At 35.9% G+C, this 470,728-nt stretch overlaps 19 protein-coding genes and 1 long non-coding RNA gene across 36 annotated transcripts; 11 read left to right on the top strand and 9 right to left on the bottom strand.

The window, feature by feature from the left end:
• Positions 1–54,018: 54,018 nt before the first annotated feature.
• LOC123313815 (KH domain-containing protein akap-1) lies at positions 54,019–84,082 on the top strand. Of its 5 annotated transcripts, none has more exons than XM_044898847.1 (8): positions 54,019–54,227; positions 73,603–73,632; positions 78,176–79,731; positions 80,490–80,855; positions 81,580–81,757; positions 81,875–82,090; positions 82,225–82,355; positions 82,538–84,082. In XM_044898847.1, the coding sequence occupies exons 3-8, from the start codon at positions 78,217–78,219 to the stop codon at positions 82,637–82,639; spliced, it is 2,508 nt and encodes an 835-aa protein (XP_044754782.1). In that variant the 5' UTR covers positions 54,019–54,227; positions 73,603–73,632; positions 78,176–78,216; the 3' UTR covers positions 82,640–84,082. The 5 variants fall into 5 exon arrangements, with proteins under 5 accessions (XP_044754782.1, XP_044754781.1, XP_044754783.1 ...); XM_044898848.1 differs by lacking the exon at positions 54,019–54,227 and adding an exon at positions 65,495–65,718; XM_044898846.1 differs by lacking the exon at positions 73,603–73,632 and having other exon boundaries at positions 54,020–54,227.
• A 190-nt stretch (positions 84,083–84,272) lies between these two features.
• Positions 84,273–108,908, bottom strand: LOC123313816 (NADPH--cytochrome P450 reductase). Of its 2 annotated transcripts, none has more exons than XM_044898851.1 (8): positions 108,763–108,908; positions 96,074–96,258; positions 89,903–90,095; positions 89,590–89,739; positions 89,344–89,468; positions 86,965–87,153; positions 85,294–86,370; positions 84,273–84,941 (listed from the first exon to the last, which is right to left on the bottom strand). In XM_044898851.1, the coding sequence occupies exons 2-8, from the start codon at positions 96,247–96,249 to the stop codon at positions 84,797–84,799; spliced, it is 2,055 nt and encodes a 684-aa protein (XP_044754786.1). In that variant the 5' UTR covers positions 96,250–96,258; positions 108,763–108,908; the 3' UTR covers positions 84,273–84,796. The 2 variants fall into 2 exon arrangements, with proteins under 2 accessions (XP_044754786.1, XP_044754785.1); XM_044898850.1 differs by lacking the exon at positions 108,763–108,908 and adding an exon at positions 104,526–104,777.
• Positions 108,909–109,214: 306 nt separating this feature from the next.
• On the bottom strand, positions 109,215–111,389 carry LOC123313819 (ras-related protein Rab-36). 2 transcript variants are annotated; one of them, XM_044898857.1, is made up of 6 exons: positions 110,994–111,171; positions 110,832–110,943; positions 110,192–110,256; positions 109,992–110,125; positions 109,729–109,930; positions 109,215–109,642 (listed from the first exon to the last, which is right to left on the bottom strand). In XM_044898857.1, exons 1-6 carry the CDS (start codon positions 111,025–111,027, stop codon positions 109,575–109,577), a joined length of 615 nt encoding a protein of 204 aa, XP_044754792.1. In that variant the 5' UTR covers positions 111,028–111,171; the 3' UTR covers positions 109,215–109,574. The 2 variants fall into 2 exon arrangements, with proteins under 2 accessions (XP_044754792.1, XP_044754791.1); XM_044898856.1 differs by having other exon boundaries at positions 109,217–109,642; positions 110,832–110,933; positions 110,994–111,389.
• Positions 111,390–111,539: 150 nt separating this feature from the next.
• On the top strand, positions 111,540–113,278 carry LOC123313818 (60S ribosomal protein L23a). Its single transcript, XM_044898855.1, has 4 exons — positions 111,540–111,699; positions 112,019–112,246; positions 112,302–112,504; positions 112,826–113,278. The coding sequence occupies exons 1-4, from the start codon at positions 111,663–111,665 to the stop codon at positions 113,213–113,215; spliced, it is 858 nt and encodes a 285-aa protein (XP_044754790.1). The 5' UTR covers positions 111,540–111,662; the 3' UTR covers positions 113,216–113,278.
• A 716-nt stretch (positions 113,279–113,994) lies between these two features.
• On the top strand, positions 113,995–116,110 carry LOC123313222 (bax inhibitor 1). Its single transcript, XM_044897990.1, has 4 exons — positions 113,995–114,327; positions 114,556–114,788; positions 114,843–115,240; positions 116,007–116,110. Exons 1-4 carry the CDS (start codon positions 114,281–114,283, stop codon positions 116,037–116,039), a joined length of 711 nt encoding a protein of 236 aa, XP_044753925.1. The 5' UTR covers positions 113,995–114,280; the 3' UTR covers positions 116,040–116,110.
• A 1,279-nt stretch (positions 116,111–117,389) lies between these two features.
• Positions 117,390–118,394, bottom strand: LOC123313224. The gene is made up of 3 exons (XM_044897994.1): positions 118,224–118,394; positions 117,867–118,165; positions 117,390–117,806 (listed from the first exon to the last, which is right to left on the bottom strand). The coding sequence occupies exons 1-3, from the start codon at positions 118,267–118,269 to the stop codon at positions 117,732–117,734; spliced, it is 420 nt and encodes a 139-aa protein (XP_044753929.1). The 5' UTR covers positions 118,270–118,394; the 3' UTR covers positions 117,390–117,731.
• A 109-nt stretch (positions 118,395–118,503) lies between these two features.
• LOC123313218 (LYR motif-containing protein 9) lies at positions 118,504–120,845 on the top strand. Of its 2 annotated transcripts, XM_044897982.1 has the most exons (5): positions 118,678–118,727; positions 118,780–118,872; positions 118,923–119,667; positions 119,716–119,967; positions 120,019–120,845. In XM_044897982.1, the coding sequence occupies exons 3-5, from the start codon at positions 118,945–118,947 to the stop codon at positions 120,826–120,828; spliced, it is 1,785 nt and encodes a 594-aa protein (XP_044753917.1). In that variant the 5' UTR covers positions 118,678–118,727; positions 118,780–118,872; positions 118,923–118,944; the 3' UTR covers positions 120,829–120,845. The 2 variants fall into 2 exon arrangements, with proteins under 2 accessions (XP_044753919.1, XP_044753917.1); XM_044897984.1 differs by lacking the exons at positions 119,716–119,967; positions 120,019–120,845 and having other exon boundaries at positions 118,504–118,727; positions 118,923–119,091.
• A 482-nt stretch (positions 120,846–121,327) lies between these two features.
• LOC123313223 (corrinoid adenosyltransferase-like) lies at positions 121,328–122,680 on the top strand. Of its 2 annotated transcripts, none has more exons than XM_044897992.1 (5): positions 121,328–121,487; positions 121,590–121,705; positions 121,771–121,929; positions 121,986–122,199; positions 122,254–122,680. In XM_044897992.1, exons 2-5 carry the CDS (start codon positions 121,617–121,619, stop codon positions 122,482–122,484), a joined length of 693 nt encoding a protein of 230 aa, XP_044753927.1. In that variant the 5' UTR covers positions 121,328–121,487; positions 121,590–121,616; the 3' UTR covers positions 122,485–122,680. The 2 variants fall into 2 exon arrangements, with proteins under 2 accessions (XP_044753927.1, XP_044753928.1); XM_044897993.1 differs by having other exon boundaries at positions 121,329–121,487; positions 121,557–121,705.
• A 792-nt stretch (positions 122,681–123,472) lies between these two features.
• LOC123313221 (ribosome maturation protein SBDS) lies at positions 123,473–124,695 on the bottom strand. The gene is made up of 2 exons (XM_044897989.1): positions 124,313–124,695; positions 123,473–124,191 (listed from the first exon to the last, which is right to left on the bottom strand). Exons 1-2 carry the CDS (start codon positions 124,441–124,443, stop codon positions 123,558–123,560), a joined length of 765 nt encoding a protein of 254 aa, XP_044753924.1. The 5' UTR covers positions 124,444–124,695; the 3' UTR covers positions 123,473–123,557.
• Positions 124,696–125,074: 379 nt separating this feature from the next.
• Positions 125,075–281,503, top strand: LOC123313216 (protein phosphatase Slingshot). 6 transcript variants are annotated; one of them, XM_044897978.1, is made up of 12 exons: positions 125,075–125,302; positions 135,988–136,037; positions 231,883–232,066; positions 246,171–246,269; positions 251,737–251,912; positions 253,774–253,839; positions 274,044–274,343; positions 274,929–275,093; positions 275,732–276,063; positions 276,120–276,309; positions 277,367–277,748; positions 278,088–281,503. In XM_044897978.1, the coding sequence occupies exons 1-12, from the start codon at positions 125,243–125,245 to the stop codon at positions 279,702–279,704; spliced, it is 3,621 nt and encodes a 1,206-aa protein (XP_044753913.1). In that variant the 5' UTR covers positions 125,075–125,242; the 3' UTR covers positions 279,705–281,503. The 6 variants fall into 6 exon arrangements, with proteins under 6 accessions (XP_044753913.1, XP_044753911.1, XP_044753912.1 ...); XM_044897976.1 differs by lacking the exon at positions 125,075–125,302 and adding an exon at positions 125,745–126,157; XM_044897977.1 differs by lacking the exons at positions 125,075–125,302; positions 246,171–246,269 and adding an exon at positions 125,746–126,157.
• Positions 131,798–134,000, top strand: LOC123313220. Its single transcript, XM_044897988.1, has 5 exons — positions 131,798–131,907; positions 131,982–132,165; positions 132,228–132,320; positions 132,408–132,540; positions 133,667–134,000. The coding sequence occupies exons 1-5, from the start codon at positions 131,828–131,830 to the stop codon at positions 133,966–133,968; spliced, it is 792 nt and encodes a 263-aa protein (XP_044753923.1). The 5' UTR covers positions 131,798–131,827; the 3' UTR covers positions 133,969–134,000.
• LOC123313219 (putative nuclease HARBI1) lies at positions 134,051–135,238 on the bottom strand. Of its 3 annotated transcripts, XM_044897987.1 has the most exons (3): positions 134,395–135,238; positions 134,187–134,274; positions 134,051–134,131 (listed from the first exon to the last, which is right to left on the bottom strand). In XM_044897987.1, the coding sequence occupies exons 1-3, from the start codon at positions 135,230–135,232 to the stop codon at positions 134,128–134,130; spliced, it is 930 nt and encodes a 309-aa protein (XP_044753922.1). In that variant the 5' UTR covers positions 135,233–135,238; the 3' UTR covers positions 134,051–134,127. The 3 variants fall into 3 exon arrangements, with proteins under 3 accessions (XP_044753922.1, XP_044753920.1, XP_044753921.1); XM_044897985.1 differs by having other exon boundaries at positions 134,054–134,131; positions 134,187–135,238; XM_044897986.1 differs by lacking the exon at positions 134,051–134,131 and having other exon boundaries at positions 134,174–134,274.
• LOC123313225 lies at positions 145,977–148,228 on the bottom strand. Its single transcript, XR_006537730.1, has 2 exons — positions 146,537–148,228; positions 145,977–146,124 (listed from the first exon to the last, which is right to left on the bottom strand). It is a non-coding gene; the product is annotated as an uncharacterized LOC123313225 (long non-coding RNA).
• Positions 281,504–282,323: 820 nt separating the features above from the next.
• LOC123314319 lies at positions 282,324–286,155 on the bottom strand. Of its 2 annotated transcripts, none has more exons than XM_044899510.1 (7): positions 285,623–286,152; positions 285,345–285,571; positions 283,752–283,941; positions 283,500–283,701; positions 282,955–283,056; positions 282,807–282,899; positions 282,324–282,611 (listed from the first exon to the last, which is right to left on the bottom strand). In XM_044899510.1, the coding sequence occupies exons 1-7, from the start codon at positions 285,943–285,945 to the stop codon at positions 282,384–282,386; spliced, it is 1,365 nt and encodes a 454-aa protein (XP_044755445.1). In that variant the 5' UTR covers positions 285,946–286,152; the 3' UTR covers positions 282,324–282,383. The 2 variants fall into 2 exon arrangements, 1 of the variants encoding a protein (XP_044755445.1); XR_006537796.1 differs by having other exon boundaries at positions 282,470–282,611; positions 282,960–283,056; positions 285,623–286,155.
• Positions 286,156–286,215: 60 nt separating this feature from the next.
• Positions 286,216–292,257, bottom strand: LOC123314320 (E3 ubiquitin-protein ligase COP1-like). The gene is made up of 7 exons (XM_044899511.1): positions 291,903–292,257; positions 288,734–288,957; positions 288,115–288,304; positions 287,583–287,784; positions 286,795–286,896; positions 286,475–286,567; positions 286,216–286,415 (listed from the first exon to the last, which is right to left on the bottom strand). Exons 1-7 carry the CDS (start codon positions 292,118–292,120, stop codon positions 286,233–286,235), a joined length of 1,212 nt encoding a protein of 403 aa, XP_044755446.1. The 5' UTR covers positions 292,121–292,257; the 3' UTR covers positions 286,216–286,232.
• LOC123314323 (putative hydroxypyruvate isomerase) lies at positions 289,738–290,733 on the bottom strand. Its single transcript, XM_044899515.1, has one exon. It carries the CDS (start codon positions 290,601–290,603, stop codon positions 289,755–289,757), a length of 849 nt encoding a protein of 282 aa, XP_044755450.1. The 5' UTR covers positions 290,604–290,733; the 3' UTR covers positions 289,738–289,754.
• A 4-nt stretch (positions 292,258–292,261) lies between the features above and the next one.
• LOC123314318 (telomerase-binding protein EST1A) lies at positions 292,262–367,063 on the top strand. The gene is made up of 23 exons (XM_044899509.1): positions 292,262–292,398; positions 292,918–293,106; positions 293,156–293,547; positions 293,626–293,926; positions 294,073–294,397; positions 294,642–295,092; positions 296,140–296,294; positions 297,053–297,085; positions 297,148–297,566; positions 298,482–299,244; positions 299,682–299,760; positions 299,869–299,979; positions 300,298–300,516; positions 300,599–300,660; positions 305,596–305,741; positions 351,204–351,462; positions 352,152–352,252; positions 360,291–360,568; positions 360,697–360,855; positions 365,236–365,389; positions 365,445–365,744; positions 366,194–366,383; positions 366,506–367,063. Exons 2-22 carry the CDS (start codon positions 292,944–292,946, stop codon positions 366,322–366,324), a joined length of 5,001 nt encoding a protein of 1,666 aa, XP_044755444.1. The 5' UTR covers positions 292,262–292,398; positions 292,918–292,943; the 3' UTR covers positions 366,325–366,383; positions 366,506–367,063.
• On the top strand, positions 325,050–327,104 carry LOC123314324. The gene is made up of 2 exons (XM_044899516.1): positions 325,050–326,781; positions 326,849–327,104. Exon 1 carries the CDS (start codon positions 325,283–325,285, stop codon positions 326,123–326,125), a length of 843 nt encoding a protein of 280 aa, XP_044755451.1. The 5' UTR covers positions 325,050–325,282; the 3' UTR covers positions 326,126–326,781; positions 326,849–327,104.
• Positions 328,768–329,761, top strand: LOC123314322. The gene has a single exon (XM_044899513.1). It carries the CDS (start codon positions 328,872–328,874, stop codon positions 329,718–329,720), a length of 849 nt encoding a protein of 282 aa, XP_044755448.1. The 5' UTR covers positions 328,768–328,871; the 3' UTR covers positions 329,721–329,761.
• LOC123314321 lies at positions 334,002–335,454 on the top strand. The gene has a single exon (XM_044899512.1). It carries the CDS (start codon positions 334,099–334,101, stop codon positions 335,209–335,211), a length of 1,113 nt encoding a protein of 370 aa, XP_044755447.1. The 5' UTR covers positions 334,002–334,098; the 3' UTR covers positions 335,212–335,454.
• Positions 367,064–470,728: the final 103,665 nt, after the last annotated feature.

Raw genomic sequence — 470,728 nt, 5'->3', positions numbered from 1 at the left:
TTGATCACGCCTTGACATATGTCAGGTTCAGATCGGGTCGAGTGGCGATGCTCCAAATAGAATTTGGTCCAGCGAGAGATTCATAGAAAACGAAAGTACCGGAGCGGAGGCACTTTCACTGACACACTTGAAGTGGCTTAGATCATGGTTTTATGCATGACTGAGCGATCCTACTCTCATTTTAACGCTCGATTCTTTTTTTATTGCATCCATGACCACTCTCTCGAATGTGTTCGATGCTAATTATCCTAAGATTCGATTGCCTCGTCGTCTTGATGGTATAAAATGTAGGTAAAGAACTGGAGGCAATTATGCTAGAGATCCTTGAATGGTTCAGAACAAAACAATCCAACACTTGTTGTGGGAGGAGTAATGGAAACAGTGGAAATTGACTGTATGTTGAATTTTCTCCGAAGGTATATAATATTCATAACATCAAGACCACCCAAAAGATTAAAGGCTTCAAACGAAAAGATATTCTCCATGGTAAATCTTAAGAGGAGTCTACACGGTTTTAGCGGTCAGTTCAAAAGAAGAAAATGAATATCTTACCTCAGAAACCACTGATTTATATGGGGTTTTCATTATAATTCAATTCAATCAGTTCGTCATCTCGGAAAGTCAGAAATTTTTTTATTCGTCAAACGTAAAAAAAATTAAAAAAATTTTTCATTGAAGAACAAATATTCATTCATGTTATTAACTTTCCGAGGTGAAATTATCTCTTCTATGAATTTCCACATGAACAAATTTCTCGAAAATTTTCGTCATTGGCTACAATTTATATCCTGGTGAAATTGAAAAAAGACGTTCGTTAAGTGCTGCCATCTTTTCGACGAAAGTGGAAACTATTGTAATATTCGTAACCTCTACTTATCGTTCAAGTGTTCTAGCAACACCCCACATTTTGGTAGTCTTTTCCCCTTTACGCTTAAAACCGGTGGCGAGAAAGTCCCGTGGTATAAACTTCTCTTAAATTTGTAGTGAAAACATATGATGTGATACCTCATTTCAAAGGTCTTTCGATTTTCTATCCAGCAAAGCCATTTTTGGATAACTGCATTGGGTACAATTTCTTTAACAGCCCGCAATAAGATTGTCAAAAAACTTTCTGAAAATTATGGATTTTGGAGGAAAAATTCAAATGAAATCTCAAGGGTTATCAAGTAATGTCATAGGTATTGGTATATTCTTGAAGGATATTTGGCATTTTTCAATCACACATTCAGGAAAATGGGCACATGTGTTTCCTCACCATTGTAAGACAACGCAAAGAGTGCCTTTGATAAGAAAATATTAGGGGAAGGAGGACTCATATAACCTCCTTGAAGTCCTCCTAGATACTGGAGTTCATTGAAGCTCTGAAGCTACTTTAAACTGATCCGAAGATTTATCATATCAAAAAAATACGTAAATCAGAAAGAAAATGAAACAGTAACTCTAGTTTTCTTGGTCCTCTTTATCATCATCTATTTTGTTTTTGTTTAACGAAAAAATCTAAACGATATTCCAATTTTTGGGCTGGAAATTAGGGTCCAATTGATTGGGACAGTGGATTCATATGAAATATATATATATATATGAATCATTTATAGTGATTCTCCTAAAAAAGCCTCTTCGCTCAATTCATATAATTCTTGGTAAAGCAGTTCAACACGTCACGTATTACTCTTATCCGAAACGTTTGAACGCGGTGGACCAAGGTCAAGGCTAATCAATTCTATGCTAAATTGCAATGATTTGCGATCAATAATTTGTGCGCACAATAAAAGAGGATCTTCTGTAGAGGACGAAGATGAGATCATACCGAAACAATTAAGAGGCTGATGGTTTGAAATGGCAGCAATCACGTAGAATTATTACACTGAAAAATATGAGGAATAAAGATTACAAAATGCTGCAAATCTTACACACAGCATATCTTCCAAAATCAGCGAAATATTTCAACTGGCACTTTCAGAATTGAAGTAATAAAAAAATGTGAAAATTCTGAACTCAGAGGAGGGATCAACCATAATCGGTATTTCCAATACCTGAAGTATTTTATATTTCGATACTTAAGTACATTTAGTTTTTTGAAATGAAAGAATATTGGGATTCTTGGAATAATTTTCTTTATTGTTCTTCAATACAACGCCGACGTTTCGAAACGTATTGAAGAACAATAAAGAAAATTAGTCCAAGAATCCCAATATTCTTTCATTTCATCTAACTAAATGGACGATAACCTAAGAACAATTTAGCCTTTTGGTTCTACAGCTGAAGTGATGAAAAATGTCGTGGACAGTTGAAATATCACTGTCTCACCAGATAGAACACTCTTTACGGCTTAAGAGATGAAAATCTAAAATCAAATTACCCATTTGATGAATTCGATGAGACTTAAGCGGCTTATAGACGAGCAACCTAGTTGCCCTTTCTCGGACTTAGAATCAGAATACTTAGAGGAATTCTTTGAAGTATTGAAACAAGTTAGTACGGCTTTAAGTTATATTCAGGCACCAGGGTTACAATTATTGTAACTATAAAAAACTTCTGCCTACTTCAATATCTTTAGGAACCAAATTATATCGTCAGTAAGATTGCAATTTGAGTCATTTCACTCTAATTGTATCATAACTGAGAGTTACTCAGCTTCTAAAACGATAAAAGCAATAAGCTTACCGTCCTTGAACATTATCGAATATAAAAAATAGGTTTAGACTAGTTTGTGCTCATCAAGATCAGGACCTGTAGTCCAGTAGTAGGTTTTATTGAGTGCACAACAAGAGACTGTCTGATAACACATCAAAAAACCTTGTGTTCCCGAAACTGAATTTTTCTTTTGCCGATTATAATTAGCTGGAGTTGACTAGTTGTATTCTTTTCACATAACACTTGAGTGTATTTTGTGATTTGTATTTTTATTTTAAATAAATTTGGTGAAAATACGGTATTTTTCATTTAATTTTTCAAATATACGACTTGAAAATATTTTGTTATTCCTATTTCAAATACACGCGAGAAAGTATTTTGGATTTATATTCCAATTGCTGCAAAGCATATATTTTGCCCATCCAAACTAAAAAGGAGTACCAATTATAATCAGTTGCACAATTAATTTGATCATAAAAAACCTCATTTTTTTCCTATGATTCTTATAAAGTCATTTATATCGAGTGACACATCGGTCCAGAGATCTTTTCAATCTATTTCAAATGAAAGCAGTACAGTATTCTTCTGGCCAAATTTTTATTCAAATATCATGTGATTTTAGGTAAGCAGCAAGAATCGAAAGAGTTTATTTTTTATTTACTCTTGGAAAACAATTTAGAATGGTACCTGATGGTGTTTTTACGTATGGTTATCAGATTTTCAGATAGATATTTTGAATAAAAGTTTTTAAAGACATTTTATCATCAGTTTTGTGAACAAAACTGTTGATACGATATTAAACGAAGATCATCAAGCAAAAACTGAAACCTTGAGTTTCGAAAAAAATACTCAATTCTGAATAGTCCTGTCCGGTTGGCAGGTGAAAATAATTAGATAGAAAATTAAAATAGCTCGATTCAGGGAAAACGTCACATCTTACAACACTTGGCGCATACAACAGTTGATTTATTGATCTATTTTGAAACGGGGCAGATGCAATCGAAACATTGTGCCAAAAATTGGGTCAAGTTCACTCTTGGAAAAAATCGATTCATTATAGTCAACCTAAAAGTAACGTGGAAGTTGCTTCAAGGAATTAGTTCATGACTTATTCGAAAATTTATTTCGATAACCGTTCAGTGTTATCAAGCGAAAGCATAACATCCTACAGTTATCGTCACCCAGTTCTTTCAAATATGTAACTATAACTATAAACATTTCTACATAGCTACCCATGGACAAGGCTTATATCTTCGACATATTTTATAATACAGGGTGTCGGTAAACAAATGCGAAGGACTAATACAGATGATTCCTAGAAGAAAATAAGCAGGGGTAGTTCCTACAATTCTTTTTCGAAATCGACCTATTCCAAGATACAGCCTTTGGAAGGCGATGATGAGTTGACAGTTTATAATTTTTTTACGGGTTATAAAAAATACTGAGTCAAAAAACTATACATAATATGAAGCACTAAGTGACTAAGTAGATGTAAATCACACAATTTTTTTAGATCTCATAACTTTATTATTAGGGGTTGAAAATAACAACCCCTTATAAATTTCCTTCAAAAATTATTTTTTCCGAATAGATTTTCGAAAAATAAAATTCTCTTATGGTTTGCCATTAAATTCTGGAGAAAAAAGTCTCTTGCAAAATATCGATACAGTCGATACTTTTCTCGGAATAAATAAAAACTTACAAGCAGTTCTGATCACTGTTCATTCCATTTCATCGTATTATATAGATGTTCCATAGAAAGACTACCACCTTTTAAAATACATGCATCAACTCTCTGCCTCATAGACCTTCGTATACTGCCTGTAAGTTTATATTTAATCAGAGAAAAGTATCGTATGTATCGAAATTTTGCAACAAACTTTTTTCTCCAGAATTGAATGGGAAACCATAAGAGAATTTTATTTTTCGAAAATCTATACCGCGAAAACAATTTTCGAAGGAAAATCATAAGGCGTTGTTATTTTCAACCCCTAATAATATTGTTATGAAATCTAAAAAAGTTGTGTGAGTAACATCTACTTAGTGCTTCATAATATGTATAGTTTTATGGCTCAGTGTTTTTTAGAACCGGAAAAAAAAATAAAAACTGTCAATTCGTCATCGCCTTCCAAATGCTGTATCTTGGAAGGGAGGTCGATTTCGAAAAAAATTAATAGGAACTACCAATGCTTATTTCCATCGAGGAATCATCTCCCTAAGTCCTTCGCATTTGTTTACAGACACCCTGTATAATATAAAAATCCTTCTACAGTTGAGTTTCTTCAGTAGAATACAGGGCAAAACCCAAAAAACAAATTTTTATTTGACTCTGAAAGATTTAATCCTTCAAGAATGAATGAAATGCCAATGATTCAAAAGAACTTTATCATTTTCTTAACCAATACTCTAACATAAAACGAAAATATCATTCATTATTATTTGTTCTAGTAGATCAGTAATTTGGATTGTGAAAATATTTCAGGGAGAAAGTTCATAGTGGCAAACCCAACATGCAAATTTTCAGTACAAAATTGTTATTAGTTCTCTACAAATAAAATATTCATCGTGAGACACCCTGTGTACCCATGAGAATCATGAATTATTGCGATATAGAAATTCAATTTATCGAGTACTGGATGGTTTTCTTGTTTTTCTCGATCAGGAAGTGTCAATTTATCGAACGAACAAGTTACATTGAATTTTCCAGAACGATCAAGGTAAAGGTCGACCAGTTGACAGGCAGCAACACACCCACGATAAGTGGTCGAATTTTTTCCGCCGAAGTCCGCAGTCGAAACCGTCCAAATGTCCTTCCCAGAATTTTAATGTCGGTCTACCGCTCGTCCAAAATACCGATTTCGTGTGAACTATCGTCAGAATAATTTATTCCAGATAGAAATCAAAACAATCGGCAGTAAGCCGTACGACCTTGACCATGACTCTCTAGCCTTTCAATTAAAATTCTGGCAGTGACGCATCGTCTCTTTTTTATTAGGCACTATACACAAGAAGCGGCCAAGTGTACGGTGACCCACTAATTAGATTCTAAGAATTTTATTGTTTTTGCACGGGTATAATGAGAGGGTTCCAAACATTTTCTATCGATTCTGATGAGGGTCTTAAGCGACCCTGAGTTTCATGCGAAACCGCTCTGTTTTTCGAACGAGGTGTTGATTGTTATGGCGTTACCAGTTTAATCTGGAAGATCCCATATTTTGCCTTAGAAAAATAAAGAGTTTCTATCACAATTGACCGGGAAATAAGGGAGTAAAACCCTGTGAATCTCCAGTCAGCACCTTCATTCACTAATTTATTATTTGCTCTTGTAATTTGTCACTTAGTACTTGAATTTTTAATAACTGAAGTTGAAAGACGACACTGCATCTTGCTTTTTAATGCAAATTGTTTTTTCATCGTATTTCGCTGGAATTTTCAATCCATTGACATTAGAGATTCACTTTTTATTACACTGCAAAACATTTTTATTGTGATATGTTCGAAAGTGGCTCAAAAAATCATGAAAACTATTCAATTTTCAGTCAGCTCATGTTCAAACCTGAAATTTTCACTTTTCAACTGACTCCGTTCTTAATTTGAGCTATTGCTAAATGATGGCCCCCTTTCAATAATTTCCAGAATCAAGCGAATGTAAATAAAGGGTGCGTCTTCAACTTGTACAAATTTTTCAACAGTAGATTCTTGAGGTCAAAAAAGAAACACTTTTTTTTTATACCATTTTTTCCGAACCGGCTCGGTTCAAAAAATAAGGGTCGTTTAAAAACCTTAAAAAAATGGTATTTTTAGTTGTATCTCATAAACGGTTTTATGGAATGAAATGAATTTGGGAATGTAGATTTTCATTTATTTGATGTATCTTTTTCGTATATAATATATCACCCACATCTTCCAGTTTCTTATTATGACCATTACGCATCATAAAAATACCAAAAACTCAAAGAACCCAACTTTCAAAACTAAGTTGGACTCTAACTAGTGACTATTTGAACATTTTGTGAAATTCATATTTTTTCGTATAATGCGCCGTTTTCGAGTAATTTGATGTTCAAAAATAAAAATATCTGTGATATTCGAAAAAAATGGATGCTTTGGCTCAATGCAACACTGTTTAAGAGATTCACAGTGTCATAGATTTAGCTTGTTATTTTGAAGGGAATTTTGTTTCTCCAGGGATTGCACATCTCATTATGGAAAGTTGAAAAGGCTATATCTTAAATATTTGTACGAGTCAAAGAATCATCCTGTATATACAGGATGATTCATAACTATTGGGACATAGGCTAAGGGCAGATTGTTTGGACCAAAATATGGCGATAGGACCAAATATACCTCAATAAAATATTGCTGTGGAAAAAGATAGAGGGAGTTAAAGTTGAATTTCTTTTTCGTTTTTTGCTAATAATTTCACTGTATATTTTTTCATCCGTTTTTAAGAAAAACACAATTGAACAGTTCTGAGCATCGGAAGGGGGATTTGAAGTAACGATTTATTTATTTTATTTATTTATTTCGACGATAAAGTATAATTAAAAACAATGTAACATAAAAAGAATAAACTTAAATTAAATGTTCTACGTGGCCTCCTCCAACTTCTATGCCTTTTCTAATTCTATTAATAAAGGATATTATTTTGTCCCCTTATAAAAAATTAAACTTTAACGCCCTCTATCTTTTTCCACAGCAATATTTTATTGAGGTATATTTGGTCCTATCGCCATATTTTGGTCCAAACAATCTGCCCTTAGCCTATGTCCCAATAGTTATGAATCACCCTGTATAATAGGGGTGTCGTGACACCCTATAGAACTCTGAAATACTGTTTTGCACAATGCACAAAGTTTTGGCTTACCTAACCGCCGAAAGCATCCTGATGCATGATACCTGAAGAAATTTCGGGATTGAAGATGCACTGGAAGAGATTGAAAATTAGGAATAGTGAAAAACAGGCGCAAGATGATTCTGAAGGGATCGATCTAGTCAGATGCATGTATTTAGTAAAAAGCAGAAATAATAAGTGAAATATTATGTTCAATTATGAAAAAGTTAATTGCAAGAACGAGTCTCGAGTATAACACTTTCATATTTAGAATTAAACCATATTCCAGTTGCCAACTGCAATCACACCCTAAAACAAAATGAGAATTTTATATATTGATGACCATTAAAAATGCTAGGCTATAGTGCACGAATTGTAGTTCATTTTAGTTTTTTTACAATATCAAAATGAACGAAACCTAGCATATTCACCAAGATTACCTTCCGCCATGCCAACAGAAATAAAGCTAATGAAGAGAAGGCTAACATGGCAGCACCCCCAATTATCAATAATTCGGTCCTTAAATAGGTACTTCCAAGATTCAACAATCAAGATTAAATTTCGAGCAGGAAGTGGAATAGTGTGCTACTTGGCAATGGAGTCGGTCACCTTTAGCAAAATTATTATGACCGTGACTTGGGTTGTTGGTAGCTAAACTTGGACGGACAAGGACTCGAGAACTAGCAGGAACGGCATACGCTTGCTTAACCTTCATTCATATCCATAAGTTTCTTTCTGACTAGTATATTCCACGCAAAAATTCTTCCTGGTATTCAATTCGCGTTCATTGCAATTTGAATTTGCGTGTTTGTTAGCTGCTGGATCGCTTCTTCGATGGGATGGATCAACAACTGTTTGGCATTGGGATTCAAAATCGTTTCAATAATATGCGAACCTAACCTTATCTTTTTTTGATACAACGCCCTTTGCTCATTCATCATTTGTATAGAACTTTAAAAGACAGAATACAGTTTTAGGGGCCTCTGATTAATTTTATGTTGACAATTATCAGGAAAATTTGACAAACATTTGAAATGCTGTTAGTAGACAAGCTTTATAGATATCGAATTGCAATTTTTGCCAATAAATTTGAGGAGTATCTTACTTTGAACTCTTTATACAAACAGAACGTATTTGAAAGTTTATAGTGTTGCCATTTTTTGTAAATCAATAATATCCTCCATTTCTTTTTTGAATAGAGCACCCAATAAAAATGCCATCTGAACTAAATATGTCAGGCATAAAGCTAGGTTTTTTGTTCGTTTTATGATTTCCATAAAATATGCCAGACACTTTATCTCTAAATTGAAAAACTCAAAAAAAAATATTTTCTTCATACTTTTATCAATATTAATTGGATTATGCTTCTTGTTGCTGAAAAACAATGACAAAAAAATGAACTAAGCTCAACATTTTTATAGAAATTATTAAACAAATAAAGCTACCTGTATTTCCGTGTTGATATTTATAGGCATTCAAAATGCTTTCTAAAGTTGCTATTTCATAAAGGGTCTCGTTGAAAGAACATAAAAAATAATGAATTCTTGAAGAGGGTAGGTACCTACCTCTTAAAAAAACGGTCTGATTGGATGAGGACGTAAGAGTTGGATATTCCTCAAATTTGTATTAGTACAGACTACAGACTGCCATATCGTAGCATCTAAGTATATGAGTAGCTACTTAGAAAATTCCAACTATCGGACTATATTTTCTGAAAATTATCAGTCAATTTGAAGCACATAAAACTTTAAATATTATATTTATATTTGTCTTTTGGAGTTCTATTCAAATTTCTAATAAAATATAGGATGTTCTATTCAAAAAAGTTAACTTCGTATGGGTATATCAATTAGCCATTTTGCATTATACAGGGTGATTTCAAAGGTGAGGCTTTTTTGACAGAAGATAGAACTCATCAAAATAAGTCCAAGATGGCTGAGATACAACCCCTAGAAGTTCGACAACATTTCAATGAATTTCAAGTACGGTACTGTGGAAGGTGACTCCGGCATCGCAAAATCGAAACAAAACATAAACATATGGCTGGATAATGAATGGTTCAGTACCAAGTTCATCGGATTAGATGCATCAGGTCACTTTTGAAAGAATCATAATTGTTGTATCGTGCAGTTTAGGGTGAAAAAAAATGTAGAAAATCGAGGCAGTTTCTTGAAAGTGCTTATGTTACGAAGATGTTGGAATGTTCGAACAAGAAGATTTTGATGGCCATTGTGATAAAATTCGTGAATAATTTAAACAATTTTTTTCTTAGATTTTGAGGTGATATTCTATTTTTTACACTCGTGTCCTAAGTCTCTTCTGTCAGTTGGTATCAAAATGAGCCATTTTATAAAATCGTGCAAGTTACTAAAAAATAATGGCAACAATTCGGCAATTCTAAGTTTCCATTTTCATTATCACGTAAATATCGAACAAGCCAATATCTTAAACGAAACCACATGGTCGAATCAGGAGATAAGTTTTTTCCCACTGCTTTGCGATAATTAAACTAACAAACGGTCTAGGGTCGTATTAGGATCTATTTCAGTATTCATTTTCAGTTTTTTTCAACTTTGTCATTTTTAAAGTTTTGTATAGATTATTTTTGGTGAAACGCTTCATTTTGACCAGTTCTACCTTCTGTTGAAAAAAAAGCCTCACCTTCATATCAAATCATCGAAGATTCTAGTACAACTTTCATTTGACCAGTTTCGGAATCATATCCTAAGACATCAAGAATCTCTTGATTTCGTTAACGTTCTTATAATCCTTAGCAACAGTCAAAATATCATTTATCCTAACTATAACTTGTTCAATCGGACGACCTCCACAGAAACTGCTCAATTGAGCTGCTAAATAATTTGGATTATTAAAAATTACGTTACATAACTTGGTGTAGGTACTCATAATTTCATTGTTTATATATTTTTTCATGTCGAATCATCCATAACACCTAACGAATTCATACTTTTCATGGGTGTAATTAGACATAGGAAAAAAACCGCAGTTTGAAAAATGTTACGCTAAAACCTTGATTGTATAAAATTAACCTTTTTTCGTTCCGAATTAGAATTCACATGTCGACCATCCGTGAATTTCTAACCTCTAATCACATTTCCCAATTCCTGACGGAGGAACAAATTCGCGAATTCAGACTTCTAGGCCGAACCTTGATGTAACGAATGTTCAAGATCTGGCAAATCCATTTTATTTTTATACGGTGCGGTAAATTTCGACTTTGCTCGGACGGCCTTGTAGAGGTCACTTCATCCGCCAATTTATCAGGAGAGATACGAGTTCTCCTAAAATATTTGAGGAACCTCGAGATAGAGAATTGGCAAACCGATATCCAAGTTTTGGAATGGACCGCTGATCTATAAACAAATATATTAGGGCTGCGAAAATGAAATAATTATTGTTGTCATTGAAGCCAATTTACTCGTTGATAATTGGATTAGTGAAATCAGCTCAACGCTGTCACGTGTACTTTTTGAATAGTGTTTCATAACTTATCGTATCATCAAAATAACTCAATGTTATTTCATTAGCTATCATCAAAGATGCTGCCTGTTGATGAGTTTCGTGTAGAAAAAAGAAGGTTTGTGATATGCAGGGTGTTTCAATGATGTATCATGTTTCTATGGAAAACCTCATAAGTTACGGAAATAAAGTCATTCTATACTCCATTCACTTTTATTTTAGCAGTCGGTTGGCCATGGAAATTTGACAAATTTCACTCTGTATAGTACGAAAATGTGGGGTTATGACGCTTGTCAAAACATTTTTGGGTTTTAAATCAACGCTATGTTGCCCATTCTACGTAAAAGTTTCTGTTATTACGTATTTTATCACGATGTCGAATCTCTTCGGAAAATATAGGTCCTTTCGTTTGCATAAAAAGTGTAGCACTTTTCTACACTCGATTTGATTTACACCCGTGTAGAGATGTAGATAAACTACACCTCCTCTACACTGGTGTAAATTGGACCTATTGTGACGAACATAATTGAAGTTTATACAAACTGATTGAAGGCATACCAAATCCAGTTATTTGGATGGAAAATACAAGAGATCAGTATAATATCATAATATGCATTAGCTTGAGGAGAGTTAATGTTCGTTATCTTCTTTGGCTTACATCATTTGTAGATTTCAAAAATATTAACCCGAAGATGAAATGCATATGATGCAGTGGTTGGGAATGGGTATCTCCCGAAGGAATTAATAGATAATTTCAAGAATGTAAAATTCTTCAACAAAAATCGTCTTGCATCCATATAATTAAAAGGAATTGAAGGAAGTTTCAAGTTAAGATGAACTTCACCTTTGAACAAAAATTTCACATGAATAAACAAGTAACAGGGCAACTTGCGTGTATTTGTGGCTATTCATCTTGATACATTGATGAAATAATAAAAATTAGGTATTTATTAGTACCTTAAGACATTTATATTGTATAGGACAAGTCAAATGAAAAATAGAAAAATCTATTTTAGGAAACTTATTCTCCGATGACATTTATCGAAAAGCCTGTAGTAAACTTTTCGCATTAATTCAATCAAACATAAAATTCTCAAATGCCTCCACTTTTTTGGGTCTCCCAATAGAAGGAAATTCTTGGTCATCCTCTTCATTCACAATCTTTCTGATTGTGGAAATATTCAGCTAAAATATAAGTCGTTTAGATTCAGATGAAACATTATATAAAATCTCTTACATTGAATATGTTCGCTACCGTCTGACGTATTGTGGATTTTAGAATATCAAGGTATAACTTTTTGAATGAGCGGACTTGAATTCTAAATAGCACTTCCTGAAACCCTGTCCCTTTTTTCAATCTCTTTCGGCATTTTCGTAACAAAAATTGATATTAGTTGTGGCAACGGCGTTATGACATTACCGACATTTCATGAGTGCCAACATTACTTCGTTCTAGTTACAAAAACTTGAGAAAATTATTTCATGGCCAACCGATTGCTAAAATAAATCTGAATAGAGTATATGTGGTATTTTCAACGATGGCAAAACAAATTATTGAAATATATAAACCTATTAGACCAGTAAGTATACTGAAGACCAAGGCAGCCATCACAAATCAATTCTGGTTCAGATTGTACTCTTGTAAACGATGCAATTAAACTCCGAGATCGTGAAAAAAAGTTTTGAAGTGAAAGGAGAAGTTGAATCCAGTTCATTCAAGTTTCTCGAGCAGGGGCCCTATTTACATTTTTTTCTCCCGTATTTATAGAACAGAACACAATGAAATCCTGTAAACAACGCGCTGGAATGATTCAATTACTTCAAGTTATCGTTGTTGTTTGGAGATAAAGGCAACATTGCTCTCTGGGTCATCTGTACCAAATAAAAAATGAGCGCTCTGGGAATGAATAACAGCAAGCGAACCTCCAACACTACAGCAGACAATGACCGTTCGTTTGTCTGACATTGAAAAGCTATCGGATGTATTAACATCCATAAATATTTACGTACATTGTAGTCGAGTTCTTTATATGTCAGTAGGAAAAATACTAATAACTTCAAACTATGTGGTAATGACAATGAGATCAAAATGTTATTTCCTTTGTCTTGCGACTAACGTATTCTATGAAATGGCTCATTTCAATAATAAGTGTTAAAAAATTGAATCTCACCAATAAAATTCGTCTAAATTATTCACAAATTTGTTCACAATGGTCATCACAATCTTTTTTTTGTTCGAGCCCTCCAACAAAAAACGTTAAACTGAAATGAAATAAGAAAACAATAATAACACTTTGTCAATATGAGCACTTTCAATAAACTGTCTCAATTTTCTACACTTTTGCCTCCCTTAATCGCAAGATACAACAATTTTTTCAACTGCAACTGCAACTTATCAGATAGACTCGGAAGTATGTTTTCCATTCATTGTCCCTCCATATGTTTATGTTTTGTTTCGTCCTGTACTTGAAATTTAATGAAATTTTGTCGAATCTAGGGGTTGTAGCTCAGCCATCTTGATTATTTTAAAAAGACAATTTTTGGCGAAATGACTTCTACCTTCTGTCAAAAAAAACCTCACCTTTGAAATTACCCTGAATATTCTAACTTGATTTTAAAAGATATTCAGGCACGTATTATTATCAATCATTAATTGAGATTATTTACACATAAAGGATTAAGAAAGTGAAAATGCATTCATAACAGATTAAGTTATTAAGTATTAAAAGTGATATAATGTATTAACGAATTCGATAATGTATTACGAAATACAGCATTGGGAGATATTTTGGAGTTGAAGGATATCTAGTTAGCCTAAACCAGATCCATGCATAAAAAAATATTGTGTTACCATAGCAACAAACAATCACTCATTAGAGGGTAAGAGTGAAATTTGGGGTCAAAAAAGTAAACCAGAGTTACGCAATAAATTAAAAGAAAGAAGATGTGAAAATCGAAAAATTGGAGTATGGAGTCATCACCAAGTACCTGTATTTGAAAGGATTAAGAGGTAAGCAGATTTACGAAGAGATGCTTAATACGCCTGGTGTCCAATGTCCTTTGTACGTGACCGTGAAAAATTGGTCTACAAGCTTCAAAAGAGATAAATTTTTCATTGAAGATGATGACCGATCGGGAAGGCCAGTTTCTGTGTTAATCCCTGAAAATATCGATGCAGTTCATGACATAATTTTATCAGACCGTCGAATTGGGCTAAGACGGATATCTGAAGCACTGAATATTTCATACGAACGCGTTCATGATATGGCTCACATCAATTTGAACATGAGAAAAATTGCTGCAAAATGAATCCCCAAATTTTTGAATGTTGACCAAAAGCGTGCAAGGGTAGAAGCATCGCGTTCGGTCTGTGCTCGATTTGAAAACGATATAGACTTCTTAAACTGAATTGTTACTATGTCTAGACTTGGGTACATTTCTACGATCCAGAAACAAAGCAACAATCGATGGAATGGCGACACTCTGGTTCTCCAAGACCTAAGAAGTTTCGTGTCCAAAAATCTGCTGGAAAAGTTCTTGCTTCAGTTTTTTGGGATTGCCATGGGAGTAACCATGATTGATTATATTTGGATAAGGGTAGAACAATAACCGGAGATTACTATTCGACATTCAGCAGACCTAACATCAGACGCTCAAACACTAAAGCAACAATGCTTCACTTCAGTTCCTTAGTGTACCTTTTGTCAGAGTCCTTTCTCTATGCTTTTTTTGAGAGGAGTACCACAACGATTTTGAAGGAATATAGTTTTTACCCAGATTATTGAATTTGCTGAGGCTCTCCGCTGAACGTCCATTGGTGGATCTCTGATAGTAGTGCCTGGTGTTGAATTTGACTTGATGTTCTCAAGTCAAAAATATAGCTTATTCAAAGCTACAACTCTATATGTCATTCTTCTTGAGACCAAAATAACTCAGATGGCATCTGCATACAGTCCCAACCCAGTCGAATCCTCGAAAACATCTTAAAACCCCATTTAACTCCACTTTATCGAATGATCGCCCACCTTCAGATTCCCGAAATAAATTGCATCATTGTATTTTTCCTGCGAATGTGGCGTATATCTGCTGAAACAATAAACTAGACTTTTAGAGGTCAACGTCGAATCAATTGACGTAACATCCATCGCGTTATAGAAATAGATTTCGGGAACGATCCGAACTTCGTGAATTTGCACAATTCCATTCGGAATTAATGCAGGCAAAACGTCGGAACGGCTGTATTGTTTTGTATTTTTCAGCGTGAACCTAGGTCATGGACAGTCTGGGGACGAATTCATTTGAATAAGGTGGGACTTGTTCGGTCAAGAATAATTCTGTTGAATTAGGGTTGTAGCGTATAGGGAAATGATGATAAACAGGTTTGTGCTGCACGTTGAGGTAGGTTTAAATTGTAATTTGTGCTGTATCCGTTGCATTGTAATATTATTCGTACATCTCACTTCCAAAGCAGGATTTAGAAACTGTTGCTCTGGTACTTCATATCACTATTAACCCTTCTTCTGTGCTATCTTCATTTAATTCTTAGTCTCATTTGATCCATATAAGTATCTTGAAAGTTTCGACCAAATAAAACTATTTTTGAATTGGAATTGAAATGGTTGGTATCTTCGTTAATTGTATAGGATTATTATTATGAACTCTAGCTAACTAGTTTTAGCTTCACAGGGGCTATTTTGGAATGTACTATAGGCTATTAAACAGGGTCTCTGACTTTCACATATATTTTAACAGAAGGTTTCTGAAAGTTTATCACGAATTTCTACATGCAGACGAATGCGCACTTATCGCTAGCAGCTAAGAGGATCTACAGATAATGTTGGACATCTATAAACATATATACGAAGCTTTAGGCTTTGACTCAACATCGACAAAGCCAAAATCATGGTCAGTCCGCCAGAAAGCCTTCAAACAGATATCAGCCTGGAGGATGAAACTCTAGAACACGTCGAGCGGTTTAAATACTTGGGAAGCTTCATAAATATTAGGGCTAACCTGGACACGGAAATACACAACCATATCAATTCGGCTTCTCGGGCTAAAAGACCGAGTGTTTCAAAATCACGACCTCGATCTGAAGACCAAGACAGTTGTTGACAAAGCAGTGATCCTCCCAACGCTTCTTTACGGAAGCGAAAGCTGGACGCCCTACAGGCGACATATTAAACAGCTTGAACAGACGCAGCAACGTCATCTAAGACAAATAATGCACATCAGGTGGATCCACAAAGTTTCAAATGCAGAAGTCTTGCAGCGCGCGAGTTGTATAACAATTGAGACTCAAGTAACGAGGGCCCGACTCAGATGGAGCGGCCAAATTCTGATGATGCAAGACACAAGACTCCCTAAAATAGCTCTGTATGGCGAATTTACAGAGGGAGCTCGAAAACCAGGAGGCAAATATATATAAGCGGTTTAAGGATACACTACATCAATCCCTAACATCAGTTAATACCAATCATAACTGGGAACAACTAGCGTTAGAGAGATCACAGTGGAGACCTTTGGTCCACAGTTATAATGGAGACTAGAGAAGAATACAGCGGCGGCCAGATCTGCTTGGTGACTATCCTTGCCGGGAGTGTGGAAGGATCTGTAGGTCATGATTGGGTCTCTTCAGTCACAGGAGGGCACACAGTCGGAAGTAGCCCTAAGAAATTATAAGTTTGATCGCGCCGATGGTTTGGTTTTTGAGTCTTTTTGTAGATTTATTCTCGGTAACGGGATACAGCAATGAATGAATGAGGTCGACGAAAAACCTCGGCAAAAACTGTCTATATTGTCTCGCCTGCTTGTCTGAGGCGCAGCCGACGCTAGCAATTTTAAGGCACGATTTTAATAAACAGTTTATCATCCTTGTATGTTATGAATCTTCTGTGAAGACAAATTTCCACCCACATCTTCCACTTTCTTTATTATGACCATCACCTAACTACCATAACAATATAAAGAATTTCTTTAGTTATGATTCAATTGAAACAGTCTTGAAGCATGCTTCGAAGGCAAAAAAGTGACTTTACCTCCTGAGTCCTGACCCTTTTCATTGATAGCCAGATTGTGCCTAAAATATCCTCTCCAGTTGTGCTCTTCTAGTTTCAAAAGAGTTCTGAACATAAAGGAATGATATCGACAAAAACATAGATTTGAATGAGATAATAGTGTGTGAAAATACCATGAATATTCCCTTGAAATGTTATTCTCGGTATTGGAAATTTTGTTGCATTTATCATAGTGCAAGGCCACTTCACATATTACCCAATTTGCGATTTACTTGATCTGCCGATGCTATATCTCTAACCTAATGAACTTGAAACTTATTTTTCGATTCCCCAATATCTGCTGCAATTATAACGAAGCACTATTTATATAATTGGATGTATTTATAGATAAATTTAATCGAAATTCTCTAGTATTTCGTATTGTTCCAGTGGATTTATCAACAAAATTTCCATGAATTCATTGTTTGATAAGTGATGTATCTGGACGAGTGTTTGGAGAGTGTGAAAATATTATAGTTTGTGTAGTGCAGTTTTGTTCTGGTATCAATCTAGAGATGAGAAATATATAGTTTCCCATATTTATCTAAGAGGGTTGAGATTGGGAGTTCGTATCAATCGTAGATGAAAGTGATAATACTTCAATCAACCAAATAATGGATGGAATAATTCGAAGTTAACCTATTGATAAACATTGTTCGAATTTTTAGTTTCCAAAGATTCTGTTTTTCACAATACTATGTCAGATTGAATTCGATAATCTGAATAAAAGACCTTTAATTAAACAAATGAGGTAAAGCGTGGAGCCTTTCAACGACAAGAAAATAGTTACCAGCACTGCAAAGTCCGGTTCAAGGCCATCGGGAAATTTTTCCAGATTGGTGTTCTTTATGAGGCTCGAAATCTAAAATTCTGTTCAAATATTTGAGACTCAGCTCCAAAGCCTTGTTTACTACTTTTTGGCGCATTTCGATGAAAATATTATGATCATTGACACAGCTTTTGTTGTATGTGAATATGCCTATTTTCCTTGATCAATTTATGTATGATGTAATTTATAATTTTTCCAATTCGAAATAAACTTTATATAATTCTCTTTTATATGTACGCATAAAGGATAAGTTTTAACATCATTTTGTATATCAAACTCCCTTTTGATTACTACGAAGGACTAAGAAGTCCTTCGTCCCTATATTTTGATTTGGCTTTTTCAGTGAAAAACTGTACACCTACTCGCGCTGTAATCAAATATCAGAATACCTAAAAACCTGAAAATTCTTGACCATCTTATGTATGAAACAACTTGATAACTTACAACATAGCAAAGTGGCACGTTAAATTCTACGTAGGTGCCTATTTGATTTTTCTGAGGGATTGGTCGGCGTTTTTCTATCATCATGCATTATTTTCTCTCACATGATGGAAGTAAATGAATCCTTTTCCATTTATAGTAATTTTTACATATTTGGGGCGACAATTTTTTTTTAACTGCAGTATTTTCGATACGAAACGACAGTAAACCGATGCTGTACATTTTTTAATCAAATAACTGGACATTGCTACTCATACAGAGAATTATTAATTTTTATCCAATATTTCAAATCAATATAAAAACTATTCCACTACGTTTCGTTTTTTTTTTGGATACTTGAGATAATTTGAGGCGTAATTAGTTGTCGAGTGGGTACAAATACATACAGTTTTCAAGATAAGATAAAAGAGATAGAATATTCACTTCACATTGACCCTTTAGTCCTAGAAAGTGTTTCTACTGTCATTGTTCTCTGTAGCTACTTCTTATCTCACCAGAATGTTTATTCAACAAGCAGCATTATTTGTTGATCGAATAACATTGTTATTTACTGAATCTATTCGTTCAATTGTCTCAGTAATGAGAAATCGATAGTTTATTAACCTCTTTCCTTACACCTAAGACAATAGATAAAAGCCCTCAACGCATTTTCTGTTATTTTGTTGTCGGTTGACGAAGTTTTCAGTAACACAGGCCCGAGATGTAGAAGAATTGGAACTAAAAATACCTACATCATATTTCATCACCAAAGTAATGGACAATTTTGAAATTTTTTTTTATGGTGAAAATTTTTCATTATTTCTATGTTTCTTTCCAATCCTTTTAATTGTACCTAATTTACTATTTCATTTCTCTTTTCGGAAGTATAAGAAAGGTCAAGTGTATGGAATATTTGAAAAGGCAACCGCAATTATCTGAAAAACAAGGTGTCAGTCAATCTCCCGTTCCATTTAAGAATTTAAGGGTTGCTTATCACGCTTACTATACAGGGTTGATACAAATTGATCGTATAAAATGTTCCCCTACGAAACAAAGTTTACCTCTCCTTTCTGATTTTGCATGGGTCCAAGATATTGACAGTACCTTTTCAAATTGACACACTATGCAGGGTGAGTCTTTGACTCGTTCGAATATTTTAACAGTAGATTCTTGAGGTGGTGAAAAGAAACACTTTTTTTTATACCATTTTTTCCGAATCGGCCCTGATAAAAAGATGAGCTGTGTCACCCCTGGAAAAACGAAATTACCTTCAGAATAACAAATCTGTGACACTACACATCTGTGGATCTTCTAAATAGAGTTGTATTTAGCCAAAGTACCCAATTTTTCAAATTTCACAGATACTTTTTTAGTTTCAAATTACTCGAAAACTGCGCATTATACGAGACAATATGAAGAATACTATAATTTTACAAGACGTTCAAGTATTCATTAGATAGGATACGTCCAACAATTTCAAGAGTTGAGTTCTTGTATTTTTTTGTGATTTTATGGTACGTTATAGTCATAATGAGAAAACTGGAATTCATGGGGTAGATCTTGTGTTCGAAAAAGATTCATCAAATAAATGAAAAACTATATTTCGAAATTAATTTTTTTCGATAAAACCGTTTGTGAGATAAAACTAAAAATAACATGTTTTAATGGTTTTCCAACAGCCTGTATCTTTTAGACCCAGCCGATTCGGAAAAAATGGTAAAGGAGAAAAGGATTTCTTCTGAACTCAAGAATCGGGTCAAATACTCACCCTGTATATCTTTTCGTTCGGTACCAACTAATTCAGTCTACCTTCTCCCACATGAAGATGCTTCAGTTTTAGCTAATCATCACAGTAGTAGTCAAATAACTCATGATAGTGAAAATCATGTAATTCAGTTCTTCAGTTCAATAATCAGCCACATCAACCCAAAAATAAAAGTATTCAGCCAGTCTAGATACTAAAGACCAAAAAAGTCGTAAATTTGCTATCGAGTTATCGTTCATCATAATATTATTAATAAACTCCATATCCAAATTTTTGCGAATTTTTTCCACTCCTTATCGAGAGTGAGTCTTGTTGATAATATCAAAAAAATTGTATTATCATAATATATTCCTTTCGAGAGAGGCTCATTGTATTAGACAGTAAGCATCACTTTCGTAACACTAACCCATCTTCTATCAAGAACGATAAGGAAGTGACAATGAACGGCTGAAAAACATACGATTAACGAGCAGATATAATGTTGACGCAATGGTCGAGGTCATTGACACACTAATTTTGTTCCATTGGAACAGTTTTTCGAATTTAATCAACGACATAATCGAATAGGAAACTTCCATCCCGCTCGAGGAAGTGGGCTATTTCTGGATGCTGCATTATCTACCCCACATGGTTTCACATTAACGCAGAGCATGCAGGCTTTAATGATTCATCGGAGTATGCTATTGTGTATTATTCATTTTAAATATTGATCTGCCCATCTTTTTATTTCAGTTTCTGAAATTCTGATTGAATTATTCTGTTCGAGAATTTCGAGATTTATCTGGAATTTTCATTCATGTATAAATATGTGACCATTATAAAATACTTAGATACAATAATTGATTCAGTAATTTTCTATCAAAACTTCTGGAGCTTTCTACGTAAAAAAGATTTGTGTTAAGAATTGAGATCATTCTATTGATTTAGGCCTAGCTGTACCTTCAAGTTCCAGCTGAGTTTAACTTTGACAATTCGATACAACTTTGACAGGTTGAACTATGACTAATGTTGAACCCGACTTTTGAACTGTACAGGCTGGACAAAATTGGTGATACCTGAATAACAACTTCTTAACCCAACGAGATAGAGGAAAATGAATCTGCCTATCATGTCGTCTTTTTCAGAGAAACTAATAATGCCATCAACTGCAACCCTCTATCTTCTTTTGTTTTCCATTTATGTATATGCCAAAATTTAAATTTGGGCAAATTCAACTTTGGTCATTATCTCCGTTTCTGTTTGTGCTAGAATGATGAAATGAATACATTATACAGACACTTTTTTTATACCAATCCAGTGGCTCACTATGATTTTTTCCTACAGCTTTATTTGCTGAGCTTTAACATAAAGTTGTGTTTTCTTCCTATGAAAACAGTAGTTTGAAATGACTTAGAACGAATCCCTATTTTTTTATCGTTTCAGAAATATATCATACATCGCCCTCAGTCCTTCTAAGTCATTTTAAACCACTGTTTTCATAAGAAAAAACACATCTTTATGTTATAGCTCAGCAAATATATACCTTTTGGAAAATATCATAATACGTCACAGGATTTCTATCAAAAAAGTGTCTGTATAATGTTTCATTTCAACATCCTAGCTCAAACAGAAATGGAGATAATGACCAAAGTTGAAATTTCCCAAATTTAAATTTTGGCCTATAACTGGAACACAAAAGAAAGATACAGGGTTGCAATTGATGGAATTATTAGTTTCTCTAAAAAAGACGACATGATAGGGTTAAGAAGGTAAGCAGATTCACGAAGATGTGCTTAATACCCTTGTTGATCAATGTCCTTCGTATGCGACCGTGAAACATTGGACTGCAAGCTTCAAAAGAGGTAAATTTTCCTTAGAAGGTTCTAAGAAATTTTCCATTGAAGGTGATGACCGATCGGGAAAGCCGGTTTCTGTGTCAGTCCCCGAAAATGTCATACGTCAATTTGTACATGAGAAAAATTGCTGCAAAATGGATCCACAAATGTTTGAATGTTGACCAAAAGCGTGCAAGGAGAAGCATCGCGTTAGATCTGTGCTAGATTTGAAAACGATGTAGACTTCTTGAACCGAATTGTTACTATGGATGAGACTGGAGTACATTTCTACGATCCAGAAACAAAGCAACAATCGATGGAATGGCGGCACTCTGGTTCTCCAAGACCTAAGAATTTTCATGTCCAAAAATCTACTGGAAAAGTTCTTACTTCAGTTTTTTGGAATTGCCAGGATTGATTTTTTGGACAAAGGTAGAACAATAACCGGAGATTACTATTCGACATTACTGACCACTCTACGGGAAAATATTAAAGAGAAAAGACGCGGAAAGCTATCCAAAGGTGTTTTGTTTTTGCAGGACAACGCCACTGCACACAAATCTCATGTTGCCATGAAAAAAACTTGTGATTTAGGGTTTGAATTACTAGAACACCCCACTTATTCACCAGATTTGTCTCCATCCGACTATCATCTCTTTCTTCAACTGAAAAAAAGTTTAAAAGGTCGTAAATTTCCTTCCAACGAGGAGGTAATGAAAGCTGTGGAGGTTTGGTTTGCAGAGCAAGAAGAAACATTGTTTTTGAACGGTCTAGAGACGTTGCAGGTTCGCTGTAATAAATGTATCCAATTAAGAGGAGAATATGTTGAGTAATAAAATATTTTGACATTGAAATTTTGTTTGGTTCTATAGTAGGCTAAGAATTTTTCAATATATCCTCGTACATATAAGTTAATACTTATATGTACGAGGATATATTGAAAAATTCTGAAAAATATTTGGTGTAATAATTTACACCAGACCACCTGATGCTGAAGGTTTACCCCTGTAGATATTATGTATTATTTGTGACAACCAACCATTCGGTTTACTAATAATGGGAAATTTCAATCATCATTCGTTTGGGTGTATTCGAAAAAATGTTTTCAAAATTTAAATTTTTTATTTCACCAAACTGCCTTGTACCCAAGGGTCAAAACACCCTTTATTATGTAATATTTGTAATATCTATCGATTCAGTTGAAGAAAAATTGGAAATTTATTTGAGTATTCGTGAACATATTAATAAGCAGTCATCGAAACACTGTTGCCATATTCGAAAAAAACAAAACTGAATTGAAAAAATAAAAGATCAAATAAAAAAATTGGGTTTTTAAAAAAGGAACCAATTTTTGAAAGAATACTGTTTTATTTCATATGAGGGAATTAGTTTCCTTATTCATAGGTGAGTGTTATTTGAATAGTTTAGAATGGCCTTTGAGTGATGAAATAATTGGAGGATTAAGCTTATAAAAAAACGAGGGCCTTCGGTCCTCACTCAATCCACCTTTTTAGGCATTTCAGGGTCGTATAAGGAGGCAAAAGTTTCACCTGAAGCTAATTCGGTCCTTCGTGATAAAACATAGATGACACAGTGACTTGTTGAAAGAATTGTTCAGGATATTGACTTCAACCGCGTGTATTTCGAAGAAAAAGCATTTCCTTATATAGATTTCTATGAAATTCGGTCCTATTTTTCGAAATAAAATATGTCGTTGGCATTTTGAAACTCAATTTCTTGACATCCCGTCTATCCCACAAAATTCCATGGTTGAAATTGCTTCCCCATCAATAAATTCGGTATTTAGATCCTCTTGACCATGATTCGCATGAGTGTCCCTGATCTTCGGCAACACTGCACCGCCGCTTTCAGAGGACGATTCGAATTTGTGGGACAAAGCAGAGGAAAGGGAAACGCCGAGCGTCGCGGCGCAACGCACCGTGTTCGAGTTGAAAGGGGCAGGGGAATTATTCGTCCTTGGCCGAGTGTTCGGGTGAATGGCCCGTGTAGTAGCGACGCCCAATGGCATTGCTATCGACGCCCGGCGTCGCTTAACGGTTCGAGCTCGAACCTGCAGATGGAGCCCCTGAAATTTCGGCTCTAACTTCGTTACGGAAAGGTTGAGGTTTGGTTGTAACTTCGTTACTTAATGTCGAAAGAGTCGGGAAATACGGAAATTGATTTAAATGGGGATTTAAACCAGAAAAAACCATTCTGTACACTCGGTAATGACTTTCGAAATATCAGGAATTCATATCCATTGAATAATACATTATACAGACTGAGTAAGAAGTAAAACACATTACACTCATCTTCCGTATTTGATACTCTTTATAAAAATGCTTGAACAGGTCAGTTTTCATGAAATTTTATCAAAATTCAACCGCCATCTTGGACCTGTCATTATGGATTTATGAATTTTTCCGACGAAAGCATATTCTTCGAATTGCGACTCTGTTTTTTCTTCGAAAAATAACTTTGCTGTTGCTATGTCAATTGATTTGAATAATGCCAAAAGATTTCGTTGCTTTAATGGGTGGATACAGGTCAAGCTGATGAAACACCTTTTCATTTTATTTTATTTTTAAGACAAATGCACTTTCTAGAGTACAGGGTGGGCAAAATTCGTTGTCTACTGAGGGGATCTCAAGATCTATAGCAGCGAGAAGAAAACGGATGACGCATTCTAGAGTTTTTTTTTCCTGACTTATCCAAATCTGAAAACAGAATCGGCCTATCATTTCTAGATTTTCAGTTATAAACAAAAATTAAGATTTTGATGATTTCGAAAAGTTCTCATAACTTTTTTGTTTCTGAATTTATAGATCTGAATCTTGAACCTTTTTAGGCACTTTTAAACGTAGAATCTGTTGAGAAAAAGGTTTTCTCCAATTCAAAAATAACAAATTCGATAAAGGTTTGCATTTAAAAAACGAATGTTCGCCTAACGATTCGAAATGAAAAAATATTTCGAGCTCGTCAGTGGATTCTACGTAAAAAAGTGCCTGTAGAAGGTTCAAGTTTCAGATCCGTAACTTTTCGAAATCGTCAAAATCTCTTTTTATGCTAATAACTCAAAAACGAAAAATCGTAGGAAGCTACGATTTTCACCATTGTTTTTCTTTCTGCAAAAGAGTTCGGAAATGTGTCATCCGTTTTCTTTTAGCTGCTAAAGTTCTCGAGATCCCCTCAGTAGAAAGCGAATTTTGCCCACCCATTACATTTCAATTCAATAAAATACATCGATGTAATAATAAGCTGTTCCATTTGAAGTTGCAGAAAAATCCATTATATAAGGTGTTTTCAAAGGCAGGGCTTTTTTTTGACAGAAGGTATAAGTCATCAAAATGGAGTCATTCCACCAAAAGCTGTCCATATAAAATATTCTAAATGGCTGAGCTTCAACCCCTAGAATTTCGACGAAATTTCATTGAATTTCAAGTACGGGACTGTGGGAGATGACTACGGCATCGGAATAACGAAACAAAACATAAACATTTGGCTGGAAAATGAATGGTTCGCTACATCTGAGTCTATCTGATTAGTTGCATCAAGTCACTTGAGAATATTTTTGTTTCGAGAGATTTGGGATGAAAACGATGCAGAAAATTGGGACAGTTTATTAAAAGTGCTTATGTTGACGAAGTGGTCTTATTATTACCCTATTTCACCCCATTTTTACGAAGATTGTTGGACGGTTCCAACAATAAGAAGAAAATTGTGATGACCATTATGAAAAAATTTGTGAATAATTAAGGCTGATTTTATTGGTTAGATTTTGAACTAATAGTCTTATTTTTTTACAATTGATCCTTAGTATTTTTCTGTCAGTTGGTTTCGAAATAAGCCGTTCCATAAAATCTTTCAAGGTACCTACTGAATAATGAGAAAAATTCGACAATCCTCAGTCTCCATTTTCATTCCCATATAAAAATCGAAAGGGCCAATATCTTAAACGAATCCATATGGTTGAGTCAGTCATCACGAGATAAATTTGCGCCCATTGCATTGCGATAATTCAGATAACAAATTATCTAAGGTTGTATAAGGATTTATTTCAGTAATAATTTTTGCTTTCTTTTTAGCTTTGTCATTTTGAAAATTTTGTATAGGTGATTTCTGGTGAAAGGCTTCATTTTGACCAGTTCCAACTTCTGGTAAAAACCCTGTATATAGGAAGCTATTTTGAAGAAGCAATTCAAGGTAAGCAGAAAAGGGAGAAAAATGATGATCGTCGATAATCAGAGGAAAACATTTTAACGAATTGCATTTCCATTGAAAATGGAATATTTCAGATCCGCACATCTGATACCTGGAAATTCTATAAATCATTACGCAGCTACCCCTCATTTTCAGCATCTTCGTGACATGTTTTTCATGTTTCCTAATCGGAAATCGCACAATTTCCCTGCCACGGCACACTCGACACACCACAAGATTTCCCTTGAACCGCATAAAAGACATTGAACTCGCCACGAGCATTTGTTAACCTTGGTGCGAATGATTATTTCTGGGGTAAACAAACTCTTATTGAGAATTCTGTAGCTCACAAGAATATACTGGCGTTTAATATCGTTTCGATTCGTGTAAGTAATGGGTCGTGGGTTGTTGACACATATTTGTTTGAACGGTAATATTGTCAAGGTTCTCGATAAATTGGAATGGGTTCGTGGAAATATGGAAATATCTAATGGATAATTGTCTCCTTATATAGTACTAAATAGGGTGGTAATTGAATAAATTCACTCTATTGAGATAATATATTCAATTCCACTCTCTCTCTCTCTCAGTGAAATACTGAACTAAAATTTAAAGTACTTTTATAGCAATAAGTCAAATCTCTTTTCCAACCGATCATTTTCAATCGTCTAGAGCACTTTGCAGGGTGACAATTTGAAATCTTGCTAGTCCAATTATGTCACGACAAGGATGATTTCAAAGAAAATGCTGGAACAGGCCAATTTCTATTCCTAGGGGGGCATATTTTGAGCAGAATTGTGAGCCGAAATCTCCTCAACCCTAGGTGTAGGGTCCAGCACCCCTGAATACTTAATAGGGAATAGGGGATGAGATTTACCTCAATTGAAAGATCACTTGTCCCTCTACATGAATACTATGGTTTGCAAATTTTTATTGATTCCTTGGAGTAGTTACAGGAGATGCCATTTTGAAAACTTATCAGGCCAATTATAAAAAGCCGGAACAGGTCAATTTTTAAAGGAAGGGGGACATATTTTGAGCAAAATTGTGAGTCGAAATCTCCTCAGAACTAGGTGAAGGGGCTATCACCCCTAAATTCTTAATAGGGAATAGGGGATGAGATTTACCTCAATTGAAAGATCACTTGTCCCTCTACATGAATAATATGGTTTGCAAATTTTATTGATTCCTTGGAGTAGTTACAGGAGATGCCATTTTGAAAACTTATCAGGCCAATTATAAAAAGCCGGAACAGGTCAATTTTTAAAGGAAGAGGGACATATTTTGAGCAAAATTGTGAGTCGAAATCTCCTCAGAACTAGGTGAAGGGGCTATCACCCCTAAATTCTCTATAGGTAATAGGGGGTGAGCTATACCTCAATTGAAAGATCACTTGACCCTCTACATGAATACTATGGTTTGCAAATTTTTATTGTCCTTGTCCTCAGTCTGTGAATTAACAACAATATAATCTCAAGAACATAAGTAAAATTAGAGCAAAGTCACACAAATTTTTTAACCGGAAAAGATGGAAAAATTCACATTACTGGTTGGTCCTATTAGTCATAAAATTTCTTTTAAGAAAACAGTGAAAAGGATCCTTTGATGAACATTTTCCTCCGAACGCAGTCGTATTAAAAGTAAGGATAAAGACTGACATAAAAAATTCAACTTATTGACTGAAGGCATTACGAGATTCGTATGGAATTCTACTGGTCAAACACTTATTAAGATTTTTCTCGAAAATCTTGCGTTTCGTGAAAATTACAGGAAGTTTTTCAATTGTATGGTCTTTCAAACAATTCTCAAGGCATTCAAATACGCGGTTAATATTTAGTGATTCCAAAGACATTGTGGCACAGTGAAAAGTGTTTGAAGGAGGTCCGTTGACAAAATAGGTGTAGCACTGTGAAAATTCGCATATTTATCATGAAACCGCTGGTGTACTGGTACACCAAATTCAGTGATTTTCGTGTGATCGAACTCTGAGATAAAAAAAATTCAGTCCGAGAGAGGAGGCAAAAATCAAAAAAAGGGGGTCTTCAAATTTTGTATCAAGCATTAAGATCAAATTTTGTTGCATTACTTCGGGACAATTTAGTGTTTCAATGACCTTTTCTTTTTGACACCGCAGTATATCATGACAGATTCTTGGCCAATCATTGAAGAAGGAGGAGTCTGGGTGACATGCTCAGGTAGGAGACTTGAACCACCTCAAATATTTCAATTCAAATTTGGCGCTGCCGGTATCGTTAATAGCTTGTGGCATACTCGTAACAAGGCACAACTAGTGGCGGCTCCATTTTGGCCGCCATAAGAACAGTTCGCTGGTGAAGGGGTTGAACGTGATTTTGTTGTTAGGAAGTAAGGAATTGAATAATTTTTGTTTGTTTCAATGTCTGAAAAGTTCAATAGGTGCGTGGTGTTATTTAGTTTTATTGCTTTCATTGATTTATATTGTTTTACAAACGATGAGCCTTTTTGATAATAGTTGTATAAGTTTCTAGAAAACATCTGTTGAATAGGCTAAAAGGGAGTGCGGGAGACTTGACCTATGGCCTGGAGACATAATCAGTGGTCCAAGTTTCCCGCACTGAGCTTAGATCACAGGCCAACACACATTTTGGTGCCTGCGATTTTTTAACTGTTCCTGAGTAATTTTTGGATGCAGAATGTAAAACAGTTCTCAGATTTTGTCTATCAGGTCTAGTTTTTGAGATTTAAAAAAAAAATTGTGTATATAATTTACGTTATAACTGTTATAATATATAATATTACTATTGACAGTTAAAAAAAACAAAGACACATGGATTTAAGTATTTATTGCAAAAACTTAATTTACATAATTACATTAGTCACTAATCACATAAAAAATTTCTTTTATACGATTTTCTAGAATGGAGCTTACTAGGGCAGTCTCGCTGAAGGCTCCAGCAGTAGTCCGCCATCATGTGGCTATCCCATCGTCCTTGATAACGATCTTCCATAGTTTTAATATCCTGATGGAATCTTTCCCCCTGTTCTTCACTACCATCACCTAAGTTTTCTAGAAAACGATCTAGGTGGCTGTGGAGGTAGTGAACTTTTATACTTATGTTACAGCCGAGAATATTAAAATTTGAAAGCATAGTTTCCACTAATTCTACGTAATTCTCTACTTTATGATTGCCAAGAAAATTTTGTACTACTTGAACAAATGAACTCCAAGCGTTAGATTCAGTCTAGTTCATTGATGTGGTGAATTGTGGATCTTTAACAAGTTGCCTTATTTGAGGACCATCAAATATACCAGCTTTTAGTTTTCCCGTGCTAATGCCAGGAAATTTACGTGACAACCAAAACAATTTCCATCTCGATTTAATTGCTTCATTAGGCCTAGCTTGATATGCAAAGGCGGAAGTAAGATTTTTTCTCTTGAAACCAAAGGTTCGTTGATCACGTTTTGTATTCCTTGAATCATGACATCTCTTGAAGGCCAATTTTTGTTAACCCAGTGCTCATTTTTAGCTCTGCGGTCCCAAAGGCACAAAAAACAAGGATATTTTGTATAACCACTCTGCTGTCCAAGGAGGAAGTTAATCATTTTTAAATCAACACAAATTGACCACTGATGTTCTTCGTATTTGATTTTTCTCAAAACTAATGCTATTGTTTCATATTCTTCCTTCATGGTAGTAGAATGACCAATAGGAATTGAGCCATATTTGTTACCGTAATTTCTATTTTGACGATTAAGTACATATTTATCTCTTTATTTCTTGTCCTTTATCAGGAAAAAATATACCATTTAACCTGTAACGTGTATCTCAGAAACTAGAGCTGATAGAAAAAATCTGGTGGCATTTTTGGAATCAGCACATTAAAAACATCTGAAATCAGATGTTAGATTTCCGGCACCAAATTTTTTTTTTTCATTTTGTTGGCCTGTGTTATCTATCGTTACCTATTTGGGCATGACATCTTCACGTGAAAAAATGAGTTGCTACCATTTACAGAAACAACTTAAGTGGCTTCAGAGTGAAAAGGGGGACTCCCCATACTCCGATCCAATATTAATTGAAACGGAATCAGTATTACTCTTGCCTTCTCTGAAATTCGGAAGAGCTAACGATCTTCACCCATCCCCTCACAAAAGATCGTATCCGAACGAATCTGGATATCCAATCAGACAATCCGACCAAAATCGAACTGTAAAATTTCCTCCACGTCGTGAATGCAGGGGGCAAGAACCGTCTTCGACCCCAACTCCAATATCCGAGGTGAAACGACCCCCAGGTTATCCGTCGTGGCGCAATGACATCCTGGATAGGGTGCAAGGACCAGAGGCCCCAGAAGTCCCAGCTTGGCCGGGGGCTGCAGTTCTCAGTTCGGAGAACGCAGCAGCAGCCAGCAGCGTCGGTTTCGGGAACGGGGGATGAGGCAGTCTAGCCGGCGTGACCCCGACCTTAGTGCCCTCGTCGGTGGTTGACCTCCAAATTTTCGCCCTGGTGAGGTGGGTGGAAGGGAATCGTGGGGAGGGATGGGGCCCGACGGCGATGTTTACATATGACCAGACGATATATCTTTTCCATAAAAAAGAAATTGCTTGGATGTTATGAAAATATCCCGAAATTCAGGGATGCATATTTTACAGTTTATGTATTTACTAGATCCGCATAAGTTACGGAATTCAATACGCTTGATTCAACACATATTATGACTTACTTACAGAGACGTACCTAAGTATTCGTGAGTAAGTTTAGTACTCATTGTTATGTGTTAATTTATATGCAACAAGAAATTTTTTATCATATGCAGATGCTTGGAATCAGAAAATTTTGGACGGTATGGTAACACCAAAAAATTGATAGAGAATTATTGTCAGTCAGTTGAATTGAAACAATGAGTTGAATACTCAAAGATTGAAAAACATAATAGGTACAATATTTAAGGGAAAGACTTGTTGAATAGAAGAAATTGCTTTTGGAGTTGAAAGTTGCGATTTTATTGATTGAAATAACAAGTTCAAATCCTAAATTAAATGTGGTTCGGCCAGATCATAATAAATTTGCGCCCAAGGTGGGGCAATTCAAGTTATACTACCAAGCACAATATGGAATCCAGAAGCAAGACTGGATCAGAGGGAGAAGAAACAAACAATGATCAAAATACAGAGTGTAATTGAAGATGAGGCTTTTTTTCAACAGAAGGTATGTAGAACTGGTCAAAATGAAGCGTTTCACCAGAAATCACCTATACAATACTTTCAAAATGACGAAGTTGAAAAAAAAATTGAGAACGATCACTGAAATAGATCCTAATACGACCCTAGACCGTTTGTTAGCTGAGTTATTGCAAAGCAATGGAAAAAACTTATCCCTTGATTCGACCCTGTGATTTCGTTTAGGGTATTGGCTCGTTCGATATTTACTTGGTAATGAAAATGGAAAGGATTGCCGAATCGTTCTCAATATTTTTTAGTAACTTACACGATTTTATGAAATGCCAATGTGGTAAACATCATAGCACTTTTTTAACATAAGTAACATAAGACCTTTCAAGAAAATGCCTCGATTATTTACATTTTTTTTCAACCTAAATTGCAATACAACAATTATGATTCTCTCAAAAGTGACCTGATGCAACTAATGCGATGGACTTGGTACTGAACTATTCATTGTACAGCCCATATGTTTATGTTTTGTTTCGTTGCCGGAGTCACCTTTCGCAGTCCCGTAGCTGAAATTCAATGAAATTTTGTCGAACATCTAGGGGTTGTATCTCAGCCATCTTGGATATTTTATACAGATAATTTTTGGTTAAACGACCTATTTTGATGAGTTCTATCGTCTGTCAAAAAAGCCACGGGGTGGAAACACCCTGTATATTGGATATTCTATTGAAGATGAAGGGATATATGAACAGAAAAATGTATGAACATTCTAAGGAATTAGATAACAATGATATGGAAATAAAAGAGAAATAGAAGATATCGAAAGATGAATATAAAAAATACAAGAGCAATTGAAGAAACGACAGAGTGACCAAATCGAGAAGAACTGAACAACTGGATGATAAGATAAATAAAATAAAGAGGAATGTTGAAGAACAAAATGAAACATTAGATAAAGTATGGAATGAAGAAAATTCTTGTACGTCAGAAATATTCAATTTAGGGGGAAATAACAAATGGAATCAACAAGTGGAAAAATAATAGATGAAGAAGTAACAAATAAATGAAATGAAGACAAAACTAGAAGCGGGAAATGGTGAAATATCATCCAAAAAGACAGTAGAAAAGTGAAACTGATAAGAGATAAGAGAGAAATATATGAAGATGATGGAGAGAAAGAAATGGAGAACAAATATAAGGTTCAAGAAAGAAGTTTTTTTAGATGTTAAAAAAGTTGATCCCTTTCTGAAAGGGAAAAATAACAAGCAGTTTAGTAGCATAGGTAAGCCATTATCAGAAAATAAGCAAAGAGGTTTCATTCATTCTTGATTAAAATGATGAAGGGCGCATTCAAATTCCCTTCATAAAGGAATATAGAGTAAATTGTAACATTTTCAGATAGTTTTCAAAGCAAGTATTTCGTTGTTCATCGAAATTTTTGGGGAAATGCACGAAGTAACGTTGAGTATAAATAACATCGCCCACCTGGAGATTCTATAGCCAAAACGAAACACGTGTAATGGTTGGTGAAACTTTTTTAGTGGTCTATTCCAGTGTATACAGTCTACAGTGTATATGTTTAATCGAGATTTGACCTCAACTTCTGTTAAAAAACGGGGACATATCGTAATCTCGGAAACATTTCCAAATCCTTGCATTGACACACGCGGAAGAATCGGCGAAGTCTCCTTCGGAGATAAAGATCGGCGATAAAAGAGAACGATTTGTTTACACACAGACTGTCGCCTTCAGTTGTTGGATTTAGAATTAGAAAACTAGGAAATATAAACATTGGGACGCGATAAAGGCATGGCTCCCTTTGCGTTACAAATAAACAGAATTTGAATGAATAATGTGCAATTTCGATTTCATGAGAATGCAATATTTGACTATTGGCGCCTGGGATGCGCCTAGCGATTCATTTCACGGTCAAATCGGTGATTCATAGAGATGAGAAAATTACAATGCCAGACCCTTGAATAAGGAGGTTACATCCAGATAGGAATTATTTTAACATCTTGGTTTGAAATGATTTTCTGAAAAATGAGGAAGATAGCACAAATATTACTACTTTCTCAACTGATTCTTAATTTTTCGACTGCTTGTGATGGGATAATATTCGCCTCAAAAATTATTGACATTAAGGCGGCTGTGAAAACGACATTACCATGGTAATAGCCCATTGAACGTTGTTTTCGTTAATTCTTTTCTGGAACTTCACACCACAATATCTAAAAGTTAAGAGTCTACACCGTTAAAGTGGTCAGTTCAAAAAGAGAAAATGAATATCTTACGTCAAAAACTATTCAGTTCGTCACCTCGAAAAGTCACAAATTTTTTATTAGTCAAACGTGAAAAAAATAGAGAATTTTTTTCGTTGAAGGACAAATATTCATTCATATTATTAACTTAACGAGGTGTAATTATCTCTTCTATGAATTTCCACATGAAGAAATTTCTCGAAATGTCTCGCCACTGGCTACAATTCGTATCCTGGTGAAATTGAAAAAGACGTTCGTTAAGTGCGGCCATCTTTTTTACGATAGTGGAAACTATTATACATAATATCCGTAACTTTTACATATAACACCCCACATTTTGGTAGAGAACTTTCTTCATGTGGAAATTCATAGAAGAGAAAATTGCACCTTGGAAAGTTAATAACATGAATGAATATTTGTTCTTCAATGAAAATTTTTTTTTCCGATTGACTAATAAAAATTTCTGACTTTCCGAGGTGACAAACTGATCGAATTGAATTATAATGAAAACCCCATATAAATTAGTGGTTTCTGACGTAAGATATTCATTTCCTCTTTTTGAACTAACCACTATAACAGTGTAGACCCATCTTAAGCTGAATTTCTCGCTAAATTTCAAAGCACATTTGGGAAATTTGCGCCTGAAGTTGAAAACTGGGAATAATATCCTGCATATACTTGCTGGTACTTCATGGGGTGCTGATGCAACTACTCTTCGAAAGGCAGTCCTAGCTTTGATTTTTTCGGCAGCTGAATAATGATGGTCCGTTTGGGTTGATAGTGCGCATGTGCAAAAAATTTATAGGTACACAGCTAGAGAGAATTATTACTGGAACTATTATATCTTAGCCTATTCAATGGAAACCAGTTCTTTCAAACATTGTTCTTCCCCATATTCGTAGACAAAGTGCAATTATAAATTCTTGAAAAAAAATTCCACTCCTTTCCCGACTCATTTCCAATTCTGTCCTATATTCCACAAAGTAGCGTAAACCCTTATGGTCCAACTCTTTCCTTGTAAGGGACAAAGGACATTTGGCAAGCTCAATGAAATGCGTGCACTATTTTCAACCAAGAATTAGATAGCGATCCCTCGAATAGAGTTCCTGGTTTTGATCATCCCAAGAAAATATGGTGCATTTTGAATCGTATAAGAACAGGTCACCGACGTTGCAATAGTATGCTTTTCCGATGAAATTCAGTTGAAAGCCCTAATGCGTTGAACCAGAAGAAATCATTAATCATCTGGTTAATCATGGTCCCATTTATAAATTTCTGGATGGTTTTAGAGCTATTCCTGCAGTTCCGAATCTTTTTCGAATTTGGTTGTGAATTTTAGGTCAATTTAATATATAAAACTTGATTTATTTTCGCACATTTTTCTGCGTTAATTTTTTTATTCCAGATAAAAGTTTCTGGTAACTTGGAGGAGACTTTCTGGAGTTTCCTTTTCTTCGAGGAAAGGATAATGAATTTTGCAGTGCGAGATGTCCTCCAATATGAAATATTTCAGCTTATTTTGTAAACTTTTCATCTCTTACAATCCGGTACAAACACAGGGGGACGGGGAATTTTACTGGGGTTTTCCCTATATCTTGTATCATACGAAAAATTGTATGATACACCGTTACGCTGAACTCTGCTAAATATGGGGCATTTCACTACTGCCTCTCTCGACTCGAACTGAGTCATTTGTGGTAGTTCATTTCACAGAGGCCCAATAATTTGTGCATTAATGCACAAATTCCCAGCCTTCTTTGGTCATCCATTTCAGGAAAAAGTAGACCTTAAGTTTTCTTCGGGAAAGCTCCATCAACAGCCTGTATTTCGGATTTCAGAAATAGACCCTTTCCAAATTTATTATCCCATCGTATTTTTTCAGCTTAATGCCAGGACACCCTGTATTGTCATAAAAATCATAAAATATACTATTTCTACTTTCATTGATATTCAAAATTTCCTTGTTCTCCCCCTACCAAAAAAAAAAATCCGGAAAGGGACAATTTCTGTTTGGAATGATTTTCATCCTTAAAACTGAAAAATTAGCTCGTATGAGATGAAATTGTTGATACTAGTAATGAGACAAACATAGTTACTCCAAAATATGAACAAAACAATATCGATTGAGGTGAATCAAACTCAAAGAATAGAATAAAAGCTCCTGGAAGAAATAAAATGCTAGAACCTTAATGAGGGAAGCTTGTCATCAAAAATTCATAACTGCAACATTAAACTACAGCCCTGTGTTCTATCCGACCTTTCTACCCTCAAATTAGCTCTCCAGACAGTTGTGCCGATTCCGAACCAAAGCACACGCATTAACATCAACCCCTGTCCCCCCCCTTGTTCAGCAGGAACAGAGGCGAAATGAGTTCACCTGAACGAACTGGTGGTATGGGGCCAGACGGCGGAGGGTTGTCTGCTGAAACTCGGGGAATGCAGGGATAGGAAAGGGATAGTCGGAACCCTCGCTCCCCTGCAACTGGCACTTGAGACGGCATGAGCTTACGATGTTGTCTGATGGATAGTTTTTTCTGGAAAATAATATTTTTTTTCAGGACGTCCAAATCCTTCTAGGAATCAAATTGTAGAGTTGATGTTCGAAATTTAAGTATCAGCACTTGAAATGATATTTCTAATCAAAATGCGTAAAGGTATCTTTTTGGGAATTCTTCGCATGTCAACTTTGGAGAAGCGTACGAGGATGTATTGATATCTAGTTAGCCTAGACCAGACTTAGAAGTATCAGTGTGAAGTTTGAGGTCAAAAAAGTAACCCAGAGTTACGCAATAAATTAAAAGAAAGAAGATGTCCACTGGAATTGTGAAAATCGAAAAATTGGAGTATCGAGCCATAATCAAGTACCTATATTCAAAAGGGTTAAGAGGTAAGCAGATTTACGAAGATATGCTTAATACCCTTGGTGATCAATGTCCTTCGTATGCGACCGTGAAAAATTGGACTGCAAGATTCAAAAGAGGTAAATTTTCCATTGAAGATGATGACCGATCGGGAAGGCCAGTTTCTGTGTCAGTCACTGAAATTATCGATGCAGTTCATGACATGATTTTATCAGACCGTCGAATTGGGCTAAGACGGATATCTGAAGCACTGAGTATTTCATACCAACGCGTTCATCATATAGTTCACGTCAATTTGGACATGAGAAAAATTGCTGCAAAATGGATCCCCAAATGTTTGAATGTTGACCAAAAGCGTGCAAGGGTAGAAGCATCGCGTTCGATCTGTGCTCGATTTGAAAACGATGTAGACTTCTTAAACCGAATTGTTACTATGAATGAGACTTGGGTACAATTCTACGTTCCAGAAACAAAGCAACAGTCGATGGAATGGCGACACTCTGGTTCTCCAAGACCTTAGAAGTTTCGTGTCCAAAAATCTGCTGGAAAAGTTCTTGCTTCAGTTTTTTCAGATTGCCATGGAGTAATCATGATTGGTTTTTTAGATAAGGGTAGAACAATAACCGGAGATTACTATTCGACATTACTGACTACTCTACGGGAAAAAAAAGAGAAAAGAAAAAAAGGTGTTTTGTTTTAGCAGGACAACGCCCCTGCATACAAATCTCATGTTGCCATCCAAAAAATTCGTGATTTAGGTTTCGAATTACTAGAACACCCCTCTTATTCACCAGATTTGGCTCCATCCGACTATCATCTCTTTCCTCAACTGAAAAAAAAATTAAAAGGTCGTAAATTTTCTTTCAACGAGGAGGTAATGAAAGCTGTGGAGGTCTGGTTTGCAGAGCAAGAACAAACATTTTTGTGAAAGGTCTAGAGACGTTGCAGGTTCGCTGTAATAAATGTATCCAATTAAGAGGAGAATATGTTGAGTAATAAAATATTTTGACATTGAAATTTTGTTTGGTTTTATAGAAGGCTAAGAATTTTTCAATATATCCTCGTATGTCGCAGAAAATTCATCGTAGATCTAAATGTGAAACATATTCTTAAAGAGCAACTCTCACTACTTCAGTTGTAATTCTCGAAATTTCATCGACCTCAGTACAACTGTTTGGTCTTGACAAATTTTCAAGTAAACCCATAATTTTCGGAATTTTTCTAAGGTAAAATTTCGACACGCGTATTTCCTATGAAAATCATCGTAAATCTGAACATATTCTGAATGAGCAACCTTTCTAGTGATAACTCTCGAAATTTCATCGATCCTACCGCAACCGTTTGGTCTTGACGAATTTTTAACTGACCCCATCTTTTTGGGAATTTTTCAAAGGTGAACTTTCGTCACGCGTATGTCCTAGAAAAATCATCGTAGATCCTAGTGTGATACATATTCTAAAAGATCAAGTCTTTTAGTATTCAATTTCGAAATTTCATCGACCTGGCTACAATCGTTCGATCTTGATGAATTTTTAAAAATTGTATTCAATTTGAAGAAAGAAGAGAACTGTGAGTGGGTCTTGAACTAAGTGCTTGAAGGAGAGACCGATTTATATGTTTATTCAATTAGTCCATTTCAATTCCTCAACAGGAAAACTCCAACCGATTATTTTATGTTTATTGATTGATGATTGATTGATTGATTGATTTTTTCGAAATAGGTTCTAATGAGCGGATAAGATATAAAACCTTACCTAGAATTTCTTGTGGCGCATTCGCCATTTTGTATATTCACTATTATTGCCAATAAACCTTCGTAAGCGGAAATTTCTACAGTTCTAAAATTTTAATCGTTTATATTTTGGGTTCTGGAAAACCAGGTTTTTCCACAGAAACTGGAGGTGAATCGATGAAATATTTTTGGTAAAAAAAAATCAGATAAGTAGAAATATTCCCAATTAACTCATTCGATAGATTGAAAATTGTAAGGAAAAGCACTGAGAAATCATATAACCTATATAATCAGATGTTAAATAATGCACAATTATGAAGGTGTGAAATAGAATATTTACTTAAATAGAGTAAGACGGTCTTCATTTCGTCCTCCGAAAAGCAGTAGTTCAAAATTCGATTAATGTGGATTGTATTTCTTGAAACATCGAATATTTCTTGGAAGAACTTTATTGTTCCAAATGGATTTGGAAATAATGAAGGATTTCATGCGCGTAGCTAAATGTGAATGTTTTCCAGGAAAGCGCTCATAGAGTTGGCTGGAAATTTCAGTGCATTGAAGTTGGCAACATTGCCAGTCTGTGCCGCTGGGGTGCACCGACACTGGGTCATCGCCCGTACACTGGGGCATCGACATTCTATGTCAGTCTGAGTCTGGAAAGAGCTAATCGCTTTCGTTCCTCTCTTCCACTTCCAATTTCCTCCCGCAGTCGCTTTCCCCGCTGTTGCATAACTATCTGAAAACCGAAAACAAAGGGGGTGTGGAAAACGGGGATCGTCCGTCTCTGTCTGAAAATGTCTGTCTGGGTTGTTCAGGCACGGAAAACGCCAAGAAATGTCATATTGCACAAATAACGGAGGCATCAAGTTGCAGGATATCGATTTGCGTTGTTTTCCTTGGAAACTTGAAGGTAAGTAATCAGTTGAACAGGGTTAGTTGAACCCTCGTATGAGGGGGGGAAGTTGTTGAATTTGGACGCGACAGATCCACCACCACCATATGGATTTTCCAATAAAATATCATTTTCGTTATTTGAGGACTTAGAACCACAGCCTTCAGGATGTCCTCTTGATTTCTATCGGAACGTTCTCTAAAAAAGAGGCTCTGTTATATTAGAATCCAAAAAAGTCAATGAGAATAATGATAGATTATTCATATTTCAGAATACAGATGTCTAAAACAATTCCTATAAAACAGACGGAATTACTTACATTATAATACTACAACAGATAAAAATCTCTTATATATGTTTCGAAGGATAAACATACGCATGATAAAATAATACTCAATATTGACACATTTTCAAATAGCCTAATTTTCATTCCAAAGTGGTAGATTTCTACACAATCTACTAATCCAAAAAGGTCGGAATGTTATTCAATGATTGCTGAATTGAAGCTTTGTTAAAGAGTTGGTGTTTTCCATCAGAGAGCTCACAAACAAAAAGACCAAATAAATATGAAGAAAAAGATTTCGTACAAAAGTCTTATGCTTGAAGATGTATTTTCGAAAAAACTTTTTGTCGTTTATGATATGTGCTACTTTATTTTAAATGAAGGTGGTTCCTTTTTTGATTTCAAATTCTGAATCTTTTTTATTTAACATACCCTTTACGTTTGATACTAACATAAGTTATCAAAAATGATTAAATTCCTTGGTAAATGTCATAAACCAACGCATTCGTAACTACAAATAATTCTGGCATAAACTTCATGTGGAGCAAAATATATCCCTTAATACTCGTATCTATGAATTTAATATCATCTATGAAATCTCGAGAATGAATGTAGAGAATTTCATAAACTTTATGTGAAAAATAATTATAATCCCAAATGAAAAAACTTTGGAAACTTAAGTGAATTTCAGATTTGGAATTTTCAGTTCACAATTTGTGGAATATGAGTCAGGATAATGCGATCAAATTGAGCCTATTAATTTAAATTATCCTGATGGATAATTGATATCCTTAATTTTCTCTTCAATGGGGAATTCTCCTCGATTTGGGTTATCACAGAATATGCAAGCTTAAACTGAATAATTATGAGTTTCATTTATGAATTTTTCGAATGCACCGCGGAAACTATTCAGAATCATGCTTCAAATATGAGGTTTTAAAATTTAAATCTTCGTTTCTAGTTTACGATTTGGCAACATCGCCTACTAGAAAATAAAAAGCACAAAGCCTTTTTTATAAAATAACAGCTGATGATTTACAGCCATCATAAGGCGCGTATTCACTGGCGAACCTCAACAGCAACCGACCATAAAAATCCCATAAAATTTTACGAACTTCCTCGTTCGTCGCAGACTTCATAGAAAGCCATCTTTATCTATCTCATCAAGATAGTGTATTTTTTGTCCTTTATTATCAACGCATATTTCAGTCAATGTTGCCAACTTGTGCAATAGAAACGAAACGCTTTAAATTTTAATTACCCATTTTTATTTTTCATTTTTAAGTACTTAAAATATTTTTTTTTTGGAAATCGGTTAAAATGGTTATTTCAAAATGTGACGTTTAAAAGATATTTCATGAAAAATACATCATTTTGGTCAGAAGGAGTATTACCTATAGAATGTGGTGTTAATTTCGATATTAGTGCTTAATAAACCCTCTGTTGAACTGCGCAGTCTTTGACACCCCCTCACTTATTTATTCTATAAAAGTTGCATTTTCCATTTTTATGTCGATATCTTTCAATACTTCAAATATAGCTCAAGGTTCAGATAGCTTTCTTGTATCCTTGTATGAACGGAGAAATTCTTTTTAAAATACGAATTTTTGGACAAAGCTTCCTGCAAAGTGCCAAGAAATTTAAAAGGTGGACCTTCATGATCAATCACTTTGTACAGAAACTACTTCCTTGCAAGTGATACATGTTATATAATACTACATAGAGTGATTCAAAACTTGAAGCGAAAAATTAAAGAACGCGATATTCTTGATGAATTCAAAGAAAACCGTACACAAATTATCTGCATATTCTTCGTAAGAAAACTGCATATTCAACAAAAAATTAAACCAACAAAGCAACTTTTGAATTAGTAAACAAATTTTGTTGGGTCACCAGGTGACACTCAACCCATTTATTTCTAGGCTTACTGTAATTCATGAAATTAAATTGGTCGCATATAGAAACTTTAAATTCGAAACGAAGCCTCATCTGTTCAAGTTTTGAATCACCTTGTATAACCAGAATGAAAATATTATTCCTTGTTCCAGATATTCTGAAATCTCTTGTCATTTACTTCTCATTATCGTTCAGTGATGAGCTTCATCTGCATATGAATTAACAAAACCATCTGTTCATGAAATCATTGCTGTCCTTTCAGGCAGCAATTATTGATAAAGCTCGACACGCTCGAACGCAAAGCTTGGAAGATTCAAACCGCGAACGGACCTGCTTTTTCAGCACTGCCTGAGGCCGTTAGCACAGCAAATGAACGGTCAAGGACAAGCAACCGCAGGACAATACACCCTAGCAATGAGACATTAGAAGTTTTAGAACTAGCCTGCAAGACGCTTCGACTATCGCATTTTCTATTTCGCCTTCAGATTCCTGCCAGATAGAGCCGGTCTGAAAGTAGATAGAAACATGAAACGATCTAGTGTATGACCCATCATTTCAGAGGGAAAGTTGGAGGCACAGTGTAAAGCTACAAAGTAGTTTGGTGCAATATGCAACTGAGGCCTATTTTCGACCATTCTCCCCAGTGGAACAAGTCTTTTTTCTAATTGTCTGCATAGGAAAACCTTTATCATCTGATTGGTACATGTTGCAATGAATAGTGAATGATAGCCTGCTTACTCTCATTTTAAACTGCTGGAGATTACATTCGGACAGAAACACATCAGCTGAAATCTCGTTGAAAGAAGTTCTTGTTGACGGTTGGACTCACTAGAGGAGAATCGGATAATGAAGTCGATCTTCAGAAGGTACTGTATACAGTACGTTCTTATAATCAGTCAAAATACAGGGTGTTTTCAAAGGTGAGGCTTTTTTGACAGAAGGTACAACTCATCAAAATAAGTCGTTTAACCAAAAATTGTCTATATAAAATATCCAAGATGGCTGAGATACAACCCCTAACAATTCGACAAAATTTCACTGAATTTCAAGTACGGGACTGTGGAAGGTGACTCCGGAATCGCAAAAACGAAACAAAACATAAACATATGGCTGGACGATGAATGGTTCAGTACCAAGTTCATCGGATTAGATGCATCAGGTCACTTTTAAGAAAATCATAATTGTTGTATCGTGCAATTTAGGGTGAAAAAAAATGTAGAAAATCGAGCAAGTTTCTTGAAAGTGCTTATGTTAGTTATGTTGAAAAAGTGCCATGATGTTTCCCCATTTTTACGACGATTGTTGGAATGTTCGAAAAAGAAAATTGTGACGCCCATTGTAAAGAAATTCGTGAATAATTCAAAATGTATGACAACATCTAAAACACCTATGGGATGTAAACTAGCTATAGATGATACCATGATTCAACAAGAGGGAAGTCTAAATACTTGGCCGAACACAGGGGCGTAGAAGCAGAGGCAGTACATCAAACGATGAAAGCCACAAGAGCTACAGCGTCATTGAACCAACGACAAAAGCGTAGGGATAGAAGCCACGTTCAGAATTCAGAAACAGTTATGATACCTATTACAATTTATTTCTAGGAGATCAGTTGCGTCCTCTTCTGTATTCATCAGGGTGTACCCAAAGATCAGGGAGTTAACTCCCTAATCTTTGGGCGTAGCTTGTTTCCTATCACAGTTGTTCCACCTCCCTGTATATAACAGAGCAGCAAATACACCAGTGTTACTGGCCGCTAGGAATGCATCTTGAGCCTTCATAGAGCGAGTCGAAACATTACACATATAATTTTAACTGCATCTCATCCTCAGTCCACTTGACGGATCTTATTCTTATTTTATTTGGGGGCTTTGCACCTTGCCGATATAGCTATTTATTCATAGAAGCGTGATGCTAAAAGCATCGAAGGTTCAGTGTGCAACTTGAAATGTAGAACGATTAGGTATGGCGAAAAATGTTTCATTTATGTTCCGATCGATCACGTGGTTCCGATTGATAGAGAGACCTTGATCTGGACTTATTATAGCTCAATGTTAAATAGTAATTTTTGTAATAATGCGGACAATTATACTCATCGACTGATCGATTGTGATTTCCTTTTTTGCTTTCATTAGTTTATTCATAAATCAGTTGCTGGCTCATTCTTTTCCTAAAATTTCACGTTAGGCATCACTTCAATAACATTCATAATGGAGATGAAATAGTGTGAACTGTAACTTCAATTTGAATTGTATTTTAAAATGGATTTCGTTCTCATAGATTTATTCCATAAATCTATGGTGAATTTTATAACAAAATGGGCATTTTTAATAAAACAAGCAAATTTTTTCTGCAGGTCAAAAATAGACTATTTTTTGATAAAAAAACAACAGATTTTTTTCATACTTTTCTTTCCATTTCCATACAAAACATTTGCACACATGCACATACACTTGGCTCCCGGATATGTAACGTTTGCGCACGCATCTCACCTCCACTTTTTTTTTGTTCCAAATTTTACAATGTTTGAAAATGGCCGAGTTCCATGGAAACCTTTCTTTTGTTTGGTTGTTTATACTTTAAAAATTACAGTTTTCCAAAATTCGCAGAAAATATTTCGAAATCTGCAAAAAGTAAGCCTCTAACGAAATGCAAGAATTAAAAAAAAAAAGTAAAAGGTAATTTTTTTTTCCTTTTTCTTGGTCTGTCTTGCTATACAGTTGTCTTGCTCAGTCTGCTTCGATATTTAATGTTGTTTTTTCAGTGTTTTTAGATTCTATTCTGTATTTGTAATGTAAAAGATTGATAATTTTAGTAATTTATATGAATATTATGTCATACTGTTTTTGTATTATGTCAATTTAAAACATAATTTTTCATTTTTTAGCCTGAAGAAGGCATAATAAAGTGCCGAAACGTCGTAAAAGAATAGTTTCCTGTGTTTGTTCCTTGGACCGATATTTCCCAACTGTGTAATGAAACCATTTATGGAATGGAGATTATTTTGAAGAAATTCTCGAAAAATGTATAAGTATTATAAATCCTGGATATTGTTATTCAAAAACAGGGATTCACATTATACTCCTTCTCAGTTTCATGTAATCTTCACGACTCCAAAGCGTACTCTGCGTACCTATACCCTCCTGTGCGCAGACGAACTGTTACAAATCAGCCTACACTATGGAACATGCTTTTCCTTTGAAATGGACTGGAATTAGGTTGCACAATCCCCACTGCAGTCCCAGTAAACAGCACAGAGCCATTGGTGAACCAAGTGCTCAGGCACAAAACGTCTGTTTGGTGTAGATACACTATAGCTCTCTATCAAGAACATGCAATGACCTGTAAGGTTCTTCAAAGCTTAAGCTGGTACCCGCGCGGTCCCCTCTATGGAGAAAGGATGAATTTGCATCCTCCACCATCTTGAGAGTCCTCGAGCACCCCTTAAACGGTCCACTATCACATCATTGTCAATGTTACCAGACTCTAAGAGCTGCTCTATCTTGGTAAAATTCTCTAGAACCAAATTTGGGATCTTCCTTAGCTATCTATAGAGGACCTTGCAGACTCAAGGCATACCTACACAAATCATATGCAGACTTTGCCTTTAGTCAGCCAGACCTCAACCCTCGAGGAGCTTAAGATGATTTTGAAAGAAAAAACTCACTTTCCTCTATAACGATATTACCTACTCACCAAGATGGGACTGAAGATTGGTGAAAAGCTCTTTGAGCCTGTTTATGGGCCCACAACCACCAATTGGGAAACTAGTACTGACTAGTTCTTTTACTGAGAAAAGAAGGTACATTACTCATAATAAAGTGTAATTTCGAAGGAATGTTCGTTACTTCTACATTCCAAACGAAAAATGAAATTTGTGGGTTTTTTATTAGCAGTCATTATGAAAAGTAGAGTAAAAAACTCTTTTGAAGACCTCTGTTGACTCGTGGATCAATTTGTCCCTTTTGTATGCAAAGAGTCCTTTTCAAACCTTATTGCTTAATATAATATTTATGAATTTAATCATATTACATCAACTCTGAAGTTGACACATCCATAAATATGTCCGAATAACTCGGACAATTAACTTATTTCACCTTCCAGAGGGAAATGAACCCCTAAAACCCGTTCCCACGTACAGACGTGTCCTCGCCCAACAGTCCAGTACAATAAAATGCATTGTTAACGATTATACAAGTTTCGTGTTTTTCTCTAAATCGTTTTATTCGTCGAAAGTACTCTCGTTTCGTGGTAACGCTCCTACTCAGTTTGCCCACATGTGTGGCGAGCAGATAAGATTGGACCCATTTCTGCATTACAAACACCGCCATCGTACCTGCGGCTCCGCTGAAATATCTTTCGATGTCCTTGAACTTGAACTTCTGCAAGAGTCAACGTTCTCCTGGTTGAGGAGTTCAATGTTAAAAGCTCCTGCGTGTGCGTTGGTCGGATTTACGACCGTTCTCAACGGTTCTCTGTGCACGAAGGAAGCATTTGGTAATGGATCGATGAAGAAACTGCCTCTATAATACGCAGAGGCTTTTCCAACATTTCGGAGCTTTTATACGCAGAATCCCGGGTAGCAGACCGCAAATATGTATCTGTCACATTGGAATTTACTAGAAAAAGCGGATTCCTGGAAAAAATCTGAGGAGGCTATTGGGGTTCTCAGAAGAATTGCACGATAAAGATTTTCCACCATTTTCCTAAGAAACCAACACCCTTGCTCACCATCCTTGGTAATTCTGACGGAAAATTTGATGGAAAGAATCCCCAAAAATGTTGGGTTCAGTTAAAACTTCCTCAAGACCGAACGGTTGAGCCGAGATGGGTGAACTTCTTAGATTTATTACTAGAAGAATTGTTCAATCAGAATATGTATCACATTTAGATCTACGATACCTAATTATCCTGAAGGAATAACTACTCGAAAGCTGACCTTCAAAAAATTCCCAAAAAGTTTGGTTCAGTTAAAACTTCCTCAAGACCGAACGGTTGAGCCGAGATGGGTGAACTTCTCAGATTTATTACTAGACTAGAAGAATTTCTCTTTCAGAATATATATCACATTCAGATCTACGATAATTATCATGAAAGAAAAACTAACTTCTCCAAGACCGAAGGGTTGCGCCGAGATGGGTGAACTTCTCAGATTTATTACTAGAAGAACTGCTCTATCAGAATATGTTTCACATTTAGATCCACGATAAATATCCTGGAAGAAAAACTACTCGAAAGCTGACCTTCGAAAAATGTCTGAGCTACCTCCACCAAGTAAGGAAGGAACCTCTTCAATATATTGCTAAATCTGTGGCACTAGACATCTGTGGATCTTTTAAAGACAGTTTCATCATCAAATCATTCCAAAACGGCGCATTATACGAGAAAATATGAGGAATACTTTTATTTTAAAAAACTTTTAATATTCATTAAAAAGTGTCCCACTTTCATTTCATGAGTTGTTTTCTTTGAATTTTTTAAATTTTTATGGTACGTACCTAATGGTCATAAAGAAGATATGGGTGATATCTTGTGTTCGAAGAAAATTCATGAAATGAATCAAAAACTATATTCTGAAATTCATTTCATTCGATAAAAAGGTTTGTGATAACTAAAATAAACATTTTTTATGGTTTTTCAACAGCCTGTAACATTTAAACCGAACCGATTTGAAAAAATGAAGGGGATGAAGAAAAAGTGCATCATTTGACCTCAAAAATCGACTGTTGAAATATTTGTATGAGTCGAAGACTCACCCTGTATATTCATGAAATATCGCATCGGGAAAATGCGCTCCACGGCTTTGCACATACCTATATGTCGGAATACCATGACCACTTGGCATAAATGTGGCTGAATTCCATTGATGAAGCATTTAATTTCCTCCTATAATGCATGAGTGGTTCTGGGCTTGTGACATAAAGCAGGGGTTATATAGCAAACTTTTTAATTCACGACGCACAGGTTTCTTATTTGGTCTCGGCACCATAGCTAATTGGAATAGGGTACTATCATATAGAAGTATAAGAAAAATGGTACAATGATACTAGGAACTAATAGGATAGGACCCTATCTCTATGCAGAATATTTTAGCGAAGCCTCATATTGAGAAGTGAGTAGTATTTATTCTTTGCTAACTCTGACTAAGGTTACTTTTTCAGTTGTAGTTGAAAATCTCAATAAAGTTGTTTCTTCACGAGTTATACTTTGTTCATAATTTTCGTGAAAAATTTTCTCAAAAATTCACACAGGTTCCGATTCAGTATGTCTAAGTACGAATAAGAATTTTTTACTTCAATAGAACACTATCTATTTCAAGGATTTCACTGGATTTCTTTGCGCCTCACGATGAGAAAGGATTTGCTTAGCCTTTTCCTCATACTCAGACCATGTCCTATCAGAACAAAGCCTAATATTTTCAATTATATTTCAATGGTGATGTTTAATGAAACGACGTTAAAAGCGCAATTCTCAGAATTAACTCCCTACGAATAACGTGTTTCGTACCGTTGATAACTAGTTTTATCACAATTTGTGTAATGTATACAGCATTTAAATGTTAAGAGTGGTAATTATCAGGAACAACGATGCTCTATGCTCCATAAAATTGGGGAAATGTTTACAGAAACGTTTCATCTCATGAAACTAGTTCACGGAGATGATGTTTTATGAGTAAGTTTAAGATTATACTCCACCAAGACGCTGATTCATAGGTTCAGAACGATTATGCAGAAAAAAGCCATACAACTCCTGCTTTTCCAGCCACAACAATCAGCTCTCAAGCTAATTTTTTTCATATTCTCGTGATTCCGCTATCCTACTGCTGAAAGAACCTCCTTAAGAAAAGCTGTGTTTTTGCGTCAGTCGTATTAAATCGTTCGCAAACTTCACCCTCAGTTTCCATAATCTCTTCTCTTGAACAAGGACATGTAAGAGGAGGGAGCGGACCGTTAAGGATTGGGGCAAACTCACAAATCTGCACTTTACTAGTGCTGTCATCCTTTTTCCCTCAGTTTCGTAGTCGCAGAGCCAGTAAAAATCAATAAGACAAGGTATGGGTAACATTTACCGATTTTATTTATAGTTAGGAAGGAAAGTACCGTCGATATGGAGAACTCGACATCCTTATTTAAATATAGACTTCTATTTCGGGTTGTTCGTAAAAATGTCAGAATAAATAGGATATTGGGGCAGATGGAAAGACTCTTGTTTGTAGGGTAACAAGGGACACAGTGAGGAAGTTTTTTATACAAGAATATACAAGAGATATCCGTTCTGCCATATTAGAGTAGTAATTATTTGCGAGATTAATTCCTCAGAGATCTTTCTTGATTCCTACGGAATTATTTTGAGAAATAACTTTCCTCTGAAGGAAGAATGTACAGGGCCTTTTTGAGCTCATCCAAACCTATTCCATGGCTACCCTGCTTACCAGATCTGCCGTGTCTGTATTTTTATCTTGTTAATGGAAATGGAAGTTACATAACTTAAAACAGCCACGTCCCTCGCTTCGTGTCTTTCATGCATTTGTTTTCGACTGAACCAGTAGCGTCAAATTTGGTAATGCAAGCAGCAGATATATTTTTCCAAGATGTCGTTCGTTAAATAAAGCCATTTCCACCCTTTCTTCTACAAAATACACCATACTACAAATATACAGGGTGGGCAAAATTGGTGATACATGAATTACAACTTTTTCAACCCAACGAGATAGAGGAAAATGCATGGCACATTACGGTTGTCTTTTTTCGAGAAACTAATAATTCCATCAACTGCATTACTCTATCTTCTTTTGTTTTCGAGTTTTAGGTCGAAATTTCAACTTTGTTCATTATTTCCGTTTCTGTTTAAGCCAGGATGTTGAAATGAAAACATTATACAGACACTTTTTTAATAGTAATCAAGTGGCGTACTATGATTTTTTCCAATATTTTTTCCCATTTGCTGAGCTATAACATAAAGATGTATTTTTTCTTATGAAAGCAGTAGTTTAAAATGACTTAAAAAGACTGAGGATGATATATAATATATTTCTGAAACGGTAAAAAATGGCGATTCTTCCTGAGTCATTTTAAACTACTGTTTTCATAAGAAAATACACAACTTTATGTTATAGTTTAGCAAATAAACCTGTAGGAAAAAATCATTGTACGCCACTGAATTGCTATCAAAAAAGTGTCTGTATTGTGTCTTCATTTCAACATCCTAGCACAAAGAGAAACGGAGATAATGACCAAAGTTGAAATCGCCCAAATTGAAATTTTGGCCTATAACTCAAAAACAAAAAAAGATAGAGGAATGCAGTTGATTAGTTTCTCGAAAAAAGACGACATGAATGGTACATTCACTTTCCTTTATCTCGTTGGGTTAAGAAGTTAATTGTAGTTCAGGTATCACCAATTTTGCCCAGCCTGTACAATAGCTTTAACACACTTGTAACGTTTAACGTTCTTAAAAATTCACGATAGGTAGACTAAGGGAAATCAAAAACATGGTCCGTCTACTTTCTTGGACAAAAAATAATAAATATTCTCGAGATAAATTCCACATTGCTTCTTTCACTATTTTCGCTGTTATTTCATTATCGATGGATATTTTGAAGCGAAATTTTAGGGTCAGATAGTACTCGATACGATCTTCAAAATTGGTTATCCCAATACCCCTCATCCCTATTCAAAATCAAGTGGTTGTGCTAACTCCCGTCAGGGGGTTGAAGTTGCGGGGATGAAAAAAGTGGAAAAGTTGTTCCCCCTCGTATCAAAAATTGACTGGTCCAAGCGATTTTCCAACTTACTAACGGGATATCAGTGATTCCCTTTTGCCAAAAATGATTGAAAACAATTTTCGGGTGCTGTCATCCAGAAAAACCTTGACCCAGCCTCCTGCAAACGGCCAACTACAACAAAACTCTACGTACAAAACGAGCAGGTTTCCAGGTATGTATTTATGTATACAAAATACAATGAATACGGTATGTATATATTTTGAGCAGAAATTCGCACGAACCTTGTCTTTATTGCAGTTCATGGAATACATACAAGAACCGTAAAAAAAGCATTATTGTTTGTTTCCGGAAATTCTCTTTTATGGCGTTGTAGTCATGCGCAAGTTATCACTCTGATCGATAATGGGAATTCTGACTGATTCATCGCGTCTGATTTGGTCTTTAAATATTGATGGGATTGTTGTACAGGGTCAGCGTTGAATTCGATGTAGTTGTCAGGCATAAAATATAACAATTTTCTCATTGAAGACTTGAAAGAGGATAAATGCTGACCGAATGAAAACGTTTGTTTGTTTTATTTTCTGTTAAATCTTTCAATCATTTTTTAAACAAATCAGCTATTTTGTTAGACACTGCCCTATAGGTTGCATAGCTGCAATTTGAGGTCTGCAATGTCTCAGTGATTACACAGCTTAGCTGACCTATCGCAGACATTACAACAGCTCGCCAATTCTTGACGAGCATTTGGCAAGACATTCCTCAAACTTTCTTCGATAACCTCATTGACACAATGACGAATAAAGTGAGGGCCCAAAGAAGAGGTATTAAAACTTAGTTTAAATGTGTTTGTAACAGAATAAATCTTCTTTTAACTTGCAGAATCCTCCAGATAGAAAATCATTTTGTAAATTCCCGCTTCATCAAATTCGAAAAAGTTTTAAAAATGTTGCCAATCAACTGTTATGAATTTACGAAAGTAAGAACACATTTCATAAAATTACCCATCAAACCTTGAAATAGAAGGGGTCATGAAAGTTTGAAATTTCCCTAACGAAGATGGTATGGACATCTAGTGGCTCATTATTAAAGCATTAGTGCTGCTGAACCTACAGTGACTCTATCAAACAGTCACTGTAGCTGAACCTGCTTACTCAGTGAAATATCCTGACTGTAATCTATAAATGAGTTACTTCAAAGATTACATAGGAGATGGCGCCACTAAAAGCTTATTCGGTGCCATTATAGATGTCGCCAGTCGTCGGATTCCTCTCCGTCGTGTCGTTTTGGAGAATACTTCATAGATGGCAAAGGTATACTGTTTTGTGAAAGTTTAGATAAATAAACTTAAACTATGGAATTTTATCTATGCATATTATCTTATTATAATAATTATGGATTGGTGCGTGGTATTGTAAGTGAAAACAAAAATAACTCTAATTTTGAATGAAAAAATCAAAACGAGTTGAGAAATGACAATAAATATTAACAAACCATAAACGTATAGCTACTTGTTCACAATTTCGAATATTGTTGAATGCTGCTTTTAAGCAAATTTATAGGAGCTGTTCGAAACGTCCTTCATTCTGCTCAGTACAGCAACGAGCTCTTTTCAGAATATTTTGTGAAGCTTTTCTCAACATATTTTTTATTTCCAATTATTTGCATGAGTTCTTCCCTCGAGCTTATTCCTACTGGGTGCATTTGAGACAAATGGAGTGGTTCCGAAGTTTAATGGCTTGTTGGAAATATGGACTCAATGAATAAAGCACCCTGCATCTTGTACAATAAGCATGCAGACCTTACAAATATAGATTATTCAAGGGCGGCTCGTCAGAGGAGGCAAGGGAGGCTAAGCCTCCTCATAAAGCTTAGAGCTAAAATACATTCACTTCGGGCATGTCCTCATTTTCAGAAAGTAATTTCTGTATACATTTTCCGAACACCTGAACTAGATATTCAGATAAAAATTAGTTCATTTTTCGGTCCTCCGCTCATAAAAATCCAGCATAACAATCATACAATCCACCGGCTGCGTACGCGTCCGCCGCGTCGAATGTGAATATTTCGTAGAACTGCCTATTCGGACGGAGGCTGTTGGGCCTGCTGCCTCCGTTGATAGTGTAACTCACGCATACGTTGTCTGGACTCGCATACTAACCGAACAAGAATTCAGCTGACTTACTGTACCATATTCGCCCGTAAAATGTACCAGAGGAGGCTCAGCTCCCCTGTTCACCATTGATTCTTTCGTGCCGTCTTCGACTATATTCGCTTGATCTCCGACGGTAGGGGCGTTGTCCGGCGGTAGTTGTTTAGTTGTTATGATTTCAATTTTCAATTTGAATGTAACGACTTCGTGGAGAACTGGAACTTCGGGAAATTTGTGATATATTCTTGTTAAGATAGGTTGTTTTGTTAGGGCGTTAGGGGTAAGTACTGATACGGATCAAAAAATAAAATGGAATTGAATATTGAGGATTAACAGTACACGTTGTTAAAACCTTTACAAGACCTCCATCAAATTTAATTACACTAAAGTCTACCGAAAGCGTCAGAATAGAAGTTTCAGTCTCGGTTTCAGTGTTGTTTGGTACGATAAATGTGATTGGTTAACTGGATCGATCAAACGGGAAAAATTATTTTGCTGGCCATATTTACTATTTTCTCATCAAACAGAATATACCTACTTCATGGTTCAAAACGGGGTTTTCAGAATTGAAAAATTTACCGCGATCTATCGAAAGGCATAACAAGTAAAAGGAGCATATAGCATCCTCTTGCATTCAAAATTAATCTTAGAACTGACAACTTTTCATTATGTTGAAGAAGTATACTTTATTGACTGATAAGAGTTTGTTCCAACACTCCTCGAAAACTATTAGCCTCCTCAGCTCTCATGACCACGAGCCGCCACTGAGATTATTTGCAATTTTTTGTGTTGAAGTGTTGAAAATCCAGGAAATTTTGTGGAAAATTTTGAATGTTTTCAAGTAAATATTTGCGACACTGTCTTTTATGTATCCTACTTATAGAAATTGAAGGAAAATTTGGAAAGTATAGGTATATGTATAGGGAGACTCACATAACAAATATGCTGATTTTAAGAATAACTTTCACGAGGTACATGGAAAAAAATTTCTAACGCACTTAATGCATATGAGATGGTTGGATAAAAATACATCTATTTTCTGTTCACTCCAACCGATTATTTCCGAAATATAAAGCTTAAGATTTGGGAAAACATTTAAGGTATATATTCCAACATTACATTATCATTAAAACTCAAAGTGACAATCCGAAAAATACGATTTCAAATCTTAATTTTTTCGAAAGAGTGTATTTTCTTAATAGGTTTATTTGAATCAGTTGCAATTACCGAATATGCGATGGCAGAACGCAAAACCGTCAATATTAGTGAATTAAATTTCGAACTACATTATACCATATGCTACCACATCGTTATTTATATAATATGGTGGTATTACTTCATTATTGTAGGTATCAATTAGGTAAAAAAAAGTATTCACGAATAATACAAATTGGCTAGGTCATCTTGGTTATATTTCCTTGTGAAACAGTGGGGAATCTGAGAAGATATTTTCAAAAAGTTTTTGAATTTTCCCTGAAATAAGACAAAATACGAAGATTTATGGGAAGGCTTAACGTCCCTTGTATACTCCCTGGTGAGCTGCTTAAGCTCATTGGGTATGATTCAAGCAAAGGTTACTCTTTGATTTAAGTACCCCTAATCGGCCTAATCTTTAAGGTACCCTTTATAACGTTTTTGGTGCGCCTTCTCCTTTATAATTTTGAATAGGCAACACATGAAACAGAATCTCTACGGGATTTTCCGGCTTTTTTCTATTGAAAATTTAGCGGGAAGTACCTACTAAGGGACGAGTGAGATTTCCATTAATTCGACCCATTAATTAGACGTCATGGATTCAACATAAAACTTTCTAAATAACAGGACTCCCAAGAAGAATTCAAAGTCGAATTTACGTCAATTATTTCTCGGAGAAAAGCTCGTGCGAACATTTTATTTCATCGTGAATGACCTATATCTGAAATTGAGTAGTTGAAAAAAAAGTTCACTATTCCGTACCCACATTTCAAAAAAGTTTGAATGGGGAATCCTCACCAATAGCGAGCACATCTTCGCTTCGCGTACGCGTACGTACGCCACACACTCGTCGAGTTCCCACCGTCCTGCGTCGAAGTTCGGTCGCCATGTTGTGAAGTTTTTAGGTAACGTTAGTTAGCACGTGGAAAGTGTGCTAAGTTATTTCGATAATTTCACGAGAAAAAGGAATATTTTTGTGAAATATAAGTGTAGAAATATTGATAAGACTTTGATTGTTTCAAATACACAAACAACTAACCATAACAAGGCGTAAGTCTATCAATTTCATTTAATATGGTTAGTAATGAATGGCAATGTGGCCGGCATCCATAAGGCAGATCTAGAATGAGTTCCTATTAGATATATTTCTTTGTTTTAATATAGAATTTCGATGGAAAATGCGGAATTTTAACGCACTGTGTTCAATTCATTCATTTTGTTATTGAAATGCTTTTGTTTCAAGTCGTTTGACAACTGTCAATATGAATTTATTATTTCTCCCCATTTCCCTAATGATTTGAAAAACTGGTAGATTTTAGAAATTGAAACTGGACACATTTCTAATATACATAAATTTAACTCTAATGATTTCTATATCTTCCACTAATGTTATCATTCGGATTGAATGTTTTCGTTATGGTTAAAAATGCTGTTACCTCATGTTTTGAATAATTTGTTAACCATTCATAAAAACTGGTTGATGCGTGAGCAAGTTACACCTAAGTTCGTCCACGTTCAGCGAATTATTTCAACAAATTGTCTTTCAAAAACAATTTTGTTTTCGGCAGAATAATTTTCATTTAATTTCGTTTTCATTCATTATCCTTGTACTTATACGAACAAAAATGATAAATGGAAGAAACTTCACTTCCAATTCCTATCGAATTTTATTATAAAAACGAAGTTTTTCAATTTTGAATGTTTATGTAATTGATAACAAATGATATAATTTGGGTTGAAGCTCCTGTTATCGCTAAATTCGTTACAATTTCGTACTGGTCCAGCACTATCTAATCTTTGCTGAACCAACGAATTTTGTATTTTTGTGGATTATCGACTTAACAAACGACTTGTGCGGGAATTAAAGGAAACCTTAGAATGGCCCCCATCACCTTCTTTGGGCAGTGAATTATGACGTTTCTGCTAAATATGAATATTCGGGTATAATAATTTTATTTATCCTTTATCCCCGATTTTTATGTTCGATTTTGCCAAGTTACCTGAAGTGTTGGAATTTCCTTATTGCTGTCAGCAAGTTTTAGAGCATTGAGTTATTATTATTCCCAAAAGTCTAGTAAAGCGGCTTCTTTCTTCTGTTATTCACTCATCATTTCCAATGAAGATGCTCCGCTAGCCGACAAATTCGCGCGCCTACTCTGTATTACGTCAGAGCCGTATTTAGGCCAGCGAGAGCAACCCCTTAAATAACCCTATAGTGACTTGGCACGTTTTCGAAATCGCTTAGCACGAATGCGATGTTATTTTTGTTGCTACAATGGTTCGTCCAGATCTAAAATGCATTTAGATGTTTTTTCATGTTTTTCACATTCAACTCGCTCTTTTTTTCGGCAAACCGGCACTGAATCTTAAAAAAATAGCCACATAATAATTAATGAATGTTCCTGGGACATGTCTCAAAGAATAAAAAAAATATCGAAAATTGCCGAAGTAATAGTAAAAAATGTAAAAATCGTGAAAAAATGTTTAAAAAGCGTTTTATATATGGGCATTTGACTTTTATTATATTTCGATAACAGAACGACCGAGAGGGATAATAATAACTTCTCTCTTTTTTTTTCACAATGAAATTAAAAAAGTATTCTAGATTTTTTCCGTTCTAACTCGCAATAATTTGGTTTTATTATGAAGTAAATTTTTTAAAGTTTACTTTTTTCGGGTTTACATTCCTTGGACTGTTGTTTGAACGTTGTTTTCTCCCATAATCTGATTTATCTTTAAGGGCATTTTTTCTGTAATCGAACCACTCCCTATTGAGGGCCGCTCTCGACCCAGAAATGAGAGAAGATTTTTGAAGTTTACCAAACGCAAATGTAAACAAATCGACGTCAGTCGTCAGTTCGATGAAACTGACAAAAGTGAGGTTAGCACCGATAACTCACAGGGATGGATAGTGATAGCGGAGAGTGTTTTTGGCTTCAGTATTTATGAAATTCATTTTATTGTGGATCTCCTGGCCTGCTAGAGTGCTAGTCATTATTACTATTCTTAAAGAATAGTTGAAAGGCAAAATCGAACAAGATTCGAATTAAAAAAATTTGTTTTGTTGAAAAACCTTTGCTCCCATCAGGTAACACCCAGTGTTATGTGGATGATGATCTGGATAATTGGGTGTTTTGTCCATTATCCTTGGTGACGACCCCAATTTCGAGAGCTGGATCAGGTCCAAATGCCTAAGGTAATCCAGATCCGGGATAGTTCAGTCACCTTGCTGTTTGTTTCTCACTCTATCTTTGCACACACGTAAATTAAACGAAACGTTGTGAATCCCCGTTGTTACATCGTAGAGCTTCATCGTACTGGATAAATGATTCAGCTGTTTCTATCGAACAACCGATATACTATTATTATGGTAAGGTCAATATGTTTATACCAACATAATGAAGCCTCTCTTCAGGTTGATATTAACCTACATCTACATCATTTCATTATTTTCATAACGTTATGATCGAGCCAAAAGAAGCGTTGCCGATATTGGACAGTGGTCAAGCGGTCCTCCATCCAAGTGTCAATGCCGTTCAACGCCGCTCGGCTTAATAAATTTATCACACTTCTGTCAATTGATATGATTAGGGGACCATGTTTCTCGCGAAAGAGTCATCCCATAATTTAAATAATTATAACTATCGTCTGAAGGGGAATCAAGTTTTAGATTCTGATCTCAGTTGGCTTTTGCGTCCCAAAATTATAAATAAATATATTTATTCATTAGCTTTCGTTTGGGTCGTAATTATTTTTCAGAACATAATTCATGAAAATGAATATTAAATAGGAAGAACTTGAACAGTTCCAGATGGAGTAATTTTTAATGTCAACATGTCAAAAAAATTCGAATTAGAAGCTTTCAGGAGAATAATTGTGAAGAATTCAATTTATGTCTGCAGAATGTGTCTGATATAGGTTACGAAACCCATGTTACAAAATAATTTTGTTATGCAACATTGTTTAAAAAAAAAACTGCTTCTGAAAAATTGTGCAAAAAAAATCCTCAAGAATCTTGAATTTATATTGTCAAAAATAGTAAACTGCCTACACCATTTTTCATAATACATATTTATTTTACTTTCAAAATGAGGACTTGTGATACAGAAGTAAATAATATAAAATAAAATTATGTTTTCGAAAATTTTCAATTCGAATTTTGTTCTTGAGAACTTTTAGACGAAGTGAGAGTAAAATCTAAGATATGTCAACCACGATCATTTTCTAGGCGATTTCGTAATATAGAATAAGTCGAATATAATGTACTGTAGTAACTCAGGAGTGCTTTCCAAGGAACTGTGAATTCTAGGCGATATAATGTTTTATCAAGGTTAATACAAATACAAATTCACCAAACCGAGATACTGTTGTAATTTTTTTGAACCTGTTACAAACGAAAACAATTTCAAGTTTTGCACTATTAGTCCAAGTAGGAAATCACCGTAACAATTTTGAAGTGATGCAGGTATTTCGAATATTTCGGGTTTACTGATTCACCCTTTTGCGTCCATAAACACCTCAACCTTTTCTGACCCTTCGATTGTCAAAGTCAGCTGAGCTTATTGAGAGCAATAAGCTCAGTTGACTTCGTAAATAATATTCTCGGTATGGTAAAGCCTTTCTTGGAATTAAATCCTCAAAAAGGCGGGAGAGCATATGATTGGTCGAAGTGACCAAAAACTTTCGCCCCAACTGCTTTTGGGGATTCTCCCCCATGTCATTCAATATTTTACCTTGTGAGAAGTTGCTTCGGTCTCATCATTCCCAAAGTAGCTATCGGTAGTTTCGGTTGTGTGATCAACTTAGTAATTGTTGAGGAATATTCTTAAGTTGTAAGTACAATTTTTTTCCATTTCTAAGGTTCTCCTAATAATATGAAAAAAAAATCAAACAGTGGGAGTGGAATTTGAGGTCCTGTCAAACGCATTCGATTGATATATTGAGTGCGTAAAAATTAACGCACAAAGTTCATATCTATATAACGACTAATTTAATTGATTTTCAATATTTATTTTGTGTTTCGCTGAAAGTGCTTTATAAAACTTTATGTATTGAAAGTTATGTGAGTTAGCCCAGAGTATAGTTTTATATCGGAAATTTTTAATCTTCGTGTTTAATGTGAACAGTTTTAGATTTATAGTTAATTTTATGTTTGCGTCGAAGATATCTTGATTCGCCAAACCTTATTTGCCCAGAAAATCCTATTCTCGTATATATACCTACTTGTTTCAAACGGCGTTCAAATACATCTTCAAGAATTATTATCCATCTATAGATCTAGGTTCTCGGAATGCTATAAAACTTTTTCATTGACCTTTTAAAAGACTTTCTTCCTATTCCGTACAGAGCTCAAGTGGTTTCCAAACCTTGCTTCTTCCGTAACTTAAGGTCAAGGATAGTCACCCGTATTTTTGGGCCATTTGATCAATGCTTCAATCCGAATTTTATTTATTATTCTGTACTTGTTTCATCTAAGCAATGAAGAATGTGGAGGTATTCGATATTCTTTGTTTGTAATATGTTATTTTCTGGAGATAAACAATTAATTTTAACCATGAACTCTAAATACTTAGGTATTTATTCCTAGAAAATTGTTTTGGCCAGGTCAGTGCAGACAAATGTTTCTTCATGGATAATTTCAACGCTCACTCGTATGTTTTTGAACAAGGTTGAAAAGTATAAAGATGCCCCGATCAGCGACCTGCTATTTGATGACACCTCTTTTCGAAACTTTGAATCGTTTCCAACCAATAGAACAACCGCTTCGAAAATAAAAACGACAACGTGTATATATTTTATAAATATTTTCTGATTCGGACGAACTTGAAAATAGAAAAATGTGGGTGTTATATTCGGATTCGTTGACCTTGAATCATAACCTAAATTCTGCCGATTTAAATTCGGACGTTCGTGGGACTTTCGTCTTTCGCTTCCTAAAACAATCGTTTTATTGTCGTGATTACGTAATTCGTTTAAATTAGATGTTTTACAAGATGTCAACGCAATTGGCTTTCAATATCTTCCTGTGATATTAACGAATTTTTGGGTTTGACGCTTTATAGTGTCGCCAACATTTTTATAATGCTTCGTTTCGTTTTCCATTGACAGCTGTCAGCTCAATATTTTTCAATACGGCCCTGTTACTTAATGATAAAATCTGGTCATTTTCGATTTCGTTTAGGCTTACTTATCTCTCTGATTTGTCACAGGAATTACTGAAATAAGTTTGAACAAATCGTTTTTTACTTGTTTTAGCAGTCTCGACTTTCGTCTATGAGCGTTTTCAAAATGTTTATTGGAGTCAGGTCAGTCCATCTGACAGTTCAACAACAGGGCACAAATTAATGATAAATTCTGGTTCCCAATTACATAAAAGTTGTGACCTCAAAGAGTCAATATTTTGAGCACCCAGAGCCCTACTTAAAAAAAATTACTTTAGCAATTTTCAGAAAAGTACTGAAACAAGTTCAAAACTTGAAGGAGTTATTGCAAGATAAATATGTACTTCATCATTAGAATAACAGGGCCGTATTCATGAAAATTCTGCTGATCATGGCAGTGGTAATATTTATTTTTGAAATTTGGTTCTAGTTCATGAAAAGTATGCTTCTTGAATTAACAAATGATTTATCTTACTGTTAGATCATATTTTATCAGTTCTTGAGAAACTAGACTGACTACATTGACGCACATAGCCTGAAAAAAGCTCTCTTCTGTGCATAAGCATAATCGCAAAACCAATTAACAGTTCTTGTATGTCAGATAATTGCTTTCGCTGCATGTTGAAGTACTTTCCGAAGAATTGTATGGATTTGTGCAATTCAGTTCAGAGGCGTGGTTCATTATACAATTTATGTATGTATATCATATTTGCAACATACCGGCTGCTTGATAATGTCGTATATATGACGATAAAAAGGTAGAAGTGTAAATAATAATTGAATGTGGACAAATGTTTATCGGGGAAAGATAGAATATTTGTAGAATTTGAATATTTTACACAATAATAGATCAAGGTCATTCCATTTTGTTTGTCTGATGTCATAAGTTATTTACAATGTGAGTCAATTATTTAATGGAGTGATAATTCTCAGTGTACATTTCGAGGGGGATTTCTGTTGAACTCATATATTTTTGACAAAATTCGAATCTGACAAATCATAGCCGAAGTGTAAATGAACCCACACTTAGACGAAAATCAGTTCTGGAAAAGTTATTGAAACTTTGGAAAGCTATTGAAAATAAAAAAAATCAACAAATCAAGGAAGAAAATATCGATATCCAATGATTACCTCAAAATTTTTTCAGTCTTCTGGTTTCTGATAGGAATAACTGACCATTTTCATGTTGAATTGGATTTCAAAATGTTGATGATTTATACCTCGTAGACATTGATAAGTCTGCCATTATGAAAGGCATCTCTCGTGCTATTCAAACCTGTCTAAGATCAACTGGCATTTCCGGAAGAAGAATTAATAATTCAAAGTATTTAGTCCACAATACGATTCGTTATGAAAGTGCAGTTGCCATTTCGAAACTGGACAAAATGTCTTAGGTTATTTGGGTAGACCTTGAGGAAAGTTGTCCAGCCAACTGCTTCATTTCATTTTGAATGAATGTTTCCCTCGTGCACAAAATTTATCGTGACTGAGATTAAACTACGACTACGATTGATTGAAGCTTTTTGGTGGGCACGATTTTTTCATGATTGCAAAAATTTTAGTTCTTCTTTAAATCCAAATGGAAAATAATTTAGAGAATTTCCACTCTGTAGAAGTTTTTAGAGGCTCATTTTCAATCATCTTATGAATATTAGAATTTCAAGGAAATTCTGAAAAGGTCAAAAGGGTCCTTAGTAGATTCTCAATTTTGTAAGTATACTAAGGGTTATTCATATTGTCAAAATTTTTAGTGAAAAATCTTTTCAGCAGATTGTTTCGTTTCGTTGTCTGACTAATATCAACATCAAGATATTTTTAGAATGTCGCCGTGTATCTATTCTCGAAGAAATTTATTCCTAACTATTTCCGTAAATAAAACCTTGGTCTAAAAAAAACTCTTAAAGGACTGCCCTATTCCAATGCTGCCTGTCTGGATTTGTGAGAAAAAAAGTTAACCACGTTACCTATATATGTGCTTTGGAGAGATGAGCACTGAATAAAAAAAAATTAACCATGCGTTCTTCAAAGTTAAAATTATGATTTCTCGGAAAAGATTTCCACACACTGTCTCATTCATTACAAAATCTCGCGAAATCTATTTTGTTTATGCAGAATGATCCAAAATGATAGAAATAACACAATAAATTTTCCATTATCAATTATCGCAAATCATCATCAAGTATAGCTTGTGTAGTAGGTATGTAAAAATAACTTCCGATGTGTATTATTTACAAGAGGTCTCCTCGTGTTAAATTGGTTGACTCATGATCAATGCACAGGTCCGTACTTATTTCGTTAGTCCGACTCTGTTTCATTACATAACTTAATAGCAGTAGTTACTCTCACAAGAAAAAATAGTCCTTCATTTACAAGACTTGCTAAAATATTTGAGTCAGAGGTAGTAATTGATTGAAATTTTAGGTAAAAGGGTAAAAAAACCATTTATTCACATTCATTCTCGTTTAGTAGTACAATTCCAGTGGTAGGCCAATTTTTTTTAGTTAACAGTATCCAAAGCAACTCACGCGTTTTTATGTTGAAGAGCTTGCAGGAGGGTGCGGGTAAACAGTATACATATACTGGGTGATCCACCACGATGGCAACTTACACTTTTATAGAGAACGAATCATAATTTTGTGCTGGAAATTTGCAGATTGGGGTTTTCGACAACGACCCTTCGTCCTAAAGTATTTTCAGACCTCTGCAACTTCCGGTTATACCAGAAATAGCCTTCTACTTTCCTATTTCAAATGATATTCCCATCGTTGCATCGTTAAATAGCTGATTTGGTGACAATTTCAATATTTTATCTCGGCTGAAAATCTACGCTTTTGGAGCCAAAGGGATTTTTACGAAAAAAAATTGAGAAGGCAAAAAGTCACACTATTTTTAATATTTCAGCAAATGAGTCCTTTTTTAAGGAAATATTCACCATTTTCAATTTTGTCAATATGTATTATTATAACACTGTTTGCTGTTTCGACCGGAAATGTACAGGGTGTTCATGAGAAGATAATCGAGTTGAACAAATCGAATTTATCAAAACTCGAGATTTTTTTACCAAATTTTTGCTACATAGTTTCTCCTTCAAAACGTTAATATTTGTGGTTTCTTTAGGGAGGAACGAGTGGCTAACCTTTCAATCTCGACTCATTCTCTATTACGATTCGAATCGTAACAATCTCGGCAATAGGTGGTGCACACCGTTCTTGTTTCGTCATCGAGTTGTTCAGCGGTGGAATCCTTCTTGTCAACGATCCTCGGTCAAATTGTAAGGGCCCCGCCCGTTCCTCGAGCAGCGAAAGGAAACCCGTTTGCGAATGCCGTAACACAAGAAATTTTAACTTCTATCGATCGTCTCCACAGACGTCGCGATCTACACGTAGATTTAGTTCATTATTTCCTACAGTCTAAGGCCCAGTTACAGAAACATCCATTGAGATTTAATACCCCATTAAAATTTCATACTGGCTTTTTTTTAAGGAAATATGGAGGATTAAAATTAATGCAACATTAAATTTTAACGGATTTTCCTGCAATAGGCGAAAGTTCACTAAGAAAATACCCACCCAAATTCCAAAACCTGAGGTCAGTTTTGATAGTGCTATAAAATATGTACAGGGTGGGCAAAATTCGTTGTCTACTTAGGGGATCTTTGGAACTACTATAGGAGCTAGAAAAAAACGGATGACACATTTTCTAGCTCTTTTTCAGATAAACAAAGAATGGTTAAAACCGTAGCCTCCCACGATTTTTCGTTTTTGAGTTATTAGCAAAAAAATGAGGTCAAAATCTCATTTTTTGCTAATAACTCAAAAACGAAGAATCGTAAGAGACTACGGTTTTCACCATCCTTTGTTTCTCTGAAAAAGAACTCGGAAATGTCATTCGTTTTCTTCTAGCTCTTATATAGTTCTCGAGATCCCCTTAGTAGACAACGAATTTTGCCCACCCTGTACATCTCAACTATAGGTGCGATTAGCGAAAAAAATAATTTTGCTACTATCTTTATTTTGTCAGTTTCAAAGGTAACATGAAACTAATAATGAAAAAACCTTGATGTAATGAAAACAAATCCTTCCCTAACATTCCTTATTCATTTCTTACTACTGCTACCTTTCATGCAATGCCGAAATTCCTGGAAGATTCGAGTTGTAACTTATAAATTGTGGTTAGAAAGTCAGGTAACGACCCTGCATGAATAATACTATGGTAATTTTGTGTGCAATGCCCATCCTTATTCCATCAGAAACCAAGACACAACTGCAGGAGGGTATACCTGAACTTCCATAAATGTTATAGCGTCGAAAATGTCTTTGAGAACATTTTTAATAGTTTCCGAATAATTTAACTTTTGAATACACCAGATTCTTAAACTGGAATTTGAGCTGCGTTCTCTAGAATAATTTTTTTTATAAATTTCTTATTTCATTTCCTATGACAAGCGTTATTTGACCCTCATAAAAAAAGTTTGTTTATGTACCCCTTATTCGAACTGAAAAAACGAGTTTTCTGCATAACTTTTGTGAAAATACTGAAAAATTTCAGCTTTAAAAAATGCTCATAATCTTGAAAAAGTTGTTTTTGTTTTTTAATTCCTTTCATTTAATATTTTTTAACGACACTTTTTATGGGAATACTCTCCCAATATTTGAAGCATAAGGAAGAAAAATAAATAATTGTTGTGCGTAGATCAGTAAAAATTTAAATGTTCAATGAAAATGAAATGATGGGTTTTAAGAAAAAATCGCTAAAGAATTGTTGTCGAAATACAGAAAGTAAATTTTCAAAACATACCTGAAAACAACATCAATTCAAAAATTTGAATAAAGATTTTTCATTTTTTGTTTCAATTTACATTTTATATATGAATGATTAAATAATTCAATTCAAACTTTCGATGCTTTATAAGAATTTTGCCAAATATTCCTATCACTGGGAAAGTATTTTCTTTATTTGAAAAATATCGCATAGCAAACAAATTTTTAAAGTGGGGGGAAAAAATTAAATAGTTTGAAGAAAATTGTATATTACCAAAATATCCTTCAATCAATATTAAATTACCTCTCGTTACAGTGTAAACTCGGTATATGATCTAGAAACATGTTACTCACAAATGCTCTAGTTTCACGCTTGTAAAGGTCAGTCACGAGCGTGTGTGGCCCCTTTATTCGATAATTCCACAGGATCGCTATTATAGTTATGTGCTTTAATACGAGCCAATTAACCTGTCCGGTTGTCTTGGTTTATTTTTGCGCCGAAATTTGCGCGTTCGCACGCCTACCGTGGGCAAAGCACCTTGCATACAAAGGGTCGTTCAACCTGTAGGTTAAAAATGTTACTTGCGCAAAACATGTGATTGCGTTCAGTCCAAACTAGGTTAACAGAAAAAATTCTCTGAAATTTTCACTGTGTAACTTTTGAGCAATTTCTACTCTAAAAATCGCGAGTCCGTTTGCCTAAAAATGATGAGTGAAAAAAATATCCCTGTATAGATTTCTCAGAATATTGATTCAGACAATTTATTTACTTTCAAACCAGAGGTTGGTGAAAACAAATATTTTAGATTGATTGGTAGCACTTCTCAATTTGATAATTTTATTAGAAGAATTATGAATTTTTTATATTATTTTAATTCGAGAATTAGGTAGTTTTACTTCATTATCTTGTGAATTAACTTGTATTTTTTCATCCTAACTGAGTCTTGAAAAATCGAAGAACCTAATTATTGTAAATGAACCGATCCAAATTTTAAAAAAGAATTATCTGAATTTTTTCAAATCCGATTTTGACATTTTTTTATCCTTTTCGGCACCTGAATCAAAGCAGTGAAAAATAAAAAATAATTAATTTTAAATTAACTGGGATTTTTTTTTCCTACCCGAATCTTGAAAAATTAAAGAACCTAATTATTTTAAATGAAATAATTTATATTAAACAAATCCGAAAAACTGATTTTTTTTTAATTCGAATTTCACTTGTTTTTTCACCCTTTTGGACACCTGCATCTTTACAGTGAAAAATCAAAAATAATTATTGAAGGATTCAGGTATATCCTCCTGTCCAAGCACAATATCTGTTATCACTGACCTTGCTGCTGCTACGCATGCCCCTCTCTCTTTCACAAGTTTCCAGCGTCGATCTTGTCCACGTGGTTTACAAGTTATTTGCCGGTTGTCGGTATTACGTCTATGTACCGATATTGAATATCACCGCATTGTGACAAGTGTGTTTTTACTCTGAAATATTGTTCAACTATATTAGCAGTGCTGAACCATTCAAGGGACTTGGAATAAAGTGAATTAATCGGACTTTTCGTTGGATCTTGGGTGAAACCTCGTTTAATTTGCTTAATGCTGTTGATTAGTCGATTCAATATGGTAAGAATGTTTTTTCGTTAATTTTCAAATTGACAGCTTGTACACCTAATTTTTCAATTCCTCGGCAATAAGTTTTTCACGTTATTTAGTTTTAACATTTTGGAATTAAAAAAAATTTTCGCGTTTTTTTTAGAATATAGATGATGTTCGATGAAGACGATAAAAGGAGAATGTGTTTTCCAATTCTTCCATAATTTTTTTTCGCGCTTCTCACTTTTTCAGTAGGTTTTATTCTCGCTTATTTATCGAAATATGTCGATAAAAAATCCCATTTTTTCTGTGGATACAAGCTGGTCGCTTTTTCAATTTAAGAATAATAAAATGAGATTCATTCTTTTTTGTAACACGTTAATTAAATGTAACCAAGTTGAATTTCACGCATGGGAGTGCTCGGAGCGTGATTTTAGAGTAATTAACGAAACCATTCTTTTTAATATGCGCTGCTCGAATCAAGTTCATTAAAAATATCAGGCAACTGTCACTGCCACCCAAACATCTTGAAGTATTGCCAATATACTTGGTAGTTCCCGCCATTTTCTACGTAGCCTACTATGCCTTTTTCTACCTCCCTCAGGTACTTGTCCTCATTCTTTTGTATTTTACAACAATACTTGCCGTGAAAAGTACCTATCTACTTTGAGCCTATTGCACCAACAAGGTTTAAAATTTCGCGAATGCGAATACTGTAGAGTGAAATTCGAGGAATCAGAGACCTTGACAATGTTTCGCATAATTTTGCGAACCAGAATATTGGGAATGCCAATGCATCCATATGTATTTACATCCAAAGAAAAACATCGACGTTCTTCAATCATAGATATAGCGAACTTGAATGATTTTTTATGAGTTGAATGATTTTTTATGAGTAAATAGAGATTTATGTTTTTTTTATTCATCTGAAGACGATTCTGAATTCATTATTATTTCTCAGACAAAATATAGGTCGAGTGAATGATATCAAAGGTCTTCTTAATCTGAATGGTACCTAGTGCATATTCGAAAATTTATATTGGAAGCGATAAAGTTATCTCAGTAAATCATCAAACAATATCATGAATTTCAATGAATGGAATAATTGACCACAAAGATAGTTTTAAGAGAAATCAACTTGGTGAATTCTTTAGAGAGGTTGTATCTGGATCTGAAAGGAATATTTTAGATCGAGTAAGCCCATTGCCGATATATCTGAACAATTGTATTTTGACGGAAATAAATAAAAACAAATCCAGAAATTATGAGGACACCCACAGTCACAGTCTAGAAATACGAATTCTTACATTCATGCCAAATTCATGAAAATTTTCCGTTCCCTTCTGCACATACAATAAAACGGAGAGAACAAAAATTTATTACCTGTAGAGTAGACACCCTGTCAATAATTCTTGAAAGCAACCCGGTTATATGAAGAATTTCAAATCCCATCCCCAACACTTGGTAAACCTCCTTCCAATACTATCTAGGTAATGACATTCGGAAAGGTCTATTCTGTTAGCTGACTGAAACTTTGGGCCTATTCTCTGTACCAAACATGTATTTCTTTGAAGAAATATACCTACTCACAATCTTTCACAGATTATCGAAAACTATACTCTCATTTGGTTCGACCTAAACTTTTTATTTTAGGCATTTTATGAAGTTTGAGGAGGGCTTCATACCCCTAGATTATTATTGCTTTTCTACATAAATTAATAATTACTGTAACAAATATTCGATGCTGTATTGAAGTCGGAAATAAAGATAATAATATAAATATAACTTCAAGGCAAAATCGCATTGCCAAATACGCAATTTTTTTCTTTTAGTGGTAGTGATGTGAATTTTGAAGCACCAAATGCCCATCATTCAGCCTATCTAGAAAACGCACATATTAATGAATCAAAATTCACAATGAGATACTCGTTATACTTACTATTGGATTAAGGAACCTATTTGATGTTTTCAATTTTTTGCAAATTTGTGGGATTGACATTTTCCAGTGGAATTCGAAACTTGAAGACTCAACACTTTTCGCATGAGGATATTGTCAATGATATTCCAACCAATTTCCATAGACCCAGGTCGGTGCAAAGTCTGTTATCTCCCTCATTCATGATTCACCGGACTGTTAAAGTCGTTTGGCTTGGAAAATATTTCATTAACGTAACATAATTGAGTTATGCTACGGGTTACTCCTTTAACATTGACTTTTCTAACGCTGGTTCTTTCCTTGTGAACCAGTTCTGTGTAGTTGGTCGCTATCTGGCAAGGTAGACAATTTCCATACCGGTTATTAGGAAACCGATCGAATAAATCAATTAAAATCCTATTTGAGGTGCTGGTCGAAATCGATTGTGGACGGGTTCATATCACCAAGATATTGCAAAAATTCCGTTTGGATCATGATACTTTCTTCTGCAAAACTCTTATAACCTATCATTGCGAAAATCCACTATTTGTATGATGAGGGCTGTGGTGTATTGAATAAATTAGCAATGATTAAAAACGACTATGACGTATACTTTTAATCTTTCATTTGCTACAATACAACTGAACTCTTTTTGCAACGGAGAACAATTAGGATCAAACAAGATTAAGTGGGGAGTTTAACGCATGACAATATTAATCTTTATAACCAATATATTACATTCTTCCCCCCTACGAGAAAATCTGAGTTATATGAATTTTTAAAAATATCACAATTCAACATAAGTAAATTTAACTTATTTTAGCTATAAGCACTCAAAAGAATATCACAAATTAATCAATGAAAATTTAACATATCACATCAAAATTTATCACAGCAAAATATCATAAAAACATACATCCATTAAACATTATTCAGCTTGGAATCTCTCCGGAGGCTTTCTCACTCTCTTAGGTCTATCAGTCTTATCTAATATTACATTTTCATTACTTTTAAATACATTTTCATTACTTTCAAATACATTTTTATCATTTTCACATACATTTTTATTCTTTGTTTCTTTTTCAAAATTACTAACAATTCTCTCCGATGGGTAAACAATATTCTCTGAAGTTTTTCTCAATTGATTAGCATGACGTTTCCAACATCTGTCTAACTCTAAAATATGGACTAGAAATGTTACTCTTCCAATTTTTCTCCTAATTTTACCTTTAATCCAATTTGTTTTATTAACGTCTCGATAATCTTTTACCAAAACTAAATCATTTAAAATGGTCTCTGGCAATATTCAGGCTATCAATAAATCCATTTTTTCTTGGGTTTTTCTGGGTAACAATATCGAGTTTTCATCGCATTCTGAAAACTATGCATTGTTTCAAAACTGCCGTGAAAATACCATTAAATATCCCAATTAAAGGGTTACGATCAATGAATTGCATAAAGCGTTGCATTAATCCTAAACGACTATCGTAAAATGCCAAAAATTACGATCTATTTCTTCCCTTTTTCGTTTTGGTACGTTGATAATACCCTCTTAAAAATAATTGATAAATCGCATATTATTGCCAATATTTTCGTGTTAGTTGAAAGTTGCAAGATAATATTGATTGAATTAATTTAGGTCTGATAAAAACCTTGCCTTTCTTACGTCAATAAATACAGGTCGCCAATAGAGATATCGGAAATTGTGAAGGTTTTCGACACGAAACGTTTTTTATGTCATTTCGTCTTACTCCAGAAAGCTTTCAATTACTTTGGAGTTTTATATTGAAAGCTATATATTTCAATAAACCCTCCAGGCATCCAGAGAATTCATTTTCATCCGTGTTACGGTAGCAATGAGGGCTATAAACATGTCACTTCCGTTGTCCTTCGAGTGTGTATGGAATTTTGATTAGCTTCAAAATCTGCCTAAATTCTTCGAAGTACCAAAATTTACGCGTCTTGTATGTAAAAAGGCATTATCAACAATATTTTTTATTCATGCTGGAATTATTTGTTTAGACAATTATTCAATCGAAAAAACAATATTTCACTGGATTATAAGCATATTTTCAAGGGTATAAAATTTAATACTGGAAAGAACCTATAATCATAGAAGAGTCTACACAATTCGATAGTGTGCACTTGAGATGGTTACACCAGATACAAATTCTAATCTCCTATTTCCTGTCAGTATATTGTTCCCAAATATTCGATAGTCCATTCTCTGGGGTATCCCGTTTCATGAAGGGGTGTGTAGTAGAGAAAAGAAAAAGATAGTTGAGTACATTGACGCTATTTCCTTTTTTTATCAATAAAGTTTTCAAAATGAGAGTTTAACACCCTTTCCATCATGACCCCTCAGAAACAGGTAAATTTTCGACAATATCGACAGAATTTTACTGAAACAGATGAAATTCAGTTTGCATAGGTAACAGGATATAAAAAGTTGTGGCTCTGACAGAATTCATCACATCATAAATTTTTTTTTTTGGAATAGCCATATCCTCTATAAAAGTGGTAATTTCACAGAATTTGTTGTTTGTTCACTTCGAGAAACGGAGACTTTTGTTGTTTCAATAAGACTTTTCGTGAACTCGTGCAACGCTGTGCAGTGCTACTGGGTTGAAACCAGTGTATTAAATCTTCTGATCTACTTTCAATCTTGTAATGAATTTTAATTAGGCCGCAAAAGCTACCAACTTCAGTGCGTCCTCCATTTTTCTTCGTCAATTTCATCGGAAAAGAATTGAACGGTTTACCTCAACATTCTCTTGGCGATCGATGGCAACCTAGGTCGATATATTGCTCAATTTGCGCTTGATCTTGTAGGTCTTCTTCGTGGGTAAGCACTCTGAGATGCTCACCGCTAGCCGGTTCTCGAGACTGTCTAATGATCTTTCGTTAATTAGTCAATTAATCGGTGTACGTGGCATGAATCGTTAAAAGTCTGTGTTTGTGTGGTAGAACATCGGGAAATTACTACTCGCCGATCTGTTTTTGGTAAGAATAACCGGTATCTGCACAGAGTTCAGTGATTTATTTCATATTTTGTAAAGTTAAACGTTAATGATCATCAATAGATCGAATTCCAATTCACAAGGCTCGTCTCAGTCTGTCATAGCCAATTTTTTTCATGTCCTTGACAAATGGATATGAAGATAGTGATTCTAAGTTAAAAAATCAAAGAGATAGTTTGTTGTGGGGGACAAATAATATCTTTATAAATTCAAAAATTGTGTCTACAGATATTCGTGAAAGAAAACATAAATTAGCACATTGATATGATTGTCATTTTTACTTTAAAAATGAGAAAAATATTTAGTTTTCAAGAAGAAAAAAATGTTGAAAGTTTCATTCGAGGCAATAATTCTGAATTAGTATACGTTCATTGTTATCATGCTTGTGAATTTTTCATTATTTCTTCTGCATCTCCAAAATTAAATTTTTGATGTTGTTAGGTGTTATTGTGTTTGATCAAGATAACGATTCCAGTAAAGTTTAATATTTGTTATTGTCGCTAGCTTTTTGTGTAAGGTACACATAATTCGCGTGGCGTTATTTGATCCATTTCCTTGTTTGGGGATGTATGTTTGGCTGTTTTTTTTATAAACAAGATAAGTGATTATTACTAACACTTTTCTTGTTCTTGAATGGACTTTTATCGTTCCGTATACCTACGTTTTTCGAGTCGGCAAGAGAAAATAGTTTATGTGCAACTAGAGTCTAATCGTTTTCTATATGTACAGGATGGGCAAAATTCGTTGTCTACTGAGAGGATCTCGCGAACTATGGCAGCTAGAAGAAAACGGATGACACATTTCCGAGATCTTTTTCGGAGAAACAAAGAATGGTGAAAACCGCAGCCTCCTACGATACTTCGTTTTTGAGTTTGACAATTTCCTAAAGTTCTCATGACTTTTTTTTTTCTTTGAAGTTACAAATCTGAAACTTGAACCTTCTACAGGCACTTATTTACGTAAAATCCACTGATGAGCTCAAAATAATTTTTCATTTCTAATCATTAGGTGAACTTTAATTTTTAAAATGCAAACTTTTATTGAATTTGTTATTTTTGAATTGGAAAAAATCTTTCATCAGTAGATTCTACGTATGAAAGTGCCTAAGAAGGTTCAAGTTTCAGATCTGTAACTGCAATGACAAAAAAGTTATGAGAACTTTACGAAATCGTCAAAATCTCAATTTCTGTTTATAACTCGAAATCTAAAAATGATAGGCCGATTCTGTTTTCAGAATTGGATTAGTCATGAAAACAGAAGTACAGAATGTGTCATCCGTTTTCTTCTAGCTGCTATAGTTCTCGAGATCCCCTCAGCAGACAATGAATTTTGTCCACCCTGTATATCAGATTAGAATTACATACTTTAATCTTTAAAATTCTTTAGTTAATTTTTTTCCTTTTCTAATATCCAATTAATGAAACTATAGGTAGTATCTAAACTTTCTTTTGAATCTTTGACCATTTCCATACTAGAAATAGTGATCTTCTTGCCGGTAGTTAGTACGACATGAAATATTTTTCGTACGATTGAAATTCTGAATGCTGTAACTGCTCTCCCTCAACTATATTGATGCCTTATCTATATCCGTAAATATCGTCAAAAATTCCACTTCTGTTTTCCTATCTATACTGCTTATCAGAATGCAAACAGAATACACAAAGCCACAAAATAATTAATCTTCAAAATCGATTTGGCGGGGAATTCTATGGAATTGGATTGGAAGAGTGTGTCAAGGGTTTCATTTTGTAAGATAAGGAAGAATGTCTAAATCGACGAATATTCTGAGTATAAAATATCTTTGGAAACGATCATTTTTGTCCTCGTGTCATATTTTTCATTTTATGACTTCCTTCGTACACTATCATTATTCGAGTTTAAATAATGATTCCCTTTCAGAAGACGAATACTAGTTATTGAAATACTCCTAATTGTCCATTAATTTCTACTATTGGTATTTCTTATTATTGTTCCTTGACTTGCATTTGCAGATGATCGTAACAAAAACCAATTATGGTGTTATTTCTTCAGAATTACTCTTTCAAAAATAGTTCAATAACAATTTCATTATGATAGTACTGTCAAATATTTATCTATTTGAGAATACGAATTGAGATGACTTTTCAAACGACCTGAACATGGTATTTTCATAACAATATAGGAATTTCTACATTGTTTCCTGATTGAAACTTACGAATTTGAAATTTTGTTTGTCCGAAATATCAATAGGAACTTTAGAAGACCCAGTTGCAGGAGAGTGCGTTAAAATTTAATGCTCCATTAAAATTTTACACCTACAATATTCCCTTTAAAATTTAAAGGGGCATTAAATTTAATGGATGTTCCAGCAACTAGGCTTTGAAATAAGTGATCTGGATAAATTAAAGGGAGCGTGGAATATTGAAGACATTCGTGTTTGTCATTGTAAACGTGATTTTTTCTTTATATCCTGTATATACAGTGGTTCCCAAACTTTATAGGTATTATATTTGAACCTATTTTTAAGGTTCAAAGAGTTTTTTCTTCAATGATTGCTGTGTTTTCGAGGTCGAAAACTATGACTATCAATGAGATTCCAATAAAATGAAGATATTATACCAAGGTTAAATTCGCAATTCGTATAGTCAACTGTTCTATATTGCGTTCCTATTTTTTTGGCGGAAGTGATGGGTATTTAGTCATATTAAATTCATAATGGCTTATAAGCCTGACGAGACCGGAAATGCCGGTAGTCTATCTCGAAATCCGAAGGCAGATAAAAAGTTGTAACAATTTCGCAATACAAATGGTTGACTAAATAGCTATCTCTTTCATCGCTTCCTCACTTTGCAACATTATCAGTGCTTATTCGCAAAAGTTTGGAAGGTTTTAAAACAGTATTGACAATTTTTAAGTCGATTCTGCTTGCAATTTTGATTCTTTTGATCTCGGTTAGAATTGCTTTACTTTTACTGATACAGAGAACTTATTACATTACAGGAAGGTCCTAGATCCGTTCTTGCGATCATGGTAAGAGCCAAAATTAACCCTTGAGAGCACTTCATCATCTTCAATGCTTTCTTAACTCTAATCCTGGATTCAGTAGCGGTGCAATCCCGATCATCTCTCTCATTCATTTTGTGATTATAACTTCCAAAATATCCAACTTTTAGGAGAAATTTAACGGACGTAACCCTCTGAGAAATATTAACCGTAGACGCGTGTTTCGGGCTTTCGGCCCTCATCAGTACGGTCAAATCCTCCTCCATGAATTTTAGACAATATTTTCGATATTTGTAATCTGCCCGGATCTCGGATGAGCAGCTGCAAATCGTAGGATGGACAAAATTAGGCTGCCTTTCATTTCTGAAGGGCAGCTGCAGTTAGGGACAGCACGCGTTGTAGATGGATTATTTTCCTATCTACCTGATGCTGGGACTTGTGCCTCCTAGGGCCTACGATTCTTTCGTTTCATTTTTTACCGAATGAATTCTTAGTGAATTTCGAAGCTTACTCACTCTGTATGGTGAAAATCTTTCGGAAAAGTTGATCGAATTGATTCTTGTGACGTCACTAGTAGCTGTATCAATAAACTATTCATCAACCTAAAGATGGTCTTGTAATTTTGTACATTCATTTTTATAATGTGTAAAAGCCTCAAGGCTGAAGAGATGCATCGTTTTCAAAGCTTTATTATAAGCTCAATCAAAAACTACCATCTGGTCGTGACTACCATCTTAATCTTCCACGTTGTGACTTCTATCACTACACTTTCATTTTTTTTCGACTGTGCCATAAAACAAAAATCAAATTTTCATATTGATCACATCAAAGCTAATTCTTTGCAAAAATCTCTAAAGGCTTGGAAAATCCCCTGAATAATATCTCGATTCTTCTAAATTTAACATGATTCACCAGGTAATTTAGTGTCAATGGGAAGCATTATAAGAGTATCGAATGAAGAATTGTTATCGTTGGTTGTGAATAATGCAATTATCCGAAGAGATCACGATAAGATTGAAATAGTCGAGCTCAATTAACGCTAAGTTTTGGTATGATGGCACTCGTTCCATTGTATTTATCTGCAGGCTTTGCATTCAGTAATTTTCTCACTAAAACCACTAGATAATTTCTTCGATACATTCAACACGGCCACATAAAAGCTCTAACGATGCTGGCCAGACTAGTTTTTCCTTTATACATCAATACACCTTCAATAGCAAGAATGCAAGAAAGCTTCGTTCTTTATCTGTGATCTACCTAATCTGAAAGCAATTTAATTGGCGTAAACGGTACTGCTTTCTCCGATTACTACTACGGACGTTTATTACCATCAATTGTGAGAAACCGAGACATAATTATCAATTTGAAGTTGTCTGTACATATTAGCTTTGTTGAATGGGAAACTGATGGCTAGACTAATAATAATTGTATCATTGGAAAACAGCAATAAGAAATAGGGATTTTATTGTTAAAGCTGGTTTTTTACAAACTTTTATTCAACTTAATTTTAATAAAATTCATTCGTTGGATAGATTTTTCCCGACAATGTGAATTTTGAAATGCCTGTCGTGAAGGAATTTACTAAAACAATCTATATATCGAACACAGAGCCTATTCTATTTTACCTATTTTTTGACATTTAATTTTTTCAACTTGATTACTGGACACCTGTATAAGAGTCAGGCCAAGCAGAGATCCCTGGAATCCCACAGTCAGGGCTGTTTGTTGACCTTGAAATACCATGAAGGTTCATTGGAGCAGCTGGCCATATAGGCGTAGCAGGATTTTTTGAGAGAGGGGGCTTGCTAGGTTGAAAATTTTGTCGATTAAGGGGAATTTTTGAGGTGGCTATTCCAACCCTGTCTCTCATCTGTCGACGCCTATATGGCTGGCCAGGGTGAGCACCAAAGTATCAAATTGTTCAAAGTTAACAGTGGAAAGAGCATGGAGGTTAACATCTGCTTGAACTGAACCTTCAATAACAGGCAGTGAGGCAGCTATCCAGCATTGTGCGATAACACAACCCGCAAGGGCCTAGCCTAGAGCCTATAGGAACACACCCTAACTAACGCTTGAAAAGATTCGTGAAATTTTCGCTGTCATGCTTCACCAAGAAGCTGCTGCTGCCACGAGCTGCACTTCGCATCATTTTTGGAACGCTGAGGGGGTACTATCGGTACAAATAATCTACCACAGACACAGCCAAAAAATATTGTGGAAGGTACTAAAACATGAAATCAAAATGGCCGTAGTTCTTGAATCCTGAATCCTAACAAATCGACCGCAATCTTATCTTATCTCTTTTTATATCATACAAATTTCCGTAATTTACGCTGAATGAAAACGTAACAGAATTGGGGGGATACGCGCCACCCTCCTTCTATTTCAGAATCCGACGCGTCCTACCCGAAGATTTGACGATTTTTTGCCCGTCTGCGTCTGTGACCTTCGGTAATACGTTCCTAGTAACCTTGAATTTCCCTCCACATCGATTTTCCAGGGCCCTCCAGACCTTTCCACTTGATGAATTTACAGGCGGCGAGTGGAATCCCAAGAGATAATGTTTTTCTTGATTCTGAAGATAAGTGCGTGCGGAAATAATGCTTATTTTGAAAAACGGATTATCTTCATGTTCTTGGATATACAGGGTATACTTATCCACTTTGGCTGGGTATCTCTCTTATCTTTAAAGATCGAGGATTGCGGTTTCTACGATATGTTTGTTTTTTTTTTAATAGAACACCCTTTATATTAATTCCTGTATTCATTAGGCATGAAGCGGGCTTTACAAAAATATAGAATTGTATTAATTTTTCGTCAAAAACAACATTGGAGTTTAGATTTTTTCAAATATTTTCTTTAGTGTCTAATTATAATAGGTAGGGTTCAGCTAATTTTTTTGGAACAAAAAGCAAAATACCAAAAACTTCACGCTCACACGTGTTGTGGATTGAGCACATGCTTTTTTCCACATCATACTCATTATTATTAATTTTAACAGATAGAGCCCATGTCTGAAATATGTCCTGAGCATGGATAAGGAAGTTGTAAATTTTCAATCTATTAACAACGTAGGTAGGACGACAGTAAGTAACTGTATCGAAAACGTAGAGCTATTGGCCGTTGATCTCTGTTCAAAATCGCACACCGACCGCTGCGATACCGGAGAGCAGATCATCTATGAACTCCCAAGAGTATATGCGAACCGTTAGATGATTATGGTGCAAGCTAATCCATCAATCACTAATCTACCTTAAAATCTTCGTGGTTAATAACGAAAATGCATATTTATTACCAAGTGGGATTCTGCAGGGTTCTGTATTTGGATCGTTTTAATTCTTTCCGCTGATTGAATTCATATTCCCTCTCACAGATGGTGAACTCACTTAATTTTCCAGTCAACAAATGATGAATTATCGTCCACCTTATCATTTTGTGCCGAATATACTTAGTCCAAAAATATTATCGCAAAAATTATAATTAATCGGTGTCGTACGGAACCTCGATTAACGTCTAAATTACTGAACCTTCAAACGTATTAGGTCATTTTTCATTTGCTGTAGGGTCAATGCGAATATTTTCGCCTGCGTTACAAATTTATCGAAATGTCAAATGTTCTTTTTGGTGTTATACAATATCGAATGTCTTCGATATGTTAAGTAGCGACCTCGGCCATTTGAGATGTATTTACATAATATAGTCTCGTCTGAACATTGCGGAATTTCTACAAGATTTTAATTTAGGCGATTTGGATTTAAATATCTGTTTGTTGCCAAAACGTTCATTAAGTATGATTCTGTTGAAAAACTTATATCGCTTAATTTCCATGATCATTTTAGACTTGAATACCATCGGTTTCCAAGGTAAACTCACTAATCCGAGCTTTGAATACAACCAAGACCTCGAAGCTTCTTGGTGTCAATTATTATGTGGATATCGAAATGCGCTATATTCCCTTGATTTGCTTATAATTTATTCATGAAAAGAAAAACACGAATAGATAAATGTCACGACAACAAACTGCTCTGCATGAGGAGCAGTTTTATCAGGGTTGGGATTTCAAAGATTAAACTTGTTTTCCTGAAAATGTAATACATGACACCTATTTGGTATTTCATTCCTACTGAAACGATGATAAGCAAAGCTTTTGCTGTTCCAAGCGTAATTTGATCAGGTGAAATAACGTCGGATAACAATGAAAACACATAGAAAAAGGTCATTAACTGACATTATAAAATATTGCGGTGAAATATCTTCCGTTTCCGGTGAATTCGTTAAATATTTCTTCAAACATCAATTTTTCACAAAAGTTTCATACATGAACCAAATTGATGATCACCGTGTGCTGTTTAATAAATTACACGTTCGCTATCAATTATTTCCTTGTACGGTAATGAAACAAACAGAAAGCTATCTAGATCTAAGTCATAAATCTTAAATGAAACATTCGTACTATAATAGACACCACTCCAAAAAATTTTTCATGGAAGAATATATTATATCACAATTAGAATGTAGGCAAGACAAGAAAGCTTGGGTCAGAAACAAATTTATAATTTTTTCTTTGCAGGAGGTCCTCACTGAAAAAGTCAACCGTGGATCGTTCAAGCTATGGCCCCACTCACTTCATCTCAGTTGTTGATGCTGAGCGTGCCAGCCGTCGCCGTTCTACTCAATTATTTGTGGTTCAAAAGGAGGAGAATTGGAGCACCAAGTGACCCTGGTGACAAGGAAACGCCTAAAACTGACGCTTCCGTTGAGACTGTGAGAAATTCATCTGTACCTCTAGACATTGAATCGAAATCGTCGCAAAGCAAGTGCATTTCGAATAACGCTAAAGAGTCATCGTCAGCTCCCTTCCAGAAGATCTCCCAAGAACTGTCTTGCGTCGAGGATAGCCCGAATAGAGGCTTCAGTCGCTCGTTTTCGGCGCCAATTCCGATAGTTTTGCCAAAAGAACTACGTCTGACCAGAACTTTGAACATTTCTGACGAAGAGTTGGATCAACAAATCGAAAAACTTAAATCGTCTGTGAAAAAGACCGATCCCTTTGAGCTTATAAACTTGGGAAAAAGCTCAGGTAGCACTTCTCCCTCCCAGAAGTCGAACGGCCAGAATTCTATTCTACCAAGTAATCATCTGAATACCCCAGAAATTATAAAAGTTCGTGACACAGACGGTACACCTACCAAAGTCTCTAACCAGAGTCTAGAAGTAGTCGTTTGTGAGAATATTGTTGAAGGAATTGACAAAAATATCTCAAATTCTCCCTGTGTAGAAGGAGAGGAAGAACTTACCCTTGAGCAAGAAGATAAGGTTGACTGTTGCCAAGAGACTGGTGAAAAAATTGTAGCCAACGAGGAAACCCAACTAGATACTGATCCTCTCTGCCAAGAAATATCTGCAGAAGACATCCCAGAAGAAGATAAAGAATCTTGCAGAGAAAATACTGAAGAACTCGTCCAAATAGTTCAACAAGAAACAGTTCCTCCATCTGAGAAAACAATTCTTGAACAGGCTACTCCTTGTGAAGAAATGACGTCCACTAGCAATAAAGAAATCTCCGAAGATTCTCCTCACTCCCCGTGTATAGAAAACATGAATTCTGTCGACAATACAGATTCAGTACAGCAATCTCCTCCCACCTTAATTCAAAAAGTTGATGCATTCGTTTGTTCTCGAAGCACTGAGGTAACATCATCTGTTGAAGAATTAACTATCGCTGATAATGTAGATAAGACACTCCCGGTAGAAAGACATTGTTCTGTTGAAGAAAAAACTAGCTCTACTGAAGAGAGACATAGCTCTACAGAAGAAGGACCCGCTTCTGCAGATCGAGTATCTGGCACCGGCACAGGGGCAATTCCTAAAAAGATAAAGAAGAAGAAATTCAAGAAACTTGATTGTGATTTGAAGGATTTAGGAAAAAAATTGAGGGAAAAAAAAGTACACCCCAAAAACGAAGTGCCAGAGAAAAGGATAGAGGGGCAAAAGAGCAGGAGCGACAGTGGTTGCGAAAGAGAAGAGGCAAATGCACACAGCAGTGGCAGACAATCGGCTAATGAGAGTCCTTCTGATGCAATGATGGTTCCTAGTAGTTCACTCAGCAGTTTGAACGAGAGCGAGGTATGTTATTGATATTGTGATTTAATAATTAATTCATTTCTTCAGCTTCAGACTGATCTTGAATCGAGAAAAAAAGGAAAAGGTTTGATATAATGCCCATTTTACACCTCAGGTTGACGCAGAAAATTTGTGTCTGTACTTGTAAATCAATAATTTCTTGAAAGTTCCCTTTCTCAAAATTTTAGTCCAATCAATGACGCTATTTTTTTTTTCAAGGATATTTTCGGCCATAAGTATGTTTCAATTATCCATTTCTCTTATCATCAAATAAAAACGCGGCTATTATTCAACTTATCTTTCACTCTGAAACCATTACCAGCCTACTTTTGTAATTACTCAGTTTTTGAAAAACTTCAACAGTTTCTTTCTATGTTATGGAATTAATGTACTGTAAGATGAATAACTATTTGTCAGGAATTCATGCATTTGAGGTGACTTTTGAACTAACATTCTGCTCTTAACTTAATAATAGTGCAAAAAGTTTCATTAGGTTCATACAAGACTACTTGATACTGACTTTTAAATTTGTGCTTTTCACATAAGTATGTGTACAAATAAATTGTGAAATGATTCAGTCATGAACTTGTTTTCAAAATATTCTCATTTTTTCACACGTATTTATTCTTCAAATTATAAATTCGCTCAAAAAGAATGTTTTTTCAGACATCTCTAATGTTCAAAGATCAATGAATACAAACCTTTATTCAGTTTGTCCTAGGATTAAGTGTTGATTCAGCTGTTTTTTATTTATGTTTCAGGGTTCCAATGACAGTGGAAAAGGTTGCAGCGATGTTATAACCCCTCCACCACAAACAAATGAACCCCCAGTAGAAAATGTTCGATCATTTTATGAATTCTTAATTAACAAGAGTCTAGTCGGTAAACTTATTGGAAAACGAGGATCTTTTGTTAATTCAGTTTACACAAAAACAAATGCTCATCTTGTTGTGAAAGGTCACCCTTATGATGATGAACAAAAGGTTTGCATTGTGGAGGGAACGAAAGAATCAATTGCTAAAGCTATGAGGATGGTAAAACAAAGATTTCCAAAAGAAAAACTAGAACCTTTCCTTCCACAAGATCGTATTCCCCCATCTATGAGAATAGATAATTTCGTAAGTACTGTAAGTAATCATATGCTTTCTGCTTCCACTATTTTCTCTATGTTTCGTAATGTGAAGTCCGGTGAAGTGTAATTGTAACTAAGGATATGAAGAATATATCTGATCGTAATCGCATACATGACAATTGTATGTATGAGGTATATTACTATACCTTACTATAAACAAAAATTACTCAATTAGAAGTCAACTCATTGGAAGCTGCCATCCAATAGCTCTTTGCCAATGAAGCCTGAGTTTTTTTATAGTATATGAGTTGCTAGTCTTTCCCCGCACAACGGGGTAAAGATGTAATCTCCATAACTGGAGAACTAATACAATGCTCTTGACAGTTAATCAATAACTATAAGTTATTGATGTTATTTTTAATACAGATTACTGTAGCTCACATTCACAAATTAATTTAGGTAAAATCTAACTTGAAACTTGACTCTTCTCATTTCTTTCAACCTCACTCTTTTTCTTCTCTTCTTCAACTGCTTGATTTGAATTACACATATGCAATTGGGAATTTTGAAGGAATCCACCTTTTCAACATAACTGTTAAAAAGTGAATTTTCTTATACTTGCTCATATAATTACAGAATGCAAAAGAAACCCGAAATAATTCATGAAATTCATGTTTCTTCAGAACATTTCTCATTGCTTTCAAAAAGTGCTTTTTGCCAATTTAGTTAACCACATTTTGATTTAAAAGTTCTTGACTTTGATTTTTTTTTTCCATCAGTTGACCTTACCTGGCGGATTAAATTTGGAGACACATGTGTGTTCTGTGGTTACTCCAAATCACCTCTTTCTTCAACAGCCTGGCCACCCTACATACCCGAACTTTCTCTATATGCATAATCAGATAAATATTCTGTACAGCAGTGAAGATGTACCGCTTTTACCAAAACCTGTGGAGGGTAAGTCTCAATGATAACTTTCATTTATAACCTGCTATAAATTTTGCATTATTAATTATTTCATTCCAATAAATAATTTGGGGTTGTATACTATTTTTGTATTCAATTCTTTTACAGAAAATGTACTGTGTGTAGCCTTTGTTTTACAATGTTGGACAAGGGTAGTGGTTATATCTGCAGACCAAGAAACTGAGACAGCCTACGTGAAAGGTCTGGATTTCGGTGGATATTTCTATGTACATTTTAGTTGTATGAAGCAAATCCGACAAGACTTTTACCTATTGCCCTTCCAAGCTGCCGAGTGTTTCTTAGCTAATATTGAGCCAGTTGATGGTATGTATTTATTAGTTGCGTCAACAAGTTTTGACCAGCTTTCTTGAGCAAAATCGAAGCATTTTGATAAATTTTCCCTTGAAAATAGCAGTATCTGGAATACATTAATTCAACCTTTTTCCTTGATTTTCCAGATGAATGGCCTGAGGAAGCATTTTCATTAGTCCGAAGTTTGACTAATGGATTTATGGTGTACACACATGTAGTTGCACTGACAGATGAAAATATCCCTATAGTTAATTGTCAAGTACTCATTGATATGAAGGTAAATTACTTTTTATTCTTACTTCTTTCTAAATGTTCATGAAAAAAAAAATTTGAAATGTTTCTCTCAGTGAAGAGAAAAGTTGTCTAAATGAAGTCCAAAGTTGAAAATTTAGGTTATTAAAGTTACCCCTTGAACCATACGCCTAACTGGTGTTTAATAATAATTCCATTTTTCTGCAGCCTATTTGGATAAATAAAGAACTCGTGAAACGTGGCTATGCCAGATGGATTGAAGAAAAACCAGCATTGGAAACCAATGAACTTCCTGCTGAGGGATGTTGATTATATCCAGCAAACTTGAGGATGTCAAATGTGAAAGGTAATCTGAACATACCGTTAACAGGTGATACTAAAGTTTGATTTGGTAATTGATCTCTACTCAAGTTTAGCTCAACTTTTATCCATCAACTGAACTGAATTACATCAGTTTCTCATCATTTTGTATAAAGCTCTCGCTAATATTTGACTATTCTTCGATATTAGGTTAAGATAATTGACTGAAAAGTTTAATAAAATGTTGTTGATAATTTTTAAATGATATATAGATTTCTCGTTGCGTTGTTCTATTTTTATTTGATTATTGAGTAAACTTACATTAATTCAATATTTAATAATGTAAGATATCTTAGCTAAATAACTATTAAGGTCATGTAGTCATGGTTTTAATTGTATATTGTGATTTAGTGATTAATTTCATCGTTACATAATGAGTCATTTTATATTAAACTACGATTTTTTTGTATATTGAGTTGAAGCAATATCATGAGTTAGTTTTTTGATGCTTGTGGCAAGTATCGGTAGGTTTTACTACTATTTATTCCTTATTTTATCGTTTTGTCAAGTTCAACTGTAAAGTGATGTTTGTATATTCTGAATAATTTGAAATTATTCCGCGTTTAAATTCTCAGTTTTTCAATCACTCCTTGTCTTATGGATGAGAGTGGAAAAAAGAGAATAAGAATGATTTTTTAAGGATTGACAAGGAATAACATAGACTTTCCTCACTCAGTTTGTGTGGTATACATATGCTCAAAAATATTTGTGAAGCTTCTTTGTTTCAAAAATCAAATTTGATGATATAGCTTATGGAAAACTGCCAAAAATAGAGTATTTTTTCAATTTTGATAATCGTGATGAAAAATGAGTAGTTGGTAACAAAGTGATCTAGTTAATCTCGACGACAATTCATTCCTTTTTATGCCATTTTTTGCATCAACAAATGATGGTTTTCAACTTTATTTAATTTACAATAGTCTTCCAGAAACAGAGATTCCTCATTTCGGTAAACTGGTAAATGAAACTGCATGTACATATTGTACCTAAAAATGTTTTGATTATAAAAATGTATACTAGCTATACAATGTACATTGATTGTATTGGGGTTAAATGAATTATTTTTGACATTTACCATTTCTTATATATCTGAATCTACGACATACAAAAGAAATTTATTGGAGAGATACTATTTTTGCTAAAATACTTCAGAGTTATTGCATGATAAATCTTGACTGTGTATGTTGTTGGTTTAGATATTAACGATTATTTATTCCGCTTTCCAGTAGTTTAGTTTTTTTTCTGCATATGATTATTTTCCTGGAATTTATATGGGTACTGTTTAAGTATATTTTCTCCTACTATTCTGAATATTTTGTACATAGGGAATTCTTTTATATATTATGTATATGTTTTTTGACTATGAATTAGATAATAAACTTTACCCCAAAATATGAGTTTCATTAAAATCCTTTTTGAAGACCTACTCCTAGAAGCTCCACCTCTTCAATAACAAGATCGGACATATGATTTTTTTGTATAATTCGTCCTGAAAAAAAATTATAGTTCAATTCATGAAGTTCAGGCTTCTTGTACCTTTTTTCTTCAATAACTCCCAATTTCTTAATAAAAAAAAGACCAATTTTTCTTATATTCATTTATTTACTCATATAAAATTCGCTTTCTTATTTAAAATGTCGCAAATAACAGATTCTCAATACATAAAACCCTTCCAAGACTTATCGACAAAAGGACAAATAACAAAAAGACAATATTAAAATAGTTTAGATACAATAGACTCTTTATATACAAATAATATAGGCACCTTTTTCAGCTTCATGTATTCAATCAAATATACATTCTTATTAGGCAAATGGGATTTTCAAGTCCGTTATGAATTCTAGAATCAATCAATGAGAAGAAATACGATTTAAAAAAAATTAATCATCTCACATTTTTTTAAGTGATGGATTATCTTTATCTATACTAAAGGGCATATAAATTTGATATGAAAATTCTTCAATGATTCACTTAAGGTATCACAAGTTCAACCATTTCAAACTTAATTCTTAATTTACAAATACCCCTGAGGTACTTGCAGAAATGGAAAAAATTTATTTCCTATTATCCTAAGTGAAAATCATCTTACTACATTTTCATTTTTGATTAACTCCAAACATCACTTGATAATCGTTTTTGGGTTTCCATTTTCTTCAAGAATGTTGAAGCTTGCTGTTCTGTCATTCCACCCTTCTCTTGAATTATTCGTAAAATAATATTCCTCACATCGTTGGCCATAGATTTAGCATCACTGTAAATACATTTAATTTCAATATAACAATCCAAAGATCTTTTTGATGGTAACTAGAATTAACTCTAGTTACGAAAATTAACACCAGGGTAATCAAAATAAAGAAAATCTATATGCTTGCGCATCTTCTGACATGAAGAGATCTACTAAACAGAGTTTTTCGTCGAGGATATACTCCCAAATTACTGCTTTCATATCGGATTTCAGTGTATCGCAATTTTTTGAGAGCAAAACATAGAGTAGGTACATCTCAAGAAAAACTCAAAAACCGTTTTTCCGATAAAAACGAAAATCACTTCATGGTTGTAAAGATTAAAAAGAGGAAAGAACTGAATAAAATCGGAAAACTTACCCACAAATGTAGAGGTTTCCGCCACTTTTGTTATTGTCCTCTTTGATAACATTCCATAGTTCATCAGCATTTTTCTCCAAAAGATGAGACACATAAATTTTTTCTGGTTGATCTCTAGAGAAGGCAAGGTGCATTTTAAGCAAACCACTCTTCTCATACATTTCAAGTTCTTCCTGGTATATGAAATCTTCGCTCTTCTTCCTACAACCAAAGTAGAGAATGGTATCCCCTACAGGCTTTCCACTTTCTTTTGCTACATTTCTTTCTTGAATGAAACCACGGAATGGCGCAAAACCAGTACCAGGTCCAATCATTATTATAGGAGTCTGAGTTTTGGATGGTAGCCTGAACTGCGATTTTCTTATGAAAATGGGTACTATGTAAGGTTCTTCTCCTTCTTTAGGTATTTTCTGCTTGAGCCATGTTGTAGCAACACCCTTGTTTGTTCTTCCAGTAGGTGTTTCATATTCAACTACTACAGCAGTTATATGAACGGAGTCTGGGTACAGTTTGGGTGAAGAAGAAATGGAATAGTAACGTGGTTGTAGTCGTGGTAGTAATTCGCAAAGATGGTCCAGCGCTGGCTTGCAAGATGGTATATCCTCTAAAATATGAACAATATTTCTGCAATCATCAATAACCCACTTCTGGTACAAAGCTTTGCCCTCTGTTGATATGCTTGATAATAGCTTTAATTTCTCCTTGTCCTCTGGATCTGAACAATACTCGATTAATTCCTTCAAGACGTGGGTTCTAGGGTGACTAGTTATATCCAAATAGTGCGTCAGGGCGGTTCTATAGGAACATGGCGAAGGGAATGGATGCTTCTTGCTGGAATCTTCGTCTGTATTGATGAGACAAAACACAGTGTTCAAATCTTTGCCAGTTAATTCTCCAAGCTTCTCCACCAGTTCGGTGTTATTCACTGGGTAAACAGCCAAATGGTCACCTGCCTCGTATCTCATTTTAGAGCCCTCTATATCGAATTCTATGTGCATGCAACTGCGATCCCCGTTTTTGTGCAATTCTCGGTTAACCAAAACCTTGGATAGGAATGGATTTTTAGCGTCGTAAGGCCTGTAAAAGGAATTTTATATTCTTCCCAATCGCATCAAACACATTTATGCCTAAAATACAAATTCTGCTCCGTAGAAGATTGTAAAAGATGAGGTGGACCAGAAAAATGAAAAAAACCCTGGTTAAACCGATTCCGATATGAAAATGGCTAAAATTTCCACACCTACCTGGGTTTCAAACAAAAAGGATTTTTGAATATACATTTTCAAGTTTTAACTCAGATCTTGATTTGAATAAAAGTTGATGAAAGTCCGTTACTGATATAATGAAGACTAACAATACTTCAACGACTTCAAAACCATTACAAGTGTTTCACCCAGCATAAGATGCCATATATCATAAATACAAAGCATTGTGGTTTCATGAAACTCGTCGTTTTGTAAGAGCGTGATATTGTCTTTTGAGCTGTATATTTCTCTAATCAAAAGAAATGTTGAACTGGGACATTTCGAAGATATCTTGATAATTTTAGAGTGAAAATTTTGATGTCTTTGGATTCTTGAATTTTTTTTCTAAACTGTTGAATAGTACGTACAATACTTTCAGCCAAAAAAATAGTTGGTCTGATAAAATGATATTTCTTTCTTTACTTACGGTCTTTGGTTCTTTAGAGAATGCAATCTAGCCATCTCGCCAGTGAAAATCCTGTCAGGTAGATCATCCACGAATTCTTCGAGGCGATATTGTCTCATGCTCACTTCTTCGCCAAAAGATTCTATTCCGAAGTAATCACATACTGCCGGCCAGAATTTATCTTTCCACATTATGAAGTCTTCCTCGATGCTGCGGAAAAGAATTCATTTGAACTGCCGCATTGAAACTAACTAATAAAAACATTTCAAAATAAAGTTGTATGTAAGAAGTGTTCTCCATCTGATTCTTACACCCTTTGGCATAATTGTAGATACAAGTTTGCTAGTATGGAAGCATCTTGAGTAGGTGAAAGTTGTTTCAAATAGACTGATTTATGATAAAAATTGAACAATTCCAAGGAGAAGCATTATTTTTTTCTATAAATACATTCCTTTCGTAGAGAAACACTTTGGAAATAAGTAGGTACAATAACAATAATAAGTAATTCAAGTAATTGAAATTACAATTGGAGATAAAGAGGCTTTTATCCACTTTCGTAGAAAAATAGAACATTTAAGTCATTTCTAGTGATTTAATACGCTTGTGTTCTCACTAAATGCATTTATTTGAGCAAACGTTCAAAATTCTGAATTTGGGAGGTTCTTTTACCATCTAGAAAAGGTTTTCCGTGGATAAAAACTAGCAGATCTTAGATTTAAACGAATAACAACATAATCAGAGATCACCATTTAAGAGGACTGATTACAATAAATGAATATTTATCCTTACAACCTATCTCATTGAAGGTCCATCGAAAGATTTAGATCTCATTATCAAGGAAAATTACAAGAGTCATCATTGGAAGAATGCAGTTTTTGAATGGCGATTTATAAGTTATTCATTCTCCATGGTAGGTATATCATCAAATTTTCATTAAGGTCGAAACTGAATTTCTGACACATGAGTAATAATGATACTTATACCCAGTTCGTATTATTGTATTTTTTATAAATGATACTGAAAATGTAAGCAAGGAGTTGCACAATACGTGATATGATGTGAGAATTTCGAATGGAAATCAGGATACAGACTCAAAGAGTCAAGGTCAAGAATAAATACGGAATCTGCTATTCAAATCATTGAATCAGACTTCAACTCAACCAGAACTTGTTTCGTCTTCATTCACGTAATATGTTCAGTATAACGACAGACTTAACGATGCCTTTTTTCGACTCGATGTCGATTTCTTTTAACGACGATTTAGTTTCAACTTGAACGAAATTTGGTATGACTTTTATTCTTGAACATTCTTCGACTTATTTGGACACGTGTATATCTCCCAGAAAAATCATCGTAGAACTAAATGTGATATAGATTCTGAAAGAGCAACTCTTCTAGTAATAAATCTCGGAATTTTATTGAGCTCGGTGCAACCGATCGGTCTTGATGGTTTTTTAACTGACCCCATCTTTTGGTGTGTTTCATACCAGATCTATTTAATAATAATAATTGATGGTGAAAAAAATTCTCTCACGTATAGTTTGGACACACACACATTCATAAATTCAGTTGCTCATTCATATAATCCTGGAGTATGAGGGTAAGTCAACTGTTAGTGGTCCTACGAGGGGTAAAGAAGATAAATGCCCTTTAAGAAATTAAGGCTAGGACAGCCAAGGAATCAACATAATATATCCGTTCGTAAGATAAATGTTATCGAATGCTAGAAAAACATTTTGCAAAGCTTAACCCGATTGATTTTTGCGTTGTAAAATTCGAAAACCTTATCAATATAACTTACAATTCGCTCAGAATTCGGTAGATGGACAGCTATTGAGTCATCATTTTCAAAGGTCGGCTTTTCTTATAAATAGGTCAGGGCAACTTTTGTTTTTTGAATTCGATATTTGAAACACGGGAGAAACTTCAAGGCATCTTGTAATTTATATCGAGTGTTTTGATTCGATTATTCCGACAGTGAGTAAAGGATCAAGGAAACTATACAAGGTGTCGGAGTAAATTACGATGAACTAGCTGAAACCAACCGAAATATGTGAACTTGTAGAGGAAAAAAAATTGTATTAGGGAATACAGAATCGTCCATTTAGAAGCTTGCAGGCAGGACAGGTCTAATATTACGTTTCGAGAGAGTTTATGAATGCTCAAGTTGGCTATACGGGTTCATTTAACATAAAAATTACTCTACCTCTACATCAAACACGATTATCAAGTTGACAAAGAAAAACTTTTCTGAAATTAAGCAATTCCATTCCGGTTGGGGCTGAATTAAGGCATCAGTCATTATGTAGAAATCGACTATATTAGTATTTAATATAGGTGTGAAATGAATAACAGCTATAAAGAAAATGAAAAAAAAGAACAATACATTTTGCTACTCACTTTGCATCGTCATCTCCAAGGCCGAGTTCATAGACCCTTGTAGCTCCAAGTTCTTCCATTCGTTTATCTACATAAATAGCTACCTCATTGTAATGTTCATAGGTTTTATTTCCGAGACCGAAGACCTGGAAATATTTAAAAAAAAATTACATGTAAAATCGAATTATAGGGCAAGTAGATTCCTAAGCGAACACACCTTCTAAAATTATGTTTGGAGGTAGTGAAAAAGACAAGGATTGCACTTACAGCGTAGTTGAGTCCTGTAAGATCTGCATCGCCGCTTTTCAGCCATTCGAAGAATTCCATAGCGTTGTCAGTAGGATCACCTTCACCATAAGTCGCCAGGCAGAAAACAGCCAGAGAGTTGGGGATGGTTTTCAAATTAACTAGTTCTTCCTGAAACCAGAAACCAATGCATAAAAATATTTGGCAAAATGGGCATTTCCACAAATTTTTAGAAAAATCAAAACACAGAAAGAGGGTCTGAAATTCTATGCTATGACCCAATGGAGTGTAATAGGGATTTACCTATAATCAAGGAAAATCAGATAATATTTACCATATCACATTCTTCTGGATCCGCAACCATGCCTTTCATCCTGTATCTGATACCTTCCTTGGCCAATCGTCCTGCAAACTCCTCCCCTGTTCCCGTTTGACTACCATAAAATACTACTAAACTTCTTCCCGAAGAATTCAACTTTGTGATGAAAGAAGTTTCAGTAGATGATTGTAGTGTCGTAATAGAGGGTCTGTAATAAAAAAAACAATCTAACAAATATTCGAATTTATGGGATGAGGGAATAACTAAAGTAAGCCATCATAATAAGACACACAATTATTTTCACAAAGATCTTACAAATCGTCCAATAAAGGAGTCGTATCATGATAAGGAATTCAAATTGAAAATTTCGCCTCTTAGAATCCAAAATTACCCTTCCATGTTTTCGAAAGATTCGAGTATGATAAATCATTTCAAAGGTTGATCTAGCCAGCAAGCACTTTATGATAGATCCATATCGTTTCTTTTTTTTTAGTTCTGATATATTAGGTGTTATCACATCGAATTCTTATTGCCACACATCTATTAAACTATTCTCAATTGCTATATTTCCATTTTATTCTAATTTGGGAAAGTTTTGAGAGATTTCATTCTGAGAACTGAATTGATGTCAAATGGTTGATAGGGTAATCAAAGTTTAGTGGAATCCGCCGTAGTACTATCTCTACACACTGTCAACCAAGAGCCGGGAATACACTATAAACTCCTTGAAGAAAATGTTCAAATTCTTTCGTTTGCTAAAGTCCTGATAACAGTGCCATCTAGCATCCTAGCTACACTGGTCAAAGTAACTACAGGTACTGCTAAAGATTATAATAATTGATATTAATATTAATTAAGGAGGTAATTAATTGGTTACTACAGCGTGTGACTACATCATACTAGTAACAGTCATACAAGTACCGAGTAGTTCAGTATCTCGAATCGCATCCGGGTTACAAAAACATTTTTCAATATAAGTAATGACAATTGTAAGTATATCACCCGCTCTTGAATATCAACAAGTTTTACAGTCTGAATCGAACTAGCCAACGTGCCATCGTTCGAACTCTGACACTAAAAACTACGAACGTCCAATCGAAGAAGACTAAAACCTGGCCGTGGTTTCGGTCTCACTTGAACTCACAGCAAAACTCCAACTCCGATAGAATATAGAGAATTTGGAACATATGTCATTGTCTTCGTTTTGGGTCTGATCTGGGGGAAGAAGATCTTGTTGTCTACTAGATGGCGTTCGATTACTTAATAATACTCAGAAGCTCGTCAAATGAAACCGAAACCATGGTCAGCATCTACTCGTCTTCGATGGGAAGAATGTTCGGTTCAGATCATTACTCTTGTTGATATTCATATCAGCAGGTGATATGCTCTGAATTAATTCTCATTATTGCATTCATTCATCACTGATATAGGGGTTATCTTATTTTCATTTTTTGTTATGAATCACAATGTCATAATACGCCTTCCCCACCACGCTGCAGGCAGACTGTATTGGGCGAGGCTATACTGTGCGAGAGAGTCATGCAAGTCGCGAGTATACAAGGCAGCAACCAACACTGTGGAACCATAGACTTATTATCCTGGTATGTAACCAGTCCTTAACAGAATACATAGTGGACAGTTCTACGAACCCAAAAGTAAGGCATTGAAAACTTTCAATTATAAAAAGAGTAAATGTCATTTGAGAATCCGAAATAAATTCATTCTATTGGACTGATCTGGGATACACTTCACAATATACATGGCGTTATCTCATTCAACAATATAAAATTATTCATATATGATTTAATGCCATCTTTCGACCATAACATATTATATGATATATTGCAACGAAAGATGAATAATTATAAAAAAATAATTGAAAGGAAACATGACATGACATTTGTTTTGTCATTAAAATTGTTTTAATTAGTTCTTGCTTTTACAACCCAAATCATGATTTACTGGTTCTGGTGGGGAAAATAATGTTCTTCTTTCAAAAAGTTTTGTTAAAAAACTGATTTGTACTTGAAATAGTCATAATCCCCGCTAATTTGGTTACAACTCAATAGGAGTGTCAATGGCTATGAACCGGAACAGTATTTAGGTTGTTGCTATCATTATCAACATGATAAATTGATAACCCGAGCACGCGGGGTCAGATGTCAAGAAGTTTTATAGTTTTACATGTGAAGATGTTCGAATAAAATAAAAGGGAACGCAAGTCACACAATGATCCGACCCAAAAAAGTTACTGTGACAAAAAACAAATGACATATCTATGATGACCATTTTGAGGATCATGCTTGAAGATGCAGAATTAACAATTTTCATTAATCCTGTTCGAAACTAGCACAGAATTCAGATTTCATAACTAGCACAACAATTTACACCTATTCAACTAAGCCGATAAAGAAATACCAGCAATTCCTGAAAACGTTAAAGTTAATGGTGGGTGTATGGTGAGTTCATGCGGAGTTCCTAGGAACTAGGACGCCATAAGCCAATGGGATTGCTCTTTTCTTAGGACCATGTTCAATGAAATATGCGTGGTGGAAATTGACAATCATACGGCATATAATGAGATGAAAGTACCTCGTCATTTATCATTTAGATAAGATTAGATTGATGCTCAGTTTCTGGGAATCAGCCCTCGACTGAACAATCCGTATAGACTTGTTTTCAATCGATAATTTAATTGGGTGCATTCGTTATATCATTTTTGCATCAGATTCTGTCAACCCAAACATATTGAAAACTTCCACCACTATACAAATCCGAGAAGCCACTGTAAAGGCCGGTCCACACTTCTCGTGCTCGTGCTCAGCTTACCTGAGAGCGCGCGAGCCCTACGAGCCTATGGCTTGTTGTCGATACATCAAAGGAAAGGATGGCTATGCTCGTCAAACCGTATGAATCATGTGGACGACGACAAGCCTACTAATGAAGAGGATCCTCGCGAGTCAAAACTTGACAGGACGAACACGGCCTACTAGACAAGCACAAGACCATAAATTAAGTCAAGTTGTGTGTTCTGTGCACAAGACGGGCGAGCACGAGAAAGAGTAGTGTGGACCGGCCTTAACATGCAGTGATAACGGCTCCATAACGCAGAGGTTGTGTACTCATAAGTTGTTTTCAGGAGATGCAACATTTCAAAAAATTCAAAAATGATGCACTTTGAACACATCAAAATAGTTAACAACATTTGTGAAAATCATGTCTGATTGGCCTAAATTTGTGTTGTAACTGCTGATTTCATATCTTTACATTTGTCAGATTTCAAATTTGTCCCGTTTTTTACTCTTCTCCGTCTGTCAGTCGAATTTTTCTCAGTTTCATTCATGTTATGTCAGTTGTGCTCATTTTATATAAAATTTGGAAAATCAGGTGACAATTTTGACGGAAAATCAGGAGATCTAACACAAATTTCAGTCAATCAGAAATGATCTCAATTATTTGGACCCAATGGACGAGTTCATTGCCAACCTTTTACTCGAAAAATCTCTCACTAGAAAAGTCTTTTTTTTTAATTCTATGTATTTATTCCTTAATCATTTTATATTGTATTGTCAAGGAAAGTTTCCACATTATTTGGTCTCACATTTACATGTGAAGTTGGCTACAACTACACATATGGTTCGATATAATTTCAGGTCAGGTGATCCAAGACTACCATCAAGTGACCACGGGCGCCAAATACCCTAATACGCCAATGTATTATAGATCTCCAAGTTGAGGGGCATTAGCGAAGAACCAAAGCTACTAACTTTCAAATATTAGTGTGAAATACTGTTTAATTAATTGCTTTTATTCCAGTCGATCCCATATTTTTTCTGTAACTGGTGTTTTGGCAAAGCAGCTTGAAAATTATAACTGATCACGTTGATAGGCTCATCGACAAAAAATGCCTCGTAACCTGCACGAATATGAAATATATACACATATACGATATAGATATGTACATTTTTGTGGTGACCAATTAGAATGAATTTTACCTTGGTCATGCACACTTGAAAATGCCGATAGCGATAGGAATGAATTATTCGAACGCGAATTTTTTTCGTTCGATAAAGGAACATGTTTCTGACTATTCGAATAGGAAAAGCTTATTATCATAGAAAGAATTATTATCTTAGATCTATACACGTAATTTTTTAAGAAATAAATAGAACTTTATTCGAAACACAAGTTCATGTATCATGTGAGATTTATCCTAAACAAAGAATTGAGTATCAACGGATCAAGACGACCAGTCAGAGTTATCAGAGATAACGATTTCTGTTTTCATCTAAGGAGATATCACAGGTATGCGAGATGTGAGCTATTGATTTATGGGAAGGCAATGTTGAAATTATTCATATTCTGCTTTTTCCACCTGACAAAAATTCCCGAATGCAAAGGAGACAGTGTGTGAAAATTGTTACAGCATTAGTTCAGATCATCTGAGATCATCCCGGACATCGTTATGTGAAAAACTTCTGAAACTTCAGCTAGATCGTCAGGTTAGATACCAGTTAGCAAGTTGCGGCTTCAAAAGACAGGGCTTCTAAAACTGATTCGATTGGAATGCTAGGTAACAAACAACCTAGCATTCCAACCAACTAACAAGTTGGAACTATTAGATCTTCACCTATTCAAAGGTTACCAGTTCTTTCAAACATTGTATATTCGTAGAGAGAGTGCAGTTATAAATTCTTGATATAAATTTTACTCCTTTCCCGACACATTTCCAATTCTGTCCATTATTCCACAAAATCCGATTGCAAGACTGAAATCGCGTAAACCCTTATGGTCTCTTTTGTTTGGCAGTCTGAATGGAATACGTGCACCATTTACAACCAAGAATTAGTTAAGTGATCCCTGTAATAGAGTTCCTGGTTCTGATCTTCCCAGAAAAATATGATGTATTCGGAATCGTATAAGGGCAGGTCATGGGAATTGCAATAGTAGGTATGCTTTTCCAATGGAATTTTGTTCAGAGCCTTAGTTTGAATGCAGGGAACTAGAAGAAATCATAAATCATCTGGTTAATCATTGTCCCATTTATGAATTTCAGGATGGTTTTAGGGCTATTGATGTGGTTTCCGAATATTTCTTGAATTTGGTTGTGAATTTTAGGTCAATCTAACATAGAGAACTCAATTTTATCTCACATTTTTCTGCTCTTGTTTTTTATCATTTCAGATGAAATTTTCTAGTAACTCGGAGAAGACTCCCTGGATTTTCTTTTTCTTCAAGAAAAGGATCAATTCTCGCAGTGCATGATGCCCTTCAATATGAGCTATTTCAGTTTATTTTGTACAATTTACTACACTTACGACTGCCTTTTCAAAAATGACTCAGACTTGACCTGTTGCTAGACCGGAAAATAAATAAAAAAGGAATAGAATAGGGATCCCGCATACATTTCTCTCTATTCGTGGCTTTCGGTTATCCGGAACACCTGTTATACATATGTTTCAGCAAAAACTGGGAGTTGCTTATATCAGTTTTTTAAACTTCATCAAGCTCTTGCGCTGTGTAACTTATGTTTATGGGGGATTTCATCAGCGCATTAGGGATAGCTCAAAATCGTCATCATTAATGCTAGGTTTAAGAGAACTAGGCGGGCACAAGACTGGCCAGCTCACTCTCCCGACATGAATTGCATCGAGCATGTCTGGACAGAGACGTCTAGAAAAATGTCATGCCTGGAACAACATATTAACAATCTGGAGCGGCTTTCCAACACTTTGCTGGATATGTGGATCAATTTGTACTAAAATTTCATATACTGTCTCATCGCAAGTATGCCTCGAAGAGTAGAATGTTTCAGACGAACTCATGGGGACCAACCAAGTACTAACTTCACCAAAACTCTCAATTTTCTCTTAATTTAATGTTTTCTTGTCATTCAAACCTAGTAGTTCTAGTAGTATTTCTCATTTTTTCAATTAATCCCAAAAAATTTTTGCACAAAACATAGTAGGTATATGTCGGAGGTAGTTTACATCTGCTAACTAAGTTTCAACTGGATCGAAAAGGCATTTCTTCAAATATCAAAAAATTAACAGGGATATGCCTAAAGTAGCTAAAAGAAACAACAACAAAATTTACACAAAACACAACCGATCTTCTGCTGTGGACTTCTCCAAGGAGAGACAACACATGAGTATTATTATCACGCAATAAAAAATTTAAACTCACTGTATCGAGTACGTCCTTTTGGCGGCATTGTCCCTCTCCTGTTTCCTCTTGTTCAAGAAATAATATCCAATGCCCCCAACAAGTATGGCGATGATGACGACGTCCAAAGTGGTGAAGAGACTCTCGGAAGCTTCGGGCATTTGCTTGGCCCTCATTCCCGCCTCAGCCTCAGGCATTTTGGTCACCTGCAAAATTTTACCTCACTCAACAAACCGCACAAATCAGTTATGGACAATTTTCAAAATACTCCAGTCATTTCGAGATAACACGGTGCGAATGAATACGCGAATCGGCCAAGGATACTATGGATTCGGACTTATCTACTGATAACTCCGAGTAGTTTTCTTCATTGTTTGCAAATCTCCAAAATTAGCAAAATTGAAATTCCTACGAAGTTCGGACACCTTGACGTCGATTCGTATATGAATAATGTTGAAAGGAAATTTCGCCTGGAATGTTATAATTCTACAATTCAGACTTGAGCATTTGCCAACGTCATGATCTCATTGAAAAATCGTTCATTTTACGCTTACCTACAATGGCGAATCTAAAGGCTCCACACATCACAGTATATGTCTGTTAATATGCGAATATCTGGATTATGTACGTGTGTGGAGGGTTTAAAGACGAATATTTGTTGAAAAGATATACAGGGTGAGTCTTTGACTCGTATATATATTTCAACAGTAAATTTTTGAGATCACTATTTTGAAAAACCATAAAAAAATTTCATTTTCATTTTTATCCCACAAACGGTTTTATCGAATGAAATGAATTTCAGAATATAGTTTTGCATTCATTTGATTAATCTTTCTCGAACAAAAGATATTACCCTCGTCTTCCAGTCTTTTCATTATGATCATTACGTACCATAAAAATACCAAAAATTCAAAGAACCCAACTCTAGAAGCTGGACGCTACCTAATGAATATTTGAACGTTTTGTAAAATAGTAGTATTCTTCATATTTTCTCGTATAATTGTAATGGAGTTTGTTTCGATGACAGAACTAACTTATTAGTATTTCCAAGAAACCATGAGGTCTCAGACATATATTGATGAAATTATTGATGGCTTAGTCCCATCATTTTAGGCAGGTATTGGCAATAATTTCTGGATAATACTGCACTGCCATAGAGATCCCACCAGGTGATAATTGCCAAAGAAAACCATGGTATTCCATCTCCAAGATTACCTCCAATATCCTCTGACCTAAATCCGATCGAACAAAGAAAACGTCAAGCAGTTATTGAACGACTGGTGGTAATACTTCGTATTAGGGATGCATTTTAGAAATTTTCAGTTTCGATTTTTCGTAAAATTTTAAACTTTTCTGAATAAAGTATTTTTGTTTTGTGAATTCATAATTTCTTCGAAATCTTATTATTAAAACATGAAAAACCCTGCATATGGATATTTCAAAACGAAATAGTGCTTAACTGAAAAGGAAAAAAAAACCAATTCAATATCCATAACTTTTGACGAGCAGTTTATAATCAAATTATGAATGGAAAATACTCGATTGTATTGATTGAATATTGAAAAACTTGTTCTCTGTGTCTTTAGCTCAAGCTTCCAGAATTTTTTACCTTCCTCGGGAGCAGTTGCAATAGCGGAATGAAGGAAAAAATGTAAATGTAATACACGTGTTTCAATAGACACCAACAATAGTGACCAACAACCTTGGTGTCACGTGTTAAACCAGCCTAATGAGAAAGGCCTAATTATAAAAAATCTCCAATTCCTGGTGTAGGTAACATGTAACATGATTCGACTTGTTGAAAGATATCTCGGATAGCACGGAACTAACTGTTTTTCAATATCAACCTCCAAACATTAGGATCAGAGAATGCATTGTTGAAATCCGTACCTTTTTATGAATATCGAAATTTAATATATCGTACGATTACCATTAAAACAATGATATGAATTGGAAATTGATATGGTAATGCCATGACCTTATTGAGAGTGGAAAATATTGATTGAATTTTCTATTGTGAAATGTTAAGGCATCGAATTGAAATTTTCTACAGGAAATCATTTTATTTTAGGCTTCGCCATGATCTAAGGAATTACCTATAAGAATATAGGTCCAGAGAATAGCAGTGCAAGGATTCTGAATATAGTATTCGAATAATCGATTAAATTTGTCTGTTTGAATACCTCATCGAATCGGTATTTTTGAATTCGTTTATCCTCGTTATCGTTCCTTGATAGGAACTATCTATATAAAAACCATTTTCACAACGAAAAATAGGAAAACTGACTGAAGCGTGGCCACTTCATGTATATTCAACAAAAAAACTGAAGATGTCAGAAACAAACAATGCAGAACGCATGTTTCATTATGCAAGAAAATCAACTTCTACTAAAACATATTGTAACAGTACACAGCATCCTTGACTTATACATATGTACATTTCAACAGTAGGTACCTTCGTGAGGTCAAAAGAATCACCATTTTTTTCGATTCGGCCAAGATAGAAAGATATCCATAAGTTTTCATAATAGGCAATTTCTACCCCTGGAAAAACAAAATTCCCTTCAGAATAACAAGCTAAATCTACGACTCATCTGTGAATCTTTTAAACAGAGTTACAATCAGCTAAAGTACCCAATTTTTCTAATTTCATAGATATTTTTATTTCTTATACCTACCAGATTTTACTCGAAAACGGCCTAATGAGATTTTATGAAAATGTTTTTGTTTTCCAAAATGGTCACATGTTCATTAGGAAGCATTAAATTTATTTTTGAGTGTTGGGTTCTTTGAATTTTGGGTATTTTTATGTGTAATGGTCATAATGAAAAATCCTGGAAGCAGTGGGAGGAATTTTGTGTTTGGAGAAGATTCATCACATCTGTGAAAAACAATATTTCAAAAATCATCCTATTCGATGAAATCATTGGTGAGATACAACTCAAAATTATATTCTTTATGGATTTCCGACATACTGTATCTTTTCAACTGAGTCGAATAAAAAAATGGGGATGGGAAAAAGTGTTTATTAGGACATCAGGAATCTAGTCTAGTCTAGAATATGTACAGGCTGGGCAAAATTCGTTGTCTACTGAGGGGATCTCGAGAACTATAGCAGCTAGAAGAAAACGGATGACACATTTCCGAGCACTTTTTTCAGAGAAACAAAGAATGGTGAAAACTGTAGCCTGATTGAGAGGAGATTTTGACGATTTCGAGAAAAGTTCTTATAACTTTTATGTCTTTGAAGTTACGGATCTGAAACTTGAACCTTCTACATGCAGGAATTTTTTACGTAGAATCCACTGACGAGCTCGAAATACCTTTCGTCAGTAGATTCTACGTATAAAAGTGCCTAAAAAGGTTCAATTTCAAATATGTTACTTCAGAGACAAACAAGTTATGAGAACTTTTCGAAATCTCGATTTTTGTTTATAACTCAAAATCTGAAAATAATAGGCCTATTCTGTGTTTTCAGATTTGGATTATATAGGAAAAAAGAATGTGTCATCCGTTTTCTTAAAGCTGCTATAGTTCTTGAGATCCCCTCAGTAGACAACAAATTTTGCCCTCCCTGTACAAATCAAAGACTGGGGAATAACTCAATTTATTTATTTTTTATTATTTCCAATAACATTATTTGTAGACTGTCAATGTCAGACAAGCAATCCTAAAATACGTGGTTTGACTGTGAATTCCGTGAAGGATGGTACAAAGTCTGGAGCCCGAGTCTCATGAGCATTTGCAATGTCATGATCTCATTGAAAAATCGTTCATTTTACGTTTACAATGGCGAATCTAAAGGCTCCACACATCAGACTATATGTCTGTTATTATGCGAATATCAGATTTATGTACGTGTGTGGAGGGTTTAAAGACCAACATTTGTTGAAGAGATGTACACACGTGCTAATAAACTGCTCGTCAAAAGTCGAGGATATTGATGTTTTCCGAAGATAAATATTCTCAGTATCATCAATATTTTTTGTCGATTACATAAACTTATAATGATTTCAGAAATATTTTCTAGTTTTATCAAGTTTGATTATTTTTATCCACTTCAATGATTTTCTCTTCAGACTGTGTTCCGTTTTCAATAAGATCAAACGGTTCTACGCCACCTAAATCGAACAAACTGGAAATTTGAACGTCAAATTTTGAAAACTTCTGAATGTGAAACCTGTGTTTAGTCTGAAGCCCATTTCATAGCGCACTCTCCCATTCTACATGGTGATTCAAAAAACGATCAAACTGACGTCGTGCAATGAAAAGTCTGTAGTATGCGATGCCCCACACATAGTATTCAATAAGATGCATTCAGTCGAAATGTATGCTCAATCCAAAAACGCATGCACCTTGTTATGAACAAATTCTTGCCAAGGAGGAGGCGGTACGCTGATATTTAAATCAAATTCGCTAAAGACGATCCTGATTATGTTAACATGACTCGAACTCTGAACCTCACTAACGATATAAATTAAAAATAATTCGATATTTTAGTACATCGACTACTTGAATGGGAAGGTTATTCCACATTATCGAATTTCTCGCTAAATTAACAACTAGTCTTTGTCGAATTGATAATATCTGACGTGTGAGTTTAGTTCAGAAACATCCGACAGTAATCTGATGGTTTACTTTATTATTTTTTCAATGCCAACTGAGAATATTCAACATGGTCATCGAAAACATCGATTGGAATTTGTTCTTAATGAAATTGAAACTTGCATATATATTTGTATGTTCATTTTCATTTAAAAGCACGACTAAAACTTGCCTCTTGTATATTCAACTTTGAATTCTTTTCCGCCAAATTCAAAACTCATACTATTATATATGACTAATGACTTTAATGAATCTTAGACATGCGATAGTCGACACAAGGTTAGAAACAATTCTGCCAATTATTCCAAACAGCAATATCAGTTAATATGTACTTACACGCTCCAGAAATTTTAGTAATTTTGTCATAAACACGTAGACAAGAAAAACCATTACGTAAAAACTTTTCCGAGTCATTGTTACTTCTAGAAACGACAACAATCGTATAAACTGAATAAAACCTTCTGAAGGGGCCTCTATAAAAATAGAGCAATAGGGGGAGAACTTTTTATCTGGCATGGATATTGAGAATTGATTGGGGAGACATTTATAGGGGTGCACAGTCGATCAATTCAGTAGCATATAAATTAATCTGAGAATCAATTGATATCATGAGTGCAAATTGAATATGAGGGTGGGAAATATCAGATTTTCTCACAGGGTGAATTAAGAAGTTCAAAATGTTCGAGACATCAATTTTATTTGATGTATCGCTTCTAAAGGTACAAAAAAAAAACAATAAAGATCATCATAATAATGATTATTTCAACAGATAAATTTCGATTTGGAGTAGGTACCTAAGTACTAGATTACATTCCAAATGAATAACGTACCTAACAGAAATAATAAAACGAAGAAATATGGACGCTTAGAAACATGAATGGTCTGAAAGTGGTGAATACCACCCTGCTTTTTCAAATGAGAATACCCAATTTTTATATCATACTGTGAATCTGCAAGAAATTCTTATTTTGAAGTACTCCATTAGTCACAATTTTTGACGTAGCTACTTTTTTCATATTATGTTTTCATATCATATCTTGAAAACCGTTCAACATAATTTCAGCTATAGGGTTATTTGGGTAACCTCCCCTCTTTTTCTAAGTGGAATCGACTGAAACAATAAAAAATATAGGTTATAATTTAAAAGACTTGAGTTTCTATTAATTCGATTTTTCTAACTTTATGATCTTCTGATAGACGCCCTCAACATTTTGGGTCCAAACAGCAAACACTGTAATGTTCTCGGTTATGTTACATCATAGGGGAAAAATTTAAATCGGTAAAGATTTCTTCGAGAAAATCTCCCAAGCCAGAAGATCAAAAGGAATGTGACTTTCCATCATTTTTTTAATGGAATACCAACAACTCATAAACCTTTGAGTTTTCACCCAAGATGCGGTATATGGTTGAAATTGCCATCAAATCAGCTATCTAACGATGCAAAGATATACTGAGTGTGCTAAGTGAAATAAGAAAGTGGTAGGTTGTTTCCAGTAAAGCCGAAAGTTGCAGAGCTGTGAAAATATTTTAGGGAGAAAGTTCATTGTCAAAAATCGAAAAATGCAACATTTTCGGCAAAAAAGTATATTTTTTTCTCCATAAGCTTCTAATGAGGTCATCGAGGTGAATCAAGGTGTATAGCAACAAAATACATCAAAAATAATTTTTTTTACACGAGAACATTTTTGGACTTATGTCAGGTGAGAGAAAAATTCAACAAGTTAACCAGGTGTTTCAAATTTTGTTTTTATTCGCTGCACAATATTTTATTGGGTGATTGCGACATTATAGACTAATTATCGTCAAACGTGAACTGAAATATGAAGGTCTGAATTTTTTTGTGGAATATAAAATTTACGTAATGAGGAAAATGCTCTTATACATTTCGCGTATCTACATAACATCAGCCTTGATGAAAAATATTAATGACCTACTTATATTTTTGTACATTATAATTATAAATTATAACTGACAAAGAACCGGATAATGCATTCATCAATCATGAAACAAATATTGGAGTATTTTATGGTTGTCTATATTTTAGGACGAATAATATTCAAATTTACCCCAATAATATTTGTTTCAAAGAGTGGAGTCTTGATCCTTTCATCAGTTCCATTTTATTGCTCTAATATTTATCACTCAATAACTAGCTGGGGTAATTACATGAAGTAAGAAAGAAGTGTTACATGAAGTACGAATCTAATTTCATCAATTCACCTTCATATCACTAGTTTTAGGGAAAAACCCTGGAGGGAGAACAAACGTCAAATTTTTTTCATCCACAACTTAAAACGCTAATTGCAAAAAATTCATGGTTATGAATTTTTTATAACACGCTCGATTCTGAAGGTTCTTCATATGCTTCGAACGTCAATAAATTATAATGAACAGATATGATGAACGCTGCAAGTTCTTCATTTCCAGGTATTCAATATGAACCCAAAGATGCAATCATCAAAATGTAGAATATTTTTTGGTTTCATGAATTCAGGTTCGGTGGAACTGAGCTTGAGTTTACGTAATACATTCATGATTATTATCAATGTTGATTGTCGACAGCACGTTTTCCACGTTCCTTCAGATTTCTTTTCCGTCTTTTGGGGCAGATTAGAATAACTTTCACATCCCAGCTCTAGCAAGTAAAACGAACTTCTTCACTATGAAATCAATTTTCATTTTTTTTAATTCAGACTCTTCATATCACTGAATGCCACTAATTATCAAAGATAATAAACCGAAATAAGCATAATTCCCATTTGAAAGATTTTAACTTTGACTTACGAACGGTAGGAGGTGGTTATGTATCGAAACAATAAATTTAAAAAGAAACTAAAAATGTCCGTTCCTTCGTATTACTGAAGATCATCGAGATCTTATATGGTTTCAAGAACACCTCATCTTTAAAATTTTACTGTTTTCTCATTTACCTATCTTTAAACATCGATGGAAATGATCTGAATTGAAATTTGATTTCCCATTCTTTCGAAAATTGAATAAATAACATGTAGAATAAATCTATTTGAAAAAAAACCGATAGTATGTTCTGCTGAGAATCCAAAATCAGGAACAATGGAACAGGTTCAAGAACACAAATTCTTATGATTCCAATACTAAACTGACATCCAAAGGTAGTTGAAATTGATACATTGAACGAAGAAGAATCAATTTGCAAATAGAAATTAAGTGTAGTAGGTACCTATCGCTGAACGCTCGTAAATCGATCGTTACTCTGTTATATGTTTTATTACCGGATTGAAAATTTGTTAGGAGGCAATTTTCATTCTTTGAAGCTCCAAATCAAGATTATTTTTCTTATTACACTTTTTTATAGTGTGAATTTCTATCGATTCAATATAACTCCTGAAATACAAAAAAACAATTTGCGAACTAATAGATAGATCGACAGATCATAACTAAGGCATAAATAGGGATTTAATTACTAGAATGTCAGTCTGCGAACAATAATTCCCGATTGACGTACGAATTAGTACTGAAAAATAATGCTGAAATCAGCAAAGTTTCAAATTCGAAATCAATGGTCATTTCTCCTTTTAGAATCTGTTCAGAAAAACCTCATTACTTGATAGAAGGTTTTTCAGAATTCGATATAATTGTAATTATTATTCTAAATACATCGGACCTCAGAAACAGTTACGTTGATTCAAGGAATGTTACTCGCTTCAAAAAATGATGAAAGAAGCCGAACTCAACTAACAGTAAATTCCATAAAATACTGACAACGTTGATATCTCGTCATTTACGTCTGTGTTGATAACAAGTGATCGAAAATTCGTTTCCACATGCTGAAACACTGATGAGCTGACGTGACGAACAACATGTGACTCGACTAAATCGGTCGACTCACCAGTAAGGCCGAAGAAACCCAGGTAGCAGATGCAACAAGTAGCGAGAACATTTTCCCCTTGGATTTGGTGTTTTAATTCCGAAATTTCACGTCACCGCACTGACCACTGGAGAGCGACGATCACCACGTTACTATGCCTCGATTACCTATGAGTTTGTGGCGGCGCGCATCTACATGTGCTCAATAAATGTATGTCTAGTCCGTACGAGCCTTGAACGATCAGAGTTTCCTGTGTAGAAGTTGATGTATTTTGCATTCAACTCCTGGGGATATTGTGGTTCCACATTTCACTCCTACTAAATTGTGGCGGAGCATCATCTGATGGATCGAACGATTAAAAACGTCACCTGGTGCAGTGCCGGTTTAAGGGTATTTCGAGGCCCCGTGACACTGGCGGATCTCCTCACTCCTGGCACCGTCAGAAATCATGTTCAGGGGAGAGGGAAATTAGCTAAAAATGTATGAAAAGGCACCATGTTTTATGATAGGTTAATGCAGAGCTCCTACGAATTAAGACCTAAGAAAAGGGCTGATGGCAAACACATGAGCACCATCTGCCAATTAGATTGGTCCCTTTCTTAGGTATTAGTTCTTAGTAACTCTGCATAAATTCACCATAAGTTTTCCTTCACCCACCTGAAGATGCTATCTTTATACAGGGTGGTCCAACGAAAACTGAACACCCCGATTTTTCGACCTTCAAAATGATAATGTGGAAAATCGCTCGGACCCTTCAATTTCTGATTCGAGGAGAAACAATTTTTCCGCTTTTTTCATCCCCGTAACTTCAACCTGTTAACGGTTAAGAGAGTGTATGAAATTGACGAAGGACGTGGCTGTCTTAGGTCATGTAGCAAGGGATCCGACCTGTAGTACTATGAAATTGTCCGATGTATCTGGTGTTTTACGCACAACAATGATAAGCATAAACAACATAAATTCCATCCTTATAAGATACGATTGGTTCAGGAACTGAATGAGGATGATCCCGATCGCCACCTCCAGTTCTGTGAAGTGGTCAGTGAAATGATTAACGGTAAAAAAAACTACATGTGCCATATCTGTTTTTCGGACGAATGTTCATTTTACCTTAAGGGCATTGCAAACCGGCATAACTTTCGGTATTGGTTATATAAAAATCCAAGATTATTTTGTGCGGTGCATACTCATCAGCTTCCCCAAAAATTAAATGTTTGGGCGGGTATTTTAAGGAATCACATAATCGGCCCTTTTTCATACCCGGTAATCTCACTGGCTAAATTTATTCAGATCTAGACCTCTTGCAAGTATAGGAGAATGCAGAAGACCATCAAACGATCAATTTCCAACAAGATGGCGCACCACCTGATTTCATTCAACAGATGCGTCAGTTCTCAGATCAAAAGGCCACCCAGATCACCTGATCTGGCTCCACTGGACTTTTTTCCATGGTGTCACCTGATATCCAAGATTTACGCTACCCAGCCTGAGTCACTGGATGATTTGCGAACTCGGATCATTAATGAATGCCGTCAAATTACACCAGAAATCTTGAGTAATGTACGTGAACGTTTTCATCAAGTATCGGCCACATCTACCTATTCAATATAGAAATTTCAATGTCCAATTCTTGTAAAACTAAATATGAAAGTAAAAAAAGGTGGAATACTTTGAAGAGAAGAATCTGAGCTCGTGAAAGCATATCGGTAATAACGGAACAACTGGTAAAATCAGTTTTTGAAGGGGATGGAAAGTGTGGGTGTGTGTGTGAGCAACACAAAATCATCGCATATCTAAATGTGATACATGTTTTAAACAGAGAGATTATTACATTTCAGTAATAAATCTCGAATTTTCATCGAGCTTCTTTGAGTGGCGGTTGATCATGTAGGGGTAGGGACATAATTTTATATCTGAAATATATAGGTGTTTGTTGATATACAGTAAATATTTGAAAGAACACTATTATAAAAATCATTTATATATGAACAGGTAAATAAAATCATTTTCCGATATTAGAAAATATATTTCAAGTTCTCCAAGGGGGGGCATGGCCACCATGGCCATATCTTCAACTCTGATGATAAGATTCAAAATAATTCCTTATTTCAGATTCATTAAATCGTGAAGTTCGCTCTACTTTCATTCAGTGGACTGAGTGGACGTTTTTTAATTCAAGCCTAAGGTCAAGTTCAAAGAATATAATGGAAATGCGTATTTAGTTACGTTAAGAATCTGCATTTTATCTGCTAATAAAGTATCACGACATCACGATCAAGGTACTTATTACCGAATGTTTTCCATCATAGGAATATTTCTATCGCAATGGAAGTGTGTTTACATTTCTTATCGATATAGACTAGACTAGAGCGTTTCTTCATGACAATGCTCACCATTAAAAGTTGAGCAGACGACCCTTTTAAATTTGAGTTCAAATGAAAAATGACTTATATTATAGCATTGAGTACTCAAAGATTATAGGTACTCGTAGAATCAACAAAAGTTGATAATGTAATAATGTCTTGAATTTATTTTTGTTCACGAATTGTTTGAGAAACAGATTCCATTCTGTTCGACATGCAATACAAAGATTCAACCATTTGACAATCAACAACGTTGACATTTCTTCAAAATAGGACTCAACTTGAGAAAAGAAAGCGTGGACTCTATCCACATGGTCTTCATTAACGATTGTAACATGTAACATCGCAGTTGGCTTCGAATTACTTCGCTCCTCTTACTAAAGGATTCTTGAATAAATATGAACTTAAATTTCATAATTGACTCCCACTTAGTATGTTACAATAATTTATAAAAATCCTATATTATTAGGTCTATGAGTGATGAGTATTGAATAACAAGACATAAACAAATTTCCGAACCTAAGTATGTATGTATATATACTATATACATATTTGAACATACATAAGTGTCCTCTCTCGCCTCTGCCTATGATACGAGACCCTAAATGAAAAAGAGGCGTATGGGAAATCAAAAATCTGGAATCATATAGCATGAATCCTTTACAACAAACTCGACTAATAATTGCATTTGCTAAGTATTCATTCATTTCAATCTAATAATGATAGGTAGAGTATTGCCTACAATATTACATCAACATTGTTCATAAAACATGTGTCCAACCTAATAATCGACTAAAAAAGCAGATTTCCTGTATAATACGATGTGCAAAGTCCAGTTGCTTGCGATATTGCGGTTTACGTATTGAACTCAGAGATGTGTAAAGTACTAGTTCCTTTCTTCTAAAATGTGATATTTATCCAATATCAAACCCACTTTCAAAATTCAAATTCCTTTCAATCTACATTTTACCACTTCCATAATATATGTACCTACCGTGATACAATGAACTAATAATGGATTATTAGTTCTCTGCCAGAATGCAATATAGACCATATTAGTGAGGTTAGAATCACTCAATTGGCGGGAGATCCATATTCAAATTTTTTTACAAAGGAATCGACTTTAAGATGGAATATCGCTAGCTAGAAGTAAATGTTAATATAGAGACATGCAAAATTGGGTACCACAATTATTAGAGGTTGTTTCCAAGTACATTTTACATCACAAAATACTTTTATATGTCCTAAAATCAAAATTGAACACATTATTATACGGAATATATCCGTATGTCGTAGATCATTTCTGCTATACGTCAATCATGAACCGTAACAAAGAAAATGACATGCTACGCTTGCGCGTTAGAATGATGTCAGCTTCAGAGGTTAGAAACGAAATGAAGCTACGACAAACTTCCATGGATCTTGCTGACCAATTTTATATTGATCCATTATTAAAAAAATATACCATTTCATTACGAAATTTTGTTTTCAACTTGTTAAGAAAGGATCATAGAACACATTCCAACAGGAATAAATCTTAAGAAATTCGCTAAAATATCCAAAAACAGGCGAGAAGTAGGCGGCATTTTTAGTCCCATAAGAAATGCATAGGGAAATCAGGGACCAGATCCACGGATGGATCGCGATTCAAATTTCCCGCCTAACCTCACTAATATGGTCTATAGGTACCATATTCCAGAACGAAATCACAAATTCTATTTGCAGATTACCATGATGAGTTTAATAGATAAGTATCAGAGATGAAGAAACCTGATAGTGCAACAATGAATTACGATTTACTATGCAAAAACGAGCAATTATATGTTTATATACAATGAATGGAATCAACGTTCACCAAAGCTCATACGCCACAAATCATACTATACTCCACTTACCTATCAACAAACGTACCTATTTGAATTTTTCTTAAGGTATTTTACTACTAAAATGATAACTATCTAAGATGAGCACTTGCACATATCTTGAACGAAACAGAAAGAGGTTAGATAACGGATTGAGATTGTTGAGAAATTGAATTGTCAAGTTTAAAAGCAATTAATTTTCGGGATAATAATACACACTTCCGTTTGCGCATTTGATGAGAAAGATTTTATCGTGACCACTTATTTTCATAGCTTTTCCACAGTTTCTTTGCTGGAGTCTTATAGTCTTACGAAAATCCTGTTTTGTGATGAGAGATAAGCAGAATAAGCTCCTATCAAAGCTCCTATTTTGCAGGGAAACGTAAACGTAGCAAATGTTTTGACAGTTGACTGTCACTGTCAGAGGGGAGGTCGAAGTCTACTTGAATTGTTAGTTGCCTAACATCCAGGTTGAAATTTTAATACAAACAATTTTGCTCTTTATAGAATTTATTGTTATTATATAGTAAATTACTTGTTTGTACAATCCAAATCTGAAAACTAACATTGAAGAAGGAAAATAAACACTGAGGCCTTGTTTATGCTGGCCCATAACTTGTTCCCTAGTCCCTAACTCTAGGAGTAAACTTAAAATTTGCAGGATTTTGGATGTTAAACTGCAATAAATACAACTATATATAAAAGTTGAGGTTACTGGCCAGCAGAAACAAACCTTAAAATCTAAAATTTTTATATTTCTCGAAAGGCGAAAATCCATAAGGGGTTAGGCAATAAGCCCGGCCAGCATAAACAAGGCCTAACTTGTAATTCCCTTCCGTTTCTCTTCAACTTCTCTTGCAATTCGTACACATGGAGTTACTTTTGGAAGCAACTTTTTTATTATTCTTGAAAGCTGAAAACCATTGAACAATGAGATCAATTTTTGTTATTTTTAGTAGAAAAAAATAATACTCAATAAATAAAATGGTTGAATCTTACAAATCAATTCTGAACCAATAGAAACCTTCTTGGGTTTCAATAATTCATTCTTAGCAGAGTCATCGAAAGCTAGTACCGCTATTCTAGCGAACAGTTTGTCTATATTCTCTCCGCTTTTCGAAGATACTGGCCAATATTCAGCATTTATAGCTTTCGCCATAGTTACAGCATTCAGCTCAGAATTCTTATATGCGAATCCACCCTTAAAATTGTCATATTATTACAACTCGAGCAATTGAAATACCCTTAAATAAGCTTTTTACCATCAAGTCTTTCTTAGTTCCAACTAAAAACACATACGGCAACATATCGCCGCAAGTTTGCATTGCGTCGAAGAACCATCTCCGTGTGTTCGAAAGAGTTTCTGGCTTAGATAAATCAAAAACGACAATAACAACTGAAAGCAATTTTTTATGTTTTAAAGATCTAAAGAATCATTAGTTCATCGTGGTGAAGTGATTACCATGTGAATTTCTGTAGTAAGACTGGGCTATGCTCTTGAATCGCTCCTGACCAGCAGTATCCCATCTGAAATATACCGCTTCTATTATTCAAATAATGAACGTTCAAAAAAACCCGAGGTTACTTGGCAGCAAATGCTCCTCCAAAACTTCCTTTCTCATTTTTTACCCTTGGAACATACCAGACATACCCTTGGGACCTCCAGCCGATTTTATGTTCGGTACGGACTTTACAATTAATTTGGCTTGCGCAAAATTTGCTTCTGCTTTCACACTTTAATTCGGCTTATACAAACACAAACTGCCAGTTTGCGCAAATAAAGTGAGCGTCAAAACGGACGTTATTAAGTTACAGTGACTGTACTGTAACAGCCATACCATCACCATTGTATAAAGAAAGACTTGTCCGTCACTGTATAATGAAATTACTTACAGTTACACTGATTTGATAGTCACTATAAGTAATCTACAGTGACTCTATCAATCACTCTCAAGTAATTTACAGTGACTATATAAAACACTGTAAAGTAATTTATACAGAGGCGACATCTGTGTTTGAATAGAATAAAATCGATACAGCCTTAATTTCAAAAGTTCATGAAATCAGATAATTGAAACTCAATATATACACCCGGTACTTACATTTGTAAATTGAAAGGTATTCCTAGAATATAAAACCTTTCTGTTTCGAAATCAACTCCTATTGTCGATTTGTATGAACTATCAAACATCTTTCTACAGAACCTGAAAATTGCTAGTATATAGTTTGCAACAAGTTTGAAATTTTATTATTTTTAAAATCACCTGTTGACAATCGAAGTTTTTCCAACAGAGACATCTCCAACGATTATTATTTTGCAAACCTTCATTTGGTTTGCAATGTTAATTTTAATTTTTTCATCATTACACATTTCTTTTGTAATTTCGCTAAAATCCAATTTGTAATAGGGTGTACAACACATTTCATAAGGTTTCACAAAACAGTCTAATTTTCTTTCGTTAGGAATTTCAGAGAACTCCATTTTTCATTCTCCCTGCACTGCTAATATTTTACTGATTTCAATGGAGAATGAATTTTATTGCATTTTTACAACCTGCACAGAATTATCATTAAACGTGGGCGACTAAAAATTTCAGGTACGTTGTAAGCATTTGTTTGTATGCAAGTTTATCGTAAGAATAGCAGGTGTTATCAGCATAGTTAATGAATTATGGAAATAGTCATATATTCCTGTGAGGCATTAATCTATTGAAAATATACGAAGAAAAAGGGTTAATACAATTTTCAAATTTTGTATCGTAACTAATATATGGAAATTCATATTTTTGGGTGGGGAAAAAACAGGTTGCCATCAAATAGTAGAAAAACATAAGGAATACCAGTCATAGATTCACATATTTTAACTCTGTAGTCTAAGCCGCCATCTTTATCGACAGGCTCCTTCTTTTTTGGTTATTCAATAAGGAGTAACGATGGCTCCATCGAAACCTAAATCAAGTGAAAAGCCCGGTAAGTAATTTATTTGAATTGTTTTTACATTTGAATTAGCTTCAATGAATAGGTATATCAATAATATTTTATTTCACTCATTTTCCATTCTGATTTTATTGAAAGTACGAAAGACATTGACCACGCGGATGAACACGTTGTTCCGTTGTGGATGTTATACGTTTTTTGAAGAAATACAATATTTTGTATGATGATTACAATTCGTGAGAATCTCTTTGATATGTCTTATGAAAACATCTTTGAATTTCTGATGATGGTATTGAAATAAATAAATAATTTGAGGTTAAGTTCTCCATTAACAACAGGAAATTATTTTCAGCTTCCTCGGCGAAGAAAGAGGAAAAGAAGAAACCAGCTTCAGCTGGTTCTTCGAAAACTCCAACTTCTGCTGGGTCTTCTAAAACACCAGCTCCGGCTCCAAAAGCAGCAGCAAAAGCTTCAGCTAGTGCAACTTCTGCTAAGTCTGCCACTAAACCAGCTGCTAAGGCAGCCAAACCTTCCTCCAAGCCTGCAGCAAAATCTGCAGCAAAACCTGCTTCGGCTAAAGGTATGTCCATGAAGTAAATTTACTTGTTAATTTTTTTTACAATTTGTTTTTTAAGCATCTAAAGCATCTGCCAAACCTGCAACCAAGGGGGCAGCGAAGAAACCTCAAGGTCAAAAATCTATGGAGAAAGCAACATCTAAAGTAGCAATCACTAAGCCCAAAAGAAATGTTGCTCCCAAACAGCAACCTAAAGATAAACAGAAGAAGGCTGCCGTTAAAGCTGCTGAAATCAAGAAGGCTGAACGTGCCCAAAAAAAGGTGAAAATTCATATTAGCAGGCTGCAATTGTGCTTCCCTTGACCATATCATATTTTTGTTATTTTCAACATTTCAAACTTTATGAAAATCCACTTCCCATAATGAGATAGTGAGGTTTCGCAGATAGTGGTATCATTGTAGTTTTTGTCTATAAGTCTTGGAAGCATTTTTTCTGATGCATTTATGATGAAACTTTTATGTGAGAATCTCTTTGAATGCAAAATGAAATCATCAAATCAAACACTGAATTTTTAAAAAACATACTATGGATTATTTAAAATCTTAACGTCTTCTAATGTATTTTATATTTTGAATGTTTAGGTTATTAAGGGATCAAGCGGTACTAGAGTACGTAAGATCCGTACATCAGTCCATTTTCACAGGCCAAAAACATTCAGGCCCCCAAGAAACCCAAAATACCCTAGGAAATCTGTACCAACTAGGAGCCGTATGGATGCTTTCAACATCATAAAATATCCATTGACTACTGAGGCGGCAATGAAGAAGATTGAAGATAACAACACTCTGGTCTTTTTGGTACATACAAAGGCTAACAAAAACCATATAAGGCAATCTGTCAAAAAACTTTATGATATAAATGTTGCTAAAGTTAACACTTTGATCAGGCCTGATGGCAAGAAGAAGGCTTACGTAAGATTGGCGAGGGACTATGACGCCTTAGACGTTGCCAATAAAATTGGTATCATATAAGTTAATTTTATCTCTGAACATTTGTTTTATACTACTGTGTATGAATAAATATTAGGGAAAATTTATTGTTTTCTCTGTTCCAGCCTGAAAACTGGAAGCAACTTTCAACTAATTAGAAGCTGCTCTCTAAAATAAGTATGTGGCTTTTTGTTTGAATTGAGTTTACCACAATTTACTGAGCTTCTAAAAAATACAGTGTACTTCTGGTGAATTATATATAAGATTAACTTTTTGCGTTCTTGACCCAGTTTCAGGGAAGTACGATAAAATTTAATCCTCCATTTTTCCCTTAAAAATAACAATTACAAATTGGAATAATTCTGTATCTCTTAATAGACATCCTTCAACTGGGCCTATGAATATGATTCATTGAACAGATGCATGTGATTGATTTTCGCCGAAGTAACTGATAGTCATAATAAATAGACGCCTTTCTTTGCAAAAACACAAATTAGCTTCAGAAACAGGACTATATATTATATTTTCAAATAAACACCAAATTAGCTTCAGAAACAGGACTATATATTATATTTTCAAATAAATACGTCTATGATAAACACGATGGACAGTTGACATGGTTTTGACAGAACTTGCAGAAAGTAATTTTCATTGAGGTTAAATTCATAGACTAGCTAAATTCTAAGTTCCAAGAAATGTCTAGTACGAAGTAATCAAGTGAAATTTGATTAATTTTTTGGGAATGACTTTTTCCTAAAATTAACTCGAAATTTATTGGGGTCACGGAAATGCGCCTTTTACAGCGAATACTTGACACGGAAAATCACGTGATAAAACGCACCAATAACTTCGCGGAAAATATCTGGAAGGGACAGGAATAACTTCTAGAATTTATTTATCTGTCTGACGTGTAGGAATTTGCTTGGTGCATTATATTCTAGTAATTTCAAGTAATATTGTGAGTTGTGAGCATAAGTTGTGAGTCAAGTATAAACAGCGAAGAAATAGAGAGGTTTTACACGAGTAATTATCGATCAATTCATATCGTCTCATATCAAGTGATACGTGATTTGGTGTTTTGTTCAGTGAGTTTGAAGTTTGGACAAAATGACGCCTTCAGTACAATCCTTTCTAAATTCCTTCAATAATAAATTGTGAGTATAAAATTTGATGAATAATTGTAAGAGTTTTTATTTGTAATAACCGAAAATAGGATTTGGACAAACAGTAATTTTTTAATACCCTGCGTCTTGTCAAATACGAAACGAAGGTCATTATGTTTGTCGTTCCGTCTTAGAAGTCATTAAAAAAACTCAAGTTGCAATCCTTATTACTCTTGTTGATATGGGTATATCTTCAACACATTAATTACCGTTTTTTAGGGAACCACCTGTGAAACAGCACCTGAAAAATGTCTATGCCTGCCTTGCAATGTCTACATTGGCAGCCGCTATTGGGGCCTCAGTACATATTTACACCGACATCTTACAGGCAGGTTTTTTATCTGCTATCGGAGGGCTAATATTTTTTGTTTTACTCATGACAACTTCTGATAATGGTGGAAAGGATATGCACTGGAGAGTTGGTTACCTATTGGGCTTTACATCTCTCACAGGTATTCACTTGTCGATAAAAGCATGACCAACTTAATGACTGGATTAATTTTTAGGTGTTGGAATGGGCCCACTGTTAGAACATGTTATAGTTGTAGATCCCAGAATAATTGTAACAGCATTAATTGGAACTAGCGTTGTATTCGTTTCCTTCACAATTTGTGCCTTGTTGGCTGAAAGAGGAAAGTGGCTTTATTTGGGGGGACCTCTGATGACAGCCATGTCAACTCTAGTGATTCTCTCTTTTGCCAATTTGTTTTTTGGATCTTTTATGGTTTTCCAAGCACAATTGTACTTAGGTCTTTTTGCAATGTGCGGATTTGTTCTTTATGACACCCAAATCATAATTGAAAAGTTTAGATTAGGAAACAGAGATTTTGTGGCCCACTCTTTGGATCTGTTTATTGATTTTATTGGTATCTTCAGAAGACTGCTCATCATCTTAACCCAGAAGGTAACTTACTCTAGGTAACTCCCATCCTATTTTCCCACCCATAGCCAATCCTTTCTATACTTTTTTTTCAAGAATGCAACCTTTCAACAATGTCAGTTATGAAAAAATAATTCCATATTATTTTTTTTTTTTATTGAAAATCATTCATTATCACTACATACATATTTATTATTTTTGAAATTTTTATTAATTTGCATCAGAAAAATCTTAACATTTGTTCAGATTTGTAATCATGAATTGGCTTATTTCTATTTATAACTTCATGATGTCACAAAATTATTTTCTATATGGAATGTTTTCATTTTACACTATCAGAAAACAATTATGAGTTTTCCAATAGATAAGCATAATACCTTCATACTCAAGGTTGGAATTATAATTACCTTGAGTTCAACAGGCAATTATGTATTCCAGACTTTTTAAAATTATAGTTGAATCAATAATAATTTTTGACAATTGAAAAACATATTCCATATCAGAAGTATGCCATAAATATTTTTTCAATTTTTTTTTAAGACATTTTCTTCATCAGTTATAAAAACTCCAAAGTCATTTACATATTACCTCTTCTTTTATCTGCATTGTTTTTTATTTCTGTCTTCAGAGCATTCAATTAAAAATCACTACAGATTTCAGCTGAAAATAACTTGTTGTATTAATAATATAATTAATTAATAGTTGAATGAAATTTATTATTTGAAGTTCCTCAAACTCAACTGCATTCCTGTTATATTTCCGACTTTAATTTTGTATTTTTTGTTTTCAGGAACAGGCATCTGAGAAGAAGCGTAGACAGTGATGGAAAAATGAATTATTGATTAAAAACACTTTTTCTTGATGTATCTTGTTCCAATACAGTCATTTATTTAACATTACCTTTTATTGAATATTGGTGGAATTATTCGGCTGATATTTTTATGAGAATTGAGATTTTAGGTAAAAGACTGATTTGATGAGATGTCTATGGGATATAAAGATTTTTTTTTTAATACTGAGTGGCAACAGGAGTGGTTTCTTTTATGTTGAAAGTTAGTTGTTAATAAAATATTACTTTTTATAAAACTTATTTCTATTAATACCCTGCTTAAAAATTAATTGATTTCTGTATAAATATTGATACATCTTTGCCAAAACATCTTAAACCTCAACTACTTGCCTTGCACCTTACAATATTTTGGCAAAAAGTTGTTGATATAATTGAAAACTACGATTTCAATCTCAATTCACATTCATTCCGAACTGATTAGAATATGGGTTGAATAAAAAAACACATTAAAAAAAAAGTATAATCTAGAAATATAAATTTCAATAAAAATTGGACGGATATCTTTCATAGTATATAAAAACAATTACAAATAACAAAGTATACCTTGAATGGAAGTAAAAATAATACAGAAATTAAGGTACATTAATTACAATTGGACATCCAGATATAGGATATATATCTTGGTACAACATTCTGTATGTAAACTAATTAATAATGCTTTTCCTTAACAAAGAGGTTAGGGTTGCGTTCACAAACTTACTCTGAGTAAGCTCTGATTACTCGAAGCGTTCACAAACGCACTTTTAGTTCCCCAGAGTATACTCTGAGCATGGCCATATACTCATACTCTACTCCCGGAGTAAGTTTGTGAACGCAACCAATACAGTCAAGTTTTGCAAATAAATAGGTTCATTTTAGCATCAGTTCTGAACCGTTTATAAACAGTTCGGAACTGATGCTAAAACAAACTTTATGTCAACTGCACATGATTCAGTTTTGAATTCATAGAGGGTATGTTCATAAATGATTGATTCAATTTTTAAATTGTGTGTAAAGAGCAACACAAAGAAATTCAAAACCAATTGGGAGGTTACAATCATTCATAAATGCCATGTGAAAGAAGAGGACTGTAAAACTGCAATCGATCTGTGTGAGAATAATTTCATTACAGGTGAAGAATTATTCACTATTTAACTGGAGTGCTCCTTATTTGATTTGCCCCATTTTTGAGTGAGCTGCAGCTACCTCATCGCCTACAAGTGATGTAACCAGCCACAAATTCGCAAAGTTGGAACTGATTCAATAGCCGTCCATATGAACTTTCAATAAGATATCACATTTCATAAAATTATTCTAGCACTAGGCAACTGCATTTTTACAGTGCTCTTCTTCTAGTGGAAATCCCTGTTTGGAGTGGCATTTTCGCAATCTGTATAGATTCTGCTTGTATTTCAATGGTTGTTTCCCTTAATAGATCACCTTTCATATAAATATATACATACTAATTTGCTTAAATACAGAAAAGGACGATGCTATAAAACTAGATTCATTATTTTTCAAAAAAGGTTCTGATATTTAGGCACAATGAATTCTGTATTTAGTTTCAGCTTGATTAAAAGTGAACCTTTAATTTATTTATAACACGAGTTCCCCATTTCATGAATTCATAGCTTTTCATCAAACTATCTCCAGAATTATTGAATTAAACAACACATAATGCACTCACTATAAAATACTGCGGGCTGTGAATATTGCTGCTAAAATAATGGACACTGGCATATGGGTTCGACTTGCGCCAGACTGAAACAAGATTCAAATTAAGATAGCTTGTTAATTCAATTGTAAAATAAATCAACTTACGATGATATAATAATTGCAGCGATCACCCTTGCAACATTCAGAACACCTCCAATCTTGCCACCAAATGTGTGTGCAATATGCCATATTGCTATACTTATATTTAAGGCACTTATTTTTTGTTGAACATCTTTTTGATATGTAATATTGTTTCAAGGCACCTTCTTGCCAGTATGGGGTACTACCCCACTTCAATTCTGTTAGACAAGTATCCTCTCCATAATCACATATTTTGATTGTATTGGTGCATTTTCCATTATTGTTTTCTTGGTTGTCACAAACATAACATTCTAAGGCAGAGGCTGAAAGCAATTTAATCAAAAATAGAATATATATTTTCATTCTGAATGGTATATTTACCAACGCTGACTAAAATTGTTGCTAACAAAATTGGAAACAGCTTCATTTTTATTCAATAAAATTTCTAGAAGACTTCCAATCTTCTAAATTTAAACCAGTCCTTATTAAAACTAATCAACAAGATGAATAATACACCACACCCACAGCCATATAATAAAAACACAAGTAACCAACTTGTTGGTTACATGGTTACTCTATGGACAAACACAGAACATCAAATATTTAGTTGTCCATGTTCTGTGGATACCGTGATAGGTTATTGCAAAGAGGTTAATTTAATATTTGTGTTCTATGGGGTTAATCGTTTGTTGTTGTTTCTGCCTAGACTTAATAAATTAAGTAATAAGTTCTTAAGTGTCTTTGCCAGGAATGTTTTCAAATGCTATAAGAAAATTTTCCTCGATACAATCACCGTGTCCCAAACGATTATTTAAATATCTTTTACGACAGTGTGACAAATTACCTTCAGGGCCTAAACAATATTACAAATTCCAAATAAAACAAGTACGATAATACCAATCTTCTGAATTATTGAAATTTATCAAATAATTTTTAGAGCTTCAAGCAGCATAAAACTGAAAGTGATCCTGAAAGGATACGTGAAATTATCAGAAGATCTTATGAAGACGCCGAGTGGGTTATAAAAAAGGTGAATTTTCATAATTATATTTTTTCAATATAACTTGTAGATTTTTTCAGTATTTTCCAGAAAAGAGCTAAAATGTTCCAAGTTCCACTGGCAACCAGTGCTTCAGTTTTATCTAGAGATGAGTTCTGGAAATCACTATTAATATATCATAATCGACCACATATTATAAATAGAAAAATAGCTGTTGCAGACCAAATATTATTTCATAAAATTGATTTCAATTGTCAGAACACTTTCAACATAACAGATGTACTAACCCCCCATGCTTTGAAATATGAAGTGCAAAGATTAGAAAAAGTAGATAGAGAAAATATTGGCCAGAATTTTTTATTGAATTTATTGGATACTTATGATAAAAATGTCAAATTATATGAAGAAAATATTGATACTCTGTATACATCAAATAGTGGTCTATACATCTCTGTTAGAATCATTTTACCAAGAATTAACAAATGTAGTAAATGTGTTGAACTGATAGTACTTGATAGAGACAACAACTGGGCAACTTTCTTCTCTGCATGTGTCGAAGAAGAGAAACTGAATCCTTTGCCATTGTTTCCATATCGAATAGAATTGACAAGAGAGAACTTCATGAGAATTGTGTTGAACAATTTCGAAGATGCTGATACAAGTTGTGCTGAATGGATGTTTAATTTTTTGTTCAAAAAATTGATAAACTGGACTGAACTTGCTGAAGAAGAGAATGTCATTCAATCCTTGATGAGAATACCTAAGGAGAAGTATTGTCATTGTTACAACAATTTGAAACAAATATATGGAGAGTCTTTGAGAAAGGTGAATAGTGAAGTGAAAATTTTCAGAATAATATTGAAGTTCTTGCAGGTTTGGTGGGAAAAAACAAAGACAGATCCACAAAAATTCATTTATGAGGATATTGCCATTGCATCCTACCTGATTTGTTTATGGCTTGAGGAATATAAAGGTGAAGCTAGGAATTTTGTGAACTTTGTTGACTGTGGTTGTGGAAATGGTTTACTTGTATATATTTTAAACAAAGAAGGTTTTAAGGGCCATGGAATTGATCTAAGGAAAAGGAGAGTTTGGGATTTGTTTTCAGATAGTGCAGATCTAAAGGTAGGAACATAATCTATGTTGACTCTAATTTAAAAAAAAAATCTCTTGCAGGTTGGAATTGTTGATTCTAATTCCAAATTCCCAAATGCAACATGGTTGATTGGCAATCATTCTGATGAATTAACCCCCTGGTTACCAGTAATTGCATCCAAAAGTTCTCCTATAACAAACTATTTTGTCTTGCCTTGTTGCCCATTTGATTTTTGTGGAAAGAGATATATTAGGAAAAACTCAAACATAAGTCAATATGCAGATTACTTGCAGTATATAAATAGTATATCAGAAATTTGTAAATTCACAACTTGGTTTGATAAATTGAGAATACCATCTACAAAAAGGATCTGCTTGGTTGGTTTGAGAAAAAATGACGGTTCAGAGATAACTTCCGATATCTTTGAAAATATAGATAGCCTTTTGAAATCAAAATTTGCCTCAAGTAACATTAATTTTGAAGCTAGGCCATCAATAGAGAAAGTAAGGAATTGTACTCAGATTGATCAGAATGTAAAGCAGAAAATAATTGAAGAAATTTGTAATTGTTTACTGCTTAGGGAAAGGTTCATCATCAGAGATAATGGTACAAAGTGGAATATAGGAGGTTCAATTCCTTTGAGTGAATTGTCCAAATTACTAACAAGGGATTATATGAATCATCTTAAGAATGAATTTGGTGGATTGCAGACTTTACTGAGAAATCATCGTTATATATTTAAACTTGAAGAAGCCGCTGTTTCCTTAAGGGAGCCCTATACACTTGTAGATACTTCAAAATACAAACAGAAACCTTGTTGGTATTACAAATTTCATCCTGATGGTTGTTTGTATAGTGATGAGATATGTGGGTATTCTCATGTTGAATAAAGAAGCATCCAAACTTTCTTTTTTATTCACTCTTCAAAGATAGCTATTCTGATCTTGTGAAATAACCAAGGGCGTCGCCAGACGTTGGGAGGGGGGCGAAATAACCAGCCGATTGTATAGGGTGATTTTAAAGCTTCATTTGTAGAAGGTTCAAGCAAAGAGGACAACTGCCCCTGCTCCTATTTGGCGACGCCCATGGAACCAACATTTTAAAGTTCCTCTTTGATTATAAAATAATCCTATCTTTGAATTGTGGTTTTGGTTTTTACACTGCTACCAAACTATGGAGGGTACCCTCCATATACTAAACTAAAAAACATTGGTCAGAAAAAGGTTAACCTGTGCCAAAACTATGGAGGGTACCCAAAACTAAGATATTTTTAGACATGTTAGACAAAACAAAAACAACTTTCACCAGTCAGCTCAGATCGTTTTTGAAATTATCATTGAACTCGGAATGAGTTCTGAGTTCAATGGAACTACAGAACATATTTTAATGTTTACTTTATGGTTCAGGGCTACAAGGCAAGGAGAGTTAGGTTAACTCTATAATCTTTGTTTACAGGGTGGAAATACCTGCTTGAAAATAATATTTCAGAGACAACTGCTGTATTTTTTATTTTCGTTGACATAATTTTGAGGGTAGAATACAGACAAAGGTGACTAATTAAAATTTTTAGTAGGTTCGATAATGTGGTGCAAACTTTAGTTTTGATAAATAATTTCAGTTCTGAGTTTTAATTCTATCGTTTCTATTCAAGAAATATTGTATTGCTTATTCCGGTCAGATGGCCTTGCGTACAGCATTCAGGTTGGTCCAGTTGCAATCTGTTAGACACTGTTCTAAAAAGGAATTTCCAGAAGCGGAAAAGAAAGAGTATGTATAGTTTGGTACTATATGCATATTTTTTCTTCTTCTCAAATGTCTTCTTCAAATTACAGAATAAGACCTTTGAAAACTGAAGATTTTAATCTCCAAGCATCATTCAGTCGAAGTGGAGATGATGGAACATCTAAAACCATAAATGGGGATGTATTACCTAAAGATCACCCAATTTTCAATGCTATAGGAGCTACTGAAGAGCTCCTTAGTTATTTGGGGTGAGTCAATTAATTATGGTTCATTCTATCAAAGAAATTAAAAATTATTATTTCAGGTTAGCCAGGGAATATGCTTATGAAAATGAGCATGATTACACCGATAAATTGAAAAGAATTCAGACTATAATAATAGATATAAGTACTGCCATATCACGTATCAAAGGAACAAATGGAGTAAAGCAGATGCCTAAAATATATACTCAAGAATTGGAGGATTGGATTCAAGAGTATTCTAAGGAGCTGGCCCCACTGGAGCAATATATAATTCCAGTACATTTATGAATGAGTTCAGGTGTATTTGAAATATAATAACTGTCATTTTAGGGTGGAGGTATGCCAAGTGCCTCCCTTCATATTGCCAGGTCTATCTGCAGAAAAACGGAAAGGAAGGTGATTCCATTTGTTCAAGAAGGTACACTTGATAAGGAAACCTTAGTATATTTGAACCGATTATCAGATTTTCTCCTGACAGTATCTAGAATTGCAGCAAAAAGAGATCAAAGAACTGAAAGTATATATATTCCAACACCAGATGAAACTATTCAGTCACAGTAGTATTCATTTTCCATTTGGAAATTATTGTTTGGCATGTAATTTATAATCTTATAGACATTAAGGTCAAGACATGAATTTGGCTATTATGTTGAATGTACTACTGCTTTCTCTTCTAGTACAATGAAGTTATATATCAATTAGGGATGAGTAAATGTGTTAATTCAATTTGTTGAATAGAAAAACGAACATTCAATAATATTTTTTTAATGTAAATTCCTTCAGAAAAATCTATGCTTGAAGTTCTACATAGTATAGATCGTGGAAATTCTATTCTAAACAAAGGGATTGACACAAGAAAGGACTAAAAATACAATTGCCCAATGCGAGAATAATTTTATTAAATGTGATAAATCATCGAATGTTCATATGGACTACTCTCTGAATCAGTCTATGCTTTGTCATTAGAATAAGAGAACTCCAAATTTGTGGCTGGTGAAGTTCACGAAGAGATACGCTCAGCGCATTAAAAATAGTGGGGCAAATGAAATATGGAGATGTCCAGTTGAATATTGAATAATTCATCAGCTGTAAAATAAATTATTGTTGCTCTGGGCATTTCTACAGTCTTCTTTCTCCTGGCATTCCTTATGTTCAGGATCTGAACCTTTCTGTGGGAAAATATCAATATAAGGTAGCGATCCACCAAATATCATTTGTACCATATGGGAGAGTTAGCAGATGAGATTCGTAGGCTCTGTGGATTGGAAATAAAAACAGCTGAGCACATGATATACAAGTGTCCAGAGCTAGCTGGCCTAAGAACCATTCATATGGGGAAACCTGTCTTGGATACTTACGAGGTAACGGCCAAGGCCCCTAAGGATGTTGTCAGTTTTATCAAAACCATTGACGACCTCCTTGGGCTTCTATGAATGGGTATGGTAGAGAACAAAAGATCTACATAGTCGAAGTTCCCGAAATGCTAAGCGAGCCACATATAATCATAATAATATTGTGGCTCATCTTCAGCAAAGGTGAACAACTTAAATTTATAGTATGATTTTAATTAAAGCAAAAATTATATACATACTTTAATTTAAAATACAGGAAGAGTGATAATGAGATAAAATTTGTTAAGTAAATCCAAAATGTTCTACATCTTCAACCTTTATATTAGAATTTATAGTTTCTATTGTTCCCAAGAAGGTTTCTGCCTCTAACAATTGTTTTATTTCTTTATAAGTTCCAGGATCAATTTCCGTGATAAGAATAATGTCTTCATCATTTTTAAACTCCTCCTCAATTTCTAGGCATTCAATTTCCATTATTTTTTCCCTGACGTTCTTGGAGCCCTCGCCTTGTAATGTTATTTTTACTTTCATTCTAGCTCTCTCGAAAGGCATCACTTTTGTCAATTTTTTCAATACTAGTAAAGCTTGCTGTTTAGATGATTGATTTGATTTAACAGAAAAATGCATATTTTTCATTGCCCTTTCAATCATTGTTATGGGGTATGGCCTTTTCGTTTCAGGGTTAAGACATTGATCACACACCATTGTTGCTACTTCTTTAAAGACCTGATCTAATTTACTATGTCTCTCCTTGTCTGATATTTGAAGCTCTCCTTTCGCCAATATTTCCTTACATATTTCAGTAACATCTTCACTGTGAAAAGCTTTTTGGAGATCATGTTTGTTTGCTACTTGTCCTTTCGACACATTAGTGAAAACCGAATGTATTTGCAAGACTTCATCTATATCCTTTTCTCTGAAAAAGGAGGGAGGTTTTTGAATATTTTAATATATACATATATTACGTAGTATACGTAATATATGTATAGATAAATTGATTTACAATAAGTTATTCATATCAATTAAACAGTACCTACATCTGTTCCCTCCATGCTACAACTTTATTTCTGTAACATGCAATTTCAAATCGCATTCCCTTTTTCGTAAGTTTCACAACTGCGACATTTGTGTGTCGTATTTGGTTAGTTGGAGTGAATATTTTGGGCATCTTGAATTGTTTTTTTTTTTAAATCGGAACACTACAAACCTAACCTCACCTAACTCTTCGGAAGCACTAAACGGTTTCAACCCGTAGATACGGGTTGAACGTTTCAACAAAGAGGAATCTTTGGTTTCAAGCACAGTCTACAGAATTATATCAAAGACTCAAAAAGGCTAATATCAGATTAACAGAAACAAACTATCTGCACTCAGAGACAAACTGTCTCAAACAGCAAAGCCTAACCTAACTCTTTGATCAAAGACAGTTTGTCTAAGATCAAAGAGGTTACTCTCAAACTCTCATAGAGGAACTTTCTCTTCTTAATAAACTTTTTAGGGTTTTCACTCCTCATCTCTGAAACAAAATCAATTAAAAATGAAATCGACGATTTGCTCCTGCGTAAATTCTTGCACTAATTTGTCAGCAGCAAATTAACTATAAAAAATTGTTGCCTGACAATGAACTGAAAATAAATAACGTTGAAATTATAATTTTAAGTGGTAACATTAGTGTTCTGTGGTTTCAAACAAGCGGTAGTTCAATTGTTACATTTGATAATTCACAAATGTAGTTTTCTTTGTTCTTGATAGATGGCGACAATATATCAATATAATCTCTATTTTTTTGACAAGTGTCATCTGTGAGAGGTAAATTATGCTTTTACAGAATTCAATGAAAATATAAATTGTTGTTGTGTTATGACAGTGCTGTGACATTTGAATATTGTCAAAAATCATGTAGCATTAAAGTTTTTTGTTTACGATCCCCAAAATACTGTGAACTCATTTATCTTGAGTTCATTGAAATGGCTTTAGTGACTGTGCAAAGGAGCCCCAGTTCTAAAGATTCACCATCATTTCTAGTTGTGAGTAAATAAGTCATCATTTATGAATGAAATAATTCATTCATTAAGAAATATTCATGCTCGATTTATTCAAATTTAACTGTTCTATGTTATAACATTATTTTGTCCTAAGAAAACGATTTCTACTCAAAGGCGCGTTAGTTCTTTTCAAAAACTGTAATATTTCTGTAGCAGCTACAGTGTAGCTAGTCAAAAGGCTTTGAGAGGAATGAGACATATCTATGTGAACTTCTTTCATTGTCAGTTTTATATAGATTTCATCTTCATATATTTGATGGGATAAACATGAAAGTGTACAAACATTATCGGCAAAAAATTTGTCCTGGAGTCGTGGACCATTATTATTATTTATCTGTAGTTGATAGTTTTATGATCGGCAATGTTCGGATTTCAATCGGTTCAGCTGTTAGTGTTCGTGAGATTTCTTCTTCTTTCTCACTTTTCTCAGTCTTTCCTGACTGTTGGTTAAGAATGTTGTCATAGGATTTCGGAATCCGCCTTTGTTTTGATTTGATGGATTTTAAGTGGATCTTTCTTGTTTATTCTGTTCGTTTGTATTAATTATATTCGTGATTAGAGGTATGGTGCCGTTGTCAGTGATCTGAACATTCGGAAAAGCATTTGTGCGATAATTTTGGACGAAATGGTGCTTCAGTAACGTTGAAAGAGGTTAAAATGTTATATATTTTGCCACCACCACGAAATCCCAGTCCTCCATCGCCTTGGGATAGTATTTTGTATGGGTCTGTAAGTGGTGAAACAAACAGGGAAACTTCAAGTAACCTGAATAAAATAGAGAGAAAAGCTGGAAAACGGTTATCAAAGATTGCTAAATCTATCATAAGCAAAATAGGGGTAAGTTCATTGATGCATGCTCATTAAAACGTTATTCCGATTTAAAGAAATAAATTCATTATGGATATTAAAATCTGAAATAATTATGTAATAACAATATAAGGGGGTAACACATAGACCTAATAATAGATGTATTATTAGGTCTATGGGGTAACATGACATATATTCTAATTGATTCATGTTTTGAAATGTTATTACTATTGAATGAAAATTTATTCACTAAAGTCTTAATACCTTGATAATTATTTTATAATAATGATTAATGAATTAATTATGTATTAACAATATAAACGGTAAAATGACATTCTGATTGATTCATGTTTCAAATGTTCATTACCATTGACTGAAAAGTTATTCACTAAAGTCTTTATATCTCGATAATTATGCTACTATGATATCAAATAATCAATAATAATTATCGAATTTGAACTGGCGTATTATATTTTATGAATATGAATATGGTTGTAGATACCAATTATTTAGGCGTTTTACCCGTTTCATCTGAAACTTGTTTTTTGAATCATTATTGCTATTCTGTTGTTATAGTTATTCACTGCTTCACCATTTAACTTTTTTCATTCAATTCTGATTGCGATGGAAAATATTCTTCACTCTTTTTTTGTAATATTTGGATTCCTCTTTGAAGGAATCCGAAGAGGAAACTTTTTTGGCGAATGATTCTTTTGTGCACACTAATGATTAGTCCATTGATTGTAGTTTATATGAAATTTCTTGTATAAAATTCTACTGTCGTAGTATAGAGAAATGAGTTTGGGTACTGCACAAGTTACTGTTAGGTCAAAGAGTCGGTCCAAGATTAATAAAATCAATAATCAATCGTCATATTCATCTATATTTCGAATCTTTTGCGGTTTTTCTTCAGGGCGCTGAAACAACAATTACAACAAACGTGAAGAGAACGTGATTACAGTAAAAATTGCTATAATTGAATATTGAAATATTATGATGAAATATCAACAAAAACCGTTAAAAACCAACACTTAACTGGATTAGTGTTTAAATTGAGGAGAGCATAAACGTAATTTCCGATTCACAAAAATATGGGCACACACCGTTTCACGATATCTTCATTTGTCTTGAAGATATCAACAATTTCTTGGGATTATCTGAACTCTACTTCACTCTTCTCTAGTATACTCTGCTGTGCTCTGTTCTAATCTATTCTACTCTAATTATCTCTACTGTCGGCTAGTTTTTCCGATAGAATGTTTGGAAAACCTGTGATCACTAGTATCATCTTGATGGTTCGCTTTTGGATTTCGCTCAATGTAAAAGTCACAAAATCCAATGACCCGTTTGGGCACATTTTGGGCACTTTAGCGGGATATCTCCCTTATCGTTGAAGATCAATCAGAATGGTTTGTAGATACACCCATAAAATAGAGAGCTGTTTCGAATCGGTTCATGATTGGGCCTAAGAATTAATCTAAATATCATGTTATGCATTCCCAATATCAGTAAAAAAATCAATCCAAAAAAATACTGATTGGATATTTTTGAAGGAAAAATTTTTAATTTCACTGTATCATTATTGTATTTATTTTATTGATTTTGATTTTCATCCACCGGCATTGTCAAGCGAATAGTGCGCTGCATTCGAAGTCGGTTATTTATAATCGTTATTCACACGAGTATTGTGGGGGTCATTGTCTGAATAGGCGATGCGACGTCTCGAATAAAATTGTTATTTCTCATTATCTAAATATTGTTCTTCGACCCACCTTCTAAGCGACTGAACGCAAATTACTCTGATTACCTATATACACATTATACTATCGATAATATTCATGACGTCAGGAAGCAGCATTTTTGCTTATTTATTCATTAAATTCAGAGCATATTTCGAGAAATATACTCTGCCATGAGAACTGGGGAAGATTGTAATTATGAGTCAGTTTTGGTTCAATGTATAAAAAAAAGAATGGATAAAATTCTTCTGTCGGCCGGGATGAATTTTTTCCAACGAAATTGACAATTGACAAAAATTTTTCCAGCCTTGTTTTGTTCCAATTAGTCGATTTTTAAGGTTTAAAATGAAAAAGAACACTAAAAAAATTATAGGTAACTGCGAAAGTATCGAAATGTGATTCATTGATGGCACGATCTATCTCAACTCCTGATTCCTAATTCAAAATGGAAAATGACCTGTTCGATAATTTTCCTACAAAATAGTTGATACCGTAAATATGAAATTTTCACTCCTTCTGCAGTTGTGTTCTTCCGAGCTAATGGAAGATAAGACGATGACGTCCTGAATTTTATATCGTATATCAAATGCTTATACAGGGTGTGGCGTAATGAATGGATAATATGGAGCCTGCGGGTAGAGGACTCTATGGCGGTTCAGAAAAATGTATTTTACCTTTAGTAAAAGTGCCTTGGTTTTCGAGATATTGGAGATTTTCGAAAATTAAAGAGAATTACACCCTTCGCCACTCGTTTTGCAGGCAAGACTCCAAATGAAGGAATTTTTTCCAACTGTTTTTTGGATAGTAATCCTGGAAGTTCAACCAAGAGCGGTGTAAAAAATAATACCTGCGAGGTTACCTGAGAGCCAATGCAAGAAATAACATGACCGTTTCATTAAGATTTCGAAATGGTATAACTCTGTATTTTCAGCATTTAATACAAAATAAATTCCTATTGCAATCAGTTGAGGCCTAGTTTAATGTAAACACTGTTTCTAAAATTTTTAGCAGCTAAAATGAGAAATGCGAGCAGAATAAAACAATCATCTATGAGAAGGTATAGAGCATGTACTGAAGCTCATGGTGGCCTCTTTTTAAATTTTTGATATGCAATAAAGCTATGATTAGAAGCATTAGAAAGTGTAGACTATAGATAGAGCATATATATATATATATCAGAACTCATGGTGGCTAGTTTAAACATCATATTTTAAAATTGTTATTTTTTCTCGTTTTCTTTTATTATTGAACGCCAACGTTGTGAAATCAATATTTTCAAGTTATGAATTGAATTTCAGCATTTTTGACTTATGCAAGAGCCATTTCCATGATTGAGTTTGATTCCTTCAAATAGAATGTCCATTTGTCTCTCTAATTCATTTTTGAAGGAACAATCGATAAAGGCGAGGAGCTTAGCCACACATGCGAAAGGCCAAGGTCAATGTAGAAACCCAGTCTAAAGTACATTCATCGCCATATATCTCAGAAACGTTCAAACGTAAAAAAATTGCTTCTGACAAAATTTGTAGAAAATGTTATGCTCCACAACTATAATAACGAATGCGAAAACAATTCGAAGCCCAATTGAGTTTTTTTTACTATTCTGACAGGCTATCCTAGACAATTCCCACTATATCCTGGTCTAATTTTTGGTAGAGGTGCACTACATGGTCCAAGGAATCTCCCCTTATATTAATCTGACATGCTCGAGTAAATCCCGAATTTCCGTCTTGGGCTCCCCAACTATTGGGCAAGTGTCGATAATCTTATCGAAGGCGCGAATGTTGTTCAGGTTACCGTTGAGGTTGCGGTCGTACGTTTGCCACGTTGTCTACGGCAACCTCAAAATCTCGTTTATCGGCTTGACGGAATTGTTGAACCGATGAACTGTCAACGGCCATTTCTGGATGCAACCTTCATCGTTCGAACAGATAACGGAACGCGTGATAATATGACGGATAAAAAAAAAGAAAACGATTTGTCTACATTCCACAAGTCATTACACTGTCACCGCTGCTAATAGAATCTAGATTCTAGAGGATAGATCGTCGTGTGAGCGACGAAGGCTAAATCGTATATATCAACTATGTAATTCGCCAATCTTCACGGTACTTTGTGCCTATTAAGCAAATTTCACGAGTCGGTGTGAATGTCAAATGAATTTGTGAATGGCGAATTGGATGATCTTGAAAGAACCTCGCCATGGTGACGGGAATCGTTTGGCTCTGAAGACACTTCGGTTAGTAGAAAGTGTTTGAGAAAAGGAAATACTCCTTCTGACGAAAATGATGTATTTTTTATGAAATATCTTTGAAACGTCACATTTTGAAATAACCATTTCAACCGTTTCCCAAAAAAAAATTATTTAAAATTTAAAGCGTTTCGTTTCTATTGCACAAGTTGGCAACATCGACTGAAATATGCGTTGATAATAAAAGACCACAAATACACTATCTTGATGAGATAGACAAAGATAGCTGTCTATGAAGTCTGCGACGAACGAGGAAGGTCGTAAAATTTTTATGGCCGGTTGCTGCTGAAGCTCGCCTTATGATGGCTGAAAATCAACAGCTGTTATTTTATAAACAAGCCATCGTTCTTTTTATTTTCTAGTTGGCGCTGTTGAGGTAAATCTCACCCCCAATTCCCTATTAAGAATTTAGGGGTGAAAGCCCCTACACCTAGGGTTGAGGAGATTTCGGCTTACAATTCTGCTGAAAATATGTCCCGCCCTCCCCAATTGACCTGTTTCGGCTTTTTCTTTGAAAACATCCTTGTCGAGACATAATTGGCCTGGCAAGTTTTCAAATTGTCAGCCCCTGTAACTTCTTCAAGGACTCAATAAAAATTTGCAAACCATAGTATTCATGTAGAGGGTCAAGTGATCTTTCAATTGAGGTATAGTTCACCCCCTATTCCCTATTGAGAATTTAGGGGTGATAGCTCCTACACCTAGGGTTGAGGAGATTTCGGCTTACAATTCCGCTCAAAATATGTCCCGCTACGAATAGAAATTGACCTGTTCCGGCATTTTCTCTGAAATCATCCTTGTCGTGACATAATTGACCTGGCAAGTTTTCAAATTGTCACCCTGTATAAATGATTCCTTGAAAATGGAAATCATAAGTAAAAATTTAAATCTACCATAACAACGTTCGACATGGATCAACTTGAGAATCAAATGCGTCTGTAGCGTGAGTGTAACATTTTTATATCCAACTGGTGTGAATGCTATCAAGTACAATTTGTTGATGGCGATCCATATTACCTTACTTGGTTATGGTTTGGTCGATATCCTTACATGTCCGTTATTCATTAAACGGTAGAATCGATAGTTCGCCATAACTTCATGTTTCTACACGGTCTTCGATTGTTGAATATCGTTTCATATTTTGCGATATTTTTTGCAAATGTCGCTTTTCACTCTAGTTGGCACTTGGGCTAGACCAACAGCGGGTTTCATAAAGATTCGTTGATTCCTCGATCATCTGATTGCTCATTCAAATTTCATCGGCCGATCAACTAAATTCGCGTTTCATAAAACTTGATTGTGAAATCAGAAACCTCGGTCAGTTAATTGGGGAATACAATCTGACAACCTCGCTTTTCTGAAGTCCCGATCAACAGAAACATAGAAACACCAAGCGTATGGTCCGTATATACACATTTGGTAACCGAAAGTTACCAGAGCGGTTACTCTGGTGACAGATATTGAACTGAATTGTCAGGAATTCGACATTTACGGACCGCCCACTTACTAACCAGAAGAAACCAAAGTGTATATACGGACCACAGCCCAAATAATTTTCATCGAAAAACTGTGCGTTGTCTAAGATTATGACATTTATACTTCGTTCTGTGGCGCAAGCGTCACTTCAATTCAAATTTTGGTAACATTGTTGTTGGCCACTACTACTCTGTAATCTGTGTTGTTGGCGTTGCTTACCGTAGATAGAGGAAAATGTTGGGACAAAAAAAATTCTCACGAAGCGCAAATTATACGACGGAAGATAAAAACTTACTGCTTTCGCTGGTAGAAACGTAAGTATAATTTGTCATCTTTCTGAATAATTCCGTGGAAGTCGGTAAAATTCATTACTTATTTTTTTTTTCAGCAAAAAAGACATAGTTGAATGCAAAATGACCAATAAAGTCAGCTCTGAATATAAAAGGGAAGCTTGGGAGGAAATTGCTCGCAATTTTAATGCTTGCTCGTCAATGCCCAGAACCTCCCAACAATTAAAAACCCTCTACGAAAACCTCAAAAGGAGAGGAAGAAAGGACTTGGCTCTGGAAAATGTATGTGCCAATTTGAATTTTATTACATAAGTTTATTGTATTTTGATCAACTTTCATTGTAGAAGGATAGATATAGAGAATTATTGAGTAATATGGATCAAGGGGAGGAAAACATAAATATCGACCAGTTACGAGAGAAGGCTAGGCAGGAAAAAGTATCATCAGACATTTTGAGATTGAATTAGTGGCATGGCACATTGTGGTCATCTATTTGAATAATAATACAGTTGTATTGATTACAGAAAGAAATGATGGCTACGGGAGGAGGGTCATTCAAAAATATGTTGGATGATACGGAACGAAGGATAATATCCATTTTAGGGGACAATGCCAGACCGTTAGAAAATCCGTTCGATGATGCCAATATATATTTTGGTGAGTTCGCTCCAGATATACAGTTCACATACTAGCTGAGTTCAATATTGGGCCCATATCAATTTTGACAATTTTAGGCTGGCCTCATACATTCGCAATGTCTTTATGAATTCAGAAATTAAATCCGTTGTGTGTCAGATGGCTAATTTGAATGAAAAGTGTGTTATGAATTCATATAATCTTAATCATCAGTGCACTCTGACAGATCGATCTGAAAAATTCATAATCTCAAAAAATCATAATGTATGTGCTGCATATTAAAATTACATACAAAACCAGAAGTTCTCAATTTTGTTTCTGAATTCAGAAAGACATTCCACCTGTATAATATCATATTGTCCAGTTGGGTACAACTACAGCATGAAAGGTAAGATTATATGAAAATTTTAATAGCAATTTTCAAGGAAGTTCAAGATGAAATCAGCAACCTGATGAATTTTCCTGAATTTTGTTATTTAACACGTTGACTGTCTCATGCATCACATATGATTCATAAAGATTTTCGCCAGGAGTCCATGAGTCGTATGTGATTCATTGATTCATTTAACGTTCAAGATAAATATGGTTACTTTTCATGAACGCTGCAGTGTGGTCGGTTTATATGGGCTGAACCTCTTGTAGAAATATGTATTGATAACCTCAATCATAATTAATCATACATGATTCAAGAAATATCAGCATCAAGCCTTCCATTAGACTTGAAAATTTTGAACATGAACAGTTCCTTAAATGGCTGCAGAATTAATTTTTTCATAGAATATATATTTTATCACACATAAGCAACCCTTATCTTGGGATGAATGTGTTGGACGTGGGGGGTAAAAAAAAAATTAGAATGGGGACAGTCAACGTGTTAATGTATGTTTTGATTGTATTATTCATGTGAGGTAGAGGATTTGAGTTAATATCAGTTCTCATATTTGATACCAAAAATGTGAGTTTGAACTTATGATACCATTGCAGTTGATGTGAACCTTTCACTTTGTTACCTATATCATTTTTAATTCTGGAATATCCATAAGAATACAATATAATGTTACATAACTAACATTATTCAGCCAGATATCTTCTATCTCTTCATTCATTATCTGTATTATACTAATTGCTAATATGAGTTACTTTTCAGAATATCCTATCCCAGCTGTAGAGACAGAACCCATTCCTAACCTAGGAGATCCAGATCCTATTCCTGACCAAGGAGTTAATCCCATTCCCAACCAATGCCTTGATCCAGAACCTTGCGGAGAACTTACCCCTACCTCCTTGCCTCCTGTTACCAGAAAACTTAAAACTAGAGCCCCCTTGAAAAGACCAATTAGAAAAAAAACCCTTACTCCCAAAGATAGATATTACTTAAAAAAATTGGAAAATGCCAAAATAGAGCAGAAAATTTTGAAACTGCAACTTCGTAAGTTGCAGCAAAGTTAATAATCATACTTATCATTTATGTACATATATTTTTCAATAAAAATTTCAGGAAAAACTCTATTTATTATTACTGTTTGATATTCCCTGATATGATCCAAATATGTGATAAGCCTAATTATATCAAAAATAAATATTCTGGAATTGAAGTATTGGTCTCGTTCATCTGAAAACATATCTACAATTACAATCGAGTTATATTTCAAATTTATGAAACATACCTCTCAAAAAGGTCTGCTATTAATGCATTTCGTATGGCTGTGTTTTGTTGTCCTTGATCATGATGAACAATATCACTTTCTTCAAAATTTTCAGGCAATTCTTCCAGTGTATCTACAGTGTCATTAACTGACAGGGCCAAATTATGAAGGACACAGCATGCAATAATTATTGTTAAGGATGTACTTAACTTGTTCCTTAATCCGTAATATAAGCAAGGGAAGCGTCTTTTCAACACACCAAAGCATCTTTCAATGCAGTTGCGTGTTTTGATGTGTGCTTGATTATACCTTCTTTCTGCTTCAGTTCCTGGATTTAATACTGGCGTAAGTAGAAAAGGCTTGCATGCATAACCACTATCACCCAACAGATAGCAATTGCCATACAAGCCTTGTTCCATCTCCACTATGAGTGGTGAATCATTGAATATTGTGGAATCATGGACCGAACCTGGCCAACGAGCTATAATGTTTATAATTTTCAGGCCAGCATCACACACTGCTTGCACATTTATTGAAAAATAACCCTTTCGGTTTCTGAATGTCTCTGCGTTGGATCCTCCAGGGGAAATTATTCTTATGTGTGTGCAGTCGATAGCTCCCACAACACGTGGTAACCCAGCAATATCGTGGAAGCCTGAAGCAACTTCCAACCTTTTTTGCCTGGTTTTTGGCATCGAAATGTAATTTGGTTTCAGTTTCGCTATTTCTGTTGAAACTCTCTTCACTATTCTACATACTGTCGGTTTCGTGATATTTACATGGTCCCCAATTGTCATCTGGAAACCTCCAGTTGCATAAAACCTTAATGCGACTATTATTTGCATTTTTGCATTTAACGCCCTGTTTCTCTTAGTGGGGGCCTCAATTTTTTCTCCAATTTTATGAAGAAGTTCCATTACTGAATTTTTATGGAACCTGAAGCGGTGTTTGAATTCTGCATCATTATACATTTCGAAGGGATCATTTAGGTTTTTAAATGAACGGGGTCTTCTAAGATAATATTCTTCGTTGTTTTCTTCTGATGAAGATGAAGTATCAGACAACATTTTCTTTATGAAGGTAATAATATTTCTAGAATAACTGATGTTAATCGCTCAAATTCTATCGTTCAACTTGATTGTCGATTAATGACGCGCTTTCCGGTTGATCAAGCATCAAAATGTTTTATGAAACCCATTTTTTGCCTGATTGACAATCACGAGGTGTTGACCGACGATTTCGTAGCGTTGATGGACGATTTCTTGATTAGACGGTTAGATCGGTGATTGAGAATCAAATCGGAAAAAGTAGCATAGAATTTCGTATTTGATTGACGATTAAGCGCTTGATTTGGCAATCAGAGCTTTATGAAACCCGCTGCAAGACTATCTTGTCCAGCAACGATCTCCATTTGTAATGTTCTGGTCATCAATCAGCAGTTTCTCGAGTTTGAAATGCATCGTCTTATCTTCCCTTATGCGATTCAGTACGCTTCAAGGAATGTCAAGTTTAAAGATAAGGTCTTGGGATATTTTCATAGTTCACATTAATCTGATACAAATAAACACATCTAAAAATAATTCAGTCTGTAACTTTACCTTATATGGTTGCACTCTCTTACGGTCTTATCTTTGATATCGGACGATTCCAAGCATTCATTTGCAGTGCAAATTTTAATCTGAAAATTCAAGGTTTGGTTTTGTGATTATTTCGTGAAATTATAAATTCAATCATATTCAACTCATTTACTCAGATAAAATGACAAAGTGTTTTCGAATTTGTGGATCTATTCCTATTCATTCAAAACTAAATTTTGTTTCAGGATGGATTAAGCAGCCAAAATGAAATGGATCCAAGTCGGAGTTCTAAAAGGTAAGAATTTGATGAAAATGTTCAGAACATACCATTCCGAATAGGTATATCGTGAACGCATGTGGACAGGATGATCAAGTAATTATCATATAATGCAACTTTTTTTCCGAGAAAATTCTATTAATGCAATTCACGATGTTAGATTCCTAAAAGATCTCTGTGTGAACTAAACAGAATACTAAACACTATTATCGCTCGCTTGAATCGTGGACGGGATATTGTGTTTGCTGAGGAATTTTTGGATTGTTACGAAAATGGGAAGAATGTTTATGTACAGGTTGCCCTAAATTCGGCGTCCAGTGAGTGAATCTTGGAAACTAGTAGAAGTCCAGCAAAACAGATTGCACGTTTCCTAGCTTTTTCCAGAGAAATAAAGAATGGCGACATCCGTAGCCTCCTTATTTTGATGATTCCGAAAAGTTCACATAACTCTTTTGTCTTTGGAGTTAGAGATCTGAAACAATAAGAATTAATTCTGATGCCTACCACCAGCTGATTTGAATATCAACAAGTGCTACGATTTGAATTGAGCTAGCCAATTTGCCATCGTTAGGGCCACTAAATGGAGAACGTTCCAGCGAAGAAAAGCAGATGCTCACCGTTTGACCTTGTCAGAGCAACACAGCTCCTTCTCCGATGGAAAAACGTTTGGAATTGATGAACTCTTATTGCATACTGGCTGACGCTACTGGGTATTATCGAGTAGTACTCGAGCGCCACCCAGTATGAAACGAGATCCGATTCATTCGAATCCAATGGCGAAGACAATGGCATTTGTCCCATATTTCCTCTAATTCTGTGTTGCTCTGACGAGGTCAAATGAGACCGAAACCATGCCAGCATCTGATTTTCTTCGATGGAACGTTGCATTTAGTGGCCCTGATGATGGCAAATTGGCTAGCTCAATACAGATCGTAACACTTGTTGATATTCATTGAAACTCCAACTTTCCACAGGATCTGCTGAAATTCTGAAAAACATCTTTCTCTTCAATATTTCGAATTATGAAGCAAAGTTGGATTTTTTAAATGCAAATTATTATGAAGTTTGTAATCTTTGAAATGTAGAAAATAGCATATTCCAAAAAAACAGTGTCCCACGTTGAATGTCCTTTTAGAAGTTTGTTAAAAACAATCTGATGCTGCATCTGAAAATTTGCATATTGGGAGTTTCGACTATGAACGTTTGATAGCTTATTTAATAGCAATTTCAAGAGTATGCCATACCTTGGATAGAAAGTTAGTGGTTTATGAGTTATTCAGATTTTCATGGAAAAAATTTTGAAAATGGGAGGTTCTGTTTACAAAAAAACGGTTCATGGGATGTTAATGTAAGGCAGCCAAATAATTAATGAATGATCGGCTTACATTCACAGCCTATACAACAGCTGGGGACGTTTTTTTGTAAGCAGCTACAAATAATAGTAAAAAACATTCTTACTTCAAATGACACAAGTTTCTCAGCAACAGGTTTATCTACCTGTTGTATAGGGTATGTAAGGCAGCCGATCACTCACTAATTCTTTGGCTGCCTTACATTCACACCCTATACAACAGAGAATTTTTACGTCCAACGAGATATAGAAATACCGGGTGTGCCATTTGAAGTAATAAAGTTTTTGATCATTATTTGTAGTTGAAATTAGAAAATTAATTATGATCACTCTGTATATATTCCAGAATTATTTTTTTTCTGTATAGGGGTAGCCAATTTATCTACTCGAAAAAATACTGTCTGTATCGCTGGCGTAACTAGTTTCTTTATTATGTAATTATTGGTACATATTTAAAAAAAGCATATTTTCAATTTTTTGCCATTTTCTCGTGAATGGTGCTTCTGAGGTATAAAGTGATCTGAATAAACTCATCCTAGTTTGAGCTTGCCATTCCATTTTAAGGGTCCAACACAATACAGGGAGTTACATTTCAAAAAATGTAACTTTGGTCTATATCTTCGTTTTCGAACAGCCTTTATATATAAAAATAATTTTAAATTGTGCTACTGAACACCCTACACACATGACAAAAAATATTTTCAAAATATATCTTTATTTACTCCCTCAAAATCAGCACCGCGGGTGGGGGGCCACCAGGTAGAAAGAAAATGCCATGCGCCAGAGATTCGAAGCATTATCCTTGGTCACTGGCACAGGATTCTCTCTCAAATATTCTTGTTGTCCAGAGCATGGATGACGAAAAAGAATTAACCAAAATCTTCAAAGAAATTTCGAAGTAAACTCGGCTGTTCAAGTCCATTTGCTGCTGATTTAATGTGGTATGCTTTTTGATAAAATATTAGCTTAACTATCGGTTTCATCCCATTCCAAATAGGCATGATTATCGCCCTTTGGCATTTCGACCAATTATGCAACTTCACGATCAGAATGCCTTCTGCAGATGACGGTTGTTGGCTCAGTCGTGGCTTCAAACGTCAAGGGGGGCCCCCCGTGACTGCCCCGGGCCTGGCGGGCGAGGCGGCAGGCGGATAACAACCGAATTTCGCAACGATAATAGCGCGATCTTCCCCGACAATTAAAACCAAATTCGCCTCCGGTATTCAGAACAGAACGTCGAAGCCGTTATGTTGTAAGAAACGGACGGCAAGGATAAATAATTAGTCGAAACAATAAAAATGTTACCATTTCGTTTGCGATATTTACGAAACTGTTCGCCTGAGAAACGATTTATGAAATTCCCGACTTATACAGAGGTCGGAAAAGGTCGGGAAAGAAATTTGAAGGTTTAATATTATCGAGTTGCGGTAAATTTATGTTTGCCTTAATGGGGAATTCTCCTCAATTTGGGTTATCACAGCATATGCAAGTTTAAACTGAATAATTATGAGTTTCATTCATGAATATTTCAAATGCACCGCGGAAACTATTCAGAATCATTCTTCAAATAGGAGGTTCTAAAATTTAAATCGCTTCGTTTCTCGTTTACGATTTGGCAACAGCGCCTACTAGAAAATAAAAAAAAAACAATAGCTTGTTTATAAAATAACATCTGTTGATTCACAGCCATCATAAGGCGCATATTCACTGGCGGGCCTCAACAGCAACCGGCCATAAAAATCCTATAAAATTTTACGACCTTCCTCGTTCGTCGCAGACTTCATAGACAGCCGTCTTTGTCTATCTCATCAAGATAGTGTATCAGTTGTCCTTTATTATCAACGCATATTTCAGTCGACGTTGCCAATTGTGCAATAGAAACGAAACGCTTTAAATTTCAAATACCCATTTTTAATTTTCATTTTTAAGTACTTAAAATTAGACCTATGTATAGAGGGAATGGGGAATTCTCCTCAATTTGGGTCATCACAGCATATCGTCGCCTTGGACGTGAATGGGTCTAATCTACAATTTTAGGTTTTCTGAGTTAGAACTGTAGACAACTTCAAAAAAGCTCAAATTTTGTAGTAGTGAAGACATTCAATCGATTAGTAGCTTATTCGTTGAGTTCTAACAAAATTGCCTAAAGATCTGAGCAACAATTTTTTAAGTGAATAGAACCTAGCAGCTTGGACCTGTTTTCTACAAGGCTGATTTGAAATATTCAATTGTAGTTAAAAATAGTAACCCACATTTTACAAGCTAAGACTTGAATTCTTAGTTCTAGTTGTGAGCTAGGCGTTAATGATTTTCTAGAGCGAAAAAAGTTCAAATGTGTTTTACTCGAAATTTATATTGAGTGGATTAGACCTATTCACGTCCAAGGCGACAATATGCAAGTTTGAACTGAATAATTATGAGTTTCATTCATTAATTTTTCAAATGCACCGCGGAAACTATTCAAAATCATTCTTCAAATATGAGGTTTTAAAATTTAAATCGCTTCGTTTCTAGTTTACGATTTGGCAACAGCGCCTACTAGAAAATAAAAAGAACAATGGCTTGTTTATAAAATATCAGCTGTTGATGAGACGCGTACTCTCTGGCGAGCCTCAACAGCAACCGGCCATAAAAATCCCAGACTTCATAGACAGCCATCTTTGTCTATCTCATCAAGATAGCGTATTTGTTGTTCTTTATTATCAACGCATATTTCAGTCGATGTTGCCAACTTGTGCAATAGAAACGAAACGTTTCAAATTTTAAATACACATTTTTATTTTTCATTTTTAAGTATCTACTTAAAATAATTTTTTTTGGGAAACGGTTGAAATGGATATTTCAAAATGTGACGTTTCAAAGATATTTCATAAAAATACATCATTTTCGTCCGAAGGAGTATTCCCTATTTAAGCCCGTTTGCAACAGCCGAGAATTCTCTGGAGAATTCTGAACAAAATTCTCGCAAGAAAAGGGCGGAGCCTATTTAGTACGCAACTGAACAGAGAATTCTACCGAAAGTGCGTATGCAACGGTACATAATTCACGGCGCATGAAATCTCGAGTAAATTTTCTAGAGAATTCTCGGCTGTTGCAAACGGGCTTTAGAGACGAATTAGATGTTAATATCGAATCTTCTATACTCGTGTCTCAAGTAGTTTTCTGTCAGTTGGTATCCCAATGAGCCACAAAATAATTCAGTAATCCCAAATCAGGTCCTTTGAAAAAATTGTTGGAGGCTTGGAACATGAAGAAAATTATAATGACAATTGTCATTGATGCTATTTATCGTATTATCGTGGATGCTATTCATCAAATGTTTTTTTCACATCGCAATGAATTGCTTGAGAAAACAATGGACCACTCTTATATATTATCTAGTTCCAATGACTCAACCCGATGTCTTAGTGCCATTGTTGTCCTTCGAAATTTACCGTATTTACCTACACTCGCATCGGACGACCCATATTCTCCGAGTCCATGACCAGTTTTTTGCCGACATCATTTTCGAGGCCAATTGCGGGCGAGCTCCTCTCTAAGCCGATAATTTAAGGATCTAACGGTCTTCCGTAATTATTATTAACATAGGTAGGAGCATAAGAATGATCTACGTTCAGAAGTTCCGTCTTCGGACCTAGCTGTTGGGGAATTAGGCGTCAGACTTGGAATACATTGATTGATGTCCTTCCTGTATGGGTACGAAAACATTATAACCTTCTTGATGGCTTCATTCGAACGCCATTACTCAACCGAGGAAATCTTCGTGAGAATTAATATTGTGACTTTCACTGCTTGCATAATTTTCGGTAATCAATTCATCCTTCATGTAGGCAAAATTTGGTAATTGAATGTAGACACCACAAATTTTATGTTTCAATGATTTCATGTTAATCTGACAGTTTGCGCGGTACTGTACGTAACAGTGGAAAATGGTAAAAAAAATGTTTTCCAGCTTGTCAGATTTTCAGAGGATATGTTAATTGGACCCAAAGAAAGCTACTTTTCAAGAGACTGTTAATTCGGACGTGACGAAATGTCACAACGATCCTTTGAAAAAATCTTTACTTGTACATACTCCAGCGTGTCAAAATTTTCATACAGATGGTTAATCTCTGTGTTGCAGACGTGTTAACCCATTGATCTGACAATAATCATGGGGGTTTTCTTAATCTGACAGTTTGAAGAAGATAACAAGGCATTTTTTAAGATATCTCTCTTCCTGTGCCTCTGATCGTTTCTGTATACATCATGAAATTGGTAGATAATAAAATTCTATACAACTTTTGTCTGAAGCAATTTCTCATACCCTTAATCGTTTTTGAGCTAGAGGGTGATAAAGGCGTGGAGCTTAGCCACACATGCGAAAGGCCAAGGTCAATGTAGAAACCCAGTCTAAGGTACTTTCATCACCATATATCTCAGAAACGTTCAAACGTAGAAAAAATTGCTTCGGCCAAAATTTGTAGAAAATGTTTCGGCTTGCTGAAACTGTCAGATTATATTTTTTTCGTTATTCTTGAATCATAAGCTTCAAATTGAAAACAAAAGCCACCGCGCTTGAGAATGTACACTTGACTTTTTTTGCGGGTTTGGTGCTCCCCTACACATTTTCGTCTCGCTTAAATTGTCAGATTAAGAGAATATTTACTTTTCAATATGTAATTAACCACATATATCTTGATCTGACACGCTCGAGTTTGTACAATGATCCTTTTTTTTTACTATTCTGACAGGCTGTCCTAGACAATAGAAAATACTCATTCTGACGAAAATGATTTTTTATGAAATATCTCTGAAACTTCACATTTTGAAAAAAGCATTTTCAACCTTTTCCCAAAAAAAATTATTTTAAGTACTTAAAAATGAAAAATAATAATAATAATAATAACCTTCATTCAATTCATACTACATTTGATTGTACAAGAATTAATGTCAAAAAAAAAAGCACAAGAGTTAAAGGGTTACATTCCTTTCCCTCTTACAGAAATCCATAAATTCTTCCACATATATGGTTCACATTTCATTATAAATTCATTTAATTTTTTAATAAACGAAATTTCCCTATTTACATCACGAAATTGCATTGGTAGAACATTATACAATTTAATACACATATACATAGCATTATTGTGGGTCACAGTTAAAGAGTGTACTGGATAGAGATATTGATCAATTTGCCTTGTTTTTAAACTATTATTTTTGAACTTCTCGAATAATTCTTTGTGCTGCAGAAGAAACTTTATGCAATTATAAATGTAAAGTCCAGTCAGGGTATGTATTCTGTGAGCACGGAAAACACCCCTGCATGTTTGCCTGTATTTCATACCAAATATAGATCTTATAATCATTTTTTGCTTAACAAATAGGCTAGGTATAGATGAACTATTGCCCCAGCACACAATACCATAAGACAGGTTAGATTGGAAACATGAAAAATAAACCACCCTCAATGTAGGAATATCTACAGACTTTTTCAAAACATTTATGGCATACAAAGACGAATTTAATTTCTTGTTCAACTGATCTACATGATTTTTCCACTTCAATTCGCTGTCAACATGACTACCCAAAAATTTAGTAGAACCAGCAATTTCAACATTAGTGTTCTCCAAAACTACACTACTTGGTAACTGAGTTTTTGATCTAGAATTATGAAAAATTACACATTCCGTTTTTCCAGCATTTAATTTCAAGCCATTCATGGAACACCAGTCCTTAACATCGACAAATGCGCTATTCAATTCTTCAACTAATTTTATTAGATCATTTAGTAATTTCAGTATATTGGTATCATCAACATACAAAATCATATTAAGCAACTGACTAATATTGAAGGGCAGATCATTTATGTAGAGAATGAAAAGGAGTGGACCTAAAATGCTGCCCTGTGGCACACCACGAGTGATCTCTTTTTCTTCAGATATAAAAATATTGTTATCAACATTAATACGCACTTTCTGTTTTCGGCCTTTAAGATATGATTCCATTAACTTGAGTTGATTGTCTCGAATTCCATAAGCTTTGAGCTTCTTTAAAAGTATATCATGATCAACGCAATCAAACGCTTTAGACAAATCCATAAATAAACCAATCGGAATTTTGCCTTCCTCTAAAGCTTCTGTAACTTTTTGAGTTAGTTCAAAAACTGCAGTTGTTGTATTTTTCTTATTCATGTATCCATGTTGGGCTGGGCAGAAAATTTCGTGTTTTCTGAAAAACTTAACAAGACGATTGGCCAAAATCTTTTCAAATATCTTAGAAAAAGTTGTTAATAGATTAATCGGTCGGTAGTTGCCAAGATCATCCTCAGTACCCGACTTATGTATAGGTGAAACAATTGAAACCTTAAGTTGGAAATATACCAGTTATAAAGGCCTTATTAATAATATACTTTAATGGCTCAACAATCAAGTGAATAACCTAAAAATGGGTATTTAAAATTTGAAGCGTTTCGTTTTTATTGGACAAGTTGGCAACATCGACTGAAATATGCGTTGATAATAAAGGACAACAAATACACTATCTTGATGAGATAGACAAAGATGGCTGTCGATGAAGTCTGCGACGAACGAAGAAGGTCGTAAAATTTTATGGGATTTTTATGGCCGGTTGCTGTTGAGGTTCGCCAGAGAGTACGCGCCTTATCAACAGCTGTTATTTTATAAATAAGCCATTGTTCTTTTTATTTTCTAGTAGGCACTGTTGCCAAATCGTAAACTAGAAACGAAGCGATTAAATTTAAAAACCTCATATTTGAAGAATGATTTGTTCTTTTTATTTTCTAGTAGGCACTGTTGCCAAATCGTAAACTAGAAACGAATGAATGAAACTCATAATCATTCAGTTTAAACTTGCATATGCTGTGATAACCCAAATTGAGGAGAATTCCCCATTCCCCCTATACACAGTTCTAATTTTTGGTACCTTAGGTTGGTACCTTGGACCCTATATATAGGGTCCAAGGTACCCCAAGGTATATCCCCTCATATTCATCTGAACGACCGAAATATTTATGGTCTGTAACTCGCCCGAAAAATGATCGACGTAGACGCTGTAAACTGTGTCCACGCAATAAAAAATGAAATCGCTCTATTTTAGACCTTTAACCAGAATTGCTCGTTTCTCGTGTACCTAATTTCACGCAAGACGGAACGATATTAGGCCGGCCATGTCACCAGATCGAGTTTCCCATCGTTGCGAAAACCCATAAACGCAAACCGCACACGGCGGCTTTCGGTCGTGTCGCTTTCCTCGACCACGAAACACATTTCGAACGGATGGAAACGATTTTCGCTCGTCGATGTCTCTTTTCTCACAATACGCTCTACGTTTGTCGAATACAAATGACACACGTCAAACGCACGCGGCCTACTTCTGCCCGTCCGTCGCATTAAGAGTCCGTTTACGCGAGGCAAAACAGAGCGTTTTTCTCACTAATGTCTCAACGATTTACTCGAAAACGGTTTGTCGTATCGATATGATTCAAAAAGTTTATTCAAGATTTTCGTCATCACGAGGGACCTCTAAGAACGGATTTCCGATTTTTGACTTAGTTTTTGAGATAATCCAGGTTGAATTTGGTTTATAGTACCATTAATTTCAATGATCATTATCTAGAATAAGAATCGTTTAATCGAAAATCTAACTTTAGACGGACCTAGATAATTTCCTTCCCTTTATGACGATATCAATCTTGACTGTATCAAATCATATTTAGTCGAAATTCTTAGTAAAATTCTAAATCCTTGTGAATTATATTGGAGGTAACCCCGAATGATTCATTCCTCGAGGCATTGATGGGAATGGGCGGAGCTTGAGAGTAGTCAGGACCGTACTTTCCCAACTGCCGTGAATTCCCATAATATATTTTTTTGAGCTATTGGCTTCCATGAAATATTAATATATATCAGAGGAAAAAATTCTTATCAACTAATGAATGGGTTGTAGGCTCTGTGTGTGTTTTCAAAAATAATTCTGGCTCTTTTGATTACTGCCTTTTTCTTTTATCGGCATAAGTCTTACTGGCACATACTATAATATAATAATAAAATAATAATACTCTTACAATTCCATAAGTTTTGAATACAAACTTATCAGAGTATTGAAATTTATGTACCTATCGCTCTATGAAAATTGGTACAGGACGTTATATTAGTAGTACCTGACCTTAATTGCTTTTAGAAGGGAGCGGCTATCGTCAAAGAGTTGTTAGTCAGTTATTCTAATGCATTTCTCGGAATTCACAAACTTATCTTCCAACTGAAATAATGTATATTGCTTCGTAAATTTGGATTAGCTGGGTAAGCGTCAACACTATTTCATCTCGATAGAGGTTATAAATCTTTTTTCTTCTTCTTGAGTAAATTGTTTTTATAGCTGAATAGACCCATTTGCTTTTGACCCTAACGAAAGAAGAAGAATGAATTTCTTCTTACGCAGTTGTACGCAGTCTTCTCATTTCATTCCGAAGAGATTTCGCTCAAGAAACAGAATACCTATCATTCAGTTTTATTTTGCTGTGTTTGTGTTGAACGAGTTAGTGCACCTTTGTGATATGGATCCTAGAAAGGGGAATAAAACCAAATTGCGTCTATCCGCTAAACGAAAAAGAAATAATAATTTATTCAAATATACGAGGTAAGTTATTTTGACATCAATAATATTATTTGTACAACCAATTTTTATATGCTTTTAGTGCCCGTAATGCTGGAGTAGCTTTCGTATCTACAAGAAAAATTGAAGGCTCTGGAACAACTGGAATTGGAGAAATAAGGTTAGTTATTCAATCCCGTTTCAGCTTCTATTTATAATTTAGGTGATTTTTGATTTTTCTAGCAACGAACAACCAGTACCAGTAGCTGCATATGACATTATCGCATCTCAAGAATCTACAGAACTGAGGTTAGTACCCATTGCATGTTACACAGAAAAATTATAGATACCATCATTTGAAGTTGGCGTCGATTATATTTTTAAATCACAATTTTTTTGAAGTTGTTGAGTAAGTAGTGAAATCTAGAACTTTTTCAAATTTACTAAGAAATAATAATAGTAACTTTTTGACGTAGGTCACTTTTTCCCACGATTTCATTGTTATGATTGTTTCAAGTAGAGATCGTATTGTGAAAACCGTTCGAAATAAATGTATGATTTTTTTCTGAATTACCAAAGGGTCTCCAAGTTTTTTGCAGTTTTTATAACAATCTCAGGTGATCAGTAAGACACTGCGGTTGTTCGGAAAGTACCATTTGAAATGTTTCAGTCCAACTTTTCATCTTTTCTTTCATATCTATCATCAATCATCATCTTTGGAGAACTACTTGTCATTCTTTTTGTAAATATTGAATTAATGTTTACTTCAACCATTTATCACCTCGAATTACACGGCTTCGTCATTTCGCTCTGGAAATATTTTCATTATTTTATTCAAAATATTTATTACTCTGTTACACCTTCTTATATTCCACCAACTCTTTTACAGTGAAATATCTTTAGAGGGAGCCCGGATAGTTTACATTCAGCAATTCATCGATGCTATGAAGGAACTTTCAAGTCACTCAGAAATATTTGCATGCAATTTGTCCAACATGCGTCTGGTGAAAGAAACAAAAATTGGTTTGCAATCAAAACTAAAGTTTGTATGCAATATGTGTGGGTTTTCAAAAATAATATCGACATGCCCGGAAACTCCAGAGAAGCTTGATATAAATGCATCCGCTGTAAGTAGTGTTATGAACTCGGGAGGTGGCTATACACAGCTCAGAAAAATTATAGAAGGTGTGGATATTCCATGTTTTTCATTCACCTTATATAAGAGAGTGCATAATGAGGTGTGCAATGCCTGGGAAAGTATAGCTTGGACATCCATGGCAGAAGCTGCAGCAGAAGAGGCAAAATTAGCTTTGGAATGTGGTAACGTGGATGAAAATGGAACGCCTATGATTACCGTCGTCTGTGATGGCAGTTGGGCTAAAAGGTCTTATCGTGGTGGAGGAAATTATAATTCTCTTTCCGGGGCGGCAACTATTGTTGGCTTCAAAACCGGAAAAGTACTCTACTTAGGAGTAAAAAATAAGTATTGCACATTGTGTCAAAGAGCGGAGAACAGGGGAGAGGTAGCAGCAGCACATACCTGTTATAAAAATTGGACATCCTCATCGACAGCCATGGAGGCCAGTATAATTGCTGAAGGTTTCTGCTCCAGTGTTCCAATGTACAACCTCATTTATAATAAAATGATTGCCGATGGGGACAGTAGTTGCTACAAGAAAATTTTGGACAGTAGACCCTACGAACATTGCACTGTGCAAAAAATCGAATGCACCAACCATCTGTTGCGAAACTATTGCAACAAATTACGAGAACTTTCGAACGCTCGCGGAGTTCCAGGAACTTTAAAAAGCGTAATAGCAAAAAATATTCTCCGATGTAGAACTGCTGTCACTAAGGCAGTGTCTTTTAGAAAATCACAGTCGGAAAATAACCATGAAGAGAAAATTAGACTCCTGAAAATGGATATAATAAATAGCGTCAGCCACATTTTCGGCGAGCATAAAAATTGCGCAAAACTGGAGTATTTCTGCGATAAAAAAGAACCTGACACTACAAATTTTATGGCGGATTTCCGTCAATTCGATATAGAAAGAAGAATGATGGAAGCGGTTAGATATTTAGCCCAACATGCCTGTAGTCTCATTGAAAATGTGACAACGAATATTGTGGAGCAATTCAACGCCCAAATTGCTCAGAAAGTTGGTGGTAAGAGGATCAACTATGCCTTGAAAAGATGCTACCAGAGTCGATGTTTTTCAGCGGTTGTATCCAAAAACACTAAAAGACCTCTTTACGCCATTCATAAATATTTAACTGGCTGCAGTCCAGGAAAAAATGTGGAAAAATTGGAAAGAAGAAATCTATTAGTTAGAAAAAAAATAAGGGGCAGAAAATTGCAGTTCCATTCTGGTCAAGACCATAATTACGGAGAGAGATGTGAAAAGCCAGACATCGATAAGGAAACCTTCGAAATGAATAGACGAGAATTCTTGGAGAATTTGAAGAAAACGGAAGAAGAGTACAGGGGAATTGAAGAGAAAACTCGACTTCAATCAGATTCCGCTGAATGGCATCAGCAAAGAAGGAAACTGCTGACGTCCTCTTTCTTCGGGAAAATTTGTAAAATGCGTCCTTCTACAAGTTGTAGTTCAACTGTGGAAGGAATATTATACAAACAATTTTCGACAAAAGCTACCTTTTGGGGAAAAAGCAATGAGGATAGAGTGAGAGGACTTCTGGAAGAAAAACTTAATTCGACCATTAGAAGCTGTGGTCTATTCATAAATGGACAGTGGCCTTTCCTTGGCGCATCTCCAGATGGCATCCTAAATGATGCAATTGTGGAAATAAAATGCCCTTATACGGCAAGAAATGAGACCATAAGGGAAGCTATTTCCAAAAAAATGATCACATATTTGGAAATAAATGGTGAAACGTATTCACTCAAAAAAAATCATGATTATTTTTATCAGGTACAAGGGCAACTCAACATCACTCGACGCCAAAAGTGTTTTTTCACCGTGTGGACCTTGAAAGACATTTTACATATTGAAATTAATATGGACAAAAAATTTTTTGAAGAGGAGATGTTACCGAAACTAGAGAGATTCTATCTAAACTGCCTTCTTCCGGAATTAATAGACCCAAGACACACTAGGGGTTTACAAATTAGGGATCCAGAATATATAGAAAAACTTCAACAGAAAAAAAAAACAAAAAACTAGTGTGGAAAATGATTAGTGGGTAGAACTTTTCTTTGAAGTTTCGGTAGCATCTTTTACTTTTATTACTAATATAATATATGACTGCAACTGTCTGCGATTTGTATTTTGAATATATTCATTCCCATTATAATCACACTATTTTTAATTTACCCATCCACAAGTAGTATTTTATAATTAATCAGTGATTTCGAAAATTTTCCGTTGCTTTCGTACATTGCAGTATTTTTAATCAATGCAATTAAAAATAATTATCCCAACATATAACAGAATCTTAGCATAATGACGAGCAAATTGTTTTAGTTTATTATCTTGATGCCCAAAAATCGGCACTTCAACTGTTCTGCAAATGCGTGGTAATGGCTATATGCTCTCAAGAAATAGAAAATTTCATAAAGGGGAATGATATTGAAGAAGGGCTTCCAGCCTGAGTACATTCAAGATGTTTAGGTCATAAAATCATAAAAATAGGGATGCTTCGGTAACCGCCTGCTCATTCCCCTCCGCACACCCGACCCCGCATAGATCCCCGAGCAGTGCGACGTAAACGGACTCTTAATTCTTTTGTTTCGATATCGGCGACTAGGTGATGCGGGGCGGATCGTGGGTGAGGGATAATGAGGGTTACGTCGATCGGATACGGTGATGACTGGATGTCGTGCTGGGTGCGTTTGAACAATATGCATACCGATCATCCGGTAAAAGGGTGGCTGAAAACCGGACTCCTCATTACTGGTATCTCGAAAACGGCGTGAGATTAGGGATTGGTAGAATAATGGCAATTTCGCGTACAGCTCACAGCTTCATGTGTTAAAATTATCGAAATACATTCCAAGCTGCTTGTTCAGGCTTGCGTAACCAGAATTTTGTTCAGGGCGTCCCAAATTGCTTGATTTTGGCTGTTTCTAGTACTTCTAGAATAGGGAAAAACGTTGAGAGGAGTCCTGGGCTCTATTTTCGTGAAAAGTCCATCTGTGGAAACCGTTTCACGATATCTTCATTCGTCTTGAAGATACAAACAAATTTTGACATTTTGACGATTTCGAAAATGTGCCATGACTTCTTCAATTTCGAAAATATCTAGAAACGATGAAAACTTTCTACAGGCACTTTTTAACTGGGAATACTACTCTATATATTTTTTTGAATCTTCTGTGCTTGGGATGGAAAAAAAACAACTTATTTTAAATTCAATGTCACTCCATCAGAGATCTGCGTTATGCTGTTGATTACAGGGAATTCTGTTAGAAAAAGATGTCGAATTTGTTTACAGAAGAATGGTTGGGAATTTGAGAACTTCTTATGAGTTATATTGAAGTTTATCATAGAAATTCTGCTCGATATTTATTCAAATTGAGTATAACATGTATTACAATCTTGATTTTATTGAAGTTATAGTTGTTTCAGATAACAAATGAAATTCTATGAACGGAAGACTTCAATTCGTATCATAGAGATGGAGATTTATGTTGGGAGTGAGCAATTTTGTAGTCAATGGTTCCATAGAATTCTATCAAAAATTGTAATTTCACTAAAATGGTGATTTTGCCTTGAGTAAGGAATTGATATATAGACATATACAGGATAAGTCTTTGATTCGTATAAATATTTTAACAGAAGATTCTTGTGGTCGATAGAAACACTTTTTAAGTTTTCATAATGAGCTGTGCCACCCCTGTGACACTACACTGTAGTGTCACATACTCAGCTAGTTATTCTGAAGGTAATTTTGTTGTTTCCAGGGGTTTCACAGCTCATTATGAAAACTTAAAAAGTGTTTCTATCGGCAAGTTAACCGTATGTAGACACCTGAGTTCATACATATGGTTTGTTATTCACCTTTATATACATAGTGGGCCATCTACAGATGTGTAGTGACTACACATCTGTGAATCTTTTAAACAGAGTTGTATTCAGCCAAAGTACCCAATTTTTGAAATTTCCTCGGAAATTTCACAGTTACTTTACGGTTTTGAAAATCAAGTTATTCGAAAACGACGCATTATACGAGAAAATATGAAGAATACTACCATTTTACAAAATATTCATTAGATAGCGTCCAACTTAGTTTCAAGAGTTGGGTTCTTTGAATTTTCGGTAAAGTGGGTGATATCTTCGAAAAAGATTAATCAAATAAAGGAATTCCGAAATTCATTTCATTCGATTAAACCGTTTCATGGGTTTTCAACAGCCTGTATCTTTTAAACCGAGCTGATTCGGAAAAAATGTTGAAGGAAAAGTGTTTCTTTTGGCTTCAAGAATCTACTGTTAAAATATATGTACTAGTCAAGAATCACCCTGTGTATGTAATTCGGTTCTGCCTACCCACAGAGCCGCTATTTCGTTTTCAATGGCCCACTATGTATATAAAGGTGAATAAAAAACCATATGTATGAACTCAGGTGTCTACATACGGTTAACTTGCCTGAAATTACAAACGAAAGCAAAAGTGCTTTGGAGCAACAACATATATGTAATAGAGAAATTAACAAAATAAAAATTCTACTGGCGAGTCTGCAGGCTTAAAAAAGGTTTCTTTTGTTACAAACACCTTGTAATCAAGATTCAATTTCCAAGAGCATCTCCTCTAGTCCTACGTAGTGCTCTTATTCTATTTTGCATTGTGCCAATGAAATGAAACTGAGGAGGTTTTTTCCAAATGTACGTTGAAGCATTGGCGAGCTGTTGCAATGTCTGCGGTGGGCCAGGTAAGCTGTGTAATTGCTGTGACATTGCAGACCACAAAATACGATTTTGGTGAAGCGGGCATTATTTCTATACGGTCGTTGACAATTCTGGCACGTCGAGGATAAAATTGTAGCCGATAACTCGTGAAATCTTGACTATATGTGATTTAGAGGATGAGACGAAGGGACCGTTCGTAGTTCCTGAAAATTCCGGCTTGATTTTCATGTCGGGACTAATTATCATCTCAATTCGTAATGATTGTTCGGCGTCTGAATCTCGAACGGACGTCAATTACGCTCGAAACGAAGAAACAAGGTTCTTCTTGTACATTTCACGATGGCTATCTCATTTGGGTGATTATAGTTATTTGCGTATCTCTTCGAATCGTGATTCAGCGGAGTCAATGCCACTACCGCGCGAGGAATTCAGTTTTACGGTTCTTCAACGTCAGGAAGAACTACCGCCCTTTGTTTTTAAAATGACTTATATCCGCTTGTTAGCGATGGTGGGTTCTTGTTCGAGTTAAATTATGAATTTTGGCTGGTTATGACCTCGGTTAGTCATGACTGAACTGTCTTCAGCAAAATTGTTGCCTTTTGGCAAAAGGCAACAAAGTCAAATGAAGATGAATTTTCTGTCTACAGATTTAGTTGAATAATAATTCAGTTTTTGGAATTTCAGTTTAAAGAGTATTCTTCCACATACTTGAGGATTTTCATGAATTTTTCATTACATTTTGTGGTTACTGAAGGTCGGTTTCAATTCAGAATTTTCTGAAAATCACATCACATTTTAAATTTGAAATAAAAGTACATATGTGTAAAAAAAAACTGTGTCATTCAAGTGGATTTTTAGAGTTTAATGTTGACTATACTTCCATGATTGTTGTAAAGTCGCTGAAAATGATGACTATTTAATAGAAAAAATACTCTCTCCATACTCTATTTTCAAATTTTTTCGAGTGAAAGAATTGTCGGGTAAATTTTTTTTGTGGTAATATCAATGGTAAAAAAAATTGGATTTATTAATATGTTCGTTTTAATATTAACAGGATACAAACAAGAAAATCCACAACGCCTTGAACTAATGACGTAAATTAGAAACAAAAATATAGAAGATGTAAAATTTTTTTTGAGATGCTCGAATTTTGTCATGTACAGAAACGACCTGCAGAAACTATTTTTTGTATAGTTTCGAAACCTCTTTTCGGTGAAATAGTAATTGAAACTGTGAAATAATGGTGTGTTAAACAGTTGAAGCCCTAAACAAAGGGCTCCCACGATATGCAGAATAGGGGAGAAAATTACATCATATAGACGTGGGGATATGGTCCCTATTGTATTTGCGAAGCTCATTAGCGTATTCCCTGTAGGATCCACAAATTGGAGAGTCGACTGGAAGGGATTCTCCACCCCTGCAAAGTATTGGCGAAATTCCCATGTTATGTCGGGAACTTTTTAGGCTGTAAGATTGAATTGGTGGCGGCTTAGGGTATATTATATTTGATGAAGTATTATAATCTATGCTTCCGTAGGCCATACGATAATTAAGTTCTTATCTTATGAATTGATCATAGAATAACATACACCTTGCAGAATATAGGACATTTCGGATTGACATTACGATGAGGGGCAAAAGCTATCTATGATCACAAACCATTAAATTGTACGGTCCAATATTGTCTATAATAGTAAGTTTTTTTTTTATCAGACCGCACTTTCATATTAACACTGAAGGATAAATAAGCTCCCAACGAACCTTTCTCAGAAAAAATGATTAATTTTTCGGACAAACGTGGACCTAACCAATATTCTTGTGGCCCTCAGGCAAAATGGTTCTGTCAAAAGTCAGCAGATCCGAAATGCCAAGATTGAGGCAGTTGTCAATTTCAAAAGTTGTCATTGTAACTTGGAAGTGAGATCGAATAATTCTGTAATTCATTTTGTGACGGTTGTTTATAAATAATGTTTTTTGGCAAGAAATGAGAGTGATTGTCAAGTTATATTCCGCACTCCCGGTTTCACAAAGCTTGATCGGGGAATCAACGCTTGATTGACGCTTGAAAAGGTTTCAGTGATTTCGTTTCGAAAATGTCAAGTCGGGTACAAAGTAGCTCTTAGAATGTCAATATCAATTATTATGAAATAAGAATAAAAATTCAAATTAAACACACACGGGATATCGAAGAAACAAAAAAGCATGGCAGTTATTCAATAGATAATGAAGGCCTCTGACCCTGAAATGAAATGTCCTTTTATCCCCAGATTATGGCGAATAAGCAGTTCAGTGGTCTATTCCAGTACGAACATCTGTAAAATGATAGGCCCACTAAACCTGAAGTTCAGTTCGATGGATTGATACTTCGAATACCCGATCGAGGTTACAAGAAGTCAGCCCAAACTTCCAAGCCGATTATCTCTATTAATGGACAGTTTAACGTTTCATTCCAAGGATGAGAGATACACGATACCCGCTGAAATAATACGTATGACATAAACGGGGGCAGAGAACCATGAACTACCGTGTGTTCTCTGTAACGTGAAACGGTAAAAAAATGCACGGTTGAACAGCAGTACATACATAGATTGTAGATTGTTTCAACATAGACTAGATTGTTTTGAGGGGTAACATTGCACTACGACCTTGAGTTCTGACTAAACCATGCACTATCTACAGAACCAGTTCCAGAATGGGGAATTCTCCTCAATTTGGGTTATCACAGCATATGCAAGTTTAAACTGAATAATTATGAGTTTCATTCATGAATTTTTCAAATGCACCGAGGAAACTATTCAAAATCACTCTTCAAATATGAGGTTTTAAAATTTAAATCGCTTCGTTCCTAGTTTACGATTCGGCAACAGCGCCTACTAGAAAATAAAAAGAACAATGGCTTGTTTATAAAATAGCAGCTGTTGATTTAAAGCCATCATAAGGCGAGTACTCACTTGCGAGCCTCAACAGCAACCGGCCATAAAAATTCCATAAAATTTTACGACCTTCCTCGTTCGTCGCGGACTTCATAGACAGCCATCTTTGTCTACCTCATCAAGATAGTGTATTTGTTGTCCCTAATTATCATCGCATATTTCAGTCGATGTTGCCAATTTTTGCAATAGAAACGAAACGCTTTAAATTTTAAATACCCATATTTATTTTTCTTTTTTAAGTAATTGAAATAATTTTTTTTGGGAAACGTTTGGAATGGTTATTTCAAAATGTGGCGTTTTAAAGATATTTCTTAAAAAGTACATCATTTTCGTCTGAAGGTGTTGAGCACCTCACTAAGCGGGACATTTGGTTTGGACATCAAGGTTATTTGACACTTATTTTTTGGTATGACATTTTGTAATCACCTATGATATATCTATAATAATAATTTCTTACATAAATACATTTATCAAATTATGACGAAATCAAGCTATTAGATCCGAGAACAAAATCATAATAAATTCCTCAATTACGGTCGATCGAGACCATGCAATGTATGTACCAGTTAATATTTTCGATACGATAAGATCACACATGAATACTTGTTTGGCAACAGTATTTTCACGCCCAACTGTTGAAATCACAAACTAACCCAGTTTCCACGAAATGAATCAACAACAAAAATTTCAACAATGCCGTTGCAATCGTTTAATTGGACTAACGTTGGCACGATTGAATAAGATGTCTTGTATCAATATTACACAACAATTAACAATAACCCCTTCATTCTACCCGATTCAATAAAATTTCCGAGGAATCCTCAAGAATCTTCCCGTCCCAGCAGAAGAATCATTCTTTCACCTTCAATGCAACCGGCCGCTCGGAGCATTCGAAGAACTCTCTAGACGTAATGGCTCAATTTTCCACCTTCTCCAATTTTCCGCACGTTACTCGTACTCTCCCGCGTCGCGTTCTCCCAAGACGTTGATCAAGCACGCACGAATAATAAGCGTCGATCCCCTGGACGACCTTCATAAATATCGTCGGGTTAATTGGACGAGACGATATTTATCGAACACCTGCGTTCGCAGAATATGATGGGTGTATCGTCCTTTGTCCGCCATCCGATCGCCAAAACATTCCGTGATGCCTGACCGTCTCCAAGGAACGCCGCGGCCGGTTTCACTTTGTTCAGGAAATATTCCCAGTTATTCGCGGAATATAATTAGAGAAACGACGATTCGTAGTAGTACTTTTCAGGGATGAGGTCATTCGGGGGGGCTTTAGATGTCGATAGCGTTTGATTAATCAGAGCTGATAGACACTAGGTCAGTTTTGCTTAACCCTTTCAGTCCTAGTGGTTTCACTAATAAAATATATTCCATGCGCCCCTATGGTTACATCTCAAAACAGCTGCAACAGTGGTAAGTCAAAGGCTTCCTCTGGGGTTGTGTTGCAATAGTTCTGCAAAATGGCGCTGTACAGCGTGTAAAATTGGTCTTTGCTTAGGTGACAAAAAACCGTTTTCTTGCCTTCCACAAGGAATACACTGCGCGAAAAAATTAACGCACATTCTGAAAATCTCTATTTCAATGAAAGTTAACTCTACATTGACTTTATAACTTATGTTTTATGTTCTCTCGGGAAGGTTTTGAACGAAACAAGACACATTAAATGGAAGAAAAATTAAGGATTTCACCGAATCTTATGTGAAAGAAGAGAAATGAACAATTTTCGAAATACTGAAATGCTGATAAGTGATTTAATACTTGGTATTTCCATCCCTTGCGTTAATTACAGCTCGGCAACGACGGTTCATACTCAAAATGAGTGAGTTCCTAAGTCATTAAGAGTAGCTGGATGATTTTTTGAACTTCTCAGCCTACTATTGAGGTTGTCCCAAACCTGCTCAATCGGATTGAGATCTGGACTTCTTGCTGGCCATTCCATTCGAGAGACTTCAACCTCTTCAAGGTACTCCTCAACGATGCGCGCACGATGGGGTCTGGCATGATCGTCCATAAAAATGAAATTTTCACCAATGTATGGGGCAAATGGCATTACATGCTCATCAAGAATGTTCCTTATATACTTATCAGCATTCATAGCTTCATTATCAACGACCACTAGGTCTGTGCGAGCAGTCAAAGATATTCCACCCCATACCATAATCGATCCTCCCCCGAAACCAGTAGTATTTAGGAAATTGCGCTGAGCATATCTTTCATGTGGACGTCTGTATACAAGGGAACGTCGATCACAATGGTAGAGGCAGAATCTAGACTCATCTGTGAAGAGAACTCTTTCCCAATCTGCCTCTTCCCAATGGATATGCTCTCTCGCAAAATCCAAACGCGCCCTTCGATGAGCTGGGGTAAGAGCTGCGCCTCTTGCCGTGACACGAGGCCTTAAATCATATTCTCTGAGGCGATTTCTTATCGTCTAAGTTCTAATTTGCACCTCATGAGTTTGCTCAAGCTGAATTTGAAGGAGGCGAGCGGTTGCAAACCGTTGTCTCAACGAAGAAACTCTCAAGTAACGTTCTTGAATGGCAGTTGTTACTAGTGGTCTACACTGTCCTGGTCTTCGGGGATTCATACCTGTTTCCCTGAATCGCTGCAACATTCTGGACACACTTGTATGGGAAACTCCAAACCTTTCTGCAATTCTTGTCTATGTCCACCCTTCCTCTCGCAAAACTACCGCTTGGGCACATTCCTCTTGAGTCATATTGTGTGTTTCGCGTTGCATAGCGATCGAGTGTAGAAAATCAAACGAAAGAAAAACTATTGATCACTAGAATTGATCGAGAACAACTGATTTTAGAATGGAGCCAATACATTCAAAATCTGATGATATCATCTTTTTTTATTCCTGCTGGGAAAAAACATCTGTTTTGAAGAAAACCGTTGAAAGTGGATAACATATGCATGCATAATTCTGATAAAAATAATTATCATTGAGAACACCTTCAGTTGTAGAATAAATTTGAGATTTCCATAATGTGCGTTAATTTTTTTGCGCAGTGTAATAATATTACTGGTATTATTAGTTGAGTCTTGGTGGTTACATGTAGAAACCATCATTTAAAAAAAATTGCAAATAGATATTGAATGAAATATATTGAATTTCATGTATTCTCGACCTCAAAATATGACTTCATTTTGAATGAAATTTTTTAATTTGGGCCTGAAAGGGTTAACCTGGGGTCAACGAACCATCTGGGGCTCTATATTAAGAGAGTGGGGAATTCTCCTCAATTTGGGTTATCACTGCATATGCAAGTTTAAACTGAATAAGTATGAGTTTAATTCATGATTTTTCAAATTCACCGCGGAAACTATTCATAATCATCCTTCAAATATGGGGTTTTAAAATTTAAATCGCTTTGTGCGGAGTTTAAGATTTGGCAACAGCGCATACAAGACAATGAAAAGAACAAAGTCCGATCAGCTTGTTTATAAAATAACAGCTGTTGATCCACAGGCGCCTACTTACTGGCGAGCTTCAACTGCAACCAGCCATAAAAATCCCATAAAATTTTACGACCTTCCTCGTTCGTCGCAGACTTCATAGACAGCCATCTTTGTCTATCTCATCAAGATAGTGTATTTGTTGTCCTTTATTATCAAAGCATATTTCAGTCGATGTTGCCAACTTTTGCAATCCACATGAAACGCTTTAAATTTTAAATACCCATTTTTATTTTTCATTTTTAAGTGCTTGAAATTTTTTTTTTTGGGAAACGGTTGAAATGGTTATTTCAAAATATGACGTCTCAAAGATATTTCATAAAAAATACATCATTTTCGTCAAAAGGAGTATTCCCTGTTGTGCTATTACCGCCGAGCCTATCTACCGCGAGCAACAAATAACAGATACATAGTGTGGTCCACCGGAAAGTTACATCACTCAAGTTTTTGGTGTAATTTGACGGCATTCTATAATAATCCCACTTCGCAAATCATCCAGTGATTCAGGCTCGGTAGCGTAGATCTTAGATTTTCGCTCGAAATGAGGTGGTGTGCTATTGGAAAATTATCGTTTGCGTTCTCCAATACTTGCACGAGGGCTAGATGAATAGCGTTCTCAATAAATCTAAATAAATCTGGCAAGTGAGATTACCGGGTATAAAAAAGGACCGATTATGCGATTTCAATAAATAAATACCCGCCCAAACATTTAATTTTTGGGGAAGCTGAGTATGCACCTCACGAAATAATCTTGGATTTTCATGTGACCAATGCCGACAGTTATGCCGATTTACAATGCTGTAAGGTAAAATGAACACACGTCCTAAAAGCATATATCGAAGATATAATTTCGAATACCGTTAATCATTTCACTGACCACTTCACAGAACTGGAGTCGGCGATCGGGATCATCCTCATTCAGTTCCTGAACCAATCGTATATTACAAGGATGGAATTTATGTTGTTTAGGTATTCTCCTGATTGTTGTGCGTGAAACACCAGACAAATCTGACAATTTCCTAATACTCAAGGTCTGATTCATTGCTACATGACCTAAGACAGCCACGTCCCACGCTTCGTCTCCTTCATGCACCCTCCTTTTGTTTCCGACTGAACCAGTAGCGTCAAATTTGGCAACCAGTTGCACAACGTAAGCAGTAAGCACTTGTAAATCCACCTTAGACGAAGGTGAATCGAAAACATCGTCCGTCTACTTTTTCGGACAAAAAATTGACAACTAAATACTTTTGAAACGTGTCGGATACGAATAATATTCTTGTGATAAATTCACATTGCCACTATCTTTGCTGTTATTTCATTACCGATGGATATTTTGAAGCCATATTTTAGGGTCAGATAGTACTCGATACGACCTTCAAAATTGGTTATCGCAATACCCCTCATCTCTATTAAAAATCAAGAGAATCGAGTTACGACCAATTTTTCATATTTTCATTATAAAATCGGAAAATCGAGGTTTTCGTTGGACCACCCCCCATATGTTTTTCGCTTAATTTGGTCTTGAATAATCTAAAATAGTTCATCGTCATTTCATCTGGATTTATGCTTTCACCGTGATAGATTTTTTTTTGCGATGTTTCGGCCATAATTTGGCAGAATCTAGACTAGAATCTAGTTCCGATTTGAGCAGGCGCGGATTCATTTCTGGTATCGCCAAATTGATTTGCGCTTGCTCTGTCCAGTTCGGGATCGGTTCTGAACGGTTTATCGCGAGAACAGTTCACTTAATAGTATAATAATCAAGCAGTGAGCAGTCACGATCGATTTTATTGATCGAAATACCAGACATCCGGTAATAGAACCTGGTAGAACCGATCAGCCGTGAAGATAAGTCCGTCGCGTCGATATTTTTTGCCCGTTCGCGGTAATAAACTCGCTAACACCGCGCGTACCCCAGAGCGACAGATGAACGGCTTCCTTAATTTGTCCCGTCGTCGTTATAATTCATCCGCTAAAAAACGCTTCAATCATCGTTATAAACGCAACGATTGGTAAAAGGACACTGAGTCGCCGAGACGTAGTCCTGATGCTTGTTTAATGTCGCTGTTTTTATTGGTCTTGATTGAGTGAACCCGGTTACTTAATGGGCGCAGCGAGAACGGCTACACGGGCAAGGCGATCTTCTCGAAGTGGTCAGTTCCCGTTCCGCCCACCTAGTCGATTCCACGAAAACAAAGTTTTATCGAAACACCCGGTATTTCACGGTAAAAATAAATTTGATTGAAATGACGTTCCCCAATATCCCAGATACGCAGAAAAAACGTTGCATTTTTCAAGTGTCGATACTATTATTCATCCTTGAATTAAACGTCAAAATGTTGTTAGAAAACACGTTTCCATAACAAGACCATGCACCAGCAACTAACCTCTTTGTAACAAAATAAACTGCGGAGAATAAAGAAGATTATTTGTTTCGAAATTACGCTGTTGAGGTACAAATTCTAGATGCTACAACAATGTTTTTTAGTCTTATAAAAGATTATCAACCACCAATTCAATCATGTTTCCCATACATCCTGGTTTTGTCATGTATAGACATTATATATCAATTATATTATATAGCTAGTCAGGTACACTGACGGCTACTCCACTGTGCCAGTTGCTACACGTTATTTCTAGAACGAAGAGCTTCTATTACTTCCCTACAGAATAATTAGATGAAGCATACATCAAAAAAGTATTTTTTTCTATTCACAAGTCTCTATTCAGGGATTGTAATTTCTCCTAATAATGATTCGATTTTGGAAAGAGGTACCTGTTTGTTTCCCAGTAAATATTTTCGATTACTTTCATTGATAATTTTCGTTTCACAACGGGAAATCACATGAAATCGGAGATATCACATTTCTGACAGATTTTCGAAGAATTCTTGGAGACAATATAAGTAAATTCATATTTTGTTTTTCCTTCTTCCTATGCATGTCTCAACAGGATTAATAAATATTACTATTACTATATTTGAAGATCCAAAAAGTTGGTGGCAGTTGATGATTTTATTTTTAATATAACGGTGAACGGACGCAAAATTTTACGTGAACAGAAGTATGTCAATACAGCCAAAATAATTTACTAGCGATATTTTTCACAATATAAACCTTTGGATGAAAATATGTATCAGGTTTATCAAAACTGCGATTAAGACGATCACCAACATCAACACTTCTCAAGCAGCTGCATATTATGTATTAAAAGATAATTAAATTTTTTTCCTACTAAAATAAATATATTCAAACAATGGTCTCTTGAACTTTCCATGGAAATAACTAGATAAGGAATCCCCTTTCCGTCCATGTCATGTTCATCACATCTTTTCGAAGTCTATTTACATTATGAGATCTTTATGTAGTAGTTGGGGAGCCGACGATGCTTAAACGGGATTTACTCGAGCGTTGTGGACACCTAGTGGATTTTGAAGAGTTGATAATAGTAACAAAAAATTTTTTTCGAGCGTGTCAGATTTTTAGAGGATATGCTGATTGGACCCAAAGGAAGGTACTTTTCAAGGGTCTGATAATTCGGACGTGAAGCAAGCGTGTCACAGCGATCTTTTTGAAATGCAAAAAAAAAATTCGTTACTTGTACATACTCGAGCTTGTAAGATTTTCATATAGATAGTTAAATCGGTATTGCAGACGTGTTGATCCATTAATCTGACAATAATCATGGGAGGTTTTCTTAATCTGACAGTTTCAAGATGATAAAAAGGCATTTTTTTTTAAAGATATTTCCCTTCGTGTACCTCTGATCGTTTCTGTATTCATTATGTAGATGTTAAAATCTATACAACTTTTGTCTGAAGCAATTTTTCATATCCTTAAGCGTTTTTGAGCTAAAGGCTTAGCTACATATGGGAAAGGCCAAGGTCAATGTAGAAACCTAGTTTAAGGTACATTTATCGCCTTATATCTCAGAAACGTTCGAACGTAGAAAAAATTGTTTTGGACAAAATTTGTAGAAAATGCTCTACAACTCTACAACCTTTATGATGAATGCGAAAACAATTTGAAGCCCAGAAGAGGAGATAATTCAAAAAAACTGATATCTGTGACCTTTATGGCCAATTTTTATTGTTTCGGCTTGCTGAAACTGTCAGATTATATTTTTTCCGTTATTCTTGAACCATTAGCTTCAAATTTAACAAAAAAGCCACCTCGCTCGAGAATGTACACGTGACGTTTTTCTGCAAGTTTGGCGCCCTACCACACATTTTCGTCAGGCTTAAATTGTCAGATTAAGAGAATATATAATTTTCAACATGTAATTAACCACATATATCTCAATATGACACTTTTTTCACTATTCTGACAGGCTGTCCTAGACAATTCCCCTTATATACAGGTCTAATTTTTGGTATCTCCCCAACTATAGCACGGACACAATAGTGCTGATTCAAAACCCAAAAATATTTTGACAATCTTCATAACCTCATATTATGCAGTGTGGAATATGTCAAATTTCCAAGGCCCACTGATTGTTTTCATGAAAGTGAATGACCTATATTATTGAATTCTTCAAATTCCTTTATCCAAATTTGTTTCATGTAGTATCGCTTGAATGTGCTTAAAACCAATCTCGAATATGTGTTCTTGCTCTTCAGATTTTCAGCAACAAATCAATTAAATTTGATTATCTCTTAATGTTTCTTGCATCATCCGAAGAGTCAAGGATGATGGAAAAAAACGATTTAGGTGATAAAGTTCTTCGGAATCGTATACGCTACTAGATGGTTTTCCCTCCAAAGAGGAGTCCTTCCTTGAGTGCGGCTAATTGAATATTTTATGAGCTGGAAGACGCCTCCTCCATTAAAGCTTTTCAGGTAGAAAGCTAGGAACCTGGATCGTATACCCACTCCATCGCTGCGGATGCTGGATCTTCGACGGTCATCGTCAATCTCTATACCCAGCCTCTCACTTGGGTAAACATCGTTCCACGGGCTTGAATAACAAGTTGTTCGCGAAAAAGGTTTTTCCAGAGTTACCCGATACGCTTCAACAGAAGAAGGAATTTAAAAACAACGTATCGTGTGTCTTTCGGAGAACTTCTTCAGAAGCTGCTCTGACCATTCAAGTCGACGTTGAAAGTTCGAAAGTGGTGAAGCATTACGGACGGTTTCTCACGGTGTTGTTTTTTTTTTCACATTTCTCTTTGTAGACACTTTCTGGTATTTGTGGACCTTTACTTCGCAGTGTTCGATAGGGAAAAATGAAAATGAACTGCAACGAAAGAGGCATTTGCGAAACTGTCAAAAAATTTTCATAGGAGTTGACTAATAGCCGTATTAGTCATTCTTCCAACTTGATCCATCTGCAATATGTTCAATAGAAACTAAAATTTTCTCTCAATATCGATGTGCAGTAACTTGCAGGGGCTAAGAACAAAAATTATAGGAAAAACTCATACGGCCGCTTTCACAAAACTTTGATTGCTCGATCAACGATTTGACAGTGACTCATTTCTCAAAATGAAATTACTGAAACTTTTCAATCCTTGAATATATTGAGAAAGAAGTGGTCATTCAATTATTGTTTTTGGTCATAATTGAATGCAAGAATGATGTTATTATAATTGGATTATCGCTAAAAAAATTATCGTCGATCCATCAATCAAGCGTTGATTACCAGATCAAGCTTTGTGAAACCAAGAATTAATTTATCACCTACATACAACTTCCGTTCCGAATTGATTTCAAACACCGAAAATGTTTTCTTCTTTAGCTCCTTCCATAGTATCCTACATCTTGGTAGCAAATCAATCAAAAAAGTTTTACCCCGGGTTTCATAAAGCTTGATCGGGGAAACAACGCTTGATTGACGAATAGAAGTCAATTTGTTTTCAATCGATAATTCAGTCCTGATCATTCAGAATATTATTCTTGTATCAAATTATGATGTTTTCATACGTCCATCCAATTATTTCAGTGCTGATTTTGTCTTAGAAATCGAGTGACTATCAAATCGTTGTAAGCTATAAGTCGCTGGAAACTTCTTCGAACTTTTTTTAATTAGGATCGAAAGAAGGGACGTCAAAAGCGATTATGAAATTGACTGTTATAAAATTACAGTGAATAAAATGGCAAATTAAAGAAATGCATCATGTAGAACAAAATAACATCTCATTTAGTTGAATTCATTCAATGAAACTCATATTTCACAACTAACAGTATATCCATTGAATCTTAATTGGCATCTATCTTGTCTGTTCTTCCTAAAATCTAAACAAATAAGATTAAACGAAGAGCTCTATTGATGATTCATTTTTTATCATCGATCATGTTGTTGCACCCATTTTTTTTCACAACATTTCGATCGGATAAGCTATCAGCGAAGTTATTCGAAAAAGTTTCACATTTACTATCAGCAAATAGCGTGTGTACAGGGTGGGCAAATTTCGATGTTTTAGCACTACAGTTTTTAAACTAGAGGAGATAGACAAAATCTGACACCTCATTCTCGTTCTCTTTTTCTGAGAAACTAACAATAGTAGTAGTCATTTTTGGCCACTTTCTTTTGTTTTTGAGTTATAAGCAAAAAGTGGAAAAATGGCGATATCGGAATATATTTATATCTCCGCTAATACTGATGATAGAGCTCTGAAATTGAAACATTATACAGGCACTTTTTTACGTAGAATCCAGTGGCGTGCTCGCATTTTTAGCAGGATTTTTAATTTCGAAGCCATGACCCAAAGTTATGTTTTTTTAAATGGGAACACTAGTTTTCTGTGTGATTTTTTGAAACCTCAATTTTTACTGATTTCAAAAATATATAACATCATATGGTTTGTATCAATATAAATAATAGAAAATGGTCAGAAACCTTTTTTCTCAATATTTCTATGGTTTCAACTTTTGATGAGCATAGAAAAATATAGCATTGTGTGATTATCAGTGTCTCTTCCTATGAGTCCTATCATTATAATGAAAATTTATGAAATATATCTTGATTCAAATTTTGTGAAAATTGGTAAAAAGCATAGAAAGAATGACATTGCCGGAAGGAGACTGCTTTTGTTATAGGAAACTCTAATTTTCTGTGCTCGTCAAAAGTTGAAACCATAGAAATATTGGGAAAAAGTGTTTTTGACCATTTTCTATTATTTATATTGATACAAACCATATAATGTTATATATTTTTGAAATCAGTAAAAATTATGCTTTAAAAAAATTGCACAAAAAACTAGTGTTCTCGTTTAAAAAAACATAACTTTGGGTCATAGCTTCGTAATTAAAAATTCTGCTAAAAAGGCGAGCACGCCACTGGATTCTACGTAAAAAAGTGCCTGTATAATGTTTCAATTTCAGAGCTCTATCATCAGTATTAGCGGAGATATAAATTTATTTCGAAATCGCCATTTTTCCAATTTTTGCTTATAACTCGAAAACAAGAGAAAGTGGCCAAAAATCACTACTACTATTGTAAGTTTCTCAGAAAAAGAGAACGAGAATGGGGTATCCGATTTTGTCTATCTCCTCTAGTTTAAAAGCTGTAGTGCTAAAACATCGAAATTTGCCCACCCTGTACATATGCCTAATGTAAAACAAGATATGTATAATAAGCGATGAACTTGGCAGATTATGTATTCGATATATAAATATTTGATTAATTCAACGTACGTCTAGGTAGGATATCTATATTATCTAAGAGACGTTTCACGAAGGCCTGTTAATCACAGAATGAACACTGAATCATAGAACAAGAATAATAGCAAGTATCTAAGTGTAGGCACTGACTAAAGATATTTTGCTCTTGTGCCGTTTGTTTATTTTCTTACTTTAATCGAAAAAATTGAGGAAATTATTTTATCTTTTTGAATGCTGATTGATTGGTTGTGAATTTGAGTACTTCTTCAGTTTAATGATCTTTTTTTTTTCGTTTGAAAGAAGGTCAATTTGTTTTTGTGTGATTGGGTAAAAATAGATCATTATACATGTACCTGGTTATTATTTTGTACCATTATTATCAATTGATTTTTCATTCCTGAATCGACTAAATCATTATCCACTAGTATCGAATTGTTCGATCGATAATTTTTGATGGCTGAAGTTTGTGAAAGTAGGTGCAAAACGATTATTAATAATACATATTTTTTTTTTCAGGTAAACACACCAAACTTATCTGGAGTACTAATGTTGCGTAAGTAAAACAGTCTTGGATCATGTTCAGATATCAATCTTATGAGGTCGTAATAATATACGATATTCATGACTATGCCGTCATTTAATCGAAATATATAGTTTCCGTTGCGATTGGATTCTTAGGAAATCGAACGGTAGAAATGAACGTATTAAAAATTTGTTCTTTATGCGAATCGACGTTTCAATGACACGTCCTATTTAGGTTTGCGATCGATAAATATCATGTTTTATGGGCCCCTTTCATTCCAGGTCAGAGGAAATATTAAAATATGGATAACTTCAGCACGTGTTGATTTGAATGATGTAAGGGATAATAAGAAATAACTAGATGAATATAACGATAAAACTATATAATGGAACACGTGACATTCTTTTCGTAATATGAAAATGTGATGAGGTCATTCACTTAAAAATTCCAGTGCAACATGCTAACATAGGATGAAAGATTACCTTATCGGGGAATATTTAATTTTCCAGGAAAATTTCAGGGGAAATGCGAAGTTGCATAATCTGATACAGATTCCCCAGGAATTTTCTCTTTGAGGTGGGGGAGTCCGGGAGACTTGCTCAGTTAGGAGACTTGAACCACCTCAAATACACTGCGCAAAAAAATTAACGCACATTCTGAAAATCTCAATTTTAATGAAAGTAAACTGTACATTGACTTTACAACTTATTTTTTATGTTCTCTCGGGAAGGTTTTGAACGAAACAAGACGCATTAAATGGAAGAAAAATTCAGGATTTCATCGAATCTTATGTGAAAGAAGAGAAATGAACAATTTTCAAAATACTGAAATGCTGATAAGTGATTTAATACTAGGTATTTCCACCCCTTGCGTTAATTACAGCTCGGCAACGACGGTTCATACTCAAAATGAGTGATCTTAAAATATTCTGATCTAATCCTTCCCAGATTCCTCCGAGTTGGATTCCTAAGTCATTAAGAGTAGCTGGATGATTTTCTGAACTTCTCAGCCTTCTATTCAGGTTGTCCCAAACCTGCTCAATCGGATTGAGATCTGGACTTCTTGCTGGCCATTCCATTCGAGAGACTTCAACCTCTTCAAGGTACTCCTGAACGATGCGCGCACGAAGGGGTCTGGCATTATCGTCCATAAAAATGAAATTTTCACCAATGTATGGGGCAAATGGAACTACATGCTCTTCAAGAATGTTCCTTATATATACTTATCAGCATTCATAGCTCCATTATCAACGACCACCAGGTCTGTGCGAGCAGTCAAAGATATTCCACCCCATACCATAATCGATCCTCCCCCGAAACCAGTAGTATTCAGGAAATTGCACTGAGCATATCTTTCATGTGGACGTCTGTATACAAGGGAACGTCGATCACAATGGTAGAGGCAGAATCTAGACTCATCTGTGAAGAGATCTCTTTCCCAATCGGCCTCTTCCCAATGGATATGCTCTCTCGCAAAATCCAAACGCGCCCTTCGATGGGCTGGGGTAACAGCTGGGCCTCTTGCCGCGACACGTGGCCTTACATCATATTCTCTGAGGCGATTTCTTATTGTCTGAGTGCTAATTTGCACCTCATGAGTTTGCTCAAGCTGAATTTGAAGGAGGCGAGCGGTTGCAAACCGTTGTCTCAACGAAGAAACTCTCAAGTAGCGTTCTTGAATTGCAGTTGTTACCCGTGGTCTACCCTGTCCTGGTCTTCGGACATTCATACCTGTCTCCCTGAATCGCTGCAACATTCTGGACACACTTGTATGGGAAACTCCAAACCTTTCTGCAATTCTTGTGTATGTCCACCCTTCTTCTCGCAAATTTACCGTTTGGGCACATTCCTCTTGGGTCAAATTGCGTGTTTCGCGTTGCATAGCGATCGAGTGTAGAAAATCAAACGAAAGAAAAACTATTGATCACTAGAATTGATCGAGAACAACTGATTTTAGAATGGAGCCAATACATTCAAAATCTGATAATATCATCTTTTTTTATTCCTGCTGGGAAAAAACATCTGTATTGAAGAAAACCGTTGAAAGTGGATAACATATGCATGCATCATTCTGATAAAAATAATTATCATTGAGAACACCTTCAGTTGTAGAATAAATTTGAGATTTCCATAATGTGCGTTAATTTTTTTGCACAGTGTATTTCAATTCAAATTTCACTCTACCGGTATCGTAAATAGCTTGAAACATACTCGTAACAAGGCACAACTTGTGGCGGCTCCATTTTGGCCGCCATCAGAACAGTTTGGAAGTAAGAGGGTTGAACGTGATTTTGTTGTTAGGAAGTAAGAAATTGAATAATTTTTGTTTGTTACACTGTCTGAAAAGTTTACTACGTGCGTAGTGTTACTTAGTTTTTATGCTTTCATTGATTAATATTGTTTTACAAACGATGAGCCTTTTTAATGATAGCTGTAGAAGTTTCAAGAAAACATCTGTTGAATATGCTAAAAGGGAGTGTGTTAGATTTGACCCATGCTATGGTCTGAAAAAAAAATAATCAGTGGTCCAAGTTTCCCGCACTGAGCTTAGATAATAGTTTTCTTCAAAAAAAGGAAATTGAGTAGTATAAATAAATATAAAAAAATATACAAAGGTTCAAAAAAGTTAAAAACATCTCGTAAATGAGGGAGAGTTACTCTGAAATAGAAAATATGTATTTCATACGCTGATACATCTGATGATGAAAACCTCGACATAGAATATCGTTGTTCATTGGAAATTGTTTTCTTTCAATGTTTTTCCTGATAAACAAACTTATGGTCAAGACTCTCTCGCCCCCTGTTCAACTCTCACTTGGGTTAGAGATACATGAGCTAATTTTCGGCTGCTTAAAAAAGAATTGCTGTACTCAAAATGTTCATCTCACCATCCCTCTACTATTTATCTATCGTTAACTATTTGGGTATGATATCTTCACGCAAAAAAATGAGTTGCTACCATTTACAGATACAACTTCATAGTTAAAAGGGGTTCAACTCTCCCGGACTCCCCATAGATATGCTGACCATGGTTTCGATCCTATTTGACCTCACTCCCACCTCGATGGAGAATGGATCGAATTATATATGTGAATTCGATCATTATCATTAGCGTTCGTCAACTATCTCCAAAATAGGTGGGTGGTCGCGAAACCCATTCAAAACAGAACGGTGCGAATCATCCAGGAAGTCTCCGAAAGTATTATACCGGTACCATAAACGTAAAAGTTGCCTTCAACATTTGGGAGGAAATGACACACGCCGCGAACTCGAAATAGCGGATGCTCCAAATCGAAAGACAGGTCCGCGATTCTTTGTTATTGTTTTCTTTTTTTCTGTTCGCGATGACTCATTGAGACTTCTGGAGCATTGACTGAGGATCTCGCAGGACAGCACTGGCCCGATTTGTGAAATTATGACAGTCAATATCGTACGCATTTAATATACAGGGTATATTCGAAGGTGAGGCTTTTTAACAGAAGGTAGAACTTGTCAAAATGGAGCGTTTCACAAAAAATAACCTATACGAAATTTTCGAAATGACAAAGTTGAAAAAAAATTTGAAAATGATTACTGAAATAGATCCTAATACGACCCTAGACCGTTTGCTAGCTGAATTATCGCAAAACAGTAGGATTGCCGAATTGTTCTCATTATTTTTTAGTAACTTACACGATTTTATGAAATGGCTCATTTCGATACCAGAGACAGAAGAGACTTAGGACACAAGTGTAGAAAATGGAATAATTCTTCAAAATCTCACCAATAAAATTCGTCTAAATTATTCACGAATTTTTCCACAATGGGCATCACAATCTTCTTGTTCGAACCTTCCAACAATCGTCGTAAAAATGGGATGAAATGAGGAAACATCATAACACTTTTTTAACATAACTAACATATAACTAACATAAGCACTTCCTAGAAACTGCTTCGATTTTCTACTTTTTTTTTCACCCTAAATTGCACGATACAACAATTATGATTCTCTCAAAAATGACCTGATGCATCTAATCCGATTAACTTGGTACTGAACCATTCATTGTCCTGCCATATGTTTATGATTTGTTTCGTTTTTGCGATGCCGGAGTCACCTTCCACAGTCCCGTACTTGAAATTCAATGAAATTTTGTCGAACTTCTAGGGGTTGTATCTCAGCCATCTTGTATAATTTATATAGACAATTTTTGGTTAAACGACTTATTTTGATGAGTTCTACCTTCTGTCTGTTGAAAACACCCTGGATATATACTCCTGCGATAAAGAGCGAATACAATTTTTTACATCAAACAATAATTACAGCATATGTTTGAGATACAGTTTTAGCAGAAGTTAGCGTAAGGGGTACTATACAATTTTGCGTAGAGCTTAGGAAAAATCCCATTCTTCCTTTTAGTGTAGTGAATTGTAACAGATGAAACTGTCTACACAATAGGCTGAAATAAAACTCAAAAGCCCCTTTCGGAACTAGACCAGAAAATTGCCAGAATTTGGATTTGAATCGAACGAATTTTGGGATAAGCTGTGCAGTTTCTGCTCTTTTCAAGCATCGGCCACTGCATAGGGAGACCTACATCTCGTTGCGAAGACGTTCCCAACGAAGTGCCTTACAAACTCGGTTCTCATGCAAATTGCGAGGAGCGTTTCTATTCGCGCGGCGACCTTGCCTCGTTCCCCGATCACGACTTGACATATTGAACAATTGAACAACCTTTAAGGCTCGTCTTCGTCACGATGTGTTTAGATAGGAGGAGGTTCGGCTGCAACGGTTAACGAAATTGGGGTCCTCCGAGGCCCCAGGCTCCACACTGTGTAGCTGTTACGTTTCCATCGCTGTTTCTGAAGAGAAATGGAATATCGCAAAATATCAGGAATGTAGGAATGGAAAAAATTATTACCTGTCGAGATTTTTGTTGTTTACTTCAAAGGAGGCACCTTTCTATCACGCCAAAAATTATCAAAAATTTACTTGGATTCACAGGTATATTACTAGGATGTATTGATATCTAGTTATTGAGATTATAGTTATCGGGTGAAAACGGAGTCAGAAGCCACTATTGGTTTGTTTCTCTTTATTGATTCCTAAGCTTTCGCTACATTCTGAGCAGCTTCCTCTTAAGAAAAAACATAATAATATAACAAATGGCTCTGAGGTTCCTTCTACTTCTTACCCCTCTGGTGTAGGTTAGTACCGTGTTTGTCAGTAAATTGTTTGTTTCTTTCTGTTATTCGATGTTCTGTGAACATAACCTGTAATATAAGCCGTGTCATTTACCGACAATGTGGTAAAAAATTTTTTGTTGAAATATATAAAAGATAGGAAGAATCGTTTAACTCATCTGCATCAATTTGCACAATCCTTGAAGGTTCGAGTGTTTTTTCATAAAGATTCGGCGGATGTTTTCTGAGAACCTAATTTCAGACCATAGTATTTTGCTCGGATGGAGCGAGGCTTTTGTGAAACCTCATATTAAGTGAGTAAAACTTAAAAATTGTTTTTATATTTGTATTTTTAATGACTTTGTTTTTTTTTGTTACAAAAATTTTCAGACCTCTGATGAAGCTGCACAGAAAGTAGCGAAAGCTTAGGAATCAATAAAGAGAAACAAACCAATAGTGGCTTTTCTGACCCCGTTTTCACACGATAACTAATCTCAATTACATTATACGAGTCGATAATAATCTTCCAAACATGATATCTAGTTAGCCTAGATCAGTTCCATGCATAAAAAAAATATTGCGTTACCATAGCAACGAACAATAACTCATTTGAAGTGCCAGTGTGAAGTTTGAATTCAAAAAAGTAAACCAGAGTTACGCAATAAATTAAAAGAAAAAGATATCGACCCAAATTGTGAAAATCGAAAAATTGGAGTATCGAGCCATTATCAAGTGCCTGTATTTAAAAGGGTTAAGAGGTAAGCAGATTTACGAAGATATATGCTTAATACCCTTGGTGATCAATGTCCTTCGTATGCGACCGTGAAAAATCGGACTGCAAGCTTCAAAAGTGGTAAATTTTCCATTGAAGATGATGACCGATCAGGAGGGCCAGTTTCTGTGTCAGTCCCCGAAAATATCGATGCAGTTCATGACATGATTTTATCAGACCGTCAAATTGGGCTAAAACGGATATTCGAAGCACTGAAACTTCATACGAACGTGTTTATCATATAGTTCACGTCAATTTGGACATGAGAAAAATTGCTGCAAAATGTCCTCAAATGTTTGAATGTTGACCAAAAGCGTACAAGGGTAGAAGCATCGCGTTCGATCTGTGCTCGATCTGTGGATGAGACTTGGGTACATTTCTACGATCCAGAAACAAAGCAACAATCGATGGAATGGCGACACTCTGGTTCTCCAAGGTCTAAGAAATTTCGTGTCCAAAAATCTGCTTGCTTCAGTTTTTTTGGATTGCCATGGATTAATCTTGATTGATTTTTTGGATAAGGGTAGAACAATAACCGGAGATTACTATTCGACATAACTGACCACTTTACGGGAAAAAATTAAAGAAAAAAAGCGGAAAGCTATCCAAAGGTGTTTTGTTTTTGCAGGACAACGCCCCTGTACACAAAACTCATGTTGCCATGCAAAAAATTCGTGATTAAGGGTCTGAATTACTAGAACAACCTCCTTATTCACCAGATTTGGCTCCATCCGACTATCATCTCTTTCCTCAACTGAAAAAAAAGTTCAAAAGGTCGTAAATTTTCTTCCAACGAGGAGGTAATGAAAACTGTGGAGGTCTGGTTTGCAGAGCAAGAAGAAGCATTTCTTTTAAAGGTCTAAAGACGTTGCAGGTTCGCTGTAATAAATGTATCCTATTAAGAGGAGAATATGTTGAGTAATAAAATATTTTGACTATTTAGCCTCGTACATTGAAAACCACACCTAGTGGTCCGAACTATACTGTTGTCATCCCCACAGAAAACCTAATTACATCTATCGTAAATAAATTACGATTAACGAGCCGAATGGAAAGGAGGGGCCATAAACGATGTGCGGCACAAGCAATAATGATAAATGGGGCAGAAAGAATGCCACTTCATTTGATTTGACATCCATTTTCGCCGCCGCTACACAAATATGACAACGTGTGTTTTTGACGGGTGAATCATCATGGTCAACATCCTGAGCATGAAAGAGACGTACCTTTTTATTCTATGACGTGAGTCATCTGAACTCAGCATGACAAAGATGGACCATGCGAGGACCATGTTTTCCCACGTGGCGAACAATAGGCTCCTTGCTCTCTATGAATGAATGAGAATATACACGTCGACATCGAAATCACGTCAGCATGAAGGGATATTAATTTTTTGAACGACCTTGGGAGGAACATTCAACTATTGAAAGTTAGCAGTCAGAAAATCTTGGTGATAATGCTTTGTGTGATACCCTTGCAGTTTTAGGACAATTTCATCAGCTTCGATGTTCTGCGAATTCTGTTTAGTTCTTTATATATTATTATTGGACAAAAGTAGTAGTACTGCACGACAATATAAAATGAAATGGACCCGTCTAAGCTTTTTTCTGAAGACAACCTAGATTGCACTGAACATCTCAATCGAAGGGGTGTTTTACTTCAAGCTCCTTCCCTTTCTTCTGTTTCAGTTATGTTTCACTCAGTTTCTCCGAATCTTCACCCTCTCTCTGAATAGCTCCTGACAATGACAACGCCTTCTTTTCGGAATGCGGACGCAGGGTCCATTAACTCCGCGATTTTCGTTTGTTTTTCGGCTTGCGGATGTGACTTTTGGTCCCCCTCGTCGGATAGCCTCGCTCGTTATTAAGGGAGCAGAATATCTTGGTCTGTGTATTTTAACGGTTATGAGAGGTCGAGGGAAGAAATATTCCCATGCCCAGCAATGCCAGTTTTTATATGGATACACGTAGATTTCTGTGGGATACGGATAGTTATCATTTTTCTTGGGGGTTTTCATTTCCGAATCTGAATAAAAATACATTTTGTTTCGTTGAAAATGTTCCTTCGTAAAAAGTTATGTTTGTTTTTTCAAAACGAAGTTTGCTGACATGAATGATGCAGGTTGATTTCAAAGGTGAACTTTTTTTCGACAGAAGATAAAACTCATCAAAATGAATCAATGCACCAAAATGATCTACAAGACGCTTTCCTTGGTTGAAATTTTCAGATTTGCTACTAGAAGGGTTGCTCTTTCAGAATATGTATCACATTTTCATCTACGGTTACTTTTATCGATAGATAAACGACTCGCAAGCTGACCTTCGAAAAATCCTGAAAAAGATGGGTTTAGTTAAAAATTCGTCAAGTACGAACGGTTGCACCTAGATGGATGAAATTATCAGATTTATTACTAGAAGTGTTGCTCTTTCAGAATATGTATCACATTTGCATCTACGGTTACTTTTATTGAGAGATAAAGGACTCGCAAGCTGAGCTTCGAAAAATCCCGAAAAAGATGGGTTCAGTTAAAAATTCGTCAAGACCGAACAGTTGCGCCGAGATGTGAAAGAACTTCAAAAATACAATTTCGATGATGGGAAACCATGGCACGGATAATCCGCATCCTGTAGGGGTTCTACTGTATTGCAAATAATGATGTCCAATGGATCGAAAAGTATGATTTCATCGGTGTCCACTATTGCAGTTTCAGCCCCCGAATTATGCGATTTTTCAAGGTTAAAACGAGAATATCAGTTTTACTGGGTAATCTGTTAGCAACCTTGAAATTTCACCGCAAACAAAGACATTCGACATAAAGATGAACTTTTTATATTATTTTACAACTTCCAATGTTATTATAAGAGACAAAGAATAATGGTGATAATTGCTTTTATGGTAACTCTGTGTTTAGTCTGCTTGTGCCAGTAAGAAAACCCGACATTTCATCGACAAATGACGCAATAAAAATTTAACGCAAACTTATCCTGGTTCAGCGGGAGCAATTAAATTTTTTTAGATTCACGGCCGAACGAAAGTACCCAATGAATTTAGAGATCAATCTCTTCGTCCACGTATTCCCAAGGCGAACAGCCTCCGAGGAATATTATCTTAGGCAGGTGCCACAATTTTTTCCATCTTCACAAATCGAGTCCACGCCTTGTAAGTTATATTTTTGAGTTCACGTGAGTGATATTTTTGGAAACTGATCACAAGGAGAATACTGATCTCAGAAGACCGTATTTTTCTTATGATATTCATGATGGGATTCAAGAGTATTCTCAAACAAAGTTGAGAAAAAATTGAAAATGATTACTGAATCAGATCCTAATACGACCCTAGAACATTTGTCTGAGATATCTCAAAGCAATGGGAAAAAACTTATCTCGTTATGACTGACTCAACCATATAGTTTAGGATATTGGACGGTTCGATTTTTACGTGGAAATGAAAATGGAAAATTACCAAATTTTTCTCATTGTTTACTAAATTAAACAATTCTTTAAAATGACTCATTTCGAAACCAACTGAAGACACAAGTGTACAATACTATAATATTAATTCATAATCTCACCAATACAATTCGTCTAAATTATTCATATTTTTTTTTCACAATGGTCATAAGAATTTTCTTGTTTGAACCCTCCAACAATCGTCGTAAAAATGGGATGAAATAGGGTAAAAATAATAGTTTTTCAATATAAGCACTTATGAACTATCCCATTTTTCTACACTTTTTTCACCCTCAATCGCACGATACTACAATTCTTTTGAAAGGACCTGATGCAGCTAATCAGATAGGCATGTACTGAACCATTCATTCATTGTCCAGCCATATGTTTATATTTATGTTAATCGATTTTCCAATGCCGGAGTCACCTTCCACAGTCCCATACTTGAAATTAAATGATAATTTGTCGAAAGTAGAAATTCTAGAGATTGTAACTCAGCCATTTTGAATATTTTGTATAGAAAATTTTTGGTGAAATGACTTTTTTGAAGACTTCTGTCTTCTGTAAAAAAACCTCACCTTCGAGAACACCCTGTATTCTTCTTGAATCGTAACATCCAATTAATGCATCTGGTTTTCTTCGATGGCGTCCCTCATTCGCTCACTGTTGCATTTTTTGTTGCCATAATAAGAAGTGAACTTTTCTGTGTTGGACCATGAGTCATGGCTCGAAATACATAATAGGAAGAAACAAAATCTGCAGAATAAGGCGAGTGTAGTCGAGCAGATGATCGATCTTTCTGGTTTAATTGTTGATCATTTCAGTTTAAATTACCAAATAACTTGAATTTAAGGAAGCTGATGGTTGTTTAACGTTCACCAACATCATTCGCTTACGGTAACTCAACTCAACTCAAGTTAAGCCTGTTTCCATGTCATTCCAGAATGTGACATGCACATGAAGTGCCGTACTCCGAAAAAAACTACAGCATAAATAATTTCGTGTTGTATTAATACTGCCATAAATTTCTTTTCGAGACGTATAAATGCATCTCCTTAATGTCTTTCCGCATCCATACACCCTAAATGGGTCACTGTGCGCTGGAACGGCCAATGCCACTCCTCCGGTCGCAAAAGACGTACATAAATTTCCTGTTTATGTTTCTCCTTTACGACCGATGAAATTCCCCTGCTTCGCGGCCTTTCTTCCCCTGTGCGTGGGCTAAATTGGTTTTCCAGAGATGCTGAGTAGTGAGCGAGCCGAGCACAATGGCATGATGAAATTCGAGTCTATATGAATTCTCCCTCTCCCTATGTTTTTCTTGTTTCCGTTATCCTCGTAACTGTTATGATTGTTGATTCTTTATATTCTTCTGAATTGGAAGGAAAAACTTGGGGTAGACGGATTAGTCCATGAGACCATTCTCAGGATATACAGGGTGACTTGTACAGGATGGGCAGAATTGGTAATAGTCATTCGGGGTAACTGAGCGCAGAAGGTAAGTGTGCGCAGTGCGTTTATCTCGACTATGCAATGTATGAAAGAGGGGTTCATTTGGGTGAAGCAAGGGCGCAGAATCGCCATATTAGTTTTTCATAGGAGTGCGCCGTACCACGTTTCTTTAACTTTTTATTTGCAATCATTCAAATTCACTAGTTTTCTTGTTAATTTTTAGCATCTCTGAAAAAATTTTCCAAGGTCCAAGTTCCGAGTCCCTCAGTGTTAAACAATGGGCCATATGCATAAAGAAGTAATGAATGCTTTTACTTCAGTTTATTGAAAGGAAACTATACACTTTATAAGCAACTGACAAAGATAGTATTATAGTGAAAGCAAATGCTTTTCTTTATGCATACGACTCAATATTTTATTCGATCATGCGCATATTAATCTGAATACATAATGAAAAATTTTAGGTTCTCTTAGCTGCTCAACTCTATGAGAACGTCAATTCAAATTTTGGCTTACTGGGGAAAGTGTGCGAGGGTAAGTGTGCGCATAGATTCATTATATGGGCATTAGTTCAGTGAGGAATAAATTATGACATTGTTGATTTTCTTGGTTAAGACACGATCAATATTGTCCTATTTGTTCAGAAAAATATGAAGAGCCACCAAGTGTTGTGTTCACCAAGAATTGTGGCACGAACAATAATGCACTGCTTGTAAAAAGGCGCTTCTGTATTGACAATAAACAGCATTTCTCTAATATTGTAACATTTTGATGACATTATTTTGTAATTTGTTTTGATTGTGTGGTTCACAAAGCACTGCGTTCACTTACCCCGTGAGGGTGCGCACACTTACCCGCAATACTGGGCATGTGAACGCACTCCGACTTTCACTATTAAATTTTTTTTTGCGGAAAAAAAAAAACGTTTTTGTTTGTTTGCTTTTTGATGTTAATTTCCCTAGCTTCAACATTTTAAACAGGGTATGGCTTGAAAGGCAAAAGTGCGCACAGTTGCCCCGAATGACTCTATATTTCTGAAATGGTAAAAAAATGGCGATTCTTTCTAAGTCATTTTAAACTACTGCTCTCATAATAAAAAACACATCTTTATGTTACAGCTCAGCAAATAAACCTGTAGGAAAAAAATCATAGTACGCCACTGGATTGCTATCAAAAAAGTGTCAGTATTGTGTCTCAATTTCAACATCCTAACAGAAACGGAGATAATGACCAAAGTTGAAATCGCCCAAATATAAATTTTGGCCTATAACCCAAAAACAAAAGAAGATAGAGGAATGCAGTTGATGGCATTATTAGTTTCTCGAAAATAGACGACATAAATGGTACATTCATTTTTCTCTATCTCGTTGGGTTAAAAAGTTGTAGTTCAGGTATCACCAATTTTGCCCACCCTGTACATATATGTATTTCAATTCTGGAGGTCAAAAACGAAACGCTTCCTGGATTACGAACAAATGACGAAGCTTCGATGCATTATGGTCCGGATAACGGTACCGACTTAAAACTACAAACCCTAAGGAACACAAAGAGCCCTTTTGTATCTTAAAAGTCCCAAATTCGAAATTTGCCAGGTTCTCCTCAAACTCGCTGTTATAGACCTCGTTACTCACCCTATAAATGATTAAAAAAAACTGGTATTTCCAGTAAAAATCTCCGGAATGAAGGCGGAGGATGCTTGGTCACTCATCAATGTAAATCATAAAAAAATGAGTCACTATGATAACTTATAATTGAATAAGTATGTAAACAAAGGTAAAATACATTCCAGGAGAGCTCCTGACACAATCAACAGATAAGGAAACTTACGTGGTTAACGTTGCTCTCTAATATTAATGAAGTAGCGTAGTTGGATGAAAAAATGAGTGAAAGATATGATACCCCAGTGATTGATGTACGGGCATGGCAGAGTTAATGAATGTCATTTCAGATAACGATTATCGAAATTTTTCTCTTCGAACAAATTATCGAATTCCACCTGGAATGCATAACTAAATGAAAAAAATGAAATATTTTTGCAAAAATCGTGTATTGTGGGATTTATTGGGCTATGAGTTCTTTTCCCAAATTCCTGAATATGGCAAATAAATTTCTAGTTCAGAAGCAATTTTTGTTTTATTCGTTATCCTTACCAATGTTATAAATGTGGATGTTCGTGTGTTTGTTTGTCTCTTCATAACTCGCAACCAGATTTCCGATTTTGATGGGGATTACACTACAGTGTAGAGAATTTATTGAATGAGATTTTCGTGTAAAATTCATTCCTACATAATGAGATGACAAAAATTATCGATTCAACAATTAACAGGGCATTTAACATTTCAAATTTACGTCAAAACGTTCTGATTGAAGTAGGCTTTTGACTAGCATGGAATGAATTAATATAAAAATGAATACGACCCTCATCTGCAACATTTATTTCTGATGAAAAATGCTCTCCACAGCATAGTTTACCACGAATATTTCGCGAGATTTTTGAGGTTGAATGAATGCAAATTCAGGCAAGAAATAAAATTGACCTGGGCCCCAGTGTCACATGATAGCTAATCTTAGGCCAAACGGATTTTCATGGGACTTTGACTTTTGGATATTGGAATCTCCAAGGAGGTTTGAGACGACGTTTTAGTTTTCAATTCCCTACAATTTAAATACTCTTTCAATAAATTCAGGCAAGTAGTAATCAAAACACTTGTTGTGGATGAATCTATTAGAATCAAGTAGCTACCAGCGCCTCACTGTAATTCACCATAATCCACGAGCGTTTTAACATAAATTATCATAATGATATTGTGCAAAATTGCAAGGACACCGAGGCCCAGTTCCCATGCTTTATTGTGTCTTATCTTCTCGCAGTTCTCGAAACGATCCAGATCTTCACTCAATCGAGTCGACCGCCGAAATGTGTAAGCCATGTAATTAATTCATCATTAACGATGTTTACGTAAGACGTGTAACAAGAGGCGTTATAACAGTTGCGCTAACAAAAGACTCGTAATGTCTGAAGCCGCGAGGTTTCGACGGTCAGAAATGTAGTTCACGAGGCGAGTTGGTCGTTTCTTTTCGTGAATGAGGACCGACCATTATTTCGAGGATGAGAATCCGATGATTATTCCAAGTCGGTTATGTTTGGATCGTCAGGTCGTTACCGTTGAAGAATCTTGAACTTTATTTATTTTCCGGATAACGGATTTATTTTTCCGTCCGGTTGCGAATGGATCGATTTTTAAAAATATTCATAACTGGTTTTTTATGTACCAAGGTCGAAAATCTATCTATTAGTCCTTGAACGAATGAAGCAGTTGAAAAAAAAATGAGTACATGGCAATATTGATGCAGCTGTAATGAAAGCATATCGTATTATACCATACGAGCACCAAAATATGACAAAAATCCCTAAAAATTGCTAAAAAGCTGATGGAAATGGTTTCAGGGTAGGGCATCCCAAATACCTATCAGTAAGGAGGCTTAACTTTTGAGGACCAAGAAACTTCGAAATTGTTGGCCTTTTTTGTTTTTTTTTGCAACTTTCACCCAGAAGAGACAATCTGACGAAAATTTGTTTCTGACTTCTTTTGTAGAAAAGGAAACAACTTTTCGAATGACATCAAAATAATTCAAAATTTCTAAGGGCCAATTTCACCAAGGATATGAATGGAGATTATACCTAACTGGCGTTAACTGGCGTATTGCTAATATTCAAAAGAATATACAGGGTTAGTCTTTGACTCGTACAAATATTTTAACAGTACATTCTTGAGGTCAAAAGAAACACTCTTTATACCATTTTTTCCGAATCGGCTCGGTTTAAAAGATACAGGCTGTTGTAAAACCAAAAAAATAACAATTTTTCGAACACAAGATATCACCACGATTTTCTCATTATGACCATCACGTACCATAAAAATACCAAAAATTCCCAACTCTTGAAACCAAGTTGAGCGCTATTTAACGAATATTTGAACGTTTTTTCAAATAAAAGTATTCTTCATATTTTCTCGTATAATGCTCCGTTTTCGAGTAATTTGATGTAGAAAAATCAAGAAGTATCTGAAATTTGAATAATTCGGTACTTGGCTGAGTACAACTCTGTTTGAAATATCCACATATTTAGTTAGTTATTCTGAAGGTAATTTTATTTTTTTAGTGGTGACGAAGCTCATTTTTTAAACTTAAAATGGCTATATCTTTTTATCAGGACCAAATAGGAAAAAATGTAAAAAAAAATTTTCTTTTGACCTCAGCAATCTTCTGTTGAAATATTTGTACGAGTCAAAGACTCACCCTGTATAAGGTGGTGAACTCTCCGATTTATGTCGATGACGAAATTACCTTCAATTAAAATGGAATATAATTGCCAAAGCTGAAAAAATGTTTATTCTTCGATGGAAACAGATGATTGTCGTGGCAAGCCAATTTTTTTTCCTCTTTTGAAGTGAGTAGGGGAAAATTTTGCGATCGATTATGGTGAACCACTTGTATGATTAAAACGATTTTAATGTCGTTTGAATGGCTAATTCCACTTCTTCAAGAGAAGTAACAACGAAATTTATTGTCCCGAAAATTCAGAGGATTCTTGGTCTCCAAAAGTTGACTTCTGGAAGAAAATTGTCGCAAACTTCACTTTTCCCATATTTTAGATGCCCTTCGTCTTTTGAAACCATTTACAGCTTCTTGGAAATTTTAAGGAAGCACGTTCTAAATTGCCTGGGCTAAATTGGTATATACTAATTTCGTGAGACCCTAGTGGGGAGGCAGAGGCGAAAGATAAATACATTTAGAGGGTTCAGCAAATGCTCTATTTATCCAAGGCGTCTCGCTTTCATCCGTTTATTGAAACTAACGCATAATAATACTCATTTCAGGAAGAAAAAATACGATTAGGAAACAATGGAATAATGTTCTACTCAAGCCATCTCTTTTAAGGTGCTGCAAATTAATTCCAATGTCTAATTTTTGGAAGTATAAACATTCATCATATAATGACAAGCTTACCTCACCTTGAAATTTAAATTGGGCTTCATGCCATACATTCATGATAAATTCTTTCTTCTGACAACAAAGAAAAATAATAAAAATATGATCGTTTCGACACACTCCCCCAAAGGTGAATACTTCAACGTTCATTTGAATCATAACGTGATTATTTTTCACAATGAATTGATTATGGAATTATTTTAATAATACAGTGTTCGAGTCCTTTGTTATATATCGATTGGAGTCAATTAAACATTGAATTCATTATCAGAATTCGATATATTTTCAATGATCCAACAATAATGAATGACATTCTTAGTACATATATTGAAAATTTCCATTTTACATTCAGCTGAAAGCATATCTAATTTCCTTTGAAAAATCGGATTTAGATTGAAAAAATTTTGAGGATAGAATATCACAGGTTATACCTTCCGCGGTTCTGAAAAGGAAGTGTTAAGAAGGCAGTACTCAGGTTATCTTTGTTACAAAATGTCTATTCTTATAAAAATGTTCTTGGATTTGGATACTAGAAATCCCATATAGTCCTAACATATTTAACGTTGGGTTGAGTAAAAAATGCTTCTTGAGAGATTCTCCCTAAATAGTTGTACGGGACACGTTTTTATAAGATTGATTGATGGGCTCACAATATGAGATTTTTTATGCGATCTCACAAGAACACGGTGGCCATCTGTGGGTGTGCATGTCCTGACAGACTGGGTATAGGTGAGTGTGGAAGGGAACTGACCTTTTCCTCGTCAGCTGGTAAACCTTCAGGTTGCTCTCACAATTATTATGCCCTCTGACAACTCCTTAGGACAGACAGTTTCTCAGTATCGATTCTATATCCATTATTATGGTCAATGTTATACAGGATTACTTATTTGGAAAATTTTTCTTCATCGAATAGTAGTGTTGTGGCACAATGAACGGTTGGTGCCCTCAGATTACACTGAAAGATTGTACAGTCTCTGTAAAAACCAGCAGCTCAGCTCTGGGATCTGCTTTATTCATATGTGAATACTCATTTGATAGGGGCTCACTAAGGGGTTCCTCCAGTAGGTATTTTATACGGTCTTTTCATGATTTAGATTGGGGCTTTCCTTTCCTTCAACATCAGCAGATTCCTCTTGAACATCTGACCGATGATCTCAGTGTGTGAAGCCAGAGAACTAGTGTCTTGCAATAGATTTAGCTCTGTGGGGCTGGCTGATTTCATTCTCCCAGGTCTCTGAACAGCTGTGCAGAGATAGCAGCCAAGGGCAACTTCCAACGCAATTGTAGAAGTATCCATTGCTACGATAAGGTCAGACAAGCCAAACGCTGGATTAGGGCCTTTTTTTTTGGATTCTTCAGGGTCCTTGGCCACCAATATTAAGGTTTTTTATGTTGAAATTGACAGAGGAAAGCCCAATAGGGATGCACGACACTGTCAGACAGTTCTGGAATCCCTTGGCTCATGAATGCTTGATTTTTGTAACAAGAGGTGTAATCACTAGAATGAAGCTCGCATATTGGAAGGATTTAGTTTTGCTGCACCACATGTTGATCTCAGAGTGTGAACTTCGTTGCAAATACATTCAGAAGAATTGATCCTGTTTCATTTCATTTTTATTCAGTCTTAAATCAAACCTCGTGTTGAAGGGTATTTTTGATTCAAAGTCTACAGGGGGGCACGATTCCGTATGTGCATCGTGTTACCCATAAAATTACCATATTAGCCAATTGAATCCTAGCGTAACACAACGGTAACGTGTGAGAACCTTCCATACGTAATTGGTAATGTATGCAGCAAGACGAAAACGAATGGCTAATAACCTTTTTGTTGTCGATTTCTCACAGTTGGAAGTTGTTATCATTCGTTTCTTAATGACGTACGTTACGCAAATTCCTATATTACAGTTTATAACGGGGAAGATTGCATATATGTGGAGTGATTTTTCCGAACGAGCACATAATTACTCAAACAAAGGAGTTGACAGCCCTCGTGCATGCTTCAGAGAGCATCGAGGATGTTTCTCGAGAAGGATAGTGGGATATTATTGCTTTTTAATGGGCGCTCATTCAGATGATTGTTGCATATCCCGGAACAGTTTGAAAAAATTACCTTTTCATCGTTTTATTGAATTTTTTCCTAGTGGAAAATACACTTCGCAGATTTCGTCATTACACATGGAGTTGCTATTGTCATGATCACATTATTTTTCGACTACTTTATGCCTTATTCTTCGGGATCTCTCCCGTATATTTTTATAATTTCGTGCATTGTTGCATTTTTTTTTTCATCAGACACAGTGGTCATGCTCGTCTAGGAATCTGCTGTAGTTAGTTAATTTGACGGAATTTTTCACAAAATTCGGATACCATCACAACAGTTTCAGAATATAGACAAAACTATAATATTCCTTCAACAGTACCAATTTCAGGAAAATGGTTAATAAAGAAGTGTAAATGAGTCCAAGAACTTGCTGTCCAACTATACAGGGTGTATTTAAAGGTGACTTTTTTTAACAAAGGTAGAACTGGTTGAATAAAGCGTTCCAACAAAAATCGCCTAAACAAAACTTTAAAATGACAAAATTGAAAAAAAATTTAAACTTCTTTAAAATTTCAGCATTTCAATTTCACGACCAGGCGACGACGAGTCACTCGTTCACATCGAATGAATACGGGTGGAAAAATATCTGTGTAAATTATTGGCCGACCGTGAAATTTTGCTATAAAACTGCGGGCGTATTTCGACCAGATTTTACAGACCGCTAAACAAACACGTTGACGTCATATTCTCGGTGCTTGTGGACGCAGCGTGCGACAAAAAGACGCAGGTAGTGGGCGAGGCGAAAGCGCCAGGAGAAAGTGACGCTTTTGCGTGGGCGTCCACATATTCTGGCCTGCAATAATTACCGGTACATCGTAAAATAAACACGTTGGTTGTAAAGATCTGCAACAGATATTTTTAGTAGAAATATTTTTCCTAAAGTTATTATTCTTTGCTTTGATCGAGTGAAGATAACCATAAGTTTTAAAGTAGCTGCTGGAGGAAATCTTATGCCGGATCCAGACGTACGAGGATGTATTGATATCTAGTTAGCCTAGACCAGCTCCATGCATAAAGAAATATTGCGTTACCATAGCAGAACAATAACTCATTAGAAGTTTGAGGTCAAAAAAGTAAACCAGAGTTACGCAATAAATTGAAAGAAAGAAGATGTCCACCGAAATTGTGAAAATCAAAAAATTGAAGTATCGAGCCCTCATCAAGTACACGTATTTGAAAGGGTTAAGAGATAAGCAGATTTACGAAGATATGCTTAATACCCTTGGTGATCAATGTCCTTCGTATGCGACCGTGAAAAATTGGACTGCAAGCTTTAACTTAAGTAAAATTTCCATTGAAGATGATGACCGATCGGGAAGGCCAGTTTCTGTGTCAGTCCTCGAAAATATCGATGCAGTTCATGACATGATTTTATCAGACCGTCGAATTGGGCTAAATAGGATATCTGAAGCACTGAATATTTGATACAAACGAGTTCATCATATATAGTTCACTTCAATTTGGACATGAGAAAAATTGCTGCAAAATGGATCCCCAAATGTTTGAATGTTGACCGAAAGCGTGCAAGGGTAGAAGCATCGCGTTCGATCTGTGCTCGATTTGAAAACTATGTAAACTTCTTAAACCGAATTGTTACTATGGATGAGACTTGGGGACATTTCTACGATCCAGAAACAAAGCAACAATCGATGGAATGGCGACACTTTGGTTCTCCAAGACCTAAGAAGTTTCGTTGCCAAAAATCTGCTGTAAAAGTTCCTGCTTCAGTTTTTTGGGATTGCCATGGAGTCATCATAATTGATTTTTTGGATAAGGGTAGAACAATAACCTGATATTATTATTCGACATTACTGACCATTCTACGGGAAAAAAGACGCGGAAAGCTATCCAAAGGTGGTTTGTTTTTCCAGGACAACGCTCCTGCACACAAATCTCATGTTGCCATGCAAAAAATTCGTGATTTAGGGTTTTAATTACTAGAATATCCTCTTCATTCACCAGATTTGGCTCCATCTGACTTTCATCTCTTTCCTCAACTGAATAAAAGTTTAAAAAGTTGTAAATTTTCTTCCAACGAGGAGATAATAAAAGCTGTGGAGGTCTGGTTTGCATAGCAAGAAGAAACATTTTTTTTAGAGGTCTAGAGACGTTGCAGGTTCGCTGTAATAAATGTATCCCATTAAGAGGAGAATATGTTGTGTAATAAAATATTTTGACATTGAAATTTTGTTTGGTTCTATAGTGGGCTGAGAATTTTTCAATATATCCTCGTATAGAGTTCTTCCTTCAGAATATGTATCACACATTTATATCTACGATTATTCTTCTGGGAGATACGCGTGTTAAAATTTGACATTTTCATGTTCTAATACTTCATAATGAACAATCGAATGGAAAGCTTTAATGATTTGTTTCATCTCCCTGATCTCTACCCTGTAGAGGAGAATCTCCCGCATCAAGTCCTTTTTGAGTTAAAAAAGCTATTTTTATTTTATTTTGTCAGTCTTTGATTCTCGAAAACTGTTTCAGAACATTAACTTCAGGTCATCTTTACTGCGGTTCGTTGAGTGGTATCAATTTAGAGGGCTGTCATATGCCTGAGAAGAGTAACTAATTAGTTGCCGAAACTCTGCTTGTGATGTCTATGCGTATGTTCGTTATTTTCTAGTCTATTGGGCATGAAAGCTAAAAACGAATTCCAAAGTCGCCATGCCGTTCGTAATCAGATGACAGTGATTAAGTCAGTTTTGGGATGAAGAGGATCTAAAGAAAAAAAGAGTTCATAGTTGTTAACTAAGTGAAGAAGACCTTCACTTGGTTTCCCCAGATGCTATTCGGATATTTATGAAAAAACTGTTGACATCATCATTTTAAGACTATTTTAGGATATCATTGAGACCACCGTGGATTTTTCTTGCGTTTAAAAACAATGGGCTCTGCTAATTTTATCGTGAAACTAGCAGAACCAAACCGCTAATACAATATTTCTCAAGAATTGGAGAACACCATACTTTTAGACTAATTTTGGGCTAATTCATTACCCTGCTACAGGATTTTTTGCTCAACGATCATGAAGGATATGGGCATTATTTCCATTTTTTAACCTCTTCTCTTAAAATTAAGATATGTATTTTAAAAATGTCTGCAGTGATGATTGAGTCTTTCAGAGTACTAAGTTCTGTGAGCCTCCTCCAAGGCACTCCAAGACTTTCTTCTAGGACCTAGAATCTAGGTTCTCCTTGCTTAACGCCTTTTCAGAAGCAATTAAGTTTTGCATTTATACCGAAAAATTGCATTCTTGAGATATTTCAATGTTTGCCTCATTCTCGTGTTCGAGGAATTCCAACCTGGGTGTAATAGCCGGTACAGTTAGTCGGGTACAAGGCTCTCGTTTCATTTTGCGTTAGGTGCAACTGATCGGAGACGATAGATAAGTTCGTTTCCGTCTTATCTCTCGACTGATTATCTTGATCGCGACGACCGCTAGCCGATTATTCTTTACCCGGTCTTCGGATTCCAGATCTCTGAAAAGGCCGGCTATATTTCCCCACCAGATGCTGCGAGAGTGGCTTCAGATTACTGCGAACAAATCCAAGTAAATTTCCTGCCTTCAGAATAGACAGATATATTTTACCATAGTTAGAGTTATATTGTAGTAAGGAGGTTATAATTCATTTCGACCTTAAGGTCTATTGGTCCCCCAGTCAGAGCTGTTCTATCTAGCGACCCTCTACACCTCGCCTTCCAGCTCCAGAGTTTCAATGAACTCCAGTATCTGAGAGGGCTTCATTTTAGCATAAAGCAAATTTTGGCAGACCTTCGTTATGGGGAACAGATGTCCTAATATTATACCTACAGAGCATCACGTATCATTAACCTGGACAGAAATTATCAAGGATGTGACATAGTGATCCATTCTGATAGTCAAGCCACTATCAAAGCACTGAACTTCCATGCCATCGACTCGAAGCTGATATGGGGATGCCGAAGGAAACTGAAATAGTTAAGAGTAACAAGGTCTCTTTAGTATGGGTTCCAGGTCAATCTGGAATCAAAGGAAACGAGGAAGCCAACACACTCTCCAGAAAGGAAGCACAAACGCTACTTACTGGCCCAGAGCCTTTATGTGGTACAGGAAAATGCACCTATAGGAAGGAGTTTCTGGGGAAGGATACTAAAAGGTAGCACTCTGGAGGAATCTTCCAGGATTTGATAATTCCAAAGGAATTGATCATTCCAAAAAGTTCCTCCGGAATTTTAGAACTGCGGGATCCAAGAAGCATTTGTATCTGAGGTAAGAATAAGTTACGCCTACTTACTGGCTTCCATTGCCATTGACATTGTAGCCTTAGGAAGCATATGATGAGAATGGGCTTATCAGAAACTGACTGAGTGTAGATTCTGTAGTGAAGATAAGGAAACTGGTGTTCAACTGGGTACAGAATGCCTCGCTATTGAAAGCCTGTACAAGGAATGTCGTGGACGAGAAGATTATAGGAGAAATGAGTCTTTTCAGATACTGGAGCTCATTGGAACACTGGAGCTGGAAGATGCAGTTGAGAGAACAGCTCTGATGGGGGGCACAATAGACCTCAAGCTCGCAACCACCTTACCCCCTTTCAAACTATAAACTATCATGAAGTCTAATACATGATCGATTTCTCTTGGATTCCGTTCAAATAAACTAAGGGTAGCACAGAGAGCAATGGAACGCGATATGCTCAATGTATCACTGAGAGACAAAATCAGAAACAAGGAAATCAGGGAGAGAACCAGGGTCAGGGATGTCATGGAGGAAATAGCGGTCAAAGAGTGGTGATGGGCTTGTCACATAGCCAGACAGGAGTGCAGCAGATGGGCACTACATAAGAACATTACAATGGAGACCTCGTGAGACCAAGAGAAGTAGAGGTAGACCACAAAGAAGATGGGTTGACGACATCCGAGAGGTAGCAGGTAGAAACTGGCTAAGTCAGGCCAGAGATAGACGAATATGGAAGAGTACGGAGGAGGGTTTCATTCAGGAGTGGATGGTGAATAGCTGAAAAAGAAGAGAAGAATTTAAGCAACGAACGTTTAAAAATTGTGGCATAGAAACTTGATGATTCGTTCTTGATGCAAAGCTGTGAAGAGGAACCATATGAGGTTAGGAATAATCTCATTCATTAGAGGAATCAATCAATTCAGCCACATTTGATTTTTTTTTTGGTTTTTTTGTCCCGATGTTTTTTAAAAATTTGTATACCTGTGTATTACTTGTTTTTTGTGTTAATGATCTTTTCTCAGTGTCTGAAGATGCGATTATAGTAGACCACGAAACTAGATGTCATCACAGTAGACCACGAGACTGCATCAGCTACATTGATAAACATTGAGTGAACGAAAAGAATTTTGTTGTGGCTGAAAATAGGACATTTTCCTTACCCAATTTCAAAGTCCCAGAAATGGAAGTATTCGTCTCACTATCTTTGATCTACGTAGTAACGTCATTAGGTAGCTAATCCAAATAAACATTACCCAGGAAACGCCTGTTCAATCTCTCGTGTTCGGCCTCTGCACAATGTTGCACGGCGTCTCGCAATAAGAGGCGAAGTGGAAAATAAACCCGTTAAAATAACGATCCAGACGTGTTCGATTGCCGCGGAATCCCCAAAATAGTGATGTGGATCAGGGTCGTTTTATTTCTCCCGCAGCTGGGAATACGTGGGAGATTCCGATCATATATCGGGTACGGATTCGGGCAAAAGACGTTTGGCACGTTGTATCGCACTCGTTCGCTCAAGAATACGGCGACGATTAAGAATATCTATTTTCATTTCTTTACGATTCGAGTGGGATTCGAACGTAGGTCATGGCGCTTTTGTTGATTTGCCATCGAACTTACTCGTGCCTTTCATGTTTTTGAATATACCGAATGGCCCACAGATATACTTATGGCAATGGTGGTGAAGTGACTCTTGCCATTCTATTTATGGTAAAAAGTTTGCTACAAAAGAGTAAATATCGAAGATATTACTTTTGTACTTTGCTTTTCACCGAGCTTTTTACTCACTATTCGTAATTGTTCTATACACCTTTAAATATAAACTTTTCAAAGTGTTCTAAAGTATATTTTTTCCAGGTGAGCCTAATCCGGAGCAATAATATGTATGTAAGTTGTTAAAATAGGTTTTTCTCTCAGTTCTGCCTTTATTGATATGCGCCTATATGGTGGGCTCTTGTTCAGAGCTTGCATTTTTTATATTTTTTTTTTTATTTGATTTTGGAGTAAAAATATCCTTAATTCCTTATTAATATTATAAATGTGAAAGTCCTTGTATTTGTTAGTTAATTTGTTTGAATACCTTGTCTTTCCGTAAATCCATAATCTCACACTATCCATGCCCTGAGTGTGGAAGGATCTGCAGGTCACGGTTCTTCAGGGTCTTCAGTCACAGGAGGGCACACATTTTTTTTTCTTCTTTTTGTAGATTTTTTCCCAGTAACGGGATACAGCAATGAATGACTGAATAAATGAATTAATGAATTTCACACTATAGTGCATGTAGAGAATTTATCTGATTAAGTTTTCGTGCAACATTAGTTCCTATATAATGAAGAGTTGACGAAAAATATCGATTTTGTTTTAATAAGTCTTGCATGAAGCAGTTGATTTCAGGCTGTTAAGGCTGGGTGAACCTTAAGAGATGGAGCAAAATGATCAAGTACAATTTTGTGGAGCTCTAGCTCTGGAATCAGGTGTCCGATTTTGATGGGGATTTCACTACAGTGTGGAGAATTTATTCGAGTAGGTTTTTGTGTGAAATTCGTTCTTATACAGGGTGAGCCTTCGTCTTGTACAAATATTTCAACAGTAGATTCTTCAGTTCAAAGGAAACTTTTTTCCTATACCAGTTTTTCCGATTCGGTCCCGATAAAAAGATATAGCCATTTTAAGTTTTCATAATGAGCTGTGCCACCCCTGGAAAAACAACTTCAGAATAACTAGTTAAATCTGTGACACTACACGTTTGTGGATCTTTTAAACATAGTTGTATTCAGCCAAAGTACCCAATTTTGCAAATATCGAAGATATTTTTAATTTTCGATATCAAATTACTCGAAAACGGCTCGTTATACGTTAAAATATGAGGAATACTTTAATTTCGTTCAAATAAAAAACCTTTTCATTCCTGAATATATTGTAGAAGTAGTAATTGACAATATTTGAATGGACCTATGAACATCATAATTTGATGAGATCGGTATATTCTCAATGATCATCACTGAATTATCGATTAAAAACAAATTGATTTATATTCGTCAATCAAGCGTTGATTCCCCTATCAAGCGTTGATTCCCCGATCAAGCGTTGATTCCTCGATCCATCTTATTCCCCGATCAAGCGTTGATTCCCCGATCAAGCTTGATGGAGTTTTGGGTTAATTTAGTTTCTAATATTTTGGAAATATAAAAAACCTTTTCCTAATATTCGTAGCGATTAGTTTTTGTGGTGTAATCAATAAACGACTCGGTTATGTTCACACAATTCTCGCGTGTTTTATTTTTGTTACTCTTCAGTCAGCATATGTGTAATCGTGTCGGATATATCGCAGATAAAAAAAATTCCCTTCACCTTTCAAGCCCACGTTTATCCGGGAACGTTATTATTCGACCAGACAGAAGGAAAGTTCTTGGAATCGAGCGTTGGTCGATCAAGGGGATTACCGAGAACACCTCATTGTTACCGACCTGACTCGTATGACGGGATGAGTACGACGTATCGGATCGGATCCTAAGATCATTGTTGTTGTTTTTGCGCGAGCACTCTCGTTCTTCCGCCAAACTGGAACGGGTAAACTCCCGAGAACGTGAAAACATCGCGGGTAACCGATTGGTTCTGATCGAAATGCGGATATCTCTGGTCTTCGGATTGTTTAGAACAATGAGAGCGGTTCTTGAGCTCATCTCCGGACCAGGTGAAACCTATTAATTATTGTAGAAATGCGATGATATCTGATTTTTGCATTGTGATCTTCGTTATTCCTCTTTGATTGTGTACAAAGCAAGAGTTAGTTCAGAATCGATGCTCGGGAAATTGACATTCAATTGGACACCATAATCTGCTATAAGGCGATTAGCAGTTGATTAAGCTCTGCAAATTTCATATGTGAAAGTTGACCTTTAACATTTGGATGCGTCATATTTGTTTCTTCCTGTTAGAAACATAATCGGATCAGAGATATGTAAAATAATTATACAGGGTGATTCCGGAGGAGACCGTCAGATTTTAGGTGAAGTATACACTAGTCAATATAGTTTCGGAACAATGTTGGGTTTATGGTTCGGGGCCTTCATTGAGAGTCTACAGGGTGATTTGTCCGATTCGACCGATTTTTCTTTTATTCATAACTTTGGTATGGCTTGATCAATCATGATGAAATTTTCAGTGTAGAACAATATGATTATCTTCTTTCAATAATTCCAATACTTGTTCAAAAATACAGGGTGGGAATTATGATAAGTTCAGATTAAGTATGCAGGTTGAAAAAACACCCTGTACATTCCGTTTTCAGGAATTTTCTACTTGCTTCAGATTCTACCATAAGTTTACATTACTGGAGCGTTTTTATTTTTTTTGGCACACGTCCATTTTTCCTAGAAAATTTTTTCAAAGATGAACAATATCGTTTTTTCGCTCCAAGGCATTGAGAATATTCTGAACTAGATGGTAAAGCTGTATCGTCCAATAATACAAAGCTCTTCCTGAGTCCTAAAATAAATTTTCCAAATTCGAAATTCATTTTTGATCGCTCATATTCAGATGTATAAAATCATTTAATTCAAAAAATGTCTTTATACGTACGTGAACCAAAAAAATCTACATACTACTACTACAAATACAGAATAAACATTCGAAACATATGAAAGGCAAAATTATGGAATGGAATTTTTAATATCCACAATTCCCACGAATGGGCAAGAGACAACCCGCATTTGAAGAAGAGTCATAATACACAACACAGATTTTCTGCCAATATTTAGCTTGGAACAATAGACGGATATTTAGTTGGCCCTCACATTTTTGCGGAAAGATTAAATGGTGAAATTTACCTAGATTTTTTGGAAAATATTTTACCAAATTTATTGGAAAATGTACATATCCGCTCTATGTACTTTCAGCATGACGGAGCACCACCTCACTTTGCATTGAATGTGAGAAATCACCTGGATGTAAATTATCCGAACAGATGGATTGGTCGTGGAGGCCCTATTGCTTGGCCACAAAGATCGCCTGATTTGAACCCTTTAGACTATTTTGTGTGGGGATATCTGAAAACAAGAGTTTATAAGGTTGAAATTAGAAGTAGAGAACACCTAGTTGAAAGGATTTTCGAGGAATGTAATATCTTGGGGAAATCATTTCGAACATTCTATGTAAATTTTGTGTTCATCCTTAGTTTTGCCGTTCATGATATGTTTCGAATGTTTATTCTGTATAAGTTGTAGATTTTTTGGTTTAAGTAGGTAGGTATAAAGATATTTTCTGGATTAAATGATTTTATACATCAGAATATGAGTGATTAAATATGAATTTCGAATTTGAAAGAACTACTTTAGGACTCAGGAAGAACTTTGTATCATTGGACGACACCGGTTTACATTCCAGTTCAGAATATTCTCAATGCCTTGGAGCGAAATAACGATATTGTTCATCCTTGAAAAATTTTTCTAGGAAAACTGGATGTGTGCCAAAAAAATTAAAAACGCTACAGTAATGTAAACTTATGATAGAATCTGAAGCATGTAGAAAATTTTTGAAAACGGAATGTACAGGGTGTTTTTTCAACCTGCAAACTTAATCTGAACTTATCATAATTCCCACCCTGTATTTTTGAGAAAGTGTTGGAGTGATTGAAAGAAGATAATCATATTGTTCTACACTGAAAATTTCATCAAGATTGATCAAGCCACACCAAAGTTATGAATAAAAGAAAAATCGGTCGAATCGGACAAATCACTCTGTAGACTCTCATTAAAGGCCCCCAACCATAAACCAAACATTGTTTCGAAACTGCCTCAACTAGTGTATACTTCACCTAAAATCTGACGGTCTCCTCCGGAATCACCCTGTATAAACTGCTCAAAAATATATGCGAATAATTTGCGTTGTTTCCAAAGGTGGGACTTTTTTTAGACAGAAGGTGAAAGTTATCAAAACTTATAATTTCACCAAAAATTTTCTATATAGAATATTTAAGTTCGACAAAATTTTATTAAATTTGAAGTGCGGGACTGTGGAAGGTGACTTCGTCATCGGAAAAACAAAACATAATCATATGACTGGACAATGGTTCATCAGTTCAGTACATCCAAGTCTATCTGATTAGTTGCATTAGGCCACTTGAAAAAAATGTTGTGTCGTACGTTTGGGGTGAAAACGGTGTTGAAAATTGGGACAGTTGATTGATAGTGCTGATGTTGACAAAGTGCTATTCTTGTTTCCCTATTTCATCAAATTTTTACTACGAATGTGAGAGGGTTCGAACAAGAAGTAGATTGTGATGACCATTGTGAAAAAAATCATGAATAATTTAGATTAATTTTTTTTGGTGAAATTTAGAACTAATATTCTATTTTTTTACACTTGGTCCTAAGTATTTTTCCGTCAGTTGGTACAAGTTGAGTTACTAAATAATGAGAAAAAATATCGGCAATCCTAAGTTCCCATTTTCATTCCCACATAAAAATCGAATAGGCCAACATCCTAAACGAAACCATATGGTTGAGTCAGTCATCACGAGATAAGGGTTTTCCCATTGCTAGCGATAATTCAGATATCAAATGATCAAAGGTCGTATTAAGATCTATTTCCGTATTCATTTTAATTTTTTTCTCAACTTTGTCCTCTTGAAAGTTTTGTATAGGTGATTTTTGGTGGAACGCCTTATTTTGACCAGTTCTACTTTCTGTTGAAAAAGCCTCACCCCTGAATACACCCTGTATAAAGGGAAATAAAACGCGATTTTGTATATGTTGGTACTGATTGTACTGATGTAAATTCCTGTAACGTTACTAAATTATGTGGTGAATTCTTTGAGTTTCAGTGCAGAAGTTGAGTCTTTGCCACTCAACTTTGAAGAGTCTATAAACAATTAAATATACGAAAGTATTCTCTGAAGTTTCAGCTTTCTTCCTGAATGTGATAAAGCTTTAAAAAATGCGTATGATGCAATATAAAAATAGACATAAAATTTTTGGGGGAAATAATTAGCTATTAGGAAGGCCATTATAAGGTCATTTCAGGGGTTGGGGGTTGCTCCTGCTCTCCTAAGGACTCATAGGGCGTTGTCAAGTTGGTTTGAAAGATGGTAAACCTTCATCCTTCGCAATTTCATGACCCAAACATATTCTGCAATAATGGCCAATGGCGATCCACACCACCACTTTGGAGTTTCTTCCGTAAAGCCTGTTTGCAACAGCCGAGTATTCTCTGGAGAATTCTCTACAAAATTTTGGCAAGAAGACGGCAGAGATTATTTTGTATGCAACTGAACAGTGAGGCGCATGAATTCACGAGTAAATTCTCTAGAGAATTCTCGGCTGTTGCAAACAGGCTTAGAGGAAGTCTTCGAGAATATTTAGCTTCTTTTCCGCAGTGATAAAATTCCTACTGGTTCGAACTACTCGATACAAATCTCATTCAGAAAGTCTCTCATATTCCCCAAAATGAACTCGAAGTCATTTCTCTTTCCACCATGATATGGTATTATACACAGAATGTTTATTGCCGTATCGTTGTCAATCGGACAACCAGAAACACCCCCTATCGTTCATTGAACCGTCTATTATACCACGTGTCACGTACACCACCCCTTCGTGTCCGACAATCTCGAAGAGGCGCATTGAAAGTTGGCGCCGCCGGGTTCCACTTGACGCCAAATTTGTCCGCGGTGCAACAGCCTATGCGTCGATATTAGGGGGCAATGTCCTTCCTATGATTTCCCTCCTTATTCCTTGTTTCGTTCAATTTCCACCCCTTCCCTAGTATTATGGGGGTTGGCGGCGGACATAAATCCACGTCTGCATGGAGTGAAGTTTCGAAATGTCAGGACGCGTTTAGGATGGGGTGCAGGTCTATGTTGTTATTGTAAAAAAATTCAGTTCAGTTTTGCGCTATCATTTCTGATAATAACCATCATTTTACAGTGTATCTGCGGTGCGTTTTTTCGAAATAATCTTAACTATGATACCACATAACCAAAAAAATTATGTTCAGAATTGAATTTGGTATCAGACAATCGCAACATTATCACAAACCACAAAAATACGAGTTAGGAAGAGTCAAATGAATTTAGTGGATTTTCTTCAGATCGAGTTGCACGCGAACGCAAATGAAACTAATTATTATTAAATCTCTAAATAAATGCAAAATATTTATATACAAGGTGATTCATTGATAAATGGGTGAAAGCTAGAAGTAGAGAGATAACACAGAAGTGACGCAGAATGAACTATTCTTAAAGGGCCTAATTCTCTTTATCATCAAGTTTCAGAGTATTCAACTGATTTTGCCAATTTCTTCAATTACCCATAACATTCGAATCACCCTATATATTTTGATGATATTTGGTGCCTTTATTCTCCACAACAACTAGTTCATACTGACGTAATAACCGAATATTTTTTCAGGTCTGGCCTAGAAAAAATTGATATATCAGGCTCAAACCAAAAAAACACCCTGTTTATCAAAAATCCTTAAATTAGATACGGTATTCGGTAAAAGAAGAAAAAACTAAAGAGATCAAGGAATTTCTCGTACTTCCGCATGCAATCTAGTTAAATCTAAATATTTAGATATATTGAAGATATGAGTGATATATGGAAATTTGAAAAGCAAATTTTTTTGTATGATATGAGATAAAAAAAAGGATGCATTCGTATTTGAAATAACGAAATTTTTTCTTTCTGAATACAGAGTCGTATCCCCAGTGAAAAAGTGCCTGTAGAAAGTTTGTATCGTTTTTAGATATTTTCGAAAGCAAAGAAGTTGGGCCACATTTTCAAAATCGACAAAATATCAACGTTTGGTTGTATCTTCAAGACAAATGAAAATATTGTGAAAATTTACTTTTCAGGAAAATCGAGCCCAGAACTCCTTTCAACGTGTGTACCTATCTAGTCTAGAAGTGGTAGAAACAGCCAAAATCATGCAGTTTGTGATACCCTGTACATTGTACAGGGTGGGCAAAATTCGTTGTCTACTGAGGGGATCTGGAGAACTATAAGAGCTAGAGGAAAACGGATAACACATTCTTAGCTCTTTTTCAGAGAAACAAAGAATGGTGAAAACTGTAGACTCCTATGATTCTTCGTTTTTGAGTTTTTAGCAAAAAATGAGATTTTCACGATTTCGAAAAGTTCTCATAACTTTTTTGTATCTGAAGTTACAGATCTGAAAATTGAACCTTTCTAGGCACTTTTATACGTAGAATCTACTGACAAAACATTTTTTCCAATTCAAAAATAACAGATTCAAAAAATGTAAAAACTAAAGTTCGATTCGAAATGAAGCTCATCAGTGGATTCTACAGGATGCCTGTAGAAGGTTCAAGTTTCAGATCTGTAACTTCAAAGACAAAAAAGTTAGAGAACTTTTCGCAATCGTAAGAATCTAATTTTTTGCTGATAACTCAAAAACGAAGAATCGTAGGAGGCTACGGTTTTCACAATTATTTGTTTCTCTGGAAAAGAGCTCGGAAATGTGTCATCCGTTTTCTTCTAGCTCTTAGAGATCTCTAGATCCCCTCAGTAGACAACGAATTTTGACCACCCTGTACATATTCAACAGTGAAAGTAGAAAAAATTGTCGGAGTGCATTCATTCTGTGTGGCGACAAAAAATTATGACGTCTGCTGATCAGCTGATTCTGAATGAAACAGCTGATCCACTTTGAGGGGGGGATGACAACCCCGTCCGATTGTGTATTCTGCAGCTGTCAGTTTCGTTCTTAACCCCGTAAATCGTGTTACATTGTCTGCTGACGTACCTTGTGAATTCTTTACCTGCACGAAAGACGTATTTTCGAGGCCCGTATGCGTCGTCGGTTGTTGCTCAAGTCACCTGGTGATTCTCGGTGCAGTAGGTGCCTGTCGGCGATGCGAACGCTCGTGTTCCGTTCGTGATTCGAGCGCCCTTTTCCAACCCCTAAGTTTCGATACCGTCGATATTTTTCCACGTTTCTTCCGGTGTGTGTCGGTGCGGACATTTACAATGGTGTGCGATAGCGTAGTTGATTGCATATGGATAAGTTCGAAGAGAAGGTAGGATGAATGGCGTAGACTCTTTGAGGATGCCATCGTATATTTTCGATGTTGCTGTAGAAAAAGAAAGAATTCTGTTTCAGTATACAATGTACATATGATCCGCAAGGTTTTCTTTTCAATGAGAATCTGTCAGAACCGTGGATGTGTGTTGAAGTGCTATTTTTTTTTGTGCAATTGATGAATCTCTGCCATTTCCGGAATCTGTCTCTATAATCTTATCAATTCAGTGGAATTAGTGCCTGTTTCTAATGTATCTTCTTCATTTCATTCATATTTGAAATTATATGCTAGATTCTTGGTGAAAATCCATTAATGCACTAGATGTTGTTTGATACCTATTTACTACACGTGTTTCGCTTTCATAATATTACTAATAGTAGTGCTAGTCAAAATTTGCCATCAGGAAGGTTATTCATCGTTTCCACTAACGATCAAATAGTAGAGGTATAATGATGTTCTGTTTTTGAACGTTATTGATATCGAATGGTTGATTGCAAAATTTAAAATTTACGAAGCCTGACAAAGCAAAAATATTCCATAGAGTTGATCATATCTGAATTGAATCTGGATACAATTAATGAAAAAGGGACAAGAAACAAAATTAAATATCACATAGATTAAAGAAACTGACAACAAATAAATATCAAATTGAGCTAACAGTAGTATAGTAGATCATTGTAGAATTGATCGATTATGGCAAAGAAATAGGGACACATACCGGTGAGATTGGTGAGAATGAATTTTTGCGAAAAATTTAAGGATAATTGCCAAAAACAATGTGGGTCTTTTTTTCGGACCATCCCCTGCTTAAATACAGTCCCCTAAATATAACACCTGGAGAGTAAAAAATTTTGCTGATGTTCTCCTCTAATAATAATGGACGAATATCCTAATATGCTAACATTATAGGAGAACACCAATAATTTTGTTTATTGCCTTTTCGCTACCATAGAATACCTGCTCAATTTAGTTCCTATCAGTTTTCTGCCTTGTAAGAAAGAAATTAAAAATTCATTTCGGTTGCTATCTTCAGGGGGCAGATCTAAGCAGGTGCTGTTCAAAAAAAAAATATATGAAAGATCCTTTGTAGACTTTCACAAAAATCATCCCCTAAAACTTTCCGCAACTCTTCATTTATACCCTGCACAGGTTGGGCAAAATTCGATGGGATTGAATGGCAGCTCTGTAACAGTAAAGCGAGCAGTAAAAGTATGGTTTCGGTAGTGCATCGGATGCATACAGTGGCTGCAGAATGTTACTGCTGCGCCTGTTGCATTGACTGCTCATACGCAACTATCAAGCAGCAGTTACATTCTGTAGCACTGCAGCAGTGCTGCCGAAGTGACTGCTGCTCGGTAGTTGCGTAGGAGCAGCTACATTCTGCAGCCATTGCATGCATCCAATGCACTACCGAAAACATACCTTTACGGTTACAGATCTGCCATTCCTTAGTTCTTATGGTTACAGCCATTTAATTCCATCGAATTTCGCCCACCCTGTGCATTGATTCCTGTTTTTAATAATCTTTTTTTGTAAGGGTAAGGTTAGTTTTTTAAATGGTTTTAGTTCTATTGAATTTCCAATATTTTTGACTTGGAATTAGTGCTTAGGTACATTGGATAACAACAAAAACATTTGAAGGTACAATTTTAAATTTCCTGCAGAATATCATTTGACTCCAATGTCTCATTTTAAGTTTTGAGATGGGGGCTGAAGGATAATAATAGTATCTGTCAGTACTTGATAGCATACTTAACGACAGAAACGTTGGCATTCAATTGGTACTTATAATTCCATGTTGAACCGTTCAATAATACGATAATAAATAAACAGCAATGATTCTTGGGTTTTGAATCCTGGTCAACATCAAAGCAGTCGCTATAATCTGATGAAACAGTAAACATTACCAGATATCAATCTGTTGGCCGTTTCCAATCACGCGGTGTCGAAATTCAGTCGACATTTTGAAGGGGCTACTTAGGAGAAGAAAGATTATTTCTGCGAAGGAATCGAACATCTACAAACTAGTACCTCGAATTGCGTTTCGCAGAAGTTGCATTGTCTGCCGAGTGTCCGGTTTTCCATTTTTGGGAATAAACCCATGACGCTTCTCGTAATGGAACGGTATTTATGCCATCGGAGAAAAAAAGTCGAATCCAATAGCTGTCGTTTCACATAAGCGATCGCAGTTGGGCAATTTTCGAACGTCCATTCTTGTTATTGTGTCGCACAAATCGCAGAGATGAGTTCGATTTGGCGACAAGTGCGTGTTATGTAATCCTTTCAGCGTCATTTCGGATGACGGACACGGTACAGCGAATGCACGCTCGGACGTTCGCAGTTTTCAAACATAATCCAGTTGTTCGAAACGTAGAATTTCGAACATGGAATACGTGGTAATTTGTTTCGGGAATCGCAGTTCGTGGAGGCATGACTGTCGCTACTTGGAATCGATTGAAATTGAATCCATTGTGAGAAAACTGATCACGATATGAACGTTTCTGAATTGAAACATTTTATTTTCGTTGTTTCGGGGTATTCTCACATAATCTGGAGATATGTATTGAGTTTCTTTCGAATTTCGTTTCATATTGAAGGCAGACCAACCACCGAAACTGGTCAGGGTATCCCAAATTGCTTGATTTTGGCAGATTCTGATGGTACTTCCAGACTAGATAAGTGAAAATGCTGAGAGGAGTCATAGGCTCGTTTCACGATATTTCAATTCGTCTTGAAGATACAACCAAATTTCGATATTTTGTCGATTTAGAAAATATGCTATAACTTTTTTATTTTCGAAAATATATGGGAATAGGACACTTTATTAAATTTTTTTATCTCTTGCACTGAGGGTGGAAAAAAAACCAACTTCGTTTTTAAATAGGAATGCATTCTTTTTTTGATCTCATATGATACAAAAATACCTCTTCAAAAATATGTATAGGTACAGGGTGGGTCTTTGACTCATACAAATATTTAAACAGTAAATTCTTGAGGAAAAAAGAAGCACTTTTTTTTACCATTTTTTCCGAATTGGTTCGGTTTAGGAGATACAGGCTGTTGAAAAACCATAAAAAATGTTGTTTTAAGTTCTCTCAAATCCTTTCATCGAATGGAATGAATTTCGGAATATAGATTTTCATTTACTATTTGATGAATTTTTTTCGAACACAAGATATCACACACTTCCAATTTACTCATAAGGACCATTACGTACTATGAAAATACCAAAAATTCAAAGAACCCAACTCTTGAGACTAAGTTGGACGCTATCTAATGAATATTTGAACGTTTTGTGAAATAAAAGTATTTTCATATTTTCTCGAATAATGCGCCGTTTTCGAGTAATTTGATATTCGAAAGTTGAAAAGTATCTGTGAAATTTGAAAAATTGGGTACTTTGGTCTGGATACAACTCTGTTCAAAAGATACACAGATTTTGTAGGGTCCCAGATTTAGCTACTTACTCTGAAGGTAATTTTGTTTTTCCAGGAACGGCACAGCTCATTAGAAAAACCTTGAATGGCTGTATCTTTTTATCAGGACCGAATTGGAAAAAATGGTATAGGAAAAAGTGTTTCTTTTGACCTCAAGAATCTACTGTCGAAATAGTTGTACGAGTCAAAGACTCACTCTATGTATCAATGTGTAATTTACATCTTCAAGGAAAATTCAGCATGAAAGACACAACTAACTGTTGTGTCTCACATACATAATTCTATGGATGAAATGGACATAAAATACTTTAATACCTACATTGTAATAATGAAGGTGATAGAAGGAGATGAATTTTCATAAATTTTATTTCCAAAAAGAAGCTTTGCCATAGATATAGGCAACCAGTGGATGGGAACGTATGGTCCTATTGCCTGGCCAGCAAGACCACCAGACTCACACCCGTTTGGGGACATTTTTTCGAATTTTTCTAAACCTGATCAGAAAATTTCTATAATGGTCCATTAGTGGATAATCGGAGGGGCGTCCTTTCCCTTGCAACATATCCACCCACAGGACCTGTGCCGATGAACTCCTCTCCCTAATTATTGACGATTATACAGTCTACTTAACTGAAAGACTCGCGTAGGATTCAATTGCCGCCCATCTGCGTGATGCACCGGCCTCAATTCGAAACTGTTTCAACATACAAAGACACATTGGTACTTAACTTTGCATGATCGAGCGCACAAAAGGACTATCATTGTTCTTTTCGCCGTAATTATCCTTTTCACTTCCCCATTTCGCCTTAATGGGCTCGATTCTTTATTCGCATATATGGTCGTTAGACGAAATTGTGCCAATTGCTGGAACAACGAGACGGTTATGTTTGTTTGAGTGAATAAAACAAACGGACGGGGTTCACTCGAGGTTGTTGTTTGCTTTGAACTGTTTCAAACGTTGAGTTAGGTCGCGTTGAACTCTGAGATGGGCTGAGTGATGCTTTAAAGTAATCACGAGTGTTGGACCTACTTCAAAATCGGCAGCTAAAAATTGAGAGTGGAGAACACTCGTGAAGAATTGCCAGTCAGTTTAAGCATGAGCTTAGTTTAGGTTAAAGAAAATTTTTATACTTCATTCAAATTTATTTTAGCAGTCGGTTGGCCATGAAATAATTTTCTCAAGTTTTTGTAACTAGAACGAAGTTAGGTTAGCACTCATGAAATGTTGTTAATGTCATAACGCCGTTGCCACAACTAATATCAATTTTTATTACGAAAATGCCGAAAGTGATTGAAAAAGAGACAGGGTTTCAGGAAGTGCTATTTAGAATTCAGGTCCTCTCATTCAAATAGTTATACCCTGATATTCCAAAATGCACAATACGTCAGACGGTAGCGAACATATTCAATGTAAGAGAATTTGTATGTTTCATCTGAATCTAAACGACATATATATTTCAGCTGGATATTTCCACAATCAGAAAGATTGTGAATGAAGAGGATGATGACAAAGAATTTCCTTCTATTGGGAGACCCAAAAAAGTGGTGGCATTTGAGAATTTTATGTTTGAGTGAATTAATGCGAAAAGTTTACTACATGATTTTCGATAAATGTCATCGGAGAATAAGTTCCCTAATATGGATTTTTCTATTTTTCATTTGACTTGTCCTATACAATGTAAATGTCTTAAGGTAGTAATAAATACCTATAATTATTATTATTATTACATCAATGTATTAAGATGAATAGCCACAAATACGCGCAAGTTGCCCTGTTACTTGTTTATTCATGTGAAATTTTTGTTCAAAGGTGAAGTTCATCTTAACTTGAAACTTCCTTCAATTCCTTTTACTTATATTGATGCCAGATGATTTTTGTTGAAGAATTTAACATTCTTGTAATTATTTGTTTATTCCTTCGGGAGATACCCATTCCCAACCACTGCATCACATGCATTTCATCTTCGAGTTAATATTTTTGAAATCTACAAATGATGTAAGCCAAAGAAGATAACGAACATCAACTCTTCTCAAGCTAGTGCATATTATGATATTATACTGATCTCTTGTATTTTCCATGCAAATAACTGGATTTGCTATGACTTCAATCAGTTTGTATAAACTTCAATTATGTTCGTCACATATTTTCCGAAGAGATTCGACATTGTGATAAAATACGTAATAACAGAAATTTTTACGTAGAACGGGCAACATAGCGTTGATTTAAAATCCAAAAATGTTTTGACAATCTTCATAACCCCACATTTTCGTACTATACAGAGTGAAATGTGTCAAATTTCCATGGCCAACCGACTGCTAAAATAAAAGTGAATGAAGTATAGAAATATTTCTGTGATAAATTGTACACAGGGTGAATCTTTGACTCGTACAAATATTTCAACAGTAAAATCTTGAGATCAAAAGAAACACTTTTTTCCTATACCATTTTTAACCATTCGGCACTGATAAAAAGATGTAGCCATTTTGAGTTTTCATAATGAGCTGTGCCACCCCTGGAAAAACAAAATTACCTTCAGAATAACTAGCTAAATCTGTGATCTACACTTCTTTGGATTTTTTGAACAAAGTTGTTTTCATCCAAACTATCCAATTTTTCAAATTTCACAGATAATTTTGAATATTATGAATCAAATTACTCGTAAACGGCACATTATACGATAAAATATGTAGAATACTTTTTTACGAAACGTTCGAATATTCATAAGACAGCAACCAACTTAGTTTCAAGAGTTGGGTTCTTTGAATTTTTGGTATTTTATGGAAGATAATGGTCACAATGAGAAAACTGGAAGACGTGGATGATATCTGGTGTTCGAAAAACATTCATCAGATGAAAAAATATATATTTCGAAATTAATTTCATTCGATAAAACCGTTTGTGAGTACTAAAAAATACTAAAAAAAGTATTTATGGTAAAAACTGTAAGGAAAAAAAAGTGTTTTTTCCGACCTAAAGAATATACTGTTAAAATATTTGTACGAGTCACTGTTATACATCACAAAATTACCCAGAAATTCAAAGAACCTAAATCTTGAAAGTAGGTTGAGCGCTCACCAATGATTATTTGACCATTTTTGAAAATGAAAATATTCTTCATATTTTCTCTGATAATGCGTACTTTTCGAGTAATTTGGATACTTTGGGCGAATGCAACACATATCAGATGATTTGGCTCGTTATTCTGAAGGCAATTTTGCTGCCATTTTAGTGTTCTATGTTTGTTAACCCGGTAAAGAAGAATGACGTTCAGAGATTATATGAAATGACCGGTTAAATGGATTATGTTTGAGTCTGGTAACTCTTTCACAAAATGCAATAAATAACGATAATAAATAATAACATGTTAGAGATGAATACTAAGTTAATATGGTTGGTTGCGAGCTGAGATCATTATTTCTATCGGAACTGAAATGCAAATCCAAAGGAGAATTTTCAATATTCATCAGCAAAGAAATTGCAGTAAAAGATCAAAAAAAGCCCATGAAAATTTAAATTTTTGACGTTTACCAAACACAAATGCAACAAAAACCACGTAAGTTTGATAAAATTGACAAAAGCGAGCCAAGTAGTGTTTTTGCCCTCGGTACTTCATTAGGTTTTTTTTTAAGTCAAATCGGCTCGACAGGGTGAATTTCCTGTCCTACTACTCATTAACTGAGTATGTACTTATTCTCAAAATTGATGTTCTGGTTATTGATATCCCTCACAATGGAGCTAGTACTCCAAGTATAAATTATTGATTGCTTTAGGTATTAAGGCCCGGTACTTTCACGTGCGAATAATTAAATTTATTCGATAAATAAGTCTTATTTTTAGGATAAGTAAAAATGCAGTCTTTTCACTTTCAGATAGTGTTATTCATCGAATAAATCTGTCATTGAAACTCGTTGATAAAATTTTATTTGTCATAGATCGAATGTCGGTACGTCATTATTGGTTGAATTTTTAAGATTCTGGATGTATGGTTATTTTTTGTGTGGTTTTCACGGAATATTTGCTTTCTAGTTGGAATTATTACAATTTCTACAATGCGGTCTCTTATTTTACATTAATCAGTGAAAAGTAGTATACCGTGTTTTCACAGAATTGTTATTCGTCAAATAATTTCATCTGAAAGCACCGAAATAAGGTATCCTTCAGATAGGAAATTATTCGACAGATACTTATTGACAGTGAATAAAATTTATTCGAAGATGAAAGTACCGGGCCTAAATCAGAGTTCACTCGATTGCAAGCCCCAGTTGAATAAAAATTCTTTCTCAATTCATATCAATCACTGTGAAAATCTGTATTATAAGCGAATTTTAGTCTTTGCAACTTTGAATTCTCAAAACGGACGCTGCTTTTAATGATGAATGTTATTTACGATTCGACCATCGAGATTAAATCGAAGATCGTATCTCAAGTTGGCATTGGCTCAAGTGTATTAATATACACTCACTTGTTCTGTTACATTAGTGACAGAAATGGGCAACAAGCCGCTAGATTATGTGATATTCTAGTCAGGATTGTCGGCGGACATCAAGATGCATAAAGGTTGAAAAAATTGATGGGAACATTCTTCAATATACAGGAGTCAGCAACTACATTCAATTAGGTCAAGTCTTCTGGTGAAGAATAACAAGAGTAAATTATTAATAAGTGAATGAGGCATTAGAATATTCTTTTTCGAAAATGTGTAGATTGTACCCATAAATACTGGCAATGTTGTATTCCTGTTATACAGGGTTAGAACTATTTAGAGGGGGACTACAGGGATATCGAAAACACTTTTCTTAATAACTCATTTGTTTTTTGAGATAACTACACGAAATTCGGTATGTAGTCATAATCCTATAAAGCGATTATACTGGTTTACCACTTTTTTGTAATTTAAGGCACCCTTTAATTTTAAGGGTTTTCGATATTCCTATAGTAAGCTTCTAAATAGTTCTAACCCTGTATAAACTGTGAATATTGCAAACACATTGATTCTTTTATAGCCCAAGCACAGTAAAAACATTCTGCATACTATCACGTCAATAAAATCAATCAAACATCAATCGAGGAGCTCCTCCAAAGTCCGGAACCTAGGGATTGATTATCCAGTGGCGGTCTGGACGGAACCGCATCTGGAAGGCACGCCATCAATCACTATAGTTCTTTTGCGTCCAGTGACTGATAAAAATATATCACTTCGTTACGTAACATCCAAAGCAACGGTTCTCTGGCATCGGGTTGATGACCACCGGGGGGGCTACGGCCTTACCGGCGGCCGTATCGACCACGCCTCGCTGGTTTTTCGAACGCATTCGCGGCGCCTCGACTTGTTCACTACCGATCAAACCGTAGGGATACGCCAAAAAGTGGCTTAGCAATAACGATCTAAAGCAGGGATGGCCAACTTGATGAGACTCAAGGTATACTATTTACTGACGAAAATCTACCAGTTGTAAAATAATAATTTTCAATGAAAGAGTACTCATAGTTGAGGCCAGGGTGAGTCTTTAATTTGTGCATAAATTTAATTGAAGATTTCTGTTTTTCTTTTTTCCCGTACCATTTTTTTTTCAATTCGGCTCGATTGAAAGATGCACGAATTCATAAAAATTCAATTTTCAGTTAAATATCACAAACGATTTTATCGAATGATATGATTTTTGGAATATAGCTTTCCATTGATGTGATGAATATTCTCTGAACACAAAATTCCTCCCACATCTTCCAGTTTCCTTCTTATGACCATTATGCGTGATTTCAAAGGTGAGACTTTTTTGTGACAGAAGGTAGAATTCATCAAAATAAGTCTTTTAACCAAAAATTGTCTATATAAAATATCCAAGATGGCTGAGATACAACCCCTAGAAGTTCGACAAAATTTCATTGAATTTCAAATACGGGACTGTGGAAGGTGGCTCCGGTATCGCAAAAACGAAACAAAACCTAAACAATTGGCTGGACAATGAATGGTTATAGTTCAGTACCAAGTTCCTCGGATTAGATACATCAGGTCACTTTTTAGAGAATCATAATCGTTGTATCGTGCAATTTAGGGTGAAAAAAAAAGTGGAAAATCGAGGTAGTTGCTTGAAAGTGCTTATGTTGGTTATGTTGAAAAAGTGCTATGATGTTTCCCCATTTCATCCCATTTTTACGACGATCGTTGGAATGTTCGAACAAGAATATTGTGATGCCCATTGTAAAAAAATTCGTGAATAATTCATACAGATTTCACTGGCGAGATTTCGAAGTATTATTCTATTTGTTACCCTTGTGTCCTAAGTCTCTTCTGTCAGTTGGTATCGAAATAAGTCATTTCATAAAATCTAAACTAAAAAATAATGAGAACAATTCGGCAATACTAAGTTTCCATTTTCATTACCACGTAAATATCGAACGAGCCAATATCCTAAACGAAACCACATGATTTAATCAGGAAATAAGATTTTCCCCACTGCTTTGCGATAATTCAGATAACAAACGGTCCAAGGTCGTATAAGGATGTATTTCAGAATTAAATTTCAATTTTTTTTTCAACTTTGTTATAATGAAGGTTTTGTATGGATGATTTTTGGTGAAACGCTTAATTTGACGCGTTTTAGCTTCTGTTGAAAAAAAAGTCTAACCTTCAAATACACCCAGTATAAGAGTATACCATACAAATACTAGAAATTGAAAGAACCCTATCCTTAAAAATAAATTGAACTCTCACTAATGAGTATTTGGCAATTTTTAAAATACAAAAATAAACAGTATAAAATTATAGTTATCAATATAATAATTTCTCTATTGCTATAATATGAAATCGTTCTTGGAAAATAATTAAGCCTTATATAGAATCCACAGCGATCATGGAAATATGTAAATAAATAAACAGACTTGAAGGAGTGCAGAGCATTATATTTTGGTCCTTCTCATACGGTTGCTTGTGTCGTATACTTCATTAATACAAGTTTTTTCTCCCATCGATTTGGACAAATCGATTTCATGGACACCGAGATTATTGAAATAGGAGTCTTGGTGTTCGGCAATCAATCGTCTTAAGCGATGTCGATTGAGCAATTCGGGTGCTGATCCAGATTGCGATATTTATGACCGGACTCAAATTAGACAATTAGGAACCCGACGTCCGCGTTGTTGGCAATCGTGAAACGGTCAGTTCGCTCTTGCATTCCCATCATTTTCGATCGGCTCCGTTGTGCAATACTAATTAGGTCTGAGGACTGAGACTGTTTTTGGTATGGATGAATATAACGTTTCTAGTCCCGTCGAATGAGGTCGAAAAATCACGATTTCCATTATAGGTTTTTTATTCCGAAGAATATTTTGAAATCACGAAAGAAAATTGTGAACTTCAAATCAATCAGGTGACAATTCAATGTGGTCGTGGCCATTTTCAAGATATATGTTGTACAATGTCTGCTATGTGTCAGAAATTATCCTGAATTTGAGATTCAGGTCCTTAAAATGTCTATATTCTTGACTTTTTCGAAGAATTTATGTTTTTCAGACTATAAGGAGCAGAAAGGATCATCAGCAATTCACTCGAAGGCTCGGTGATTGGTGATTGTATTGGATTTTTCTTGTTGTTGACAGAAGCTGACTTCGAGCTATCAGAAGTCGAACTGTGCTGACAGGAATCTAAGATTAGGTTGTTGGAAACTGACATTCGCACTTCAGGAACTGAAATCTGGTTGTCAGAAAATGACATTTTTATGTCAGCTGAAGCTGAACTGCGTCGGCAGGAATTGACATTAGTGTGTCAGAAGCTGACATCTGGTTATCAGAAAGTGACATTTTCATGTCAAGAACATCCGGCTGAAGCTGAACTGCGCCGGCAGAAATTCACTTTGGGGTGTCAGAAGCTGACATCTAGCAATAAGAAAGTGACATATTCATGTCAAGAACATCCGGCTGAAGCTGAACTGCGACTGCAGAAAATGGACATTAGTGTGTCAGAAGCTGACATCTGGTTATCAGAAAGTGACATTTTCATGTCAAGAACATGCGGCTGAAGCTGAACTGCGAAACGCAGGAATTGACATTAGGGCGTCAGAAGGTGTCATCTGGCTGTCAGAAAGTGACATTTTCATGTTAAGATCATTCGGCGGAAGCTGAACTGCGCTGGCAGAAATTGACGTTATGGCGCAGAAGCTGACATCTGGCTATCAGAAAGTGACATTTTTATGTCAAAAATATCCGGTTGAAGCTGAACTGCGCCGGCAGAAATTGACATTAGGATTTGAGAAGCTTACATCCGACTATCATGAAATGACTTTTTTTTTGTCAAGAACATCCAGCTGAAGCTGAACTAAGCCGCTGGTGATGTCATTAGCAGCTTATATTCGCATTTCAGGAACTGACATTGTTATGTCGAGAACATCTGGCTGAAGCTGAACTGCGCCGGCAGAAATTGACATTAGGGTGTCAGAAGCTGACATCTGGCTATCAGAAAGTGACATTTTTATGTCAACAACATCCGGCTGAAGCTGAACTACACCGGCAGGAATTGACATTAGTATTTGAGAAGCTGACATCTGACTATGAGAAAATGACTTTTTTGTCAAGAACATCCAGCTAAATCGAACTGAGCCGGCTGGAGTTGTCATTAACAGCAGAACATAACATTTTTAAGTCAAGAACATCCAGCTGAAGCTGAACAGCGGCATCAGTACCTGACATTGGGGTGTCAAAAACTGACATTTGAACGTCAGTAACTGACATCCGACTACCAGAAGCTGACATTTATATGTCAGGAACTGACATCCAGGTATCAGAAGCTGAACTGTGCTGCCAGGAACTGACATTAGATTGTCAGAAGCTGACATTCGCACTTCAGGAACCGAAACCTGGCTGTCAGAAGCTGACATTTGTAAGTCAGGAACTGGCATCCGGCGGCCAGAAGCTGACATTAATAAGTCAGGAACTGACATCCAGCTATCAGAAGCTGAACTGTGCTGCCAGGGAACTGACATTTTACTGTCAGAAGCTGACATTAGCACTTCAGGAACTGAGATCTGGCTATCAGAAGCTGACATTTATATGTTAGGAACTGGCATCCAGCTGCCAGAAGCTAACATTGACATGTCAGGAACTGTCATGGAACTGTCATAGAGCTGTCAGAAGCTGACATTTGTCGGGAAGTCAGGAAGCTGTAGCTCCTTCCACTAAAACGCGACGTCACTAAATCGTCGAACGCTCATCGATAGATTTCAATTTTGCAGTGTCTCATGCGACACTAATACAATAAACATTTGAGAATCCTGCCCCTGGAGCGGATATCTCTCGAAGCTGAACTGTTAGGGCATGAAGTAACATATGGCTGACCTTTGACTTTCGTCTTCAGAACCGACATACGGCTGACAGAAATTGTCATCAGAATCAGAATTGGACTCCGACAAACAGCAGCTGAAATTGTGTTCGACAGGTACTAACATCCTGTTTCAAAAGACAAGAGCTTATGTTCGACCATAAGAAGCTGACATTTGTCCATCAGGAACTGACATCCGGCTATCAGAAGCTGGCACTGAGCTCATATCCCACGTTGACACTAGGCTCCTATCTGGCTCTTATCCCACTGTCATATGCGGACAATCAATTGTCAAGAACTGACATTTGTGATTTAGGAACATTAAATTTTGCCCTCTGAAGCTGATATTCGGCAGTTACAAGCTGACATGCTACCTTCAGGCGGTGATATCCTATTTAATATGATAGCTGGAATTCAAGCGACAGAAATTTAAGTTCCGATACTGTTAACCGCGTTAAAAGCGGATACTGGACTGAGAGGATCCACAGTAGGCTCCTATGAGCTGGATTTCGGCAGGCAGCATCCTTTTTCTTGATTTTTCACACAAGAACTACCAACTCCCTGAATTACTGAAAGTTTCGACATTTTCCACTGAGATGTTGTATATCATATTTAGTGAAAGACCTCATCTTGATAGCACCGAATATGGACGCATTTATATCTGCTTTGTAGCCTCGAAATCATCTATCACTCAGACCTTACGTAAGGTATCTTACTGCGCTATTTTCGATATAATGAACGAATGTGTTTCCAATCATACGAAACAAATAATTGACTGATTGCTTTCCTTGTATTCTACAGATTTACACTTTCACCTCGGGTCGATCCCAGGCATAGGTTTCCGTTATTATCGTCATTATTCCCCTACGCCGAGGTTACAACGTTGGTCGGCCGAAATGTTCGCGTTAATGGTCGCATTCAGCGGACGAAACAGTTGCGCAACTGTTACCAAACGCTAGCGGAAACGTTCGGTGAAATATGCGCTACATTCTCAACACGTTCTGGAGCGGACGCCATTTTTGGGAGCGGATTTGATTTGTGCTAGGTAGCGGTAGCGAAAAAGAGCGAAAGTTGGACTTGCACTGAGTAGTTGTTATTTAGTGTGGAAGATGTACGAGTTTGAGTTTGTTGATGAAAATGAAATCGAAATTGATGGTTAGAAATATAGAAGGATGTTGAATTTTCCATTTTTATATACAAGATGGTAAGTAGATGAACCGCAATGGATACAGAGTACACCTAGTAAGTAATTTTTCACACACAAAAATTGACTTAACCAGCACAAGGTTAACGAAACTCAAAAAATCCGTTTATTTACGTCTTTCCTACAGACTTCTCAACCAATCAGCTGATCGTGACAGCTCGTTGGACTGCCTTATCCTATCTCGGCTTGCCAGCGGACGTTCAACATGTTCCCGACCGCTACCGCTACAGATGGGTAGCAGAAGCGCTTTGCGCTCCGTCCGCTGAATGCGACCATGCATTTAAGTTTCGTTAACCTTGTGCTGGTTAAGTCAGTTTTTTTGTGTGAAAAATTACTTACTACGTGTACTCTGTATCCATTGCGGTTCATCTAGTTACCAACCTGTATATAAAAATGGAAAATTCAACATCCTTCTATATTTCTAACCATCAATTTCCATTTCATTTTCATGAACAAACTCAAACTCGTACATCTTCCACACTGAATAACAACTACTCAGTGCAAGTCCAACTTCCGCTCCTTTTCGCTACCGCTACCTAGCACAAATCAAATCCGCTCCCAAAAATGGCGTCCGCTCCAGAACGTGTTGAGAATGTAGCGCATATTTCACCGAACGTTTCCGCTAGCGTTTGGTAACAGTTGCGCAACTGTTTCGTCCGCTGAATGCGACCATTGACGACAGTGTAATTGAACTTTCAATTTCTGTTGCAACAGTGCTCAATTTTCGAGCGAAGGTATCGCTGACCTAATCGATGAAATTGCCCGCCTAGACCACTCCGAAATTAATCTGTAACAGAATTGACATTTGATCATTGTAATCACTGCGTTATTATCCTTATGCTAAAATCCCGAAATTGAAATTGTTATAAAATAGAATCTAGGTTCAATCTTGTTTCAATATTCAATAAAATACTTATACGAGGATATATTGAAAAATTCTTAGCCTGCTATAGAACCAAACAAAATTTCAATGTCAAAATATTTTATTACTCAACATATTCTCCTCTCAATTGGATATATTTATTACAGCGAACCTGCAACGTCTCTAGACCTTTAAAAAAAATGTTTCCTGCTCTGCAAACCAGACCTCCACAGCTTTTATTACCTCCTCATTGGAAGAAAATTTACGACCTTTTAAACTTTTTTCAGTTGAGGAAAAAGATGTTAGTCGGATTGATCCAAATCTGGTGAATAAGGGGGGTGTTCTAGTAATTCAAACCCTAAATTAAATTTTTTTGCATGGCAACGTGAGATTTGTGTGCAGGAGCATTGTCCTGCAAAAACTAAACACCTTTGGATAGCTTTCCGCGTCTTTCCCTTAAATTTTTTTCCCGTAGAGTGGTCAGTAATCTCCGGTTATTGTTCTACTTTTATCCAAAAAATCAATAATGATTACTCCATGGCAATCCCAAAAAACTGAAGCAAGAACTTTTCTAGCACATTTTTGGACACGAAACTTTTTAGGTCTTGGAGAACCAGAGTGTCGCCATTCCATCGATTGTTGCTTTGTTTCTGGATCGTAGAAATGTACCAAGTCTCATCCATAGTAACAATTCGGTTTAAGAAGTCTACATCGTTTTCAAATCGAGCACAGATCGAACTGGATGCTTCTACCCTTGCACTCAACAATCGGTCAACTGTCAAACATTTGGGGGATCCATTTCGCAGCAATTTTTCTCATGTCTAAATTGACGTGAACTATATGATGAACGCGTTCGTATGAAATATTCAGTGCTTCAGATATCCGTTTTAGCCTAATTCGACGGTCTGATGAAATCATGTCATGAACTTCATCGATATTTTCGGGGATTGACACAGAAATTGGCCTTCCCGATCGATTATCATCTTCAATGGAAAATTTACCTCTTTTGAACCTTGCACTGCCTTGCAGTCCAATTTTTCACGGTCGCATAAGAAGGACATTGATCACCAATGGTAACCCTTTTAAATACTTGATGATGGCTCGATACTCCAATTTTTCGATTTTCACAATTTCGGTGGACATCTTCTTTCTTTTTATTTATTGCGTAATTCTAGTTTACTTTTTTTTACTTCAAACTTCACACTGACACTTCTAATAAGCTATGCTATGGTAACGCAGTATTTATTTTTCTGCATGGAACTGGTCTAGGCTAACTAGATATCAATACATACTCGTAGAATGGCATTGAAAAAAGTTTCAAAGGGGAGTCTGAACGTATGGGGGATCGTGTCACTAGAAAACGAGCCGGTTCATCATCTGGATGGGCGACCGCTTTATTTATGTAATGGAACAAGTCCACAAAAACTTCTGTCTCACATCGGTGCTCTACCAATCATTTCCGGGTTTGATTGGAAATATTTAAAACTTAATATATTCGCTTCTTTTCGAATAATAAATCTAAATCGCCTTCTTTTCCACACTCTCCATCTAGACCAATTTTATCTACATGTGAAACCGCTTTGGGGCTATCACCATCAAACTCTACAATCGAAAATTTATGGCTTCGACTTGCGATGTATCGACTTTCCATTTCGTCTGTGTTCGCTAATAGAAAGAGGCTTATCACGACATTTTTTGTTTTCAATTTATATTCCGAACTCTCGTCGCCGATAATAGGGTCGTTGACCTTTATTTTTGCATCGGTTAATTACCCTTATCGACGCATTTAATTACCAGCTAATGAAAATGCATGATACATATTCGGTAGAAGCGATAGTAAATCGTTGTTTCGGTCGTTATGTCGTCTTTAAGTTTATTTATTAGCTTTCACGGGGAAACACATTGTTATTCGAAAGATATTACATTATTCTCCAAAAGATGTGCAAATAAAATTGTTTTCTGTTCTCGAAATGACAGTAAAAGCGGATATTCAATCGGACATGCGTGTATCGGGAAAAATCAATTCGTATACTCCATTCACTTTTATTTTAGCATTCGGTTGGCCATGGTTATTTGACACATTTCACTCTGTATAGTACGAAAAAGTGGGGTTATGAAGCTTGTCAAAACATTTTTGGGTTTTAAATCGACGCTATGTTACCCGTTCTACGTAATAGTTTCTGTTATTACGTTTTTTATCACAATGTCGAATCTCTTCGGAAAATATGTGACGAATATAATGAATAAGTTTATACAAACTGATTGAAGGCATGCCAAATCCAGTTATTCACATGGAAAATACAAGAGATCAGTAGAATATCATAATATGCACTAGCTTGAGGAGAGTTAATGTTCGTTATCTTCTTTTAAAGTTTGAATACGTTACATAAGTTGTAGATTTCAAAAATATTAACTCGAAGATGAAATGCATATGATGCAGTCGTTGGGAATGGGTATCTCCCGAAGGAATTACAATTACAAGAATGTTAAATTCTTCAACAAAAATCATCTTGCATCAATATAAGTAGAAGAAATCAAAGGAAGTTTCAAGTCAAGATGAACTTCACTTTTGAACAAAAATTTCACATGAATAAACAATTAACAGGACAACTGGCGCGTATTTGTGGCTATTCATCTTAATACATTGATATAATAATAATAATAATAATAATTAGGTATTTATCGGTACCTTAAGACATTTACAATGTATAGAACAAGTCAAATGAAAAATAGAAAAATCAATTTTCGGGAACTTATTCCACGACATTCATCGATAATCCTGTAGTAAATTTTTCGCATTAATTCACTCAAACATAAAATTCTCAAATGCCACCCCTTTTTTGGATCTCCCAATAGAAAGAAATTCTTTGTCATCCTCTTCATTCACAATCTTTCTGATTGTGGAAAGATGCAGCTGAAATATAAGTCGTTTAGATTCAGATGAAACATTATATATAAATTCTCTCACATTGAATATGTTCGCTACCATCTGACGTATTGTGGATTTTAGAATATCAGGGTATAACTATTTGAATGAGCGGAACTGAATTCTAAATAGCACTTCCTGAAACCCTGTTACCTTTTTCAATCACTTTCGGCATTTTCGTAATAAAAAGTGATATTAGTTGTGGCAACGGCGTTACAACATTAAGGATATTTAACGAGTGCCAACCTTACTCCGTCCTAGTTACAAAAACTTGAGAAAATCATTTCATGGCCAACCGACTCCTAAAATAAATGTGAATGGAGTATAGATATCAATTTCCAATACAGGGGTAACCAAATAAGTGCGAAAGTTTTTAGGGGTTGACACCTTGTCGAAAATTGATGGCATGGAATATTGAGGGCATGTTCTACAGATAGAAAGACTTTCTATGACTATTTTTCAAATTTGTTGTGTGATCTTTCACAATTTATTGCAATCCCTATTACGTGTTTTTAGACAAATCAGCCTAGTGCTCCTCAAAACATTGTCGTTTTGATTAATCTAACTCATTGCTGGGTAAAGAATTGAAATGGCCAATATTATTGTAGGAAACCTGTCCAACATTACACAACAATCTGTGCGCATTCCTTTTTTCCATTGATACCCCGTTCTTTATGAATTCCAATTGATCCACTTCCAAGTTTACACCACACTGATACGAAGCAACCGTCGGTGTAATGAATGGTTCTCTAGATCAATTTCGCCAAAGAACCAGGCTTTCAGTCCGATAAATGCACCATTATAATTCAGTTGTTATCTCGATCGGGTAATAATAATTCAAGCAGCCGGTCGCGGGCGATACCAATCGCTATCATTTCGTGGAACCCCAGGCTATTATATTTGCGGCGCAGACTACCTTTTCGAATTCTTTACCAGAGAGAGGTCGTGATTTTCGATCCTAAACTGTTTCGGAAATCACGAATATGGTTTCGCTGTGATAGTTATAACATTGATAACATTCTTGGAGCGTATTTTCAACAGGGAATTCATAAAACTTTTCAGAGAAAATCTTCCGACCCAAATTCGTGAAAAAAAAAGTTGTCGATGGAATCGTCATTATTCGAAGACAAGGTTCCTATAAGTCAAAATCCGGGTTCCACGAAGTTATTCGATGTTGCGAAATAAGAAACACTTTATTCACTTACACACAAACTTAAAATCCAACCGATTTACGGGAGTATAAACTAGTATCAGTCAAATGAAAATTCAATAGTGGAATTGGCAAACAGTCTACTTATACGAGGATTTATTAAAATCTAGTTAGCCTAGACCAGTTCCATGCATAAAAAAATATTGCGTTACCACAGCAACGAACAATAATTAATCAGAAGTGTCAGTGTGAAGTTTGAAGTCAAAAAAGTAAACCAGATTTACGCAATAAATTGAAAGAAAGAAGATGTCCACCGAAATTGTGAAAATCGAAAAATTGGAGTATCGAGCCATCATCAAGTACCTGTACTTTAAGAGGTAAGCAGATTTACGAAGATATACTTAATACCCTTGATGATCAATGTCCTTCGTATGCGACCGTGAAAAATTGGACTGCGAGCTTCAAAAGAGGTAAATTTTTCATTGAAGATGATGACCGATCGGGAAGGCCAGTTTCTGTGTCAGTCCCCGAAAATATCGATACAGTTCATAGCATGATTTTATCAGACCGTCGAATTGGGCTAAAACGGATATCTGAAGCACTGAATCTTTCCTACGAACGCGTTCATCATATAGTTCACGTCAATTTGGACATGACAAAAATTGCTGCAAAATGGATCCCCAAATGTTTGAATGTTGACCAAAAGCGTGCAAGGGTAGCATCGCGTTCGATCTGTGCTCGATTTGAAAACGATGTAGTCTTCTTAAACTGAATTTTTACTATGGATGAGACTATGGTACATTTCTACGATCCAGAAACAAAGCAACAATCGATGGAATGGCGACACTCTGGTTCTCCACACCTAAGAACTTTCGTGTCCAAAAATCTGCTGGAAAAGTTCTTGCTTCAGTTTTTTGAGATTGCCATGGAGTTATCATGATTGATTTTTTGGATAAGGGTAGAACAATAACCGAAGAATACCATTCGACATTACTGACCACTTCACGGAAAATAAATTTAAGAGATAAGACGCGGAAAGCTATCCGAAGGTGTTTTGATTTTGCAGGACAACGCCCTTGCATATAAATCTCATGTTGACATGCAAAAAATTCTCGTTATTTAGGATTTGAATGACTAAAACATCCCCCTTATCCACCATATTTGGTTTAATCCGATTATCATCTCTTTCCTCAACTGAAAAACAGTTTAAAAGGTTTTTTAAATTTTCTTCCAACGAGAAGGTAATGAAAGCTGTGGAGGTCTGGTTTGCAGAGCAAGAAGAAACACTTTTTTTTTGTAAGGTCTAGAGACGTTGCAGGTTCGCTGTAATAAATGTATCCATTCAAAAGGAGAATATGTTGAGTAATAAAATATTTTGATATAGAACTTTTGTTTGGTTCTATAGTAGTAAGAATTTTTCAATATATCCCCGTACTATACGCTACTAAGGTTCTTTCAGATTTTCACGGGTATGCGCACCAGCACGAGTTTACTCATAGCACCCATAGCAGGGTAAGAACTCTGAAAGGACGGGATGTCTCTCCTTTCTTGCTTTCGGCGTTTCATGGGCTTTCGCACTAACTAGCACTTACTGACAGTAGGGAAAGAAAGGACAGGTTAAGGCGTCTCTTCTTTCTTGATTTCGGTGTTTGATGGACTCTCGCACCAGCTAGCACTGGCAATAGAGAAAGAAGGGACTGGTCGGGGTGGATTTAAGCTTGTACGGATTGGTGGCTAACCTCTTGACTCACCACACACTTTTCTAAATCGGCCCCATCTGTGCCTCAGGTACTAGGCGTGAACATCGTTACTCCACGAGTAAACGACAAGGAAAAGAATCTTTGACCGTCAATAACTTGGTACAGAACGGAACCGCAGTAAAATACTAAGCACGACGGAATCAAACAAAAATACCGGCTGAATGACTTATTTTTAATGACACACTAATTTCTCGGTAAGCAAAACTGAAAACTCAATACAGAATGAAGACGGCAGGGGAAAATATTCTTTTATAGCCCACCTGCGGGGAGCGGAAACGGAATTTACCTCATGTGATAAAAATCAGGAAAATTTTCGTTGATAAAAATGTTTTTACTCTGGTGTATGGTTGGTGATGAAAAGAAAGCAGGTTATGCCCAAACTCAGGACGTTTTTAACGGTGCTGCATCGTTTTTCAGAACTTGAAAAGGGATAAAAACGGTCCGGAATGTTTACGATTTCCTACGAAATTTGAATCCTGAATAGGAATTAAGATTAAACTAATTAAAACTGAAAATGGAAAAATTCGCCGAATCATCTTAAGTGAAGGTGGATTTTTGTATTGCTTCGATCTCCGTGGATCTACTCGGATTTCTCTGGATCTTCTCCCACTGAATCAGCAAATATCCTCAGTTATTACCCCCTCACATAAAACTCGTTATTGACTTGAGCTAACACTACTTCTTCAAGACAGCTACGCTCGGGTGTTTTTGCTCAACTCATTCATCTCAAAATCGTCCGTTCCATGAAAGGACTCCTCCGGTAAACCGACCTGTCGACTTACCATACAAGGACTTGCCGCCGCATGAAGAAGAAGAAGAAGGTCCTCTTTTTACGAGACGCGATCTAGGAGATTTACTGTAATTAGTTACGCAAAAACCGCAACAATCGCAATTCCTATCGGATTAACACGGGGTAACCGACCAGGCCAGTGGACGACGACGTCGTTGCATTATTCCTGTCCACCTGTGCAATCATTCCGGGACAGTGGTTCTGTGTGGCGAGCCGTTTTTTTCCGTCAATTACCGAGAATTGGAGAATTATGACGATGTAAAAAGCGGCAATTTCGTCTAATCATTCCCGGATGAAATCATCGCCAAATACGTACTGGTTGGGCAAAATTCGATGGGATTGAATAGCAGCTCTGTAGCTCTGTAATCGTAAGAGCTAAGGAAAAATGGATGGCACGTTCCGATCTCGATTTTCAAAAGATGGATAATGATCAAAACTGCGTTCCTCTATCTTTTTTGAATCAAGTTTTAATTGAAATAGTTATTTATGTACCAAGAACGAAACTGTATTACAGTCGAGCCTGCAAATTGATAGCCGAGGCGCAGCCGAGGATGGCAAGCAGGCGAGACAATATACACAGTTTTTTGCCGAGGTGGATATTACATTTTTTCGTCGACTTCACATGCCTTTATCAAAGAAAGACGCTCGGAAAGACGTTACCCGTTTTATGGCCTCATCTGAGTGTCCGTTATTGCTAATTCCCTGAGCTCTGGTGAAGTGTTCCTGATATTCATATCCCTATCATCATCCATTCTTGATTATACTGAACACTAACATTCAGACCACCTACCTAATTCACTGGTAAAATCTAGCCGATTTCGTAAAGAATTAATTTGACAACATGAAATGATAGTTATTTGTGACAACATCAAATGACAGTTATTATCACAGGCACTTATGTTTTCATCAAATTCTGTATTCGCAAAATTGAATCAATCACTTCGGGATCTAATTAGCGACGAACAGCCGGTCGAAAAGTAAATCAGTACGAAAAATGAATCAGGACGAGAAAGTACTCGCCTTCAAAAATAGTCGACGAAAAACTCATTTTTCGGCTCTTTGAAAACGGAAGACTCCTTGTGTATTTTTCATGAAATATCTTCGAGACGTCACATTTTGAAACCGTTTCCCAAAAAAATTATTTCAAGTACTTAGAAATGAAAAATTTAGATGGGTATTTAAAATTTAAACCGTATCGATTCTATTTTGCACAAGTTGGCAACATCGACTGAAATATGCGTTGATAATAAAGGACAACAAATACACTATCTCGATGAGATAGACAAAGATTGCTGTCTATGAAGTCTGCGACGAACGAGGAAGGTCGTAAAATATGGGATTTTTATGGCCGGTTGCTGTTGAGGCTCGCCAGTGAGTACGCGCCTTATGATGACTGTAAATCAACAGCTGTCATTTTATAAAAAGCCATTGTTCTTTTTATTTTCTAGTAGACGCTGTTGACAAATCGTAAACTAGAAACGAAGCGATCTAAATTTTAAAACCTCATATTTGAAGAAAGATTTTGAATAGGTTTCGGGGTGCATTTGAAAAATTCATGAATGACACTCATTATTATTCAGTTTAAACTTAGATATGCTGTGATAACCTAATTTGAGGAGAATTTCCCATTGGTACCGCTACTTCCTAAAGTTCCAGTGATATCGAAAAATAAATGTAATATTCTACAGATAATAAGGATAAATTCAGATGCATACCACCCGCCTATATGAATATCAACAGGTGTTACGATCTGAATCGAACTAGCCAATTTGCCATCGTCAAGGCCCCAAATGGAGTACGCTCCATCGAAGAAAAGCAGATGCTGACCATGGTTTCGGTATCATTTGACCTCATCAGAGCAACATACCATTTTTCTCCGATGGAGAACGTTTGGAATTGATGGAACTTTATTCAATATTGGCAAGTGCTACTGGGTACTATACATTTACCCAGAGCGCCACCCGATATGAAACGGTGTCCGATTCCATCCCCTCCAGATAGAAACTAAGAAGAAGAAAATAGCCCATTTTTCATTTTTCCCCTAATTCAGTACGTCGATTCGCTTTGCGAACAACAGACGTATGACGAATTGAGAAGTCTGGAAACACGTTCATCACGGCAGAAATGATACCAGCGGTACAATAATAAAAGAATGATCACGCCTAAACAGGGAGGCAATGAATACAATGTATTCATTCTTTTAGTAATTCATAATTTTGTTCAAGTCGCAGTTCAATTCTTTTTCCTTAAATAAAGTTTTGTTTGCATCTAGTATATTTACTTGACAGAATGATAGTGACAGTTGAGTCCAATAAAGTGGTGTCCAATAAAGTAGTTAATTATGGACACTAAACAAATTCATAAACAAAGTGTTTATGATGCAGTCGAACATAAATGTGTTTCACTTGATAATTTAATTTTGTTTGAAGTGTGATCATAGATCCCAAGATGAATTATCTTTGATATTATAACGGTAGTAGAAGTCATGAATCCAATCCATTGGTTCCGCGAAAATTAACGTAAGGTTAGGTTAGGCAGCAAGAAGTTGTAATTGATGGTAAACCCGTGAAAAATGCGTATTATTCGGTGATTGTACATCAATCATTTTCGTTTGAATCGTAATCATCCTCCTAGAAGACCACGATGGATCCCAAGATGAATTTTCTCTGATATAACAAACACGATTCCGTATTTCAACACAACCTATCCACAGTCGTAAATCCAATCGATTGGTTTCGCGAAAATGAACGTTAGGTCAGTGCCGGTATCTCCTCGAGATCATTAATCACTGCCCCACATGATCTGTCACGAATCATTCGTTAAATTCTTGCCCCCTTTCCATTTCCCTCGGCGTTAATTATCCAACTGCATTAATATATTTCGAAACGTGAAAGGACGACCTAATTTCGATCGAAACGAGAGACGCGGACGGGAACAATGGCTTCGGACGACCTTTACGCGATGGACGCAATCGATCAACGGTCGTTTTACAACCCGATCGTCGTCTTCGAAGGGACGCGGAGCGGATCCGATGCTCCGCTGCCGGAGATGACGTCCGGGTCTCGATCCGCGATCGTTTCTCGCCCACGAGGTCGTTTCAGTCACAACTCTGACGTCATCAACGTGTATTCTTCGAGTGCATTTCGTGAAAGACGCCGTTTCGTTTCGAGATTTAGCGGTTTCGGAGGATCTCGGAAGGGAGTTGCCGGATCGAACGGGATTTTCTTGAATTCTAGGATCGTCGTGTTTTGTTTTCCGTTCATTAATAATTTTATCGTTTGGCCACCTTATTCGCACTAGCAATCATTTGTTGAGACTTGTAGATAGTTACAGTGTTGACCTTATGAATATTAATCTGAATTTTTTGTTCGAGTCCTGGTCATGACGCCAAATAGAGCTTCTACAGGTCTTAAAGATTTATTGAACATATAAATAGAGCTTGTTTTCTTTTCATTTCTATGTCGAGACAAGGAAATTTGAATATTGGATATATTTTCAACGTTTTTTCTGTAGTAGCAAAAATTCAAAAAATTGTTTTGAAACTAAACATGATCAAATGTTGGCAGATAAATTTTGAAATTCCAATTCTGATATTTCATGGTCATACTATACAGAGTGAGTATTTGAATTGTACATACAGGGTGAGTCTTGTACTCTTACAAATATTTCAACAGTAGACTCTTAATGTCAAAAGAAACACTTTTTTCCTTTAAAAAGGTTCAAAAGATACAAACTGTTGAAAGAACATAAAAAAATGTTATTTTTAGTTCTCACAAACGGTTTTATCGAATTGAATGAAGTTTGGAGTATTTTTTCATTTATTTGATCAATCTTTTTCTGACTCCAAATATCACCTACGTCTTCCTGTTTTCTCATTATGGTCATCAAGAACCATGAAAATACCAAAAATTCAAATCACCCAACTCTTGAAACTGAATAAGACGCTATCCAATGAATATTTGAACGTTTTGTGAAATAAAAGTATTCTTCATATTTTCTCCTATAATGCGCCGTTTTCGAGTAATTTGCTGTTAAAAAATTAAAAAGCATCTGTGAAATTTGAAAAATTGGGTACTTTGGCTGAATACAACTCTGTTTAAAAGACCCACAGATCTGTAGTGTCTCAGATTCAGCTAGTTATTCTGAAGGTTATTTTGTTTTTCCAGAGGTGGCACAGGTCACTATGTAAACTTAAAATGGCTATATCTTTTTATCAGGGCCAAAACGGAAAAGAATGGTATGGAAAAAAGTTCTTCTTTTGACCTCAAGAATTTACTGATAAAATATCTGTACGATTCTCACCATGTATATTTTTCCAGTAGATTTTTGGGGTAAAAAGGAACAATTTTTCCGATTCGGCGTTGATAAAGAGATAAAGCCATTTTAAGTTTTCATAATGAGCTATTTCCTACAAGTGTTACCTGTTACCATATTCAAACAAAACTCATTTATAACCTTTCCTATTAATCATAAATAATATTTTCACTGAACTTTCAAATATTCTTCCCCTTTGCCAAGTGAAAAAACATTCCCTTCAGAAGAACAAGCCAAATCTTTGACGACAATACACATCTGTGGATCTTTTAAATAGGTTTGCATTCTGCCAAAGTACCCAACTTATCGAATTTCACAGATATTTTGATTTTCGAATATCCAATTACTCGAAAACGGCTCGTTAACGGCCGTTTTCAAAAAACCTATCCATTGTTTTACTTACTGAATATCTGATACGTCTCTATGATCTATCTTTATATATATTTTAGAATGATTTTCAATCGTCAGTAAGTGAAACGATGGATAGATAAGTTTATTAAAAACGGCTGTATAACTACGAGAAAACATGAAGAATATTTGTATTTTCCAGAAGGGTCAAGTTACTTTCAAGGTTGGGTTCTTTGAATTTCTGTTATTTTTTTGGTATGTGATGGACATAATGAAGAAACTGGAAGATGTGAGTGTACAGGGAAGATTCGTCACATCAATGAAAAAATATTCCGAAATTCATTTCAATCGATAACTTCAATAACAAGAATCTACTATTAAAAAATTTGTCAAAGACTCTCCCCAAGAACTTCTTTTTGACAGGACAAAAGAGCAATCGTTATCAAAATTCTTTATTTCTTCGCATTGTGTTTCATTGCGTTAGTTTTTTTCCATCCATGTAAAAACATCGATTGAGTGAAAAAAAACAAAGCCTATAAATTAAGAATTTTGCATCAAACAATCTGAATAGAGAGAAATCGCATTTAAAATATTTTTTTCAATTTGGCAGGTGATGAAGAAATAATATTCTTGAGAGTAGAGATGTAGTTTCCGTCAATATCTGTACCCTATTATCAAATCTCCATAGCTATTCTCATTATGATAATATATTCAGTATTTAGCAGTCAGCTTCCGGCACAACTTTCTATTATGTCGCCATATCAATACGGATATTTTCGAGATAAAAAACCTATGGTAATAGAATGTTTTTCGCCCATAGTCCGGCAATTTCCCAACCGAAATTGTCAATTTCCCACGAATTCTGGAAGCGACGATCGGTAGTCGAAATAGGTCACCAAAATAGAGGAAAATTCTCGCCGCCAGCTCGATGCAGTGACGAAAACCAAGTTACCCTATTACGTTAATGCTCGGAGCGGGAATTGACAAATTGCGTTTATGCAGCTTTCGGTGAAATATCAGGGCTCAACGGATGAGGCTCAAACTGTATGATCTGCAGAGTCGTCTTCGAACGGTCTCTTCCTCGCCTGAGACAACGAAGGAAGAAGATCTTTGATATTCGTTTAGATTTCATATCCTATCCATACAGGGTGAGTCATTGACTCGTACAAATATCTCGACAGTAGATTCTTGAGGTCAAAAGGAACACTTTTTTGCTTTATCATTTTTTCTGAATCGGCTCGGCTTAAAAGATACAGGCTGTTGAAAAAACATTACATAAACATTTGTTGAATCTTTTTCGAACACAATATATCACTCACGTCTTCCAGTTTTCTCATTATGACCATTACGTACCAAAATAATGAATTCTTGAAACTAAGTTGAACGCTGTCTAATGAATATTTGAACGTTTTGTAAAATAAAGGGATTCTTCATATTTTCTCGTATAATGCTCCGTTTTCGAGTAATTTGATGTTCGAGAGGTATCTGTGAAATTTGAAAAATTGTGTACTTTGGCTGAATACAACTCTGTTTAAAAGATCAACAGATGTGTAGTGTCACAGATTAAGCTAGTTATTCTGAAGGTAATTTTGTTTTTCCAGGGGTGGCACAGCTCATTATGAAAACTTAAAATGGCTATATATCTTTTTACCTATATATAATGGCTATATATTTTTTTTTATCGGAAAAAATGGAATAGGAAAAAACTGTTTCTTTTGGCCTCAAGAATCTACTCTTAAGATATTTGTACGACTAAAAACTCACCCTGTTTATCTATTAAAAAATGAAAAAAGAAAGAAATATATTGAAAAATAGTGCTTCGATATAAACAATCCTGCACAAGATCTTACACTCCTGGACAAGATCTTCCACCCCTGCACAAGATATTCTACTCCTGCAGAAAATCTTCCACTCCTGCGAAAGATCTTCCACCCCTGCACAAGATCTTCCACTCCTGCACAAGATAGGTTTCTGACTGTGTCTCTGTGTCTAGCAGCCCCAGACTTGACAGTATGTATCTTCACCAATTTATAATCGGCGATATATCGATATCTCGGATTACTGCAAGAATTCGACGAGTAATCCGGCAACGCCGCATCTCCGACCTCAACCGGCCACGGCGGCTTTGATTTCGCGTTCGTTATTAGTCGGATTTTGAGTTTTAACCCGCGATAGTCGCGTGTGTTGGCAAGTGGGTGCGCGCTCCGACATTCGTGTCAATAGGTAAAATTAAGAAAGGACCACGCTTACCTTTGTGTGTTTGTTCGTTAAGAGTGAGGTCTTTGAGCGACCTAGAGATCATCCGTCAAGATTGTGTTCACGATCCCAAATTATTTTGTCGCAAGTTCGCAGGAGTTTGCCGTAAATGTTGGCAGGTGAGAAAAGATTAATCCTTTTTTCATTCTCCGTAGTGTCGGGAAGGATTTTTCATAGTGGAACGGAGGTTATTTCTGTCGATGACGGCGGGATGTAAGGGAGATGCATTCACAATTACGAGTACAGTTCTAAGAATAATATCGTGAAATATCTAAATATTGAGCAACTATTCCGATTATACATTTAGCCATCCAAGGAGAAGAACGTTTTCGATCAATGTTCTACTTTTGTGATAACAATATCACGGCTTGATTGTTTAATTTAACGCCAAATCGATTGGTCGAAATGGATTCGATTCAAATCATTAAGTCAGTTTTCACGATGAATAAGTTTATTGATACATCAGATGATGATTATCAAGGTCCATTCATTTATTTCCGACTACAAGATTTCAGAATTAGGTGCTGTTTAGAGAGATGTTAGTGGTGTTACATATTTTTATCCTTTAAATTGAAATATTAATCTCTTTTTATTAATGAAACAGAGGTTGCTGGTGGCAGTTAAGTGAGATTTAAGTAGGTGAAAATTCTTTTCAACGCTTTTTTCAATAAAGGTAATACAAATATTTTTTTCTAGTACGAACTATCAATTTTTTTATGAAACGATATAGCATGTATATGAGATGAGAAAGTTATAAGTTCTTGTGAAATTGTTTCTAACACTTTAAAAGAAAAGAATATTCATTGAGTACATGATATGCTGAAAAAAAATTAACAGTTTTGTTCTCCAGTTTCTGTGTGAGGAACACTGCCTCCATCATATTTGTAATGGCTTAATTATTAAGAAAGTCCAGAGAGACTAGTTAAGTTCTTTCAAGTTATGATTCACATGCTCTTCAGGTGTTGGAGAATCATCTGCCACATACAACGTGTCTTTGTGTTAAAAAATCGAGGTTGTTATGATTTTTAATTAAAGAGTAGTGGACTGTATTAAAAGATAATTGAGTTGGAGATGGTATAAAAACATTTATTAAGAATCATTCACAACCATAAAATGAATATGTCACCTGCATGAAGCTAATACAGTAAAAGCAACTAATATTAACAACATCTATAAACTCAGAGAGACAATATCCAATTAAAAACAAGAGATGGTCCAGAGCAGTTCAAATGAGAAGTCATTTGATGTCAGACTTAGACGTTGAGGAGTTCAATAAATTCAATATCAACACAACGGTTACACAGTGATAGGGCAATCAATTGAAAATTGATTGCGAGAGCCTCCTTTTTCTATCAGAAAACGCGAAGGTTAGAATATTTAATTTTAAAGAGAAGACGCGAGAGTACAGAGAAATAGGCCCGAGGTGAAACTGCAATGTCTAAGTCTGATCATCAACGAGAAATCGATACATTAAATTTGAGTTGATCAATAATGTTAATGTAAGTATGAGCAGAACAAGAGTAGCACAAGTTAAATGAGAAGCACAGAATTAATGAATTTGAGAAGCACTAGAATATTAAAAATAATATGAAAAGGGCAATAAATTCTAATTAAATGAGAAGTTCGATAATAATTAATTAAATGAAAAGGACAATCATAATTAATATGAGAAGAACAAAGTATAATTCATATACATTGAGATGATCTTGAAGAGTGCAAAAATTTTATCAATGAATTCAGCATTTACAGAGACGAACTGCTTACAAGTAAGCACGATTAGAACGTTCATCAGAAAAATAGAAGAAACAATTGATAAATTAAGAGAGGTCATGAGAGTACTGAGTTGAATAAATCTCTAATCGTAGATTTTGAGATGTGCTGAAGGCTGAGAAAACTAACATGCATGTTGAGTCCGATGAATGAATATAGAAGAGAAACAATGAGAGTACATATTATAAAGAGTAGACCATACCAAGTGAGTAGACATGAGTGTTCGAGCAGACTTTCCAGGGTGGAGCCTAGGTCGAGGTGTATCGAGCAATGTCATTGATCGTTTAACTAACGTTGAGGTGTTCATATCCTTTTCTGAGGAAAACAGCTACGTCCAGGGTCCACCCTGGAGAATATGAGGATTCATTCATCTGAAACTCAACACCATGAATTAGTCATATGTATAAGAGGTGATCCTACGAGGTGTTATAAAAATGATAAAACTGATTCTAATAATAACGAGTGTTACGAGAAGACAAGAAATCAGTTATCAATTTTATAGAGATGAACTTGAGAAGTTGCAATCCTGGTGCTATATACCCATTTTCATGTGAGATGATCTAGAGAAGTCTGAAAATCTATATAAATTATGAAATATGATAAAATATATAGTTTTGAGAGGACAATAGTTCGATTTGAGTTGAGTAGACATTTCAATTGAGCAGTGCTCGCAAGGATTCGGAATCTATTTCTAGATTCCGAATCTCTTGCACGTGGACTAATTTCAGTATAATGAAATTATCATGAAAATGGTGTAATGTATGATGTTGAGCAGTCTGAGAGTACTTTACCTTAAGAGATGAACAATTTAGCACCAGGATTGATGCGAGATGACTTGAAAATTAATAACTAGAAGAGGTGAGCGTGAAAATGAGGTGTTAGAAATCAATGTGATAGCAGCGCGAAGTCAATTCAACGAAGCTAACAAAGAGAATCTTAAGAAAAATGTGTGTTTGTGTAGTTTTTCACTTCGGAAAAACACTGAAAGTGGGGCCGCTGCGTCGTTCAACCAGCGCACCGCCGAATCGGAGTACCATACGCGGCCACCGGAGCTGGTCAGGAGCGTAGACTAGAGAGAGGTCGGATGGGGGCTTCGCTCAATTTTTAACACTTTGACTCGTTCAAATATTTCAACAGTAGATTCTTGAGGCCAAAAGAAACACTTTCTTCCTTTACCATTTTTTGCGAATCGGCTCGGTTTAAAAGATACAGGCTGTTGAAAAACCACGAACGGTTTTGTGATTGTTACCGGTGATGTGATTAATCTTTCGAACACAAGATATCACCCACATTTTCCAGTTTTCTCATTATGACCATAACGTACATTGAATACCAAAAATTCAAAGAACCCAACTCTTGAAACTAAGTTGGGCGCCATCCAAAGAATATCCAAAAATATTTGAACGTTTTGTGAAATATAAGTATTCTTTTTAGAGTAATTTGATGTTCAAAAATTAAAAAGTACATATTTGTGAAATTTGAAAAATTAGGTACTTTGGCTGAATATACTCTGTTTAAAAGATCCACAGATTTGTAGTGTCACATATTTAGCTGGTTACTCTGAAAATAATCTTGTTTTTGTAGGGAGGGCACAGCTCATTGTGAGAACTTAAAAAGGCTATTTTTTTTTATTAGGACCGAATTGGAAAAAATGGCATAGGAAAAAATTGTTTCTTCCGACCTCAAGAATCTACTGTTGAAATATTTGTACGAGTCAAAGACTCATCCTGTTTATCTATTGAAAAATGGAAAAAAAAAGATATAGCCGGTACTTGACTTGCTTTATTCGAGTTTATATATTCTTCAAGTTAGTAAAAGCGTAGTTTCCCGATATCGAGAAACTGAAAACAAGAGAGAAATACCAAGCTGGACGCCGAAGATCTTTCAATCCTGCACAAGATGTTCCACTCCTGCACAAGATCTTCACTCCTGCGCAAGATCTTCCACTCCTGCACACGATCTTCCACTCCTGCACACGATCTTCCACTCCTGCACACGATCTTCCACTCCTGCACAAGATCTTTCACTCCTGCACAAGATCTTTCACTCCTGCACAAGATCTTTCACTCCTGCACAAGATAGGTTTCTGACTGTGTCTAGCATTAGAGAGCCTTTGAGTACTCGTCTAGTCATACAATAGCGGCTTTTGTAGGCTTCTGGTGTTTCGGTTTCGATCGAAACTCTTCGTCGAAGACTTCGAGACGGTGAATCACCTTCTCACATTCCACTTAAAATTATATGCGCCAATGAGCACGTGAATTGAAAGGATAATCACGTCTAGATATTGACGGTTTCGGAAAATTGGCGAAAAAAATGGAAACTTTTGAATTAGTCTCAACATTTCTGAACTCCCTCAACTCTTGTGGATCATTATCTCGTATGAAAGCTAAATTATAAAGACATCAATATTGAATGTGGTCTCTGATCTCCAAAACTGGATAGTATGTATTCATGTCGTTTTCACTTCATAAATAGTTGAGCATTTCTAAACTCTATATCCTTACATTTTCTGCAGAAATTTCTTCGTGTAGGAATCTGTCGAATGCGATAATCGAATCATTATCATTGTCCGCTAGATCAACTCCCGTTTCGAACCGTTCTCGATCAATCCAAGGTCCTGTAGGCGGATACGATAGTAGCGATCCGATCATTTTATTTATGTTGTCCACAATATTCACACGCCGATCGCCGTGTCTGTCTGGAATGACATTGTCGATAAAATTAGTGGTAAATCGTTTCGAATCGCATCCATCAAATATGTACGTACGTCTAAAGAAAACACCGACCGGGCGTTTGTAAACATCGCCCAAGATAAGTACGTGATCAAGTTTATGGCATTGATTCTGGCTGTATATGTATAAACTAACGGATATTTTTACTGATTCATGGAATTGTGAACGCGACAAATGTACGCTAAATTTGCACTGCGGTTATAGCTGAAAAAGGTAAAAAGTTAAAAAGACAGATACGGCAGACCGTAGAGAAACTTGAGTATAGCTATAAAAGTGGACAGGTGAGTGTATCTCAAGTTTTGAGATATGACAACACTGGTTCGGATATGTCAAATCTGACATTGACATTGCTAAGTTCTATGATCCAATGGTGGACCTACTCGGAACATTTTTGCATTTTGTGCCTCAAAAATAACAATACTGTGCGTGAATAATTGATTGTAAAATCTAACCTTCTGTATTTGTTTTCAGCCTCAGCGAATGTTACTTCGCGGGCAAAGGCACGGCACTGGTGCTCCCCGACGCAGAGGCGTCAACGTCGCCGCAACGGGGGGTGGAGGGCGGTGGACAGCGTCCCTCTGTCACCGGTACCAGTATACAGAAGCACCTACAGTCTATGTTCTATCTATTGCGACCGGAAGAAACGCTCAAAATGGTAAGTTTATCCTGAAGATACTTCTAATTTTAATTGGGAATTCTCCACAATTTGGGTTATCACACCATATGCAAGTTTAAACTGAATAATTATGGGTTTCATTCATGAATTTTTCAAATACACCGCGGAAACTATTCGAAATAGTTCTTCAAATATGAGGTTTTAAAATGTAAGTCGCTTCGTTTCTAGTTTTCGATTTGGCAACAACGCCTACTAGAAAATAACAATGGCTTGTTTATAGAATAACAGCTGTTGATTTACAGCCATCATAACGCTCGTACTCACTGGCGAGCCTCAACAGCAACCAGCCATAAAAATCCCATAAAATTTTACGACCTTCCTCGTTCGTCGCAGACTTCATAGACAGCATTCTTGTGTATCTCATCTAGATAGTGTATTTGTTGTCCTTTATTATCAACGCATATTTCAGTCGATGTTGCCAACTTGTGCAATAGAAACGAAGCGCTTTAAATTTTAAATGCCCATTTTTATTTTTCATTTTGAAGTAATTAAATTAATTTTTTTTTTGAGAAACGGTTCAAATGGTTATTTCAAAATGGGACGTTTCAAAGATATTTCATAAAAAATACATCATTTTCGTCAGCAGGAGTATTTCCTATTTTAGAGGTGTTATGGTTGAAGGTATTTTGAATTTTCTTCTTTATAACTTTACCAATTGTCTATGTTACGCCACTGCTCACGATCTAGTTGTGCCAATTGAGCTTGACATTGCCACCCAATACGTCATCTCACGTTCAAACAGAATTAAACTAAATTTGCGTTTGCTCTACAGGGTGAGTCTGTGACTTGTACAAATATTTTAACAGTAAATTTTTGTGGTCAAAAGAAACACTTTTTTCCTTCAGCATTTTTTCCGAATCGATTTGGTTTGAAAGATAAGGGCTGTTGAAAAACCATAAAAAATGTTATTTTCAGTTCTATTTCACAAACGGTTTTATTTGATTAATCTTTTCGAACACAAGATATCCACCAACGTCGTCAAGTTTTCTCATTTCTCATTGTACGTACCATAAAAATACCAAAAATTCAAAGAACACAACACTTGAAACTAAGTTGGACGTTTTGTAAAATGAAAGTATTCTTCTTATATTCTTGTTTAATGCGCCGTTTTCGAGTAATTTGATGTTCAAAAATTAATAAGTATCTATTAAATTTGAAAAATTGGTTAGTTTGGCTGACTACAACTCTGTTTAAAAGATCCACAGATGTGTAGTGTCAGTGTCATAGATTTAGCTAGTTTTTCTGAAGGTAATCTTGTTTTTCCAGGGGTGGCACAGCTCACTATGAAAACTTAAAATGGCTATATCTTTTTATTAGGGTCGAATCGGAAAAAATGATATAGGTAAAAGAGTGTTTCTTTCGACCTCAAGAATCTGCTGTTGAAATATTTGTAAGAGTCAAACACTCACTTTGTATATCTTCTTGGGCTTGATTTCGTTTCTATAACCTATAATTGACAGGTTATAGGATATGGTTTTCTGTATCTTCAGTAACTAAACGATGGATAGATAGCTTATTGAAAACGGTCGTTAGATTAAACGAATGCCTCCATCTTCCTTACCTTCTGATGAAAGGGTTCATGACAGCTCGCAGTTAACCCTTATCTTGTCTCCCAGCGGAATAAAGCTTTCATTATTTATATTAACAGCTTCGCAGCCAATCGCTCCATTCACGCAACCTTGCTACAAGAGAAATTCGATATTTTCATCCCGTAGTTCGACCTCGAGCTTGCAGGTGGACCGAATCACATACGAATTCGATCCCGTTTTCTATCTCTCTTCCTCTCTCGCACAATGCACCTATACGCACTCTTTCGGGTCCAATTACGATATCTTTCCACTTCATCTTCGACCATCGCTGTTGAACCCCTGACATTAAAAAACGTCTCACAATGGGGGCACCGAGGCTCTCCTCGTACGGCTGATCCTTTCTCTAGATTCGACTGGAAGATGGTAGGACCATCTGTATCTGTCTTGTCTACGATGAGATCCTGCTCTTGTCCATCCGACGCGAGAAATCTGAATTCGCCAGGCTTCTTTATGTTCATCTGTACTTCGAGATCTCCATGGAATAGGATTTGTATATGCATATTGGTTGGATTTTGAACATGGAGTGAAGCAAGAAGAAATATAAAGGGGGTGCAATTCAGTTCAAAGCCGATTGACCACTATTCCCCAATGGGTGGTTTCTCCCAGCGAATATTTTGCACTATATTCGATGCAAATAGATGAAAATTCACGAAAGAGGTGGAAAATAATTCAAGAATTGAGCTCCACACCTGTGGTTCATTAATGAGGCAATTCGATTGTGTTTAGAGGCCTTTTTTCAGTGTGAGCGTCAGTATGAAAGATTCGTAATTTACTGCGCTTTCCCTAAACCTAATAATTATAGTCTGTCTGATCGGTAGATCTCGATTATTTTGATTCCTAGTAAAATCGAAGTAACTTTGGAATATTTTACCATCACGTGAAAGAACTATATTAAAATGACTCTGCACTTGTGGACCTATTTTTTTTAATGGCGATCTTAATTTAATATTACTATTATTGAAAGGTTTATAAAGATACACAAGCACAAATTCTTAATCCTTGTGGTTAAAAAGATAGGTATTATAGCAAACATTCGAAAATGAAGAAATCCGGTTTAACTGAATGAATAATTCTGGCAGTTGGCAAGGTTGGTTATAAGTCTGGAATAAAGTTAATAAATTTTCCACCAATAAATCAAAATGAAGACTCTGAAACTCGTCAATTCATATTTAATTACCCTATTTTCTGGCTATAAATTGCTTTTTTTGTCCCTTAGCCTCAACCCTACCCGACAGCTCATGGAAAACGAATCTTACCCTAGTTTCCATTTTCATTTCAGTCTCGTGTGATTATCAGGAAAACTCTTTCAAAAACACATACGTACTTTATTAGTACTATCTACATAGGTGCTGAAAATGCTCGTGAAAATGTCTCATATCAGCTCCTAGTCAATGGAGAAATCCTTCAGTAGATTTGCGAATGCCATCAGCCAAATTTTTGCCATCAACCAAATTTTGGCTTCTAGATCTCCGATACCAGTTTGCTTATTTCGATAGTCCTTGAGATTTCCTCAAAGGAAGTAATCTAATGGCGTTAAGTCTGGGGAGCTTGATGGTCATTCAATTGTGTTTCCAAAAAATAAGTACAATCGGACTAGATTAACATGTTTCATCATCTTCAATTCATTAGTTGAGAATCTATTACATAATTTTATTTTTTTCAAGCGACTTTTTCGTTTCTTTTGATAACCGCAAAATTTAAGAAAAAAACAAAGATTATGGTGGGATGGAGTTACGACTTATGGCCATATGCACCGTTTCAATAAACGAGATTAATTCCTCAAACATCCTTTTTTCCATAGAGATTCTATGCTTGAACGTCGGTGCATACGGCTATTAGGGGGTTGAAGAAAATGAGGGTACTTAAAAATTAATTGACAAGTTTGCATTTTGAGTTATTGGTTAAAGAAGTATCAATTTGATTCCAGACTTATGCTCAACCCTAAAGATGTAGAATATCAAAAGGTATTCATTATTTACTGTCCATCAAAAAAGTTGAATCAAAATGAGTAAGGGGACCACAGTTCCATTACTCATTTTGATTCAACTTTCCGCAATTCAAAATATTTATATCAGAAAACCTTCGATTTACTGAATTTATTCCAAGTTCGAAACTCGCACTGTATTTACCACTGTAAAAATTACATCCTTAAAAAGTCTCGCGATCCTTCCATTTCGTAACCATTATCCTCTAAGAAGGTTCCCTGACATTTAAAACGTATAATCTTCGACGTTTCCCACATGAGAACGGAGAGAAAGGAAGCTTATCTGTAGCGATCTAACCGGCGACATGCAATCCTCCTTTTTTTCCCTGTCAACTCGATCAGAAAACCTGATGTCGCGTGTCGTTTTGGCAGTATTTCCACTGTTTCCAAAACGACTTCGTTGGGGTAATCTCCATCCTACGTCTCCCCACCGTACGAGCGATCAGTTTTCACGATTTAGCGGACGGCTGTTTTCGATCCGTTTTTGTTGTTGTCTACTAGGGATGCAGGATGAGTCAGCGGGCCTTTGAGAGGTTTCAGAATCAATTTGCATCTCGGGATGCGAAAGAGATTCATCATTCGGACCCCAGGAAACTGTATGGGGTGAGACTCAGTCTTCCTTGATAGTAGCTTCCATTAAGTTGAGTCAGGTTTTGTTTGAATTCCGACCGATATTGGGATAGTTGAAGGTTCAAAGCCCGATCCTGTAAAATATTGTGTCGATTTCAATTAGGAATAGAAAAATATTGTTTCGGAAAATTAAGTTTAGCCTCTTGAGATTCTGGAAATAATAAAATTTTGTATGAAATGTGGCTAGAGATATCTCTGGCCAAACTTGTACACCCTGTAATTTGATGATTACCACATTTCGAGCTCTTTTTGTTCAATTGGTCTTTGCTTGACGCCATTTAATTCAGCTGATTCGAGAAGTTGTAGCGCATTTTCGAAATCGACAAAATCTCAAAATTTGGTTATATCTTCAATGCAAATGAAGATTTCGTGAAATGGTTTCCACTGAGGACTTTTCACGAAAATCCAGCCTCCAGGACTCCTTTGAGAACGTTTTTATCTATCTAATTTAGAAGTACCAGAAACAGCCAAAATCAAGCAATATGGAATACATGTCCTTACTCCAGTAGTATTGGGAAATTTCATGAGGTAAAATTCGAAAAAATTCCATTAATTTCACCAAATTTCGGATTTTATTATAATATGATAGTATTGTTCCCCACTCTTTCGCCAAACCGTGCATGGAGGTCTAAACCAAAGAAATGAGAGATTTTCAACAGCACACTCTCATCACAATTGCCAAGTTCAATTCGAAATAAATCGAAGGATAGACGGATGCGCATTCTTGTTTGTGCGAACAGGTTTCAAACGGAATTTCCCGGAATCTTATTACGTAATGAAACATTCTTCACATTCCGCTAGATAAAAGAATGACAATAATTTTAAATGTTGATACTGATCGAAATGTCGAACACATTTCAGATTTCGTACATTATTATCTTTGATATTTGCTATCGGATGTAATCATGTAATCTGTTTTTAGTTCATAAGTGAATTGTTGGTAAAAGATGGATTCACCGAAAAGGTAGATCGCTGGGCTAAAGAGGAATAATAATGATGAAATATTGAATTAAGAAATTCTGAAATGGCTATAAGACAATGAATTACTATCCTAACAGATAAAGGGTCACTTCAGCACAAATTTCGAAGAGAAAATGAGGCTGCTTAGCGTACTACTTATTCTCTTGCTAAGTAGTCTTAATTTGAGTATTTCAATGGATGAATGGATTTAATAAGAAAATTAAATATGCTGAATTCAGAATAGAAAGACCTTTCAAATGAGGTATGTATCACGTACCTCATTTCCCTTTTCAAAATAGAGGGGTTGAGGTTGAAATACTAAGGGTTGAAGCGATAGGGTTTTGAATGTGATCTTAGAAGTTGTCCCCCTAGAATCAGAAATCGACGTGTTCAAGCGTTTTCACATCATTCTTATCTCTGCCAACCTACACACTACACAGCCGCTCGTTTCGTTTTTAATGGACCACTTTGTATATATGATTGTGTTTTTGGTCTGAATTTGAACTGATGAACGATCTGAATCATTGAGTACATAATAGGGAATACTCCTTCTGACGAAAATTATGTATTTTTTATGAAATATCTTTGAAACGTTACATTTTGAAATAACCATTTCAACCGACTGAAATATGCCTTGATAATAAAGGACAACAAATACATTATCTTGATGAGATAGACAAAGATGGCTGTCTATGAAGTCTGCGACGAACGAGGAAGGTCGTAAAATTTTATGGGATTTTTATGGCCGGTTGCTGTTGAGGCTCGCCAGTAAGTACGCACCTGTAAATCAACAGCTGTCATTTTATAAACAAGCTGATCGCACATTGTTCTTTTTATTTTTTAATAGGCGCTGTTGCCAAATCGTAAACTTGAAACCAAGGGATTTACATTTTAGAACCCCATGTTTGAGAAATGATTTTGAATAGTTTCCGCGGTGCATTTGAAAAATCATGAATGAAACTCATAATTATTCAGTTTAAACTTGCATATATGCAGTGATAACCCAAATTGAGGAGAATTCCCCATTCAGATTTTTCCTATTCCACATATTGATCTCTGCTTATGTGCCATCACATTTCGACCTGCTACAACGAATCGATATATGAATGAATTTTTGAATAGAACTGGTCGGGAGGTTACAGTATCTCAGACCGATTCTAAACACGTTTCGTTACCTTTACGTGCGCCGTGTTCGAGATCGCTCCAAATCCGGTCTCGATAAAGAAAGCGGAAGCTTCCGGTTTCGTGTCTTCACAGCTATGAAGTCGCCCGAAAGTTGACAGAATACTACGAATGTGTGTTTTTCGGAATTTGCATAGCGAGATATTTCGTTAGTTTTTATGAATGCCCCAAATGGAATGCCTTTGTTATTCATGAATTCATTCGCTAAAATTTATGAATAATTGTTGCCCACACTGTCGGACGACGTTGTGAAGAAATGGATAAATTACGACTGGTGATTTACCTAAAGATTTCTGAGAAGTTTCGTTCCTTTCTAAGAGAAGACTTGGCATTCTCTCGAGTGTGTTCGGTGAAATAGTTGAACGGAAAACCAAGACCTAGAATTAAAAATTGTTTTATCCAATCCAATAGGGTATTTTGTCGAAATTTCATCAGGTCACTTTCAAATCCTTGAGCTTCAGGGTGTGAACGGAAATTAGTTAAATTAAACCAGTTGATGAGAGGAGCTCATCATGTTGGTTTTTGTGTTGCTTCTAGGAGTCTCTCAAGCGTTAATCGACTAACTAAGTATTTGAGGTGTGAAAGTTTATCTAGTTTACCGTCGATTTTCAATATCTTCATCAACTGTCGATAGATCAATCATTCCCGATGGATAAGAGAGCGTCATCGATCAATATTTCGTTCAGTTTACAGCTCGTTTGCTATACATTGAAAAGGTTTCTAGTCTTTATGGAGAAAGTTCTAGCAATTATCTCGGAAAATGTCGAGTATTTTACTGCAAACTCTAAATGAAGAACAATTGTACCACAGGGACTATTTGAAGGTACTTGGCTTTCAGTGCGTCAGCCAAGTATTTATAAATTTCACCAGTTGCCATTTTCTCCTCATCTCGTCCAATGTAATCTCTATCAGAGCTACAATCAGAAGTCCAAATTTTAAAATTACAGAATACTGCAAATATAGGGTGTATCTGAAGGTGAGGAGCTTTTTATTCAACAGAAGTGGTCACCAAAAATCTCCTCTACAAAACATTCAAAATGACAAAGTTGAAAAAAAATTTAAAATGCTTACTGAAATAGATCCTAATACGACCCTAGACGGTTTGTTAGTAAAATTACCGTAAAGCAGTGGAAAAAACTTATCTCCTGATTCGACCATGTGGTTTCGTTTAGGATATTGGCTCGTTCGATATTTACATGATAATGAAAATGGAAACTTAGGATTGCCGAATTGTTCTCTATTTTTTAGTAACTTACACGATTTTATGAAATGCCTCATTTCTATACCAACTGACAGAAAAGACTTAACACAAGTGTAAAGATTAGAATGATACTTCAAAATCGTCTGAATTATTCACGAATTTTTTCACAATGGGCATCACAATCTTTTTGTTCGAACATTCCAACAATCGTCGTAAAAATGGGATGAAATGGGGAAACATTATAGCATTTTTTCAACAAGAAACTGCCTCGTTTTTCTACATTTTTTTAACCCTGAATTGCACGATACAACAATTATGATTCTCTCAAAAGTGACCTGATGCATCTAATCCGATGAACTTGGTACTGAACCATACATTGTCCAGCCGTATGTTTATATTTTGTTTCGTTTTTGCGATGCCGAAGTCACCTTCCACAGTCCTGTACTTGAAATTCAATGAAATTTTGTCGAACTTCTAGGGGTTGTATCTCAGCTATCTTAGATATTTTATACAGACAATTTTTGTTTAAACGACTTATTCTGATGAGTTCTACCTTCTGTCAAAAAAAAAGGCTCACCTTTGAAAACAACCTGTATGCTTCACTAAAGTTGAGGAAATTCAGAAATTTTGAGACTGTTTCAAAGATTTCTATTTTTTTAAATATGGGAAATATGAATGTTTACCCAGTTATCTTACTCATTCTGTCGTACATTTCTCTGTGAGTGTCACAGTTTCATGATTTTGAATTGGTGAAATCCTTCTCAAATGTCGTCGAGTATGTAGATTAACGTCTCAAAGTCTTCGACAAACTGTTTGAATCGAAACAAAAACACCAGGAGCGTCCAAAATCGCTGTCGCATGATTCTACTAGTACTCAAAGGCTCTCTATAGGTAGGCACAGTCGAAAACCGATCTTGTGCAGGAGGAATTTCATCATTTTTTCAATAATTTTTACAAAATCAGCTGTTATGGTTTTGTTCAAATATTGGATAGAAATTGTCGACGTCTTCAAAGAACTCTTCAAGACCGTCGTTTTTCCTCTTTTCAAATTTCATTCAATGGTTTGGGCATCATACTTGAAGAATAATTATTGTTGTTGTTGGCTGTAAATATATCCTTTAAAAAAAAATCGTCACATTCCTCGTGGTGGGAAACAATGAAGATATAGTTGCGGACCAAGTTTATGAATCTTGATTTTAACAATAGTGTATTTTGCTGGATCTTGGAGGTGCAAAGTAAACAAGGGAGAGCACATAAAAATAGTAGTTTGCAGCATAAATACCACACGTGCCCAGGCAGACGTGCTGTCGACCAGTCTACCTGTTCCTTTCAGGGTCGGGAATTTCAAACACCAGAAAACGAACGTACAAACAGTGCATCGTTTTTCATTAAATATTTGCATAATGTGCATGCTTTATGCGAGATTGCCTGATAACCTTCGGGATCGACAAAGCAATATGAATGGAGTGTTATATAAAGAAAGGGGCTTGGAACGGCCAGAGAAATGTGTCTTTTTGTCCGTTTATATCACGCTCATTACGATTCGAGTGGTGAAGGAAAATTAATAGGCACGGAAGATAATTAAATTACACCTTGTATGATGTTAATCTTTTGTTGTTGGGAGAACCTGTTAATGTGCAGGTTGTAAAGACGTCGATATGGTACTTATTACATAACAATTGCATCACCGAAAAGAGGCTGGTGAGAGAAATTTTTCCGGGAAATCGGAAAAGTGATGAATATCAGTGCCTTATTGATAAAAACACTGCGAACGTGCCCAACTAGGGTACTAGGCATCATTACAGATCTCTAGATTAAAACAGATGTATAAACATCCAAGTACATACAATTCTTTGCTCAATACCACATAGGTTATATAAATGTTATAACTAATTTTATCTATAGATTCGTTCCGAAGTCATGATTTTTTGGTTATTATTTCCACTTCAACTTTTTTAAGGTAATTTAATACTTTTGTGTTTGACACTGATTAACTCGGGAACTAATGATCGAGCAGGAAACGCCGGTGGGCTTTTTAAAGCTGTAAAGCAGTGTCTATGAGACACGATTAGTGGCTTTCGATTAAAAAGGTTCATTCGAAGCGACATTGTGGACAAAAAAATTGAAAAAATCTTGTAAAAAATTGTAGATGTCGAATGAATTCTTCATGGCAATTTTCATTCCAAGTATCTACGCAGAAAGAGAAGCTTCTCAATTTCAGAATGTATTGCCGATAATTCTCATTTCTTCCAACAGAGAAAAATTGAAGAAAATAAGCAAGTAGAAAAAAATAATAATAGATTGTCTAAAAACATTCATCAATGTTTGTCTATATGCTCAATGTTTCGATAAACAAGGATTATAGCCAAAATAGTGGTAATCAATTTTTCGTTGATTTAACCCATACAGGGCGAGTCTTGGACTCGTAAAAATACATATTCTTTCACTTTTTTCCTATACAATTTTTCCGGTTCGGCCCTGATAAAAAGATATAGCTATTTTAAGTTTTCATATTGAGCTGTGTCAACCCTGGAAAAACATAATTACCTTCAGAATAACTAGCTAAATCTGTGACACTACACATCTGTGGATCTCTTAAACGGAGTTGTATTCGGTCAGAGTACCCAATTTCTCAAATTTCACAGATAATATTTAATTTTTGAACATCAAATTACTCGAAAACGGCGCATTATATGAGAAAATATGAAAAATACTTTAATTTTACAAAACGTTCAAATATTCATTAGTTGGTTTTTTTTGTTGGTATTTTCATGGTACGTAATGGTCATAATGAGAAAACTGGAAGACGTGGCTGATATTTTGTATTCGAAAGGGATTCATCAAATAAATGAAGAACTATATTCCGAAATTCATTTCTTTCTATAAAACCGTTTTCGAAATAGAACTAAAAATAACATTTTTTCATGGTTTTCTAACTATTGACCTCAAGCTCTACTGTTAAAATATTTGTACGAATCAAAGACTTACCCTGTATAGTTATTGATTTTGAATGTCACAAAGGAAATCGTGTGTATTGGTATATATACGGGGTGTTTCCAAATTAGACGTGAATCTTTGAGGAGGTGTAAGTATCACTCATTTGCTGCCGTTTGAGCCATATCTATTGATAACCAAAAATCAACAGTTTCCGAGATATTTGAGTTCATGTGATTTCTCACCTCACTTCAATTTTTGTCAATTTTTCCACGTTGACCAAGTTTGATTATAATTTTGGATTATTTTCATCAGAAAAAGATATGATACGTATGATTAAAGTCAAACTATCTTGTATTATATATTGAAAAATAATTGGTAGGTATGATTTGAAAGTTGGTATATGAAGAGAAGAAAAATCAATTTCTGATAACAATTTGCCTGCAAATATTTTTTTAGGGAATGAAGAACGAATTAGGCAAGTTTCTTAAATAATTGTGGAATTCGAAGGTTGCAGGCAAATTGATGTGAGAAATTGATTTTCCTTTTCTTCATATACCAAATTTGAAATCAACGTCTAATACAGGATAGTGTTGCTTTTTTCATACGTATAATATCTTTTTCTGATGAAAAAAAATCCAAAATTATAATCAATCTTGGTCAACGTAGAAAAAATTGACGAAAAATGAAGTAAGGTGGGAAATTTTTTGAAAAACACAAGAACTCAAATATCTCGGAAACTGTTGATTTTTGGTTATCAATAAATATGACTCAAACGACAGCAAATGAGTGATACTAACACCTCCTCCAAGTTTCATGACTAATTTGGAAACAGCCTGTATATACCTTCCAATTCTTACAAATTGAAGACCATTAGATGACGTTAAAGAGTCCCATATAATTGAAAAAATTTATTGAAGCTCGTATTGAGCTCTCGAGATAAACCAATACTTGAAAAAAATCCTCGGCTCCTAATATTTCAGCTTTCTCCTAATTTCTGATCGTTTTCAACATTCAATTCTTTTCCATCTCCTTTCCAACATAACTAAACAACCAAAACAAGTCGAAACGGAATTCACAACGAGTTCGTTGACTTTCCTTATTAATGGTAATAAGGAGATCGTTCCTGGGTCGTTGCGTTATCAAATAATGAAGCAAAACGAAAACAAATGACAGCTGCATTTCCGAGAGAACGAATCCATTGATCGGTCCGCTCGTACCGATGATTATGTCATGTCCTGGAAAGTATTCCAATTGGAGGAAAGGGGAAAAAATTACCGACGACCATTATCATTATCGGATCGCGTGCCAGGCTCATCCGAGAGAATATCGTGAATCGATTATCGACCTCGAGGAGAACAATGGGAAATCACTCTCGAGGAACGTTATTGAGACGTATCGGAATTGATCGTATGCAAATAACTACGTTCTGAAAGGAGAGAATTTTTTTACGACCATAAGTGATTTTCTACATTATCGCTATGAGTTCCGACTTTCTTAAAAATTTATCGTTAGTTTGTGAGCTATACTGTCGATAATATTACATATCGAAGTGACTTCGATTTGGATCAGAAATGAACCTATGTACAGAGTGGGCAAAATTCGTTGTCTACTGAAGGGATCTCGAGAACTATAGCAGCTAGATGAAAACGGACGACACATTCTCGAGCTCTTTTTTCTTGACTAATCCAAAACTGAAAATAGATCCAGCCCAACGGTCATAGATTTTGAGTTATAAACGAAAATTGAGAAATTGACATTTTCAATGATTTCTTATTCGAAATCTGTTGTTACATTCTGCAGGCACTTTTTTAAGAGGAATTCGAATATGATATTATTACATTTTTTGATACAGCCATTTTCGAGATACGAAAAGGATTTATGATTTTTCAAATGTAAACTATAGTTGAAAGTTCTTTCATCTTGCTGCAATTTTTTGCTGATTTCAAAAATGTATCATATGTTGCTGCTATAGTTCTCGAGACAACGAATTTTGCCCACCCTGTACACTGTGTTCTAGTTTGGTTGAGACTACACTGTATCTCAGCTATTATTAAAGATAGACACATGCAGTTTTCCCGACCCTGTATCACTTTTTCGTAAAACTTTTAAAGACACAATGAGAAATTTCCAACTACTCTTGTTCCTGAAATACAGGGCGAAAACGATTATGTTCACTTTTGGAGATGATATTATTTATTAGGCCCTGTATAAAATAGAAAAAAAATGAGAACGGCTTATAATAGATATTTTTACATAAAAGTCAATGGCGTATTCAAAAAGTTTTTTCAGTGCACTGTTTTAAGATTAAGCTCAAACTTGGTATTTTTTTAAACGGACTACCTTGTATATTTGAACGTCAAATTTTTGCATTTTTTTTTCTGAATACATTGATGTATCACAACCTAATCTAATCAATTTCAGCTTCGAAAATCAGAAAAATCCATAATTATGTTTGTTTTCCCAACAGTAAGCCATGAATTGTCTCAAACATGCATTTAATTAAACCTTTTTTAAACGCCATGTGATTTATTTAAACCTATTCATTTAATTATATTGTAAGCATAAACTCACTCTTTAACATAGACTTCGATATTTTGAGTTTATGTTTGAAATAGAATTGAATAAATAGGCTTCAAATTACATGGCGTTTCAAAAAAGGAATAATTAAATGCATGTATGAGAGAATTCATGGCCCACTGTTGAAAAAACAAACATAAATATGGATTTTTCTGATTTTTTAAGCTGAAATTCATTAAAGATCAGGTTGTTATACATCAATGTATTAAAAAAAATTGACATTAAAATAATATATGCAGTATCTAAAAAATACCAAATTTGTGCTCAAACTTGAAAACAGTGCACTAAAAACACTTCCTATACCATTTTTCTCCGAATCGGCTCGGTTCAAAAGCTACAAACTGTTGAAAAAACACTACGAAAATGTAATTTTTAGTTGTATCTCACAAACGGTTTCATCGAATGAAATAAATTTCGGAATATAGTTTTTCATTTATTTCGATATGGGTTATTATATTTTTCGAACAAAAGATACCATCGCCCACGTGTTCCAGTTTTCTCATTATGACCATTACGTACCATAAAAATAACAAAAATTCGAAGAACACAACTCTTGAAAGTAAGTTAGACGCTGTCTTATGTATATTTGAACATTTTGTAATATAAAATGATTCTTTATATTTTCTCATATAATGCGCCGTTTTCGAGTAATTTTATGTTCGAAAGTTAAAAAGTATCTGTGAAATTTGAAAAATTGGGTACTTTGGCTAAATGCAACTTTGTTTAAAAGATCCACAGATGTGTAGTGTCACAGATTTAGCTAGTTATTCTGAAGCAAATTTTGTTTTTCCATGGGTGGCACAGCTCATTATGAAAACTTAAAATGGCTATATCTTTTTACCAGGGCCGAATCGGAAAAAATGGTATAAAAAAAAAGTGTTTCATTTGGCCTCGAGAATCTACTGTTAAAATATTTGTACGAGTCAAAGACCCACCGTGTATATTATAAAAAATAGTCATGTATAATTATATATCTTTGTTATCTGATCTGAGCATTCTTATACTTGTATTTTTTGTTTCAAGTTGGTGCAAGTGAATATTCAATTCCGATGTCGAATCAATTTCGAGAAGCTATTTTTCTTGATTGCCCACAAACTTGCCGCACCTGTAAAATCTATAAACGTAAGTCATACATTCGCCGAGTATATCAACATTTTTCGGAATATTAATAAGTGTCGCCCTTTCTTTTTTTCTTCGATATTAATGTTCACAATATATCGTTTTATTGTCGTCGACATGACCAGTTTGCATTTTCGTTCAAACGATTGAATTATCAACAAAGTATTCCATACATCCATTAATTATTATCAATTCATGTAGGAAAAGGTAACGACTCGTATAGAAAAACGCACCAACTAAAACTGTACTCCCGATGATTCATAGCCGCAATACTTTATTCATATTATGTTAAATTAACTCGAGTGAAATTAATTCAACACTGACATATTCCGGCCGTTTACTGGAACTGGTAGTAAATGGTCGCACCTGTTCGTTCTTCTGGTTGCGACATTGTGGCTAATCTGCGAGAACAGGTTTTGAAGTGGTTAATCTTTCGGTCCACCATCCAGAGATGGATAGAGATACGTTTATTTTTGTTGGCGTTGTTTATGTTAATTCAAAATTTCTATTTCGTAATCCCAGTTGTCGATGTTCGGAAAGAGGTCGATGTTCTTGTGGCTTTCTGTGGAATTATGGAATTGAGGAAGGTTTTTGTTTGAAGTATCGATAACGCTTTCTATTTGAAGTATCGACATGACATTTATTTGCACAAATCTGGACTAGTCTCGAGTTACTCATGGATTTGGTGCTATAGAATTGTTGCTTTAGTGGCAGGTGATTTTGAAGCTGCATGTTGGATATGACCAGGAAATTAGTTCGCACTATACGAGGATATATTGAACAATTCTTAGCCTACTATAGAACCAAACAAAATTTTAATGTCAAAGATTTTATGACTCAACATATTCTCCTCTCAATTGGATACATTTATTACAACGAACCTGCAACGTCTCTAGACCTTTTAAAAAAAATGTTTCTTCTTACTCTGCAAACCAGACCTCCACAGCTTTTATTACCTCCTCGTTGGAAGAAAATTTACGACCTTTTAAACTTTTTTTCAGTTGAGGAAAGGGATGACAGTCGAATGGAGCCAATCTTGTAAATTAGGGGGGTGTTCTAGTAATTCAAACCCTAAATCACGAATTTTTTGCATGGCAACATGTGATTTTTGGGCAAGGGGTGTTGTCCTGCAAAAACAAAGCACCTTTGGATAGCTTTCCACGTCTTTTCTCTTCAATCTTCTCCCGTAGAGTGTTCAGTAATGTCGAATAGTAATCTGCGGTTATTGTTCTACCCTTATCCAAAAAATCAATCATGATTACACCATGGCATGCAATCCCCAAAAACTGAAGCAAGAAATTTTCCAGCAGATTTTTGGACACGAAACTCTTTAGGTCTTGGAGAACCAGAGTGTCGCCATTCCATCGATTGTTGCTTTGCTTCTGGATCATAGAAATGTACCCAAGTCTCATCCATAGTAACAGTGCAGTTTAAGAACCCTACATCGTTTTCAAATTGGGCACAGATCGAACGCGATGCTTTTCTACCCTTGCACGCTTTTTGTCAACATTCAACATTTGGGGATCCATTTTGCAGCAATTTTTCTCATGTCCAAATTGACGTGAACTATATGATCAACGCGTTCGTATGAAATTTTCAGTGCAAAAAGAAAGAAGAGGGATGGATGCCTACACGGAAATATCATAGGACAAAATGTTATTTATACGGGCAAGCAACAACTTCAGGACATTTTGGCACCCAGAACTGCGTTGAAAGAGGTTTAACTTCAACAGACTCATCAATTTGTACATTGATAGTTGCCGTTGAACATTGAATTCATTGAAAAGAATAAAAACGCAACCCCAAAAGGGACATTGATGTCGAGACTGTCAAGGGCTCTTTTGTTCGCAAGTTAACCATGAGTGAGAGGTCAAGATAAAGTTTTCAGTTCACGTACTACTCTGAGAACTCCGACATTTGCACCCACATCATCGAATTCGAAACATGTGAACTTTCGTGATTTTCGACCTCATTTTCCAATTTAAGGAGAAATTTTTGAACTCTACGTCTGCAGCTACAACTAGGTACGCGCAGTGAAACTTGAATTTATTTCTGAGCGAAACGCACCCTGAATTTTTGATAGTGATTGCACGTTGCCTTCGAAATTTAAATATCCAATACCAATTGAAGTAAAATAACAATATTCTTCATAATCATCATAACGTCAAAGCTCTCAACATGTTCTAGATCTCGTCTTTGTGTGATCTCAGACTATCTTCTGACATAATTCAAGATTCTCAACCGACATATCTCCATTGGTACATACAATAAGATGATTAATTTCTCAGACTCGCAAAAGGAAGTGAAATAGCAATTTCGAATAAGTTGGTATTTTCTTGTCATTAATAATGCGTTTATCCATTCATAACATTAATCATTGCGTGAAGTTGTTGTACAGTACGATGGAGTACTGTATTTATTGTATGTCTTAGTTGTTGGTTCTGAACTGCTATGGTCATTAGCCTCAATTCGTTGTTATTTTTATTGTTACGGAGAGAAGTTGCAATCTTCCACTAATTTTTTAATAGGATAGGGAAAGATCGCGTTCAGAAGTTGATGTATTTGGCATAAGAATGATTCGATTTTGAAATCGATCTTGATTTGACATTTGCTGTTATTCTTAATCTGATAGTTTCAGCAGGCCGAAACTAAAAAATTGGTCTTGAAGGTCACAAAAATAAGTGTTTTTGAATCTCCTATCCTGGGCTCCAAATCTTTTTCGCATTTTTCATGAAAAATGTAGAGCATAACATTTTTCACAAATTTCAGCGCAAGCAATTTTTTCTACGTTCAAACGTTCTTGAGATATTAAAACTTTTTGTACCATTTTCAACTCTTCCGTACGGCCAGTCCCACTATGCAAACTGACAGATTAACATGAATTCATTATATACAGTAATCAGCAGAAATTGAGTCGGTATCGTGGCAAAATATTTATTATTCAATTCTTACAAATTGCTACAGTTTCGAGGAACTAGAGACAACGTTCATTATGTGAAGATACCACTAATTCCTGGTCTATCTAACAGATTGATGTCAATCTTAAACCTAGATAATTTGAAGTTTGTCACATATTCCAAGAATACTTTGGGAAATATTTGTTTTTCAAAACTTAAGTCTAAGACTCCGAAAGCACTAGAATCAAATTTGGTATATAAAATAAATTGTAACAATTGTGATGGCTGCTATATAGGCATCACAAAACAACACCTAAAAGCTAGATTGTCCAATCATAAAAGTTCAATAAGGAACCTATCTAATAATAAAACTGCCTTGGTAGAACACCATCTTGCCACAGGCCATAATTTTGATTTCGAGTTGGAAAATGTTTGCATTTTAGATAGAGAAAAAGACTATAGAAAGAGAATGATATCTGAGATGGTTTGTATCAAAAAGTTTGATAATTCTGTTAATTTTAGAAGTGACATGGACAATTTAAGTAATAGTTATTGCCATCTCATCAATAAAATTAAAATTTGGAATGGATAGTTGTTGATGAACATAATAGTGTTGTCTAATATATGTTTCTCTTTTTTATCCTGTGACTGTTTGTTTGTGATCTCTACGCTGTTTTTCGAGCTTAAGTGGGATCACATCCATTGGCTTGTTCACGAAACTGTATTTTTGTAATTTCTAGTTGTAGTTTATTCTGTGACTATTGTTGATATGATTTTCTGTGGTCGTTCATAGTACATATGACTTCTACACCGTTTTTTAGGTTAGAGTAGAGTCATGTCCTATCTGTTCTCGTTATACCGCTGATGTCGTTATTTTTCTTAATTTCATTATATGTTGGTAGGTTGCCTCCTCCCTTGGTACTCGATGAAGTCTGTATGTTCATTGTTTTTTTTTTTAGCCTGAAGAAGAGGAGAATCGTTCCTCGAAACTGTAGCAATTTGTAAGAATTGAATAATAAATATATTGCCACGATACCGACTCAATTTCTGCTGATTCTTGATTTTTTTTTGGCAACTAGAGGTTTTTCATTGATTATATGCAGTATCTTAATCTCTGACTCGAGTATGTACACCTGACAATTCTTTTTGTAAATCTTTGAAAACCTGCAGACGCTTTCCCCAGCGCTGAAAGTCCATACTTTTTTTTTGTTTCTACCATATAACCTTCAAAATCCACTCGGTCTCCACGACGCTCGAGTAAATCCCGATTCAGCTTCGTGGGCTCCCCAACTAGAACTAGAAACTCAGTAACATGATTCTCGTTACGATAAATTATTCGATCATTTCACGTGTTTCGTTATCACAAAAGCATCTTCAGCTGGCTGAAGGTATATGTAGGTACCCTAGCGCATTTTCTTGGCCAATGGATATCAGTAGAAATGCTTGAATTCCTTGCATGCAGTGATTTTCTCGCTCTTCAACTATAATTTCGGATTCTTGAGGTAGGCGCGCTCGAGAAAGGGAGAAAAATCTAAAATGATCCCGCATTTCGCAATGGCAGAACGACCGGCGAGGGCGCGCAAAAAAAAACGCGGTAATGACAAGCTGCACACGAATCGAAATCGAGTTGCAATTGCAATAGGCGTACTCGTGGGGCTATTACGTAATTAAATTCCTACAGGTCGGGTTGCAATTGCCCGGCGATTTTATATTATTTTTCCCCTGGAAATTATACATGGGCAGTTCTATGTGGTGAGCCTTTGATCTTACATCAACGGCTTCTGGAGGTCAAAGAATTCTTCTTATACTTCTCAACTTCCACGTGGATTCAGAAGATGTACCAGTGGAGGCTTGGACTTTCTTTCATCGAATAAATTTTTCTATTTACCTCCTCTCTAAATTCCACTAGATTGGAGATACACGGTGAGTCTTTGACAAAAGATTCATGACGTCAAAAAAAACACTTTTTAGGAAAAAAGCTGTGCCACCCCTGGGAAAACAAAATTAATAATAACCAGCTCAATCTGTAAGAGTACACATCTGTGGATCTTTTAATCAGAGTTGTTTATCATATTACATCACATTACTTCATATCATTCGATGAAATCGTTTGTGAGATGGAACTAAAAACAATATTTTTCCATGGTTTTTCAACAGCCTGTATCTTTTAAACCGAGCCGATTCGGGAAAAATGGTGAGGGAAAAAGGTCTTTCTTTTGACCTCTAGAATCTTCTGTTAAAATATTTTTACGAGTTAAAGACTCTGTATATTTCATTATGGCATGCATCGAATAGAAATGTACCAAAATTGCCTCAGTTGTCTAGCACATTTCTATTCGACCATGCCATCTCTATTTGATCTGAAGTAACAGAATAGGGTGGAATATCATCAATGATATTAAGTATTTATAATGGGGAATGCATTGAACATCTTATTTTTTGACACTGCTGTGTGGGGGAGCACTTTTGTTGAACAACGTCATTGGAAAATTTCATTCTTATTTTATCTGAGCGGTTAGGAAGTAAAATTGATTGTTTATTGTTGTATGACTCCAATATAAATATTGTTACAGGCGGTGAAATTAGAAAGTATGCACACGGGTAGAACGAGGTACTTGGTTGTCGTCTCCAGAATGGGAAATCGGGGAGAAGAATCCTGTCTCCTTGGTATAGATTGTAACGAGAGAACAACCGTCGGTTTGGTGTTGAGGGTATTGGCGGACACTTCGATACGATTGGATGGTGACGGGTAAGTGTAATCAATAATTTCTTATGGCATTATCCATATTGTCCTTCGGGAGAAAAAAAAAACTATGCTCAACCTGAAATCTTTACATTTCGCTTTTTAGTCATGTAGATTTCGAAAAACGAATGAGAGAAAATACAGGGTGTGGCATAATGAATGGATAATACCTGCGGGTAGAGGACGTCAGGGCCGTCCAGAAAAATATGTTCTATGTCTAGTTCCCCGGTTTTCGAGATATTCGACATTTTCAAAAATAAAAATACACGCCTTGGCCTTTAAATTGACAGCACTGCAAATGAAGGAATTTTTGAATCTGCTTTTTGGATAGTATTCCTGGATAGATGCGCTATCGAATGTGATCTATAATTTTTTGGGCTCATGCATAGTTTTGTCCAAACAAAGATCTAACTCAAATTCCCTTGCTTATTTTTTCCCAAAGTTAAACCTATCGTGGTGTGAAGAATTATATGGTTACCTGAGTGCCAAATCAAAAAAAAAAAAAATGACGATCTCACTGAGATATTGAAATGGTAACCACTGTACCTATTTCCAGTGTTAAATACAAAATACATTTCTATTACAATGTGTCAAGGACCAGTTCAATGTAAAGCTTTTTTTACAAAAAAAAATTAAAAATGCAATGAGAATAAAGCAATACTTCATTAGAAGGTGTAGGACATCTAGTAGAGCTCCTGATGGCCACATTGAAACCTTTTGAAAAACTTAATTCAATGAAACGATATTTTAAAATTGTTCTTTTCTCTAATTTTCTTCATTATTAAGCCCCATAGTTATGAAATTAACATTTTCAAGTGAATTTCCAGTTATGCAGTGAATTTTAGCATTTTTGTAATTACGAGAAAAAGCTAAGAATAAATTCCTATTAAACAGTTTGAAAAAATTCCTTAATTTGGAGTCTTGTCTGCAAAACGAGTGGCGAAGGGTGTAATTTTCTTGAATTTTCGAAAATCGCCAATATCTGGAAAACCAAGGGACTTTTAGTAGACATAAAACATATTTTTCTGAACTGCCATAATGTCATCTACACGGGAATTCCTTGTCAAAAAAAATGCGGGTCCCTTTCATATATTCATTTTGTTTTTAAGCAGCCTCTGCTTGAGCCCGTTTGCAACAGCCGAGAATTCTCTGGAGAATTCTCTACAAAATTCTCGCAAGAAAACGGCAGAGATTATTTTGTACGCAACTGTACAGAGAATTCTACCGAAAGTGCGTATGTAACGGTACATAATTCACGGCGCATGCATGAAATCTCGAGTAAATTTTCTAGAGAATTCTCGGCTGTTGCAAACGGGCTTAAAATACGGCTATCTAAATTTGGCACCTGAAAAGCAGTTTTAATTTTTTTTCTTTTAAAATCGGAAAACTGATGGGAATAAAATTGAGTAGACATTCCATGAGAGCGAGAAGGCAATCGGAAAAAAAATTAGTAGTGTTCTCTATAGTTGCAAGTGTAGATCTCTAACCAGTTGTTAAATTCACTGCCATTAAAAGAAATTTTGCCTTTACCAAAAAAATTGCTGAAAAATTGCTATTTAGAGTCCAATAATAATCAGAAATAGTTCAACGCCGATTGATTCAATAATAATTATAAATCACACCATTTGAAAAAGTGGCGCGGCTCCATCCGGAAGAAAGCTAGGTGTCAATTATTAATCGAGTACCTGTAGTAATAGTAATGCGTTCACGTAACATTTATTTGTACACAGTTTGGCCATTTGTACTTCCTTCCAACAACCTGCATCGAATTAAACTCGGCTAATTCGCTCTCGTAGTTTATTTTGCGGCATTTCTACATTTCATTTATACAGACTTCCTCCATTAATTCAAATTCTTTCTTTCGCAGGGGCTTCAGTGTCAGCGTATGCGGTAAACATCACATTTTCAAGCCAGTTTCCGTCCAGGCCATGTGGTAAGTGTACACCTCACAAACCGGCAAATAATCACATCGGATATTACGTGTGTGATATTTTTTCCTTCCGCCATTCGATATCTTCGCAGCTGAGATAATAACGTATATCATACGTAATATGCTGGCTGAATGTCATTCTCGCTGAAAGAGAGATAAGCGGCAGTCTTGATTTCACTTTCATACTCGTATCGAATCATTACCAGTTTTTAACTTTTTCCAAACTTGTGTTCCAGTGCGCGATGCTTCTATTTTGTTAACATGTCCGCTTGTCCAAGGAAACTTTTCTCGATGAGATGGATTTGGTCTTTTATTTTAGGTGAGGTCAGGATCTTACCAAGCATACAACAATAATAAAGAATATACGGGTTGAGTCTTCGACTCGTACGAATATTTCAATAGTACATTCTTGAGGTGAAAAGAAATACTTTTTTCCTCTATCCTTTTTTCCTAGTCGGTCTGATAAAAAAATATAGCCATTTTAAGTTTTCATAAACAGCTGTGACACCCCTGGAAAAACAAAATTACATTCAGAATAACCAGCTAAATCTGTGACATTACACAACTGTGGATATTTTTAAAAGAGTTGCATTCTGTCAAAGGACCCAATTTTTCGAATTTCACAGGTACTTTTTTATTTTTGAACATAAAATTACTCGTAAACGGCGCATTATACGATAAAATATGAAGAATACTTTCATTTTACAAAACGTTCAAATATTCATTAGATAGCGTTCAACTTAGTTTCAAGAGTTGGGTTCTTTGAATTTTTGGTATTTTCATGGTACGTAAGGGTCATTATGAGAAAACTGCAAGAGGTGGGTGATATCTTGTGTTCGAAAGAGATTCATCAAATGAAGGAGAAACTATGTTCCGAAATTCATTTTATTCGATGAAACTTTTCGTGAGATAGAACAAAAATCAACATTTTTTATGGTTTCTCAACATCCCCTGTCTTTTAAACCGAGGCGATTCGGAGAAAAGTGTTTCTTTTGACCTCAAGAATCTACTGTTGAAATATTTGTACGAGTCAAAGACCCACCCTGTATATGTTTCGCTACAGTGGCGCCAAATTCTATACATGCCTGTTATTTCAGTTAACCTTCATTTTCGTTTAGCCTGATCAACAATGGACATTATCGGATAATTTCGAACTCTGAATTAAAAGAATTAAGAAATAATGAAGATAAGTGGAATGGGAGTTTGCGTTTTGTTTTTGCAGCAGTGGTAAAAACGCCACTACTGAACTTTATTGGAGTTCTTCGTCACAATTTTGTACATAACTCTAAAAAGACATCTGCTTATACCAGATCTATAACTAACCAATTATTACAAGTATTTTTTGTCGTTTGAGAAATCATGGCTCTACTAGAAAGTTATATTGAAATTGTCGGATAAAATCCTAAACTTTACCGGATGTTCTTATAACCTTGAAGTATTGGCGACTCGGTATCAGCATAACATCGCTAAATAATTATTACTAGTATTATTCTGAGATCAAAACTATGGGTCAAAGTACAATTAATTTTATTTTTCGAAAAATGCTTCTCGACGGTGCTACAGCTCTTCAAAGGTGGGACCTCGGTGCAACCGTTCGGTCTTCACGAATTTTTAACTGAACCCAGCTTATCTCTCAATAAATGTAACCGTAGATGGAAATGTGATACATATTCTGAAAGAGCAACTCTTTAAGAATAAATCTGAGAATTTCATCCATCTCGGCGCAACCGTTCGGTCTTGACGAATTTTTAACAGAACCCATCTTTTTCAGGATTTTTCGAGGGTCAGCTTTCGGGTCGTTTATCTCCCAATAAAAGTAACCGTAGATGGACATGTGATACATATTCTGAAAGAGCAACTCTTCTGGTAATAAATCTGAGAATTTCATTCATCTTGGCGCAATAGTTCGGTCTTGAAGAATTTTTAACTGAGCCCATCTTTTTTAAGATTTTTGGAAGGTCAGCTTTCGAGTCGTTTATCTCTCAATAAAAGTAACCGTAGATAGAAATGTGATACATATTCTGAAAGAGCAACTCTTCTGTTTTCTTCTGATATTGTTAATTATTTCTCCGCTTTATCGTATCAGCTTTGATATCAGGAAAAGAACCATTTCCTGGAGAATGAGAGGGGGGGTAAAAATCTCGACCAATCCCGGTCCTCTTCCGCATCTGATAAAACGTGCGAGCTGTTCGAAAAACGCCGAGGCACGAGACGCGCTCGTGTCGCCGCCGTTCTATTATGAGAGCGTCACGACGTCGATAGGCGTCCTTATTTCGCATCGGTCTCCCACCCTCCTCCGCCTCGTGCCGCTTTTTCTTGCCGTTCAAGCGGACGTATTCGGACATTCGGAAGCTGAATGACCGACGCCATTTATGGTAACGACGACGCCTCGCGTCACGACGCTTAGAGAATGTTGTTTTAGGGTCGAGGATTTCGCATTTCAGGAGAGTTGACCTATTTATTCCTCGGTTGTACGTATAGTAGACTTCGACAGACTGTCAAATGGTGATTTAGTCAATAACGATTTTGATGGTTAGGTATGGTTTGATTGGAAAACCAAAATGAAATTTGGTGAAATTTGGATTCACTTTATAAAACAAAGATGTATTTTAGAAGGTTATCAAAAAAATTATAATTGGAATAATAGACATGGCTTAATTAGGGGGTGATATTTGATGATACATAAAAAACTAGTTCAATAATAAATCAGCTGGAATAACGCATGTTTCACGAAGAAGCAAAAGCGTGTTATCAGCAAAACCGCCTTGGTTTAGAAAAACTTTTGTAAAAGGACTCGATGAAAACATAATTTTGTCCGCTTAAGTCATTTTGATCTGAAGCAATAATGTGGTACAGTAGGAGGAAAACATATATTTCCTCCTATCTTAAGATGAGCGTGGCTCATTCTCATTTGAGCATGAGGTAAACCAAATTATGCACCAAACTAGACACATAACAGACTCTCTAGGATCAAGGGCGGATCCAGGATTTTTTTCTGGGGGGGCACAACGGGCAGACGAGCAAAAAAATCAACAGTAACTGTGAGAAATGAACTTCACTTTTATTTTTAAGAGTTCAAGTAAAGATCCGTCCGTCTGGGGGGGGGGCACGTGCCCCCGTGCCCCCCTCCCTAAATCCGCCCTTGTCTAGGATAGAACAATTCCCTTAGATCCATTCTTTTTAAATCGCCGACATCGATGATTCAAACTTCCTCCAAAACGAACAAAGAGATACGTCGGTCAAAGAAGGTTGAAGTCCATATTTGGTGAAGTGGATTCAGAGCAGTTCCAGAATCTCCCACCTGCATCTATACACAGAATACATTTCCAAACAATTACCTACTGTTATTGGTCGGTTGCGCCTTCATTCAAAGATGCATCTGGATTCTCTTTAATTGATGCTGAACGATTCTCCGTGAATGTATCAGTACCAGTGGATCTTGAATATTTATTTCGGGTAACCTGAATATTTACATAGTTTCGGAATTCCTTTTTGAAGTTTTCTCATTTTTTTTTTAATATTAATAACACATTTTGGACATTCATCTGAAGACTCGTTCATTTCTGTGTTCTGGATCATAATTCATAATTAGACAACACTGTTTTTTCTCTCATATCTGTACTGTTAGTGGGCATGTCTGGGATTAACACCGATAAACACAAAAACAATAGAAAATACTTTTTAAAGATATACACAAAAACAATCTGGATATATATTCTTTTGAATGTCAGCAATACATTTTTAGTTATCAAACAATATAGCATATGTATGAGTTTTAGCAAAAGTTAGTGTAACGGGGTACCATACAATTTGGAGTATGATACAAGAGCTTACGGAAAAACCTCAGTAAAAAAACCCTGTCTCCCCGTGAGAAGTGTAGTGATGACAAATTTGTTTACAGAATAAGCTTTTAATACTGAAGGGCTTCCTTTCCATTGAAATAAAAATTTCTTTTTCCTCTTTCCATTTCGAAATAATCTCTGAAACAAAGAAACAGAGCAGAAAACGAGCAAAAAAGTGAATAATAAAGCCTTCATCCAAACTTATTCCAAGACTTGATGATGACTGAAGAAAAAAATAAATAGGTACATAACTTGTTTTTCAATTGCTTTGGGAGGAATATCATCTCTGCGTCACAAATCTTCTGCTGATCTTGGTGGAGGATCACCCTCGTTGTTAGAAATGCCTTCAGTACTCAAATTAATAATAGCCAAATCTTGCTTTTGACTGGGAGGGTCTTTCGACCAGGTCCAGTCTTCCAAGTGATGATTCTTCTGTTCTTCAGTTGTTCGAGGAACGCTACAGGACCCTTATATTGGGGAATCATCTCCCATAGATATACCAGTGGTTATTCAGTAGAAAATTGAAAAAACGGGGAAGAAATTCAAAAAATTTCTGACGACAATGTCTTAGTGACGAAGCCATATCTCAAACAACAAGAAAATATATTTTATTATCTGTGGACATCTATAAAAATACCATTAGCTATAACTCGAAAACAAAAGCTATTAAGAGTATTTGACAATTCTTGAGTTTCAATGCCCCTTTGGGTCTCCTATTGTGAGTTACATTGAAAATCCATGTGACATAGTACGACATGACATCCACAGATTGCATTTCTATCGTTGTATTCCATTCGTTAGACGATAAAAATGATGTCGCTCTATCCTTAACAGCGAAACTAGCGGCATAAACCCATCCAGGGGCAACTTGATAAATTATTCAAGTAATAAACACGCCATGTCCGTTCCTCGAAACGGGTAAATCGTATAACGAACCTAACTTCGTGCTCGTTAAATTACAACATTGTTTCTCCCGACAGGGTAAAATTATGAAAGGTACGCCTTTTAAGTTTCACCTCTATGGAGAAGCAGTACTTGGCGGTTGTGTCCATAGCGGGAGGGTGGCTGGAAATTGGAATTCTAGACTAACTGTAGACGTTGGCGACTCGACCGACCGACGGTCTGTCGATGTCGACCGTGGGAATTGTGTTTCTTGCACGAACAGTGATTTTCATTTGTATTCCTTCGTCGATAATGTCATTTCACACGGAAAGATGCCGGTAAGATTGTGCCTGGACAACAAACGCATCTTTTCTTTGTGAATACCAATTGATCCTGATGAGAGTTGTTTATTGAAGCTTGTGTTTTGAAGATGTACTGCTCATCGAAATCATTGATATATTGATGTTTTCCGAAGATCATTTTCAGAATTCAAATGAATATATTCCGAAAGCTTTTCAACTAGTAGATAATCTGAATATCAGTAACATAGCCTTTTCAAACACCTTCACAAATAAAGACGGTTGTGCTAGTACTAGTATAGGTAAATATGAAATAGTGATAGAAATTCTCTTTATATCCTCATTTTCTTAGAACTGGGATATGTAAAAATAACATAGGGTTTATATTTAAAAAAATTAAAGTTACCATTAGTATATCACTGAAGTGTTAGAGAGAAAGAAGCTGTGACTACGTCACTGAAGTGTCGGATTGAAAAAATCTTTGACTACGCAACTGCATTCTATATGAGAAAGTGTAAAATTTGTTTTTCGATATAACTGAATTTTACGAAATAGAGGCACCAATTCAAAGAACCGAAAAATGAGTTTTCATTTATAACTTGAATACGAGGATATATTGAAAAATTCTTAGCCTACAGCCCTACAATAGAACCAAACAAAATTTCAATGTCAAAATATTTTATTACTCAACATATTCTCCTCTTAATTGGATACATTTATTACATTGAACTAGCAACGTCTCTAGACCGTTTAAAACAAATGTTTCTTCTTGTTCTGCAAACCAGACCTCCACAGCTTTCATTACCTCCTCGTTGGAAGAAAATTTACGATCTTTCAAATTTTTTTTCAGTTGAGGAAAGAGATGATAGTCGGATGGAGCCAAATCTGGTGAATAAGGGGGGTGTTCTAGTAATTCAAACCCTTAATCACGAATTTTTTGCATGACAACATGAGATTTGTGTACAGGGGCATTGTCCTGCAAAAACTAAACACCTTTGGATAGCTTTCCGCGTCTTTTCTCTTCAATTTTTTCCGAATAGTAATCTCCGGTTATTGTTCTACCCTTATCCAAAAAATCAATCATGATTACTCCATGGCAATCACATAAAATTGAAGCAAGAACTTTCCGAGCAGATTTTTGGACACGAAATTTCTTAGGTCTCAGAGTGTCGCCATTCCATCGATTGTTGCTTTGTTTCTGGATAGTAGAAATGTACCCAAGTCTCATCCATAGTAACAATTCGGTTTAAGAAGTCTACATCGTTTTCAAATCGAGCACAGATCGAACGCGATGCTTCTACCCTTGCACGCTTTTGGTCAACGTTCAAACATTTGGGGATCCATTTTGCAGCAGTTTTTCTCATGTCCAAATTGACGTGGACTATATGATGAACGCGTTCGTATGAAATATTCAGTGCTTCAGATATCCTTTTTAGCCCAATTCGACGGTCTGCTAAAATCATGTCATGAACTGCATCGATATTTTCGGGGAATGACACAGAAACTGGCCTTCCCGATCGGTCATCATCTTCGATGGAAAATTTATCTTTTTGGTTGGGCATATCTTCCTAAAACTGTTTTTCTCTTAACCCTTTTAAATACAGTTATTTGATTAGGGCTCGATACTCCAATTTTTTGATTTTCACAATTTCGGTGGACATCTTCTTTCTTTTAATTAATTGCGTAAATCTGGTTTACTTTTTTGACCTCAAACTTCAGACTGACACTTCTAATCAGTTATTGTTCGTTGCTATGGTAACGCAATGTTTTTTTTGCATGGAACTAGTCTAGGCTAACTAGATATCAATACATCCTCGTACAGAAGAAGATAGAGAGATGCGGTTTTGGCCATAATCCATCTTTTGAAATCGAGGTCGGAAACGTGCCATCTATTTTCCCCAGCTCTTACGGTTACAGAGCTGCTATTCAATCCCATCGAATTTTGTCCACCCTGTACATCCTTCGAAAAGTATGCCCTGATATTTTTCTACAAAAAAGGGGTTGCCTTTAGTAGAGTTCGCGAAATCCTCGTGTACATTGCAAACAAATTCATCATCAAAAGAAGCGGCACGCTTTGAGCTGTCTCTTTGAGCTATCTCTGCATATTCTGAACAAATTGAATTTTTTTATTCGTCATTCACGTGCTTTCATCCGGTTTCAATTAGTTGGATAACAGGCCCGCGACGCCGAGAAATGAAAATAGCCGAGTATTCCGCGTTGCCAAAATTCGGAATAGGCGAATATTTTCGACCGAGCGCTAATGAAAATAAAAAACAACTTTCACTCTAGTCCCGCCGCTACATTGACACTTTTTCACCGCGACGTAACTAGCACACCCGGCTTTCTTCGCGCGTCATACCTGGCAGATTTGAATAATGATAGTTCCTGACGGATGCCGAAAAAAAAAACATCGCATCTCGCCGGACGGAAGTTTTCGATCGCTAATCGAGATTGATACCCCACGTGGCCCGCGCTCCCAGTAGTAGTAGATCGAAATGTGCACCCGTTCATGAACGGATAAATATCCCTTTTTGTCGTTTCGACGCTAACTGGGTCGCTTTCTAATCGACATGCAGATTAGCCGGCTATATTAGATTGACGGGGCCGACGATGACGGTCCGGTGGTGATACGATAGCGGTTAAATTCGATTTTAATAGCGTGCGAGCCACGCGGAACCCGCAACCCGCAATTCAGTCGACGCAATGGGAGAAAATACGCTTTCGATCTTTGGCGCCGGCCGGGTGAAAACGAACTCGTAAATTTTTTGCAGGCTACCGAATTTTGGTCATTTCCCGATCGGAGCGAATCTGGAAACGCGCCGAGAAACTGGGCGAAATTCGTTGTCTACTGAGGGGATCTCGAGAACTATAAAGCAAAAAATGAGATTTTGACGATTTCGAAGAGTTCTCATAACTTTTTTTGTTTGAAGTTACAGATCTGAAACTTGAACCTTCTTTGGCACTTTTATACGTTAAATCTACTGATAAAAGATTTGTTTCTCCTCAATTTGGGTTATCACAACATATGCAAGTTTAAACTGAATAATCATGAGTTTAATTCATGTATTTTTCAAATGCACCGCGTAAACTATTCAAAATCATTCTTCAAATATGAGGTTTTAAAATTTAAATCGCTTCGTTTCTAGTTTACGATTTGACAACAGTGCCTACTAGAAAATAAAAAGAACAATGGCTTGTTCCTAAAATAACAGCTGTTGATTTACAGCCATCATAAGGCGCCTACTCACTAGCGAGCTTCAACAGCAACCGGCCATAAAAATCCCATAAAATTTTACGACCTTCCTCGTTCGTCCCAGACTTCATAGACAGCCGATAGTGTATTTGTTGTCCTTTACTATCAACGCATATGTCAGTCGATGTTGCCAACTTGTGCAATAGAAACGAAACGCTTTAAATTTTAAATGCCCATTTTTATTTTTCATTTTTAAGTACTTAAACTAAGTTTTTTGGGAAACGCTTGAAATGGTTATTTCGAAATGTGACGTTTCAAAGATATTTCATGAAAAATACATCATTTTTGTCAGAAGGAGTATTCTCTATTCAAAAATAGGAAATTCAGTAAAAGTTTGCTTTCAAAAACGAAAGTTCGCCTAGTGATCCGAAATGAAAAAATATTTTGAGCTCGTAAAAAAAAGCCTGCAGAAGGTTCAACTTTCGGATCTGTAACTTCAAAGACAAAAAAGTTATGACAACAGTTCGAAATCGTCAAAATTTCATTTCTTGCTAATAATTCAAAAACAAAGAATCTTTGGAGGCTACGGTTCTTTGTTTCTCTAAAAAAAGCTCGGAAATGTGTCATCCGTTTTTCTTCCAGCTCTTATAGTTCTCAAGATCCCCTCAGTAGACAATGAATTTTGCCAAGCCTGTACGCGAGTAATTGTTAGGAATAGTATACAAGAAGTTTTGAGAGAATTAGCAGCAATATTGAGCTGAAAAGTCGTGCAGTGCACCTACAGATGTAGCGTCTTCACTTCATGATTGTCACCTGGGTGTGCCACAGGATTCCTCAGAGGTATACTATACTGGACTTCAGCCTAAGTCACGGGCATGCGTGTCAATGGTACGGGTCAGATAAAACAAAAGCAAACAAAACCAAAAACAATAAACTCTAGATTATTATGATCCACCATAGCATTATTCTGAGGTATACCACACAGGACTTCAGCCTAAGTCAGACATAAGTGTCAATACTACGGTTCAGATGAACTACAGTTATAGTTTTGACGTTTACCGAACTCAAATGTCAACAAATCCACGATGACAGAACTAACTCTTATCTGACGTTTACCGCAAATACACGATAACGTCAGTTCGACCAAAAAATTCATTTCATTATGGTGGATCTCCTGGCCTTCTTGTCAGTTTAATATTGACGCTAGTTCTCCCAAAACTTCTATTGGACTTTCAGCGTCAATCAACCTGTATTCAATCGCATATCAATCGGTGCTCATCCTTCCCGTTTGTCACAGTTTTCTTCTTTACATTATTCATTCAGTTAGGACATAACATCTCAGAAATCTGAGATAATAACAGCATTCAATTAACAGTTAATGGGAAAATATGTTCTATGCCCATAACACTCACAATCTTCCTGATTGAGTGTAGCTAAGCATATCTCCGTCAGTTTTTGGAATTGCCTCCCAATATGGCGGATTTCAAGACGTTTTCTCGTCAAACCTTTGTCCAATAGGCGTATGGGCTTATACTACTGCGCTATTACTACGAAAAGGCGATAAGGAAAGTATCAACGGGTCACTCAATTTTTCGTTTTGATTTGATTGGTTCTTGAAATAGTCAATAGGTTCCTCAAAATACCGCCGTTTCGGCATCTAGCCACCTGTATTTCAGTCAATGCTACAGCATGCGTCGATTGCTTATTGCTTTCGACGACAAGACCCGCTCCTCGGCACAAATAAGGAAAAAACGGAAAAACGCAGAACCGGGCCAAATATGGCTGTAATACTGCTAACGACACCCGTTGAAACAGCGCGCGCGGCATCGGTCGCCTTGAAAGTTGTCTTTCCATAATGCTGGTAAACGAGATATATAACATAACCAACTACGCCGAGAGACGACTTTTGCGAAAACCAGGCGGGCGTTTTTTTCGTCTTTTACGCACGCACGGTAAAACGGGCCCCTATATGAATTATGAACAGGTCGAGATACTAGGTGGTATTTTTAACGGCGGCAGCCGTCCGAGAAGCGGTAACAAGATGGAGGCCGAGGTACGTTCACCCCCCGTTCTCAGTTTTAGGATAGCCAGGCGAATTTGATCTACTCCGGATCTTAAGGTCTGTACAGGGTGGGCAAAATTGGTGATACCTGAACTACAACTTTTTAACCCAACGGGACAGAGGAAAATGAATGTACCTATGGTTTTTTCGAGAAACTAATAATGCCATCAACTGCATTCCTCTATCTTCTTTTGTTTTTGAGTTTTAGGACAAAATTTAAATTTGGGCGATTTCAACTTTGGTCAGTATCTCCGTTTCGGTTTGTGCTAGGATGCTGAAATAAAAACATTATGGGAACACTTTTCTGTTAGCAATTCAGTGGCGTACTATGATTTTTTCCTACAGGTTTATTTGCTGAGTTATAACATAGAGTTTTGTTTTTTTATGAAAACAGTAGTTTAAAATGACTTAGAAAGAATCGCCATATTTTTACCGTTTCAGAAATGTATTATACATAACCCTCAGTCTTTCTAAGTCATTTTAAGCCCGTCTGTAACAGCCGAGAATTTTCTGGAGAATTCTCTACCAAATTTTGGTAACAAAACGGCAGATATTATTTTGTGTGCAACTGAACAGAGAATTCTACCGAAAGTGCGTATGTAACGGTAAAGAATTCCTGGCGCATGAAATCTCGAGTAAATTTTCTAGAGAATTCTCGGCGGTTCCAAACGGGCTTCAAACTACTGTTTTCATAAGAAAAAATACATTTTTATGTTATACCTCAGCAAATATACCTGTTGGAAAAAAATCATAGTACGCCACTGGATTGCTATCAAAAAAGTGTCTGTATAATGTTTCCATTTCAACATCCTAGCTTAAACGGAGATAATGATCAAAGTTGAAATTTTAATTTTGACCTATAACTCGAAAACAAAAGAAAATAGAGTAATGCAGTTGATGGCATTATTAGTTTCTTGAAAAAAGACGACCGTAATTTGCCATGCATTTTCCTCTATCTCGTTGGGTTGAAAAAGTTGTAATTCAGGTATCACCAATTTTGCCCACCCTGTATAGGCTGAGGCCTTCTGTTTTTAGGGGTTACCATGCCTGGAAATCCCCTGACTTCTTACAAGATGCAAAATTGTAGCTGAAAATATTCTCTGAAACCTGGAAGTGTTTGTAGGTACTCTACTGTACGGCCTAAAAGAGTAGGAAACCTAAAGTAAAAATTTGTCAAGTGTACTAGTAGGCCAGGATATTCACTATTACGAAATTAATTTCATGAATACTGAGGCCAAAAAAACGAGTCAAATCGCTGCCACCTACCCCTTTATGATCGATACTAACCTCACTTTCGTCAAACTATCAAAAGGCTGGATTTTAAAAAAGTATCAGGTGGAAGTTTACAACTTTTTAACCCAATGAGATAGAGGAAAATGAATGGCACATAACGTTCGTCTTTTTACGAGAAACTTCAATACCATTAATTCTATTCCACTATCTTCTTTTGTTTTAAGCCCGTTTGCAACAGCCGAGAATTCTCTGGAGAATTCTCTACAAAATTCTCGCAAGAAAACGGCAGAGATTATTTTGTATGCAACTGAACAGAGAATTCTACCGAAAGTGCGTATGCAACGGTATATAATTCACGGCGCATGAATTTTCGAGCAAATTCTCTTGAGAATTCTCGGCTGTTGCAAACGGGCTTTAGAGTTATAGGCCAAAATTGAAATTTGGGCGATTTCAACTTTGGTCATTATCTCCGTATCTGTTTGTGCTAAGATGCTGAAATAAAAACATTATGGAGACAGGTTTATTTACTGAGCTATAACATAAAGTTGTGTTTTTTCGTATGAAAACAGTAGTTTAAAATGACTTAGAAGGAATCGCCATTTTTTTCCCGTTTCAGAAATATATCATACATCGTCCTCAGTCTTTCAGAGTCATTTTGAACTACTGTTTTCATAAGAAAAAACAAATCTTTATACTATAGCTCAGCAAATATACTTGTTGGAAAAAATCATAGTACGCCACTGGATTGCGTACTTTGGCCTATAGGTAACTCGAAAACAAAAGAAGATAGGGGAATGCAGTTGATGGCATTATTAGTTTCTCGAAAAAATGACGACCGTAATGTGCCATGCATTTTCCTTTATCTCGGTGGGTTGAAAAAGTTGTACTACCCTGTACTGTTTTAGTTTTTTTTTTTCATAAAATGTTTATTTTTGTCCTTTTTAGTATTTTTTATATATTTTTTTTCTGGTTTAGGTGGAGAACAGACACTTCACTGGTGAAATAATTGAATACTTCATGCACATATTCAATCTAATCAGTATGCTGATCAGATTCGAATACGGTTGTCTTTCTTTCTAATTGTTTTTCTCTCTAATTTGAACCATCGTCAACCGAGGTCACTAGCCGACTAACCAACGCAATGGCATAAGTTAATCTACGATAGTCATATATCCAGCCATTATTTCGATATCGTAAGACTTGAATAGTTCCATTCAACTGTGTCGATTTACTTATCTGATGTAATGACAGTATCAAAGCTTCTATTAATATCATTATTATAATGATGTCTATCTGGCAGACTCAATAAACTTCACCGTGTCGCATTCGTTGGAGCGCAACCGCATGTACGTGTGTTACTTGAACGGAACGCGGCCGTCGTGACGCGACCGAGCGTGGCGTTTACGTCCTCCGGTTTTTAACTTAACCTACACATTAATCATACATAAATATGTTCGTCGGACACCTCCGCGAACGAAAAGAAGCGGTGATTTCACCCAGGTGTTAGCCGACTCCCAGGCCGAGGTCCCGATGCAAATCGATTCATTGTTGTTATCCTGGGCGTGAATTGATAAATATTTATGGCGCGAAAAACGTCGAGCCGGCGATTTATCGAAGTTTCGCCTTCTTCGATTGCTCGCCGCCGGAAACGCCGGCGAAAAAAAAAGGATACGCGTCCACTTTCGCCGTTGTCCTTGATGAGGCGTGGGTGTCAGCGCGATTGTCCGATCCTTTCGTCGATTTCCGCTCGTACCCAGCGTTCTGGTAGGGCTGGCCGTTTACCGTGGAGCCGAACCCATTGAACTAAGTCTGCTTCTGACGAAAATGATGTATTTTTTATGAAATATCTTTGAAACGTCACATTTTGGAATAACTATTTCAAACGTTTCCCGAAAATAATTATTTTAAGTACTTAAAAATATTAATAAATATAATAATATATATATAATAAATAATAAACTGGGTATTTAAAATTTACAGCGTTTCGTTTCTATTGCACAAGTTGGCAACATCGACTGAAATGTGCGGTGATAATAAAGGACAACAAATACACTATCTTGATGCGATGGACAAAAATGGCTGTCTATGAAGTCTGCGACGAACGGGGAAGGTCCTAAAATTTTATGGGATTTTTACGGCCGGTTGCTGTTGAGGCTCGGCAGTGAGTTCGCGCCTTATGATGGCTGTAAATCAACAGCTGTTATTTTATAAACAAGCCATTGTTATTTTTATTTTCAAGTAGGCGTTGTTGCCAAATCGTAAACTAGAAACGAAGCGATTTAAATTAGACTTGTTCGTAGATTGGTTTGCAACGGTTGTGAACTGTACGGAGCAAGCGCAAATTGATTTTCGCTACCCTAAATTGGAATTGCGCTTGCTCTGCACAGTTCAAAACCGTTGCAAACCACTCTAGGAACAAACCTCATATTTGAAGAATGATTTTGAAAAGTTTCCGCGGTGCGTTTGAAAAATTCATGAATGAAACTCATAATTTTTCAGTTCGGACTAGCATATGCTGTGATAACCCAATTTCCTATGATCCAAGCCCCGTAAATATTTATCTACACGGTCATTGGATCTTGATCAACAATATGAATGAAGAACTTGTGAACTTGGCTACCACTGCAGTTTGTATTTATGTGAAGAAAAAAGAAGAAACTAAAAAAGCAGTGGCAGAATGAACGGTTTGCCACTCCAAATGAATCAACTCTTCTTCGATTGATTAAACACCTAAAGTTAGAACCTACTAACTAGCGTAAAAACCTCCATATGAACATGTCACATATTACTAGAAATGGTTACAACTATCCATGTCCACCTGAAAAAGTTGCTCGAATATTCCTGTATGCTTAGATTCTGGAGCAGATCTTCGTAGATTTCTGCATCGTCCTCGAAGAAGGAGAAGAAAGATCTGATACAGGATCGGATGTCCGAGATGTGAGCCACAAATAATAAGGGCCCAAGCTCAGACCCCTGTGGTACTCCACTCAGAACTGGTTGGTTGTTGTTACTAGATATTGTTTCCATTTGAAAGATTCTAAATAATTCCGAAGTACATTATTAGAATAGATTCTCTCGAAAACGGTTGCATCCCACGAACAAGAGGCTGATATACTTTTTTTTCCTAAAAATATACCTTCTATAAGATTTTATTTTCAAAATGCTGAAAATGATACAAGAAGAAAAGTTTGGGCATTTGGTTATTGACTAACCTGGTTCATTTATTGTACGTTGTTCCATGGAGACTGATCTAAGTATCTGATTATCAGTAAGAACATAGTACATACATCTCCCCAGTGGATTCCTTCAGGGTATGGCTGCCTCAGGAGGCACCTATGTATGGTTCTAACATAATCTAATGAGTGCAGAGCCTGTGGGGAGGATTAGCCTTCTACTTTGGAAGAATTTGTGAGAGCGTGCTGATCCCAAATACTAAAGTTCATCAGCGCTTTGAAACTGGGAGGCGAGCTTTAGGAGGACTTAGTTGTGAGAAAAGTTACAATCTACAGGAAATCTACTCTGTTCATTTAATGAACAAAAACAATAAAAAATTTGTTAGTATGTATATAGACCCTTATTATTGTATTAAAGGTATGGTGGTATGTAGGACTCCACAACTTTTATTATTTACTGTACTTATCTTATCTATACAGTTTGCTATCGTCCACGAAAAACGGTCTACAGTGTCTACACTATCTAAGGAACTTAAATTCCTGTTTATCCGCTATATTCTATGCCTTAATATGGTATTGGATTGTCGCTCTCGATCTTGCGGTGCACGCGCCGCTGCCGCTTATATATCAGACCGCTTCAAGACGCGTATCCACATTGAACCGTTGGACGGCCGTACCGATAGGTCACAACATTCGAATCGGCAATTTAAAATCGATGACCGATAGTTCGTTCCTTCACGCACGTTAAGAGGGTCAGTTTGAACACTGGGGCTCGTAAATCAGCCTTGTACGTTGACCTCGTCCGCCGATCCAGATCCGAAGACGTCTTGCTGCCACTCTCCGTACCCAGAAACGCCGGCGGGCTATCGAGGTGGGCGAAGGACGTTCTCGCGAAATTCCAAATAGGCGTGCGGACCCCTTCGCTTTCTGTGTATATGGTATCGCGAGCCGAGCGTACGTTGGCGTTCGCGCTAGAGGAGGCCGACGTTCTCCATGTTCGGCGTCTTCAATGACTTTCAACGGGACGCGAACAAAACGCCGATTTTCGATCCAGTGTGTCTCGAACCGAGCCGTCAGGAGTCTCATGCGGTCGTTCGTCCGGCAGGCGAACCGTTTCCGTCAGTGAGATTTTGAGGATTTTTTGAGGTGCGTAGATCTCGTGTCCGTTCGCTTGAAATATTCGCGAGCAGATTGTGGAGTTTAACGCGTAATATGGTGGTTAACAGGATATACACGCAGTGCGAGACCGAACGGGAAAAGTTCCTGTGGAATTTCGACAGGTATTGTGTAGTTCATTCATTCTCGCTCTTGGGTTTATTTTAGATGATGATCTCACTGTTTCTTAGAGTTGTCACTGGGCAGTTTGAGGTTTAAATATTGTTACCGAATGTTCTATTGGATGTCCTGTTCTAAAGTGTGTTCCGACCTTCAGCTGTCTAATAAGACAAAGTGTTCTGGTGAATTGCATTAGTTGCAGTGATCTCATGGTGAGCATGATTCCTTATCCGTTCTTCACAGATGAAGAAGGAAGGAAATGTAAAAGAACCTCTGATTTTTACGTACAAGAATAGCTGGATTACACATCGATGCAATTTAGCACTTCCAAACATTTCCCTATTATTATCTTCCTTTGTACTGGGTGCGGCAGTGCGGATTTACGAGTTTCAAAGGGCTATAAAAAAACGGTAAAAGTCGGCTAAAAATGGTTTTTCATTCGAATCAGTGGAACATATAGTTTTTGTACTCAAGTTTCGATTATTTTGAAAACGATATCGGTAGGATGGCGGGCCTCGGCAGCGATATACTGATATAGTCGATTTCGGAAGTTTCCAAGCGCTTACGCAACGTATAGCAAGCGGTATGGTCAGTATTTCTTCGTTTATTCGCTGCTTGAGTTGTGGCAGGTTGTGTGGACGATGTTTGGAGACCCTAGCTTTGAGGTAGCTCCAAAGAAAGATGTCGCAGATGCTTTCGACCCAATCGAGGTACGGTGGACCTAATTTTTACACTGCGACAGTTGCAAGAAAAGCTCTATATAGCCTCCATACCAACAACACAATACAGCATAATGGCTTACAACCGACTATTTCTAAACCAACTCTGGAATAAAGCAAGGCTGCGTGTTAGCGCCCTTACTATTCAATATTTTCGCCATAGCTGTCTCAATAATTGCTGACATGAGTATGCCTGTAAGAGGTGTTGGAATAAGTTTCAGATTTGATGAATGCCTGTTTAGCCTTAAGCGCATCTAGAGTAAAAACCCGTGCAAAGTTTATCACGGAACATCCATATGCAGACGACAGCGCATATCGCTAGCAGCTCAGAGGATTTACAAATAATAGGCGCTTTCTTTTTGGTGCTTCATGCACCGGTACAGCTCCGGGCTTCTCGCCCCTGAGCTGTTCCCAAATAAAACGGTTATTAGTGCGCCAACTGCGCGCAGCGAGTTGGATGATCAGCTGTTGAGCAAAATGACAAGAGACAAGTCCGGATTCGCGGTTCTTTGGATTATTTGTTTTCAGTTTGACGTTAAAGTCGTTGATTATTAATAAGTTTCACTATTTTTTCGAAATCTATTTGGTTGAAAAACTTGATTTACCGGGTAAACATTACCCTTTCTTTGCTATGGAGAGTAAAAATATACGAAATACTGGATATGTCTGTAGATGTAAAACTTGAAAAAATTATTTAACAATGATTTCATCTCTTAAAGCTTCATTAATAATCCTCTTTGGTAAAAGTAGGTAAAGAGTGTTCTGATTTTACGAAAATTGCATTCAAGTACGTGAAATATCATCTTATTTGAAATGAAATGCTACATTTTCACTTATGGGCGCTACTAATCTGAAGCTTGTCGTTTATTCATTTGATCGATCTCTGAAAATTATGCATTCATGAAAAAAAGGATTAGTTCACTCTTCAAACCTGAAAGAACGAATCCTTTCTTCATTCAAAATCATTCAGTTCTAATTTCATCTAACATTGATTCTTTATTCATTTACTCAATAAAAAAACGAACTGACAGCTTCAATTGACGAAAAAATCAATCTTAGGTGGTCCATAAGGTGTATTACAGCCTTTTTATAGTATTAATCCACAATTTTCAACAATACACGACTTCTAATATTAGATGACATATGTAAACATAACCAAGAAGTTTGTTTACGGGCTTCAAGCCCTCGACGTGCACCAGCATTTCGGTTGGTGCAAGAGGGGGCAGGGGAAGGGAACGCGAGCTGCTCCGGTGCTTCACGCCCCAATCAAAAAGAACGCGTCGGTGCTCGAGCGAGATGCACCGGAGCTGCCCAGGAGCTGCTCAAACGGTCAAAAAGAAAGCGTAAATTGTTGGACACCTATAAACACATATACGAAGCTTTAGGCCCTAGACTCAATATTGACAAAACCAAAATCCTGGTAAGTCCGCTAGAAAGCCTTCAAACAGATATCAGCCTGGAGGATGAAACTGTAGAACAGGTTTAGCAGTTCATATACTTGGGAAGTTTCATAAATACTAGGGCTAACCTGGACACGGAAATACACAATTCGGCATCACGGGCATTCTGGAAGCTGAAGGACAGAATGTTTCAAAATCACGACCTCAATCTGAAGACCACGACAGCTGTTTACAAAGCAGTGGTCCTCCCAACGCTTCTTTACGGAAGCGAAAGCTGGACGCCCTACAGGCGACATAAGTAAAACAGCATGAACAAACGCAACAACGTCATCTAAGACAAATAATACACATCAGATGGTTCCACAGAGTTTCAAATGCAGAAGTCTTGCAGCGCGCGAGTTGTATAACAATCAAGTAACGAGGGCCTGACTCAGATGGAGTGGCCACATTCTGAGGATACAAGACACAAGGCAAAATAGCTCTGTATAATGTCACTGATTTTCCAATCTTCAGAAGACATCGATATACCTGCAAAGCTTTACGAGTTTCCTTATCATAAGACAGAGTTCGGAGCGGAGGTGTACGGTCCGTTACGAGCCAGAATACCCAATAATAATTATCGTAATTTCTCCCTATCGCCATGCAATTCCGAACGGAATCGTGTAAAAGCAATAACAAGTTACCATTACAATGCCAATTACCAATTAACAATAGCTATATCGAATAAAACTCGCTCCCACGCCCGTTTTCCGTGTTATGCAACGGTAACAATCGCGTTTCTATTAATTGACTGTCAATATTTATACTCGCAACGGTCACAACTCGATAACCACCTCCGCGACTGGACACTTCATCGAGATTCGTTTTTAAATCCTTACGAAATAGTATCTTGGGGAAAGCCGGCCTTGATGCCGGACATAATCGGCTGAAACATCTGCTACCGATCGCTGTTTTGATCGACGCCGACCCACGAAATGTTGGTACGATCGGTTTGTTCGGTTTTGTAATAATTAGGAAATTAGGCCAGTGTTTGGTTGGTGGGGAGTTGGATTTAGTGGTATTTCCCTGTTTGGCTATCCTCGTTTCGAACACGAAATGAACGTTAACCTTCAATATATAGTTATTTGCAAAACATTCCATTCCCTTTGAAAGAATCCAAACCAGGATATTGAATAAAAAATCCTCATACATAAAAAAATGCACCAGAGAGACAATATGGCCGAATCTTCAAGAACTGGATCATTTCAAAAAGTTTAATACTGCAAAATCTGAAGGGTATTTGGATCTTAATGAAAAATGCTGTTGAGAGGTTAAAAAAACTCCAGATCAGTTGGTTACAGAATACCTTGCCAACGTAAACAGTGCTTTGGCGAGAATTTTTTATTAGGATTTAGGGCTAGGACTTAGCCTGCTTGGTTCATCAGAACCAAAGGGATACCCTTCTTAGAACTTAGAACTGGGGAGTTAGCATGGCGATGTGGTACAGTTGTTGACTTACTCTGGAGTATTCTTCTGTGGTGGACCACTTTTTCGACAATTTTTCTCAACACTATCACAGAAAACGCTGATACATCGAGAAACTATAGAAGGATTGACAATCTACAGCAACATTGAAGTGTTCGATCCTGACGTCGCTGAAACATTTATCAATGTTGGATTGATGTAGCCGATATATCATTGAAACAAACATATTCTACGATTTTCACAAAATTCACCTCCACCCACTTGAAGATGCTATTGATTGCCTTTGTGTCGTGGTTTAAAAACTTATTTTTGTGAAAATCGTATAATCTGGTTCTAGTTCATTTATGAATGGACTCGCCTTCTAGTTTACCGCCATTTCCCAGTAGGATTCAATAATGAATGCTTTTAGCGCGTCGATGAAGACCATCTGCTGTGTCTATGAAGTGAAGAAAGCAGGGTAAAAAAACCACAAAACACATAAACACTCCATTTTAACAGAAGTTAAAATGCTTCATCGACATGAATCATAAATCAGCGAGTTTTTTTCCTTTACGCCAGAACGTCTAATCTAGGTTTATATCCTTCGTGAAATTGGCCCTAAAATGATCACTGTTCATATTTGAATCATCGGCGGTTGTATCTAACGGTTGATTTTTGTCTTTCAGGTCGGCGTTGCAGACCCTGCACAAGGCCAGTTCGAAAGCGCGCGAGCAAAACTACTTCCAGGCCGGTCTGACCCACGGTTGGGTGGATTACTATGAGGCCAGGATCGAATCGGACCGATCGTGTCTCAACGAGTGGCACGCCATGGACAACCTGGAGTCGAAACGACCCCCGTCTCCCGATTCCATCAGAACGAAGCCCACGGAGAGGGAGGAGACCGAACGGGTGATCAGGAGCACCCTGAAGGAAATCATGATGTCCGTGGACCTCGACGAGGTCACCAGCAAGTATATACGTACAAGGTGAGTTGCACCAGGGCCTGGAACACGATCCGGCAACACCGCCGACCCTACAAATATAAAGGCCCACCCGACCTCTCTATAATGTGCTAGATACCTTGTAAGAGTTTTGATAGGGCATTAAATGAAATTCCTCAGGAGGTATAACTGAAGGTATACTCTGGCCGGTAATCTCTGAGATATTGCCGAAGAGTTCATATTGACTACCTGAAATCCTATTTAAATATGAGGGGTTCAGAGCTGAAGTGAACCAAGTCCATGCAGCCTAGTTTTGAGATGAATGGCTTAGAAGTTGTTTATCACCAATTATTTCAAAAGTGACTTCTTTATTTATTATTATTCTTAGGTAAGGACATGCTTACATTTTAACCTTTCAAAATCTAAAGAAGTTAATTGGTGATAAACAACTTCTAAGCCATTCATCTCAAAACTAGGCTGCATGGACTTGGTTCACTTCAGCTCTGAACCCTCATATGCCATTGATTTCGACAATTATTATTATTATTTTCGTTCTGTTGATATTAATTTTGCCAACGCTTATCCTGTAGTAAATAAGGTACTCTCGACTTGAAAGTCTTTGTTTTGCAGATTAGAGGAAGAATTAGACGTGGATTTGGGAGAGTACAAGTCTTTCATTGACCAAGAAATGTTGACGATTCTTGGCCAGATGGATGCCCCAACAGAAATTTTCGAGCATGTCTACTTGGGGTCTGAGTGGAATGCTTCTAACTTCGAGGAATTGAGGAAGAATGGGTAAGTTTCGACCCATTATATTTTCCCAGCAGGATTTTGTTCGAAAATAATCGAATCCAATTGAATCTTCATCATCAGTATCATTAATATAAACAATAAAAAATACTGAATCTCTTTTGAGTACCCTGCAATGGGGAATTCTCCTCAATTTGGGTTATCACAGCATATGCAAGTTTAAACTGAATAATTATGAGTTTCATTCATTAAATTTTCAAATGCACCGCGGAAACTATTCAAAATCATTCTTCAAATTTGAGGTTTTAAAATTTTAATCGCTTCGTTTCTAGTTTACGATTTGGCAACAGCGCCTACTAGAAAATAAAAAGAACAATGGCTTGTTTATAAAATGAAAGCTGTTGATTTACAGCCTTCATAAGGCGCGTACTCAGTTGCGAGCCTCAACAGCAACCGGCCGTAAAAATCCCATAAAATTTTACGATCTTCCTCGTTCGTCGCAGACCTTATAGACAGCCATCTTTGTCTACCTCATCAAAAGAGTGTGTTTGTTGTCCTTTATTATCAACGCATATTTCAGTCGATGTTGCCAACTTGTATAATAGAAACGAAACGCTTTAAATTTTAAATACCCATTTTTATTTTAGGAGTATTCCCTATTGATACATTCTTTATTTTTGCAGGGTTGGCCATATCCTCAACGTGACCAAGGAGATCGATAACTTCTTTCCCGGTACATTCGACTACCTCAACATCCGAGTATACGACGACGAAAAAACCGATCTGCTCAAGCATTGGGACGACACCTTTAAATATATCACAAAAGCGAGAAACGCAGGTTCAAAAGTGCTGGTACACTGCAAAATGGGAGTCAGTAGATCAGCGTCCGTTGTGATAGCGTACGCCATGAAGGCCTACAATTGGGACTTCAAGACTGCGTGGAAACACGTCAAGGGGAAGAGAACCTGCATCAAGCCAAATACCGCCTTCTTGGCGCAGCTGGAAACTTACAGAGGTACCATGAGTCGTAAGTGACTCATTGAGAAAATCTAACGAAACGTCGTCTTTTAGGTATATTGGACGCGATGCAAAACAAGGAGAAACTGCAGAGATCAAAGTCTGAAACTAATCTGAAAAAGAGCGAGGGTGGAACACACAAGAATCCTAAGGTTCTGATTGGAAGCGAGCCAACGCCTATCATCAGAGCTCTGGATCAACGCACAACCGAAGGGATGTCCGGAATAGAATTGAGGAATTTAGGGTAAGGGTTGAGCAATGTGTGAGTGATATTGTAAACACGGTACTCATCGCAGTTCGAAGTATCGATTACAATTTCGGCAGGACGAGGCGGTCTTTTCATAATAATAATAATAACTGTCATTTATTGACCACAGTCAAAGGCCATCGACCAAAGTCCTTCAGCCTTCTACATTTAGATACATCGATGTAGCAAAAAAAAAAAAAAAGGTTAGACTATTATATACTAAATTGGGTTAATTTTTTATTGATCTACATAGCCATGGACTTGAGACTGTCCATGATTGTTTGGTCTGGAAATTTTCTGGGTGGGTTGCTCGCTGTATCTCTGTGGAACATGCCATATATATCCTCCAGTTCTTTGACCCGATTGAAAAATCTGCCATTTAAAATTTTCAGTCTTTCTATTATTGGCTGTATTTTGGTCTTTCTGTAGAGTAGGGTCTTTTCATGTTTGTAAGAATCGATCGAGTTTTTGAAATTTACCGAAATTTCTGTCCCTTTTAAGGAATTCTTTTCTCGTCAGTTATGAGGATTTTTCGAACGAATTTCATTTCAGATTATGAAAGAATTATCCTCAAATAGGAGAATATTTTTTGTTTAGATTACTCTACGCTGCGCCACCTAGTGTCAATTTTACTAAATCGTTTGTCTGCATCGGGAAACGAGGTTAAAGGAGCAGATTTTGGTGGTTCCATAACGGTCTATCAGCCCATAATTCATATAGTTTGAACATTGTTTACATTTTACACCAGAATAAATAGATAAATATCCCATGTTGATTGGAAATATAATATGTACTACCAAACCAACATCCACTGTAACCCAGTAATATTTTGAAGATGGAGATAATGAAGTAATTTTTCCAAGGTTATTTTCAGCCTGAATATTTTCATCTAAAAAGACCAAGAAAATGCCAAAAAAATTGAGTTTTTGTTCGAGGAAAGAAAATTTCCTTAAAGTTTTTCGTATCTAGAATTACACCTTGTATGTACAGGTCAAAGAATCATCCTGTACTGTTTTGAACTTGAAAGAAAATTAAGTTGGGTTTTCTTCATCAGGTTGCGACCGAAATCCTGGTCGCCAGACTGCGGCATAACCAAAGAATTGACGACGGTCGGTAAATCGTCGCCCGTTTTTCTATCCCTGGAGGATCTCAGCCAGAAGTCCTCGTCGAGGGAGTCGGTGAGAAATTCGCAGCACACGCCAGACAGAAGGTCCTTTCTTCCTCGACACATGCTGATGCCCTGCGATAACGGAGAATCGTACAGCGTGTCGCCGAATCAGATCGTTCACTTGCCCGGACAGCATGCCGACACCTGCGTCATAGCGTCCGTCAAAGACAGGATCATCGAGCTGGAATCGAACGCGGAACAGAAATTGATCGATCGGAAGAAGCTGGTTCTTAATCTGGCCAATCAGATTGATGCGATCTCGAGCGAGGTATGTTTGTCGATTTTTAATTTTCGCCAATGGCGGTGTTTGAAACGATTATAGTTTATCAAGTTTTGCATGCCTGATCAAAATTTGGATATTAACAGCATTTCTTACAACTTTCACCTGAACTTTCATAGTTTCCAAAATTTTCTAATATCGTTTTGTGTTATATTCCCACACCAAGTTTTTATGTTTATATACATATTTTATCTGCGCTTTTTCTTATATGTCATGTATGTATGTTTTTCCATCTAACAAATTCCTACCCTAGCGAATTATTATGGACTAATCTGGAAAGTTGAACCAGAAACATAAATTTCATCTCGAATTTCTCACCTCTTGTAGCTACAAGATAAAACCGACGAACTAAGGGACGTAACCGAAGTAAGCTCCAGGCAGATACCGAACACAGATACCTGGGATCCTGGAGAAGCACAGGTGAACCTCAGAGAAAGCCAAAATAAAAACAGTTGTAGTGAAATCTGTGATTTCGATAACGCTAAAAAAACCAGTGCGGTTAACCAACCCGTGTGGACCTCATCGACCGTTCTAAAGACATTGTCGAAGCCGCAACCGATCGGTAATAATAACAAAGTTCCTGAATCTCAAAAAGACAAAAGTGAGCGAAAAGACTGCGACCCTTTCTCGAATGTGGTGGACCGCGTGTTCGACAGAGAAGAGAAAAAGCAGCAACGCGTCTCGGTGATTCCTGTGTTGCCTGTTCAAGAACAGCAGGATAGGCGGGAGTGTCCGTCGCGTCAAAATTCCTGGAGTTCTTACGACAGCGCCGTGGTTATGGGTGGTCAGACCGAGCTATCTAGGCACAGTTCATGGGGATCGGGCGACACGCGCACGTTACCTTCGAGGAACAGTTCGTGGGGTTCGTATGACATTAGACAGCGCGGCTCCGTACATTACACCAACGAGAGAGGCGAAAAAGTTGCGCATAATGCCGAAGATAATACCAGTTCTGACAGGGACGATGTACCTTGGTGGCACTCTGGAACTGTCAGAAGGACAAAACAAAAGTTAGAAAGTTCTGCCTCCAAAAGAAAGTCTGGAATAGTTGACACCATGGACTCTATGGATCATTCCGACTCTTCGGACACAACCGAAAATACCGAATCCTCCAAGGAATCGCTCAAACCTAAAAAATCGAGTGCCATATCAACAAGTATAGAAATACCTAAAAAAGTTGCAGATATCAGACAGAAAGATAACTATAGGTTGTCATTGAGCGCTCCCGAACCTTCCTCTATGAATCTAGTCGTTAAAGAATGCTCTCTTTCAAGGTGTGCTTCCAATGAATCTCCTGTGAATAAAATCCAGCCTTCATCCGTGAAGCAACATCGGACCTTTTTAGAAAACCTCCACAAGGAAGCTGTTCAGATAAAGAAAACGGATGAATCCCTTCAGAACTCTAATATCTCGGGCATAGTGAGAAGCCTCAAACGTGAATTCGAAGCCAAGACAGTAACAACAACAGAAACTACCAACAATGATCCTTCAGATACAAGGACGAAGAGCAAAGGAGGTAGTCTACCGTCTTCTCCAACAAGCGTGCACGTGGAAAGAGCCAAACCTCCAGAAGATCTCAACTTGAAGAACCTCATTGGGATCTTCGAAAGCAACAAACAGGAAGAAAATAAGTCACCGCCTGTCTGCCAGCGACCCAAATTTTCTCGATCCGAATCGTCGCACAACAAAAGCACAGCTCGGTATTCATGTATCGAGGTATCAACACCCTTTTGCACTTTTCAGACTCCTCTCATAGCCAATATGAAGAAAAACGTCGAGGGCGAATTCAAAAGACCGCCGGTACCCCCTGTGGTTAGGAAAATGGTGGCGGCCACTGTTATAGCGACCGCCGCCAAAAAGCAGCAGCAGTTTGGGAAGAGCCATCCTTTGGCCAGATTGAACATCAAACCAAGGCACAATAATCCCGTATACAACACTATGTAATGCTCAAAAGGTGTTGACCGATAATTAAGTACCAGTTTATTTTTGGAGGTCGTACAATTTTTCATTCAGCAGGGATGAATTTTGAGAGGGCATTTTCTATAATCTTTTTTTCAGCACGATTTCCCTGTGAACTATTTCCTCGAATTTTTCATGAATAAATGAAGAAAATTGAAGGCTCATGTTTTCACGAATTTATAAAGATTAGTATCGTGCTAGGTTTTTTCAATGCGAGTTCAATGAAAGATTAATTTTGCTCCATATAACCTCATTTTATTTTGACGTTTAATGTTTGACAGCTGATATTGCAGGGAACAATAATTGTATTTGAAATAAATTGACTTGATTTTTCCTCTTACCAAATGATTATTACTAACATTTTCTTTCCATAAAATTTTTCTCTATTGTGATTCAATGTATTTGAACTCCGGATGTTTCGTTGCTGGAAAAACAACCATGAGTTTCTACAACATTCAGTATTTTGTCAATTTCTGAATTTCCTTCGCTTCACTACTAATTTTGAATGCCTTCAAAAATAAACTGCCTTTTATACAGGCTGTGACTGCATTAATTTATTCTTTTTATGCAGGATATTTCGTTAGTTTTATAATGATTACTAGTAGAATTTGGCTTTTTCACGAATTTTTTAATAAATTTTATTTACAAAATGTGTTTTTCTCAGTTATATTGAACTATTTAAAAAACTTCAAGCTCATTATGAAAGTACTGAATTACTGTACAAAACCTGTTTGAAATTGAACAACCTCGGATAATTTGGATAGTAACGCATGACATGTAATTTCGTTAACATGAACAATTGATGTCATACTCAACATACCCTTAGAAATAATTCAGTCTTTGCATTGGACTTTCACATTCATGACAATAGTGAAACATGCACATTTGATTGTTGAGGTTAGTAAGAAGAAGAGGATATATAATGATTACAAAAGGTTAAAAAACTGAGTATAGTGCAAATTAATTAAGTGTCTGTACATTAGATGCAAACATATTTTTGGAAATTGTTGAAATGATTTGTGAATCGAAAATATTGGTGGTAAAATTTTATTTAATGAACTTGATAACTGCATTCAAATAATATCAATTACTCAATTTTTTGGGGTAATTCAATTAAACTTACTTTGTCATCAGGTCATCATTCCCTCTATTGGAAACTAAATTTCTCAATTCAAGACTTTTTCCAGAATGCAGTTATGAAGTTATTATTACTCTCACTGCCAGTGCTACCACCTGTGGACCATAAAACAATAAACGCGAATGAGCACAGGGGTATTTTTTGTTTGTTCCGATACAGCATTTGGTGTGATAGAACTAGCTATTTCAGATTTGGCTGTTCAAATATCTAGTCTAGTATGAGTACTCTCATCTCGAAATGTGGGTGAAGAATGTATAGAATGATATTTTAAAATTTTCAGTTGAAACAGAAACTTGGGATTCCTTTATTTCAATACCTACTTCCCATGTAGCAACTTCTCCTGAATATATGTGATGATATCCAAGCTTTATGTTGAAATTACCGGATTAAGTTGTCGGAAAATCTCTACTTGGATTTTAACTACATCAGTTATGTGTCTGATATTAGAATTAAAAAATTGTTCAGTAGAATGTACATAGCGATATTTTATTCCATAATAAAGTTGTTTGAGAAAGTTTAAATGCTGTTTCTTGCTTTTGTCTGTATTTGTGTGATAGCAACTTTTGTACTATAGCCTATTTCTATAAATTTAAGAATTGTATAGCTTAAATCTGTTCACAACTTGAATAAAAGCGACTGTTTAGTACTCCTTTCTTTCCATTTCACCATCCGAATGAATAGAGCAAGAAATTTCAAATATTTTTCGCATATATTGGTAATGAAAGTAGTTGTTCGTGAGTGAATTGATGTACCATATACAGATTGTTTCAGGTTTTCGTAGCTTGGAAGATTCAGAACTAATGGAACTATGTAAATGATGTATTCATCTCCAAATTTATTATTGAATGCTATATAAAAGTTCATATAACTGATTCCAGGTTTGTGAAGGATCTTTCCTACTCCAAATAAGAATATCCTCAATTTATTCGCAATTTTCATGAAAAATCCTGTACAATGAATTGATCAATTTGATGACTAATTGTTTTATCATCTCTGGTTTCCACAAAAAGTCAATATTTCCATGGACATTTGAGATGTTGATGACAAAAGTTGAAATGTTGAAATTTTCTACGAGTAAGTAGGAAGTGAATAGGAAAAATAAACGAATTTGTTGATGTCATGCTTATACATTTTCAGTGCATAATTGTGGACATGAATACTATTTGAGACCCAAGAACGTGCCCTCCATATCGGCAGAACCAGCATCAACAACCATTGATTTTCTGTGTGAAAAATCAAATAATATATTTCAAGCTACAGCATCTTTAACAAAGGAACTTTATTCTTTTAAACCGTTGAAAAAATGGTTAGTATTCTCATTGTTGAATTCACTATCGAGAACTTTTAGGTAAGGGACATTATCATAGGGCATAGATTAATCACAAATTTCAAACGGAACAACGAAGGTTAGTACTCAAACCTTCTAGTTTTGACAGAAGATAAAATGAATTGTAAAAATAACTCCGTAATAAGTAAAAATGTATTAGTGAATTCCCTTTGTAGAAAAAAAGTTCGACAAGTATGAATTAATTGGCCGAAGCAGAGCATTTAACTTGGTAAATTTTTCCCCCAGCCAAAAACATAATATTTGGAACTGGAATCAAATCCACTTCTGATGAGTGGTCTTCTTCATCTGGCATTACCTTCGAAGTTTTCTTTTTTTTTGTTGGAATCTGATTCGTCGAAAACTTAATCGGTTTTCCAACGTCGAAATGGTAAACATCAGATGGTAAATTTGCTATCACCACTCTTGACTGAAAAAATTTATATTATGAAATAGACATTCTAACTATATAAGTTAGAACTTATAAACTATCAGTTCTCCTAGCCTGTTCTGAATTATTTATGCACTTATTTATCTAATCTTATTACCGGACAGAACTTGGCATATGCTGATTTCAAAGTTTCTGGTCGAGTGTGAAAAGCTTTTCAAGATTATATCATTTTACCTTTCCAGATTCCTTGTTGACCACTCTGAATGTGGATGGATTGCTCCCACCACATGCTATGAGTTCAGATCCTATAAATCTTCCACAATAAAGCTGAAAAATTCCGATATTCAAATATCAATCATAATTCAAGATTTTTGCGTATTACTCTACTAGCATAATCGTCGGGAGTGATGGTAGCGATCAACTGGAACGTCGAATAGTCCCATAGTTGTAATGGATTCTCATTCCTCCAAGAACAAGTTAAAACCTGAAATTAAATTTTTCAGGTTTTGTCTGAATATCCGACGGTGTCTGTTGCCTTTTTTTATCCCCTTTGTAATGAATATATTCAGAATATTTATTCAATAGACATTCTGTATATACACAAGCAACAAACGACCTTACTTAATGCATTATTTAAGTAGTTCATTTTTGAGGGGCTGCATAGGCCAGAAGCCCAAAGCTACTGACGAACCGAACCTCCTACGGCAATAAAATCCCAGTTCACGCGTGCGGCGTGAGCGTTTCGAAGCGATCCCAGAGTTGTCTGTCTTCGGTGAATACAAGGAATATTTATTACTATTAATAGTGTGCTCAAGACAAGAAACGGTGGACGTACTCACTGCTGCAACGTTTGACGAAATTGGATTTTCAATGCCGTACAGATTCCGTTCGCCAGAGAGGTAAAAGTTTGCATTGGGTAACAAATACCTGTCTTCCCATTTGGTCGATGTCTAAACCCTCGCCGCACAAATTCACGTCGGAAATATATCTTATTCCGTGAGGTTGGCGTAAGTCCCAAAGGAAGACTGTGTTATCCCATCCTCCCGATAAGAATTCTGCGTTAGAGGCAGGATTGAACTGAGCTGCAAACACTCTCGAAGTATGCCCATCGTGCACGGTCTTCTTTCCACTGTATAACAATTATTGAAAATTTTCCTTCGCCTTAAAGTTTCACATTACCTTCTCTTGAAAGTTCTCTCTTTTACTTGCGTTTCATAATCGTACAAGTTTATTTTCAGATCGTCTCCGAATGTAACGAATTTATTCAATCTAGGATGGAAAGCGAGGCCGTATGTTTGCCTCTTCTCGTTGATTGTGAATATACATTCTTTGCTTTTGTAATTGAAGCATTTCACTATACCGTTGACATCTGGGAAAATTCAGTCTTATCAGTGACAAAAAACAGGATGAGACGCTATTTGATTAATAACATAAATGGAAGTTATGTGTTGTCTACTTATTTGTAAGCACACTTAAGTGGTTATTCTGTAAGCTGTATGTTGATTTCAACATATTTAACATGCCCTGAATTTTTGATCGTAAATTAAAGATATGGCATTCAGAATAACCATGAGGAATCGGAAATATCGAACAATAGTATTTCAAAAATAGTGTAGGAGAACCTATTTATAGTCAAACCTTTCTAGGCGCCCTCAATGAGCGGCTTCGGACATAAGATCATTAGACGAATATCTCTTATTTTTTGGGGTATCATCCCTAGATACCTTGATCGACATTTTCGATTCATCTTGTATATAAATACCTTTATTACGAACTGGTTCTGATATCAGTGAGAATTTTGAATTTCTCCCAATGAAGAAACTAAAAGATCGAGTATCATATGCAAACAAAATATTCTTTGCAATGAGGGGAAAATGTTAATTCTCAGGGCCGATCGTCGACAGAGCTCATAAGCCTGTGAACTGCACTCGTCCCCAGCCAAAAAGCTATAGAGAAGAGACTCAATTAATTTCAGAGCCTGATGGAAGGGTGATGACGTATTGGGTGGCCAGGCAAATTTCATGATACCTATGCCAATGCCCGCTAATGCGACTTCGCATAATTCTGATCTCCTATTGCTTCTCATTTCTACATCTTATTGGTCCCAATCAACACCCAGCCATATAGTGCGGCCCATTAAGGTCGATTCGGAATCGTGGTTATGACCCTCCATAATCGTGGGGTGCACATGTTCAAATTCTGGGATTTCAGTTTTCGACAATGTTCAAGGAATAATCCTATATTTGAAGGCGATACTCGACTTTGAATGAAAATTTGAAATTCACCCAAATATCAGTATCTGCTCTATGGTTCTCATTACACGTAAGGGTGACCGGCCACCTCAGATCAATAAAAATTTTTTATTGATCTGTGCCGGCCACCGAATGCGAAATTGAGCGAAGCTGGGCGTTTTCAATGCTAAATGACAAGCTACGTCACTCGATTCGTAGTTTGTCAATTATATTAGCATTGAAAACGCTCAGCTTCGCTCAACTTCGCATTCGGTGACCGGTCACCCTTAGAGGAGGTTCTCGCATCAGGTCTGCTAGACATATGATCACGAAAACAACGTTCATTTTACTGGCAATGTAAAAACTGTATAATTATTATTTTCCTCCACACATTCCTTCCCAGCTATACAAAATAAAAGAGATGTCCCGAGGTAAACGTTTGTGCTTCTACAGCCTTATAGTAGAACCACCCTGTACTAGAGTAGTCCTCATTTGGCTTCCTACCTCATTTGCTTTAGGTATACAGAAGAAAATCACTTACAGGTGAAAGTAAAATGATTATCTATTTGGTCCGGTTTCAACACAGGTTTGTGTTTTATACAGGTAACACAAGATGTGAAACCTTCTGTGTCATTGCCTCCTCGGATGCTTTTGGCGAAGTCAAAGTTCGGAGTGTCATATAACCTCACAACACCATCAGCTCCGCCTGTGGCTAAAAGGGAGTAATCCTGGTTGTAATGGCAACATAACTGATCGATGCCTATCTCACTAGAAGTGATCTCTTGAGTTTTTGTAGGGAAAATTAAAACCCATACGTACCAACACAATTTGAGGGTAGCTTTCCCAGTAATGGTAGGATCCGTTTCAACTCTATTTCTCTTGGGATCAACTGTACGAATACTTATTTCTTCGTTGTATTTTTTGCTGATTTCAGACTTTCTGGCTTTAGATTCTCTACTCAACCTTCTTTCTTCTTCTATTCGTTCGGGACTCATGACTGTACTTGGAATATTTTTCAAGATATTAGTTAGAGATAATTTTTTTTCCTTAGAGTCGCTAGGCACGTTAGGTGCTATGTGTGCATGTAAGGGCTTTTTCATTTTGCTCAGAGGTTTAATCTCAAGATAGGGTTTGAAAAACATAAATTTTGAATTTTAGTTGAAGTACTTGACATTTACGTATATTTTGTCAGTGATGAAAATCGATGTAGTGATTTTTCTCGCCAATAGGAATGAAACAATATAAGATTTCACTTTTTGCCAACAGACATTTTTGTCAGTTGAGCGTTTAGGTACCCCAACCTCAAAATTGTCTTAGGAACCTTCACCTTCAAACTGTTAACGCTGGTATAACGGTAAAAGATGAAAAGAGTTAATCAAAGTGCAAAGATTCTATGAATTCTAGAAGTGTATTGAAATGAAATACTAGGTTAAACGAAATCTAATTGTATTAATTTACGACCACATGTATAACATAATTTTGGTACACGACTTATATCTGCTTTCTGACGGACATCTTCCTCCACCTGAGGTTTGTTACCTTTTGATACCTTCATAGGACCCACATTCAAATGGTAAACTGCAGATGGCAGACTGTGGATTATAACAGCAGACTGAAAAATAATATCGAATAAATAAGTTATTATTTTGCTTCTCGTTCGATAAAACATACATAGGATGTTTGAAGATCAACAACACGAAGCAGTGCTGGATCACCTCCACAACAACATAAAAAGTCCGAGTTCAGGAAACGACCACAGTAAAGCTGTAAAAGAGCAAAATGCGGTGTTATTTCTACCTACCGATTCACGAAATTTTAACAATGGTGTTCTTTATCGCTTATTTCTTGTCGATTACTGTGGAAAATATGATCAAAATAAATTCGGCATGCATATTGATTTCTCATGCCCAAATTTTGAGTTTGCACTTTGCAGTACATGGTTGAAGTTGCAATGAGGCTGAACTCGTGTAAATGAATGATGAATTATATACCTTGCATGTATGCACATCTGGATAAAATGTTGATATTATTTTGAAAGATGAATAATCCCAAAGCTGCAGTTGTTCTTCTTTGCGCCAGGAGCAAGTGAGGATCTGAAAGAAAAAAATGTTTCCAATGTTTTCATATCGTTTCAACTCTTTTCATCTACACTAATATAACATAGAAATAGCAACGAAGGAAGAGGATGGAGTTTTTCGCTTTTCATAAAAAATTAGAACACAATTTGTTCCTAGTTATATTGATGAAGGTGACCCAATCAAGGACGCAAATAGCAAATGGACGAATTCAGATTACGAAAGTAACATTTCTGATGAAGACATGAAAACCTGCACCTTATGTACCTAAATAAAACGTGTCCCCGTGTTTTTATCATATAATGTGGTGTTGATTTAGGATTTCAGGCTGAAAGCTCTGAATCAGCGCGAAATCGAAAAACAACGCTCATATCTAACAATGGATCGCGAAATGGCGTGTTCTTCATTTAGTCCCTTTTGCCACCCCCAGTCTACGACGGTTCCTAGCCTTTCCTGAACGTTTGATTAAAAATAGTCAAAAGAAATTCTCTTTCATTTACACATTGAACTTTCTTTAGTTCAATGCATTTACATAAGCAATTACCACTTCATCGATATATATGGATGTAAATTATCCATTGCTGCCTTTTAGTATTATATACGCTTCTTCCAAGTTTAATTCAAAAATTCCTAACTTTTCTATTGTTGCTTATCATTCATGTTAATTCCATATACAACGATTGATAGTTTTAAAATTGACAAACCTCTGTTCCTCTTTTATTGATATCCAATCCTTCTCCACAGAGATGAACTCCAGAAATATGTTTCACTGCATGGGGAGCTCGCAAATCCCAGAGGTGAACTAAATCATCCCAACCTCCTGTTAGAAATTCGTAATTCGATCTGGGATTGAATCGTCCAGCGAAAACTCTGGAAATAGGTCCATCGTGTGCTTCTTTCCTATCACTGAAAAGTAATTTGAAAATCAGATATTCTTGACAGCGAATAATTATAGTGTAAAATGTAAAAACTAAATATGTATTTTATGTTTAATCTTGATAACACAGTATGTACTTCGGTCAAAGAGCTGTTTGAAATCAAGGTCTGCAAAATGGATAAAAGCAAAGGATCACAACTACGAATGACTGGAATAATCAAGACAGTTTCAAATTATGGTATGAGAAAAGATTCTAACGCATGCATCTGTAAAGAGAAAAAAAATTCATACAGTGTAAGGCATATATCACCTTTTATGCCAGTACGAGTACGATCAATAAAATGACATTCTCCACCTACCTAGCTTGCAAAACTCGCTCCTGGACTTTAGTTTCTTCATCATACAGGTAAACTTTCATATTATCACCATAAGTGATGAACTTGGGCAACCTTGGATGGTAAGCTAAGCCGTAGGTCTGTCTATTTTCTCGAATTGTATAAATGCATTGCTTGAAGTTATAGTTCCAGCATTTAACCAAACCGTTGACATCTTAAATTCATGTGTATGAGTTTGATTGTGGAATCACGGTGGAAGACCAGTAAAAAATTGAAAATAAGCATGATTACTGATCATGATGGAGAAATAAGAAACGGTGTAATACTCATCTCATCACACTGTCGGTAGTCTACATTTAAGCTGCTTACAGACATGTAAACAGAACTTCGTAAAGTAAAAGTGTCGAAGATATATATTCATTCTGTTGCATGTCTGTAGACTGATCAAAACCTGTTGGATTCGGGTCCCAAGTTGGCGTAGATGTTTGCATGAATAATATGAACATTCAAGATGTTTGGTTGGCCACGGCGTAAGTTTGCTCACAAACAAATTTTACAGTAGGAACACTTTGCATGTGTAAAGATCAGAAATATGAGAAAATAGAAACTTTACTTTAGCCTGCAAAATATTCGAATAACTTACAAGTGCAGGTGTAGCAGTTATTGATAGGATAATTTTTTGTTACTGGTCTATGCTTGACGCAAGTAACTGAAGCAGTTCTCCCTTGAACTTCATTATCCGATAAGGTCATAAGTATTTCATTCGAATCACTATCGAAAATCTTCAAGTTACCGTCCACACCACCGCCTGCATACATGGTAAAATCCTCATTATACTGGCAGCAAAGCTGATCTGCTGTGCATTCCCTACGAAAATTAATTTAGATGAAGGGTAAAGTCACGAACTTCACCATTGCATTGCATAGTAGTAGACCTATTATTATTATAGCCATGTATAGAGACTGACTATAGTCGCAGGGCAGTAAAATATATAAAACTAACTCTAATTCAGCTTTATTTCGTAAACTTTGACCATTTAGACTATTCAGAGCGATGACCTTCTGAGGTGCTCTTGTGCCATAAAGTTTCTAATTCGATTAACAAAACAAAAATGTAAAATATTGACTCAATAAATTTCTCTTTGAAATTGGGTGATAGAATTCTGGGAAGAGGGCGTGCCTACCCTGGCCTCTACCTGAGTCTACACCCATAATAGCTAAGAATAACTAAAATTTAACCTACTTTAACAGAGAGTATGAAGGGTAGATTTTAGATTACCCTCCATAGTACAGCGGCGGCTCATACGCATACGGTATGCGTATGAGCCGCCGCTGTACTATGGAGGGTAATCTAAAATCTACCCTTCATACTCTCTGTTAAAGTAGGTTAAATTTTAGTTATTCTTAGCTATTATGGGTGTAGACTCAGGTAGAGGCCAGGGTAGGCATACCTAACCTAACGTACTTTAACAGAGTGTATGAAGGGTAGATTACCCTCCATAGTACAGTGGCGGCTCATACGCACGCATTTGAAATCAGAAAGTTAAAATAATAATTATTGGAATTTCATATGCTCAAGTGGGAAAAATTGTTGGAAGAAAATAAACAGTTTTGTTTTAATAAATTTCATTCAGAATATTTATATACAATTATGTATTGGGTTCACTAAAGGGAATATCCCATTTCCTTGATCCAATTCAAGCCCTTTAAAGTATCACTTTTTGGTTTATATTCCAATCCTATCCAATCAGTATATCCTTCTTTCCTTAACAGATCCAGAATATATTTATAATTGAGTTCACCATCAGTGTTTGGTTCATTTCTATTTGGTACTTGTGCTATTTGCACATGACCAATATATTTCATTAAATCTTTAATAGTATTTGAAACATTTCCTTGAATATGTTGTAGGTGAAAAATATCCAGCATTATTTTCAAGTTGGGACTTTTAATAGTCTCAACAACTTCCACTGCTTTTTTATAACTGTTCATGTAGTAATTGGGGACAGAGTAACTATTTATTGGTTCAATTAACCCCACAATATTTTCTTTTTCAAGTAATCCAGCAGCATACTTCAAATTCTGCAGATAGGCATTATCATTTGCCTGGGAAACTCCCTCTAAAACTCTACCTGACATGATATGAATCTTTCGTACTCCTAGATCTTTTGCATATTGGATGGTTTTGTGAATGCTCTCTTTGAATTCCTGTTCTTTGCCAGGAAGAGCTGCAAATCCTAACTCGCCTTTAGTTACATCCCCAGTGTAAATGTTGATTAAAACCTGTTCCAACCCAGATGAAGTTTTTGCTTTCACCACTTCTTCCCTAGTGAAACCAAAGGGAAATCCAGTTTCAACACACTTGAAACCTGCATTTTTGGCCAAATTATATCTTTCTAGCAAATTACTTTCAGTAAAAAGAAACGCTAAGTTGGCACAAAACTTCGTCATTTCAGCATCAACAATCCTATGAGGTACAGCAAAAACTAAGAGATACAAAAAAAAATTAATCATGAGATAATGCTGCTATCTTGTCATATCTATCTAAGCTAGTGGATTGTTCTTACAACGTGACCTTGTTTTGTCCAAATATCGATGTGAGTAGAGACAACTCTGGCTGGATGTGAGATGTGAGTAAACAAAATAAGTGAGGTTAAAAATTTGTTCAAATGCCATCACTCATAGAAGAAAACCTTTTTGCGCATTCATTTCATGGCCCAGCTCTGGTTAGTTTTTTTCATCAAAGGGGATTCCTCTTTGCTTTTATGGAGGTTTCTTTCAATGGGTATAACTACTATCAAAGAGTTGTTACTCTTTGCTATATTATGTAAGGTAGTGACGAAGATAGAGAGTCTATTCTCCATAGGAATTGCCTTTATATTTTTTTAATGAACCACCTAAAGCTGCATCCACATTATGCCACTGTGTGCCGATCGGCAAAGCCGATGTGTATGTGGATGCACAGGTGCTTTGTGCTGATATGCCGCCGTATGCATACATATATACATCGGATAAAGTTGTATCCACATTATGCCACCAAAGAGTACCAACTCAGCCACTGTGTGTGTGCTGATCGGCAAGACCCCTTGCCAAAGGCATCGTTGGCTTTGATACCAGAGACAACAGTTGTCTCTGTATAGGTGACATAGGCATAGGTCTGTTCTACCCTTGAGCTGCATGCACATTATGCAGCCGTGTTCCGATCGGCAGGGCTCGGCACAAGCCAACGATGCCTTTGGCAAGCGGTCTTGCCGATCAGCACATACACAGTGGCATCAAAGAGTTGGTACTCTTTGGTGGATACAGCATTATCCGATGTATATGTGGATGCACACGGCGGCATATCAGTTGGTAGGTACTGGGTCTAGTTTTTAGGAACCCACCATAGTATGGGGGGAGAAATGGGGAGATTCTAAGATCTAATTGGCAAATGATTACCACCTGATCGTCATCTGCCATTAATTATTGGTTCTTTCCGTACGACCGCCAATTTTATGGGCTTTAGTTCTTAGCGGTGTACTTGGCAGTACTACCATAGACAACTACTCATAGTAGGTAGTTTACACATAAATGATATGTAAAAGGTATACCTGCTGTATAAAAGCATAAGCTCCTCCACATAAAACCACCATAAAAATTTTTGTAGAGTATTGGGTGTGTAACTTGAGTTTCATATTCAATGGCAAGGGAATTTTAGGGAAAAATGCTCTCAATAGGAGGACAGATAAGAACGATGCTCGCATTCCTATATTTTTCCTCACCGGCACTAACTGATAGATTTATTTTCAATTAGCATAAAAAATAGACACTTACGCGCTCCCAATTATAATAGCTCTCCCTTCTATAGTTGTTGTGTCTTTAGGACCTTTAGATTTTTTGAAACCGCCTGTTTCAACAGGACCTTTTGTTGTTTCTCCAGTATCTTGCTCAGTTTTTTTTGTTGGTCCTAAGCCGGCAGAAACTTCGTGAGTCGGCTGGGCAATTGCCAAGTGCATGGGGCCAGCAAGAGATTTCCTTTTTGGTTGATCCATTCCCAAAGGATGAATATTTCAAATTCTTCAATAATTCACACATAAATTCTTTGTAACTTAAAATTTTATATTCGAAACAGGTTTCATTTTAATTAAAAAATTAATTTAATAAATGTGATGACATTTTCAATTGTAGGTTGCTGTCAAAGCGAAATCATGGTGCAAAAAAAAACTAGTTATTTTACATGAATCCGTTCACGTTTCTGTCATTTTTCTATGTTGTGAAAAAATAAATGGTTTTATATAATACTGAAACATATAAAAAACTAAGTAAAATCGTGAGTAACCCTGGTTAACTATTGATAAATATATTAGAAAAATTCTACATGTCACTTTTTTTTGGCATCTGTTTATTCACGTAAAGATTTGAAAATTATGGCAGTTATAACCTCTAAAGTAATTTCATTTAAAAATTGTTTACAAACAAGGTTTTTTCTGGATTTCATTGTGAATTTTCAGAATAATTTTACTGAATATGCTTTTTTTTCCATAAAATATATATTCTTCACCCTTCCTCAACTTTTCACCACGACTCCAAATTGACAAGGCCATATGATTGTATTTGAAATATACTGAATTGCAAAAGTGGTAGAGCCAAAATAAATAAATGTTAATTATAAAAAATAGACAGTAATATTTCATTTTTCTGTGCTACCTAATTAATTTTATCCACAGTAATATTTTTTTATTATCTCAAAGTTTTCCCACCATCTTAGCAAAGTTGCCACTATCTCAAATCATTTTAATTAATCTTTTTTATAATCTTGTTATACATCTAATTACGATATGCTTGTCAGAAAATACAAAAGTGGAGAGGTAGACTATGAAACCTTATAAACCACAACAAAGATACTATACTCCTGGATGCGGTGCCTTACGCAGGGCAAATAATGGTATTGAAGAAAGTGAATCAGATACAAATTTAATTGTCAATTCCAAAGAGAATAGAAATCAATCTCACATCGACACTAAATTTAGAAGTGAAGGTGAGGGAATACAACATTTTTAGAATGGTTTTTGAATGATTTGTTTCAGGCAACACACCAAGAAATACTTCACACCATGCTGATGATATGATGGATAAGTTCAATGATTTGTCATTCAAAGATACTCCTAAAAAGAACAGGAAGCCAGATATAGAACTTTATGTACCTAGAATACTAGCACAGAATAAAAGATCTGACCAAGAAAATGGTGCTTCAAGATCTCAAAAAAGAGATAACTACTCTCAAGAAAGAGACAACATTGGTGATACAGATAGAAACTCTTTTGGGCGTGCTAATGGAAATGAGAAAAGGTTTGAGTCCCATTCCAATGATCGATTCAATACAAATAAATCGAAAAGATACTCATCTAATAGGAGACGTGGTAGTGAACAGAAGGAATTTAACGATGAGTGGAGCGAGAGGAATAATCAGTCTAGACAGGTACTTCTACTTGTAGTAATAATTTCCTAATCAATTTCCCATGTCCATAAAGCTTTATATATTATGTTCCTTTTCTAGATGAGGCAAGGGTCTGAGCCTAGGAATTCAGATAATTTCACTCGAGAGCCTAATAACTGGCAGAGAATGAGGGATACTAGAAGTATGGAGCATTCTAGGCCACCTGTTTCAAATTCTTATTCTAACTATGGTGATAAATCATACCCTTCAAAACCGCCTAGTGGTAGAAGAAATAGTGCTATTGATAAAATAAATGAATTACCACCAAGATTTAAGAAAAAGATGTTGGAGGAGGGAAAGTTGAAAAATATTAATTTGCAAGAAGATGGTTGGGATGGCAGCAGTAGTATAACTTTCCAAAGTGAGTTTTTTAAATCTTCTCTTATCCCCATTACTCCCACACTGAAATCATATGAGAGGTTTGTTAATGATTTTCCTTAAAGCATCCACATAGTTTTGCATTATACAATCCTTCATAAAATAACCAAAGATTAAAATTTTTTTTAGATACTAGTAGCCACCATAAAAACTACTCATCTCTAGAGGACTATCAACCAGGACCGGGTTCTTATGCTACACTTCCTAATTCTCATAATACTCAGAGTAACTTTGTGCCTGGTCATAATTATGGTTTTTCCACATTACCTGCTAGATCTAGAGGTAGAGGACGATTGAATTATGACCAATATGATTACGGTTCGGTTGGAAGATCAATTGATAACAGAAGCCCCTGTCATTCTAGACCATCAACTCCTCAGTCTGTTGGGGGAAGTTTCAGAGATGATACTTTTGGAAGACCTACCAGTAGGCCACAAACTCCTTCTTTTAACAGGTATTTTAGGAATTTTTTTTGAACTTTGGACCCTCACTATGTGGATGTCCTTGTATTTGTGAGCTCTATCTTTTTTATGTCACCAAAAGACGCAGCAAGTGGCTCAATTTAGTAAATTATAGAGACAACATGGCAAAGTCAGAGTGCAGTGGTTGTTTTGCAGTTGTACTTGTGTGATTGAGATTTTCAATTATTGAAGCCCATATTTGAGCTGTATTCCTAACCTATCAAATTTATTTCGCAGAAGAAATGACTATAACAGAAGCAATGAAGAATCTTATCATTCTTCTTCCCGACAATCCTCACAGGAGAGGCAAAGAAGAAACAACTACAAAGATAATTATCAGAACCGTCAACAGGAAGACAATTATTCTCAAAGAAGGAATGACGATAGGCACAATACACGTAGTAAAGACGATTCTTACCAACAAAACCGAGGCGAATTGAGGAATAACAGGAGACGAAATGACTACAGAGATCGAAGAGGTCGTGGCGATTTCAGAAGAGACGAGTATAGGGGGCAAAATTCACAAGATGAAAAATTAAACGAAAATTCAACAGGCGCATCAGCTGCATTAGATACAGCTTCCTCACAGTGGGAAGAAGTTTCAGGCGCAGATACCCCTGTAGCTCCTGCATCACCTAAAGCTTTGGAGACTCCCATTAAGCCAGAAGAGGAGGGAGAGAACTTCTTTGTAAGTTTAAAAAATTTGGAGGTTTTGCATGAAGATTTTGCTTATATGACAATCAACTTCATAAGGTTGATTGTTTAGATAGGACAAAAATAGTAAAATTGTGTTTATTCATGGTCAAGTGATCATAATCTATTAGTTTCCTTGAGCATTATGAAATTCATGCATCACTTGTGATTGCTTAATGAGACTTTATTCAATGATTCCCTATCAAACATTCATTGAACAATAAGGATAAATTCAGACGCATACCACCCGACGATATGAATATCGACAAGTGTTACGATCTGAATTGAGCTAGCCAATTTGTCATCGTCAAGGCCCCCAAATGGAGTACGCTCCACCGAAGAAAAGCAGATGCTGACCATGGTTTCGGCCTCATTTGGCCTCATCAGAGCAACATAGCATTTTTCCACGGTGGAGAACGTTTGGAATTGATGGAACTTTATTCAATGTTGTCATGTTCTCGTGGGTATTATTTACCCACAGCGCCATCCAACATGAAACGGTATCCGAATTCAATCCCCCCCAGATAGAAACCAAGACGAAGACAATAGCATATGTCCCATATTTTCCCTAATTCAGTACGCCGGTTCGCATTTGCGAACGTCGGACGTATGATGGGAAGTTTGAGACGCGCTCGGTTAGCGGCAGAGTACGATACCGGCGGTGCAATAACGAAGACTGTGATTACGCCTAACATGGCAATGGATAAAATAATAAGGATAAATTCAGACGCATACCACCCGACGATATGAATATCGACAAGTGTTACGATCTGAATTGAGCTAGCCAATTTATTATTTATTAATATTATTTTATCCATTGCCATGTTAGGCGTAATCACAGTCTTCGTTATTCATTGAACACTTATGATGTATGAGCCATTATTCACTGGTAAGTTCGCGCAACAATTTGTATCTGTAATCTTGTTTAAACAACAAGAATAAAATCATGTTTTTTTAATTCATGCTATAAACAACTTTCAATCATCTGATCAGTTACAATGTTTAAATGAATCATCATTCAACTTGAACATTTGGTTTCAAGGATTGGAGTGAAGATGTAGAAAAATGTTCTAAATTGGAACAAGAAGCACTGAGTGATGCTGCGTCTAGAAGTTCCTCAGTAATCAGCTTGGTAGACAACAGCGTCAGTCAAGCGTCAGCACAAACTAATGGAAATTCTTCCAGAAAATCTAAAAGGTGAGCACTGAATTATAACACGGGTCAACACAAAATTTGACTTTGACTGCAAAGCATAAAATTTCGATAGTTTAGATCCTAATTAGACGAAAAATAAATATATGGCATGAAAAAGTTTGCTTCTGTGTTTAGGAGACTGATTCAACGATAGCATTTACAATAAAAACAAGCAACATGTGGAGCCCATGGCTTGTCTTGATTCCAAACAGGAAAGTTAAAATATGCTTCATAGGCTTCAGAGAGAACGTGAGATGTCTTTAATTCGTATTTCATGTCACGAATTATAATAAATTGACCACATATAAAACAAAATGCATCAGCATCGTATTTACACTTTCTTGACGATATTTGAAGTTTGTCTGAGCTAGTAAACAACACCTGATCATTGTTTATGACTCGAGTGCCCTCTAGCCGCACTTTGTAAACGTAAACACCCCACTCTCATCGGACGGTCTTTTTGAATTATTGAAAATTATAAAAAAATGAAGAACGATTATTAAAACTATAACTATCATAAAAGCAAACTTTATACCAAAAAAAGTTATTTTCTTTTCGTTTTTGTGCATAATTAACCGGAATATCCTAGAATAAACGTTAGGACAAAGAACAAAAATTTTTTGTAGAGTCGTGTAATCATTGGAGCTATCAGTATTTTTTAATCAGTTTTTGATATAAAAAACTAGATTATGTGTATCGTTTTCTATTTCTGTCAGTATATCATGTTCTTGTGTATTAGTTTTGAATTTTTTGTATTCCAGCAAAAATAAAAGGAGAGATAAAAGAGGAAGAAGGTAAGAAATTGAAAGATAGGTTGACATGAGGAAGTGATGATTGATCAAATTTGTATTCACAGAAGTCGTAGCAATATGAGAGACAAAAGCAGGGAAAGAACTAATGAGCAACATGTAGAGACTTTCAACAATTTCAAAGTACCTACCGAGCCTGTCCGAAGAAGGCTTTCCCGCGACTGCAGCTTCGATAGGTTCAGCAGATCATCCAAAAATCGTAGTAGGGAAGGCAGTTTTGATAGAATGCGAAAAACTTCAACGGGCGAATGCGAAAATTGGAGAGAAGAGATTAGGGCGAGACAAGAGCAAGAGAAAGAAAAAGAAATCAGAAGGAGTAGGAACAATTCAGGAACGAGCGACTTTCAGAGAAGCAGACAGAATTCTGAAGATACTCAAAGTAAAAGGAAAAGTTGCGATCTGTCTGATATTGATGTGAAAAAAGCTGGTGTTTTAGTTATTCCGCAGGAACATCCACAGGCAGCTGGTAAATATTTGTCTCAGTTTTTATCAAAGTGACTATAAAAATTCATATAGACTGAAAAATTGAAGTGAAAATTCAAGAGAAAATTTACTTTTTGCACTTGACTTGAATTTTAAAAATTGCTCTACATACCATGTTCAGAGGCCTATATTTTCGTATTACAGACATACAATAAATCGTCCTCATTACACTTAATGGCCTAATTACAACAAAATTACAAGAAACTTGTAGGTTTTAGATTTTTTTTTTGTGGTCAGTATGTGCGATAATGGGCTATTGCAACTCATCTGGTGTTGTGTAATATTAACTGTTGATTGATTGTCACGAGTTTAACATGCATTTAGAAGCCTCCCAACTTGAATGTTCATTGTGTTGGTTAAACAATGGTTTTACTCCGGTTTCGCGAAATGTAGTTAGTAGATATTCATCGGGATGAAAGAGTAAGAGCTACAATTGACACACAAGATCGGCTAATACGGTTAACTGCACGACGAAATGCCATCTTCACAACATCTCAAATTAACAGTTCATTGAGACAAGCTAGTAGTAGGATAGTTTCTGATCAAACAATCCACAATAGGTTGCATAGCTCCAATTTTGTATCTCAAAAATGGGAGGCAAAATGTGTGCTATATTTGTGCTGACTGGTGCCGTAAATATTTTCATGAAAATTCGTTGGATTTTTCGTGAAAATCGCGAAATTGAAGAAGAGGTTTTTCTTTAATCGCGTTTTCAAATATTGTGCCCTTGAAATTTTCACGAAAGTTATTCTCATTTCCCGAAAATTTCGGAAAATGCTCAGCACTTTCGCCTACCAAACCTTTCAATTCAAGTCTTACTTATGGTTTTGAGTTTTCTCCTCTGATATTAATAAATTGTAGAAAGGATTTCACATCATGTTATAAACTTATATTTCAGCTTCTACTTCTTCGCCTCCCAGTTTGGACAATCCCCGATATGCCCAAAAACAAAATATTTCGCATACCAAGAGTTTATTCGATCCCAACAACCCCGATAAACCAATAATTGTGAAGTCTCCAAATTCTAGAGTTGCTCCGGGTATTCCGGAAGATAAAGAAATAACGCCTCCACCTGCCGTATATGACATATTCGGAAATATTTGCCCCACTTGGTATGTGGAAAACTCTGAAGAGAATCAGATGAGCCACTATCCTGAAATGATAAGGGATGTGAAAAGGGCTGATCAAGAAATCCAGTATGCCATCCATTCAGGCATCTTTCTGAAAAACTGGTCTGCAGTTGAAACTTTTAGGCAGTTTTTGAAGGAGTCTTTGCAATATTTTCTGTGTAAAGATTTGAAATTCAGTCAAACATGCAATATAGAACAGCACTTCTGGAAGTTGTTATATTACAACATAATAGAAAGGGTCCGAAAAGCAAGTCAAGAGGATGAGGCCAACAAAGAAGATTATAAGCAATTCGTTTTGTACTTGGTAGATGAAGGAACACAATATTTTGAAGGTCTCTTGAAGATGCTGGAGGATACATATCAGTTCCAACTGATTGACTTTTTGGGAGCAAATCAGTCTATACCCCAAAAAGGATTGGGCTATGTTGGATTGGCTTTAATTTCGGCCCAGAAAATTTTGATTTTCTTAGGTGATTTGGCTAGATATAAGGAGCAGATTAATGAGACTATGAATTTTGGAAAATGTAGGCAGTAAGTATTTTTTCAAAATTATTCATTTATTTGATAATATGTCAGGAAATAGAGAATGATTAATTATTATTCCTCTTATTAATATCTGAATATTACATGTAAATAGTTGCTTCAAAAATTATTGATATCATGGGCGGCTGTGGAAAATCGAAATTATGCTCATTCAGTAAAATTTTGAGTGAGAGTGCTTCAAAAATTCACTATATTCATATAGTTTATATCTGTACTTGAAATTACAAAAATTATTCATGATGATTTGTAGCCAGATACAAAGCTACATGTGGACTTTGAAGGTCTGCTTGGATGTCAATTATTCTTGAAGGGATTTTACATTGAATCTTACACCAAGGTTCATCTGATAATGGAAGTTTCATTGTATTGTCCATTGGACACTTTTTTGTATGTTATCGTTTTTCAATATATTTTTTAATTTTCAGGTGGTATATAAAAGCGCATGAAATAAATCCTAAGAATGGTAGACCTTATAAACAGTTGGCTCATTTAGCTGTTTGTGCTGTAAGTCAAATTTGCCTATGATATATTAAAGTGATTGATATTTTTTGACTAGCTGTAGCCGCCGTTTCACAGGACGATGAATGCTAATAAATTTTTCTTCAATTTCAGCGTAGAAAATTAGATGCCGTTTATTATTACGTTAGAAGTTTAATGTCCTCAAATCCTATTTACTCTTCAAGGGAAAAGCTGACCAGTTTATTTTATGAGAACAGTAAAAAGGTAAGACTATCCACAGATTCATAATGAAAATATATGGTAAATGATGGAAAATAATTATTGTCAACATTACATTAATGCAGATTATTTCTTATACTGCCGCAGTATCTTCAACAGATAAGTGTATGTATAACACTAATATGCTCAAGTAGTTTAGAGAATGCTATCAATGAATTGTGAGAATCAATGGCGCTTTCATTTTAACTTGCTTTTTTAATGAAATTTGTCTTTTTTTCTGGTAGTGTGTAAATATGAGAACTCTTATTTTATTATGTGTAGTTTTAACTTTGAATGAAATTTTTTATTATAATTTCAATATAGTATGAACAAGGGGAGAAGAAACGTCGTGAAGAAAGGCAAGAAAGGGCGAGACAGTACATGAAAGAGAAAGAAAGCGACCACAATAGTAAACCTAAATCACTCAGAAAGGAAACGTGGATTAGACCAGATGGAGGACAAAGAGTTCATAGAACGACTCAAGCTGTGCAGAAAGAAGATGATTCTGAAGAGGAGAATCTGTTGCTGTTGAGTTATGTGGAGGTAAATCGATGTTCTAAGAAAAAAAACTGTTGATTATCCACAGTCACCAATTTTTTTCATGATGTTTTTCTTCTTGTTTTAGGTTAATAAACGCTTCGTAATAAGTTATCTACACGTCCATGGGAAATTGATTACAAAAATTGGGTGAGTCTTCTTGATATTCATCCAAGCAAATAGTATATGGCGAAATGACAGCTAAGTACTGTCATTCGAAAAATATCAGCTTCCTCGATCCGTTTTGTTTTTCATAATTTTTGAGAATCTCCCAAATACTCATCTGATAAAAATAATTTCAAGAAAATTTCGTTGAATTCTGAATTGAATACATTCATTTCGAATATTGAAAAGCACCAGAACAGCTGGATTAATACATTCATTCAATGTTACATTTTTCCAAAACAATTATGAAAACACTCTAAGGTATATAACCATTTATGGTACCTAATTTTCACCGGTTGTTAATAAAAAAATAGCCAACATGTCTATAAAACAATAAAAGTAATAAATAATAAATGAATAAAATAATGAATAATAATAATAAAAAAAAAAGCTTTAAGTTTTATTTGCTGTCATAGGGGAGTCATGGAATAAAACAAAACGTAACACACAACAATGTATTGAAAAGATTTGGTTATATACAAGGTCTGAATGAATAGGTGCGAAAACATTTTAGAATGATTACTTGTGAGTATTTTTCATATGTATATTTTTTGAGCAGCTCCTACAACACAGTCCCTTAAAGATGGCATCTGTAAAGCATTACTTAATTTTTTGCTTAGAAACCAGAAAACTGACAGAAACAAAATCAAGCAGACATTGAGAAGGCAATAAAAATTTTTTTTGTTGGTGTCCTTGTATGTCAGCATGATATCCGCCTAATAGCTAAATTCAAGTTCGAAGATAATTCCAGACTATACGACTCGCTCTACGCACCTGCTGATATTTTTTTTTTCTCAAAAACCTTTACTTTTAACAAGAAATTACAAAAGCCCTCATTTGTTCAAAATCAATCAAAATATCTAAAACAAATATTTCAATAGTATAATGTGAAAAAAGTTTCTTGCGAAACAGATAATAGATATAAAAATTAGCATCGAACGCAGGCCAACACTATCGAACCGTTGGACAGCGTTCGGATGGATTTGACTCTGCCGTTCACACCGAATCTCTTTCATGTGCGTTCGTTGGCTTTCTAACTTGAGGATGGACGTGCGGTTAGACAGGGTGTTTCACGAGCGGTTAGCCATAGCTAAGTGGAGAATGAAGGTGTTGTAGGCCTTTCAGATAAGTTTGATTTTAACAGTGGTGTTGTGCAATTCTGAAATAAAAATGTCTGAACTGATCCAGCAAATAGAGAAAATTTGTTATATTCGAAAGATAAATTTCGATATTCTGAGTACAGCCCTGATGATCTCGGAATTGCATGTACCACTGAAAGTAAACGAGCCTATAATATTTCATCAAAATCGGACCACTTATTCTTAACTTATGGTCTTTAGGCCGAAATCCATAAATCATCCTGTACCTCCGAAACCAATGGCCTTAAGTTATAAAAGGACCAACTTTTCTGAAAGGCCTGCATTAACCACTAACCTAAGGCCAACCATTCGTGAAGCACCCTGTACTATTCCAAGTCGCATTCGGTGAACATTGTATTAAAAAATTTCGTTTTCGTAGCTCTTTCATGAACATGTTTAGACGCGACGCTCTTATCGTGTGAAGCTCTCATCACCCCCGCGATCGTGTCCCTTCTTCCGGGAGACGAACTCGGCCATCTTAATCTCCTGAATCACGATCAGAGCTCGCGACAATGTGCACCTCTCGTTGGAATCGGGGTCATATTAAAATTATTTATTATATTGAAATAACACTATCCGCGCTCGAACGTAATATCGCTAATAGTGCGATCTCTTCACGCGACCTGCGACCCTGCCGTTAGCGGTTTTCAACGGAACAATGGCCATTACTCGACCGTCCGTGCCATTTTAATATCGTAAAAGTAATTATGAGCAGCCGGGGCAGGGCACCCGGTTGCGGATTCTAGGCCAGAAATGACCGAGGGAATCGTAAACCTTTGCCCCCCCGCGGCCCGATTTGCTTAATCGTGGGCCACACCGCGGGCGTAGAAAGTGGTGTCGCAGCGGTCAACGCCGATTATTATCCAACGGTGGAATCTTCCGTTCGTGACAATTCCACTGTCCAAAAATTGAAGTGGATATTCCAGAGGAATTTAGTATTACCGTACATGGTGGACAAAATTCGTGGTCTACTGAGAGGGTCTTGAGAACTATAGCAGCTAAAAGAAAACGGATGGTCACAAAATCAATTTTTTTGGAATTATCTCCTCTCCTGGGCTTCAAATTGTTTTCTCATTCATTACCAAAGTTGTAGAGCATAAAATTTCCTACAAATTTCGTCCGAAGCAATTCTTTCTACTCTTGAACGTTCTTGAGATATGTACATTAGACTGGGTTTCTACATTGACCTTGGCCTTTCGCATGTGTGGCTAACCTCCTCGCCCTTATCGTCCTCTAACTCTTAAACGGTTGAGAGTAGGCAAAATTGCTTCAGACAAAAGTTGTATAGAATTTTATTGTCTACGACTTTAATTATGAATACAGGAACGATTAGAGGTACAGGAAGGGAGATATTTAAAAAAATACCTTTTTATCATCTTCAAACTGTCAGATTAAGAAAACCCCCCCTGATTAGTGTCAGATTTATGGGTCAACACGTCTGAAACACCGAGATTAACCATCTGTATGAAAATCTGACACGCTCGAGTATGTACAAGTAACGATTTTATTTTGCATTTTCAAAGGACCGCTGTGACCTTGCGTCACGTCCGAATTGTCAGTTCCTTGAAAAGTATCTTCTTTTGAGTCCAATTAACATATCCTATAAAAATCTGACACGTTCGAAAAGTTTTTTTTACCATTTTCAACTCTTTCTTACGACCAGCCCCACTACGCAAACTGTCAGATTAACATGAATTTATTATCAGAGACACATAGGGCATATACAGTACCTTAATCTGACACGCTCGAGTATGTTCACCTTACGATTTTTTCTTACATCTTTGAGAAGCTGCAGACGCTCTCCCCACCGCTGAAAGTGCATAGTTCATAGGACTTTTTTTTCTTTCTACCATCTAATCTTCAAAATCCACTAGGTATCCACGACGCTCGAGTAAATCCCGATTTAGCATCGTTGGCTCCCCAACTATTTACTTTATATGAAATACACCTCAATCTTATATCTCAATCTCAATACATCTGTATAACTAAAAAATTTTTATTTCATATACTATCACGTGCTCGACTTCAATTTCTTGAGGAGTGATCCTAAAAATCGAGAAACATCTAAATATAACTAAAATGAAATATAATATGAATTTTTTGAATCTCCGCAGTATTTTCGCCAATATTCTAATGAACAGACAGAAAATAACGAATGCCATTCTCTTTGGCTTTAGTACCCAGCTCATCGTGCGCTGGGGCAAAGCCGTTTTATTAACGATTTTAAATATAGACACACGAAATTTTATTTGTAATCATATATAATCCCCGTTCATCCCAACGATAAATCTCGATTACATTACACCGGTATTCGTGGCGATATGAATTGATGCTATTAAATTGACTCATCCGTTGTAAAAAACTAATTTATGTCGTACGTTTATGACCACCATCAATTAGGGGAATTTGGCGGGGGAAGAATTATCGGCCAGTTTTTTACTTATGCATGCAGCATTTGGTTCATTATATGCAATAACAATCTCCGTTTTGCTTTTTCGAGCCCATTAAAGTTGACACGTCCTAAATTTTTTATCATTCGTGAACAAGCTGAGCCGTTCACAAATATGATGCAGGTAAAACAGACTCCCTCCCTTCTTCACCATATGCTGCAACAAAAATATTCAAACTAGGAAGGGGTTTAGCTCGAATCCTTTCATAATATGAGTTGGATCGCCATCTACCAATGATGAAGACTTCCATCAGTTCTTGTAATTCGTCAATCATAAGTTTATACTGTGACTATAAGTCAATTAACAAGCTGTGGAAAGTGAATGCAGTCTATAATGCCAATTCTGCAAATATCTCCTTCCCTATCGCATATAACAACTCTGTTGTTGGCATGCCGCTCATGCCAGTTCATATTCTAATTTACAGTCGGTACAGTAATGTTGTTTCCACCTGTCAACCTTACATTTTATTCCATTCACGTGTTAGTGTCGTACCCATAGGTGTAATCATTAGCGCTAATCGCTTGTTAACTCGTAAACGCGAAAACGTTCGTTTGTACGCTTCCCATGAATGATTTTGTATTATCACTGGCCGTGCAGACGGCTAAGGACAATGTTGCAATCCTAATGAAAACTCAAAGTTTCGACTTCTTTATTGCATTCTTCTAGGAAACTCCTAGCGAACGGTTTATCCACCACAATTCCATTCCGCTGTAAATTATCTTACACACGTATTTGAGAAGTTGTAAACATTGCCGAATGGCCTGGGGGTCATTGTTTGAATAGTTCTGCCTAATGACGTTTGGTCGGGTTCGTACCCTGGCAATTATGCGACTTTCTCACGCGCCCTCTTATTTTGTTGCAGGATGGACACTGTTCCATCATCGGTCACGCAGATTGTGGTTTTATTGGATATCAGGATTGAACGTAACTCATCTCTACTCCTTGGATTCACTAAAGTACAAATTCGTAGAGGTTATATTTCATAAGGTGTAGCGTTTAAACTAACTGAATTTGGAGTCTCCAAACTGAAGCAATTCGAATAGTTTTTGCCAATACAGACTAGCAAACTATTCATAAAAAGTGTATGTTTAACTGAAGCAATTTCTACGGGTTTAACCCAACCAAGCTTACATACTATAACTGTTTATAAGACATGTCTGAGTTGCCTTAGTTGAAGTGATACAATCACGCGCTCAAGAAAAATGATGTCGTCGAAAACATCAGTGTTTCAATCATCTCATGTAGCACAAAATCGTATTTTGTAGATATATCTCGGAGATAACCTTGAAAACTATGTGTGCAATTGTGTGAAGCTCGTTTTTTCTTTACAGAATGGACAGTTTTCAAGAAGCCGCCATGCAGATGTTGAAGGAGTTCAGGGCCCTTCTGCAGCACTCGCCTTTGCCGTTGCCTTCCAATAGACTACTGCAGCTGTTGGCCTTGAATATGTTCGCCATTGAGAGCAACCAACTGAAAGGTAAGTTTTATGAAATTTTTTGAAATTTAGTATGAACTGAGGTGCGACCGAAGCTGGTTTTTGAGTTTTCGTTGAGACGTACACCGAAAAATCAATAGGCTGGTTCGTAGAGTGGTTCGCAACGGTTGTGAACTGTACAGAGAAATAATAATTACCTGACCAATAGGAAAACTGAGCTTCACCGAAACCGAAAAATTCAAATATGTATTTTCGGGTCAAATCTGAGACCAATATGGAACTACAGCCCACGCGCCAAATTCAGAAGTCTTAACGTCCAGATTTTGATGTCGACTGATACATGTTATAAAGAAGGTATCAATAATAAGACTCTTGTCTTATTATCTTGTTCGCAATAGTGAACAACATCTATTGAGATGTTGAGTACCTAGAAAGTAGGGATAGTGAAACTTGCAATAGTGGTAGTTCAGTTAATTGAAACTCATAACAATAATATGTAATCATCTTGACACGTTTTCTGATTCATGAATAGAGATGTAGTAGTTTCACTTCTGTAGTGGATGTGTATACTTCTTTTGAATTGTAGTGAAACATCCCCCTAGAAGAGCACCATTATTTAATGAACAGAGAAAAAATCTTTCAACATCTCCATTAATCTTTTTTTCCGTAGCATCTAGCTAGAAATGACGTAACGGCCATTAGTTGAAATTATTAGATCCCTTCCGTAAACTGAAATTGAAATCAACTCAATAATCTCAGTATAATTATGGTGTCTAGGTTGACGCCGGTTAATTTATTACCCACGTTAGCTATCAATTTCAATGATTTTTCATGGTTCTCTGTTATATCTACGCAATGCGTTGACTAGGTTAAAGCTGGGACTGCACTACAAGATTTGTTGGTTGCTGGTTTATTTGCATTGTTCTTAGGCCTGAACCACACGAAAAGAAAGAATAACCGTCCAGTTTGTGATTTTTGTCCTAAATCATGCTGATACAGATTGAATGAATAGTGAAACATTCACGCAATCATTCCAATTTTTTTTCGAAATCAACTTAACTCATACTTTTTTGTCTTTATATTTCAAATAATTCTGCATATTTAAAATAGAGGGAAAAAAATAACCCCAAGTGTTTTGAATACAAGAAGATTTTAGGTTTGAAGATCATATTGAATCAGATTTTGTTCCTCATATAATATTTAGCTTGTGTACTTGTCACAGTTTACTTGCTGTTGGGTATTTGAGGTAATTCATTGTAATTGTAGACGAATAATCAACTTGGTGTATCCAAAGATCAGGTCCATGCAGTCTATTGTTGTGTACAGACAAGACCCTTCAGAAACTAAATTTTATGGATATTTTCTGTTGTGTCTTTAATCAGCTCATGCACATCGAACGTCGATTTTTAGTATTGGTGAGATGTGTATCGAATGCTGCGCCTTATGTAATCAGAGGTACAAAATGTAGTTTTAGCATATTTTATTGTCTTTATTGATCTATGGTCTATGGACTACTCATAATCCTGGTAAAGTGGATTGAACCTGACACTGAAGAACACTGAGTTCCATCTATTTTTGTTGTTGTACTCCTTCGCCAGGTTCAGTTGCCTTTCATTCTGCCCCCATTGTATAAGTCACATTTTGTTTTCTTTTGAATTTTGGTATACGTACCTCCGAAGCAAGCGCTAACGGTAGGAATTTGAGTCCTCCTATAATTGCCTCCCATTTCATAGCCTTCTTCACAACGTAGGTATTGCCAATTGTGAGCGAAGCAACAAAAGTATCCATCTTCCTACGTTCTGATAACAGAGTTCTCAGGCATACGTTCGACGTACCGCCACTTATACCTCCCATAAACACAAGCTCGCCGTTTTATTTTCTTCTGTTTATCATGCGTTAATTCACCGTGTTTAGCAGATGGTTTTTCTTCGTTCACCATCTAATTTCCATGATTATTGGTAGGAAAATGCGGTGCTGAATAGATTAACGGTATGCGTTCTAGAGTTTCGCGTGTTGCTAAGAGAATATATCTTGTCTGATGGCGGAAAAACAGTCGTATTTACATAATAATGAAACGAAAGTACGAATTTATTCCGCGTTTTACTGAGTTTTATACAGAACAACGGTTCATTGTTTCGCTCTCAGGCTCTATAATATGTGCGGATTTTACGGTAGACCGAGTACTATTTGTTCGGTTGTTTCACTTTTATCATCTACATATTAGCAAATTTGTTTATTGGTGCTGTGAATGGAACTTTGTATTTTTCATAGTCGATCAAGCATTCCTTTTTTTTATTAATTTAATGCCAGTTTCGCTGGTTATCTCTCGGTTGAAGTTCGGTACCTGCTGGTTGATATATCTGAAGACGGTAATTGTTATAATCTGAAATTTTTACAATATAATCTGAAGTTTCAAACTGTAGCAAAAATTCTACAACAAAATATCCCATTTTGCCTATGTTGGGGCATGTTTTCCTTCACAATGAGGTAAATGGATCAGGAAGAAGAGTACAGACATCCATAATTTCAGAAGTTTGGGGCAAAAGATCAGTGCTCAGCTTTTTAATTCGTTTTGAAGAGTGGCCCAAGCCTTACCTCATTATAACTACTTATTCATATGAATTTTGTATAGTTTCTGCTTGAAGCTATAAACTAAAAGAAAACCTACAACTACCATAATGACTGACCAAGAACATTATCATATTGCATCAAAATTTCAGCTCATCCTCCTCTACCTAAACTGAATTATTTAAGGGCACAAATGTATGCTCTGATGCAAAATTTGGTGCAAATATTCTGTAAACTTCGTATTATGAACAATAAGTTTATAGACTTTTCAGGAAGAGTTTGTTCACAAAATTTTGTCGATAATCTCATTGTAGTTATGCTAATTATTCTTTTTTCTTATAATAATCATTGTCGAGTATCGTGTGGCAACATCAAAGCCTGCTCATACGATTGCTAGTAGGAAAACTCAAGACCGTGACCACTAATTAATTGAACCTAATGCAAGTTTATCTTTCCCGTCTTAACTGCGTTAATTACCACATTACCATTTGCTCTCACGAATTTTGAAGTTCGAAGAGGTTTGTTCTGTTTCCGCATTGATAAAATTTTTCTATTTAGACCAAACGGCATGTGGTAGGTGGCCGGACCAGAATAATTCTTATGTGGAGAGAAAAATTCGTAGTCATTTAGATAACGGGCTAATCTGTGATTCTTATACGATGCATACATAATGGAGTTATTCCTGGTGCATTCTTCAATCGAGATGATGCAATTTTTAATTCTGTTCTCCAAAATATAAACGTTTTGAAAAGCCACAAGATATGGCTGTGGTACTCAGAATCACCATTATAATAATATATTTTTTCATAAATAGGAAGTTATGGAAAAATAACATGAACAATTAATTGTCGAATTGCTCCAGGATTAATTAATTTTTCCATTCAACTGCTATAACTTAAAATCAATCAAAATTCCTTATCAAAATTAAAACTGATTCGAAATTGGTAAATTCAATTCGGAGAAAAAAAAAGAAAAACAGGGAACTTGAAATTTTTTAATTCTATATTTAGACAATTTACAATTACTTCAAATACAGAGTAATTTCCATACATGAGAAGAAAGAGTTCTGTCATGAGAAATTATTCTACACTGACTTCTAAAGTGACTGAAACCCTTTTTTCGTGTTTTCGTGTAAGGAGAACTTTTTTCTTGTATATGTGTCTTTGTGGTGTCTCTGAAACTATTATGGAATTTAGTTAATTTGGTCATTTTCGTCTGCAATACAGGGTGAGTCTTTGACTCGTACAAATATTTCAACAGTAGATTCTTGAGGTCAAAAGAAACACTTATTTTCTATATTACTATTTTTCCTGAATCGGTTCGGTTTAAAAGATACAGGTTAAATAACCATAAAAAAATGTTTTTTTTAGTTCTATTTTACACACGGTTTTATCGACTGAAATAAATTTCGGAATATAGTTTTTCATTTATCTGGAAACTTTTTCGAACACAAGATATCACTCACGTATTCCATGTTTTTGTAAATTTCATATTTTCTCGTATAATGCGCCGTTTTCGAGTAATTTGATGTTTAAAAATAAAAAAGTATCTGTGAAACTGGAAAAATTGGTTACTTTGGCTTAATACAACTCTATTTAAAAGATCCACAGATGTGTAGTGTCACAGATTTACCTAGTTATCCTGAAGGTAATTTTTTCCAGGGGTGGCACAGCTCATTAGGAAAACTAAAAAAGGCTATATCTTTCTATCAGGGCCGAATCGGAAAAAAATGGTAAAGGAGAAAAGTGTTTCTTTTGACCTCAAGGATCTACTGTTGAAATATTTGTACGAGTCAAAGACTCGCCCTGTATATCTGGAACGTTTCCGGTCTTCATCAAATATGTGATGGTAATACCTACTAATATTATAGTATATTCGTGAAGAACGTTTCCAGGATGCTTCCGAAGGTGAGGCAGAAGATTTAATTCATTAGAATAAATCATCCCACTGAAGTACTGAAAATCTCCTATTTGAAATATTAAAGATGTCGGAGTTAAAATCCCTTCAAGTTCAATGCGATTTCATTAAATTTCAAGTACGGAACTGTGAAAAGCTCTGATTTTACTACGGGTAAAGGTATGGTTTCGGTAGTGCAGTGGCTGTAGAATGTAACTGCTCATACGCAACTCCCAAACAACAGTCACATTATGTAGCACTGCTGTAGTGCTTCAGTGCTACAGAATGTGACTTTTGCTTGATAGTTTCGTATGAGCAGTGGAGGCGACAGGAGCAGCAGTCACATTCTGCAGCCACTGCATGCATTCGACGCATTGCCTAAGACTTGAGACGAATCTTAAGTGGTCTCGAACAAAGTACGAATCACCTACCTCAATTGCCCGAATTTGTTCCTAATGACCAGCCATATCCAATACGAAGAAACGGTCCAAGTAATCAACCATTGTAAACAGCTTCTGTTGGTGGAAAAATCCGGCGTGATTAATCTTGTTTTATGGTTGTTGAGGTCGCGGAATCTCGGTCTTCCCCGTGGTCCCAATTCCTGGAATCGGGTGTTTATATCGCAACCAAGAATGTGTGTTTACTTCTTTCTTGCATCGGGCGAAGCACCCGAATCGAATTTCGAGAAAAATGCGGTCGTTGCTTGGAAGCGTTTCCGCGAATTTGCGGAGTGGTTCGGAGCGAAATATGCCTTTTGAAATATTTTACCGTTTCCTAATAATACACCTCGGGCTCACTTCGTACCGCGGAGGTTGTAATCCCTGAGAATTATGTATTAACGCATGGATGGTGATTGTTGGGAATGGAAGTAGCTTTTTAATAAGGTGGCTGCTACCGTAGCATATACTTGTTGATTTTTGCTCGAAACATTCTAAATATTTTGATGAGTGCCGGAGTATGTGGATACGCTTACTTCATGGAATAAAGAGATTTGCACATGCTTTGAGTTATTAGCTTGACTTTTACTGATTTCCAGATATCTTAAAGATCCATGAGTACGTTTTAACAACCGAACAATGCATCAATTTCATGACCATTTTATTTCGAGCATTGCACATGTTGAATTTGATTTCAACAACAAACGAAATGGACTCATAGGTATTATTTTGTGCTTATTGCTTTCCATTCTAAATTCATCTGCCAGTAGTTCCGGGCTACATAATTTCATAATAATTTGGTTCTCACCAACGAAAAACGATAGTCCTAATTACTACTAAAATTGCCGTTATTCAATTTTGAACGAGGCATGTTTTTCTTCCCATTCGTGTTATCTCATAAAATCAAACTACATAAGTTCAACTAGTCCATTTTTGGGCATGCATCTCTATATGTGTGTGTACCTACATCGTTTAAGATCACGTATTCTCTGGTGCCGTTATAATTTACCGGAACCAATCGATTGTTTGTTGATAGCCTCGGAAAATAATTGCTCATTTAGGACAACTATTGTTCCAATAAATAACGAAATTTGTTATACCATATTATCCATCACCTGCAGCTATTGGTGTACTCGTTTGGGTATCATTGAAACCTGATCGATTTATACAGGGCACGATGATGAAATTCACCTACCTATACAGGATGAGGCTTTGCCTTGTACATATATATTAAGGAAAGATTCCTGAGGTCGAAAGAAACACTTTTTCCATTTAACATTGTTTTCTATACGGCTCGTTTGGAAAGATACACGCTGTTGAAAATCCATAAATAAATGTAATTTTCATAACTCAGAAACGATTTTATCGAATGGAATGATTTTGGGAATATAGTTTTTCATTGATGTGACCAAATCTTCCATTTTCTTCATTATGACCATTAAAATAATAGATAAAATCAACTCTTAAAAGTGAGTTGAACGCTAACTATTGAATATTTGACCATTCCAGAAAATAAAAGTATTCTTCAGATTTTTCTCTTAACAGGCGCGAATTGATATTCAAAAATAAAGAATAACTGTGAAATTCGAAAGATCGGGTACTTTGGCTGAATAAAACTCTGTTTAAAATATATACAGAATTAATCATAAAACATAAAGATTTGTTTTGTTGATATGTTCTTTAACCTGGCAAAGAAGAAGAATATATAAACCTTCAAAGGTGATATGAAATGAAAGGGTACGAAATGAAATGAACAACGATAAATGGTTGGAGATGAACACAGAGCAAATATGGGTGGTTGCAGCTCTTACCCCAGCCCATCGAATAGCGCGTTTGGATTTTGCGAGAGAGCATATAATCCATTGGGAAGAGGCCGATTGGGAAAGAGTTCTCTTCACAGATGAGTCTAGATTCTGCCTCTACCATTGTGATCGACGTTCCCTTGTATACAGACGTCCACATGAAAGATATGCTCAGTGCAATTTCCTGAATACTACTGGTTTCGGGGGAGGATCGGTTATGGTATGGGGTGGAATATCTTTGACTGCTCGCACAGACCTAGTGGTCGTTGATAATGGAGCTATGAATGCTGATAAGTATATAAGGAACATTTTTGAAGAGTATGTAGTGCCATTTGCCCCATACATTGGTGAAAATTTCATTTTTATGGACGATAATGCCATCGTGCGCACATCGTTCAGGAGTACCTTGAAGAGGTTGAAGTCTCTCGAATGGAATGGCCAGCAAGAAGTCCAGATCTCAATCCGATTGAGCAAGTTTGGGACAACCTCAATAGAAGGCTGAGAAGTTCAGAAAATCATCCAGCTACTCTTAATGACTTAGGAATCCAACTCGGAGAAGGATTAAATCAGAACATTTTAAGATCACTCATTTTGAGTATGAACCGTCGTTGCCAAGCTGTAATCAACGCAAGGGGTGGAAATACCAAGTATTAAATCACTTATCAGCATTTCAGTATTTTGAAAATTGTTCATTTCTCTTCTTTCACATAAGATTCGGTGAAATCCTGAATTTTTCTTCCATTTAATGTGTCTTGTTTCGTTCAAAACCTTCCCGAGAGAACATAAAAGATAAGTTCAATGTATTCAATGTAGAGTTAACTTTCATTAAAATCAGAGATTTTCAGAATGTGCGTTAATTTTTTTGCGCAGTGTTAATTCGACATGAAATTGAAAAAGCTGGTAAATCTTTTTTGGAAAATCTACCTTATTGCTTTTCACGTGAATTATAATTTTATGTATTCTGCTCCAGAGACATTTCAATGACAAAAAATTTTCTATTCTATCTGCAAGTTTGTGGTTCAAAGTTTGTCGATTTATTTGTGGTAGTTTGAGAAATAAAACAAAGCTACCACATATCATAAAGAAGGTTGAACTTCGAATATGTAGGTATTGTATGTGACTCAGTGGAATGTCTGCAATTAATAATATCCTTATTGTTTATCTTCGCTGCTCATATCAATAAAATCGAACATTTTCTTTTTGCTAAGAATTTTCATTTGCTTCCAACCGCTCTCCAGACGACTAACCAGCAATTCTCCTCGCCTCCAGTTCATTATAGAAGCTCTTTAATTTTCCTATAGAGACTGAACATCTATCTATCGAATAGCATTTAGCTTCTCGATGAGGTCGAAACGGTTCGGCCTGTTCGCTGTTTGCTCTTCAGCCTTTAAAGATGCCATTAGGAACTAACATGGCGAATAATCATTGTCAGAGAAGCGAAACTGGCTGGGTTTTATAGCCGGCCGAAGTGAAAACGTTCCATAATTGAACCTTGGGGAAAAAGGAATAGTAGCAGTCAGTCTGTTCAATGCGGAAACAGAGAACGAGGTACTTAAATCGGAAATGCAGATGCTAGAATTATTATCAGAGAAGTATAAACGTACCTTTGCTCGCAGTGGTTCTTCGACTGGGTTATTATTTCTAATAACCGAAGATCAGGAAGTACCTATTGCATGAAGAGCTTGTGGAGTAGAAAAAACTATTGTAGATTATAGTGCCGGTGACAGGGCTATACATCACTGAACGGCCCTTTGGTTCATTGTTTCAACTGGTTTCACTACGTTGTAGTGGAATTTCTTATAACTACTGTTGGAGTTTCCCTTCTGACAACAAATGATAGATACAAACATACTAAAATAATCAAAAGAAGAGAAGGGACGCCTGTTGAACATAGCGCTTGGCTGTCAGTCATCGATAAGACGAATGTGAAACCAACGAGAAGTGCAAGGGATTGACCAATGACGAATGATAGAATATAACAAATAACAGATCATGTCAATAACGTGCAATACCGGTTAAATGCTCCAAATATTTTTTCCACATTATCAGTATTTTGAATTTGAGTACGAAATCTTGTATAGAGTACACTTCAACATAAAAACGGTATACTAGTCTGGTCTAATTTTTCGTGATTGTCCCTCAGGGGGATCCGAACAATAACAGTTTAATGGATTTCGTTGCATATGTTACGGCTAAAGATAGGTGTGAACATAAACTTAAGATTAGCCGGCTAAACTTAGGTTTAGCTTCGGGTATTTGCTAATGTTAGTTTCTTCTATCTTTAACCGGCTAAACTTAAGTGTTACCACATCCTATCGGCTAAAAATGTAGAAGGCTTGAGGGGCGTAAATTTTCGGCAATTAAAAGAATGTAAAGAAATAGTAATACGAGTATAATCAAACTATTAATGCAATGCATTTTTTGTATGAATTTCACATATTTTAATAGCAGAAAAGCATTCTGTTAAGCAGTTGAGAAATTGGAGAATGAACATATATTTGTTTCAACTGTGTCTCAATGAATTCTCATTGACGAATCTAAAAATCTAAACGCTTGATGACAAAATTCGAGACATGCTATTTTGAGTGTGAGGGAAAACTGTAATGTTAATTATTATTTTTCATCTTGTTATTATTCATAATTTGAGGGGAATTGAATGAGCAGAAGGAGATAATGAACACAAGAATGATGCCGCGAACTTCTTTATCAAAATACCAAAGATTTTCTAGAAAAATATAAGTAGAAGTACCCAATCTTGTTTGTAATTAACCGGACTATTTGGTTCAAAGATTATAGAGTTAACTGTATAATCTTTGATTTGGCTGATAAGCTTTACGATTAATGCACTTGTATCCCCCGGGATGATTCATCAAGGGTGGCGACAGGCCATATTTTGGAACCCGTATATTCAATGACTCGGGAAGAAATTTTTAACAAAATCAGCTAGAGAAAGTGTTTTCAACTATGTTCATGTTCATAGTTTTTTTTTGTTTTTTTTTTGCGAAAGAATTGGTTGGAAAGAAATTGCAACGTTAGAAACTATAGTTCCTATTTCGTGATTTTTCCATAAACCCAATTTTTGAATGATAGGGAAAATATACTTTTGTTTACGGAAAAAAATTTTTATGTCCAATATCTCATTTTCTTGAGGGTTCATATTATGGTTTTTCACAAATCAGGCTAAGTTTGAAGAGCATTAATCTCCTAAACAGATAAAAATAACTCGTTAAATGTTGAATTGAAAACCCATGGGCGTTATGTAATACAACCCCAATACATTCGATGCTCTTTTACATATTTCAATTCTAAAAATTTAAACAAAAAAGTGGCCGTGTGCGTTCATCCTCTCCCATCCGACCACTCTTGAGACATGAACTCTCCGCATGTCCATCGAATACAGTTTTAGCCGTTTCGTTTTGGGTAATGTGCACATTAGCCGGCTAAAGATGAAATGCCCTGACGAAGATGAATATTTTATCGAACTTTAGCCGATCCTCGAATATAAACCTAAGTTTAGCCGGCTAATCTTAAGTTTATGCTCACACCTATCTTTAGCCGTAACACATACACCAAAGGCGTTCTGATTTATAGATGGACGTTCTCTGAGTGCCTGCCTACATTGTCGTCAGGCTGAAAATACCGTAATTCGAATTCAACGTTCGATTATCCGTGTAATTAATCAAATTTATTGCAATTTATGCAGCAGGTACTGATTTCGGGGATATTGTGACATCGGATGATTTATCTCGCTATCACTCTCATCAATATTCAAGAATGCAATTCCGATTGATCGGGTTCTGTACGTGTTCGATTACAGTATTTAGTATTTTATCGGAGGAAGGAGAGATGGTGATAAATGAGAAGTGCATCATACATCAGGAGCGTCGTAAACATTGATTTCATGTCTTCTGAAGATAATTCTAATATTCACCACAAACTAGTTAACTGCATTAACGTTTGACCGAAGCTTTTATTCATTCTGTTTATGTTCAAGTCAATTAAGTTCATTCAGACATCAATGTCCGAGGTGAGATTTCGAATCTTGTTATGAAAATGGAATTTCAATCAGAACTGGGCAGTACTTAAGTAAATTGTACTCGAAGATGTAGTCGCAATCTTGTGCTCAAGGGTTATTTCTTTTCGACGTTATACTTACAGTTTCTTGTATTTTAGAATAGTCAGCACTTACCTAAGGTTTTTTCAGTTGAGAAGTACACTTAGTATATCTTTGCAGCTTTCGATAACTGCGATTCAAAAGCAATTTGTAAAATATGACATACCTTGGTAAAAAGTCAAAGGTTGATGAGATATTTGGATTCTTATGGAATATGGTGAAAACGGGAGGTCACTCTTTTTTAATATTTCTGCTAGTGAGAAGATCATCAATTTGTTCAAATCGAATTCATCCTAACTCTAGTCTAGATTTTCAAATTACATTTTTGATCGAATTTTGATCGATTCTATGGAAAAAAGGCGGGGTTACCTAAATAAACCCTATATTTAAAAAGCAAGCTTTCAGAGTTATCCAGGAAAAATTTGTTTTAAGGGAAAACATTTATTTCGAACTGCTTAGTCTCTGACTAAGACCGGAAACCACAGATGGAAACTTAAATTCGATAATGATAAATTATCGTTATAGTTTTCCATCGGGGAAGGAGTTGTGTTGCTCTGACGAGGTCAAATGAGGCCGAAATCATGGTGAGCATCTACTCTTCTTCGGTGGAACGTTCCCAGAAGAAGCATAGACATTGCAAGCATAGGCAGTGTAAACTGCCAAATTATGGTATTAAAAATTCCAAAAGCTAATATTGAAAAAATTAACAAAGCTTTTTTTCCATAGACACAGAGACACATGAGGTCCTTTCGTTTGCATAAAAAGTGTAGAACTTTTCTACACTCAATTTTAGTATTTGCTGATTGAATTTACACCAGTGTAGAGGAGGTGTAGTTTATCCACATCTCCTTTTGACTATGTGTAGATAAACTACTCTTCCTCTATACTAGTGTAAATCAAATCGAGTGTAGAAAAGTGCCTTCCCTTTCTATCTATGCATGAAATACGGTCAAAAAAAGTGACATAGAGAGACTGAGGATACGGTGAAAACAGGAGGTCACTTTTTTTTAATATTTCTGCTAGGGCTTTTTTTTCTGAAAAAATCTCTACTTTTTTATATTCTACCATTATGTAGTATTATAACCCCATTGGTTGTTAGAACCGAGAATGTACTGAGTGAGAAGATCAATTTAAATTTAAATCTATATTCAAAAAGCAAATATTCAGAGTTATCAAGGAAAAATTTCTAATAAGGGAAGACAGATATTTCGAACTGCTTTGTCTGTGACCACAGATGGAAACTAAATTTCGATCATGATGAATTATCGTTATCGTTTTCCATCGGAGAAGGAGTTGTGTTGCTCTGACCAGGTCAAGCGAGGCCGAAATCCTGGTCACCATCTACTCTTCTTCGGTGGAACGTTCCCAGAAGAAGCATAGACATTCGTTGAGTGTAAACTGCCGAATTATGAGGTATCTATAATTTCCGATTCCAAAAGATAATATTGAAAAAATTAACAAATCATTTTTTCTTAATACGTTGTCAATCGTTTCGAATCATGATATTTCCAGACTTGGAGGATCTCAGAAAATATCCAACCTACTCAATCTGGTGTTATTGAGCTTGGAATCAAAGGACGAACTATCTTAAAGCCTGTGTGTGGACAACAAAAGAACGCGTTCTAGTCGCAGTAGCAGGTTAGGTAGTTTGACCAGCATCTCGAAAAATCTGTTAATATGTGATACCGATGTGAAAATTCAAATCGTTCAAAGAATCCGTAATCCGTACATCAATTTTCAAACTTTCATTTCAACATTCTACGGAAAACACCTTCAGATTTGGTGGAAGATAACGTAATTGCTTCATTCCGATGCGCTCGTCGATAATAATCATTGCCGCACAAACAAATTCCAAGCATCAATGGTTGCACCTACGGACAAACGTAATCGAAATTCCCAGGAACAGATTAACCGTGGAAATTTACGCAACTGTCCTGCACAGATCCATCGATTAACGGGTTACGAGCTGAAAAAACTGAAGTACTTCGAATTTTAACAATAAAATTCGTTTACGCCAGTACAATGACTCCGCCATCGGCTCTGCCCAGGGAAAAGCGTTCGCGTCCTGCCGGTTCTTTTTTTTTTTTTTGATGCTCTCTCCGACGATTGCAACTCAAACAGACCGTCGCACGTACTCTGGCCAGTGTGTTACAAAACGCGATCCTTATTTATTGGTCTCTTGAAGATGCGATAAAGCGGATTGTGGTTTTTAATGGACTTTTGGAGACGAGAACGAAAATTTCATTTTAAAATACCCAAGAGTTTTCGAATTATTTCAACGTGCACTATTCTACATTGGTGAATCAAAATAAAAAAAATAAACCCATCGAATTTCGGCGTTTGATGGGTCTAACATCTATATTTTCCGAACGTGGTTCGTTTAGTAAACAAATTAATTCAGATGCATTACATCCGCAGTTAATTAAATCAACGAATGTTACGATCTAAATCGAACTAACAAACTACCATCGCTCTAAGTATCACCTGAAATTTCATTTCACAAAACTCATTCGTCAACGAAATGCCGGCTCCTTTTATTCCATGTCAGTAGCGGGTATGATGTATAAATACATCGTACCGACATCTGACGGCAATTCATAGCATTTCGTTGACGAATGAGTTTTGTTGCTCTGACGAGGTCAAATAAGACCGAAACCATGGGCAGCATCTACTATTTGTCGACGAAATGAAATTTCTGGTGATACGTAGGCGATGGTAGTTCGTTAGTTCGATTTAGATCGTAACATTCGTTGATTTAATTATCTGCGGATGTTATGCATCTGAATTAATTTGTTTATTATTTACCTGCCTTACTATGAAGGCGTGATCCATTTCCTAGGTTCGTTTAGTTTTCTCTCACAATGAGTTGATCGAAGCCATTTTTGTCAGATTGTACTTTATATAAAATGCATCTCTGACCTCCAGCAGTTGGCAGTTGGCGTCGGTTGGACAGATATTGGTTCATTATTTCCAATAATGACGTCATCTATCGTACAGGATTTTCCTAGGAAAGTAAACAATTGAATTTTTTACTGAAATCTCTGCCAGCTCTTAGTTACGGTTAACAGAATATCTTCTCAGTAGTCTTGGAAATCCCAGTGGATTTCAATGTCGTTCTTTACTCGTCCCTCTTCAGTGAACAAAATAAGATCAAATCCTTAAGCACGTGGCTACTTGGGTGATTGGTTTAAATAAATCATTGTCCTAACTCTTTACTTTTGAGCAAAAGGGTGTTGAAATTCAGTAAAAAATTTGGCAGAAGGTCTCTAAACATCAGGGATCATTTTCTATTAAGAAATATTTTTCAATTACCCATTATTTTCCTTGCTTGGGACTGATAAGGATATTTACAATCACTTGCAAAATAATCGATCCACTCAATAAAATGATGATATTTGTTATTTGATAAATTTGTTATTTTAAGTCCGATTTGATTAACTTTTTTTTAATGTAGGTTAGTTTATATGAAATCTATCATATGTTTTAAATTTCGAAAAAACTGGCGTACGTCATTTTATACTGGGTGAAACTAAATCTGTTTTTTTTACTCTAACTTTAAAACCGCCTGTGGATCAACTGGAACACTCCATAGGTGGTTTAAAAATCAGAGTACACCCAGTAGACGTGCTCCTTGAAATTCAAAACTTGTGATAGATTTCTTATAACCGATATTCAAAAAAACTCCATCAAATAGGACTCAAAATAATAAATTTATGAAAAAACTTGAACGATTTATTGAATGGATGGATCTTTTTTCTAAAACTCTAAGGGTTGGTTTATACTGGCCATTAATTAAAACTAACCCCGGTTACCCTAATCCGCAACTCTAGAAGTTTATTTGAAATTTGTAGGTTTTTGGATGTAAAACTCCATATTCGCATATAAGTAAAAGTTGAAGTTGCAGAAGAAATTAGCCTTAAAATCTAGCCCTAAAGCGCTATGGTTCAAAAGTTAACATATTTATGTAGAACGAATGACGTTTATTTAAACTTTTTTTTTAAGAATCCCCTAAAGAGTCCAACCCTGTATCTGTAAACTTCGATAGAAATATGCCTTTTCCAAATTGGTTTCCTGGAAAAGCTATGGGGTTAGCGTTTTTCAATAAAAGAAATATACTGCTGACATTTAAAAAGATTTAAAAGAAAAAAAAAGAAAAATACTCGTACCACATTGAAAGATAATTCCAAGCAGGTAAAGATAGACTAAATCAAATATTCTCAGATGATCGTTTTGTATTTCGTGTATGAATTATCCAAGGCAGAATAAATTATCTATAAATTCGGTTGAAATTATTGTGCATCGACATCCACATTTTTCCAACGGTCGTTCATTACGGACAATCTTCGGAATCTCTTTCGATATTTCTCACGTTGGATGTTGCATCTGATCTTCGAATCGGAGGTCGACTGAACCCTATTGTTTGGCCCAAAAAGGTCGTCGTGCTCACCATTTATATTGGAAGGAACATGTCGGAATGAATTACGAGGATGATAGAAAAGTGTCAGATTGTTGCGTCATAGTTTTTAAAACATACAATAGACACACCAAAAATTACAAACTTCTCATGATATGTTGACTCACATGTTCACTATATGAATTCTCTTCAGAATAGTTGTATTAAGAACAAATCAGAACAATACACAGACTAAAAATTGGATGCCCTATTCGAATCTTAGTAATCAAACTATCACCATTTTGACTATTCAGCACCCTTGTATATCGTGAAATACTTAGACCCGTTTGCACTAAACATACTTACTGTTAAGTATCCCTTAAAATGAACTCTTAACTTAAATTACGTTGCACCAACTGTTGAGTGATATTTAAATGGCTAAAGCTAACCTTAAATTTAAGCGCTCCTCTAATGACCACTTAAATATTTGAGGGCGGGATTCTAACCTAGAATAATTAGTTGAACTAGCTGCAGAACTTCCCATTTTTGATGGATTTTGAAAATTGAATGAATTCATTACTGAATATCAAGCCTTTTCTTTTGCTTTTATTGTTATGCCATCAGTCCTTCAATTTTCAATTTTGTGTTACAAATCATACTATAGTTAGCAACAAACTCTTTTCTTCTGTTGAGAATTTGAATGTCCTTTGTAGATTACCACCACTTGCTTGGCAATCATTCATCGTATTCGTACTAACAAGGACAATAGGGACATTTTCTTCAAGTTCCTCTTCAACATTAATAAAACAAATTCACACAAGACCTTGCAAAGAAAGTGTTGTACTTATATAAACTTATGTTAAGGTACCCTTTATTTGACAATCCTTATCATTATCAATAATAATACTAATTCAACAACTAAAAGTTGTTTTTGATAATAAAATAATAATTTACTTGAAACTGACTGACAGGCAGAGACAACCTGGTTGTCTATGCTGACAGGACAACCAAGTTAGGTTAATGAAATGACAACGATCATCCGCAACCGGCCAACCAATGAAATAGCTTTATTGGACTAGGATGAAGTTGCACCAAAATAAAAAACAGAAATATCACTAGATATAAAAACTTAAGGGCCCCTTACTTAAGATTCTGTTAAGCCACAGTCGTGCAACTGGGAATACAATTAACTTTAAACGACACTTAGTTAAGTACTCGTTTCAAGGGATATTGGTGCGAACGGGCCTTAATGTTTACAAACTCTCATATGTCACCTGATATGTCATAAGTGTCATGATCTGGTTTGATCTGCCATGATCTGTCTTGATCTGCCATGATCTGTAATGAGTAAATATATAAATTGGTCATTATGATAGCCACAATGGCTCTCACTTCAAATCTTCTAACGTCAAATATGTAACCACCACTGCGCATGGAAATACTGGGTATCCTGGAAATACATTACTCTTTCTCAGGTGTGAATAAGCTTGTAAAGCTTCAACAATCTTCAACAATTCCAATGGGAGCGACTAAAACGTATGTGGTTGTATTTCGCCAGACCAATGAGGAAGCATCACAATGAACTGAGAATCCGATAATGGGGGAGCTATTCGAGATTTTACGGGTGTCATTATAGGTGTGCATGTTTTTACGCCAAATATATTCCACCGTCGGGCTGTTTAAACGGTTGTTCTATGACACACACACCAGGAAGATTGGAAATAAGATATAACTGTACTTCGGTGCAGTCGAAAAAGCTCCCGCAAGTGTTGTTGCGTAATAAGTTTCGTATTGTTTTTCATTGACGAATACGTTTTACGCGACTTGGCCTGTGAGTGCAAGTTCCGAGTTCATTTCATTAAAGACCACACACGAATGGCGGCGCGGCAGTTTCATTTTAAATTGACCGTGAAAAATGCCATTTGCGCTATAGAGATGGACTGTTTGATGTCCGGAAATTTTCAGTCGGCATGTAAAGTTTAGAGATTTCTTAATAAGGCTTCAAACCTCTTTCGTTTTCATTGTTTGCTATGTGGTACGTTCAAAGCTCGAATTCCCAGAATCAGACAGAGATTTCTACAGAGGCAAGCTGAATTAGAAGAAGATTACAAGATACAGCAACTCGAAAACTTTTCCATAATCTAATGGACGGAAAGATCTTCATCCTTAGGGCAAACAATGCTGCTTTGAAAACTTTAAGGATTGAAGAGAAATAATACATTTATTACATTTGTTCATATACTGACACTCGTTTTGAAAACCTCTTTTTCAAGGAATTGTTGCCCCAAACAAAGCAAAGTATAGGTACTTGAAAACAGAGCTAGGCAGAAGTGTTTAATACCCATTACTCCACAAGGTGCGAATTTATTATTATATTATACAACGAGCAAAAAGAGAGATTTTCCTTTTTTAGTAGATTCCTGTTTTCGAGCAACTGCACCAAATCTAACTTGATACATGATCGAAAGAGTTATATCACTACAGCGATAAAATCCATCCTTAATGGAAATTTCTTCGAAGCCAAATCCAATGTTATCATTAGCATGTTCCTTTCTACGAAATTCCCATTTTGGAAAAATTCCTTGGTGTTATTTCTTGATTTAAAAAAATCCCCATCATTTATGTTTTCTGTGCCCATTTCATTGCATCCATGTTTTTGGCATTATTTTGTGGAAAACCGTTAATATTTCCTGAAGTATCAGGAACAGGGATAGGGGAGTATTATATCAAAATACTCAGATGGGAATAGAGAAGCGAAAAAAGTGATAATAAATAGGGTGTCCCCTTTGAAATAACGAAGTTTGTAGTATTTTTTCGTGAAAGCGGCAACGTCGCAATTTTAAAAATATTTTAGTGAGATAGATCAGAAGCGTAAACCCAAATTTTCAAAATATATGATTCGTTTTCCGTGAACGTCCAATAGGCCACCCACCTTGGGAAACCGTTTATAAGGAGCTTAATTTTTGTTTGAGCCAATTTGAGTATCCTAATTCTGACTTCAGAAACGAAATTCTCAGGCAACATTACAGATTACGGGTTATTTATTTCGAAAATGTTCATATATCACCAAAAAAAAAAAACAAATTCAGGAAAAGAAAGTGAATATGAAAACTTATAGGAGATAACACATTGCACAATCAAAAATGAATCTTTTTTTTATATGTTGAGCTTCTTTTTTCCTGCTGATTACTTGTTCTCTTGCTTTTAAATGATATTTCAACATATTCAACACAACGTATCTGTGTTATCGTGTTTTTCGAATATCCCTAATTATTTTTCGCATATTTTTTCAATCCGCTCCAAATTTTTGTGACAGACTTTCAACTGAATGTGCTTTGCTTTACTTTGAATCTGCGAGAACTGAATTCTTTCCGTTACGACTGAAAATTCGAGGGGTTCATCTGAATCCTTCTCACAGGCCGCAGCTTTAGTCTGAACCGGTCCCGAGTGTGTTACAGGGAGTACTTGTCGGGATTTTTACATTGTCAACAGGCAAGAAAAAATCTCACACCCGTTTAGCGATTTTGCCTCAGGACAAACAGAATTCTCGGATATGCATAAAAAAGGTGAGAAAATAGCAGAGTGATGAGTCACGACGCATCCCTCCCTCAGTCTATACTTCACAAATTATTTATGGATGAAACAAGTTTCGTTAGTAGTTTCATGTTTAGTTATCGTTCAAAATAATTGGTTGTTAAGGAGGTTTGTATGATGCAGTTTTGAAGGAGACCCTTATTTTTCGCCAAATGTTTCGAGCTGATAAAGTTTTTTAATAATTTTTATCGGCAGTAGGTATTCTCAGGAACAATTTCAGGACATTATGTACAATTATATTATAGACCGACCCTGAAGCGTTTTCAGTTATCGTTCTGAAACTCAAACAACGAGTGAAAAAAATTATTCGATACTTAGTTTAGCTGTTTTTCCGAACACTCGATGAAATTCGGGACCAATTGACTTTTTTGAAGGTTGAAAATACAGGGTAAAAAAATCATTTGCGAAATATGTATTTGCGTAGTATGTGTATGTAATTATTTCTTTCGAGCACGACTGGAGATGGTTATTAACTGCATGTTAAACATGTTTTTGCAATTTCGATTTTGATTTGTGAAAATCGAAAGTCCTGTGAAATATAATACATATTAAATTGTTCTGTGAAAAAGTGCAGTGTTTTTCCGTTGTACCTTTGAGCGTTTTTACGTGTGTCTACGTTCAAGTCAGTTCCTACTTAGAGCGAAACTTAACTCACATAGGCAACGTTGCATCTATATCGTACTATCTGATAAGCGAAATTTCATTAGTGGTAGAACATTATTCATTTCATAATTCGACATAATCGTCTTCGGCGCCAGTGCATATAAACTGAATAAAAAATGCCAAGAGACGTAGATATTTTAGTTGATTTGAACGAGGATGAACTACTGAAACTTCGAGAGAAATATAATGGAGTTGAGGATGCATATCACATCTATACTTTTATCGACGTTGCTATTAGAATGTGGGAGACCAGAGAATTAATTGTTACATCTCCTGGAAATGCGTGGATGGAAGATGGCTCCCTCATAATTTTTTCCGAAAGAGATTGCCCCAATATTTTCATGTACTCGCTTGATAAGTCCTACAAAAAAATAAGCCAGGCTTTATTGAAAACCAAGAGGATCGACCAAAAGAAAGCCTTGAAATTTCGGAACATTTTCGAAGACTACATGGATATCATAATGGAGGTGGTGAATAAATTAGGAAGACAAGTAACCGACATCTCTGAGAATAATTTATACGCAATGAATATCCAAAAAGCCAAAGCTTTGAAAATTGAATTCCCAACAGAGGCATACGTCAAAAGGTTAGGAAGAGAACACGCTAAGGAGGTGGATGCTGTTTGGCCTCACAGGTTCGAACATTCGGACAAAATGGTAGCAAACTGGATCGAAAAAAATGTTGGCTTTGGTGTGTTCTTGAAGCATAATGGAGCGCTCGTTTCTTGGGTTCTGCAGGGTCCTAAGGGCCATATGAATTTGTTACAGACTCTGGAAGGATATATGCATAGGGGCTATGGAAAATTGATGGTACGAGTTCTAGCGAAGTATTTGGCGGAAAATGGACACGTTCCTGTTGCTATAGTGCTTACGAATAATTTACTTTCCAATAAATTATTCAGTAGTTTAGGCTTCGAAATGATTCAGAAGACATACTTTTTCAGAACCGCTCCGGAATAACCTCAACTTAATCATTCCTGAAGATGCTAATAAAATAGTTAGCGAAAGCTTGAATGAATTAAAAAGAGTCTTCCAATTTGAACCTGACTGTTCATCCCAATAATTTTTTGTTGAAAAGAGAACTGTATTTTTTCAAGTGATGTGAAGTGGATTCATTTATGCTGGATACTCACTACATCCGTCAAAACTATTAATCTATAAAGAACAGGTACAATAAACATATCAAGGAATAAAGAGGAAATAAGACTGAAAAAAATTCTAAATGATCATATCGCTGTCCTTAATAAATTAGTTGATTGACATTCTGAAAAAATAGTGTTTCGCTCGAGATGAAAATTTTGCGTCTGGTGATTCACATACCTACATATTATATTTATGTTAACGCATATTACTAGTGAAATTTTGTGAAATGATAAAAGTTGATAATATTTATTGGGTGTAAAGATTTTTTACGGGCGAGCAATTTTCGTCTATTATGTTCAGTAATTGGATACCAGTCGAGTAAAAATTGTAACACGACCCTGAAACGCTTTCAGTTATCGTTTTGAAGTACGGGAATTTCGAAGAACGAATTAAATTCGAACACTTATAGGTAGCTAACTTCTAATTTTTCACAGTGTGCTTTGCATTTTGTGCAATTGTTCAACTTCTTTTGAGTAAGTAAAATGAAAATTTCAAAATCAAAGCAAGATAATGAATTGCAAAATCATATTGCTTTCACAGGTCAAATTAAGTTAAGGATGAAGATGATCGACTCAGATTGACAATAACTATCTCGAAAAATATATGTTAAACTAGTTGGAAATTTTATTTGTTGTAGAGTACCACGATTAGTACCCAGTGGGAAAACGTAACTCACAAAAGCAACATTGCACCATATGGTGCTATCTGATAAGTGAAATTTTATTAGTGGTAAAACATTATTCATTCAATTATTGAACATAATCCTCTTCGCTTCCAGTGTATAGAAACTCAATAAAAAATGCTCAGAGACGTTGATATTTTAGTTGATTTGAACAAGGATGAACTATTGGAACTCCGAGAAAAATACAATGGAGTTGAGGATGCATATCACATTTATACTTTTATCCACGTTGCTATTAGAATGTGGGAGACCAGAGAATTAATTGTTACTTCTCCTGGAGATGCGTGGATGGAAGATGGCTCCCTCATAATTTTTTCCGAAAGAGATTGCCCCAGTCTTTTCATGTACTCGCTTGATAAGTCCTACAAAAAAATAAGCCAGGCTTTATTGAAAACCAAGAGAATCGACCAAAAGAAAGCCTTGAAATTTCGGAATATTTTCGAAGACTACATGGATGTCATGATGGACGCAGTGAATAAATTAGGAAGACAAGTTACCGACATCTCTGAGAATTATTTCTACGCAATGAATATCCAAAATGCCAAAGCTTTGAAAATTGAATTCCCAACAGAGGCATACGTCAAGAGGTTAGGAGGAGAACACGCCAAAGAGATGGACGCTGTTTGGCCTCACAGGTTCGAACATTCGGACAAATTGGTAGCAAACTGGATCGAAAAAAATGTTGGATTTGGGGTCTTCTTGAAGGATAACGGAGCACTCGTTTCTTGGATTTTGCAAGGTCCAATGGGTCATATAAATTTATTGCAAACGCTGGAAGGATATAAGTTTAGGGGTTATGGAAAATTGATGGTACGAGTTATAGCAAAATATTTGGCGGAGAATGGACACGTTCCTGTTGCGACAGTGCTAACGAATAATTTAGCTTCAAACAGATTATTTAGTAGCCTAGGTTTCGAAGTAATTCATAAGACGCATTTTTTTAAAACCGTTCCGAAGTAGTTTGCTTTAATAAAGAAGTGCAAAAATATGGTGTATTCAATGATATTCTCTCCCTTTTTTAAGTTGTTTACTTTTTTATTTTATTATGCAAAAGTGGTTGCTCCGTGTAATTTACAACAAACACCTCCTGTTGTAGTGGGAAAATAAAACTGAGACCTCCTGACTGCGTATATGAAACAAGAAATATAAGTAACAAATCATACAAACCAAGAGCGGAAAAATGAATAGGCCAGAGATGTTCCGGCTATTTGGCACCTCGTCAATATGACATGATCCCCATGGACCTGAAAAACATCAAGAATCCTATGGCCCAAAAAAATAAACTTAAGAAATGGGTATTGGAAAAAGGAAGAACATACTTCGATGCTATAATAAATCCATCACAACAGCTATATTGGAAGATATTAAGAACATCACAATAATTATGACTGTTTCATGGCTCTAGAGATTTTAGTTTTTTTTTGGTGTTCACTGCTTTCGCCACTTAGAAGTTAAAAAATGGCTACTGAAAAATTTTCAAGATTAATTTAAAAAATCATGTACAGGCTCACGCCTCCGTGATAAATGTTTATACCTGGAGCTAAACAGAAATAAACGTTATTAATATTAAACGTTATTATTTGTTGGATCATCCAAGATGCCCACTGGTATTACCATGCCATGTGTTCTATAAAAATGGTAGAATATATATGCCACTACATAGATAGTGGTGCTCATGATATGGAGAAGTACATCACTCTAGAGTCTAGGTCTAGACTGAATCACACTCGATGGATAGCGGCAACACTGCGGAACATTCCTGTAGCTGGGATTATGATTGTTCGCTTGCTTTTATTCAAGTTATCCATTCACTCACATAATTCGTTCTACCGTCTACTGAAATCAGTTATCCAATACGCGAAAGTGTTCAAGTTGTCGAGGATGCCCTCTGATAAAGATATTCTAGTAGAATTAACAAAAGAAGAAATTTCAGAATTAAAAGAAACCTATAAAAAAGTCGAAGAGGCGTTCTATGTTTACACATTGTTGGATGTAGCAGAGAGATGGTATGGAAAAGAAGGTTTCACTGTAACTTCGCCTGGTGACGCTTGGAAGGAAGACGGTTCTATCGTTGTACTCATAGATCTCGGCCATGTTGCCGTTTTTCCATATTCTCTCAGTGGAAAATACGAGAAGATTTCCGAAGGACTTTTGAAGACCAGCAGGATAGACCGCCAAAAACCTTTTATTCTCGTCAACATCATGGATAACTACTCGGATGACATCTTGAACATTGTACGAAATATGGGAAGGAAAGTCGAAGCGAATTACGAAAATTTCTTTTACACCATGACTATCGAGAAGGCGAAATCCTTACAAGTCGAGTGCCCAAAGGAAACTTACGTGAAGAGACTGTGCGAGGACCACGCCGAGCAGATGAATAGAGTTTGGCCGCATCGTTTCGAGAATTCCGAGAAGTTAGTGGCGAAATGGCTGTCGAGAAACGTCGGTTATGGTTTGTTCCTGAAGGAAAACGATGAACTGGTGTCTTGGGTAATGCAGGGTTATCTTGGTCACATAAATCTGCTTCAGACCGAGCGGGAATACATGGGAAGGGGTTATGGCGGTGTGATGCTTCTGCTGATGGCCAAACACATTGCGGAAGAAGGACACGTTCCGGTAGCGACGGTGTTGACGAAAAATACAGCCTCCAATAGCCTTTTCAAAAAACAAGGTTTCGAGAGCAAGTCTAAAAGTTTTTTCATGATAATAAGTCCAGTCACTGAATGAATAGACCTTAAGTATCTTGAGAGCTGTAGAAAATATGCTGTACAGTTGTATAATAACAAAACAATTCTGAATTGAAATCACTGTCATGGCATTTATTCATCAAAACCTGAATGATTACTCTGTATCAAAGATGTCTATAGATGCTTCAAATAAATCAATAACCACTTGAGTACTCGTTTTATTGGAATCATATAAAAATTCGCACTTGGCGCAATTGAAAAAAACATAATCAACTGTCTGGAGTCTCCAAAATCACACAATTTTGAAAGAAGACATTAATTTGTTTTTGTATGGATCGATTTGTCTTGACGATATTGAATCAATTTTTTCTCTTGAAGCCTGATTTCTTGATATGCCGACTCTCAAGATATCAGGATGTTGAGCAGCCAAAAACCAGATCGCCCTGTAATGGAGAAACTACTTCATTCTCGAGAAATTGAATTTTGGTTAAGCCCGACTTGCAACACCTGAAACATTCAACCGCCGAGACACTTGTCGCTGAGAAAACTCTTCCTGTATCTACTGTATGATGTATGGTCCAGTTGCACAGGAACGAAACATTTATTCAATAATCATCAATTCAAATCGAACTTATTTCAACGTTCAAACGGACAAAGAACAGGATTAGCAACATATACCTTATGGTTTTCCTACCACCATCTGCCGCCAACTACAATTAATCTATTTCAGAAGAGAAAGGCTAGATAAAGTAAACAAAAAACACTATTATACAAAGAACTCAAATTATCTACAATTTTTGATGACAAGTATTTTTCGGAAAATATGCTGGATGCTATCAGTGAATTAAGAATGTGGTTAGGATATTAGAGTTATATTTTCGCGATTGAGACGCTTGAAGCGTTTTGTAAGCGGTGCTATTCGAGCTAATCAGTCATGGCGTCAGCCTTTAAGACGCTCTAAGCGGAAAACGCCTGACGTTACGATTTAAGACTCTCAAAAAATCGATTAAGACACTCAATCTCCAAAATATAGCTAAGTGTTCATTATAATCAAGAATGGATATATAGTGATTGCGATATGGATAGGAGTAACACTCCTCCATAGATGAGAGAATTGGCAACAACGGCCAGGTTGGATTTACACCACACAAGTGAGTACTTGCTTTTTATAAAGCTACCTGAGATCGACGAAAAAATGTAATATGCACCTCGGCAAAAAACTCTATATTATGCTTGCTAGCCTCGGCCGCGCTTGGGCTATCAATTGCAGGCTCGGCTATACTAGACAGTTTTTCGTCCTTGGTGCATAAATAACTACCTTGTATCACAGCTCCAATCTACATGTATCTAAAAGTATAATCACAAAAAATATTCAAGCTCCTAGAAGATTTGTTTTAGACTTGTGACTCGAAAGATTTGGTTAAGGCTTGAATGGCCAGTTGCATAAAACAATTCTGATCTTCCGTTCAACTGATCTTAGATCAACATTAACAACTAACACCAGCCCCATAAGATCATCTGTACCATCTGTATATTGATTTCGTTCGAATAAAATTTGAATCTGATTATCACCACAGATTACAGAAAATTGTCTGTAATCTGTGAACAAAACACAGTTGAATTCTGGTTCAAGGTCTTGAACAGGCGATTTCGGGAGTTCAGCTGAATTATCAATTTGAACTGTAGTTCAGTGTCACGCAACAGAATTTCTAGTCGTGAACTACAGTTCACTGTTTAACTACAGATCAAGAGGTTCACGCAACTGGCCCTAAGGATCAGGAATATTTGGTCAGAAATCAGGTGCTCATGATATGGAGATGGACATCACTCTAGCAAAGAGTATCAAGTTGATACTCTTTGACTCTAGAGTCTAGACTCTAGACTCTTGACTGAATCAAATTCGGTGTATAGCGGCAACGCTGCGAAACATTCCGCTGGATGGAATTATGAATGTGTACTTGATTTTATTCTAGTTATCTATCACTCGCATAATTCGTTCTACTGTCTATCCAAATAAGTTGTCCAATTCGCGAAAGTGTCCAGGATGCTCTCCGACAAAGACATTTTAGTGGAATTGACTAAAGAAGAAATTTCAAAATTGAAAGAAACCTATAAAAATGTCGAAGAGGCGTTCTATGTTTACACATTGTTGGATGTCGCAGAGAGATGGTATGGAAAAGAAGGTTTCATTGTCACTTCTCCTGGTGACGCTTGGAAGGAAGACGGTTCTCTCGTTATACTCATAGATGTCGGACATGTTGCCGTTTTTCCATATTCTCTCAGTGGAAAATACGAGAGGATTTCCGAAGGACTTTTGAAGACCAGCAGGATAGACCCCCGAAAACCCATTTATTTCGCCAACATCATGGATAACTACTTGGATGACATATTGAACATCGTACGAAAAATGGGAAGGAAAATGGAGTGGGATTATGTACATTTCTTCTACACAATGACGATCGAGAAGGCGAAATCCTTGCAAATCGAGTGTCCAAAGGAAACTTACGTGAAGAGACTATGCGAGGACCACGCTGAGCAGATGAATAGAGTTTGGCCGCACCGATTCGAGAATTCCGAGAAGAACGTGGCAAATTGGCTGTCTGTAAACGTCGGTTATGGTTTGTTCCTGAAGGAAAACGATCAACTGGTGTCTTGGGCGATGCAGGGTTTCCTTGGTCACATAAATCTGCTTCAGACCGAGCGGCAATACATGGGAAGGGGTTATGGTGGTGTGATGCTTCGACTGATGGCCAAACATATTGCGGAGAGCGGATATGTTCCGGTAGGAATGGTGTTGACGGAAAATACAGCCTCCAATAGTCTCTTCAGAAAACAAGGTTTCGAGAGCAAGGCTGAGACGCATTTCATGTTATTAAGCGTTGTCAATGAATGAGTATTGAAAATTGAGGTGTGACACATAGCTGGTGAACTTTTTTGATAAAAAGAAACATGATAGTGAATTATATATGTTCTGGTTATCAGTTTATTTATTTCATTCGAAAATACTAGATAAAATATGTTACGTATCTTGAGAACAGTGGAAAATAAGCTCTACGGATGTTCATTAACGAAGTATTTCAGTTGTCCTGAACGGGGTTTTAAAATAATCAGTGTCATGGCATATAACACCTGAATAATTTCTCTGTAAAGTTATCTATACATTCTTCAAATAAACCAATAAGAATTTGAGTAGTCGTTTTATTGAAAGCAGATAAAAATTTTAAATGACGAAATACAAAGAACACAACAGAAGACAATTATTCTTCTAGAACCCATTTCTTTCGTTGGTTTGTCTCTATTTGAAGAATTCTATTTTCAGTTACCCAATTCTGATTCAGACCAACTACAATTCTTGTATTCACCAAATTAACGTTTCTCTCATTACAATTAACGTTTTTAGATGTGTAAGAAGTGTTTGGAACAAAGAGGAGGACATTTTCAGAAACTACTTTAATCATAGAGAACTTTGAAAACTGAAACTCATTCCAATAAAAATGATTAAATTCAGTTTTCAATTCGATTTTACATTCTCATCAAGTATCAGTCACATCAATGCAATTTTCCGCTATTTGATGAAAATAAATTATCCATATACGACAATTATCATCGTATGTACTTTAGTTTTCGAGTAAGTTGAAAAATAATTTAATTTTTTGTGAAATTCTAAAAATTTATTTCACTTGATTTCATTTTTTTCTTCCAAACCGGACATCAAAGACGGCCCTAACTCTTTGATAACTTCGATAGTACTCGAGTGCTAGGAAGTGAAAGGATTTCGTCTATTTCTGATTCTGGTGGGGGTATTATTATTTTACGCTGGAAAATAACGATGTTGAACTTTGAAAATATCTGTGAAATTTGAAAAATTGGGTACTTTGGCTGAATAAAACTCTGTTTGAAACATTTATAGATGTTTAGTGTCACAGATTTAGCTATCTATTCTGAAGGTAAATTTGTTTTTCCAGGGGTGGCACAGGTCATTATGAAAACTTAAAAGGGCTATATGTTTTAATCATATAGAATCGAAAAAAATGGTATAGAATAAAAAAACGTTTCTTTTGAACACAAGAATCTACTGTTTAAATTTTCTAGCAATTTGTCTACTGTTTTCACTTCATCTAAAAAGATGCAGACTCCCCTGTTGGAAAGACGTTACATGAATCTTATACACTTTGATCTAAACTACTAATATTAATCGGGCATATTTTCATTATAATCATATGATCCGTTTATTTAGGAATAATCAGATTATGAAAGAGATTTTTAAAGATGGGTATATTTCAGTATAATTATAGGGTTTAACACTCCAGTTCATCTTCGCTCGTGTAGCACGTGTGCACTCACCAACAGATTGTCTTCTTTTCTTATCTTGTGATAAATAAAAGTTTCAAAACAATTATTCTTGCCATCCATAATAAATGGTGACCATGTGGCTGTTAGCCCGATCGGTCGGGTTATCTTATGTATCAGGGACTATTCAATTTTTGCTCGCGACTCTAGGGGTCGCGACCCATACTAAGGGAACTCTTGCTCGCTCTGTAGCTGGGATAATGATTGTGTTCTTACTCTTATTCAAGTTATCTGTCACTCCCATAATTAGTCTAGTCAAATCAGTTTTGCTTTTTATCGAAAGAATACATAGTTATCCAATACGCGAAGTGTTCAAGTCGTCGACGATGCTCTCCAATAAAGATATTTTAACGGAATTGACTAAAGAAGAAATTTCAATATTGAAAGAAACCTATAAAAATGTCGAAGAGGCGTTCTATGTTTACACATTGTTGGATGTGGCAGTGAGATGGTATGGAAAAGAAGGTTTGACTGTAACTTCGCCTGGTGACGCTTGGAAGGAAGACGGTTCTATCGTTGTCTTTCTAGATTTCGGCCATGTTGCCGTTTTTCCATATTCTCTCAGTGGGAAATACGAGAGGATATCTGAAGGACTTTGTAAGACCAGCAGGATAGACCCCCAAAAATCCTTTTATCTCGCCAACATCATGGATACCTACTTGGGTGACATGTTGAACATCGTAAGTAATATGGGAAGGAAAGTCGAAGTGAACTACGAATATTTCTTCTACACCATGACGATCGAGAAGGCGAAATCCTTACAAGTCGAGTGTCCAAAGGAAACTTACGTGAAGAAGCTGTGCGCGGATCACGCCGAGCAGATGAATAGAGTTTGGCCGCATCGATTCGAGAATTCAGGCAAGAATGTGGCAAATTGGCTGTCGATAAACGACGGTTATGGTTTGTTCCTGAAGGAAAACGATGAACTGGTGTCTTGGGCGATGCAGGGTTATCTTGGTCACATAAATCTGCTTCAGACTGAAAAGGAACACATGGGAAGGGGTTATGGCGGTGTGATGCTTCTGCTGATGGCCAAACATATTGCGCAGAGCGGATACGTTCCGGTAGCGATGGTGTTGACGAAAAATAAAGCCTCCAATAGTCTATTCAGAAAACAAGGTTTCGAGAGCAAGTGTAAGAGTTATTTTTTGTTAGTAAGTGTAATCAATGTTGAAAATTGAGGTGGGATACAAATCTGCTGAACTTTTTTGTATGAAAGAAACATGATACATGATGTTGTGGTATATTATTAGTGTATTTATTCCATTCGAAAAAACATTGGATAAAACCTCTTGAGTGCATTGGGACATGAGCTCTACGGTTGTTTACTAACAAAGCATTTCAGTTGTTCTGAACAGATGTTTAAATTGAAATCAGTGTCATGACATATTTTTATTTAAATTTTAATAAACATTCAATGAGCATTTTAAAAGTAGTGTTATTGAAATCAGATAAAAATTTTATATAGCGCCATTCAAAGAACCCAACAAAAAACAGATATTTTTCTAGAACCCATTTATTTCGTTGCTTTGTCGATTCGGAAAGGATTTTTTAACGTGCGTTTAAAAAATAGGATTAGGAAAAAGTAGGATCTGGAAGATTGAAGGTTGGTATTGTGTACCTAAACGTAATTCTTAGCTTCTGCTGTACCAATTTCTGGGTAAACGGTCAAGTTGGTGTTTTGCATTGTTGTTGTATTAAAATTATCAGCAAATTATGAAGAAAGGTTTTTACCGACGTTCAAAAAGTAATTGAAGCGTTTTCCGTTAAATAGGTTGTGTTGAAAAAAAGTGGTCGATCAAAAAAGAGAACCCCAAGACTTATTCAGCAATGAAAATGAGATGACAGAAGCTCCACCAACCTCTGATCTGGTTTTATCTCAACCGGCTGGAATTAAGTATGCATTGACGTGTTATCAGAAAATTGAAAATGTTGATTACTCTCGCCTTCTGCCAGCGGTTTCCGAATCGGTTAATTTATTGATAACCTAATTCGTCTATATGTACATGCCAACTCTCAAAATATGAGACTTTTATTCTCAAAAAATTTTAGATTGGTGTGGTCATAGCATATCTATTTTCTTTGGTGGAATTTTTACAGTTAACATTATGAGGAAAATATTTCATTAAAACCTTATTATGGGGGCTGAATTGAATTTTTATGAATGGTTCAATCTCTTCTTCTCCTCCACAAGATGAAGCCAGAGCACACACATTTGCAGAAACCTTAGCTGCTTCAAGGAATGTTTTTCAGGATCGGCTGATTGGCCAAACATGAATTTCCTCCAAGGTCGTCTGATCTTACACCATGAGATTTTATAGTATGGCTTCATTTGGAGAATTCTATTTTTCAATTACCCATTTCTGATTTGGCCCAACTGAAGACTACAATTATTGAAAAAAAATCACCAAATTAACGATTATTCCTCCATTTCAAATAACGTTTTTGAATTTTTCAGAAGAAGATGTGGGGACCTAGTGGTGGTTGAAAAAACTAATTTTCTGAAAATCGTATAATCTGTTTTGAGTTAAATTATGGATTTTCCTCAAGAATCGGCCACATCAATTCAATATTTCCACTATTGGATGACATGAAATTATCAAAAATATCTGCTATTCACAAACTACCCTGTAAAATGTCCATACATAAGATCAAACGAAAGTCTTGTAGTCAGAGATGCGTAGGTACAGGACCGGAATCCCTAAAAAAATTATGAAACTTCTCGGAACAAGCAGGTCGATGGCTTTTCCAAGCAAAAACAACAGGGTCATGCGATATGCCGAATGAAAGCAAGCTTATTTCTCAATTCGTAGAACCTCTGCCCAATTATGGATGTACTTACGAAAACCACAAACTAACAGAAGATTGATGTGGCAACGTAACAGTTCCTAATTGTATTGTCGGCGGTTGAAAAAAAACTTTTTGAGCCATCAGTCGTGCTCAACCAACCGGTCTCTGAAAATTGGCAAGGGGAGCAGTTGAGAAGGGCTAAATCAAGTGTGTGAAATTGTTTTTCTGGCCCTGGGATAGACCCAAACAAAAATGAAATATTTGGAAGGATATAGACCGCATGAAGTAAACATTGTTGAGAAAAAGAGTTTTGAACTTGCTGCAAGAAATATTGGTAATTTGACTAACGATTCATTTAGGGAAAAAAGTTTCATAGGAAATGCTTCCTTTTAGTTTGTCAAAACCATCAACATTAGAATATTTTGAAGACTGTATGAAAAATAATCTTCGTATGAAACTTTCGGAGTGTTATGGAATTTCCTAGCGATCGTTTGCTAGTCAGGTGAACTAGACATTTCGAAATTACCCACATCATCAACCCTTTAATGGGACAATAATAATACTTCGACTTCTGCTAGCGTGTGAAATCCACAACCGCAAAGAATCTATGATAAACATATCGTCCGCTTATATGATGAAAACAAAATGATGTGGTACGACCTCGGACTGAAGTACATCGATTCGGACAACGTACGGCCTTGAAGTAGCCTTGCCATGGCCCTGAGGGACGGAAGGGGCAGGTGGATGAGGTTCGCATCTTTCATTCTCCCTCCTTTCATTTCGCTACCGTTCCTGGCAAAAAGCTTATTAGATGTTGATTGTTGATCAGAAGGGGGCGATGTACAACAGGCGTCATCACATTCTCGTGATGACATTCTGTTGTACATGGTATTCCAGTATCCTTAGGTTGAATTTCTATATTATCCCGGTTATTCGGAATAGATTCTCTGTAAACTCCACTTGGCTATGCGTTACTGTTTGAAGGGAATCTGGCTGAACAGGCAAAGATTTCCAGCTTAAGTTCCAATGCCCACCTTGAAACTCTAATGCTATATACAGGTGTATTTGAAGGTGAGGCTCGTTTTTTCATCACAAGGTAGAACTGGTCAAAATGAAGCGTTTCACCAAAAATCACCTATACAAAACTTTCAAAATGACAAACCTGGAGACAAAATTGGAAATAATTACTGAAATAGATCCTAATACGACCCTAGACCGTTTGTTAGCTGAATTATCACAAAACAGTGGAAAAAACTCATCTCCACGATTTTATGAAATGGCTCATTTCGATACCAACTGACAGAAGAGACTTAGGACACAAGTGTAAAAAGTAGAATAATACTTCAAAATCTCACATATAAAATTCGTCAAAATTTTTCACGAATTTTTCCACAATGGGTATCACAATCTTCTTGTTCGAACATTCCAACAATTGTCGTAAAAATGAAATGAAATGGGGAAACATCATAGCACTTTTTCAACATAACTAACATAGGCACTTTCAAGAAACTGCCTCGATTTTCTACATTTTTTTTCACCCCATATTGCACGATACAACAATTATGATTCTCTCAAAAGTGACCTGATGCATCTAATACGATGAACTTGGTACTGAACCATTCATTGTCCAGCCATATGTTTATGTTTTGTTTCGTTTTTGCGATACCGGAGTCACCTTCTTCAGTCCCGTACTATTCAATAAAATTTCGTCGAACTTCTAGCGGTTGTATCTCAGCCATAAATAAAATAATGTTGTTCAATGGAGATATTTTGAAATATCGAATATATCGTGTTCTAATGAATTCAGAGATCGAATTGACAAGTCTAATGAATTCTTCTCATTTCTCAACGAAGGATGGACGGACATACATAGAGTATGACTACATACAGGGAATTTGATGTTTCTAACCCTGTCGGTTGGTACCTTAAAACAAATAAAACAGTTTCGAAAAATGCTTCCCAACTTTGTCCTAGTTCCACCTATAAGATTTCTCAACGTTTGTATCAAATTTCCGTACCACCTAAAGATAATACTTAACTCAATTATGTGCTCAAGAATTAAGTTACATATTCATTGAGGTCATACATCGTCATTTTGTTTCCGCTTATTTGAACTATTTACTTTTGGTAATATTGTCCTGGATTCATCTCTCGGGTATGACTCAGCAACATTTCCTCCAATTATACAGAGTGTGTAGGTCCTCTGGATCATAGTTTTCAATATAATTATAATTACCTATAAATACAGATTTCGAAGTAGCGATACTTTCCAGAGATCGTTTAATAACACTTCTAATGCTCAAAAACCTTTTTTTTTGCATTTCGTAGATATGTCAAAATTCGATATCACTTTATTAGGGATTCGATAGGAGATCGACAATATAATTCAGGGTGTCCCCTAGCATTTAAGAGTTCCCTAAACGTTGGGAAAACGAAATCAAGCTAAGAGTCACTTAAATGGGCTTAGGTATCCCTTAAAATTTAGGGATCGTTGGTGAAAAGGGGCATTAGAATTTTACTCCATTTTATTTTCGCAGTATGTATTTGACTTCTACGAAACAAGAGTACCTAGGTAGGGTGAAGTTTCGAGATCTGCGCAAGTATTTTGTTAGGTATGTTGCGGACATTTGGTACGGCATTTACTGCATCCCTCCAAGCACCAAACGACTACCAAACAGCTGACAATTGCTTTTGAATTAATCATTTTGATAATGATGTCCAACAATCAGGATGCATTTTTCTATCTCATGTAAAACTCCCATATTCCACCTATCGATCTATCGATAATCGATGTGTTTAATAGGAACGCAAAATCTTGCACTCTTACTGAGACAGTTCAGCTCGTAAACAAGAACCAAATTTTACGGTACCTCCGTTTCACGGGCATGTGTGACAATGGCCTGAGTTAACAACCCGATCGCGTGTAACGTGCATAAAGCGCACCCGTAAATTCGTGTGAAGATTCCCCAGCACATCCCGTGTGAGATTGCCTTCGGAGCTGATAACGTTTGTGTGAATTGTGGCCACGACGATCATAGGTAACGATCCGACCGTTCTACGGCCAATCTACGGACACAACAGCCGGTGGTAACCTTGTGAAGGTTGCCGGCTAACAGAGAGGTGAACCAACTCTCTCGCCAACTAGATCGGAGTCAAAACACCGGGCAAGGTACCATCTCGGCCATCTGAGATGCGTCACGTCCTCATCTAGCCGGATCGATCATCTTGGATGCGTCTTTCGTAATAATAATGGCAATTTACGAGATTTGGACGATGAGAACAGTTCTACCGATTAGATATAGGATTCTGACTGTCGAATAGTTTATTTGATCACGAATTTCGAGATATTTCATCATGGAAAATTCCGTAAGTAATCGGTCGATAAGGAATGTTATCGCAAGGGTCCATAAAGATACTATTTCACTATTCACAGTTTTCAGATTCATATCCTTAATTTGATTGTTTTTCATTTCTCCAAATCCTTACAATATAATGACTCTGAAAAAGCAATGAAAGAAACTTAATATTATCCATTGAAAACGTACAGGTACAGTGAGTTCCAAGAAGACACACATATTGTGTCTACTTCAACTCGAAACTGTTTCGGAAATTGTTTTCTTCGAAAAGTTTTCCTCTCCGCACCCGTTGTTACATACGATGGGAATTTAAATTGAGGTTCATCACGACGAATTGTCAGGTATTTTTTTATCCGCATGATTACTTACGCGGTTGAAGCATCCCATGAAATACGGTCGTTAATGATGAACCCCAAGCGTAATTTAAAATCGGCTAAAATCGCGTAAAATGGGATGGCAGTAAAAACCATTTCCGTTAACACTAATTGATGCGAAAATTAAGTTGAGTTATTGAGTGGAAAATACCATGTACGGGGTGATAAAAATTGGTTATACCTTTTTCAACCCAACGAGATAGAGGAAAATGGACGGCACATTACGGTCGTTTTTTTTCGAGAAACTAATAATGCCATCAACTGCATTTCTTCTTTTGTTTTCGAGTTATAGGTCGAAATTAAGCACCTTAAGCACAGCACTGTTAATTTGAACCCAACAGTGAATGGTGGCACGTACCCGTGTAGACTAGAAAATTCCTTCTCTAGCCCGGGATCGAACTCAGTACCTCAGTACCTACTCAGTAATACCGAGCCGACGCTTCTATCCACCAAGCTACGGACGCTATATAGATAAGGGGATATATCAGAATGTAATAATAAATAATTTTGTTTCATTCTGACAGCCCTAGAACCCCACCTCCCACGATCAACACTATTTCATAGTTGTGAAGGCTTTTATATTCCCTATCGAACACCCCCAAATGGAGTCATCCTTGTTGCCAGAATTAAAAACGAAACTGCTAAGTTATCCCCGACGAGTTTATCAGCAAATTTTTTTTTCGAAATTTCAAGAGTTGAATATTATTAAAATTTTCTGTTTTCTGAATAATTCAGAAAGTTGTTGACTTTGTCACAACTGGAAATATCTGGAGAGACTTATTTTAGCCTGCTTGTTTCATTTTCAAGGCGCTGCTGCCAAGTTCTTCCTAATGAATTCACTTAGACTAAGGTCGAAAGCTTTGTGGTCTGAAGGTTCAATAAAACGTGAGGTGAACCAACAGAGATATATGATTATGAAGTAGCCTTATAGGCCACTGCAGACTCAAGGCACACTTGCATACACAAACTTGGCATCTTCAACGAAACCCCCTGTAGGCTTCTCCTGGAGGAGGACGAGGCCATTGATCATAACCTATATGACTGCACAGCGCAAACAGTATCAGGCTCGGTCATATAAACACTTCTGACCATCTGAGACTCTCCTGAAGTTCTTTATGGGTTTTTCTATACCTCAGATAGCTTCCCGACTAATAAAGGCCTTCTTGCACCTTTTCTGGCAAGTATGAGCTCCATATTTACTTTGAATCATTGAAAAGATTTTGTATTTCTTGGTGTCTTGCTTATCTTCTTACCTATGAAAAGGATGTGTTGACTTATTCTAGGTTATTCTGTTATCAGGCATGCTAGAATACGTTCCGTAAATACCCAGGAGGATGCAATAGCGTTTTGCAACAGGAGTACTATTCTGTTCTCATGGATCAGACGGCCATCGCAAGCTCGTCACGAATTTGAATAAATAAATCCACACGCTATGTGAATGTTTTTACGTAATTATTGTGCACGGTGTCTTCTTCTTCTTCGACTCGTTGTCCATGCCGGTATGCGATTGGGATAAGTTGCGGTACCGTCGGAATCCCACGGTTAATTGTTGGCATGACGCCCCTGAAGAAGCCTGTCTTCTCTCGCAGAAGACATGACGTCGGCTCTGACTGAGCTACGAGAGGATCTTACTGTAGGAAATTCTTGATTGCTGCGATACTCTGATTGTGTGTGTGTGATTCTCCACGATATTTTCAACTCTTGGATCGAGGATTTAGGTGAATAGTGTATTGGATTTATTGAAAAGGCGATTTTATACCTCAAGGGGGCAGCTTCAAAAACATATCCAAAATTGGGAACAATCGATTCACGAGATCGATTCACATAATTTGCTCTTTCTCAAAGAAAAAGTGAAGTAGAGATCTGAAACTTTCAGGATTGCATTACATCATTGCAGCAAATCTTATCTATATCGTTCAAATATCTTCCAAGGGCTAAATCACCATGCTTACACCCCTTACTTTCTTTCACCTTACTTCTAGCTCTGTCTTTCGATTTGAGTTGTACTGAAAAAAACCGGAAACTAGTCACATCATTTGGGAGAAAAATAATAACTTAGAAATACCACAATAGGGAATACTCCTTCTGATAAAAATTATGTATTTTTTATGAAATATCTTTGAAACGTTACATTTTGAAATATCCATTTTAACCGTTTAACAAAAAAAATTATTTCAAGTACTTAACAATGAAAAATAAAAATGGGTATTTAAAATTTAAAGCGTTTCGTTTCTATTGCACAAGTTCGCAACATCGACTGAAATATGCATTGATAATAAAGGACAACAAATACACTATCTTGATGAGGTAGATAAAGATGAATGTCTATGAAGTCTGCGACGAACGAGGAAGGTCGTAAAATTTCATGGGATTTTTATGGCCGGTTGCTGTTGAGGCTAGCCAGTGGAAACGCGCTTTATGATGGCTGTGAATCAGCAGCTGTTATTTTATAAACAAGCCATTGTTCTTTTTATTTTCTAGTAGGCGCTGTTGCCAAATCGTAAACTAGTAACGAAGCGATTTGAATTTTGAAACCTCATATTTGAAGAATGATTTTGAATAGTTTCAGCGGTGCATTTGAAAAATTAATGAATGAAACTCATAATTATTCAGTTTAAACTTGCATATGCTGTGATAACCCGAATTGAGGAGAATTCCCCATTATTATTATTTTATTATTCACTGCTATTCCTCTTTGCCAGCAGTTATGCACCGCATAAACCAAGACAAACTTCCTTTCAACAATGTATCGAAAATGTAGAACGCTGCCAATGTTTTCACAAGGCCTCCGCCATATTCGACTTTGTCTCATAATAAATACGAACTAATGCACATCCTATTTGCACAATTAGCGGAATTACGACTTGTTAGAATTCTCACCGAGCAAATAAAATTCCTGTTTAACAAGAAATCGTCGCGGATCGGCTTTCTGCGGAGACATTCCCACAGGATACTTTTTATCGGCTCGTATTTGAGCTTCGGCCTGTCGTTGGCGGAAACCGCTGTCTTGTTCACTTTCATGTATTTTGACGTGGATGAAATATAAATCCATGTGGTGATATGTGTTGGGCTATTTGACATGCAACTTAACCGGAAGATCGGATGATGGACAGCCTTGAGAGACGGGAGAGCCTCTTCAGAACTGACTGAAGAAGATGCATCCAGAAACAGATTTACACTCAGAATCTTATCATTTACAGTATTTATATGTGAATGTTTTTGACAAACACGGTTAAATATAAGAATTCCTTTACTGCTTTGATCCAAATTAGGTTCTTCAACACCTGATTTCAGTTAAATCAGTTAAATTATCGGAAATATTTATGAATGTCTAGAAGTAGAATAGATCCAGATTGTTCAGAGAGGTTACATTGCACTGTGATTTTCAAGGTCTATTTTGCTCTCTATTAGAGCTAAGCCATCTTGCTCTCCAGTTCCAGAGTACTAGTCGCTAGTATGTGAGTTGATTTCAAGGGTTTTATTTTCTGGCCCTATAGGTACAGAGCATTTTTTGAATGGCCTTGCAATGGCTAGGTGTTCCTTCTACAGGTGATCTGTCTTCTTAGGTTTCTGCTAGATTCTGCTAGGTGCTTCCAGGGCTGTAAGAAAACGAGTGAAGAGGTGTATTTTGGTTTAGATTCTTTTTGAATCTCATCAAACTTTGGAATTTTTGGAATGATCCAGCCCTGGAAGAGAAACAGTCTGTTAGTCAATCTTGACAAGCCATAACTAATCCTTTCGACAGAGAAGTGGACACCCAAGATCTACCACTCCTGCACGAGATCGGTTTTTGACTGTGTATTCCCGTAGAGAGTCTTTGAGCTCCTCTGGTATTTTGGTTTCGATTGAAACAGTTCGTAGAAGACTTTGAGACGTTAATCTACATTCATTCTCGAAGTCTTTTGAGAAGGATCCCACTTACTCAAAATAATATGTGACTTTGATTGGAATGGGCCAATTGCACGTAAATAGGAACGACCAACGAGGGTCTGTATTGTTCACAGATTTATATAAGTAAGTCTGCGACAATGTTAGACCTTTGCTATTGGGTCCCAATTCTTATTTTTGGTTGATAATACGCCACCCGATAGTGCAATAATAGTCGATGAAGCTTTGGTAATTCATGGTGTTCCTCTTTTGGCCCTGCCGCCTCGTTTGCCAGACCTCAATCCCATTGAACACCCTTGGGCTCAGCTACAAAGAACCTTGGATTCGCATCCACATACACTTCAAGCTTTTATCGCAACTCTGGATAGAAATTGATCAAGGCTACCTCACCAATTTGATATTCTTTGTATCGAGAGCAGTTAGCTCTACTCATCATATTTGTTACTTCTCTTGTTGATCTGCCGAGCTCTAGAATGCATTCACTGTCTAGTTAATACCCCTTCTTGCTCTGGCTCCTATTTATTCGAAAATTTTTCATTTGCCGATCACAGAATTCAGCCATCGCATTGGGATCCTGCAAAAAAAATTATTTTCATTCGAGAGATATTAAGAAAAATAGCTTCATTCAATATTGTGCAACAAATAATTGCCGGCTTCTAACTGCATATTCATTTGCATTTCTCTACACCATTTCCAGTTTAAATTCAGAAATGATCAATTGAAATTCAGTTTGTTTTTTTTTCAGAAAATTGTATTTCAGATTAGTCAACTTAATTTCAGAAACCATTAATTGTAAATCAGAAACCATTATTTGTTATTCAGAAAGTACGAAAATTATTCATTACATATACATTTGATAGCTCAGTACAGGCTGATTGGTTATAAATGCCCCTCCCTTCTCTTCAACTTTTTGTGCCACCTTGTAAAAATTAATATTTCTACAAAATTTCTTTCCACATATATAGGGTGTTGCAAAAAGTCTGAACGCGATCCTATTACCTTATTTCAAATGGCTCCTGAAAATTCTTAATTTTTTTCATCGTCAGCATTATCTGTTAACGCATATTTGATTCAATTGATTTATTTCTGAATTATAATTTATATTTGCTGAATTACAATTGATATTTTCTGAAATAAATTTGACTAACCTGAAATCTGAAAGTGACGTTTTGTGAATTTCAATTGATTCTTTCTGAATTACAACTGGAAATAGTGTACTAGATGTGAAAAATATATTGAATGAAAAAATGCGTCGTCAATTTACAAACTTTGCATCATATTTTGTATAAAACAGATATCTCTTCCTGAGAGTGGGGCTTAATCAGCGCCGCAACCCATGAAGTCGCTTACGAAATAATGTTCCCCTGCGATATTAACTTTTTCCATGGGCATTACGAAGTTATTAACGGTAACGATGGGAAAAACGCCAATAATTGCGTTCGTTCAACCTCGAGCACCGAATCTGGACTCGCTCGAATATTAAGGATGCACCTCTGAGCGTACCTGCATATTAAAACAAACTCTGCGTCGGCCTTCCTATGTCACGTGGTTCTTACTGAAGAACTTCCGCACAAAAAGTTGTCGGAAGTTCTGGGAACCGAACGCAGCCCTGAAAATGATATCGTTCATGTCGTTGTCGCTGTAATTAGAGACTTTCCAGGAAGTGTCGGTCGATGTCGATGCTAGTTTTTTCAGGAGGAGGCTGGATTGAATCGAGACTGGTTGTTGTTGTTGTTGCTAATTAATTAATTGATTACCGAATTTCGGTTGCTATGTGCCTTGCGACCAAATCCTACCTAACGACATTCTGCAGAAATGCAGTTGCAAGATCGAATGTCTCAACTGCCTAATTGAATTTGGTCCATACGAATCATTATTGGGATAAGTTGTAGAGAGAAGGCGAGAACCAAATACTAACCTTTCGTTTACACCTAAGTTTGAACACGTTGGCAAATCCATCCGAACGCTTTCCAACGGTTCGTTGGCGTTTGATTTGAGTTTTATAGAGACACAGTACTTCAAGCGGATGTTTTTTTGGTGTGAACAAGATTGGAATGTTTTCTGTCATAGATAATCATTTGTTGGAGTCTAAATAATCACCCAACTCCATCAAAATTAAGGGAGGTCTGGAATTTTTTGTTTAAAACCCCTTTCGCTTTATGTTAAAGTCATCAAGTTTGGGCAAAGTTATCGACTTTTTTATTTTGTACTTTGTTTTGATTATTTTCTACAATTATTGTTAAAGAGGGGTCTACACCGTTATAGTGGTCATTTCAAAAAGAGAAAATGAATATCTTACGTCAAAAGCCACTAATTTATATAGGGTTTTTCATTATCATTCAATTAAATCAGTTCGTCACCTCGGAAAGTCAGAAATTTTTTAATTCTTCAAACGGAAAAAAAATTTCCTTGAAGATCAAATCATTCATGTCATCAACTTTACGAAGTGCAATTATCTCTTCTATGAATTTCCACATGAAGAAATTTCTCCAAAAGTCTCACCATTGGCTACAATTCGTATCCTGGTGGAATTGAAGAAAGACATGCCATCTTTTCGAACTATTGAAATATTCGCAATTTCTATTACTACTTTCGTCTAAAAGATGGCAGCACTTTACGAACGTCTTTTTTCAATTTCAGGAGGTTTCGAATTGTAGCCAATGACGAGACTTTTCGAGATACTTTTTGATGTGAAAACTCATTGAAACAAGCATTTCACCTCGGAAAGTATGAATAACATGCATGAACATTATTTGTTCTTCAACGAAAAAATTTTCCAATTTTTTTCCCTTTGACAAAAAATTTTTTTCTGACTTTCCGAGATGACCAACTGATAGAATTGCATTATAATGAGATCCCCCTATGAATTAGTGTTTTCTGGAGTATGATATACCTTATCGCTTTTTGAACTGACCACTTAAACGGTGTAGACTCCTCTTAATTTCTTATTGTGATATGCCGAAAAATGGAAAAATAAAACTTAATGTCATTTATGAAGTAATTTGCTTGACTTTTCAACAAACTGTGTGGTTATTTTGTGTGGGGATACTCTGAATATTATTTTATTTTATTATGTTCAAAGTTCAAAATTTTACGATTGAATTTTAAAATGAAAATGCAGGCACATTGAAAAGTCCTGATGCTAAATAATATAGGGGTTGATTTTTTACCCCCTTGCAATGACATTTCTCCGTAAAAAAATAGAAAACTGTAATTCATTATTTATTTGTTGTACCCTACTTTTCCGAATACTCTTTTCGCAAAGATGTTGAAAAATGGATTATTTTGAACTAACTTCAAAGGGCTGTAATTTGGATGGAAAGGGATGATTTGAAAACCCCCCTAAATTTTGCCTATGAAATCACCCATCTCAACTAATGTTGAAAATGTTTACGTGTTCCATAATTTTCCAAAAAAATCTCTTCAAATATTTTGTTATTCATGAGCTTGTTTTTCCTTTTTTCTTTATAATTGTAGGTACATCTATTTTGATTCTTTATTGGAAGTTCATGTAGGTTTCATATTATTAATTCTTTATTTGAGCCGGTCAGAGGAAAAGTGGTATAAGTCACAAATTCCGATTTTTGAGTTATACCGATATTTGGGTACCAAAGGCATTGATAGGTATGGAAAATTTTGTTAAGAGGAAAAACATAACTCTGTCAAAACGACGATTTGACTCATACCACTCATAAGAAGAATAATATGCAACCTTTGGTACCCAAATATCGGTATAACTCAAAAATTGGAATTTGGGACTTATACCACTTTTCCTCTGACCGGCTCATTTATTTTCTGTAAACACGACTAGAATTTTGGAGAAGGCCAGGCTTTATAATCTGGGTTCAGTAGGCTCAAATAGTTGTTTTATTATATTCTTCTATTGCCACACCAAAAGAGGCATATGCACATAACAATGTTCAGCATTTTGCACTTATGGTAAAAATGCATGAAATGGACAATTCTTATTCGAGGTGAATAATGAATATATTTTTTTTTGATATGTGCAACATCATGATGGCGTGAAAGAAACATGCAAGCAATAAAATTTCCCGCGACGTCCCGACTGAGATCTCCAGTTTCATTTTTATCACTTTTACCGGAGAAAGACATCACTCTCGATTTTTGCGCGTCAGAGGCGTCACGCAACGAACGAGACCGGTTGCACGTCATCGTCGGGCGTAAACGCCTAGGAGGAGCCCTGGATTTCAATTTTCTAACGATAATCGACACTCGCGTGTACGCGGGCCGCGGCAAAAAAGGTCCGCCGAGATGCGGAGAGAGAGGACGACCCGCGGGGCCGACGGCGATACTCCCGATGGCAAATTGAGCGCGGTAATGAGGCTCGCGGCCGCGTCCATGCGGACGGACGGGTCGGTTGGCGCCAGACGCGAACTAAGAATGCGTGCCACGGATAATTGTACCGTGGTGGAAGTACACACACAACGCGATGGCATTCCGCAATTTTATCTGCCGCATTTCTGGGAATTAATTCGTCCGCTGTCGTATGTCGTTCGCGTATACGCGGGGCGATTGATAAAAACCATATTTCCAGAGGAAAAATGGATTTTCTGCTCGTCATATGAGGCGGATGATAGTGGACGTCTAGCTGTGATTGCGACAATGCAACAGATAACACAAATAACGTGTCTGCTTCTGCCATGTTCGGCTGTTTGAAACACCATTTAAAACATATAAATTTTTGCAAAAACCTATCCGACACCAGCGGGTGCATCCTTCTTATATGGATACACCCGTTAAACTCTTTTGTACAACTTGCTATTTAAGAAAGTCGAGAAGTAAACTGGCAGCAACACTGGAGATTTATAAGCCCCAGAAAGATTTCATTACTAATTCATTTCCCAAGAGCTTCTTGAATCAGTTTATCTGTATCTCTCGCTTTGTTTTTAGGATTTCTTTTCACCACATCCCACAAATTCTTACGACCAAGTAGGATCTTATGAAATGTAAAAATTGGATCTAGTTTTGGTGATTTCAACATTAAGCTGATTGAGCTTCTTTTTTTTTTGGTGAATCTCTGGCCTGATGGTTTTCTTTACTGAGTACTTTTTGTCGCTTGAAGAAATTGTCCTTGAGGTCTGGACGGATAACTATATACACACGAAGTACTGCCAAGTAGGATCTTCAAGACAGACAGACTTGGGTGTAGTCGTTAGAGTATCTCGGCTTCTTTGATGTGTTCTGAGTTTGATGTGCCAACTCTTAAGGCTCCCAGAGATTTTGCTGATCATATAAAGTTATATAAACTGCCCTGATTTGCTTAGAGTTTATATTCCTGTTCCTGCAACATTCACGATCTGATCTTTTTCATATTGGTTTTACCGAATACAATTACATAAGAAACTAGCCCCTCCATAGGATGTACGAAATGCAAATGTGGGTTGGGTTGTTGGTCTGGTTTTCATGTACCACTTGGTCGTATAAGAAAAGATGTTGCTACTGTTTTGGTGGGATGGAGATAAGCTCTGCAACCTTCTTACTTGTTCTGATTTATTGAAAGGATTATGGGGAGTCCGGGAGAGTTGACCCCTTTTCACTCTGAAGCCACTTGAGTTGTGTCTTCAAATGGTTGCAACTCATTTTTTTGCATGAAGATAGATAATAGTAGAGTGATGGTGGGATGAATATATTGAGTACAGCAATTCTTTTCTTACTAACCGAAAATTGGCTCATGTCTCCCTTACCTATGGGAGAGTTGAACAGGGGGCGAGAGAGACTTGACCATAAGTTTGTTTATCAGGAAAAATATTGAAGGAAAATTTCCACTAACCAGCGATTGTCTATGACAAGGTTTTCATCATCAGATGTATCAGCGTATGAAAAACATATTTTCAATTTCAGAGTCACTCTCACTTATTTCCGAGATGTTTTTCACTTTTTTGAACCTTTGTATATTTATTTCTATAACTCAATTATCATTTTTTGAAGCAAACTATTATCCAAGCTCAGTGCGACCACTGATTATGTCTTCCAACCATAGCATGGGTCAAGTCTCCTCCAGTGCGGGAAACTTGGACACTGATTATGTCTTCCAACCATAGAATAGGTCAAGTCTCCCGCACTTCCTCTCAGTCTTTTCAACAGATGTTTTCTTGAAACTCTTATTAAAAAGGCTTATAGTTTGTAAAACAATATTAATCAATCAAGGCAATAAAACTAAATGAAACCAAGCACCTATTAAATTTTTCAGACAGTGTAACAAAAAATTATTCAATTCCTCACTCCCTAACAACAAAATCACGTTCAACCCTCTCACTCCCGAACTGTTCTGATGGTGGCCAAAATGGAGCAGCCACAAAAAAATTTGAATTGAAATATTTGAGGTCGTTCAAGTCACCTACCTGAGCAAATCTCCCGGACTCCCTCTAAATGTTAATAAATAAATATTTTTCTCTACTAAATAATTTTTTCTTAATTCTCTTTTAACTAGTTAGAATTAATTATATGAAATCAAATTATTCTTGAGCCATTCTGTCACAAATATAGTATATTGGACGAGTCACAAAATCATTCATAAATAAACAGAAATGAAGAAGAATACAATACAATACAATACAATTTTGGAAATGTTTCAAATTCAGCTTATTTAAGCTCTCTAAATTACAATATTGTTATGAAGATCTGGGATTGTTCTTATTAAATTATAAAGACAACACCATTTTGGTCTTTCTACTTCTCAGTGAAACTGGATTAAGGTTGTGAACAGATTGATTTTCGATCTAATTTCGTTTTTTTTGTTTGCAGATCCCGAACAAAGACTCAGCGGTTACAGATCTGAATTTCAGGAATGCGCACTTGTTGTATCGTTGCAAATGTTCAACCTCATTCTGGAAAGGTGCGTTTCACTTCTCGAGGAACATTTGGCTTCGAAACCCGAGAAATTGAACGAAGTCTCCATGGACGCCCAAGTATTGCTGCCCCCAATCAAGATCTGGTGCGATTGGATGCTTTGCCATAGCAGCGTTTGGAACCCTCCACCGTCGACACAAGACTACAGAGTGGGGTGAGTTGACTGAGTTGTTACCATCCCGGGGTATCCAAGGCGTATCAAATCCTTGAACCAATTAGATACAAAGGGTTCCTTCTTCTGTCGCAGGAAAAACTGGCTATTAAAGTTCCTCTTGGTCTAGACTCTAAGAGTATGAAGTAACCTTTTGTTACAATACATTAACTTTCTATCTGATGCAGTGAATTGACATTGGTTTAGTTGGAAATTCCAGCTAGCTAACTTGCTTTTTTTGGTTGGGTATTGAATAAAAATACACAACCATATGATCAAAACGAAACGCATAGTTTCGCTACAAAAAATTTATTTCCTAACGGTCCCAACAACTCTGCCTTCTCTGGGTGTAATTGAAAGCGCCAGAAACGACGAACGAAATCGAGAAATGAGCAGAATGATCCCGAACTGACCACAATAGTTATATCCATTCAGTTTCTTCTAGCTCGGCCATTATCTCGACAGACTGCTTTTTCAATCATTCCACTCGTAAATTACGTTCGTTATCATTTTTTATCCGGGCGAGCATCTTCGGAACATACATCATGAAGTTATAACGTTTCGAATCTGCCTCATCCGAGAACGTACCAAGTTCCATTAATCATAATCTTTCGCTTTGTTTATGGATCATATGGATAATAGATCATTATTATCGTGATTAACATCGATAACTGATTTTTCTCCTTTTTCAGCGCGCCGGTGGACCCCTGGACCAGGCTGGCGATGCTGATGAATCTGCTGAGGCAGTTCGATCAGTCTGCGTCGTCGGTTTTCGAGACAGAGCAGCTTGAAGGTAAGTTGACTATCTAGCACGTTGGTAAACTTCTCGAAAATGTCAATGTTGTATCGAAAACTGACGAAAATTTCCAATTTTCAACGCCCATATTTCAGAAAGGGTGCATGTTTCAGCACGAAATGTTTTCGGATAAGGAATCGCCTCCTGCATATTTGCCGAATCTCTAGTATACACCTTTTAAAGATCATAATTTGATGCAAGAATGGTATTCTGAATATAAATCGTTATAAGCAATAAGCCTTCGATTTCCCGACCATTTTGTGAAACCAGGCATAGGTTGTAAAACGAAGTAATGCCAAACTTGTAGGGGGAGTCCGGGAGACTTGCTCGGGTAGGAGACTTGAACCACCTCAAATATTTCAATTCAAATTTCGCGCTACCGGTATCATAAATACCTAGCTTGCGACATACTCGTAACAAGCCATAACTTGTGTCGGCTCCATTTTGGCCGCCATCAGAACAGTTCGGGAGTGAGAGGGTTGAACGTGATTTTTTTGTTAGGAAGTAGGAAATTGAATACACACACTGGAAACTTTTTGTTTGTTATACTGTCTGAAAAGTTCAATAGGAGCGTGGTGTTATTTAGTTTTATTGCTTTCATTGATTAATATTGTTTTATAAACGATGAGCCTTTTCAATAATAGTTGTAAAAGTTTCAAGAAAACATCTATTGAATAGACTAAAAGAGAGTGCGGGAGAATTGACCATGCTATGGTCGGGAGACATAATCAATGGTCCAAGTTTTCCGCACTGACCTTAGATAAAAGATTGCCTAAAAAAAGAAAATTGAATAATAGAAATAAATATAAAAAATATACAAAGGTTCAAAAAAGTAAAAAAAAGTTTCATCTGATGATGAAAACCTTGACAGTTGACAATCGTTGGTCATTAGAAATTGTTTGCTTTCGATGATTTTTCTGATAAACAAAGTTATGGTCAAGTCTCTCTCACCCCCTGTTCAACTCTCCCATGGGTTAGGGAGACATGAGCCAATTTTCGGTTCCAAAAAAAAATAGCTGTACTCGAAATGTTCATCTCACTATCACTCTACTATTATCTATCGTCACCTATTTATGCATGATATCTTCACGCAAAAAAAAATGAGTTGCTACTATTTACAGATATAACTTAAATGGCTTCAGAGTGAAAAGGGGTTCAAATCTCCCGGACTCCCCATACTCAACAGTCGCCTAATTTTTGTGACCTTTGTAGTCAATGTTTATTGTTTCGGCTTGCTGAAACTGTCAAATTATATTTTTTCCGTTATTCTTGAATCATCAGCTTCAAAATATGAAGACGCGCTCTAGAATGTATGCGTGACATTTTCTTTGCAATTCTCTCCTTATACTCTCTTACTCTCTCGAGTAAATCCCTCTTGAGCTCCCCAACTATACGTTGTAATCTGCTCTGTGACACCTTATCTTTCAATCACCCAAGAATCTGAGGGGATCTATTTTACAAGAATTGTAATAGCTCCTTATTATATTTTGATAGGTTACTTTTTTGTAGGCATAAATTATCTATTATTTTTCGTTTTGTTAGTTTATCGTTAATGTTGCTTTTATCTGAACGAAAACCAACAAAACTTTAATCGTTGTGGAAGTGCTAGAGTTTGCAGATCCTTGGTGCATACCTTACCTGGGGCTTTTATTGGTGTTTGGGTAAGGATATAGGAAACAGCGTGGTGCGTGAGATCAACCAGATGCATGATCCTCTCTGCACCGCCCAACATTTCGAGCTCGAAAAAAAGACGAGGGTCATCGTGACACTCTGGACCGTCCACCGAAATCGTAATTATTGCGAACTGAGAATCGGTCGATGAGCCCTGCAAGCAGCAAGCGTCCCAAATGGTCAATAATTACAAGGCCGAAGAGTACCCAGATGCCTATCTGCCGTGATTTCGTACGGGCACTGAAAAATTGCGTCGCTCACGTCCGTTTTATTGCGAACGTGGCTCGCGAGGAAATTACACGTCTTTGCCGAAATTAATACGGTTCCCCCTCCCTCTTCCCTTGCCTCGATTGGGGGTGCCGGAGGGGGCGAGAATCGTACCGTCCCCCTCTGGTGTGTTCGATCGTTGCAAATTAAGAAAAAAAAAATAAGAATGACCAGGGTTCGACGGCCGCAAAGTATGGAAACGCCGATATTAATTGCGGAGAAAGGAGGTTCGGCGCAATTTAAATTCTTCTCGCGCGACGAGGGGGAAGTTTTCGAATTTTATATGTCCGGCCGATTATCGGACATCGATCGGGGGGACGGCTTGTTTTTGTCGAAATTTCGCGAACAAAAAGATTAACAGCCGTAAAAGGCGGACGGGAGCGCATTAAGGGGAGAATAAATCCGAGTTAATTATGGAAACCTGCGGTCTTTAACGAGGCTGCGTCTTCCTTCTAGATATTTTTAGCCGAGGCAAGGTCGATCCTGTAATCGAAGCGATGATATCGTTGTGGGGGTTAACGAATTCTCTTTGGAGTCGTTGTTATTATATCGGAGGAGAGATTAAACTTTCTAAGTATCCCTTCGTTAAGTCAATAGGTATCGATAAAGACGGGGACATAATGAAGGCCTTTGGATTCTGAATAGAGAGAAGCAGAACTAATTAGTGTACCGAAGTGTCCGCGAAGAACTCGAAATAGGCCAGGTGGCGCTGTGAAGCAATAAAAATTAAAGGATAGAAGATGTAATGACAGAGACAAATAGTGTTGGCGCCACTTTTGATTACTAGACTTATCGAACATCTTCACGAATATTATTCATATTTTATTGGTGAATTAATTGATTCAACTTTTTTTTGTGATTAATACATAAAAACAATCAAAAACGAATATCTTTTGATGGATTTTTTTTCTCAAAATCTGAAACAAAAGGAATATAAAATTATGGTGGATAAAAGAGCTGCTCTCCTCTGTAGAAGTTATAAAACAATTTTTTTCAAACGATATTGTGTAATAAATAATATCGAATGTCATATATTATGATAATAATAAGTTGAATCATTGCGTCATCAGACAAGGACGTGAAAATCTTCTTCTGATTAGTAATTACAAATGGTGTGTTAAATGAAGGAGTAATTTCAACAAAAATCCACATTTTTTCTTATACAAATCCCAATGTTTCAAGACAAATACATGCTTCTCTCAAATTATCCCCCAATCTATAAAACAAGTCAGCGTAAGATCTTATAACCAAATAAATATTGACTTGATAAGAAATCGAACTGCGCAAAAATTAAAAGTACCAAATTTTCTTAAGTAGTGTAGTGTTTCTGTAACTCAGTTCCCAATACAGTATGGGCAGAAAGAACATAACCAATACCGGTAGATTCGGGTAACTTGGGACAGTCCTGTAACTGCAAATAACCCCCCTTGCAGATTTCCTTGTTTCTTACCATTTATGAGTGAGGGGACAAACTTATGAGATTGTGTAGCGTCTTTTCGGTTAGTTTAACAATTAATTCCTGTTGAAATATTTTATTTTCAACAGCAAAACATTCAATATCAGCTCAGCAACTTTGCTTTCAGTAAGTTAATTTTGGAATACTCGACATGATCGAACTCAAAGATTTGGTTGGCTTTTCATGTACATATCAGCTGCAACAGTAACTCCTTATTTGATGGACAAACTAAAAATGTTGTAATATATGAAAATAATTTTATTGGGAGCGTTAAATTAATTATCTTTATTTTTTAATTTAGTTGCCAATAAACATTCTCATGTATTTCTATCATCTATCTGGTCATCTATATACTATATGTATTCTTTCCTCATTGGGATAGACAGATAGACACCTGTCTGTTTGGGTCAATTATTGTTCTCATAATTTTGTGACGAGAATTCGTAATCCTTGTTCTGTATATTTTCCATTTCTTGCAGCATTATTTCTGGTTTTTCAACTTTTTCAGATTTCAATAGAATATATCTGAAGGTTTTTACAAACTTTTTGTAGCCCCTCAGGGGTTTGCTGAGAAAGACGAATAATTATAAACAAAAAAATACAGGTGATGAATTAAAACTGATTACAATATTAGAAATTTTGTACCCACTCCTTTAGAAACACAAAATTGAAATATGCCAATTTAAGCTTGTTTCTCTTCTCCATGTGTAGCCAATTTACTTAACAATAGACAGGATTCATCTTTCATGATGCCAGTTTCGAATGGTTTTGATATGCCTTCATGAAAAACGATATCAAACGTGTGTTATCGCCACTTTGTCTTCTAAAACTTGCCATCCACTTCCAGAATTCTGATGAACTTCATCTGGGATGGCTTCACTTGCTCCTGCAAGTTTATATTCCAAATTATTTGCAGCGTTGGCTAGCAATGACAGGTCATTGCTGTAGTCACCAGGTGATCTGTAGTTTCATCCTCCTGACCATGAGAGATTTCCCTGCAAGTCCAGTCAAAATATCTTTTCGTTATCAAATTCGATCACCAGCCTTCATGGTTTCTGTAGGCTATTTAGTGGTATTAAGGTGACAGCCGATTTAGAAATTCCATGACATTTCTGTTCTACACACACATGGAACGAAACAATAGGTTTGAGCCTTACAGTCATAGAAGACTTGTAAAGGTAATAGTTCCTACGGCCTCGTATCTATAGTGGTCATCTACCAAAGAATTTTTATTCCTCTTCTGGCACTCACCCTGTTTCCACATTTGCTACCAGAACCATCACTGGGACGAGCGATCATCGACCTCGAGTCGGTTCTTCCACCTCAGGAAATGGCGGATGATATTACTGCCTTCTTCTTCATCTTGTTTAGGACCAGGCCACGTTCTTGCGGAATATTTATTATTGTTGATTTAATTTATGCTAATAAGGCTGATTATCTCGGCGCGTACGGGCGGGCGGTCGTAGAGAATGAAAATATATATACGTTTTATAAATAGATCTACTTGCTGCTCGTAGGAGAATCGCTCTCTCGTAATCTGTCGTAAACATAACTGACCAACTATGCTAAAAATATCCACGTTTCTATTTATACCGTATACATGTTCATGCACTACGTGCCCGTTCTGACTTTACCTGTTTTCTGATGGAAGGCTCGGCGCCTCGTCTGTGCCCGCACATATTAAGCAGAATCGGCCAACTGCTGAAAAAACCGTAGCATACATACGCTTAGAACTCCAACAGCATTGCAGAGAATCATTCTGATATCTCACAGGGTATTTCACTGACTTGTATGTACAGTACCTTCAGGGTGATTGAGGTTAGACTACTAGATGTTTTGCACTGATCTGTCGCACTAAAATATTGCAGAAGGGCGGTTCTGGGCACACCAAAAACAGCACCTACCACTTTCTCATTTCAAAGGGGACTCCCAGTATTCTATGAGACCATGAGAAAGGGGTCAATTCGAAAACAACCTCAACAATAGGCCATTATTGAGGTAAAAGGGAACCCACCCCCCAAATCCTCAAAATAAATACTATTGAATGGTAAACAGGTAGTTCGAAAACCGCGGCAAGGACTGGCGCAGGAGTATTCGTGGCTTGCACCAGATGCTAACGATCGCTAAGCCACTATACAAGCGTCTTTCAGGCAGAAATGCTCGCTATCGAAATTTGTGTGGAAATAAACTTAGGGATATACTATCGTAAATGTGATACAGCTATAAATGCTGACAGCCGAGCTGAGTTTGAAGCACTCAGCTCGCACGTCATCGATTCTAAGTTGATATGAGAGTGCCAACCTTTCTGTGGTATAGGAAAATGAATCTACAAGAAAGAGTTTCAGGAGAAGGAAAAAACAGAAAGAGAATTACTCTGGTGGAATCTTCCTACACTGGAACACTCCCAAGAGTACATTTGCGAGATCTAAGAAGTATCTGGATCTTAGCAATACAACACAACACCTTCTTACTGGATTCCTTACATGACATTGCTGCCATGTAAGGAATGCCCCAGTATAAGCACCTGATGAGAAAGGGGTCTAGCAGAAACTGAGCGCATATATTTTGCGGAGTAGGATCCAGATCACCTTCATTTTTGCCAATGCAACAAATGCATTGGCATTGGCATTGAGTATTTTTTTTATCTAGTTTCTTCTTATTCAACCCCAAGCTTCTCGACAGTGCAGTGTGAATTCGATTACTTCCATGAAATTCTTTATTGAACGTCCAAGTTCTTTGGAACCATATTTTTCTGAATCAATATACAATGTTATGAATTTAAAAGAAAAAGTAATGAACAACGGCGATTGACCAAAAGTAAACACCAATACAGAAACATTTTTCCTGTCCGCTCATCGCCCTTTTGATGTAATATAGGTGGTAGTCCACCCTGGCGTACAAGCCTGGGTGTTTCTTAGATCCGCACCCGTTTCCACTCGATATAACCCCTATCTGCACCCCATCGCACATCATAGGTCCACCGGAATCTCCCAAACACGCGTCCACGCCCTCGCCGATTGCGCAGAATTTGCTTCTCTCCATAAAGAGATTCAGATATTGCTGGCATCTGGAATAAGATATGACGGGTACTACGGCGCACCGCATCACTTCCTCCTTCACTTTTCTCGGTGGCATCCGAGTGGTGATACCCCATCCTATGATGAGTCCTCTGGGGCAGAATTTGACCACGTCAGAAGACCGCCTGGGTGATATGGCTACCGGTTGGACGACGTCGCTCAAGTTGAAGGGCTGCTCCAGGGTTAAGACGCTCAGGTCCCCCGCCATGGTCGCGGGGGAGTAACTGGGGGGTATGTGGATCTGTTCCACGTGCCGCAACTGAACGGTGTCGGTCCCGAGGCCAGCGACGGCCAGGATACTCCCGGGTTCGCTTTCTAGGTCGACGACACAGTGCGCAGCCGTGAGGACGTGTCTGGCGGATATTATCGTGCCTCCGCAGAAATGCTTCATGTTGTGGACTTTTCTGATGGATACCATGTAAGGGTGGTCTTTGACCAGGCAGGGCAGACCTCCGACGATTCGAAAATGTTTCGATGGTGCGATATCTGCTCGCCTTGGGGTAATTTCGAATTGTAAAGATACGGAGGATGATACCAGTACATCAAATAGAAAGAAGGCGATCATTTTGACAGTACTCATCGTCATTGTGACATACAAATTTTTTACTGGTTATTGAATTAATGACTAGAACAGTGCTGAATTACTGGCTATAGAAGAATATAACTAGGTGTATTTATGGTAAATGTTTCAAATCTGGAAGGTGACATACTGGCATCCACTGATTTCGCTTTCTATGGTATTCATCGTGTAGGAGTCGAGCAGAACTTGTTAGTGCCAGAACAACTGCTGGAGATGATATCCGTACACAGAGTCCAGAGGTAGGACTCCACTCCGCACTTTTTAACTGGGGACTTAAGTTTCAACCTCATATCCTATCTAGTTCTAATGCTGATGGCAGTACTGTTTCCTGGCTGGCGTGCTAACCCGTTGGTAGCATTAACCAGAGTGGTGAATAAGTGTGACTTTTCCCCTATCCTCATCAGTTCTATCACTGCTGGGAGTACGATTTTCTGGCTGGCGTGCAAACACGTTGGAAGCAGAAACTAGAGTGGTGAACAATTATGACCCTTTTACCTCATCTTTTTTTGATTTCTCCTCTATGGAATTACGATTTCTGACTGTCGTGCAAACCCGTTGGGAGTAGAAAATAGATTGGACAACCTTTTTCCAACGTCGTGCTTTGTTTTCCCGACCTGCCAACCTGTAGTTTTGAAACTGAGCTCTAACAATTTGGTAACATAAGGCATGGTTTCTCAGATTTAAGTTGATCCTAGATTAATATTGACAATTCCGTTAAATTCTGTCAGATTGAGAGGTTGAGTTACTCATAAGGAGCAAGAGCAAGAGCTATACCGCCACAAAAGATCAGCTATTTCGGCCCATCTCGGAGACTCTTCTTGCTGAAGCAATTTCTTACGTTAATACATGACCTGCATATAGGAGATGTCCAACAAGTCACCGTTGAATATTACTAAATTCATTTAGTTTCTCATCAGTTAATTTTTATCAGTGATTTCAAAAATTGTTAGAAGCAGTCATCAATCCTGATTCAATTTTTTGCAGGATACGAGCTTCTCAGGTTACCAGAAGATAGCACCCTGAGCGGTTTTACCCCATTGATGGTCAAAGTCGACGAGCCAACCTATATACCTAAAAACTACGACGTTGAGTCGGCTCAGTTCGTGATGAGGCTCAACAAGCTGCTTTTCTTCGGAACGGAGTTCCTGTGCGGCCTGGAACCTCCTGTTCTGAAGTTGGAAATCTACAACGATTTAGAAGAGTATAGAAGCGTGGTCAGCAACGCGAACAGCAGGGATTCGCCACAGTGTGTTGAGGAAATGGTGAGTTTTTCATATGTTTTTGCTTCATTGTTATCCCAAATGAAGAAGTCATTAAATTTGAAACTTTTATAGTTAATTTTTGCATCTGTATTTGGTTCCAGAAATTCATTTATTTTTTCATTTTACAGAATGATCAGGAAGTACTCGTGGAGAGTTATAGTGATAACGAATCCAAAATTGCCAAAATTGGCGAAGATACGTCTTCTGAAGTTCGTGATCTTCTCACTAGGAAAGTAGAACTGGAAAGATGGCATAAAAAACATCAATTACATATGGAAAGAGTTGAGGTGAGTGATTGATTTCTACCAGTATATTGGCCAGGGCAAGATTTCGGATTTTGATCCGTTATAACAGATGCTTTTGATTAGAAATGTTGTCCAGCGTCCCGTTGAAGCTCCACATTCGCCAATCCCTCAAGTTCAGCACAATTTTTGATGGCTAGTTATGATTGATTTGAATTCTGCTGATCCATTTTCTTAATTATTGACTCATAAAAATTATTTCGAAAATCATCAAATACATAGTCTTACAATTTTGGGCTCTACGGAATTCCATCTTCAAATATGAACGATCAATTACCGATTGAAGTTGCCAGTTATATTTGAACAATCGATCGTCAGTCAGCCTTTGCGAAACCGATTTCCAGTTATTCATTCGACTCATCGCCTATAAATTCCTTGAAAGTCCACCCCATAAACTATGGTTCGAATCATTGCTAGCCATATTAAGTCCATTAAACTGAAGCCCGTGAAGCATTTATATGAATAATAATGCTATTTTACTTCTAATTTTATTGAGATTCGGCAAGACCACGATTTGTGTGGATACGTTTCGTCTGCCAATAGGACTCATCGTTCGCGCATTAAATCGCTTGAATGGAATATTTTATGTTCTCTCCATACCTCATTATCCTAATCGAGGAGTGTGGCGACATAAATCGACTAAAATATAAGGTGTGGACCCACCGCGATGCACGTGAAGAAACCTAAAATTAAACTGATTTGCCGTTATGTCCGAAAGCTCGGAACTTGTTCAAATATTTGAGAACTTAAACCATTTATTACTAAAGAATATATGTATCGTACTATTTACTCGGGTTCCCCTATGTTTGACCTATTATTTATGTTATTTTGGTTTATGACTTCCCATAATGAATATGAGGAATTGCAATCATTACAGAGAAAATTTCTTAGCTAACGGTTCGATATATTTAATATCATCTTCGGGAAACCCAACTTAGATCAGGACAACAACTTTACACTGACAACAACAAGAATATAAAAAGGAAAATCACAATCCGATATCTTACAGTCTAAAATGTCGTACAAAAAAAAACATAGATGTTTTGAGTTTTATGTAGGCAACACTAACTGTTGTCACTTTAAAGTTGTTATCCTAATCTTTAGGTTGCCTTGAATATGATATTAAATATATCGAAACTTTGGCTGTAAAGAAGGGCAGGGTGGAAATTAGGGCGTCGAGGAAAATCCCATCGAAAATTTGACGATCAAGAGAATTGGCATCATTTGGCTTTAACGCAGCCAATATATGTTGAAATACTGCCCAACTCGGTGGATAACAGAGGCTCCTTCAATTCGCGGATAATCCCTCATTATTCTTTCACTCCTACCAGTTTTTTCATCAAGCTAACGGATTGAAGTGATGCTCTTCTAGGTCCAACAAACAGTTCTTACAGAAATGCATTTTAGAAAAGGTTAACAGCTTGTTAATGACTCGATATTCAAGCTGCTTGTCCATTAAAGATTGAAGCATGTTAAAATTGTCATTCGGTAGTAATTTTTCACACCCTTTCTAGAGACAGAGAGCATTGCCGCTCTATCTGGTAGTATTCAAGCTAGCGATGGGCGTCAACACCATCGCTTCTGAGAACGATGGATCACGTCCATCGTCGAAATATCGGTTGGCACACATGGCTAACGGTGCACGTCGCTGTGTCGCGAATTAAAGCAAGCCGACAGCGACAGCACACTGTGAAAGATAGCGTCCATAAACTCAGAACGGGGGCGAATACAGGGCAGAGGTGAACCAGAGAAGCGTTAGGTACTTGTAGGTAACTGTCAGCAACTCCAGATATCGAAAAAATATCCTCCGTACTACCGAATCGACCTCCGAATATGACCATGCACGTAGGTGGGGTTTCGCATTCGTGATAATGGAATAGGGGAGATCTGGTCCAACAACAATTTGTCCCATATTATTCACTCTCTTTGGAGGTATCAGATATTTCGGGAATATAAGGGCTGTGAGTCTGCAATAGGCATTTCGTCACGGTCAATGCAGGTTTTACCTAAATACAGGGAATAGCGTGGATCAATGGAGTGTAGAAAGAGGAAATTCCAGGAATATGCCTTCGATGCTCTAGGTATAAAAATGCTGTAGTGCGGTGAGGCTAAACTCACCTTGACATTTTTTCCGAATAGGCTCGATTTAAAAGATACAAGCTGATTTTTAGTCCCATCTCACAAACGGTTTTATCGAATGAAATGAATTTCGGAATATACCTTTTCATTTATTTGATTATCTAATCTTTTTTGAACACAAGATATCACCCACGTCTTCCAGTTTTCATTATGACCATAACGTTCCATAACAATACCAAAAATTCAAAGAACCCAACTCTTGAAACTAAGGTGATGAATATTTGAAAGTTTTGTAAAATAAAAGTTTTTCTTATATTTCCGTATAATGCGCCGTTTTCGAGTAAGTGTTCAAATATTAAAAATTATCTGTGAAATTTGAAAAATTGGATAACTTGGCTGAATACAACTCTGTTTGAAAGATCCACACACAGATGTTTAGTGTCACAGATTTACCTCGGGTTTCATAATGCTTGATCGGGGAATCAACGCTTGATTGACGAATAGACGTCAATTTGTTTTCAATCCATAATTCAGTCATAATTATTCAGAATATCATTGTCGCATCAAATTATGATGTTCATATGTCCATTCAATTATTCTCAATTGATACTTCTTCAATATATTCAGAAATGAAAATGTTTCTTTGATTTCTTTCCAGAAATTGAGTGACTGTCAAATCGTTGATCGGACAATCAAAGTTTTATGAAACCCGCTGTTAGCCAGTTATTCTGAAGGTCATTTTGGTTTTCTAGTGGTGGCACAGCTCATTATGAAAATTTAAAATGGCTATTTCTTTTTATCAGGGCCGAATCGGCGAAATGGTATAAAAAATGGTTTCTTTTGACCTCGAGAATCTATCGTTAAAATATTTCTACGAGTCAAAGACTCACCCTGTATATCCGTGTTGTTCATTGATGAAGGGTTCATTTAAAGCTCGATGTCAAACGTGGTTAAATGGATAAAACTTCAATATTTACCATCAGGTTTTCATTGAGCCTCAGATAACGTGGACGCATAGGCTGTTACCAAATAAATGCTAAAGTTTTTATAGGGTGTGATTCGAAAATTAAAGGGGGTCTTTCATAGTTTCATACCAACCAAAACTCTTAGGCCTTGCCTTGTGAAGTTACCACGCTCTCAAAAAAATATTAGTATTTTTAATGTGCTCGACAGTTGGAGGGATGGTATTTTGGCATGTTCTACCAATTTTTCAAAAATAATAAAAAAAAATGTTTGTAAATTTTTACAGCGAGTAACTTTTCGAGGAAAGGCCTAAAAGCTTGAATTTTGGTAATAACTTTCCATGCCTATGTTCGAGGGCTTTTTAGATATTATATTTGGATATCCCTTGAAAAATACCATGACGTTGATACTTGACTTTTTAATTTTTTCAATGACTAAGTCACAAAATCCAGTGACTCGCCTACGTGAAACACTCTGTACCACTGTTCCACAGGCACTAACTTGCAGGTTTGAAGCGAATACCTGCAATATAACGTAGTACAAAATTTCGAATTTCCATTAGTTGATAATATTTTAAGAAAACTGATACGATGAAGAGTATTACATGTAGTATAATAACAACACATATTTCGTGTTTCACCACTTTCGGTAATATAATGATGTTTAAGGCGTTATTGGTCTATTTCAAGAAATCGGGCGATTACTTGTCGATGCCTCTGACCGTGATCGGTCAACTCCACAACGGTACACTGACAAGAAACTCCCGGGCTGTCGTCCCATTACCATCGCGAGGTGTTCAATCTACGATCGAAGTGCAAAATGCGCCGGAAAGTTCTTAATTCCGATTGCACAATTCAACAAATGACGTTGACCGTGTGACAATCAACCAACTGGTCGAGGTCAGCGGCAGTTGTAGATCAAGTGCAAGAATGTCGAATGTGGTCAAGGGCAATTGTTTTTTTTTTCGGGGACACTCGCATGTGTTCCAATTCAGCGGCGGTCTCGCCGTTAGATGATTAAATCAGATTATTAGGTTGATCAGCAAGGAGGTCCTTTCCTCACTGATTAAATAATGTATGAAACCTGTTGACGACGAATTTTTGGTGAATGCCTTTTTTTGAAAGCAAGTTGTGTTATGTTAGAAATAATACGTATTTGTTACTTAAGAGATGCCATCTCCCTAAAATTTGATTCCCATCTTATCTTGAATTCATATAAGAAGACCAACTACTTGGCTGTTCTGAGATGGTCTTATTAGAGTCCAAAAAATGAATCTTGTTTTGGGTGACGTTGTATTTAAGTTTTCACCATTTTCATTCACAGAAAATCCTCGCCCAATCGATCATAAGCGTCCATATTGAAGTGCTTCCAAAATATCTGGTACCTGATACGAACTGCTTCATAGACCATCTACACAGGATAGAAGACATCATCAAAGTTCCAAACTCGCCTTACATTATCATGGTACCCATCGTTGGTAAGATTTCGCCAATTTCGATCAAAGCGCTCGCTAAATATTCTTTCATTTCAAGTCCTTGGCGAACTCGAAGGTCTTGGACGTGGAGGGATCGCTCCAGTGCCCGGCACTATGTCCAGAACCGACCCGGAACATACCAAGAAAGTCGGTGAGGCAGCAAGAAAGGCCCTCGTCTTGCTCAAGAAGCGCCACCATAACATCAAATGCGTCACGACCAAGGGTGCTGTGTTGAATTCTACTACGTTCACCACCGAAGAAGACCCTTCGATGAATTTAGCCAAGAATGACGACAAGATATTGACCACATGTTTGAATTTATCGAAGCTTCACGATAAGCAGATGGAGAATAAAGAAGGTTAGTTTTTTCTTGTGGTCCATTTCTAGGTGGAATATTGGCCCTACTCTCAAGTTTTTGATTGCATTTTTGGATCAAAAAACCTAAGAACTTATGCTGAACTTTTCAATGAAGTTTCAATTATTGACCAACCAATGAACCAAGTGAATACTTGTTATTCCATTTCTTTCTCTCTTGTTTAATGTAATGAATTCAATATACCTTCAGTAGGCTGGTGCAAAATAGTTAAAAATCGAATGAAAACGCCGAGATATCCGTTATTATCAAGTTGTTTCATCAACAACTCTATAAACTCGCCATGAGTAAGATCGAGATTCAAGTAATCTTCATGCATGGAATCAGGCATCCTGTCGAAACATGAATGAAAATGATGTTACTGATACATTTTTTTCATTCATAACACACTTGATTCTAAAGTTACTGTATTTACATTTGTTCTTTTTGTATAGGTGAACCTAGGCAGATATTTAGAGAAGTAGTACTTTTAACGGATGATAGAAATTTGAGGGTGAAGGCTCACTCAACAGATGTCCCTGTTAGGGAATTGCCAGACTTCATGAAATGGGCAGGACTAGGATGAACCGTTGTCGAGGTACTTCATCAACATGATATTTGCCGGAGAGTTTAGGATAACTGATGGTGAGTAGAACCAATAACTATAAATATTTTTTTTTAATTAACTTGAGCTTTATTCAGGAAGAACTACTTCTTCTTGTGGTACAACGCATAAATATTTGAATGCTTACCGATTTTGTTTCCAGGTATCAGTTCCGCTCATTCGAAAAAAGTTCCAAGTAAAAATGAGACATAATTTTTTCAATATCTATCGAGTAATTTACATTTTTCAATAAATAAAAAACTGACAGCATGTTCACAATGTTGTTCGTCGTCACCTGACCGAGGATTGGACAAGGACTTAGGAAGAGACATCTTTGCACAACATTGACAAAATCAAAAGGGCATTTGCGCCAGTTTTTATTTGTATAGTTTTATTTTATACACATCTATTTTTCTCAATAAATATATTATTATTTTAGTATAATATAATACAATCATTTTGTACTTAGCGATTTATTGACTTAGTAAGTAAGCAATTGGAATTTTTTTCTCTAATAATTTGTTTATATTTTTTGTAATTTCATCCGTTCTTTGTTAGTTGATTGATATTTTTGGAAGCAACTATACCCTTCACAAAACATAATTTCAGCTCCTCATCTGAGTGCGGAGGAGTTGGCCAAATCATTGATCGTCTATTATATTGTCGCCATTCGTTTTTGCTCAGGAATTGACTGTATGTTAATAAAAATTAACTCACAATAGTTCGCTAGTTTCTATTTTCCTTTTACCATTTTGCATCATTTAGTGATTTATAAAGAATCTGAAATTTGATTGGATGGATAAATCCCAAAGTTTGCAGCCTGAAGGAGAAGAAAGAGTAAGTAGGACGTGAACATCATTGCAGATCAATACTATCGAACAATCTTCTTCGAATTCTATAAAATGGCAATTGGCGCGTGAGAAACCAGGAACTTAGTCGGAACACGTCTCGTCTGGTCACAATCTTCGATACAAGACCCACGCCTCCTCGTAAACATTAAAAACATTTATATCTATTTAGTGGCGCCCGATAGAGCATTGCATACGCATGCTAGCATGTATTATAAATGATCCTGTCGCATACTCCGATGAAGCCGAGTATCGGGTTAAATTTATTATTTAACGCTCAGCGACTTACGCGTCTAGGGTGTAGGCACTGATTCCAGGTGATGTGCTCATGCATAAACCTAGCAATTACGTGGAATTAAAGCGACCTATCGGGACTAATCATCTATTCATGCTCATTGTGAAAATAACAAGTATTAACATAACCCGATAAGTTATTTACGCGAGGTGTGAGAAGTAATTAGAAAATAATCCTTATTTAACAGGTTCTAAGAGAGGGTTTAACCGAGGGGTTAGTTGATAGTATAGCTAAAAACGACGATTTCATTTTTTGTTTCCCTTGTTCTGCCGAACGTCGAAGCAGGGTTGATCTAATTTTCACGTTCCTCACTATGAACGGCCATTTTGGGGAGGAGCTGTAGAGGCTGAGTACGAATAACCCGCGAGACCATAGCTTCAAACTGCAGAAGGAAGCATTTAGGTCCTCCACAAGACAGATGGTTCCCTTCAACAGAGTGTTAACCGTGTGGAATTAGCTTACAACAACTGTTGTCGACGCTTCCTCGGTGAACGCTTTCAAGAAAAGGCTAGACGACTGGCGCTCTTTACGATGACCAGTGCTAATTTTTGTTTTATTTAAGTGTTCTATCAATAATTCGATTGTTTATTTATTTCAACATTAACAAGGGATTATGGAAGAATCCCTTGTTGTTGGAATAAATAAAAATTGTGGAACAAAATATCAACTTTACAACGGAAAATAATTGAACCATTCTCTATAGGAACTTTTTTGATGCAAATTGCCTTTAGAATCACTCTGTGAAATTTGGCCAGAGGTATCTATCTGGACACTATCTGTATATCCGTGAGAAAATCGCTTATTCCTAGATCAAAAATTGGATTCCAAGTAAATACTTCATTTAAACCCCAACAATACAAGTACCTACATTCTATGGACATCCTAAGGATGTCTCTCACAAAATAGGACGATGTCCCTGGGACGTTCTCTTTCGGGACATAAGAGATATTAGGGATGGTCCATGGACATCCCTTGACTACCAAATAGAGCATATTTGGGACGTACCTTTCGGTACAACCTACGGATATAAAGGGTACTACCTACAACAAAGATATCCCATGGTATACTCTTACCAAAATGGTGAATCACTTGGACATCCCCTGGATGTTCCAGAAAATTTTCCTGGCACTCTTTTGGGTCATACTACGGACAAGCATGACCTTCACTCAATAATATATTAAAATAAAATATATAGGTTGAAGATACTCGGTGTTTGTGAAAGGATGAATTTCACTAGGTGACTCTTTCATATTCGTTATTTCGCAGTGAATAAGAAGAAAACTAGAAACTGAATTACGTATTTGATTTTGATTAGGATAAGTTATTTAGGTACTGAAAGCGTTTCGCTATCACAATAGCATCTTCAGGTGAGTGAAAGTTGAATGTATACCTGCATCTAGTGAAAATCATGTAATTCAGATTCTAGTTCAGTTATTTCATTAAGTTCTTCATCTGTGCTGTGTAAGCAGAAGCGGATGGATTATACAGGGTGTAAATGAATAGTTGCGAAAAATTTTTAGGGGTGATTCTTGGTCAAAAAGTGTGTTGCTTTCATACATTTTTTTTCGAACAGCTTCTCCTCAGATACAGTTCCCTGAAGATGGCACCTGAGAAGCAATTTCCATTTTTTTTTTTCTCAGAATCCAGAAAATTAACTGAAGAGAAATTGACCAGACATTCTATAGCAGTCTTCCTTTTCACACCCAAGGGTGGTTATATTTTGAAGCCCCTATCTGACGGCGCACTCAGGCCTCGTTTGCTATGAAAAAAAAAGTTTCACGAAATCATCTATACAAATATACAGGCTAATAATTTAAAATGAAAGATAAAAAAAATCGAGAATTGGCTTCATATTGCCCATCGAAAATAATCAATTCGCCAAGTATGGCAATGTGGTTGAAATTTTTCGGTACCGGGAGATAAACCAGTTCAGTTTAAAACCTCCAGATAAACTTCACAAGATTTGATCTCGTTGTCCACATTGGATAGCCAAAAATTCCAACCAAGTGAGGACAATAACCCCTCCGATAAGTCCGTGCTACGCTGTAGGTTGGATTACGAGGCAGATTTCTAATTAAATGTCTAGCATATTGTACATTTTGAAGTACAACGGTTGATCGTGATTAACTTTTTTCGCCTCGTAGACAGTCACATCCGCAACAAAGAGCTGAACCCGATGAGTTGCGAAAATCGAGATTCTGATTTTAGACTGATTAAAAACTGGATCGAGGGACCATTTTCTAGATCTTTCTATCGGGGGAGTAAAGATATAGCTATTGGCTTGATCAATTTCGGAAAAACGAGTCATGATATAATCTGCATACCTTAGTAGAAAATCGTTTGTTCAGAATTCACATTTGAAACTAGTAAACCTTCTGAATCAATTCCACATAGAGGGTGTTTGCCAACTAGAAGAGAAAAGTGTACCTAATGTTCAATCACAAACAGAAATGAGACTAACTCTTCTTTATAAAGAGTTTCCATGAGAATTTATTTCAATTATTGTTAGTAAAAAATCAGTTCACTAAAAAAAAAAAAATGAAAAACAAAGTTCAGTAAAGAGTATGATCTCGAACATCAACCACAGCCTGGCAAGTGGCAACGACTTTGATTACTTTCGATCAGATTGTTGAAGTAGCCTTGATCAATTGCTCTCCAGAGTTGAGGTAAAAGCTATCTTGAAATATATGTGGATGTGGTTGATGAGTATCCAAAGCTCTTTATAGCTGATGCTGATTCCAAACGTGTTCAATGGGATTGAGGTCTGTGGACTGAGGAGGCAAGGCCACATCCGGAATATCATAAATTTCCAGCGCTTTATCGGTAATTCTAGGATGGGAAGCCGCATCATTGTCCAAAAATAATAAATTTGGCCCTATAACGGTAGCATCAAACACCAACATTTTATTCTGAACGTCCATTAACACAAATGAGTACAACAGAGTACTTGTATGATATTCGTTTCCTAATTTGGGATTTATATTACAAAATAAAATAACGATTTTTTTATTCTGGAGATGAATGAAATGTGAAAAGTTTTGGGTCAGCATCCCCAGAAATGGTATGCTCAATAACGTACTGGCATATAATACCTAAATTACAAGATTTTTCCAAATCAATACTTGTTCACTGAGCTACTGAGCACACAAATTATCAAAAAAATTAATCTTCTTTCCTGTAGTCTCAAATTGTATTAGAGACAACGTGTGAATTTTCAACAGTATCAAATCTCACAGCTCGCGTAGTTTAGCACATTTACCTACGAGTACCTATGTGTGTGCATTTCCCTCACTCTAGAACATCGACCGGTTGTTGCACTGAAACTTGTCACTCTTTTGTTTCATATCACACGCACACTGGCCAACTTGACCACAAAGTAAATAACGAAGGCAAACATTTACACCAGATGTAATAATTGACATGAGAATCGTCTGAGAACTAATACGGGGATTCGCTGAAGAATTTGCAGCCATTTAATTTGACCCTTGTTTCTATCTACTCCATTGTGGCATGGCAGTTGAAGTGAAATCTAATCTATATTAATAAAAGAGGATCTATGGTTTACTTCAAAATTGTTCAAACGATCGCATCAAATTGGACAATTCTTTTTTGTTGTACGTGTTTATTATTGTTAGGGCAAGGTTTATATAACAAAATATTACCAAAAAAAAATTGTACAGAACAGAAAAAAAGGCATTCCTTTTTCTTACGACCAATCTAGTTATTATCTACCCTAGAAATAATTTAAATGGCAAAACTAGGTTTGCCGGGTCAGCTAGTTGAATATAAAAATGAAATGCTACAGATTTCAGACAATTCTCAAAATAGGTTTTGTGATCAATTGATTCCCTTCCATAGTTTTGCATCTTTTCATTTAATCTTGTAGCTACTTGAAATATGGCACAATTGGCAACTTTACCTTGAGAAGTTTCTTTCCATTATCAACATACCAGATGGTTAAGCTCATAACTTCATTACCAGAATAGGATTGATTCTATTTTGTTGTTTTTGGTGGGAATACCTCTGGTTCACATAAAAACGAAGATTCTTCACGAGATGTGAATCATCTCTTCCATAGGGTCAAGAACGAAGGATGAATATTTGCGGTTGTGGCTTTCGGGTAAAAAAATTTGATTGGTATAATTTTAATGGCCGAACCAGTAGATGACCACGAAGTTTCGGTTCGTCATCCTCCAGGAATCGTTAATTAAAAGAACAACCTTCACAAGGACAAGAGCAGTCGAAGCGAAAATACAAAATAAGAAAGAAATGATACATTTCCTCCCATTGGATTTGCCATAAAAAAACTCTATAATAAAAAAATCTGAGCTATCGCGAAATGTTTCAATTAATAACTGCCATGAACAATTATATCGATTAAAGGTTGATGCCTGATATTTCGTTACTTCCGTTGGGAATAAAATTTCATGGTTCATATAAAAAGTATGAACGGAAAAGCTTGTCACAGAGGCTATAAAGAGTGAATAATGTTATTCTTGTGAGGAGATATGAAGGGAAGTTGGTCATAAATAAAATAATAATGAATGAAACAGGTTTGTGAAATACGATGAATTGTCAATTTAATACAAAGTCAATAAACCAAATTTATCTCAATACAAAGTTGTTCTTCGAAATTATTGATAACAATTCAAGATTCATTTTCACATCTGTATCGTTCAATTCTTCTTTTTTTCAACAAGAATAACAATTTTTACCCCTGAATCTTGAATTTTTACTGCTATTTTACGATCACGAGGTCTATCAAGAAATATAAGCATTTGGCCTTCGTCCATTCATAAACTGAAGAACTTTTTCGTCTTCTTGTTGTCTGTAGAATTCTATACGAATCACATAAGATTTTTCTAAAAAATCTTTTCATTAACAAATTGCAAAAGATTACAGTTTTCCAATTTTTGACTTTCTATACTTCAGTGTTTTATGAGCGGATTCTGAGATGAAATGCCTTAAAATTATTTCACTATATATCGATAAGGTAGGTTCCCGAACGATTTGACTCGGAAATCTACGTCTTCATCGATTAACCTCTGGGATTTGCACTGCCAAAAGTGTTTTGCGAATAACGGACCTATCACCCATGGCAGATGACACCTTCCTCCCATTTCCATTCAATTAACTGCCATTTCGAATTTCCTCTCAACGTAATAATGCTTCCGAACATTGGCAGACATCAATTAATGGCAGTAAAAACGAATTTAATACGACATTTATTTATGGATCGTACCATTATACATGGATCTTTCGTGCTTTGCGAATTTATAACGTCTGCACTGTAATGATTATTATCGACAGCCGTTCAACAGTGGTGTGTAACGAGTGGATTTCGATTTCGCTGGAAGAATGAACAATATCATTTTGAGTTAATTTGCCGGTTTATTTGTGAAAAGTTCTTAAGGGTAAAAGGGAATGCCATGTTTCCCAAATTGTGAAAAACGTATAAATTTGTGTAGTATTCCCAGTGAATAAGTGTCTGTAGAAAATTTTTATTGTTTTTAGATATTTTCGAAAATGAAGAATATATGGCACGTTTTCGAAATTCCATAGTCTAATTGACGACGTATACTTTGTAGGTAGCTAGGGCGTTCAATAGGTATGTATAATTTTCAAGTCAGAAGTAGAGCAAGAAGATCATCACGAAAATATAGTTGAGAAACTCCAACTAAAAACCACTAATATTTTCCTTCGATACGCTCCTGATGTAACACATCCTAAGCCATCCGAGCAGGTTTTCAAAACCTAAATTACGACGAATGGTACCCAGATCATAAACTGATGATTGATAATGATCGTCACTTAAAGCGCTCAGCAAAAACTCAAGTTGAGTACTCATTTCAATTTCTTTTAATTTCATTTATGGCCTCATATTTTCCGAGGTATGTTAATATCGTACAGAAGGAAGTTTGTATAATTATCTGAAATACAAGATATGAATGCGATACAGTTAGAAGAAATTGAAAACTTGGTTGCTGTATAAGTTGGCAGCATCAGTGGTTGACTAATAGGCGAATGAGATAATGACACGTTCGTAATATACCTTGCTTAATGTTGAGATAACTCCGATGTTTGAGTGAATGAAGACAAATTAATATCTTTCAACCTCAAGATTATCATGGTGGTCTCCGATTTACAACTGCGGTAAACGTTGAGGGTTACTGGAAATAATGATATGGATGCAATTCCTCTGATTATTTGTGAATTAACTTGGCGGGAGTATTACTTTTTCAGCAATTTTATATTGAATTCTTGTTTAATTCAATACAGATTCTATATTCCATGCGGGGCCGGACTGCCAATCCCGTAACATTTCTCATACAAGGTGAGTCTTTGACTCGTACAAATATTTTAAAACTAGAAAATAATAATTTCCAAAACCTATCACTTTTTCGGCTTCACATCTCTACCCCCAAGAATAGCCTTTGCTATTATTAATTTTTCCCTTTTTTTCTACGCTTGGAGTTTTCTCGAATTTTGATCGACTCTTCACCTAATCCATATACATAATGGGGAAGGTTGCCCTGTTCTAATTTCAACAGATCTAAAGTCTACGTCATCTGCTAGTTGAACTGAGAATGAGTTGGTATTTGAATGTTCGGCTGATGGCAGTGTAACCTATGATCGTTATTAAAAACTAGCAGATGACGTAGGCTTCAGATCAGAGGTTGGTCCAATCGAGGATATCCAATTCTGGAAACCTTCTCCTAAATAAAAAATTGTTGTTATCAATTCATTAATACAAATGTTCTGCTCTCTAAGTCACTCAGTCAGTTTATAAATATATGTCATCTGTGACCACTTTCATCCTTTCCCCTGTTCTGTGTTCTAACGTCTGATGAGAAAATCCAGAGACCGAGTAAGAAGTCAGATTTATTGAATCATCTTTCTTTCAGATGTGTAATAACGTGTTCTGTGTAATAACGAAAGCTCCCGAGAAACATCGTTTATTTGGTCTCTAGAAGAAATATTCTATACTCTCATAGGTCCCAATTAGTTCACAATGACCACTTATCTTATTTTCGTTTGTTACTTCCAGTTGAAAAGGACATAAATGCAATGTTGAATTATTTGAGCTATTCCTCAGTGATATTCCTCTGAGTAAACGAAAATAACAATACCACAAATGATAGGTTTCAACAATCGCAACAGAACAGGTTGACTGAGGAATGTGAAATTATTTTTTTCGAGATTAATGAAAAAAATTAATCAAGACAATTTTGCTCTTTCGAACACATCCAGCTCATAAATGGACCATCGACATAATTTCGAAATCACTGATATTTGGACAGAATGATAATCTTGGATCCTAGATACCTACTTAACAATTGATAGGTACATTATTTGGTGCAATTTTCTGGATAGCTGTAATGAATATAATGTACCTAAATTTCAATGCGAAGCGCCTGGGAAAAATTATCATATCGGATATCCTTGACCCTGGCTAGCAATAATATTGAACTTGTAGTACCAACTAACAGTTATTGCATATCATTCATATAAAAACGAAACGTCTTTCGTCCGATTGTTCCAACCTTTACCGTTCTTTGAAAATTCCCATAAAAGATTAAACGAACTGTAACTAGCAGTAACTTTGTCAAATGACTACAATTAAATACAGATATTTCAATGGAGATGATGGAGGAGGCATTCCGCTTGCAGACTTGTCGGAAATCGGTTACGGTGTTATATTCATAATTTCCAGTATAATTATTAAAAAAACATGGACTTGAAGACTTATATCTGGTTGATATTGTTCGCGAGATTTCTGACATATCAACATTCTTCGACTTCAGTTTTTTATGATTCAAGTTAAAATTATGCCAATACCTACAAATACAAGAAAGAGAGTACAAACGCCAGTTACCCTCCCATATACTAGAGTTCATAAAATCTCTGATGGGTGCAAAATAGACCTTAAGGTCACAATCCTACAACTATACCCTGAATACAGCACTGTTGATTTTTTAAACAACTAAAGTAAGTAGAGTAAGTACTCTAAGAAAGAAAATTTCTATCTCAAATGTTGATATTTTTACGGTCTTTCCACCGAAATATATGTTTCTGAAATCATTATGCTTTTGAACCCTGACGTATGATCCTTGGAGAGTTATATGGTCGATCTTTTTCTGGTAGTTAACAGAAATGATTTCTTGATTTGAATAGGGCTAACATTGTTGTTTATTTCTCGACCAAATTCCTTCTTACGAAAAGTATTTTGCGATCATGAATTCCCTATCTCCCCAAAATTATTCAACAGAATGTTGGAAAATTTATACAGGGTGTATTTGAAGGTGAGGCTTTTTTTCAACAGAAGGTAGTACTGGTCAAAATGAAGGGTTTCACCAATTATCGCCAATAAAACTTTCAGAATGACAAAGTTGAAAAACAAATTGAAAATAATTCTTCTTCTTCTTCTTCTTCTTATGTTAAGCCTGAGGCTTGTAAATTCCACTCTAATCCTCTATGGATGTAGACACCCAGGAGTCTTTCCAGCGTTTGGGAGGTCTGCCTACGGGTCTTCTGGTATTTGGGATTCCGTCTCGGGCGATCTTAGCTATTCTCTCCGCGTTCATTCTGCTGACATGGTTGTTCCAGTAACGTCGTCGCGCTCTTCCCCATTTGACAATGTCTTGGACTTGGCATTCTTCCAAAATGGCTGTGTTCCTCTTCCTGTCCCTCAGTGTATATCCAGATATGGTTCTTAGTATCTTCATTTCAGTTGTTCTGAGGATGGACTTAGTTCTTTTGTTGTCTGCTCTGGTTTCTATGGCGTATGTCATGATAGGTCGGACACAAGTTTTGTAGATCCTGGTTTTTGACTGTTTACTCATATATTTGTTGTTGAATATGACGTCGCGGAGTGCACCTGCCATTCTACATGCTTTACTTGCCTGCTCACGAACTTCGTATGTTCTATCTTGGTTCGAAGATATCTGTACGCCGAGATAGCTAAATGTCATCACCTGTTCTATTGGTTGGTCTGCGACGACAAGTTTGCATCTTTTGGGTTCTTTGCTTATGACTAATGACTTTGTTTTTGTTGTTGATATTTGCATGTTGTATTTGCATGCTTCTAAAAAGAATGAATATAGCAGTCTCTGCAGGTCATCTTCGTCTTCAGCCACAATCGCTGCGTCATCGGCGTAGCAGATAATTTTTATGGCTCCTGTGCTGAGTCTGTATCCCACTCCAGAATTCTTGACGCGGTGTATTATTTGGTCCATAATTACGTTAAAGAGTAGGGGACTTAATGAATCTCCTTGTCGTATACCCGTTGGGGTTGGAATTTCTTCGGTAAGCTGTTGGTTTACAGATATATGTGTTGAGGTGTCGGTATTCAGTTGTCTCACAATTTCTATTATAGGTGTAGGTAGATCGCTATTTTTAAGTACTTTGATAACATCTTTAAGTCTCACTTTATCGAATGCCTTGGTGAGATCTATGAAGCAGAGGAAGGCTGGTTTTCCGTATTCTATCGATTTTTCGGTGATCTGCCTCATTATGAAAATGGGATCTAAGGTTGACCTGTTCCTCCTGAAACCCTGCTGTTCCTCTGAGATGTTTATATATTTGTAGATTATGGATTCCAAAATTTTTGTGAAGAGTTTCATGACAGAACTGAGCAATGTTATTCCTCTATAGTTTTCTGGAGCTCTTTTGTCACCCTTTTTGAAAACTGGGACGGTAATACTTTTCTTCCAGCTCCTTGGTATCTTTCCAGTTGTTAGGATTTTATCAAACAGTTTTGTGAGTTCTTCCATCAGGCAGGCTCCGCCATATTTTATGAGTTCATTCGGAATACCATCGAATCCAGGAGCTTTTCTGTTTTTTAGATTCTTCGCTGTTTCGGCAGTCATTTCAGTAGTTATTTCCACTCTCTCATGGTTTCCATCGTCGTCCGTAGAGGGGATGTCTTCATCAGAGCTGTACAGATTTTTGAAGTAGTCCTTCCAGGTATCTTCGTCGATTTTTTGTGTTTGCGAGCATTCGTTCACATCCAACTTTCTCCTTCTTAGCATTCCCCAAACTTTCCTCTGCGCCCCGTATAGGTCGTGTTCCATTTCCGCAGAGAATCTCTCCCAGTATTCTCGTTTGATGTTTCGAATTTCTAGGTTCACTCTGTTTCTTAGTTGTGTATATTGTAGTCGTTCTTCCGGTGTTTTGTTACATCTGTATCGTAGATATGCATTCCGTTTCATTTTTGCCAGTTCCTTGATTTCGGGTGTATACCATTGTTTGGTTTGAATGTGGTTGTTTGCACTGACCTTTCTTTTCCCGATGGCTTCTTTGGCTGCAGCTAGGACGTTCGATTGTATTCTCTCCCACGAGTTTTCAACATCATCCTCCTCTAGTATGGAGTTGTTTTGGAGTTTTTGATGTAATCGACTTTGATATAGATCCATTGTTGTTGGGTCCTGAAGAGATTCAATATTCCATTTTTCCCGTTCAGGCCTAGGGGGGAGTTTCTTCTTCTGTATGTGAACACGCAGTTTACAGAGGACCAGGAAATGATCGGAGCCTATGTTGGCTGATGTTAAACTTCGCACATCTAATATCTGTGTCGGATGTATGGCTCTGTTCGTTAGAATATAGTCAATTATTGAGTTCTGTCCTCGTGAGTTCTGCCACGTGATTTTATGTTGTGGCTTATGCCCGAAGAATGTGTTGTTTATTCTGATGTTATGGCGAGCGCAAAGGTCTACCAGAGCTTCTCCATTCTCGTTGAGATGTTCCTCGTTAAAGTGATGCTTGACTCCCTGTATAATACTGTTTCCAATTCTAGCGTTCAGGTCCCCCATCATCAACATACGCTCATTTTGTGGTATCCTGGATACTTCCTCTTCCAGGATTTCATAGAATTGGGCTGTTTCTTCTCTGGGCTTACTAATATCCGGTGCGTACACGCTGAAGAGGTGCAGTTTACCAGTTTCGGTATTCAGAGTTACCTTAAGGAATCTTTCGCTGATGTAGTGTATATCCTCTATAGACTGCTCGAGTTTTTCAGATATCAATATTCCTACTCCAGCAGTTGCTCGTGATCTTTGTGAGACGCCGCTGTACACGAAGATGTATCCAGGAACTCTGATGCTGCCTTTACCTTTGCGTTTGGTCTCAGACAAAGCACAAATGTCTATTTTATGCTGTTCCATCCCAAGTAGAATTTCGGCGTTTTTTGTGTTCCAAGACATTATATTCCAAGTGGCTGCTCTTATTACATTCCTCCTCCATCGTTGTTTTCTTCGTGATGTTCCTGTATTTGTTCTCGTTGTCCTGTTTCTCGCTTGGGTCGTTACCATGTTATCCGTCCGGTTCCGAGGCATATAGTTGGAGCTTTGAGCTATAGTTGCTTTTTACGTCGGGTAGGCAGCTAACCTTGCCTGACAACCTTCCTCCTTTCTCATCCTGGACTTAGGACCAGGCAATGGCGGAGTTTTGAAAATAATTACTGAAATAAATCCTACTACCACCCTAGACCATTTGTTAGCTGAATTATCGCAAAGCAGTGGGAAAAAACTTATCTCCTGATTCGACCATGTGGTTTCGTTTAGGATATTGTCTCGTTCGATATTTAGGTGGTAATGAAAATGGAAACTTACGATTGCCGAATTGTTCTCATTATTTTTTAGTAACTTACACGATTTTATGTAATGGCTCATTTCGATACCAACTGACAGAAGAGACTTGTACACAAGTGTAAAAAATAAAATAATTTTTCCAAATCTCACCAATAGAATTCGTCTAAATGAATAATTTAGAAATTCCAAAAATCGTCGTAAAAATGGGATTAAATGGGAAAACATCATAGCTCTTTTTCAACATAACTAACACAAGCACTTTTAAAAAACTGCCTAGATTTTCTACATTTTTTTCACCCTAAATTGCACGATACAACAATTATGATTCTCTCAAAAATGACCTGATGCATCTAATCCGATGAACTCGGTACTGAACCATTCATTATCCAGCCATATGTTTATGTTTTGTTTCGTTTTTGCGATTCCGGAGTCATCTTCCACAGTCCCGTACTTGAAATTCAATGAAATGTTGTCGAACTTTTAGGGGTTGCATCTCAGACATCTTGGATATTTTATATAGACAATTTGTGGTTAAACGACTTATTTTGATGTTTGATGAGTTTTACCTTCTGTCAAAAATAAGCCCCCACCTTTGAAAACACCCTGTGGTCCCTGTGTGATATGAGATTATTTTAGTCACAGAATTGTTGATAGACAAAAAAACGTTTCAAAATGAATATCTAATGTTGAAAAGTTATTCAGAAACATTATTCTTGCTTCTGTGTATCTGCCAACCCTCCATGAAGTGCAATACTGACCATTTGAACATTATTATTGCCGTCCGGGCACCTCTGGTGACCGACAGTCCGGTAAACCGTTCTTTGGTGCAAGTGACTGCCTTGTAATGGCATCGGAGACGTTGAAAACGAGAATTTCTTGATAAAAAAAAACGGTAAAACTCTGAATCGGCACATGTGCCGACGTTGGGAAACTGAATTTGATCAAAAGCGACCGCTAACACTTCTTAGTATGCTCCTTGATTAGATAAAAAGCGTATCATCGACTTAACCAGTAACTCCATATCGGACTGGACATTTTGCGGATTGGTATATTTCACGCTGATTTTCTTGGTTCCCTTAACAGAACTTTGTAATTCGGAAAGTACCGTACTCTTAGGTGTTTGACCCAGCGGATTCTCTCACAATTATCCTCCATCGAATCTCAAATTCCATGGGCGTAGTCACGGAATTTTTGATTTTGACTCACTAATTTCTATACAGGATTGGGTGCAAGTATTCAATTTTATTGTAGGAAAAGTGTTCAGGTGAAGGAAAGGAATAAATTTAAAAGAGTGACATAGAAAATAGAACAACTCATAGCGACTTTCATAATGGTTTAATAGTGGGTTTATGGTGTTTTTTCCTTTGAAGTTTGTAGAAATATCCACAGGATGCAAAGAAGAGTTAATTTGCCGGGTATGGAATCATGAAGGCCATACTTACACGAAGAGCTAAAGATACAGGACCGCTTCACGTTCATAAGGACTGATGATTTATAGAGCATTTAGCTGCAATTCTCTCATAGCAATCATTTTATTTGGAGTATAAGTTACGACATAATCCCTTATTTCTTTTGAACTATACATTGTTATAAAACCTTAATTCGGCTTCATAAACGACAAAACTGCTGGACACTTTTCATAAAAATAATCAAACGAACAATTATTTCAAATATTGGACCATTTTTATGGCGGACACCCTGTACCTACATTTATTCATTTCTGAAATGGATGATCACCATAATTTAACTTGAAGTCTCTAATTAGTTTGATGAATGGATTTTTAGAAACACTCGTAGGTACCTACCTACTCATACATATTTTCGATGAGTACCTACTCCCTTCAATTTTTATACTTATTTTCTCCATCTGTAAGTATTTATTCGACGACTTTGAGCTCAACAAATTCCACATCGTTTTGCGATGTCGCTAAAACATAGCTACATTACTATAAAATTGTGATTTTCAAATGCTTCATCTACGTCTATGCTTAAATGCTCCCATCTTCCGGTGTTTCCAAAGAATAACACAACAAATATAATTAAAATTGGACTGCACGCCCGAATCCACTACATCAATAATAACAATGAACAGAATTGGGAACGAGAAGCGTAAAAAAAAATCACCTGAGGAAAGGTCGTTCCTTCTACATTGATGAAATGTAATGTTCAATTAAAATAGTTCCTGGGGACGAGAGATGCTCTAGTTTTCTTGATTATCTTCGAATGCGATAACTGTTCAAGGGTTTTTTGAAAGTGGAATCATTCGTCATCTCTTACAATCAACTCTAGTTGGGGATATTCCTCATTCTCTATTACGAAAACACAATTTTTCAATGATTAACAGGAACGTGGAACTGTAAAATAATTGTTCTAGGAATTTGTTGCTCAATTTTGACGAAAAAGGTTGTGTGAGATTTATTTCTACAAGTTGGTGCTTGTTGAGGCTTTTTTATATAATTTTGAAGTCTGCGATTTTTTCAATTCAAACTCAATAATAGTTCGCATTCAAAAAATCTAATTTTCTTCGTAATTCGAAATCTGAAAGAGGAAAACATTTTTTTTTAGAATGGCAGTGGATTCAAGTCCTTGTAGATGGTCAGATTGACCTAAAATTCACAATCCAATTCAAAAAAGATTCGGAAACTTCATATAGTATAGCCCTGAAAACATCTTGAAATTTATGGGACAATGATTAACCAGATGATTTATGGTTTCTTCTGGTTCCTCTCATTCACAACTAGTATAGGGCTATCAGTTGTCCTTTATTATCAACGCATATTTTAGTCGATGTTGCCAACTTGTGCAATAGAAACGAAACGCTTTAAATTTTAAATACCCATTTTTATTTTTCATTTTTAAGTAATTGAAATTATTTTTTTTGGGAAACGATTTAAATGGTTATTTGAAAATGGGACGTTTCATAAAAAATACATCATTTTCTCCAGAAGGGGTATTCCCTCAGAAAAGCATATAGATACTATTGTAACGTCCGTGGCATGTTCTTATACGATTCAGAATACAAAATATTTTCCTGGAAAGATCAAAACCAGGAACTCTATTAGAGGGATCACTAATTTTTAATTGAAAATAGTGCACGAATTCCAAGTAGACTACCAAATGTCCTTGTCCCTTACATTCGATTAAGAAAAGAGTTGGGCCATAAGGGTTTACTCAGTTTCAGTCTTGGAATTTTCTGGAATATAGAACAGAATTGTAAATGAGTCGAGGAGGGAGTGAAATTAATTCAAAAATTTTATAACTGTTTACGAATATTGAGCGGTACAATATTTGAAAGAACATTGAATATGTGAAGATCTAATAGCTCCAGTCATAATTCTCATAGAAAGATTCAGCTGTGCTGTGCAGCAACCGAAAAAACCAAAGCTGTCGATCGAAGGGTAGTTGCATCAGCACCCCATAAAGTACCAGCTAGTTTATGCAGGATATTATTATAAGTTCTCAACTCCAGACGGGCTTCTAAATTAGTAAGCTTCTATGCATAGGTAGATCAATAAGGAATGTTTGATCTGATAAACAGATTCACTTGGACCCTACCCATGCGTAAATCTGAAATACGGAAGCGAACATCTTATATTCCTCCTCTTTCCTTCTGGCACCATTGTTGTCCGTGACATCAATTACCGTGAGTAACACCTCCTGGAAGCCGTTCATCTCCAGGAATTTCCATATTACAGTGAGAGGAAATGCACGTCGTAATTAGAATGGGCGAATTTTGCACTGAAAATAACTCGTCAAATCGCTCATGTATGCCGAAGGAGAAAACAAAGCTCAGTTCCACTCGAGAGGTTTCTACACACATTTGCAGGTTCAATGTCATGGCGCTCGACTCATTTTCATTCGTTATGAATGGTGTGAACTTCGAAGCATTCGAAGATTAGCTGGGCAGGAAGTGTGAGAAATCGCATCACTTCACTTTCAGGCTCCTTCTTCCTCTTTCAATATACTCAGTGCATGGCCTTTCAAGTGTTCCTCCCAGAAGGAATGATTCCTTCAACTATATTTCCAGGCAGTAGAATGACATTATTTCAAGGACGGTGAGGTAGGAATGTTGGTAGGTACCTACATTATTTTGGATCATTGGCGAGATTATTTTTTTGTGGAAAAACTGTTTATGAGATCTGCAAGGTGATAACAAATAAGTAGGTACACAATTGCTTGAAAAGCTGGGAAAAATGCATACTTCGCCTCAATTGAAATTTAAATACAAATTACAAAATATTATCTCGCATGTAAGCATTCTCAATGCGAAATACAAAACGTTATCGTGCCGTGTATTGGATATAAATAAAAAATGAAATATAAAATACAGTGTTCCAACACAGAATTAAAGATACAAAGCATAAAATACGGTCATAATAACAGGTTATGTGAAAAAAACAACAAATCCGGTCCATATATGGATATATGGAATAAATTTGACCATCCATCGTTACATTCACGTTACGTTTAACAGAATAAATGATATCAATACACATAAACTTCGTGAAAATAACCGTTCAACAATGACAATACCAATTGCCAAAAAGATAATCTGACTTAGATTACATCTACAATATTGCAAAGTTCGAAAATTGTCATAATAGCGGTGGACATTTTGCTTTCGAAAGCTATCGAATGCAGTAGTCACCCATTTAAGATTGATAATGTGGTTCTGTTAAAATGTATTTGGAAGCCATAAACATTTAAAATACTAACTACAAAACACTTCACTCATTGATAAGACCGCTAAATATATTTATGTAGAGATATGCAGGGTGTATTTGAAGGTTAGGCTTTTTTCAACAGAAGGTAGAACTGGTCAAAACGAAGTGTTTCATCAAAATCACCTATACAAAACTTTCAAAATGACAAAGTTGAAAAAAAATTGAAAATGATTACTGAAATAGATACTAATACGACCCTAGACCGTTTGTTAGCTAAATTGTCGCAAAGCAGTGGGAACAACTTATCTATCTCCTGATTCGACCATGTGGTTTCGTTTAGGATATTGGTTCGTTCGTTATTTACGTGGTAATGAAAATGGAAACTTAGGATTGCTGAATTGTTCTCATAATTTTTAATAACTTACACGATTTTATGAAATGGCTCATTTCGATACCAACTGACAGAAGAGACTCACCAATAAAATTCGTCTAAATTATTCACGAATTTTTTCACAATGGGCATCACAATCTTCTTCGAACATTCCAACAATCGTCGTAAAAATAGGATGAAATGGAGAAACATCATAGCACTTTTTCAGCATAACTAACATAAGTAGGTACTTTCAAGAAATTGCCTCGATTTTCTACATTTTTTTTACCCTACATTGCACGATAAAACAAACAACAAAAGTGACCTGATGCATCTAATCCGATGAACTTGGTACTGAACCATTCATTCTCCAGCCCTATGTTTCTGTTTTGTTTCGTTTTTGCGATGCCGGAGCCATCTTCCACATTCCCGTACTGGAAATTCAATGAAATTTTGTCGAACTTCTAGGGGTTGTATCTCGGCCATCTTGGATATTTTATGTAAACAATTTTTCGTTAAACGACTTATTTTGATGTTCTACCTTCTGTCAAAAAAAACCTCATCTTTGAAAACACCCTGTATATTTCAACGATAAGTATTTGAAATATAGGCTATAAAATACCTCACCCATTAAGAAGATCGCTCAATGTACAGGGTGGACAAAATTTGTTGTCTACTCGAGAACTATAAGAGCAAACAAAGAATGGTGAAAACGATTGTTCGTTTTTGAGTTATTAGCAAAAAATGAGAATTTGACGATTCCGAAAAGTTCTCATAACTTTTTTGTCTTTGAAGTTACAGATCTGAAACTTGAACCTTCTACAGGCACTTTTTCACGTAGAATTCAATATAGAAATACCAATTGCAAATTGATTCTTGAAATATAAATTCAATTCAATCATAATTTAATGATTGAATTATACAAATATGTTTTCGTATTCAAATTGAATTTTTTTATTCCAAGTTTGTAATTCGAATACTCGTTAATGTTTGAACTGGTGCAGAGAATGGCAGGCAATATAGAAAGATGGAATGGCACAATTCTTATGTGAAATACTGAGTCCATATGAGTTTGGCCAAGTGTATCAATTTTTAGGCACGATTATAGAACCCAATACTAAGAACTGAAACAGAAAGCAGCTGAATGCACGTTCGTCCATAATGAATAATGAACCGAAAATTTAAAAAACTCGCAACCAAACACAATCCTGTTCGAATTTGAAACCATGACACAGAAAACATAAAATTTCTCGGATAACGTCAAACTAACTGCCGATGTACTGTCCGATAGCAATAGGCTGAAAATCATAATTTTCATGGCTATTTCCATCTAGAATTAATCGACCTGCGTTCAGAAATGCACGTGCATATAATTTCGTTTTTATCTGCGTGGGATGTGACTCTGAACTGGTCATCAAGAGGACATGTTCTCTTGAAACGATGGAACGTTTTTCATTACCCGCTTCATTTTATTGTATCTCCCATTATTAAATCGGTGATTTGTTCTGAAATCTGTATAATGGACAATGTCTGTTCGATTGTGCACAATATAATTTTCTGGCTGTTCGATTTTCAATTATATAATCGTTTTTCTCGTTTTCGTTTTCATACATTGTAATTTGGATGATTTCGTTGTTCGGATTATTTTTTCACAATTAATGATTGAGGAATTTGAAGGGGTAATTGGAATTGAGAACTGGCGAGAGGTTTTCTCGAATACCTAACCTTGAAATAGTTGGGGAGCCGACGATGCTAAATCGGGATTCACTCGAGCGTCGTGGAGACCTAGTATAGATTAGATGGTATAAAGAAAGAAAGGTTCTATGATGTATGCACTTTCAGCGGTGGGGAAAGCGTCTGCAGGTTTTCAAAGATGTAAAAAAAATTGTCAGGTGTACATACTAAAGCGTGTCAGATTAATATACTGTATATGCCCTACGTGTCTCTGATAATAAATTCATGTAAATCTGACAGTTTGCGTCTGAAGAGTTGAAAATGGTAAAAAAAATAAGGATAAATTCAGATGCATACCACCAGCTGATAAGAATATCAACAAGTGTGACGATCTGAATTGAAACAGCCAATTTGCCATAGTCAAGGCCCCAAATGGAGTACGCCCCATCGAAGAAAAGAAAAAAAAAATTCTTGTAGCGTGTCAAATTTTTAAAGGATATTTCAATTGGAACCAAAGAAAGATGCTTTTCAAGAAACTGACAATTCGGACGTGACGCCAGATCACAGTGGTCCATTGAAAATGCAAAAAAATCTTTACTTGTACATACTCAAGCGTGTCAGATTTTTATACAAATGGTTAATCTCGGTGTTTCAGACGTGTTGATCCATTAATCTGACACAAATCAGGGAGGGTTTTCTCAATCTGGCAGTTTGAAGATGATAACAAGGCATTTTTTTTTAAATATCTTCCTTCTTGTACCTCCAATCGTTTCTGCATTCAATATGAAACTTGTAGATAATAAAATTCTATACAACTTTTGTCTGACGCAATTTTTCATACCCTCAACCGTTTTCGAGCTAGAGGGTGATAAGAGCGGGGAGCTTAGCCACACAAGGGAAAGGCCAAGGTCAAGATAGAAACCCAGTGTAATGTACATTCATCGGTATAGATCTCAAAAACTTTCAAACTTAGAAAAAATTGCTTCGGATAAAATTTGTAGAAAATGGTATTTTCTACAACTTTCATAATGAATGCGAAAACAGTTCGAAGCCCAGGAGAGGAGATATTCGAAAAAAGTGATTTTTGTGACCTTTATGGCCAATTTTCATTGTTTCGGCTTGCTGAAACTGCCAGATTATATTTTTTCCGTTATTTTGAATTATTAGCTTCAAATTAAGAGAAAAAGCTACTGCTCTCGAGACTGTACACGTGACGTTTTTTTTGCAACTTTGGCGCCATTCTGTACATAGTCAGAGAATGAATAAATGAATACTGATATGTTGGAACTTGTCAACATTGCTTGCAACTGTGCTTTGGTGCATAAGCTAAAATTTTTTTTGACTTTACCTAGTCCAAAAGTGTTGAAACACCACCTTGCTTTTTTGAATGATAATACCAAATTTTGACGTAGGATACTTTTTTCGACAAATTTCGGGACGGTTTCAACTAGAAATCTTGAGAACCGTTCAAAAGAAATGTACCATTTTTTTTAATTCCCGAGGAATTTTCAAGACTTCTTCAGATTTCAGTATCACTCTACAGGTGGTCCGGAGGACAATGATTTTTTGAGAATGAACTTTAAAAATGTCAATAAGTTTAATTTTTCAAACGGCTTGCTCTGAACTTTTTTATTCGTTGGATACCCTACCTACTGTAGCCTTCATTTAATAGATATTAATATTCATTACTTAAAATTCAGGCCTAGTGTAGTAAATTGTAATAAAATTATAACAAATTGTTCTATGCTTCTGGTTTTGGGTGGTATATTTTTAAGTTACTGATAACGCCACCAAAACCAGCATCTTTTGGAGGTTTATTTTATTAGTATAGTTAATTGGTGATGCTAATTAATCCTTCTAATCCTCCTGGACCAGATAACATCTGCGACAGATGTCGGATGTCGGTAGAACGCGATGACCAAAACGCATATAGGGTGTTGACCAGATTAGCCGTCTCATATCGCGAAACTGGAAGTACGATCGGAAAAACGAGATTCTGAAGAGAACATCGAACTCTCAGTTTCCTCCCGAACAATCCGCTTAACTGTAAACCAAAATGCGATTTGTAAACAAATACCCAGAAGAGTTGCAGAATCAAATGAACATCGCGAAAGAACAGTTAGATAGCATACTATTCGAAATTCATTCATTTATGCCGTATAAGAATTTGACGAGAAAAAAAAACGTTTCCCAAATTGGCCACTATTCTGCTTCTGAATTATTAGCATATGGCAGGAGATATGCTGGGATCTTGAATGTCGAAAAGGATTCCTTATAAATGTGTGGTTATGTTATGTGTGAGCCCTTTCATTCGAAAAATAAAATGAAATCGGAGATAACTTACAACGTTTCATAGAATATTGAGAAGCTTCCTGTTATAGTATTCATTCCTAATGCATACAAGATGTATTTAAAGGTGAGGCTTTTTAACAGAAGCTAGAACTGGTCAAAATTAGTCGTTTCCAAAAATTTTTTATATGAAATATGCAAGATGCCTGAGATACAACCCCTAGAAGTTCGACAAAATTTCATTGAATTTCAAGTACGGAACTGTGGAAGGTGACTCCGGCATCGCAAAAACAAATCAAAACATTGAAATATGGCTGGACAATGAATGGCTCAGTACCAAGTTCATCGGATTAGATGGATCGGGCCACTTTTGAGAGAATTGTCGTATCGTGCAATTTAGGGTGAAAAAAGGTAGAAAATCGAGGCAGTTTCTTGAGAGTGCTTATGTTAGTTATGTTGGAAAAGAGCCATGATGTTTTCCCATTTCATCCCATTTTCACGACGATTGTTGGAATGTTCGAACAAGAAGATTGTGATGGCCATTTTGAAAAAATTCGGGAATAATTTAGACGAATTTTATTGGTGAGATTTTGAAGTATTATTCTATTTTTTACACTAGTGTTCTAAGTCTCTTCTGTCTGTTCGTATAGAAATGAGCCATTTCATAAAATCGTGTAAGTAACTAAAAAATAAGGAGAACAATTCGATAATCCCAAGTTTCCATTTTCATTTTTCTCTTCATTTAGTAACTTGAACAATTTTATGAAATGGTTCATTTCGACACCAACAGACATAAAAAATACTTAGGACCAAGTGTGAAAAAAAGAATACCTGTACGTTCACAATCTCACCTATAAAATTCGTCTAAATTATTCACAACGGTCATCCTAATCTTCTTTCTTGTTCGAACCCTCCAATAACTATCGCAAAAATGGGGTGAAATAGGGTAACAATAATAGCACTTTGTCCAGTGAAGCACTTTCAATAAACTGTCTCAATTTATTCACCACATTCACCCCAAATCCCACGATACTGCAATTTATTTTTCCAAGGGACCTGATGCAACTAATCACACTCAGACGTACTGAATCATTGTCCAGCCATATGTTAATGTTTCGATTCGTTTTTCCGATGCCGCGCCGGAGTCACCTTCCACAGTCCCGTTCTTGAAATTTTGTCGAAGTTCTAGGGGTTGTAGTTCAGCCATTTTTAATATTTTATGTAGACAATTTTTGGCGGAATGACTTATGGTTACAAAAAAGGACTCTTTGAAAACACCCTGTATATTCATTCTGAGAGTTTTGAATACGTATGTTTATTTTCAAAATATAGTCTTCATTTACCTGGTACCATTTTTATAAGTATCGGACTTTGGCAGGGGCGATCCCTTAATTTTTAAAATGAAACTTTGTGAGCTTTTTGTTGATGTATTGTACTGTATAAGGCACATTCAACATTAGGGGTTTCCACAATATTTTTGAGAAACCTAGCCCCAAGTTTCTGTGCTATCACTGCTATCATTGATAGCTGAGATATAAGGTCTTTTCGTTTGCATAAAAAGTGTAGCACTTTTCTACACTCATCTCATCTCCAAAAGGAGATAAACTACACCTTCTCTACACTTATGTAAATTCCATCAGCAAACGAATACTGAAATCAAGTGTAGAAAAGTGCTACAATTTTTATGCAAACGAAAGGACCTATAGATCATTGAAGAAAAAATGATTATTGATATTGATGTTTTTTCATTCGAAGACCGATATCTCTGAATGATCATATCAAGGTTTAAAAAAAAAACAAACTGAAGCTGAATGAACAAGTCAACTCATCATATTATATTAATTTAAGTCGGTAGATTTAAAGAAAAACTTGAAAAATCTTAACACAATTTGCAACATATATTATGACTTTAATTTTACGACCACCGATGGTTATATTACATGACCCGTTTTGTGGATAATGCATTTTGATACTTCATTAGGGCATGTAGCGAATTCTGAGGTGAAACAGTGATAATGTTTAAAATAAGTTTTTTTTTCGATATCAGTCTCGTCGAAGAATTCATAGAAACCAACTGTTTCGGAACATAAAACGACAAACGATTAAGCGGTTTTCTCCTCAACATCTCCACCATTCCCATAAAATTGTAATTAATACGATGACAGTAAAAATTTTATTTCTGCTAGAGCTTCGCTTTTTCTCTGGCTGAGAAGTTCTGCTTATCATAATCAATTTTAATAATTATTAGATGACAACCTTATGTTATAACTTTTAGGACAAACAATTTCCAATGTGAATTTTTTAGAAAAACATGTATATGTAAATAATGGCGTTGGCACATTTGGGTTAGTCAGAATTAATTTAAGGATCTCTAATAATGACCCTTGGAAATCTTCGAAACGGTATTTCTTGTGTATTCATCAGTAGTTACAGGAAGCTTGCACTCTGAACGAGTATCATATTACGAATATTTCGAATCGAAGAAATTTCGTCTGATGTGGGCCTAATTCCAGGCGAAAGATAAGCAGCAATTAGAATCCCAACAATTAGAATACCAACAATTATTTATCGATTTCCTGTTTCCCATGCCTTTTCCACTGACTTTTAACGGGCCTGTTTTCGTTGAAAAAAATTACCATAAGAATGTGATATACTATTATTGCTATTGAAGGTATAATTTCGTTATAACTGCACCGAAAAAGAATAAAAATTATATTTATTTGTAGTATTCGTTCTTTTATGGGAGGCAGACTCGTATAGCATGGATGTCAATGGTCTGGAATCTTGTTTTTATACGGGTTAAATGCTTTTATGAACAATTAGATAAACATGAGGTCTCATTTTATGTTGACAATGTCATACAGCATGCCTCCATTTTGAATGAACTTTGAATGAATAAGTTTGAATGTTGAAAAAAAGGACGATCCAAATTTTATATCTCAAATTCGGGACGAGCTGTGTTACATATTCTTGCATCCAAAAAAGAGCAATTTGATTTATGTGAATCGACTAGCCCGAACATGAAAAAACTGTCTTTGATTCACTGCTGTGCCACCACACTACTAGAACAAACAGTAGGCAGTTGATCTTACTTTTTCGTTTGGATTTGGTATAATGAAAAATTATAAACATAGTTATCAAAAATTTTACCTCAATATCTCTTGCTCTTAAAATCCCGAGAAAAGTTATTTTCGACATCTCACATCTCTTAAGGAGTGCATATACGAGGATGTATTGATATCTAGTTAGCCTAGACCAGTTCCATGCATAAAAAAATATGGCGTTACCATAGCAACGAACAATAACTCATTAGAAGTGTCAGTATGAAGTCCACCGAAATTGTGAAAATCGAAAAATTTGAGTATCGAGCCATCATCCAGTACCTGTATTTAAAAGGGTTAAGAGGTAAGCAGATTTACGAAGATATGCTCAATAACCTTGGTGATCAATGTCCTTCGTATGCGACCGTGAAAAATTGGACAAGCTTCAAAAGAGGTAAATTTTTCATTGAAGATGATGACCGATCGGAAAGGCCAGTTTCTGTGTCAGTCCTGAAAATGTCGATTGATTTTATAAGACTTTTTTTATAAGAAGCACTGAATATTTCATACGAACACGTTGATCATATCGTTCACGTCAATTTGGACTAGAGAAAAATTGCTGCAAAATGGATCCCCAAATGTTTGAATGTTGACCAACAGAAAGCAAGGGTAGAAGCATCGCGTTCGATCTGTACTCGATTTGAAAACGATGTAGACCTCTTAAACCGAATTGTCGCTATGGATGAGACTTGGGTACATTTCTACGATCCAGAAACAAAGCAACAATCGATGGAATGGTGACCCTCGGGTTCTCCAAGACCTAAGAAATTTCGTATCCAAAAATCTGCTGGAAAAGTTCTTGCTTCATTTTTTTGGGATTGCCATGGAGTAATCATGATTGATTTTTTGGATAAGGGTAGAACAATAACCGGAGATTACTAGTCGACATTACTGATCACTCTACGGGAAAAAATTCAAGAGAGAAAAGATGCGGAAAGCTATCCAAAGTTTTGTTTTTGCAGGACAACGCCCCTGCACACAAATCTCATGTTGTCATGCAAAATATTCGTGATTTAGGGTTTGAATTACTAGAACACCCCCCCTTATTCAACAGATTTGGCTCCATCCGACTATCGTCTCTTTCCTCAACTGAAAAAAAGTTTAAAAGGTCGTAAATTTTTCTCCAACGAGAAGGTAATAAAATCTGGTGGAGGTCTGGTTTGAAGAGCAAGAAGAAACATTTTTTTTGAAAGGTCTAGAGACGTTGCAGGTTCGCTGTAATAAATCTATCTGATTAAGAGGAGAATGTGTTGAGTAATAAAATATTTTGACATTGAAATTTTGTTTGGGTCTATAGTAGGCTAAGAATTTTTCAATATATCCTCGTTTGACTCCAGATTTCTTTACGAAATATTATGCTGTATCCATAGTGAACAGCCCAGTATAACTTTGCTGCAACATAACGATTCATTCAATAAAAAACCAGCCCAACAGCTGACATGAAAGAACAAACTATAACTGCTTGATTTAACAATTGTGATCAGCTGGGATAGCGAGTAGTATATTGTTACAGCTAGCGACCGTATGAGGTGTCGCGAAAAATAAGGTGTGAAGTTCCGATTCTCAAGGTCCAACAGCATGATCACCCAAGTTGACACCGATAAAATACGTTTTTCTGTCACCCCCGCGTTCTTATCTTTGTTCCAAGATAAAGATGGCGCGAGGTGTAAAGTACCTACTCCCATGTGCAATTGTAACAGTTGAATCTTGTCGATAGCTCCTACAAGTTTTCGTTGTGGTTAAGGTCCGACGACGTATTTATCTTCGCCTCTGCATTGGTTTACGATCTTGTAAACTATGGAGATCTTATCGAAATCGCTATATGTTACAAATACAGAAGATAATCTCCGACCTGTGAAGATCGGCGGAAAAATATGAATGGAACATTTTTGTTCAACCTCAAAGTGTATGAGAACTTCAAACATCTAGAAAGACTGGAATCTTCAGTATGATAGGTTTAAGCTCAAATAATCTTGGTGCACAATATCCTTGGAATGATGCAGAGCTATCTCAAGAGGGCATTGTATCGAAATACAACATATAGTTGGGGAACCCAAAAGGGAAATTCGGGATTCAATCGAGCGTGTCAGATTACTATAAGGGGAGATACCTTGGACCCTGTAGGGTACCTCTACCGAAAATAAGACTTGTATATAGAGGGAATTGTCTAGGACAGCCTGTCAGAATAGTAAAAAAAAACAATCATTATACATACTCGAGCGTATCAGATTAAGATATATGTGGTTGATTACATGTTGAAAACTACATATTCTCTTAATCTGACAATTTAAGCGTGATGAAAATGTGTGCGAAGCCGCCTAACTTACAAAAAAGAAGTCACGAGTACATTCGCCGTGGCTTTTTTCTTATATTGAAGCAAATGTTTCAAGAATAACGGAAAAAATATAATCTGACAGTTCCAGCCAGCAAAAACAATAGAACATGGCCATAAAGGTCACTAACATCAGTTTTTTTGAATTATCTCCTCTCCTGGGCTTCAAATTGTTTTCGCATTACCTATAAAAGTTGTAGGGCATAACATTTTCTGCAAATTTTGTCCGAAGCAGTTTTTTCTACTTTTGAACGTTTTCGAGATATAAGGCGATGAATGTACATTAGACTGTTTCTACATTGACCTTGGCCTTCCGCATGTGTGGCTAAGCTCCTCGCCCTTATCGACCTCTAACTCGAGAACGGTTAAGAATATGTAGAATTGCTTCAGACAAAAGTTGTATAGAATTTTATTAGCTACAACTTTCATAATGAATACAGAAAGGATTAGAGGTACAGGAAGGGAGGTATTTTGAAAAAATGCCTTGTTATCATCTTCAAACAGTCAGATTAAGAAAATCCTGCCTGATTATTTTCAGATTAATGGGTCAACACGTCTGAAACACCGAGATAAACCATCTAAACCATCCAAACCAAGTAACGATTTTTTTGCAGTTTCAAAGGACCGCTGTGACCCTGCGTCACGTCAGAATTGTCAGCCCCTGAAAAGTATCTTCCTTCGAGTCCAATTAACATATCCTATAAAAATCTGACATGCTCTAATAAGTTTTTTTTACCATTTACCATTTAACTCTTTCTTACGGCCAGTCCCACCACGCAAACTGTCAGATTAACATGAATTTTTTATCAGATACATTTAGGGCATATACAGTATCTTAATCTGACACGCTCGAGTATGTACACCTGACGATTTATTTTTATATCTTTGAGAACCTGCAGACGCTTTCCCCACCACTGAAAGTGCATACACCATAAAACCTTTTTTCTTTCTACCATCTAATTTCTAAAATCCACTAGATCCCCACGACGCTCGTGTAAATCCCGATTTAGCATCATCGGCTCCCCAACTAGTTACAGAAAACTGAAAAACAGCGTTCTTATGGATGAAACTCTAAAACTGCTCGACAAAAGTTAAGGATTTTGAATTTGTGTTTTCATTGCAGAAAATCCCAATCCCATGATTACTGTTAAACTAACGCAAATCTGTGTTCGCTAGAAATGTCAGGCGGAAATTGACCGTGGGTTTGTCTTCGTCAAAAACCTAATGTTTTCCAAGGTTTTTTCGGTCGTTTCCCATGGGTTTCTATAAGGCTGTGATTTTTATCTGGGCACTGTCCAGTTATTCTTTAGATTTGTTCAGATGGTGATACTTTTATCTTAAAGACGAGGCTTAGGGTTCCCCCAGAAGACGAAAGAATTGAACTTGCTCCTATGCGTTATCAATTTGCTGAAATCCCACAATTTTTTTCACAGCGATGAACTGTTTTGAATACCGACTTGACACGAATGGCATTATCCCATTCTTCTCCACCAATACAAAACAAAACCTGCGAATCGATAAAATGGGAACGCTGAAGTACACCCATTTTGTTGAAATATACACAATCAGAAAAAATACAACGGATAAGTGTTCAGTGAAAATCCCATGGCAAAACAACAATTTTGCGCCGGATAATACAGTTATGAAAAACAATATTCCATAATTCCACGATCTACCTTAATTGGCGAGAAGATGTCAGCATATGTAATTACGTTTATGGTATCGTGAAAAAAGATCGTGCCTCCAGATAGCGCTTTTGTTCTTGTACACTGGAGAGTGTAATGATGAACTTTTTGTGGTTGCTACGAAATTTTGTAGAGTGACAATTAGTCAGTCGGACACCAGAAGGTGGATCATTACGTCCCGTTATTTTTCGAATTCCACAAATCAGTATTCCATAACGGACCGGCCATTTCTGATGGTGATATATTTTTTATTCGCCTCATCGGAAGAACATTTTCGTCTTTTACGGCCAATTAACAACTAATCTGCTCTTTTTGCCTGCAATTTTAGAAGCGATCTTGCAAATCATCTCCGAAATCCTTTTGCATATTTTGCCGTCCGATGGAAAGATGAAATAGGTGTTTTATGAGTTGATAATTTAAGGAATGTGAATGATATGATTCGGAAAGTTTGTGTTGATATTCACATTCAATGGTTGTTCGAATACAATTATCACTCTCTCATTTGAAATCTTTGAATATTACCGAGTATTTAGAATGAAAGATATTCTTGTCTTGAATGAAAGAACTTTTTTTCTTTCATTCAACCTACTGAAAATAGTGTTGTATATGTTAGATATTCGAAGAGACGATTTGAATCACATTTAACATTTTCAGAAACATCAACAGTAATGTTAAATCTAAGTCATTATTAGGGACAGCGTTTGCCCAATAACTTTGAGAAAGTTATTTGGCAATTTTTGACACATTTAGGTACGGTTATACCTGGGAGTAGAAGTAGAAGTGACAAATATGACGAATATATTGTATTGTGATCTACCAACCACAGACTAAAAATAGAGTTAGTGTTATTCAGCTTCCAAAACAATAAACACTTCTCAAATATAAAAAAATGTGTTCATACAATTCGAGTTTTCGCACATCAGAACCTATAGACACACTATTTTCTCAAGCAAGTTTTACTCCTTTCTATACAAGACTTTTATCCAGTTACGAAAAGTAAAAAGTTTCAAAACGTCCATGAGTTTTAAGAAGTGTCACTTTATATGTCAAAATTAGAAAAATATATTTTTCACTCTCATATTGAAAAGAAGAATGCGTGTCTTCTGCAATTCGAAAATCTTGGAATTAGTTCCCTCTCATTCGTTTCCAGAAAATTCTCAGTATGTTTTCAGAATCTGAGAACGTATTCTCCATAGTCAAGATATAAACACATAGTGAGCTTTATTTTCATATTACATGCTTCCAGCGCCATAGCCAGGTTTATAACTCTTGAGCCAGAGTGATTTAGGACACCATAAAATAAGAATGCTCATTTCGAATTTTCTGTATTTTTAGGACCGATAACAGTATAAAATAGTTCAATCTCCAACGATGAGATCAGACGAAAAAATCTAAGATTTTCAAAAGTAGATTTTTTCGTCTGATGAAGGAGTCTGATATAGACTCCGAAACGTTACAAAGAATTATAATTTCAACGTTATTTATTTCGAGTTCATTGTCAGGCAACAATTTTTTCTAGTTAATTTGCTCCTGACAAATTAGTGCAAGAATTTACGCAGGAGCAAATCGTTGATTTCATTTTTAATTGATTTTGTTTCAGAGATTGGGAGTGAAAACCCTAAAAAGTTTATGAAGAGATGCAAAATCCTCCCAAAATAAATTTCAATCGATAGATGATATGCGGAGTATTTTCTAGCCTATGGCTGCAAACATCGTGAAATAAAATATGGATGTACAGGGTGGGCAAAATTCGTGATTTACTGAGGGAATCTAGGGAAGTATAGCACCAGCTAGAAGAAAGCGGATGACATATTCTCTAGTTTTTTTTTTCTGAGAAATTTCTAAATTTTGAGTTATGAACAAAAATTGAGAAACTTCATTTTCAATAATGATGAAGTAGAAATAGATCCATAGTGATTCGCCAATCTGTAATTCCGATCACAGAGTAGGTATTGAGTCCAGGTAAAATGAATGCATATTCAACAGTCACTATGCTAACGCCTCCCTACTTATTGTCTTATTACTCAATAAGTAGTGAAACATAAAGCAGGAGAAAACTCATATTTTTGTCATGAAAATCAGCAAAAATTTGCAGCAATATGAAAGAACTATCAACTATAGTTCACATTTGAGAAATCACAATCTAGAAAATGGCTGCATGGAAATTTTTGTTCATAAATCAAAATCTAGAAATGATTCTATTGTCAAGTTTGGATTAGTCAGGAAAAAAGAGCTAAAGAATATGTTTTCTTCTAGCTCTTATAGTTCTCGAGATCCCCTCAGTAGACAACGAATTTGGCCAACACTGTACGTGAAGTATTTCTAAAAAACATGGATATATCGTGACATCGATGTTTTTTTGGATTAAATCGACGACTGTTTAAATATTGTGCCTAATGCTTATAATATCTTCGTATATCTAGAGCGATTTTAGCTCGTTTTTCTGTCTCACCGAAAGAATTCGATTCATTTGCATGTTTAAATAGGAGCTCCATTGAAAAGGCCAAATGATATTTCAGGTGCAATCACTTGAACCACTGATCGAATACAGTGGCCAGCTCCTTGATCGAGCTGAAACCAATTTTTGCAAATCACATGGTCATAAGTTCCTCCAATCCATTTTTCAACTGAATGATGGTCGAAACTTGTGTTGAAGTTTTCTTCAGAGCTTCATCGAGACAGCTCCAGCATCTATGTACCGTTTGCATCCCTGAGTATCCCATAAGCAAACAGTCTCTAATTCTCTCATTTCTCCTTCCTAATGAAAAAATTCATTGGAATTCCTCAAAACCGACTGTAACCCCACTTCCCGTATAGATTCATCCGTACGAAGAATGGCCTCGAATTGTCGATAGTTGAAATAAACAAATTACCTAGCTTCCACTTCCTCGGCCCAAATGGGGATTCTATCAGTCAGACGATTTCGAATCCGAATGATGAGCCACAATACAATGGGAGTAATGACGATCAAAATCAATAGTAATCATGGTCCACGACAAATCGAAGGCTATCTTCTGTCTCGAAGAAGATGTGCGGGTGTTCGAGATGATGATTAACTCAAGGTCTTTCACATCACGGTTTTCGATTCCAGTGGATGACGGAAGTGGCGGAGAATTAAAGGAAAAAACCATTTTAAAAATATTCGCTCCGTTGTTTATTGGTTGAAATATATCCGAGACTTTTGAAAAATCGTGCGATTTGATCATTTGTTTTCTTTCCTCATTAAGTAGAGATATTGCTTCATTCAGACAGTGGAAATGGTGTATATATAGTCCGTAATGTTGAAGAAAATGTTGCAGCATAGGATTGAAAAATAATGAGGATGATGCAAATGGATTCTGTTAGACAAATTAAACCCTAATGAGATGCATTCACAGGATGTATGTATGCAAATCATGATCATCCAAGAACTACTGAACTTCACTTTTATATTATATGCTTCACTTTGTAAGAACGGTTGTGTTGTTGTTTGAATTCCTTCGGTTTAATCCTTCACAAGTACAGAAGAATATTATTGAATATTTCGATTTCAACTTACGACTCTTACGAGATTAGCATTGCCCATTTGCTTATCTATTGTTGAAAAAAGGCTTTCTATTCGTTTCATTTTATAAATTATCCAAACACTGAAATATTGTTCAAATAAAACTACCACAGTTTCTATAGGAGTCTCGTTTTCTGAATGTTCTATGCAAGATTCTGTATTTGAATCTTGCAAAATGAATCTTTCTTCGAACATTAGCTGTGTAAATTCTTGGGGAAGTAAAGTTTATTCGTTTATACCCAACATTTCGACAGAGAAAGGACCTTATCATTGCCTTAAATTCAATAGAGACCTAACCTAATCTAATCTAACCTTATCATTCACTAAAAATCAGTTTTCCTTGTTTTCCATCATATGAAACTTTCTGATCTTGAGATTCTTCAAATTTAGTGTTCTAAAATCATTATTCTCCCTTATTTCAACCATGCGAAATAATAAAGAAATCCACAACGTCCAAATTCCTGAAAACCAATCGTTCATAGAAAAATGGACGCCAACATATACTCCATTCACATTTATTTTAGCAGCCGGTTGGCCATGACATAATTTTCTCAAGTTTTTGTAACTAGAGCGGAGTAAGGTTGGTACTCATGAAATGTCGTTAATGTCATAACGCCGTGGCCATAGCTAATATCAATTTTTATCACGAAAATGAGGAAAGTGATTGAAAAAAGAGACAGGGTTTCAGAAAGTGCTATTTAGAATTCAGGTCCGCTCATTTAAATAGTTATACCCTGATATTCTAAAATCCACAATACATCAGACGGTAGCGAACGTATTCAATGTAAGAGAACTTATATACCTAATGTTTCATCTGAATCTAAATGATTTATATTTCAGCTGAATATTTCCACAATCAGAAAGATTGTGAATGAAGAGGATGACAAAGAATTTCCTTCTATTGGTAGACCCAAAAAAGTGGTGGCATTTGAGAATTTTATGTTTGAGTGAATTAATGCGAAAAGTTTACTATAGCATTTTCGATGAATGTCATCGTAGAATAAGTTCCCGAAAATTGATTTTTTTATTTTTCATTTGACTTGTCCTATACATTTTAAATGTCTCAAGGTACCAATAAATACCTAATTATTATTATTATATCAATGTATTAAGATGAACAGCCACAAATACGCGTCAGTTGTCCTGTTTATTGTTTATTCATGTGAATTTTTTTTCAAAGGTGAAGTTCATCTTGACTTGAAACTTCCTTCAATTCCTTCTACTTATATTGATGCAAGATGATTTTTGTTGAAGAATTTAACATTCTTGTAATTATCTGTTAATTCCTTCGGGAGATACCCATTCGCAACCACTGCGTCATATGCATTACTTCTTCGGGTTAATATTTTTGAAATCTACAACTGATGTAACGTATTCAAACTTTAGCCAAAGAAGATAACGAACATTAACTCTCCTCAAGCTAATGCATATTATGATATTATACTGATCTCTTGTATTTTCCATGCAAATAACTGGATTTGGTATGCCTTCAATCAGTTTGTATAAACTTCAATTATGTTCGTCACATATTTTCCGAAGAGAATCGACATTGTGATCAAATACGTAATAACAGAAACTTTTACTTAGAACGGGCAACATAGCGTTGATTTAAAACCCAAAAATTTTTGACAAGTTCCTAAACTCTACATTTTCGTACTATACAGAGTGAAATGTGTCAAATTTCCATGGCCAACTGAGTGCTAAAATAAAAGTGAATGGAGTATATAAACTATGTTTTCTCTTTCTAGTACATTCTCCGAATGATGTCCCAGTAAAAAGTTTAATATTTTTTTACTTTGATAATTTTAACCGAAAATTTGAATAAAAGAGCTAAGAAACAAAAATCTCGAATTCCCATTAGCTCTCACATAATCTTATGAAAATGTCACTCATCCTCACCAGTCAACAGGTCCTTTAAGTCCTCGATGTACAAAATACTTCATGATAATCATCAATCAACAATAGCTTCCGTTGAAGACTTGTGCGAGAGTAGTATATTTTCTGATCTTCGAATCGAATGGTAATAAGTTCCACTCTGAAAGACAGTAAATGGAATCGTGGGAGAACCCATCAACGCTGTCAACAGGACGACAAAGAAGAGCTTCAATGTCCAAGTTGGACAATTCATTGCATATTTTAATTATTCACGTCTGCACCGACAGGAGCAACATTGTTGACGCAAACTGGCATAAAATCATTTTCCACTTATCCTTTTCAGGTGGGATTGCAACTTTGTAGTCGACGGAATAAAGGTGATGACACATTCGACGATTTGCATATATCGCATTGTTCAGAACACTTCCAGATTATAGGCATCACAACACAACATTATTCAGTTTATTTTCTTGATATTGAAAGAAAAAAGGCATGTGCATGAAATGAGAATTGTGAAATTTCACACATGGAACATACGCTTGATGACTTTGATTGAGTATGAAGATTATACCAAATTCCATCAGGGAGTTTGATCATCAATCTTTTTCGAGTTGGTGTTTGCTGAAAGAAAAATCAACCTATTTTTATTTTGAATTTTTCTAAAATGGATAGGGTATCTCGATTTCGTATACAGGGTGTCCTGTTTTAACGTTCAGGGGACGATTATAACGGTCAAAATACGAAGAAAACTTTATAACAACTTGAGTCCTGGCGCTATAGAGCCTTTTCAATATCACCTCCAAAATCCAAATATGTAGCAGATAATTTGGTCAAAATCTGGCGGATTCAAGTGAAATTCAATACATGGACGTTTTTGATACACTGGTCTTCTTTTGAAAAAAATTGTTGAAAGGACTCTACCACCTGTAGGGTGAATTTGTCGCCTAACTTGGTTAATACGAGGAAAGTTTTTTCTCCATCAGTAACTCTACAGAAAACGGCATAATTTTCTGAGGATTTGATCAACCTCCAATCGGCCAATTTTTACGCGAGGAACATGTTGTGGATTTTTGTTTAAACGTTTACCGATGGAGTTCAAGGTGATGCCCATTGTAATATCATTTCGTTAAATATACATCAGTTCCTTGCGAAATTAGTCAGAAATTACCCATATCCGATGGGAGATCACTGAAGGGGCGGTATTTAGGTTTTGTTCCAAAGAATGCTGGTATCATTTACTGTTTTGTTCGGATCATGGGAACGAATTTACTACGGAAGAGCTTCGGGGATGAAACCTAATACCCCATGCGGAGAAAAAACTTAAATTATGCGTTGCCTAGAATTTTAATTAACGCGAGGTAATGTGGAGAGATTCGGTGCAATTCAACTCGGCAAAATGATAGACGATTGTGGACTTTCCTAATGCTGCAAATAATTTCTGAATACGATTTTTAGAATAAATTTTTTTGAGTTTTCCTCTACATGAAAAACTAGCCATTGCTTGCAGTTATAGAATCATAATAGTGCTTTAAAATTTGGACCAGTTCGGAGGTTCCAGATTACGCAAGACGTTTGTGGTAAGTATTTTCTGTTTATCTATCTAACAATATTATAAGCCCAGCAACTGATAGGGTTCACTTATAAATTTCTCTTTGTTCGTGGCTTTTGCAAAATTATTTGAAACATCTGTTATACATGAGTTGTTTTAGGGAAAACTGGGATAATTCGTCCTCTGAAATCGATTAATTGTGGTACTCGAAGAGGCAGCAGGTGGTAGCATAAAAAACCATGTGTTACTCGTTTTTGTTGCAAAACCTCCTTTTTTCTCGTTTGAACGCATAACTTCGATTTGAATTGACAATTATTCAAGAAACAAAAGCAACATCGATGCATCAGTCATGCCGAGAAGACCTTTGGCTCCTGTGCACTCAAACCAATTATACTGTGAATACAGAAAGGGTTTTCCCAGCTAGAAGTAGTTGAATGTTTCATGAATTGTTCTAAGTCGGACTTGAAATTGGGGCACAGAGTATGCCGACGACAATAGACCGAGGACTCTGTTGCACATAGTTGGCTGTTTCTCAAAACGCTTATATGGCCAGCTAAACATATGTCACGATATCATAATTGAACAAAATGGTGTATGCGCTGGGAAAAATAACACCACGTTCATTCATTCATAAGGAACGATTTTCTCAACACGGGGAGATTATTTCGAGCTAACAATAGATTCTTTAACCATCAGAGTAATTGAGAAAAAAGCTCATAACTTTCCTGTCAAAAATTTTTGTTTCGAAAGAGTGCATTTTCCGTTTGGTTTAGTTTTATTTTTGATTTTATAACATATTTTTATCAAATAAGGAGATAAGTCGAAACACACACATGTGTCAATTCGTAAACTCCATCGTTTTTGACTTTTCAGTTTTTTCTTTGTTAGTGGTTAACTGATTAGGTACTGATGTTATTTGTTGGCCCACATGTTATTCTGATTGTGTATTTCTTTTCTAATATTTTCTCCATTTCGAATGAAATTGTATTACATGATAAAGCAATGAGTTTTCTATTTTCTTGAAGATCATCTTTTATTATGCAATTATTTTTGATAATAAGCAAGTTGTACTTCTTATTCAACATTTTTTCATTTTCTTCTTCTATATATACATTGCTTCTTGCTGCCTCTTTATTATCTTCAATTCCTAGTAAATATTTGTCTTCTGCTTAGTCTATAATAGTTCTTTATACCATTTGTTTAGCTGACGAACTTAAGTTCAGAGTTTTCAGGTGAGAGAAGATTTTGTCAACAGATTTTGGAATGTTCAAGAATAACGTGTGGTTTTATGTTTCTGTTGTTAATTTTTGTATAGTTTATCTCACCTGAGGATGCCCTAGCATTTTGGAGCAATGGATAATTCAGTGTTTTTATTGAAGAAATTCAAACATCGTAATTCTGAATGACTTCTATGTTTGTTTAACCTCCTGATGATGATCTCTCAACGATTTGCCCAATTGTCGGGTTTCCAGTTCGCAGTGCAGAGTAGCAATTAGAACTGGTGCCGTGGATCTGCCATCTTTATGGCAATTTCTCTTTCTTTATGTAAACGGCGCATTTTATGGTGTAAGGTCGTTACAGAGCAGTGTCAAGGACGTACTTATGTGCCCACGGCTACGTTGCTCTTCTTCTGCCTCCTCATCTGGCTGGCGGTCGCGGGGGTTTAATTAGCTCAGATCGTGTAATCTGGTAATCTTATTTATATCGCATGTATATGTGACAGGTTGAAATCCGCGGGGCTTGTAGCACGATATACGGGATTGGCGATCGCCTCTAATCGAAAGATAAACTGGGAGTAGTCAACTGAATTGAAAGGAAAGTTTAGTTTGCAACGATAAGATTTGAAGGCTCAATTAATGGGGAAGATTTCTCTTTGCCTCTTTTTTGTGTTCGAGTGGCTGCGGATATTGAAATATGCCCGTTTTTTTCTACGAACGGAGTCTAAAATTTCAGAATCTTGAGCCAAAAATGTTCAGTTGGGCTCACTAACGAAGAGTTCGAGGTAAAATTCATTTAATTATGTCATCTGCGCGTTCAGGGTAGGTTTAATCTCTCAAGACGTCGATTACATACCTTAATGGGCAAAAGCGAAGTTATGAGTCATCTGAAATCAAATGTCAAGAATCATGTTGGATGAACAGGCTATTCGCAGGTCAAAATTAAGTTATTATTACATTAAAGCACGTTTACGAGGAAGGCTGCACTGAAAAGCGTAAGTGTCAATATATTTATGCAGTAGATTAATTTCACTTAATTGTAAAATTACATCATTCAACATGTACCTTCAAAAATTTTCAATCTAAATATCTGATTATGCATGCAATATTATATTTTAATAACTTTAATTCCAAACGATTATTGAATTATGTGAAAGCATTAATGAACAAAATTTCGTTTTCGCTTGAATAATTCAAAAAATTCAATTATTTGTTCTGATTTTCGAGGTCAAAAGAAACACTTTTTTCGTTTACCATTCTTCCCGAATCGGCTCGGTTTAAAATATACAGGCTGTGTGAATTTATCTCACAAACAGTTTTATCGAATGAGATGAATTTCTGAATATAGTTTCTCATTTACTTGATGAATCTTTTTCGAAACCAAGGTATCAACCATATCAGTTTTCTGATTATGACCATCACGTACCATAAAAATACCAAAAATTCAAATAACCCAACTCTTCAAATTATAAACAAATTTATTCAGATGCACTTATCTTCAAATTATTTTGTACGCTATCTACCTAATGAATATTTAAACGTTTGTAAAATAAAAGTATTTTTCATATTTTTTTGTATAATGCGCTGTTTTCGAGTAATTTGATGTTCATAAATCAAAAAGTATCTGTGAAATAAAAAAAATTGGTTACTTCGGCTGAATAAAACTCTGTTTAAAAGACCCACAGATGTTAAGTGTCACATATGTATTCAGCTAGATATTCTGAAGGTAATTTTGTTTTTCCAGAAGTGGCACAGCTTATTATGAAAACTTAAAATGGCTATATCTTTTTATCAGGACCGAATCGAAAAAAATAGTATAGGAAAAAAGTGTTTCTTTTGACTTCGTGCATCTACTTATGAAATATTTGTACGAGTCAAAGACTTACCCTGTATAAAGACTAATGCATTTCTAAAATGTGAGCAAAAAACGTTAGTTTCTCGAACTTTCTGTTGTTATTCTTGAGGTTTACTATTTCAAATTGATCAAAATATATTAATTTCAATAATTAAAAAAACACTTGAAGGTTATATTTGCACATTAGGCTGATGAAGTTAGAAAAATAAAATTCTTATAAAAACGCCCCTTCCGCATGCAGCAAAAATTGGGAAACTAAAAGAGTTTTGAAATAATCAACTGTGAAACTACATTGTTCTAAATCTTTTCAAGTTGAAGAAGTCTGCTGATGATTTTTCGAAATTCCCATTTATGGAGTCCATAATCATATAAGTACTCAAGAAAGTAAGTTCTTGAAAAATCACAATAATGACGCGGAAACCTTTATCTGGATCGAAAGTGAAAACTGATGACATAATCAGCTTAGAGTGAGATTCAATGAAATAGGAAAGTACTCTCATTTATACAATTAAGTACAATATGGATAACTTTCATAGAAAAGACAAAAATATACCTACACAATGGTTCATATAGGAACGCTTTGAATATGAATATTTAACACCTACTCCATTTTTCTCGTTTAGTTATAATGTTATTACGTAGATTGTTGTGCTTTGTAACACCCACGCAAATATTCCATGTTACAGAAAAATACATATTGTGGTTTATCGAACTCTGTTAATTAGTAACAAACAGATCATAAATGATTTGAAATCTGACTAAACACTTTGTCAAAAGTGAGGAAAGCCTTGTATTCATATACTTCGCTTAGTTTTCAGCTTTACAAAACTATTATGCTTGCAATAAGATATCATATTAAAAATTTCGGAAAATTTTTAAGAGGATGAATATTTTTCGTTTATTCGCTATATCATTTGATCTTCCGCCTACTTGTTCAAGTTTCAACGTTCAATGAAAACAATAAAACTTGAAAGTCATGTGACATTGAAACTATTTTTTCATGAGTAAACGAATCAGAAATTGCCGAATTTGATGTATTGGGTGTGGAAAAATTCAACGCCAATATAACTTTTAATTACTATGGGGATGGCTGTGCACACCAAAGGATAAATTATTGAATAAATCAATCAGGAGTACTACGGTGTGGTATTTAATTTATTTATGTCAAAAACCAAGCGCTTTCGGTCTAAAACAAGACCTTCATCAGGGTTTTCCTAGAAGGGTGAAAGAGGTTGTATAATACAAACAAATACATAGATATAGTAGTTACCCGTCTAGGAAACTATCGCAATTGTCGGCGAGTAAGTAAAGGCATCGCAACAATAAATTGATTTTATTATTTATTGACATAAATAAATTAAATACCACACCGTAGTACTCCTGGTTGATTTATTCAATAATTTAACTTTTAATTCCCTATACAAAAACTCAGGGAATAACCCTTCAGAATGAATGTTTACTTGCAGATAAAAATGAAGGAATGTATTGCTAATATCACTTGAGTGGCCATATCAAAAGTTTGTTTATTTCAGTTGGGATAGCATGTATACCATTTGTATAATTCTGGAATAACAGATGAAATAAAGTAGAATTCTTATAGACGCTCTGCCAGAGGAGGAACGTTAAAAAATAAAAAACAATCCCGATCTGTAACGACCAATTCGAAGCCAGACAAAATCAACAGCCAGTTGTCAGGACCAAAATAGTATCCATCCAAACTTTTTACGCCTTTTTTCAAATCACCTGTCGGCCGATGCGGACTCGCATTTCGAAAATAAAATAAAAGAAAAGGAACTCGACGAAACCGAAACCGAAGGTTCTTCTGAGAGTCATTGGAATCGTTCTACCCATGTCAAGTTTGGTAGCTCTCAAATCGGGCCGGAAGTACGGTTAATATTACTCGAATGGAGTTTTGTTGGACCATCATCATTTACGTTCCACCCTTGGGGGACTTATTAGTAACACCAGATTATGCATATGCTCACTAGGCCATTAAGAATTCGTCCTTCTGAGAAATGCGGCGCTGGGGATTTTCGTAGAGGAGAAAGGGGGAAAACAGTGGTTTTCTCACAGAAGAGAACCCCTACGTTATTTTCCTCCGGTCTTAATGGTTGTGTGTTATCGTGGTTTCTTGCTAGAAATATTAATGAACTGATGAGATAGCTTGCGCTATTACGTAACATGTGTCGACGTTTAAAATTGAAATATTACAGGGAGTGGATACATCAACTCATTAACATGAAAAATGACACGAGACAGATTTAAGTTTGAATGGGCATATTATGAAAATTTTGGGTACACATTTTTTTTTAGTGCACTGAAAAAAAGTTAGGTAGTTCTCATGAGAAACAATAGTAGAAGTTGAAAAGGATTATCCAATAGCAAATTTGTTTTGGATATACGAGGATATTTTGAAAAATTCTTAGCCTACTATAGAACCAAACAAAATTTCAATGTCAAAATATTTCATTACTCACATATTCTCCTCTTAATTGGATATATTTATTACAGCGAACCTGCAACGTCTCTAGACCTTTCAAAAAAAAAATGTTTCTTCTTGCTCTGCAAACCAGACCTCCACCGCTTTTATTACCTCCTCGTTGGAAGAAAATTTACGACCTTTTAAACTTTTTTTCAGTTGAGGAAAGAGATAATAGTCGGATGGAGCCAAATCTGGTGAATAAGGGGGGTGTTAGTAATTCAAGCCCTAAATCACGAATTTTTTGCATGGCAACATGAGATTTGTGTGCAGGTGCGTTTTCCTGCAAAAACAAAACACCTTTGGATAGCTTTCCGCGTCTTTTCTCTTTAATTTTTCCCGTACAGTGGTCAGTAATGTCGAATAGTCATCTCCGGTTATTGTTCTACCCTTATCCAAAAGATCAATCATGATTACTCCATGGTAATCCCAAAAAACTGAAGCAAGAAGTTTTCCAGCAGATTTTTGGACACGAAATTTCTTAGGTCTTGGAGAACCAGAGTGTCGCCATTCCATCGATTGTTGCTTTGTTTCTGGATCGTAGAAATGTACCAAAGTCTCATCCATAGTAACAATTCAGTTCAAGAAATCTACATCGTTTTCAAATCAAGCACAGATCGAACGCGATGCTTTTACTCTTGCACGCTTTTGGTCAACATTCAAACATTTTGGGATCCATTTTGCAGCAATATTTCTCATGTCCAAATTGACGTGAACTATAATGATGAAAGCGTTCGTTTGAAATATTCAGTGCTTCAGATATCCGTTTTAGCCTAATTCGACGGTCTGATAAAATCATGTCATGATCATGAACTGCATCGATATTTTCGGGGATTGACACAGAAATTGGCCTTCCCGATCGATCATCATCTTCAATGGAAAATTTACCTCTTTTGAAGCTTGCAGTCCAATTTTTAACGGTCGCATACGAAGGATTACCAAGGATATGAAGCATATCTTCGTAAATCTACTTACCTCTAAACTCTTTTAAATACAGGTACTTGATGATGGATCGATACAATTTTTCGATTTTCATAATTTCGGTGGACATCTTCTTTCTTTTAATTCATTGCGTTATTGCGTAATTCTGGTTTACTTTTTTGACCTCAAACTTGGTAACGCAATATTTTTTTATGAACGGAACTGGTCTAGGCTAACTAGATATCAAACATCCTCGTACCTATATACCTATCATGAGTCTTTGATAATTTGATGATACAAAATGATCTCATTCGTATACAAGGTGGCACAATACAAATTAAATTTACCTTAAGTTCATTCCACATTTGAGTAGAACCAATAAAAACATAGTTTCGTGGTTTCGGCTTGTGCGTTTTGATTTTCTTGAGAATTTTCAGAGAAAATGGTCGACCATTTGAAATGCTTTAGGTAGGTTTCCTTCAGAGCTAGAGAGTTGTAGTTTGTGCCAACAAACTTTAGAAATATATGACTTTGGACCTCTTCCACATTGTGCAAGTATCATGTAAAAGTTAACTGTAATCTCAAATCTGTGAAACTTTATAATTCAGCAGTGAAACCTCTTTGTACCTTTTCACATACATAACGAAAAATAGGACCAAGTACTGTTCCTTGAGGAATACTACACTCCAGATAACGTATCTGATAAGCTGACACACAATTTTCAATACCAGCATGCTGTCTGCTTTTATATTCAAATAACTTCCGACCAAATTGAATATTGTATCCCCGAAACCTCCATCTGCCAGAGCTTCAGATGCAAACGAGTGGTCCACAGCTTCGAACAATGTTCAGTGCCTGGATTTTGAGTCTGAAACATGCATTAAACATGTCGGAAGGATCGACGGACAAAACCGACATCCTGATCAACTATCGCGGATTTCACCGTCATAAAGCTGCCGTCTTGATCTCAGAAAATGTTTCAAGTGCGCCGTTCTAGAATTTTTATTGTTCGAAAAGATCATTTCGGATTACCAGTCGAGCTCGAAGCGTTGACAGACATTCGCATTATTCGTATGACATGCAAACAGAAGCAATAACCATTCTCATTAAGAGGTTAAACGTCAACGACAAGCAACGTTAACCGGCTGAAGGCGTTCTTTTGGCTTCTACAATATTTCGCCGGTTACTAGCTCGGCGGCATTCCTAGTTCTCGGCGAATAGCGTCGCCATAACGACCGTATTGCACGTCAATCCGCGCAAAAATCTGTCGATAACCGTTGACTGTAATGACATTTCAGAACCGTCGACATAATTAATGTTCTGATAATGAAATTTACTGACGTACCTATGATCTTGTGGGAAACTAATGCCTATACATCTGTTCAGGATCGGCTTCGATAGGATATTCAATTATGATGGTGGATCACGTGCAAGAATAAGCAGAAGTTGAAATTAAAATCACCATCGGCGTGAAATTCTCTGGAACAGAATAAATTGTATCAGCTTTCTGGGAAATTTTACTTCGTTTCAATCTAGTAAATCGCTATTCAATATAATTATTCAGTCAGATGCAAACGCTGAAAATGTCATACGAAACTTCTTCGTATTCAGAAGCTCCAAGAATGTCAGAACTCCATCAGGTTTAGAGCAAATGAACTGTTATGATAAATATGATGATACAAAATTCGAATGTTTATTACATACCTGTTGTAATAACCAAATCAGATTAGATATACTAATTATTCACTAAGGCCCGGTACTTTCACATGCGAATAACTAAATTTATTCGATAGATGAGTATTATTCTTAGGATAAGTAAAAACGCTGTCTTTTCACTTTCAGATAGTGTTATTCATCGAATAAATCTGTCATAGAAACTTAATAATAAGAGTTTATTTGTCATAGATCGAATGTCAGTACGTCATTATTGGCTGATGTATGGTTATTCTTTGAGTGATTTTCACGAAATATTTACTTTCTAGTTGGAATTATGACAATTTCTACATTGCAGTGTCTTATTTTACATTAATCAGTGTAAACTTGTATACCGTGTTTTCATAGAATTGTTATTCGTCAAATAATTTCGTCTGAAAGTACCGAATTAAGATAGGAAATTATTTGACAGATCCTTATTCACATTGAATAAAATTTATTCGAAGGTGAAATTACCGGGCCTTAGGACAAGTTAAAATTATGCCTTTTCACTATCAGATGTTATTCATCGAATGAATAATCCCTATTCGCCGAATAAATCTGTCGTTGTAACTTACGAATAAGAGTTTATTTGTCAAATATGGACATAGATCGAATGTCAGTACGTCATTACAGTTTGAATTTTTTAGATTTTTGATGTGTGGTTATTCTTTGTGTGGTTTGCATGGAATATTTGTTTTCCAGTTGGAATCATGACGATTTTTACAATGAGAAGGATCGTACATTCATCAGTGGAAACTAGTATACCGTGTTTTTATAGAATTGTTATCTGTCAAATAATTTCATGTGAAAGCACCGAAATAAGGTATCGTTGTAGATGGAAAATTATTTGACAGATACTTATTCACCATCATAGACATAGAGACATGGACTGCGCAATGTCACCATGAAAATGTCTTTTTTATAGAGAGAGAGAAATGATCGTCGGGAATTTACCTGTCTCTTTTTTGTTCACATAGAGGTGAGTGTGGACCAATCAATATTCTAGAAAGAGACAACTGCATTCCCGACGTGCGTTTCTCTCTGTCACTTTTTTTGACCGTATTTTTTCATGCATCGATAGAAAGGGAAGGCACAGTCCATGTCTATATGTCTATGTTCACAATATAGTTGCTATATTTGACAGAATGCTTTTTTACCTTTATTAAAAAATAGGCAGAGAGCAACTCTGTACTGCTAAATTCCAAAGAATTTTTTAATTTTTTGTAAAAAAGCAATACATGCATACTATACTCATCAAGCCTTAAGCCCGAAATAAGATTTTTCTGATCGAAAGAAGATATAGATAATATTAGGAATACGTGGACATACTACAAATAGAGTCGAAATTTGCATAACGTGATGGTAGGAAACATAAATCAACACTAATGGCCAAATATTCTGCTAAATGCCTTCCTGTGGTGAACACAGTCACCTCAACCTCTTCCATCAAACGATTTAACTTACTGATTTTAACTGTACCTATGTTTGTATTCAATTTGTTCAATATTACGATCGTTAAGAAACATCCATGGGAATTTTGAGTCGTCGCACTTGAATGGAATTGCAGTTTACCTACTCACATGGATTTTCTGCAGTCAATTGAGTGAAAGAAGTGGTTGTTGAGGAATTTATAGCTCTGTTAATTAATTGAATTGCTCTCAGCTGCCAACTTATCGATGTTGACAGCAAGCTAAAGGTGTTTTTGACCTCCCCCATTGGAAAAATGACGTAGTTCCATTGATTTCCTGTGCAATTTTCTGTTTTTCAGAGCCGAAACAGAGAAATCTATTACGTTTTACAGAAGTACCTGGATTTCAGTTGAATGCCTGAACCTGAAAAATGTAACTATACTTCATTCAATTTTATTTTAGCAGTCGGTTGGCCATGGAAATTTGACACATTTCACTCTGTATAGTACGAAAATGTGGGGTTATGAAGCTTGTCAAAACATTTTTGGGTTTTAAATCAAGGCTATGTTGCCCGTTCTACGTAAAAGTTTCTGTTGTTACGTATTAAAATACGTACAACACAATGTCGAATCTCTTCGGAAAATATGTAACGAACATAATTAAGTTTATACAAACTGTTTGAAGGCTTACCAAATCCAGTTAATTGCATGGAAAATACAAGAGATCAGTATAATATCATAATATGCACTAGCTTGAGGAAAGTTAATGTTCGTTATCTTCTTTGGCTTACATCATTTGTAGATTTCAAAAATATTAACCCGAAGATGAAATGCATATGATGCAGTGGTTGGGAATGGGTATCTCCCGAAGGAATTAACAGATAATTACAAGAATGTTAAATTCTTCAACAAAAATCATCTTGCATCAATATAAGTAAAAGGAATTGAAGGAAGTTTCAAGTTAAGATGCAACTTCACCGTTGAACAAAAATTTCACATGAATAAACAAGTAACAGGGCAACTTGCGCGTATTTGTGGCTATTCATCTTAATACATTGATGTAATAATAATAATTAGGTATTTATTAGTACCTTAAGACATTTACATTGTATAGGACAAGTCAAATGAGAAATAGAAAAATCTATTTTAGGGAACTTATTCTCCGATGACATTTATCGAAAATCCTGTAGAAAACTTTTCGCATTAATTCACTCAAACATAAAATTTTCAAATGCCACCACTTTTTTGGGTCTCCCAATAGAAGGAAATTCTTTCATCCTCTTCATTCATAATCTTTCTGATTGTGGAAATATCCGGCTGAAATATAAGTCGTTTAGATTCAGATGAAACATTATATAAATTCTCTTACATTGAATATGTTCGCTACGTCTGACGTATTGTGGATTTTAGAATATCAGGGTATAACTATTTGAATGAGCGGACCTGAATTATAACTAGCACTTCCTGAAACCCTGTCTCTTTTTTCAATCACTTTTGGCATTTTCGAATTTTCGTAATAAAAATTGATATTAGTTGTGGCAACGGCGTTATGACATTAACGACATTTCATGAGTACCAACCTAACTTCGTTCAAGTTACAAAAACTTGAGAAAATTATTTCATGGCCAACCGACTGCTAAAATAAATTTGAATGAAGTATAGATATGGCCGAATTTACCGATATTTATGTAATGTGCTTTTACTACCCTTGAAGCTCTTGTCGTTTGTCGAAGCAGAGATTAAAAATTAAGTTGTTTGTATTCAAACATTTTGTCTGTTTTGTGAAAAATACTATGAGTGTTATGTTGGTTTCAATATTACTAAGCTCTATGAAATCATTTCAGTATTTCAGTTGAACTTCACCTTATCTAACAACTTTTTAAACGCCCTGAAACATCTACGTATAAAATATACATTTCTAAATTTTTTTGTGAAATATCCATCATTTTTTGCGTGTATGCCTTCACAGAACTTTGAGATGATACGTAACCGTATTGCTTTATGCTATTGACTATTTTGAGTGTGGTCTTATATAAGCTTGTCTTATACTACAGTCCTCATTTTCATTGATAACTTCATATGAATTTGACAACTCAATATACGTTGTTGATGAGTTTCTTGAACCCACACAGTGGCTTTGATATAACATTTGAAGGATCATAATTTCATTCCGAAGTCCATCCTGCTATTTCCATATTTATAAGCCGATAAACAGTCTCTGATTCTAGTTCTTCATCTCGTGGACCACCTATATGTTGACCCCGTTGCTAAATAACGACAATAATCAGGAATAATCCATATATGCGATTGCAGTTGTAAGGCATAATGCGAAAGCTATATCTCACGAGCATCAGCCCAAGGACGCTTTGTTTCTGTGTGGCAATATGGCGTAGCTCGTTTTTGATGTTGTCCCTCATTCAGCCTCTGACAAATGCTGGAGGAATGCAGCTGATGCAGTTCTCACATTTCGATTCCGATTCATATGTTGCAATGATGGGGAATGACGGACATTTGCAAGAATTGAAGATTCTTGCAAAGAATTACCAGGATACCTCGCGGAGAAAAAATCGGACGATTTATTGTTACGGGTAAACTTGGAATTCCCGTGGCGTGTATTCTTGCATCTGTCCCTTCTTTGTGTTTCGACACGACAAACTTCAACTTCAACTTCTATTTTTAGATCTTTGGCAACGCATTTTATGAATGAAAATTACGCATGCAAATTGAGCAGGTGGTCATGTGTTCATGAAATCGGATTCATAGAATTGTTACATGCGAGGAAACAGTAGGTACATATATATAATTCAATACTTTCGATTATTGAGGAGAAACAATTTGTTTATTAAATATATGCCTCTTGTTTTGATGCAGATGGAACTTGACTCTAAACAGCGGTCAGAGACTTGTTTTTTTGTCAGACCTATGGAAAAGGTGTTGGCAATAAATCATTACTGATATTTGTGTTGATCCAAGTTCAAAAAATTACCAGAATCGGTTGTCGGTTGAGTCGTTCGGAAGTTATCACAGAAAAAACTGAATAATGGGAATATCTTTTGGAGGCACAAAGAAGAAAAAAAAGTATTCCTTATCTGACTCGTCTTTATACATCTACTTTTTTCACAGCTGAAAATGATTAATGTAGTATCAGGATACCCTGTATATGAAAATGATCTGTAAAGTAACCTAGATTAAAAAAGAGTCTAGAAGGAACAAATAAATAACAAAAAGCCAACGTAATGAAATTGCACAGAAATTGATTCTTCACTCATTCATTCATTGCTGTATCCCGTTACCGGGAATAAATCTACGAAAAGGCAAAAAAATAAAAATTTAAAGGTGCGAACAGACTTGTAATTTCTTAGGGCTAGTTGCGACTGTGTGCCCTCCTGTGACTGAAGAGACCCAACCGTGACCTGCAGATCCTCCACACTCAGGGCATGGATAGTCAGCAACCAGATCTGGCCGCCGCTGAATCCTTCTCGAGTCTCCATTATAACTGTGTACCGAAGACCTCCACTGTGACCTGTCCAACGATAGTTGTTCCCAGTTATGATTTGCATTAACTGATTTTAGGGATTGATGTAGTATGTATATCCAAACCGCTTATACTGCCCTCCTGGTTTTCGGGCTCCCTCTGTGAATTCGCCATACAGAGCTATGTTGGGGAGTCTTGTGTCTTGCATCCTCAGAATGTGGCCGCTCCATCTGAGTCGGGCCCTCGTTACTTGAGTCTCAATTGTTGTACAACTCGCGCGTTGCAAGACTTCGGCATTCGAAACTTTGTGTGATGTGCATTATTTGTCTTAGATGACATTGTTGCGTTTGTTCAAGCTGTTTAATATGTCGCCTGTAGGGCGTCCAGCTTTCGCTTCAGTAAAGAAATCTTGGAAGGACGACTCCATTGTAAACAGCTGTCTTGGTCTTCAGATTGAGGTCGTGATTATGAAACCCTCTGACCTTTAGCTTCCAGAATGCCCGTGATGCCGAATTGATACGGTTGTGTATTTCCGTGTCCAGGTTAGCCCTAGTATTTATGAAGCTTCCCAAGTATTTGAACTGCTCGACCTGTTCTAGAGTTTCATTCTCCAGGCTGATATGTGTTTGAAGGCTTTCTGGCGGACTTACCAGGATTTTGGTTTTGTCGATATTGAGTCTAAGGCCTAAAGCTTCGTATATATGTTTATAGGTGTCCAACATTATCTGTAGATCCTCTGGGCTGCTAGCTATAAGTGCGCAGTCGTCTGCATATTGAAGTTCCGTGATAAACTTTGGAAGGGTTTTTGCTCTGAGGCGCTTCAGGTTAAATAGGCCTACATCAAATCTGAATCTTATTCCAATACCTCTTACAGGCATACTCATGTCAGCAATTATCGAGACAGCTATGGCGAAAATATTGAACAGTAAAGGCGCTAACACGCAGCCTTGTTTTATTCCAGAGTTGGTTAAGAAATGCTCGATTGTAGAGCCATTATGCTGTATTCTAGCGGTGTTGTTGGTATGAAGGCTTTCACACATTGCTAAGAATTATTCGGGTACTCCAAGGCGTCCCTTGATTTTCCACAGCGCTGTCTGATTCACCGAGTCCAAGGTCTTACTTAAATCGATGTAGGCTGTATAGATCCTTGATTGTTGTTTACTCACCTTAACATTGTCAACCAATGAAACGTTAAGATATTTCAGCTTACTATGTGTAATAACACATACAATGAACTATAAACTAGGAATCATTGTTAGTCGAACGATCTTGTGGTATCTTCTACAAGTTGAAAATTTAGGGCAATTAATAAAGAATAACTGATACCATAATTTCGTAACAGAAATTGATGGTACTTACGTTGACTCAAGCAGAAAAATTCAATTAGCTCCCTCCAGTTTTAATGGGGACAACAGAAGCAAATTCAATATTTTTCAGGAGGAGAATTGATTGTTGACAGTGGTACAGGTGACGTTTTCTAGCCTAAGAGAAGCTCAAATGAAGAAGCGGTATAACCTGCTGGAAGCAAAACTAATTAACGCATAAATTGAATAAAAGGAAAAAACCCAGCTGTAATTCATAGAGGCTATACTGACTTATATCAGTGTCCCACTTTAATCGTAGTAGGTATTGAATGTCCGTTATTATCTATGCGAACGTCTGATCAATTATAGCCCTTGCTGTAATCGTTTCCATTCTTCTTTGATACCATTAAGCTTTTACCGTTCATCTCTCAAAGAAGCACGTGTGATTTACAATAAAGTTCAAGAGATCATACTTCATATAACCTTTACGAGGAGATGATACACTACCCAATAAATTGAAACGATGGTGGTTGGACGAAGGTGTTGATTCCATACTTTCAGTTATTCTACATTTCTACGTTTGGTGTTGCGTGGGCTCCAGAGGGTGATAAATTTATCGACGATGGAACTATTTAAGACACATTACTGTCTATCATCTTGACTATATATCTTCCACTTGCTTGATGGACCCGTCCCTTCATTTCGAAAAAAAAAAACTATACGATTTGACGAATATAACAATGGCAGAAAATCATAATATGCTCAGATTGAAATATGGATATTTTATTTTCGTTTGTTATCGTCCTCTTCTTGAAGAGGTGTCGATTTCAGGATTGGTCACGATTTGGGACATCTGTCATCATGTATCACTCATATTACACATCTAATTTCATCCTAACTTTCAGCAGATAGTTGATGGTTATAACGAAAAATAATTAACATAAATCGACGCTATGCTGTGAGTCGTACAAGTATTTCCCGAACTACAATTCGTTTACCTCTGCTCCAAACCATTTGTCACTCACAAATCCACATTCCCCCATTACCAGCTAATCGAGCCGCGAGCCATTTCCGTCAGTCGGCATTTGTTCCCATTGCTATGACATACGACAATAATCTAACATTAATATATCTTCCTGGCAGACAGAGAGGGCTTGTTTACAAGCCGATAATATTATCGCTGTCCACCTTATTAGGATTCAATTACACACACACTCATACGCTTCGATTTATATCGGACTCATTACAGTTAAACATCACAATTTTTCTCCTTAATTGTTCTCTTGCATAAAAACAATGTTGGAGAGAAATATACTGTCCCTTGGCTAGGAGATAAATGATCCTTATTGAAGATTATAGAGTGGAAAGATAGGAAACGCCCTCCTCTCTAATAGTAAAAACTGTATTCAACAAGACCTTCATTGAAAATTCGTGTGTTCTTTGAGGAGTTAACAGTTACATAGATGATCGAACACTAGATATCCAGAAAGTCAGTATAAATTTGGCAAATAACTTGTGTACACAAGATTCAGATTTGGAGGCCTGTTTAAACTGAAGCGCCTTAGATCAAAAACCCGTACAAAGTTTATCACGGAACTTCAGTATGCAAACGACTGCGCACTTATCGCTAGCAGCCCAGAGGATCTACAGATAATGTTGGACACCTATAAATATATATACGAAGCTTTAGGCCTTAGACTCAACATCGACAAAACCAAAATCCTGGTAAGTCCGCCAGAAAACCTTCAAACGGATATCAGCCTGGAGGATGAAACTCTAGAACGAGTCGAGGAGTTCAAATACTTGGGAAGCTTCATAAATACTAGGGATCACCTGGAGACGGAAATACACAACCGTATCAATTCCCCATTACGGGCATTCTGGAAGCTAAAGAAGAGAGTATTCCAAAATCATGACCTCAATCTTAAGACCAAAACAGCTGTTCACAATGCAGTGGTCCTCCCAACGCTTCTTTACGGAAGCGAAAGCTGAAATCCCTACAGGCGACACATTGCGCTTGAATAAACGCAACAACGTCATCTAAGACAAATAATGTACATCAGATGGTTCCACAAAGTTTCAAATGCAGAAGTCTTGCAGCGCGCGAGTTGTATAACAATTGAGACTCAAGTAACGAGTGCCTGACTCCGATGGAGCGGCCTCAAGACACAAGACTCCCCAAAATAGCTCTGTACGTCGAATCCACAGAGGAAGCTCGGAAACCAGGAGGCCAGTATAAGCGGTTCAAGGATTTACTGCATCAATCCCTAAAATCAGTTAATGCCAATCATAACTGGGAACAACTAGCGTTAGACAGATCACAGTGGAGGTTTATGGTCCACAGTTATAATGGAGACTCGAGAAGAATACCATGCCCAGAGTGTGGTAAGATCTGTAGGTCACGGTTGGGTCTCTTCAGTCACAGGAGGGCACACATTCGCAAGTAGCCCTAAGAAATTATAAATTTGATCGCACCGACAGTCCGGTTTTTTAGTCTTTTTGTAGATTTATTTTCAGTAACGAGATTCAGCAATGAATGAATGACGTATTGCTGAAGAAGATCTTGTTTAGTGTGAACAGTAATTTTCAGAAATCAAAGAATACGCCGATAGAGTACACCTTTAGAATCATACCAAAGAATTCATTTTCCTGTATGCACTTTTTGCATCGTTAACCCTGATTTCGTCCATCTATATTTGGAGACATTTTTCTCCAGCATGTTCGAAATCAATTGAACCTGATGTTTTTCAATATTATTACCGCTTGTCGAATTCAATTCGGAAATGAAGTTGGTATATTATGTAATGTATGCCCATATTAGTTTAAGTGGTTTCAGAAATAGGATTTACAGTTATTCGAAATGAATCGGTCACCATTTAGGTATAAGAAGGTTATTAAATGGATGCACAAGTCGCAAGACAAAGTAAATATTGAAGCACCAGCTTAATGATAATGGTTGAGTTATGTCGTGTTATAGTTAATTACTATGCAGCAGGTTCAATCTGAGACCTGTTCCAACTCGTGGATTGAATATTCGATCCACGAATTGTGAATTTAATTTCAGCCTCTTCTTACTCCATTCAAAGTTAAATCAGTAACCCGAATATGGGCAAAATGTTTTAAGTGAGTTTGAATTCCATACGGTTGATGATGCCCAATGGAATTTGCTTGAAAGAGTACCATTTATCGCTACCCGAATAGCATTGATTCTTTTTTGAATATTCAGATGATTCGAATGGGAATGATCGCTTGGTATAACCGTTCGGTCTTGACAAATTTTCAACTTACCAAATTTTTTTTTGAGAATTTTTCGAAAGTCAACTTTCGACACCCTTACCTCCCAGAAAAGTCATCGTAGATCTAAACGTCTTACATATTCTAAAAGAGCAACTCTTCTAGAGGTTAATCTCAAAATTTCATCCACCTCGGTGCAACCTTTCGGTTTTGACGAATTTTTAACTGACCCCATCTTTTTGGGAATTTTCGAAGTCAACTTTCGACAGTTCTAGTATTAAATCTCGAGATTTTATCGACCTCTGTGCAGTGGCGGATCCAAGAGTGATTTTGGAGTGCGGGCATAATTTCATATTTGAAATTATGTAAGGTGTTTGTTGATATAAAAGAAATAGGAATATCCCCATAATTGTGATATAAGCTATATGTTTGAAAGAAAAGTACTTTGGAACTTATTCCCATTTGAAGAAGGCAGAAATAAAATCATTTTTCTCAAGTTTTCGTAACTAGAACGGAGTAAGGTTGGCACTCATGAACGCCGTTGCCACAACTAATATCAATTTTTATTACGAAAATGCTGAAAGTGATTGAAAAAAGAGACAGGGTTTCAGGAAGTTCTATGTAGAATTCAGGTCCGCTCATTCAAATAGTTACACCATGATATTCTAAAATCCACAATACGTCAGACGGTAGCGAACATATTGAATGTAAGAGAATTTATATGTTTCATCTGAATCTTAGAGACTTATATTTCAGCTGAATATTTCCATAATCAGAAAGATTGCGAATGAAGAGGACGACAAAGAATTTCCTTCTATTGGGAGACCCAAAAAAGTGGTGGCATTTGAGAATTTTATGTTTGGGTGAATTAATGCGAAAAGTTTACTACACAGGATTTTCGATGAATGTAATCGTAGAATAAGTTTCTATTTTTCATTTGACTTGTCCTATTCATTGTAAATGTCTTAAGGTGCCAATAAATACCTAATTATTATTATTATATAAATGCATTAAGATGAACAGCCACAAATACGCGCCAGTTGTCCTGTTAATTGTTTATTCATGTGAAATTTTTGTTCAAAGGTGAAGTTCATCTTGACATGAAACTTCCTTTAATTCCTTTTAATTATATTGATGCAAGATGATTTTTGTTGAAGAATTCAACATTCTTGTAATTATCTGTTAATTCCTTCGGGAGATACCCATTCCCAACCACTGCATCATATGCATTTCATCTTCGGGTTAATACTTTTGAAATCTACAACTGATGTAAAGTATTCAAACTTTAGCCAAAGAAGATAACGAACATTAACTCTCCCCAAGCTAGTGCATATTATGATATTATACTGATCTCTTGTATTTTCCACGCAAATAACTGGATTTGGTATGCCTTCAATCAGTTTGTATAAACTTCAATTATGTTCGTCACATATTTTCCGAAGAGATTCGACATTGTGATAAAATACGTAATAACAGAAACTTTCACGTAGAAAGGGCAACATAGCGTTGATTTAAAACCCAAAAAAGTTTTGACAAGCGTCATAACCCCACATTTTCCTACTATACAGAGTGAAATGTGTCAAATTTCCATGATACCGAGTGCTAAAATAAAAGTGAATGGAGTATAGTTATGGCAGAAAATGAACGCACTAAGTATCATCGAAATATATAGGGTGGTTTGAAAGTTATAGGTATTTGAAGAAACTGACAACATCAATAAAACACTCTATTTGAAGATTTTAAAGAGTCACCTTTGTGTCCTCTGTCTATCCTTAGCTTTAGCCCATTCACCAATGAACTACCTTGTATAATCCTGTTTTTAGTTCAATTATGGAGTTTCATTAAGTACTGGCGTCATAAATCCAATATTTTCTAAATCATTGTTATCGCTTTCTCTGTTTCCATTTTTCATTATGAATGAATATTTTCTGACTAAAGGGTTGTTTATGTAACTATTCAGACAAAATAGTTTCTTCGACACTATGGAGAATGACAAAAGTATAGCAGAAGAATAAGAAATTCCACTACGTGATTTCATAGATCAGACATCGACGAGGATCATTCTGCATAGACTCGATGCTCAAGCTAATAATTTCGGCTTAATAGTAGTTATATGAAGGCTAAACTGAGCAAGACGAAACTGAAATGCCCGGCATGAGAAGATGGGAAGATTTCAGCAGGTTGAAAAACCCGTTATGGCAAAAAAATATCAAAATTATATCTCAGGAATTCCCTCAGATTAGCAATTTTGAAGCCATTCCGCTCGAATTATGAGTTCTTATCCCACCAAATGGGGCGGTAATCGGATGAGAAAATATAAGCAGTATATCGTAACAAAGCAATCTCATTAGACGCCGTATCAGTAATTTTACTGCAACCTAATTGTCCTTATATAGAAGAAGAGTCTCGCTGGGCCATCGTTCGACCTACCGGAAGAAGAAGAACGTAGATCTGGGGAACGGTGGGACAAATTGACTTCGCGGATAGTATGCACAAGTGGATGCTAGGCAAAAGAGCCGAGGTCGTTAGCATCGTGACCGAGAGAGTTCGAAAGGTCAGGGGCAGAATGAAGCATTCATAACTGGTCACCGATGCGTATTTTGAAAGTAGAACTTGCAAAAACCTCCCACGCTAAGAGTACATGGCTCAGATTTCGGTCCACCACCCAAAAATCAGTTGAAATCGATATTTCATCTTAATAAAAATATATAGAGTCATTTTTTTTCAATTAAGCCTTTCCAACAGCAATGCTTGAAATTAGGTACCTATTGCTGAATCTGTTAGAAATGCCAACAGAAGTTGCAGAAAATTCGAAGCTTTGCTTCCAGGCCTGTCTTCACAGAAGAATAAGAAATCGATCGACTCAGGCTTCTTTGTGGCCAAACGACCACTTCTAAAGCTGCATTCACAATCAATTCGCGGGCCGAAGTGCACTTCGGCACGAAATTTACCATTCGCAATAATCTTGAAACCAAATACTCAAATTAATCAAAAATGTAACTGATCAAAACATAAGCATCAGCGTCATCTATAGCCGGCACGAAATTCCTTGCCGAAGTGATAGTTTGCAACTTGCAAGAAATTTTGTCTTGAATTTCATTGTGAATGGTAACGGAGAACGCCATCTGCTAAGCTTCCGTGCCGAAGTGCACTTCGGCCCGCGAATTGATTGTGAATGTAGCTTAATTCACAATACACCAAATGACAATATTACCTATCGTCCAGAATAGAGCCATTAGAAAAAGAATGAATTATTAAAATTCACCAGAAGACATGATATCACCAAATTTTAGTTCAAAGTTGATAAGGGTGCCTCATCAGAGCTGTTCTCACAACTGCGTCTTCTACAGCTCACCCTCCAGATACAAAGTTTCAATGAACTCCAGTATCTGAAAGGGTTTCAAGGAGGCTGAGTCCTCATTTTCTTATAATACTCTTGTCTTTCTGCATTCTGTAACCAGGAGAACAGGAGTTTCCTTGTCTTCCCCACAGAATCTACCCTTGTCAGTTTTTGATAAGCCCATTCTCATCATATGCTTCCTAAGGCGACAATGTCAATGGCAATGAAAGCCAGTAAGGAGGCGTAACTTCTTCTTGCTAAGATCTAAATACTTCTTGGATCTGACAGTTTTAAAATTCCGAAAGAACTCGAAGGAACACTCCTATAGAGTGTTTTGATTTTGTTTTCTTACTTCTCTTGAAACTGTTTCTCATGGTTGGATTTTCCTGGCTCTGGGCCAGTAAGTGGCGTATGTGCTCCCTTTCTGGCGAGTTTTGTCTTCTTCTTCTTTTACGTGCGGTGCCCCACCGGGCTGAACTGAGGCCTAGTGACCCATTGTTCATCGGCTTGTAGTTGGAGAGACTCAAACCCTGAGACACTGACAAAAATGTCGATAGAGAGGAGTCCCTCTCACCATAGGAATTGTGTTGTGTTTCTTAGGTGTGTGATCCTTAACTCTTCAAGGTTGCTGCAGATGAACAAAATATGTTCAACAGTTTCATCAGTGCTCCTGCACCAGTGGCACTGGGAACAGTCGATCAGTCCCTTCTATTTAAGTGTTCATTAAACATATGGCCAGCCATTGCTCCAGTCACCAGACTCAGCTGTTTGCTCTCAAGAGCCAGGTGTTTTTTTTACCTCAGGCAAAAGATGGTCTCTCAATGAGAAGCCTAGACCGCCTGAGACCACTTGGCCTGTGTGTTAGCCTTCTCGTTTCCTTTCATTCCAGAGTTATCAAGAACCCTGTAGAGACCTTGTTTTTCCTGCCTATTTCATTAAGTTATCTATAAATATTGGGAAGCTTTCCGTCGGATAAGACTACTTTCGGTCTCCTTTGACCTCATCAGAGCAACATAACTCTCACCCCGATAAAACAAGTATGGATATGACAATTGTGCCTACATGTAGAAGTGTCTGGTAAATCGTACTTCAAGATTTTGATTTTACATAGTTAAACGTGAAGATATTGCTTCCATACTGTCCATATTTGATAACAGGGCTAACAGAGAAGATGTTTTTACAACTGTGCTTCAGTCGAATTCATTTTGTTGTTGTTATTTTCAATACTATGATTTTCGATATACGCACACTTCCACTTGGGGCAGCACACCAGGTTACTATAGCCAAGTACCATCCAGGTGACCGATCGTGGAGTCCCCGTTTTGCAGAGTGCATTTATGCATTCTGTGCCAGATTTCCACCATATTGAATCAGGTTTTATCTGCGCTGAAATATTCGTTGTACGAATGACTCAACTTATCGGATTGTGGACTTGTGACCGTTTTCACCAATAATCCCTAAATTTTTAGGGGACACTTAAGACTACTGAAGTGGGACTTAGCTATGATTTTGTTTTCATGAACGTTTAGGGGACACTTTAAAGCTAAGGGACACAATAATTGTCACTCTACTATCGAATCTTAAAGGGCTACAGTTTTCGACTTTTTCAGAAAGTAAAAAGCATTGGCACTGAAAATATATATGGATAGTGCAGTGAACAAAATAATAATAATTTAAATTCTAGAACTAATATGTGACTTCTTTGGTGTCAATTAATTTCCAAATAATTTCTTCAAGATATTTGTGTATTTTTACTAATTCTTGAACAAAATCAGGAAAATTAGGTGATCGTATCTCCACATTTAAAATTGAATCAATCAGTTTTTCAATTAAACATATCTTGTTGCAATGAAAATTGCATGAATATGCAACAGACTCGCTTTAACTGCAGAGAGTCCTATATTATAAAGCCAATCAAATTGTTTAATGAACCTCCACTCTGTCGAAGATCTATCACAAGTTTACCTAATTTTGAGAATGACATAAAAAAATTCATTTCAGATTTGCTCAATTTCATGTATTTTGTGGTCTGTTTCTGTTGTATTTTTTACCTTGTTACTGTCTAGTGGAAGTGAAGCTATTAGTAAACTAAAATTTGTCCAATATTATTATAAAAAAAAGCTCCACGACATATTGTTTAGCCATAAACAGCTTTTTACATTTAATGTAAACATTATGTGGGACATAGGTAACGCTCATCTGGATAATAAATGTCGCTCCATATTATCCAGACAACATTTTTTTGATAAATAATGCAAATCCCAGACTTCTCTGTGCTCTATTTCCTCAGCCATGAATCTCAATGATTAGTACAGCGATGTTATCATGGTTATCCCTAGCGAAAAAATCGGAGTATTCAGAAAGGCACCATGCTTAGTAATACCGCCGCATATATCTAGCGAACAGGTTGGCAGGCAGAGTCAATTTGCTGGTATAAGTTTCAATGAGGCTTCATAAATTGTTGCGTAATCTCTCTTCCATTTCTCGAGGTGAACAGTGAACCAACGGTTCCCATGGGGATCTCTTCCGCAGAATTATAAACGAGGAGTCTAACATGGAAATAACATCAGAAACTAACATAACATCAACAACTTGCAGCGAGATGTGTTTGCACAGGATCTCTGAGAACTGCACACAGTGGCGTGTAAATCATATGAAATCATAGAATTTTTTCTGGGGTAAAATAGGGTTTTTCTCGATATTGCCTATTTTAGTAGATGTAGGTCCAATTTTGTACTTAATGCATCAGGTGACACACCATAGAATAATCCAAGTAAAAGACACTTGAGTACCTTTTGAAATGAAGAGATCTACTAGAGATATTCAGAGTTTTTCTTCGAGCATAAGCTCAAAAATTACCGCTGTTATGCAATGTATATTCATCGCAATTTTTTCGAGAAAAAAATATCATAAAACATGAACATTTTTTTATTCTCATAATCAATGCAAACCGAGGAAGAGAGAAAACGTCAAAAAAAAAAACAGAAAGAAACAGCAAATACAACTTAGATCTGAAAGGATATTCCAAAAATTTCTTAATCAAATATGGTTCAATGAATGCCTAGCTAGGAAAATGGTATGGAACTGGAACTCTTCTGGGTTCTCTTGAAACCTAGGATATTTTCCATTACGCCACTGATACTCTTTTCGACTATTCAACAACGGGCACAACTCCTTTGGCTACCTTTGGGCTTAACGGTCTACTGAATTCTTCGAAATGTATTCATGTACGCGGTCGATATGTCCAATTTGCAATAATTTACTTCCATTTAAGTATATCGACTTATTAATCTCTCCATGTGCTGATAGCGGAAGAAGTCACATGATATTGGCGGCCATATAGCTAGAGCAAGTTGGTCCGTATATCTAGGCAAAAATCTTGGAGGCTATTCACGAAGATTCCGACAACATAACAATGTAAGTGGACCCAGTTTCAGGTGAGCAAGGAATACGAGACTGCATTCATATCATCTAATCCAAATATACATGGTGTTCCTTGAAATTTCCCCTAAAAATAAATGTCTCTTAATCTGCTCACAAATATATTTGGAAGCTTGATGATGACTCGGATGATGACATAAAACGGCTTATCTATGCGATCATTAGTGAGAAAAAAAATACTTTTATGAGCAGCGTTTTTTTTAACATTTTCAGTTGGAATACCACCAATTTTTTTTATTGCCTTTCCTCTCATAGAATTCAACAAATTTCATTTTTGTGTTATCAGTTTTCTGGTTTCTAAGAAAACGATCCAAAATTGATTATCAGCTGCCATCTCTAGGAAGTTGCATCTGAGCAGGATTCGAAATTGACACAACTATTTTCTCAATTTATTCAAAAACATACACAACAGTGCAAAATGCAATATATCTTCGATCAGTGCATAGACTTATATTAGATAGTTGGTCTAAGAATCAGTGACATTCAAAAATGCCTTAGTTGAGGGCTTTCCTCAAATATAGCCGAGCGAAAGTACTATAAAAAATTTAGCTTCATAAAAGAATTTGAACAGAAAAAAAATCAAAGAATAAAATCGATATTGAAACGAACGGTATGCAAAATGAATAATAGAAACTCCAAATTCATGAATACATAATTCGAGGAATAAAATTAAATGAAATATGTCGTATAACCGAGAATGAAATTAAATTAATGAGATTGCATACTAATGACTAGAACAAATTAAAAATAACGCCAGTTTTCCAATTTTATTTTCAACAAGCTAATGAAGTGCCGTGGATGCATTCATATCTCTGAAATATTCATGGGAAACATAATTCATTGTCCTTTTATTGCATTGGTAACTATTAGATATTGATGTGAATAAACTCTCCTCATTTGTGCATTTCGGATTCAAACAACATTACGATGGGATTCTTGGAAATAGTTGTTCCCTCGATGTATAATATTCCTGTAAATTCTTGTAATTGCACTCAGCATTCAAGGAGTATAATCAGTCAACTTCATTCCTAATCAAATATATATACTTGGTCGAAAATATTTGGGTAAAAATTAACTAGAATATTTTGAAGTTCTAACTTTCAGAAAAAAGAAGAATTGCATAATACTAAAGGCTTCAATTGAATTCATCTCAAAAGTATATCGTGATTTCATTTTATAGGTTTCTGTGAAACTGCTCAGAAGCTCTCAGAGTTTCAAAATACTTTCGTTTTTAAAATTCCTAGAAGAAAATTCCTGAACAATTGGGGAAAATTACTACATGTTGATTCAACACTATGAAATGATCTTTTAAATGATTTCCTTGAATGAAGAATCCCTCGTTGGTCATCAGAGCTCAACCCAGGAGGCTGTTATGAAGGATTATAACACTCTTTTTCTGTCTGTAAATCTTGATGGTTTTCTCACTCTGCTCTTCCTCTTCAATATAAATTTTTTGATTTCCTTAGCCCGTGTAATCGATGAGTATATCCTTAGTGTTCCTTCTTGCAAGCAAAAATAGATCCTTTTGCAATTTCATTCACCTTCAACCGGTTTCCCACTTTGCGAACTCAGAAAATATCTCCTTTTTCCACCTCTTGGGTACTTCTGAACTTCAGGTCTATCAATTGCGCCAACCGAAGTGCCCACTTGATTTTTTTATCCTCTAAGACAACAGATTGATGTACTTAGCTAATACAGGAAGATATTCGGGTCACATACCAGTAGGTAATTACCTTATGAAGATAAATTAGGCATTTATGAAAAATGTTGATTGCATGCAGGTTTCAGTTATTTTTGATGAATATTTCGTGAAACAAATCACATAACCGTACAAAGGTGAGGATTCTCCGAACACTGTTAGGCACTGTGAGAATTTCAACTTGTAATGATAATGTGGAGACTACAACATTTTCAGACTGTGATTTTCCGCCTCATCTAAGAAAAACTTCAAAACCTTCTTTTATCTTATGCTTTTCATCTGACATCAGTTTTGAGAGTTTTTATTGTGCAATATTAAGACAATAAGGTCGAATAATGCAGTGAACTATATCATATTTATTCCCTAATTTGAAGGGTTTTGTAATTTTTTCTTTCAGTATTTTTTTACGTTGTTGCGAATTATTATCTACACTGTATATTCCGTGATTGTGATGTAGCTAATAGTATATTCATATATTATTTTATATTTACTTTCTAGGTTTTTGTACGTAATAAGGTAAATTTTCATATATCCTGATCATTGAAAAAGACTGTGACCGAAAAGAGTTTCATGAATTCGCTCGAAAAAGGTCATCACTCTTTCCATCATAAAATTCACACGATTATCTCGAAATATTCGACGACTCATTGTATAACTTGATGAAACACAATTCTTCTTGCTGTTCAGAACGACGAGCCGAAGAAACAAGGAATTTTATTTCCAATTTGGTCATAAGCACTTGATAAATATTTGCGATATATCTTGAAGTAATGCAGATGGCATTTTGATATATTCTCTAGAAATTATGGTTATTTGTTCTGCTTCCAGTTCGATGTTCGAATAGTGTTTGTACGATTTCATACAATGAATATGGTGTTCACATTGATAATAATTATTTCTTGAATATGTAGATTCTGAAGTGGAATCAGAAAAATGATTTTACAAAAATATGGATGGACAATAAATTAATACAGTAATCCCTGGAGGATATATTTTTCATCATTTACATAAATGATGTAAAGATGTAAGTCTGGAAGAACGAGAAGAAAACCATAAAATAGCAAGGCTGAACTATACAGATGACATCTTGGTAATTGAGATACTATGGCCTGAATTGAAAAATCACATATAGGAGTTGATGAATCCAACTAAAGAATGGTTAAACAAAATAATCTTTTAATGAATGATGATAAAACCATAGCCAGAGTACCTACTTGTATGCTTTTCGTGTGATCTCAAAGTATATAAATTCCAAATTACTGAAAAGTATATTATGCAACGATCGAGTTTAAACTACGTTATGGGATATTGTTTGATGGCTCTGGGAATATATTATTATCTCTATTCTTTCTGAAAAAGAAATCAATCAGGATCCTATATGGTTTGAGATATAATGAGTCCTGCAGGAGGCAGGATTTTGACCTGCAAGGTCAAAATGCCATTCCCTCTGAGGAGTGCTTACTCTTTATGCATAAAAACCAAGACCTATACAGGGTGAATCTTTGACTGGTACTAATATTTTAGCAGTAGATTCTTGAGGTGAAAAAAAACACTTTTTTCCTTTTCTATTTTTTTTTCCGAATCGGCTCAGTTTGAAAGATACAGGCTGTTGAAAAACCATAAAAAATGTTATTTTTAGTTCTCACAAACGGTTTTATCGAATGAAATGAATTTCGTCATATAGTTTTTCTTTTATTCGACGAATCTTTTTCAAACACAAGATATCACCCACGTCTTCTATATTTCTCATTATGACCGTTAAGTTCCATAAAAATACCTAAAATTCTAAGAACCAAACTGTTGAAATTAAGTTGGACGCTATCTAATGAATATTTGAACGTTTTGTGAAATATAAGTATTCTTCATATTTTCTCCTGTAATGCGCCGTTTTCGAGTAATTTGATGTTAAAAAATGAAAAATATCTGTGAAATTCGAAATATTGGGTACTTTGACCGAATGCAACTCTTTTTAAAAGGATTCACAAAATTGTAGTGTCACAGATTCAGTTAGTTATTATAGATCATTATGAAAACTCAAAATGGCCATATATTTTTATCAGGGCCGAATCGGAAAAAATGGTATGAAAAAAAGTATTTCTTCCGACCTCAAGAATCTACTGTTAAATTCTTTGTTCGAGTCAAAGATTCACCATGCATAGGAATGAAAAAAAAACTGAAAGAAAACTACTGGACAAGAGGCTTATCCTTCAACCCACCCAGATGTAACCTATCAACCAAACAAAAAGAGACTGAATATAGAACCTCAAAAATGTACAACCATCTACCACGTGATATGCAGGGAATAACTGATATTGGAACATTAAAAAACTCTTCATTTTTCTATTGGGTACAGAGTGGGCAAAATTGGTGATACTTGAACTACAACTTTTCAACCCAACGAGATAGGGAAAAATGAATGTACCATTCATGTCGTCCTTTTTCGAGAAACTAATAATGCCATAACTGCATTCCTCTATCTTCTTTTGTTTTTGAGTTAAAAGCCAAAATCATAGTACGCCACTGGAGTGCTATCAAAAAAGTGTCTGTATAAAGTTTTCATTTCAACATCCTAGCACAAACAGAAACGGAGATAATGACCAAAGTTGAAATCGCCCAAATTTTAATTTTGGCCTATAACTCGAAAACAAAAGAAGATAGAGGAATGCAGTCGATGGCATTATTAGTTTCTCGAAAAAAGACGACATGGTACATTCATTCTTCTCTATCCCGTTGGTTTCAAAAAGTTGGAATCACCAATTTTGCCCACCCCTATACATAGGAAACTTTATTGTTTGGAAGATATTGTGAAGTAACATCATTGTTTTTGACACAATTTCATTTCATCGTCATCATTACTTCTTAGGTATTTTGGAATTTTGATCTGAAATAAAGACTTTGTTATGTTATGTTATGTTATGTTATAAAAACAGTCTCGAGATGTAGAAGAATGAAAAGTATGAATACGCACAGCATGCCGAGAAATTCAAGTTGAAGTTTTCCAAAACTAAAACGCTGATCTTGAAAATATGTTATGTGTGCAAAATTATGGATAACATTTTGAAAATCTCTGATCGTCAAAACATTTTCATGTTTCATTGCAACTCTTTCTATTTTGTAACTCTAATCTTCATTTTTTATTATTCTAACAAAAAAGGGTGAATGTATGGCATTCTTAAGTCTGAAATGCCTCACTACGAACCAAAGTTAACCTATTTTTGCATTTTTCCTCATTTTGAAAGGGGGCCGAGATATTAAAAGTGATACCTTTTCAAATTGACAAACTGTATAAGCCTACCAAGGATCGATGCGATAAAATCCATATGGTTCAATGAATAGCTAAATTATTGGATATATTCGCATTCCCGCGGATCATACATGTTAATCGTGTGAAAAATTTCGATCCTCATTTAGAGCTACTCATATTCCGGACGGTTTCCTCTGCGTTGTGAATAACGACCGGTGGAATTTGATCGCGCCCATTACATAAATATTCGCGAAATGCGCTGAATGAGCCCAGGAAACAGCGGAGAAGTATTGATATCTTCTCTCCCGAAATTCGCCAAGTACCAGCTTGAAACATTTGCATTCAAATGGCACTTCTGGACAGTTCGGAGTTACGGTACTCTCCGGTGGTTTATCATTTTTATTATTTATTAGGGTCACATCTGTACCATTGCCATTGGTCAATTAGTTTCCTTGTCTTCGAGTGCTATATGGAAAGGCTAGGCATTCGAATGATTTAAATGGTACTTGGGGATATTTGACTTACTGTAGTTCACCAGGTGATTTGCCTATTATAATTAAGTAATCCTGCGGAATATATTATACTGAGTGCTCAGAACTGTAAGCAATTTTTCAGTTCCGGATATTTGATGAAATTCTGTTTAGTAGGTACCTAGTTATTTTCCGCTGTTTCAAATTTTTAATGAGTCACACTCTTTTGAATTTTAATAAAATTAATCAACCTTTTCCATCAAATATTGTGGATACATCTAATTAGTGGCGGTTTTATAATTCCATTTTGAAATTCTGTGAGAAATTTCTTGATATAAAATAGGTACCTATACCTTTATAATTATTGTAATATATGCTATATATACTTTTCAACTTTTTATTATTCGAAGGGGAAAAAATATTTTTCCATATTCGAAAAAATATTTCTTTCAAGTTCTCAAAGAATAACTTTTCTAGTGACAAATCTCGAAGTTACATCGAGCTTGGAGCAACCGCTCATTTTTGACGATTTTTCAAATGATCCTATCATTTTGGATGTCAATCCTGGATCTTTCATATCAATAAAAAAGTTGCATTAAAATATATTCTAAAGTTTATTGTGAATAGGAAAGGAAGGATTCTAGCATTTCCGTATATGATGACGCTTCAAGGTCCTATTAATTCATCACTAATCTACCAAATTTCACATTGTAGATTGAAAAAATAAAATATTTTTTCTTCCCCAATATTAAAGATCTATCATATACAGGGTGAGTCTTTGATTCGTACAAATTTTTTAACGGTAGATCCTTGAGATCAAAAAAAACACTTTTTTCCTTTGATATTCTTCCGAATCAGCTTGGTTTAAGAGATACAGGCTTATTTTTAGTTCTCACAAACGGTTTCATCGAATGAAATGAATTTCGGAATATTGTTTTTCATTTATTTGATTAATCTTTTTCGAACACAAGATATCACCCACGTCTTCCAGTTTTATCATTATGCCACAACGTACCATAAAAATACCAAAAATTTAAAGAACCCAACTCTTGAAAGTAAGTTGGAGGATATATAATGAATATTCGAATGTTTTGTTAAATAAAAGTATTCTTCATATTCGAAAAAGTTTTCGAGTTTTATGATGTTCAAAAATTAAAAGGTATCTGTGAAATTCTAAAAATTGATTACTCTAGGTGAATAAAATTCTTAATAAACTTTTTAGGGTTTTCACTCCCAATCTCTGAAACAAAATCAATTAAAAATGAAATAAACGATTTACTCCTGCGTAAATTCTTGCACTAAAAAGTTTATTAAGAAATGCAGAATCCTCCCAGAATATATAATATTTCAATCGATATCTGAATACAATTCTGTTTGAAAGATCCACAGATATGTAGTGTCACATATTTAGCTAGTTATTCTGAAAGTAATTACGTTTTTTCATTATGAAAATCAAAATGGCTATATCTTTTTATCAGGGCCGAATTGGAAAAAATGGAATAGGAAATGGATTTATTTTGACCTCAAGAATCTACTGTTAAATTATTATTACGGGTCAAAGACTCACCCTGTATATACTCAAAAGTTAATACCTTGAGGAAGAGTACTTTTCGAACAAAAATATATACAATGAGTAGCCTTAAATTTTGAAAAAAAAAATTATCTGTCGTATAATTTTCCTGTGTAATTCAGATAATACAACCGAGTCAATATTTCCTCAACCTTCTTCTCCTGGGTTGACATTCTTCACTTCATAAGGGCTGCAATATGGAATTATACCTACACAATTCAAACGAAACCTTTGTGTGAAAATATGAATATCTATGTAATTTTTTTAATATTCGTAATGACATTATGAGTATAGCACAAAAATTATGTGTTGTGGATATTTTCATCCTCCGAGGTACAGAAACATTTATGCGTGAATTTCACAGGATGATAATGAATCAGCTATCATCTACGTCTTAATCTATACTTCAATGAAGAGCCATATCAACGAGCATCTCCATTTAATTTTATATTATTCATGATTTCATCTCGCAATGTTTATATTTATCCTCCTACACCACAAGGTCGTGACCTTGAGGTGAATCCATTATGGAAATCGCAAATATAATTGCTCACCGAAAAGCGATTCCTCAACATCTTAAATTGATCGCTATTCCTGTATTTCTTTGAACATGCATACCGTACCGAATAGAAGGATTTTTTGATTACACTTAATCATTTCACGAAATAGAAATAACTTTAATCAGAAATCATCTCTATATTCCACAAAATGTGGTGGAGACTACGTTTTCATTTTATTCTCCGTAGCTGATTGTGTTCTATTAGTACCATCCAAAAACTGTTATTCTATTTCGGAAGAATTATGAACCGATTGAATAAATTCAAAATCAAAAATCATTTATCATAATCTTTTCAACAATGAACTAAAATAATTATAAGGCAGATAGGTATTATCGCTTGATTTTAACTAGTATATCATGATAATGTTCTTCTTTTTTTTTGGTTGTTCAAGTGGAGGAGATGTTCTGCTCTGATGAGGTCAAATGAGACCGAAATCATGGTTAGCTTATGCACTACTCGAAGGAATGGTGATGGATGTTGGCTAGTTCGATTGAGGTCATAATATTAGTTGATTTTTTCATAAATGGATGTTATGTAACCGAATTAATTTCTATTATTATTTCTCCGCCTTAATATTTCCTCCTTTTGTAATGCAGTTGTTCGAGAAACGGTTACTAAACAAATGCGAAGGATCTACAAATGAGTTCTTTTTAAATGGAGGGGGACATGTGTTAATCCACAGGGTGTCTGTAAAAAAATACGAAAGACTTAAGGAGATGATTCCTCGATGAAAATAAGTAGGGGTAGTTCCTATAAATTTTTTTCGAAATCGACCTTCCTTCCAAAATAGAGCCATTGGAAGGCGACTTTTATGACTAAGTGTTTTTTAGAACCCGTGAAAAAAATTGAAAACTTTCATTTCGTCATCGCCTTCCAAAGGCTGTATCTTGAAAGGGAGGTCGATTTCGAAAAAAGTTTATAGGAACTACCCTTGCTTATTTTCATCGAGGAATCATCTCCCTAAGTCTTTTGCATTTTTTTACAGACACCCTGTGGATTAACTATAATCTTTGGCCAGATCAACACATGTCCCGCTCCATTTAAAAAGAACTCATTTGTGGATCCTTCGCATTTGTTTATAGACACCCTGTATATATAATCCTTGGCTCTGACGAGGTGAAATGAGACCTAAGCCTTGGACAACATCTACCCTTCTTCGAAGGAATGGTTTTTCAGTTGAAACTCCGAATTATGGTTATTGACTAGTTGATTCGAATCAGGACGTTTTTTATTTTGACATCGATGGATTTTATTTATTGGAATTCATTTCGATAAGGTGAATTGATCCAGAACTGAAGTTTTAACTGTCTGTCCATTTGAAGCTCTGAGAAATTTTTTTGCCTTCACTCGATAGTAAGGCAGAATCTAATCCGGCAAAACCATCAAGCAGTGGTAATTTCCAAGGGAACATTAACCGTCTGCCTGGGATACATGTATAATTGCACATCTGTCCATTGTTCCTCCGTTAGTGGATCAGAATAATTCACGGAAAGCCACAAGTTCGTGAATCCACCCGAGACTGAAGGTATTCATTTTCGGTCCGATATTAATTTGCGGTATCGTCTTCGTTTTAATTGAATCCGGTTGAATCTGCGGATCTCACAATGGTGCTTACGTAGGTTCCCGAACAAGACGGATGTAAACGTCGGCTATTTTCGAATTAATTCCATTCGGGTTCCCAAATCCCTTCGAATAGACAAATGAATCATATATACGCTTCGGAAAATGAGTAATTCATTCAATTCTTTCAGATTTACTTCCAGAGTTGTAGATGGGTTCATCATGAGTGCGAAAAACCCTATACTTTACGCCTTCATTATATCCATAATAAGTATAAGTAACGATAAATGTGATAATACTGGATAAACAAAGATAACTTATCCATGTGAACTATGTCACAAAAATGCTTTCTTATGCATCGGATTTTACCCATAATTGAAACCCTCTCAGATTGGCAATCTGAGAATGCATTATGTACATGCATATGTAAACTTTTATTTCGGTGCTGTTAACGTCCACCTCTGCCCCATCAGTAGTTTTTCTAAAGGGATGGTAAGTAATACAGGTATGACGCATAGGGAATTCGAAAAGTAAACGTAAACCAGAAAGGCCATGTAATTAGTAACCTGTAAGTTCTTAGAAGACATGCATGATCCCAGTACATGCCAAAGCTTAGAGCCTCCGACGCCTGGTACCTAGTTGGGAAGCCAACGATGCTGCATCGGGATTTACTCGATCGTCATGGAGACCTACTGGATTTTAAAGATAAGATGGTAAAGAAAAACAAGGTACTAAGATGTATGCACTTTCAGCGGTGGGGAAAGCGTCTGCAGGTTTTCAAAGATGTAATGAAAAAACGTCAGCTTTATATACTCGAGCGTGTCAGATTAAGATACTATACATGCCCTACGTGTCTCTAATAATGAATTCTTGTTAATCTCACAGTTTGCGTGGTGGGGCTGGCCGTACGCAAGGGTTGAAAATGGTAAAAGAATTTTTGAGAACTTGTCAGATTTTCAGAAGATATGTTAATTGGACCCAAAGGAAGCTACACACAGCGGTTCTTTGAAAATGCAAAAAAAATCTTTACTTGTACATACTCGAGCGTATCAGATTTTCATACAGATGGTAAATGTTGGTGTTGCAGACGTGTTGACCTATTAATCTGAAAACAAAGCATTTTTGAAAATATCTCCCTTCTTATTCCTCTAACCGTTTTTGTATTCATAATGAAAGTTGAAGATAATAAAATTGTATACAACTTTTCTCTGAAGCAATTTTTCATACCCTTAACAGTTTTCGAGTTAGAGGGCGATAAGGGCAAGGAGCTTAGCTACACATACGAAAGGCCAAGGTCAATGTAGAAACCTAGTCTAATATACATTCATGGCCATATATCTCAAAAACGTTCAAATGTAGAAAAAATTGCTTCGGACAAAATTTGTAGAAAATGTTGCTCTACAACTTTTTAAATGAATGCAAAAACAATTTGAAGCTCAGGTGGGGAAATAATTAAAAACCTTGCGACCTTTATAGCCAATTTTCATTGTTTTAGCTTGCTGAAACTATCTGATTACATTTTTTCCGTTTTTTTTGCAATTTTGGCGCCCTCCAACATATTTTTGTAGCGCTCAAATTGTCAGATTAAGAGAATATATACTATTCAACATGTAATTAACCACAGACTTGTAAACTTATATCTTAATCTGACACTCTCGAGTATGTACGATGATCGTTTTTATACTTATCTGACAGGACTATAGAGTCCATATCTGAATCGAGTAAAACCGTTAGCAATAAGTCGCTGTAAAAAAGCGTTGAGTCTGAAAGAACACACGAGTAATTTTCTTCATTTCGAAGCATTTTTAAAGGAGATCGAACAGAGATTGAAAGAGCGCTTATAGGAATGACCTTTGAGTGAAAAGGTTTTGTGCTAGATAACGAAAAATTATTCTCTTCGAATTAAATAAAAATCAAACATTTCAACGATTCCATAAAATACAAAGAAATGGCACTTTCAAGAAGGGTTTTATAGATTCACCTCTCCTTGTTATCTCCCTGTCAAATCCAATATAAAGTTGATTTATGTAAGCACTCTCGAATCATTCGCGTCTCTTCCGACATTATAACAATGATGACATAATGGGCAGATGAAAAAAAAAGATGGACACACTCTCTATTGATCTCGACTTTCGATCAAAGCGTATCCGAGAGTAGTGGGCGACAATTTGAATAACAAAGCGGGGCTCTGAATGAGAAGTAGGCAGACTGTGCGAAGATAAGCCGAGCAGGAGCATCACTTTCCTACACATTCACACTCGGGTCGTTTAATCGATTACATTCATTAACATTCTAATTGTCGGCAATTACCTGATCAGCACGTGAGTTAACACGTTGCGATGTACTTTGTTTCGGGAATTGGGAAAAAGCAGTTCTATTTATCTTTATCGCATATATTCAACTCTTTTGGGATATCGAGAAATGCAATGCGTAGAACAATTTCTTGTCCACTAAACGAACTACACTGCGCAAAAAAATTTACACACATTATGGAAATCTCAAATTTATTCTACAACTGAAGGTGTTCTCAATGATAATTATTTTGATCAGAATTATGCATGCATATGTTGTCCACTTTCAACGGTTTTCCTCAATACAGATGTTTTTTCCCAGCAGGAATAAAAAAAGATGATATTATCAGATTTTGAATGTATTGGCTCCATTCTAAAATCAGTTCTCGATCAATTCTAGTGATCAATAGTTTTTCTTTCGTTTGATTTTCTACACTCGATAGCTATGCAACGCGAAACAAGCAATTTGACCCAAGAGGAATGTGCCCAAGCGGTAGTTTTACGAGAAGAAGGGTGGACATACACAAGAATTGCAGAAAGGTTTGGAGTTTCCCATACAAGTGTGTCCAGAATGTTGCAGCGATTCAGGGAGACAGGTATGAATGTCCGAAGATCAGGACAGGGTAGACCACGGGTAACAACTGCCATTCAAGAACGTTACTTGAGAGTTTCTTCGTTGAGACAACGGTTTGCAACCGCTCGCCTCCTTCAAATTCAGCTTGAGCAAACTCATAAGGTGCAAATTAGCACTCAGACAATGAGAAATCGCCTCAGAGAATATGATTTAAGGCCTCATGTCGCGGCAAGAGGCCCAGCTCATCGAAGGGCGCGTTTGGATTTTACGAGAGAGCATATCCATTGGGAAGAGGCCGATTGGGAAAGAGTTCTCTTTACAGATGAGTCTAGATTCTGCCTCTACCATTGTGATCGACGTTCCCTTGTATACAGACGTCCACATGAAAGATATGCTCAGTGCAATTTCCTGTATACTACTGGTTTCGGGGGAGGATCGATTATGGTATGGGGTGGAATATCTTTGACTGCTCGCACAGACCTAGTGGTCGTTGATAATGGAGCTATGAATGCTGATAAGTATATTAGGAACATTCTTGAAGAGCATGTAGTGCCATTTGCCTCATCCATTGGTGAAAATTTCATTTTTATGGACGATAATGCCAGACCTCATCGTGCGCTCATCGTTCAGGAGTGCCTTGAAGAGGTTGAAGTCTCTCGAATGGAATGGCCAGCAAGAAGTCCAGATCTCAATCCGATTGAGCAGGTTTGGGACAACCTCAATAGAAGGCTGAAAAGTTCAGAAAATCATCCAGCTACTCATAATGACTTAGGAATCCAACTCGGAGAAATCTGGGAAGGATTAGATCAGAACATTTTAAGATCACTCATTTTGAGTATGAACCGTCGTTGCCGAGCTGTAATTAACGCAAGGGGTGGAAATACCAAGTATTAAATCACTTATCATTACAGGCCACGCAAGATCTCTACACTAACCATCCAATTTTGACAAGGATTAAAAAAGAACTAGAAAGGGCAAATACCAACGCAGCGAAAATCAAATTTTTGTGGACTCCATCACACACAGGAATCCGAGGTAATGAGCGAGCCGACTATCTAGCTAAAACTGCCACAACCAACGTAGACGCTACACTTGTTCCATATAACATACAAACAGATCTGACACCTCTTCTGAAAGAAACCCAGAAGAAACTGTGGCAAGCAGAATGGAACTCATCTACTACCAAGTTGGCAGAAGTAAAAAACTTCATTGAACCTCATAAAAACATTCCGAAAATTAGGAGACACCAAGTGATACTAAGTAGACTCCGGATCGGTCATACCAGACTAACACACGAACACCTCATAACCCGGACCCAAGAAGCTTTCTGTGACACGTGTAACGTGAAACAAACTGTAAAACATATATTTTGTGAATGTCCAAGATACCACGAAGAAAGAACAAGAAATTTCATTGCAGGTTCTCTGAAAGACATTTTGGTGGAAAAGTGTGAAGTGAAAAATATTATAAACTTTCTCAGAAGTGTACAAATTGACAACCTTATATAATTAATAATATTAATATGTACCACTCCATCGCTAATAACCCTTGTGGTTGAAGCGAAATTTCTAAATTAAAAAAAAAAAATCACTTATCAGCATTTCAGTATTTTGAAAATTGTTCATTTCTCTTCTTTCACATAAGATACGGTGGAATCCTGAATTTTTCTTCCATTTAATGTGTCTTGTTTCGTTCAAAACCTTCCCGAGAGAACATAAAAAATAAGTTATAATAGTCAATGTAGAGTTAACTTTCATTAAAATTGAGATTTTCAGAATGTGCGTTAATTTTTTTGCGCAGTGTAGTTCTGAACTGTATACTTTTCAGCATATAATTAACCACATATATTTTAATCTGACATGCTCGAGTTTGTACAACGATCTTTTTTTTTACTATTCTGACAGGATATCCTAGACAATTCCTCCTATATACATGTCTAATTTTTGGTAGAGGTACTCTACAGGGTTAAAGGTATCTACCCTTATATTAATCTGACACGCTCCAGTAAATCCCGTTTTTGTATCTAATTTCTCTCCACAATTATAAAATACATGTTACACACTGAATAGAAAATTTCATTAACCTATTTTACTAACGATCTTGATAGTTTTCAGTCCCAAGTAGACCCACATCGACGCAACCACAAGTGGATGCAGGGCAGAAAAAATATTTCACAATCGTGAAACAAATGGAATATCTCAAAGATAAAAGCCCTCCAGCTCTAATGGATGAACATCTTTAATAACCGAATCCAATGCGATCATTACTTCCTATGCAGATAACAACAAAAGAGCTGAAAAAACAGACTAACACATGCTGAGAGAAGGAAAGTCATCAGCTCCTAAGAGTATGGGGTATATCTTTGTGCAACCAACCGTTATCTCTTTGAACGTGTTATTTTAAGTCTTTTATGTCAGGAGGAACAGATGCTGATGATCCTGCAGTGACGGACCAAATGATATTTGTACTAATATAAGGTTTTTTCCTGGAATCGGTTATATCTTTCCATATGAAACATTTATGTTCGAGAATAATATAATACATACAGGGTGAGTCTTCGACTCGTACAAATATTTTAGCCGTAGATTCTCCGGATCAACAGAAACACATTTTTCCTTGACTATTTTTTCCAAATCGGTTCGGTTTTGAAGATACCATAAAAAAGTGTTATTTTTAGTTCTATCCCATAAACTGAAATATACTGAATATACTGAAAAGTATCCATGAAATTTGAAGAATTGGATACTTTGGCTGAATAAAACTCTGTTTGAAAAATCCACAGATGTGTAGTGTCACAGATTTAGCAAGTTATTTTAAAAGTAATTTAGTTTTCAAGAGGTGGCACAGCTCATTATAAAAAGTTAAAATGGCTATATCTTTTTATCAGGGCCGAATCGGAAAAATGGTATTGGAAAAAAGTGTTTTTTTTTACCTCAAGAATCTACTGTTAAAATATTCGTATTAGTCAAAGACTCATCCTGTATAGGTTTATTGATATCCATTTTTCTTTAATAAAATTATCCTTGAATCGATGTTTCGAATAAGATTTGTGAAAAAAAAATATCCAAAATTAATACCTTGATTGACATTCAGATATAATCACTTGTAATTTTCAGAGCGTCAAATAGAGTATATATACTTCATTCAATTTTATTTTAGCAGTCGGTTGGCCATGGAAATTTGACACATTTCACTCTGTATAGTACGAAAATGTGGGGTTATGAAACTTGTCAAAACATTTTTGGGTTTTAAATCAACGCTATGTTGCCCGTTCTACGTAAAAGTTTCTGTTATTAAGTATTTTATCACAATGTCGAATCTCTTCGGAAAATATGTGACGAACATAATTGAACTTTATACAAACCGATTGAAGGTATACCAAATCCAGTTATTTGCATGAAAAATACACAAGATCAGTATAATATCATAATATGCACTAGCTTGAGGAGAGTTAATGTTCGTTATCTTCTTTGGCATACATCATTTGTAGATTTCAAAAATATTAACCCGAAGATGAAATGCATATGATGCAGTGGTTGGGTATGAGTATCTCCCGAAGGAATTAACAGATTACAAGAATGTTAAATTCTTCAACAAAAATCATCTTGCATCAATATAAGTAAAAAGAATTGAAGGAAGTTTCAAGTTAAGATGCAACTTCACCGTTGAACAAAAATTTCACATGAATAAACAAGTAACTGGGCAACTTGCGCGTATTTGTGGCTATTCATCTTAATACATTGATGTAATAACAATAATTAGTTATTTATTAGTACATTTACATTGTATAGGACAAGTCAAATGAAAAATAGAAAAATCCATTTTAGGGAACTTATCCTCCGATGACATTTATCGAAAATCCTGTAGTAAACTTTTCGCATTAATTCGATCAAATATAAAATTCTCAAATGCCGCCACTTTTTTGGTTCTTCCAATAGAAGGAAATTCTTTGTCATCGTTCACAATCTTTCTGATTGTGGAAATATTCAGCTGAAATATAAGTCGTTTAGATTCAGATGAAACATTATATGAATTCTCTTACATTTTGAATATATTCGCTACCGTCTGACGTATTGTGGATTTTAGAATATCAGGGTATAACTATTTGAATGAGCGGACCTGAATTCTAGCACTTTCTGAAACCCTGTCTCTTTTTTCAATCACTTTCGGCATTTTCGTAATATTAATTGATATAAGTTGTGGCAACGGCGTTATGACATTAACGACATTTCATGAGTGCCAACCTAACTTCGTTCTAGTTACAAAAAGTTGAGAAGATTATTTCATGGCCAACCGACTGCTAAAATAAATCTGAATGAAGTATAGGTGCGTTCGACAAATATTGGAACTGTGTTCAAGCTTGTTCAAAATAAAAGTTGCATGGGTTATTACTTCCACACTACAACCCTGCTCTCTCAAGATATCAATGGTTTAAATATACTCAAGAATCTCAAATTAAAAGCGGCCGAATAGGTTATGTGGCCGAAATTTGCTGCACGTTGCAGTTTGATGAGCGGAAATGTCTATCATAATAATAAAGCACAATGATGAACTTCTGTGTAAAAGATACCAAACGGACATCGCAGTTATGTGCATCATCGTAAATCAAGGAGTTGTTTGGGGTGTTTTCGTATGGTAACAATAAAAACTTGTAGGCCTCATTGCTGGAAATTGAAACCCGATCCATCAGTATTTGTTTTTACTTAACGAAGAGTCTGTCAAATAGTTCTGCGTCACATGAACGAATATGATATAGGAAAAAAAACTACTGGATCTACTTAGTTTTCCGAACATTTGTGTATCTACAGTTGTTAGACTGAGCTATTTTAAGCTTCTAAGTTCTCTGTTGATTCCCTTAGTTACGCTGAGAAGTATCATAGGGGAAGTATATTGGTACGAAATATCAGAAAAGAATTCAAAATAAAATCTTCTAGGTTGATTATTATTCCATGGTGGCATTTTGTATCTACCTATTTTTCATAAATCTTTTAATTTCGAATGCGAACATTTTTAGACGAAGGTAAACTGTTTACCCATGTTAGTGAATATCATGTTATTCAGTTATTAGTTTAATTATGGATTTTCAGCAAGATCGACCACATCAGTTCAATATTCAAAGATCTTCACAATGAATATATTATTACAAAATATAGTGGTTGAATAACTCATCCTAGTGAAAAATCATTTAATTCAGTTTCAATATTGATCCAATTGAGGCTGCATTATCATCTTTTGAAGGATTTCGTACTTTTCATGACACAACATCCATAAAGCCTGTTTGCAACAGCCGAGAATTCTCTAGAGAATTTACTCTAGAATTCATGAAAAAACATGAGGTTGATAATGTTGATATAGAGGAAGCTTTCAATAGGTTTATAGTCCTTCTTTATTCTGAACGAAAATTATGTTCTAGTGTTGTTTTTGGTGGTTACCATCACATTAAAACAATATGACTTCTCATTTGAAGCAAATTTTCAGCTCAAAACCTGAACTACCTCATTCTTGGAGTATTTGTCAGAAAAAGTTAGATACTCCTAGATTAAAAATTTGAATCTAACGGCAAAATGACCTGAAATGGTAGAGTAGAAAACACAGACACATTTTTGTAGTATTCTACTAAATCCCAGTACTTTGAAAACAGTAGGCTCCTCCAGTGCTTTTTAGGCGTTAACTCTTCGACTATTATGGTGGGTTTATGCATAGCTCCTAAAAACTAAGATCTAAGAAAGGACGGTGATCATGTGAACGTCGTCTGTCGATGAGATTCTTCCTTTCTTTGGTCTTAGTTGTTAGGAACTCTTAAATCCCCCCCATTACAGTCGAAGTTCATTATGTTTTGCATATGAAGAAAAATTCAAAAATCAAATCAAATTATATCTGAAAATCTTTAGCATCAGATAAAGGGAGTGAAATATATTTAGATTATTTTTCGTCTCATTTGATGGTCTGAAATACGGGGTGTTTCACCCTTCAAAAGATCACAACAAAATCGAAAAAATATTCAAGATGGCCTATATATTGGTAGAACATGCCCACAAAGTGCCATTCTCTTACTTTTACTCATTTTCGAAATCGTTTTCTTTAGAAGGAAAGGCCGTAGAGTTTTAGTTTACATGAAAGACCTACTGTAATTTTCGACAAGAAACCATCCTTATCATAAAAACTTATTACGCACTCATTTGGAGAGACCTGCATATTCATTCATGTATATTGTCTTTCAATTTGAATTCTTTCGAATAATTACTACCTACCATTCATTAGGTAATATTGAAAAGTTCATTTGTATCTTTCAAATTATATGGGAAATTGAAAAACCAATAAAACTGACTGACTCACTCAAGTTCACAGTACTCGTTGCTCATTACCTTTATCATCAAAACACGTTATTCCGAATCGGATTCGTTTTCCACAAAAACATCGAATGAGTTTATAAATAAATTTGATGTAACCTAATTTACCTAGAGGAACAGGATACATCCGCCATCAGACAGACGATCGTGCCGAATCGAGGGATTCCAAGATGGAACCTGCTAGAAACAACCAGGATGACTAATACCTCTGGATCATTAGGTCATCGTTACCTGTCCTTATCAATTCCTTCTAATAATAACAAACAACATTGTGACGTCAAAGAAGGCCGCGTGTGTGCACGACGAGAAGATGCTTAAATTACATCTTGCCGAAGAAATATTTTCGCGATGATGATGATGATTGTGCCTTTTCAACTTCTGTTTCGACGATGATGTCACGGGTGAATCGCTAGGATCCGATTTTTTGTCTTCGGGACGATGTCCCGGATTCAAAGGTTGAAATAGTGATGTCACCAGTGGAAGGACCAAGCTGATGGTTCATATGGAAACCTGTTGGAAAGGGATATAACATCGAAAGAATTATGGAGTCGAGACAGAATCTTGAAAAAACATCACTGAGTCAACCGTGTCCTTAAAGAGCAACATAGACAAAAAAATGGCAAAGACAATATTAATGTGTCATTCACCTAAATTCTGCATCTTTATTGCAGCTGTCGAAGCGATTGGTCAACGAGCATTTTTTCAAATGAATTTTTAATCACAACATTCGAATTGTCTAGTGCAAATGGTCTCTTCATCTTCTTCTGTAGTATAGGTTCATATCTTTCTTCTGCAATCTAGGCCTCTTGCCATGTTGACGTTTAACATAGCCTTCTAAAGAGGAGACTACTTTAGAAGGTTGTGCGTTTACCATTTTCTCCATCCCTTTGGCGTCCAAGAGGACTTTGATGACAGCTTTTTGCATCGCCCACGATGGGGTTATGCCAGAGGAGGTCCAGCAAGATACTGACTCCAACAAAACTCAAGGAGTCCCTATTTGGAGGAGGTAATGATAGTTTCCAGAATATTCAAAGCCTTTATAGAGCAGATATAACTCGGAGGGTCCTCTAGCAGAATATAGACAAGAAGACTGACTATTTATGCATAGTGAAAATTATATTCTTTCCCGGCATCGAAAACTATCCTACTACTCCTTCAGATTTTGAAGATGTGTTTTGAAATACATGCTCGTTTATACAGGTGAAACAAGTTTAATTCGAAATGAATTCAATAATGGGGATTCTCCCTTTTAGAAGGTTGTGCGTTTACCATTTTCTCCACCCCTTTGCTGTTCGAAAGTACTTTGATGATAGCTTTTTGCATAGCCCACGAAGGAGTTATGCCAGAGGAGGTCCAGCAAGATACTGACTCCAACAAAACTCAAGGAGACCCTATTTGGAGGAGGTAATGATAGTTTCCAGAATATTCAAAGCCTTTATAGAGCAGATATAAATCGGAGGGTCTTCCAGCAGAATATAGACAAGAAGACTTACTATCTATGCATAGTGAAAATTATATTCTTTTCCGGCATCGGGAACTATCCTACTACTCCTTCAGATTTTGAAGATGTGTTCTGAAATACATACTCGTTTATTCAGGTGAAGCAAGTTGAATTCGAAATGAATTCAATAATGGGGATTCATTGAGGTCAACCTGATCATTAAGTAACTCAAGCGATAACTTATTTATTTTTGAACTTCCAGAAGATTCAGTTTTTGACTATTGGCTTTTATATGTAAAATGTCGAAATCTTCCTTGAAGTTCTGCTTTGCATTCAAAGATTGCTCAACAAACGTAAAAATTCCATTGCCCCTAATGAAAAAACTCCTGAGTTCTAATGTTCTTTTCTTAATTTACTTGTTTGACCTATATAAAAAGACGAACAATCACTACAACTGAATTTATAAACTCCACTGAAACAATCGTTTGATCTTCAATATACTCAAGGCGCTTATATTGTGAAAGCTAATTTGATACCTTCCTATTAAAAAAAAAGTGGTATTCATTCCGTATTCTTTCCTGAATAAGATTTTAGTTAATACTTTTGTATTATTTGGTTTAATTCTTCACTACAGTAACTTCTCGAAAGAGGAATATTCAATAAGCTATGGATCATACGATCAAAGTTTGCTTTTTTCTGTGAGTACGGTTATGCTGATTTATTATGGTTTATGAAGAAACTTACGAAACTGTCGTTACCTCTTCTAGATAAACAGAAGTATATTTAATTGCTTGTTTATGTATATTTTCATTGGATACCAAATAATTCAGCATTCAGCCACCTGAAGATGATACTGTGATAGCGAAACACGTGTAGTGGTTGAAAATGTCGTGTTGGTGAAAATCGTGCAATTCAGTTTTTTCGGTTTGAAGAATGCTGTTTATTCTTCACCATAACTCTCTGCCAATGTACTGGCTTAAACTGGCAATGTATGATGCGATTAAGTCTATGCATGCCGAAAAAAATATTTCTATCCTAGCTATGGTAAATAGTCTTTTTCTATTTTCTGTCTGTTTACATATCTATGAAAGTTGTGGACTTTCTGAGTGTTGTAATGTTGAATTTTTTTCCTATTTCTTTGTACTCATTCATAACTGGGAGCTTTTTATTATATTCGCTCTCACTTCCATATTACTTGCAGCGATTCCTTCTTCCTTTCATTGGTTCACTAACCAAGAACATTATTTAATAACCTCAAATAATCAGACGACTTGTATGTTTGTTGGTAATCGATTTTCATCCTCTTTTTATTAGAGCAAAAATAAAGTACATCTGGGGGATATAATCTTTCTTTTTCTTCGAATAATTTCGAGGATTTTGAGCAATATTTCCAATTCAGAGCTTCCTTGTGATCTTCTGAGAAATTTTATAATCTCTAGACAAGTCTCTGTTGTGATTGGTAAATTCGTGATTGTTGTATTTACATCTAATCATAAAAAACTTCCTCAAAAAACTCTTTCGAACAGTGCAATGACTGAATTTGCAGGTCGAGTATCTGAACTATAATATGGGAAAATTCGAACAATCAACATACTCACAATAAATATGAATCCAATAATGGTCGATAACGAGGAATAATCTTGACTTAATTCCAAAATTAGGAGTTCTATTTTTCGTGTTCTATTGTCTTGGACACATTATATCCATTTGGGAAAATATTCCACATGAACATTTCTAGCTTCTATAGATTTCTCACAATTCCAAATGTTTCTCGAAAATATAATGTAGCAGAATAGATGAAACGTACAAATATTTATTCATAACAATATGGATGTTAGGGAAATATAAGAACAGGACATTTCTCTTGAATTTTCCTCGCATTTCCACTGAAATGGTGGCGTTAGACCTCTCAGTAGAGTGGATAACGTAATCGATAAATGGGGTACAGATTTACCCCCTGTGTACTGAATTATTGATAATTCCATCGGACCTTCACTTGTTTCATTCGGCACATAATCGTGTTACAGTAATGGAACTGTCTCTTTGAATCCAATAATCTGATATAGTGAATAGATCGTCACATCAGTATAATACTTTCGGGGGTGAAAATGTTGAGGGGCTGTTGATTTTTTCGCAGAAAATTTCAGTTTTCAAATTCTAAATGGTATTCAAAAATATATACGAAATTCCATTTCGATATAGGAATCTTTACTGTCCAGGAAGAAATACCGTTGGTATTTTCTGTATTAGATTGTAAAATTTGTTCACAATTTCAACTGTGCCAATAATTCCTAATCATATTCATGAAATTCAGATCTTGATTTCGAAAACCGCATTTGGCCAATATTAACGATCAATATCAGAATCATAACTTCTGAAGGAACAAATTGAATAACCCGTTTTTTCTACGGTTCTGTAGAAATGAGGATTTAATAGTGGACTATCGAATAATATTTCAGTATAACAGTTTTCGTTCGTTTCCAATCAAGAAAAAACTTTTTAACTCGTTCTTCTACTAATGATTGTATCGCGTTTCAAACGATTATAGTAAATTGTTGTTGTGAACGACCTTCAATACAAAAAAATTGATTCGTTAAGTTCTATTAATAAACCAGTTAATGGTGAGGAAGATACACAACTACAATTTAAACTACAGGTATATTTAAACTGATTTTCTATGAGAGATACCTGAAAAAAATCGAAATCACATTTTTCAGAATAAATATCTTCACACAATAGCAAGAAAATCAATGAAAAACAGGTTAAAAGGCAACTCAAAGCACAGGTGATCAACAAGGAAGAGGTCAATTTTTCTCCGATAATTTGTGGATGATTTTCCTTTATATTTCAATTTTTTTCACCTCCTATAATTTTTTCTACTTGTCTTATGTTATACAGGGCGTAAATGAATGTATCAAGATATCAAAAATTTAGTTTTCAATGAAATGAAACGAAAAAAGTTTTTCGCGAAACAAATAATAGAAGTAGCTTTTTCTACCCCTTGCAATTAATTAAATCCACCAAATTTCTTAACGATGGCCTTTTCACTCCTTTAGAATGTCTAGACATAATTTCTTTCAGTGTTATGGTTTCCAAGAAAAATATTTAAAATTGCTCTTCAGGTGCCATCTTATTATTATTATAAATTAAATCCACCAAATTTTTTTATGATGGCCTTCTCACTCTTTTATAATGTCTGGTCATAATTTTTCTGAGTGTTCTTTCTGGTTTCCAAGAAAAATATTAAAAATTGCTTTTCAGGTGCCATCTTATATTCTTCTCCTTCCTGTATCACTATTCACTGTTTTGTTCTATTATATTCCTATCCATTCTTCCACTGAGTTGAGAACCAAATGTTTCGAAAAGCTTATGCATATATCGTACTAGGTGACCAAAGCTAATTTCTGATTTCTCCAGATACTAAATGGATATGTCCATTACTTTTTTAAGCACTACAATTGTTTCGTTACGACGTAGTAACTTTTTATTCAGGTGAAGTTTTGACTTCATATTTGAAACAATTAATGTCTTTTACATATGCTGTTCATTGTTGTATTCTCATAGAATATCTCATTTTCGATAGGAATCAGTGTTATAAATAAAAATGTTAATTTTATCTATCTCTCACGTTCGGAAAAATTTAAAAAAGGATAGCATTATTTGATTTCAAATACTCTAAAATTACTGCTTATGCAGCTCTGCATTGGGTCTAGACTGTCTAGAGTCCTATCGAAATCTTATCGATTTTCTAGGGTAACTTAAGCAGGAAACGCACCCCGAACAACTAATCGTTTTCCCCAACTTATCATGGACCAGCGGTTCTGTTTGCAAGGTTCCTTTTTCCAATCTTACCACCACTCATTCCCCTGTTGATTTTGGCGTGGCAGTGCAAAATGTCATTCGTAGTGAATCAATCATCAAAGAAACCCCAAGGGTTTCAGAATTCAGGGCCGGTAATAAACTGATCCCCACTAAAGTAAAGGAACAGAAATTTTGAGATTGTTTCGAAAGTTCTTATTTTTTTTTTACCAATTTTTCAAATATCATAATTCAAATGTTTATTCACTTATATATAACGCACTATTTATCCCATTTCTCATTAAGTTCCACAATTTATCCTTAGTAATCAATCCGAATTCCGTCCATATCTCGACTTCATTGATCGTTCCAATTCACGTGCTCATTGGTCCATTTCAATCGAAGTCAAATATGATTTTGAGTTAATGAAATCCATCTCAAAAGTTGTCGAGAATGTATATTAACTTCTCGAGGTCTTAGACCAACTATTTCACTCGAAACCAAAACACCATAAGCGTTCAAAAGCCACTGTTGTATGATTCCAATATGAAATGTAGTAGGAAAACATATGCTTTTCTCCTAATATTTGTGATGCACCAGAGTGTTCACATTTAAATGTTTGTTATGCATTACATACATCGAAGAGGGTTCAATATTTCCTAGAGCCAACACTGTTCGATCCACCCTAAGTAGACCTGGAAGACGCTCATTGCATCCTGTGAACTTTCCCGTAAATATATCGTTCATTGTCGAAAATTTCATTGTTTCCTTATAATGTCAACAGATCATGTCTCACCCCATGGCAATCAAGCTTTGTTTAAGCCTTCTTCCTTAGTCCATAAGCCTCAAAAACGGAAAGAAAAGCAGTAATCCTCCTCGAATAGAAGGATGAAAGAAGCCGTACTCTTATTTGCTTTCGAGATTGTCTTCATGTCATAATTTACTTCTGCTCAGAAAGAAATATTTGGAAATATAAATAGAAGAAATGATACCAACTCTATATCCCAAGTTGTAGATGCAGTAGATGAATTTATTCTCCTAGAAGAAATGGAAGCGAAATGAATATGCATGGTATAAAAGTGTAACAGAACACAAAATTCACACCAACAAGATCATGTTTGGTCCAAAAAACTAAAAAACCAATGAAAAAATACTTGTAACCAGTTTTCATTTTTTGTTTAACAAAAGCGATAGAGAACCTTTTGCCACTTTCCTATTACTACACCATTTCCAAATGTATTTCAGAAATCGTCAATTTTATTTCAGAAATCGTCAATTGTATTTCAGATTAGTCAATTCGATTTCAGAAAGCGTCAATTGTATTTCAGATTAGTCAATTCGATTTCAGAAAGTGTCAATTGTATTTCAGATTAGTCAATTCAATTTCAGAAAGCGTCAATTGTATTTCAGATTAGTCAATTCAATTTCAGAAAATATCAATTGCATTTCAGAAAACATCACTTGTAATTCAGATCAGTCAATTTAATTTCAGAAATCGTCAATTGTATTTCGGAAATCCTAATTCGAAATTACACACATTTCATATAGGTTTCAGAAATGGTTATTGGAAATACGGTTTATCCTCTTGAATCCTGAGATCAGACTGAAAGTGAGATAACTGTGATATTTGGAAATTTGGTTTAATGTAATGTAAAAAACATTACTGAAGTTCTTTGAAAAACCGTTAGATCTTTTTTTGGAAGACATTTTAGGGGTTCGTGATTTCGTGAATGAGTCAAGGAGCATGGAGGGATTGCTTCTGGTAGTTATTGATGGTAATCTTCACAAATTGAACGAAGAAACGAACGAATAATAAGATTAAAGCAGTTCCTACATTCAATCATGAATACAATTATTGAAAAGAGAAATAACGCAACAGTATAGGCCTTCTTCAGCTGCTCGCGTAACGCGTGAATTCAGTATCATTGACATCAGATTCCGAGCAAGTTAGGACACATGAGCATGGGAATAAATGATCTTATTTTCTCATGTGATACAAAACACATGATGAATAAAAATGTTGAAGAAAACGAGAATAAATTTTGAAAAATGCCGAAGAAGTAGGTAATATTCAGTTTCGTTCATCATCATTGCTTTTGTCAATAGTCTCATAAAATAAAAGCTATATAATTTCTAGAGGAGAAAAAGCGATAAATCAAGGCCTGTCTATCGATTTATGAAAAAAGAGCGATTTACAATTAAGTAAAGATAATGAAATTGATTCCCTAATTAAAGCGAAGATCTCCATGCAGTAGATCTGACAGACTTAATAGATAAGTACTTTATTTATGAGCTGAGTCGCTTCTTTCTCTGAGCGACTAATAGGAATATATTAAACGAGTAAACCGTAAATTTTCTTTGAATATGTATTGATGATATATGGATATTTCCTAAAGCCCAAGAAAAAATTGCAACATCGTGGTCTTGCGATTTTTCTGCTTTACCATTTCCTTATGTGAAAATCGTAACTATTTTTAGAGAATGCTGAAGTGTCTTATTCAGGTTCATAAGATTTATGGGAATGATTCGAGTGAACTTACCATAATTGAACCCCATATTTCTTGAACATAATAATATCGTATCCTCCCTGGAATCACAATGTCTAAAATTTTATGTGCATAATAAAATCACAAACCAAAATCGAAAACAAGCACAATTTACCATTCGTACAAGAAGAAAAAGTGTAGAGTTCGGTACATTCTCTTTTTTTCGTTAACTTTCAAGGTCACCATCTAGATGGTTTTGTTCAAAAAGTTGTTACACAATTGAAATCTGGTGTGTGTAATTTTTTTTGGTATATTTTGTATCATTTCAATGGGTCCTTGGCTCATGAAAAAATCCTGAATGAAATAAAATAACTCTTGTATATTATAACAAGCAGATTTCATTTCCTCCATTGTCAAAGTGATGGGTTTCTCAAATTAAGTTTTCATTGAAAAAATTGAGATAGTTACTATTTCTGGGTGTATATCGAGTTCCACTACTCATTTACTACGATACGTTTTCTATGGTAACATTTAATATATGAAATGATTCCCTTATCTCATCTTTCGAATAAGTTGATTACTTGAAAACAACAGAAAGATGAAGAAATGGGAGCAGTTTTTCCCCCAACCTTCATGCCTCCACCTGTCAATTAATAGAATTTCTACCCTCCAAGCAAGCCATGAGGGTCCACGTGCAATACATCGTCCCTTCAACAACAATTCCACCAGTAAGCGACGTGTAAAGTAAATCTTTATATCAACTGCAGACAGTCAGTCGTTGAAATAACCTGCACTCACTTTCAGATGCCACTTGAAAGATTCATCGATATTTACTCTCTGGAGGTCCCCAGACTCGTGCTATCTATGAAGGACGAAGGGGACTCCTTATTCTCTATAAATAAAGCAGACGTGAATCTTCTGAACGTAGAAAATAGACCTTCGGCGACATTTTTCGTACAAACCATGATATGACGCGTAGCCGACCCTTTTTCTTTTATTTATAGTCATCAGGAAAGAGGGTCTCGCAGTCGGTATTTCATTTATGATACATGCAGTTCAACTTCTCCGTATATGAAGAGAAGTCAAGAGAACAAAACGAAATATTCTATTGATCGGATTGCAAAAAAATTAATGCACCATGTGATATCAAGAAATGGATACACAAGGGTGGTAGCCCCTCAAGAATCTTGAATGGCAAGAGAAATCGACTTTCTTTAGGCATCAAAGTATTAACAATAATAACAAACTTCTTCAGAAAACAACACAATAATGTTTGCATGTAATGACTTAACACACAACATAATATCACAGAATGTTGGCCCAAATGTTGAACAATACCATTCAATTCATGAAAACTTCGCATGAAAGTTCTAAAAAAGGATCAAAACCGAGAAAGCCTTAATAATAGACAGTGCAGCATTTTCCTTCTTTTTTTTAGTTGCACCTATTGATTAGGACGATTAGGTCATATTTAGGAGCTTTCATTTATCTACAGTTAGCCTATTTTTCGTGTTATACAATATCTTATATGTAATCTTGTATCAATTTTCTACAGCCCTGAGAAAGGTTTTCAAATACATCGAAATGTGGGTGTTTTATCAATTTGATTGTTCAAATTTTGGCTCTATCGCTATGGAAAAGTTTTTCATTGCCAAAAAGTTTTCAGCATATTAATGTATATAATTACCAAACCTTCATAATGATATACAGGGTGTCCGGCCACTATATGACTCTTTCTCACTTGTGAATCAAGTATATGAATACGGAGTCAGGAATGCTTTAATCGAGACAATGTTAATACATGGATGGGTGTCCATTTGGCCACCCTATATGAGACTATTAAGCCTTTCATCATTGTGATATATGCTGATGCACAATTCTCTGCTTCTGAATCCGTCTGATATATGGGATTTCAATACCACCTACCCTTGATTAGTTTCCGAACCTCTCACACTGTATAATTTCACTGCCAATTAAATGGGGTGCTGAAACCCCGCTTCGAAGCTTCACTTGGGGTATAAGCTAAATTTATATTTTATTCCCAACATCCCTTGCTGGAGTAATTTATCTTGATCACCCTCCAATATTTATTGAGTAAACTAAAGCCACTTGATTGGAATTTGATTGCGGTAACTGCATAACTAATAGGATTTTGAAGATAATTTAATCAGTTTATAGAAGTCAATTTCCCATTTGAATGGCCAATCGTAAAACTCTTTGATACAGACCAAAGTTTCCAAAAAATCACTGAGTATCTCTTGTAAGAGAAATGAAATGGTTTGTCTTCTGTCTTTACTAGTCCTTGGTGAAAGCGCTGTTGATTGAAAATTGGAGGATCTTTTCAAGCCAGACTGAACTATCAAACTCTATTGGTATCTTCTGGTTCTGTTGTAAGGCAAGAAACTAACAAAAATAATTTTTGCTCGAAGTTTTTTTGTAGTAGATGCAGATTTCATTCATTCAATTTGTTATTATATAACCCCAATTCCTTTCTTGTTAAATTTTTTCAAGTTAGAGCTAAAGGGTTGATGTGATGTTCCTTCTGTAAATAGAGCCTTAATATTTTGAAATTTTCTTCACAAAATTCATACACATAGCAGAAGCTAAGGGTGCCGTTTTTCAAGAAAAACCAATCTAATTGTCTAAATTGTGCTCCCCCTCTTCTGAGTCAATTGAAAATCCCTCCAAACCTCCGCCAATGGGCGTTTTATCAGAGAGCTGATTATAAATTATCAACAGTGGTGGGGAACTTCCGTTCTCATGTCTAAATTATTGAATAATTATATTAATTGCATATTATCTGTATTTTAAACATTATAATATTTCATCATTGGTTAATATCTCCGTGTGTTTATGAGACCGGTCCCATGTACCCATATATTAGTCTTTTTTTAATAGTCTAGCGTTCCACTGGAAGGTGGTTTATATGGAGTTTTTAACTACGTTTGAAGTTTTAAGAAGACACCAAAAGTTTCCCTTACCTTTAAAGTTATATAGTTGCCACACAGTTGCCTTTATGAGGCTCATGAGGTAACAGTCATTGATTGATCAGACTCGTTTCCAAAAAGTATGATCCAATGATGCTGATGCGATATTGATATTAGTATGGCTTGTTTTTGGAGGACCAATATGTTTACCGTCCTCAACTCATCAAGTCTCCCTCAATTTTTTATGGTTGACTAAATTAAAATAGTATTTTGACTATATTCTGTGGAAAATTTTCAAAAAAAAAATCATAATTTAGAGTTACAGTTCATAATTAAACCGCGTTTTTGAGTCAGATGCGAAATTGTTGGTTTTGAATTACTGCTCAAATGATGAAAACACAACTTGCGTTAATTATGGGAAACCCTTCAAAACCCTTCAACAAATACGAGCAGAAAAAAAGATTTTTGAATAGAACTATCATACTTTCAAAACAGTGACATATTTTCATCTGAAAAAGAGGTTCGAATATGCTTAATCACTCAGACTATTGATTAGGATATATACCATGCTTGAGAATTCGGATGTTTTGACAAAAATAAAATATACTTGTCCCAATTCACCCACCGATTTGGGAGGCTTGGGGCACAAGTTAAAATCTATTGATTTCTCAATTCTCAAATGAAATAGGTGATTTGGACGGTGTATATTTTTGAAAAATTTGAATTTGTGATTATATAGTTGAAATTCGGTGAGGAAATTGAATGATGAACTCCTATTACAGCGAAAGTAAATATATATTGCAACACAAATGTAAAAAACTAAGCAAAACAAGGGAACTTTGATTTCTTTCATTCTTTGGTGATTTTTGTGTGGAAATAACGTAAATAATAATAATATCCTGCGAAAAATCGGCATATTTCCTACTGTCAATGCGCCGCTTGTATCTATTCGGCATTCTCCCAAGTCACCCTATGAAACAACAAAATAAATGAATGAGATCCGTGTTTCCAATTGATTTGTAAACAACCTTGTTTCATGACATATCTAATATCCCAATATCCCACGTATCCAGAAAAAAAATTACACATGCACAAAGTGAAACACATGTACAGGACACTAGAAAGTATAAAGGCCATAAAAAAACGCGCTTTCACCCTCCTGAATTCGTTAATTTTTCCCGTCAATTTAAACGCTCTGGTCACGGCAAACTCAACAGGAACTAATTGTTAAACTAACCGAAAAGACTAAAAATAACATTTTTTTATGGTTTTTCAACAAACTGTATCTCTCAAACCGAGCCTATTCGGAAAAAATTGTTTTGGACCTCAACAATCTATTGTTATAATATTTGCACGAGTCAAAGACTCACTCCGTATATTCCAAAGTGTCCGTTCCTGATTTGAGGATTTTTGTTGAGCTAACATTCTATAGGAATCGCAGTTCTCTTCTACTTCACGACATCGATTCGTGCATACAGATGATATTTCACAAATGGGTGAAAAAAAAGGTGGAATCGAATCGGAGCTAGATTTCATTCATAAAACTGAAGAACAGTTAACCGAATTGGGAGTGGATCTCCTAGATCTCCCACCGATCGGTCTGTTCGTGATTCAAATACTTCCTCAATCGACTACAGTTAGGTGGGTACAAGTAGCAATGGAACTGGTTTATTTATATCTGCAGGTAATTAAAGAATGACACCAGACCAGATAGGATCAATCCGAGTATGCTTTGAAGGGCTTCCGCCGCGGATTAATATGTTGTCAACGACTTCATGGTGGAAAAGGTGGAATTTTGACAGTACATGAAGTCGGCATTCAGGAAGAGAGTTGTAAAGGAGATATTCGCTTATTACGAGGCTAGACGTTCGAGATGGTCAAACGCGGTGAATATTGCAATTTTTCGAATAACGACACGTTACATAGCTGGAAAGTGGAGAGCTTTGGGCTATTTCCATCATTTTGCATTATTCTATTTAGAAAAAATTTTTTACTTGCCATAATCTGACTCCATCACGTCATCTATAATGAATATAACACTTCATTTTTGAGTACCACTATGGATTTTGCATAAAAAACCTTAGCTTCCCAAACGAGCCACTATTATGACTACACGAGGATGTATTGATATCTAGTTAGCCTAGACCAGTTCCATGCATATAAAAATATTGCGTTACCATAGCAACGAACCGTAACTCATTAGAAGTGTCAGTGTGAAGTTTGAGGTCAAAAAAGTAAACCAGAGTTACGCAATAAATTAAAAGAAAGAAGATGTCCACCGAAAGTGTGAAAATCGAAAAAGTGGAGTTTCGAGCCATCATCTAGTACCTACCTGTTTTTAAAAGGGTTAAGAGGTAAGCAGATTTACGAAGATATGCTTAATACCCTTGGTGATCAATGTCCTTCGTATGGGACCGTGAAGAATTGTACTGCAAGATTCAAAAGAGGTAAATTTTCCATTGAAGATGATGACCGATCAGGAAGGCCAGTTTCTGTGTCAGTCCCCGAAAATATCGATGCAGTTCATGACATGATTTTATCAGATCGTCGAATTGGGCTAAAACGGCTATCTGAAACACTGAATATTTCATACGAGCGCGTTCATCATATAGTTCAAGTCAATTTGTACAAGAGAAAAATTGCCGCAAAATGTATCCCCAAATGTTTGAATGTTGACCAAAAGCGTGCAAGGGTAGAAGCTTAGCGTTCGATCTGTGCTCGATTTGAAAACGACGTAGACTTCTTAAACCGAATTGTTACTATGGATAAGACTTGAGTACATTTCTACGGTCCAGAAACAAAGCAACAATCGATGGAATGGCGACACTCTGGTTCTCCAGGACCTAAAAAGTTTCGTGTCCAAAAATCTGCTGGAAAAGCTTCAGTTTTTTGGGATTGTTATAGTAATTATGATCGATTATTTGGATAAGGATAAAACAATAACCAGAGATTACTATTCGACATTACTGGCCCCTCTACGGGAAAAAATTAAAGAGAAAAGACGCAGAAAGCTATCCAAAGGTGTTTTGTTTTTGCAGGACAACGACCCTGCAGACAAATCTCATGTTTACATGCAAACCAATGTTCTGCTAAATTTATGACAACGGAAGAAAGATCAAACAAAAATGATTTTATCTTGTTTACAAGGATTTTTGCCGATTTATCTTCATCAAATTTGTCATCTCTCTTCTCATGGGACTCTTTCATGAAAGTTTTATTCTGAAGAAGTTTGGGCCTGGAAAGGAGAATTTTTTTTTGCGTGGTAAAACCAACAACAGTTCATTCTGAATAGTCCCTGTTTCGACCATGTGATTTCCTTAATGGTATAGTACTTCACAAATTATCCTTTTTCGCTGTCACCTCAAATGATTTATCGGGTATCTTCGAGTAAAAAAATTCCTTTTTTCAGCGGATTCTGCCTTATTCTAACCTATATATCTCCGTTTTCCAAGAATAACTCCTACAACCCGCACACGTAGGCGGTAGTAAATCATTTTGTTCAAAATAGTACATGCGAGCAAGCTGTGTGCATTTTCACTTAATTACGATCACAATTGCTACATTTTGCGTACAATTTGCAGTATATTATCCTTGAGGAGGGAATACGTAATGCGCGCATCGAGACGTGGTCCAGACTCACAGCTTATTTATAATATCACTCAATAAAGATCTTACTTTATGATGGAAAAAACTGGACACGATAAATTTCAAACGTCTGGCTAACTAACAAGAAGCATGTTTTCATTAACGAAGAGGATCAGGTGGCGCCTCGTATAGGGTGCGGATTAGTTTTTTGAATTAAACGGATTTTATATACAGGGTCTGCCGGTAAATCTGAAAGGCATTGAAGATATAGTGGTTCTATCGACAAATATTCTATATTCTGAAAAATATTTTTCTATTGTCGTAAATATTGTTCTGGAAAATACTACTTTGAAGCTTTATTATACTCAAAACCTGCAAAATAATGTAGGCTACGTGTACGATATGTATCTAAGTATAAAGAGATCAAGAAGCCCATTGAACTTGTCTACTCTGATTAGATACGCACATGCAGTCACTCACAAAATTTATGAGCGCTTTTGAAGCAGGTGGAATATTGTAATATCTCTATCATACCAAAGGATTGCTTTGCGATAAGATCACTCGACTATTGATCGGTTTGCTCAGATCCTGATAATCGTGAAAGATATCCTTGGTATTTATCAATATCCACTATATCAATGGTATCAATAATGCGTATCTTTGGTATTTATTCTCTAGTTTCTAACATTTAGATTAAACTCGGTTTCAGCAGTTTGATACAGGGGTGGATTGGGTTATGGCCCTTCAACCATACTCAGTTACGGAAGACTAAACATTTCCTGCAACACGACTATTATATCTATATCCCTTCTTTTAAGGAATCAATACTTAAAAATAGATTTTCTATAAGAAGTAACAAAGTTTGAATTTTTCTAGAAGATAGTATGGGGAGTTCGGGAGAGTTGAACCCCTTTTCACTCTGAAACCACTCAAGTTGTATCTGTAAATGGTAGCAACTAATTTTTGTCGTCTTCACGTGATCTCAATATGACGTCAATAATGACGTACTCAATTGGTGATTTCCTGACGTCATCTACGCAATAATGACGTACTTCTTCATGTGACGTTACTGCTTAGTACTCAGTAGCGCGTGCCAGTATTGAATAAGGGTCCGTCAATTCCAAACGTTACTTCATCGGAGGAGAAACTATGTTGCTCTGATGAGGTCAAACAAGACTGAAACCATAGTCAGCATCTGCGCTTCTTCGATGGAGCGTACTCTATTTAGTGGCGGGTGGTATGCATCTGAATTAGTTCTTATTATATTCATTGCCTTTCTCTCAAGGCATTATCCCTTTCATAAGACGTCAAAATAACGTCATACACTGACATCATAATGACGATGATTTTTGTCCGTCATCTAGACGTCAAAAAGACGTCAACTGAGGTCTATATGAGGTCTGACGTGACCTTTAAGGTACGTCATTATGGCGTACGCTTGCTGCCTGGGAGAACAAACGCTCAAAATATTCTATATTTTTCAGTGATGTAATTAGATATGGAAAGCCTACCACTACCCTCTTGATAAAGTAGGAGTTCGAGTTTTTGTATCAAATAAGGGAGCAGATGCTCAAAAAATTTTTGACCCAATGGAAACAGTTGATTCATTGTACTCTTCTCAAAGAATCTGATTGATTAGTGAAAATTCGGAAAAAATGTACTCATCCATGAAATTCTGTAGCCCATGCATTTGTTTTCAATCCATGCGAGATGCGGCTCTGCTTGCTGCGTTATAACCTACATGAAATCTGAGGTATTTTTTCGAATGAAGTCGTAAAGGTTCTTGAGTTATCGCCGTAATGTTATCCCAGGTCGGGTGACTTCCATAATTATACAGAGCGCTCTTACGCTTTCGAAATACTTGTATGGTTTTTACAGTGAAAACTGCGTAAAAGTATAATGCGCGAAATTCTTTTTCTTCGGAATAATAATGATTATAAGCGCATAATAGCTTTAGAGATATATGAGATAAAATGCAATATTCCTCACATATCTTCATCAGTGGCGTGGGACGGTGAGATATTCGCAGAAGAAGGGAAAGAAATTAAACATTCATTTTGTCCAATAGCATGAACACTCATTTAATTTTAGGTAAATGAAATAATTCTACGAAGGAAATAAATATTTAAACTAGGTAAATTATTCAATAAGCAGCGTTATTTTAAGCAAATATTGAATAAAACTGATCAGTTATCATTTTCAACACAGTAAATTTGGAAATATGGAGTACCCCAGATCAAAATCACTACAGTAAAAACGAAAATATTTTTGTGTTACTCTCCTACAAAAATTAAATAATTATTTTCCTTATTCTCACCACAATTTTGCCAAATTCTGACTGTTCAGATATGTACGAGTTAATCTCATAATTTTTCTTCATCACACTTTTTTTTTTGATAAAATCGTGGATCAGAAACACGAAAAACTTACAAAATTATTAGCAGAAGTTTATTGTAATTTCATTTTTATCCTCATGATTCTTTTGTTTCTGTAGTTCATCGAATATTTTTAGTAGTATTATTCAAATTGTTAATGTGTTACTTTTTGATATACAATATTTTCGTGATGATCTTTCTGATATGAAAGACACGGCTTAGACATAAACATCGGATCGAAAACTCTTGTTGCATACACCTTTATCATTATAAAGGTGCGTGCTGATTTCATTTTACCCTCTTGTTAGAGAATTTTGATTAATGGTCAGTATTATGACAGAACATATTCTACTTAATTCTTTTATACCAACTAAGTAGAGAAATGAAACGCTTAAAAAGCTCCTTTTTTTCGTATATATGGTGTCTTCAAAAATTCACTTCAAATAATACTTTCCATCATTTATTTAAAATTGTTCTGCATTATCTTGATTATTGCTCCAAAAGCTTCACAAGTAAGAAAATATACATGTAATATAAAGTAGGCACGCCACTGTCCCCACAGAAAAAAAGACAACTCAAAATAGTTAAAAGGATCCTTGAAATGATCGTTCGAGTCTGCTGTTGAGACAACAGAAATTATACTACAAAGAGCAATGCTCCAATCTATAATTGTTCTTAAAGTTCCATAATCAAGTGAGAAATTGAAGTTTTTTATAACAACCGTAAATAAAGCATCTTCCGAGAGTAGGTTATACTGCATTTTGGCCAAGGCGTTCTACACGAATCTTGATAACATTAAACGTTGACGGTCTTACTCATCATTGCGAAAACATGATAGATTTCTTAATGTTCAGTTTTAATTCAGAACTTTCAGCATTCAAGAAGATTCTCTAGAAAAAGTATTATAATTGAAGATTAGATGAATAGAATGCAAAAATAATGTCACAGCGACGTGTTTTCTTGCATATCTTCAAAGGATAAAGACACAATGATTTTGTCTTCCTAAGGTAAACAACTGAATTTTGTTCTTTTATCGATATTCAGTTGTAATAGAAGCTTCGGATATAATCCGACCAATTGGCACTAAGACCGTCCTTGCAGTAAAGTAAACTTACTGTGTTACTCACTGCTAACACTACACAGAGCAAACTTGGGGCCAATTTCACCAAGGATATTAGCTGAGATTAGACGTAACTGGTGTTAAGGCGTTAAGTCGTTTAAATGATTTGCGCTTGCTTTGTCCAGTTCGTAATCGATTCTGAAATATGCCGCGAGTATATCTCTTGGATTTGACAGCCCCTTTTATTAGGCTTTCGGGATTTTATGTGATCAGTTTTGAAAGATGTAATAGATGTTTTTAATCAAAGTCAAAAATATGCCTTGAAAAGAGGTATTCCTAAAAGTCTATGATATTGTCATTGTGATATGTCTCTACACTTTCGAATCATCATGTGAAACCCTCCAAAGGCAACAGATACCACGTTATATATTGCCTCCCTAAACCTCTTGAGACAGGACTGTTATTAGAATATTCGACGGACATCAAGATCAGTTGTCCGCAAGTTAGTAAGATTTATGCAAATATCATCAGAGTTGAATGACTTTTTTAAGATAGTAAATCATGAGAGACCATCACAAAACCATAGTTTCACAAGGTAAATGTACATTGTCTTCATTCTGAATATTTAACCTGCAGATCTTCATTGCGTAACAACTGTATAAATACGTATCACGAATTCAATAACCTTGCTCTCATTGCCTCAACCATGCACTTACTGGAGCGATACAAGTAATCTTGACAATGAACTTGTTATATAAGAATCTCACCTTACTTTCGATCAATGAGCTCTCGCTCTGCTTACATGCGAGAAATTCTCAGACTTATTTCGTAATTGAAAACATTGTGCGCTGATTGACGTGGTGTAACTGTTTTGCCGGTATTTTGTTCCGTTCTCCGATGGTGAAGAAATGGATTATCTGCAGTTTTAAAGAAAAATTAACTAGGAGCGATATACAGGGTGATTTATAACTATTGGGACATAGGCTAAGGGCAGATTGTTTGGACCAAAATATGGCGATAGGACCAAATATACCTCAATAAAATATGGCTTTAAAGATGAATTTGTTGTTTTGTTTTTTGCTAATAATTTCACTGTATATTTTTTCATCCGTTTTTAAGAAAAACACAATTGAACAGTTCTGAGCATCGGAAGGGGATTTGAAGTAACGATTTATTTATTTTATTTATTTATTTCGACGATAAAGCAAAATCAAAAACAATATAACATAAAAAAATAAACTTAAATTAAAAGTTCTACGTGGCCTTCCCCGACTTGCCTTTTTAATTCTTTCAATAGAGGACTTCCGAACTTCGAAGAAAATATTATTCTGTCCCCTTATAAAAAATTCAACTTTAAGGCCCTCTATCTTTTTCCACAGCAATATTTTATTGAGGTATATTTGGTCCTCTCGCCATATTTTGGTCCAAACAATCTGCCCCTAGAATATTTCCCAATAGTTATGAATCATCCTGTATATTAGCCTACAAGCTAATTTGCTCCACGATACATTGAGGCAATACTTAGCTTTAAATAATATTTTCTAAGATACACAATCTTTTCGATTTTTTTAAAGTTTTTTTTTATTTTCTTGTGATACAATTCTAACGAAATATTCGTATTGGCACCTTTCAACTGTTGACTGAATTCAAATTGCTTTTTTTTGTCAGTATAAGAAAATTAGATGTGTATAACTCCGAAAGAAACAATCAAGGATGAAAAGTCGAAAATTATTAATACAAAAATGCTGGTAGGTTTGAAATTATCTACTTATATCATTCATTATTCAAAAAAATATTTCTCCTTTTAAGGTACATGACTCATCGTAGATCTATCTGAGGGCAAAAACCATACTAGTACAGGTATTGCAAGAAGAATAATTGGCAAAAATCACAGAGAATTTGGAACATCGAATTAAATCAATTACGTGATCAAAATGCTGATGATTCCTTCTCATCATTACTTGTCGCGAAGAATGTGTTAATGGTTTCATACTGAATTAATCAAGATAAATTGGAATATTATGTTTGTATAGTGGATCTAGTGTATCTTGATGGAAGTAGGATGACGTCTGTCTTTGGTCATTAACAACTCGAATATTCCCAGATGTAACGGCATAATACGTGGAACATCTGTGGTTATCTAAGACCTTTTGACATAATTAATATTGATTCGGTTTTTGTTGGGTAGATAAGCGATTGTTTCGAAATATCTGATAGAGCTTGTGAGGTCGACTAGTCTAGGCATCATTTTATGGCTTTTAAGGCCAAAAATATTCCAGGTGTGGAGGTAAATCTAGTTGCCAATAAAGTTGATGGGTAATTCCTTGCCAAAAACTAGTGTGGGTTTTTCATATTTTTTTTTTAAATAGCCCCTTAAAGTTCCCTAAATATGTCACCTGGAAATCATTTTGTGATGCTTTTCTTACAAACCAGAAAAATGATTTGGGTGGGTGGTTGGTTGGTTTTACTATAATGCCAGCATGATAGTCACCTACTTATACTAGGTAAATTTAGCTTCGAAGTTAATTTTAGCCAATACCAATAATAATGTTAATTAATTTATTTTCTCAAGAATGTCACCAATAAATTACAAGGGCTATCAAAAATTAATTTTTCAATGTTTCTGGTGCATTTTATACAGATATTATCAAAAATCGTAAATTATATCCATCACAGACTATGCTCATTTGTGTCTGTTATGAAATATAAGAAATGAGAAGTCCTTTCATTGCAGCCATAACTAAAACTGTTACTTCCATTTTCAAAAGACTACCCACAACGACAAATATTAAATATGGTTTTCGTCACCGTGGTCTTGATATATGATATTGCTGTCGACAAAGCCGATGTGGTTTTGAGTGACAACCCGTGAATCGTAAATTTTCTCAGTGGTGGCCTTGACGCCAGTCCGGGATGTAGGATGTAGCGGCTAAATTCAGAATAGCTCAGAATATGCACCCCTCATTTCGTAGGGTAAAACGTGAGGCGTTTTTTCAAGCTTTCAAGGTAGCAGATGGTGAAAAAATTTTCACTTATTACTGCAATCCGATTTGGCTTTCACAATAACTCAGAGAGAATAAAGAGGAACATCAGTGAACAGATATCTATTATATTCCAGAGATCTATGAAGCATGGAAATTGGAAAGGAATTGAAATCTCGAATTATATCAGCACAACTAAGCCTCTTTCTTGTATGTCAGTTCCATTTGAAACAATACTGTTACAATTATCAGTAACAGAAATAAATTCCAAAAAATAAAAAAATTTAATGTGGATCCAAAGAGTTATTACTCTCCAAAAATTAAAAGCTGTGGTCTAGATTTATGTTTTCTATCTTTGTGTTGCACGTATATGTTTTTGTTTATTTTTGTTCCTTCTTTTCTTTTTTTTCCTTAACTAACGTCACATGTGATGTTTGTAAGGGTTCAGATAAATAAATAAATCTTAAGTTAACTTAACCATCACGTGTGTGCCTCTTAGCCAGCGGTCCTGTCTAAGTCAGCAGATCCAAAATGCTCTATGCTATCTGCTATCTCATATAAGTTTTCAGTTCCAGATTCGAAGTATTCATTATATATGCGCTTAGGAAGTACGAAAAATCAAAAAAAGGTCATTAATATAATGTCCCATACATATTGTAAATTATTTCATAAATATTATATTTTATTCTATTAAGGTCTGACCAAATACTTTCATAACAAAAATAGGTAGTTATTTCCCTTCCTTGTATAAATTAAGATAGCAAACTCCTTTTCTTCCGTTATATACGCTCTGTAGGGGATAATATTTGCCCTATTAGTCGGTTCGAGTATAGTCAGCCAGAATATTTGTAATATTTATTGAAATAAAACTGTGACAGATGAAAAATGGAGAAAAATGCCTTCGATTCAACAATGGAATAAGCTTTGTTCTGAAAACCGACGATATCTGTATAATTTTACCCCATTTCACCCCATTGAATAGACATCATTGATTTAGTAATTCCATATCATTTATCAAAAATAAAAAAAAATCTTAGCCTAGGCAAGGTGGTGCTCTAAAAAATAGAGAAAACTGACCAAACGGACAATTTTACTTTGGGATAACCCACAAAAATTTCAGGACACTTTTGTTTAGTGGATATGATAATCATATTCTCAAATTTCCATTTGATAATTCCAATATCAAATAGTAAACTTATAATAATCAGTTAAAAGCTTCCTTTATGAGACGTCAGTTAAAAATATGATGACATGAAGAACAGCTGAACAGTGTGAATAAGTTTTTATAACAAAAAATAACAAAATATTTCGATTGAATGGTTGAAAAACTTATGAAATTCAATTGATTATTCGAATCTCATAAGAAAACTGTTTGTACAAGGACAAGCAAGATGTGAACAACTGAATAATAGTGGACGAAAATATCATCGTATATGAACAATATTTTCCTTTACAACCTTTAATTTTCAACGTTCAAAATGAATCCGTTGAAGCGTGGTTGTTTTAAGGTATTGGAATTTTGTGTCAAATTTCAAAATTTCATCCAGATATCTACTTCACATTTCATGAAGCATTGTGGACATTATACGACAATTTATTTTATCGTTTTTAAACAGAAAAACCTAGTATAAAAAAAAATTTACTGCGATTTCAGAGGTTAACCATAAGAAATATCCAAGAAAATCTTCAATAGAATACTCATTATACTATCCATCATCCTTGTACGAGACCCAAATCAATTGCATCTCGCAAGAGATGAAAATTCAAGATGTATCCCATGTAATCCATCATTTACCAAGAGAAAAATGATGCACCATTTACGATAAACTTTTCAATTCGTCATGTCAAAGTTTCACCATTAAAAATTAATTTCGGGGCATAATCGGAAGGTGTAATTCGAAAAAGATTGTACGTGTAGTATTACCGCTATAAATTATTACGGTTATTGGAGCCGAGGCGCATACGACCACAAGAACCAGCTCAGGGCACTTATAAATTACACTTCCAAAATTCGTAGTTTGATGTTTCACTCCTTTTTCTGGGTTGTCTCCTTTCGCTTCATTAGGCGGAAAAGAAATGTAACTACATGGCCTTCGGATTATAGTGTAGTCCGGAATAAATGGACACACATTCTGGATCTACACGTTATGTAGAACAATAACTGTTGATCTGAACAAACTGAGGAATTTGTACGATGACCAAGTACCTGAGGCGATGTCGCACGAAAAATAATTAAGATAAAAGAATTCTTGTTTTCAAACATTCACCGTTGTTCGAATTGTTGGGAATTGTCGTTGTCATTAAGATTCTGAGCTGACCAGCTTTTTTAGAATGAAAACTAGTATTGTGAAGATTCTGGGATAGAATTAATAGATATTTCAGATCGGCTAATGAACCATACTTGTCAATCTTGTCAGATTTCTTCGAAAATTGGTAAAATTATTTTCGACTAGGTTCTAAGCATTCTGTGGAAAGAAATTGAAAAAATTCACTGATTTATTGATTAGTGGTAACAATTGATGTCTAATTGTTGTTGTGTCGTAAGTTTCGCTATTTTTCAGTTTTCATTTCAGTATACAGGATATCCTAGAAGAAGAAAAATTCATCTAAATTAATGTCATGATCGTCTTAACCTTTAAGATACATGATAACCTTCGAGGTTTTTTTTTGAAAACTACCTACCTATACTTCATTCAAATTTATTTTAGCAGTCGGTTGGCCATGAAATAATTTTCTCAAGTTATTGTAACTAGAACGAAGTTAGGTTGGCACTCATGAAATGTCGTTATTGTCATAACGTCATTGCCACAACTAATATCAATTTTTATTACAAAAATGCCGAAATTGATTGAAAAAAGAGACAGGGTTTCAGGAAGTGCTATTTAGAATTCAGGTCCGCTCATTCAAATAGTTATACCCTGATGCGAAAAGTTTACTACAGGATTTTCGATAAATGTCGTCGGAGAATAAGTTCCCTAAAATGGATTTTTCTATTTTTCATTTGACTTGTCCTATACAATGTAAATGTCTTAAGGTACTAATAAATACCTAATTATTATTTTCACATCCATGTAGATGAATAGCCACAAATACGCGCAAGTTGTCCTGTTACTTGTTTATTCATGTGAAATTTTTGTTCATTTTAACTTGGAACTTCCTTCAATTCCTTCTACTTATATTGATGCAAGATGATTTTTGTTGAAGAATTTAACATTCTTGTAATTATCTGTTAATTCCTTCGGGAGATACCCATTCCCAACCACTGCATCATATGCATTTCATCTTCGGGTTGATATTTTTGAAATCTACAAATGATGTAAGTCAAAGAAGATAACGAACATTAACTCTCCTCAAGCTAGTGCATATTATGATATTATACTGATCTCTTGTATTTTCCATGCAAATAACTGGATTTGGTATGCCTTCAATCAGTTTGTATAAACTTCAATTATGTTCGTCACATATTTCCCGAAGAGATTCGACATTGTGATAAAATACGTAATAACAAAAACTTTTACGTAGAACGGGCAACATAGCGTTGATTTGAAACCCAAAAATGTTTTGACAAGATTCATAACCCCACATTTTCGTACTATACAGAGTGAAATGTGTCAAATTTCCATGGCCAACCGACTGCTAACATAAAAGTGAATGAATACTTTGCTGTTATTGCAGATATTTTCATGAGATTTGCTACCACGTACCACTTCTTCAGTGCAAAAGGCGCATTTTATCTAATGTATATTTAGTGTTATTATTTTGTCGGTGTCTTGCATTGACCATTTTCCATGAATGAGAAAAATCATCCTGAAAATTTCTGAGGAAAGCCATGAATTGATTTTTTCGACCCATCTCTACTCACCATGTCCTATTCTAATTTAATTTTTACCTCTCAGTCCTAATCTCAAATATTTTTTCCATCGAACATGTTCAGAACTTTTCATAGTCAATAGCCAATATTGGCAATATTCATTTACATTGATACTACAGGGTGAGTCATTGATTCGCACAAATATTTTAATAGTAGATTCTTGAGATCAAAAGAAACACTTGTTTTCTATACCATTTATTCCGATTCGGCCCTGATAAAAATATATAGCCATTTTAAGTTTTCATAATGGGCTATGCCACACCTGGAGAAACAAAATTCCCTTCAGAATAACAAGCTAAATTTATGACACTACAAAGATTTTCAGGATTGTGGCTCTTTTCAACAGAGTTCAGGCAAAGTACCAATTTTCCGAATATCACAGATATTTTATTTTTGAACCTCAAATTACTCGAAAACGAAAAAATAAAGAAGAATTATACGAGAAAATATGGAGAATACTTTTATTTTGCAGAAAGTTCAAATATTTATTTGACCTCGTTCAACTTAATTTCAAGAGTTGGATTCTTTAAATTTTTTGTGTTTTTATGGTACGTAATGGTCATAATGAGAAAACTGAAAGACGTGTGTGATATCTTCTGTTAGAAAAATATTAATCAAAAAAATGAAAAACTATATTCCGAAACTCATTTTATTCGATGAAATCGTTTTTGAGAACTAAAAATAACATTTTTTTATGGTTTTTCAACGGCCTGTATCTTTTAAACTGTGCCGATTCGGAAAAAGTGGAAAAAAAGTGTTTCTTTTGTCCTCAAGAATCTACTGTTGAAATATTGTTACGAATCAAAGACCCTATATATTGAATTGCCTTCAGAGGGATTGATGTATTTCAATTCAGGCAGCATTAGAATGCGGATTATTTCTGACCACCTGTGAAAGAGAACCTTTCTTCCACCTGAAAAAAGTTCGCGAAGCACACTGGTCGCCTACGTTGTTACTGCACTACGTGAATTGTAGCAAATTTACATCCGATTATTCCCCGTAATTTATATTCTAGGCCATTGTTCTGCTTGCTCTACTGTCCACCCGTGGTCAGACAGTTGTCGACAGTAGCATACTATGATGCCTTTTAGACGCAACATATTACATGGACATAATGTGATTGTAGATTGTATTGCGCTAGTCTGGGAATTCCTTCTTAACTTGCGAGTTCATAATCATACTAATTTTTGTAGTCTGCACACAGAGGCAGCTCGTGGGGGAAGAGAAATTCAGAGAAATTAGTAATATGCACTTATCTGCTATAAATTAAATCATAGCTAATGAAAATTCCAAAAACATTGACCGAACAATTGAATTTCGCAAAAACCCATAATTTAGCCAATTCACATTGATTCACAATC

The sequence above is a fragment of the Coccinella septempunctata genome, chromosome 5 (assembly GCF_907165205.1).
Source record: "Coccinella septempunctata chromosome 5, icCocSept1.1, whole genome shotgun sequence".
Lineage (NCBI taxonomy): Eukaryota > Metazoa > Arthropoda > Insecta > Coleoptera > Coccinellidae > Coccinella > Coccinella septempunctata.
This window is presented reverse-complemented; position numbering and strand designations above follow the sequence as displayed.

Coding starts and splice junctions, on each gene's coding strand:
- LOC123313815 (XM_044898847.1), top strand. CDS start 78,217: ATGGCCCCACTCACTTCATCTCAGTTGTTGATGCTGAGCGTGCCAGCC. Junction 80,856..81,579: donor TAGATAATTTCGTAAGTACT/GTAAGTAATCAT, acceptor TTTTTCCATCAG/TTGACCTTACCTGGCGGATT. Junction 82,091..82,224: donor TAATATTGAGCCAGTTGATG/GTATGTATTTAT, acceptor TTGATTTTCCAG/ATGAATGGCCTGAGGAAGCA.
- LOC123313816 (XM_044898850.1), bottom strand. CDS start 104,576: ATGTTCTCGCTACTTGTTGCATCTGCTACCTGGGTTTCTTCGGCCTTA. Junction 89,469..89,589: donor TTACAGGACTCAACTACGCT/GTAAGTGCAATC, acceptor AAATATTTCCAG/GTCTTCGGTCTCGGAAATAA. Junction 87,154..89,343: donor CTTGGAGATGACGATGCAAA/GTGAGTAGCAAA, acceptor TCTTTTCCGCAG/CATCGAGGAAGACTTCATAA.
- LOC123313819 (XM_044898856.1), bottom strand. CDS start 111,211: ATGGAGTTCTCTGAAATTCCTAACGAAAGAAAATTAGACTGTTTTGTG. Junction 110,934..110,993: donor AAAACTTCGATTGTCAACAG/GTGATTTTAAAA, acceptor AGCAATTTTCAG/GTTCTGTAGAAAGATGTTTG. Junction 109,643..109,728: donor TATTGGTTCAGAATTGATTT/GTAAGATTCAAC, acceptor AATGGTTTTCAG/CTTTCAAGAATAATAAAAAA.
- LOC123313818 (XM_044898855.1), top strand. CDS start 111,663: ATGGCTCCATCGAAACCTAAATCAAGTGAAAAGCCCG. Junction 111,700..112,018: donor TAAATCAAGTGAAAAGCCCG/GTAAGTAATTTA, acceptor AATTATTTTCAG/CTTCCTCGGCGAAGAAAGAG. Junction 112,247..112,301: donor AAAACCTGCTTCGGCTAAAG/GTATGTCCATGA, acceptor TTGTTTTTTAAG/CATCTAAAGCATCTGCCAAA.
- LOC123313222 (XM_044897990.1), top strand. CDS start 114,281: ATGACGCCTTCAGTACAATCCTTTCTAAATTCCTTCAATAATAAATT. Junction 114,328..114,555: donor AATTCCTTCAATAATAAATT/GTGAGTATAAAA, acceptor ACCGTTTTTTAG/GGAACCACCTGTGAAACAGC. Junction 115,241..116,006: donor TCATCATCTTAACCCAGAAG/GTAACTTACTCT, acceptor TTTTGTTTTCAG/GAACAGGCATCTGAGAAGAA.
- LOC123313224 (XM_044897994.1), bottom strand. CDS start 118,269: ATGAAGCTGTTTCCAATTTTGTTAGCAACAATTTTAGTCAGCGTTG. Junction 118,166..118,223: donor AACAATTTTAGTCAGCGTTG/GTAAATATACCA, acceptor AATTGCTTTCAG/CCTCTGCCTTAGAATGTTAT. Junction 117,807..117,866: donor GCTGCAATTATTATATCATC/GTAAGTTGATTT, acceptor ATCTTGTTTCAG/TCTGGCGCAAGTCGAACCCA.
- LOC123313218 (XM_044897982.1), top strand. CDS start 118,945: ATGTTCCAAGTTCCACTGGCAACCAGTGCTTCAGTTTTATCTAGAGAT. Junction 119,668..119,715: donor ATGGAGAGTCTTTGAGAAAG/GTGAATAGTGAA, acceptor AAGTTCTTGCAG/GTTTGGTGGGAAAAAACAAA. Junction 119,968..120,018: donor CAGATAGTGCAGATCTAAAG/GTAGGAACATAA, acceptor AATCTCTTGCAG/GTTGGAATTGTTGATTCTAA.
- LOC123313223 (XM_044897992.1), top strand. CDS start 121,617: ATGGCCTTGCGTACAGCATTCAGGTTGGTCCAGTTGCAATCTGTTAGA. Junction 121,706..121,770: donor CCAGAAGCGGAAAAGAAAGA/GTATGTATAGTT, acceptor TTCAAATTACAG/AATAAGACCTTTGAAAACTG. Junction 122,200..122,253: donor TGGAGCAATATATAATTCCA/GTACATTTATGA, acceptor CTGTCATTTTAG/GGTGGAGGTATGCCAAGTGC.
- LOC123313221 (XM_044897989.1), bottom strand. CDS start 124,443: ATGCCCAAAATATTCACTCCAACTAACCAAATACGACACACAAATGTC. Junction 124,192..124,312: donor GTAGCATGGAGGGAACAGAT/GTAGGTACTGTT, acceptor CTCCTTTTTCAG/AGAAAAGGATATAGATGAAG.
- LOC123313216 (XM_044897976.1), top strand. CDS start 125,978: ATGTTATATATTTTGCCACCACCACGAAATCCCAGTCCTCCATCGCCT. Junction 136,038..231,882: donor CCAAGTCGGAGTTCTAAAAG/GTAAGAATTTGA, acceptor ATTTGTTTTCAG/CCTCAGCGAATGTTACTTCG. Junction 275,094..275,731: donor GAGGAATTGAGGAAGAATGG/GTAAGTTTCGAC, acceptor TTATTTTTGCAG/GGTTGGCCATATCCTCAACG.
- LOC123313220 (XM_044897988.1), top strand. CDS start 131,828: ATGTTGGGACAAAAAAAATTCTCACGAAGCGCAAATTATACGACGGAA. Junction 132,166..132,227: donor AGGACTTGGCTCTGGAAAAT/GTATGTGCCAAT, acceptor CTTTCATTGTAG/AAGGATAGATATAGAGAATT. Junction 132,541..133,666: donor TGATGCCAATATATATTTTG/GTGAGTTCGCTC, acceptor GTTACTTTTCAG/AATATCCTATCCCAGCTGTA.
- LOC123313219 (XM_044897985.1), bottom strand. CDS start 135,232: ATGTTGTCTGATACTTCATCTTCATCAGAAGAAAACAACGAAGAATAT.
- LOC123314319 (XM_044899510.1), bottom strand. CDS start 285,945: ATGTTTTTCAAACCCTATCTTGAGATTAAACCTCTGAGCAAAATGAAA. Junction 283,942..285,344: donor TAATCATTTTACTTTCACCT/GTAAGTGATTTT, acceptor GAATTTTCCCAG/ATGTCAACGGTATAGTGAAA. Junction 282,900..282,954: donor CCGACGATTATGCTAGTAGA/GTAATACGCAAA, acceptor GGAATTTTTCAG/CTTTATTGTGGAAGATTTAT.
- LOC123314323 (XM_044899515.1), bottom strand. CDS start 290,603: ATGATTAATTTTTTTTTGTATCTCTTAGTTTTTGCTGTACCTCATAGG.
- LOC123314320 (XM_044899511.1), bottom strand. CDS start 292,120: ATGGATCAACCAAAAAGGAAATCTCTTGCTGGCCCCATGCACTTGGCA. Junction 287,785..288,114: donor GAGCGAGTTTTGCAAGCTAG/GTAGGTGGAGAA, acceptor ATTACTTTTCAG/TGATAGGAAAGAAGCACACG. Junction 286,897..287,582: donor TCAATAAAAGAGGAACAGAG/GTTTGTCAATTT, acceptor TTTTTCTTTCAG/ATCCTCACTTGCTCCTGGCG.
- LOC123314318 (XM_044899509.1), top strand. CDS start 292,944: ATGAAACCTTATAAACCACAACAAAGATACTATACTCCTGGATGCGGT. Junction 293,548..293,625: donor GGAATAATCAGTCTAGACAG/GTACTTCTACTT, acceptor TTCCTTTTCTAG/ATGAGGCAAGGGTCTGAGCC. Junction 352,253..360,290: donor CGAGACAGAGCAGCTTGAAG/GTAAGTTGACTA, acceptor AATTTTTTGCAG/GATACGAGCTTCTCAGGTTA.
- LOC123314324 (XM_044899516.1), top strand. CDS start 325,283: ATGCCAAGAGACGTAGATATTTTAGTTGATTTGAACGAGGATGAACTA.
- LOC123314322 (XM_044899513.1), top strand. CDS start 328,872: ATGCCCTCTGATAAAGATATTCTAGTAGAATTAACAAAAGAAGAAATT.
- LOC123314321 (XM_044899512.1), top strand. CDS start 334,099: ATGGTGACCATGTGGCTGTTAGCCCGATCGGTCGGGTTATCTTATGTA.